This window comes from Tachypleus tridentatus, chromosome 2 (assembly GCF_004210375.1).
Source record: "Tachypleus tridentatus isolate NWPU-2018 chromosome 2, ASM421037v1, whole genome shotgun sequence".
Taxonomy (NCBI): Eukaryota; Metazoa; Arthropoda; class Merostomata; order Xiphosura; family Limulidae; genus Tachypleus; species Tachypleus tridentatus.
In genome coordinates this window covers 79973788-80523418 of record NC_134826.1, presented here as the reverse complement: position 1 = coordinate 80523418, position 549631 = coordinate 79973788, and the positions used below count along the sequence as shown (strand labels likewise).

At 32.8% G+C, this 549631-nt stretch overlaps 9 protein-coding genes and 1 long non-coding RNA gene across 33 annotated transcripts; 4 read left to right on the top strand and 6 right to left on the bottom strand.

Moving 5' to 3' along the window:
• Positions 1 to 14424: 14424 nt before the first annotated feature.
• LOC143244333 (major facilitator superfamily domain-containing protein 6-like) lies at positions 14425 to 53113 on the bottom strand. 4 transcript variants are annotated; one of them, XR_013025031.1, is made up of 8 exons: positions 52661 to 53111; positions 49625 to 49779; positions 36392 to 36500; positions 34008 to 35414; positions 29875 to 30024; positions 21998 to 22130; positions 20556 to 20719; positions 14425 to 17836 (listed from the first exon to the last, which is right to left on the bottom strand). XR_013025031.1 is itself a non-coding variant. In XM_076488799.1 (7 exons), exons 1-6 carry the CDS (start codon positions 52677 to 52679, stop codon positions 22018 to 22020), a joined length of 1953 nt encoding a protein of 650 aa, XP_076344914.1. In that variant the 5' UTR covers positions 52680 to 53111; the 3' UTR covers positions 14425 to 20719; positions 21998 to 22017. The 4 variants fall into 4 exon arrangements, 2 of the variants coding, with proteins under 2 accessions (XP_076344914.1, XP_076344916.1); XR_013025030.1 differs by having other exon boundaries at positions 14425 to 20719; positions 21967 to 22130; positions 52661 to 53113; XM_076488799.1 differs by having other exon boundaries at positions 14425 to 20719.
• A 7446-nt stretch (positions 53114 to 60559) lies between these two features.
• LOC143244332 (uncharacterized) lies at positions 60560 to 75521 on the top strand. Of its 2 annotated transcripts, none has more exons than XM_076488797.1 (3): positions 60560 to 60881; positions 73134 to 73337; positions 73554 to 75521. In XM_076488797.1, the coding sequence occupies exons 2-3, from the start codon at positions 73136 to 73138 to the stop codon at positions 73787 to 73789; spliced, it is 438 nt and encodes a 145-aa protein (XP_076344912.1). In that variant the 5' UTR covers positions 60560 to 60881; positions 73134 to 73135; the 3' UTR covers positions 73790 to 75521. The 2 variants fall into 2 exon arrangements, with proteins under 2 accessions (XP_076344912.1, XP_076344913.1); XM_076488798.1 differs by lacking the exon at positions 60560 to 60881 and adding an exon at positions 64726 to 69675.
• A 987-nt stretch (positions 75522 to 76508) lies between these two features.
• Positions 76509 to 114692, bottom strand: LOC143244330 (COMM domain-containing protein 6-like). 3 transcript variants are annotated; one of them, XM_076488794.1, is made up of 7 exons: positions 114291 to 114692; positions 110494 to 110559; positions 106952 to 107031; positions 94539 to 94650; positions 87736 to 87780; positions 81034 to 81186; positions 76509 to 78300 (listed from the first exon to the last, which is right to left on the bottom strand). In XM_076488794.1, exons 1-7 carry the CDS (start codon positions 114330 to 114332, stop codon positions 78250 to 78252), a joined length of 549 nt encoding a protein of 182 aa, XP_076344909.1. In that variant the 5' UTR covers positions 114333 to 114692; the 3' UTR covers positions 76509 to 78249. The 3 variants fall into 3 exon arrangements, with proteins under 3 accessions (XP_076344909.1, XP_076344910.1, XP_076344911.1); XM_076488795.1 differs by lacking the exon at positions 87736 to 87780 and having other exon boundaries at positions 114291 to 114684; XM_076488796.1 differs by lacking the exon at positions 106952 to 107031 and having other exon boundaries at positions 94539 to 94646; positions 114291 to 114478.
• Positions 114693 to 117933: 3241 nt separating this feature from the next.
• LOC143244329 (uncharacterized) lies at positions 117934 to 141298 on the top strand. The gene is made up of 2 exons (XR_013025029.1): positions 117934 to 118718; positions 140647 to 141298. It is a non-coding gene; the product is annotated as an uncharacterized LOC143244329 (long non-coding RNA).
• LOC143244327 (deoxycytidylate deaminase) lies at positions 123931 to 159924 on the bottom strand. 6 transcript variants are annotated; one of them, XM_076488789.1, is made up of 8 exons: positions 159831 to 159845; positions 157979 to 158059; positions 157109 to 157152; positions 155191 to 155311; positions 143425 to 143560; positions 138720 to 138933; positions 129763 to 129867; positions 123931 to 126190 (listed from the first exon to the last, which is right to left on the bottom strand). In XM_076488789.1, exons 2-7 carry the CDS (start codon positions 158015 to 158017, stop codon positions 129768 to 129770), a joined length of 654 nt encoding a protein of 217 aa, XP_076344904.1. In that variant the 5' UTR covers positions 158018 to 158059; positions 159831 to 159845; the 3' UTR covers positions 123931 to 126190; positions 129763 to 129767. The 6 variants fall into 6 exon arrangements, with proteins under 6 accessions (XP_076344904.1, XP_076344907.1, XP_076344908.1 ...); XM_076488792.1 differs by lacking the exon at positions 157979 to 158059 and having other exon boundaries at positions 159831 to 159924; XM_076488793.1 differs by lacking the exon at positions 129763 to 129867.
• A 14954-nt stretch (positions 159925 to 174878) lies between these two features.
• On the top strand, positions 174879 to 286619 carry LOC143244325 (protein kibra-like). 12 transcript variants are annotated; one of them, XM_076488778.1, is made up of 24 exons: positions 175024 to 175160; positions 194060 to 194197; positions 199521 to 199630; positions 202076 to 202170; positions 212532 to 212818; positions 217742 to 217871; positions 218943 to 219062; positions 222869 to 223017; positions 223558 to 223722; positions 226012 to 226101; positions 226600 to 227280; positions 227797 to 227862; positions 230924 to 231010; positions 236269 to 236461; positions 237012 to 237128; positions 243095 to 243230; positions 247928 to 248064; positions 250963 to 251151; positions 251449 to 251547; positions 255944 to 256133; positions 257046 to 257119; positions 273550 to 273665; positions 281525 to 281741; positions 284514 to 286619. In XM_076488778.1, the coding sequence occupies exons 2-24, from the start codon at positions 194076 to 194078 to the stop codon at positions 284547 to 284549; spliced, it is 3606 nt and encodes a 1201-aa protein (XP_076344893.1). In that variant the 5' UTR covers positions 175024 to 175160; positions 194060 to 194075; the 3' UTR covers positions 284550 to 286619. The 12 variants fall into 12 exon arrangements, 10 of the variants coding, with proteins under 10 accessions (XP_076344900.1, XP_076344898.1, XP_076344899.1 ...); XM_076488786.1 differs by lacking the exon at positions 194060 to 194197 and adding an exon at positions 193778 to 193878 and having other exon boundaries at positions 175033 to 175160; XM_076488782.1 differs by lacking the exon at positions 194060 to 194197 and having other exon boundaries at positions 174880 to 175160; positions 281525 to 281710.
• Positions 286620 to 297540: 10921 nt separating this feature from the next.
• On the top strand, positions 297541 to 311090 carry LOC143244323 (uncharacterized). Its single transcript, XM_076488775.1, has 2 exons — positions 297541 to 297844; positions 304418 to 311090. Exon 2 carries the CDS (start codon positions 304486 to 304488, stop codon positions 307501 to 307503), a length of 3018 nt encoding a protein of 1005 aa, XP_076344890.1. The 5' UTR covers positions 297541 to 297844; positions 304418 to 304485; the 3' UTR covers positions 307504 to 311090.
• Positions 311091 to 311173: 83 nt separating this feature from the next.
• LOC143245539 (uncharacterized) lies at positions 311174 to 356689 on the bottom strand. Its single transcript, XM_076491903.1, has 9 exons — positions 356304 to 356689; positions 354813 to 356106; positions 347713 to 347918; positions 343610 to 343823; positions 337521 to 337749; positions 330096 to 330165; positions 329434 to 329561; positions 322745 to 323154; positions 311174 to 318444 (listed from the first exon to the last, which is right to left on the bottom strand). The coding sequence occupies exons 1-9, from the start codon at positions 356687 to 356689 to the stop codon at positions 318199 to 318201; spliced, it is 3183 nt and encodes a 1060-aa protein (XP_076348018.1). The 3' UTR covers positions 311174 to 318198.
• A 190-nt stretch (positions 356690 to 356879) lies between these two features.
• LOC143244324 (uncharacterized) lies at positions 356880 to 444069 on the bottom strand. Its single transcript, XM_076488776.1, has 11 exons — positions 443782 to 444069; positions 441457 to 441542; positions 430865 to 430932; positions 429151 to 429435; positions 423940 to 424079; positions 410785 to 410908; positions 389440 to 389557; positions 377556 to 377661; positions 366782 to 367007; positions 364039 to 364166; positions 356880 to 358229 (listed from the first exon to the last, which is right to left on the bottom strand). The coding sequence occupies exons 1-11, from the start codon at positions 443818 to 443820 to the stop codon at positions 357318 to 357320; spliced, it is 2232 nt and encodes a 743-aa protein (XP_076344891.1). The 5' UTR covers positions 443821 to 444069; the 3' UTR covers positions 356880 to 357317.
• Positions 444070 to 461961: 17892 nt separating this feature from the next.
• LOC143244322 (mitochondrial ornithine transporter 1-like) lies at positions 461962 to 505377 on the bottom strand. 2 transcript variants are annotated; one of them, XM_076488773.1, is made up of 8 exons: positions 505221 to 505371; positions 503445 to 503633; positions 502437 to 502507; positions 495803 to 496005; positions 491258 to 491660; positions 481526 to 481698; positions 479106 to 479255; positions 461962 to 476448 (listed from the first exon to the last, which is right to left on the bottom strand). In XM_076488773.1, the coding sequence occupies exons 4-8, from the start codon at positions 495939 to 495941 to the stop codon at positions 476318 to 476320; spliced, it is 996 nt and encodes a 331-aa protein (XP_076344888.1). In that variant the 5' UTR covers positions 495942 to 496005; positions 502437 to 502507; positions 503445 to 503633; positions 505221 to 505371; the 3' UTR covers positions 461962 to 476317. The 2 variants fall into 2 exon arrangements, with proteins under 2 accessions (XP_076344888.1, XP_076344887.1); XM_076488772.1 differs by lacking the exon at positions 503445 to 503633 and having other exon boundaries at positions 505221 to 505377.
• Positions 505378 to 549631: the final 44254 nt, after the last annotated feature.

The window sequence follows — 549631 nt, the reverse complement described above, 5'->3', positions numbered from 1 at the left end:
TTGGATTTAAAAAGTCACAAATAAACATAAGAAGTGTTATTCATATTTGTTTTTTGAAAGCATTAATACTATGTTGCTGCAAGATTATATGCAAGATGATGAATTTCAACTCGCTGTTGTTGCTCTTTATCTAGCTGTAAGAAGGAGAGTTCTTCCTTTGTATTTCTGTGCCTTTCCTGGGTTAAATATTCGGATTCTTAGTCACTAACTCTTTTAAATAGTGCCCATATTCCGACACTATCAGTTTTATTTATCTACCTGCTCCTGCTATCTAATCTAAGAACTTTGCCATCACCATTTGGATCTCGCTTTTAGTAGACTTATTAAACCTAAAATGACGTTATTTTTTATTATCCTAGATACTCTTCTTGAATTTAATACCTTGGTCAATATCAATGGGTTTTTTTTTTAAATTTCTTATAACAATGTCATAATGTACTTTTCTCTGAATGTCTAGTTCAGCTCATGGAGTGTTTATTTCCTCTGGGTGGTAGACACCGTACAGTATGCACACTAATGCTAACATCTCAACTCAAATGTCCCCCAAAAAAATTGTATTTGAAGATTAGTACAAGTTAGTGTAATATAGTTGAGAAATACTGCTTTACAGTTGACAGCAGTAGTACATAACACCTTCCTTCACTTGTAACATATTTTGAAACTTCAGTAGATTATACGAGTCTGTGCTATGTTCGTTAATCTGAATCACGTTTCACCTTATTCCATCAAAAGTAGCACATGAAAAGTATCTTCCCAGAGCCCCTGAAGCATTAATCATGATATAGATCCACTAACAGAATTTCCTTTTGCATGATATGTTTCATAACAAAAATGGTCTTAACTCCCACATGTTTTTCAGGGTCATAATATTTAATAAATGGACAGGGCCTACATTTTGTTGAAATAATCCATCTGCTTTTCCATGCTGTGGGTCCATGCGATAATATATGATCAATTCACTCTTCTGCAATGCTTCTATCTAGCAAACTTTTATCAATTTGGGGCTTTTAAAGTTCATGACTCATTACAACAAGTCATGGTGCACTCAAAAAGTGTACCTTATACCATACTATTTGTTTCAGAAGTGTTTAGTGAAGACAACAATAACTGAATGAATTTCTTTCTTCATTATGCAGTATATGCATTCTGGAGGCACGAGTACATGACGAGTGATGTGATCATAATTGGAACCAGTATCCAGCAGGATGCCACAACCCTGTAATAAATTTGCAAATAATGGGGATTCCATTAAAGCATATCTCAGGAACTGGAAGGTTTGATTACATTCCCCATCCATCTGAAATACCTATCCACATTATGAAAGATTGATAAAGGTAAAAAAATCTTACAGAAGTTTGCCTCAAGTCATTGACAATATAATATGAAGCAAAAGAAAATGTGGACTTCTGGTTTCGTCACAGGTTGAGACTTATCTCAAACATTATTATTTTACAGGATTCGTGAATATTCTCTCTCTACTCACACTATGACCAAGTAATTTCAACATAGGCTGTGTAAGTACATATTTTGTGGATGTCAGTGTTAAGTCTGCTTTTTTATTTGATAAAATGCCGATTTTACATTCTCAGCCACAAACTTAAATTAAATACCAAATACTAAGATGTTCATGGATCTCTCCCATTGCAATCCCTTTAAGTGTAAGCTCTGGTAAACAGGCCAAACAGCCTGCTGTGAAATACACATAATCTCAAATGCTAAATATATATATGTATGCTTGTAATTAAGCACAAAGCTATACAAGAATCATGGGTATCTGCCCAACACGAGTATCACTGTGCCACTGGGAGGCTGCTAAAGAAATGCATTCATGGGGTGCTTTTGTTATCTTGTTTAACCCTTAAACAGCGGGAATGTTGTAAGTAGCAGCTTCAACTGATCATAACCGCCGTTTAATGATTAAGTTAACAGTATCTGGACATCATATATAACGTACTGAACCAATGAATACCTTCCAATGCATCTAGACATTTGTTCCTTTGTGGTACTGTGAAAGGAAAAACGCGAGTTAATGTATTTTCCGTTTAAAATTAGCACAAAACCTAGATAACCCTTCTTTCTTCCTAATAATAGTCACTAGAGACGATCAAGTACTGCAGGCTAGTATCATTTCGTGTTTCAATATCAACTACATTTCAGCATTAGTATTTCAGGACAGTTTAAATGGTGGTTTCTAAAGGTGTGTGTTTGTGTGTATCACTTGTGTCTATGTGCAGACACAATAGGCTGTGTAAGTACATATTTTGTGGATGTTAGTGTTAAGTCTGCTTTTTTATTTGATAAAATGCCGATTTTACGTTCTCAGCCACAAACTTAAATGAAATACCAAATACTATGGTAATAGTATTTCTCCAAGCCCGTTCCCTTGGCTGTGGTTTCGCTAGATAGTAGATAGGGACAGTTATCAGGCCCAGCAAAGTAGGCCTACAGTCCTGTCATCAACATATAAAATATAGAGTCACTCAAGAGAGTACAAAATATATGTATAGTGTCTATTATCTGTATTCAAATATCATGGACACTGTATGTTCAGATTCCCTGGATTTCAAGAATTAACTTCACAAATAAACAGTGGGTGGCACCGTGTCAGGCTGGCAGCACCATGGCGCTAACCTAGTACCATTGGCGCCATCTATAGTGAATGATTCCATATAGATAGCGCCAATGGTACTGTGAATGTGACGTTGACAAACAGAAGTTGCGATAAACAATCACTCACTATGTCAAGCCTGAAAAAGCAAAAGACACTGCATGGGTTCTTTAAACCCATTCATGAGGCTGAACCTGATCAATCTGCTGCAGCCAATCAGAATTGTCAACTGAACTGTCAGAGCCATCACCGTGTCCTTCTACCAGTGCTGCCACTACCACCTCAGGTCCAGTCTGAGACATTGGAAATTACATTTCTGATGATGTCAGCATTGGTAAACAGGTAAGTCGACTCCTCATTATATTAATTTTGTATTAACATCATGCAAACACTCTGCATCGTTGGCTTTCACAGTGGAGATGGCTACCCTACAGTCAACATGCAAAGGGTTCTTTCTGCAAGTAATGCTGTCTTTTTGCTCCTGATGGTGCTGGTGTTGGAAGCCAGAAATTGGGACAACTAGTAAACTTACCATACACAAACTGGAAGAAGGCTGTTGAAAACTTCAAGGCACATGAATTGAAACAGTACCACCAAGACAGCAAAGAAAAAGCTAACAATTTTCTACAGGTCGTAAACACAAGTTCATCTGTGCATTGCAGCTTGATGTAACTTACAAGCAAGAAATTGAACAGTTTGTTTGTTTGTTTTTTGAATTTCGCACAAAGCTATTTGAGGCCTATCTATGCTAGCCGTCCCTAATTTAATAGTGTAAGACTAGAGGGAAGGCAGCTAATTATCACCACCCACCGCCAACTCTTGGGCTACTCTTTTACCAACGAATAGTGGGATTGACCGTAACATTATAACGCCCCCACGGCTAAAAGGGCGAGCATGTTTGGCGCGACGCGGATGCGAACCTGCAACCCTCAGATTACGAGTTGCACGCCTTAACACGCTTGGCCATGCCGGGCCTAAAATTAAACAGAAACGGCAATATTTAATGCCTATTATTGATACTGTATTGCTGTGTGGGAGACAGGGTTTAGCTTTGAGGAAAATATATGATTCTGGTCCAATGTTTGTTGGTGAAACTGATGAGGAGCCCATCAATAATGATGAGAATTTTCGGGCAATTTTGCGCTACACGGCAAAGGGTGATGTCAAGCTTTCAGCAAGCCTTAAGAGTACAAAGAAGAATGATACGTATCTGAGTCCTCAAATTCAAAATGAAATCATAAATGCCTGTAATACTCACGTTCTTGATTCTTTGGTCAACAGGGTTAATGCTGCAAAGTGTTTCTCAATATTAGCTGATGAAACAAGATATTTCAGACATTGAACAGTTTTTGCTGTGTGTTAGATATTTGCACGCCAATGACAACTCTGTTGCAATGAGAGATTTTTTGCAATTTATACCTGTTTATGATGTGACAGACAGAAACGTGGCTGATGTTATCATAACCAATCTGACAAAATATGGTATTGACATGGCTTACCTGCGAGGACAAGGGTACGACGGTGTCACCTCTATGAGTGGGAAATTCAATGGTGTCTAGAGACACATAACTGATAAATTCCCACTTGCACCCTATGTACACTGCAGTGCCTATTCCCTAAACTTGGCAATTTCTGATGCTTGTAAAGAAGTTCCTGTGCGAAATTGCATGGGACTAATTTCTAGCATTGAAAACTTTCTCAATACACCCAAACGAAAGCATGTTTTGGCTCTTTCGGTGGAGAATAAAGCACCTGAATCGAAAAAAAAAAGTTTGAAAAGTCTCTGCTCCACCCGGTGGGTTGAGAGGCATGACTCAGTCATTGTCTTTCTAGAATTAATCCATGCAGTTGGAGATGCCCTTGACACCATATCAGGTTGGCAAGACAGAGATTCTGCCACGCAAGCCAATCGTTGTGTTCTATAACACAGCCAGAATTCATCACTCTACTTACCATTGCTGAATTGTTTTCCTTTAGTTTACCTCTGTGCAACTTACTGCAGCAACAGAACATTGATTTAGGTGCTGCAATGCATCACGCAGAAGTAGTGGAAGATTTAATCCGTTCACTCAGAAATAATACTGTGAATGAATTTAACAACATTTTCTGTGAGGCTCGAACTCTGTGTAGTGAGCTTCAAGTTGACATCATAATGCCAAAGCAGGCTAAAAGACATTTGTACCATTTGTTGATCACTTTCTTTCACAAATATGTGACCGTCTGTCCAGTCACAAAACTCTCCTTACAAACTTCATGTGTCTACTACCATCAGGATCTACCACAGAACGGTCAGAACCTATAGCACAACAATGTGACCAAATTAAAGAGTTGGTCAATATATATACAAGGCTGTCATTGACAGCACTTCACTAGCTGCAGTAGGTGAACTTAGGGTTTGGTACACTTGCGAACAACAGACCAAAAAATGTCATAGAAGCATATACAATGCAGAAATGTTCCCAGTCATTTCTAGACTGTTGAAAGTATTTGCCACGCTGCCTGTGGTCAACGAGCTTAATGGAGCGTTCGTTTTCAACTCTCAGAAGACTCAAAACGCATTTGAGAAATACCACCACTGAAGATCGATTGAATGGCCTGGCCTCATAATACATTCACCGTGATATTAAAGTTGAACCAAACTGTGTTGTAGATGTCCTGGAAAGAACGAACAGGCGTTTGAGCCTTCCATAGATATTCGATTGTATTTCTCTTCTCCTGACAAAACTTGCTGTATTAAAAAGAGTGTTGAATCAGAAATTTGCATTTGACCATTTGTTGTGTGTGAAATTATCTGCCATGCAATCACGGATCTTTATGAAACTTCACAGGTGGCAACTGAACTTGTCTAAACAAATTGGGGTCCATGGGGGGAAGGGTTAACACCCCCCCCCTGGCTAAGCATTCACTGGAAACAAAGGAGAAAGGACTGTTGACTCGTTCATTGGGGTATGCACACTTTGTTTCTTATTTTGCTTAAAATATAGATTTTGGCTCATTCTTTAAAAACTGGCAAGATTCGTTATTTTTCACCCAAAAAAGAAAGTCGATTGCAATTGCCATACTTTTTATTTGATCATATAGCTTGACCGTTGATGATAAAGTGGTTGTCCTTGAGAGCAAATTTGAATAATTCTTGGGATTGTTGGCAATGAAAGCTTGTGTTTCACTTTTCTGGGAGAAAAATTTACTTAAAAATATTAGTATAGTTTCTTCAAATAGGATGTCAATAGTTGGTACAGTGGTAAATCTACGGATTTATAACGTTAAAATCAGGGGTTCGATTCCCTCCTATGGACACAGAAGATAACATGATGTGGCTTAGCAAAAAGAAAATACACATTCACACACTCATTCAAGTGGAATGTTTGTGAATAAAGATTCAATGTCGAAACTAGCAAATATGCGGATTTACAACGCTAAAATCAAGGGTTCGATTCTCCTCGGTGAACTGAGCAGATAGCCCGATGTGGCTTTGCTATAAGAAAATATATACACATCCAAACTAGCAAATATGTATTGATCAACATCATTAATTTTAGAAATTTCTTGAGCAAAGGAAAAGGACTCTTTTTTTTTTTTTATTGTAAATTCGTTTGAAGCGAGCAAATTTAGAATAAGAAAAAAGAATTTAGCCAATATATAGGTATGGGGACCAGGGGCGTAGTATTTTTACACCCGATGGGTGTGTGTGTGTGTGTGAATTTTGCAACCACTTATGTGGACTGTTCAATTTGCAAATTGGTAATCTTTGATTACGTGAACCCGAAAGCTGTAAACATGCAATCACAGAGTAATCTTGTTGCCACGATACTTCCATGTATACTTAGGTCTACTGACTGATACTTACGAACTATCGCTTAGATCGAAAAGCTTAGAAGCACGCCTATATTAAAGATGTACATTTTGGCTACTGAAAAAGCCTACATCTAGGCCTAATTATGTAATTCGATTGGTAAGAACACGAGAATCACAAGAACAAACACACAATTTGTAGGCCTGTGATGCAATAAAACATTTTAACAGACCAAACTGTAGGTGGGGATAATTGTATGCACCATACCCCCCCCCACCTAAAATAAAGGGGGTGTATACCCCCCATCCTCTCAGGATCTACGTCCCTGATGGGAACCGATACTGTATAAAATAGGTTTCAAATAAGTGTTGTTTTGTGAACTTTAAGTAACCGATACATGAAAACTGGGTGAAATCCTGAAGGGTAAATGTCTTCAAGAATATTATCTGAAATGAAATTGCAAGGGTTGTAATTTCTTATGGTTTGTACTTTTTCTTCACCTTTTATGATGAACTTTAGGCAGTCAATATTAAGAGTTTTCAACTGTGCTTTATCACTGAGCGTTCTATGTCTTTTGTTGATGTAATTTGGTTTATTAAGTATAATTACACCTGTATCTTTATCCATTCGAGTGTCGATGAATTTTTTATTAGCTAATTCATTTAGGGCTGGCTACGTATTTCTCGTGAGTAATGATGGAAGCAGGTTTATAGGAGTTGTAGAGCAAAGACAAAGCAGTGTTTTTAAATACTGTTTTTACAAAGTTTTTTAGGCTCTTGGATTCACTCCTGTTTAAAAAAAAGTTGGCATTTTAAAAATTTATAAGTACTCTCACAAGAGAACAGGTAGTTTAAGTTGAGGGGTAAGTAAGCAAAACATCAGACCTTTAGCTAGTACATTTTTACAGGGTTCACTGAGTATAACGTCACTAAAATTAAAAATCACCTTGTTAGGGTCTGTACTGTTGGTATTTTTATGTGGCACTAATATATTCAGTTTAACATTCCGTTTGTTTTCGGAGTGGGTTTCAGTTTTTGCATTAATGTCGTTAATCAGATTAAGCTGGTGATTGAAGTCGATCCGCAATACGTTTTTTTTAGTTTATTCTTCGCTGATTCACATTGAATGTACAGTTTCTTGTTTGAATTTAAACTTCTTTTTCTAAGAGGCGACGTTGGCATGAAATTTCTGTAGATAACGGTTTGTTGTTTTAAAGTCAAGGAGTTTAGGAATGAGTTGATGGTGTTTACAAGTTGATAACAATTGAATGTCCAATGATAATTTTCGGAGGTCAGTTTTTTCGAGCGAACGAACTAGCTGTAGAATAGCATTATCCAAACTTTATAACAATATGTGACAAATTAAAATAAAATAAAAGGAATTACAATATTAATTACAGTAATTATAATAAATGGAACAACAAATAAACTTTACTTAAGGAACCCACACATCCTTCTCCATCTTCAACCATAATTGTTGGTGGAGAAATTTCTTTGAAAACTAGTTCTCTGTAACACTGCACCACACCAGGAAAACTCAATATAGTATTCCTACCATAAAACTATAACAGTTAATGCCATATGTTTTAGTTAAAAACATACCAATTTGTGGCCATCAACATTCCCCTAGCACAAACAAAATACTATGTTTAGAACATGCAAAACAATAAATAATGAATAAAAAGGTATCTCACCTGACCATTATAATATTGAAATGTTAAATGTAATAAAAGGCAAACAACCAACTAAATTTAATACATAGTTTGCCTAAAATCATTTACCATCTGTCAATCTTCAGGTTTCAATATAACTTTTTTAAGTGTGATAAGTATATCATATAACAGGTTATTCAGAAAATCCACTGTGTCTAAATCCTCTAGGGTAAAACACAAAGTACATTGTATCTACTCCTGTAGAGTAGAACAAGTATATTGTCTAATCCTGTAGACAATGCAAAGTACATTGTGTCCAATCCTATAGAGTATAACAAAGTACATTCCCAGAATTGTTTAGTTCTTTCCCTGCTAATGATTCATATGTTCAATCATATTATCAAATAATATCCTGTTTATAGCATGCTACTTTATTTAGAACTACAATGTAAATAAATAAAATCACATAGTTCTTTTCATGTTAGCCAATGACACAAGTGTTCTGTAATGTCACTGAATAATATCATCTTCATAGCTAGTTTGTTCAATAATTCAAGTTGCTACAACATAAATGCTATTTCAAGGTAGCTTGTAAATAATGGTATGAGGCACATTCTTTTGAACCAACTACCATAAAAGTGTTGATAATGCAAAGTAAATAATCAAAATATCAGATTGAAGGATAAACAGAAAAGCTGGCAAAGCATTTCACAAAGAGTATCATCCAAAGATGTTGGCAACATTGTTTGCAATTAGCCAGTTCTTGATCATTCAGTTGCAAGACTGAACAGGTATAGATTGTATAGTGCTTATCCACTTTTCAAACCATGTCCAAAACAATCTTGAAAATGGCAGTGGAAAACATACTGAAGTGAATGTAATTGAATAATTCTTGTAACTTTCACATTTGACCTACTAGGGACAGTTGAGAGACTTTTAGTAGTCTATGCAATTCATAAAAGTAGAATATTTGCATAATATATTCCAGATCTGTGCTCTTTGGTAACACATTCTCCATAGATGAGGATACTGTGACAAAAATATCAAAAGTTTTAAAGGTTGTAAGTACCATTCTCTGGGACAATATAAACAATTATTAACAAATGTTAAGCTAATAATGGCAGGATAAAGCTCTGAGTGTAGAAAAAAGGTCAATTAACCTTCTATTACTTCCATCATGATAAGCAAGTCAGGTGGTATAACCTGTTGTCAGTCTTCCTCAGAATGATGGGAAAATGGCCAATGCCTCATGGATCATTTTCCATCTTCCAAGAAAAAGGTGAACAAATTAAAATCAATATGAGTAACTACAGAACTGAGCTTAGCATAGGAATAAATATAATCATTACCAGTTAAGAGAGAAACAGCTTATAATCTCAGAGCAAATGTTCCATAGACTTATTCCTTCTTCCATTTTCTCCAAAACCCTTGATAGATCCACTGTAACAATGTGTCCATTTTAATTCAGATAGTTATGCAGACATAAGTAGGGAGTTGTTTTTTTTTTCTGCTTTTGACACTTAATTTTCTCTGTGTCAAGCTCCATACACACCACCTATCATATGAATAAGATTCCAGTAAGTTATAACATAACCAAATAATGGTCTTGCATATTAGAATCAACTGAACTGGTCCCAGTCACTCACTAGATGAATTGATTCATCTATCTATTTGTTCAATGAATGCAATAGTATGAAAGTTTTTAAAGACTTTGCAGGTAGAACAACATACAGCAATCTAAATCTGCTATGGAAGGCATGTCCTTATCTTCCTTATCCATGAAAGCATTAAGTGTCAAAATATACCAGAGCAGCTGACACAGTGTGATACATTTTAACATTTAATGCTTTCATGGTCTTTGCCATAATGTAACAAGTACAGATTAAAAGAACAGAATAACAATAACAAGTTTAACTGTTTACACCAGAAGAAACAGAGAGTTAAGAATATAAGACCAAACTTTGCATCTTAAATTACCTATCTCCATATAGGGAGACAAACAGTAGTGATGAAAATCACTATGAAAATCCTAGTCAACTCAAATATTCTACTCTTTTATAGTGGATATTCATGTGACAGTGGAACTCTTTGACTAGAGATAAATCAGTAAAATGCTTTGGTTCTTAGATGTTAAGATTTTCTCAACTATAACTCCTCTTGAGGAACTCAAAGTACTGTGTAGGTTACCTCAGTCAGTGGTCCCTTAACTTTAAAAGGAGTTCACTGTTGTATGGTAGTGGTTGTTTTCATTATTAGGTCCCCAAGTCTTAATTTCTTGAGCAGCTCTTGAAAGCTGTCAAGCTTTTATAAATCATTCTGTTTATCAGGGTTTCTGATAAAGAATACAGAATCAGATACAGGTATGGAAGGTGATGACTGTGTGAGTTCAGACTCACCAGTTCCTGGATTTTCACTGTTAATCCACTCTTTTGTTAATTTATTTTAATAAAAAAAAAAGAAAATTCGATACCTACTGACTATCCACTATGCAGAACTACAAGGTGAGAAGTTATTATTTATAAAGCACAACCTACTGAGAACAGTGCAGTATTGTTAAGAGTTTCATGGGCCCTGTACCCAAACTCCAGTACTAGACCTACTGGTCACAAAATTCATTGTGGATGTGTAAGCCCAGAACAACTGATCAGTTGAATGACCCTGAGGGAGCCATCTCAGGACCTCCCATCTACAGGAATTTAAGCCCAAAGTGGTGTGTTCTTCTAGTTACCCAGTCATCATTCAGTTATCAAGATCTCTTTCCACAGGTCACTAGCATACATATCAAACACAGGAAAGTAAACTGAAGTGTCAGTATCTTCTCTGGAAGTTACCCTCCATTTCATATTGGCCAAACTACATTAAGTGCCCAATCTGATGTCACCAGTGTTTTGGAGCAGATTGCTCTGAGCATGTACATTATACAAACATGTATAATGTGTTGAGTTTGTGTTAAGTTCTTCTAGCAAACCAAGCATATAAACTGTGGGTGTGTTAAGAGTAGCATGTCACTAACAGTTACATTTAATTTCAAAGCAGTAACACAAACATAAAAATCTTAAGTATGATTTAAACCTTTATATGGAAATAAATAGTAAACATATTTCGAAAATCTGTTATTAGCTGATGGTCCCATACTTTTTCAGATATAAAAATATCCAAAATAACATGTTGCTGTAATCATGCATTCTCCTTTACAGTTGTTTATTTTCAAGACTACAAATTTTTGAGTAGGTTAAAAAAAAAAAGTCTTAAAATCAATCCATGAAGTAAGTAATTTGATCTTATCATTCTCTAAACACAAGGTATCAAAAGATATTTTGGGTATATCCATTTGGAGCTTGTAATAAAATTAGTTTATTCAAATTGTGTCACTTTGTTATGTCACAACAGTAAAAACATTTCTTATTATCAGCAATTAAAAAGGTAAATGTAAATTGTATTATTATATAAAAGTCACTGAACATAAAAAAATATTTAATGGCCTTCTTCACTTCAGTTTTCTTCAGACAGGAATATATAAAGTGCATAACGCCTTTCCTACCGTATTTAATTTCTGTCATGTGCAGATGATTAGGATATGGTGAATTTGAAATGTATTAGTCCTCAATTTCCTACAAGAAAAGCCCTTGAAAGTGGGATTACATAACAGGCATGTATCTCTTTAGCTGCATAACTAATATTCAAATTATGTTTAAATGACTGATAAATTACAAAGCTAAATCTGTGAGCAATAATTAGGGGTCTATTTACAAAATTAGATAATTGGGAACATTGTGAGATGCATGTTAAGGAGTTCACATTATGGGTAAAGGAGATCACAATTTTCATTCAACTCCTTATACATGCATCACACTTCTAAGCATGCTGCATTATAATAAAAGCTTACATTTATAATCTGTGGAAGTAGTTTAATACAAAATAACTTTTCTTATAGCTGGATGTACTGTAGTAATGTAAAGGAGATTACATTCCTTACTATACTTATCTTTGCTAATATACAGAGGTGGTATACATTTCAGTGATGTGTTTTTTTATTTACATAATGGATGGTAAACAAAGTAGCTGAAATATTATCACAGAAGAAAAAATATTACAATTTATTTTCTTTTTGTCTTTTTCTTCCTGGTACAATATAATCTGGTAAATACATGTTACAAACAGTAGTCACTTTCATCAAGGTGGAAAATACAACAGAATGTAGTATGAGTGCTCGATTTTTGGTACAAGGTTTTACAGTAGTTATATTTTCAATAACTGTATAAATTATACACTGTTCCACACACTCAGTAGCTAATTACTGGCTTTTATGTACATCTTAACATACTATAATGTGTCCATGTCATCTCGCATAATTAGAACAAATGAAAGAGAAAGGGTAATTCTCAATGAAAACTCTTAACAAAGCCTGGCCCATACAGAACTTCATGGCAAGGGGATATTACACAAAAGAAAGGCAAGTTGAGAACATGTCACAAGTCCTAAAACCTTCAAGAATAAAGACTAATGTTTTAAAAACTGAATGCTCTACATTCACAGCAAAATCTCTCTAATTTATTAGGTGAGCTTTTTGAATAACAAAATGTTTAATAACTGTAGAATACTTTGAATACTTTCTACATGCAAACAACAGTTTTGAAAACCAAACTAAACTTGCAAGACCTAATGGTTTGTAAAAAGTTTAACAATGAATAGTGAAATCAGAGTTTGTTTATGTTGCATTAACCCTCTTGCTACACAGAGATCAAACTGCACATGTCACAACCTTTTCTGTTGTTTCATGAAACAACTATTATCACAGTATATACCTGTAAACCTGGCATCAAAACATACGTTACCAAAACAAATTTTAATATTACATCAGTTTTAATTTTAAAAGGGAATACTTAATTAAATTCTCAATCTCACCTTGTATCTGTATCATGACATTTGATCACTACAGTCTGTACATCCATGTTTTTTCATCAACCTTCCCTGATGTCCTGAGTTTAGCATACATTACTCATTACAGTGGAAGTACTATGAAGGCACAGCCTAGTTTCTAAAGACTATAGTCTTCTTTGTTTATGGAGATACAAACAAGAAAGTTAGACCCACCTACCACACCCACATATTGCCAGTAATTCTCTCTGACATTTGTTATTTAATCATTTATATGCAAAATAAAGGCAAAATTTTAATTTACTGTATGACATATAATGCTGCCTTGTTTTTAGCAGATATTTTTAGTTATTTTGCCTAAAATTGGAAAGTTACTATCATTGAGTTCAGACTGAGCAGCCAAAGAAATTATTTTAGGGCACTTATACTTTAGTTGGAAAGCCAGTTAAATTACTTTTTCTATTGGGCATTGTTTGTTTTGAGAGTGTTATTATTTTGTATTCTTAAGTGGAGATTTAAAATAAACACTATTTGGTATAATAGTACCATCATTACAAAAATATAGGCTTAAATTTCATCTGTGAGCTGACAGCAAAAAACAACAACAAAAGACCAAAAAGAAGTACTAAGTTTCTTGTTTTTTTAAATATATTTCTTAGTTAATGTCATAAAAGTAATTAAAATGTAAAAAATTAGAAACATATTACGTTAAATTATATAATGGAAAACAATAAATAACATTTCTTCAGAAGATATGCTCTTGATTAGTTCATATTCTACATTATTTGATAAGGTAGTTTGAGCTATGTGTCTGCCAAGTGAGTTACAGCTGGTGTAATGACAATTAGTTAGATGTGGTTTAAATGGTCATAAAACAATAAAATTACATAGAAATAGATTAAAATTGTTAGGAGCCTTAAGCTATTTAGGATAACAAGTTGTAGCTTTCTCTTATAATCTGCAGGGTAGTTTATATTTACTTATAATTTTTGGGGTAGTTACAAGATAGGTCAAATGAACCATCCATAGCAAAAATAGATAAGATACAAAGTTTTACTAAAAACAATATTTAATATTGATATAAGAGGTTTCAAAGATTATGCAAATTAAACTTGAAAACTGTAAAAGTACTTTTAATCTTGAAAAAAAAACAACCTGTAATGTTTACTAAAAGTTTCCCACATTTTCACAAAGATATACGTACGACATTAAAAGTTATAGTATGGTTTCTTTCATGGTTACCGAGAGGTTAGTTACTAGGCCAGCAAAAAGGCAAAATCCATGTAAAAGAGAGTTAATGAATCAATTATCTTGAGTCCTTAACTTTCACAGCAAATGAGGTAGTTTTGTCCATTGGATATAGAAATTCAACTATTTTTACAACAACTATGACAATTTTTCAAAGTGAATGTATTTTCCTGGCTCAGTTCTTCTATATAAATTCAGGATTTTCTTTTTAGTTTAAGATGTTTGAGCCAAGAATATACAATTATCCTTTAGACTTTTTAAAATGTTATTACCTTTATTGATACCATTGTTTTTCTTAGATACATAAAATGCTTCTGTATTGCAAACATTTATAATAACACCAAAAACTAAACATTTAAACTACTACAAAGTTACATGGGTATAAAATCTTTAAGTGTGTATTAATGTACTTACTAGATTCATTTTATATAGTTTTATACATCAATATTTCTCACTTAATAAAAAATATATGAACATTTGTATCAAAATTGTACAGTGAAACATTCTAAATATTTTGTACTAAACCTTTGTATCATGAAAAAAACTTATACTAAAAGCACATAAAATGGCTTTGAAAATTAATATTAAAAATGGCACAATCTAATTAACTTTAGCATGCATTTAAAAAAAGTTACCCAATTTACAAAAGAAACATCACTGTTAATCTACTGTTACATAATAAAATACTAAATAAATAATATTTTCATTCTATTTCTTTTAGTTGACTTCCAACAAACTCTGAAGCATGATCTGCAGACTTAAACATCAAATTTTATATGAACATGATAAACATATTTACTAAAAGATTTCAGCTGACATTCTCTCTAGATGCTGATATAGGCTCAAACAATACAGACCTACTACAAGATTTTTCTTCATAACTATTTATCACATATTTCTACATGCTTGTTTGTTTGTTATTAAATACAAAGTTACACAATGGGTTATCTGTGTTCTGTCCATCATGGGTTACAAAACCCAATTTACAGCATTATAAGCTCTAAGACTAATTGCTGAACCACTGGGAGGCACCTACAGATCCAAATATTATTGGTTTCTATTTGCAGATGGAGATCTCTATTTGTATTTTTAAAGGATTACATCAAGAATATATATTGCACTATACTAGTTGTTCTCTATGTAGGAAGTAGTTTAATTACAATAAATGATGACAAAATTTATTAAATTACTAACCAATCCATGAGGGTAGCAAAATTTTCATATAAAGGTTATTTGAGGAGTGAAAATTATTAGGCTAAATTAACAGGTATAGAAATATTCAATTAATCAAACAAAATCAATTGAAACTGCATCCACAAACTTTCCCAAAAGGAAGTGAAACGTGTCGAATTGGAGTGTCAACTGAAATTAGAGGGTGACTTGGAAAAGGTACCAAACTGGAAATATATTTCTTTGTGTATGAAAAGACACCAAGAAATGGACATCTTTTATATATATATAAATGTGTTATATGTACTTAGATTATCTGAACATATTACAGCACTTTTTTTTCTTTTCAGAAGAGTGCCAAAGTGTAAACTGAAAGTTACTGTTGACTAAAGACTGAAAGACATACAATCTCAGACAACCTTTCTTGAAGAGGATATCAAAAGAAGAGAATAGCAGACGCACGACTTAGGCATCCACATACTTTCACTGATTATAATGAGAGGAGGGGGAGTATTTTTTTTACAAACTCCACATTTGCAAGAAGGTAAAATGCTACCACACCCTGCTATACACTAAAGGGCAGGAGAAATTGTAGCTGGAGAAGCTGGATTGCCCTGCCTATAAATGGTTAGTAGCTCCAGTATTAAATTACGATTATCACATGGGGCTAGACCAACATTGTACCACATGGATGGCCACTGCTATTTTTAAAAATATGCAACATATTTTAATTTTAATGTGTTTTGTTTATGGCTTAAAATTTATGGTTACGATATAATTCATAAGAGATTAGGATCTGTTGTTTTTAATATGGTCCTTCCTCACAATTTTGTTTACTTATTTGGCTTCATTTGGATGTAATTATTTAATGATTAGTTAGAGGTTTATCCAGTTGATTGTCAGGAATAGGAGAAGTCTTATACAATTATTGAATAGGATGCTCCAACTGATTTACCTTAATTCAGTATTACTAGAACTAAACTACAAGCAAGAGTAGAAACATGGAGGTACTGTGGTGAAATTGTTTAAGAATGGAGGGGTGAAGCACTCGAAAAAAAACAAGTGCTTGAACTAAGTCTTCTAAAGAGATAAAGTGTCCTTTGAAAATAAACATATGCTTTGACTAAGCTTTCTCATGAGCCAAGCTATAGACTTGTGGATGTGTTGTGATATATTAGTTGTGAATGCTAACAAAAGGCAAACATAGAACATACCTGTAAAGAACAACTGACATTGTATTAAACATTATGCATATATCAGTGAAAAGTGAGATAATATTTCTCATACAGTGCTTCAAATTAGACAGTAATGTAAGTCTAAACATGTGTTCACAGATGTAAATATATCAACATATGTAATCTGGTCAAAAAAAGTTTACTCAAAACAGATGACACAGGGTGAGAAATGTTACACACAGGTACCCATTCCCATAACCTTTTTACATCATCCGACATCCACCCCAGATCACTGGGCACCAATCACTAAAGAATGACAAGTTCACTCTAATTGCTGGACCTATCACCATGAAGTGTACCCAAATGAGTTTAGATGGATTATGCTGCAAATAAATTAAAAACTGGTATCTCTGGACTAAAAGTAAGGTTTCCCCTAACATCAAGTTGTTTAAGCCTGGAAATGTTTTTCAGAGAGTTCCAGGTTTTCTAACTGTTCCAATTCATCAAAGTTCCTGATTTACACAAGAAACAAAATGGTAGTTTATACGTACATGCAGAACTTGCACTACATTAACTCCATGTAAGTTTTAATTGCTACTTTTCTTTACCTGATAATATTGCCAAGAGGAACCATGATGTATAATGCAAAAGTGGTTAAAATTAGCTAAGTAATATAGAGAAGGTATTAAGGTAAGAAACATTATGGAACTAAAAAATGTTACTGAAAATATAAACCTTTATGTTAATCATTTTTGATGAAAGTATAATGCTTCATGTTAATAAACACCAATGCAGCATAAGGCTTCAACTGTACATGCTCATAAATGTTAATAAAGTGTATACCCTCTTATGTAGAACAGGACTCAGTGTCATTTATTCCTTGCTTTATTTGTAAATTTCCTCAAGTTGGTTGACTTGTGTACCCACTCAAAACTGTCTTAGGTTTTTAAATAAATCATTTGTAATTGGTGTCTTGTCATCCCAAACTGTGCTTGCTCATTCCCACAATAGAGCAGCATGTTACAACTAATCTGTAAAGACTGCAATAGTGTATATACAAGTCAAACAGGATGTTCCATAGAAACAACCAACACAGAAACTTTAGAAATAAACAGTAGCCTGAAAACAAATCTAGAAAAAGTTCTAAATAACCAAACAACTTAAGATCCTCCTTACCTCTTACACCACTTGTCTCGAGATAAAGGTCACAAAACATTTTAGTCTGTACTTGATGATGTCTTTACTGGTGAAACCATGGTTTTGAATGAATTATGTATTCTTGAAACATACAACTGCCTTGCTTTTCCTAATTTCTGTAAATTTACTGTTTTTGTAATTAAAAAGTTTTAAGTTTTCCTTCTGACTTCATATCAATCATATTAATAAAATAATGATACAAACTTTGGAGCTGCTGGATTATAACTCAAATAAGCTCATTATTCACAGAATATATTATCAATATTTTAACTGACTTAATTAGGTTACTTTAGGATAACATGTTGAATGTTGATATACAATATTACTAAAGTTTCTTCTTTCATGTGAAAATACTTGCTTTTATTACGTGTTTATAGAATGGACCTGTCATTTGAAACCAGAGGTAATCTGAATATTAATTTAAAAACAAACAATACAAATGAAAGTAAGAAAATTAACATCATGTCAAAATAATGCAATGGGTTAGACAGTCATGAACCTGAGATGTTTTGTTTTTATTTTGTAAGGGTAATGGTGCATACTAATCAGTTAATGAGCTTATCAATTAATTAATTAGCAAATACCACTAATCACTCAGTTTTACTCATAAATACAAGAAATCATGGTTTTTAATATATATTTTTTATATATATGTTTCAACAAAACTAACTACAACATAAGAATTTCTGAAAAAATAAACAATAATATGTTATATATACTTAACTAATATAAAATAACTGAAATGGCATTGTATTTGACAAAATACTGGTGACTAAGTCACAATTTATGCTTTGTAGACCAGTTTACTACATAATTATTTCTATAGAACATGTAATATCCTTCCACTTAGCTGCATCTCACAACCTTTTTCTTTACAATTTTATTCTGAATGTATGTCACTAAACTTAGCATGAAATGTACTTCATAATCCAAATTGTAATATTATATAGACTTTAATTTCTTAATTTCAAAATGAAATGTCTAATATGGCAATCTTCACATATGACATATCTGCACTCCAAATTGCCCATTTTAGAATCTCTTTCTTTTTACTTCTAAGAAAGTAATAAAATCTACTAAGTTTGGCACAAATAATGCATAGACATTAGAAAGTCTTACAGCTTTACTGATATACAACCAAGAGCTTTGCATTTTTGTATTAATGTTATCATAAAACATTGTGTAATGAAACAATAAATCATGGTGTGACCCATTATTCAATAGTTTTAGTTTAAATCTTAAACCCAGCACTTGTCATTCATATACTTATCAAACTTTGTCTTAAAATCACTTAATTTTACTGCTTCTACAACATCTGAAAACAACCCATTCCAAATGCAAACCCCTATTAGAAAAATAAAACTGTCTTAGCTGAAGATGACTCCTTTCAAACCAAAATTTATATTTGTGTCCCTTAGTCTTACTATTCTCACTGCTAAATATGAACAAAGTTAATGCATCAACACTATCAATTCCTTTACAACCTTAAGCCCTTCAATCACATCCCCTCCAACACTTTCTTTTTTCAAGAGAAAACATCACAATTTCAACCTTTCTTCATTTGACAACTCCTGCATCCCAGGTAACATTCTTGAAACCCTTTTCTGAACTTTTTCCAACAGTTCAACATTCTTTCTAAAGTAAGGAACTCAAGACTGCAAACAACACTTCAAATGTGGCCTAACCAGTGATCCATACAATGAAATTAACCTATTTAGACTTGTATTTAATATTTCTGTAGATACAACCTAAAATTCTATTTGCCCTACCACTAGCAATAGTATACTAGTTGAATGGCTTAAGAAACTGATCAACTATTACACCAAGATCCCTTTCTTTCATGATACTGTTAAGGTGATTCCCATCCAAATTACACTTATAATGGAAGTTATGATAACCTGCATGCATTATTTAGCATTTATTATAATTAAAACCCATTTGCCATTTATTTGCCCAACTTGCTAAATGATCTAAATTATTTTGTAAAGCAGCAGCATCCTCTTCACAGCTAGCAACATCTAAACCTAAATATCACCTGCAAATTTAAGTAATGTATCAAACATTCTTTATCATTAATGTAAATCAAAATGAGCAAAGATCCTAAAATTGAGCCCTGATATACCCTACTTTTAGTTTGACTACACTCCATTTGTAACAACCCTCTGCTTTCTTCCAGCCAATTTGTTAACTTATCCCTCACCTATACAGACACTTATTTCTCACAAGCCTTTTCTGTGGCACCTCATCAAATAATTTCTGAAAATCCATATAGTAAAAAACCACAGATAATGCAAAACCTAACAATCTAGCCACCTCATAACCATCAGATATGAGCCTTCCTTTATTATCCTTCAAGGGCCCTACCCCATCCTAACATTTTGTTTACCCTTACTGTATTTAAAGAAATATTTATTGTTAATTTTTACATCTTCAGGCATTTTTTCTCAAACACTCTTTTTAATGTCCTAATTTCCTGTTTCATCAACCTTATAATCTTCTAAGTCTCCCATCATACCTGCCAATTGAAATTTCTTAAGATTTATGATGCTTTTCTTTAATTTTATCTTTTAAATTGTTTGTATGCCAACCTGGTATTTTACTTTTCTTTTTATGAGGAACATGTTTACCTTGAATATTTAAAATTTTATCTTTAAACATTTTCTGCAGACGATCAGTGTTTCCAAGTAACTCAGTTGCATAATTTACAATACATAATTCTTGTTGCATCTCATCAAAGTTTCTTTCTTTGGGAATTTGTAATCAAAATCTCATTATCTTCATCTCCATATGCAGCAAAATATCAAATCTAATACAGCAATGATAACTTGCACTCACATGTTCCCTAATTCCTGTTTTCTCAATCATTTCTATGTTTGAAGTCAACAATAAATCTAAAACAGTATTGTTTCTTGTAGGTTCCTTGACGAACTGATGAAGAAATCCATCCTGAATAGTTTTTTTCCACATGGTTTGACTCTAGCATTTCCCAATCCATGTGCCTGAAATTAAAATCACCCATAATTATAACTTTTATTAACAGCTAAATTTTTAATCTCATTGTAAAGTTGCTCACTAATTTCATTAGTATCATCTGATGGTCTGTAACATATTTCCACTAAAAGCCTAATATAAATCGAAATGAACTCATTCCTCTTGCTGTTATCTTTGATATCCTCAACTTCAACAACATGTAACTCACATTTTACACATAAATCCATTCTTACCCCTCTATTTAGTACTCTATAACTATTAAACAGCCTTCCACCTTGTACTTCAAAGAAATTTGTCATCAAAATCTACAAGTAACCAAGTTTCATTTATTCCCATTACATGAGAATCCTCCATTCCTACCAGTGCTCTTAAAGTTGTCTGTTTTATTTTATACATTTTCTAGCATTAAAACAGTACAATTAAGCACACCCTCAAAAACATGTGTATTTCTATACTCATTTTCTATGCTAAACTTTTCTCTGCTTCTTATTCTTTCTGCAAAGTTTATCCTGACTATCAGCACTCTCTAGACCTAGTTTAAAACTTCCCTTACATATGAGTTAATAGCCTTAATAAACAAACCAAACCTACTCTATTTAACTGTAAACCATCTATTCCAAAAACCTTTTTTTTCTTCACTGAACTAACCTATTGTTCAGGGGAAATTACTGACACGTGGCCAAATAAAACTAGAACGTAAAACATGTCTAATAAAAAATACAGGTTTAGACTGTTAATAAAAGTATATTGTAACTTCACAGTCAACAGTGAAAAGGAAAGAACTGTGTTAATCAATTAAGTTCTTTTTTTTTTTCAGTTATTCTTGTCATTATACTCTGGAATCAAATATGTTGTTTGGTTAGAGAAGTCTATAAACAAGATATTTTTCAAATTCATTTATCAAGTTCCAGAGTTTATGCAAATACAATATGCAAACTTTTATTGAAAATAAGTAGTTTTATTCTTGTGAATCAACTGACCTTTCACAAACACTGATGCAGTAAATTCTTACATGAATGTTTAGTAGAAATATTTTATTAAAATATAACTTTTTGCATTTTTTATTCAGTAAAAGGCTGAGTAAATCTGGAATTATAGCAGTTGTTAATTCTCCATTTAGGACTAGGTTCATTTAAGTAGGGGTAATCCAGGGCAATTTATTACCTAGTATCCAAACACAGATCTTGTTGCAAACACTCACTATCACTTGCTATATGAAAATTAAAATGATGAAAATTTTGTATAATAAATTTACATTTAATCGAAATCTTGTTGCAAACACTCACTGTCACTTGCTATACAAAAATTAAAATGATGAAAGTTCTTCCAGATGAGAAGATGATGATCCTGACTGAGAAGTGCTGGGTTCCAAAAATGATGTTGTTTCATTTATTTGTCGTGAAATGGACTTTTGTGCAACTGAAAAGAAAGTATGGTATAAATCAAAACACAAAAATTTTCAGATTAGTCATTACTAACTTTTCATAAATTAATTACATTCCTAATAAAAGCAAAGTATAGTACATAAAACAGTTTCACTCTGACATGTTGGAGAATTTAGTTTACTTGTATTCCCCTAATAAAAGAAAACTTTTTTGCTCTTAACTTAGAAGAGACAGTAAACCAGAATTTACAATTCTGGAAAACCAATAACAGTCTGAAACCAGAAACACAACTATTTTAATTGAAAATATATAAATCATGAGGAATCTGATTACTGAACTAAGCATTATCAAATAAAAGATTTCTGACAACTTTTACATAATCTTCAAATGTAAAAGTTCCTACAACTTAGAAATATTTGTTGCTAAAGCTAACTGATGAAAAGTTTTTCAACATATATTTGAACCTCACTCAGTCATATCATCCACTTATTTATCTGTGACTGAAATTCAAAAGCAACCACTTTGCAAATCCATAGTAATAGACAGTATTAATTTGTGGTGCAAATCTGGTGTTGAAATTTAAAAAGGGTTGAATGAATCACGGTGTTTATTACTGTATAATAACTAGATTAAAAATACTGTATCTTATATACCTTAATCAAATGGCTGCAATATGCTTGTTACTTACTGATATAGAATAAGTTTAGTTTTCACTTCAAAAAAAACTAGAAATATGTGCTGTATTCCTAAACATCAGAAACCAGGTTATTATGCAAGAGAAATCTAATTAAAAACATTACAGGTGTGAAAAAATGCATGGCCAAAAAAGGATTCAGCATTCAACTTCAAACAATGAAATTAAAGTTGGTAACTATTTACAGCATTAATAAGCACTTTACAGCAAATATTCATTCATTAGTTAGCTGGGTCTCATTTTTTGTTAAACTTGGGACATGACGTTGGGTAAAACATGATTCAATTTTTTTTAAAATCAAATTTGAGCAGTTTTTGTTGAATAACTTTGAACATGCAGCTTATATTTACAGCAAATACGACTCCTAATTGTAGGTTAAAAAGATCTTTTAGTATACCAAATTTGAAAGAAAAAAAATCCATAAATGCATTATTTTCTATCAAATAAAGTTTCTGTACTTTTGATACGAAGAAAAAAAGAAGAAAAGCAACATTAGAGATTTTATACCTCAAGTATTTCTATATGGATTGCACTGAAATTTAGTATGTGAGGTAAGATTCCAGTATAGCACATCAACTGAAAATATGTGACAGTGTGGATAATCACAATCTGAGATACAGAACATGGAAATTCACTAAACTATCACTCCTGTTAGTAACACACAGTGTGCCTTAATAATGTAAAATATTTGGTGTCATAATCAGAGCTTGTTAAGTTTCTCAGTAAAAGGCATTCATGATTTTATTAATAATGAACTTACAGCTTAAAAAATTTGTAATTTACAAACACCGTGTAGAACATGAAATTTCATGATGAGATATATTTATATACACAACAATTTTTTTTATGAGCAATCATTTTCCACTAACATTTTTTCTCAAGAAACTACTCTCTCTCTTTTTTTTTATTATTATTATTATTAAGTCACTGCAATTTTCTTCAGATACAATTAAAAATATGTTTGGACAAAAACACATTTAAAGTGCAGGAAAATTGTAACTTCTGATACAGTAACTTACATCTCTCACAGATATAGCTAGAATTCCATACTGAATAGATGAAAAGACCAGAATACGGGAAACAAAGAATCATCTGTATAAATCATACAAACACCCAAAAAAAGGAGGGAAGGTCCCTGCAGTACAGGACCATACAATATCTGAATCTCAGTCACACAGAGGACACTACTGTGGGTGAGGGCAAAAAGGATGTGCCCCGAAGTTAAGTGTGTCTAGGGCATGTCAGAATGTACATGGTAAGTCAACTACAGTCCAAAACCCAGCCACTGAGAACCAACATCTATATTTGTGTAGGAGAGAGGGTCATATTGGCAGCATGTTAATTGCAATTCAAAACACAGCTGTCTAGAGGAAGTAGAAAAGAGAATCATACCATTTTCACCTCAAATTCAGCAGACCAGAGGGAAATATCATACGCACCAATCTGTGAACAAGATGTGTGATATCAAAGATATAAAATATTTGACCAATCTGGGATACTGACATAATCTGAATAATAAAGATGCCCCTGTACTGTAAAATATCCCACTCAAAAACCAATTAGACAGAAACCATTCCCAGCAGAGTATATGAAAATCTTCAAGAGACAGTGCAAGAGTAAAAACTGTAGTAACCATTTAACGACCATGGAAATTTCAATTTTTAAGTTATCTTGGCCTTACAGTGCAGATTTGAAAATTTGAATTATACCTGAACAGACACCACACATCACAAATTGGAATTCATAAAGAAAAAGAGGGGCATGTTCCTAAAAAATGAGTCACAGTCTCACTGATAAATGAAAATGGCAATAAGTAGAAGATGGCACCCAAACAAAGAAGAAATAGCTACCTGAAGCAGATAATAGGAGATACAAGTATGAGGTGTAGTCCCAGTGCTTGATTGAAGAAGCACCTCCAACATTTGAGGAGAGTGAGATTCAGGTAAAAGGGAAAATGCCTGATTAGAGTGAAGACACGAGGAATTAACTGTAGGAAAAAGGAGACCAGGAATAAGAAAAGACAATTGAATCAACAACAATCAAAAGCCTAAAGGAAGAAGGAAAACATCTCAAACAGAGAAGTGGTGCTAGGAAGTGAAACAGCAAGAAAGAAGCATTGAAGTCAATGAAGCAGTCCAAAGTATATATGGGACATAGGGGCCATCCAGGTTCAGTCAAGGAAACAAAAGCAAACAGAATGAAGATGTCACATGCCACCTAGATGGAGGGTAAAAAAAAAAATCAATACAGAACAACAAGAACAAAAAAAAATCAAGCTAAAGAAGCAAATAACACAGACCTGTGCCAGCCAGGAAGGAGCAATCAGAAAAACCTACTACAGAGTGGTAAAAAATGAACAAAATAACCCAGGAATAATGACAAATGGGATGAGAAATAAAGGTGTAAACAGATCTCAATCCTGTCCAAATACATCAGCAACCAAAGCAAGTGGATAAGGAATTAGAGATAAGAACATAAAGATCTGAAACAAGCTCAAAGCTTAAGGTACAAAACTGGTACCCAACCCCATATTGAGCAAACCTAAGACAGTACTACAAGGGATGAAAAACTGAAACATGGACATAAGAATACAAAACGTCGACCCTGGGTATCCTCAGTCCTGAAGAAATGACCACCATAATGTAATAAAACACAGCACAGAAAAAAAGGAAAGAACGAAGTGATTGAGGCAGGATAGATCAATCACATAACTCCAATCTGCATTAAGAATACACATGTAATAGAGAACTCTCAGTCATTGGACAGGAAAATAACAGAAATGTTCCAAAAGTGGAATGTGAATAAAGAATGCAATGGCTAAAGAAACAAACAGGCAACAAAAAAGGAAAACATAACATGTAGCAAAATAGATGCCCCAGTGTGTATTAAGATGAGCCTTAAAATTATTTTATAAAGTTCATTGTAATTTCCAGTCATAACCTTGAAGCCATAATGGAAATTGTCTTTGGCGATAACTCCCAAGGTGCTGGAGATATTTCATCTATCAAACAAAATACAAACACAGATAAAAAACTAATTAACAGTTATGGGTGCAGAATTGAGTACTTATACCTACAACATCTGAACTCCTACCTTTCACCATCTGCAGCCAGTTGTGAGAAGGCAGTAACCCTTGAAATTTCTACTAATATCTAAAGCGGAAATACAATAAAACCACCATAGGAACATATCCACTAAAAGTTTCTACTAACCTCCACCCTTAAAAGTTCTTATATTTCCTAAAACAGACAAATATAAATAAATAAATCCAAATAACTGTACTGTAACTTACTGTTTTTTCCTTCATATCTGTGTGTACAAGTTATATTACTTTTAATGAACAGGTATATAAACAAACACTGGGTATTCCAGCATGAATGAAGTTCTTTTCAAGTAGGACAGTTTTTTTTTTATGAACACTCATTCATGAAACTGGTTCCAAGTCCTAAATTACACACACGTGTGTGTGTACTTTTCATTACATAGATAATTTAATTGCAATAAATAACTAGACCTCTATAACAAGCTTAATATAACAAAAAAAAACTTAACAAAAATGCAATGACTTTTATATTCACGTCAATTATTTAGAGTTTATTTAATATTACATTAGTAATGGTAGTACAGTTGACTACTTTTGATAAGAGAAGGGGATTTGATTTTCCCATCTTGGTCGACCCATCTCCAATAACAAATGCACTAAAAAGCATCATTATATCACAACTAAGAATATTTTTTAACTGTTTGTAACAACAGCAGTTAGTTTATGAATGTTATATTATTCACAACTAAATTAGAAAATAATTTTCACACTGTTTATAAAAACGTATGAAAATATATTTAAAAAATAAAATTTTGAAAAGGAAAATACTTTGTTTTGTCAGTAGAGGTATTTAACTACCTTAAATAGTTAAAATAAAAATTAATTCAGTATAAATATAGCTAGGACTAGAAAGACTAACTTAGTAGCTGAGCTCATCTCAGCTGTTCCCTGTTACACTTGAATAATTTTACAAAAGAATAGGAAGGAACATGAACTACACAGACATTTTAAGGAAGGGAATATAGTTTGTTTTGAGATCATTTCAAGTAATATCTTAAATTTTATTCAATTCATTATCATATATTTTTAGAAAATAAAGTAAATTATAGTAAACTTATTATGATGTATTGTTTTTCTACTTTAGGCACTATTAGAACTTTCAAGAGTGGAGGTTGGAAGGAGCTTTTAATTGAGATATTTTCATGGTGGATTTTTTTTTCTACTTTTGATACTAACAGAACTTTTAAGGATGACCACCTTTCCACAACTGACTTCAGATTAGAAATTGTAGGTGTAAGCACCCAACTCTGCACCTCAATTGATTTTTCATGATTGCTAACTAGTTTTTCATCTGTCTTTGTATTTTATTTGATAGATGGGATATTCCCAATTCTTTAGGGAGCTATCACCACAAACAATCTTCATTATCAGTGGAAATTATTGTACAATGGACTTTATAAAATATTTTAAGGCTTATCTTATAATAAAGTTCATTGTTGTTTTATAGTGTTGATTTTAATTGCTTGTTAACAATTAATGTAATTAATATCATAATAGTTTCAAAGCTATTTCTTAAACTGTATATATACATACACTTATTTGTTCCACGTCAATGAGCCTTATTCCAAATGTGTGGGCCCCCAAACTAAAGATCTGATGAAGGTCAACTCATATAATGACCAATCTACCACTGTATTATAGTTGATAATTCCTCGATCAAGTACTGCCACCTGAATTCTGAGTAACTGTGCTGGAAGTAACTGATAATATTTTCAAAAGTGAAAAAATAAGCTTCAGTGAAAACCACAAAAGAAATGTGAAGAACATTAAAAGATAATTTATCCCTTAAAACTGCTAGAGTGAATTGGGAAGAAAATATTTCCACTTCATATGAAATGTCCAGAAACGAAATGTGGGAAGAGAGCACTAACAAAAATCTTCTTGGCAATAGCAATGCCAAATGAGTGACAGGTCAGTAGAATTGAAACAAGGGAGTTATGTCAGGAAGATGTGTTGTGTTCCTTTTGGTGGAGGGCTTACATGTGAGATACAGTTGAATCATGTTGACTGTGAGTTATGTAGGAGTTCAAGATTTGTATCATGCAAAAAAAAAAAGGTTTTCATACAGATGACTATAAAGGAACTAGAATTATTTATGTGAGAGAAGGTAATTTACCTTACTAGCAATTTTCTTTTCATTTTAACCTACTTATTTATAGGTGCTAAACCTGAATATATCTAGTTTTAGTTTGAATTTATTCGAAGAAGGATAAAGAAATTTACAACATTAAGAGAAATAAGAGAACAGGATTATGTCCTTCAGTAGCCCAGCAGTAAGTTTAAGGGTTTACACCTTCTTTACAATTCTGGTTTCAGTATTCACAGTGATCAAGGTTTTTCATGTAGCTTTGAGCTTAACAACAAACAAACAAATGCTACTCTCACAAATTCTTAATTGTTACTCATTTTTAGGCCTACTGATTTTAATGAAATTATTATTACTGTTTTTCAATGACAAAAAGTGATAATGATTTTTTCAGCATTTGAAAAGTAAACTCGCAATTTAAAATTATAGTTGACCATGAATTTAAATCACAATTTTTTTTGATATTTCAAGCACATAGAACTGAAGAAAGTGCATCTCACAAGCTGATATTTTGATAACTTTTTACTAAAATATTCTAAGTTCAATTAATAAAAGTTGTGATTAATCATGCAAAAAAAGATTTAAACCTTTTTGTTTACTCCATAAAAAATAAGTAAATTTAACTTTTTATAAGCTTTTTTAACTCAATAATTTTAATAACAGTAAGAGTAACATTCTATTATGATAATAATAATGTTTCCATATAAAGGACAACAGATTCAACATATTAAGAATTTAGTTTCATAGCTGAAGAGAATTTATCCACAAATCATGCATACAGTTAAACTGTTTTACAGACTGAAAAATTAGTTTTACTTTAAATATGCTATTTTTAGAAGCTGTTACATCAGGCCTTCTAGTGGGCCACCACAAAAATACAGGTTTTTTTTTTTTTTTTATAACAGCACAAAGCAATTTGTGGTTTCACAACCAAAATACAAAGTAAAACAGGCATAAATAATTTATGTCTGTTTATAAATGTGAAGAAAGATAGTCTAAAATTTTCACGAAGAAATAAATTATTTTACACGTGATGACAGAGCTTTTATCATATATGTTCTGATAATGAAACCTGAATTATTACATACATCAAGAACACTTCACAACTGTTATATTTCCATGAAACTGTATTAAATAATTATGATAATATTACTAGTACTACACTACTGAAGATACTGTAGCAAAATTTTCAGTGAAAAATACAGATTTAACTTCAAATTTATAAGTTTTAAAGATTTTCTCTCAACAAATATTAAAAAAATATTAAAAGGATAAGATTAAAAACACAGGTTTAGTAGATTTAAAAGTTCTCACTTGGAGAGCCCTTTCCACATAAATACATTCCAATAAAACTTCTGAATTTATCTTATAATGTTTAGCATCTTCTGAGAGAAAAAGCTATTCTAAAAGTGGTGGCAATTTCATTATAATCAGTAGGCATAAAAATGAGTAACAATAAAGAATTTATGAGAGTAGCATTTTGTTTGTTTGTTGTTAAGCTCAAAGCTACATGAAAAACCTTGATCACTGTGAATACTGAAACCAGAATTGTAAAGAAGGTGTAAACCCTTAAACTTACTGCTGGGCTACTGAAGGACATAATCATGTTCTCTTATTTCTCTTAATGTTGTAAATTTCTTTATCCTTCTTCAAATAAATTCAAACTAAAACTGGATATATTCAGGTTAGGTAACCTCAAGTTACAGAAGCATAGAAAAACCTTTTAACAATAACAGAAGTACAAAACTTTATACTGATTAAAATAATAATGTAATTATAACATACGTTGTCTTGAAAGAATATGATATAAAGGGGAACAAGTTATGATAACTATACTAACATGATCATTATGACTTCTGTATGAAAAATGCAGTATCATGTTTTAACTGACTAACCTTTTTTGGCTTCTATCCTATCTAGTATAAAGTGGAAGATACAGTGAAGTATGCAGGCTACTAAAGCTATTAATCCAGCTATTTGAAATGTTAAACCACCACCTAAATGATCAAAACCAATTCCTCCTAATAGGCTTCCAACAGCAAGACCTAAAAAATTCTTTTTATGAAATATTTGATGGCATAATGAACACAGAAAAATAAAGTTTTGAGAATCAGTTGCAAGTAATAAAATATTGCTATAAAGCCCTCATAATATGTGACAAAACACATTAATATTTACATCCTTTGCTTTTCATAACAACTAAATAATGATTTCTGCTATTTGTTAAGAACAAACTTAATTCCCATTATATAAACATTTTAGAATACTTGAACACATAATTTTAAAAACTACTTTAAAGTTTAACACATTCAATGCCATCTTTGAAATGAACACCTATGCAAGGAGTCAGAGATATTTTGTTTAATCAGGAGCATTTTAAAAATGAAAGCTAATTTCAGACAGAATATTTATGTTCAATAAACTAAAATATGTACCATGAGCAAAACTGGCACTGCAGATATTTTCTTTAGTGATACAGGACAAACATGTGCATCATCTATGTTTTAAATCCTCTTACTTTATGGGTATGTTTTTGAATATCCAAGAATAGTAATATATCTCATATTTTAATGATAATTTCTTATATATATATCAAATGAAAAACACCAAATAAAAAGAAAACATTCTGTTATACTATTCATTATTTACTGTTGGGCTTTTGTAAAACATGGCTTTGTACAAATATCTAGTTTTTTAGAACAATGTGTTTCACAATAACACATTATGTTTCTATCCTCTCTCCCTTCAAAAAATACTTGACAATGTGCTTGCACAGTCTTTCCCTGATCACTGTGTGGGAGTTTTGACGGTTTATGAAATACTTCTTTTGTTGACTTCCAGTAATCAGTACAAATAGGCCTACCAATGTAGAAGCTCCCATACAAATGAAAGGCGAACACATTATTTTTTTCTGAATAAATACAAAATATTGAGCATCATTATTTGAACAAATGAAAACAAAGTCCCATGTACCAGTGCACAATTTTCCTTTTGCATGGATAATGTGAAATCATTTGACCCTGTAAATCTATACCAGACACATATCTTGAATAATGCAACAGTCTTAGGTTTGCAAAGACTTCCTGTGTAATATGTATTTATTTCTAGGAGTTTACATGCCAGAAAATTACTGTTATAAAAACTGTCCATGTAAAAGACATGACCATGTTAATGTTCAGCCTGTAGTAATAATTCCATAACATGCAGAACATTTCTCCTATATAATCCAATATTTCACAGTATACATGAGCTTTTACAACCTAACCAGAGGGCTCTGTCAATGACTCCATGAAAAAATAATGTCAGCATATGCATTTGTTTCAACAATTAAAAGTTGTAACACTCCTCATCAGCAAATAGAGTATAAAAATAAATGTGGATTTGTTACCCAAGAATGTCAACTATTAAGCCTGGAGTTCTAGTAAACTGTTAACTTTTTTTTTGTTATAAATTGTTACTCCACATAGCCATGCCATAATCAGTAGGCCTGCTACCATAACATTACACTCTATATTTTCAAGTAATGATTAATTCAGTACGTTGAAAGAATATGATGCTTCATTGTCAGTGTCACTTTTTTTCAGTTGGAAAATAATCATTCTCACTTTCTGAGAAAAATGAATTCTCCAAATTGTCTAATAAACCCAATAATTCTTCATTATCAAAATGCCTGTGAGGCTTTGAATAAGCACTATTTTTAGCTATTTTATAAAAGTCAACCAGAAAATATATAAAATAAAATAATATACATTCAAGCAAAATTTCAACAAGAAATCCAGCTCTGGAAGCTAAATACCACATCCACCTGTCACATCTTCTCTTTAACAAATTGCCAGTACTTCCCTCTGACGTTTCATAGTATATCACTTTAAACAAACAGAGAGCACGAATTTTAATTTATCAAATGATGTATTACATTATGTTGTTTTCTGTGCAAAGAATTGTCTATTTCATCTCCAAGTTGAAACTGTTTTAAAGGTTCTAATCATACAATTAGAAAGTAATAAAAATTTGATATTTTTAAGATGTTTCCTTTGTATTTGTTATTATTCTGTATTTTAGGTCCATCATTCAATTAAACAAAAAATAATTTAGTGTAGCATTACCACAACTTATTATAAAAAGTAAGCTTAAGTTTCATCAACAGTCATTAGCAATAACAAAAAAAAGGAACAGTATAATATTTCTTGTTTTTCAAGTTATTTGTTACTATAAAAATAACTAAAAATGTAAAAATCATAAACTTGTTATGTTAGATGAAAAATGAAAAATAATAAAACTTCAACACAAAGTACGCGTGTGTGTCTGTGTGTGTTCAGCAGATCCTACATTTCATAATTCGATACAGTAATGCGAGCCAAGTGGCATTAAAGTTCCTTTCTTTTCCAAGCAGTAAAAAGTTAGGGAAGTTGTGAGTTTTATTATTTTTTAATGATTGTTTTTGAGAACCTGGGAAATTTGTGGAATGTTCTGGGAGCCAGGAGAATATATGCAAATATCTTGAAAACACTGAAAGTGCACAAATGTGCTCAAAGTAAGCAAAATTTCTTGACTGATTTTAAGTTGCATTCATTCTCAAATGAAAGATTTAAGGCAGAAAGAATGGGTTAGAAATGATGACAAGTAGCAATTGAGAAACTTGCCAGACATGGCAAAGCAGTTGTGTCATTTCTTGTTGATAGCAGCCTATCCCACAGTAGAAACGTGGTCAAGATTTCTACCATCTCAATTTGGTATGTCTAATACATGAAATTTAATAATAATCTTGAATTTACTGCTGCAGAAATCTATGTTCTATATCAAGAAGTAAGGAACATCCTAAAAAATATTGTTATTGCAAAATACTTCTCTAATTCTTAACTGAGTGCTTATTCTAACCCCAGAATAAACTGGAAGTTAAATGTCGTAAATCAGGAAGAAGGAAACTAAAACAGCAGTAATATCTTTAATCTCTACATAGTAGCTAGATATTTTATTATATTTTGGTTATAATTGCAAGTAGCTAAAATGTTGAACATTTACAATTTTTGGTGTTAGTTTTATTTAATACTTAATTATTTTTACAATAGTTACTGCAGTAATGACACAGGGTTTATTCTATAAATTTTTTTTTGATATATTAGAAAGTATATTATGAGTTTTGGCTTTTTGACTACCATGGTATTAAGTTTGGTCTGGATTGGTCAACGTATTTAAGAGGAGATGCATCAACAAAGAGAAGTTTTCCTTGATACTAGATAGTTACCCCACCTGTGCAGCTTATATGTATAGCACATATCTAACAAACACCTGTATTCAGCTCCACTAAAACTTGATAATCTATTTCAAATTACATTAGCTAGATCTTTTATAATGGGACATCCCACAGTCATGTGATGTTCACTTTATGTGTACTTCAGAGGGAAGAGTTATGAAAGACATCAACAAAACATGCACTTACAGTTACAATGTAAAAAGTTGAAACTAAAATTTGGAACTTTATTTCTGATCAATAATGCAGTTAGTCAGTGTAGAGTAGAAATGTGCATTATTCATTTGTATTTTAGGTTTTAAACCTTTTTTTTCATTGTACATTTATGATCTTGTTACAGCTAAGTGTTAAATGAAAGAAGAGAAAAATAGTTTTATCAGAAAAAAATGTTTATATTCATTTAGGAGGTTTTTACAAGTTACACAAATGAAATACAAAGACTAAGACAAAACTGCCTTTCATTCGTACTAACAGAGAGCTGGATATTTAACAGAAATATCTTTACTAAAAATATTTTATTAAAATACCTGTTCTTTTTGTTTGTTTACAAAAGACCTTTTATTTCTCTAAATGCTTGTAAAATTTTATGAAAATACATGTACTAAATTCAGAGTAACAGTATGTACAGCTTCACACAGAGGATCAGCACAGCTCTCAAAGTTGGACCAAGTCCAGCAACTTACTTACTTAGGTCAAATTCTAAATTGCTGAACAGAAATATCATACAAATATATTTTTTACTTTGGTAAAATAAGTACAAAGGGGCATTCAACTCACCTAGGCCTTCAAAACATCCTCCAAGTATTCCTTGCATTGTAGCCTCTGCACCAGGTGGAGCAGAAGTTTTAGCATACAAAGTCATAGCAGTATAAAAACTTCCAAATCCTGGTCCTTGAAGGAGCTCAAGTGGAAGTACATGCCAAGGATTTTTTATGAAGGAGTATAATATAAAACGAATGCAAAATGAAGCCAAAGAAAGAGTAAAAGTATGAATACAGCTTATTTTATTAATAATCCATTCTGAAAAAAAGAAGAATGGAAGTTCTCCTATGAAACACTGAATGGCTATAACAATTCCCATAAGAAGTGGGTCAGCACCTAAGTTTTCTAGATACCAAAATAAATAGGACCACAGCAAGCCCAATAAGCAACCAATAATAAAGACCACTATAACCACTCCAACTGTACGACCCTGTTTCAAAACACTTCCAAGTTCCCTCTTCATGTGCTTAGAGGGTTTGGGCTTACTGACTTTTGCAAAGAAAATAACAAGTATGTCACAAAAAAGCAGAACTGCCATGACAAAAAACCCTGGAGAATAATCTATAAAACTAGATTTTTTACTAAATATTCTAATCAGATATCCTGAAAGAACAGCAGCTATACCCCAACCTAATGTTCCCCACAACCTTTGTTTGCCATATTCATGCTCAGTTCCAACTAACATTTCATGACATGCAGTGTCTGCAAGTGATATAGTAACCCCTGAAGCTGTCCAACCAATTACAATAAAGATGAAAAATAACCAAAATTGTAAAGTTTGATAAACATTTTTTGTAACTAAACACTTTTCAGTATGCAAATTGCAATCTACGAAACAGCTCGCATTTTGGAGATAAGAACATGTAAAATATGATTCAAAAGGAAAATTAGATGCATTTGTATAAAATTCACTTTTTCTAATTAAAGAATTTATCTCAAAAATGCCCTGAGATTTTTCATTACAAAGATCAGTAGTAAAGTTATTAAGTTTTTCGATATTTTCTTTTGCACCTTGACTATCCAGATGCATAGAAGGAAAACATTTATTGCATGAACCACCACAAAATGACTCATTAGTTTCATCATATGAATATCCTGAAATACAAGACATGTTTCTGAAACTCAAGAACAACCCACTATCATTAGTGAAACATTCAAACTCTGCTAACACAGGTATCTTACTTCCAAGTGGAGTTGCTGCATAAGGAGTGAAATTTATTGCAAGATAAAAGATAATAGTTAAAACTATTGTTACTATCCAAATTAACCTAAGATTCTGAAAGTAGTCAACTAAACTCCCAACCAATGGTCTAAATATCATTACTAGTAGTGGAAGAATAGTGTAAATGAGTCCCAGTGCAGTAGATGAGATTCCTAATTGCTTGGCAAATACTGGTAGGAATGGAATCAACCCTGCTAAAGCTAGTGAAAAAAGACAACAAGAACAAATATTTATCAAAACACTAAACAATTTTTTTCATAAGTAGTTAATTTTAAACAATCATGATCTCACAATTAAAATTTATATCACAAAAACAAAAATTTTAAAATGCCTAAAAGTATTGAGGGTGATCTGCTTTGGTCACAATTTCATACATAAAACTAATTTTTCATTGTATTTTTTTTATTACAAAGTGGTAACATACATACTGGGTAACTGTACAAGATTAATTCAGTGATGTTAGATACATACTTTAACTGCAACATTTAAACAAAAATTTATAATTAAACACTGACTTCATATATTTATAGGAAACAGCCAACTACTTCTTTATAAAACAGAGAACATGAACTTATATGCATACTAGATTTTATATATATAAAAAAAATATTGGTATATTCTACAGTAACATACTTCTCTTGTATCAAAACATTCAGTGATTGTTTAAAATATAATCATATTTGTTTTTCATTTCAATTTTTGATCAGTGGGCACTTCATAACAATTTGGTATTTCTCAGCCAAGCAACTGTTTCTTTCACACACAATATTTCTTTATATTACATGCATTTAGAGAGAATATTCTTATGTAGAAACCATTATATCTTAAATATGTGTATAAATTTATTTTAATCATGTAACAGAAAACAAAATTACAATTTGTGCAAACTCCTCCCTCATGAACTAAAAAAAAGTTTTAGAATACTTTTTATATTGAATTTATATTATTAATGAATATTTCAAATATGCCACATTTCTATTTTATCACACATAAAAATCAATGATCATGATAACAAAAGTAATAATGAAACGTTAAATCATCCGATAAAGAAAATTAACTTCAAACAAATATTATACACACACACACACACATACATACATACATATAACTACTCTTCATAAAATGGTTTCCTATTATTTACAAAAATTACAAAAACAAATACATTGTAAGGGCTCACCTCCAAAAAATATAAAGTAGTGTAACTTGATTGGAAGAAGCATAGTATTGACCTTAAATTTATTTTCAAATACATTTTCATTCTTTTCTGGACTCATGTCTGTTAAAACCTGCATGAATGTGAAATAACAAACAATGTCACATACTTCAAGTTTTGTCACTCAAGTTGTTTAAAAGTTTACTAGTTAGGACTGTATTTATAGACTAAGATTAGCTAAATTAAGAGTAATGTCAGCCTTGGATACGAGATATGAATCTCCAGTTTATCCTGCAGTCAAGGCAAAATTCTTAAAGTCCTGTTAAGTAAGTAATATGCCCAAAATATTTGTTTTATGTAGCATTATTGATAGCCAAAATCAAACATTAAGTCATTCTTTCCTTATGTTAATAAAAAGAATATATCTGAACCAAATCTTATACAGCTTAAATCAACTGATCTGAAATTGCATAGGGTTATAAAAAGTTAAGACTCTTTAAACTTTATTTATCAGTTATTAAGTGAAGCATATATTTAAATTTTAACAAAAGGTGTGTAAATAACAACTATTTAAAAACTGAACATAAAATAACATAACTCATTACAGTGAAATAGCTTTTTTGTTTCATGTGAAGAAAATAAGACATAAAGTTACATGTATTTGAAAATGGATGAATATAAAAGGCTTATCCTTATATTAATGCTATAACAAATACAAATTCAACAGAAACCTTAATCTGAGGTTTTTTTTGTTTGTTTTTTTGCAGCCAGTAACAAGTTATTTCAGAATTACATAAAACAAGAAAAAGGCTGCCACATGTTACATTTTGTTAAACAGTAACTTGTATTTGAACCTTCAATACAAACATGAATGCAAAGCCATCTAGTGATAAACCCTTGTTGCACATAATAAAACACTTCAGTCTTTACATCACTAGGGAACTACTTAAGTCACAACACACAAAACATTTGATAGTTTTTGTACCCTTTCCTTGAATTTTCTTTATTCTATCTCTTTTAGCCATGGTCTTTAAGCTATGTTTTCTTGCAGAAATTACCTGTTAGACTGATAAATTTTGGTCTGTTTGAAAAATAAACTCATGTAAACATAAGTTTATTCAATAAAACAACACAAACAATGAAGCATGATAATGGTATTTATAATAGTGTACAAGGTATGAAATAATTAGGAAAATTTAGTGTATGATACAGTATTATGAGTTGAAACAAAGAAACTTTCAAAGGATGGTTGTTTGGCATTTACTGGTGCAAAGCAACTTGACTACATGTGCGACACAACCAGTAAAAAACATAAAAGTATAATTACTGTAAAAACAAATTAAGATAAAATGAAACAATGTTCAAAATTGGATAAAAGAATTAAATAGAATTAAAAAGACCAATAGCTTGTAGAAATTTAAAAACACAAGCAAGTTGGAGAATGTTACTATTGCCAGTGACACTGTTCAACTTCAGGAGTAATCCAGTAGAATAAGCACGTCTGAAATGGTGCTATGATCACATTACAGTAACACATGGGTAATTGTGCATTGAGTGTCACAAAGGCCACACATTGGTAGATTAGTCCCAGATAAAAAAACAATGAGTTAAAAATGCTGTGACCAATGCATAGCCTAGTTAGGACAACTCCTCCCTCCGATCCTTACAGAAACAAGACAGTCAAAGAATAACAGAAGATTTGATCTGGAAAAGCTCATTACAATATTACTTACTCCAAGTCAACTGCCAACTAGTATGAAGACATGCCCTGAATACAGAACCACAGTCCATATATGGGATAGGCATAGATTTAATGGGATCACAGTAGACAGATGTAGCTGTAGGGTCAGTAAGCTCTACCTGCAAATACCAACGTGGCCAGGTATCCAAAAAAAATGGATATAGACAGAAGATAAAGAAAAATAGGCCAGTCGTTTTTGAATATCTATGAGAACAGAGTGAAAACTAATACTAAATGACTCCAGGGCCAGTAGAGAGATAAGAGAGTCTGTGTATATAGTACAATCTGTGTACTGTATAACTTCTACATGATTCATGGCAAGAGAAATAGCATATAACTTGGCAATGAACACAAAAACCACCACATCACAACAAAGTATGGCAGAGCCCATAAAGTCACCTTCAAAACATATGCCAGAGACCCATAGTCCAGTTTGTAGTGAATGAGAGATTTGAAATTTCAAATTACTGGCAAGGTAAACAGTGAAACAGATTTGAAAAATATGGCCAAACCTTATATTTCTTTTACATAAGGTGCTTAGCATTGAGACATAAATGTTAAAATGAGCACTTAAGTGAACTCGTACATGCCATCTGCAAAAGTAGAAAGGAAGATCTGATAAACAACTAATACATTTTGATCAGGTAGTACAATAAAAAAAAATCTAGTTAAAGATGTTAAAGCAAGTCCCCTCAACAAAACTTTCTTAAAGAATCCACAACCTTAAAATCTTTCTTCAACAAGAACAAAGTTCTGTTGCTCTCCATTGACAAATGAGTGGATAAATCAACATCCACTCTTTTTAACCTTATATGGTGGAATTTCTGAGAAATTTGGTAGAGATGTGTTTGACAATGAATAAGAACTTAAAAATAAAGGTAAAGGAACTGTAAGGATTGATGCATATATAGTGATCCAAAACTGATCGATTGGTTTAGTTCTTGTTGTTGGACATTCTATATAAAAGGTAAAAATTAATTATCCACTATCCATACTCAAAGTTACAACAAGATGCACTAAAAAAAAGTAGAAGTAAACTGAACAGTAATCAAAACATCAGTTCGAGACACAGCATAAAAAAACTAAGGATGTCCAATGCTAAAATTCACTTGACCTGACAACACTGCATCCTAAATGCATTCTTAAAAGGAAAGCACAGTTATATATGTTTGGGGTTACTGCACAGATCAGAGATAGATCAAATGTTTGTTTAAAGTATCCTTCTGTGTTCAGTGTATATTTGGTCCTTTCCTATCATTGTAAAGACGATAAGGGCTTAAAGATATGTTGACTTCTTAGAGCTGGAATAACAAAAATCAATGTGTTTCTTTCACCTTGAATACAAATGACTGGTTACTCTAGTTGAAATTCAGTTGTTCAGTTCTTACAGCAGAGAATTTTTGCTTCCCAAAACATCTTATGACTAATAGATTTTATATCCTTAGTTGATAAACAACTCTGTAAAACCCACTTGTTTTTCTTCTTATAATGAAGTCCTTTTGCATGGCTCAGGAAGAACAAGATTTAAAAAAGATATTTTCCAGAAAATGTTGGAACTAATATATTTTAAACCACTTAGTGATTAAATGGCCCTGAAATATACTTAATTCAAATTATAGTAAAGCCATTTTCTATGCATGTAACATGTACACTAGAGGTTAGTTTTGGAAATGCAAGTATTCTTTCTTTCTCTAATTTTCCTTTCTCAGAAAGAAAAATAAAAACAACAAGGGACTATTTGATCCTTCAAATTTCCAAAATAAAAAATTTAAACTCAACTTTTATTTTTCTGGAAATTACTAAATCCCCCTTTTAATTCTTGTAAAGTATCAAGCCTCCACTACTTCTGATAGCAATTCATTCTACAAGTCAATCATCCTGTTAGAAAAATAACATTGCTTTAACTTGAATCTAGCCTGTCTTTTCCAAATGTTAAACTTGTACATTTTCATTTTATTCTTTTTCAGAACACATCACAAAGAAATCTAATGATTTATGTTATCAATCCCCTTAGATAACATTTAACACTACTACTTTTTGCCCTTCTTTTTCTCACGAGAAAATAAGTAAAGAGAAATAACATTATTCACATAACACCTTAATACTTAGATTCATGCTATAAGCTCTTCTGTATTATTTCTTGAATAAGAAGAAACTGCACACAGTACTTTATGTTAGGCCTACCTACTTACTTCTACAGAAATAATTATCACTTGATTTTATTAGCTTTACTATTAACAATAGAACACTGTTTTGAAAACTTCAATGCCTTATCCAGTGATATGCCAAGATCCTTTTATTTAGAATTCATTAATTTATTAATTGTTCCCCCATTAATGTAAATAAGAAAAACAAGATCCTAAGTACTCCATTAATAATGAAGGGCCCTGATTTTTGCTTCACATCTTTAGTAAGTCAAATTAGGACTAAACTTCCTGCTATCCTTTTCATATTTTTCGTAATATGCCAAAAAACAATTTTTAAACTTCCAAAATGTCATGTCACCTTTAAAATTCAGTAATTACGTTTTCTCATTCTTTCAAAGTTGGTTTTCTAAAACTTATGTACTGAATTTCCATATCCCTTAATTTTGACATTTAGCAAAACATCAAACCTCATTATATATCAACCAATCTTTTCCAATTATTTCATAATTTCAAGTTCAACCCTTGCATATACATCTTTATAAGTAGTTAATAATAAATTTAAACTGTAATTTCTCTAGTTGTTTTTTTGTCTGTTTAGTAGAGAAAACCAGGATCTCTTGGACAAATCTCTCTCTCTCTCTCTCTCTTACTATTTGACTCCAAAGAACCCTAATCAATATTTAAGTTCATAGACTACCATAAATATTGCAGTGGCATTCCTTTCAGTAATAACCATGACATCATTATACAAATTCTCATTGACCTCCTACTTGTAAATAAGGTGGCCTATATGTCATTATAATTCCCATTACTTAATTTCCTTATTGTAACCTTATTCAAACAAAACTGGAGAGAGTTATGGTTTTCTTGTTCAAGTCATATACATATCTTTTCTTTTGTAAAGGTTATCAAGAAATTGTGTTGGGCTCTGATGAATTATGAATGAATCTCACAAATTACTACCCTCACACTGAAAATCTGCAACATATGCAGAAAATAGTGGAGGTCTATGAATTTATTTTTCTACCAAAACTATGAATATATATGTATAGAAGTACTTTGAGCTACGTATATTTACCTCAGAAAAAGACAGAACATGTAGTTAAGTCAGCTAATTTTCACATATACTAATGGCATACTGGTTGCATTTCAATACAAAAAAAAACAAAAAACACAAAAACATGAAGTTTATGTTAAACTCAGAGGGTTTGGAATAATACACAGATGTACATTTGTATCCCCTAGTAACATAGAACTAGTTTCAAGCTAGGCTGATTCTTACATACAATTATAAATATATAGGCTACATGCAACACACAAAAAAAGTGGAGTTCTACAATTTTGTTTATTTTACCAGACAGCTTGGAGTATATAGAGTATATACATCAAAAAAATTCAGTATATGTTATACAGACAGGCTGAATTTCACAGACACACCAACACACAAAAATAAGTGATATTTGAGTTACAGGACTCCGTCTTTCGGCCAGGGGCAAATTGTGTGTATAAAATATTTATAAACCACAGATATTTACCTCAAAAAACACACACAAATATTGTCAAGCCAGTTGCCTTCTCTTTCATCAACTGTTCAAAACTAGTGACAGTAGTAGATAACCTTTATAGCTTTGCCATAACAAAGACAGGACGAACACATTTTATGGTAACAGAACTAAACCCAAGACCTAAATTACTAGTCTACCCCCTTACTAAGTAGCCAGGAGGTCAGCACTGATGTTTCATCTGACCAGAAGGGTTATCTCATGCTTCTTCTTTATGTTCCTTTCTATCTGGCACAGCAAAATAAGTTTTCTGCTTTTTTTTTCATTATCATTTCATTCAAAACAATAAAAAACATTGCTGTCATTATCCTATGACTTGTCAGCCCTAATCTTTCATTTCTGGTCTAGTCAGTGTACGAGACTCATCGGTGATGTACATTCTCAGCTTATTGGCATGTTCTACATATTTCTTCTGCTTTATGACAGATTTTCCTGGCTACTGACATGCAAATTTGTGCAGATCAATTGATACAGGTCTTAATGTTAACACTTTACATTCTTGCAGATACTGGTACATATGCACTAGTAGTAAACTGCTCACCACATCTATAGGGAGATGTATTTCTCAACCAAATGTATGCACAGTTGATCATTATTCTGTTGAGCAATATAGAGTCAACACGTTTCAATTATTCCTCCTAGCTGTCTCCACTAGAATTAAACTTAGAAGCAAGCACTTAATGGATTTTATTATCAATTCTGCTAAACCATTAGACTGTGAATTATAAAGTAGAGTGAGTATTATCCCCATAACCAACACTTTACACAATTCAGAGGATAGCTGACTAGTCAAATTACATTACTGATCAATGATAAGTATTTTCCAGGATCACCAAACTGGACTATCCAGATGCCACACCTAAACCAACTTAGTGAAAAAAATCAATAATGACCTTCACGTATCCATCATCATCTCATTTAATTTCCAGGAAAGTAGCAGAGATATTGAGGGCTGTTCTACATAAAGGTGAACCAAACATTTGCTGTTACAGGTCATGGCAGGGTACACCATATAATGTTTAAATCATCACTAAATGTCTTAGGTTAAATGCAGCCAGTAAATCCAATGACAAAAGTAATAATAAATGCATGTAATACCTTAACTATCTCCACAGATAACAACAAGCAAAACTTTGATATCTCCTGCCTTATATATAGCTCTGCAATACAGACTGAAAGCTTTGTCTCAGCAGTTACTAGGTGTTTAAAAGATTCTGGACTGAGGTCCATAGACACAAGAGTTTTGGGCATTTCAGTGTGACATCAATTATGATTTTTATTCTAATTTTTTCAGATATAAGCTATGTGTTCTGAATGCTGTCAAGTAGAAAACAGAGCCAGTACCTAATGACACTTCTGGTTGACAACAATGCTAAAGCAATTTTGGAATCTACAACCTTAAAACTTGATCTCAATGCATCAGAAATGGTGTTAACTCCTACATGCTAACCAGAATGGGTTTCACTACATCACAAGGCAATGAAGTACACCCAAGTCATACTCTTCCAATGTTGTGCTTCAATATAACATACGTATAAACAAACACGTTTATTTCTTCTTTACCAACAAGTTTAGGTAATATTCATAATTTAAAAAATATTAGATGTTACTTTTTAGTAATAACATATTAAAATGTAAATATGAGTAAAATACATAACTATTATAAGACTCAGCGTCTTACGACTTAAACAGATTGCAGAGTTTGAAGTGAAAGAGTAAGTCTTGCGTGTCTGAAATTGTCTTTTCTGTACATATGATAGAAGCTAAAGTTGTTGGGTTTTTTTAATTTGTTTACAACTGCAAGTACACCAAATTTTGTTTCGCTTATAAATTTTCCTATAAATATCTTTTCCAGCACACTCAGTCATACGATTACTAATGATATATAACTTACAAATATCAGACTTGCAGGATTTTACTGTTAAATGTCTGATAACATTATCTGACTATATTTCAATGCTTGTTATTTTGAACTATACTGGTAACAAGAAACCCATTTTAAGAATAACAAGTTTGGCTGCGGTTTTGAACGAGTAACGAAGAAAACTTTACTTGATGTTTAACATAGTCATAAACGTAAAACGTTTCGATAAGATTTTGTCATAACCCCGTATTTTGAACTAAATATTTTCTCGGGACTACGCTAATGTATTGAATCCAGGAAATAGTCAGTCTTGGCTATGAAAAAATAATTCATAATTTTGGCTTGGAAAAAAGTCACATTTTATTTAAATACCATAAATAATTAAAGTAATAAAACAAAAAAATTAAATAATTTATACACCATTTTATAGCAAAATGTTATTTGTTACCCACCTCAAAGAAAAGTTCGTCAAAAATATTTGGAGCTACACGAACATCTTCGCAATTTGCATATTCCACTACAGGAGAGCCGTAAGACTCTAGTAGACTTTATTCATAGTGTCAATTGGAATATTTGTCTTAATCATAACATTAAAATCGCTGAATATACATGTAATGTCACAATATTATTCAAGTTGTTTTCAATCTACACTTGTCATGTTTTGTTAATAAATGACTGAATTAATTATTTTTGTTTCATTGCCTTACTTTACTATTTATTATTACAAGCACGTTTTTTTAAAATGTTCCATTTTTTTGCATACTAATATATCTGTGATGCCATCACATATAATTTGTATTATCAATGTGTAGAAGTCAGTTAATAACTGATTTAAAATATTGTTTTATTACTTTAATTATTTATGGTAGGTAAATGAAATGTGGCTTTTTTTTCCCCGACTTTACTTCCTTTAACCGATGTTACCATTTTCATAAGACATAGAAGTATGAATTAAAGTTGATTCTATGTTTACACTCATATCATATATTGTCCCCCCAGTGGCTCAGCGGTATGTGTGCGGACTTACAACGCTAAAAACCGGGTTTTGATACCCGTGGTAGGCAGAGCACGGATAGCCCATTGTGTATCTTTGTGCTTCATTCAAAACAACAACATATATTTCTATCTGCTCTAGTTACATATAAATTTTAAAATTATTTTAGCTTTTTAAAACTTTTTTGACATAGTTTCAATATATTTACGTTAACCAAAAAGTTTTTGAGGTTTATTTGTTCTAATTATGTTGTTTGTGTTTTCTTTAATAAATAATATCTATTCTGCTCGAGAGGAATGTACAGTAACGTGGAATTCGGACAGGGTCAGTCAACACAATTCCAGGCCCTGATGCCATCCAGGCCAGCTATCCCCATATGCTTCCTATCGTCGGAAGTTTTGGCACAATATTATCTCTTTCTTAGTTTGTTTTTCCAAATTTAATCGTACCACCCCACCCTCATCTTATCATCACCATCATTATTTCTAGCCTCATTTTCCTGTTTCCCTCATTCTTTCACAGCCATCTTGGTTCTTTGCTCTGCTACCTTGGCACTAGGAGTCTTCCCCTCACCTCCATGGTGGACCCTGTATCCAGTTTAGAAGAGTAAATAATTTATATTCTTTGCCGGTAATACTGGCAAAATGTCTCTGCATATTACAGTTGGCCAATGTCGTGAGAAAGTAAGGGTAACAGGTAATTTTGTCAACAACACCAATAAAAAAAAGAAAAAAGTAGTTTATCTATAAAATTAAAGAGTGCTTTTATTGTCGTTCTGTTTGAAGATCAGTGTACTTGAATTCAACGGAAATTTATTCTGAGATAAAAAGTTGTGGATCTATTCAAGATGTGGTACACGCAACTGTATATTTATGTGTGCAAGTACGTATACCGCATTTCTTTTTGTTTACTTTATAATACAGACTGTATTTCTTTATTAAACTTGCCCAGTCTCATTATTTTCACGCCCTAAGGATCCAGTCAAGTTACCAAACTTAGAATTTACCATTATTAGTGAGTCTAATTATCCGACACTTAAAAGAAGTCAGTTAGGTTGAAAATACCACAGTACAATATATCCTATGTTGTTTTTTTCTTTACGAAAATTCTGAATAATAATATTTATGCCATATGCTTTTCAAGAGACCTTTGGAGAAGGCTATCTTGCGAAGGTGACCTTTCAAATATACCATTTTATTCAACAGTTATATAAATTATATTGGGTCACTTGTTTTTTGTGAGGTGGTTGTTCACTCAGTATAAATGAGGATAATTTAGGATCGTATCCAGCGCTGAAAAAGCAGGGAAGCAAATTCTCGAAGGAAGCCCTACTCCAAAAGACTTTTTGAAACATAATGCCTCCCCTTTCGTAGGAAAAAGTAATTACAGCAGAAATTTGGATAACTATAAAATATTGTTTTGAATATAAGTAAATTCGTTTGTTTGAAGTTACGTACAAAGACACACAATAGTCTATATCTACTCTATCTACCACGAGTGTCGAAACCTGGTTTGTGGTTCCAGTGGTACAGCGATAAGTGAATTGGACCATTACATCATTCGGAATTTAAATTAAGGTATAAAGTGGGGTCCTTTAAAGCGAGGCCTCCGGTTGGGGTTAAGGCTGGCTCTACGGAATTGGGGCTATTTACACTCCAAGTTTTAAATAATACATAATGTACAGAGCAATTGATAACTTTTAAATGACTGACTGGCAGTCCCTTTGCTGACAGATTAAGGGTCCTTTTAATGGCTGATTCGGTTTGTTTTTTTTTGTTGAATGATTTGGAACAATTTTCTTTAATGATTCTGGCTGCTTTCCTCTTGATGAGTTTTTCTTTACAATGACAACTTTCCTTCTAGGAGTGCCCAGTTTTTGTCCTCAGACCAACGACAGCCTTGAAGCCTCATGTTTACCATTTTCATCTTTTTCATTCCTGGCGTATATATTCTAACACAAACCATAAAAATTGAACTTTTTCCGCATTCATTATTATATTCAACTTTTTAAACTTTATGTTGGGTCAATAGTTTACTATGATATAGCCATTGACTTTGCGCAGATCACATAATTAACACAGGCTACACAGCTCACAAGATATAAATTATTCTGTTTTTCATATTACTTGTTAATTTTCCATTGATTATATTTCTGGTTTCTCACAAATTGGTCCTTTGATTTGTTCTCTTTTATTAGTCCCTTCCCCCCTTAAATTTAGCTTTTATGCAGGCATTATTTCCCGAGGTCACCATCGAAAGCTGTGGAACATTGAGATGGATAGAAGTAGATCTTCACTATTATTCCGTGGACATTAGCTCGAACTGGACATGTACTGAAATATAAATTTCATAGGTACCTGTGGTTTGTAGTAAATTACATTATTCAATTTGAATAATTCAGTATGAATGTTAATATTTGTTCGTTGTAAAGTCCAAAGCTACACAATAGAATGTGTTCTGTCCACTACGTCTACCAAAACTCGAATCTTTGCGTCGCAGACTTGCAGTTTATCCCAGAATTACTAAAAGAAAATATCAAAGATCTCACGAAACTGGAGTATTGAGGCCAACAGTAGGGATAATTCACTATGGAACTACCGGAGAATATATACTGACACCACATTTGAGATAGTTATTTATGCTGTCACCAGGCTCTACGATAATTCAATTGGACAATTATGTCATATTAACGCTAATGGATGATCAAATGAGATGTATTTTACAAACAAATATCGACTGTTAATTTGATAGCTATGATGTAATTCCATATCTTTGAGACGTGACTTTTTTTTTGCTTTGTGCTCCTGACAAAATTAGTATTGTGTTTGTTTTTTACTTTTGCGCAAAGCTACACGAGGGCTATCTGCGCTAACCGTCCCTAATTTCGCAGTGTAAGACTAAATGGAAGGCAGCTAGTCATCAACACCCACTGCCAACTCTTGGGCTACTCCTTTACCAACGAATAGTGCAATTGACCGTCACTTTATAACGCACCCACGGCTGAAAAAGCGAGCATATTTGGTGTGACAGAGATTCGAAACCGTGACCCTCAGATTACGGGTAGAGATCCTTAACTACCTTGTCATGCTGGGTCTTCAACGTGATTAGTAGTGTCATTATATTGGGCTGCCTTCGGTAGTAGTGTTCAGCTGACTAATCTAGAAATATGAAAGAGAATAACTTTGTTTTGAAACGTTCCCATGCAGAGTAGTTTTACTTTGTGATCGTGCACACATTTCTTAAAAACATAATTGATGTATTTCATGTAATCACCATCTTGAAAGAACAGACAAAAAAATACGTTTTATTCTGATCCCTTAGTGGCATCACAACGGTATGTCTGCGGACTTACAGCGCTAGAAACCGCGTGTCGATACCAATGATTGGCAAAGCACAGATAGTCCACTGTGTAGCTTTGTGCTTAATTACATACAAATGTGTGAATCATGACTCTCTCTACTTGTAAACCTTTTCGAGATGGCAACCTATGAGATATTTAACGACTGCATCTTACTCGTGTTGTAAATAAATTCAATTTGTGACTGGTTTATTACTCAATAGCAAAACAAACTACTACAAACTGAGTTAGTGACGTGACTCTGGAATTAAAAGTCTAGCCAACAACATGTGGTTCAGAGATTGAGCAGAATAACATAAATAGTTAAACAGGTAAGTTTCAGAAATGGTCACAAGAAGTTTAGACGTGAAATTAGAACCAGGAGAGCATGTTACATCTAACGTTAAGAATTTACCTCCACCCTTATCAGTACAAACAGATTCCGAGATAAAGGTCATAACTGCAGTACAAGATTAACCACCAGCACCAATAAGAATGAGCTATTCAGAAACACTCACGTGAACAGTTTTCATATTGTAAAGAAATCTTTTCAGATGAAATAGGTTGAACAGCATGGATTTCAACAAATTGAACCATAAGAAGCAAAGAGGTTAGGGCATATGACTTGTGGTTATTACGAGACAGATTATTAACATTATATATAAAACTGAATATGCTCAGTATGATTGTAAAACAAATCAGTAAGCTAATTTAACTGTGAGTTGAATCTCTCAAGATATTTAATCATTAATTATACTGAACATATTCACACCAAAACACGTTGATGATGTAAGTTAATACTAAAGTCGAATTTAAAAAAAAAAAAGATTAATTAATAACCTAATGATGTTGAATGCGGATGAAACAAACATTCCACAAGTATCATTATTATAGTTAATAAAAGTATGGTCGTAATCCCAGCTTCACCAATTTACCTCGGACTAAATGAATGGAATCCATATAAATAGTAAATTCGTCCATTTTGTCTGTCGCAGGGCAAAAGTTGAATTTTTCACACTGTAATTGAGTCTGACACAAAGAGTGATTGAACCCCAGATTTCGCAAATCAACAATCTTTATAAACAGACACAAAGTTAAAATCAAACAAAGCCAAATGTTTCTGCTGTGTTCTGAATAATTAAAAAGTGGAGAAGAGAATCATTCATTGTCATATTCTCTTTTTTAGTTTATTGGGTATCAACCCATGTTTATTTAAATTATTTATTAATTACTTCTCTTCTTCCACACATTTCTTGCTTCGAGTAAATAACGCGTAATGTTGGAATTGTCTTCGATGGTTTGAATGAACCAAATTTAATCATATCTTCCTTTGTACTAACTACAAACTTGTATGCCTCGAACTTTCCTTACAATTCTAATCAATAAATTCTTCTTTTTCTTACAAAAACTTTCCCTCGAGATTAATATATTAAGTAGTTTGTTTTTTAAAACAAAGCCACATTGGACTGTGTGCTGTTCCCAACATGGGGAACTGAGCCCCCGATTTTAGTGTTGTACATCTGAAAATTTGAAGTCATTCTATCGGAGAACGAGACGTTTTAAGCTAATTATCTAAACGAAAAATATATTGTAAGTAGTTAACTAGCCTGACCTGAGGTAAAAGGATGCCAGCTCTTGAAACCAGGTGGTAACGTAACGTCATAGTTCTACGAAGAGGCAACAGAGGACGAAGTGGTGGTGGTAAGTAGTTCCACTGTGTATCACCAGAGGACATATCACCATAATCAGAAAATGTGGCGGTTAGTTCTAAAAATGTAGAATGATGAATTCATATATGTGTGAGAAGATGGTGGTGAGCGAATCGCCAGCAAATATCAACAAGTCTTAACATCATTTTGAACATTTTCATATTTCATATTTTGATTATTTCTGTACCATATTTTACGAATCTGTGCAAGGCAATTAAAAGAAAGACTTTAGGTTTCAGTTAATAAAAGATGCGATGATATGACTTTTTTTATTGTTTAGTTTTCATGCATTGTATCATGTTGGTATTGTTCGTTATCGAACATCATTCACACGTAATCACATTCAAAAACTCCGTTACAAAATGTCCTTTTTCAAATTAAAAGGGTTGTTCATTTATATAAAATTATTGCAGCTACTAAAATGATTGTGTTAATGCGCTGGTCTAAAATTAATAGACGTGAAGACCAAAATCTTAACCCCTTTTTATGGCTTGAATGTCTTTTTGCATAAAATACTCAAGCTCTAGATATGCAAACTAATAACCCACATGGTTTTAAAATAAATGTGTTTCATGTCGCGTAATATTTAAAATGCTCAAACTACACAAATATTATGTGCACTACATTAGTTAACTATAATGTAGTACAACGCAAACTAACGTGGCAGGGGTTTAGTTTAGAGAGAGAGAGAGAGATCAGAAGATTTCTCTCTCCAACTGGGGTGTTCGGGAACGTTGTAGTTCCTCTTCGTCCCCTCACGTGAGATATTGTTAAAATTTCCATGGGTTTTTTTCCTTTACTTTTGTTTTGATATTTTTGATGTGGAATGGGGTATTTGTAAGTAATAAGAAAGACGGAAGAACTGGACGAGAGTAGCATAAGTGAAGTAAGCCAGACCTTGGCCCATGGACGGAGTGTTCTGGCGGCTGACGAGTTAATTTAAAATTAACTATAACTGGATAAACTGTAAACTATAACTGAATAAACGGCTCTTTTCAGGATCAGGTGAGCATGTGGCTGGGATCTACAGGTCCTATGCCAGAGATTTTGCTGTGGGGGGAAACGGGAGTACCCCGAGAAAACCTACTTTCACAGCCTGGGCGCCGAAAAATCTACACAGACCGTGCCCGGAAGTAGCTGGGAATAAAAACAGAAATAAAAAGAAAAAAGCAAAACGAAGATAAAAAAAAGGAAAAAATATAGAAAGTAAAAATTAAAAAAATGAAAAGAAAAACTGGTGGATTGTGACGGTGGTATACATGGAAATTGTTAGCTGCGGTCTTGTAGATAGGTAGTATCTTCGTCATGAACTTGTTTTCACACTCAAAGCCCATTGGTGCAAGTGAAAAACGTGGTCTTGGTGGTGTAACAACTGGCTGTTCTTCGCTGGTCTGTGATGCTTTGTTTCTTCTTGTAATTTTGGTTTGAGTTTTCTGCGTGGAGGTAGTTTGTTTTTCTGTTTGAACTGACGCGTCGATTGTTATCTTGGTAATGGTTTGAGTCTGGCTGGTTGTTGAATTCTGTGGAACTGGGATTGAAGTCTGGCATGATCTGTCATTTTTCTTTCTTGGACTGCTGGAACTTGGCGTGTTGCTAGCAGAGGGGGTTGACGTCTTCTGGGTCGAGTTATCTGTATCTGTGTTGGTGTTTTTCTAGTTGGATCTGGACACGGCGGTATTTTTGTAGTTTCTCGTTGCAAGTTATCTGTTGGTTGTTTATGATGTCTGGGTGCTTTGTTTGACCAAGTGTTGAAGGGTCGTCGATGTGAGCGTTCGGCTCTAAAGTGAAATATGTGATAATAACATCCGTCACGTAAGATACAATCAGCACTGTACTTCGTTATCACCATCTTTATGAAGTTCGTAGGAAGATTAGTGTTCTTAGAAAAAATTCGATGAACAGCATATACATTGGCCTAGATTTGAGGATCTATGGCTTGTTTAATTTCTTCTGGTTGAATTGATGGGTCGACGCCCCTGAGGAATACTGAATAAAGACTTACTGGGCTTTTAGTAGGGGAACAACTTACGTTAAATTCGGTGTACCATGGCTGGCACAGATAAATTTGGTCTGCAGTTGTGGCGGGTTGGATGAGAATTCCGCCTCAGCGTAAGATTCGGGTCTTGGACGGTTCAATGGTTGCCCCTGGCTTGGCTCGGGCGATGAACGTGGCGTGAGGTTCGACGGTAGACTGTCAACGATTACCGGCGATACTGGCGTGGATGAATGTTTCGTCTTAAAAAGCATGTTTGCAGAGATATCAGCACGTCTGACTTGCTCAGTGACTAGCGTGGAACTCCTGATAATGTAGTACAATTTCACTACATGGTTTAAATATATAAGAAAGATCACGTGCTTCTAGTTACGTAATAAAAGTAAACAACGTTTTTTGGGGGGATGCAAACCTTCACATTCTTTTTCAAGGCGAGTTCCACGTAAACGTAATTATGTTTCCAGATTTACATATTTCGCCTAGAAGCTGTTTCGAAAGTAGAAAGATTATTTTCAATTACCCGTGGCACCAGTGTATCAGATTCGTGTGTAACGTATTCAAAACGTCATATATGCACCCTGATATTGGAGAAAAATAAAGCTCTCCGTGATGGGAAAAGGAGGCGAAACGAGAAAATCTACATACACAAAAGATAAAAAAATTTCGAGAAATTGATGGTTGCACATCGCATAATAACAACGTTTCTTCCAGTATCATATAAGCTAAATTTCCATTATAGTTCGATTAAATTCGACTATCTTACAAATTATTTTCGTATTGACCTAACTCATGCATGCTCAAAACATTTGCCTGTCAAAGAAAATAAGTAGCAAGCCAATATTCAACTTATCATTGACTGTATTCCTTATTTCCAATTTCAGCAGATAATAAATTTCAGTTACTTTACTATTATATAAACGAAGCAAAAATAAATAGCAACACTTACCGATCTTAGTTCCTAACATCTAATCAACTTCTACCGCTTTGAAGACGAAACAATAGAACACTCAACAATTGATGAGTGACGTGGAGATTTCAATAACATATTCAAAATGAAAAGAAAATCGTTTTTTTTTTTTTAATACGGAGCTTATTTGATATGAAACGGTAAATAAACGTACAACAGACTATGTCTACTATGAATATTTTAGCTTACACACAGCAACTATTTTTGGATAGTGTCTCATTCCGTATAGAGGTCAAAACAACCTTTGTTCAAATGACGTTAACTTTGACACATACTACAGGAATGTATGATTGGTAGAAAAATAATTTGTAAACGACCTTTACGACCAATAGTTACCATTCGTGACTGAACCAACTAATGTTTAGATTTCCTATTACAGAAAAACAGCAGCATTTAATGTATTTTGCCATAACATTCAACAGAATAACCACATCCACTTTACAGTGAAAAACAAGGTCTACTTCAAATGATAATAATTGACTCACACACCACAGCGGGGTTGCTCAAGGGCACAGTGACATCACGGACAAATCCATTTTTGTATTTTACAAAGTTCCAAGTTTGACTCTGTGGGTATTTGGGTATTGATGTTGTTAAATACCCAGGAGGGTCAGGTACATTTGACCTCTTCCTCCCTCCCGAACGATTATAGCGTCTGTCTTTAGGATTTTTTTTTTTTTAAAGCTTTGGGCCAGAGTAAAAGTATAACATCATACTCAGGTCCATTTCAGGGCTCAGTCCATGCATGGACGAACAAGAAGTTTTTTTTTTCATTTAATTTTTTTTTTTGTATTTTCATATATATATATATATATATTTTTTGTATTTTTCTCCTTTTTCTCGATTGAGAGAATGCTACTACTACTTGTAGTAACACAAACACTCACACAGAAAAGAAAGTAATAATAATTATTATTATTCAATACTTGTATAATAATTCAAAAAGAGAAGAAAAAAAAATAATAATAAAAAAAATAATAATAATACTGATTAAAAAAGAAAATAATAATTATAAAAATAAAAAGAAACAAGGACTAAGTGTCTAGTGCACAGTGGCCAGCTTGTGTTACATTTCTTAAATATATGTTAAAAGGGGAGAGGTATTTAGGACCATTTACATCATGTACGTGATATCTGTCGAGATCACACATTAAGTCATTTTTATGCCAATTCTTATTGAAATATTTTAGAAAATTATGCAAGAGTCTTTCAGCTATTGTATCTATGTTTGCATACTTGTGCATGAATGTGGTTGAGGTGCTACGTGGTACTTTGTATGCTGAAGTTAGTACAGAATTTTGTATACGTTGAAGTTTCTGTACATGTGTGGGTGCTATGTTAATCCAGGCAGGTGATGCATATTCTATTGTTGGTCTAATGTACGTTTTGTAGATTTTAAGTATGTTGTCTGGTGATGTTCCTTGGATTTTACCTGAAAGACTTCTTGCATAGTTTGCTCTTTTCCAGATTCGTATCAGTACATTTTAATATGTGGTAGCCACGTTAATTTTGAGTCATAGGTTAGACCTAGAAATTTAGCAGAAGTAGCAGTCAGTAAAAGTGATCCATTCATATAGAGTTTTGGTGGATCTTTTTTCAGCTTATTCAGTCTGCTGAATACTATGACTTGGGTTTTTGGAATATTAATTTTGATTCTGTATTTCTGGCAGTATTCTTCGATGTTATTTAGGACTGGTTGTAGGTTCGTTGCTGCTATTGACGGAGTGGGGGCACTTTTCCAGACTGCTACATCGTCAGCGAACTGTGATGCATAACCTAAATTTAGGTCCGACAGAGGCATATTACTCAAGTACATGATAAATAATATAGGGCTAACAACCCCTCCCTGCGGGACTCCTGCTTCGGGTGAAAAGGACACTGAGTGGGCCCCATTTACATTTACTTTACACATTCTGTTATCCAGGAAGTTGGACAGCCAGCGAATAGTTTCCTGGGGTAATGCCATTTCAAGCAATCTATGTCGTAAGCCGTTATGCCACACTGTGTCAAATGCTTTCTCAATGTCGAGAAAGCAAGCTACAGTGCATTCTTTTTTGTTGAAGCTGTCGGTAATTGATTCTGTAAGTCGAATCAGGTGGTCTGTAGTTTGGCGGTTTTTCGAAATCCGTTTTGAATTTCTGGTAATTTTGAATTTTCTTCTAAGTAAACTGACAGACGATTACTAATTATCCTCTCTAATACTTTGCCAATACAACTGGTTAAGCTAATCGGGCGGTAGTTGTTTGGTTTATTCGCTGGCTTTCCTTCTTTCTGGAACATTAATATTATTGCTTCCTTCCAAGAAACGGGGATATATCCAGCTGATAGTGAGAGATTAAATAACGCTGTTAGGTGTTCATATAATCTCTGAGTGCCTTGTTTTAGGAGGATAGCTTGAATACCATCTTCTCCAGGGGCTTTGTTTTTTGTGTTGTTAATAGCAGTTACGACTTCTGTTACAGTGATATGTTTTACCAGTTGATGAGTGCTCTAGTCTTTTGTTTTTCTTGGTGTGTAATAGTGTTGACTGGAAATTTAGGTGTAAAAATGCTTCTGTTTTGATCAATATAGTTTGTGACTGTATTATAAAAGTATCTGTTCATGTCTGGTTCATGATGTGTTTTGAACGTGTTTCCAAGGTGTTTTTTAAATATCTCGGCTTTTTCTGTGTTAGTGTATGCTGTTTCTCCATCCAGTTCCAGTGGTGGATATACTGTGTTTGTTGTTCCTGTGTTTGTAAATCTTTTTAAATGTGTCCAGAATTGTTTAGGATCAGTTTTATGATTTAGATCGGAACAGAAGGTGTCCCAGTTTTCTTGTTTCTGTTGTCTGATTAAGTTTCGTATTTTATTCCTTATTGTGTTTATCTGAGTTTTAAGTGTGGGGTTGCGATTTTGAATGTACTGTCTGCGGAGTATACGTCTGTTTTTTAATTAAGTGTATTATATCTTTATGTGGTTGCCATGAATGAGTTGTTGTGAAGTGTTTTTGTTTCGGTATCGAACTGTTGGCTGCATGTTTTAGACACTCAGAGATGATATGACAGTATGCATCTATATCTGATGCGTCCGCGGCAATATGTAGTACGTCTGGAGGTAAGGTTTCATTTAATATAGTTTGGAAAACTGGCCAATTAGCTTTTTTGTAGTTCAGTTGGTCTCTCACTATGATTTTATTTAAGTGGGGGGTGAGATTGAAGATACACCAAACTGGGAGGTGGTCACTATCTATATCGTGACCAACATGAAAATTTTACGAATTTGCGACTCATATTTGACGAACACAGGCATAGGTCCAGTATTTCACTGGTGCCGTGTGCGTACGAGATATGTGTCGGTGTTACATCGTTTAATAAAGTCATGTTTGATTTGTCCAGAAATTGATAAAGTAAGTTGCCATTTGCGTTTGAACAACGACAGTTGAATGCTATATGTTTACTGTTTAGGTCGCCGATAATAATAAGATTACAGTTGCTATTATACAATATATTCAATAGATTTACATCTAACACTGTACTAGGCGAGCAGTAGATGCCCGCCACAGTAACGTCTGTCTGATTTTGCGTTTTTACATTAATAACTATAGATTCATTACTGGAAGGGATAGTAAGTTCCTGAACTATAAGTTCAGTCTTATACAATAATAAAAGACCTCTGTTTGGATCTCTATTATCCTTCCTGTCATGTCTAATAGTAGGGTAGCCGTTTAATTTAAATCTATGGTAGTTATATAGAAGAGTTTCACTAATTATAATTACATCAGGTTTTATGGAGTTTGTTGTATCTTCAATCTCATGTTTCTTGGAAGCAAGAGCACCCTGGATATTGATGTGTAAAACTGTGAAGTTATCCATGTTTAGTAGAGTTTATGATGGAGGTTAAAATTTGCGGCAAGAACTTGTGTATGTTTATCAATATGATTTTAACAATTATGTCTGTGAGACTGTTGGTGTTTGTGGGATTTGTATATTCTGCCATTATTTCCGAGAAAGTGGAAGTTATGGCAGATGTCAGTGTTGTTTCAATTGTTGTTGGTTGTGTATTTTGTGGTGGTTTTACTATTTCCTCTTCACTTGGTAATGGTTTTTCCTGTCGGGATGATGAATTTTAACCACTGCAGCGTATGTGTTTGTCTGTGTAGTTGTACTTTGTGGTGCTGGAGTGGTAGGTGTGGGTTCCTTAATTGTTCGTGGTGGTGGCGGCTTGTTCATGTTGGGATTTTTAATTTCGTATAAGTGTGTTTTAATTGATTTATATTTCTGACAACCTTTATAATTTGCAGTGTGTTCTTCCCACAATTGCAGCATTTGGGTTTGGGGTTCTGTTTTGTACACTGTGTAATGTGGTGATTCTCCCCACAGCCCACACAACGCGCATTTGCTTGGCATGCTGCTGCTACATGTCCAAACCTTTGGCATTGGTAGCACTGTGTGACAACCACTGCTGGTGTTTTTGTTTGTTCTACTGTGTACTTTTGATACCACATAGTGATACCATTATTAATGAATTGTGTAATATCCTGACTGTTGTCTGTGACTACTTTGATTAGGTTTGTGGGTCTTTTAGTAATATTTGAAATTATACGCTCAACTGAAATATGTTTTATGTTTTGTGTACTTAACTCTTCCTTAATGTCTTCTATGTCTATTGAATTATGTACACCTCGTATCACAAAAGATTTCGGTGTTGGTTTAGTTCCTGGTAGGTGTATTGTAATGCTTCCTGTTTTGAATGCGTCTGCAGGCCAAGCTTTTAATAGACTGTTTAAGTCAGCGGGTTCCTGTCAAAAAATATCTTGTTACAATTTACAGTAACTGTGTTTTGTGTTTTCTTAGAGCAATGCCACATCAGGCTATCTGCTGAGCCCACCGAGGGGAATCGAAACCCTAATTTTAGCGTTGTAAATCCGGAGACATACTGCTGTACTAGCGGAGGGCTATTTTGCAAAGTAATAGGTTTAATACCATTTTAAATAAAAGTTTTTTAAATGTTGATAGTACAAAATTCCACACATTTTCAGTTTGATATGTTCCAATCTACACGATGTTTATGATTTAAGCTTCCATTCGCATATCTCATACCTTCGTGTACAGTTTGTTATTTTACAAATTATGTACAGATTCAACAGGCCTAATGTCAGGTTTGTCACTATTATTCTCATTATAGCTCCAAATGGCAGTCGCCTACGACCCCATGCTATATGTTTAGTGTCAGGTCCTAAAGAAGCTTAAAACTCACCATGCAAGTATTTAGACTAGTTTCATAATGTTCACATTTTCCCTATTAAATGCTTAAAAGGTTTTATTTTTATTTTCCCTTTTCTTATTTTCATCTTTCGAAGCTTTACTCAAATAAGTGGTTGAGTCTAACAACGCAAAATGCATATTTTTTCTTTATGTTCATTAGCCTTAAGATTTTGGCCAGCAGTGTATGTTATAAGTATGATAACCCGGGCAACGATAATTGATTTAGCATTTTGAGTCCTGTTATTTCTTATGTAATTACACATATATTATCTGCTCTAAGTATAAGAAACGTGGCTCTGTTTTCTGGAATTTTATTTATAGTTTTTGAACTCGGTTGTTTATGACTGAACGTAAAGTGAGTGTAGAAACTGTTTTTCTACCAACCACAAGGACATTTATCTTGGATTCGTAGCAATGACCCCAACTGTGCTATGTGCCATAGCAAGCATCATTGAACATTTCAGATTAACCTTTATACATTATCATACCCGATAAAGGTACGAAGGTTGTTATCCTTTATAAACCAAATTACATTAACATGATGCAGTTGATTCCCAATGGCAACACAAAGTTCAAATTAGTAACACTGACTGATTAAAGTTCACCATAAAACGTGAAAAAATGTCAAACAATGCAATTACATTTCTGAAAATTTTCATGAAGACAATTACCCCACCCAGGTCTATTATACAGTCCATCTAGATTTTAGAAAAATAACATTTTCTCAAAACCTATTTTATCCAGCATAGGTTCCAGAACTTATAAATTGGCCAAATTCTCCGCTTCTATTCTAAATTCATGTACTTTAAACGAGTTCATGGTTAGAGATGCACTTTCTTTTGCACAAGAAATTTCTAAAAATTACCATTGATGATGATCATGTTTTCTGGTTTTGACTTTGAATCTTTATTTCACAAATATTGCACTCGAGGAAGCAATATAATTAATCTTAAGCTTTTCGACAACAAATTGAAATAATTACTGTCTTTAACCGCTAAAAATTCGAAGAATTACTAAAATTGCCCTCCAAGGTAATCACTATGTTTTCAACGGTCATTTACATGACCAAACAGGTGGTGTGGTAATGGTGTCACTACTAGGATCGACTCTGAGTTACCATATTCCTTTGTCACTTATCATTCTGTCGGTTAGGTCCCCCGCTAGTGCAGCGATAAGTCTACGGATTTGCAACGCTAAAATCAGGGGTTCGATTCCCCTCGGTGGGCTCAGCAGATAGCCCTATGCGGCTTTGCTATAACAAAAAGCATACACACGCTATTGGTTAGACACCTGTACTGCTCTGCCCTATCTTTGGTAGTTATTTTAGTTAAGTATCTTTCAGGCTCCTAAGTATGTTTTAAACATTTCTTCTTCCCTTAACTCTTCACCCTAGAACGTGATCAATTGACAGGGGCTTTAAAATGATATTAATTTAGATGTTTTCACTCTTAATTCGAGGATTAATTCAATTACATGACTTACTGCACAATATGTCAGAAAAAAAAAACATAAATTAGAAGTCCATCCCGAGCTAAATTAGAAACTTGAGAAGAAATGACTCGCGACGATATTGTACTCTAGGTTGATGAAAGATGACCATCATGTTGATGAATGATAACTGTGATGTTCCGTGGCTGTCGTTTATCACGTCTTATAACTGTTCTTGATAACAACTGCTGAGAGGTTGAATCAAGGTCGGACTAAACAACATTTTCAGTTGGTTCATTGCCACATTTGTATAAGATAATCAAATGTTGGCCTTTATTGAATAATTGGCCTTTTTTATGAAGGAAAGGGCAGGAGGAACGGAACTACCCCAAGAAAACCTACTAATCACTGGAAGGGTACCAAATAATCTATCCTTTCATTGTCTGAGGCTGTACCAAGCGCGTAAGGCGTGCGACTCGTAATCCGAGGGTCGCGGGTTCGCGCCCGCGTCGCGCTAAACATGCTCGCCCTCCCAGCCATGGGGGTGTATAATGTGACGGTCAGTCCCACTATTCGTTGGTAAAAGAGTAGCCCAAGAGTTGGGGGTGGGTGGTGATGACTAGCTGCCTTCCCTCTAGTCTTACACTGCTAAATTAGGGACGGCTAGCACAGATAGACCTCGAGTAGCTTTGTGCGAAATTCCAAAAAACAAACAAACTGAGGCTGTAAAGAACAACACGATGTAAGGACATTTATTATGTTTAGAGGGGAGAGGTATCGCTGCTATTTAGGTGTGGGGGTGTGTGCTAGTAATGGAAATTGCTTTGTTAGTTCGGTAAGCGTTTGGGTTTTTGAAGTATCTACTCACGAGTATAACTACTCGTTTTCTGATGTTAGGTGTTTAGCTCACCAGGTATTCCGATGGGAGTATATTGAATCGAGATGCCACTGTAATTGCTTGATTTTGTACTCTTTTAATGTTACTATACTAAATATGTTACATGTTAACTACCATATTTTATTATGGGACGTATGTACACTTTGTATATTGTCATCATTTTTTTTTGTCCAGCATCCTTTAATTATACATCCTATCTTTCTTAGGTAATAAATTATTCTTATGGACTTTAGTCATTATGATTTTAAGGTGTTTTGACTGTGTTAGTTTGTTGTATCTAATTCCTAGAAATTTTGCTATTCTTATAGATTGTAGTTTACTATCGTATATTTTTATTCTAACATTTAGAGAGAACGTTGATTTTCTTTTGCGACTTGTGTTTGTGTTTAAAATTAATGCTTGAGTTTTGAGTTACTTAGTTCAACTCTCCACAAATGTGGTGGGACTTTGGATGTTGCAAGTAGGGGCTTTCGACTCATACTCAAGACGGCGATGTTGTCGGCATATTTAGAAACATGGTATACGTTAATTTTGAGAAGGGTACGTCGTTCACAAACAAAATGAACAGAAGAGGACTGCGTACTAACCCTTGACGTACACCTACCGATAATGTCATAGAGTCAGATATGGTATTATTGATTTTAACCCTAGCTGTTCTGTCTAATGTTATTATTATTGATGGAGAGCAATATAAAACAAAACAACAAAGAAAAAAAAGATTATATATTAATAAGAGTCAAACAAAGAGAAGGTAAAGGAGAAAATTAAAAATGACAGAACTCGAGATTAAAAGGTAATGAGGATATTATGAATCAAAATGTTAATTATAGCTTCTGCCATGGTAGGAAAAGTTTGAATTCTGAATTTTCATTTTATATAAAATAGAGTTGAAACCCCAAGTATCAATGCAAAACCTAATGTATGTGGTACCAAGCTATCTGGATAGGACAACAACAAACTTTTGACAGGGTATGGGCTAAATAATGTAAGTAATATGGCAGCATAGATCCAGGAGAATGTCCAAACAGATTACATGTATGGGAGACAATGGCAATAACATTTCACACTAAGAAAAATTAATGTCATTCTCAGGTTTTCATGTAGCATTCTGAGCAAACTCTTCTATATATTCATTCCTAAGAATTCCAATATGTCCAGGAACACACCAACCAAATGACGTAAGACAAGTGTGAAATTAGAAAACAACATTCCCAAGTTAAGACTGACTAAGAGGGGCAAATATGAAGTGTTGCAGCTTGAAAATAGTTAATGAGTTTGACCAAACATAAACAGAAAAATAGAAGCATGTTTCAGAGGCACTTTACTCTAGAAAATGAAAGAAAGCCTGGGATTCTGCTATATGAATATCAACATGGAGAGGAAGATGGAAAAGTTTGGCAATTCCAAAAGTATGAGTGCAATAAGTACAGATAGTTCACCCACTAATTCACTCATAAAAGTTACCAGTATAAACAGTTGAGGAGTATTAGAAAGGTGATAAAAGTTAGAAGCAAGGAGAAGTGAAACTACAGACTTGGGATAGTCAGGTTATGATGAGATAGAATAATATCAGCCAAATAAGGGGTTCAAATGTATTTACAGTAGTATTAGGTGAAGCACTTCTAACTGTGTCTAAATTAACAGAATCTAGTTGACACACATGGCAACTATTGGAACTAACTCACAACTCCAATTATACTGGCAAAATATTTATGATTTTGAGTAGAATGAGTTAGTGTGCTTCCATACTGATCAATAGATTGAAAGTCAAAAAGGCTCCATAGGTAAGACATTGCACTGTTGTTTCACTAGCAACAGTCTTTAATGCACAAGTTGGTGACTTGTACAAAAATTTAAAGATGCCAGCAATAGTCAATTATAGGAACATGCTAATTAAAATGGGCACCCAAACTCATCTTTAAGTAATAAAATGGAATTTGAGGATAGATGTTTAAGAACGAATTAAGTTGGGTTAATGTAAATGTGGTAGTCAGAGAATACAAAATATTTACAATTTATTTGAGAAAAACAAACTCCATTCACACACCGACTAATCGAAATAACGTGACATATTCTTGAAGAGAGGTACAATCACAGAACACATTTCTCCCTTGGTGCCAGATCACCACAGAATCTGAAAAACGTCTGGTTGAATCCTGATATCATAAAATACTGTCTATATCACAGGGTATAGTACTGAATAAGATAGGGCTGAGTCTGGATCCCTGAAGAAAATCACTGTATGGAAAAGTAGTAGTAAACTGGTTACATCCCAATTTGACAAAAAAGGTTCTGCCGAAGTAGTAGTTATTTAACCAGCAAAGAATACATCTATAACAAAAAAACAACAACAACACAGTTTTATAAGCAAGACTGCAATCAAAGTATAAAAAGTGATTAAAAATACAGCTAGAGCAACTTCCTTACTGACAGGAGCTGATCATTACAGTTATGCTGAAAGCTCCTGATACTATGATCTTGACAAATCACATTTTATTTGTAAGAAATGTGATCATGATAGTCAGTAGCCCGGTTAAGGACAGTATTTAATATATGTTCAAACGGTTTGGTTAAACATGTTGTCAGACATCATTTTTCACAAGCAAAAGCGGCATGTCTACGGACTTGCAACACTAGAATCCAGATTTCGATCCCAGTGGTAGGCAGAGCATAGCTAGTCCATTGTGTTACTTTGTTCTGAACTTCAAACAAGCACAAGCACAAAATGTAAACAAAAGCAACAAAGAAACTGAAACAGTTTTGAAGCTAGGATTAAAATAAATTTATAAAATATACTTCTCGGATGGGTTAAGGTTAAGTTACAGATCTAATACACTATAATCAGGGATTTTTGTCCTTGATAGCTCATTATGTAGCTATGCAATAAATATACATAAAAAGTACGTTTTCAAAGTAACACTAAATCAAATGTAAAATATGAAACAGTTTTTACAGCAGGTTTAAAATAAACGTATAAAACACAAACCTGTTTTCAGTAAACAGTTGGGCTAACAAATTCGTGTTGCTGATCTATATTATTTATGACACCATTTTAATGATTGGTCTTCAGTGTTTATGACACGGTCCTGATGGTTGCTCTGATTTGATAATATGTTTTAATTAAATGCTATAGAATACCTAGTATACCAGAAAAATAAAAATTGGGAATTTAAATCCTGAAAATAGGGGTTGTGAAAAGTAAGGAAACAAAACTAGATACTGTAGCAGCCCTGGATTAACAATTTAGCAAAATAAGCATGTGCTTAGGGCACCACAGTTTTCCCCTGGCTATACTGCCATTTACTCTTTCATTGCCAGACTCAATTTTAGTTGACTTGTTTGTAATTCTCCTTATCTGCCTTGTCCGACTTCACTCTGAGTTGTTAAAAAAACGTTTTCTTTAGCTTGGTGAGTGACTAAAGTTTCGAGAAACTACCATGTATCTGAAGTAGGAAGTCATTGACTTACAAAAGATTACTTCAAGAGCAGAACAAAATTATGATAAAACTTCAGGTAAAAGATGATTGTATGTTATGATGTCTGACCCTGAAGATGAAACATTTTTCTCAATCATTCCTTCTGTTGTGGCTATTTAAGAAATTATAGCCAGTGGAACTATTTTGTTTTACCTTTTACTGCTTTATTCAGTCACCTTTTCAGAAAAATAAGAGTATAATACCACAGAAACATAAGTCAAACGAAATGGTAACGGATGTATACAGAGACGTGACTAGTTTTATGTTTTTTTTTGGCTTCTATTTTCGTACGTTATATTTGGGTTATTGTCTCGTTTATTTTAGTTTTATATGCGTTACTATTGCATTATTCATGTGTGTTTTGTAACACTTTTATAAGTGTTTCTCACTGAAGCTTTTCTGAGCCGTAATTTTTTGGCTTCAAACAACTTGCTGTAAAAACCTCCTTTGTGTGAGTACGTTTTGAAATTTATCATACCTCGAAAAAAATTAGAAAGGAATTACACTGTAGCAATGCCACTGTTCATAGATTACGTGTAACTTGTAAGAGTATTTGGGCATGTTTGTATTCCTTTGTGATTATGTAATAATATAAACAGATCTGAAGCTGAAATTTACCTAGGGAATAAATATATGAGTGCCCGGTCTTAAATGTGATTTAAGACTGGGCACCCTTGTTTTTATCCTCATTTATAAATAGCCATGAAAATTTTGTGAGACACGCCATTTTTAGACCCAAAAATGGAGATCACAATTATATTCTCCTCACTTCTTACTCGATCAGGGCCCGGCATGGCCTGATGAGTTAAGGCATTTGACTCGTAATCTGAGGGTTGCAGATTCGAATCCCCATCGCACCAAACATGTTCGCCTTTTCAGCTGTTGGGGTATTATAATGTGATAATCAATTCTACTATTCGTTAGTAAAATAGTAGCCCAAGAGTTGGTGGTGGGTGGTGATGACTAGCTGCCTTCCCTCTAGTCTTACACTGCTAAATTAGGGACGGCTAGCACAGATAGCCCTCGAGTAGCTTTGTGTGAAATTCAGAAACAAAAAAAAAATCTTCCTTGATCCTATCGTGGCAAAAAAGAATCAATAAAAGGCTTTGGATTTTGTAGCCAAGACTGGAAAGCTAATTTTTTTCACTCAACTTACACAACATGATCTTCCAAATCAAAACCCATCTCTGTCATCAGAAGTCACTTGTACTGCATTTGACTTTAACAAGATTGAAGTTAAACCAAGCTCCACACCTACAAGTAACACTTTGTCCACTTAAGGTAAGACAATCATGATGACGTTGTGGTGTCACATACTGGCTCAACTGGCAAAAGTCTCACAACTGATCTCACTTTGCCTGTAAATTCTCCTGATATCTCTATTGTTAATGTTGATGCAAGCTGCTCTACAAGACAGTCTGAAGTTGAAATAATTGCTGAAAATGAAAATCTACCAGACAATAGTAAAATGCTTCAGTCTATAAAAGATGAAGAAACTAAAGCAAAAGATCCAAGGTTATGGCTTCATTTCTCTGCTGACGATGTGGCTTATTGTATTGCTTGTGGACCCACGGACTGTCAACACCACAATGGGCCATTTGGCATATTTTGCTGGATTTTCAATAGTGGAAAACCAACAAGATACTGTTCACAAAATCGTTTCTTTGGGGTAAAAGCCAATGGTGAGCAATACAAGAGAGAGTGGTTATTCTATTCACCATCAACAGGGTCAATTTATTGCGTTGTTGATAAACTTTTTGCCCCTAAATGTTCTTCATGTTTTGTTGAAAGAGAAGGGTTCAGACTCACCAAGACTCTAAGCTGACATACTTAACTTGCAAACAAGATTTAGGCTTGCAACAAGAGTTGGAAAAACAAATTAAAGAAGAGTGCAATTACTGGTAACATGTTTTGGAGCATGTGACAGCTATTATTCATACATTAGCTGAACACGGCCTGGCTTTTTGAGGAACAAATGAAAAATTTTGTTCACTGCAGAATGGGAATATTTTATGGTTGCTTGAGCTCATAAGTCAGTTTGATCCACTTTTAGCAGGGCACATTTCGAAATATGGAAATTCTGGATCAGGAAATCTGTTTTACTTGCCCAAAACCACCTGTGAAGAACTCGCTGAACCAATGGCTCAGAAGTATTTTTCTCCACAATACATTTGCTCTATAGATTTTTTTCAGCCTCAACCAGCTGGTGGAAAATTCTTAAAGCTTGTCTTGGTAATGAAAGTGTGTTAAATTCCTTCGCAGATACCAGATGAGAGGTATATGCTATAGCAACAACAGCAATTTTTAAGTCTTTCTTTAAGATTTTGGAAGCTATAGAATATCTAGCTGAAGACCAGTCACAAAAGGGAGACACTGGATAAAAACCAGACAATATTAAAAATAAAATGCAAGAGCTATAACTTGTTTTTATGTTCATCATGTGGGATGAGATTTTGCAAAAGTTTCATAAAGCAAGTCAAGTTCTGCAAAATGAGGATGTGAACTTAAAAACACGTGCAGATCTGTACAGGTCATTAGCTGACCAACTACGCATTTTAAGAGATTACTTTGAAAGATTTGAAGTAGTTGCAAGGGAAATACTACCATATGTTGATTACAATGCAGTTCAAACTCGCAAACATGTCAGAAAGAAGGTACTCAATGACGGAGATGCACAAGAAGAAATTTCAATGCCAGAGATAAATTTCGTATTACGACCTTCAACACAATTGTTGATAAACTAGAAACTCAGTCGAGAGTTGTAAAAAAGAAACAGCAAATAGATTTTCTTTCCCAAGTGATGTGCCAAATGATGTCACTTCATCTGCTGAAACTGAAAGGTACTCTCAGTGTTCCCAAAAGCTAATTGATGCTTACCCAGAGGACTTGGACACTAATCTCTGCTGAGCTTCAGCAGTTTTACTCGTGTGCGAAAAGTTCAGTGCAACAAAAACTGTAAAAACAGATTCAGTCATGCTGAACTTTATGAAATAATTTCAGAAGACAAAATTGAGTGCAAGTTTCTAAACATAGACATTGCATTGTGTATATTTCTAACATTAATGGTCACAAATTGTACAGCTGATCATTCATTTTCTCAACTCAAGGATATTAAAACCCCCAACAGAACAATTATGGAAAAAAAAAAAGGCTAGATGCCTTGTCTCTGCTAAATATAGAAGCAGATTTGTTATGCCAAATTAGTTTTTAGGACTTGATCAAAGACTTTGCAATTAAAAAAATCTAGAAGAAAACTTTTCAAAATTTAAATAAATATTAAGGTATAAGTAAATAATTTGCTTACAAGGTTTTAAGTTCAAAGTGAGAAGTTTTGAGTAAATTTTTCATTTTGTGAACATCAAAGTGAGAATTGTTAATTCAGAGTGAAAACAAATATACATTAGAAATAATTCTTTTTAATTATCATTAATCAAAAAAGTGTTTTCCCTCATTATTTCTAAATACAAGGTCTCAGTCACTGCTTGATTATGATCCATACCAAATCCGTTAAATAAATAAAATAAAAAGGTTTTATTTAATATAGTGTTGGGGTCTTACCTGGAAGAAAACTGAAGGAGGGTTATAAATTTTCAAACTTTTATTTCACTTTCAGCACTTACTGAGTCTTAATGTCTTGTCAGTTAAGCAATGGAAGAGCCAAGGGGGGCACAATTGTTGGGCTGTGCTTAGGGCATCAATTGCCCTTAATCCAGCCCTACTTGTAATAATAAAATAACAGAAGCAAAGTATAGTTACAATACAGCAGACTGGAAAGAATGTGTGATATTTGTAAATCAATTATTACTGGAATTTACAATAAATATAACAGGGAAGTCATCTAATATTGAGGATAACAGCCAACATTTACTGAGTGCCTTGTCAAAGGTGTGGAATATTCAATATCCAAACAAAACTAATACACTACTCAAAATAAATGAAAGCCTCATACCCAAATTATAAATATAATAAAAGAACATAACCTGAAAAGACAATACATCAATACAAGAGAGCCACACATCGAAAGCCAACACTCTAAAAATGAAATAACTGGAGCAATTTTTTGTTCAAAACTGAATAAACACATATCAAAAAATATTGTCACAAACAAACAAAGTAGGTATAAGACTTACCCACCCTTACGTCATGAAAATGAAGTAGCACATACAAATGAACAGACAATGGAAGAACATCTAGGAAAGCCTTTAAAACTAACTATGAAATTAACATCATACAGACAAAAAACAACAACAAAACTAAACAGAACTTACAATTCAAAATTAACATAAAATAATCACATCACTTTGTAGCATTTTGCAGTCTATAAACAACAGTAAAGTTAGAGGAAATGGTTTGAACAACTACCAAACACTGACAAAGACAATACACTTCTGTTCAATATGTTTACAGCAGCAGTTTTAAATGCATGACACCACTGTAATTATCTGTTTTGTCATTATTGGTGATAATGATATCAGTAAAACAAAAGCATTAAGTGACTACTGTCATTTACAAGCTTAATGATAAGAAATCATGTATGAAGGGTTGTTTTTGTGCAAACTGTGCACAGAAAATGGCAACAGATTTAATATTGTGATTGCTAAACTGAAATCATGCTGTGGCATCACCAAATGAGTTGAAGGACTATGGATCCAGTACATTACTGTTTGACTTCAGCATATAAGGAGAATACCTAAACCCAGTTATTCTAAGGAAAGTGTGTTTTCATTTGACACACAACAGGAATTGAACAACATAATTCCCCTACTGGAGAAAAGTTCATATAACCTATTGAGTAATGGAACAATTTTGTTAGGCCAAGTATTTAATGCTAAACTTAGGTATAAAATAATCCAAACCTAGACTAATTGTCAAGCTTTTGGTCTACGTCCACACACATCATGGATTTATATATGAGGGTGCAACCCCCTTTGGTTGGTGTTAATAAAAGCATATAGTCAAAGTTCTTATGTCTTCCATGTAGACATTAATTCAGTACACTGCAATACCTAAAACTTATTATTACTAAATCATTTTCTTGTCCATTACTTACGATATTTATTTCTGATCCACCAGAGAATCTGAGTATGACAATTTTAACAAAATTTCTTTCAGATTTTCTTATTATTATGAATTTTTCAACTTTTCTTTAACATAGTGCTTATAGGCTAATATCACTAAATCATCTTCTCCAAAACTTACAATGGATTTCATTTTAATTTAAATTCACTACAGAAGATAAGTATGACAAAATAGACAGAAGTTAATCAAGGATTCTTGAGACCTTATTTTTCTGTTTTTGATCAATTTTCAAATTTTCTTTAACTCTGTGCTTATGGAGTTGAAATCACTTAATCAGATGCAAGTTAGATTTATAACATTTGACCAATAATCAGTATTGTTTGTTTTTGAATTTCATGCAAAGCTACACAAGGGCTATCTGCACTAGCCAATCCTAATTTAGCTGTGGTTTGGTTTGATTTTAATTTCACACAAAGCTACACAAGGGTTATCTGTGCTAGCTGTCCCTAATTTAGCAGTGTGAGAATAGAGAGAAGGCAGCTAGTCATCACCACCAACTCTTGGGCTACTCTCTTATGAACAAATAGTTGGATTGACTTTCACATTATAATGCACCCATGGCTGAAAGGGTGAGCATATTTGGTGTGAGAAGAATTCGAATCCACGACCCTCACATTACGAGTCAAACCCCCTTATCAACCTGGCTATGCCAGGCCCAGGAATCAGTAATTTTAAAGAGATTGTGAGCTATGTTGCTACTGGCCGTATTTTGTGTGTTTTTTTCATTTTCATTGCAAAGCCACATCGGGCTACCTGCTGAGTCCACAGAGGGGATTGGAATCCTTGATTTTTGCATTGTAAATTCGTCGACTTATCAGCAGGAGACTGACAGTAAAGATAAGTGCACTAGAATGACATTTAAATGAAGGTAAATAAATTTATGTCAAATTTGTCATTTCTATTTTCTAATGAAAGGGAATCAGATTCAGAACAATATAGTAAATAATGTGCTCTGCAGCAAAAACCCTGAATACACAGTAAAATCCAATGACTCTCTACAAACTAGGAAGCCCTGTACAGTTACAACAGAAAGTGTTCGTACTCCTGCTTCATGAGTAGTTTTTTCCTCATAACTTAAAAAGTATCACGATTAGGATAATGAAAATATAGTATATTATAAATATTATACTAACACACATCTACATGAATCTTTATGTAAACTGAATGACAAATAAACTGTTTATAAACAAATAACCAAATATAGGAGCAGCAGAAAGTGTTCATGCATTTAGTTTAATGGTCAGTTGTGTAGCCTTTCAGGCGAATTACTTGGTGCAATCTCTCCTCATAGCCCTCTGTGATCGTCTGACAGTACTCGACTGGTATTTTCTTCCATTTTTCTTTACAGAAGGCCTCCAACTATTGCAAGTTTCTCAGATGACGCTGACAAACCCTGGTCTTTAACTCATGCCAAATGTTTTCAATTGCGTTGAGATCGGGTGACTGCGATGGCCACTCCAGAATGCTTATATGGTTCCTCTGCAACCAGGATTGCACATATTTTAATGTATGCTTAGGGTCATTGTCATGCTGGAAGATCCAACAACGCCCAAGCCGCAAGTTCCGAGCATCATTCTTGATATAAGTGCCTAATATATCAATGTACTCTTCTTTCTTCATGATTCCGTTGACACGGTAAAGTCTGCCTACAACAGAAGAGCTGAAGGAACCCCTTTGCATGATCGAGCCACCTCCGTGTTTAACTGTAAGGACAATGTTCTTTGGAGGATTTTGTTCCCCCTTCTTACGGAAAATATTGCGAACATCATTGTGTATAAAAAGCTCAATTTTATTCTTGTCTGACCAAAGAATACTCTTCCAATAGATAAAGGGCTTATCTACATGTTTACTTGCATACCTCAATCATGCTGCTAAATGAATAGGCTTTAAATATGGAGATCTACGAGGACAGCATGCTTTGAACCCAGAAGAGCGTAACATGTTCGTAACTGTAGAGGTGCTTACTTTAACCCGTTTCCCTTACTAATTTCTGTATGCCATTATGTGTTAAATGACAGTTCCTACTAACTTCTCTGAGAACCTTCCTCATGGTTTTCTCTGGAATTTTGGTGGGGAGTCTGGAACGAGGGAGGTTAGTAGTTGATCCTGTAAGCTTAAACTTGGCAATTATGCTTTGAACAGTAGATTTCGGCACATTAAGTTGTGTAGCAATACCGGAAAGAGACATGTGAGACTTGTATTTTACAATAATTCGGTTTTTTAAATCACTGGACAGTTGTTTCCTGTTCACCATGATGACCAAGCAGATAATGACGGAGATGATGCTAAATTGCCGGAAGTAAATTTTTTGCTGGCTAAATTCCAATAATTATGAACCGAGTGTCTAGTTCTGGAATGGTATGATGTAGTTTATTCACCAAACTAAACAAAATATTTACGGGAATATCAGTTTTTTTACACATTCCGAAATGTATGAACACTTTCTGCTCCTCCTATTTTTGGTTATTTGTTTATAAACAGTTTATCTATTCATTTAATTTACAAAAAAGTTTATGTATATGTGTGTTAGTATAATACTTATAATATACCATACATCTATTAGCCTAATCATGATACTTTTTTAAGTTATGAGCAAAAAACTACTCCGGATGCAGGGGTACAAACACTTTCTGCCGTAACTGTATATCACAGGATCAAGAAACTGAGACAATGTGAATAAAGAGAGGATGTTCAGCAAAAATCAGTGATGATAAACTGTACTGCATGATTGAAAGTATGAAAAATTCTACACACTTTTCTTAAGCCTGTTCAGATATTATTGTTTTCTTATACACTTAAAATGCATATTTTTGATTAATTTCCCAATAATAAAGTCCACAGGCATAGGATAGAAATCACACTATAAATTATATTTGCTAAAATAATCAAATGCATTGATAATTGAGCATTAGTTCATTAATTGGGATATTTGAAATTGTACTGAAACAGTGATCAACAGTCAACCATATAAATTTATGATTTACTTTAGAAATTATGAAAAATAGTTATAATTGGTCAACCATATTTTAGCTTATGTTCTATCTGTATTTAATGAACAATCACATTTCATAAAGCAGTTAGCAAATACAAGAACATAACCATTTCTGACAAGCATGTATACAAATATATTCCTTCAGATGCTAAGACAGTTTATCTTGGTGGCACTTGTGTTACTAAGAGGAGCACCCCATTCATTAACTGTGAAAAAGATGTATATGCCATAAAATCTGACCAACTTGAACAAAGCTAAAAAGATGTAGACCTTTTTCAAAAACATTACATTTGAAATATAGAAAAACTGTTATGAAACATGACTGATACAACCAAAGTGGAGAGAGGTTGAATCTTTGTTACCTGTAAAGTGGCAACAAATAAATGAGATTGTATCAACATTAAGTATTTATCAGAATGTCACATTTTATATGCCAGACATGTCCTTGACACTGGATTCAATTCTGGACTATTAATCTTAGCATAGCCCTGAATCTGACAATAGCTGTGACTCAAGAACTATCAATAAAACAGGTCCTGGTTGACTTGCACCACAAAATATCTAAACACAAAAACAGAGCATGCTCCACTTAAAATATGACTGTCAGTAAATGCATTACAACCAGTTCACACTTTGGGACTATGTTTGTGTGTTACACCTTTTAGGTATATATTAACTCTATCCATTTCACCCATAACTGTTATTATTCTGGCAAATATTGTCATGTTTGGCTTTTTCTTAAGACACCAAGACATGCATTGTGATTACCACAATGAGGAGATACAGCTAGTCTTATATCTATTCCAGTTTGTAAAGAAAATTTCACAAAACCTGAAAAAAGGATATTTTATTTTTTACTTAACATAACTGATCATCTCTCTAAATGATTAATCAGATTTCTACTGCATAGAGTGCCCTGCCCCACATTTGTTTGCATATTTTATTTGTTCAGGAGTAATGGATATGGATGTATTATAACACTATGTAACAAAATTTTTACTTTTTCTTGTGACTGGGCAGAAAGTGTTATTTCCCAATTGCTTATGCCTAAAGTAAATGGAAAAGACCTATTTTTCTCTTCAAACTTTGCTTTTGTGGCCTGGGTAATGAAAGTTTCTAATTTACCCATTTTCCAGAACATTCCAGGTAGATTCAGTGTTGAGTAGCTGATAGAGAATTTTCTCAAATTTACAAGAACTTTCAAGAACTAGAATGTTGTAGAACTTAGAATTTTATAGAACATTCCATAGTAATATATATATATACAAGGGCTAAACACTTCAGTTTAGTTCTAGCTGCCTAAGTGAACATATAGACCTATTTAATTTTATTAGAGATGACATCAAGAAGCTGCAAGCATTCTCCAGATGCATTCTGCTATGTATGTGGCCAATTTATCAAGACAAGAGCAAAAAAGTACTCTGTGACAGTATCAATATGTGAAGTCTACAAGGCATATTTTGGCATGCCTGCCAGGGATCAAGACAAACACTGGGCACCTCATTTTACCTGCAAGCACTTCAAAAAAACTCTAGAAGGTAAGACAGACAAATTTTGCTTGCTTGAATAGTAAGATTTTATATTATACAAATTTTAGACCTTTTAAAACTTAAATATCTTTTCATTAATTTTTTTTTAAATTTCCAATAGTATAGAAAAATATCACATAAAATATTTTGCATGAACCTCTTACACTTTAGTTGTGGATGAAATAAATTTATTCTTCATAATAATTTTATTTTGCTCTTTTACAGGGTGGTACAGAGGGGAAAAGAAAGCCACGAAGTTTGCTATTCCAAGAATTTGGCGTGAACCCACTGACCACTCTAGCAATTGCTATTTCTGCATGGTGAACCCTTCCAAATATCAGGCTGGCAAGAATGCATCTGCTATCATGTATCCAGACCTTCCATCATCCATTGCCCTAGTGCCACACTGCCCTGAGCTCCCTGCACCCACTCTGCCAGAAGAGGCACAATGTCAAGTGTGAGCAACTAGTGAACCTCCAAAAGGTGTTGTTCCCATCATTCCACATAAAAATTGGGTCTTATGAAACAATATGTTACAGCTCTTGATAAGAAGTCTGCAGCCTTCAAGTACTTTTGAGACTTCTTCCCTAAGTTGTCTGAGACAAAGGTCAAAGCTGATGTCTTTGTTCGACCACAAATAAAGAAGATCCTGGAGTGCACAGAATTCTCCATGAAGCTCAGTAGGAAGGAAAAAAAACTTGGGGCAGCTTCGTTGCAGTGGTTCAGGGCTTCTTGGGCAATCACAAGGCCAAAAATTATATGGAATTTATTGAGGCTCTGGTGAAGAACTACGACAAATGAGCTGCAGGATGTCCCTGAAAGTCCAAATCCTTGACGTTCATCTTGATAAATTCAAGAATATGGGAGCGTACTCAAAGGAGCATGGTGAGTGCTTCCAAAAAGATATACTGGACTTTGAATGCTGCTACCAAGGAGCATATAATGAAAATATAATGGTAGACTAAATTTGGGGGCTGATACGTGAAAGTGATTTACATTACAGTTACAAATCTCGAAAAACTACTCATTTCTAAATATTTTTGTATAACTTTAGTACAAATACATGGAAATTTTGATTCATATGTTGTTTTATTCAGACCTTATGTAAATGAAAATGTGCAAATTTACCCGTTTTTACATAGAAAATAGGTTAATTTCTAAATTTCATTATCAAGGTCACAAAAGCAAAGTTTGAAGGGAGTAATGTCCATTTTCTGTATTTTTACAACACAAGCAGTTAAGAAATAACACATACTATCCAGAAACAAAATTTGTGTTACATAGTATAATCTGTAATCACCACAGTGTTTGTTACTTTTTGGAATACTGTAAAGTTAAGTGTATCAAATCAATAATCAGCCATGTTTGATGCATGTTAAATTGGTTGCTGATAAATGTAAGGATTAAAGCAGTAGGGACAAACCAAACCACATGGAATGGATAACTTCAGTTATTTTTTGTATCAAGTAAAACTGCACTGAACAGTATCTCAGTGCATGTCCTTTCTGTGTTATCTGACCGTGCTATGTCTAAAACAGTATGGATTAATAGAAGCCCAATGAGCCACTTCATCCACTCTTGCACTTTATGAACATATAACCCTTTTTTTTTAGCTATAATTTATATAAGTATTCAAGCATGCACACTTTTATGTGACAATGTGCACCATATTTTTATCATTTCTTAGAGGTCATGAGGTAAAATGCTTTTAAAATGTTCCTTTATCATGAATGCTAATAAAGCTGATAGGTCAAAGTTATAAGAGCATCTGTGTGAGAGAAAATTATCAATATTCATGAAGATTGGCTGTGTTTTGATACTTGTGTGTATATAGAGATGTGAAAGTATGATAAAGAATCAAAAATGAATATATATATGTTGGTAGAAAATTTGGGATTATTCGTCCCAAAAATTTAGGATTAAGGGATTGTTCTACGTAAATAGAGGATTAATGAAAATAGAGGGTTACTGAAACATGATTATTTAAGGATTACTGGTGACAAATTTGGAGTTAAAGAATTACTCATGCCATAAGTTTAAGGATTATGAATTGTTACCCCTCCAACTGTGCCTCATCAGTTTTATGTATCTCTTGTATATTATATATTACTACTTCAATTTATAAGAAATCTAATAAAGTTTTATGTTTTATGTTAAGCAAACTGTACTTTTCTCTTATAGCTATATAACTTGGGCACTATTCAGGTAGACTATTCTGAGGTCTGATCAGTTTTCTTGGGGATTCGCAACCCCCATCCAACATAAACATTTAACAGAGCATTGAATCTGCTTGGACTTATATTAATAGTAATTAATAAATATTATTATATTCATTTTACTAAATCAATAAGTTCAAAGATTAAGTTCAAAAATGAAAATTCCAAAGTAATCATAAATCTTGTGTCATTCTCTTTTTATTGTTATAAAGTTTCTAATAGTTTATCTAGAAAATATTTGAATTTTCTAAGTTTAGAACTTTTGTACCTTTTTCAGCCTTTCATAACACATCTTCAATCATGTCACGTTTTCAACAATTAATGATGTCGGAATATTTATACTTGTCTTCTGTTTTTATGTTTGTTTGTTGTTTACAGATTGTTAGACTTTTTTTTTGTTCATGGGTCTCCTCACCTGCTAGCTACCATTACATATATCACTAACACCATTTAATTTTAATACTGCACTTCCACATTAAATAAACATATATACAATACGTTATGAGGTTCTGACCCAAACAAAATGACATTCAGCCCTCATGTTTGACAATCTCTTGAAATCCCGTTTCTATTCTTCATGAAGGGGGTGTTGATAAATTAAAATTTCTGACTCCCTCTGGTTAGCTTTCATGTCCCTTTTGGGGCTCGAGAGACCTTACACCAAAATTACTGTACATAACTGTATAAGATTTCAATAATTTTTGGAAGAAAAAAAAATGTGGGCAAAAATTATATCATGAGCATCTAAATTACCTTGGAGAGTGAAATCAGCACACCAAGGTAATTGTTATGAAACAGAAAATCTCTGTAACGTATAATAAATTTGTTGTATGTTCTAATTTGCAACAAAAATTCCCTTAATCAGTGAAAAACTTCAGAAATGTTACTGTATACCTGCACCCTCTTTCATCAGATCATATACAATTTAGGCTCAGTATAAAGTATTTCACAAAGAAAAATAATGGTTCATTAAATAAGAATTTATTTTATTCTAAACTACTTTGAAAAAATTTGCATACAATTAAAACATATGGTAAAATATATCAAACCAGCTTGTATGCTGATCCTTTTGATTGTGCACCATTGCACTTTAAGGAGTTCATGAATTTATGTGGTATATGGATACATTCAGCTCTGTAAGATGTTCTGAGTTTCATTAGCTGTCAATGATTCCAGTTAGTTGGAACTTCACATACTGACTTCTGTTTGGCATAAAAATTAACAGTATTTAATCCTCAACACCAAATTCACTCACAAACAGTTTTCTCACTAAAACGACCACCAATTTTACAACAGCAAATCTGCCAAATGAAAGCTACTTCTCAGCTCATTTGTTATTTTGTTCTTGTGGCTACTTGATTTTAAACTTACTATTTTGTTTAGGCTTTACTGAAAACATCACATTTCCGTATAATTTAACAAAGTTCACACTTTAATCAAACTAAGTATTTAATAATATCTGTCACAGTTAAGTAGTCATTACAGTTTTTTTTACCATAAAATTCTATATCAGTTTTTTAACCTTTGCCATAAGCAACTTCATTTATGTTAACAACTTGTATCACCACAACAACTTACTTTTTATATGAACATTTAAAATTTTAAACATTTTCATTAATTCTGTTTGTTTGTAGTGCATGAACAGTTTAGAAAGAATGAATAGATACAGTATATATAGAGAAATTCAACTGAATTTTATAAAAGTACACAAATACAACACTAAACTACTATAGCACACACCGAGATAAAATAAGGAAAAAAAAACTTTTCAAAATAGAAAATGTAAATTTAGGAATGACATTTGCATCATCACTAAAGAATATCACACACACAGTGTAGTAGAATGTTTACAAAAAGAGGATAAATTATAATGTAATAGCTTTATATATACTGCTATAATTTAATTATTTCCTGTACTATTATGTAGGAATGATGCAAATGCCATTCCTACTATATATATTATTTGGATTACTTTTGAATGTCTATTCCATTTGTAGTCATTTCTTTTTTTGAAAATTTTCTTTACTTGTATTTTTCAATAGACATAGAAATATGTTACTAATGATCAAGTTCTAAATACAATAAGTCTCCAACTGTAATATTTATTGTTTATCTATTACTGGCTGATAATTCCTATTTCACCCTGCACTTTAGTTTTCAACAGGAACATCAAATTCCTATACAAAAACTACCTTGAAGGGAAAATGGTAACACCTTTTATACTAGAATTACAACTTTAATTAGTTACTACTTACTAATAATACTTATAAAAGCAGATATTTCATTTGAAACTATATCACTTCAGTGAAATTAGTGAACACCATTGTTTTGGTTTTGAGTTATCATGTAATAAAAAAGAAATAGAAGATAGAAAAATAAGAAATTCAACTCTTTTCCTACGATATTTACAGACATTTCTAGAACTTGTGATTTAGTCATTACACAGATACTGTTCTAAAAAGAAACAGTGTATAGTACTTAAAGGCCTGATGACCTGTTGAGGAGATAATTAAAAATATCATTTCAATGAATAATCCAAACCATGTGTACATAGGCAGTATTACTAGCTGCCTGATCCTGGGTTTATTCTTTTATTCTCCCATTGACGAGATGCACATGTGGGTAACATATAAAAAAAGAGAGTAAGAAATAGATATGAAAACAACATAAAGTATAGCTAGTAGAGTTAGGTAACAGGTTCTATGTTATACAGTGGATAAAGCCAAGGCTGCATCTTTCAGTTGATTGTGGAAAGCCTAACAAAAACAAACAAACAAAATATTATAAAACAAGCAGAAATTACATAAAATTACTCTGTTATTAATTAAATTTTTAATTTAAAGGTTGTTTCTCTTTAACCTTTTTATCAAAAGTCTAATGACTTTTCATATTAATCACTTTTTGTGTAAGCTCTGATAAAGCCATAATGGCAAACATAAGTTCAAATAAAGTGTCTTTTAAAGTTATCTCAAGAGTAAAGGCAGTTTTTCCCAACCTTACTGTTGAAAATTTGAAGATAAGCCCAAAAAAACACCAAAAGAATCTTGTTTAGTAAGTGAGTTTTATGTCAATATTTCCATTATATTTTAACAGAATGTATGATAACAAAGGGAAAGTTTCGACTATAATAAGCCAACTTTTAGTTCATAAGCAAAACTTTATAAATGTACAAATACAATTATCTGTGAAGTGAAACTTTTGGGCAGTTAGAAAAGTGATAAGTGTATTACAATAGATGCTCAGCAAACTGAAAGTTTGTGATCAAATCTGTATGATACACAATGAGCAATGTTTATAAATACATTAAAATACATATACACATTTGATAGATTAAAACTTTGACTTTCTATTGCTTATAAATAACATAAAATATCAGAGAGAAGTATTAGTAATTTATGAAAGTGAAGGTGTGACAAGTGGGTGTGGCAAATGAGTCTGACTTTCTAGTTTATGTCTCCATAAACAAATAAGACTAAAGGACTATAAAAATTATGTTTTGCCTGAGAAATACCAATATTATAATGGGTCATTTACATTAGATTTTGTACTTCAGGAAGGGGTGATAAACAGACTAGCAAAGAAGAGAGACCCAGCAAACAAATGTCACAATTGTCATGCAAAGAGAGATTGAATAATTTTAAATATGTATAGGTCCTGTTGTCATGATCATCACTAACTACTTTAACATGTGTCCCAGAGTCACGGTGTATGAACACGACATCCACCGGCACAAACCTGTTTGCTAAACTTCATCACATTTATATATACAGTCATGTGAAAAAATTAGGACACCCTATGAAAGCCTGTATATTTTTGTAACATTTTTGAATATATAGATATTTAATCTCAATTTTAACAATACTGAGAGATTATAGGAATATAACTAAACAATTAAAACTGAAGAAAAGACTTTCCAAGATCTTCTGTAAATGTAATTCTACAAAAATGCACATTCTAACTGAAGAAAAAGTTAGGACACCCTACCCCCTAACAGCTCGTGTTACCCCCTTTGGCTGAAATAACTGCAGTGAGACGCTTCTTGTAGCCATCTACCAGTCTCTGACTCGATCTGAAGAAAGTTTGCCCCACTCCTCAATACAAAAATATGTCAGCTGTGAGATGTTTGAGGGGTTTCTTGCATGTACAGCCCATTTCAAGTCACCCCACAGCATCTCAATGGGATTAAGATCTGGGCTTTGACTCGGCCATTCCAGGACTCTCCATTTCTTAGTTTTCAGCCAGTCCTTGGTGGATTTACTAGTATGTTTTGGGTCATTGTCGTGTAGCAGGGTCCAGTTCCGCTTCAGCTTTAATTTTCTTACAGGTGGACTTACATGTTCCTCAAGCACCCTCTGATACACAGTAGAATTCATGGTGGATTCTATGATTGTGAGCTGTCCAGGTCCTGCTGCAGCAAAGCAGCCCCAAACCATGACACTTCCATCTCCATGCTTCACAGTTGGTATGAGGTTCTTTTTCTAGAATGCTGTATTTGGTTTATGCCAAACATGTCCTCTGTTCCTGTGTCCAAATAATTCAATTTTGGACTCAACTGTCCAAAGAACATTATTCCAGAAGTCCTGGTCTTTGTCTACATTCTCTCTGGCAAACTTCAGTTTGGCCTTGATGTTTCTCTTAGAGAGCAAAGGTTTCCTCCTCGCACATCTCCCATGCAAGTTACACTTGTGCAGTCTCTTTCTGATTGTAGAGGCATACACTTTCACATTAACAGTAGCCAGAGCCTGCTGTAGGTCCTGTGATGACATTTTAGGGTTTTTGGAGACCTCTTTAAGCATCTTGCAGTCTGATCTCAGGGTGAACTTGCTTGGACGACCAGACCTGGGCATGTTGGCAGTTGTTTTGAAAGCCTTCCACTTGTTGACTATTTTCTGTACAGTGGAATGGCTGATTTCAAAATCTTTTGGGATCTTTTCAAATCCCTTACCAAACTCATAAGCTGCTACAATTTTCTTTCTGAAGGCCTCAGACAGCTCTTTTGTTCTCACCATGGTGCTCACTCTCACTTCAACAGTCAGGAGCATGCCAAACTAAATGTCTGAGGTTTAAATAGGGCAAGCCTCATTCAAAATGCTGAGTAACGATCTTCTAATCACGTGCACCTGGTGTGATACACCTGTGTGTGAGTTGAGCCATTTTAAGTGGGTATAAATATGGGGGTGTCCTAACTTTTTCCTCAGAATATGCATTTTTGTCAAATTACATTTTACAAAAGATCTTGAAAAGTCTTTTCTTCAGTTTTAATTGTTTAGTTATATTACTTTAATCTCTCAGTATTGTTACAATTGAGATTAAATATCAATTTATCCAAAATTGTTACAAACATACACAGGCTTTCATAAGGTGTCCTAATTTTTTCACATGACTGTATATATACATATATTTATTTATTTTAGGAGTATGTAATAACTATTTACATAACAAAACAGTCTCATACAAGTATCCTTAAAACTATGACTACTGTATCTTACTTGAAACTGAGCTACATTCATTTCAACACTTCTTGTGGTGTAAACTCCACCTGGCTGACACACTTGAAATTTCAAAACAACATACGAAGCACTGACTTTGTGACAGACATCAGAGCTGACGGAAAATCCCACTTTCCACTTAAGATCCAGTAGCTATATTAAAAAAGAAACAAACTCTTAAAAGCAATAAAATCAGGAAAATACTATGTTTGGATAATGTATCAAGAAATGTAAGGCATGAATCTTTTAATTCTTCACATACTAGGCAAGTCTGAAGCAAAAGCCATCTGAACAGTTAACATGTGAAAAAACAATTACTGAATGTCCATAAAAAATAATGTTACCATAAAAAAAAACTGACTTTCTAATTTCTCAAAGCTTAAAGACCTACCTTTCCTTTAGCAGCAAGAAAATTGAAATAAGACAATGAAGTATTTAAACTTCCTGTTAAACAACTGTGAAGCTAACTCTAGAGAGACATACACCTAATATGAACTTAAATCATGAGCTAATAATAGCTGTGATACAGCAAATATGTGAAACAACATCAATGATGTAGTAAAACTTGAGTTCTTAAAAGTAATACTTCACAGTCAAACATACAGCACATTCTTATAATCCCTCTTTTGGTAAACTGCATCTAGAAAAGAATCCATGTATATATATAACAACAACAAAAATCAATCCTGCTAATTATGCTAGTTTTAAACATTACTATTTTAAAAACTCATTGAACATATAATGTAAGCATTCTAAACATTAAGAAATTTATGAAAATATCTATTTTGAAATGCATTACTTTGACATATTTTACATTTCTAACATTGAACAAAAATAGTGCACTCAAAACAGGCTATAAATAATTGATTGCTCTCTTAAAATATTTATGGTAGAATATCACTATAAGTGTAAACTTATGAGCAGTGCTGTTATGTATATAATTTATTATGAACAAAACAAGCCCCCACAAAATCATAAATGCTGCACCAACTGAAAGGATCTCCAGGGTACAAGCTATAATGTAGGGTATAAAGTACACCCTTACCCTATGGTTTGGAGGTGACTGCAGAAAAAGGACCCACATTGTGGTAGGGATACACCATAGATCAGTCTTAACCTCTGTTGTATATACACAAACATATGTTTTACAAATTCTCAGGAACTTAACAATCCAATACTATGTTTGTAGAAAGTATGTTGATGTGTGTTTTCATCAAAGCTTACTGCAAAGGAAATTGCAGACAACAGTGTGTAATATTAGCTTTCAGTCTCAACACAATCAAAAATGAAGAATGTTCTCCCAAGAGCAGTATGGAATGTCTTTCTAGCAAAGTAAACTTAACCATCAGTACCAGTATTAAAAGTAATAAATTAGCATATAACTAGTGAAGGAAAAAAAAACTCATGCTTTGTGTATGAAGCACTTCTTTTGGTTGTGGCATTTTGTACTTTGACACACAGTGGTTATAAAATCTAAAATCAGTATTTAAAAACATTAATATAGTTAAGTTACTTGCGTACACTAAATACGTATAGGTCACATACATAGAGCTTTGAACTAAACTGATGGCTGTGTGAAGTATTACAATGACTGTCAGGTTAAATCTATTCCACAGCACATGATACCCACATCAAATACCTTTAGTACAAAAAACAATGGGCTGAATAGTCTGATCATAACTTACAAACCAACTTATCTAATAAGAGACACTTTCAGATCCTGAGTATTAGGGGCAAGTATTAAATCTCAACAGAGCAATTATACTAGTACTGTAAGTATCCATAAATAACTGAGTAATTCCAAACACAAAACCTTAACACTTAAACACTGGTGGCATGGGTCTATAAGGGATGATAGATTTACTTCCCAAATACCTTTCCCTTTGCAATACATACCACTGCATACCTTACACATATGGTGATGTCATCAGTACCTCCCCCTACTCTTGATTTCATTTTTGCATAGCTTCTCATGCACGTATATCTGTGCACATACATGTTTAAAAAGTTCTCCATTCAGGCACACCACACAGTGTAAAAACTTCCTACACGTATGCATAAATATACACACAAATTACTCTTTCAGTTATACAACTACTTTCATGCTACTTGAAAATGTATTTGCAAGCTGAATAAAAATTTTTAAATTTAAAACAAAATTTATAGAAATATTAGTTGCAGGGGTAAGACCGGGATATTCTTGTCACACTCAGACATTTAATAATACACTTTTTTCTTGACTGGGTAGGTACCATTGGTATTCCTTTTTTTCCTTCAGTTATTTTTTATCACTCTGCAGTTTTCAGATACTGATGTTGAACAGATAAGCTTAAAAGCATCTGTTAAAAAAATGGATAGGTACTGCAAAGAATAATTTCAAACTTTAACAGCAAGAGAAAATACAAACACAAGTAACCAAAAAAAAAAAAGACATCTTCATTCCCAGTCAGTTATTTCACTTACTGGCCAATATTTGTTTTGCTTGTGACCTTAACTGGTTACTGAAGTTAAGAGTAGAATTTTTTTTCTCTTTTAAGTTGTTTCTGCACTGAATAAAGAATTATCAGTTATTGCCAATTTGCATAAAATGTTAAAAGTGCAGTATATCAGAATTCAACACTGTACTTCACTGACTATTCCTAATAACATTGTTAGAAGGAAAAAAAACCTGTAACTCATATCATTTTGTACAAAAATCCGTGCTATCACTGAAGATAGGCTTGCCCTTCACCTTGAGGATCAGACACATGAGAAAAGTTAAACAAATTTATTTCCATTGGCACATGCTAGATTTACCACAGTAAAACAATTAGTAAGGTGTTCAACATTTTGACACTCACCAAGAATATACATTACATATAAAACACGTGTACAAATATTTAGAAAAGTTAACTTCAGTATATGACTAGATAACAGTACTGCCTCATTATAATGCTACTGGTTACATTGCTTTCTTAGATACAGCACTATAGTGTCTAGGCTCCCAAAAATGTAGTATCATCTGCTGTTTAGCTTATTGCCACATGGCTTCAGAGGCTAAAGTCATTAGACTCTGTCACAATACAAAGAAACAAAAGCTGGAAGTCACAACGTAAAGCTCAAAGATGTAAATGTCACGTTCAGATGTAAACTTCAAATTGAGATGTTGGGAATTAGAGTACAAAACAAATCTGGACACATGGCAAGAAAGTAAAACAAAGGTTTATATTAATATGGGCAGTTTTCTATTCACTTGCATTCATGGTAGCATAGAAAACTATTAACTCTCACTGAACCCAGGTGGGACACATCTATCTATTAAAGAGAAAATGGTTTTTGTTTTGTGGAAAGGGAAAGAAGTTCCAAGAATTGTCTAAGGGTGAAACCAACTTACTGCTGCTCCAAGACTTCTGATGCATGTGCAAAATGTTATAACATAATGTTTGGAAAGAAGATAAAAACCAAATGAAGTAAACTAAAACATCAGAGTTTTAATTAATTAAGTGAACAAAAGTGTACTTTGTTTCTGAAATACAGGAAAGATTATATTTATATTTTATACTATTGTATCTCACCTGCATCCCTACGTAAACAAACAGTTATTTTATTTAATTGATTGCATTATTTCTATGATAAATCCACACTCGTTCAGCAAGAGTGCCTTCTTAACTTATTGGTTATAATGCTTCTCCATCTATATTACTCTTGGGTGCACATGGCTCCCAATGACTGCATTATAATGAAACAGTAGTGTATATTCTAAACTAATTATGGAAGGATGGATATTGTTTTTAATTCAGGGACTATAGTCGATCAAAAAGTTGATTGAGATATTCAGTCAATTTTATCTTCAGTGATTCTTAACATATTTCTTTGGATATGCTGCATTACTAATTGCACTATTCTGGCTACAAATCACAAAAAATACTGTGTAATCTGACAAAAAGTTAACAATGACTTATAATCTAATCTTATATCAATATGTTCTAATGTCAAGCACTAAGTAATGTGTGTCAAAAATATTCTTGTTCAAAATTAATTTGTATCATATATTATTTCTTTTCAATAAATAATAAGTTATGTGTGTATTCTTCAAGTACAGTAATATTCAATAAATAAGGATTTAAGCCACTGGAATTTTTTGTTATCCCTTACTTTTCTCTTTTAGTCTAAATAGCTTCAATTGATATTCTGTCATAGAAGAAAGTTTCCATAACTTTCAAATGAATATTATTTAACAGTCATTTCAAAGAACAAAAAAAATCTAAAGAAATTATAAAAATGAGATAATCATATCACGAGCTGTGAGTTCAGAAAAAAGTGACAACATAGGCTGTACCAATAAAATTTGTGAAATGAAGAAAAACATGGACAATTATATTCTCACATGATGATAGGTTTAAATTTGCTAAGAAATTAAACTACAGCAAAAGTAGAAAAGAAAGAAAGAAGAAGAAAAACGTATTGTTCATTTGAAAGGCAATGTTAATGAGCTACACTGATCACAGAAGTTTTTTGACCACATTTGAAGCTATTAGTACAGACATTCATTGAACTGTTCATATAAATCAGGCAGAAATATGAAATCTGAGCCTTAACCACCACATCAACACAGCTGGAACTCTAGGTCAACTATGATGATGTAACAATATATCAATGCTGGATCTCTCCTTCACTGCTGTGTTCTAGTTTCTCACAAGTCTTCCAAAGCTTTTTTTTTTTTTTTCCCAACTCATGAAACTCACAAGTACAGCTATGTTCATACTAATAAAGTTGGGCTGACCTGAACAAGTTGACCTGATAAAGATTTACACTAAAACCTGAAAAAATAATCCAAACACTTTCTAACCAAGTACAGTCAACATATCTTCACAGAATTTGGCAGTATTTCAGTACACATTATAAGTCTTTCACATAGGAAAAAAAACATATTTTTAGTGAAGTATTTCTAATAAACTAAAATAATGATTTGTCCATGAACATATTTAGTATTTGTTTTGAATAGTCTGTGTGCAAAATAATTTTCATGTTAAAATTATAATACTTTTCCTCATTTCAAATATCTATATTTGCTTTGTATATTCCCTAAAACCTCCTAAATATTTTCTTTTCAGTAAAACATATTTTATCTGTTATTTTCTCTACCTTACCCAAAAATAGGATCAATCAATTTGACCAACCTCATAACCACAAAAAAAAATTATTGGAATAACTCTAAATTACCATGTTCTTTCTTTCTAAAATGTTTTCAAATTGCAATATAAAACTACATTTGTTTATTGTAAGTATCTTTAAGCTCGTACCAGTATACATTATACATCTATTTATAATTAAATTTTATAGTTTCATTGCCCTTTAAAATGTGACTAACTACTATTCACACCATTACAAGTTGTAAATTATATAAGGAACATGCAGCTCACATTACACTATCAAATTACATCACCTATAAGCTATCAAAAGGTGCTTGTGTGCATGCCTCATGAATCATTATTATTACTTATTTTACCTAATCTAAGCTTAAAAACCTAAAAACATCTATATTTCTACATTTTAGTAACTTTTATAAAAATAAAAAATTAATATGAACACGATCAGCCAGAAATAAGGAATTTACCCAATCTTCTTTTCACTTGCTGTCACCTGTTGATTACTTAACCCTACTTTTTTTTATACTGATGGTATTAATTGAATAAATAATTTGTATTTAATAAAATGATATACCAAAGAAAATGACTAACAACATGCAAGAAGCAGACAATTTTCCTTAACTCTCAAAATTTTTCTGGATTTCTAACCATGCAGCAAGAGCCATTACAAATTCAACCATGCTCGTCATTAATTTTTTCATGGGAATGAAGGTTTGGTTTGTTTGAATTTTGAGCAAAGCCACACAAGAGCTATCTGCACTAGCCATCCCTAATTTAGTAGTGCAAGACTAGAAGGAAGGCAGCTAATCATCACCATCCACGACCAAATCTTGGGCTACTCTTTTACCAATGAATAGTGGGAATGACCATCTTATAATGCCTCCATGGCTGAAAGGGCAAGCATGTTTGGTGCAACAAGTATTCGAACCCGTGACCCTCAGATTACAAGTCGAACGCCTTAACCCACTGGGCCGAGGAATGAAGGTTTTTTTTTTTTTTACTCTGAGTGAAACTGACGTCTATCTGTTCAGAACATAACATCATACATTATTTGGTAAATTGAAACCTTGACTTTCTATTGGTTGTAGGTATTCTTTGTATAATAAAATATATTCGTGCTAAGAAAGAAAATTGTGTGTATCAATCTTGTTGACATATATCATAAATTTGAGGCATATCAACATTCAATTAACTTTTATATTTAAATTAAAATTTCTGGCTATTAGAAATCTTAATATGTTAAAATACTTACCATAAAAATTCTGAGACTCAATCAAGATAAATTATAATACATAAAAGTGGAAAAACAAATTAATGTACATAATATAAAATTATGGTCTCCAAAATGCATTAAACCAAAATATACATTATTAAAATTCCTTTTTTTAAGTTACTATATGGAAATTAAAATTTTTATACACACTTTTTAACATTTTAAATACATAATTATGTTAATCTTTATATAATTCTAACATGGAATCAGTGATGCACTATAAAGTAGTTACTGTGTTGTCTTAAAACATTTCATTCTTATCAATAACTCGTTCAACAGGAAAAAAAGTGGATGACTTACTTTTCCTACTGTTACAGGATTCACACATAACTGCAATGACTCTTTCTAAATAAAAACACACATGCATATGAAACTTAAATCCACTGATATGTACACTTTTACATATGTATTCACATACACACACTGGTATATTTTTATGCCATATTAAAAAATACAAATAATTCACCAAGCCATTACTCACCAATGTGCAAAATACTGTGAAAGATCTTTTGTTAGAAAACTAGAACCAAACAAGAATTTCACACAAGTCTTTGCAAAATTACAAAATTTAGTGACGTGAAAAGTTATATTTTTATAAAAGACAGTTTTTATACAGACCTCTTGTAATATAGAAAACTGTTTAATATCATTATAAAGTTTCACACTTAAAATTTTGTCTTGTACAATTTGAAGGTTCACATCTTAAAAAAGGTAGTTTTAAAATTCTGAAGGACAGGACTTATAATACAATAATTAAAAAAGAACTCAAAAATCTCTTTTTTTTTCTGGTTTTTAAATCTAAATTAAACTACTTAGTACATGATTTTAATAGTTCTTTAACTCAATAAAGAACTAACTTTCCAAACTGATTTATCATCACTTTTTCACTAATCTTTTTTTTTAATGTACCAGAAGGTATTAAAATGTGCTTTATCAACTAAGAATTATTGAAAAAATATTCGTACTACTTTGAAGTTTTATGTAAGAAAAAAGTGGGAATGTTCTGCAACTCCTTATATTAATGTATTATTTCAATAATTTTATGTAAAACACTAACTTTAAAGAAAAAGTAGTTCTGAGTAATGGTAATTAAAATTAAAATATTATAAAAACATGCACCTTATTGTGAGCTACATTTTTCTTATTTTAATGTTTTTACATTGACATTATGATTGTGTCATAATTTCATGACAAAAAAAGTTTTATGAAAGTTTAGGCCTCTGTGGAAGCTCACTGTTATGTGAAGAAAATTAGTATAATATTAAGCTACCAATACCAGACTGAGTGCATTACATAAATGAATCAGTTCTGTGTCAGTTGAGTTAGAGACTGAGAGTCAGTGGGTATGATCAAGTTAGTAACTTAACTAGAATGTTTTTATAGATCAATTATCAAGAAAAGTTTGGCAAGTAAGTTATGTGTACATTAATTTTAGAATTTCTATTTAAGTTATTTGTGAAGTTTGGTTAACAAGCAACCACTATAAAAACAAATTCATTAACTAATTTAGATTTCAAAACATCAGTACTCAGTGAAACTCCATAACAATTACAGAACTGAGATAAAAAAGTAACAAGAAAAACAACTGTACATTTCAAAAATACTTCATGTATTAACAACTGTGGTTTTGCTAAGACAGACTGAAATTGTTTGCTAACAGTTTTATATATATTTTAATCAAAGAACAGGAAGTAATCTTGACATTTACTTTGAGACAAATAAAATGAAACTTATGTTGGTAGGTCATTTGGAACTTTTTCTGGATTTATTTTTATTTTTAAAATTTCTAGGCTATCCATTTTTTCACCTTTTTTACAAGTATGTAAAATTTTCCAGTTTATTTCCAGATGAAATTGGTGTTTAGTTTTTAGAATGTTCTTTAATTCTCATTTTCAGAGAAGAGTATCAAAGAAGGAAGAGACTGCAGTAGGACTTGTGGAAAATTTTGAAAGACTTACATAATTATCTTACCTGGATGTTTTATGTGCAATGTTCAATTTGCTGGCATGTGACCAATTCACAGATGGCATAAAAGATATGTAAATAAGGCTGTAGCAAAGTAGATGTAAATCATTACAGAAAACTCTCTAGTTGGCAACAGAATTTGAATCAGTTAAAGTCACAGATAAACAAAGGCACCGTTTGAAGTTAGGAAATCCATCAGATGAAGTATTATTACTGACACAAAATCCTGTTGACAACAGTCAAGAAGAACTGTAAGGATTAGTTAGACAACTATTTACACAAATGTTTCAAGACTAACTTGAAGAGACTTATTTTCAGGAAATACAGACAGAAGCACGTACAGAATATATACTCTTCTTAAAAGGTTTCACAAAAAAGGAGCTGTTAACATGGAAAACTTAAACATTACAGTCAAGACTATGGAGAATCAACAGCAGATAATAAAACAAGGAAAAAATACCATAAATATGAATCTCAAAATCCAACAAGATCAAGTAAATGACAAATAACTAACAAGAGATAGGAAAAGTGAAATTAGATAAACTTTGGGGTAAGATAATAGGTTCATTATTTAAAGAAACCAGTTCTACCTACAACTGTTTGACTCAATTTGGTAAGGATATTTTGGAATTGCCTTAACAGATGAAGAAAGATGCATTGATTGAAACAGCAAGTGGAACTAAAAATCCAGAAATAGGAAAACAGGAAGTTACCATTACCATAAGAAGAGTGGTTAATTTACATCTAAGAAGAGTGCAAGCTGGAAACCAACAAGATGCAAAGACATGGATGCAAGGATAGTTTGTCTCCTGCTGGTACAGTGGTAAGTCTACAGATTTACAATGCTAAAATTAGGGGTTCAATTCCTCTCAGTGGACTTAACAGATAGCCAGTGTGGCTTTGCTATAAGAAAAATAACAAAACAAAGCAAGGATAGTTTAATTCATAGAGCTTCATGATCTACATACATGAATCCCCTGGGCACTAAATGATAATTAATACATCAGAGGTTGAACTTTCAGTGACAACAAGTAGAGCAGTCAAGATGTGAATTACTTATTCCAGAACTAACTAGAATTAAATTTACATTTAGTTACTAGAGTATAATGGAATCAAATCCTCTAGTGTTCTGAGAGATTACTGACTACAAGAACTCTCATGGATTTGAAGAAGAAAGATGTAATTATTATGGTTATGAACACAACAACTCATGAAATTCAATTCTGGATGTCACACTGCGAGATGTGAAGCTGTACAGACAATACTTCCACATCAGAAAATACTTTCTGATAACCATCACTGAAGCAAGATGTAAAAAGTCTGATGTTACATTCTCACATAGGGACTGCTTATCACCTCACTCATAACAGATGTATGGCTAAAGTTCTACAAGTTTTAAGATGATAAATGTCATATTATATAGTATGTTCAAAGAATATTAAGATACCTTTCCACAAAAACTTTGTGACGTTGGGCGAACAAAGAGTACCTCTTAAGCTTTATTCCCGAGATGTAACCTCAATAAAGGTTGAAGCCTTTGAAGAAATAGAAGCCACAAAGGAAGAAGTGTTACAACTAAGTACTAGTCATTAGACATCATCTACTGCACTTATGAATGATCACAAAGAAGGATGTTTACCCATTGCCAAAGATTGACTCTGCTATAGATGCTGTATCTGTATGAGAATGGTTTTCAATATTAGATCTGAAGAACAGATACTTGCAAGAGAAATTAAATAAGCAAGTAAAGAGAACACTACTTTTACTGTTTATGATGGGTTAATGAAGGTTCTGGATTGGTTTAGGAAAGAGAAGTTTAAGCTGTATCCAAATATATGGATAAATGTTTAAACTCCAGATAGAGAAGTTATACTATACAAAAGGCCAGATAGCAAGATGGCTACATAAACTTCAGGAGTAGAACCTAGACAGAACCATGGAAATACGGATAAATACATCTTCATGTTGTAGTTCTTTCAGAGTAGGTTCTTTCAACTTCCATTATTTTTGTGAAGACAATTACAGATGGAAGCTCAATAGCTAAGTGTCTGTAGTTACTACAGTAGCACAAGTAGAACAATTGCACTTCTATGGCTCAGTGTTTAGTAGGTGACAAGGCACTAAACTGCATCCATAGCTCACCATTTAATATGATTTGCAGATTAGTAGAAACTACCACATCCTTTTCAACATGCAACAACTACAGTATAGTAATTTCAGACATAAACTGGTCAGCACTATTAAATGTTATTGCAGAGTTTCATTTTATCTGTTCACAAGCAAAACTGGCTAACAACTGCTGCAGCAAGGCAATCACTAAAATGTCACTGCTTAAGAATATCTGAGACAATTACGTTTGCTCAGAACACGACAGTGACAAAACACACTTGGAAACTTGTCTCTTGTTTAGTTTGCCACTGCTCACAACAACAGAGATTGTACTAACTAGCCAAATGGTGGCTTAACATTAACTAACTGATTCACAGATAGCCACATAAAGTTCTTGATGCTCCAGTCTTTACTAATAACTCAACCTCACACCCATAATTTAGGTGAAAGCTGGGTGCTATACTCATGTAAGATGACAGAAGGACCCAACTTCAGCTCTTTAGTTTAAATGATTAAATGCTGCTGTAGCAATTGCTTGTTGCTGACCTTTCTGCATATGTTGCATGTTTGCTTGAAAAGTGTGTGTTCAGTGAACCTGTCTGACAATAAAAATCAGGCATTTTTGCAATATGTAATCAAGCATGTCACAGCTGAAGCAGGAAGTTCACTATCATATCCATGGCATCTTTAGATGTAAACCTCTAGCTACTGTGGTGGTGCAATCATGATGCCTAGACCAGGAAAACCTGATGACCCATCAGGAACCATGGTTGCTGTACTATGCTGCCTTTTGGCATTTGCTGCAGTAAAACTGGTTGAGTAATAGGTTGATGCAACTTTGGTGGCCTTATTAAATTCTGGATGTTGTTTCAGGGTAGGATTCACAGCTGCATATAACTTTTTGCTCTCTCTTTCTCTCCACTGTTCAGCTTGTGTGACTCCCCAAAATCATGTTGCCACTGAAAAATATCTCTGTGAGAAAAGAGGTGTCTCTCAATCCAATGTAGTACCAAATGGGTCTGCTCTATAACACCTAAGTAAGTAAACATGTTAATGAGTACCTTGTCACAATATTCAAAAACATTGTAGGAAAAGCCTTCCTATGCTTTCTCCATAAATTATCCTTGTAAGTGGCAAACTTCTTTTGAAATCTTTGTCTTTGAACTTTAAAGTCACACCTATAGCACATTTTGCTTTCTGCAGGTTCAAATCGACAGCACAATTGCCTTGTCAAATGTTCTAGGGCATCAAACCCTGGACTATTTAAAATCAAAATCAGATATAGCCCTGCCTGTTCCTATATTCACCCATTGAAATTGAAACTTCACTTCAGAGGTTTGATGAAATAGTCCATGCTTTCCTTTGCTCTTCCCTTAAACACTGACACATTTACCTGCTTCACCCACAACTACAACTTTTAGCTTCTCTGCTCAAATCTGACCAAAATATTTTGAGAGTTCATCTTTTTCTTGCAGTCCAGAAATGCATAAATCTTGAGAAATGTGGCATCCTTGGATCATGTCTTCAGTGGTATGACAAGATATACCATACAACATTATCATCTCATACAATACACTCAGCCATAAGACATGGTTTAAATTTGAAAATCTAGAGATATGCATCCACAAGAGTGTGACATCCTTGAAATAATGTTACTATTCCTTAAGTTGATGCACGGAATCATGATGATGTGATATGCAATACCACGCTTTGTCATTGCATTACAAAGTGTTCTCTACCAGAAGATCCAGTTTTGAAGTACATTTAGCCCAACTTGTTGCCAGCCTTCTAGGCTCCAAACTGTTTGTTATTTCTTGTTGAATAACAGTGAAATAGCACCAGTTCTGCTGCATTTCTTTCATCACTCTCCTTGTCCATTAGCACTTTAAGTCTCTTGGAACCTTTGTACCACTGCTGCCAACATGACATCTCTACTGCCCTATGCTCCTGTACATTGAATTCATAACAATTTGAGATCTCTTTAAGGTCACTCAGGATTGCTCAGCAAAGAGTCCTTTAACCTGTTTGTTCCAAGAACATATCAAGAATATTGATACTGCTTTCACTCATGTATTTAGAACAATATACCATGAATGTTATGGTTAAAAGGTAAAAATCAATAACTATTTCAGTCATACATTTGTTTTATCTGTGCCTAGTGCATCATACATTAAAGGGCTTTAGTACTGAAAATTGATTTAAAAGTATTTCTTTTGAATGATTGATCCATGGTAACAGTCAACAGAATTTCATACAGTAAAGTCAATTATCCACTTTATTTCACAGTTCCTACAGCAATTGCTCAAATTTATCAACATTAATTTGTCCAAATAAATGGATAAATATTTTGAGTAAATTATTTGTGATATAAAAAGACAAACGTGATTCAGGTTTTTGTCTTTCATTTTTGCCTTAAAATTATGGAATAAATTATAAAATATTAATTTTAATTATCTAGTTTTATTCTACACTACACTAACCAAGAAGAATATTATAAAGAAACTTTCTTATTAAACTAACACTGTCAGCCATCACACCACATTTAGATAAAATATGTGGACTTTCTGAATGTTTTAATTAGATTAAACTTTCCTTTGTCTCTGACAAAACTCTGTACTGTGCTTTTAATCTTTTTGCCTTAAATGTATGTGTGTGTTTTTTTTCTGATAGCAAAGCCACATTGGACTATCTGCCATGTCCACCGAAAGGAGCTGGACCCCTGATTTTAGCATTGCAAATCCACAGACTTATCACTGCACTTGTGAGGGATTGCCTTATTGTAAAATAATATATATTGTTATTAAATCAAAGAATTCTTAGAGCAATAAGCTGAAAAACCAACTTAGAGTTCTAATCACATCTAACCTTACTACTTGAAGAAAAAGCAACACAAACAGTTTTACTGCTTATCAATTACCATTTTCTACTTATTTCAAGTTATAGATTTCGATATTCAAAACACATACACATGCTCAAACATATACACAACTAATGACTCAGGACTAACACTACAAATGTTAAGTATTTACTTTTTCTGTCCAAAGTGCAGTCAGAAAGGTGATGTTTTCTTCTGATAACCTTTTATCTCTTCTCAAAAGTTGGGAAAAATCCTCTGAAGAAAGATTACTCTTTAAAGCCTGGCTGAAAATATAGTCTTTAATTAGTTATGAAATCAATATTAATAAAAAACAAAAGTTCCTATCTTAATTTCCTATATTAACCTTCTTATATGGAACAAACCATGATATTCTTTTTGGTAAACAATAATTCAAAATGAACAAAAAGTTTATGAAGGCACTACTCTAACAGAAATACACACATTTTCAAGCTTCTAACAAGATGTACAAATTATAAATTCCATATGATCAAGGTATAAATAAATCAACACATAAAAGACTCACCTCTAAAAAGAATGAATTACTGCTGACAATCATAAACACACACAAATAGCTTGAAAACATAATTGAAATACACTTAGCAAACATACTATAGTCCCAAAATATTGTTACATCCACAGAAATAAATTACAGAGTATATTCATGTTATCAAAAACCAAAATGTCATGATCTTTTTCTCAATATAATACAAAGATTAAACCATGACAACTAATCCTATACCTTTCTTTAAAAGCAGCACAAAGATACATGTGATATTTTAATAGCAAGCCTCTTACCACCATCCACACAAAGCTGTTATAAATCACTTAGCAAACTTAAAAATTACCGATAATATTACCTACAGCCATGGAAATATGAACAGAATATAACACTGATCCCCAATATATACTGTAATCATAAAAATAATTGTTTAAAAGTCTGTGTAAATAACATTAAAAACCTTCCAAATAAAAACCACAAATAGAATACTCTATTCTTACCAAATATAAATTTAATTACATACACCTTTTCTAAACACCCAACAGGTTTATCACACACCTTATTTGATAATATTCAGTTCCAAATAAAAATAATTTTGAATTTCCAAATTACATTCAAACAATATCTAATAATGAAAATGAAGAACATTATATTACTTTATGTCATAGCCCTGCTAACATTCATGCATTACAAATTAGTCTTAGAAGTCACAAAAGCTAAATTGAGTAAAGACATGACCTCAAATCAATAAATGTCACTTATAGAAACAAAATTTGTACACTACTAAACTATGTATTGATACCACTCAGTTCTACCAAAATGTAAGTAGCAGTAACCATGGAAAGTTTCAATGGTTGCAGTAATTTAATCATGGTAAATAAAAATTGAATAGCCTTGAAAACTTTTGTCCAAAAATGTAAAGACTATAAAAAATATGTGAATGGCACTTTTGTTATTCTGGGTTTAAAAAATAAAGAAAGAAAAATTAACTTCAACAATATTAATAATGATATGCAATGCACAGTAAAAACAGTATCTCAAGAAAAACAACCCTTATTAACACTCAACTAGTAGGGTAAAATATTTCTATCATAAGTAGTAGTGTGGATAAAAATGACCTATGTGTAATAAACTTAAAAAATATTATCCATATAATACAATGGGGACAGAATGACCCATAAACAACAAACAAATGATTGTGACAGTAGTTGAGAGAATTGCAGCAGCACATCTACTCTGCTTAATGCTCAAGAACAAACTAAAAATATATTATAGAAAATATCAGGTACAGTACAGCACTAGCTGGGTTGGAATATGGATTGATAAACTGATATAGATCATTCTGACCCAACTCTTCCAGCTGAATTAACTATTGTAGTTAAAGGACATGATGAAGAGACTTCAAGTTATACCATGTTCCAGAAACTTCAGAATGTACAAAAAATGCTTTCCTTTAATTTTTACCACTAATAAAAATTATGGTTGTTAAGAAACTAGTGATAAGGTCTCAAAATTGTTTTTTACAAATGAATCAGATTGGATTAAAAAACCAACATATAAACATCTTGATAGATAATGGATATACTAACAGTTTTGTTAAAAACAAGAAAAGTAAATATTAAAGCCTACAATTGCAGTCTTTCCTTGTATTAAATGATAAAGTTAAAAGAGATTTACATCAAATTAATTTTAGAAATGTTTTTCTACCATGCACTAGTTAAGCTATACCTTAGTTCATTCAAAGGACCCCATCCAACCTAAAACAAACTTAGTAGAATAAACCTCCTTGTGAAATTTATTATGGTCCAAACATTAAATATATGTATTAAAGAACACAAAAATATTTAGTTCTGCTAAATACACACTACAGGCTTAGTGCATTCCCAACATAAAAAATAGTAAACAAATCCAGTAATTAATTTCAACAAATCTTCCATGAGTTATGTCACATCCTAGGAGTTAAAAAACACCATATGAAAACAAGTACCAGAATACCAAAATCATATTTAATCACATACAATAAATCACAAACCATAGTAATCACTAAGGAAGACACAAGATTCTGTCAAATGTTTTACTGGATTTTAGACCATTTGTGTATATCACTTAAAAGGTTTTTGATATCAAAATGAAAGCAAAGTAAAACATTGCAAGATCAAGGTAGCTGTTACTGAAAATTAGGTGAATATTTTGGACATATTTTTGTTTTATCCTAACACACAAACTCTGTAATAGTTTAAAACTTTTACCAAAGGCTCAGTCTCTATATTAAAACAAAAGAAAGAAGAGAGATATACGTTTCTTTTAAATACTTCTTACAAGAAGTATGATTCACACTATGAGATGATACTTTGTAATCTTAAAGATTCTCTTTGCTTAACACATTTGCTCCTAAGGTCATATTTGTAGAATTTCACTTTGGCCCAACTTCATTTTTCATACCAAACAGTAACATTTTTCACATACTTAGAACTGTTAGGTATAAATATGGTTCTTATTAATTTCAGAAAACAAGAGATATGGGCCTCTGTGATAGTCCATTTACTTCCAAAATCAGGTTACTCACACTGTTTATGTTCTAGCAAAAGGTATATTTTATTTTTGTAACAAATAACCAATTTACAGAATAAAAAGCCACAAATATGCTTGACCTTTACAATTCACAATGTTTGTTTTGAAATACACACACACACACACACACAATCACTTTTTGCATTGTGATATAATACATGTGTATACTAGCATTTTTCTGCCTAAACATTATTTTAAAACTATAATGAAAGCTTAAGGGTAAGCCTTACAAACCAGACTCAAAGGTCACTTACAAATTCAAAGTACTGTAAATCATACTTGAATAACATGCATTTAACAATATATTGTGCATCACCTGTGTGAGTGATGTGGTATATCACATAAAACCATGCTACTTACATATGAGTGATGCAGGAAAAAAAAGTGTAAATGAGTTTACCAATTAAAGAAGAGTGTTCCAGTCTGATTCTTATTGTCCATCTGTATCACTGCCTACCAGAATGAAGGTTTAATCGATTATAGCTTAAACTGTGCATTAGTAATCTTGTTGTTCAGAAAAACCTATAATTTGTAAGGACACTACAACTGTAAGGTTAGAGATAAATTCATATTTATATATTATTGCATATGTTACTTTGTTCCATATATGTAATGTTTTTGAAATGATTTTTAAAAAAAATAAAATATTATGTACAGGGGAGTTTTTTATAAATCTCTTTTTTCACATTCATTATCATCATCATTATAATTCATGTGATTTGATATTAACAATACTGCTCCTTAAGATATTTGTAATATTTAGTTCAGTCTTAGTCAGGCAATAATTTATTAATTTTAAATATTCCATAAAACTATAGTGTAGGTGGCAGCACAAGTAATGCCTCCAGTCTGTAAGGACTACTGATGAGAAAGATATAATTTATTGCAGATACTCACTTGATCCTTATACGTAACATTTCCAAGACGTTTTTATAAAATCTTATGAATTTAGCATTTTTTGTCTTTTGATTCATTTCTTTTCTAACATTCATTGTTATCATTATGATCTGTGTGATTTGATATTAACAATATTGCTTCTTGGAATATTTGTGATATTTAGTTACAAACTCTTGGCCAGGCATTAACTTATTAATTCTGAATATTTTGTAAAACTTTTATTTTGTTTAATGAATCTGTAATTTGGTCAAACCTGGATGCATTTTCACTGTTTGATAATTTTACTTTCAAAATAAGAACATGCAATACTACAGTTACCATTAACATTTCTCATTGGAAGCCTTCTTTGTAGTCATCTTTACTACCTTAATTCTACAAAATTACAAGTTCAAGTGCACCCAAACATATTAACCATTGTTAGAATAAAACTATCATGCACTAAAATATCACCCATTCACTGTGGCTCGGAGTATATTTCTCATTACTCCCACCATCTCACACTGTGACTAGAAAATATGTTTGGCACTGTCAATGCTGTTTACACCTTCCTCTGCTGAGTCCAGGTTCATCATCTTGATACTATCATAAGATAGAGATAGCATCCTCCTGTGTCATTACCTCTTTTTCATCAAACATACGAACACCACTCTATCAACTTGGGCACAGTCAGCATGAAGTTACTGTACAGTCCATATCTTGTTGATTACTGAAGGGCAAAGTGAAAAACACTGAGAGAAATCACATATTAACACTGGGCAAGGTGTCAATGAATACATTCCAACTCGACTACTGGTAATCACATGCAGGAATTATGAATGACAATAGGAAGCATTTATCCTAGTTGCAAGGTGAGAGCACTGGGATATAAACATTCCAGCTGCAGTGAAAGGGTTAAGTTTACAAATTATTGTAATATTTCACCATACTGTCACAATCACAAATCTTTATTCTTGCTCACAATAAACGATTTATAAACATAACAAAAACTATTTAATTATTACAGTACAACTAGGGCAAAGTGTGACTGTGTGTTAAAACCTTTTATAGTTTCATTCAAAATTTAACTTTATTACTAACGTAAGTCACTAAACAAGGTATGAATATTAAATAAGTTTTGATTTCTCAATTTCAGTATATATATATATATATATTTTTAATTCTTTATCTTCATTTTCCTGAGTCAAGTGACACGTTCATATTCTGAACTGTCCCGTTATAGATGTTCCATCTTCCCTACTACAACATTCAAAGTGTGCAAACAATTAAAAACACAGAGACTAAAATGTGAGCATCTAACCTTCTTAACTTGCTTGTCTTCTCTTTACATTTGCCAATATTTTTACATGGTTGGTGGATGTGTTTATAACCAAAAGAAAGAGCATTTTCACATTCATATAAATCTAAGAGAGTTGTGGTTTTGGTCTTATTAATTCTTTGCTCCAAGTGCTTATATAATTTATTTAGCTTTTTATACCTTAGTTTGAAATCCAGTTACATTACAGTAGTTTTGAAACACAGTTTTAGTGACTGATAGATATTTTTTTTGTGTTCTAAAATACATATTTAAAAGTTATGTAAAGGTTTATTTCAACTGTTTATTCACTTAAAAAACAATGGAGGACTGTGAGTAATTACAAAAATCACTAAGATCACACAGTTTGATTACAGTATTTACACAAGAAATGTCTAATGGCTTCTCACTACTATTTATTCCTTTTGAGTAAAATCAGGTATAAAGTACAGTCATAAAATTAAAACACATGAAAATGCTTATACTTCACTTTACCTGCAAGCACTGCAAAAAATTCTAGAAGGTAAGACAAACAATTTTTGCTTGCTTGAATAGTAAGATTTTATATTATACAGATTTTAAACCTTTTAAAATTTAAATATATTTCAATTACTTTTTTAAAATTTCCAATAGTACAGAAAAATATCACATATAAAATATTTTGCATAAACCTCATACACATTATTTGTGGATGAAATAAATTTATTCTTCATAATTTTATTTTGCTCTTTTGCAGGATGGTACAGAGGGGAAAAGAGAGCCATGAAATTTGCTATTCCAAGAATTTGGCATAAGCCCACTGACCACTCAAGCAATTACTACTTCTGCATGGTGGACCTTCTAAATGTTGGGTTGGCAAGAATGTATTTGTTATCATGTATCTGTACCTTCCATCATCCATCGCCCAAGTGTCACACTGCCCTAAGCTTCCTGTACCCACTCCACCAGAGGAGGCAAAATGTTAAGTGTGAGCCACTAGAAAGTGTTGTTCCCACCATTCCAAATAAAATTGGGTCTTATGAAACAATCTGTCACAGCTCTTGATAAGAAGTCTGCAACCTTCAAGTTCCTTCAAGACTTCTTCCCTAAGGTGTCTGAGACAAAGGTCAAAGCTGGTGACTTCACTGGACCACAAATAAAGAAGATCCTAGAGTGCACAGAATTCCCCAAGAAGCTCAGTAGGAAGGAGTAAAAAGCTTGGGGAAGCTTTGTTGCAGTGGTTTGGGGCTTCTTGGGCAATCGCAAGGCGGAAAATTACATTGAGCTGATTGAGGCTCTGGTGAAGAACTACGGCAAATTGGGCTGAAAGATATCCCTGAAAGTCCATATCCTTGATGCTCATCTTGATAAATTCAGGGAGAACATTGGAGCATACTCAGAGGAGCAAGGCGAGTGCTTACAACAAGATATACTGGACTTTGAATGCTGCTTCCAAGGAGCGTATAATGAAAACATAATGGAAGACTAGATTTGGGGGCTGATACGTGAAAGTGATTTACATTACAGTCGCAAATCTTGAAAAACTACTCATTTCTAAACATTTTTGTATAACTTTAGTACAAATACATGGAAATCTTGATTCATATTTTGTTTTATTCAGACCTTAAATTAAATTAAAATGTGCAAATTTGCCCGTTTTTACATAGAAAATAGATTAATTTCTAAATTTCATTATCAAGGTCACAAAAGCAAAGTTTGAAGGGAGTAATGTCCATTTTCTGTACTTTTTCAACATAAGCAGTTGAGAAATAACACACATTATCCAGAAACAAAATTTTGTCACATAGTGTAATCAAAGCTGAGTACTAAGAATATGCCAAATTAAATATGAGAAATCAACAACCACATCCTAAGGATAAGGAATAAAGATTTAAGAAGGGGAGTACAATCATACGAGATGGACTTGTCTCACAAAAGATATGCAAAAGATCTGGTGATGTAGAAGCTGTTTTCTTTATAGAATACAAACTGGCTGACAGAAATAAATCAATACCAAGACCAAAGCTCAGGAAAAGGATGTGAACAGATCCAAAAGTGTATGATTAAAACCAAAAATAAAAAGGTCCTGGAACAGAAGCCACAAGGACAGTTGAAGAAGGAAAACACTGTGGAATAGGCTAAGTGAAACATGACATAGTGAATCATCAGTAAGAGCAGGAATAGGAACATACACATCCTCCAAAAAAAAATGGAGAACAAAAAGTCAAGTACATTGATATAGAATGAACTCTTATCCAGCATCCAAATGTCAGAAGTCCTATTCTTTTCAAAACAATGCCCCTCAATCAGAGAGAAAAGCATCCAGTCACCATGAAAATTTCAAAAGGATATGCTTACAAAAGATCCAACAAAAGAAAACCTTGAATCCACTACAGGAGATACATGAAAGCATGCTCTAAAGGAATGGGCTATAAAGCCAGACATCCCAAAATTGAAAGAACTTCATATGCAGGAATAGAAGGAGAAATGTAAAAGCTACTGATCAAATATGTCACAACTCACAAACAAGGAAGAAAAGCTGAAGTGAGTTGAGTTGAGAGCAGAAAATATCCAGAAGTATCAAATGCAGAGTGGGTGAGAGAAAGAACTTAAAACCCAATATAAGCCCCCTCACATCCCCACACCAACCAAGTAGCCAGTGCAAGAAATGGAAGTAGGAGAATAGGAAATGCCCATGAATTAACTAACGTATACAAAATAATCAATGAAAAGGGACACTAGCCCTAGGTTATAAATATGGCAAGTGAAGGCCTTTACAATACCAAAAAGTATGAGAAAAAGCCAAAGAATAGGAAGATACCAAAAAGATGGACAAACAAAACAAAAAATGATGAGCCAAGTCACATGCAGGAACATGGACAACTGTAGATAAGAAGAAAAAGACCACAGATGGGGCTGGAGAAAAGTAAATGGAAGGAAAGCAAAAAGATGAGTGATAAAAGAGATTAAGGTGGAAGAAAACTGTCAGCAGAAATTGAGATGAACAGGAGGAGAAAGGTGCCTATAGAAACTTGTGTGGTAGTCACTAGCAAGAAAAGTGACAATGAGACTTCTGGTAGAGGGAAGGTGAGAAAAACAAAGAATGACAGGAATTCATAATGGAAAAGTGGGAAGGAGACTGATATAGACAAGGAATAGAAGTAAGTACTATGTCATGAAAGATGACAAGGATGTAAGTCATATAACATCTGACCGTAGTTGCAGGGAGAAAGGAACATCACTGAAGACATTTAAATAATGAAAGGAAACCAGACAACTAATAAGTAGAAGAAGAATGAGGGAAAATAAGAGGGATATAACCCAATCCAATAAGTCCTGAAAGCAGGGACACAAAGTATGGAGAGATAGAAAGAAGTGTAAAAGGCCAAATAAAAAAAAAGAATAAATGTCAAAAGAGGCCAGCAAAAGCTATACGAAGTAACTCAAATAAAAAGTGGAGGTAGAAGTAGGAATACAGAAAGGTAGAAAGAAAAATGATAGAAATAAAACACATTATATAGAAGGAAAAAGACTCAATCTCAAAGTTGGCAAAAAAATATATCAATGAAAGCTGGGATAAGGAAAGAAAGAAGGTCTACAAATCAGGACAAATGGAGTCACAAACATGAGGGGGGTGAGGTATTTTGGCATAAAAAAGGAGCTAGTAGATTAAAATATATATATATATATATATATAACCTAACAATTAGCAAAGAAAAAAGGTAAAATAAACTCTAAAATTGTGGGTCAGAAGGTAAGAAAATAAAAGTAACAGAGAACACAGACAGAAGAGATGGAAGGGACATACCTGTGAGGAAAATCCAGAGATATATTGAAAGGTTAGTCATTTCATGAATGGTAAAGTACCCCCAAAGCAAATCAAAGTTGTAGTTTAATAGATCATTCCTGACTGAGGATAAACAAATTTGGTTAATGAGATGGGAGTAAGAGGCTAGTTAAGCATATGGTGATATAAAACATGTTGCAAATGGCTGCAACAATGACTGATAGTCAATGAGCCTCTGAAAGCTACAGCAGTAATAATGTCTAAGTCTAAACTACTTCTCATACTCAGGTCAAAATATAAATCAACATCACTAGAGAAGTCGTGATTAAAATTTGAAAACTTTTGAAATAAAAGTTAAAGAAAACTAAAATCAAAATTTTTTTTAACAAAGCAAATCATGATGAAACTTTGTAGAATGGATGGCAACTGCTTGTTGTGGAAACACAAGTGTGGAGAATGATGTTTCAAAAGTCTTCTGCCTTTTGTCTTCAAGTCACTGTGTGTGTAGATATTGTCAATCTTTTATATGTCCTAGCAGATTATGGAGAACATGTCATGATTGGTTGGATTATCACTGTTTCTGACTGGAGGAGAGATTTCTTGTAGATTCAACCAATGACAGCCACATGTTACTCACCTCTAATCTGGAATCTCTGTTTAGTGAAGGTTTAATAGTATCAATATAAAATGATTCTTTGATTTTTCTTGTCTTCCAGAATTTGTCTGTGTCGATGATTCTAGTTTTCTCCCAGTTTATTCTGTGTCCAGTTGACGTTGTGTGCTCTGCAATGGCTGAATTTTGTGTTTTATATTAACACTATTAAACCTTCACTAAACATAGATTTTGGATTAGAGGTGAGTTACCTATGGTTGCCACTGATTGAATCTACATGAAATCTCTCCTCCAATCAGAAACAGTGATAATCCAACCAATCATAACATGCTCTCCACAATCCACCAGGACACTATAAAAGACCGACAACACCTTACACATATGCTGACTTGAAGATGAAAGGCTGAAGACTTTCAAAGTGTAGAGGATGATTTACACTTGTGTCTCCACAACAGGCAGTTGCCATCCATTCTACAAAGTTTCATCATGAATTCTTTGCCTAAACATTCCATCAAAGAAACGCAAGTTACCATAAATTGAACACAGATGTGAAATTTTAACATATTTTTGCTCTACAATGCCAAGGAAAAGAATGAAAATTCAAAATTACAAATGTATGAGAAAAATTAGTGCACAGAGATGTGTGTCATCCTTCTTGGTTAGATGATTACATCACCAATCAGTTGTACAATTTATGTAAGATCAAGTGAAATTAACCCTTTGACTCCTGGTGCACTCTTTAAATATCCTTGTGTGCATGTCAAAAAGAATGTTACTTAGTTGCTTTTAAAATTTACTTGAACCATTTTACCAATGTATTTTAATGAAAGAGCATTATCATTATAATTCAATGTTTTATATTATCCAAGTTATTATTCCTATATTGAGAAAGACACATCTCAAACAAACAATAAAATCTTCAGTTTGATATTCACATGACATGTGTGCTGTCAAAATATCTAACCTTTGTTGTTTTTTTTACTGTTTCTATTCAGCTTAGTTTCAATACCTCTATGAATGTCTAAACAAACTTCTACATGTACATGATCAAGTTTTAAACATAAGTTTCATGCTACAACAACCCAGCATTATATGAAACAGCTTATTTCTTTTTCCCCTTCTGACATATACCATGCCCATATTCCAAAGTAATCTGTTGCTAAGTGACAGTTTTTTCTAAACTTGAAAAGCATGCTTATCAGATATACAAAGAGCAGATTTCTGAGACTAATCTCTAAAGCTTACCAGAAAATACACAGAAAAAAAATTTTAAAGGAAAAATGGATTGCCACCAAGTCCATTGTTGAGATCAGTGTCTGTAGCACTGGGACTTTTTCTCACTTTATACATATTAGTTTGGCAGACAGTTAAATTGTAGTTTGGTCTTAATTTTATGTTTTAGTTAATTGCAAACTATTGTGTTTTACAATTCATGTTTTAAAGGTTTAATTATTTTTTAACATTATTCTAAGCCTTGCCTCACTCAAAAAGTTTTCCTAAAAAGTGTGCAAACTATCTTACTGGAGACAAAATTATCTCTGATGATGATAACATTACGTTGCCCACAGATACCTGTTGAGAGGTGTCAATGTAAAGAATAAAGAAAAATAAAACATTAAAAGTTAAATCTGTGAAAAAGTAAAGACTTGAAATTATACACATGACCCAAAGAAGGTATTTTAAAATTATTCACCATTGAGATACAAAGCACATATATATTTAAATTTCTTAATTTTAAACACATTAATGCATTGTATATTGTTGATAATAGCTAGAGTTAGCAATATAATAGTGAAAATGGATAATAAAACATAAATTTTTATACTTGATGTAAAAATCATCTTTCAGGAGAACTATTCAAAGCCTAAATGCAAATAACACCGTACAACAATTCTTTTGAAAAGTTTTGCTTCCTGAAAAGTTTTTGCTGATTGTGATAGGTACCTGGTGGGTATGCACAAATATAGTTTTGGTTTTGCTTCATCATGTAGGAACTCTGAGAAATAGACAGTTAACTGTTTACCGGCAATAACGTATTTAATTGCGTTTATGTTTCTAATATGCTATTAAGTTCAACATAATTAAAAGTGTTTTGCTCCTGATTTTCGTTTGCATTCAATTTCCGGTGCATCACGTTGTAGTGTCCAACAGTAGTCAGCAAGCACTGAGGATTCCAGTTGCCCTGATATTGTTTTGCCGTTGTAGCAAAACTGAAGATTTCAATGAAATGGTACATGATGCACAAATTTGGATGTGATTTTCGTGATCAGCAGCCAAAATTCTATAAGGAACACCCAACAGTGTTCAAGAAGCAAAAACTTTGTTGTGCAGTGTAACCACATTTAATATGAATTTGTATTAGAATTAGTAGAAAAAATAAAAATATTTTATTTTTCTAAAACTACATACTTTTAATAAAGTTCTTTTCAAATTTCAAACAATTTCATTTACTAGTTTTGCTTTTGAAATTAAATATAAGAATGATGTCATCTTCTAACAATCTTCATTGCCAGTACTTGAAGATAATTTCTGTCTTAGCACTCATGAACTTTACCAAGAATCATGTATTATATTCTCTTTAAATATGATTTAAGAAATTTCCAAGTTAATTGATGACCACATTTCATATTACTGTGATACAAAATTTTGAATTAAAATTTAATGCAATACAATTTATGTTTCAAAATATCTCAAGTGCAATTTAAATAATATCAGAGAATCATCTTTAACATTTTACATTTCTGTGCTATAGTTTTACCTTAATATCTGAATAAAATCTTACATAGTATTCATCTCTCATAATAATTTTTTGAAATTAAAAATGCTGTCATCACAATTTATTTAATTATATAAACCTGTCAATTGTTTTCATTCCCATATTTACTTAATCACATAGTGTGTCAGAAAAATGACTAGTTTCTTCTTACCACAATATATGCTCCAGTTCATGAATTGCAGTTAAAAGTTTTTCTTTTGTCCATTTACGATCTCCCATTAAATGAGCTCTCTGTGTGTTAAGAAAAAAGAAAGCTGTATGTGTCAATAACTGAATAATATACAAATTGGTACAAGTCTATAACAAACTATTTCATCAACTACCAATTCTAAAATTTTGTCCTAAAATATTTTTCCCAAAGTCACTAAAAGAACAACAAAATCCAGTTGTTAAAACTGATTGCACTTTTCAGTATTTTCTTTTAATTTTTACACACAGTCTTGAGGAAGTATCAAATGTATACAAAAGATAAAAGAAGAGCCTTCAAAATATAACATCAGAAAACTACTATAAATGACTAACAAAACACTATTCAAATACACACTCTGCAATTAGGTGTATTACAAAAAAACTTTTAAAGTTATGAAAAACAAATTCTCACAGAGAATCCTTATTTAGTTAAATATACTTTACTTTTGTATTTTTTATAACCAAGTGTCTCCCTTTTCAAACATATGATCAACTGCATAGCTAGAGTAGCCATCTAAGGGATATTTTTATACTGAATACTTTACAGTGCAAATATTGCCATCAAATTATTGCTTATCAAGTTTTATTTACTAAAGATATGTCACAATATTCCCCATGAATCTTAGAGGTGTTGAATAACAGCAAGTTAAATATCACACAAAACTGACAGTTATAAGAAGAAAAGTAACAAAATTTAAATACAAGTGTTAAACCACATGTACTGAATCGTATCATAATGAAATAGTTTTAGGCCTGATAAGCAAATGAACCAATTCATCTCCTATATGCTTCTAATATATCAAAGTTCCAGAATATGTTCCAGTATTTATTTATGCATTCAACTTAATATCCTTTAATCTATCCATCACCATTCAAGAACACAATATTGGTTTATCTGACAGATTTTCACTGTATGAAAACAATTAGGTAAATGTCCAACCTTCAACTCAATAATTTTTTTAAGTAGCTTCTTTATATCCTGGAATTACTGATGTAAACATGATCACCTTTATAAATATTTATGCACCTATGAGCTTGCATGGCCTTAAATATAAAGTACAACACAACAGCTAATGCGATATCACATAGAGGTGTGTAATCGTCATAGTTGCATGGTTACATCACCATGCTGTGGTTCAATTCATGTAAAACCAAGTGAACTTAAACCTTTGACTTCTTGTACACTTTACATTTCCTTGTGTGCATGTCATAAAATGTGTTACTGAGTTGCATTTATACTTTAATACAACTACCATTATGATCTATGCACTTATGTAGTTATACTTTAATACAACTATCATGATCTATGCACTCATCTAGTTATAATTTAATACAACTACCATGAATTATGTGCTCATCCAGTTATACTTTAATATAACTATCATGAACTATGTGCTCATCCAGTTATACTTTAACATAACTATCATGATCTATGCACTCATCTAGTTATACTTTAATACAACTATCATGATCTATGCACTCATCTAGTTATACTTTAATACACTTATCATGATCTATGCACTCATCTAGTTATACTTTAATACACTTATCATGATCTATGCATTCATCTACTTATACTTTAATACAACTATCATGATTTATGCACTCTTCTAGTTATACTTTAATACAACTACAGTAAAACCTATCTAAGGCAGAATCACATGGGACAGAGTAAAATTTTCAGCTTAGACAGTGAACATGCATTTCTTTAATTATATATAATTTTTGAGTGGAACGTTATACTTGCTTGACTCAAGAGAAGTAATATGTTTGTGATTAAAGTTATTGTACTGTTTATGCTATATTTATTAGAATAAGAACAAAGACATTCAAAATTTACATAAGTACACAAAATCTTAATCAAATTTATTTGAAGAAAGTGTCCAATTTCAACTGTTTCATATTTTTAATGAACTTTCTCATGTGGTTAAAACAGAACATTAATTCTACGGCCTTTTCATGAAGTTCATTTCCCCCCTTCATTTTTGCATACAATTTGATAGCTTTCATATAACTTAACACTTGTGATGAAGTAGGATTATCTATTTCTTCACCATCTTTTCCATTTTGTTCATCTTCTGAATCTCTCACACTGTTACCATCTTGTGATTCTATTATAGATTTTAAATCAATTTCATCAGTTTCTGTTAAAACATTCTTGTCAACGTACACTTAACTTTCCACATTCACAGAATCATCTGTATCTACCTTAATACAAGTATCATGATCTATGCACTTTTCTAGTTATACTTTAATACAAGTATCATCATGACCTACATACACAAGTAGTAATACTTTAATACAACTATCATCATTCAAAAAAAGTTGAGTCTGACAGAAATAGTGTTAATTTGATTAGATTCATTGACTTCTAAGTACTGTTTCTGTGTATAAAATTAGAGCCACATTGTGCTTTAAGTGAAAATTGATGCATTATGCTGGTTGAAAAAGCTTAGTATTCTTTAAAATGGGTGAACTTCAAATGTGGTGGATGCAATAAACTTACAAAAGTTGAAGTCAAAGAAAAAATATTTAAGTGATCAGTGATGGATTTGGGCATTTTCTCTTCATAACTTTTAGATAAGACAGCTACAATGGGTCAGCAGACCCCTTGTTATTGCTTAAATGTTATATTATTAATATTATATAGCATAAAAAAGTGGTCTTCACCACTTGTATCAGCAGGCTTATGCAACAAAGTGAAAATCTGAAGCCATCTTTTGTGTGTGTGTGTGTGTGTGTGTGCAGTTAGGACACTGTATACTCCCATTTAGGAATCAGGGCAAGGTAACACATTAAGAATGTGCATTTTATGAATTAAACAATATTTATTGTACATGCACACTCACAAGTTATGCACACTTGTAAGTTTCATACTAATATTTTCTGCAGTCATCTTGGTTAAGCATAAAACTACAATGTATGATATAATTTGACAGTCACATGACAATTATAAAAGGTGTTTATTGTTGATTAGTTTGTGATGTAGTGTTATGTTTATAAGTGTAAGCATATGACACTGACTTATGCTGGGCTGGGGTAAATGAACACTCAAATGCTCAGTTAGCACAGAAGAGCTAATTTTCATTACTATTACTTCTGCAAATACTTTTATGTCAGTTTTTAAACTCCTGGCACATGATTGGATATGCTTCTCTTGAGTGAATGTTATTTTTTCTATATTTCTGAAATTTCTTGTGTATTTCATCTTTATTTGTGAATAAACAATTTCCAGAATGTTGGTTATTGTCATTACTGAAATAGTTGAGGTTATTATTAATGACCTAGTCACACATGAGTATGGAATAAAGTCATTATACTGTCTTTCTAGGGTCACTACTGACCCATGGGTAATTATTATGTACAGGAGAAAGAAGATTATTAAATCTTCCTTTCTTTACATAAATGTGCCTGGCCTTAAACACAAGTTTTAAATTTATCAAATAAATAATGAATATTTTCACTTGTAAATTGAAGTCCACTGTATCTGTGAATTATTCTTACCTGAAGTAAGGGTTCTAAGTCAGGAGATGGAATTTTCCTTCCCAAATAAGCAACAGCAACTAATGCCTAAAGAAAATCACAAAAAAACATTCCAATGTCATTGTTACTATAAAGAAACATTTTTTTTAAATTTACATAACACCTAAAAATATAGAGATTAGAATAAACAAAAAGAGGAAAAATATCCAAAATATTTTGAGTCTAATGCTGGATTTCATCAGGTCACTCATATTTGTGTGTAAATAAACTGCTTCCAGGATTACTTGATTTGACATAATTGAGTTAAGACTGTTGTGGATGATCTAGCCACCATATTGCACTTACAAAACAAGATCATCAGAAGTAACAGAAGTGAGATCTAATTACTGATTTATGTAAACTGATAATTATCTATTTTGACTTAGGAATATTGCTAATATTTTCTTTTGTAAAATTGGAAGAGACAAAAACATTTAAAATCTCAGTAATCACTGTCTTCAACAAAATCCTTGCCATTAGCATGCTTCAAGGACCAAATTCTAGGATTATGGTTACCCTTAATACACTTGAAAAAACATCTTAGCCTTATTAATACGTTTATTCCCTTCATTTGTTTTCCTACAAGTTACGTTATATTTTCTCTTTTATGTCTTTGGTAAGTCAATCAAGTTTGATCTTTCCTGCTTCCTTTTCCTTTAGGAACATGCCTACTGCATCTTGAGGTAAAATTAATCCTAATCAAACTTTAATTATCCCAATTCATTAACCTTAAACAGAGGCCATCATCAATTGGTGCTGCTACCTACAACATTCTGGCTATTTAAGGGTTAATGATAAATCCTGTCTCATGGCCTTAAAATTAACTAGGAAATAAAACCAAATTTCTTTGTAAATCTCAATGTACATCAAAACATCGAACTAATGTACATATAATTATGCTGTGCTTGCTTCCCAAATGTTTTCTTGCTTCAAATCTTGTAATTATATCCTCCTTAGTGGTTAACAATAAATGTTAAATGGCATCCTTCTAAAATTTGTTGGCTCTCTGACAATTTGATACAAAAACCCATCCTGAATAACTTTAAATCTCTCTTTCTAGTTGGAACAATACAACTCAGTTGACATGTTTAAAATTAAGTTCAATGCTTTTCCTAGAAATGAATCCACTCAAATGTTTTTTCCTCTCTAACAAACTGTAATTTATGTAAAAGAATTGTGCACAAACTAATTTAAAACATGATGCTGAACTCAATTCCAAGTTTCTGTCCCACAACAAAGACAAGGATTTACTATAAGTAAACAAATAAGTGTATCCAGGCCAATTAATCATCCACTATACAACATACAGCAGTATAATATAGAAATCACATGTAAAAACTTACTTTCTCTTCTAAGCCTACTTTTCACCTCACATGTCACACATAAACAACAGAGTGTAAATTCATATAAAAAAAAAGAAAAACATAAAGTCTCCATAGTCATTTACTCAATAGGGAGAATCCAATCCAATAGCTCCAAAATTATCAGAAAACCAATACTTGAAAATTACTAATACTTCCAAAACCACCTTCACATTTTTATATAACACAACAACAGGTATTAACTGTATAGAAAAAAGCTAGTAAGAAGTTAGCACATAGTACTGGTATATGGTAGAAGAAAACAATTTAACAACACTCCACAAATAGAATTTGACAAAAACAGTGTTTATAACAATATATTAAGTTTTATCATCATGCCACAGCCCAAATACCATAATTGTCAGTATAACAGAGTTTGCATAAAAGTCTTAAACAATGCTGGTTGGATTCTCCAACAATTTGTTGCAGAAAAATATATATCTAAAAATGGCTCGTTTGGGTTGAGAACATTTTTTACGTAGAGGAGCGAACAACGTTTTGACCTTCTTTGATCATCATCAGGTTCACAAATGAGCCATTTTTACATATATATTTTTTCTCTAAAAGTGGGCTTTTTCGACATCACTAATTTGTTGCAGACTTGTAATGCTCCCCAAACACTGTCAAGTACACCCTAGATCGTAAGACCGAGAAAGGTAAATTTGAAAATAGGGAGGGAAGAGATGAACAACAATGTACCCAATAACAAAATGTCTCCAGATCTATAGTATCAAGAAGACTTAACAAGAATAAAATATTTTGTTACAAAGCAGTTAAAAGACCTTCACTTCAATCTTCAACAATTGTCAAGAGACTGAAACTTACTAAAAAATAAAAAAGTCAAACCTAGACTTTTGATGATTGGAAAAGGGTGTTATGTACAGGTGAGTCCCAGTTTGAAATATCTGGCCAGCAGAAGAAAGATGAAAGATATTCACCTTAATGCATAGTACCTACCAAGAAGCATGGAGGCAATGCGGTGGATTGGGAGTGTTTTTCTGCTGAAGAAATAGGAGATATTTAAAAAATAGATGGAATAATGTACCAGCACGAGTACCATCAGATACTGATCCATCATGTTATACCCAGTGGTTTGCTTATTACTGATAAAGAATTCTTCTACCAAATAATGACTCCCTAACACTCAGCCATCCTATGCAGAAATTACTTAGCAAAGAAAGAAGCTGCTAAATCGTTCATATGATACAATGATCCCCAATGAGCCCTGATCTCAACCCAAAAACTTGACAAATCAAAAGTTACTTTCACAGAAACATTACGGAAATGTACCAGACACATCTGGAGTAAAATCCCAAAGGAAACTTTTGACTAAATATGTTGTAACAATGCCTAAAAGACTGTCTGTAATTATTAAACCAAAAAGGGAATACACAAAATATTAACTGTTTGCTGAACTCAAACACTTCCACTGAGTTTCTGTTGTACTTAATAAGATGATTAATAAAATTCTGATGTTTCACCTTTGATTACCTTCCATCATTCTTTGAAAGTAGCCTTAAATCTAATTTTTGACTTTGTCCTAATACTTTTGCAAAGTACCATATATATATATACATACACAAACACACACACACACAAAGTACTGTGCAAAATTATTCGGACAAATTCAAAATTTTATATATATATATATATATATATATATGTACATATATCAAAGAAATAAATCAGGGCCATCAAACCTCATTATCTCTTACATGCTCTGAAAAATTACAATTTCAATGATTTTACATCTCCATAGAGTAAATGATCCATAAGACCCCAGTTTTCAATTTTCAAGAGCAGGAGTTGTTTCAAGACTTGTTGTCTTGCAGGCATTACAATTACCATTTGAACCTGTTAATTTTACGTTTCCCAGCGAGTAAATGTAGTTGAATACCCTTAACAATTCTTATATTAAGTTAGTTAATGCAATGTTATTTACCTGTAAAATATAAAAATTTGCAGGTGACTTCAAAAGTAATATTTGTTTTCCAACATATTGGAGCTCCTAAGTCCTAACTTTTATACCTTTGAAAGGGGAAATAACACTACACACCCTCAATGTTTTTTCTTAATGTATAATCATTTTTCTGTAGCATCTGTGAATTTGAATATGTCAAAGAAAAACACACGACTGTTTTCGTGTTTAGAGTTTGTTTTTAAACACTTCATGGAGATTTAGCTTTTGGATTTACGCCTCTTATGAGTAAACAGCTCTAAAGACACCTCTTTGTATTCTTAAATCCATACTTGTTGCGATTTTACAAATAAATAAATGTTTGTTTAGCTATTTAGCTTTCCATACCCATATTTTTCAACAAGGAAACTAGAACAAATAATCTGGTTCGATCGGTTTAATTAAAAATACTGTACATAACTTCCTTCTTTTCATTTAAATATAACAGATAAAATACTCACTAGTTCCTGAAAAACTTCTGGTTTAAAATCATCCTCAAACATTTTCACTTTAGTAATTAAATAACAAAGGAAAAAGTATAACACACGTACGACTGATTATCAGTTGTACTCCATAAAACTCGCTACAACCATAGTGGTATTGAAATTTCAAATACAGTATACGGTATACTATTGACGGCTATCTGTACTCCATGACAAATTCCTTCAATCAAGTTTGATAAATCACAATGGCCTTTTACTTTATTTTGTTTCTTTTGTCATTTTCAAATTCAAAACTATTAAAAATAATAAGTATTAAATGCAAATAAAAAAAATCACACACACAAACAATTCGTTATTCCGTTGCGAACCACTCTTGTTTTATTTATTTTTCTTGCTCTCTGTTTCTCGCACCAGGTGTTTGGATATATAAATTTGTATACCCAGGATGGTCAGGTACACTAGACCTCTTCCTCCAAATTTTTTTTCTTGTTTTTTCTTGCTCTCCCTCTCTCTCTGGTGTTTGGGTATATATATTTTGTATACCCAGGTGGGTCAGATACACCAGACCTCTTCCTCCTTCCATTATATTGTTGGAATGGACTAATTAATATGTAATAATATCAATTTTAAACTGGTCCTTTTCAGGGCAATGTCCATTTATATTTCTCTTTCATTTTTTAAAGTCTAGTACGTAGGTGAATGTTTTATTTTAACACTATTTTATTAATCATTATTATTTAAATTTGATTTTATCTTAAAGATCAGATGTACAAATTTACCGGGAAGAGGTGTTGGAAACAATAACACCCTGGATATTGATATGTAATACAGTGAATTTATCCATGTTTAACAGAGTTCATGAAGTACGTTAACATTTGTGGTAGGTATTTTTCGACGTTTTTCATAATTATTTTAATGATTATGTCTGTTAGACTGTTTTCATTATTTGTCAATATATCAGAGAAGGTGGAAGTAATGACATTGGTTAGTGTGTTAGCAATATTCATAGATGTGAAATTGTGTGTCTTCAGTTGTTTCAGGTAAATCTTCATTATTTGTTGATGGTTTTTCTTGCATAAATGATGCTTTCTTGACTACTGCAGCAAATGAGCTTGTTTGTGTGTTTGGGCTTTCTGTGTTTGAGCAGTAGTTGATTTTGATTGTTCTTGGATTTTGTTTGTTTGTGTCTTGTTCATGTTTGGATTTTTGAGTTTGTATAAGTGTGCCTTAATATATTTGTATTTTTGGCATCCTTTATAGTTTGCCGTGTGTTATTTCCCACAATTACAGCATTTAGGTTTGGGGTTTTGTTTGGTACATTGTGATATGTGGTGATTTTCTCCACAGCCTACACAGTGCGCAGTTGCTTGGCATGCTGCTGCTACACGTCCAAACCTTTGGCATTGGTAACATTGTGTAACAAACACTGATGGTGTTTTGGTTTGTTCTACCGTGTATTTGTGGTACCACATTGTGAAACCATTATTTATTAGTTGGGTTATGGCTTGGGTATTTTCAGTAACTACTTTAATTAAGTTTGTTGGATTTTTAGTTTTGTTTGAAATTATGCGTTCCACTGAAACGTGTTTTATGTTTAGTTCACTTAATGCATCCTTAATGTCGTCTATGTCGATAGAGTGGTGCAACCCATTGGATTACGAAAGATTTGGGTGTTGGCCTAGCTCCAGGCAAGTGTATAGTTATGTTTCCTGTTTTAAAAGCGTCTGAAGGCCATTCTTTCAATAATCTATTTAAGTCAGCGGGTTCCTGTCCTTGAACGAGGACCCCGCCGCGAGACAGACGCTCAATGTTAGTAATGTTAGTTTTAGGTTTGCATATGAATATTTCCCTTGCTAGTTCTGGCTGGTTGTAATTTTCGGGTATGCCTTGTATGATAATGGCGTTTTTTGGTAATTTAGATACATTTTTTGTGTGTTTTTGTATTTGTTTTTCTTGTTTTTTCTGACTTCTAGTGTTCATTAGTATGAAGCTTCATCATCAGAACTAGCTTCGTCTGGTTCCGAATTTGTATTTGTTTCAATATCTAGAGTGGGGTTTTTAATATTTATGCTACTAGTTGTTAGTTTTTCATTGTCTAACAATGTAGCCTCAGCTTCATTGTCGACAGCAGTTGAGTTTATAGTTTCTTCAGTTATTTTATGTATTTTTTTTTTTTTTCCTAGCTTTAATTTGAGAAGCATTCACTGGAGAGGCTATAGTTTTTAGTTCTTCTTTAGTAAGTTCTATTAATGTTTTTAATTTTATATTTTCATTTTCAATTTGGCCACCTACATTAGACTTACTTTTTGTTGAACACTGACCTCGGCTTTCCATTTTCGACGCCATTGCATCGTTCGACTTGCCAGTATTCTTCGGCATTTCGGCCGGTATGGCGAGTAGCTCAGATAAAAGTATATTAAATGAGAGATTCTCGAAAAATCTTACTCTTCACTCAATTTTTCGTTATACATTTGCAAAGATATAAATTACTTCTGTCTTCAATCACTTCAAAAAATAAAAACTTATTTTTTTAAGTATTTCCGTATATGCTTATTGAATCTCTATACACACTTTACGAAATAGTTACATAGACAGACAACAATTTATATAAATTAGCATTATTTATTTCATTACTAAAGTATTGTAAGTATGGAGTTGGCTGTTGAGTTTTCACTGGCTATTACTACTAAATTATAGATCTCTGACAGGTTCTGACATGGCCATCTGACCTAACATAAGTATGTAACAAAACGGGAATATTAACCTCATAAATACTTTTTTGCAATAAATTATGTAACAATAATTTATGTTCTCATTACTATCATCATGCTGGTTTAATTTATTCTATGCAGCCCTCTAGCCAAAGTTTTTGATGGCGTCGTAGAACAGATTAACAAGTGATAGAGCTAAATTAGACTCCATAGCAGCCCTAGATGGTCCAAGAATCTTATGATGAAACTAAAAATGAGATTCGCGCATTAGTTCCTGAAACTACTTTTATTGGAAATCTCATTTTAATATTATCATTACTACGATAAGATAATTTTTTACACAAAGTTATAGTCTCTTCTGCAGATATATTGATGTATAAGGAGTCAACGTAAGAACTGGCGCTGTTAACCTTTTTCTTAAAACTTAAAATTCGTTATTGTTTGTGAAAATTCAAATTGTGTTTTTGGTAAAACTGATTTCGAATTAAAGGCTCTAATAACATAACTAAAAATCCGGCTAGTTCATTATTGTGTGTGTTTGTACTAAACAATATTTCAGGACTTTATACATATCTGCACTGGATTAAATTGGCATTCAATTCGTTTTAGAAGTATCTTTGTAATCTACTCTCTCTGGTTTTAGTGGGATCTTTATTTATCCTCTAAAATATAGTATTATCATTTTAAATTTATTTGATTTTGTTAACATAATCACTTTTATTTAAAATAACTGCACTTTTACTTTTACGTGGTTATTATTACTGCTTAGAATTTATAAAACCAAATATTTCTCCTTATTTACATTCGTAAATTATTCTTCCTGAATTATATTCATTAAATAATTTCACTTATTTAGTTTTTGTTTGTTTGTTTTTAGTTAAGCACAAAGATACACAATGGCTATCTGTGCTGTCCTCACTATAGGTATTAAAACTAATTTTTTAGCGAATTTTTTAACCTGCTCAACCGCGGCTTAAACCTTTGTGACTGAAAAGCCGAAGTCGCCAACAGCTCCGCCGAGGAGCCTCATCCGGGCCATTGCGTGATCATTATATCGGATTATCGAATTAAAAATAATACTTTAATTATTAATCACTTTTTTCACGGATTTACTTAAATGTATGGAGAGGTGTGATTCGGTAACAATGGCGGCCTCCATAAAGCTGACATAGAGAGCGAATAAGGTAGATTAACGGTCGATTTCTATTGTAATATATTTTATGTATTTCCCAAATTAAAGCAAATCCTTTTTAAATATTCCCTTGAAGTTATAGAGCTAGGATTAAATTCGTAAGCCGCGTGTTTACACGTTCTTAAATTAGCGGTAAGCCGCGATAATCCTCGCTCACAAGACTTGCTACAGCGGCTTAAGAGATTCGCGGCTTAATGGCGCTCCACTGTATTTGTTTTTATTTTAATATTCAACACTTTCTTCTTAAATTGTGAATATTTTTGAGCAATAAAATTGTCATGAATCTAATTATAACACATTTTTGTAATATTTTATATTTAATCTCATGAAACAATGTATACAATAAGGAATCTTCAATAATCGTGACTCTTGAAATTCTTTTAGAAAGAACTTAAGTAAATTAATGTTTCATACATTTTTAGCTATATTTTTATGCGCCATTAGTACGAAAAGTAGAGTGCGCGTATACTCGTTAAATTTTAGTATTCATCATGGCCTCTACCCTCCCATCGTCAAATTGAAATTCTTCGAAGCAAGATCAAAGTAAGTTAATCTACAGGGTGGCCCGTATGTCCCTATCCATCCATATGTTATTATAAACAAGGTTGTAATACTAATGATGAGTTGAAGGCAGTCGTTACCGCGGCATTTGGAACAATAACCCCTGCTGTGTTGAGGAAAATGTCTCGCAGAACATGGCGTCGCATAATATTTTGAAGCGAGAATGAGGGACAGCACACAGATACATAAAATATATGGATGGGTAGAGACTTATGGGCCACCCTGTATGAGAAGATGGGCGCGATCAAATACATCAATCGAAATTATTTCACCTATGAGTACAAAACTGTAATTAGGCCTCAAACAGGTAAAGAGATTGCGGATTGTGAGCTAACATTTTATACTTTGAAAAAAAGCTATTCTGTGATCCACTATGTTGCGACTAAACATGTAATACAACATCCAAATTCATCAGTTTTAAAGTATCCATTCCGCAGTTTTTAAGTGAAATATCACTTTTCTGGAAGCGTATCTTTGTGAAAATGTAAGAAGGTATGTCACATTTCAAGAACTATATCTCTATGATGGCAAAAACATAGTACGCCACCTTTAAACAATTGAATATCTATCATAATATATCGTATAGTACATATTATGAACTACAGAGAGGAATAGGTTTGCTGTACTAACTTCACAATGCCTAGTTGGGGGCATTAAGCATTATGGAGAAAATTTCCCGTTTGAATAAAAAACATCCCAGAAAATAATTTTTAGCTGTTGTTCTACACACAAAAAAAGTAGAAATTCAACTTTGAATATTCAATAAGAATTCTTTAAAAACCATCCAAATTTGTTTTCAGTGTACTCGGAACTAAATTATTTTTCATTATATAACAAAATTCGTAATTTTTTACAAGTTAAACAATTTTGAAAGAAATTAGGTCTAATTTGATTTTGTAACTCAACTGTAGGTGACGTTTTACTGAATATTAATCAATATTATATTTCTTGGTGTGATTTAATTGTCTGTATCTTATTCCCAGGATTTAAATATAGATAAAAGTTCTTTTTATTTTGTTTAGAACATGTGAATTTTGAAATTACATATGGTAAGAAATGTTTTACGCAGAACAAGAGATGCTTAATTAGCACTTGACGTTATCAGTTTTTTATTTTTCAATTTATTAACCTGTATTAGGATTTACCGACAAGTGTTTGTTTCTTTGTCAATTTCACGCTCCACTACTGAAGGGCTATCTGCCCTAATTTTGAAGTTATTCAGTACCACTCACATTCAAGTGGTAAGTTATTCTCATCAGAAATGTTACTTGACCATCACTCTTGTAATCCATCCAAAGCAACAAAATGTAGAAAACCATTGTGTGATAAAGGAGCGTAAACCACTGGTAGGGGGAATTGAGCCCCCTCAACCCACCGAATATTGTTACCCACATATATTCATAAAATATGGAAAACACAATCGTCATTGTTGCTTCACAATTAACATCAGAGATATAGATCTGTAGATCTCAACGTCTTCATTAAGACGGATTTGTCATGTGTCCCATAGCAACGTACTGAATGCACTTAAACTCATGCGCTGTATTGCCACTCTGTGTAATGCCATTCTATCTTGAGCTTTGACGAAGATTAGACAACCTTAAAGCGTCTTGTGGAGGGGACAATGTCCACAGAGCCACTGAATCAAAGAACCTGTGCATCCTCCTAGATCAGCAGTTCATCACCAGTCTAGTGGCTACAGAAATACTACGGCTGATGACGAAACAGCTATCAGACCACCTCTAGTTACCTGATCTGCAGCTGGCCTCTGCAGAGGACCTAGTACAGTCTGTCATATCTGGGCTCTCAGAAATGAAAACTGAAGCAGCATGGAAAGACTTGGAAGAGTCTGCTGAGGTTATGTGTAAGAATGTAGAAATACGCACTGAGATGGTGCGTCAAGGTGGACAGCGATCTGCCCCCAAATACCATGACGAACTCATAATCACATCTAGTACTGGCCAAAGAGATGAACCAACACCAGATGCCAGGAGACACACCTTCTATGCCATCATAGACAGGATGCTCAATGAGCTGAAAAGAAGATTCTCCCCTGATACCTGCAGTGTTCTGATGGGTACAACTGCATTGAACCCCAAACACTCCACATTTCTGGACAAGCAAGCACTTAGGAATGGCAGAGAATGACCTCGCAGTGGAGGTCCACCAGTTTAATCAGCTAATTGCCAGGAAGAAAGACAAGGGGTAGGAAGTATCCACACCATTGGAGCTTGCAACCATGATGGAGCCATACAAGGATGCCTTCATGGATCTCCACAAACTTGTATGTACTGCTGTGACATTGCCTGTCACTTTAGATGCCTGTGAGAGAAATTTCTCATGTCTGAAGCTTCTCAAGACAACCTTGCTCTCATATCAGTAAACTCCAGAAGGGCAAAACAACTCGATATTGATACCGTTATAGACACATTTGCTGCCAATCACCAGAACAGGCGCATTGTTTTGAAGTAATATTAACTATAAACACAACATGATGAAAGATAGTTAGACTGATAGTGACCTTACTTTTCCTCAGAGTGTATTAACTTCACATGGAATAATTCGTTTCTGCTATGTTAACTATGTCTTTATGTTATATTTCTTTTGATTTGTAGCTTTACTCTTAATGGTATATTAAATGTTCAATCTAAGCTAATCTCGATTTTCTTTATTATTATGTATTACCTTGAGTGGAATTTAGGTGAACTTCCTCTTTCACATACATGCATATTTTAATAAACAGATTATTTCTAATTTGTAATAATGAATTATTAATCAGAGTATGAATTTCCAGTGAAAACTGCATTGAAAATGCAGTTCAAAATAGCACACCTTTCTGAAATGTACCTTGGTATTTACATTATTATAATTTACCATCTATACTTCATATTGATGGCATTTTGGGAAGCCCCTCCACAGTTTACCTCAGCCCCCTAACAAAAATATCCTGACACCGCCACTGTAAACCACTGAGCTTCAGATCTACTTTTGCAGGATATTTTATTTTTAGAAGCTACAAAAATTATTATAAAATCTCAAACAATTTTGTCCAGTAATTTTTCTTAATGTAACAAAACAAACATTACAGCAGGTACATGAAATCGATGCACCCAGGTATTTTTGACTCAAAACAATTTGGAGCTTTGCTACTTTGTTAAAGTACGTGTTACAACGTTGTAGTGTTTAACGTATAACACTCCTCCCTGGTGGCCTTCGATGATTAATCTAGTGTATGGTTTGTTTTGAAATTCTCGCAAAGCTACTTGAGGGGTATCTGCACTAGCCGTCCCTAATTTAGCCATGTAAGACTAGAGGGAAGGCAACTAGTCATCACCACCAACTGCCAACTCTTGGGCTACTCTTTTACCAATAAATAGTAGCATTAACCGTCACATTATAAGGCCGCTATGCTGAAAGGGTGAGCATATTTGGTGCGACAGGGATTGAAAGCTACGGCCCTCAGATTACGAGTCGAACTCCTTAACCACCTGGCACAGACCAATAGTTATCAGGTGGTAATTTTGACTCGCTGCTTTTCCCCTAATCCCTTACTTCTAAATTAAACAGTCCTTGAGTATCTCTGCATAAAATTCTATAACAAAACAAGCAATTCAATACAATACAATATATAGTTTTCTGATGCTGTTTCTTTATTTGAAGTTAAGCACAAAGCTACGCAATAGGCTATTTGTGCTCTGCCCACCACAGGTATCAAAACCCAAGTTCTCGGTTTCTAGTTCTGCAGACATACCACTGGACCACCTGGGAGCAGGTGCATAGGAGATTCAAGAATTTCAAGGTTTGAAACAAGAAAATGAGTTACCAATGATCCTCCACCCATCTAGCAATCATTATTATTCAACACTATTCATACAAGTTATTATTAACTTGCTGCAATACCTGTCCCCTTGATGGAAATTATGTAAAAAAATGCAAAACTGAAAATTTGTATTTTGCCATGAACCTCCATACAAACTTTGGTGAGATCCACCCACAGGAAGTGAGGTAGTGGTAAAGATGGACAAACCACAAAATGATTGTAAGATACACAAAACTGAACGTTTGTATATACCTCCACTTCAACTTTGATGAAGATCCATCTACATATTCATAGTAGTTACATAAACAATATACAACACTATTATATTTTTATAAATATTTGTATGCAACTCATTTAATGGATTCCCTTCTGAAAATGTAAACTCTCTCTGGAATTTGTCAATTTTTCTAAACATTGTTCCTTAAACTTTTTGTTCACAAACTACATTGGCAAAACAATATTTTTTGCATACCACCATCAACACTTTTTAATAATCTATAGTGTTACATTGAAATGTTTTATAGGGTATTATTATTCATGGTTTAAGTTCTGAAAATTTTCATTAAACATTTGCAGTAAGTGTGAAATGTATTAATCTCATCAGGAAACACATCCACATTCAACATGTGAAAACCTATTTTTTTACACGCTTGGAATTTTCTGCTTTTCCAGATATTCTCAGTATGCCACATATGAACATAAACTTGAAACCTTATAGATGTGAAATTTATTACTTGCAACTAAATTACAGAGTACCCATGTGTTATAAAGTGGAGTGTTTCAAAGTTTTAGTGTACACATCTCAGTGATACATTTCAGTCATGTACTGCAACTTTCTGGGCTGAAAAACTGCATTTCTCTCAAGTATATCTTTTTGAATATTGTGCATAGTTTGCAGAATCCATCAATTTTAAAACAATTATTTTTTTGCATTGACTTTGTGCTAAACTTTATCTACTCGTATATTAAAGTACTCTTTTCTATCAATATAACAACATAAATATCAAAAACATACCACATACTTAAATGTATGATGTAACTCATTTAAGAACATTGATTTTATTCAGCCAATCTGTGCTTAGTCAGTTATGTTTGACACTTTGTAACAAGCACTACTTATAGAACGTATGAAACGATAAATTGAATTCTTTAAATTTTCTATTTAGTCTCTCTTTCTCTCTCTTATTTTTTCAGACTAAAGTTATATTGGGCTATCTTTTCTGTCTGCCATGAAGAATCAAACCCCAGATTTTAGCATTATAAGTTCATAAGCTTACTGCTGTCAAAACAGGGAAACTCAACTCTCACATTACTTACTATATCATTTAGATTTCAATCAGAATTATGCAAATAAAACTTTAATAAAATAATTCTACGACCAACTATCTCAATGTTTTATTTATATTTGTACTCATGGGCAAAAAACTCATACAATGTTTGTTCGACGCAACATGTTCTATAAACGTTATTAGTTTAACAAGAGACTGAAAACACGTTTTTCTGTTTCTTACTTTTGAGAATGTGCAGTTTCAAAAGCACTGTTTAATGAATTGAAAAAACAACACAAAATAAACAACAATTAATAAATCTTGAAAAATAATTAAATTATAAAATTAAATAATGAACACAAATAACTGATAACTGTTAATAAAATAAAAATCAGAATAACCACTAATAACATATTTCCAGGAAAACCAGGTGCTCATTAAGGGTGATATGTTAAACATGTGAACACAAATAACTGATAACTGTTTAATACAATAAAAATCAGAATAACCACTAATGACATATCTCCAGGAAAATCTAGTGTTCATTAAAGGTGATATGTTAAATATGTGAAAATTCAGAACTAAAAAAGGTTTATATTACAATTAAAAGTTCTACACTAGAATTTACTAAGTAATATGTAATGGAATCTCAAAATGTGAAGGTTTTAAAATCGAAAAGTAAAAAAATAAATAATAAATAACAAATACAAATAACTTGGTATAGGCCACTGTCTGGGGAATACTCACGAGATAAACACATTATAAAATTTATTCAATCTTTGTTACACTATTTAAGAGCAGGTGCTTTAAAACTTAATGCAATAAACACATTTATCCTCAGTATATATTCAAACCAATTTCTTTAGTTTTTAGGTATTAATTAATATACTAGATTAATCTGGGAAAACCTCTTACAGCAAATTTGTTTAACATGAGTAAAAACAATATGACATTCACTATGGTAATGTACAATACTTAAATTGATATATACAACTTCAGCTTGAAAACATACATCTCCATGTGAATGAAAATGTTCAATATTGTCAACATCTATAAAAATCTTTAGCATCAGTTTTTACATGCAGGATTTGCTAGCACTACAGTTTTTACATGCATGATTTGCTAGCACCATAGTTTTTACATGCATGATTTGCTAGCACCATAGTTTTTACATGCATGATTTGCTTGCACCATAGTTTTTACATGCATGATTTGCTTGCACCATAGTTTTTACATGCATAATTTGGTCAAGCAAATAAATTTATTTTCATTGCAATACTGTTGTACTTAATTTTTGTATTTAATTGCTATTTTATTATGCATTATTTTCAACATTTTAAACAAGACTCTTTATAATGTACAATACCATGTAAATAATCTGGTAGATATCCTTTTTAGTGATGTTAAATCAACTATACTTAAACATTTAACGTAATCACAAAAATTTCAAGCACATGACCCTAATTAGTTTTTTACTTGCATGTGAACATTTAAGATGAACAGCTTGTATTTACAGACTATCACAGGTAACATTTTTCTTAGAGTCTTGTAGATGGAAGAGAAAGATTTCACAGAATATTTTACAAATAATGTAGAGATGAAGGAAATAAAAATAGTTTTTGGGCAAATGTTTTGCGACTTGACTGAGTAGTTCTGATAGAAGCATTAATTTTTCCCTTCATACAAGTAGATTCTTGCCTCTTTACCAATATCTGCACTGAAGCAAGTTGAGCATAAAATATGGTTTAACACAACAGAGAGAATGATTAAAACTTATGTTATTACCCTTGGCTCTCACATATCTGGATCCATCCATGTGCATTTGTCTGTGTTTCCTTGCTCATATATCAAAAACTAATAAACTGAGGTACACGAAAATTTTATACAGATGGGAAGTCATTATTGGACAGTTCTCCTCAAATATGGTCAGTATTCAGATTTCAATCTGATTGTGGATCACTTTGAAACATTTTGTAATACATGCAGTCTCAAAAGTAAGAGGTTGAGAGTATACAGTTTTTTTTATTGTTCTTATTTTCTTTTACTTTAATTTTGGAGATTATAATGCTTTCATTTTTCAACATGGCTCTTCAAAAATCTTCAGAAATTTATTTATGTATTCAACCTATCATATGTTTTTACTTTGTAATATTATTTTCACATTTTCTTGTATACAATTATAACAAATAAGAGGATGAATGTATCAAATATAGATAGATAATTAATATTCAAATGTGAAACATAATTCATTTGTAATTTTTTATTATTCTAAATCACTGCTTGTATCAAAGAAGGGCCTGAAATTTTCAAAGCTTTTGAAAAGTGAAGTGGAATATTCAGTTTTTGATCTTCAGTACATTTGAAGGCTAGAAAGAAAAATCCAATAACATATTATTTTATGCATTTTACAGTATAAGGAATGTTCTTTTCTAAAACTCCCGTGGCTGTAAGAAGATTACAATTTAACTGTAGTCAAATATTAATTTTCATTATAGTTTTATTATTTAAATGTTCATCATTAAACAAGTTTTAACTCACCTAAATTATGACCAAGTATATAATAATTTACAGTTACCAAATACCATAGGAACAAAGATATTATTTCACAATATAACCATTTTCTATTTCCCTTTTTTAATATAAAAATGTAATTTGTTATACTAATTCTTGATTTTCTATCTGTACTATAAAACATCAATTTAAAAAAAAATCTTTTAGATAATGACCAATTTTAACTCAACCATAATTAAAATTGGTATAAACACTTGTATAAAAGCAGTATTTTAATACATATCAAAATTTTAGTAATTTTAGGTAGGAAGGCATAATCGGAGTATAAATTTAAGCATTTCAGAAGAAACACAGTACAAAAAGCATGTCTTCTGCCCAATTCAAGTAATAAAATTAAAGAGAAAAATGGTGAACCAAGAAAGTTAAAGGGTGCAAAAAGAGGAATAAGCTAAAAAAATGAAAGACAAAACACAAGTCCAATTTAGGACAATGCCAAAAAATCTAAGTTGATGAAGACAAATGATTTGATAAAGAGATCTTTGAACAATGGGGATGGTAGAAATTGATGGTTTTCATGGCAATAAAAGAACTCTGTGATCAGCTATTAATGATGCTGATAAGCCATGATCATGAATCAAATAAACAAAAATGTGTAATATATCAACTTTAAAAAATAATTCAACAAAACAGATAAACAGTAAGAATAGGTTAACAATCACATGACCTATGGAAATAATTCAGTTTCTTGGACAAAGGACCAAACAACACCAGCCATGAAGTCATAGATCTTAAACAGCATGTGAAAAATGCATAATTGTGGTTGTTGCTGATAATGATTCCATGATGGCAATGGGAGTATTTCCCTTTGAGAAAGTCACTTTTAAAGTTAAGATCATGGTTGAACTTGTTAAGAGAGAGAAATGAGTAGAATTTGGCACTTTTAGTGACTGATGATGACAAGTACCTGAGAAAAGTAGAGTATGCATAATGGAAGAGTTTTCCCAAGATTGACTCAAGGTATATGCAATGAGATTTGAAACTGGATATCTAAAGTAGAAGAAGATGGTTGTTTAATGTACAAAAGTTATCAATCATCAAACAACCCAGCTGTCCCTCTTAAGTAACTGAGCAGCAAACCCTTCAGCATGAACTGCAATATCAGGGGATAGAAGGAGAACTAACTATTTGCCCTCAGATCTATCTGCCATCAAGGAAGGAGCAGACTCAAAAATAGCCAGGGAAAGACACAATACATCACACACACTCCATTTACCAACTAGAAAAGAGTTGGAGGAGGCTGATCCCAGTTTGGTGTTCTGAGTAACCTGAGAATAACGGAAGGTGCTGGAAAAAAAAACATATATAAATACTCTCTAGAATATCCAGGATTTCCCACAGATGCAGCCTCAGAAATTCCTTGGACCAAATACACTGCAAAACAAAATTTTTGCTTCTTAAACACTGTTGGGTGTTCCTTATAGATTTTTGGCTGCTTATCACGAAAATCACATCCAAATTTGCTCATCACGTACAATTTCATTAAGATCTTCAGTTTCACCAGGACATTACCACAATGGAAAAACGATATCAGGGCAACTGGAATCCATCAATGCTTGCTGACTACTATTGGACACTCCAACGTGATGCACCAGACATTGAGTATAAACAAAAATCAGGAGCAAAACACTTTTAATTATGTTGAACTCAATAGCGTATTAGAAACATGAACGCAATTAAATACATTACTGCTGGTCAACAGTGCACTGTCTATTTCTCAGAGTTCCTACGTGATGAAGTAAAACCAAAAATACATTTGTGCATACCCACCAGGTACCTGTCACAATCAGCAAAAACTTTTCAAAAAAATTGTTGTGCAGTGATATATATCTCTATCTTACTATAAATAATGTCATACACTGTCTCAACAGTGTAAGTTTAGGCTTACAAAGCTAAAATACATTGGGTTTGATCCTGAGTAGTGGACACAGCAGATAGCTCATAGTGGTTTTGCTTTAAAGACAAAAACCAAATATTCAGTAGCAACTGGCTCACATAACTAATTTTTATACTTGTTTAACCATGGCTCTATATGTCACTGAACCTCTGGAATGTGCACCATATTCAAGTAGTGAGATGATGAAAGCTATTACTGGCTGAGAGTTAATAAAATTTCTCTTGGGATATAGGAAAAGTGATCACTGTAATAAAATATGTATTTCATACCAGAAGGATACATGTCAGAAAACCTATGAGAGGTTGTAACAAAAGTAAAAATTAAAACAGGAGTAGCAATATCAGTTAGTATTCACATAATATTTCATGAAAAAAATTAAAATGTTTTAATACTGGTATCAGGTTAATCGAGTCAAAAAAAGAAAAGAAGGACATTTACATTTTGTTTGGAAGAGATGCTGTTAATACGAGAAAGATTTTTCCATATTCAAATTAGATTATTATAAAGTCATTTTAGTGTGCTTGACTTGTGTAAGCCCACAGAAATTAAGTTAATTTCATGCATTTTATAACATGTATCAAAAACAAAACAAGGCCATATACACAGAAAATTTAAGTTGTCCAAATTCACCTCTTAGACAATCAAAAAAATTATGCTGTTTAGCCTTATATACTGAAAGATTTGTTATTTTCTTTATATTTTAACCTCTCCTCCACTTGTATTTCTTTAGATATTTTTATGTTACAAAGTACTTATTATATGAAGATGTTTTTATGCTAAAAATCAGGACAATTTTCCAGAATTGTGAACTTGGCATTAAAGTACATAATGATGAAATTCCCACATTTTACTTTTTTAATAGTTGACTTCATTTTTACTTCTACAGGAATAATATTGTAAAAAGTCAAAACATTTAAACAGAATTATATGAAATTCTCTTAATATAGTGAAAATGGTCAAACTTATTAAAATCACTTTTTATAATCGTTGAATTTGCTTATGTAAAAAAAATAATTTTATATAAAATACATGTTCTCCATGAAAACAATCTCAGTATTTTTTTTATTTTTGGTGATCCCAACAGTACAAAATTTGTGTTAAAAAATTGCCTTTTTTATATGTATTTCCATGAGATACTACATGAATACTAATTCTGGAACTGCATAATGATTGTTACCAGATCACCTTTTACAAAACGAATTTGTTAGTCACAAACAGCCAAATATTCAGAATGTTTTTGAGAAAATTCACACAGACATGTAGCTTATCAAAATTTAGAAGAAAAATATTTATACTACAAAATTATTTAAATTATCAAACATAAAAAATGGACAGATATGATGAACAATATTGATGTTCACAAATATAAAATAAACTGAAAGCTTTCTAGGTGGAGTACTTATGTTAAAAAGTTTGCTTTCAACAAAATAAAATTAATCCAACCAAAAATATAAATAAGTCTGTAATTACTACCTATGTTAAGGAGATGATACGGATTTTGGTTCCTTATGCCTTCCAGCAGATACATTTATTGAGTCAAAATTAATAAGAATCTGAGAATGTTGAGGAATATGTTGCCTATGAAAAATATTTCATTACAATATATAAATAAGACATTATTCAATATAAAAAAATTCAAAATATCCATTCACAAAGAAACTTTTTATTCAGTTTTTCATCAATGAAAATTTAATATGTTGGTTTAAAATTAAGTCTTACACACATATTGTTTTCTGCAGTAGGTAAAGCTTAATACACTTTTCAGCCAAGTAAATGATACTAGCTACATTAGCCACTACATTATGTTCACACACAATTTTTTTACAATTTCAACAAACCTTTCAACAGTTTGCATTATCAATACTAATTACAGAACCTTTCTGGAGTATCTCTATAAAATTATGAATCAACTGATGCTTCTAGCATCAGTTATAGAGGGTTGTTCACAACATATGACAACAATATCTTACCCAATCACCTTGCTCTGGTCATTCACATGGCCTGTAAATATAAAGGTTAAAAGCTCCAACCCTTACGTTACAATCCAATTGTAGGGTTGAGATTGAAGAGTGTGCAAATGACACTTAAAATTGTTTCTTTCTTATTCAATTACATTACAGAACTTCTACATGTGAAGCTGCCTTTTCACGATTAGAAAAACGTGAAGCACAATGTTTAAGCATTTCAAAGGAAGAACACAAGAAGAGGTTAGAGACTCATATTACCATAGACTATGAGATTAAAGAAAAATATGTATATAAAAACTTCTTAAAACACTACACATTACAATAATGTTATATATAAATGTATATCAGTTATGTGATACTTTAATAAAAATTAAACCAAACATAATTCTTTGTGAAGTTCTCAGAATGTTCTAGTTTGTTTGTACAGTTAAAAAGTTACACAACAGGCTTTCTGCTCTCTATATACCACAAGAAATCAAACACAGGATTTTAAGTCTAAAAAATTATTGCTGACTAGCTGAGGAACAACCGTGCTGGAGATACAGAATATATTTTGTCAAATTACATAACTACACTTTATGTTTATTTCTTTCCATTTACTGTAAAAGTATCTTTAAAAAACCTTTATACATATTTATGTGTAAGAGCAAAGAAAGTGTACATAAACAGATTTAGAGACACAAATTTTATAATTTAGACACATGAAACTTAAGTGACTAATAATGTGATTATCATGATAAATGAGTAGCAAATATTTCCAAAGAGAGCATTTATATGTAAACCCTCTATGATGTATGGATGAGAGAAAATTTTTCTATACTGAGTGTATTTCCAATAGGTGCTTTCCTCCACACACAAGATTAGCTATTCTTATCCAGTTGTTTGATGTTTATTGGTGCAAAGAAACTAGACTATCTGCACCAAACAAATGGTTAAAAACTAAAAATAAAATTATTAAAACATGTAAACATAAACCAATTTAAAATAAAACAATGCATACAATTTGTATAAAAATCTTAAATAGAATTAAAAAGATCAATGGCTCTGAAATTTAAAAACACAAGTAAGATGGTCAGTGTCACCATCACCAATGATACTGTCCAGCATCAGGGGTAAATCCGTGGAAAAAATATGTAAAATTGTACCGTCGTTCAGAATCATAATGATGGCACTACAGTAAAACATGGGATATTGTAACTTCAGTGTCACAAAGGCCACACATTGGTGCATCAGGCCTAGATAAAAGAAAATAGTGATTTAAAAAACTGTGGCCAGGACAACTTCTGAATCCTCTGCAAACAAGAAGGCCAAAGAGCAACAGAAAGTTCGATCTGGAAAAGCTTGTTATCATGTTCTTCACTCCAATTCAACAACCAAATGGCATGGAGCCGAGCCTTGAATACAGGACAGTAGTTAACATATGGGACAGGCACAGCAATGATAGCATCAGAGCAAATGGACTTAGCAGTGATGTCAACAAGATTGTTCCCGCAAATGCTAATATGGCCTGATATCCAGAAAAACTAGATAGAAATGGAAGAAAAAGCAAAATGGGTCAGTCAGTTTTGAATATTAACAAGAACAGAGTGAGAACTAACATGAAGTAATTCCAGGGCCAGTAGAGACCTAAGTGAGTCAATATAAATAGTACAACTGGAATACTGCATAGCTTCTATGTGATCTAGGGCAAGCAATTCAATAGCAAACACACTAACTACAAACAAGCGTGGGAGAGCCCACAGAATCATCTGATTTTAAACCAACTGTATAAACAGGAATGGAAAGATGGTACAAAAGATATTCAGCAAATACAAAATGGGAATATCTGCCTGCCTTAGATAACTCAAAGAAAGGTTACAGGTGGAGATGGGCTAACCAGTGGAGACAATAATGTCATCTAAGGACAGACCCAATTCAGCCTACTATGCCTGGACATGAAGGTCAAATGGAAGAACGGTATACTGTCTATTCTAAAAGAGCATAGTCCAGTGAGGAAGGAAAACACAACCACAAGTGGGATGCTGTGGTAAGGATTGAATTTTTGAAGCATATAGTAAAGACATTTACAAATGGCAAAGGTGAAGAAGAGGTCCATGAGATTCTGTGTATGGCCTCTGAACTGGAGAAGGATGAAAAACTGAGTGCAGAGCAAAAGTCACGGATAGTGAACTGGTTCCAACATCTTCAAGGCCAAGGTCCTGGCACAACCATAGACAAGAGACCCATAATCCAGTTTGGATCAAACGAGGGCACAATATATCTTTAGCATAAAACATCAATCTGTACCCCAAAAGGTGGAAACAAGGGTAGAGAGGATGTTCAGTGCTCTTGTATACTTGACATGTGGAAAAAAGGTCAGCTTCTGCTCAAAGATAAACCCCAAAGAACTTTGCTTCAGAGATCACGGGAAGAATAACATCACCAATATGGACCCTGGGATCAGGGTGAGAACCCCGTTGGCAGCAAAATTGCATGCAAACTGTTTTAGCAAAAGAAAAGGTAAAAACATTTGCTGTCTGAAGCTGCCACTCAATAATCCTCATGCTCAATGACTGACGAGATGTGGAAGTCATCAACACAGAATCTATTTGCAAATGTAGGAAGAAATTGTGCAGTGACGCCATTAGCTTTCACATTGAAAAGTGTAACGCTCAAGACACAGTCCTCAAGCAATCCAAGTTTCTGTGGAACAGAGGAGGAAAATGTTGAGCTCACACAGACTTAGAACCACTGGTGCATTAAACATTTTATGATAACACTGGGTGAATGATCATGCAACCCATATGAGCAGAAATCTTACAAAATGCCATATCTCCACATAGTATCATAAGTCTTCTGTAGGTAAAAAATACAGAAACAAGATGTTGTTGCTTAAAAAATGCTTCTCTAATTGACATTTCAAGTCGAATCAGGTGGTTCATGGTGGAGCAGTGGCATCAGAACTCACACTGAGTGGGTGATAGGAGGTTGTTTGATTCAAGGAACCAAACAAGACAAGCATTGACTATCCTCTCTAAGACCTTACAGAAACAGCTCATAAATCAGTCAGACAATAGTTTTGTTGTTTGTTTATGAATTTCATGCAAAACTACATGAAGGCTACCCATGCAAGTTGTCCCTAATTTAGCAATTTAAGACTAGAAGGAAGGCAACTAGTCATCACCACCCACTGCCAACTCTTGGGCTATTTTTTTACCAACAAATAGTGCTCCTGACTGTCACATTATAATGCCCCCATGGCTGAAAGGGCAAGCATGTTTGATTTGATGGAGATTCAAACCCACAACTATCAGATTATGAGTTGAGTACCCTAACCACCTAGCCATGTCGGCCACTGGACAATAGTTACAAGGAATCTTGGGATCCTTCCCAGGCTTAGATAAAGGGAAGACAATAATATGGTGCTAAGCATCAGGAAAGCATCTGGTTAAAACGAACCAGAGTAATAGCAAAAACGAGATGACACAGCATCCTGCAATGATATACTGCCAGACCAATGAAGAGCAAGCTTGAGTTCTACCAGGATAAAGGGATGATTATACTCACAGAGACGATCAACCCCCAAAGGGCAAAATGTTTCTTTATGCCAAAGGCTTCAGCCCCCACCCCCATTAGAAGATAATGATTCCAACATGTCTCTCATGTAAATCATCATGCATCACTTCTTCACCAATAGAAGCATGACACATGTGACTCACTATATGCATCTCCATCAAACTATAACTTTGAGGTTTGGCAGAAAGTGTAAGCACTGGAGGGAGGAAGGAAAATATGAGGGGAGGGAAGTACCTATGGGTAATACATTTTCAGTGTAAGAAAATTATAACTTCAACACAGTTGTTATATCCTCTCACAAGATCAGCTAAAATTCCACATGGATTAGGTGGTGGGTCTGGTGCGAGGGAATGTCAGAAGTACCCCCGGAAAGCAACTGTAAAATACTCCTGGAAATAAGAGAGCCAGATCCAATGGTCTGATGAGGGAAATTGCACCACTTCTGAAACAGGTATATTTTTTGTCTATCTGGGAAATATGCAGTAGATAAAAGAGGAAAAGTAAGGAGCACATCTAAGTGGTAGAGATAGTGATCTTAACCATATAAAAATGTATATGCAACTTAATCCTACAAAGTATAAAAGTGGATAAAACATTGGATGTGCTCCTTGGTAGAGAGTGGCTAGGGCATGACAAACTGTACTCAGTAGGTCAACTACATCGAAAACCACTGCTGCTTGAAATCAACATACATGTAAGGTTAGGATGAGGATTATATTGTCTTCACCTCAAGTTAAAGAGACCAGGGTGAATCTACAACACTTCAATTCGTAAACATGATACATGTTAGCTTTCTTAATGACGAGAAACCCACTTGAAATAAAAATGTATCACAGAATGGATGGTATGGGTATTAACACTTTTATTGATAAGGAGAGAACAATGTTTTGACCTTCCTAGGTCATCTTCAGTTTAACCTTAATCTTTTTAACCTGAAGATGACCTAGGAAGGTCAAAACATTGTTCTCTCCTTATCAATAAAATTGTTAATACCCATACCAACCGTTCTGATATACGTGTTAGGTTTGGTCTACTGATCTGGGAATCTGACATCCAGTATTGAAATGATGTCAATATAATATAAATCACATCCCCCAATAGTCAAACTGACTGGAACCATCCAAAAGCATTAAGATATAACAATAGATAACAAAAAGAAGAGAACTAGAACAATTCCCCTTACCTACACTGTGACCAACAACATACACAAAGAGTATGACCAAGGGAGGAATATACACAACCATAAACATGTGGTGACTCATGTTGTGTGATTCTAGCCTAAATCAAAAATCCAGCTCCAGGGTATTGACACCCATAAAAGGGTAAGATGAAGACTCCCAAAAAAGAGAGGTGAAAACTGAATTTTGACATCCCACTTCTTTTGTGAGTGTATTCTGCATATTGGAGGATAGCTTGTCATCTACAACCACAGAAAACCATCACCCTACTATGCACTGAATGGTTATAGGTATTGTGTGGAACATATTCAGGAGAGTGCCTCCATGTCAACTTCCCCAAGCAGCTTGGAACTGGAAAGTGGTAAGGACCCCCACTTCACCATAAGCTTGTGTTTTTCTTGTAGCAAACCCATATTGGGTTATGACATTATCACCTGAGATTGCACAATGGGTAACCACAAAACCTATTTTAAAAAGCAGGCCACCCCAATTTAATACAAGGCATGGCAGGGATGAGCAGCTATTCCTTTTTGCTTTACACATGCAATCCATGGGTGGTTAGTCCAAAATAAGCAAGTTGATCAAGCATTTACATTGTGAGGTTATTCACCTACAAGCAAACTTGTGGAACATCCCATCTCAAAGAGCCTTAGAAGTTTACTTGGCTCAAAATGAGGGTAAAAAAAAAAAGAAATAGACAAAAGGTCTTTGGAGGAAGAAATGATTCTAATAAAGGAAAAATAGGTATGGTGGTAAAACATATGTGAAACACAAATGTCAATGGCAAACAAATAAGACATTTGATGTCCACAGGCTAAGAGGAGAAGAACATATGTTTCCATGAAAAGGCAAAACACGGAGCATGAGGAAAGTAATTCAAATGAAGTTGAAGTGAGGGAAAGAAAGATGACATTAACATCCCAGTCCAAATGGGTAGGTTGTCTGGGAGAAGTGACAAATCTAGAAGGAATGAATTAGCATGGTAAGGGAAAGAGAAAAACTCCACAGCAACAAGAGAAATAAAAGTTAAAGAATATGACACCCCAATAACACAACAGTAAAGAGAAAGATGACATCTGACTGAAAATTTATGTGAAAAACTTTGCCATCTGAACCACAATAGGTCAATCAGTGGGGAATCCCCAAGTTGCAGACTGTGAAACACTTTTGAGTTGATACACTTTCATGAGCTAAAAGGAAAGCCACTTGACATCCTTGCCAAGGACCAGATAAAAGGTGGGTGAGAAGACAAAGGACATAAATGGCTGGATGTAAAACCAGTGACCAAGGTTGACAAAGATGGGAGGAAGATATAGGAAGTGGTACTATAAGATTGGAAGAACTTCTCTAATTTGATTAATCAGCCCAACCTAGCAGCTACTAGAAAGAACTAATGTGTATGGCTGATCAACTCTAGTATGAAATGAGCTAGTCATTCATATAATGGTGGAATTGCAATCCCAGAGCATGAACATGGCAAGCAAAAGCTCTGACAACCAAACAAAAATATAAGGGGTGGAAGTAAGCCAGAAGCGTAGGGCACAAAAATGATAACCCATTCATGTGATAGATAAATAAAACTGGTAGTACAGGGATGAGGAGTTAAGCATTGGCAACATCTACCTTGGTCATCCATAAACCCATGGTAAAAGGGAGTAACTGAATGAACAACAAAGGCTCTTTAGTGTGTAAAAAAAGGTGAGGGAAGACATAAGTACACGTTTTATGACCTGCTCAGATAGCAATTCCTCTGAGAGATGCTGGCTGGTCATGGAATCCTGAGTTAGAGGGAAGGAAACAGATATAGAATACACGTGAGACAGGGATCATGAATCTTTCTGGTAAAACTCAAATAAGCAAATTATTCTTGATGAAAGTAATGAAGAAACTTTGAAAGCTGAGCTCCCACTGGACCAGATGCCAGTGGGTAGTCACTGATAATGACGGTTACATAATGAGTGTTGTCAAAAAAAAGGAAGAAGAAGAAGAATAGACAAAGCATCCCAATAAGAAAGGGCAGGTAGGTGTTAGGAAGAGGAGAAATGGGAAATGGTAACAGGTGCAATATTTAGCTTTAACTGAGATAAACAAGCAACAACATTGGAAAGGGTAGACTTCTTGTTGTACTGATGCAACTGATAATTGTAAAGGCTCAAGGATAATTCCAAATACGTATCTATGCATAATTGGGACTCATACATAAATTCTGAAGATAAGAGTAAATGGATGCGAGTTAAAGTCACATTATGATCTCGAAGGTCCTGACAACACAAAAACCACAAATGTAAGGCTAGAAATTGAGACAACAAATGAGCCAACGTACAGGAAAAAGGAAAAGGATGTCCCCAGAAAATACTTCAGGATTTTGGTGGAGAGCTTCAGAGAGGAGATGGATGGTAGAAAGATACTGTAAAAGAGGTTTGAGGGAAAACTGGGTATGGGTCAGACTTACAGAAGATTCAGGGGCCACAACCCAAATAGGCTGAAGAGAACCTAATAAATGGACAGTCTGTTTATGAATATTGATATGCAAGAGCAAACTGGTCTAAAGCTCATGGGGGGCAAGGCATACTTAACTTGTCACTTAATTGTGAGGCAAATTACCCATGTACCCAAATATCTGAAGAGAAAATCAAATAAAAATGGAAAGATTCGTAATGTAGTAAGAAAGAATGTGATTCATAGGAAATAGAGAAAGGGATGAAGAATCACATACCTGAGTATGAAATCCAAAAACACTATATGAGGCATAACTGACTCCTCAGGTGGGAATAGGAAAGTGTGGCAAAATTGAGATGTAAACATGCAATTCAGGTTGGCCTGGACAGTTTCAGCTTGTTTGGAAGGAAGTGTGGTAAGGTATGGACACAGAGGTTGACCCACATGACATTCAGTCTCTTGATGGATCAACATGGATAAATCCTGTGCTGGGCTGCCTGCACCTGAGGCCAGAGACGAAGCACATGGCACTAGTCACAGGTGTGACTCCCAAAGTGATAGCATGAACTTTAGAATTCATAATGAGGAAGAGTCAATCAATAACTGAAAGTATAAATAACAATGAGACTGTGATAAACTCTGAAGTTAAGATACAATCTTAAAAGAAACTGGAAGTGAAATAAATGAAGACCAGTTCATGAGTATACCAAAGAAACTTTAAACAAACAAACAGGAATATGTCTAAGCACAAGCACCAGAAAACAAGTGTTTGATAGAGGCATATAGAGGGAGTCACGTGCATCATGTATATCAGGCTCCTATTGGCAGTAAAGTGACATATGATGGTTTACATGAGAGATATGCTGTAATCATTCATTTTCAATAATGGAGAGCAGAAGTCTTGTAGCATGCATAAAAAAACAAGTGTAAAGAAATACCATATCAGAAACTATTTCTAAAGATGTTAATTACATTGTGGCTCAGAGATGTGTAAAAATTGCATTTCACATCTATCTTTGTTCCACAAATCACTGCCCAATAAGTTTTTGTTTAATACCAGATCTCATCAGTTAGGTTGAATGATTAAACATGACTGATTCTGTGAAGTTTAATTTGTGTATGCAGAATAACACTATAATTGGTAACTAAAGGCCCAACAATTCTTATAAAAATCAAGTTAACTGCAGATGCTTTTTTCCACATTCCTCTTAATTTGTCCACATATTTGTCAGAATCAACAATAATAGTAAAAAATTGCATTACCATATATATTTGAAACCATATTTCTTACCAGTATTTAACTCCAGCCATATCTAAAAGTTGCCTAGATGCCACCATCTTAAAGTCGCTATGGTACTTGTCAGAAAGATACACTATTTCTTTTATACCAGACTGAATTATTAACTTTGCACATTCATTGCAGGGGAAGAGTGCAACATATATTGTGCAATCCTTCAAATCTGCAGAATTCTTGTTTAATATTGCATTCATTTCTGCATGACAAACTGGAAAATAAAAACTTCTGATGATTAGCTTTTATAAATTTGTTAAACTAAAATGACACTATTATGTCTTCACTTTATGCAAATAACAAACAAGAAATCAATCGACTTTTTAAATAGTTTCATTACTTAAAAATTATGTTTTTCAATAATGCAGTTATAAATTATTTAGTTGGATTGGGCTATTAATTATCATGAAAACTTTGTCTGATGTTTTCTAAAATCAACACAGCAACCTCAAGGAATCCAGTTTAGGCATCAGCCAATAAATAATTATTTATTAGTTTACTCATAATAATCAAATGCCACAAGGTATATAAGGTATGCCTTTCACATTTGTCTTGAAGTTCATACAAAAATACATAAGGGCTGTCTGCATTAGGTCTCTCTAATTTAGTAATAAAGTACTAGAAGAAAGACAACTAGCCATCACCATCAACATAGTAGGACTGATTATCACATTATAATGCCCATGGCTGAAAGGGCAAGCATGTTTGGTAGGACAAAGATTAAAACCCATATGCTTTTTAAAAAACAATTATATAATATAACAAAAATATAAGATATTTTATTACATCTTGACCACAAGTTTTTGGGACACCATCAGGCACTATAAAAATTACACCTACATATATACCTGAAGGGAAAAAAAGTTTCTATTTTCATTTCTGCACAGCTACAATTAGTTTTTCCTATAAATAATCTACTTCTCAATTTTGTTGTACAATTATTATGTCTATCCCAAAATTAATTTTATTCCAGCTAAAAATCTATTATCTATTGAAAACATATTATCCAATTATTGATTTTCAAGTATGTTCCTTACTGTATTACTGCTAATATTATCTTGTTCTAGTTATTTCACCTGTACAGGCTTCTGTTGAAACCTTTTTATGGTGCCACATCACATAATTTAATCATTTACTAATGAAACACAACTTTGAAAACAGCTATAAAGAAACTTTAAATATGATTGGATAAAGCAAGAATTTGACTATTAATAAGCACGAAATAAACTGGTTTAAAATTTCTATATAATTTCTGTGAATATTCCTTTCAACCTTGAATTGTGAAAGTAGTTGTGTATTAAATTGTGTGTGTTTGAAAGCTGTAGAAGATTCTTTTCTTTCTTTATTGGAGATTGCTTAATACTTACTAATAAAGGTATCTTGTTAATGTTTGGTTCTTTGTGTAAAATTACAGTGCTTTACTTTTAAGTAGTATGTGTGTGTGTTTTCTTATAGCAAAGCAACATAGGGAATTGAAGCCCTGATTTTAGTGTTATAAATCTGTAGACTTACTGCTGTACTAGTGGGAAACTTTTTAAATAGATATATTAATATTTTACCAAGTTGAAATGTTTCTAAACACATTCTTTTCAATTAAACTCATAAAATAACTGTATCAGATAAGTGTAGTTAAGTTTATTGTTTACTGAGTATGGTAGTCAACTGCAATATTCTGATAAGTCAAATCTTTATTGAATATTACTTTTAAGTTTATTCTATTCATAAATAAATTGGCTAATTGGTTACTTAACTATTCGTAACTGCAACTGTGATATGTGGACATATCATGGGCTCTACCTTCTACAGTAACATGAAACTTCTCATAAATTGATTATTTTGATTACTCGCTTTATTGGCAGGAATATGAGGTTTAGTACTGCTAATATTATCTTGTTCTAGTTATTTCACCTGTTTGTTCTTTTGGTAGGTGATGTCTCTGGCCACAAGAATGTTTCATTACTGCTTCTTGATTCAGAAATACACAGAATGAAACTGAGCAATTCCTTTGTGGGCTGAATATTACATCAATCAAAACTGATAGCTAATCAATACTGACAAGGAATAAAAGCCACAAGATGACAGTGTCCACTGGACAAAAAAAGCAGGTTAACATTCTAAAACTAGCACACTTCTTTTATCCAGTTTTCTACTATCCTAACTACATAGGAGATTTATTCTTACAGAAAAAAATTGTATGTTTAGTATTGTGGTTTTCTATCTTTATAAGGCTAACTACTTGTTAAAGAACAATGACCTCAGCTGGTGTAGGTATTAACACTTTTATTCATAACTAGTGAACAATGTTTCGATCTTCCTAGGTCATCTTCAGGTTAAAAAAGAAAGAGTTTGCAACTGACCATTGTCAGGCACAACTGTATGACAGTCAGTTGCAAACTCTTTGTTAACCTAGGAAGGTCAAAACATTGTTCTCTGCTTATCAATAAAAGTGTTAATACCCATAACAGCTGTTCTGAGATACATTTGTATTTCAAGTGGGTTTTTTGTCATCAAGAACTGTCACCTCATTACTTCTGAGTACATGCATCATATCTTTTAAATAAAGATTTTGGTGCATTCTTTCTACAATTTCCAGACTTACTATTTTTTCACTCAAAACAGAAAAACTCGGTTAAAATATCTTGAATCACAAATATCTTCATAGGTTTCCTGGGTGAACTCTTAAAATTATTATGGAATAACCTATCTCAAAAAATTTTGGAAAATCAGTTTCAACTGAAAATAGCATTATCTATTCAGTGATAGTAAAACATTTAATTACCAAGTTATATGATTTACAAAAATCACTAATAAATAATACAGTCTGAGACAGTTTTCTTTGTACTTAAGTAGCCATTTTTGATAAGCCTCAAATATTGAGTTCCTGGAAAAAAATTAATTAGCTTTCAAATTTGAATATTAGAACATAATTTACTAGAAGAGAACATTTCAAAATTATCATAGCTTGTCTTGCTTTCAAAGAAGCTATAAACAGGTTTAAAAAATTCTGTAGGTTGCTCATAGCTGAATCTAAGACCAACTTGTTCACATATGCTTAACAAAAGGAAACAAATGTCATAGGCTTTATGTAGGGGAAAATCTACATTTATTTTATTGGTCAAAAACAGGCCCATCAGCAATGTAGAGGTTATTTATATAATTGTATTGAAAAATAGGAAGATGGGAGAGGTTTCTTTGGTGGGTTTGACAAACACATTGATGCCTCAACAAACTGAGCAGTTACAAGGATTAAATTTACATTCTAGCTTGTAATTATGTATATTTTGTATTTTTAATTTGTTGGACACAATGAAAACCATATTAATAATAAGATAAAATCTACTGTTGAGAATTCAGAGTAGTGACGTGTCATATGGCACAAAGAAGTAAAAATATAGAATATTAAAAATATTTCCTACTGAAATTAAAAGTTTAAAGAATAAAATTTTGAATTATAAATTACATTTTGATGCCAAGTTTAAAGAGATATACTGAGGATAAAGTTAAGTAAATTTTAAATTCAACTCTGTACCAGGTTGTGACTAACCCATCCATATGCATAGGGCTAATCTTAACAGTCTTCAAATAATTAGAGATGATCATAAAAAACTATGTCATCAATATTTCGAATATTTAGATAATTAGCAAATTTTTAATTAATTAATTTATTTACATGACACTAATTACATTAATCTCTAATAGCAAAAGGTTTGACTTCTTGATTATTCTGAATAAAAGGTGTAATAAAACCATGTGTTAAATAATATCCTAAATGTTCCTTTTCCGAACTAGTTATTTAGCTTCACAATAAATGGTGCTTTTTGTTGTTGTTGTTTTTTAATATGAAATACCTAATACTAACTGATCAATTTATAGTATACAACTTAAATAATAATTTTGATCAAATTCAATTTTTGGTCTTAAAGATGCAGCTTTATGAATCTATGTCAAAAGACAGATCAATATATTGTCAACGTTTTTCCACACACAAAAATATTACAGTGGAAAAAGTCATCTCTCCTTATCTTCGGTTTAAAATTTATGATGAATATTGGTAAACAGAATGAAAATGAGACAAGTTTCAACACACAAGATTCTGATAGTTAAGAAACGTACATAAATTAACTTACATAGAAAAAACTGTTTGTATCAATGATTTTTAAAACTGTACAGGTATGTAAATACCTCAACAAATGAGAATGCTTTGATGTCAATTACTATTAGATGCCACTCACATCACAAGAATGGCAGCAGAAAGAAGTTGAATTAACTGAAAACAAACCTGGGAATTTTCAAAAACATGCATACAAATTTAATCTGATACTTAAGAACCATGACAAATAAAATTATACAAATCTGTTCAATTCATTCATTTGATAGTTCTGTATCCAATTACTGACTCTGTTAAGGTACTTTTAAGAAATTTTCACTTTACTGTAATTGTAGATCACATCATTCAGACTTTACCTAACTAATGTTTAAATATTAAAAGAAACCATTACACCTAAAGACAAAGACTCAAGCAAATGAATAACTCCTCCTCCTATAGCAAAAGCAATTTATTTTTTTACCTTACTCATTTGTAGTAAAGAAGAAAACATGAATGCCATCATTGTTGTAATTCATAATAAAAGTATCTGATCCATAACTTTTTACAGGACCACAAGTATAATACACTCATTTATTAAAATCAATACAACAACCTTACCATATGGATACTTTGTATCTAAAATGTTGTCAGCCTCACGATTCCATGGTAATTCATCATCACTGCAACCATTAGGCATACCATTATATCCAATACCAACAATCTTTTTTTCTTTGTTCACCACACATGCTCCAACCTACAGAACAAATAAAGAAAATGAAAATAAGAATATCCAGTAATTTTTAATCAAAGATCTGTTGGTTTTCGATATGTTTGCTGTCACCAGCAGTATTAATATTTCCTACTCTAGTGTAAACTACACTTTTTCTTTTCATTTAATCGAGGTGTCTAATATTTATATTAGTAACTGTACTATGTTTAATTAGCTCATTAATGCTACTTGTAATATATGTACACCACATGACCTACTAATGGGCACACCCAAATAATTCATCATTGTCCTTTTGAATTCACCTTACGACCAGATATTGTTTCTCTGCAGATTTTACTTTGATATAATTATGTGAAACATACTGCAAAGAAAAATGTCCAAAAGAAAATTGAGTATACCATAAGTACAATTTGAAACATAATTGTCTAACTGTGACCCCAGAAGGGGCATAATGCTTTTTATTACTTCAAACCAGCAACTCATCTTCCTAAACCCTGCAGCGAGATTGGAGGATCATGAAACCATAATGTGATGTAAATAATATGACCCAATGTTGAGCAATGCCATCTACATTCCAACCTGCATGATTTTATACAGGAAACATTGTGACCAGAGGCAAGAGAAGCTATGAAATGACAAATCTAATGGGAAGTGATATCGAGATATGAACACTGTTATTCCATATGAAGAAATAAGCAAGCTGGGTGAGCTTTTGAACCATATCAGTCAAAGTGGAAGTAAATAAATCTCAAAAAGTAAAGGGATCCCAAGGCAAGGATAATTTCAGTGTAATTTTGCCCTTAAACAGCAGCCATCATCAACTGATAATGCTACTTTCAACATTCCTGCTGTTTAAAGGATAAAAGGGATGTGCAAGTGAGATAACATCATACAGAATGCACTGGACAAAGGTTATTAGGGTCAGAATGCTTATACAGGATAGAAATTGAAGAGTAGATCATTACAGAAAGCATCAGATCACAATCCTGGTTAGCTCAAGTCTTGGAAAGGAACAAGTTTGTTTGTAGTTAAGCATAAAGCTACACAAACGGCTGTGTTCTATCGTATGTATCAAAAACCAATTTCTGGCATTATAGATCCAGAACCATACCATTGGGTTTGTGGCGGACAAGGAACAAGTGGTCAGAAAATAAAAGCATGTCCTTTTCAAAACTGTTTTATGCAAAAATATCTGAGCAATGTCTCCTACAATGCAAAGAAGAAGAAAATAATCCTAAAAAAAAAGATGATACAGGGATTGGTTGCCAAAAGCTTGAAAGTAGGACATGTGAGAGAGAAACAAAAATTCCCATACAGCAGGAGAACAGAAAGAGAATAAATAAGTAGAAAGAGGTTTGTTGTTTGGCTGTTTGTTTACTGTTTATTCCCACAAAACAACTTATTAAAATATGTGAAAAGGAATCATACTAAAATAAAAAGTTCAATTTTTGAATTAAAAACTTAAGAGTTAGAAAAGCTAAGTCATTAAAAATTTAAAAACACAAGAGAGATGGACAGTGTCACTCTCGCCAATGACACTGTCTAATGTCAAGGGTAAACCCATGGTAACAAATATGTTTAAAGTGGTGCCATCATTCACAAATGGCACAAAACAGTAAAATGTGGGCTATTGGTACAGTCCCAGATAAAAGAAAGCAACAAGTTAAAAAACTGTGACCAATGAGTAGTCTAGCCAGGATAACTTCCTCCTTCCAATCTTTACAGAAGCAAGACAGTCAAAGAGTTATTGAAGATTTGGTCTGGAAAAGCTTGTTATCACATTGCTCACTCTAAGTCGACTGCCAACTGGCATGGAACCAAGACTTAAATACAGAACCATAGTGCATGTGTGGTGTACCACTCAGCAGTGAACACAGAAACTGTAGAGGGGATTCTGTGTGCAGCAAATGAACCACAACAAACCATGGAAGAGCCCAGAGAGTCACCCAATTCTGAACCATCCACATAAATGGGAATGGAAGGATGATTTGAAAGATGTTTGGCAAATGGAAGATGGTACTTCCAATCACGAGTATCTACTATCTTCAGAAAACTCAAAGAAAAGTCACATTTTGGGATGGTAATAAGCCATGGTGGGATGGGCTTACCAGTAAATATAGCTATATTATCTAAGGACAGACCCAATTCATCCAACTGTGTCTGGATATAAAGGTCAAAAGGAACAATGGTAAACTGTCTATTCTGAAAAAGTATGGTGGTATGCTGCAGTGAGGAGTAAAGTTTTGAAGCATACAATAAAGACAGATGCAAATGGCAGAGGTGTAGAGGAGGTTCACGAGACTCAGCGTACAAATTTTGGACTGTAGAAGTGCAAAAGGCCCCTATGCAGATCCAAAGCCCCTGATGGTGAACAGGTTCCAATACCTTCAAGGCTGAGGTCCTGGCAGAGCAATAAACCAGAGACCCATAGTGCAGTTTTGATCAAGTGAGGGTACAATAGATGTTTTGCATAATACATCAATCTGCTCCCCAAGAGGTGGAAGAGAGAACACAGAAGATGTTTATTGCCCTTGTACACTTGACATGTAGCTGCTTGATGTGTGGAATAAAAATCAGCTTACAGTCAAAGATAAACCCTAAGAGCTTTGCCTCAGGGACCATGGGAAGCACAACTTCTCCAAGACGGAGCTCGAGATCTGAATGAATACCCTGCTGGTAACAGGAGTGCATGCAAACAGTTTTAGAGGGATAAAAGATAAAACCATTTGCTGTGGTGCACTTCAGTAAATGACTAGGGGTAGTTTGTAGCTACCGTTCAATAAACCATATGCTCAACAACTGACGAGATGTGGAAGTCGTCGACATACAGATCGTTTGCAACTGTAGGGGAGTTGTCCACTGATAGCATTAATCTTTATAATAAAAAGTGTGACAGTCAAGACACACCCCTGAGGGACTCTAAGCTCCTCTGGGAAAGAACGGGAAAGTGTTGAACCCACACAGATTTAGAATTGCCATTCCATTAAAAAATGTTTAATAAAAATGGGTAAATGGCCATGCAACCTGTATGAGTGGAGGTCTCACAAGATGCCACACCTCCACGTTATATCATAAACTTTCTCAATGTCAGAAAATACAGAAACAAGATGTCATCACTTGAGAAAGGCTTCCCTAATTGATGTAGCAAGTCAAATCAGGTGGTCTGTGGTTGAGTGCTGTCATTGGAACCTACACTGGGTGGGTGAAAGGTGGTTGTATGATTCAAGGAGCCAATCAAGATGTGCATTAACCATATTCTCTAAGTTCTTATAGAGACAGCTCATCAAAGCAATTAGATGTTGGTTTGAATAAATCTTGGGATCCTTCCAAGGCTTAGGAAAATAGAGGACAATGGCATGATGCCAAGGGCGAGTAAAAATATTTTTCTGCCAGATCCAGTTAAAAACAACCAGAAGAATAGCAAAAGAGGCACGAGAGAAATGGCACAGCATTTTGTAATGAATATCACCAGGTATGGCTGATATACTGCCAGACAAATGAAGAGCTAGCTCGAGTTCCACCAAAATAAAGGAGTGATTATAGCCATAGAGACAACCAGCCCAAAAGAAAAGAAGCAATCATTCTGCCCATGTCTCAATTAACAAGAAGGTGGAGAATGAAACAGAAATGCTAGATGCCTAAGAAAAGCTTTCACCAAGAGTATCAGCAATGATATGGGGATCAACAACTTCCTGGCCATCAGAGAACAAAACTAAAATGGGGGCAGAAATATACTGTCCACTGACCTTTCAAATCTTGTCCCATAAAACCATGGAACTGGTGGTAGAAGAGATGCTAGATGTGTGTTTAATTAAAGATTTCTTCTGGTTTTGACATCTGACCTGCTGCGCATATGTACAGGCCAACTGAAAAGCAATGCTGTTTAAAAGTGTGGGATACTTATGAGGATACCGTGGATAATGTATTGAGGTTTTAGGAATACACTGAGCAGCTGTCTTGTCAATACAGTCAGTCATTGCTGTGACGCAGTCACCTATCAATGGTAGCATCAAGTTCCTAGAGAGCAGAGAAAGAAAGCCACATGGTGTGGTTCAACTTCCATCGAAGCACACAGGTCAGGTGGCATCAACCACAGATAGTCTCTCTCAAAATGATAGGAAAATTATCTCTACCCAGTGGGTTACTATAAACCAGGGGTTCCCAACCTTTTGGCACTCGCGACTTGAAAATGTAATTGATGAAATAAAATTAATGTTATCCCAAGCTACTTCTAACAAGGCTACTCGACTCCCCTGCCAAGGCTGGACGACCCCCTGTGGGGTCGCAACCCACCAGTTGGGAACCCCTGCTGTAAACCATTCAAAAAATGTAAGAGAAAGTAAAGGGAAGCAGATAGAAAGATCAATAGAAGTAAAAGACTGATTAGATGCATGAAAATAAATATAAACACCAGTACTGAAGAGAGAAAGGATGTGATCAAAGAGCACATGCTCTATGCAATGACCTCTTCTATCCCCCAGGATTAAAATGCTAAATGAGGGCATCAAGGACTGACCGATCATTGGTCTCCTCAAGAGCCAGGTAGAAAGTACAAACAGTGATGGTACGACTCAAGGAAACATAGATGGCTACAGCCTCCAAGGGTGTATTGAGTAGCAAAGAAAGGATAGGCACATGCTGATTTACCAGCAGTGCCACCCCTCCATCACACAACTTGCCATTTCTGTACAAAGAAAACTGCTGAAGGGTGACTGTATCGGCAGGTTTCATAAACACATCCTGTAAGGAGAGACACATGGGATGGTAAGAATAAACCAAATCTTTAGTGTCATCTATATTCAAACGAAAACCCTGACAGTTTAACTGGATCAAAGTGGACATTTTTATTTATGTGGAGGAGAATGGCATGGGAAGCCCTTCTGTTTTCAACCCCAAGGACAAAAATTCTAGTGACAGAGAGCTTGAATGAATAATCGTTTTACACTGCAGGGCTGTTGAAGAGGATGGACCCAAGGAAACACCCAAACCCAAAGGAAGTGGAACTGGCCAGTCACTGGAAAGAATGGCTGGGACAGAGATGGAAGTTAGCAGATTTGTCAACCCTTGGAGGGCAAAAGACTCTTCTGATGTTTTGCAAATGATTGTGCTGGAAACAGACATATCTCTCTGCACTCCCACTGTAGCAATGGAATGGAGTGCAGCAGCATATGTCTAGGATGGAGTGGGGAACAATAACTTCTGAGCCTCTGGGTAGCAGATATTATTTAGTCTTCAAGCATTGCACCTATTTCTCCTCCACCAGTTTAGGGCCAATAAGAAGGGTGTGGACCACTACAGTTAACACAGTGTGGTTCCAGTTCACACTCGTAAGTTACTACCACACCACAAATGAGCACATGTTAAAGAACCATGACATGATGTGTTTGACTGACCAAACTGCTGACACTGGAAACATCTAAGTGGGTTAGAAATGTATTGCTGTACTTTACAGTTCAGATAACCTGCTTTGACTGTGGCAGGAGTAGATGGCGATGTAAACATGAATATCAGAACATTAATAGGCATCATAAATCCATCTTTATGAGTGAAGATTCAGTGGATCACAGAAATGCCTTGGCTGGAGAAACCAGCATCTCCAAATTGAAAATGTTATTTAAAATCCTTCTCAACTATAACTCCTCTGAAAGAATTCAATGTTGCATGGGGAGTAACCTCGATGGGTATATTGCCAATGGCCTTCAATTTCAAGGAGTCTGGTTTGTTGTGGTGAAGAAATTAAAATGCCTCTTTACTGACTTAGGGGAACCAGCAAGCCCTTCTAATCCTTTTCAATAAAAAAAGAGACATCTGCCCTAAAAATTTCTCAGATAAGGAATGCATAATTAGAAATTGAGGCACAAAATCTGACTGTGATGATGACTATACAACAAATTTGTCCATGTGTGGTCATCTTCTGATAATCCATTTTTTTCATAAATAGGGATATCTATAATAAAGGCAATACTTTGCAGCATCCACTGGCCCCATCCACCATGGAGTCCTAAGAGAGGATGCACTGCATTGCCAAACAAGAACATTGTAATAATGCCAGGGTTTCGTGAGCACTATAACCAAACACCAGCATCAGACACAATATCCACAACACCCATTGAGAACGTCCAACACTGGTACTCGGTTGATCCTAGCCCAAGTGGACCAGTTGGATTGTCCCTTTGAGGGGAGGGGAGGCACCCAAAGACTGCTAATATACAGGAATTCAAGACCAAAGTGGTGTGTTAGTGTTGGTCCCTTCAACCACCAAGATCCTCTCTTCTCCTTCATGGTTTGCCATGCATGGCAAACATGTGGGTGGATGTACAGAAAGAATAGCCAGGAAAATTACAGAAGGTCATCTACAATTCCACTCTGTACCCAGCAATCTCAGAAAGAAATAGATCACTTTTAAGAAATCAGATGGTGAATGGACTAGCACGAATAAAATATCCATTTAGGCTGAAAAACTGGAAAGGTGAATTGATAACAACAATGATCAAGAAAATGGGCTACTCTGAGAGAACTTGCAGGATGTATTTCAAAAGATCAGATGTAGGCCATGTGGAAGCTTTGCTTGTTGTGGATGCCTGAGACTGATGTGAGAAGAACCTCAAAGATTGAAAAATGTAAAGGTCTATGGATTGCTATGAGGTGAAACAATGGAAACACTGTTATGGTGGCAAAATGGGAGCACACAGAAGAACCTGGCAAGGAATGCTGCAAGTTACAGAAGGCAGCCTGGAGAGGAGGCAATGAAAGGGATAGGTGTACAGAAAGAGGTTTGACCACTCCTTACTCAATGAAAGCTTGGTGTTGAGAATAACAAATGCATCAAAAAATAACTTCTAAACAAAGTAACAACTCTACTGAAACACTAGAAGATGTAAAAAATACTCAGGTGGAAAGATTATGGCCCAGACGAGAAACTCTACAGCTAGATAGGAGAAGCCCCAAGAATGAGTGCTTCCCTCTCAACAGATGTAAAAAACTATAGGAGTTGTATGAATAGATTATAATAAGATGTTCAGACAAATATGACTAGAGATTATGACAGACCCAATCTCTCTGGAGATCAAACACAAGAAATGGTAAAGGTGTGCAACATTTTACTTCATCCAAGCAGACATTCATGAAATCATGAATAAAGATCAGTTAGTGAAATATGTAAAGTTTTTGCAATGTTAATATGCTAACATCATGTTCACCTGATATAAGTGCAGCAGTGTTCTGCTCTACCTTTTCTCAACATGTATCTTCTACAAACAAGAATATTTTGATGTCAATTATTATCAAAATTTCACCCACATCAGACTATACACCCACTTAACACACAAATGGCAGCAGAGAGAAGCTGAACTGACTGAAAACACTACAGGAGGAGGTATAGGGGAAGTGCACTGAATAGCTTTTACACTCTAAAATGCAATCACAGCTATTATCTGGAGCTTTTTGTTCAGAGAACTATGTTGCTAAAAGATCATTTGTATCAATCTCATTATTCATGAAGCAATACTTTGGCTCAGGATAAATAACAAACATAATTGAGACTAACAGTCTCAGACTTCCACAGTAAAGGTCCAATTCACACTTGTAGGCATAATGTTTTCACCACCACTACAAGCACATCACAAAACCATGACATGATGTCTTTGAATGACCAAACTGCTGACACTGGAAACATCTCAGAGGGTTGAGAATATATGGCCATGTGGTACAGCTCTAATAACCTGCTGTGATGGTGGCAGGTGGAAGTGTACATATAAATGTCAAAATAAGAACACTGGTAGGCATAAGAATTCCTACTTTGCAAGTGGAGATATGTTGCACTGCAGAAACTCCTTGATCGGAGACACCAGCTAGGATTTCAGACTTAGGGATGTTCTTCAAATTCCTCTTAACAATAATTCCTCATAAGGAATTTAAAGTAGCATGGGGAGTAACCTTAATGGGTATATCCTCACTAATCTTCAAATTTAGAAAGTTTACTTTTTTGGGACTGATATTTCCACCAATGTATCCCCATGGAGGCATATGCCACAAAGATTTGTTAAACAAAGAAAGAAGAAAGGTGCAGAATGTGGTGGAGACTGCTATTTGGTGTCTTTAAGATGTGGTAATTTACCAATTAGCTGCATTTTTACAGTTTTATTTTAATAGGATTTCAAGGATCCATAAGGAAAAGAGAATGATTCAATGCCAAACAAGAGCACTACAGCAACACCAAGGTTTCTTGAGCACTATACCCAAACACCAGCATCAGAAACAATGTCTACAATACCCACTGAGATTATCCAACACTGGAATTCAGTTGACCCAAGTCCAACAGGAACAGCTGATTGACTCTGGGGACCACCCTTGAACACCAGGATCCTCTCCTCCACTTCATGGGTTGTCATGCACAGATGTTCAGATCCCAGAGGAGCTACACTGAAAAAAACAGAACCTTCTCTGGGAGGTCCCCTAACCATGTGCAGGCATCCACACTGGGGTAATGAAGTTGGACAAGTTGACTGATCCCATTTTGAGATAGAGTAGAGAAAATGACTGATAAAATAAAAATTTTGGGAAAAAACATGTTTAAAAGATACTTAAAAGGTTTTAGGGATCACACAAAGACAATCTGAGATTTTTGATGTGAGAAAAAGTATTTCTAATCTTGACATTAAAATTATTTTACACTTGGATAATCCTAAACAAATACTCAATATATTCATGAACAAATCTTTAGTTTATTAAAAACACTTCTTAAATGAATATGATTTATTATATGTAAGAGACTAATAGTGTTAATTGAAAGACTGCCAGATGTTGTAAAGATATACATGCTATATTGAAAATTAGAAGTATTAAGTCTATAAAGGCTTTTGGTACAAAGAGGTCACATGGTCGGTCAAATTGACCAAGCTTGTGTTGAGAGGTAAACTAAGAACAGTACTTATTCAAAAGAATAAGCAAGAACTTCTAAACCTTCTCAATCAAGAGCAAGATAAATAAAGTTGGTAGTTTAAATAACAGTACACAGCTCAAACCCAATGGTATTGTGTTGCTTGAAAAGCAGAAGAGAAAGAAATGAAATTACTCATTACCTTGAACATTTCAGAGATAAGCTCAAGTGACAACAATAAGGAGCATTAAGATGTTATAAGCTTTAGGATGGAAGAATAAAGGAAGTGAAGGTCTGTACAGTTTTATGGCACAGAATAAATTGATGGTCCAATGCAAGATTTGGAAGATTGGTTAACAACATGTTCACTGCAAGAATTGACAGTGAATGCTGAGAATGAATGCTGAATGATAAAAAAAGGCATACTGGGGCACGTTAAACAAATGATTAAGTCTATAAACAATAACAAAACAGGTTTTGAAAATGGCCTTTTCATTTCTTACAACCATACCAAAGCAACATTCCCATTTATTGCTTACTACTATTCACTTAGACTAACCCAATGCCACTCCACTTCAAAAAATCCACAGTGGTACCAGAACAGTTGCAAGAAATACAAGATATATGCATATATACATTTTCAAGTTACAATGTTTATATTTAGCACCATTTATTAGTGTTTTGTACAAACGTCAATTCAGGTGACAAAGGCCAGTTAATGCTTTCTGACCATTTATTGATAAAGAAAACATGTAAATAACTACAAAAACTTTTTTGCTATACTGAAAGAGCCAAAAGATGTTCCATGGAAAAGAAATACCTTTTTTCCTTCTAAAATGGTTGCAGATTGTAACATACAACTTGCCCTTAAATACTGAGTCCTCTACCTTTTTCAAAATTATTTATATTTCATTTTAATGTTTTGTTGCTCTTTGAAACACATTAAAATGTTAATTGTGTAAAAAAACAAACTAAATTGCCAGGTGACTACAAATTTCAAGGTACAAGATATTATTTTCTAATTCACAAGCAACTCACTTGCAAACCTCGGAATTTTTAAAATTTTTATTTTTCTTATATAACCCAATAAATTTCTAAATTTTATAATTTAGTTACTTTTATAATAATGAAACAAGAAACTTAGTACTATCATTTAGCCTCTTTATTTTGTTTTTCCTACTGCTAGCTCACCGATAAAACTTGAACCTTGTTTTATGTTAAAATCGTACCAGTGCTGAAGTTGCAGAGTAAAAGTGTTTTATCTCAGATAGTCTACTTGAATGTGTAAAATTACTGTGCTACCAGCTGTTGATGACAAAACAAGACAATTATTGCTTGAAATAGATATATGCATTTTAAAAACACTAACATTAAAGGTGTTAATACCCCTTCATGACTTAAAGTTCAGTGAAGAAATATGTTTATTAGAAACTGAATAACACATGGGCAAGAGCTTATGGCACAACATAATGTTCATATTGAATTCCCAAACATTACAGGAAATAATGCTGTCTCATTTCAGTGATATACTAATAAAGCAAATAAGAATTTGCTTGATAAATAGTCACCCAGAAATGTAGTGTATTGTATGATTTAAATGGCTATTATCCAATTTTTTTTAGTGCAGATATATAAGAAAATGTCCTTATACTGCATAAAATCATGTATTGATGTTGGGTAGTCATAAAATATTTTAATTAGAATTTTATGTGCAAAAATAATAAAGCAAGATATGAATTCACAAACCAGTTTTTATTTATAACTACAACAAAACTTCAGGATTACATGGGCAAGTTAATACTCAGTTGTTAAGCTATGATAATATTATTCTAACCTGTAAATATTTCTTTAAAAAATTTTGTGTCAATTATTCAGCTAAAGGTGATCAAATCTTAGCTGTCTTTGAATTTTCAGTAAAGCTGTAAGACAATGATATTACTTTATAAATTGAATGAATGAATTTCAATTTATACACTATAATGCTTATAAAAAAACTAATTTTAAAGAAGTTGTTTCAGTGTAATTGAAAAGGCTAAATTTGTATACACACTTACAAGTTATTTAAGACTTTAGTGGGTTAAAACTGATTATCTGAAATGGTCTTCATTATTTTCTTATCATTTACATAAAAAAGGTACTTAAAAATAAAGGGGAATACATTTTAACATTCACCAATGCAAGTAAGATCTAAGCACACTTTATACTTTCATGTTACTAACTTCTATAAATGTTCAATATCCTTCTAATTTTTGTGAAGTGAATTGAGAAAGAGAAATTTTCAACTATGTACATCTTTTGTTGTTTGAATTCCTTTAGTTTATTAATAAATAAACACACACACACCTCTGACTGATTTTAATCATGTGTATACATAAACACACAACTTGGAAATCAAATTAAGGAAATATCAGTATAGGGTAACTTGACTGAGTTATTATTTAGTTGTTACATAACTCCAAAAACAAAAAATTATGTGTAATTATATTTTAATACTACAACAGTTACAAAATTCACCCAAGAAGTTGGGTCTTTACTATTCATAGCCAAGTGAAAATCAACAACTTATTATTGTTATATCATTCCAACATACAAAAACTTCTGTAATTATATTTTACTACCAAAACAGTTACAAAATTCACGTGAAAATTTAGGTCTTCATTATGAATAGGCTAGAAGAAAACAATGACTTTCTATTAATTAGTATATCATGAGAATAAAAAAACCAAAACAAACAAATGCTATTATAATTCACTGAAGTAATAGTTACAAAACTAACCTGGGAATTTGGATCTTTACTACGCATAGCAGAGAGAAAAGCAATGGCCATAAAATAGTCTGACCACTGTAAGTAGTCTACTCTCTTCTGGGACTTTTTAGTAAGTGCAGGTGCATTCCCACTGAAAAAATATACTAATATAAAAATGTACAAGAAGTGTAAATTATAAATTAAATAAAGTATTTACTATAAGTGCAAATTGTTAGTTCTAACTGTTGCTTTAAGCCAATCTAACTTATTTTATAATCTAGAAAATAAATGGTTAAATTTAACTGTTACATTTCCTGAAGTCAATTTTATTAAGAAGGAAAAATTAACTTTCAGTTTTTTTTTGCATTTGTTGAAATTGCAACCAAAGATAAAATACTAACAGCTCCAGAAAGTAGAATGTGTTTCTTAAAATTTTCCTTAACTTTTCAAGGTTCAGCTTCATTCTCCTTAACTTAGAGAGTACACTTACCTCATTAGACTCCACATTCGCTACAAAAATATAGCTAATAACAAGGAAAACAAAAGTCTTATAGATTAATTTACTCTATTCCTGCTTAAAAGAATTTCATGTGCTGCAGCTGTTGAGGATTCCCTGTTGTTTAGATCAAAGAACCATTTAAGTCTGCAACAAAGACAAAACATTTTGAGTAAATGCTTGAAACATAAATTTCCATTTGCTTTTTTTAGGTGTACAAGGTAATAATCACTGATTTTTTTGGGGTTTATGGGTGGCCATTTTTCATTTTTGAGGGTGAAAATTTTCTTTTAAATCTAGTACCTTCATATTGACTAAAATCAACTGTTTGCTAAAAATCACCTCAAAAATGATTGATGTCAACCACTTTTCTAAGCAAGGTTTTAGAAATTATGTAGAACAGCATCTCAAAAGTTGTATTTATAATAAAAACTTGAAAAAAAAAAGAAAGACTGAAAAAGGATCTCCCTTCACCAGCTTATATTTTTTATTAGTTTTTGGCTTGCTTGTTTGATGACTTCACACTAAATGTTGAACCTGCGATTAATGAAAAACAGATTTCTGTGAAATTAGTGAAAAGTCAGAATGCAGACATAACCAGCCTGACACCAATAAAAATGGAGAACAGTGATAAATAGTATTCTTTATGCATATATGTGTGTGTGTGTACAGGGGCGTAGATCCTGGGGAGGTATACATCCCCCCTTCATTTTAGGTGGGGGTATGGTCCATATAATCATCCCCACCTACAGTTTGGTCTGTTGAATTGTTTTATTGCATCACAGGCCCACAAATTGTGTGTTTGTTCTTGTGATTCTCGTGTTCTTACCAATCAAATTACATAATTAGGCCTAGATGTAGGCTTTTTCACTAGCCGAAATGCACATATTTAATACAGGCGTCCTTCTAAGCTTTTTGATCTAAGCGATAGTTCGTAAGTATCAGTCAGTAGGCTTAAGTATACATGCAAGTATCATGGCAACAAGATTACTCTATGACTGCATTTTTACAGCTTTCAGGTTCACGTAATCAGAGATTACCAATTTTAAAATTGAACAGTCCACATACGTGGTTGCAAAAATCATCCCCCTCATCGGGTGTAAAAAATCTATGCCTCTGTGTGTGTATATTTGTTTGTTTAATTAAAAACCAAAACTGTTAGGTATATCTCAGAGGTCTATTTTTATACTTTTCTTATTTATTATTTATTTATATGACTTTGGTGTAAATAGGATTATTTCTCAATGTTCCTCTCACACAAAATGCAAACTATTTCCATATTTCAAGAACATGATTTTACATTAACTGAATACTTATGATTAGTTCCCATATTCTATACATCACTAAGAACGACCAGGTTCTTTAATTACATAAATAAATAAAAAACACCAGCCTTACTTCAACATCTAAGTGTTACCAACATTCTATTCATTACTACAAATCAGGACTTACCTCTTACAGTCAGTAGAGTCCATTGTAATTACAATTGTGCAGTCCTAAATTAAAGAAAACTGAAATCATTTTGAAATTCAAAATTAAAAGTTAATTAATACTGACATGTTTTCATTAAGGTGGTAGGTTGGTTCTTTATATAAAAGATAAAGTACAACATGAAAGAATTGAAGTAATCAAAAAATGGTAGTCTTGAGCAGTTTCTTAATTAGGTAAATGGGTTAATGATAAATTAATGAGCAGAAAAAGTCATTAAATATTATTTTTTATTCTAGTTGTAGTTTAATGTATATTTAAGTCATAATAAAGAATGTTGCATTTTAATTTTGTCTTTTTTCTCCAACTGGGGCAAGTGACCAGTTGTGAAAAACTTGTACAGATGTTGGAAAAGGTTGAGAAGCAGTGGTCTATAGGTTAGATTCAGAATCTATAAATGAGTTGTAATAAAGGTTCTAAGGGTAGAAAGTTTTCTTTTGTAACTGTTGTACATCACTTTAAAAGGCATACAGTCAATGAAACAAGAAAATGAGATGAGAGTTGTTATGAATACAAACAGTAATGTGTTATTTATAGGACACTAATTTTACAAACATTGATGGATATTCCATGAAGCTAAGTAGTGGTAGAGGAACAATGTTTGAAGTGATTTTGAATGTTCTTCTGAAACATTAGTTTCAAAACTGGACTGAGATGTAACATTAGACCACAAGTGGAACTGGGATAGGTTGCATAACAACCCACAGCACAAAATAAGTTTTTAAATCAATTACTTACAAATACACTGAAATATTTTTTAAACAGAAAAACAAAAACACAATGTTAAACTCCTACTACTAACATTCACTGAGAAGTATTAGAAGAGTACTTTACCTTTATTCCAATTAAACAAAGACCTCCAAAAAACTGCATGACAATCCAAGTACATTTTACAACAAACTGTGAAAGAGCCAGCTAGAAAGGGTGCCATTTGATATTTATTGCTAACCACTAATGGTGTTTGAAAAAAAGTTATCACTCTACAATTAAGTTTGACGTTTTGCTATAAAACAGACTAAAAATAAATAACATCTTAGTACCTTATCATTCAGAAAGCCAATCTTCAAACCAAGAGAAAATGATCATTAGTAAATTGGGTTATACTTTTTAAAAATAAATTGCTTTTAATAAAAGATAGGCATATTCTTAAATAAGAGCAAATGGATAAGAACAAAAATGAAATGTAACTGACTTACCAAAGACATAAAAACAGAAAATCAAGGATAAATGTTGGAAACTTATGAAAGTCTTGGAAGGTTAAGGATTTGGTAAGAAATACAAATAGGGTTAGGTCAAGTAAAAATAAAAGTTTAAAGTGTCCAGTTTTCAAAAAAAGATAGGTCTTTTTTTGATAACCTCTTTCCAAAACAGTTTGCACGCTTTTGTTTCATAACTGTCACTTCTTTCCAAAAGGCATATGTCAAACATAACTCTTCTTTGTTTTATTTTTAATCAAAATGATTCATAAGTTTATGACAAAGAAATATGGCAAAATGAATCACCTGTGTTTAACCCATTCTTTATTCAGTTTGTTACTATATATGACTGAAAAACAATAATTCAAAGAAAAAAAAAATAGTGGGGAAATGGCTGCAAAAAGAAGTGCATATGGATACTAAACATGTATTGCTTTTATTTGGCCTTATGAGAAACTTTGCTGTTAAAAATCAGATTTAAGCATCAAAAGAAAGAAAAATGTTATAATGTGTATTTGTTTCTTAACCCTTAAACATTGAAAATGTAGGTAGCATTATTAACTGACAATAGTTGCCATTTAAGGGATAAAGAATTCTGATGGCAAGGTTTTAGTTGAAGACTCTTGAGATGTTTGAGTTTTTTAATGATGTTCTCTTCTTTTCAGTGGAAGATACTATCAATTCCTGACCCTGAACTTGTTTTGGGTGGTACTGGAATTGACCTGACTCATGACGTATTTACTTAGTGGTAAATAGAAAGTCATGGATTAATTAAATTTAGTTCAAACAGTATGGCTATACCCAAATGTTTTAAAGCTCAGAGACAAGGCATTTCAGACCCTACTGGTCATTTTAGGAAAGCCAATAAACAGTGTACAAGTGTCTGCAGATTGAGGGGGTTGCTTATGTTACTTTTTTTAAGGAATGATAAAAATAGTGCTGAAAACTTTAGGCCAGTTAGACTAACTTTTGGAATATTAAAATCTTAATTAGTCTTATACTTTACAAAATCCTCTAATGAAATATGCTATAAATGTAAGCCAACAAGTCTTCATTAAATCAATAATTAAGTAGAAATCTTGCCTTACCCGTTACCTATCTCTTAGTCTTATAACTATTTGAGATTTATAAGTTTTCCAAAAGCTTTTGATAAAGTACGATAGAAAAAAAAATTAGCTAAGAGAATCAAACTGGTATAGGTTATGGAATCTAAACTTAACTGGAATGTTGGATAATTATGCACAAGAAAGCAGAAGGTTTCTCATTAAATTAAAATCTTGGATTCATTCAAACTCGTGGTGTAGGAGTCAAACTACATAATTTACGACTGACTACAAGTTATGTTGTGTTTGGCTTTGTTTTCTATTTATATTACTTAATAATATAGAAAAGAGCGAAATTCATAAATCTACTTATGTCATTAAACTCTTGAATGTTTCCATTAATACTGAGATCTTAACAGTAAGACGTAATAAATAAAACACACTCACAATCACACAATTCCCCTAAAATTTTAAAATTTGTGGCGGTTAAACTTCCTGCTCGTACAGCGACATCTGGTTCGCGTCCTTTACCATAATTATTATTATATTGTTGTTGTTTTGAATTAAGCACAAAGCTACACACTGGGCTATCAGTGCTCTGCCCACCACGGGTATCGAAACCCGGTCTTTAGCGTTATAAGTCCGCAGACATACCGCTGAGCCACTGGGGGCTTATTATTATGTAATATTAAATTTAAATTTATTCACGTCATTGTTGTATTTGCAATTCTCAAATATAGTTTCGTTTATCAGTTATTAAGCGCAACTCCATATAATGAGCTTTGTCCGTCATGAACACGAACATCCAATTTTTAGCGTTATAAGCCCATTGACTAACCGTCAAGTTACTGATGGTTCTCAAATATAGTATATTACTTGGATTTTTCAGTTTTCTATTTATAACATAGTAAAAATCAAATGCATACTAAAATATTTGAGGTTCACTATTCCTGGTCTCCACTAAGTTTTTTTTTTTAATCAAATAAAGCTTTTCACACCTAGTTACCAAATAGTAAAGAAATGTGACATGATAAATAGAGGGTTATACAGGCTGAAGTGCTCCTAGTAGGACTAGGGAACACAAATATAAATTTTGGTAAGACGGGAGTCATCTTCAAATAAGAAAATTTTATTTTTCTAAGTGAAATGGTTATCGATTATTTTAGATTATTTACTAGCTAAATCTGTCACAGAAAGTTCTGTTAAACCGCATATATTTGACAAATACTTTCAAACAACCACTGAATGTTTCATTAAATCAGTTAATAAAATAATACCAAAAATAAATGCAACATACAAACCTACGCACCTGGCAATCACACACATAAACTTTTTGTCTGATTTTAAAGAGCTGCGATTCCTTAGAGAAGGTATCAGTGACTTGTTGACAATAAATTTCAACAATAAACGAATGGCACACAATCCGCTTGTATTAAAATAATATATTCAAAACAAGTTAAATATATACACAAAAAAATCGTCACACTCTTGGTTATCACAGTTTTATCCAGAGCTTTAAATAATTATCTTTTTTTTTATCAAAAGCCTACAGTTCTTTAGAACCTAACTGACAAAAAGAATTCTTCTTCTTCACTATTATCAAAAGACAATTGGTAATAAATGAAATCATGTTACCTCGGGGTAACCACAATTGTATCTAGAGTTGTATGTAATTCTCTTTCACATAAAAAGTTTATGCAGGCTTATTTGATTACTTTAAAACCCAAATGAAGAGATAAATTATTCTCTTCTATCTTTGTTATCACAATGTGAACTGTGAAACTTGTTTTAAAAACTACTTGTTGCTAATGTGTAGTCTAACTTCATTTTTATTTCCATTTTCACTAACCTGGTCGTTTATATATATATGTGTGTGTGTGTGTGTGTGTATTATCAGGTCATCCCTTAACTAATGTCCGATTTTAGGTTCAGAAAACGCTTTTAATGTTATTTAATCAGTAATACATGTTCCATTATTATTAATTACTTCCTGACAATAATTCACAAGCTTCTGAATGCTACTTCTATAAAATTATTTGGGTTTGGAGGAAAAAAATGCAGAGAGGGTAGTTTTGACATCATCATGTATTCCTAGCTTTTTCCATCAAGACAGCTCTGCAAACTTCGGAACGGGGCTAGATCTGGAGAATAAGAAAAATGTGGAAGCTTTTCTCACTCTAGCTCTTCAATCTTTGCAGATGTGATTCATACTGTACGGGACCGTGCCTTTCCATGGTGTAACACAACATTTTTACGATTGAGAAAAGCAGGCCTATTTTCTTTCAGTGCAACATTCAAGCGCTCTAACTGTTGACAATGAAAGTCTGATGTAATCGTCACATTGAGTGGTAGCAACTCAAAACGGATCACACCAAATATATTCCACCAAACACTTAACAAGACTTTCCTCGGGTGGAGATCCATTTTGGGCTGTGCTTTAGCCAGTTTACCTGCACTGAGCCATTGCCTGTGGCGCTTAACATTTTTATAATACATCAATTTTTCATCTCGAATCACTAACCTGTCCAAAAAAGGTGAGTTACGTTCACGAGAGTACAGAGTGATACAAATGTTCACTCTTGCTCTCAGGTTGGCTTCTGTTAAATCATGGGGGACCCATTTTCCAAGTTTTGACACCTTTTCAAGCAGTTTAATGGGTTGAATTAAGCTTCTGTACTAATTTTTCAACTGTTACAGCACAGTCTTCATAAATTGCAGTCAGTAGCAAGGCATCATTAAATTCAACAGGACGACGTGAACGTGGCGCATCACTTGAGCTGTAGTCACCTGATTTGAGCTTTTGGAACCACCTTCGACATTTTCTTTCATTAAGAGACTCCGCACCATAAACACCTTGAAAGTTTCGTGTAGTTTCTGCTGCACTCTTACCTTTTTTAAACTCATAAAGCATATTATGCCTGATGTGCTTCTCAGACACATCCATTTTCATAAGAGTTTATTTGATTAATAATCCGAAAAAGTGGAGTTGAGTTAGTTTCTTTTATTTGTTTGAACATTTTTACATACGTCTTACAACATATTGGCCCGGCATGGCCTAGCGCGTAAGGCGTGCGACTCGTAATCCGAGGGTCGCGGGTTCGCGCCCGCGTCGCGCTAAACATGCTCGCCCTCCCAGCCGTGGGGGTGTATAATGTGACGGTCAATCCCACTATTCGTTGGTAAAGAGTAGCCCAAGAGTTGGCGGTGGGTGGTGATGACTAGCTGTCTTACACTGCTAAATTAGGGACGGCTAGCACAAATAGCCCTCGAGTAGCTTTGTGCGAAATTTCCAAACAAACAAACAATACAACATATTTTAGTCATTAAAGCCTTTTACAAAGAAGAAATGATGATGCATTTTCTGTATTAAATTTTCAGACGTTTCTTATGGGATGCCCTGATAGTATATTTCATGACTCTACAAACCATGGTACGTTGTGGTGCAATAATACTCACTTACAGCAACCAGGAAAATCAAAAAACAGCAGGTACCATAACGTTAATTCACAACAGCTAAACTACACAACAAATGATTTATAAACATTTACGCATGTAAAATTTCGCTCTTCTATGTAAAATATTTTCTCAACTCAAACGAGCCGTTTTTGCATATAAATTTCTGAGCAATTTTGTATATATACAGTGGAGCGCCATTAAGTCACGGACCAGTAAACCGCGAAATCGCTTAAGCCGCTGTAGCAAGTCTTGTGAGCGAGGATTATCGCGGCTCACCGCTAATTTAAGAACGTGTAAAAATGCGGCTTACGAATTTAATCCTGGCTTTATAACTTCAAGGGGATATTTAAAAAGATTTGCTTTAATTTGGGAAATAAATAAAATATATTACAATAGAAATCGACCGTTAATCTACCTTATCCGCTCTCTATGTCAGCTTTATGGAAGCCACCATTGTTACCGAATCACACATCTCCCTACATTAAAGTTAATCCGCGGTAAATCCGTGAAAAAAGTGATCAATAATTAAAGTATTATTTTTAATTCGATAATCCGATATTTTTATGGAATTGTATAAATATTGGCCACAAACCCAATAGAAATCACTTCAGTTTCTGAATTAATAGTGAGCATATCATATTGACAAATTCCTACCCCATGAGTACCAAACGTAAACATGCATCGTATGATGTTCAGCAAAAGCTGAATGTCATAGAAAGAATACGAAACGGCGAAACTCGCGCTAAAGTTAGTAGAGAGTTAGGCATACCTGAGTCTACATTGCGTGGGTGGATTAAAGATGAGAATAAATTAAGAGCATTTCTTGATGAACTTGATGAGGGTGGTTTGAAACGCAAGAGAGCTAGAACAGCACAAGATTCTGAGTTAGACAAGGCAACGTTCAATGCATTTTGTGAAGCCAGAAACAATGGAATTCCCATATCTGAACCAGTTATTCAAGCACAAGCAGAGAAACTACACAATGAACTTCATGGCACTAATGCAGATCCAGAGTTTTCTGTTTCAAGTGGTTGGTTAAGAAGGTTGAAGCAGCGACACGGCATATTGCAAGTAAAAATCAACGGCGAGATCTAGTCAGCAGACACTGTAGCAGCAGAAGAGTTCATCCCTAAGTTCCAAGAATTCGTTGAAGAACAGCAACTTGTTGAGGAGCAGATCTATAACGCAGATGAAACAGGTCTTTACTATAGAATTTTGCCAGATAGAACTTTAGCTATGAAGAAAGACAAGAACAGCAAAGAAGGCTACAAACAAATCAAGGACAGGGTGGCCATGTTGTTCTGCTGTAACTGGACTGGTCTACACAAGCTGACACCACTCTGCATCGGGAAGTACAGGTCACCCAAGTGCTTCCATAAAGTAAACATGTCAACACTGAAGGCAACAGAGAAGAAGACCCAGATGATGATGAAGAAGAATTCCTTGGTTTCACCCCAGCAGAAGTGAAAGAAGCAGAGCAGAAGTTAATGAAAGCTATCCACTCAACTGTTCCCGTCCATTCTGTCAGCGTGGTTCTCCATTGATGATGATGTACCAGTAACTTCCTCAATTTTAGCAGAAGAGACCATGAGCGAAGATGAAGAAGAAGAAGATCTTGCCCCAGTACCTCCAACAAGAACTGCAGATGAAGCCGTCAAAGGACTTGAGGTAGCCCTAGAGTACTACGAGCGTGAGGGAGACAAGCTGAAAACACTACAACTAAAGTCCATGATTAGAGACGCCAAGAAAAAGGCAACAATGAGCAAGAAGCAAGCAACAATAACGTCATACTTTACCAAGAAATAAACTGTATTTGAACTATATTATCTGTATTTGTAATTTTTAAAAGTAATAAATTGAATAAATTTTTTGTGATAATAATGTAAAAAGTGGATAAAAGTTTAATGTGGTTTCGTATATATTCGTAAGAATTTCAAATGTAATAACTCAGCATGAAACTAACTTTTTGTTTATATTTGTTACGTTTTTAAAAAATGTGAAATAAAATGGTTTGAAATGTATTTTATTTGTTTTTTCTTATTGTTTAACTGCCAGTTAATAAATTCGATATTAAAAATTTAATAATTTATGCAACTGCGCAATATCGCTACCACGAGATTTAAAATGGCGGCCCGCATGTAACACGGAAAGACGAAATTTTACAATAAAAAGGTTTATTTTTATTGTAATCTTTATATTATTAATAAATCTTAATCAAAATTGTGTTGTATATTTTATTTATTAAAAAGGGGAAAAGCGAACCATCGCAATGTATTGGTCGTTTGTGTTAAAACGGCACTTGTCAATTGTATCTTAATAATCTATACATTAATATTATAATGATCACGTAATGGCCCGGATGAGGCTCCTCGGCGGAGCTGTTGGCGACTTCAGCTTTTCAGTCACAAAGGTTTTAGTCGCGGACCACTTAAGTCGCGGTTAAGCAGGTTGACCCCCCAAATATCGCGGCTTAATGGCGCTCCACTGTATATAACACTCATAATAAAGGGATTATGCCAAATATGAATACAGGGGCTCAAAAATAAAACATACATTAATACATAAAAAACAAAATATAAAATGAAATAAAACAGCTAAAACAAGAAAACTGGGATTCAGTTTGTTCGCAACTTAACGATCACACTGGCTTAAAATAATTCTGAACACATATAAAACGTTTTACAAACAACAACAAAAAATTGTTCATGCCATACATTTATAATTAACAACAAGTTAGTACACACAAATAACAACAAAGCGAAGAAGTGCTCAGCGCAATTACAAAACTTTTCCATATACGGACAATGATTTATATAACTATGCAGACGAACATACACCTCGAAACAGCAAAATTTAAAAGCCACAATTCCTGATACATATTATTAACACTACAAACACATAAAATAAGATAATGATCATATCGTCCATTGAGTAATTAAAGTTATTAAATGGAAGTTACACAATTAATCAAATTCCACTAAAAAATAAAATTCCAGGGGAGAACAGTACACAAGTCATTTTCCTAAGAAAAATAAACTGACTGATTATTTCAACAGGACATTTAATTTGTTATTAAACTGTGGATACACTACACAGTCTTGGAAGTAAACAAATATTATAATGTTCCATAAAAAAATAAAACCAAGAAATTATTCAGATAGTTTCCATCCTATCAGCCCAGCCAGATAAACCACTGATCATTTATTTAGATTAACTGAAAGCATAGTTGATAGTTTCAATAAAATATACACCTGTTGTCTGGTTTTTCCATACAGAAAAATCCTTAGACATTGTACAACATAATAGTACAAGGTTTTGTACGCCAGAAATGAGATTTTAGCTTTGAATTATTCGTTGGCTGTCTGGCTTTCCGGAAACAGAAGAGCTACAGTTAAAATGGAAGGCACCTACTCCGAATATTCCACTCCAGAAGCAGGTATTCCCAAAGGAGGGATAATTAACTGTATATTATTCGTCAGGTATGTCGGCAATATGCCTTTAATGGATCCAAATTTCGGCTTTGCATCCCAACTAGTGAACAATGTTTCTGAAGAGTTCTTCTATATACTCAACGGTACTTACAAATCATTAACCCTAAATAAATACAATAGTCGATTATTGACAACAACAGGGAGTAAAATAAACGTTCCTAAAGCCCAAGTAGAACTTTACAAGATCATGTGACCTGCAACGTTTTAGCCCGAGAAATAACTTTCTCTTTTTTTTTTCACATTCTGGGTAGAATTACTAATATCCGTCTGTGAACATCAAGTGCTTCATAAAAATAACGAATACAATGAAAATAATATTTAAGTACAACACTTTAATAATAACTTAGACTAGTGAAAAGCGTTAAATTATCATTAGAATTGGACGTGCACGATTCTCGCACAATCTGAACGAAATGGTTGTAATAATCAAATAGCGAATAACGACAGAATTATATACATGAACACAGTTGGTTCATATGTGTGTACATTTTTGTTTGATTCGGTAAAATACTTGTGTTGTCAAAAGAGGCCAGAGTATCTACATGTACGTATGCTATTAGATAGATACTCTGGCCTCTTTTGACAACACAAGTATTTTACCGAATCAAACAAAAATGTACACACATATGAACTAACTGCCAAGAACGGGAGAAGAAGTCATCAATGCACCTCATCCACCCAGATCCTCAAACCAATCAAGAAAAGGGAAGAGTTTGATATTTAAATAGATATGTAGCAGTGGGAAGGACATACATACAATATCGTGAACTTTGTGCTTACTGTTTGTTTGAAATTAAGCACAAAGCTACACAATGGGCTACCTGTGCTCCGTTCAACACGGGTATCGAAACCCCGGTTAATAGCGTTGTAAACCCGTACAGATACTGCTGTGCCACTATGGGCAGCGTTGTATTTAACAACAAACAAATAAACTAAAGCATGTTATAGTGTAAACTTCTGTTTCAGCTGATAATGCATGATTGTAACAAATTTTCATGGTACATTCGTGCTTTTTTCACTTACACTTTTTTTCGGTAGGTAGCTTTTGTTTTCACATCTTTTCGTAGAACTGATATGGTTGTTCAAACTTCTGAATGAGCTACCTATCAATATGATTTCTGATTTACCAATAAGTTATTTAGTGTTACTTAAATCTTACATGTGCATAAATATAAATTATTAAGTGATTAAGGTGTTGACGAATATACCGGATCATGATGTTCAAAAAAATGCAAAACGCAAAAAGCACTATCAGAATTTATAGATACGTGATGGGTTTTTATCACCTGACCTCGTGGTACTCAAGCAATTGAATAATTACTAATACACATTAACTACATACACCCCAACATAAAATTTACCATGTATGCAACTTTAAGAAGACAAAACAGTTTTTTCCTAGGTGTTGAAATATTTCGTCATTACAATAGTCTAGAAACTGATATCCACAGAAAATCTGCCTACACTGAGAAATACATTTAGCTACAGATCAAACTACAACCAGAGAAAATAAGTATAATACCCAGTCTCTTCAAAATAGAACAAATTATTTTCAGTGAAACTAGAATTACAATACTTGAAAATTACCTTTAAAATCAGTAGATGTAGACCAAACATTATCCAATAGGTTACTCCAACAGAACAACTAATAATCCAGCAATAAAATCATGCTGCAACAGAACTAAACTATATGGTACAGAAGAAGTACATCACATCAATCCAAACCCATACCAACATACCAAGAAACGCTAACTAACCTACACATAGATTGACATTCAAAGGCAAAATTCATGAAATAACATGCACCTCTAGAGAAAAGTGCATTTCCAGCATGAATTTTCAGTGGTTACTATGATGGCCTCTAGAGGGTATTTAGGTTACCTTTGTTTGTTTAAATTTACACACACGTGTTTTTGTGAGCAGTGTTATTTGGTGTGGTTTTAGTCTGTAGAGAATAAAATAATACTTAGTTATATTACATATGTGTGCAATAAGTGCTTCGTTAAAAATAAACTTGTCTAGTTCAGTAAAGAATGCTAAAACATTAACAGCGTATTCGTCAATATCAATAGGACCTTTGCGTGTTGCTTTAGTGCTTTATGTTGTGGTTCGAGAAGTGGTTGTTGCACATGCCATGGCGTGTTGTTGTGGGTTACTTGTTGTGACGTTAAATGTCTGCGGAACTGATAAGATTAGAAGTTACGTGCTTTGTGGCACTAGTAGGTATTTGTAGATGGAGAATATATGCTTACATTAATATGTAAGTGTAGCCATAGTTGGTGGAGTTTGCAGAAGGAGTGTTCTAGCTCGCTGGGGCTGTGGTGTTGGGTTTGAGAAAAGAGTAAATTTGGTTGTAGCAAGAAGGATACTTAAAACTTTGCATCTTACATGTTGGAATATGGGGAAAGCTTTAATAAATGGCTGAGTTGGGGACCTGGCAGTTGGCGCATCTAACCTCGTCACGTTGATTAGGGCAACACTCCATACCTTACAAATCTGAAAGTAGCGTTACAGTAAGGCTCAGAGTACCCAAATTCGAAGCACAAAGTGATACGACGTTTGAATGGTGGTTTGGCAATTTCTGTTTTGTATGTTCTATAGAAGATGGAATATCATTTTGCAAGTAAAGTTTTCTACAATCAAATGAAAATATAGTCAATGATGTCTTTTGCTTGGAATGGGAAGTTATAATTCTTACTACTTTCTTAGGTTGAAAGCCTGAACCTATCAGTTCGAAATGAATTTCTGTTTCTGAAAGATCAAGGTCTACACTTTTAACGACAATTGTGTGTAATTGGTAGGTTAGTGTGTGTACACTAGTGGGCATACTTCTTAGGTAGGTTGGTGTATGTACACTAATGGTCACAGTCCTTAGGTAGGTTGATGTAAGATGGGCATACATCTTAGGTAGGTCATGTTTTACAACAAGACCATATTTCCTTAAACTTATATTTATGAGAAATTGTTTTCTAAACTTTGTCGAAGTTTGTGGTTAGCAAACAATAAGTGGAACTTCTTCGACTATTAGTACTAGGATATTTCGTGATTTTTGTGCTGCAGCAATGCATGTTTTAGTTTGTGATGTTGGTGTGCTGCATGATGTAATGCTTCTGGTTGGTTCTATGTTAAATGTGTGTGTGTGCATTAGTTAGATCACTGGACCTTGTACTCACCAGGAATGAGAACAGGATATAAGGAAAAATCACTGGAAGCTATAGAACATGAGGGGCCTGCAGCCCCCACTGGGATTCCTATTGCTTATCTAAGTCTAAATAAGTTTTTTGGGGAGGATAAAATGCATTTAAAGCTGTTTCTTGGAATCACCTGCTCAGAAAATAAAAATGAAATTTATCAAATTCTCTTGAAGTTTGACGAACAAGTACTGGCAGATTAAGTGCGAATAAGGAAATTATGTTCTTACTTCACTAGACTTGTATATGTAGATGCAGTGGAAATTGTTTCACGCATCAAAGCTGGTAGTTCGGGAAATGGTTAGATCTGCTGGTCTGTATTAGAACTATTGGTAGTTTCTTTGCCTATCGTAAATGTCTCCTTGGATTAGCCTGCAAAATGATTTGTTATTTTACAGATAGATGCATAGATGTTTTGTAACATTTTGATTAAATGTGGTATTTTAATGCACTGCACCAATATAAATATACCATATTCAATGATTGAATTTGAGAAATATATCAAACTGCTACACCAAGCTTATGGACTTTGTGAAACAATTCACCGAGATCATGCAGCTCTTTCACTTTCTTACCCTTTATACTTTTATATTTGAAGACTCCTCAATCCTCCTTTGCCCTAAACGCAAGGACAATAAAACAATGTGAAAAAATACATATTTATACAATTGCTTACCCACCTATGTATATATATTTGTGTGTGTGTGTGCGTGTGAGATAGTACTCATGAGCTGAAAACAAACGAGTCTGTAGAAGCAAGAGAGGCAGTAGTGTAGGTATAAACGCGAGCATGGAAAACATTCCACAAATACTCCAATAAATTGCTTCTGTTCAGAGCAGGCTTGGATCGTAGGATACAGTGGCTCAGAAATTTTTTGCTGTGAGGGGAAATGGACCCAGAAAAAATAGCGGGGACAAAGACAGGAATATAAGTTGACTTGACAACTTGCTTATCGATAGACGGTAAACAACAGTTCAAAATAATGTCCAAAATTAACGGGTGGAATAGTGAAGAAAAAGCTGTTCATCTTCCATTCATTTAACATAATAGGCTGTAATGACATTAAGTAACCTACCAACTGAAAGCTGTTAAAATTATCATGCATTGATAGCTACCTTATTTAAATGATTCAAAGTGATACATCAGAAGGAAGTTTCCAAAGCAAAATTCATAAGCAGAATAGGAAGAAAAGAAGATAAGCTAGCTAAACTTGCAAGAAATTTGTTTACTTTTTATTGTTCTTATCTGAATTATTCTCTACACATCATTTCTGAAACCTACTATGGTGCAAAAACTTTGACTAACTGTTGGATATCTGTGCACCTAAAACCATTGTGGTATACAAGCTTACTGTATGAATTTCATACCTCCTTAGTTAAATATTTCTCAAATTTTCTGTAGATACAGATCGATTTTTTATATAAAAGGTTGGTCAAAAAAGCTATTAAGTTCCTCTCGTTATAGTACCCAATTAACTGAGTCAATCAACTAGAAAATCACGCGTACTATCTATAAGAAAAGATTGCCGTAACACAAAACGTAGTATACAGGAAGTAACTTTGAAGTCAGGTGATGTCACATGAATATAACCTCCCTTTTTTCCAACGAAAGCAAGTGCTGGCCAGATGGACGGTTGCTGCACCCTATAATAATAGCATTTTTATGTTGTTTTTTCTATGTAATATTATGTTTTCTCAGCCCAGAATAAGATGACCAAGAAAAAGAAAATTCTCAAAAAACAGCTTCAAGATAAACACCAGTAAATGCGCCTTTAAAATTCTGATTGTGTTTGTGAAATGTTTGTAACAGAAATAGTTTCATAGTGTAATACAATGTGTCCACTTGCTTCGGACTCATTTGAGGTTAAGATGGATAATATTTTTCCATAAAATATTTTATGTTTCACTTCCAATTATTTTGTATCTCTTATTCAATTACGTAGGTAAATAAGTCGATATGATAGTTCCACACCTTCTTGCCAACGAATAGAAATGCTTAAGGAAAAGAAAGTCACATAAAGTATTTTACCCAAAAGACGATGAAAGCTGAAAAGTTGGTCAACTAGTTTGATTAATGAGAAACTTACTGAACTATTGCTTTTATCTGATAATGATATTTCGATACTACGGTTCGAAACATCGTAATAATTAAAATAAGAATTTGTCTGCAGTAGATATTGCTGTTATTGCGTTTTGAATGAAACAGTTGTTCTTACTGTCGAGTGATATCATCACCTAAACCTAAAGCGGATTGCAACATAACACTTGAAAGGTTGTTGCAAAAATAAAATATTAATGTGGAGAAACTTTGAATATTTTGTTGTTTTATCAACCTATATTTCAGTCCTATGAATCAAGGATTTTATGTCAACGTTATACTGTTGAAAGCTATGTTTCAAAGCGTTAATTTAGATGATTATATTGGAATGAATGGTAAATGTTTTTTGTGGAAAACATAAGTGTAGAGGATAACGTCTCAAATGTTTTCATTTTTTGATGTTAGCTAGAGGGCGGATGACATTGACCTCGAAAAATTTCGCTAACATTTAACAATGATAAATTGTGTGTTAATATTAAAATAAGTATTCATTTAAGTAATGAATTAAAATTCGAAGAATTTAGTGAGATAATGCGAATTTTAAATATTTGTTCGTTTGTTTTTTGAATTTTGCGCAAAGATACACGAGGACTATCTGCGTTAGCCGTCCCTAACTTAGCAGTGTAAGACTAGAGAAAAGGCAGCTAATCATCACCACCCACTGCCAACTCTTGGGCTACTCTTTTACCAATGAATAGTGGGATTGACCGTAATATTATAACGTCCCCACGGCTGAAAGGGCGAGCATGTTTGGCGTGATAGGGATTCGAGCCCGCGACCCTCGAGTCGAGTACCTTAACCATCTGGCCATGCTGGACCAGTTATCTTTGAATTTTAATAGATAAAAATGCTGCTCGCTGAGTATCTGAATAACATAATTACTTTTTTAACTGAGAAATTGGCCCAGCATGGCCAGGTGAGTTAAGGCGTTCGACTCGTAATCTGAGGGTCCCGGGTTCGAATCCCGGTCGCACCAAACATGCTCACCATTTCAGCCGTAGGGAAGTTATAATGTTACGGTTAATCCCTTTATTCGTTGGTAAAAGAGTAGCCCAGGAGTTGGCGGTGGGTGTTGATGACTAGTTGTCTTTCCTCTAATCTTACACTGCAAAATTAAAGACGGCTAGTGCAAGTAGCCCTCGAGTAGCTTTGCGCAAAATTCAAACCAAAACCAAAGATAATTAAGTTCGACGTATAGCTCACAATTTATGCTGAAACGTTTCATTAAGTTAGGCGTACATTTAGTTATGGAGTTTACATATTTGAACCTTGGCCCACAACTTATGTTAAGATAAGTATAACCTCTAATAAAAACATTATAGAAAAAATAAGCCAATTTTTTATGTTGGGCCTGGCATATCCAGGTGGTTATGATGCTCTCCTCACAATCTGAAGGTCAAAGGTTTGAATCCCTATTCCACCAAAAACATGCTTGCTCTTTCAGCCGTAAGGATATTATAATGTAACAGTAAATTCCATTATTCATTGGTTAAAGAGTAGCCCAAGGGATGGCGGTAGCGGTAATGACTGATTATCTTCCCTCTCTTCTTTCACTGCTGAATTAAGATGGATAGTTTTCGTATATCTTTGCGTAAAACTCGAAACAAGCCAAACCAATATTGTCATCATTGTGTGGACTGAACGTGGCTTTATTTTTTTACCACGTAATCCAAAAGGACTCACCTAACTAAAAAACATGTCGCAACAGTACATGCAGTTAGCTAGTCTATGTTAGCATAATGTTGTGATTCAGTGGCTTATAGCAATTATTCGCTGATTTGCTCATACATGCCTTAAAACAATCAGTGAATTAGTAAATGCTTACAATTCGATCTGATGGGCATTTCAACAGAATATATATTAACTAGCATATAACCCACCAAGAATGACGAGCAAGGACTACTGCCTCATCCGCACTCCATAGCATACCCTAATTTCACATTTGATAGTTAACTGAAATAATTAAATTTTGCAGTGTCAAGCTTGACCAATAAAGAGACAGAATAGCGCAGTCGAGGCACTCATATGTTGATAAATTCCTTTATGAACCAACCAAAATAAGATCATCATGAAGTGAATTTTTGATGTATCCATAGAATAATTATTGCTAAGAATAAGTGAGATTAACAACTTCTAGCAAATAAAAAAGACAATGCCTTTTAGGAACAGTACATTTGAACAATGGCTTTTATGTAATGTTACTTACTAACAAACGTTTAACCTAATAATGTTATCAGTCGAGGTACTGGAAGTAGAAAATGAAATATATAGAAATGAAAAAGGGAAATATATATATATGTTGATTTCTTAATTTAGAATCTCCCTTGATTAAAGCGGTTCGTTTTTATTTGAAACATTGGTGATATAACAGAAGATAGCTTAATTCAGAAATGATTTACTTTTAAAATTGAATCGACATTTTCACTTCTATGTTAATTTTTTTGCACTTGGCTTTAGGCTAGATGATCCCACACTAAGTCTTTTCTTTTGGCTTAGTATACCAACATTCACTACACTTATAAGGTTTCACGGAAAAAAACTACCAAAAAATTCGTAATAAACAGAAAGTGATCAAATATTCTACTTGGATAAATGTATTTTGGCTGGTATGACTCTTCCTATTTCGAGAAATCAAGCGTGACGTGACACACGCTGCTTTTGTATAGGTTAGATTCGATTATTTTATGATAGTTACACACTATTTACTTGGAGAGTAAAAGACTGGACGAGCTTGTCTTCTCACACATTTATGTACATGTTTTTGTTATTGTTATTATTTTAATCTTAACAGAGGGCCCATTTAATAAACAACAAAATGACAGTATATCTGGAGAGAGATATATGAAAATTACAATTATTTATTACAAGAGCCCGAATTAGCTAACAAGTCTCAGTTGTGAAATAAAGCTCACGTGTAAATTATTTTCCTTTGAGCCATAAAAGCTAACTATACGGTTGTATTTCCTGTACTATGTGTATTTCTGCAACAAAAGCAATACATGCTTGATCAGAAATAAAAACCTTTATACCTTAAAACTGTTTATCTTATTATGATAAAACATATGTGAAATGAAACAGAAAGTTTATCTCTTGTTATTGTATGAATATCAAGAGCATAGAGGTGGAAAAATTCATTTATCGTCTGTTGCAAATTCCAATCTGTCGTTCTTTCCTTTTGATTGGTCGGAGGTTGGCCCTGGCAGTGGTCGTTCATTGGCTAACTCTAAAGCTGTCCAACACCACCTAGCGACTGTCAAGTTGGTGTTTGCTGTGCTCACAGTCAGCTAGCTGTTTGTTGACGTTGCGGAACATGTATTTCATATGATAATAAGATAGTGAAGATGGTGGAAATGTTTGTGATTTAGTGCGATGCTTCGAGAAAGGTTTTGTTGTTGTGTTTTTTTATGTGAAACATGTCCAAAAGTTATAATGGAAACATTCCTTTGCCAAATGGTTGGGATATTGCATGTGACTTCGATGGGAAAATATATTTTATTGATCATATCAACAAAGAAACAACTTGGCTGGACCCACGCGACAGGTAAGTGTGTAAGCTTGGGATTTTGGAATGTGGGCCCCCTTGGCCTAAGTTCTAACCTAATCACGCATGACTAGAATTGTACTTTGAGCTAAACAAGTAGATAACTTACATATGCATATATGTAATGTTTAGATTTCGCCGTTCAGGTACATCTGTGTATGTTTTTTGTGGACAATAGTTCTCATTAAATTTTGATTTTTCGTATAACTGATTCTAACTCGTAAGTCAAAATAAGGCATGAAACCCGAGACAGGAGACGATGCATACCAGGGCAGGGTTATCAAGGGGAGGGAAAATTTTCAGAGGAAAGACTGTGGCGCCATTCATATCAGTTTATTTATGATATTCTCGTTGTAGTTTTTTATTAATTTCTCAGAAATTTGAGAATTTAGTATTTTAAATTTTTGGTTAAGTTACGTTAATATAAGCTTAGATGAAAGCAATTTGGTTTATTCAACTGAGTATTAATGCCTATATAGTATTAGTAAAGTAATTAATACTAGAACTGATATATAATAAAATGTTATAATTAATTTATTCTGACATTTATAACCTTTTTGTTTTGTTGTGGAAGATATTTAGCTGTTTTCTGAACTAAAAATTTTGATACTTATAAGCTTAATAAGGTCATAATTATCTTATATAAAGTATAATAATATAGCAGTATATATTTTGCCCATTTCCACTGACTTCAATTAATACAGTACTTTTACTATTTGCATTCAGAAATAAAGACTTGCATGTTTGTAGCATACTGTTAAAAAAATTCACTAACTGTATGAGATTAATGTTACAAATAGGGTACCTCGGGGCTCAGTCTTCGGACCTTTGCTCTTTTTTATTTACATCACAAACAAAGATGAAGGGATAGGGTTAATAAATTATTTAAATTTGCAGATGATATTTAGGTATGGGGTGATAGCTGTGAAGAGGGTGCTGCTACTTTGCAAAATGATTTATATCATTTAGTGAGTTGGGTAAATAAATGTTAGATGGGTTTTAATTGTAATAAATGTAAGATAATGCATATGGGTTATCATAATTTGAATTATGAGTTTAATTTAGATGGGAACCTTAACAGTGTAAATGTCTGTCAGTCTCTAAAGCCATCCACATAGTATGTTGTTGCTAGTGGTAGGATAAATAGGATTTTAGCTTGTATGAATAAAAATATTGAATAGAAGTCTAAAGAGATTATAATTTTAATTTATAGGTCACTTGTTAGGCCACGTTTGGAGTGTTGTGTGTAGTTTTAGTTTCCTTACTTTAGGAGGGGCATTGAACTGTTAGAAAGAGTTCAGAAAAGGGTGACTAGAATAGTGCCTCTGATGGAGGAGTGACTGAAATCTCTCAAATTGTCTTATCTTGATAAAAGGAGAGTTAGGGGAGGATCTGATTGAAGGGCTTAAGATTGTAAAGGAATTCATATTTAACAGAGACAAATGTAGGACTAGGGGACACAAATATAAATTTTGGCAGTGTAGGAATCATCTTCATCTAAGACAGTTTTATTTTTGTAACAGGGGGGTTGGCCTTTGGAATGGGTTAGCTTCAGATGTAGAGCAGTAAATTTAAGAGAGAGCCTGGTAAGTAATGATAATGACTGGCTTTAAGATTTTGTAATATTTATTTGTTTATAGTTTTAATTTAGTTTGGAGGATGGGACAGTCGAGATGGACAAATAGGTCCAATGTTGTCTTAAAATATTGTTATATGGCATAGTATGTCATATGGCCAGTACACTCTTTAAAATATAAAATATATTATTTTTTAGTTGATTGAAAGGAATGTACTGTTATAACCTTAGCATTCACTATCACTAATAATTATTAGTAGCATAAATATTTATAGAATTGATGTAGTAATAAAAAGACATATGTAAATTTAGTTATTTTGAAAATTGGGAAAATGTGAATTGTAATTTGTGTTTCAGGTGTTTGAGTAGAAGGCATTATGGTGCATGGTGGCAGTTTTGTTGTTGATGCCAAAGCACATTGTCTATTTGTGGTGTATGTAGGAGTAAAGTTGTTTTCAGGAAATTATTGATTCCTATTTCTAAAGTTCTGGTCTTCATTAATGCAGATAATAGTTTGTTCAGTTAATTAATAAAAAATTAACTGCAATATTTTTTTTTGAAGGATGTTCTTGCAAATTGTTTGATGTGGATTGGATTCTTAAAAGGTGTTGATGGCAAGGTTTTTGTAGAAATTAAATGTCTGAGCTTTTTGTGTTTTCTTCCGTTGTCAAGAGTTCAATATCAGAAATATTCCTGACCTTGAGACTTTTATGTAAACTATTAGAATTGACCTAAATCATATACTTATTTTGGTGGTAAGTGAAGAGACTGGGTGATTAAATGTAGATAAGCAGCAGAGTTGAACATGGTTTTCTTCCACAGTTATTAAAGTGGTCAAAGAACAGGCATGAAAACCTCTATCTTTCAGTGTTATTGGTTCATTTCACAATAGTCAGATGTCTGATGATTGGAGGGTTGCATTTGTTATTTCTATTTTGAAACTGGGAGATAAGAGTTACCTTGGAAAATATTGGCCACTTTGACTTATTCTCATAGTGGTGGGAAAGAAGTTTACAAATTTAATTAGTGAAATGTGATATAATAGGTGACAATGGATATTGGTTTAACATGTGGAAATCTTGCCTTAATAAGTTTTTTTTTTTCAAAGATATTACTTGTTGTCTGGGCAAAGGTTAGGGTGCAATTTGGTGTACTTAGACAAAAGAAAAATCAACTAAGATATTACACAAAAGATAATTCAAGAAAATTACATCAGTAAGATGGTGAAAGACAATATAATTGGACCATAGGCAGTTGAAATGGAGGCAGTAAAATGTTGTGTAACATCTATGAACAACGAAGGACCGTATATCCTTCAAGACTGTCTTTGCACACCTTACCTTAGGAAAGTAAAAATTTAATCTCATCCTTTACCATGCAGAAAATAATCTATTCCTATCATAAACTGTAAAGTGCTGGCCTCCACTGTTGATAGCAGCAAATTATTCTGTGAGTTGGTCACCCTGTTAGAAAATGAAAAAAGAATAAATTGTTTTAACTGGAACTTTTCAAATGTTCATCTTGCTAGTGTAGAAATATAGCACAAAGACTATTTAAAAGGAGTCTTTTTCTTTTTGTTTCTTATTTACATTAATGACATTGATGCAATATTAATTAGTAAATTACTGAAATTTTGTAATAATATTGGGTATTTTTAGCTGTATTGATGTTATCAGGAGAATTGAGAGCAATCATGGGCTCAAGAGCAAATATCCTCAGTGGAACCCACTGGCACTTCCATCCATGTATGGTCTGGATATTGTTGAAGTAAATGTACTAAAAATTAATTTCTTAATTTGACAAATAATTCACAAATGACCTTTAACTACAGTTAGAGTATGAAAAAAAGGTAATGCAGTTAGATTATCATAATATGGATTGCATATGTAGTATAAGTGGGTACACACTCAGTATAATGACCAAACTAAAAGACCTTGATGTAGTAACAGGTATGTTACCAAGGCAATATTCTGTTGCTAGTAGTAAAGCTTATAAACTTTTACTTTAAATAAAACATGGTAGAATCCTAAAATATCATACATTACTTTTAGAAAGTATGTATAGACATAATTATTAATATTTAGAAAAAAAGTAGTGTTTTTGTCTGGAAATTTATGAGCATTGTTGTTCCATCTGGAAAGGATATTAACTAAGTAGTAAGGATTCAGAGGACTACTAGAATGATTTTAGGAATGGAAGGATTTTCTTAAAGGGATGGGTAAGATTTTTTTTTTCTTTTGAGAAAAGACAGAGAAACTAAGAGGTAATCTTATGGAATGTTCCAGTATCATGCAGGAATAGTTTTTTGTGCTGAATTCTGAAATCAGTAGAGCAAAAAACTTGGAAAAGCCAGGCTAAGTTTTAGTTAAGAGGTTAAGATATTGAGTTTGATCCTTCACAATGTTGTGATGATCTTATTCTAAAAGAGTGATTAGATCATCAACTAGTGAGGTAAGATACACAATAAACTTGTAGCAATTGTTTATTATCCTCGATGTCACATTCATTGTCATTTGAATAATTGTTGAGTTGTGATATATTTCTACTTATTTTAATAGCATAAGCATTTGAAAAGTAGTAGTAAGTTGTAATTAATATATGTTTAATGTATTGTGGAATGTACTTAATATAAAAGTGATAATGATTTTTTGTTACCACATGTGTTTGAAATGAACAAATAATGTGATATTGGTAATTAAAAGTACTATGTTATGGAAAATTTAAAACTTATTTATTGTTGGATATACATAGTATAATATTTATGGTACATTTCTCCATGTTAATCTATCATTTTCAGGTACAAAAAGTACGAGAAGCGAGCTCCTAATTTAGATAACATGGAAAATTAGCATATGGATATGTTAGTACTTGAGTGATTGAGCATAACAAGACTATAGAAGAATAAACAGATGTTGCAGAGAGTCAAATGTTATTGCTGGTTTTCTATACATGATAAAACTTGATCATAAAATCAACTGGAAATTAGCTAAATTGATATATCAAACTGGAAATTATATCAACAAAATATTTGTGGAAGTTCGTTGATCTGAAGGTTGCAAAACAACAAACACCATTATGGGTCATTTAAGTTAAACCCCATTTCTGATGTCATATACCATTAAGGGAAATGGAAATTTTATTATGAGTAAACAGTGTATGTTTTTTCTTAATAACCAGTCATTAAACAGAAGAGGACATGAGAAAGTGTTGAAAACTGTAAATAAATAAATTTAATGCTACTCTAAAGTAATAATTCCAAATATTATTTTAGATTCTGCATAATATTATCTACTATTAGAATGTTAATATTCTTATAATTGTTACAAAAATTTAAAGCAAAGCAATTTTAAATATCTTGTATTTGAAGCATGATTAATGTTTCTAATATGCCAGGCATTTTTGATATGTTGATGTAGCTCAGAGTATTATGTTGCAAGTTCACTGTGAAAATGGAAAACTTAAAAGCATGTGTACAATAATTCTGTGTTGTAAGTTTTCAATTACAATTAGAAGATCCAAATATATATATATATATCAGAATATTTATTGAGTTTAGGTTCAAACTCTTTAATTAAAAAAGCTTTCTTCGTTTTGTGGCAGTTTGTATTTTTTTTATATTGAGAATTTCAAAATAGGTTGAAATGACTGAACACACTTGAACATGTATTCATGAACTTCTTACGGATTTTTATGTTCTTTAACACAGGTAGAAACTTGTTACAATACTTGGTGATTTAAGATTAACTGGTAACTCATGGTAATAATAAATATTATACTTTGGATTACCATCAGTAAAGAAATTTTAAGTTTTTAAGTGCTAAATTAAGTGCTACAGTGAAATAATTTTTGTTCTCAGTACAAACCTGTGTAAAGGGAAGGGTACACTTGAAGGAAAGAACCAATGTGAAGTATCCTATAGATCTGCATGAAGAATATGGTGATTATCACATTCAGATGAGGTGGGGAAAATGAGTTGAACCTTACAGGTGAAGAAGAGATTATAAAGTGGTTGAAATGTTTGATCAAATTCTTGCTGTAATTCATAATCAAGAGATTTCTGAACAAACAAATTCAATAATTCAAAAAATCTGATAAGTTGGATAGATGAAAAACTGTATCAATAGGCTGTTCATAAATAGTGTCAATTTTCTGGATCATCCTAACTATAGTAAGGCAATGTATGAGTTTTGTGGAATGTTACAAACAAAATGCTGTCTCTCACACAGGTCATGTGTATTGCTAGCTGTGTTGTAAATTTAATCTTTATTAAAGAATATAACATCAGTATAACTGTGTAGAATCCAAACTTTATCTTTTTTTACAATTCTATGTTTCAGGCTGATATTGAATGGTATCAGTCATCCTCCCACACATTCAGTCCCCCCCCACACACACACACACAATGTTACCAGTTGGTTATTTGGGCTTTAGGTTTTTCATTTGCCAGGACTGTTAAGGTTGTCAACATGTTGAGATTCGTCTTCATACCCAAGGGTTCCAGCTGGAATAATGAAGTGTGTGGCATTTGATTAGTTGTTGTGAGGCTGTGCAGATTAGAGGGAACACTGCTCATGGGGTAGAAATTCTTAAAGCAGATGACACTTGCAACAGATAATTGTCCTATTTATTTAAAAATGTATCATTTTCCTGAAAGGTGTGAACATATTCAAACAACTTTTTTATATGAAGTTGATCTTTGTTATGCTAAAAAACAATCTTATTATTAAGATATTAAAAACAAAAACTTTCAAAGTAGACCTATATCAGTTATCAGTTAACCTTTTCACTACAAGCTCAATATAATATACGTGAGCTTGTCTACACATTTGCACTATAAATTTTGATACATGTGTATCTTCAACAGATTTAGTAGACTTTTAGTAAAAATTGCAATTGTTTTGTATATAAAAATCAGATTTTTTAATGAAATATATTTACTATAGATTTGTTTATGGAAATTGAGTCTCTTTTGTCACCGGTCTGAGTGCAAAGTGATTTCATATTATGAAATAACATTTCAATTATTATACATTATATATTGATTATAAATTTATAAATTATTTATGAATCTTAGTTTACTTGAAGTATATAACAATAAATCAAGAAATAAAACAATTATTCTTTTTAGCTGCAACATTTGAACTTGGTTGCTGTTGAATATAGGTTCTAAGCATTTTTTAATTTCACACATGGAGGATATCAAACAATATTTTTAGGATTTATATGTATACAGTTGAATAGCCAAAAAAATTATAAATAACTTTACTGGTACCATAGAATTTCAGTATAATCTATTAAGCCTAATAATTAAGTTGTATTTAAGTCTTAAAAAGATCATGAAACTCAAGCACACTAAAGATGCAACCCACCTTCTTGAAATCTTGGTTTGAAAGAACATGGTAGACTTTTCACAGATTAAAATGGCTGAGAAAAACCCTTGGAGGCTGTTCTAAGCAGTTGATTGATTATTCACATGCCTTATACTAAAAGTAAGTGTATATAAGGGACTGGCTCCAAAAATTGAAAGAGGTGAATGGGACCACTGTGTAGTTTTATTTAGTCAATAAGCCAAATATCAGCACAATAAAAAGAGATGAGGTTTTTAATTTACATTCTAGCATGATAATATCAGGAATTTAAGTTCATAATTGGTACAAAACGATACACTTATCATTTTTACATTGTAATCTTCTGATTTTAAACAGTGCTGTATTAAACATACCACATGACTCACTGAAATATATATTTAGATGTGTTATTTTAATATTTACTTTTAAATTAGGAAATTAACTCGTATGTAACATTAAAGTTTGAATTATAATTTACAATTTGATTCCAAACTTACTGGCATAAATTAATAAAATAGTAGCTCAATAAAATTTTGAATGCAAGTCAAATGAGATGATATGGCTAAAGGTTGTAGTTAGAAAAAAATAATTGTACACTTTACTTCTTTATTTATTGATCTATATTTTAAGAAAAACAAGATTCATAACATACTTATAAATAATAATAATCTATATACACATATAATGTGTAATAATTTAAATGTTACTTTATAAAACAAAGTACTAGTTCACTACAACATAGCCAAGATTTGGTCAGTTTTATATTATTGGATGTGGTAACATGAGTGCACATGCACTGTATCAATGCAAACTGTGTAATGTTGGTTAGGCATGACTAGAAGGTCAGTATAATAAAAAATATATTTTAAATATATAATGTTATGAAACTTTAGCTACTTAAACTTTTGTGTTATAATGTATAGTCGTTCTAGCATGAAAAAAAAAATTTCTTTTGAGGATGGTTACAAGTTTGGTCAGTTGACAGACCCCCAAATAGGGTATAGAAAATAACATAAAATATAAAGTTTTATGGAAAATAAACATTTTTAATATATTTAGGAAGTTTTAGAGATTATATAAATAATATTTGAGATTGTTGGGACAAAGAATAGTTTTTGAATCATAATATGAAATCAATTCTCACTTGGACTAATTACTAAATAGACTCAATATTTTCATAAAGAAATCTTTAATAAAAACATTGCATTAAAAATATGATTTTTTTTTGTGTACAAGAAACTTGTAATCTTTACTAAAAATAAAGGTCTGCTAAATTTTGTAAAGGTACACATACTGTATCAACTTGTAGGTAAATACTCAGTGTGTAAATGTATGTATGAACTTGTGCTTATTTTACTGAGCCCATTGCAAAAGGGTTAATTTTCTGACATTGTATCAGACAATTCTCTTAGAGAATTTTGATTGGGCAGCATTTTCAGTAGTAGTTTCTTTGAGTGAAAACACTTTTTCTAATATGATTAAGTAACAACTAACATGCACATGTACAATCTTTTTTTATGTGTTTCATGTTTGTGTTATTGTTAGTGCAATGTAATTTATTAATAAAATCAGTGACAAGAAATTGCCATTTATTGTTTGGAATAATTGACCTTTTGAGACTACCAGTGAGGTCAGAAAGGTTTAGAAGACTGGCATACATGACAACTTTTTTTTTTTTCTGCTTTCAAACAGAATACTTTGTTTTACACAAGAAATTTTTTTGGTCTTTTCCAAGTGACTGGCTAATGCATGATGATGGTGAAAATTCATAATTTTGGTTTATAAAAATTCTGGAATATATAAGTGTAAATGTATTAGGACAATTTAAATTCTTTTATTTTCTTGACTAATGATAAACAGAAGCCCATCCTATGTGTTATTTAAGTTTCATTATCCTGCAGGATATTATTTTTCATTACTTCCAGAATGGGACCAGTTATTGGATCAGCCAGTTGAAGTGTTTGTACATGGGTTTTGCTCTTAAAAATAATAATGTTTTATTTCTGACGTTGGAAGATAACAGTTCTAGGATGAACATCAGCAATTTATTTTAACATTACCACATATAACAAAATTTTGAAAGGCCAAAACTGTAACACAATTCTTCAGGTCTCTATATTACTGTAAAGTAAATATTTCATAATTTTAATATTCACATCATCACAAGTTTTGGATGATGAAATAACCAAGTTAAAGTTTTTTCATTTGAAAATACTGTGATATTTATATTCTTTGAAACTTGGAGGATAATGGTCAAGAACCTATATTCTGGATAGACATTTTGTTTCTGTATCAGAAATCAGATAGAATTCTGAAATATTTATAGCCTTTTCATGTTTCACTGCACTGATGTTGTCAACAAATGTGTGATTCATAGCTCTGAATATCCTTGACACAATACATGGGATGTGTCGCCTTACACATAATTCTACATTATATCACGTGACTTACTGTGCATGCATTAAGAAGTGCTATATAAGCTTTGCTTTCATGTTGTAATTCATAAATTCTTATTGATAGTTAATGTGTTAACTATTCTCATTATGAATTCTGATCATTCTGTATCATTTACTGCTGTAAATATTTCTGCCAGTATCATGCATTTTAAAACCTTACTCACAAGTCCATCTTCATTGTGGTAGGAGATCCTGTGACTTATTGATCAAAATATTTAGGCTATTGCTTTTGTGTTGTTGGTCAGTACCCCTGTGGTCACTCAGTGGAGAAACATGTACATACTTTTCTTATGATAAAAAAAATTTCTTAGGCCTATTCACACTCATTTTCTGAAGAATGGTATTTGTTAGCTAACCATAATTATGAAGAAGCTTTTACTGGTCTTATTTTCTTCCTACTCAAATATGTTCTGTTTGTTTTAAATATTGAACTGTTTTATGTTTTATAAGCATGAATGTTTAATGCCATGTTAGATGGTAGTTTTTGAATATTTATATTTTCTGTCTTTACCTGATTTTTGGGTGATTACTGATATTTCTAAATCAATTTATTGTTAATATCCTTTTAACATTGACATCTTCCTTAACCGTAGTTCTTCAGTTCACCTATTGTCAGTTTTCTGACTTGAATGCTATTATTTATTTCATTCTAAGAGTTTCTTGTTTTAATTCTTTTAGTCAACTTTCTTTACCTTACTGATTTTCATTTTACAGACCCCCTTTTCTGTAGTGGTAAATGCTGTGAGTGGGTCTTCATAGATTTTTTCTATTCCAGTGCAGCCATAGGCTCTTACTTAACTGTTTGTCTCAAGGGGTCCTATTCTGTTACCTCTTTGGAAAATAGGTAGAAATTATTTAGTTCAAGTTGTTATACCTTGTGTAGTAACCACATGTGCTACAAAATATTTATGAGATTTAAATTTTAAGCCTCAAACTCTCAGTTTTTCAAATGAAAGTAATAATAGTTAATTAATTCAGCTAATGCATATGCAATTAATACATATACAATTTAAAGCAGAATAAAATGTATATCAATTAGGTTTCAGAGAAATGTAGTATATTTAATGAACAAAATCTATCTCTAGTGATATATGATCTAATTTTATAATCTTTAAAGTAAGATTCTCACCAGTAATAATTTTTCTTTGTTTATACAAGGCCTTAAATTGTTATATTATACAAATCAGACATTCAGGAAGTTGCATATAAACTAGAAATTATTGAATTGATAGTGGAAATCAACAAGTCCTATTACAAATCAAACAGTAAAAACCTAAGTCTAATCTATTTATAGCTGAAAAGTGGGACTTAAGAAAATTGAAAATAGAGCAAAATATTGTCATATTACCATAATTTTATAAGAGAATGTTTAATACATTAAACTAACCTCAATATAAAGTGATTACTAAGGGCATTACTATAAGCCTTGAGAAAAAACTGAATCCTCTACTAAAAAAATCTAACAAAAAGGGAATAGACAATTTATGTTGTATCACATACTAAGATTAAATCATGTCAGACTAATTTAGATTTATGGTGTATGCAAAACACACACGCACAGCAGGTGTCCTACTTGGATCCATGGTCAGCTTTAGCAACAGGCAAACTTGTGTTGGAAAGCATCTTGTTATGTTTTTGAAATCTTTAACCTTTGGCAGTAGCTAAGGCATCATCAAAGGACATTTTCTGGAAGATAAAAGATATAAGAATCATTTACAGAAACATACTTGTTAGTTTTCACATTCTTTTTGTTATTCATAAGAAAAAAAAGACAGAAAATGATGCCATGCTGTTAATTATACAGAAACATCAAAATTATGACATGCTTTATATCAGTCCAGTCAGTAAGGAAATTAAAAATCCATTTTTTAGTATTATATTTTATCTCAAAAGAACTTTTGTACAAGATGACACATGGTACACCAGTAGGTTTTCCTTTCCCATGTTCTACTTTGAATGCAATTTAATTTACTTCCAACACACTTATAGTTTAGGGTGGAAGTCCTTTACAGAGGAATTCTCAGCTTTCACATATTAGGAGATTATTATATGAATTGATCTTCATGTTTTGACTATGGTCTGACTTTGACATATAAGGTATTATACTATTATAGATTTTAAATATTTTTTACATTAATGTTTTTATTTGTTGTCTTTTGGGTTCAGTAACTTTTAGTTATATTTGTAAAAACTCGTTCTGAGATTAGGCTCATCTGTCATTCATTTTACTGGTAAATTGTAAATTAGAATACTTATGTTGTTTTTCCCCAACAAATACATTCTAATGAATTTTTTTATTATCAGTACTCACTTCCTGAATTTTAAAATGTAAAACAATATTTCATTTGCATAATTATTTATAATTTCTACTTACAGTTAGTTTCTATTGTAGGACCCTTAGGACTGAATTCCACCAAATCTTCTCCCTGTATTGCTCACCTTGCTCCTAAAATTGCCTTCACCTGATAATGTTTTGCTTTCCAGACCACTCCCATGGAAACTGCTAGACCTGTTTCAGCCTTGTAAGAAGTTGCAGCAGATTTATTTCTCTTCTCTCTCATGATTACCTCCAAGGTTGAGGAGTGTGGGTCAATCAGAATTAAGCCTCAAGACAATGGTACATGGCTGGCAATTTTGGACAGTCCTCTGTGCTTTGCTTTACTTTCAGCTTCTTAGAATTTGACTAATTATGATCCATTCCAATAGTTCAACAGTGGTGGCTAATAACAGTTCTAGCCCCCCCCCCGATAGAAAGCCAAGAGATTTAGCACAAATTTCCCTAACTTGGATGTTTTGAAAGTTTTCTTTGTCTTACTCCCCTCGTCAAATTCCTCTAACATATTTTGAAAATGAACAACAAATACTTTGTACCTTTATATCAATGCATTATGTGTTTTTACATTATATATAATCCCATGTGTGTCATTAACTTTTTGGGGGTTTAGCACACATTCCTTTATGATGTTGGTTAATTCCTTCAGGGTACACAAATGTTATAGACTCCTATGATAATTTACATAAAAATCTAATGGTGTGTAAATAACGTTATTTAATATATGTTCATTTAAAACTTATATTGCTGATTCCAGTCTGTAATGTTTGCCTATTCACCATGTACAATCATTCTTCAAGAGAGCTAACAGACTCTTTTTGTGACCTAGGTTAACACTTGCATCATCAGTCATCATACTCAAAATATTTTTTGTGGAAACTAGTAATACCAGTTTCAGTAAAAGCTGTCAGTAAAGTGTTTTTCAACCCTTGTGCATCAGTATGTTTTACTATCATATGTTGATAAAGAATGTTTATGTGAGGAATGTATTTTACATTAACAAGGTTTTGTGCTAAGAAAATTAAAGTTGTTTTATAACTTTACATTCACAGTAATTTGTTTTAATGTTCAGAGTTGTGTATGAAGTACAGCATTACGTGCAACATTTTACTGTTATACTTTTCAGACTGTGATAAATCATAATATACTCAAAATGTTCAAATTATGTTTCAAATATCTAAGTTATTATTATTAAATATTAATAATTTAAATCACTTGTATATTATATATATACATATAAAACTATTATCTATCAGACAGTAAAACTATATATTTATTATATATATTGAAATTGTAATGTAAATGTTTCACAAATCTTTAAGAAATGTTTGCTCGATCTAAGTTAAATGTATTTTATTTAATATACTGAAAGTACAAACTACAGTATTCACATTGTGTATATACAATGCTGGCTAAAATCTTAAGGCTGATGAACATAAAGAAAAAATATGCATTTTGTGTTGTTAGACTCAACCGCTTAATTTGAGTAGAGCTTTGAAAGATGAAAATAAGAAAAGGGAAAATAAAAATAAAAAACTTTTAAGCATTTAATAGGGAAAATGTGAACACTATGAAATTAGCCTAAATACTGGCTGGTCAAAAGTTTAGACCATACTGAAACAAAGCGCTAATCGGTAAACATGTAACGAAATTTAGTCATTTATGTTCAAGCATTAGCATTGTCAACATCTCCCACTGACATCTGTGTTACATTGGGTAAAAACATGGCAAAGGCTAAAAAGTTGACAGAGTTTGAATGTGACAGAATTGTCAAACTGCAAAAGCAAGGTCTCTCTCAATGTGCCATCGCTGGTGAGATTGGGTGTAGTGAAACTGCTGTTGCAAATTTCTCAAAAGACCCTGAGGGATATGGAACAAAAATGTCAAGTGATCAGCTCAAGAAAATTTCGCTGGCGTTGAGCAGGAGAATTCGACGGGTTGTCCGGCAAGACACTAGCCGATCGTTGAACCAGATTAAGGCCCTTACGGACATAGAATGCAGCTCAAGAACAACAAGACGGCATCTACCAGAGAAAGGCTTTAAAAACCGTAAACGTCTTCAAAGGCCACGCCTCCTTCCACACCACGAAACAATTCGATTAAACTTTACTGAGAAGCACCAAACATGGGACGTAAAAAGTGGATGAAGGCTTTGTTCTCTATTGAGAAAAATATTAACCTGGATGGTCCAGATGGCATCCAATGTTACTGGTATGACAAGGTTACTCCACCGGAGACATTTTCCACACGATACAGTGAAGGAGGTTCCATTTTGACCTCAAGTGCTTTCTCCTTCCATGGAACGATGGAGCTTTAGGTTATACAGGGGCGTCAAACAGCAGCTTGCTACATTGGCATGTTGGAGAGAGCATCCTTATTGACTGATTGCAATCCACAGTGTCCACAGGATAAAGGACTTTTTCATGGCGAATAACGTGATTCTTTTGGACCATCCAGCTATTAAATGGAAAAAAAAAATTATTTTCCCTTTTCTTATTTTCATATTTTGAAGCTCTACTCAAATAAGTGGTTGAGTCTAACAATGCAAAATGCATATTTTTTCTTTATGTTCATCATTGGCCTTAAGAGTTTGGCCAGCAGTGTGTATGTACAGTAAAATTTTATATCTGTTACTTACACTGAGAATTCAGCTGTAGTCTAGTAATTAGCTCAGTTTTGCATATGAAGCTAGTTCATAAGTTAATTGGATTACATAGATGGCCTTGCTATATCCTGAGATATATACATCTATGAACAATTGTGTAAACAAATTATCTAGGCCTAATTGGTAACCTGGTAATTATTGAATTTTTCATATTAATTAGGTTTTATGTATGAATTGACAACAGTGGCCTACCTGAACTAGTTCATTTTGCAGCTCTTCACCTATAATCATTGTAAATTTGGAGTACTTTTTTTTTTTAATCTATGAAGTACATCTGACCTGTTGGTTCTCCATGGCTCTCTCAAGTGTTACAATTGCTGCAAACTTCTTAAACAGGACCTCTAGAAAAGCTAAGATGTAGCCAATGTTCACAAGTCTTTCTGCTTAGTTTTGAGTTGGAGTTGACCCAGCATATTTGCATGCCACTTTCCAATCATTATCCAGGTGGCCTGGTGTTGGTTATGTACTGAGCCCGCATATATGCCCTGGCTGAATTCTCAGAATAGAAGTTTGTTTTCCTACTGCAGATTGAAAGACAAATATTTGATGCTCCTTTGTTATGGGCTGGAGTTGATGTGATTTAGCCATTTCACGCTTTCTGAAATGTCCAGTTACTGGTTAGACATGTCTTTGTTGCCTGATATAATGACATATCTTGACAAGGGACAAAAAGTTTATCTAGTATGTATAGCGTGTGGTCTTATTTGATCAATATATTTTTCCCTGCATTATAAAAATTGCATCAGTGCTGCTACTTAAAATTGTGCCAAATTATACAATTTGCCAAAAAAGTTTGAAATAATAAGTAGAGAAAAGGAGTTAAAAGGAAAGAAAGAGATATGAGAGTGTTATAGCATTTTTTAGTATAATGAAATAAATTTCAAGTGCTATGTTTGATAAAGTGTGGATCTGTGTGAAAGTGAATAATATAGCTTTCATTGTTTTGCTAATTTACCTTTTTATTTTGATTACTTTAACTTTGAAGAATAGAATCAAATATCAAGAGAGCTAATAGAATTTTTGGTGTTTTTGTTTTATTCTTAATGGAAACGAAATACAAACATTATATGCGTAATCAATATTTGTAGCATATTTAAAACTCATTTTATCATATTTACCAAACATTCATCAAAGTGTTTTTAGTGTAATAATGTAGGTTATCCACTTCATTTAAAACAACAGTAAAATGTTTTATATATATATTTAATGTGTAAACAGCTAGTGAATGAGAATTTTATTATAATCTTCTCGGGCAGTTAGCAAAGTTCTCACTTAAAAAGCTAACTTTTATCTCTGTATTAGAACAATGCCTGTGATAGATGGACTTTCATTTGAGAAGTATTTTCTGTTGAAAAAGAAGTGTTATTGGAGATGTGATTGAGGTGTTCAAGAGTGTTAAGAGAATTGATTGTATTAGTATATCATCTTTTTTATTGGTTTATATACAGTGAAGAGAATGGTAGGACAAGGGGGCGTGAGTACAAATTTTAGCAGAGTAATAATTATCTTCAGCTTAGTTATGTTTCTAAAAGGTGTTTGACCTTTGGGATAGTTTGTCTTTGTATGTTAATATATGCAGTAAATTTAATGGACTTTAAGAGAAATCTTAATTATTTAAATGATCAAGGTTGGATTTGAGTTTTATTTTAAATGGATGAGACAGCTTTAATGGGCAAAGAAGCATCATGTTGTTTCTTATACATTATGTTGAGAAACTTCTACAGTTTCAAGTAAGATCAATTTGTCTTCTAAAAGGTATGTTATGTTTCTATTTCATGATATATATATTTTACAGTTTTGTCTTATGGTTATTGCACAGGTGTTATATCTCTTTTTGACTTTGCCATTCACATATTATGATTAATTATTCTTAGATCATTTTAATTGTATTAAAATTATTTTATGTGTAGAGGTTTCCCATATTTACCATTTTTTTTGGTGTTTCTTTAACATTTAACAGTGAATTAGATTGTTTAAATGCATAATCAACTGTTTATTGCATATCAGTTTTGACAAGATATGGTTTATTTTTCAGTTTTGAGCAGTGACAGTAAAATGAAACAACATACTCGATTTAATAAGCTAATATGTATTATTATTTGCGTAATATATCTATGTTTCTATACAAAAATATTTATTTTATAAAAAATGTTAACTGTAAACATGAAATATCTGTGTAAATGCTATATTACAGGTAAGATCTTTTTAAACAAATTCTTAAGATTGGTAGAAATTTTCAAATTTTGTTTTGATGATTTTATTGTGTAATTTTATGTTAAATTTCTTGCATATCATAATTTGTATGCAATTGCCTATAAGTGATTTGGATATCATGCCAAAATACTAATTTTAATGTATGCTTCCTATTTTAATAATCACAGTATTTAATATGCCCATTTTTGGAAATGTGTACTGACATTGACATAGATGGGTTTGTGTATCAGTATCAGTTCTCATTGTAAAGCTTTCTGTGTGGAAAAATTAATGTGTTTTTGTGTATACACTGATATTACTTATTTTGTAACGATTACATGTCTCATTGATAATAAAATAAATAGAAACACATTTAAGGTTTTTGGTATTTAAATTTAAGTATTTTTGTCTATCAAACACATGATTTATATATGCCTTTTTGATTGTTTTAAGTAATGTGTGGAAAGTACAAGCAACTGATGTTTTTAATCATTAAGAGGTACTGGAACAAAATAGTGATCTGATGTTGGTAATTAATAGATTAAAATCAAAATAACAGAAAGCTAAACAATGGTGGTTTTGTCAAACATAGTATATTCCATGGTATATTGGTGTTTTAAGAGTTAAAATGTTTACTTGAACTTAGTTTTGATAGTTTAAATTCATCATTTAGGCTATAATATAAACCAGGCTGAATACTTATTAAGTTTTATTTTTAAATTCTACATAATTAAAGATAAACTTTATTACTTTAGTGTGAAGACAAAGTAACTGATTCTTAAACATTAGGCTTAGTATTAATATTAACAGTGTTAACAACAGGCTAATGTTATTTGGTACTGAGTATGTATTTTTTTTACAATTAAGTATAAATACAGTTATTAAGATTTGTGTAAGAGTTAAGTGTTTACAGTTAGATGTAATAGGTGAGAGGGTTTGATTTGGGAATATGGGACTGGCATGCATTTTTAAGTAAGTGAGTAATGAAGATGTGCAGTTTATATGTAGAGTTTTAAGTTCAAGGAGAAGTAGGAGGCTGTTATAATAAAGTAAATCCAACAGATAAAGAGAAGTGTAGAGTGTGGAAAATGGCAGTAGGATGTCAGGAAGATCTTAAGCTTTTACATAAAAAGAATACATCTGCTAATGACTTTCAGGAAATTATAAGGAGTACAGATAGAGTAAAAAGTTGTAAATTTAGGTATAATGAGCCTATATGGTTGAGAAATAAACCTCAGCCCTTGACTTCTGCAGATGAGGAATTGTTGGAAGGAAAGACAAGGGTCAGAGAAGTGTGGATGATAAAGGAGGTTATGGTTATCAGTGAATCCTTGACAAAACATTGATAAAGTAATCTGTGGGGTAAATAGGATGAAAAGAATCATATTATGATACCCATGGGCACAAGTGAAGGATATAACTGACAGAGCAGCAGATGTAGTAAATGGAGCTTGCAGAGATGCAACTTTTGTGGTGCATGTAGAGACTGATGATGTAAAGAATGGTACATCAGAGGAACTAATTACCTAGCTTTTAAATTTAAAGAAAGAGGTTATAAATTTAATTTTTTGAGAGATACTGCACAGAATTAACTGTTGAGATGGTCACTAGGGTTAAATGTTAGGATTAAGTTAGTATGTGAGGATAAACAGATAGGCTGATTGGACTTGTGAGATCAGTTTATTTGGAGAAAGGAGCATTTTGGAATGAATGGTTTACATTGAAATAGGATAGGGGCTAGCTTGTTTGATAAAGCTGTTTAGTCAGCTGCAAGAAAAATTTTAAACTATGACTAGACAGTGATGAGGGCCAGAAAAAACTAAATTTAAAAAGATTAAGAGGCAGAGAACATTTTAGCACAGAAAATGAGTATAAAAGCAGTTATAAAGGTAAGCTTAATTGATAATGTTGTAATGCTAGAAATATAATTAATATAATAGATGACTTTAGAGCACTGGTGTTAATGGAGGGTTTTGATATAATTGTAAAAAATGAAAAATAGTTAAATTTAAATGATTTTGATGACATAATTTTTTTTGAAATACAGGGTTACAAGCTATCTAATAGGGATAGAGTATTAAAGAGGGGAAGAAGTGGTTTTATATATAAAATGCAATTTACATCCTGTTGAAGATCAGGATATCAAAGGTAATAGCAAGGAGAATGAATCCATTTGAGTTTCTATTAGTGGTTATAAAGGAAAAAAGCTTTTAGTGAAAATTTGTTACAGACAACCAAATGATACTGATGATGTTATTGATAAGTTTTATAATTAGATTATGTTTTCAGCTATTAATGAAGTTATAATTATAGACTATTTTAATTTCAGGTATATAGATTAGGAAATGCTAGAGTCAAACCATGAGGGAGAAAGGTTTTTGGAAACTGTTCAGGATGGCTTCCTTCACCGATTGGTCAAGGAATCTACTAGAAATAATGCAATTTTAGATTTCTTGTTAACTGAAAGGTATAGTGAAGATCAAGATGGTAGAAATTAGGGAATATCTTGGTGCAATTGATCATTGCTCTATTAGGTTCGATGTTTTGCTGCATGCAGAGATAAGGAATAATGATATTTTGGTTATAAATTTTAGAAAAGCAAATTTCGAAGGGGGTGTGTCAAGAATTATCTGTTGAGAATTGGGCAGAAAGAAAAGCATAATTTATCAAGTAAAAAACCAGGTTGGTTCACAAAGAGTGTAAGAGATAAAATTAAATAAAAGCTTCATAGGTTTAAGAAATTTAAAATGACTGGCAGGACAGAAGCAAAGAAAGTTGTGAAACAGGAAATTAGAACATCAAAAAGGATGTTTGAGAAAAGGTTGGCTGAAAATATAGAAGTTCACAGTAAGGATTTCTTTAAATACATTGAGGGTAAACAAAAAATGTTAAGATGGAGGGTAGGACCCTTGGGAAATGACAGAAGAAGGCTTATTTCTGATGATTATGAGATGGTTGGGTTATTATTTATACTGTTTGCTTAAATCTTTATTAATGAAAACCAGTAATTTTCATCTTGAACAATTGTTAAGTGGAAATGATATCAACTAATTCATACTTAATTCTGAGCTGGTTAAGAAGACATGAGGAAGTTTAAGGAATGATTAGGCTGCTGTGCCAGATAATATTTCTGCAAGAGTTTTGAAGGAGGTAAAGATTGGATAAGTAAACTACATATTACTATTTTTTGTCAGTCAATAAATAATGGACAGGTACCAGAAGATTGGAAGTTAACTTATGTAACTCCTCTTTCTAATGGAGTTGATAAAATATTATTCCAATTGTCTTGCGTCAGTTGTGGGAAATCTTTTGGAAAATTTGTTTAAAATGCTTGACAGAGTTATTTAACTAAGTCCAGAATGTTATTGAATTGTCAGTATGGTTTCACTAAGGGAAAATCTTGCCTTACAAAACTTACAACATTATTTGGAAATGTTACTATTTATGTAAGTGAGCGTAAGGGTGTAGATTTGGTATATTTTGATTTTCAGAAAGCATTTGACAAGATGCCACATAAAAGACTGTGAAAAACATTTCTATAGGTGTGGATGATAAGTTAGTAAATTGGATGGAAAAGAGTAGAAGATTGTAACAGATGGACTTCAGTAAAACTGGATTAATATCACAAATGGTGTACCTCAAGGCTTTCTCAGTACCTTTGCCCTTTTTTATTTATATTAGTGATACGTATGAGGGAATGGGTAATAAATTATTTAAATTTGCAGGTGATATTCAGGTCTTCAGTGAATAGGATGCTGTTGGTTTACAAAAAGATTCAGGTCTTTTAGTGATTTGGACAAATAAAAAGCAGACGGGGTTTAATTATGCAAGATAATGCACATGGTTATCACAATTTGAATTATAATTTGGATGGGAATAACCCTAGCAGTGTTATGAAGAAAAGGGATCTTGGTATAGTAGTTGATCAGTCTCTGATAGCATTCAATCAGTGTGTTATTGTTAGTGATAGGGTAAATGGAATCTTAGATTGTATCAACAGAAGTATTGAATACAAGTCTAAAGAGGGTGTTAATTTCATTGTACAGGTCACTGGTTGGCTACGTTTTGTATGTTATGTTCATTCTTGGACTCCTTACCTAAGGAAAGACATTGAATTGTTGGAAAGGGTTCAGATGAGGGTTACTGAAATGATTATTTGGATGGAAGAGTTGTCATACGAGTAAAGGCTGAAATTTCTCGGATCATTTTCTCTTGAAAAAAAAAAGAAGAATTAGAGGGGATTTGACTTAAGGTATTTTAGATTGTAAGGGAAATTTATAGTGTTCAAGCCTCATTGTTTTTCATAGTTAACAGTGAGAATATCTGGACTTTGGGATGCATATATAAATTTTCATAAAGGAGGAGTCGTCTTTAGTAAGATGGTTTCATTTTTCTAATAGGATCATTGGTCTTTGGAATAGATTGTTTTTGGGTGTTGTAAATTTAAATGAGTTTTTAAGAAAAGGCATGATAAATATATGAATGATAAGGGCTGGCTTTAATGTTATGTTACGCTATTGTTTGCTTGCCTATTATTCGAGGTGCATATGCATCCTTAAAAGGTTTTGAATGGAGAGTGGAATCTCAAGGGCTAAAAGTGTTTGAAAAGGGGCCTTTTTGCAAAAGTACTGTAGCATTCCGACTAATCATACATGTGCGATTATTTAAGTTCAGGTGCTTTTCTACCATGTACGATACTTATTCAAGACTGTATACTACATTATTTTTCAGACAAACATTCAGGGCAGATATCTCCCTTTTTCATTCAAAATGGACTAGAGAGACTTGCTGGCTCTCCAAAGTAAGTAAAGAAGCTTCACTTTGGTGACATATTGGTGGAAACATCTACATCTCAACACAGTGAACTCCTCTTGCATTCAGTGACGATTGGGGATATAACTATTGAGGTTACACCTCATGGTACTTTGAATTCATCATGAGGGGTTATTGTTGAGAGGGATTTGGTGAACATCCATGAGTTAGATACTGTCTCTGGTTTCTGTATCCAAGGAGTTTCTGCAGTGAGGCGTATCTCCACTCGCAAAGATGGAATTATGATGCTGATCAATATCCTCATTCTGACATTTACATCACCACATCCACCTGCACCATCAAGACAGCTTATCTTAATTGCAAGGTATGACCATACATTCCAAATCCTCTCAGATGTTTCCAGTGCCAGCAGTTTGGTCACTCAAGACATTATGTCGTGGTTCATTGTAGTGGCAAGGACCACAATGCCTATGAGTGTGAAATGGACCTTCATTGCATTAATTACGACTCTCACCCATCTTACTTTCATATTGTTGTTGTCCACCATTTCATTTCGGACGTATGCTGCTGCACTTTGTTCTACCACTACAGTGAGAGTGCAGACAGATCTCTCTGTTCTTTCAAAAGAATCATTCTCAAAACAAATGAAAAGTTTTTTGACCTCCATGGTTAAGAAAGTTGATGAATCAATTTCAACACCCATCTCTGTCCCTAACATACATTCCAGCAAACCCCAAGATCCACTTCTTTGGTTCTGTGTGCAGGCATTTCCTTGGGTACATTTTCTTTTTCCACCCCAAGATGCAAAACGATCATTCATTCTGTCGATGTTCTATGCTAAAGATATATCATGCTCTTATTTGATCGAAACTAGACTACAAATCACAGGTCTATGGCTCTGCCAGGACCTCGGCCCTAAAGATGCTGGACCTCGTTTATCACTAGGGGTATTGGCTCTGTACTGGGGCTTTCCATACTTCCTCAGTTTCGAGCTTATACACAGAGTCTCATGAACCTTCTTTGTGCCTCTGCTGTTTGCAACTGTCTTTACTATATGCTTTGAAACTTCATTCTTTACTAGAGCATCCCACCTGGGGTTATTTTCCTTCCTCGGTGGGCCATAATTTTTTCAGAACAGATGATATGCCATTACTCCTTTTGGCCTTCATATCAAGGCATAGTTGGATGAATTGGGTCTGTTCTTGGATAACATTGCTGTATCCACTGGCTAGCCCATCCCACCATGGCTTATTACAGTCCTCAAATGTGACCTGTCTTTAAATCATCTGAGAAAAGCAAACACTCCCAGTTGGAAATACTGTCTGTTTTTGCTGAACATCTTTTGCACCATCCTTCCATTCCAATTTATATAGATGGTTCGAAATCATGTAACTGTGTGGGCTCTGTCATGGTTTGTTGTGGTTCAATGGTTGTGCATAGAATTCTCTCTGCAGCTTCCGTATTCACTGCTGAACTGTATGCTATTTCTCTTGCCATGGATTACATCTAAGCTAAGCAGTACTCAAATTGCACTATTTATACTGACTTGCTTAGTTCTCTACTGGCCCTGAAATTGTTTCATGTTAGTTCACACCCTGTTCTCACCAATATTCAAAATCGACTGGTCCATTTCTCTTTAACATTTACTTCTATCCAGTTTTTCTGGATACCAGGCAACTTTGGTATTTGCAGGAACGAGCTTACCAACACTGCAGCTAAATCTGTCTGCTCTGGCACAATCATTGCTGTGCGTGTTCCACACCTGGATTTTGGTCCTGTATTCAAGGCTCGGCTCCATGCCAGCTGGCAGTCGACTTGGAGTGAGCAATGTGAAAACAAGCTTTTCCAAATAAAACTCTCTATTGGACTTTGGCTGTCTTGCTTTTGTAAGGATCTGGAAAAGGAAGTTGTTCTAATTAGATTACGCATTGGTTACAATTTTTTAACTCATCGTTTTCTTTTATCTGGGATTGATGCACCAATATGTTGTCTGTGTAACAGTCAGGTCACAATAAGCTACATTTTGCTGTCTTGCCATCATTACAACTCTCAACGACGGCACCATTTTAAACATGTTCTGTCCCAAAGTTTATCCGTAACGTTAGACAATGTTATTGGCAATGGTGACACTGTCCATTTAAGAAATGTTTTTAGTTTTTTAAAGGCTATTAATCTTTTTAATGCTATTTAAGTTTTTTAATTTATACCTTAGACCTTTTTTAATTCTGATTCCCTTTTAAGAATCAAAGTATATATAGTTCGATTTGAAATTAGAAAATGGCCGTGATGTCAAATAACTCAAAACCAGGACTGGAAAGTGACTTCAAGTGACTAATGCTGCTGTTTGAACTACCAAATAAACAGTATGTTGCAGAGCTGAGCACAATAAATAATCTTTCTTTTCTATTTAGTCTACATCCACATGTGGAACAAATAAATAATAAGTCTACAAAATTTCATGTAATTTAATTGGTTTTCAATTAAGATTTTAGCTTCCAAAAAGTGCTTGAAAAACATTCTAAGAGTGCTTAGAAAGTACTTTGAATTTGATCTGAGCAATTCAGTATTAACTATGATTATCACATTAGCACAATGTACTTCATTACATCTTATAACATGTTTTAAAAAGATTTTTAGGAAGTGATGTTGATAGAGTAATTTTATTTATGAATAGGAATCTCATTGGACATTGGTAGTGTTCCTGATTTTGCACTTTAACATTCTTTATATATTGATGTTAGATACCAGATCAGAAGAAAGTCTGAATTCTGAAATGTTGTTGTGGTCAGTGTACAAAGCTTCCAGGAAATAACCGTATATAAATAATCTTTCTGTAATTACAAACATGTTTTGCAATTATGGATTAATGTTATTGCATGTAAAATGAAATCTGTGTTAAAGCGAAGGATATTTGGTGGTTTATTTTTTAATGTACTGTAATTTTACTTTTGTTTACTGTGACTGTTCTATCTCATCATTAATGTTTTTATTTACTTCATTTTTTTTTTTTTTTTTAGACTAGTCAGGCCAAATACATTTGCGGATTGTGTTGGAGATGAACTTCCTTATGGATGGGAACAGTGTTATGACTCAAAAGTTGGATATTATTATGTTAATCATGTTACACGTGAGTATACGATTGTTTGTACAGTTTTATAAAGAAAGAATTCTGTACTTGGATGTCTTTTTCTTAAATTGATAATAATAATAAGGGTTTTATTATGTTTTTTATTCTAAAAAATTGAGTTGAAAATGCTTATCTGATTTACATTGAAGCAGAACCTTGTAGGATATTCTTAATCCTTGCCTTGACTGTTTTCTGACCATGCAGTTGTAGATGATGTGCTGGTATGTGTGTTTTCAGTGATTATAACATGATAATGTCTATTGTGCTTGTATACATTAAGATCATTTTTTAAAAAAATTGTGACAGAATCAAATTTCACTTCTTAAATTCTACTTACCATTCTACAGAATTTAGATCTGTTATCTTTTACCTCTACCAAAATGATATTCCCAAATGTGCCAGATTGTGGAGGAAACTCACTTCCACACATATTATTCTACACTACACCAGTTTGTGATGCAATCAGTACTGGACTATAGAACCATAGTTCTCCACTTGTAGGAGAGTGATAAATCCGTGGACAATAGTTCCCTTGAACATGTGTTTTTTTGTTGTTTTTTCATGAACTCATTTTTAGCACTTCTTAGCTTTGGGCATGTTTTTTCATTAAGAATTACAGATGTTTTGCACTTATCATTTTAATTTTTAGTTATAATTTCAAGTTGTAGTCTGTATTTTCTTGATTTGAAGAAAGAAAGATATGAAAATTTGAGACATTTCAATTAAAACTTCTGTAAATTTGTTTTCCACTAATATGATTTCTTCTGTTAATCAGTTTTGGAGATTTGAACATGTTTGTGATTGTTGCTTTAACAGAAATTACTCTTAACTTTTTTTGGTCTGTTGATGACGTACCACACCAACTTCAAAAAAGAACTATGATACCTACTATGTGACTGATGATGTCTTTTAAGGAATAGTTATCTTTTCCAAATGTTGAGATGGGATTTTATAAAAAAACCATTTCAGCAATATATGTATATTTCACCTTCCAGGCCATGCTTCAGAAAAACAAAAGACAGAACCTGGAGGTGTTAATCTTCCCTCACATCTGGCTAATACATGCTGGACCTGTTTGTTGTGATCTATTACACAGTCTATCAATATGGGATGGGATTTTCTGTAAATGATGAACTTTTTTTATTCCAGTTTGAGCATCTATTCAGTGTTCAATCCTGTCAATATCCTCTCTTTCCACTTTCTTCTAGTGGTATAAACAAAGACCCCTTTCTTGCCTAGGCTCAAACTTTTGGAGAGGTTAATCTATAGAGTTTCAATTCAAGTTGGATTAACCTCACTCATATAAGACCATGTGGGCATATATCCCCTTGATTAGAAGTAGGGCTGGATGTTTTACCAAGAAGTGTAGAATAGGCTAAACCTGAACTGAAATCTAGACCATTTCCAGTGGTTAGCATCCACTTGGGTCTAGTGTTTGCTTCATGACCTAGGTCTTGGATGACTCATCCCTGCATTTGCTTCTTCTAGTAAATATTTTTCTAATATTGTATAACCTGACTTATTGTCCTAGCTACACTACATACACATTTTGCTGATCCAAGATATACATACAGGTTAAGCAGTCATTCCATTCCATTCTTCTGTGTGATACTAGCACCATGCAGGAGTCTCTTTTGACTTTGCTTTTTGCTCTGTCACATTTCTTGGACAAAGAATATATTGTGCATTAGTTAGAAGAGATGTCCCACTAAGTTCTATCTTCATTTGGGTGTCAGACTCCATGAGTTTTCCTTTCTGTCAACACATGTTCAAAAGGAATTAATCTTTTTAATTTTTCCCGTACACTAGTCCATCCACCATCTTTTCAATGTGGGATGCTAGTTCTTAGTTACTTTGAGATGTAAACAGCATTTCTGAAATTAGTATTTTCCTTAATTGAAAATCTCTTTCAGATCAATACTCACCTCTCCACTCTTCCTCCTTGCTTTCATTATATTCTTTTGTTTCATCAGTAGTGAGCTCCTTAATATGTAATGCATATTACATGAGTCTACTGAGCATGGAAAATGTGAGGCTCTTCTGTTGATGGAGTGCTATACTTTAATTACTGGTGTAGTGGAAGTTTATATGTATAGGGATAGGATTTTTGTTTAAAGCTTGGTGCATGAATAAAAATTGTTTTTGATAGTGGTGCAAGATAATAATTTTCAGATTTGTGGGGAATATCTGTGTGAAATGTATTAACAATTCCCAAATTAAAGGTCTCTAAAATTTCACCTGCGTGTGGCTAAAAAAGTGAAATGATACTGTTTCAGCCACATGTGATAGGGTTTTAGGGAACACTGATTATTTGTTGGAAATGATTTGTTCCCTTGCTCTTATTTGTAATTGCCAATAGTAAAATGTTTATGTTTGTTTATAATTCAGTCCAAGGAAGAATAACATCAAGTTTCATATTTTAATGTTTAATTGCCCATCTTGTAGAAACCAATCAAATTGAAGACCCACGACAACAGTACAGACAGCTTCAAGAACATATGCTTAAAGACTATCTTCTCACTGCTCAGGAAGACTTACTAGTAAGTTACATAAAATTTCTTAAAGAGTCTAACTTTGTTGCTACTGGCCTGGTTCCAGTGTTTGATCTTGTAACCATTTGTTTTTGTACTATAAATTTTAATATAGTATGTGTATCTTTAAGAAATTTTATAGATTATCAGTAAACATTACAAGGTTTTTTTACATAAAATATCAGGTTCTTTATTAAGTTTTGAGATTTATTTTAGGTAATAATTTCTTCAATTTTTTTTTTTCTTTATGAATGATAATCCAACATGCAAAGTAATTTTTAATTTATGATAAAAATGCTTTTATACCTCAGAAATTTATGAAATTTCACCTGTGAAATCTCTAATTCCTCCAAATAATTAGAAAAAAAAACATTTTTGTTATTTTCAATATCATGTCTTATTGTGTGTTTTGGTCAGTTTGGCCAACCTCTTAACCACCATAAAAAAATAGTAAATAGATATGAATTACTTTTTTAATTCTTGAATGACTAGAGAATTTAATAAGAAATTACAAATGTTTGATGTATGTGAAAAACATAAATCTTACAACATTTATATATCCCTATATATTTATTTTTATTTTATTGGCCTTTCAGGTTTACTTGACTAATAATTCATAACTTGTAGTGATACAGCACAAGCACACTCAAATTACCCTATCTAATAGTATAAAACTGGCCGTTATAAAGTTACCTTTCTTAGCTTTGTTAGAGTGTACCAATATTTTGTAAGATATAATTTCATTTTGGTTAGAATACAATGCATGTGTTATTACTATTTAAAAATAAGTTTTCCAATTGTAGTTATTTCTTAAAACTTGGAACTGTAAATAAGTAAATATGGGGAAATGGTGATCACTTCTAATTACAAAATTTGTACTTGCCATAATTTTCTAAGCCTTGTAAAATTTCACACTTGGAGGATGTGAAATAAAATTATATTTTTAGGTTTTGTAGTTTGAAATAAAAAAATCTTAAGTTACTGTATCAGTACTGTGAATACCAGTGTAATTCAAAAGGCTTAGTAACATCATAGCTATAAGTAGTTGTATGTAAGCAAGTATTCCAAACATGGAGGAGGTGAGTGGGGGTACATGGTTGATTCAATAAATATAATAATATCCCAAAAAGCAGAAAAAATAGGATGTTCTTGTTGTATATTCTAGCTTGACAATATTGATAATTTTACTTCTTAATTTGTGGTAAACTGTAGACTATTTTGATATCATAAACATGCAAGTTAGCTAAAGCTTCATTCAACATACATGGCACATAAAAATCATTATTTAGAAACTTCTTTTTAATATTCTCATTTAAATAAAGAAATTATCTAAGCATAATTCAAACATTTCAGGTATAATCAACATTTTGATACCAAATTCATTGACATGTATTTATAAAATAGGTTTCTGACATGGTACCTCACTTCTACTCATGTATGTTACTGTTCTGTTTCAATGCTGCTCTATATTCACAAGAATTGTTTTGCATACTATGAGCCCTTCACTATTGTATACCCCTCAATTTGCATGGTTCAACTGATTCATGCATGTGCAAGTTATTGTGGACCAGATCTCCACCGATAAACATGCCCACCACATGACTCATGACTCCCTTTATGCTGTTCTACCTAACTGTTGCTTCTCACATGGCAGTGCTCCTGTTCAGATGTTTTATTTAATACTTGAATTTTGATTTTTTGTATAATTTTTACGAGTTTGGGAGCAGCCCCTGTTTGTCTTGTTCTTTTGTTACAGGCCAAATTTTCTCACCTTCTTCTTACCCTCCTTATTTTAGGGACTTATGTCTGGCCCTTTTTCTCTATTGGTTAGTGATTGGAGATTTTCCAGTGAATTTGGAATCCTGTGTGAAATCTGTGAGACAGCAGTCTACCCTTTCCTTGTTTGTTGATCGTTTGTCTAGCACGGAATTTCAACTGTCCCCTATTTATCTTCCTCTTCCTAATCTTTCCCAATTCTTACCTATTCCTTCCAGAAGTGCATTTTTTCACATTGTTTTGTTCAATATTCAATGTCGTAGCACCATCAGTATCAGTGACTATACTGTGGTCTCCAATCTGGTGCAGGATCATTTATCTCAGTTTTTTGTCTAAGGTGAGGCTTTCCCAGGGTTCTTCACTTTTTATTGAAGGAACTTGTCATTCATTTTCTCTTCCTTCTTCCATTGTCTCAGATCCTTGTTTCCTTTCTGTTGCTTTTGGATCCTGCCACAGGATCTTCTCTCTTAGAACGGCATTGAACCTGTGGTTGACCTTTCTCTGAGGTTTTATTCAAGGCTTTTTGTTGTCCCTAAGAAAACCAGAGTGTGATGCCCTGTGATGTATTTGTCAAACCTCAGTCACTTCTTTGCTACCTTGTTTTACTGTGGAATCCTTCCTTACTCTGAGATGAGCTTTTTCTCCAAGTTTGTGGATGGCTAAGTGACATTTTTAATGTTTACTTCCATATTCCCATATCATAGTAGTTGTGGTGGCACCTTCCATATCTTCATCACAGGGTGGTTTATCAATTTTGCACTTGTTATGGCACAATGTCTTCTTTTGGGTGGTCAAGGCTTTTGATAAATTTCTGCATGCTTGAGGATTGCAATTCCACCATTACCTGGATGATTGAATTATGTTGGTTCATTCCAAAGTTAAGTCTGCCCAACACATTTATCTGCTTCTTTTGGAGGGCAGCTCAGGTCTGTTGGTTAATTAAATTGAAGAAATCCTTCCTTGTTCCTACCCAATGTTTTCTTCATTTGACTCTTTTGTTAAACATTCATCTCAATCATACCAAATCTTCTCTCCTTTGAGTCAGTTCAATGGAGCTGGCAGTTGTCAGTATACTTACTGCTCATGAGGTCCTACCTCTTTTGGAGATGTAGTCTTGATCTTCTGTGGTGGCACTCATCCCCAAGGGTCATGCTCATATGAGATCCCTTCAATGAAGTCTTCACAATCATTGGAATCTTGCAAGAAGTCTCTTGATGAATATTCCTGTTACTTTTCCTCCTTTCCTTATAGACAATTTGCACTGGAAATTGGATGAGGCTCACATATCAGCAGGGGTTTAACTTCTTCCCTCTTGTCCAGCTCTACATATTTTCACAGATGTTTATCTTCATGGCTGGGGGCATGGGTCAAGAAGCAAGTTGCTTCAGGTCAATGGTCTACAATCAAAAGGTCTTAACATATCATTATTCTGGAGCTTCTCACTGTCCATTAGGCTATGGATTATTTTCTTCCTCTTGCTCAGTCATCTGGTTGTGATCCATCCAAACAATTCTAAGGTGGTGGCATATATCAATTCCCAGGGAGGCACCCCATTCTTATTCTCTTTGTTGTTGAACATTGGAGCTCCTATGTTTGGGTCCCATGTTCACAATATTTGTCAACTTAAATATCATCTTCCAAGTGCACTTGGTCTTGTTGGGTTTCATCTATTCTGCAAAGACAAAATTTATTCAATGGAGTGGTCTTTAGATTTTCAGGTTTTCCAATAGTTTTGCACTCAGGTTGGTACTTTGCACCTGGATGTATTTACTACAATTCTCAATACCAAATTTTCTCAGTTTTGGTCTCTGGTACCTTATTCACTTACTCTGGCTGTTGATGCATTCAAGCAAAATTGGACAGACAAATTCCTTTATGTGTATCTCTTTATCTGATTTCTCTTCTGGGTGATTTCTATCATTATTCTACTCTGTGTCAAGTCCTTCTGATTGTCTGGCCAGCCGAAATGTGGTTTCAGCATCTGCTTCAGATCCAGTCTGTTCCATCTATGTCTCTTTCCAGCACTTCATCCTTTCTGCAGTAGCCTCAGTTCCAGGTAGTTCATCTTACTGTTTCTAGCTTTTGTTTTCACACCTGATTTTTATTCAGCTTTTGGTGAGGAGATCAAGTTTATTTCAGTAAGTTTCTCATTGGTATATTATGTTTGACCTTCCATGGAGGTTTATCAACATAAGTGGATTGTTTTTTTGTCATTGATCTGTGGGTCATTGGTTCTCTCCTGTTGCCCCACTGTTACATTTAATACAGATTTCTTCACGTGGTTATTTTATTAGTGGTATTTAGTCTCTTTGGTGGGGTTTTGGATTTAGAGCATAATCAATAGACCTGGTGTACTCATACGTGGTGTATTTGCATATATGAAGTTCAAATACTGACTGGTGCCTCACTCGTTACACCATGGGTGCACTGCTTTGGTGTTGTAAGTCACAGTGCGTGCAGCTTTTGGTAGCTCCACTTTTTCCTTTGGCACTGATTCTTGACATCTTTATGCTAAGTATTTTACTGTGCTTCAGGTAGTCTGGTATGTTTGGTTTGATTGGAATATCTATTTTATTTTGCTCTGATCACATCTGCCTATTCCCTGACTGTGGTGGTGGGAATTCCTTTCTTGAGGTGAAGATGGTATGATCCCCTTTTCCATCCTCACATGGATATCAGTTTCAAGCAGTTGAATGCTGCATTGTAGTTGAATTACTGATGATATAATCCTTGTCCTATCCCCCCCCCACACACACATGGGTGTTGATTCCCAACTGTAAAGTTTTGTATCCAGTTGACTTGCTGTGTATAGTTTGTCATGTCCCAGCTAGTTCTGTCTGAACTCAAAGTAATAATTGGGTAGCATAGAGGGAGCCACACAAGTCAAGTGTGTGTTTGGGGTGTATCTGTTGGTGGAGGTATAACAATTTACATTCTTGAATCAGTAAAACCATGTGAACTGAAAAATACATGGGAGTGAAAGTCTTGTGGCATGTGGAAAAATATTTTCAAATAAAGTGTAGCACTGAATCAAAATAACTGTGTGTGTGTGTGAGAGTGGACGTAAGTATCTGTCAGAAATGTATTTTCAGTGCAGAAAGGTTATAACATTCAGTAAAACTTTGAGTCTTCAAATGTGATGACATCATCTCTGACCCTTACCTGTAGGAAACTCTACCTAGATAAAGGCAATACATATCTTACAGTCCAGTTGATATGTATCTCAAAGAGATCTGTTGATGTGTACATGATTAAGCATTAAATATTTTTATATGTGACAGCCTTTTGTGTGGGCTCAAATCTTGAAAACTGATTTTCCATTTGTAACTGACTGTGACAGTTTGATCCTTTACAACTACAACAACACTAAAACAATGTAGCAGGAAAAATAATACTTATTGCATCAGAATAATAGATAACTTAATGTGGAAGATTTCATTTTTGAAGTAATATTTTCATATTAGAATACTGGTTATTAACAGACTGAAACTTTATGAAGATGATTGGCTACAATGAGCATTACATATACAGTCATGTGAAAAATTAAGACACCTTATGAAAGCCTGTGTATTTTTGTTACAATTTTGGATAAATGGATATTTAATCTCAATTGTAACAATACTGAGAGATTAAAGTAATATAACTAAACAATTACAATTGAAGAAAAGACTTTTCAAGATATTCTGTAAAATGTAATTCTACAAAAATGCATATTCTAAATGAGGAAAAAGTTAGGACACCCCCACATTTATACCCACTTGAAATGACTCAACTCACACACAGGTGTATCACACCAGGTGCACGTGATTAGAAGATTGTTACTCAGCATTGTGAATGAGGCTTGCCCTATTTAAACCTCAGACATTTAGTTTGGTGTACTCCTGACTGTTGAAGTGAGAGTGAGCACCATGGTGAGAGGACAAGAGCTGTCTGAGGCCTTCAGAAAGAAAATTGTAGCAGCTTATGAGTCTGGTAAGGGATTTAAAAAGATCCCAAAAGAATTTGAAATCGGCCATTCCACTGTCCGGAAAATAGTCAACAAGTGGAAGGCTTTCAAAACAACTGCCAGCATGCCCAGGTCTGGTCATCCAAGCAAGTTAACCCCGAGAGCAGACCGCAAGATGCTAAAAGAGGTCTTCAAAAACCCTAAAATGTCATCACGGGACATACAGCAGGCTTTGGCTACTGTTCATGTGAAAGTGCATGCCTCTACAATCAGAATGAGACTGCACAAGTGTAACTTGCATGAGAGGTGTGCAAGGATGAAACCTTTGCTCTCTAAGAGAAACATCAAGGTCAGACTGAAGTTTGTCAGAGAGAATGTAGACAAAGACCAGGACTTCTGAAATAATGTTCATTTGATAGATGAGTCCAAAACTGAATTATTTGAACACCAGAACAGAGAACATGTTTGGCGAAAACCAAATACAGCATTCCAGGAAAAGAACCTCATACCAACTGTGAAGTATGGAGGTGGAAGTGTCATGGTTTGGGGCTGCTTTGCTGCAGCAGGACCTGGACAGCTCACAATCATAGAATCCACCATGAATTCTACTGTGTATCAGAGGGTGCTTGAGGAACATGTAAGTCCACCTGTAAGAAAATTAAAGCTGAAGCAGAACTGGACCCTACAACACAACAGTGACCCAAAACATACCAGTAAATCCACCAAGGACTGGCTGAAAACTAAGAAATGGAGAGTTCTGGAATGGCCGAGTCAAAGCCCAGATCTTAATCCCATTAAGATGCTGTGGGGTGACTTGAAATGGGCTGTATATGCAAGAAACCCCTCAAACATCTCACAGCTGACAAATTTATGCATTGAGGAGTGGGGCAAACTTTCTTCAGACCGATGTCACAGACTGGTAGGTGGCTACAAGAAGCATCTCTGCAGTTATTTCAGCCAAAGGGGGTAGCACTAGCTATTAGGGGGTAGGGTGTCCTAACTTTGTCCTCAGTTAGAATATGCATTTTTGTAGAATTACATTTTACAGAAGATCTTGAAAAGTCTTTTCTTCAGTTGTAATTGTTTAGTTATATCACTTTAATCTTTCAGTATTGTTACTATTGAGATTAAATATTTATTTATTCAAAATTGTTACAAAAATACACAGGCTTTCATAGGGTGTCCTAATTTTTTCACATGACTGTATGTACTAATTTCATGTTATATTTCACATGTTCAAAATTAAGATGTGTTCTTGAAGGGGTTATTAATGTTTTCAAGCTATTTACCTTGAAAAGATGCATGTAAAGAGAACATTTTGAATTGCATGGTATAGCTCTGTATTATAGTGAGTCATGTAAAGAGAACATTTTGAATTGCATGGTGTAGCTCTGTTTTATAGTGAGTCATGTAAAGAACATTTGAATCACATGTGTAGCTCTATTTTATAGTGAGTCATATAAAGAGATCATTTTGAATCAAATGGTGTAGCTCTGTTTTATAGTGAGTCATCTAAAGGGAACATTTTGATTCACGTGGTGTAGCTCTGTTTTATAGTGTCATGTAAAGAAAACATTCTGAACCCCCTGGCATAGCTCTGTTTTTATAGTGAGTCATGTGAAGAGAACATTTTGAATCCCATAGTGTAGCTTTGTTTTTATAGTGAGTCATGTAAGGAGAACATTTTGAATCCCATGGTGTAGCTCTGTTTTAAAGTGAGTCATGTAAAGAGAACATTTGAATCCCATGTTGTAGCTCTGTTTTGCAGTAAGTCATGTATGGAGACACTTAAGGCATATCATGGTGTAGGCATGTGTTACAGTAGGCCATGTAAAGAGAATATTTGAAGGACATGATGCAGCTATATGTAATAGTAGGTTGTGTAAAGAGAATGTTTCAACATGATGTAGACCAGTAGGTGATTGGAGCTCATAATGGGTCATAGTTTTATAATTCTTTGTTTCAGTGTCTTGTTTTTTAGTATTTTGTTATACTGTTTTAATAAACACTACTACCCGATATGTTAATATTGTTATTTTTTAAATTAAAAAATTATGTTAGATTTATGAGTAATTTTTTTCAACTGATTTTGTGATATTTTAGAATAGAGTTTACATATAAATGTGTAGTTGTAATATTTATATCAGGATGTCATTCATCACTCCAGTTTTATGTGTTAAGTACATAACTACAGTGAAAGTATTCCTAGATTTGTAGGTCAGCTAAAAAAAATACTTCAGTCAAAAAGGAAACGAATGAATTAATTATCTTGTAAGTTTGAATTTTGTCGTAAGTTTCCATAGGTGACAAATTTACTTTCAAAATATGTTTATGTAATTAACATTTGTTTTATTGGGATGATAAAATGATAACAAATTGTAAATGAATTTCATATGTTGGAGGTTATAAAATGAACGTGACAGAAATACTTGCAACCATTTACTGTCAAACTGTGTTATTCAAGTATTAATGTACTGATTGGTGAATAAAATTATTGTCCCAATTTACAGATTTTATTGTGTCAGATGTGAGATATGACAAAGCTTAATTTGGAATTTACATGAATAATATTGAATATCTTTCCTTTATAAAAGAAATTAATGATTATTTTAGGATTTTATCAAAAGTAAATGACTTAATAGTTGTGTTTAAATGAAGCAGTTTTATTTCAAGTGTTTTTAGTGTAATATTACTAAGGTGGTTTTATTAATTAACTTCAGTCAGAAACCTTTGTTTAGTGAAACTTTTGTAAGTTTGGTAACATATAAAGATACAAAAACTATTCTTGCAGTTATTATGCTTCTGTTATTGTTGAAGTTTTTAATTCTTTATAGCATATGCTGTGCTCTGAGCCCTGATCACTTATTATTTCACAGATTAAATCTTTCATACAGCCAGGTTAAAATTACTTGTCATGACCTTATAATATTACATTTGAAATGTAATTAAACATGTTTGTTATCAGTGTATGTAAATAAATATAGCAGAAAAACAGTTTATAATATAAAATTCTATATTTATATCTAAGTTTGAACTTTTCACTTTCAAAAAGAAATACATGGAAAAGTTTCAAACTTAATTTTTCTATGTCACATGATACACCTGAGCTCTAAATTCCTTGCTTCAGAATTTTCTAATTTGTAACATAAGCTACTGCAATTTCCAACCATTTAGAAACATTATTTTTGTAAAAATGGCTGGTTTGGGTCAATTTCAACCTCCTTCTGTCATCGTTAGGTTCACGAAGAAAGAGGTAACTGACCAATAGCTGTTAAGATGTTTAAAGGGGGTTGTGTAACTGAGTGTAGGAATGTAGAGGGCGTGCTTAGACGTTTGATTATATTTATTAATATAGGTATAAAGGTGTTCCTTTGTATTGGTTTATTTTGGGCTTAAGTTGTTGTATAAGTAAGGCTTCTTTAATTTTGCATTTTTGTTTATGTTTGTTTCTTTATTTAGTATTTGTGTGTTTTCTGTGGCTATGTTGTGTTTATTTGATTTGCAGTGTTCGAAAACGTGTGAAGGTGACCTTTTGGGTTTTCTCGTCATCACTGATCATTTAGAAACACTAACTATACATAATTATATGCAAGTCTCTTTATTTGCTGAAATTTCAATAATGTTAACCCATAGAGAATCTCTTCCAATCTCTCTTTGACTTTTGGTATTTTTTGTTAATCAATTTTTACATGACTGAAGGAGATTTACAACCAATAGAAAAAGCAGATTCTTCTCTCATCAAGCATATAACCATCCTTTTTAAACATAATGAACAGAGTATTCTCTTGATAGAAATATCTTGTCATATGGTCATGGTTTTACCACTCTGAATGGCTAATAGAATGTTGAAATATTTTTACCTGAATCCAAAGAGTACAAATATGTTTTTTATGTATAGTTTTCACTTATATATTTAAAAAATAACTAAAATATAAAAAAATTATGAACATATCAGGTTAGTCTAACCAATTTTGGTAAAAAAAACATCTTAAGTTTCCATTAATTCTGGTGAAAAATACAACATTAGGTCATTTACTTTCAAGTGAGATTTACAAGAAACAACTTCTTGTATATTTTATTACTTTTTGTGCAAGGGTTTACTGTTCTAATAATACAAAGTACAGCAACAAAACTTTGAAATTAAAATAAAACAGGTGAAAGTGTTGTGATAAGAAGTTTGGAATTTTTTTGTTGTTATTGTACTAAGTGCAGAAGAAAGATTGGTTTTATTTACTTCATATTTTTAAACTTTTTAATTTCACTGTACATTGATAATTTCTCTACGCTTAGTGTTAAGTAGATAAAACACAAAACTGTACTAAAAATTTACTGACATTAATTTGATATATTCCATAGGCTATGCAAATTAAATATAAAACTGTAAGAGGAAAATAAATATTTTATTCGTAGCACGAAAATCACCTTTCACTCACCTGTCTCAGTAAAGTTTGTAGAAATTCAGTGACAGAGTTGTAGTTGAAATACTTTATTAAAAAAATCTTTCGTTTTTTTATATAACCTGAAATTTCCCAAATCTCACAAACACATATCAAGTAAATTCAAAGTTAGTGTGTGTATAATTCCAGGGTTGGTTAAGTCATATGGTAAAGGGCAATAAACATTTACACTCCATTTTTTTATACTCTAGGCAAAACAAGAAATTTTTGATATTAAACAACAAAGACTTCTCCATGCTCAAGATGAATATCAACATCTCCGTGAAGCCCTTCAGTGCCTTAGCACTTGTACATCTAGCAGTAGTTTGTGTTCCATGAGTTCCTTATCATCAGGTAGTAGTGGAAGAAAATATGACACTGAACTTCTGAAAGCTGAAGTTGCCCAAGCACATGAACGTGTAGCCAAACTTAAACAAGAACTGTCTCAGATACGCACTGTGCTCCATTACAAAGAGCAAGGACTCGAAACTTTATCAGAGTAAGTATAGAAATTTATATAAATATAAAAATTATTACTTTCTGGTGAAGCTTAATCAATAGCTGGGTTTAGACCATTGTGAGACAGGTTAGTTTTACTCTACTGATGACTGTCAATGTGAAGAAATTCAACAAAGCACAGGTAAATGGCAGGAGTAACTGTGACTCTTAAGGTAGTTAAATGCCTCATCATCTAATTAGATAATATTATATACTGTTATTCAGTAATGACACTTAGCTCTCTACAGAAGTAGAAGCTATTACTCTGTGTCACTATCCAAAACATTTGTGCACATTTGCTAAGCTTTGAACACAATGCCCACCCCCTTCACATATTAACCCTCTTGTAATGGGCTTGGTATAATATACTCGAGTTTACTTGTATAAACATTTTCAATGGGCTTAGTTCAGGCAAACACGCTGGATGATCCAAAAGAATTACGTTATTCACCATGAAAAAGTTCTTTGTCCTGTGGGTGTTGTGGATTGTAGGGTTGTCCTGCTGAAAGATCCAGTCACTTCCACACAAGCGAGGGCCTTCATTCAATAAGGATGCTCTCTTCAACATGCCAATGTAGCCAGCTGCTGCTTGATGCCCCTGTATAACCTGAAGCTCCATTGTCCATGGAAGGAGAAAGCACCTCAGATCATGATGGAACCTCCTCCACTGTGTTGTGTGGAAAATGTCTCCGGTAGGATATCCTTATCATTCCAGTAAAGATGGAAGCCATCTGGACCATCCAGGTTAAATTTTTTCTCATCAGAGAACAAAATTTTCCACTTTTCAACGTCCCATGTTTGGTGCTTCTCAGCAAAGTTTAACCAAGCTGTTTTGTGGTGTGGAAGGAGGCGTGGCCTTTGAAGACATATACGGTTTTTAAAGCCTTTTTCTCGTAGATGCCAACTTATTGTTTTTGAGCTGCATTCTGCATCTGTAAGGGCTTTAATCTGGTTCAACGATTGGCTGGTGTCTTGCTGGACAACCCTAAATAGTGCTGGCAAAATTTTTTTGGGCTGACCACTAGAAGTTCTCTTTTCGTATCCCTCAGGGTCTTTTAAGAAATTTGTGACAGCAGTTTTACTATGCCCAATCTCACCAGCGATGGCATGTTGAGAGAGACCTTGCTTTTGCAGCTCAACAGTTTGGTCACATTCATACTCTGTCAACTTTTTTATTCTTTGCCATATTTTTACCCAATGTAACACAGGAGATGTCACTAGGAGATGTTGACTACACTAATGCTTGAACACAAATAACTAAATATTGTTACGTGTTTAGTGATTAACGCTTCATTTGAGTATGGTCTTAAACTTTTGACCAGCTAGTGTTTTGGCTAATTTCATAGTGTTTACGTTTTCCCTATTAAATGCTAGAAAAGTTTTTTATTTTTATTTTCCCTTTTCTTATTTTCATCTTTCAAAGCTCTACTCAAATAAGTGGTTAAGTGTAAAAATGTAAAATGCAAATTTTTTCTTTCTGTTCATTGGCCTTAAGATTTTGGCCAGCAGTGTGTGTTTAACACAGCTAAATAAACAAAAATTATGAATTACTGTATCAATAGCATGGAATTCCACTATAATTTATGAAGCTTAATGACTAAGCTATACTTAGGTCTTAAAATTAAAAATATGAAACTTGAAGCAGACTAAAGACACAACCTACCTCCTTGAAATCTTGATTTTAAAGAGTGTGGTGGTCTTTTAAAGATTAAAATTGCTGAGAAATCCATGAGGAGGAGATTCTAAGCTTTCTGTTTGTTATTCACATGCTATATACTGAAGTGTATATAAAGGACAATTTCTCAAATAAATGGAAAGAGGTGAACAGGGTCTCTGTGTTTGATTCAGTACATAAGATATATCTAAGCAAAATAAAAAAATACAAGCTTCCTATTATATACTGTAGTATGTCAAAATTGTTAATTTGAATTCCTAATTCATACAAAAGTATAGACTTGACATCACAAACCTCATTTTAACCAGAGCAGCATTCATCATACCATGTGATTTTCAAAACTTGATATTTTGGTGCTTTCTTTTAATATTTACATTTAAATTAAGAAATTAACTGATATTAAAGTTTGAATTATATTCTACAATTTGACACCAAACTTATTGACATAAATTCATCAAATAGTATTTCAACAAAGTTTTGAATGCAAGTCAACAATTGCAATGACATGGCATTTGACCCTTAACCCATCACAAAATAGTTAATATGTACTGCACCAGAGTATAAGCTTCATTGGTATATAACCTTCCACCAATAGGATGATGACACATCATCCTTTTGTAGTAAATTCTATGAGCACTTGGGTTTAATTAAACAAAGGCTCATTATTTTTCTTATCACTGCTTTCTTCAAATGCATTTTTCATAAAAATTATTGATTTTTTGTTGTTTTTTTATTTGAAATTGTTAGCTACCATTTGTATTGTAATCTTTATTTTATTAATTTTGGGAGAGAAAGAATACATTGATTTATAAACTTTGTTAAACATTACATCAATGAGTGTTCCTTTTTCTCCTGCTATATGCACAATCTAAAAGAAGAAACTGTTGGTGTGGCTCCTAACATTTAACTTGTGGTTAAGGTACAAGAATGTTTGTGAGAATTTGATTAACCAGAACTGTCTATTTAGTTCAGACTGAAATGAAACATGAAAATCATCTTTTTCTTGATACATTCTAGCAGTAAGAGACAACCAAAATATAGTCACAAAACTATTTGGAAAACCAACACACACTCATCAGTATTTGAACTTTTCTGCAATATAACAGAAGAAGTAACATCACGTCTCATCATCTTTTCTGGTTTGTGGTCCTACATTCTTGTTTGTTGAATTGTTTCATACTTTGAATGTTTTCACCAAGATGGTTATTAAAGATAATGTGTCAACAAACAAACACAAATTGAATAGGAATGCCTGAATGATCTATATGCAAGTCAAGCTGGCTATAATGGTACACCTGCTGTCATTGTACCTTTCTCCAGATCTTGGGCCTTGAGCACCATAGAAAAAGACAAGCTTTTGCATCATGTATGAGAAAATTGAGGTATAAGGAAAATTTCAGATTCAGTACTAAAACATGAACAAAGAAATGTTACTTATATTAAGAAATGCAAATACTGGAAGGCAATACACTTGAGAAACTAGTATAGCTTTTCATGTTCTCTTTAACGGTTGGCTCAATGAAACCTTTAATGATATGAAATATCATCAGTTGGGCTGCAAAGAAGAGATTGAGTAGAATGACATAGAGGTTATTAATAAAGACAAGTAACTACACATGAAGAGATATAAAAGAAACTATACATAAGAGGAAAAAAAGATTTGAAGACAAGAAGTTGAATGTCAACTTTTTTCAGTGATTTGTGGAATAATTTGCACTAAAGTTTCATTTCTTGAAATGTTTAATGTTTGTATATGTACAATTTTCATGTTTGGATAAAAGTGAATGAATATGATTGAAAGCTTTTAACAAATATAATGTAGAGTTAAATCGTCAATATAATTTTATTTAATGTTTTAATTTTAAAAATATTACTTGTAACACAAAACTGTTGGTATGTTGAGAGAAAAGATACTCAAAGATTGTTTTTACTGACTCTAGATGATGAGCAACTGTAACATTTCACAACTTCATAATAAATAGCAAAATTGATACCACAGCATAACTAGTGATTGACATCATGGAATGTAGCTTCAAGAAATCACTTTATCTGCACTGTGACAATTAGTAAATAATTTAATTAAACCACTAGATTTGAAATCACAACACAGACAGCAATAAAACAGGTTCAAATAATTAGTCTGAGAGTTTATTATTTTAACTGTAACATGCCAAATCATCAATGTACTTAAGTAGAGTGATGTAAGGGTCATCTTGGAAGAAACATGTATCCATCTTGCTTTGCAGTCAGGTCCAGTTTCTGTCATGGTTTCCAGTAGTATTTTGTTTGTTAGTCAGTCAGTAGACTCTAAAATGACATCATGTAAAGGATAATTAAAGTTGAAATTTGTGGCGTCAGTAAAATGTGTGTGCCATAAATTGCGAGAAGAATAATGAACTCTGTAGACTATAACACATTGTGACATATGGACTTCAAAAGCATGAAATAAAAATAGTTGTTATTCCTAATCTTGGTTTTATTTATTCTTGGAATAGAACACTTGGGTATCCTGCAGAAGTACATCTAATATATAGAGGCAGTACTGACAAATGTGTTAGTAGCAGAATAGCTAAACATAATGGGTTTAAGGCTAATCTGCCTGTGATGGCACGAGAAAGCATCTGCCATGATAAATGCACCAATTTTTTTCCATTATTATGAAAGACTCCTAGTGTTTACTATCATAGGAACAAACTTCTTGAAATCATTGTCAGATCTCTCAAGAGTGACATTGATGTGGCCTAACTTGAAGTGAAAACTATACTGAGAAGGGAGAGGCTAGCAACATCTTCATCCTATTGAAAACATCAGAAAGCATCTTTAGAAACAAATTTTACATTTGTTTTACCATCAGATGCTAGATTATTTGGGAAATGCTTTGGTAATGTGTAGATGGCACTATGTGATGGACGTGATCTTTGCTAAGGTGTTCTTGAACATTTTAAAAAAATGCCATTTTTGATAACTGTGAGCCATGACGTTTCTCAAACCAGAAGACTGGTAAGTCAGAGAGGAGTCTCATGTTCACATTTTAGCGTGTTATAATTTTACCTTAATAATACAGTAAATTTTATCATTATTAATAGTAAAACATTATTATTTGGGTATTTAGAAAATATATACCAATAAACTTGTTATTCTTGAATTACCTTATTCAGTGTACAGCTATTAATGTTTGTGTGCACTTAAACATACACATTGACACAGATGGGTGTATATGATTATTTTAGCAATATTTGATATTTTCAGAGTTGACCAGCAGTTTACTGATCATCCTACTGGCTACAGTCTCGAACAGGCTCAAGCCATAATGGAAGAGTTGAAAAATATACAGATGTCATTATCTAGTGGAAAAAAAGAAAAAGCAGAATTAATGCAGGTAAATATAAAGCTGTTTGAAAGGAAAAACCCATTCTTATATCTGTATCTTCAAACATAGTTTTATTTATATTTCAGTAGTATACCGACTGTATTTGACAGTAAATCAAAGAGAGTAAATAAAACTTGTAAACTGTATGCTTTTGCTTCATATGTTCAGTAAGATTTGTATCAGTAATTGCAATAGCTGTGTTAGTGCATGTGTTATCTTTAGTTGTTTTTATGTGTGTTTATGGAAGAATGAAATTAATAATGTGTAACTACTGATATGTCTGTTTGATCAATTAAAATTCAGACTCATTTTTCAAGTATAAACTTTCCAGACTAGACAGTTCCCATTCACCACATTCTGTTGCTTCATGAAGGGTTTACTAGGAGATTAAAATGACTTAGTTTTTATAACATTAGTTTACATAGTTATAAATTGAACTATTTTTTCTGTCATTGATAATCTTAATAACATGTTTGAAGTGTTCCAGAATTTTTTCAACCAATGTCATTTCCTTCAGTTAAAGTTTTGTAGTTTATTTTAGTGTGTCACCTGCTTTATATGTAACGGTATGATGCTGTGAAGACACAAATAATATAATTTAAAGATAACCACATCATGAAAATGATTCTGCAATTAATGTTATAAACAAAAAACAATTTTAAAACAGTTTGTTTTAGTTGGATATTGTGGTGAATGTTTCTCTGGAATGTGAGTTTTACACTAACTTATTCTCATCAGGTGGATCATAGCCCTAAATTCTTTAACCAAAATCTGATGTTTGTGTGACTTGCTAATTATAGTCATGATAATATTATAGCATCTTCAACAGTGGAATGGGTGTGTAATTAAATATCCTAAAGAAAATAATACACTGAAACTAGTGTTATTATTGCAACAATGTTTAAGTGAGGGATAGCCCATTATAAGGCATTTTGATATAATGTTAGGTTTTTGTCAAATATCTTAATGCTGTTGCTTGTTTTTTAAATTTTTAGTGTGAGCTTTAATTACTTTTTGTAAAATAAAAGTAGTGGACTTGTTGTGGTTCCTTAACCTTTTACTTGGTTATCATTACCCCAGTGTCTTTCAAAATTAAAAGATGAACTGACAAGGCTGCAACCTTCATCCTCAGACATCATGTCCTTAAGCATCCCATCAGAAAAACTGAATACTGCATCTCAGACTGATCTGTCAGGAGAGGTATTAAATGTTTCTTTTATTTTAAACAGTCAGTTGTGTAACATGGAGTAAGTTCTGCATTGAAACTTGTATTTAAGGTGAAACTAAACCTAGAAAAACTGTGAAATTTGTATAAGAGATATCTGTACTTGATCAAGCCTTGTGGTTTATTAATATTATAGTGGTCTTTCTTTTTCCATCTTGAAAGTATTGTCTAAACGTTTAGCAATATTTTCCAGTATATTTGTGTACAATAAAAGAATTGAATGCAAATGTATATGATAGAAACAAACTTTTCACTCATTTGTTATTTACATCATTCAGTTTATATCAGTTATTAGAGTTATACAAGTTCATTTAAATTCCTTTTTATCTTTAATTTATATACATAGCACTTTCTTGGTAGCAAAGGTGTACTTGCAGATAAAATTCAAAATTTAAGTAAAATTAAATAATCTAACTATTTAAATATTTTTAGTTAAAATGATATTTTTTGGTTTAAATTCTGTTGGAAAAATTAAAGTGTAATGTTTTCAATCTGTGTTTTCACTGAGTCCTGCTGTCTTTCACTTATCTGTTATATATATACAAGGTCTGTTCAAAAAATACGTGGACTGTTTGAATTGTGCGGCTCCAGTTGGTTCCAGGGGAATCCGCTTGGTGTCGCTAGGTTTGCACAGATCAGCTGATTACGACGCCATTTCCCGATTGCAGATATCTTCATTTGTGTATTAGCTACGCGGTTTTAAGTGAAGTGCACTTTTTTTCGTTTGGCGGATTTCAGAATGAATGACCTGAAGGAGCAACGACTTGCTGTGAAATTTTGTGTTAAACTTGGAAAATCTGCAACTGAAACTTTTGCTATGCTTAACACGGCTTACGGTGATGTTGCTATGAAGCGTACGGCATGTTTCAAGTGGCATGAACATTTTAAGGATGGTCGACAGTCCATTGAAGATGATGAGCGTCCTGGACGTCCTTCCACGTCAACTGACGACCCACACGTCGACAAAATCAACACCGTAAATCGACGTCTGACTGTCAGGGAGCTTGCTGAAGAGTGTGGGATATCAGTTGGATCTTTTACCAGATTTTGACCGAAAAATTGAAGATGCACCGCGTTGCTGCGAAATTCAGCCCTCAGAACTCGTGAGTTTTTGGCCAAACACTCGATTACTGTTCTTCCCCACCCCCCACCCCCCTACTCATCTGACCTTGCTCCTTGCGACTTTTTCTTGTTCCCCAAGCTCAAAAGATCCTTGAAAGGAAGAAGATTTGAGACGATTCCCGAGATTAAGGCAAATGCGACGAAGGAGCTGGAGGACATTACAAAAGAAGCGTACCAGGACTGTTTCAACAAGTGGAAACACCGTTGGGATAAATGTGTGCGTTGGGGAGGAGAGTACTTTGAAGGGGTTCCAGATCTGTAACTTCTAAATAAAGTACATTTTGTTTTATGACGTCAGTCCACGTATTTGTTGAACAGACCTCGTATCTATATATATAGGCTTATATTTGCTGAAAACATGTATGCTGAGAATATAGATATTCATGTTTCTACTCTTAATGGTCTTATGACTACAGGCCCTTGTTCCTTACAGTAATCTAAATAATTACTAATAAAGGTTAAGTTTGTAAATAGCTTCTAATGCAACATCTGATTGAGTAGTTAGGCTAGAGTTAAAAATATTTCTGTTTGCTGTAACTAATGATCTGAAATTGGGCTGTCTGAGAGATTTTTTTAGCTTTATGACCTGGGAGATTTTTATTTTCACCAATTTCTGCCAATATACTAATCTACCTAACAATTTGTGAACTTTAAAATTTTCATCATTGTATTATGGCTAGAATATTTTTTTTCTTGAAATTAATGTAGTCATGATTGCAATGATGAGAGAGGGCATCACCTGATTAACAATTGACAGCTTAACACTGATTGCTCAGTGCAATGAAGCTGGACAACATAGTTTAGAAGAAAGTTCTTGTAGATTTATTTAGCAAGTTAGATAAAATGTAAGAACAAACTATAAAGTTATCAGCAAATCAGTTCAATTTTATTGACCAGGAAGTATGTTTTGTGAAAGTGCAAAAGTTTCTGTAATTTTATTCATATAATAAATGTCAAAGGTCATTGCATTAATAATTTAACCCATTATGTTTTAGGTGATCATGGAAATAGTGGTATTTACAAATTCGTTTTTGTCATGCAATTTGAAAAAAAACAAAAGACTACCTATCTACCTACACAGTATATTGGTTAATTGACCAACCAGAGCTGCTGTGAGGTTGAGCAAAAGAATCTAGTGCAAATATCATAAATCCCTAAATTTGTTATAGTTTTTTTTCGGTGTTCTTTTCATTTCTGAAAAGTATATTCTTGACTACATTATGTATGTTTGAAGGATATTTAAATTTTCTTCTATGACAATACATCAAGTAAGCTTATTTAGGTTTAACAAATTTGGTAGGCAAAGAGAGGGTGTTCCAATAAATCATATTCATATTTACTGAACATTATTTATAAGTTTATTGTATTCAGACAAAGCACTTGTATATTCACCAAGAATATTCTTATAAAACATATTGTTATCTAGTCTGGCACATGAAATGTAAAGCAAGTTGGTACCACTGCATGATATCTTTGCACAAAATGCTTATACATAGTTTAGAAAATCTTATGAGATCCATTATCACTTAACTTTTGTTGCCAAGGTTCATGAAAGTAATATTCTTTGGAATTTGCTTAATATTTTGCATGCTATCAGTGATTAATATTGTTCAGTATTCAAAAAAAATATTTTTACTGTTACTTGGATAATGTGAAATGCAGAGCATTCATAAAAAGAAAGATAGTAATAAGTGGTTCATTGCTCAAAAGTTTGTAATTTTATATTATAACAACTTGTATTTTGATGTACTTCTATATTGAAATGTATTGTGAGATGGTTTTATTATGATTTGTTATTAAGAGTTGGACTTATACTAACCTATGGTACTTGGGTAATAAAGTTACTTGATGGAAAATAAAAATGATAAAGAACTGTTTGTGGAATATTGTTGAAGATGCCTAACATCAGTGTCATTTTTTTAATACTCAAATTATAAACTGGAAAAAAGAGAAATGGATGTCTTAAAGTTCCTAATCTGAATATGTTTTTGTTACCTCTCAATGGCATGCTTTTATGTGTGGATTTATATTGCTAGAAATCAGGTTTTGATACCCATGTTGGGAAGAGCTCAGATAGCCCATTATGTAGCTTTGTGCTTAATTACAAACATTTTTGGTGGGGAACTAGTCCTTACTGAATTTTACAGCAAAATATTCTGAAGCAGTAAATTAAATATATTTTAAAAAGAAATCAATAAGGTAACATTTTTCACTATTAACTTGTTTCTGTATGTGTTGGGTATTCTTAAAATGATGAACCTTCAACTGACGGCTATCTTCCACAGTTATACACCACATATGCTACTGTTAGGCGACTAGCTAGCTTTATTATTTGTTTTACATTTAAACCCAAGTGGTCTATTTTTTAAAACTTCAGACTCAAATAAAAATATTATCCACTTTAAATTTCTGAATAAAGTTTAAATGTTTTTGTCTTTTTTTTAACTTTTAAATGCTTGCATTACCTTTTGAAGAGAATTCAGCTTATTTTCAAGTTGATATGAATATGTATGTGATTTCTAAGAAACATAACACAATTGTTATACAATATCTAACACAGATGAAATTCTGAAGAACTTGATATAATGTTATATCAGTTATACCTTAAATTAGACTAGGTAACTGTGTGCTACTAGTTTTTTATTCCTGTCTTTTGTAGGTGGCTCATCTTGGTGCGAGACTTGCAGAGATGGCTCGATTGAGGTTCCAGTATGATGAAAAACGAAAACATATCCAGAGAATTCAGCAAGATATTGCAGACCTAGAAGATAAAATGACACCAGGACAGCTTGAATCTGATAAAGATAGGTAAAAAACCATACACTTGTCTACAGTGAGTCAAGTACCTCTTTACAGTGAGAACATTTGAGCAGATCAGCTAATTTAGCTACGTTTATGTCAAAGGTTGTGTTTTGTTTTTCATTACTGTATTTCTTCTCACCAAGAATGCTGCTACTTCCTTTTACTGCTTTTTGTCAAGCCTGTTATTTTGAACAGTATATAAACATTTAATTTTGTCATTTCATTATTTACTTTCAACTGATATAATGAAAATAGCCTCTGCAGTTTTAACCAGTGCTGTTAAAAAAAAAGACTTGTTTCAAATTTTATATTTTGTAACTCGTGTGCTCTTCATTAAATGTCTATTTCTGTTGTGGATCACAAATAATATAATTTTATTTGTATTTGATTTCTCTGATACATATGTATGACATAGCATGCCATGTGACTGAGTGTCATATATAATATGTGCTTGTATTACCTAATCAGACAGGTAAGCATGAATAGTATTTGTGCCATGAGATGTGCTACTGCATGGTTATTCTTGTCTTTGCTTGCCAATCCTAGGCTTTTACTTATCCAAGAGAAGGAACAGTTACTCCAGGAATTGCGTAGTACTAACATCATTGGTTGGAATGAGTTTGCAGTTGCCTCCATACAGGAGCATATATGTAAATTACAAGAAGATATATGCAATGCTAAGGAGATTGCACATAAAACGATTGCAGATCGGTAAGAATTTGTGGTTGTGTTAAAAGAAAAGAAAATTTTAGAATTTTGCATCAAAACCAACTTAAAATCACTTTCTTAGTATTTGTGAAAAATTTTATGCAATTATAATTTTAGTAAAATTAATTTTAAGTAGGCTTTTATCTTGCGAGATGTATTCTTGTGTGGTCTCACAGTTTAGGTAAATACGTTTATCATTTAAGATAAAACATGCAGACATGGTCATTTTCACCTGCATTTTAACTACCATAAAACTACAACAGTACATTCTATAATATTTGATAAACCTTTATCAGACTTGACAATCTTTCTGAAAACATAAAATATATTTTGAGAAAAAAAAATCAAGTTTTTTAATTAAATATTTTAACTAAAAATCGTTTGTGAACGTATGGAATCAAAGTTCTACTCAGACTATAATTAGACTGCAAGGTTGTTTTTCTATTTAAAATTAAAAAATACTTTTTTTTCATTTCACAGTTTTCAACTTTCCATAACCTCTGGAATATCTCAAATGTTTTCAGTAAAACTTCATTTTATCTGTTATTTTCTTCATTTTAACACCATAGATGCTCAGCCTATTTTACTGACCCTGTAGTCACAACAGGAAATATGAACTAAATCTAAATTACTCTTTTCATTTTCCTAAAGGATTGAAGGTAGTAACAGAAAATTACAATTTATCCTAATTAGTCTTGGCCTTGCAACGGTTTACATCTTTTTTTATGTAATTTTATTTCCATTTAAACTGCATCTAAGTGCTAGACAACAGGTCAAGCTGCTCAAGTTATGATAAAACAAATTATTGAAATACATAATGCATGTATAGTTTCTATGCACATGTTAATGAGAAATTTTATTTCGTTATTTTTTGACATTTTTGTTTTTCTGTCTATTCTAGTAAGTTTTTAATTTTTTTATATTTTAGTTACTTTTATAACAAGAAGTAAAATGTACTTAAAAACAAAACATTACTACTTGCATATGGGTCTTGTAAAAAAAAAAGTACATGACCCATACATAAGTATTAAATTTCTTGAATGAAAGTTTATTTTTTGCTTGAGTTTTTTATTTTTTTCTGAGTTTTTATTTATTTCAGATATTCAATTTAGAACACAACATAATCACATCCATAAGGTATACAGTGTCCTACAAGTACTATAATTTAATTGATTTCTAACAAAGCTATAAGTGCAATAAAGTAATTTCTTTTACTGGTCAAGCTGAAATTGGTGATAGTAGTTTTCAAAGTATATGCCAAGCAATTCAGAAGTTGGTATGAGAGCGAGGTAGCCGTTTATTTAAATCTTCTTTCTCTGTTGGTTAGAGATAATGTAATAGCATTAGAGAGAATTATTGACATTTTTTGACAGGCAGTATGTGATAAGAGTGTGTGATGTATGGTTTGGACTTTTATGATTTATATCTTTGCAATAATCATACTATGAGTTTGTGGTCTTCATTATAAACTTGTAAGCTCAAGTAGGGTGAAAAGGTTACCTAAAATGTAAAATTCAGAGCAGACAAGTGTCACATGATACAGAAAAGTATAGATTATGAATTTGTTTTAATACATCCTCTTGAAATTAAGAAACAGAAACTTGTATGATATTAAATTTGATACATTAACTACATTTGGATGCAAAGTTTATTGACAAGTTTATAATAATTAAATTTTGTATTAGTTTAAAACAAAACCAGTTCTAGGACAGAAATTGTGAAAGATATGTTTGTTATATATTTGTATGAGCTAGACAAGAAGCTATGTATAATGCGATGTGTTGCTGTTGTAAGTATAGTATGTTCCATCTGAAAATCGGTATAAAATATGTATACTGATGTTTACACACTTCTGTGTATTAGCAGCTATAGGAGTCCTAGGAATACAAAATCTAATGCAATGTTCCTTGACTGGCAATTGAAAGATTCTTGGTTTATTCAAGTTATGTTGCTAAAAAATTGTCATTTACGTGTTGGGACTGTAGATGTGTTTTAAGAATCCAATCCCACTATTTTGATAGCCCAATCATTGAGAGTGGGTAATGCTGCCTTTTTTCCATCTCTTCAAAATTAGTGATGGTTGTGTGGTAAATAGCTTTTGGTTTATATTTGTAGGAGAATTCTAAACCCCCCCCCCAAAAAAAAAAAGAGAGAGAGTCTGTTTTTACTTTGTGTAGTTGTATAATTAAATGTAGATTAATATTTTTATGTGTAGTTATGAAATTATAAGGTGTATTTGAGTAATTTTGGTAATATTTGCTTGCATACATGACATTATATTTCTGTTGGTAGGTTGAAACTTCATGAGAAGAAGAATTTTTTCATTCAGGAATTGAGTAATGCTATACAACAAATAACATTTTTAGAAACTAAGCTTAAAAAGTAAGTAAATTTTGTGAAATATTTATTGAGTGTAAAATGTAACTTTAAGAATTTATTCTTTATGAATTATGTTCATTTGGTTTGGTCCTGGTTGTTCTTCATATTATTTGGTCTCTAAATTTAGATAATATTTTTGTTTAGCTAAAAGTCTAGGTTTGGTTAGATAAATAGTAGGTAAATGTATATAATCTGTTTACTTACAAAAGTGTTTTAATAATTTATGCAACTCTACCTTTTATTGATTTGAAAATAGTTTCAAATAATCTAGAACTCTGGTATTACTATTATAATGGAATTTCAAAGTTAAAGAACATAGCTGTTGAATAACCATTTAAATGGGTGCATTTTACCAGTTTAGGAAGGTTTTATAAATAATTTATGGCTTAAATAAATGAAAAAAATTGCTTTCTAACATTGAATACTGAAAGAAAGTAGTCTGTATGTTGAATATAAACAAGCATTTTCATTTCTCTTTGCGTTACTCTTTCTGTTCTGCAGCTTGTCTGCCAGTACTTTGTCCATGTCATCTAGTAGTTCCCTTGGTTCACTCAGTACCAGTTCATTGTCTGCAAGCAGTCTCAGTTTCACTGATATCTATGGACTTCCAAAATGCTCTGTTGATCCATCTGTACAATGCCATGTTGGGCAATTGATGCAAGGTAGTAGCCAGAGCATTGCTACATCTACAGGAGCCTTTGAAGCCTTTTCCTCTTCTCCAGCACTTGGTCAAGGTAACAGTGGGCCATCTCTTTCTACACGTTCTTCTCTGTCTTCCATATCACCCCCTATGTCTCCTTATGAACTTCATCCTAGCTGTGACCATGCATCTGCTCTTGCTGAAAGACAGCAGAGATTAAAGATTCTTGAAAGCCAGTTGTCTGAGTTGAAATTAGAACCTTCATCAATAGAATCTCTTAAACCTAGTACCTCTCAGTTAAGATCCCATCAAATACCTGAAGACTCTATGAGAAAAAATCATAACTGGTCATATTACTCTGTGCCTCAACAGAATGTAGAAGGAGCAAGCAAGAACACTATTAGTTATCCTGTTTATGAACCAGAAAAGGGAAGTTTCAACATACAGTGCAGTGAACCAAGTAGTCGTGCTAGTGTTTCGGCTGCTGTAAGTGAAGAATCTGTAGCAGGGGATAGTGGTGTATTTGAAGCATCAGTAAAGAGGTAATTATCAGAAAATTTAAGTTTTAGTTTAGAAGCTGTATTTCACTTGATAGAGATGTGTTTGTGTGTTAGGTAAAATAATTGTGTGGCACCAATTTTTAGAGATATTAATTTGTATCACATTAATAAAGAATTTGAATATTAAAATTATTTTGTAAATAACATTTCTTGAATTACTAGAATGTGTATTCTTGGATTGATATTTTTACATTGTTATTTAAAATCCAAAAGGGTTAACTTTATTTACTATTACTGTTGATCATACAAATGACTTACTGACCACTAATATGCATGCTATTTCTCTGTTGGCCTGATGTTCCCTGATATTTGGGAAGATACTACTTTAGTAATGAATATAGTGATATAGTGTGGTTGACATATTATTGCATTTTTTAAAATGTACTTATCAGTTTCAAGTTATTATTAAAAAACTTGTATTTGACTTGGTTCAGTATATTTTTGGGAAAAATAACATTTGATTGATATAACTTCTAAATCTCCCAATTTTTCTTCTAGGCTTCAAGTAGACAGACACATAAAAGAGGATAATATAGAAACAGCCCAAGTTCGGTTGAAACTAAGGTTTGTTTATATTTTGTAACTACTCAGTGTTTATCAGAGAAAAGTATATTATGGCTAATAGATGTTGCCTTGGTTTATTAAATCATTCGTTTTTTCCTTTGTTATTTAAGATTTTAAAATGATTGCCATCTATAATATATTATGTATGATACAGGAAAATACTTAGGAAGAAATTGTTTAAGATAAAGCTTTCATTCACCACATAAAATATACATAAATATATTTCACAACTATCTGTAATAGGAGAAACTATACCCTTGGTAACTGTTCCTAATCATAGTATTCCTACCTAATTCTAAAAAAAAAATTGGAAAACAAGTAAACATTTATTAAAAAGCCTCTTTTTTTCTGTGAAGTGCTGCATGGGAAAATTTTTCTGATTGTTCTCTTTGGTCATATGCAATTCATAGTATCAAAATGATTCAATGTACAGAGCTTAAAATTATTTACATTTTACTGATATAAACTGTAATGTTTTTGTACATTGAAAGTATTACCTTTTATTGAAAAATAAGTTTTTAAAAACTCCATTTTTAATACTATATTTACAAATTACATCAATTAAGATATAATCAAACCCTTATGTACAGTCCTAGAGGAAGTTGTGTTCTTGTTGTGAGGATAGTACTTTTATTTAAAATTGTGTTTTGTGATAAACAAATGATTGTTGCAATTGCCATGGTTGTTTTTGAAGTTGTATGAATCTTGAATACCCAAAGTATGAAACTTTTTTACAATTTTGTATTTGTAGTACCCTTCAATAGCTGGTGCTCTAGCATTGAGATTTTGTTGTATTTCAGCACAGTTTAGGCCTTCTTATCTTGAATGGCTTTTTTTGAATCCACTTCTTATCTTTAAGACACACTATAAGAATACAGAAAAGTTTTTAACACATTGGCTCCCAAGCCTATTTTGCTGATACTTTCCAGGGTCCCACTAAAGAAAAAAATAGGTGGTCTTAGAAAAGAAGTGTTGTCTTGATGTCTCACTCTCATCTTTATATGTAGTCATTGTGTCCCAGTCAATAATTGGCCCTTTTAAAAAGAAAATAGAGCACTGGTGGGTCGTGTGGACCTTACTAGAAGACTATCACGACCTACCTGTGGGTCGTGTGGGAGCCAGAGTGTTACACTATCAAACTTTTATCTCTGTATCAATGTCAACAGTATGTTGATATTTATAGACATTTTTTCAGAAGTTTTGGTTAAATACATAGATACCAACAGAGATGCTACATCCATTATAGCAAGATTATGTGAAAGGAATACAGGTGATTTATTATTTAGCATTGCACAGCCCTGATAAGGTAATATATTATATAAAAATACAATATTTTTATTACAGGTGTATGCAGTAACAGAAAAATGATCATGATATATAAATGAAAATGTACTACTGCAAACCAAAATGCTGACTTTTTCCAGTCAATGGTCTTGTGTAATGATTTTAGTATTATAAAATGGGCAGTTTGTAATGCGATCTCATAGCTTATTTTCCTATTGAGACTAAGAATGTATCATTGACAAGCATCTCTGCAAAATGGAAAAATTTAATATTGTGATTTTATAGGTGAATGATCTAATTTTTATTTATGATCGTACTTTAAATTTTATTTAACTGTGATTTCAGATTTCATTAACATAAAAATAGATCGTGCAATGTACGTGAGTAGGTGAAATGTATAAATAAATTAAAAGTATTAAAAGTCTTGATTGATAATTAAGAATAAAAGTCATTGTAATTTGTGAAAGTTGGAAAGTTGTAAATTTGACATTCTGTCAGAATGTTCTTTTTTTTTCCTAATTATTAAATTGAATGACACCTAGGGACTGTGAATGACAAAAATAATTTGAGTTTTCTTCAGTAACACATGATAATTTCAAATTTCTTTTTATGACTCACATATTGTTAAGACTAGTATAAATACTTTGTGTTTATCTGCTATATTTTATTTCTAAACTTATCTTTCTACTACTTTTAAAAAATCAAGAAAACTTGTTGCAAAAATCTCCTTTCATAACTATTTGATATTTCTTATTTCTAGCATGAAGTCTACCTTGACACTTAAGTTTCTATTTATTGATCGTAACTTTTGAAAAATGAAAGCATTTGTCAAAGTAATTCAACAAAACAAACAAGCAGGAAAATTAATAACTTGTTAATTTTGTATATTATACAAAACAAGCATGATATAGATTGTGATGAAGAAATTTCTGATGTAATAAAAAGTTTACAAGTTTGTAATTGTATAATTAATCAAGGATGTTATGGGTCAAATAAATTGCAAGGAGACAATATATTTATGGTTTTATTAGCTTTAATGTTTGGAAATTGTAAATAAAAAAAAATCAGATAGTTGAAAATATTCAGTTTTAGCACTAACAATATCAGAATGTTGCTGTTTTCAAACTGTTTGATCTTGAAGGAAACAACAACAGAAATAGACTACAGGATTGCTGTTATGTTTTATATGTTGGAAGTCTGAATATTTTTACTTACTAAATAAAATTGAGAAAAGGAGAGTCAAAATTAAGCTTATCAGTTTGATATTTTATAATGGGATAAAAACATTTAAAATTATTTTCCAACTGTTAAAAGTTTGGTATTATATTGTATTTTTAAACAAATTTATATTGAAACAAAATTTTGGATCTGAATATTTCAAGTAGTTTTTAGATTTAATGTAGTTATTTTTCATCTTGAAACGTAAGAATAATGCTATTGTAGTCAGCATTCAGGATTTTCATTAAAAAGGTTATTTTCATGACTTAGATTAATATATTTTATCCTATTAAAATTTTACTGCTAATTAAACAATATTTAGGTTTTAATGCTGATAATGTTCGAGTTTCGATGAATGGAAAACTGTTGTCAAGATTAACATTGCACATCTCACTAAAAGAAGTGATAAACATCTAGCATTGTACCAAAAAAGGGTAAATGTTTTTATTGGTGATGTCTAATTACCTGTGGTTAAATGTTGCTTTTATGAAGTTGTATACTGTATATCTGAATAAAAGTTAAACATTTTATCTATTTAGCTCTTACATTTCATTTGCAGGTATGCATTAGAGGATCATTTACTTCATGTAGGAATTGAACAAGCAAGAAATCTATCAGAACTGAACATCCAAGAAAACCACAAGATGTTAGTATAAAGCTCTAGGAAAGTTAATTTTCCTGTACTTCGTTGAAGCAATATATATATATATGGTTTATAGTTCACATCTGTTTGATTGGATTTACCTGCCAGGGAAGTTTAGCACTGTTCTCCTTCCTTTTCTAGTAGAGTTGTTGGTGTAAAATCCATGTAATGGTGCAATTTCTGAACCATTGATTATAGATGGGAATTTGCTTATGGCAGTTTCTTTTATTTTTATCATTATTTATTACTCTGAATTTTTTCTTCTAACACCACATATCCATTACAGTTACTTCTCTTACCATTACAGAATTTGACACAGGCTCTTCACCTTCTGACAATCTCTTCCAGTGTATTCTAGTAATATTGCTGAATTTAGTTGATATGAGAAGTTATTGTTCTTTTCATGTTTTAAATAACAAAGAGGACATTTTCCATGGCAAAATTCTTCCTTTTTTAATTTATGTAGTACATTATACGTTAAATATTATGTGTGTGTATGTTTATACATTAGTCTTTTTTAGTGTTATATGAATCTAATATATTATGCATTAAATACCATAATAATATCTGTTTTATATGTTAAATGTTTAAGGAAAAAATACAAAATATGGAAATGTGTATGTGCATTGGTAGGCTTAATGTTGCCACTTTAAGACCAAATTGTATCTATGGTAATATGAGAGAGCCTAGAATCCTATTTTTTGAGTAATTCAAGAACTGTTTTACAAAGAAATAAATTAAGCATAGAAAGCAAGGAAAACTCGTACAGAAAGGTGTATAATAAAATCAAAAGTATTTATTTTGTGTGTGTGTGTGTGTGTGTGTGTACAGGTACAAAATATTGTGCTGAGGGTTTTCTTCAGCTGTTGTCCAGTTTCTAAGTGCATTTCATAGATTTCTACTAACTGTTTGAGCTTGAGAGTGAGATAGCTATCTCCCACCTCCTTGCTGATGTGGGAATGTATATATTTTCTGATATGTCTTTTTGTAAATCTGGTGAGCCTCGAGCTGAGACTATACTAGTCCATGGCTTAATTTGACCCTTCATACATTAAGATCTTATCATGATCAATTCATTCATGATTTAAAAACGTCTCATCAGACTGATCATAGTAATTTGAAGTGTACCTTCTCACAACACTCATTCCTTGACAAATGATTACTGAGCACAGTCTTTCCAGATGTTCCAGATTATGTTATTCATTGTTAAATCAACACATGAATGACAGACTGCTCTATCAACCAATGGGTGTGCTAAAACCAATTTGTTGAAATGTTCAGTAATGACCAGCACATAACAGCTGTTCTTCAGAGGATCAGCTACATCTAGTGTGACTCTTTTTGTAAGTGAAGTGACGCCTTTCTGCCAGAGCATTATTTTCTGTCTTGTAGCTGGTATTCACTTGGACAGTGGACATGTTGCACTATCATTACCATCTTTAACCCTTTTGTATGAAAGTGGACAAAAACTACTTCCATGTGTTTACAATTATATTTAACAATCCTTGTTATCTTTTTGAGTTTACATTATGCAAAGCCTAAACTAATTCATGTTTTATAACTCAGTTCTTAGTGATACATAATCCTATATTCAAAGTTGAGTACACAGTGTTAAACTTTCAGTGCTATTTTTGCTGTAATGCACAGCATTCTCAGGCTATGATTCAGTTATTCTTCTCAGAGTTCTGCAAAAATTTCCTGAATCAGTGTCACTACTACTTTGATGATCATAATTGCCACAAAGTGTCCATACTTCCTTTCAGTATTTCCATACTGTTGACATATGTAATTTTGTCAGTGGAAGCTCTTGCAACATTGCTACCTAGTGCACAACCTTACCTTACAGATTTTTATAGCTAGTTAGCTATTTTGGTGTACATACTCCATGTAAATAATAAACTTTCTACAAATAGTATCAGCAATGTAAATCCATTAAAGATAAGTAGACACTTTGTTAAACCATATTAGCATTGAGAAGCATGTGTTGTAAGCCTCACATGCAAGTTTACATGCTCCAAAATGACTCCTATTTAAATTCCACAGCCACTATATGATTATGAAGTAATAGCAGTGCTTCAAGTAAAGCTTTGTTATTACACAAAGCACATATCAACCTTATTCAAGTCAAAGTGTAGAGTTGTGCAACTGTTTTTAATCTGAAAAGTTGGAACTTATCTATTTTTCTTGAAGCTGGGACTTATCTGTGACTGCTTCAACTATTGCAGGATCAGTGAATTCTTTCTTTCTGTGTAACCGAAGACATAACACACAGTTCTTTGGTCTCCTTTTAGAGACTGCATACTTTGTGCTATAATACTATTTTGAGTTCTCAGCTCTATCCTGAAATATGCAACCTAACACCAGTATATCATCCATGAAGATAAGACATATCTTCTGTTGAAGTAATTGAAATTTAAACTTCTAAGATGGTAGGTTTATTACACAGATTAAAGGTGATAATTTGTACAGTTTTTCTGGAGTGTCAAAAGTAGTTTTAGTAGACTCTCAACATACATTTTGTGTTATATCTAGCTGAAAGCCAGATATAACATTTTGGACTAAGGGGTACTAAGGGGCATCTAAATAATTATTCATACCATTTTTCCTAACCAAATGACCAATATTGTTACATAAGCACTTAAATATATTAATTCATTAACTAACTCCATGTCATGAACTAGACAGCGATATTCTAAGTTGGCATGTTGCACTAGTTATATGACTGTCATATAAGAAATGTACCAGTAGTTAGAGACCAACACTCAAACATGTATGTTCAGACAGAAAACTGTGTTTCATAAGTTTGACATTCTACTAACACAAACTGCACCCAAGTATTTTAGTGTACATGTAATAGTTGATGGAACACGATTTGCATCTTCCAAGATATACTGAAACCTTTCCTCAGTGTGTACCTGTTCAGTCTATTGTTTATGAGCCATGTCTATTCAATATTGAATGATTATTTCACAGAACTGTATCTCACATTTTGCTCAAATGAATCTGATTGACAGTTTTTGCAGTAAGTCTGTTTTCAAGGTACCAATCCACAAACTGAGATGACAACTTTCTTTTAATTAATGAAATTGCCAGGACAAAGCTGGAAACATTCCATTTCATCTTGTCTAGGTTTTCACTGTTTTTCAGAATGAAACCCATGTTAATTTGCTAAAACAAAGGCTTTACTTGGATTGAATGACATCTGTTGCATAAGTAGTGAAGCCATAGCATCTGAAAAGCCTTTGATTCAATGAAGCTGTTGGTTGAGTTATGGCCTGTAATGGACTTTTGAGGCTGTTTCAGAGCAAAATCAGCCACTGCAATCAATTTTTCTTTTGTGATATATAACACAGCTCAGTGTGACCATCTCAAACTGTGTTACAATAGAAACGGCCCCAGGTTCTTTCGTCATATCTACATTGAAGTTGCTTATGATAATCTTACCATTTAGTTGGAGACATGCTCAGAAATGATTTTCTGTGCAATTCATAAGCAGTTAACTTTTCATGGGAACCAGGATTTTAACCTTTAAACTCTACTACATTGATCACTTGGTTTCCAATATGGTTAAATCTGAAGCACCACTCAGTTATATCCCTGTTGAGCTATATTTGTAATCAGTAATAAGTTAACTATTGCAAAATGGTACTGACAGGTTCCACTTTCTTTTTTGCTGTGCAACTGAGACACCATCAGTGTTTAAGGGAGGCCTTACTAATTCTTCAGTTCATAAACATACAAATTCTCATGAATTAAGCTATATTATTATTATATTCCTGAAATTCATTGGTATTCATATCACCATTGCATTTTACACCAAACGTTTTCCTAATATAGTTTCATGTTGTTAAGTGTGTTGTGTTGTTTCAGAAAGGCTCCTAACTGTCTATGGGCTTGCAAAATCCAGTCTGATCATTTCCACCATGACCTCTGACCATTCTGCGTTGAAATAGCTGTGGTATCCACAGCTGTTTTTCAGTCTCTTGGTTCCAGGGTTGGTTAGAAGGACTTAGAACATAATTTTCACCATGGTTGACCAAAGTTCTTGGTCCAGGAAATTCTACCCTACATCTTGTTACACTTTCAGATTATGTTCTCACCTTACATCTAGCTTTCTTTTTTCACTGTAAATTCTAAGTGGTCTGAGAAAAATCTGTGTTTATGATTTGCAAACTGTACAAGAACCATGGATGATAATGGTACAAAGAAACACTTTTAAAATAATTGATCAGTGGCCTTTGGCACCAGAATGTAATTTAATAACCTAATTTGTGGTGTTTAGTACATTACAGGTATTTAAAATAAACAGTAAATTTAGGATATGGTTTACAATAGAGTAAATTGGAAATAGATGAGGAAGGAATACTCAAACACAAACAAATTACAGTAAAATTACATGCAAAAAATACTTGTGCTTGTTGTTGTTTTATTAAACTGCTGAAGTTATGGATAAAGAGACCAAGGTTTATAACTTAATACTCAGTAATCCTTTATTACATACGTCAATAACTATTCCTAATATACATAGTTGGGGGTATTTAACCCTGTAACACCCTTCAAATTTAAGCTCACCCAAACCTCAGGAAAGTAAATGATAAGATATAAGATCAAGCAGGTATAAGCCCTTGTGGTACATATCCTTTATCAGCACACCCTTATGACTTTCACACTTTTTAAGAGGATTCCAATTAAGTAAATGTTCCACATTTGTTTAAAAATTTGAAAAAGTTTGTTCAAATAAAAATATATTTCTTTCTCGTTAGAGCAGACAACACGTAAATCTTCTGCTGAAACAGTATTTTGTATCATTCAAATTTTTGTTTTCTCTGCTAGAAGTTCTATTACTCTTTTACTGTAAAACCTTGTTGAGACTCACAGAGGTAACATAGTCTGTTGACTATTTTTCATAAGAGGTTCAAGAGATTGGAGATTTGTTTTTACTCAATATTTTCTGTAGTTGTTGTTGCAGAAACTTGGCATATAAAGCTGAAAGAAGCTTTACTATGCTTATTCTTTCTGAAATTTGTCAGGAAAGTTAACCTAAAGTTTCCCTAGTAATGCCCATCTTTATATGTACAATAAGACTTGCAAAATCTGTGAAGAAAAGTGTGAAAAATGTGTTAATTACTATATTAAACTTCATGTGATATTTACTACAACATTGTGTAAGGATTAACATGATTTATGTATATATATATTGTATACAACAAAAGTGAGAAGCCTTTTTTATTTTTATTTTAACGTTGACTCATTTTTTTCAGCTGTGTCAAGGCAGCATTATTACCATTCTCATCTGACATGCCCACAGTTTGTAGTACACGCTTGTACAATAACTTCCAGAAACCAACATTTGGCGAATCCTTTAAGTTTTTCCTTCCACTCTCAAAACTTTTCTCAAAAACACTTCAAGTGTATCTTTGGTCTGTCAGTCTGCATGGTGAAGAAGAATGCTTGGTGAGTAGAAACTATAAAAAATATATCTATTTATAATTAAGCTTGTTGGCTCAAACACTAGAGTAAAAGCATCAAATTAAAAAAAAAATTAAATATCTAGTGGTAAAGTCAAAAATATAGAGTATAAGTTAGGAAGTTAAACTTAAAAAACAAATAATACCTTCATTTAAATAAGTTTTTGTGCACACCTTAATATTACACTGACCATTTTGTTAGTTCATTTTTTTAAATGTTAAGTATAGTAAAAAAGTATTGGGTATTAAAGTTTCTTCTTTAGCTTTGAGTTAAAGCATCACATTATGTAGACTACAAGTTTGCTTGTGGACATAATGTATCACATGAAACAGGTTTTCTGATAGTCACGATAAATTGGAAAATTAATTGTAAACCTCATATGACAAGAATATACAAAGAAATGTTAAAGTGAGCTTAGAAAAATTTAAAAACCAAAAATTACAGAAGAAATTAATAATACTCCTTATTAATCCATGAGTGAGTGTTGTTACTTATCACCTATGCATATAGTTCATTAATATGTTGTATTAATTAGGGAAGTGCTCAAGTAAGCCTTGCAGATTTTAATCCAGACCAGACACTTGCAAAATGGTACAACATTTTAAGTTTTCGTTTTATGAGGTCTGAACCCCTTTCTGAAAGAAGTAATCAGGTTTGTGATCTTTACATATTTTATACAGTATTTGAAACATTTCAAAATCTAGTATTATGGTACATCAGTTATAATTGGTTGTTTTTTGTTTTGCTGCTTGTTGATAATAGTGGTTTAAATCAAACTTTAACACAAATTAAATCTTTACATTTTATTATTGTAACCTCAAGGTTTTGTTTAATATTAAAAGTAATGAAAATACTTCCATAACAAATTATTTTAAAGTTATGTGGAGTGTCATAAGCATTGACCATATTTGTGTGAATATCATTTGATTATTAATATTTTATTACTAGTATATGTATATCAATGAAACTTAGTCACTGATACAGTGTTTACAAAGAATTATTTGATAACTATGGTAATGATAAAAGTATAAACACTTAGGTCTTATAGCTGCTACTTCTTTCACTAATGGTATTCTGTGTGATGGTCTGGTTATTATTAATGCTTCTGCTGTACAGATTTTACCATAGAAAGTTTTTGTGTAGTACATTAAAGTCAGTGTCGTTCCTTCTTATTTACTTCCTTTCAAACATCCATCAACCATGTCTTTTATTGAAGGTACTTAAGGGCACAAGTTCATGGAAGATGTCCTGCTATTGATATAACGTGAACTCACATTTATATTTCCACCAGTCAGAGGGACTGGCATATTGATTTAGTTCTGTGGATGAATTTTGTTTTTTAGCCTTTTGTAATCCACTTTGTACAGAGCTAGTACTATCTTGACTTTTTGGTGTTAAACTCATTATTATATCTGTAATTTGCAGTGACACAAGTCTCACAAAAATACTCTTTAACATTCTCTGTACCATCTTTGAAATTTTTTACCACTTGTAGGATGAAAGGTTATACGTTATCATAATGATGAAATGTTTTTTACTCATCATCATCAAGTGCTGTCTTCCTCAGATAAGTTGACTGTCACAATCCTCCACTTCTGTCTGTTTTGTGATTTTCTCACCAGGTCTTTTGCTATCTTAGTCTGCTATGTTTTTGGCCTTTTCTTATATATTTTCCTTTCTATTTGGCCCTCTGGCAGGACATGCTGGATGTTGTCTCATAGTATAACCACAATATGCTACTTTTCTGTTGATGGTTGATACAACACATCTTTTCACATTCACCACACTGAGAACTTCTTCATTTGTTACCTTGTCTGTCCAAGATATTTTCGTGATCTTTCTGTACACTCACATCTCAAATATTTCCAGTTTGTTAACCATTACTTGTGTCAAGGTCCATCTTCCAGAGACATATAAAAGAGTTTACCATATATAGCATACTTTTCCTTGTTTTTACACTTACGTTTTTTGATGTCAGTCTGATTTTCATACTATTAAAATCATCTCTTGCCACCTCAGTTCTCTTCACTATTTTAGCTTTACATTTTCTGTCACCTGTTATGGTCTGACCAAAGTATATGAATTTATCTATTTGTTGTATGTCTTTTTATTCTATTCAAAATATCTTGTAAGTCTTGTTCTGTTTCAGCTATCAGTATAGTCAGTGCCATCAGCATATCTTAGATTGTTTATCCCCATTCCACCAGTTTTAATACCTTTGTGACTCTCAGTGTTGAAAAAGATGTTTTCTGTGTACAAAATAAACAGACCTTGGGACAGGACATGTCCCTGGCATAGTCTTTTAATTTGTATTTCTGGTGATAATTTCTCTTCAGTTCTTATGAATGCCACTTGGTTCCATTGCATATTTTGTATCAACTCCAGATCTTTGCTGTCAGTATCTAGACTTTTCAAGCATTCTATCAACTTTTTGTGTTTGACTCTGTTGAAAGCCTTTTCATAATGAATGAAGTACACATACAAGTCTTAACTCAATATCCAACTATTTTTCTGCTAATATTCTTAAATTAAATTTTCCTTCTTGTTCCTTTTCCTGTCATAATTTCACATAGTGCTTCCTTTATTTCTTCAGTTTTTCATCAATTTCTCTGTAGTGTAATCTTCATTGTGATCTTTAATATATGACTCATCAGACTTAGTGTCCTGAATTCCGAACAGATTGTGACTTTTGATTTCTTTGGTGTTCTGACAAATATTGAATTATTCATATTAGATGAAATGTATCAAGAATCATAAACAAGGTTATACAGCTCTGCAATTTTCTTCAGTTGCATCATCTAATGCTTTCAACCTTTCTGTAGTGATGTCATCATTTTCATGTGATTTGCCACATTTCATGTCCTCAATAATCTTTTCTACTTCTACCTTCATAATGGCCCTTTCTTCTTGGTTGTCAATCTTAGGTGGATCTCCACTCTCATAGTAATAGAGTTCATTCACATACTCAGCCTACCTGTTAATAATTTCTTTAGAATCAAACAGCAACTTTCTGTATCTATTACATATGCAGTTGTTTGCACTTTTAGACCATCTTTTGTTTGTCACCTCTTTCACCTATTCATGCAATTCTTTTGCTTGATGCTATATGTTCAGAACTATTGTCTCTTCACATTTCTTATTCCACCAGGCTTTTTTAGCCTCTTTACAGGTGTTTCTGATTTTTTTATCTTATTTTTGTATTGCTCTGTTCCTCTATGTCTTTTCCTAACTTCCATAAACTGCAGTATTTCATTTGTCATCCATGATTTTCTCTTCACGTTTTTCTTCTTTGGAAGAACTTTATTTGCAGACTCCATCATAACTTTCTTGAGTGATATCCATATATGTTCAGTTGTTTTGTTATTAGTGCTTTGTTTGACTTTTCCTTTTTGAGCACATCAACTTGGTTGCATGTTTCCACTGAATATCTTGTCTTGTATTTTTCTCTGTGACCATGTACATACATCTGTATGGTATTGATAGTAACATAAAAACTCATTCTCATAGTGGCCAGTATCCCATCAAATTTGCAGCTGTTGACTTCTTCAGAATTCCTATGCCATTGATGTGTTTTCTCCTCCTGAGTAAATAAATACATGATCAACTTGTACCTTTCCATACTCTGTCCACTTTGTTTCACTAAGGCCTAATACATTTTACATGTGTGTCATTTCTTGTATCATATTGTCAATTTTTCTAGTTTTATACACAGTTTGTAGTACTTTGGCCTGGCTATTACTAATGCTTCTGTAATACAGTTTTTACCACAGAAAAATTTTGTGCAATATATGAAAGTAAGTGTTGTTCCTTCTTATTTATTTTCTTTAAAAATTCTGTCAACCGTATCTTTTGTTGAAGTCACCTAAAGGTGCAAGTTCAAGGAAAATGTCAGGAACTCCCATTTGTATTTGCATGAGTTGAAACAACTGATATATTCATTTAGTTTGGTGGATGATTTTTTTTTAACTTATTGTAATCCAATTTGTATAGATCTAGTATTATCTTGACTTTTTGGTGTTAAACTGATCATTTTATCTCTAACTTGTTGTGACATAAGTCTCACAAGAACACTCTTTAACATTCTCTGTACCATCTTTGAAATTTTATACCACTAGTTGGATGAAAAGTTATATCATCAGAATAATGAAAAGTTTTTCCACTTATCATTATCACTAGTATGATGATAAGTGTCAAATATTGTTTTTACACCATTCACTCCTGCTGTGATTTACATGCTACACAGTAATGGGTCATTTTATATTTGTGCCCTTTTTAACACCCAATGTAGAGAACTGACCATAAAAGGTAGGTAAATCACGTAATTTGTATGTGAAATAAGTTGGGAAAGTAATCTGTACGATGAAGGAAAAATATGTTCAAAAAATGATGGGGTCTGTCATCAGTAATTTTAAGGTTAAGTAGATACGTTCTTTGTTCATTATGTTAATGTCCATTTCTTGCAAGCCAGGTATTGCTTGCCCAGTGGTTGATAGGTTTTCTTTCTATTCAGCTGTTCTTTGAAAGAAGCTTGTTACATGGCTGTAGCACCATCTTTATAGACCAAAGTCCATGTGTATTAGCTGAAGAATCTTGTAACATGGCTCTGGCATTAATTTTATAGACCAAAGTTCCAAGGGAAATCAGTACCTTAACTCTGTTTCAGGGTCACTTTTGGTTGCAAGAAATTTAACTTTTCTAATTCTTATGTGCATTTGGAAACCAGTAATGGAGAAGAATTTTTGTTGCTGGAGTGATGATTCTCCTTACTTTGCTGATAAGTTTCAACATATTTATACCCTTTTTATGTATATTAAAAATTAAATGCCTTTATGCTTTGGAAAGCCCTCTAATAGAATTTTTCTAAAAAGTGTAAATTTTAGGCATTATTCAGAGCTCTAAGTCATGAAACTTCAACTGAGTTATAACAAAAGGTTCAAAACTTTTTTAACCTTTGAATTCACAGACATAATTAGAGGCCAAGATGATTGATTGGCTGTGCAGATTGTTACCATAGGACATGAGCAACCTTATGTGTAGTCTTTTACTGTAAAATATTGGATAATTACTCACCACATTACACTTTGAGAAAAAAATTGATCTGTAAGCATATGTGCGTGTAGTCATTTTATTACACCAAGCCTCTATTGAATAGTTAATATGGATTTTAATTTTAAATTTTCTATGTGTATCTTCTTGAAAGTTTGTAAGCTTTTAGTAAATATTAAAAGTATGTCAAACACAAAAAATCAGAATTATTCAGTAAGTATTGTTACTGAAGATTTACCTGTCAATTACCAAAATCAGTCTGCCTCAGACTGTGGCTTATCTGAGTGCAAAGTAAATTTAATGGTAAGATTGATCTTGTAACTACTGCATAACAAAAAATATGAAATCTTAACTTTTTCTATGATGAATGCATAAGGTAACGTACAATTATATTGTATATTCTTACAGTGAAAACTACTTTTTTCAAATTTCCTATACTCTAATTGCAGCTGTAAAACAATTTATCACGATGAAGATGCTTTATGTAAACAAAAGACTGAGTTAGCATAGTTTATGGTCAAATTACAATCATTCTGTGCTCTCATTGTGTTTGTGCTATCAAGAGTATCCTTTCTTCTTTATCTTTTTTGTTTAACCCTCCTTTCCCAGCTATTCTTTACTGTGCATGTTACGAGGCTTTAGTGACTTACATTCAAATTTTAATTAAACTATTTTTTATGTTATACCACTTAGTGTATCATAAAATCATACCTACTAATCTGTGTTTCAGTAGTATACAAGTTTTAAGTTATTAATTGTATGAGGCAATATAAGAAAAAATCCTGAATTTCCTCTAGTGCAAGAAATGTGACATAATTTCTCCAGATATCCCCTTTATTTTATTCACCACATCTCTAGTAAGTACAAAATTTAACATAAATTTCTCGCTATAAAGTCATCATTGCTCAGATAAACCATAATTTTTTAGACCCTTCAATCATGTATGGTTTCTGAGTCCCTCAAAAGTTACTGCTTCCACTAGGTCCAATAGTTTTCCTTTCTGTCACTGTACTTTCCACAAAAAGCACAAAATATGACAGTTTCCAAAAAAATAAATTTCCTATTTATTGTCATTTAACAGGCTTTCTATATAACTATAAACAGTAAATTAAATATTTTTGTTCTAATGCTTATTAATAATCCAAAAGCAATATCAGTGAAAATTATTTACTTTTTTTTGAAAGCTGGAATGTGACAAGGATATAGGATTTTGGTTTGCATTTCAGTGAAACAAGGAGATTGAAGACAATAAATGTACAATATGCCATAACAATATTTCTATTATAATATGCTAAACCCAAAAGATCGTAAACAGGTAGAAAAAAGAAACTTAAATTGGCAATTCAGAGCAAAGAAGTGAAGGTTGAGAATGTATTTAAATATATTTTCATTTGAAATTAAAAAATTGAAACATATGTTAAACTTGAATTATAAACAATTTTTTGATGCTTAGTTTATTAACATAGATAGTAAAATAGTCTAAATTTTGAATGTAACTCTGTAAAAAATGTTATGCACACTTTGACATTACACATGTATGTAGGGTTAAATGTTGTGAATGTTATTTTTCAGAGTTATGCAAAAGACGTTGATGAGAGAACTGATATAAGTGAGCCCATTCATAGTCGAATTTTAAGTCTCAAAGAAGAAAGTAGTGATGAATCCACAATTATTTCATCTCAGACTTCAACACTGACTAGAAATCAAGGTCAGCTGCTTTACTTAGTTGACTGTAATTTTTTCTGAGCAAGTACAATACAGTGAATCTATTGATCTTGAGTGTTTTTGTTGATGTTTTGAAGCTAGTAGCTGAAATATAGAGCATCCACAAATCTAAAGTTAGATAAATGTAGTTTTAGTTTTTCGTATTTGCATTAATTGTTTTTGTGATTATTGATTGCCTTCAGTCTCCTGTAGTCACTTCTCGACAGAACAGTTAACTAGTGTCTTGGCACTAATTCTGTATATGCAAAGATATTGAAACAACATTCACGACTGCATTTAATAATAATTGCTGCATTGTGCTATATTGCTAAGCAACATCAAAATATACCCCTACACCTGTCAGAGGGGGACAGATACTCTTGCATGCAACTCCCCTTGAGCACTTTGTGTGAACTGAAAGTTCATATATTGTTAGCATTACACAGTTCAGATGTGTTATTTTTGTTAAGCCTTTTATCAAACAGCCTTTTGTGTTGAATCTAAATTTCAGATTGAAAGATTTTAATTAAAGTTTCTGAAAATAATTTTGTTAGTAGAAAGAAAGATATAAAAAACAATCTTAATTTTAAGTTTTGTGGATATTATTAAATAATAGTTCTCCTGTCCATATTTCTTATGCCTCACAAGGTTGTGACTCTTTTTACAGGAGTTGTCTTGTTCATGTTTATTAGTGATTGGTGGTACTCTGATGGCGAGCAGTGTTTTAGCCGTTGTACATGAAGTAATTGAATGTTTGGTAAATTTTTCATTTATAATCCAGAACTCATGGCCTCCTGCTTCTATAGCTTTTGCTGGCCCTGCCTTGTCTCTGGATGATTTTGACCAGCTTTTCTCTCCATCTCCTTTTACTTCTGGTCCTTGTATTCCAGATGAGGATCAGATAAACCTGTCTGTCTTCCACTAAACTGATATCTCAGGAAGTGAAATTCTTTCTCTTGTTTGTTTGGGTCTCTCTGTTATGTTCCTTGTTCTGTAACTTCTCCAATCATTCCCTCTACCTTTTGATGGACCAGTTGTTGTGTATTTTCAAGACTTGTTTCTGGAGTCACCATTTGGTTTCATTATCATGGGAGTTTGCTGTTATACTGTGTACACCTCTAGACTCCCTTTGCAGAATAGCTCTGCTTTACACAGAGGCTCTATAAAGGTCTTTCTCTATCTTTCATTTTTCAAGTTTTTTTTTTATCCTTCTCCAAAGTTCTTTTCATTCTTTTCAGATTCCCTACACCTTCAGTGCCTGAAGGATGCTATGTATTTACTGAAGGTATTGAAAATAGTGGAACAAGTATTGCACTCTCTCTCTCTCTCTCTCTCAAGTCTTGCTCCTATTTTTTGTAGTTACCAAAAAGACAGGTGATTGATGATTCATAATAGATCTGTTCCTGTTGAAACAATTTTCTCAATTTAAAGTAGGTGGTCTCTTCCAAGTCATAAATTATCTTCATGTTCTGATTCATCTAACTGTCCATAACTTAATTTGCTTCATACACAATAGTCAGATGATTCAGTTTAGGGGCCTTCCCTTCTGCTTAGCTACAATCCTGTATGTTTTCAGCTAGATTATGTTTCCATTTCTACTTATAAAAGGACAGTTGGCTTCTCTTAGACCCATCCTGAAAGACATTTTCTACTGCAGCCTTCCTTCTGCTACTTATTTCAATGGATCATTCTTTATCTGATTTATTAAAGGATCTTTATCACCTTGTATTCTAGCTGAACTAAGCCTTTTTTACTTCTTCAGGACATCAAATTTCCAGTTTACAAAACTTTAATGTTTTTATCTTTGTGCACAGTAGAATCTAGAGCCATTTATTCCTCTGAGATGTGGAATCTTAGGACAAGACCCAATGGCTTCTCTCATTCCTTGTCCTCAATCTAATGATCTCTCACTGTCAAGTTGGATCAATTGTTCCCAGATGACCCTAAGTATCCATTTTCATGAACATATGTAAGACTGAGTAAGGTGGATGAAAGTGGATCCTCTCTGTTTGGGTTGATGCAGTTCTGTATGCTAACATTTCTTGTGTTTAATCTCTATAAGGGAGCAATTTCTGCACATTACTTGAACATTTGTTCATGATTTATTTAAATAATTCTACTGTCTTGCTTTGGAACATTTTCTGCGCCTACATTAACAATATACTTTTGTTGGTCTACCATGTCCTTTGAACTTTCAATTTAGTAGCAATTTGGCTGTCTCAACTGGACTAGATCCTTCTAATGCTCATACATCCTTTGGTGTTTATAATTTTGAGATTATTTCTCCTTGGAAGCCTATTTTGATGCCCTTATGTTTCCTCTTCTTTGTCATGTACAGGTATAACGATGTTACCTTGCTCACACATCTCTCTTTAAAAGTAATCAAAATCATCTTTTCTTGGTATTTATTCCTCTACTTTTCAATATTTATTTTCTTCTACTTTGACAAGGAGAGGCTGGTGGTTAAGATGCTTAATTCACAACCTGCAGGTCATTAAATCAAACCCCACAACTAAACATAATTGTCTTTCTAGACACAAAGGAGTTATAATGTGATGATGAGTCCCACTGTTCCTTGTTAATAAGTAGCCCAGGAGTTAACAAAGGGGATTGCTAGCTTTCTGCATTCTGTCTGGCCTGTCATTTTGAAATTATCAATAGCTAGTGTTCTAGATAGCCCATGAGTAGCTTCCTACAAATTTTGATCTAAATATAAATAAATCACTTTTACCGAATAGGGTAAACAGCTCACTTGACTTGTCTGTTCCTCTTGAGGAGATGAGAGTTTTAGCATTTTTAAAGTCACCTCCCGTCGGGTTTGTCGTTTCATGGCTTTTCTTTTCTCTGGCCTTCAATATCCTCTGGGATGAAATCCAGAAAGTGGGTATGTAAATGGCCTCCTCAAATATCTTAATTCTATGTGTCACATTATTTAAGTCACAATGCACTTTCACATTCCTTTGATTGTTCTTCTCCAATCTTTTGAGAGTTTATAAGGAAGTGAATTTCTGGCAATTTCTTTTTATTACAACCCCAAAAAGAAAAAAGAAACCACTAGATGTCTGGTGTTGCTTCACAGGGAGGATCTCTCTATCTGAAAATCTGCATTAAGCAAGGAATAACAGAAATTAAGCCAGTTTGCTCCCAGTCAATGCCCATTTTTGAAGTGGGTTTTTAGGAAGCATTATTTTAGTATATATGTAATTTTTATCAGCTTCCAAGTCACAAAAAATAAGTGTGGCTGTTTCAGTTCATAATAGCCCATTGGCCAATCTCTGTGAGGGTTCTGTGCAGGTAAAATAATTTCTGTTCAGTTCATATACCTTTCTGGTTTTCTTACCTTCTAGTGGAGCAAGAGAATTCCTTTCTTCCCAGTACAAATCTACTGGCTAAGGGTTCTGTTTGGAGAGTTTCAGTTGGGGTTAGTGTAATACCACTGGTATGAAGCTTAGTGAATGCACTCGTTGATCAGAAATAGGACAGGGCTGTAAACCCTTGAAAAGTAATACAGGTCAAGTCTCAATACTAAGAGCTGAACCTGAGCATTAGTGTAAATATTTTATTTACATATTTTTTACTGTATGCCTTGACTTTGCTGTTCTAACCACCTCCAACATCTATGGTCTCCTGACCCCTTGGGGTATATAGAGCACTTAAGGAGCATTCACATATGCTCATTTTTGTAACACTTGAGGAGAAAGTTATTTTGTCTTATATTTCTCAATAACCACTTTTATTAGGTTGTTTCTTGCTTGAGATGTGGTTCTTCAACAGTTGCTGCTTCAGTTAGGTCCATGACTTTACCCTTTCTCTTACAGTAGTTTTCAAAAGGAGTTCAGTTTTTTTCATTTCTTTCTTTACATGTGCTTTTTCACCACCTCTGTGATTCTAGCTGCTTGTTCTGTTCAGAAGTGAGAACCATGGTCCAAATTAATATTTTCCATACCTACACAGAACCACTCACCTTGTCTCCCCACTTTCAGTGCATGTACTTGCATGAGCTTTTAGTTTATATGAAGTACAGAAGGGAGTACTGTGAAAAGGGGGATCCTATTGGTGGAGGTCTATAGTCTGATGCACGAGCAACATTGACTAACACAATAACATTATTGTGTACAGGAGTGGAAACTTTTTCTAAAGTCATGGTCCTGAGGTGATAGCTCATTGTTCTATGGGGAGATGAATCCATCTGAAATACATTTACCTGCATGGAAAATATTATTTCTTCTCTAACATGTAATTTCAGTTGTATTTACAGTTTTCAGTGTAAGACACAAATAGTCTAAACAGGTTAGTATAGACTACATTACACCTAGTTTCATATATTTTCTTATGCCTGTACCTTAATGATTATAATAGTTGCTGGTTGGAATTGTGAGTTCCATCTAGTTCAGACAAATCATTGATGCAGTATTTTGTTTAATAATTTGGAACATACCAGTTGAAAGAGAGATTTCTGTAAATTCATTTTGTAATGCTCCTTCTTGTGGCTCAGCATTAAACCTAAGGCTTATAACACTAAAAAAACACCAAGTTTTATACCCATGATGGGCACAATTCATATAGCCCACTGTATAGCTTTATGCTTTTAAATTATGAAAGCAAGAGTTAAGGGATTTATAAATGGAAATATTTATATGTAATTGTAAATAGAAGTAACATGAGATACATGGATTACATTTTATATGTGATACTTGTTAGATCCAGAACTGGTACATTTTGGTGCAGTAGGAGAAGAGCAAGATGAAGAGAGTGAGGATGATGAAGATGAAGAGAAAGATCAAGAAGATGAAAATTTTCAAACATTGTCAGGTTCAGAGGTTAACTTTTCAGAAATGGTATGTAATAATTTTTTATAAATTATATACGTATGTATCTCCTTGTTTGTTTGATTTTGGAAGTTTTTACACAGTATATTAAATGTTTGCAGGATAATAGAAAGCATCTAAACCACGAAGTTATGAGTAGTTTGTTATATAAAAGTATAAGTAGTGTATAACCCAAAGTTTTTTTGCCACATGCAACAAATTTATATATGCACATGCACATAAATAACTAAGTAAAAAAAATATTTTAATTAGAAGCGGTTTAAGTAAAATAATTTGATTTGTAATGTGGATTTTTTACAACTAAAAAGTCCTTGTCACTGGATGATTTGCTACATATTAAACTGTATTTAATGTTTTTTGCTACTATCCTTATCTCATTCAATGAAATCTTACAGTGAATTGGTATATTACATTACAAGAAACTATTGTAAAATATTTTAATATTAACATCATTAGTATTCTATAATTAAAGTGAATAATTTTTTATTTATTGTATTTGCAATTACTGGATAACAAGTAATATGATGAGTGTCGATGAAGAAACTGCTGTTTTTTCTCTAATGATTAAAACATTGATATATGAGTAGTCAGGGATCTTCCAGTTACAACATAAAACATAATACTTTGTTCAAACTTACTGAGAACCTAAACCATAGAAGTTGCTGAACAACTTTTGTTCAGAAAGAACGTTACCAAATGCTAGCATCTACCCATAGCATAATGAGCATTTTTGCACTACTACTCTGTAGACAAGATAGGGCACATGTGTATGAAATATAGAAACTTTAATATATGTAATAAAAACTAGTAAAATGAATCTTGGATGTTAAATGTAATAGTTGAAGTGTTAAATGAACCATATAAAGTATCAGTCTAAAATGGTTAGACTATGATTATGAAAGTTAGTACTAATAATAACAAGGCTAAAAACTGGATAAAGTGCAATGGAGTGTCACATTCAAAACAAAATAAACACTTATGTTTAGGAAACCTTTCTAACAATTTTTTTCAAATTTCCAACAATATGAAAAATATAGCTAAAGTTACTCTGGGACAAAACTAATGTGTGGGCAACACTTTGAACAAAAAAAAAATTATTTGAGAAATAAGTGTTTTCTCATTTATTTAAAATAATCAACCGTAAAATGCAAAAAAATTTTATACCCTCCACATGCAAAACTTTAAGAGGCTTAGCAACTTGTGTTAAGCAGCAACCAAGTACAAAGATTATAGCTTGAACAGAAAAGTGTTTGTTTTCTTCTTTATTGTTCAATACTTTAAATAAATTAGGGTTTGATTCCCCTTGGTGGATTCAGCAGATAGCCCGATGTGGCTTTGCCATAAGAAAACACATAATTTAAGAAGAATATTTTAACAACTTCTTTCTAAATAGTAATAATATAGTAATGAAAATATAATAATTGAAGTGTGACTGTATATTGCAAAATAATAGTCCACTAAGACACAGCCAAAACAGAGTCACTTTGTGAAGACTAAAGGTCAGTTTTATGTTATTGAATCAAGTAATACATGCTCCGTGTCCGTGCAAGTTCTGTAATGTTAGCCAGGCATGACTAGAAGGTCAGTATAATAAAAATAATAAGTGTATATAAATATATAACATTATAAGATTTAAACTATCTAGACTAAACATTTGTATTTTCGTATTACAATTTGTAGTCGTTCTGGAATGAAAAAGCATAATTTATATCAATTTCCTAATTTATTTTGTGGTTGATTTGAAGTCAGGGTAAAAAAAGTAACAGACAAAATATAAAGTTCTAATGGAACCAAATGTTCAAATAATATTTAGGAGATTTTTGAAATTACATGGATAATATTTGAAATTTTGGGGATGAAGAACAGTTTTTAAATCTTAATATGAAAATCACTTCACACTCAAAATAGTACAAAAACTGACTCAGTGTTTTCACAAACAGATTTCTTTAGTAAAAAAACATATTTAATTAAAAAATATGATTTTCTTGAACAAAAAGCTTTGAAGGTTTAGTGATAGTTTACCATACTGCATATGGTATATGTATATGAAATCTTGTGTAGTATACTTTGAGAAGCCAGAACTAAGTCTTCATTGTTTGTAAAAGTAAAATTATATGATACATTGAGATTTAATTCTGTTCATGTGGAAGTGTCTCACAATATATTATGTTTAAAGTCTTTGTTGTTGGGTTTTTTTAAGTAATTGCTTGATTACAAAAGGTGATTTTTAATTTTAAATGTCTGTGAATTGAAAAATTTAAATAAATCGGAAATTAATATACAGTAATGAAGCATTTATGATTATAATTTTACAGATATTCTAATATTTGCTTTTAAATTAAATCATTAGCAAAAATTAATCATTGATGGTAAAGAACAAATTTGCCACTGACATAATGTGACAATTTTTTTTTCTTCCAAGTAAGTTGTACAGTAAGTTTTTGTTAATTTACATTGAATATAATGATGAGTAACTTGGTATTATTGCTTTTAGCTGAACAGAAGTGACACTGACAGTTTTGTGCTGTTATACAGAAAAGTAGCAGCCAAATTATAGTTTTGTACATAATTCATTATAACATTTAGATTTTGTAAATTGGTATCTGTAAAAGAAGTGATAAACACTTGAGTGTTGAGAGGTGTTTATGAAATTAAATTGTGATGTAACAGAACAATTTTTCATGTGAAAATGTCTCATAGTATATTATGTTTAAAGTCTTTGTTGTTTTTGTTGGGTTTTTTAAGTAATTGCTTGATTAAAGCAGGTAATTTTTAATTTTAAATGTTTCTCTTTGAATTGCAAGTTTTAAATAAGCCAAAACTATAAGTTAGTCAAAATAGATGTACCAAATGCTTGTTCACTCATTAACAAGTAAGATATGAAATTGAATTAAATATCTGAAACAGGTACGTGAAGCAGAGTTGCTGGGACAGGAGACAGAAACTTGTGACAAAGAAACAAACACTGAATGTGTATTCCCACCAGTGCATCGTACCAGAGTTGAAATAGAAGGATCTTCAAGAAAATCGGAAATCAAACGATCACAAACCTTCACTCCTTGTGAAGCAGTTAACAAATATCACTACATATGTCGTGTAAGCACTATTTGGTTTACACTTTAACTTTTGTAGATGTTAGCAAATGAAGGATTTTCTAACAATAAATCAGAAATTAATATACAGTAATGAAGCATTTACGGTTATAATTTTACAGATATTGTAATATTTGCTTTTAAATTAAATCATTTGCAAAAATTAATCATTTGTGGTAAAGAACAAATTGACCACTGACATAATGTGACAATTTTTTTTTCTTCCAAGTAAGTTGTACAGTAAGTTTTTGTTAATTTACATTGAATATAATGATGAGTAACTTGGTACTATTGCTTTTAGCTGAACAGAAGTGACAGTGACAGTTCTGTACCATTATACAAAAAAGAAGGAAACTTCCTTCGGAATTCTGCAGAAAGGAAAAGTCTCAGATGGCGAAAGGTACAAAAGGTTCATGTTTTAGGTCTTTCTGACAAAAAAAAACAAACTAATTTTAATGCACTTATTTTCATGTTGCATTCTGATGAAATGAAAACTTTCTCTTATGATAGTAAACCTATTTTGAAATATTGTAATGCACTTAATTGTACAGTTAATAAATGTATTACTATCTTGATTTTGTTTATATCAAACATTTTTACTTCCACAAGTGGATCACATTAAATCATGTGTAATTATCTTTGTAGGATGTCTTCCTTTTGTATTCAGAAAGGCTCAGAAGGCCTTTGTGACTCTCCATACTTTGGTCTGAAATTAAGATTTGGAAAAATGTCACCATGACGAAATAATCATAAAATCCTCTTATCTCTTTCAACACAGGCTCATTTTGTGCTTGTCATAATTTTACTGCTGTAACTTTTAAATTAGTCAACATTTGTGGATGAAATATGGAATGTTGTCAGTAAATGTTACAAGGCTTTCATGTATAAAATATTTTTTTTATTAACTCTTAAGGTTTATTAAGCAATGTATTTCTCATACCTTCATGTTCTTTTTGCATGTTGGCTATCCAACATACAGAGTAATTTTAATTTTAACATTAAAAATTTTTTATGCATCAGAAAACTTTCAAATTTCACATGGAAAATTTTCATAATGTCTGAGTAATTATCAAATGTTTCTTTCAAAAAAAACGTATTTTATCTGTTATTTTCACTAATGAATCTCTGTATAGGTTTAGTGACTGATCTCATAACCACCATAAACATTAGGAAATAAATATAAGTTATGCTTCTTTCACTCTAGAAGAACGGCAGATTCTAACACAAAAACGTATGTTTAGACTAAATAACTTAAATCTCATAGCATTATACATTTGTATATGTATTTATTTATTTATTAATTTTGTTATATGCCTGGCTAATAATGCAGAAATTACAAGGATGTGGCACACATGCACTCCTGTTACAATATCCAATAACGTGAAATTGATCATTAGTTTCTTGGCTGTGTTTTAATATACAAGTATTTTGTAATATACAGTCATGTTTCAGTTATTATATATGATATATGTATATGGATTATTAATATTTAGAAGTAAGTTATGAAACTTACTTTTCTTAAAACATAGAAAAGTAAATAAGTAAGTATAGCAAACAATTATCTTCGAGTTATGATGATCTTTTTACTTGTTTGCTGTTTGTTGTTCGTTGTAAAGCTTTTCAAAATTTCACGTAAGGAGAATATAAAACAAAATAATTTCTTAGAGCTCGTATATATACCTTTTTGAACAACCAAAAAATCAAATGTATTATATTGATACCATATAATTTCACTAAACTTTATCCAGCTTAGCAACTAAGCTTTATTTAGGTTTTAAAAGAAATATGAAATTTCAAGCTGATTAGAGACCCAACCTAACTGCTTGAAATCTTGGTTTGAAAGAATTAGATGGCTCCTAACATGTGAAAATGGCTGAGAAAACCACTAGGAGGACATTCTGAGGTATTGACTGACTATTCACATGTTATATATTGAAGTGTATATAAAGGATAATTTCCAAAAATGGAAAGACGTGAACAGTGCCACTGTGTTCGATTCAGTACATAAGCCATATCTCAGCATGAAAAAAAAGATACGAGGCCCTTATTTTATATTCTAGCTTGTTAATATTGGTAATTTAAGTTCCTAATTCATATGAAACTATGGACTTAATATTTTGACATCCAAAAAATGTAATTTGAACCAGTGTTACATACATCATACCACGTGACACATATATATTGACATTTAACTGTGTTTTTTAATATTTACTTTTAAATTAACAAAATTAACAATACAGAATACTAAATTTTAATTATAATTTACAATTTGATACCAAACTCATTGACATAAATTCATAAAATTTTGAATGTGAGTCAACAAATGTGATGACGTGACCTTTTACCTGTGACCTACTTGAAAAGGGTTAAACTTGAAATCTATTAAGAATATACTTATTGTGGTTACTCTCCATGCTATTTTGAATTTATTGAGAGCCTTACTATGAAGAGGTGTTTACAGTCTCAGTCTTTTTCTTGCCATGTTATGGGCCTTCTGGTCACTGTGTGCAAACTCGTAGACAAATCTATATCTACACCAGTATCAATGCCCATAATCAACAGCAGTGAGTCATCAAGTCCAATCACATCAACCCCAATATACAGAATCGTCAAACAAATTCTAAATGAAAATGGGCACATTGATACAGTATTTCTGCTGCAATTTGAATGTCATTAGGGCCTTGATTGATTCTTACCATCTAATGTGTATCTCCTCTCAGGAAGTATTCCTGTAAAGAATTGATACTTCTTTCACCCAGCATGCATCCTCTGCAACTGTGCATTAATTTCTATGTTGAAGTTCTTTGGACTGAATTTTTTTCCAGACATTAAGCAGCATAAAGTCAGTTATATAAGAGTTTCTCATTTTAATTTTCATCTCTTGGAGAGTGGGTAGGTATTCTGTGCTCAAGATCTATTATGTCCTAAGCTGAACAGGGGTTTTGGCCCTGGCAGGAGGGCTTCATTGAGGATGTTTATCCTTATTCATCCTCAGGAACTTTGGTTCAAAACAGGGGCTTTCCACATTTCACCAGTTTATAGTTTGTACATTGAGTTCTGTTAACTTCCACTTCATTTCAGACAGTTGTAACTTTCCTTACAGAATACTGCAATTCTTACCACATCATCTTGCTTGAAGATATGTTTTCATGCATGATTAAGCTAATTTTTCTGCAAGTAGGCAGAGTGCTGTTTCTACCTTTGGCCATTATATCCAGCAAAGTTGACTGAGCTGGGTTTGGTGATATTGCTGAATCTAAAGATAAGTGTACCCTTTCTGGCTTGTCACCATACTCACTATTGATCTTTTTTTGGATTATCCAAATATGTTGTTTATTTCCATCTAGATGCACTGACTGGTCTATATTGAACATTTTTCTGGCTGTCTTTCTGTTGCAGTTTTTACAGGTGGTTCAAAATCATGTGATTCTGAGGTCTCAACCATGTAGTTGTTTATAGGATCCTTTCTACAGATTCTCTCTTCAATGCTGAATTGTATGTAATCTTTCTTGCTCTGAATGAAATAGAAGCTAAGAAGTACACTAATTGTACCATTTTTACTGACTCTCTTACCCTTTAGAATACTTTGAAAGGACATGATGTTAGTTCTAATCCAGATTTCTGAAATACTCAGAAAAGACTGGGTTATGTCTTGTTTCATAAAACTCTTAAGTTTTTCTGGATTCCTGGCCACATTGGAACCACAGGGAATGTTCTCACTGACCCAATACTAAAATCAACCTGCAATAATAATGATGTAATTTCAAGCATGTAATGATGGAAATGTTTAACTCAAGTAAGTGGATGATTCAGGCTGAGCAACTTCACAACAAGCTTAAGATAAATTCTACTGTTACTGCTTGGTTGGCTTATCTGCAAAAGAAGAAGAGAAAGGAAGTTGTAGTGGCAGGACTCTACATTTACACTTTTCTAACTTCTCATTTTTAACCATATTTTGTCATTTTTACCTGACCTAATATAAATAGGTTGATTGCTTGTATATTTTATTTTTGTTTCAATTTTCTTTTATTTTTTTATGGTTAGTTTAAAAAATCTTAACTGAATAAAACATCATTTGGCACAGATACAGCCACTGTAGCTTTGTGTAATTGAAGTCTGAACCACCTACTAAATAAATGCTTAATACATAAACCTTGCAAAAATATTTTTCACACATGAAGAAGTTATTTTCTGATTTACCACAATTATTACTTAAACATTGTAAAAAACATTTTTTTTCACACATGAAAAAGTTACTTTCTGATTTACTATGGTGGTGGCTAATTTTATGTTAATTTACAAACTAAACAGCTTAGAAGCCAGTAAATTGGTGTTTCACTTGGCATATTCTTTTATAGTGGCTAAACTTTTTTTTAAAAAAGAAGTTTAGAAAAAATTAACTTTACACTCCAATATATTATTTTTTGTTTCATTTTAGTCAACTTTTCACCTTTGTGGCTTCTTCAGGATTAATATACATGACACTTATGTATGTTCACACTTAGGAAGCCACAAAGTTGAAATGTTTGTTTAATGATTTAAGGAAAATTACATATATTTGGTATGATGAGGTGTTTTTCTACACTTTTTATCAAAATGTGGAACTCCAGTATACACTACAAGTTTTGAAAGACAACAAAGACTTTCCTTTTCTTAATGACCTTAGTATATATAAAGCATCTTGTATTTTTAAAACCAGCACAGAACATATTTGAAACATGAAAATCTTTAATTTTGCAAGGTATGAGTAAGTAGAAGAACTGTTCAGTCAGCTAATTTGATAATATTATTCTCAGCCTCCAGGAAAGTGTGTTAAGCATCGTGGCACTTCCTTTTCATCCACCAATCCTAAGAATGTCAACTTTAGAACTTCTTTGGACCTGGCCTTAGATCTTCGAGCCTGTCAGACTCGTCTTACCGTACTCCATGATGAAATTTCTAAGTTGAAGGAGGTCAAATATAAATTAGAGGATGCCAAAACTAAAGGTATTCATTCATTATTATGATTCAAGTTTGTATTTGGAATGAACTTTTAGTAGCCAGTCACAGTGGATTAATCCAACATTTCTTACTTGACAAGAACCATTGGATTTAACTATTATGGAATAATTGTTGATAGGATAAACGTTCTTTTTCCTGATCTTAAGTGCATTGGTGAAAAATAACCTGAACATAAACTTTATCTCAAAATTGTAAAATTATAACAAATTCTCTTTATAAATAACTTTTGCACTTTGTTTTCCATTTACAAACAAATACAGATTCTGAAGTGATTCCAGCCTTAAACATTCTACACCTCACTGCAATTAGATAATCATGGTTGTTTTAGAAACAATCTAGCAGGTTTCGTACTTTGACCTTGAATCCCTTCAGAATATTCAACATTGTCTAAAGTGTGAACCTTCCAGGATTGTTTGAGATTGACTCAATAGGTTGGGAAGAATTAACCAATGGGCTTTATAAAATAGAAGTAGGATTATAGTTCAACTACGAATTTTGGTTGAGAATGACCCAATAGGCTCAAAGAAGTTAATGTGCAGACAAAAACATGCTATGCTGATTCTACAATCATGAAGTGGAATTACCTAATACTCTGAGGAAATAATTTTAACATGAAAATACGTCATGATCATTAGGGTATAATTCTTCCCAGCCAGTGTATGTTTTTATAAATGTAATGTTATTCCTCATTGTAGCTTTCTTTTTTTACAATCATCTCTACAGGGAGAAACAAAACTGGCACGTTAACAATGTTTTTATTTCATTTACCTGATTCTGATATTGATAAACTAAAAATACAAAACTGAGATGGGAAAATATCAAAAGGTTTTAAACATAAATGTGTTTATGTTTATGCATGTTACTTATTTTTGTTGGATTATTTATTTTATCGAATAGGAGATATGCAGCTGCTGACATGGATAAATGAAAATGAAAATATTCAACAGTTATTTGCAAGTGGCACAAAAGAGGTCAGAATATTGATATAATTTACTTTTAACCTGATATAAGTATATTTATTTAATCTTTTTACTTAAATAAGAGCTCTTAAAAGTATCTGAAAAATTAAGATTTCTCACTGGATTAAAACTTACATTTTAAAGCCTAAAACCTGACATTAACACCAAGTCACGGACTTGTGTTTTTTTATTGTGTGACAAATTTATTCATCTTTAAATTCATAGCTGCAAATTAGTTTAATTGAACTGTGGTTGCTACACGACTTGAACTTTGCAACTTCTAATTTTAGTGTTATAAGCCTTTAAGTAAATTACAAGTATCAAATATAGCAGTCTTGTTCAAAAGCTTATTTTAACATTAATAATATTCTTAACATATAAAAGATAAATAGTCCAAAGTGTGGTGTTAAAGATCATTTCTTTGAATCACACATTAGGTAAGTGTAAAATTCACATGGTTAATTTTACTTCTAAGACACTGAAGTAATGTGCACAGTTATTATTAAGCACAAGTGAAATTTCTTTATTATATGTGAATTTGTTGTTGTTTTTTAAAATAACAAGAAGATTACCAAAGTATAATTCATATCTCGGGAGTTTTTGTGATATATGTTTAGAGGTCTTTGAATAAGAAAAAATTAATATTGAGGAAGAAGTAATTCGTGTCGTGGCTGTGAAGTGTAATTATGTTTTACATTAGTAAAATAGTTTACATCAGTGTTGTGATTTGAATATTGTACATCCAAATTGTAATAGGCTGAAGAGAAATTTAAATTGAATATCCTGAAGCATAAATATTATGTATTTAGGTATTAAAGTGAAAATATGAAATAAATACTTGTTTGTCTAAAGAGTTATGTTTTTAAAAATAGTTTACCCTTTTACTGATCGTATGTTTAAGAAAATTCCCACCCCATGCATAGACAAAAAAAATATTTTTTTTTACCTTATGAAGTCATAGTATAGCAAGCAAAAGTCAAAAAATGAGGACTAGAAAATTGTATAATGTTCTCCGTGCAGTCCTGGTGTTGTGCCAAGTAATGGAGAGTGAGCAGGACTTGTATGTTTGTTTCTTCCAGATGTGGTATGACACTCCTCTCTTACTTCATACACTGGCACAGCAATGTTTGTGAATAATGTGACTGTATTGTACAGATATTACAAATATTTACATTTGTACGTCCAATGTATAGGCATTGAAGGGACATATATGGGACAATAATAAATATTAGCTGTGATTTTAGTGGTAGGAAAATCTAAAACATCATATAATATCATATGATGTGTACGGCAGTGAAAGGGTTAATAGAATGTGGTAAACCAATATTCTTTCAACAATAAGCGTTACTACTTGATGTGTTAAACTTATGCTGTATATTCAGTTATACTTTAATACTTAAATCAGTTAAAGCTTTTACTGTTAGTTTTAGTGGATGTTCCTCAAGAAGCTGACATTGAACATCCATTGAAGTAGAAATTACTAAAAACTTTCCAAATTTTGCGAAGCAGTACTAAATAACTTATAAACTTAAAAACATTTAACAAATCAGTGAATTACAGATAGCTCATTATTCACAATTTGTTTAATTTTACTTGAACTTTAGGAGTAAAATTAAATCTTTTTAGGTTTTCAAAGCCTTAAGTTAAAAAAAAAACAATTTTAAGAACTCTTTGTCATCTGTACAAATCCTGAATAGTGTATAAGCATTATTTCCTATCTTTCTCTTTCAACAATAAGCTTTGCTACTAAGTACATTAAATGCACACTATAAAAAGATATCGTATAGATTCAATTGAAATTGTTATTTAAAGTAGCTGTGAAGTGAAATAGTGAGTGTTCTTTTAAAGAAAAATAACAGGTTTGGTGTTATAAGGTTATTTATTTCTAGTATTAAAATATCTTCTATGCACCAATATGCACTGCAGAAATTAAACAAGTTTTTAGTAAATATTACAAGTCTTCCGAATAAATGCAAAATCTGATTTTTCTTAACTAAGTAATAGTATTAAAGGTTATTCTGAATCAGTCTGAATGCAAAGTGATTTAAATGTTTCATAAATACATATCACAAGTTTGTTTTCAGTAAATCTTTACATTTTATCTGTTATTTTCTTCCTTCACACTGTGTATACAAGCTCAGTTCATTTGACCAACCTTGTAACCAACACATTGTAACAGACAGTTATGTAATATTTACTTCCAAAGCTAGTCAATTTTCATTTCTTTACAGTTGTACTTTTAGGCTCTTTCAGAGTACAGTGACAAACAGTTATTATGCAGGATGGCTTTGTTTAAACAAAGGATCCACTTACCAGCATACTGTCACATTCTGTAAATTAGAACCTTCATTTCTTTCATTACATAGAAATACTCCAGAAACATGTGACATAAGAAAATTATTCACATGTTTAAAAAATAACATGCTAGGAGAAGCTTGGGACACAAGTTTCATTTTATAACATAGTATTTTTTAAAGAAAGATAATAAACATTAAATCTTTATTTTAACTCAGGGATACTTAATGTTTGAATGTGCAAGTCCTTGAAAATTTATAGAGTAATACAGAGGTGGAAAGAAATTCCAAAATGGGCAATTTAGAGCAAATAAGTGTTATGTGACACATAAAACTTAAAATTGAGAATTTATTTAAATATTTCACTTTGCAATTGAAAATTAAAACTTGTATTAAAAGCTGGATTATAAACTATGTTTTACCCTAAGTTTATTAGCATAAATTAATAGTGAAATTTTGAAGTTATGAATATGAGTCTGTTAAAAGGTTATGACATGCATTTAGACCTACCTATAGTGAGTGGGTTAACCCATTCACCCTTGATATTTTTTATTACGTATGACAGAAAGATTTATTGTCTTAAATTCAAAATTTTACATAAATATTTTTTGTTTGTTTTACAATTAATAAGTCATAAGCACTTAATTAACAATTCATATTTTAATAGTATATGAGTTTTAAGTTCTTAATTTTAAAAAGCATCTCTAGACATTTTCTCTATTCTATCTCTCACTCCTTCAAATTGTATGAAATTAAACAAATTTCTGCATACAAACAAATCTGACAAACTATAATTTTTGTAGCCTCCAATTTTGGTTGGTTACAAGGCTATAAACAGAAAATCACATCTTCCTGTCACATCCACCCTTCAAGGCTTTTATAATAGTTTTCTTTTATGTTTAATTATATATTATCTATAACTAACAGAAAGTCAAGGTTTTCGTTTATCAAATGATGATGTATTGTGCAACATCTTCTGAACAGAAAAGCATCGGTTTTGCTCAGAATACAAGCTTCATTCCTATGGGAAAGTTAATAACTAGCTTAGATCAATTTGTGATGGCTCTTATTGCATAATTAGAAAGCCAGAAAAATGTTGAGTTAGGGAAAATGTTTGTTTTTTGCATGTTATTAATCTATGTTCTTTGGTACATTATTTAATTTAATAAAAAATATTTAATGCACTACTACCATTATTATACAACACGTAGGCTTAAATGTCCTTGGCAATAACAGCAAGAAAAAAGAAAATTGGTAAGTAATTTATTTCTTGTTTTTCATGTTTATTCTTTATTTATTATTATAAACATAATTGAAATGTAAAAATATGGATCTTTTTTAGGTTAATTAAGATTAGATTAGGTAAAATAAATAGTACTGATAATATAATAAAATTGGTTCATGAGACATGCAACTAGGTAATGTAATTTGAGAGCATAACTTGAACTAGGTGTGCCCTTTGAGATTTACAACTTATTTTGTCATGAATGATATTTAGGCATGGTTTAAAGGACAATAAAAGTTAATAATAAATAGATGTATACTGTTATGACCTTAAAGCTACTGAATATAAACTAATTCAGTTTCATGTTACAACTTGAAGTCATTGAAGAAAGAAGAAAGGGGATTTTAAATTTGTATGTGAGGTTAGTCAAAATGACTTATCCTGTTTTAAATTAGGTTAGAGAACATAACAGATGAAAGATAAAGTTTTACTGAAAAGAAAAGTTTGAAATATATTTAGGAAGTGTCAGGGATCACACAAAGGAAATTCAATATTACTGAGATGAGTAAAATTATTTTTAATCTAAGCATGAAAATTACTTTGAACATTGTTCAAAACAAATGCTCTATATATTCATGGACAAATATTTATTTTAGTTTATTAAAAATACTTCACTAAAAAACTGACGTTTTTGAATATGAAGACTTATAATATTAACTGAAAGATTGCCAAATTTTGCTAAGATACATTCAGTATATTGAAAAGTAGAATTATTAAATTTATAAAGACTAAACGAGTACAAAGAGGGTCACATGGTTGGTCAAATTGACTGGAACTATGTTGAGAGAGTCAACAGAGTTCAGTATTATGTAATACTACAAACCAGTGTTATTTTTTATTTTAATAATCAATTTGACTTAATTTTAGGCTTAGTCTATTTGATGAAGATTATTAAGAATTTAGTTGACTTCTAAGTCATTGAATTAATCAGCTACTTATTCTCTGGCCAAGAATTTTGTCATCTGTTAGTTTCCCAATGCAGTGATATATGTATGTGTAATCGTTTTTGCTATCACAAGGTATCTTCAGAGAAGCTTAGACATAACAGTGTACATTTTTTTCATCCACATAGGGATGATCAGGTTTTCGTATTAAATAATATGAGCAAATAAATGTATGATCTGTGCAAACTCTTTCCCTTGTCAACCCAGATATGTTTTACAGACTACTGTATTCATTCAATGTACATTCTTAATAAACGCTGCTGACAATTCATTTAACACATAATTATTCATATAGCATATTTTCAGCTTCTGTTTTCTTGCACTGTTCTTTCTCAATTGTAAAAATAACATAATTTGTAATTATATTTCACAATTTTGAGTTTAGATTTTAGATTCTTTTGCTTGTCCTATTTCAGGTTACATAATGTACATGGGTCATAATTTTAGTTTAAGTGATTGTGTGGAATTTCCCTCAATTTGCATGCTCTGAAGGCTGTGGTATCTGTGCAGACATACGTATCATTAGTAAGTCCTTTTTCTTTGTAAAATATGCAAAGGCATTTCAAAATATGATATTCTTATTTCTTCTTTTCAAAGACTTAATTTCCTTTTTTTTTAATTTATTATTCTAACCACTTTGAGAAATTGTTATTGTATCATTCTGGAATATTTTTGTCAAAAAATTCATCAGTAAAACCAACACTGCTGCGAACTTGTAAGATTTGAAATGATTTTAAAGGAAGTCAGTATTATGTAATATGATATTGTTAACTCTCTCTCACTACAGGCTCGATTCAATTTAAAAACTGACTTGAAGTTGACCTTTAGTTTCCATAATTTAGCTTCTAATGTACTTTTGTGCATCTTCTTGAAATTTCACAAGCATTCAGTAATTAAATAATTTGTAGATTAACAAAATCATGACTTTTAATGATATATTTTGACTAAAAATTTCTCCATCAGTATATATATCAGTGAATCTCATTCAGTTAGTGTTTATTGTTCCATCTGCAAAGGTATTTTCATGTTAACATTAAAATTGGATAATCACAAGGCAATTGTGTAACTTAAGCTATCTCATCAAATTATAGAGGGAACAGGCTACTTGTGAGTTGCTTGTAAGTATACCTTGTGATAAACTTTTATTACTGTCATTATGTATTACTTACCTGATCTAACTGTATCACACCTAAAAATTTCTCATTTTCACATTTTAATTACTTTTATAGTAATAAATAAAGATTACTCATGATAAACAAAAAATGTAATACTTGCCTGGATCATTGTTTTTTTCTTTTGACTGTCAGTGAAAATAATCCATACTTTTTATATTAATAGTACTACTATGCTAAATTATTTTTTCATGTAACTCTATTAACATGAGTCAAAGACCATATCATTATGTTTATTGACTTGCATTTGAGTTAAAAAAAAACAAATGTGACTTGTGGTATGTTGGTTGCAGTATTAGTTCACATTAGATGTTTGTGATATCCAAATACAAAGTCTCTAATTTCTTATGATTTAGAAAGTTAAATAATCTGTATTGAGAAGCTAGAATATAAAATAAGAATCTCCTGTCGTATGTATGTTTCTATTTGTTGAAATATTGCTATATTTACTGACTCAAACACACTCGCAATGAACACCAATTTCCATTTTTGGAAACTTGTTCATGCACACCTGTTTCTATGGCATGTTAATAACTAATCAAAAGTTCAGAATGTTCCCTTAGTGCCTTTCTCACCCAGTTGAATTATTGTTGCACCAAATTCTTTTCATGCTAGAATCAAAGCTGTAAGGTAAGACTTTAGTGAGCTCAAAATTTCATATTTTCTTTTTTCCGAAATACAACTTAGTTACCAAGCTTGATAAATTTTTGTGGAATTATATATATATGTGTGTGTGTGTGTGTGTGTGTGTGTGTGTGTGTGTAAAGACTTAAACAAATTATTTCATTTTACATCCTCTCATGCAAAATTTGATAAGGCTTAGCAGTTTTTGGCAAACAGCAAACGAGTATTCTTTTTAAAATTAAGAACTTGTTTGTAAATAGGAAAAATGTATATACATATATAATGTATTGTAACTGAAATGTGGCTGTATTTTATAAAATATTAGTCCACTAAAACACAGCCAAGACAGATCAGTTTTTAAAGGCCAGTTTTATATTCTTAGATATGGTATTATGAATACACATGCACCATGTCATTGCATCTTCTGTAATGTTAGCCAGTCACACCTGTAAAGGTCAATATGATAAAAATAGTGAATATATATATAAATGTATAATATAATGAGATTTAAGCTATTTAAACTAAATATTCATGTTTTTGAGTCATTCTAGAATGATTGAAGCATAATTTATATTTATTTTCTAATTTTTTACGGTGATCATGACATCAATCAAATTGACTAAACCCATACAGATATTTGACAGTGAAAATAACCAGAGTAAAGAGTCTTCTTATAAATGTTGTATAATTATTTGGAGGTTACAAAGACTGCATATGAAATTTTAAATTTTTCTGATGTAAAAAAGTATTTTTAATCTTAAAATCAAAATTACCCAGATTACCAGGATCGAACTTACCCAAGTCCAGTTTTCTCACCTTCACAACTTGTTAAAGTACCTTTGCTCCATTTACCTTCTGTCAAAGGCTTTTCATGGAAACCTTGAGGGATTTTCTGCTGAAATTCTCTCCATTCTTATTTCTCTCTTGGCTTGTTTGTTGATGGGACTCTTGGTGGGGACATGTCTCTATCTCCAGTCTCTCCTTATTTGAAAGACTTCTGTGTGGTGCAGTTTTAACAGCATTATGTGTTTGACTCAGTTACTGAGTCTTTGGAGTCATAGCTCATCAACATTCTTCCCTTACTTACATGGTAACTCTCTTATCACAGTTGGGGCAAGTGAAGCACTGACTCTGCAGTCTTCCTCATCCCAAACTTCTTCTGTCCCACCTCCATTAATGCCATAGTTTGATGATTTACTTGACAATGCATGGTCTGCTAACAGCAGTACCAGTGACTGTTGTCGGTTCAGGCCAGCGGGGCTCGTCTCTACATTTTCACCATTTTTAAATGGTGCCTGGGTTTACAACATGCTCTCAGAGGGATATATTATCCCCTTTCTCTTCCATCCTTCATTATCCAGTGTTCCTGTTACTTTCCTTCTCTTTGCAATTCCTCAACACACTAGCATTTGTCAGAGACAGCTAAGTACCTCATCACAGGCCATTAAATCAGCTACACCAGGTTTACAGGGTTTTACTCCCACCTACTTGTGATTCTCAAGTATGCCAGGACAGGAGTCCTGTTATAAATTTAGCCCATCTCAATCAGTATGATACTTTCACTTCTTCTAGGGGTCCCTGTTTCAGTTTTACTTCAGATCCCACTCTGTGGCAAGTGGTGCCTGACCAGGTATTCTGTTGGTACTTATAATGGATTCATCTTAGATGGCTATAACCATTCACAATCCTGCTATCAAATCTGCATTGCTAGCCATGTTAATTCTTCTACATTTTTTATGGCTATGTACTTTCATCCTTAAGAAGAGGCATTTCACAAGATCACTAGGTTAAATTTGTCATAATAGTTGTATCATAATATGCCTATCCTGGATTGTACCACCCATGGACAGCATGGGTAAAGCAGAAGGAGATTGATGCTCATCCCTGCCATGCATAGATTGAATAAATCAGTGTGATTTGCTTTTAATAATAAGGTTTAATTATCACCACCTCTTGCACTGTTTTTGGTGTTGCAGACACTCTGGACTTTCCACCATGCTTTTTCATCCAGTGGAGTATGGGAATCTTTATCAATTCCAAGTCACTGGGGGTAGTTGACTGTGGAGGCAACCTGCTGGATGGCTTCCACAACAATGTTCTGTTGGTGTGGAAGGAGCTACAAGAATTTCCTAATAAGTAACTAATTCCTAGAGTTGAAATGCTCAAATGCAGTTCACCAATTTTATTGGATGTCCTCCCCTTTCCTTACATGGGTTTTGGTATTCAGTGAGTGAGGTTTTGTTGAACAAGTGAATCAATCCCATACATCCTCACATGGGTTTCTGGATGTCGATCTTCCCCTTTTGACTTGTCTCCTGTATTGTGGGTTACAGAAAGTCTATGTGGCCTGTTTCCATTTCTTTTCTGGGTTTTCCCTTTTTTGATAACAATGTTATTACCAACCAAGGGTCATTTTGGGCTCGTTTTACAGTTGCAGGGTTTGAGTGCATGCAATAGATTTCTCTCAGATGCCAGATGATACATTCCCAGATCCTTGGCATTAAGGCTACCATATGAATTCATGGTAAAAATTGCTACATTCTCTCTTGTGTCTGGGACTTGAGGTGAAGATGGTATGATTCTCATTCTACACTTACAGGAATGGCAGTATCTAATGTGTGAGGTTTAGTATGTACTTAATTTTCCAGTTACGATCCATTATATCCTAGCCACTCTACACCATGGGATCTCATTGCTAAACTATCCTCTCCAATGCAGAAGTACTTCCATCGTATTCCACATTATCTGGCCTTCCTAATTTGTCATTGTTCCTAACAAAGAAATTCCTGGCTCTGATCTGTTTCTTTCATTTCAGGAATGTTTTTTGAATGCTTCCACGAGATGTGCCTGTGCTACCAATTCCTTCTCCATTTTAATGTGGGATTCAAACTAATCTCATGAACAAGGGAGTGTACCTTTTCAGAAACTATAGTTTTCCTGAAAGAAAATGTGTTACAGATTTTTATTTATGAAAATTATAACTTTTGTGAAGATAGCTTTATTAATTTAAAAGTTATAGCATAAAAACTATAACAAACACAAAATGGTTGAGATCAATTCCTATAACTCAGTCAATGCTAAAAAAAACTAATTAAATAATACAATGTAAAACACAGAATAATAACAGGTAAAAGGCAAACAATTTCATATAAATATCACAAATTTTCTGGCTTCCTAATTAAGTGATATTTTAAAAATTCCATGAATCTTGACAGTGTGTTTCCTGTGGAAATAAAGTTTGAATTGGAAGTGAAATAGACAGTTCTGTACAGAAAATAATGTAATGCATCATTTAATATATTAAAACTTTGGCTTTTTATTGGTTGTAAATAATATAGTATTAAACGTAAAAGGGAACCTTTGGCAATTTCTGAAAGAGAGGATGTGACAGGTGGGTGTGGCAAAAAGGGGTCTGATTTTCTAGTTTATGGCTCTGTAAACAAATAAGATTGAAGGTTGTAAAGTTATGCTTTGCCTGAAAGGTAAAAGCTCTATAATGAGTAATTTGCATTCAATTCCATACTTCTCTAAGGGGTGATAAATAAATTGGAGAAGAGGGAGTAATTAGAAAGTGTCACAATTCTCATACTAGGGGAAATGCAGGATTTTTTTGTTTGTTTTTTTCTAACATATCCTACTTTTATAAGGATATATAAGTAATTAAATTACTTAGTTAAAGTTTGAATGTAACTCGGTAAAACCTTGTGCATAAAAGAATGTCTGTAACAGAAGGGATTAACTGTAAGCTTTGAAATGATTAGAGCATTGACATTCAGTTGAAGTTAGCAGCTAATATCAGTAGCAATTGCTGATGTGAAACAAGATAAAATTAGGTTTTGATTCATCTGATTAAAGTATTAACAGTTAAATGGACACGCTGACTCTTCAATGATGCTGTGAGATTCCAAAACCATTTTGTTTGTTTCATAACTTATTACTCATACCTGTTTAACATTATCAAAAAATCTGTTAATTCTGTGACTAATATGCTACTGAACATTGTTTTGAATGCTCTCCAGCTAAGTACTGTACATGTGTATTTTTCCATTACTTTTCTGTCGTATACACAATCTTTACAGTAATGTCATCAATTATCCTAAACTTGAATTTCACACAAGCTAATGTATATGCAATCACTGTTTTACAATGCTCCATGCTCTGTTAACACTTGTTTTATGTGATCAACTATTCACTCACTCACTCTTCTCTCATTTCAAGGCCACAAGTAACATAAGTTTAGAATTATGTCATATGGGCAATATTCATGATGTTTTTACAATGGAAAGTACAACAAATATTCCATCAGTAATATAGCAAGAATAATAACACCATGTTTACAATAAATCATCATTCTAACAATTGATTTATAAATATTAATAGTTTTTATATTATGTGATGCTAAAAGTAATATCACCTGTGACCAACCAATGAGAATCTGGATTGGTATCTTGGGTGGAGCTCTCTCTCAATAATAGTAAATACTTTTGTGCAGTTTTTCATGTGTACATTTGTATACGTTGCACTATATAGTGGAGGTTATAAGAAAAATTACTGAATTAAATAGCAGATGTTACATAAATTGAAAGAAACATTTTATTTTGTTGTGAGCACGTTCTTCACAAAACAAAAGTCAAACCATTTCATTTTTTCAGACCACTTAAGTGATTTTTATTTTAAATGATATTTAAAATGATATGATCTTTAATTTCTCTCTAAAGCATAGTATAATTATAACTTTTTGTTCCCCTTTAAAATAGTGTCCTTTGATAATTAAAATAAATAATGAAAATAAATATATGCATCACTGCCTGTGTAATCTATTCTTTTGTTCCCACATAACCCATTACCATTTAACTAACATGCATTCGTCAGTAAAATGTCAAGCACTTTTGATGGAGAGATGGAAAAATCATACAACTAACATCACCATTAGCTTCATCGTAATCAGTTATGTAACCAACAGGCTTGGTATAATGTACATGGGTTAGTATTTATAAAATTAGTTAGACTTTTCATAGAGATTTGTACACAAAAAATCAGATTTTTTTAAGGAATAATTTTTACTAAAGATTTGTTTGTGAAAATGTCTGTTTCATTACTAGATCAAGTACGAAGTAATTTCCATGCTATGATTAAAAACTGTTCTTCATCCCAAGAATTTCAAATCTTATTTGTGTAATCTATAAAGCTTCCTAAATACATTTCAAATGTTTGTTTTCAGAAAAACTTTATATTCTGTCTCTTATTTTGTTACCCTAACTATATGGGGTCTATCAATTTGGCTAACTTTGTGACCTGCATAAAAAAATTAGAAAATAAATATACATTATGCTTGTTTTCTTCTACAATGATTACAGGTTGTAACACACAAACAAAATCACAAGTGTTTAGTCTAAATATCTTAAATCTCATAAAATTATACATTTATATATATTTATTATTTGACAGTCTTGTTATTTATGAATATACATAGTTCCAAGTACAGTTTTTAAGGTTAAATAGTCAACAATCCTACACAATCACATTTATATTTGACTAGTGCAGTATGCAAAATTTGATTCAAAAGGGACCAAGCAGGCTATGTAACAGACAGATTTTACAGGCCTGCCAGCATTCTGGGAGGCTGTTGGCTCCCAGGTCCCTGTTGGTTTCAAGCCCAGCCAATAGTGTATTGATTTTCTTGTATAAATGCACTGGGTCTTGGTGGAAGTCACTGTTGTATCAGTTTTTTTGTAGATGTTCAGCTGACCATTGAAGTTTACTGGTACTCACTAGTGCACTGGTTCTTTGGTATATTGATATTTACTGACACTAAATGATATGTTCATTTTTATGAGTTCTTACTAGTTGTAGTTCTCAGTATTATATCATTTTTTTATTGGTATCAAATGCAATATACCAGTGGTATATTAATTTTTCAGGTACTCAGTGGCATATTACTCCTATCCAAAGGCATATCAGTTTTTACTGGTACATAATATTATATGTTTTTACTGTTATCCAATGTTGTATTAATTTGAACTGGTACCAAGTGGTATATTAGTTCCTTTATTGGTATACAGTGGTGTATTAGGTTGTAGTGGGACATAGTGGTGTATTAATTTCTGCTAGTACCCAGTGGTGTACTGGTATTTACTGGCATTCAATGATGTATTAGTTTGTAGTAGTACGTAGTGGTATAATAGTTTGTACTGGTACACAGTGATGTATTGGCATTTACTGGTATTCAATGGTGTATTAGTTTGTAGCAGTACATAATGGTGTATTAGTTTGTTGTGGTACACAGTGGTACATTGGATTTCATCTATATCCATTAGTGCATTTATTCTTTATGGAACCCCCCCTAGTGGTACAGCACTATGTCTGTGGATTTACAACATTAAAATCCATGTTTCAATACCATGATGGGCAGAGCACAGATAGCTCTTTGTGTAGCTTTGTGCTTAATTTAAAACAACAATCTTTATGCAACCATATATTACATATATTAGTCGATATTTGATATTTACATATATATAATTTTTCACTTACCTGTACAATTTACTTTCATTAAAAACCTAATTATAACACAAGAAGAACATATTTTGGTAAATGAATAATATTTCATATTTCTGCATACACAATTATAGGCTACATTAGCACTGAGTTGACACCTAAACTGTGTAAAAATGATTCTACAAATAATTATTAACTTATAATTTTTGTTACTTTGCATGATTGGCTTGAGATCTCTATTTGGCTTTTGTAAAGTCAGTAACCAATTACTCAGGTTGGTTACATTGCTGGTATATTTCTATTTAGTTTGCTCCTTGTTTATTAACAGGTGATGTAGATACTGTTATAAAGAATGACAGGATGGTATTTACTGTTAACATTCTTATAAAAGTTAGCACACATAAAAGGTGCAATGTATTTTTAAAAACTACCTAAAACTTGATTGTTCTCCTTGTTAAATATTAGCATTTGTAGTTTTAGTTAAAAATAGTATTTCATTTGGAATATTAATTCTTAATACAAAGCCAAATGCAGACATATTAAGTAATGTTTTTTTAACTCCTGTTTAATTTGAAGTGCTTTTTTATGTTGAACCATAGCATTTGTTTCACAAACAGTTGTGCAGAGATGTATTGAAAGTTTTTCCATTGTACATAGTTTTATGATATAGATGTATAAACGTGTTTTACACAAAAAGAATAAAATATATATGCATATTAATTCTTAAGTGGCATAAACTTGTTTACACCCCAAACATTCTGTTAAAACACTGGAAAAATAATACTTAAAGGAATTATTTTCACAAGATATACTTTCTATATCATGTGGCTCCTAAATAAGTAAAACAGTGTGAAGCATTCCGAAACATTATGGTAGTAAGTTATTATTAGATGGTTATCAACAGCTTTATCACTAAAAAGTTTTAAAATGAGCAATTAATAAAAAATATAACACATATAAAAGTGTAAAATATTGTTGTGTACATCAGTTAGTTTACAACTGTATATTTATTAGGTTGTTTCAGAATAGAGACTTGTATTTTTATTCAACAAAACAAACCTTCCAATTCAGATTTTTATTAATTAGAATTGATGCTCTCTAAACAAATAATTGCATGACTTTTTATTACCTTCCACTTTTCTAAATCCATTCAAACCTCTTACTGATAGTACCCATAGTAAAAACTAATAGAAATTAAAAATGTGTGAAATTTAATTCACTTACTAATTTTGCAAAAACCCATTCACTGTTTGCAACCCTAAAGTAGCCATTAGGTTTTAAAATACTGCCAAAGCTAATTTAGTCACCAAATGACCATACAAAGAAAAACAATAGTTGCAGTTTTTTATAGATGTTTATATTTTTAATTCAGTTTTATGTGTAAGCTTTTAATACAGCATTGTTTCATTACTTAACATATGTGTATTCTCACCATATCAATGCCTGTCATTATTAACAATTTTATGCACTAAGATGACAACTTGTTCCATGTACTTGTATGTTCAGTTTTAGGAATATGGTTATCTCACTAGGTGAGTAAGTCAGCCATTTATTGGACTGGAATAATGCTTTTGATTTTCTTGATCTATAAGATGACAAATAAGTCATCTACAAGAGCCTCAACTAATGCAGCAAAGAAACATTAAGTAATGTGGCAACTGTTTGTTGAAACATAAAAATGAGTTACATAGGATAATTCATAAATACTGCTTAAGTTTTTTCACATGCTGGGTGGTGTATTCAACAGGCACATGGTTGTGACTCTACAAGTAGTCCTAAAAGCAAACCTACAAGTGAAAAACCCTGTAACAAACTCTCTGTACCTAATTTAGCTGTTTTATTAGCTGCACCTAGTCATATGTTGGTGTTGCATGTTTGCAAGGATTCATGCAGTTGTACATCAGAAACCAGTCAACAGAAAACACCTTGTTCATCCAATATGATGTAATTGTTGAGTTACACCATACGCTGTAGGCTAAAATGATTGCATAAAATGCCTACTTATGAAGAAAGAAATATGATAACCTAATGCCTCTCACTGCAATCAAGCTGGCCCTTCTCACATCAGTATGGCATTGCAGACAGAAGTTGCACTTTACTCAGATTTGTTCTGTTGTCTAACAGAATTGATCATGGTTTAAACAGTACAAAGTCAATCACTAATGAATTTTATTTTAATATGGCAATCCCTGTAGTACTGTATATGTGCAATGTTGCTATACATTGATGTTTTAATGTCCATTTCAACAAGGCCTGTGAGACATTTATGTTAAGAATTTTGATATGCTTTGTGACCATGTCACTTAGATTTTAAAAAACTAGAATAGGAGCTCTATGATTTACAGTTGAAGATTATAATAATGAATTTTAGGTTTGATTTGCAAGATACATGCAACATGAGCAACATTTTTTTTTATATTCATCATCCACTGTTCTTTTTACATGTATGGATAGTTGAATGGAGTGATGAGGTTTAAACAGCTTTATACTATCAGTGTAACAGATTTTGAATCTGCATTTATTCTGCAATGATCGATGCATATCTAATCATGTACTGATATATGTCACATATTACTTTCATAAGTAAGAATTTTTTTTGTATAATTTGTATTAGTACATTTTCAAGACAAATATGTTACTGTTACCACTATATTAATTAATACTGAGGATATATACTGTTAAATCGTGTTTTCATTATTTGTTGCTACTCTGTTAATTACTGTGATATGTGCTGTACAATGCTGTTTTGATTATTTGTATTTTAATGTAGTAGGGATGTTTGTAGTGAATACATGTTAGTTGTGCTGAATGGTTCTTCATTCTTTATATATTTACTTGTCACTATTGTTTGAGTAAAGAAATGAACAGTTTATCTTGTGGTATTTATAATAACTTTCATACATTATAGCTTATAAAAGTTAATGACTGCACATTTAATAATTTATAAAATTTGAGAACATTTTCAGGAACTGCAAATAACATGTTTAAATGTATTTTGTGAATGGTATTTTCATAGGAAGTTTTCTGCTGAAAAACGTAAATCCTGATCAAGTGAACTTTACTTTTGATAATAAAAACTAAAACAATAAAATGAAGGGAATTGTAATATGACAACTTGTTTTGACTCAACTAACATGTACTAATTACAAGTCCATCTAAAGCAGTCAGATTACATTATGACAGTAATGCACTTTAGCAACAGGAATAAAAAAGGAGAAACTGAACACAATTGGAAATCACTTTGTATACATTCATTATCCTAGAACCTTCATCACATTTTCTTTGGTATTAACCAGTAAAGCTGAATATATGTATAAACACACATACAAACCAGGTTAGCCATAACTTCTCATTTCTCACTAAAAGAATGGTAAGTCTTCAGGTTTATTGTGCTAGAATTAGGAGGTTTGCTTCTCTTCTCCTCAGTGAACACAACAAATAGCCCCTCTGGTTTTGCTATCAATAAAAACCCATGTATACATAACTCCTCAGTAAAATTCAACTTGCTAACATTGAAACTGGTAATATCAGTGAGAACCAATAATAATTATCAACTGGTAGTAACTGGAAAATCCACTGATTGACAGTTTTGTTGTTTCCTATACTATTTTACTTTTGTGCTTTACAGGCCGGTAAGCAGATTCGAGAAGAGAAGAAGGTTGAAAAATTGTTAAGAAGAACAGCAAGGGAAATTTACAAGTTCAGAAAAAATCGAAATAAACAGATGGATATTTCCTCATTTAAGTATGTTGAACCCAAGTTTAACTAAATTTCAAAACATAAAATGTTGTTGTTGTTTTGTAACATAGGTATGATTCTTTTAATTTTTTTACCTTATTTCATTCCTGTTAATCCAAACCCATAGCTTCACTTGATTGTTTTTACTTAATGTCTTTTGTTTATAAATGTATTTTTCTGTCATCTTTTCCCATTTTTAATGTTATTCTAAGCTTGTAATTCCTTCCATTATATATCCATATCTTACATAAAGCAATCTTATCCCAATATGCTGCAATAGGTACTTGATAAAGGACACTAGGGTGTAATGACCTGGAGTGCCTAGGAGTCACCAACTAACTTTTAGTACAACTCTTAGCTAATATTTTTAACTGAGTACTATTTATTGACAGTTGTGTATAATGTTAAAACAGGTCAAAATTAATAACCTTTTAATTAAGGTCAGTATTTGACTACTAAAACGTTGACTCTGTGTATTTCTGTGTTGCAGCATCATCTTCAAGAGTGAGTTGTAAGACAATTTTGTTTTATATATATATTTTTTTAGTTAAATAAGTCATATGAGATATCTATAGGTTTACATTTCCAATGTGAACATTTGAGAGAACGTGACTATATGCTGTGGTATTGTGGGAAAAAAAACGGTAATATTAGCTCAACCAAAAGGTATTATAGGTAATAATATTCAAGAATCCTTAGAAAATATTCAATATTAAAAGAAAGATGAATTTAAGACATGAAGGTCCAACAAACATTTATAAAAAATGTGGATTAATTTTCTCTCAAAATGTTCATATGGAAATTGTAAATCTACATAGATTCTATGATTTATTTAACAAAAACAAGTTATAAATAAGACATGATTATGTCTTATAACTCCTTAACATTGCAACATCAAAACACATAGTCAATGTTTTTGTGGTCACATATTGACTGTAATTAAAATTTTTTTGTGTATCTATATTTTAATGTTGTGTTTTATTTATTATTTTAACTTTACTTCACTAGATTGGCTCAATATTGAGGTGTTTATTGAATGACACCTTCCATATAGCATCATTTTAGTTTGGGATGCATCTGTAAACTGTTTTGAAAAGTGTGTTGTGATTAGAACTCCCATATGTGGAATAGGTACAGAATGTACTCATCTTTGATTAATTATATATAATTTAACATATTAACAACAAGGAATTATTTGATCCCTTAAGGATGTTCTTGTACATCCACTCTTAAGAAAAAAGTAAAGTTCATTATTGCAAAATTTTCTATTTCCCTTTTTAAATGACTGAAAAAGCTGGCTTTCATTAGTGCCACTAATAACTCATTCTGTAAGTTAATCTCTTTGTTGGAAAAATAAAACTGTTATAACTAGAACTTAGCCTGTCTTCTACAGTTTTAAATGTCTTCTTATCCAGTCATCTTCACAGTATGAAGGAATCAGCCTTCCTTCCTTTTGATCCCCAGATGATTTTGTAAACTTCAATGAGAGCATCTTTATTCTAGATAAAGTAATTTAAGAGATCTCTTTAAGATAGTCTTTCCATTCCCAGTATCACTTCTGTAACTTTCCTCTGAACTCTTTCCAGTAAGTCAGTATTGTATATATTGGAGTAACATAAGCAACTTTTCAGTCTCGGGTACCTGCCTTCTCTTTATTAAACTATTAAAAAATTAAAGAGTGGCTCGCTGTCTGTTGATCTACTTGGGAAAATCCCTGTCTAATGCTCGTGCTTTATCTATTTTTAATCTGTCATCTTTCTATTTACTACCAAGAGATTAAGGGATTACTGTTTAAATGATTCAGCTCAGTGTAAGTGTGTGTGTAATTGGTTTAAAATATGTATGCATACATGTGTATATCTCTGTATATATTAAAAACAAGTTTGTTGGTTGCATCATTTGTAATTTAGTATTGATCCACTGTTTGTATTTATTATAATAAGGGCTTTTTCTGATTTTCAGTTTAGCCAATGTGCTGCCAAAGATATCAGTATATTTAATCCTGAATTCAAATTGTTAATTCTTTTCTAGAAAATGCCCTTACTCTTTACACCACCACAATTTCTGTTCAAAATGTGCATTGGCTCTAAGTTCAAAATACTTTACTACTTGGGTCATCAAATGAACCTAAACATTTGGGCTAACCCTAGTTTCATGTTATTCAAATCAAATATTTTGAACTATGTTTTCAAATATTTTTTCTACATTTGGTGTAATGGTTTTTGTAAAGCATCTTATGTGTGTGTTGTTTTGGTTGCTTGTCTTTCATGGCTGTGACTGTAAAGTGAATGAAGAATGCATCCCTGGTACAAAAATAATTATTAAATTGGTGTATATTCAATAAACACCAGATCAACACTAAAAATGGTTACACAACTCATGTTAACTTATTCCTTTTCCTATTTTAGTTAATTATCAGTTATTGCTGATGAGTGATATCTATCATTGATGTGTTCTCAATGTTTTAAAAACACCTTTACTACTAAAAGGCAAATATTAAATAAACATAGAAGTAATTTTTATTTATTCAATACATTGTTAATACAGATCAAAGTACACACTGTGCAGTGTAAATTCTGGAGAAAAATAATCTCATACCATGTATAAGAAGTGAAAAAAAGGAGTAAAAAAATAAAGGATATATGTATAATGCTCAAAACTAGTCAAAACAAACTGCTTAAAAGCAGAAGTCCAAATTACAATGCATTTTATGTGAGTATAAATATACATTTTTATGTATAATGTGCTAAATATAATTTTGTCCCTACAGCTCTCTGTATGCAACAAATTACATTAATTTGATTAATATCAACATAATATAATGTTTAGGGAAAACAAGGGACCTGTTGGTCCATCTCAGCTGTCCTATCTTATAAGTCAAAGTAAATCTTTTAAATGAAAAAAAAGAAAATTAAAGCCAGCCTTTATCATTCTTATATTTAGGAAACTTTCTTTTAAACTCACTCAAATTTACTGCTTCCACAACATCCAAAGGCAACCCATTCCATAGGCCAACCACCCTATTTGAAAAATAAAATTGTCTTAGCTGAAGACCACTTCCACCTTGCTTAAACCTATATTTATGTGTCCAGTTCTATAATTCAAACTGTTAAGTATGAATAGTGTTGAGGCATCAACATTATCTATTCCTTTTACAATCTTAAATACTTTAATCAGATTTCTTCTAACTATTCCTTTTTCAAGGGAACCCATTTTTAGGATGTTGCTCTTTCTTCAGAAGACAACTCCTCTGTCCTAGGTACTATTTTCCAATAACTCAATGTCTTTCCTAAGGTAGGCAGCCCAAGACTGAATGCAGTACTCTAAATTTGGCCTAACCAGTGACCTGTACAATGAAATTATAACCTCTTTAGACTTGTATTCAGTATTTCTGTGAATATAACCTAAAATAGTATTTGCCATATGAATAGTAACAGTACACTGCTTGGATGGCTTCAGAGACTGATCAACCATTACACCAAGATCCTTTTCATTCATTACACTCTTAAGGTTATTTCCATCCAAATTATAATTGAAATCCTATAACCCACATGCAGTATCTTGCATTTGTCATAATTAAAACCCATTTGTCATTTATTGGTCCAACTTACTAAATGCTCTAATTTCTATCCACACCTAGAAACACTCAAGACTTTGTCATTAACAAATTTAAGTAATTTATTGACCATTCTTTCATCTATGTCATTAATATAAATTAAAAAGAGCAAAGATCCTAATACTGATCTACGAGGTACACTACTTGTAACATAAATCCAGTTTGACTGAACTCCATTTATAACAACCCTATGCTTTCTTTCATTCATTCAATTAGTTAACTTATTCTCCACTCCTGTAGAGATTAATTTCTTTACAAGTCTTGGCACTTTGTCAATCTTTTCTGAAAATCCATATACACTAAATCTAAACCCTTATCTAAATGTGCAGTAATATTTTCAGAGCATCTCTAAAGGTTTGTGAGGCAAGATTTTTCCTTAGTGAAACAGTGTTGATTATCTGATAAAATTCTAAAGCTAAATGACTTTCCAAAGTATCTTTTATCAGACTCTGCAAACCTTTGCTACATGTGATGTAAGACTATTAGGCTTATAATTACTAGGGCAACTCTATTACCTCACTTGAAAATAGTAGTGACATTAGCTAATTTCCAATCTTCTAGTACTTGTCCACTATTCAAGGACTTAAAAACTAGTTGACAAATGTCCCACATATCCAGTCCTTGACCTTTAAAACCCTCAGAGAAAATGTTATCTGGCCTAGGAGCCTTATCATTCTTTAAATTTCCCATTAATTTTATTTTAACAAGCTTAGAACTTGTTAAACTTCTTTTCATCTATCAATTCTTCAAGATGAGGAATAGAGCATAAGTCTTTGTTAGTAAAAACTGAAGAAAAATTAGAATTTAATGATCTATCCATTCCATAACCATAAGATACAAGCTTTTCTTTATCATCCCTCAAGGGTTCTATCCTACCATTTTGTTTATCTTCAATGAACTTAAAAAAAAAAACCAAAAAACTTGCTGTTAATTTTTGTTTTCAGCCATATTTTTTTCATACATCCTTTTGAATGCATTAATTTCCTTTTGACCAACTTTCTTGATCTTTTATAATACCAATCAATTTAAATTTGTGATGCTTTTCTTTAATTTTATCTCATACCCTTTGTTTTATTTACTTGCAGTTACCCTTTTTCCTTCTGTAAGGAATACATTTATTTTGAATATTGAAAAATTTTACTTCAAAACCCTTCCACATTTGTTCAGTGTCCACAAATAACATAGCTGCCCAATTCAAAACAGATAATTCTTGTTAGTTTTAACAAGATTTAAAAAATTTTAATTTGCTTCAAAATTTGCTTTTTGAAATTTGGAATCAAAATATCATTGTTCCTGATTTTCATGTGCAGCAAAACATCAAACCTCATACAGCAATGATCACTTGTACCTCGTGTTCCCCAGTTTTATGCCCTCTCAACCATTTCTGTATTAGACGTTAACAGTAAATCTAAATTACCATTATTTTAAGTAGGTTCCTTGATTAATTATTTACAAAATCCATCTTGAATAGTGTCCAAAAACCTTTCTCCCTCATGTTTGACTGTAGCATTTCCCAATTAATATGCCTGAAATTATAATCACCCAGAATCATGACTTTATTAACATTGTTAATCTCACTGTAAAATTTCTCACTAATTTCATGAGTTTCATCTGATGTCTGTAACATTTTCCTACTCAGAGTTGTTTTTCTTGGTATCTACTAATAGAAACCCAAATGGATTCAGTCTCTATGCTGTTATCCATAATATTCTCAACTTTAAGAATATGCAACTCACACTTTACATATAGAACCACTCCTGTCCTCTCTTCTCTATCCCAATTAAATAATGTGTAATCCTGTATTTCAAAGAAATTTCTGTTGTCAAAATCATCTATATTTAATCATGTTTCAGTTATTCCAATTGTATCAAAATCTTCTATTCCTGTCAGTGATCTAAAGTGATCTGTTTTATTTCTTATACTTCTAGCATTACAATTGTATCAATTAAGTCTATTGTTATATTTACTTTTGTAGTGATTTATTATGTGAAGCATTGCTCTACATCTCAATTTTGTTTCATTTAGTTTATCTTTGCCTTCACTGTTGTCTAATCCCAGTTTAAAATTCCCCTTACAGCTGAGTTATAGCCCTTGCAAAACTGCCAGATCTTTTCCTATGTAAGTGTAAACCATTCATTCCAAATAGTTTCCTTCACCCACTGAAATGATTCCTCAGGTTCAACAAGCTGACCTGTTCATCCTCTAACATATTGATTTCAGCCTAGAATTTAGCCCTAGTGATTTACTCAAAATTTAATTTCCACAATACTTAATTCTTGACAATATCTCTTGACAAGATTAGTTTATGGTCTGTGTATTTAAATACTTTTATCAATCTTTTGTTCTTACTAGTTAGCTTATCTAGCTTACTCCTCTATATATTGTTAGTCCCTGTGTGGACAACATAGTCCCCTCCATTATACCTCTTGCTCTGTCAATTACATTTTTCACCTGTGCCCAAGCATAGCATAATCTAACTTTTTTCCTCCTGTTTACCCCAGAGACTTCTCTCCACATTCCATGTCAAGAAACCACCTATAAGTATAATAAGTTTAAGTTCATATTCTATATACTTGTCAATTCCTTTTGCTTTTACTGCCTCAAGTAGTTTCTTACCCACATAAGCCAAGAAGTAAAATCTGTTGTTCAACAGACTTGGGTTTTTGCAATTAAAGTCACTACTTTTAACCCTAATACTATCTTTTATGACTTCCTAAATGTCATTGTTAATACCAGCTTATGCTTCCCTTACCCATAAAAGCTGAAGTTCATGTTGAAGTCCTGCTGTCATTTTTGTATAGTTTATAATTTTCTTTATCTCTTTCCTCAACTTTAGTTGGGATTGTCACTCTACATATAAATTGAATATCTTCACTACTAGCTTTCTTAAAATTCCAAGTTATTGAGAGTTTCCAAATAAAACCTATTTTTAACATCTATCATACCTAACAAACTGGGAAGACTTAACCCCTGAACTAGTCTTAACCACTGTATTATTTGTAGAATTAAAATAAACATCCAGTACTATGATTAAATACCAGTAGTCTGTTGCTAGTACTGTTTAACAATTAACTAGTTTGTAGACTGTAATTATTAAATAAAACAACTTATTTAATTTGTCTTACAGTCTCACTATAAGTTGAATTATAACTAAGCCTAAAGAATTGTTTTGCATACGAAGCCTAATCTAATGTCACAGTATACATTACAGTACTAAAATCTATATTAAGAGTATATACCTATTATTTTAGTTCCCAGTCTTACTAAGTTTATTTATTTTTGTTTGTTATTCAACTTTAGTTTCTAAAGATAAAAATAATAAAACCAATCAACATTCAGAAATTCACAGTATTGTAAGAACATAGCTTTCTAATGTTTCTCTTTTTAAATAGCACTGGCTAACCCCATTCCATAAAATATTTTTTTATTAAATAATAATTGTAATGGCTATTTAAAAGCTACAGTAAACAAATAGCTTCATGTATTTAACATGAATATTATAAAATGTATACTAATTTAGATTACCATCAATGATATCTACAATAACTTTTAATGACAAATTACCAGTTATTATTAGTCATTGCAAAACTTGTGAAAGATGCATGGCTATATTTAAATATTGGTATATATTTTAGGATGTTATAATTAATTTTTAATTTTAAGGAAAGAGATTGTTTTAGACTTAAAATTCACTGAATGAGGAGGAGGATTTGAAAATATAAAATAATTAAACTTGTTTATTTTATTGATTATTTCTGTAAACTTCAGAGGTATGATATTTTATTAAAATATATATTTTATACATATTTACTTGCAGTATCACACACTGAAGAAATACTCTTTTAAAATGTGTTTAGAAACTTCTGATAAAATATATAAAATGAACAGCATATTTGATTATCTTGCTTGTTGTTTGTGTGTATGTGTGTGTATGCAAACATGTAGTTTGAGTCTTAAGACATCAGCTGCTAAATCACAAGACTTTATTCTTCAGGTATAGCATATATTACACCATTTATCTTAATTATTAAATAGTTAATCATATTGTTGAAGAAATATTTTTAGATATTAGAAAAGTTGGAAGTAAAATTATCTTCTTTTAATAAGTTATGAAGTATATTAGTGTAATGGAGTGTAGAAATATGGAGTGCAAATGTTTACTGTAAAAAAAACCATAAAAAATAAAACAATAAAAGCTAGTGCAGAATTTCTCCTTTTTCTTTAATGCGGTTTATTGCATTTTTTCCAGAGAGAAAATGGCATTTTTTACAAGGGCTGATATTTCTGTCCCACAACTTCCTCCAGATGACAGTATAGAAACAGAAGTTTCAAAAGTTCAAAGAGTGGATCTGTCCTCTAAATTCAGTCCAGTAGTTAACTCTACAGTAATTGGTAACAAGCAAGGGGATAACAAGTCAACTTCAAAAAATTTTGAGTATGTAATGGATCCTGAATATGGTGTACAGGTGTGACAACATTGATTTGTAGAATTAGATTGTGTGTGTGTGGTTGTACTGGTAGTAAGACAGGACTACATCAGTGGGCTGGCCCCACAGTATGGTTCTAGCATTTCCCAGGGGTTGTGACTGAATTAGTTAATTGAGTTTTTTGTCTGTATGAATGTTTTTATATAAACAAAGAATGCTGAATGCCAAGAAAAACATCTGCACTTAAACGACATATTTCAGTGTATTTCACCTTTCACCTGCCAAGTGCCAATTTTGTTGTTTCATCTTATTAATTCACATAGAGCATTACTTAACTAAACATCATTTTGCATAAGCTGTTTTTCTGTTTATATTTGCAGTACAAACTCTCAAACTTGTTTTTAAGCTTTGTTTCAGTTGAGTGAGGTTGTCTCATTTACTTCATTACTGAAGTTGTACACATACTGTTATACTTGTTCTACTGTTTTTTGTGGTATATTAGGTCTGGGTTCAACGTGTAAAGAACACCAGTGTCATACAGGAATTTTTTTAAACGATTTTAGTGCCTTTGGTTAAAATGAAATACAGCTGTGTGCTTATTTATAAGTAAACAAATACAACTTTGCTCTCTCCATTAAATTATCAAACAAACATACTGTGGTTGGTTGTAAATTAAAGTTAAGACTAATATCTGCAAGGTGCTGGTGTTTTTTAAAAGGATTATGTTTCAAACCTCTTTACTAACTGACTTCCTTCTGTGCTTTCGAAGGCTCTTTAGTGTGTGTAAAATTGTCTGTTTTTTTATTTTTCTGTGAAATATGGTCTTAGAGTATATTTTTCTTAAGCATCTTGAAACCAGTTGTTGTTTACTCTTGTTCAAATGTAGTGAGTAGTTTAATAGATTAATATAACCAAGGCTGGGCCAATTCTAGTGCTTGCCTGTTTTGTATCATATTTTTGAAACATATTTTGTATATTAATTATTGGCTTTTATATTATAAAATAAGCTGTATCTTACTGTGCAGCTAGAAATAAAGTGTCAAATGTAGAATTGCATTTTATGAATTTAATATAACTTAGAAGATTACTGACAACAAGTACTTGAAGTACAGAAATATACAAGTTTAAAACTAACTTCCATCAACAAATAAAGAATATTCACACATTACCTGAGAAAACATATTTATTATGAAGAGCTTGTGGAACAGGTTGTTAATTAAATTTCTGTCTGTGCCAATTTTCTTAAGAAAACTTCCAGTTTTTAACCACAATTGTAAAATTTTCAGTAGGTTCAAACATAAAAATAACTTTCATTTATTTATTTTTTTCTGTGGGATGCTTTTCACTTGTGCTTCAGAGCTATGTTGAATTTCTAAAGAAAGTAATCAGCTAAATATTTCACATACCACATTTTCTGAAGCATTTTATCCAACTTTTATGTCCAAGCACATCTAACTTTGCTATTATCTTCCCTAGTGATTAACTAGTTCTGCTCACTTGTTGTTTAGTGTTAGCTGTAATTCATTAATTAAAAATAGATTTGGGTTACAGAATAAAATTAATAAATGTTTCTTTATGTCCAAAATCATACTTAGAAGAAAATTTCAAGAATAATTCAGTTGGATTGTCTTTAATCAAAGGTTTTACTATCTTATAACTAGTTAAAAAATCAAATAGCTACCATAAAGAAATACCTTTTTTGGATGTACAGAAAGCCTCATCTTGTGAGCTAAATTACTTCTAAATCTTCAGACATGTTGAAGAAATAAACATACATCATTCATTTTTAATTAATTATATAGTCTCTGAAGATTTCTTCAGTCACAAGTCTAGGTTTTTTAGTTTTTAAAAAGTTTTAGACTTTTCGGTGGTAATAGTTTATTTGCATTGTAAGAATGCTGTTAATTTTCAGCGCTTACTCACTGTCTTTTCATTAATAAAAGTTGCATTATCAGTTTGGTGTGTGTCAAGAAATATAACTTAAGAAAGATGAAAAGTTAATGCAATATCTATGCTATTTTACTAATTTAGGCTTCCTAACTATTAATTATGTGGATATATAATAATTAAAATACAGAGGGTATGCAATAATATTGATTATTTATTTTACTGATTTTGTTTTATTTATTCTGTTTCAAAATTTTTATAAGATACGTGTATACCAGCACATATATTTTTTCTCTCTTGTTCATTATGTATTCTAGGATATATCTCTTCCCTATGGGTACCCTCTTCTGCACGTCACAGCCTTTTACAGAATTACAATTACAATTTAATTAAACGTGGTTAATAAATTGAATTTTAATATTACACAAGTTTTAAATTGTTAATTTTATGAGAAAATACTTTAAAAATCCTCAGTTTCTCCTGGTGTGAGAATTGTGGCATTTGTCATCTAGGTCACCCCTCTTCTCTAATGTATCTATCACTCATCCTAGAAGTATAGAATTTAACATAAATTAGTTATCATAAGATACTTATTACTCGGGTAAAGCAAAACTTTTATAGCCTTCAATGTTATTTGTTTATGAAAACATAAACTATGAAGTCAGACTATCTTGACACATCTTCTTTCATAAATTTTCCATAATTCTATCTAATGTTTAATATTATATTATTTATAACCAATAGAAAAACAGAAGTTTAAATTTATGAAATTATGTGTTGTTTTATATATAGAAAATTGTGTATTTCACTTCCAGTTCAAATTTTATTCCCATGGGAAACATATTGACAAGATTAGCTAAATTTTTAAAGGCTTTCATTGCAGAGTTAGAAAGCCAAGAATATTATTATTGGTCTTCATTCTAGAATGGATCTAGAGTGCCAACACTAATCTTGCCATGACTGGTGATAGCTGTGGAACCAGAAGACTGCCTCTGTGTGATCTTGTGTATTCTCAGACCCAGTCCTACTTATCACCACTGCTTCTTCATCTCTGTTACAAGCTCTATATGGTCTCAGAAAGTTGCTTGCCATGAAAGTACGATTTTCTAGCTTTATCATTGTCAGAAGAAGAAGAAAAAGAGCATATTCAAAATACATTCTGCAATAACTACTGGTCATGACATCAAAATGCTGCTTTGTAACTATTTCATGGTATCTATGTTCAATAATGGTTATCAAAAAACAAAACAAAATGTTTCCATAAAATAAGGATCTTGACTGTTAACCAAAAATTAAATTGAACATGGAAAAAAGAGAAAAATAGGAGACTGCAACAGTATTCTGAGAAGTAAATTTCTTTATAAAAAATAGTTTTGTGTTTCCAAAAAACTATTTAGACTTGCTTTGTGTAGCTATAATCTGTCTGCTGGGTCTGAAACTTCAAAAGAAGAGACAGAATGCAGGAACAAAATAAAGAGATAGTATTCTGGAAATATCTGACTTCTATGGTCAATTAAAGTCATAGTAAACTTTCCCACAGGTTTAACCTTGTGATTTATATTCATTTTTAAGCCAAGCTAATTGTGTAGACAACTTCTAAAAAATTCTATAAAGAAAAACCATACATGATATCTATATACTCTAGAAAAACGTTTTAGTATGTAACTTTTAAAAGATAGACTGATTTGCTGGATGAGATTTTTGTGAACACTGCTAACAAGAACAGTTAGAAGATCAAATGTCATAATGAATGAAATCATGTACCATTGGATAGAGAAACACTGAAAGACCTAATATATGTCTGTCTGAAAATCTCATATCCAAAATCCTACTTCTAATTGTGGATAATTGAGAAACCAAGAAATATATATCCTTGGTCACTGAAATGCCTAAAGTTGCACCCATCCACACACATCCCATAAAACCCCCAGACTGAAAAACTTCTAAACACATGTCCAAAACTAAGAGCCATAGAAAATGTGACTATGCATCTTTGTGGTCCTGTATCGTTCCTAGTCTTTAGGTTATTTGGGCTCAACAAATTTATTTTTTATTTTTCAGTGATGTACAGACAAGTGTATTATAGGTCTTCCAACTGTCTAGTATCTTTCTGATCCTTGGTTCAATAGTTATTTATGTGTTTTTTAAATTTAGGGTATGTAACAGTGTACAGAGTAGGTGCATTTTAGTTCTTTATCATTTAAAGTTAAATAAACTCTCAGTGCTTAAAGAAACAACTGATATCATTTTAATCCATACATATGTAGATTAATTTATAGTTTGTTGTCCTTTCCAGGCCTTAAAGTCAATCTCAAATGTATAACTACATTTTGTAAGCTTGGAACAATGAGAAGGTAAAAAAATTCCTTTTTGTAGCAAGCACGCAAATGTGTTGCAAATATATTTCAATAAGAAATCCGGTAAACCTGTTTTAATTTTATAAATTTTATTTTAAGGGGTATAAAGAACAATGAAAACATTAGGTGAAGTTTGGGGTGGAAAACAAAATGCATGCATTGGAAACAAGAAGTACTGTAAGGTACGAGCTTAACATTGGAATATTTTTACATTTATAAAGTAGACACTCAATATGGTGACAAGAAGTTGCTTATGATTGAACTTAGCTTAAACATTAATGAAAATATGTACATCTTATAAATTTCACACAGTGTACTACTAATATTAATATGGAACTTCTGCACATTTCATTTATTTTTAAATACAAAGCTAGACATTAAGTTACCCCTATTTTGCCCAGTGTGTAGTTTGGTTCCGATTTTTAGGATTATAAGCCTTCAGGCTTACCATTTAATTAAAACAGTTTTCTGTCATACATATTTATGGTTAACTGTATTTGCTATAAAGGAAATATCACAACACTTTATGTACCTCTCGTATTTACTATTACGAAAAATGTGTTGTTTTTCATTTTAAATTTTATTGCATAAACTGTTTTTTCTAGTGAGTTTCTTTGGTTCAAATACAGATATTTTGTATTTTTGAAATAAAGACAAATATATTTTAAGGGAAGCATGTTCAGTGAAAGATAAATTGCTACCATACCATGACATCATGATAGTACTTTACTATAATAAGATTTTAAGTTTTTGTTAAGTCTCATATTTCAAAAAATACGTGATGTGAAACATGGAAAAGGTTGAAAATAAGCATCTGAGCTGTTTAGTTTTTCAACAGTAATGACAACTTTAATAGTCACACAATGACATTTTATGTATATAAAATCAGAAAAGGTGTCATGGATATTTTGAAATATTTTGATTCATTGACATAATATGTGTAATAAATAAGCACAAAAATTATCTTTTCAACACTTAACATTCTAAATATGCTGAATAATAGCTTTTGAGTTTTTTTCAATACTTTAACCTGACACAGTTTGGTTAACATTGTTTTAATTACAGAATATTTCAAATACCCAGTTTGAAAAATCAGAATTAGAAATAACTTGAGATGTATTTAGGTGCTAGCATGCAGTGAATGATAACTCTATTGCTTTATTGTTGTATAGCTACAGTAGTTATATGTATCAGTTTAGAAAAACCTAATTGTCCCAGCATGCTAAAGGAAAAAGTTGTATCTGGACAGCCGAAGTTGCTTATGCTCGTTACAATTTTAGATATTTTGGAGTGTCTCAGATCTGTTTCCAAATTCAAAGGTAACAAAGGATGTTATAAGCAGAACGAATGTTTCATACTTGTTAGTTAAAGTCCACATTTCCAACAAGAATTGATCAGTGATCTTTCTGGTTTATGAACAAAGTTTCACAACATTTTGATAACATGAGTTCAGGTGAAGAAACAGATGCTCTCTAGGCTAAGATAATGATCTCCTCTGGCTAATTAAGTCTAGTACGGGTTTAATACCTCCCTCCCCCTTTTTTTTCTTTTTGAAGATGCAGCAGGTGAAGGTTTCTTAATGTTATAAAGAATACTTTTACTACTGAAACGTTGATGATAGAAAGCTATAGCAAAACAGTTGGGCCTTTACCATTTGTTAAATAACAGTGATGCTAAAATAAATTATTACAAGTTCATCAACATATTCTGTAGACATACTTCAGGTGACTTGCTATTAAACTATTTATTATGTGGCTATTATACCCCTATGGGCTAGCATTTTATTTACTTAATAGCTTGAAAATGTTCAGAAGATTGCTACAAGGTTTGTTTGCTTTTTGAATTTTGTGCAAAGCTACGTGAGGGCTATCTGCACTAACTGTCCCTAATTTAGCAGTGTAAGACTAGAAGAAAGGCAGCTAATCATCACCACCCATTTCCAACTTTTGGGTTACTCTTTTACCAATGAATAGTGGGATTGGCCATCACATTTTAACACTCCCACGACTAAAAGGGAAAGCATGTTTGGTGTGACAGGGATTTGGACCTGTGACCCTCAGATTACAAGTCAAGTGCCTTAACCACCTGGCCATGTCGGGCCTTTGCTACAATGAATGCTGATTTTAAAACAGTGAAGTTGGCTCTTTCAACAGGGAGGAGGGTTCTTATCAGAAACTCCATTTCAGACTTAGAGGTGGTAGCATGAAGTTTGATATACTGTTCGAAGATCAATAATCACTTTCTGTAATAATTCAGCACAGTGAACATATATATATACTGTAACAGGATGTAATAATGTCAGCTCATTCTTGAAGATTAGAAAGAACCCTGTTTTTTTCAAATATTTAAGTTTAGGGTGTTCTTTCTTTAAGTTTCATATCCTTACACCAAATCTGAAATTGGACTTCTAATAAAAGAAGATTTACTAACAGTTCTTTCCTTCACTCAACAAGGTGCAATCTTCAAATGATTTCAGATTATTTTAACTTGATTTTACTTGTTTGTTTTTAATTTACACAAAAAACTAAGTTTGAAGTAAAAAGAACTTGAAATGAGAAAACTACTAAGCCAGGTGTTGATGTTGATAATTACTTCATGAAACTATGTAAAGAGTAGCTTAATCAGTTATTTCTGTGATGACTGAAACAGCAATAATGAAAATAAGTGAAGTTTTTAGAGAACTACAGAAAGAAAAGAGTTAACAAAGAGACTTTGAAGTAAAGAAAAGCTTTTGTAATAGAACAGAAGAATGAAATGTTATATTAATCTATGTAATTAATGTAAATCAATTATCAAAAGATTATTTGGTAAGGAAAATAATAGATTTAAGGAAAAGGCCATGTTTTTGTTGCAAGTAAGAAAAATTGGAAAATTAAGAGCTTTAACATCCATAGTATGCTTTGGTGATAATTTCTACTTGTGCATGAGTAAAGTAAACCCTATAGAATTGTTCAGCTGTATATTCCTCAAAGTGCACAGGAAAGAATGGCTACATAACTCATTACCAGCCATCATCCTAGATTTGATTGTGAGATGCTAGACTTTCCCATGATGTTCATTTGATGTGTTGTACATTGCTTCAGATGGTGGTAATTGTGCAGGAGCAACATTCTTTTTGGAAACCTGCACAAAGTATTGTTTAGTGTGTAGTCTCGTATTTTGAGTCATACAGTCAAGACACCAAGTTTCTAACGGTACTCAAATCATTTCTTTTACTTTTTTGAGGAAAGGGACAATCAATACCTTGGCATACCGCTAATCATAGCTCACCTGTATTCTCCATCTGAGAAAAATATATAGCTATGACAAAAGTGTCCTAGCTTTAGGTAATTATTCTGAAAGATGCACAAGTCTTAGCAAAATCTTTCTTTTCCTTGTCAATGTGAATAAATTATTATGGTTTCTGCCTTTTCATGCAAAATAAGTATCACTTATACAATAGTGAATCTACAAGAATTGAGACATTTTGTTACTGTTCCAACAGTAAATGCATTACAACATATAATTTCGTATAAGGACTTTTCACCTGAGGATGTTTTAGTTTATTATAAGATATGCTGAGACAAAATGCTTCAAAGTGATAGGGAAAACACTCATATATTTTTCATGTGCTTTCCTTTACTCAAGCTTATTTTGACAGTTTTTGTACTGTACTGTCCTCATAAAAGAGGACTTTTATAATGTTGTGATTGACAAGCTAAGAATGGATCTCATGATGATATTCATGCTTGCTATTGACGAAGCAGAAGTTCCAAAAAAGATAAGCTAAGCACAAATGCTTATCTGGATTGCACTGCCTTGATGAAAAATGTGGTTTTCTTTAATCTGATATTTAAAGTCTTCAGGTCCAGTTTTGGTATTGGACTGTAGAAACTTTTATTAGCATCACAATTAAATGTTTGCACAAATTTTTCTAAATATTTCTGACCACAGTCAGTAACACCCATTGGTGAATATCAGATGCCTATTGCAAGAAGACCAGTTTAAATTGTCTGTGGATTGGCAAAAATCTCAGAGAGAATAGTCACATCTAGAAATACTACCCAAAGATTATACCAATTCTAACACCAGTCACTCAAACATTTTGACAGACTTCACAATAAGTAGGTTATTTATGAACTTTAAGGCCTTTTATGCATCAGCAGGATTGGCAAATACATCAGAGCTCACATCAGACGTCTTGAATATCACTATAACCCCAAATCTACCCTATTATAGCAGTGGATGTGTTTAAATTGTGAAAACTTCCAAGATGGGGTATATACAATAAACTTTCCAGACCTGTTTCATTTAGTCCACCATGGAAGTGCATATAATATTGATCCATTGTTAATACAAGGGTAAGGCTGCTCTATAGTTTGGCTTATTTCCTTGACACACCTTATATTTCTATTAATTATAGCCATGTATGTGGGTGGGACATTGCAGTCTATCACTGATTTTGATTATTTCTGTCTCAAAGCATATAATTGAACCAGCAGCTCACATTAAAGTCATAACAAAACCAATGCCCAATTTCATGAATTTATGACAAGTTTGCCTCTGCACTGATAAATATGCTGCGATTGGAAGGGCTGTACTTTTGCTAGTGCCAAACTTCTCTATAATGAAAGTTTGATTGTACAATGTAAGCAACTCACTGGCATTTCTTTTCTGGGTGATTTACAATGCTCTGTAAGCTTCTGAAAATGGTAATAGTTTGTAAGACTACTACATTTATCTCATGGTGGGTCCATGTTTATTCGATTCTTTGATGCAGAAACACAACCCATTAAATGGTATGTATCATCTTAACCCATGGTCTGTGCACTGATGGCAATGTTTTGTCATCACCTTTTTGTATCAGTAAACTGTCCAATGTACATTAAATTATATGATCCAGATTGTGGCCTAGAGATTTGATATTGAATACTTGCAATGAATAAATTTTACTTTACTTGGAAGCCACGACTGAGTAAAGTGTCATTTAAAACTCACATTCTATACTCCTGGTGGAGCTGAACAGTTTGTCAATTGTGAAGATGCATGAAGATCTTTTCACTGTTGAACATAAATTTAACATGCAAGAGACAGGAACTTGTGTGTAGTTTCAAAGGATAAAATATAATTTCTGCCTGCATGCACCTCTCACACTAAACCTTAGTGATGTTTGCATAATTATTGCTGATAACAAATTTCTAGACAGACTTAGCTAAATGTTAGATATTTTTATTCCTTTTCGTCTTTCAGTTTGTCCATTCTTAGTTCAAAATACTTTCTGACTGACTGAACTGAAACTTAACCACAATATCTTTAGTATAATGGGACGGACGTTTCTCTTGTATTGTTTCGGCTCTATAGATTTTGAAATTAATTACTTCTAGTAGCAGCTCTCTTCCACCAGGTCCCTGCTAGTACAGCCGTAAGTCTACGGATTTACAACGCTAAAATCAAGGGTTCGATTCCCCTTGGTGGGCTCAGCAGATAGCCTGATGTGGCATTGCTATCAGAAAAAACACAAACATACACTCTCCACCAAAAGTGATAAACACAGTATATGACTCAAATACTTCTTAGAAATGACAAGTTTGGCCTGTTGAAACTAACTGTGGTTTCATGTTTTGGTAATTTATTATCATTTGTGTAATATTATGTTGGTGTGTTTATATACCCTCATACGTCATAGTTGCCATTTTTTCTAAAAGTAGCATGAATCCGTATTTTTCTTTTCTTTGTACCTTCGAGAGCAAGTGTCGATACAAGAAATTCGATTTCAAACATTTCTTCTTTTTTTGTCATCACTGATTGTTTATACTCCAAAAAAATTAGCTCTTAGTGAAGCCATATCGTAAACTAAATTTGTATATGTATTACAGTTATTAACAGATTTTTAATTAAACTTAAAAAATGTACTATTACTTTATTTAACAGGAGACTACAAGATACTGTACAGAAAAATTACCAAGTGACATCACATTGTGTTTGCCTTTTTCTTGCTTAATGTGGCAAGAGGGATATTTGGATTATTACTCTAACAGGGAGAGTTGGAACACCTATCTTAAGAGCAGATAAAATGGGCATTAGAAACAATAAAAATTAATAGGGTTTTGTATGAAGTATGTGATATAAAAAATTACAGACTCTGACAAATGCAGCTCTTACTAAATTGTATTAGCATGCCCCAACAGTACACCTATATCTAGAGACTGGTCAGTATAGCACATGCAGAGGCCACTATGAAAACATATGTACTGGTAAATATAATCTGATCTAAGGTTCAAACTTTGAACTGCATGAGTGCATTTAGAGCAAGTTCTTATAATTCCTCTTAATAGGCATTGTGTTATGTTAAACACCATAAATGCAGTGTCATATTGCATCACCTGCCGATACACTAGTGGGACCTTACTTTAGTTTTGTTTAAACAACAAACAAGATATGTTCCAATATGTATGAATAACTACGGATAGATGCAAAGCTATCAGCTAGAAGGGTAGTTATCGTTGACTACGAAAAAAAGAAGTAACTGAAAATAAATGAACAGCTAGAGTTTCTACAGCTTCAACACATCAGAAAACAAATACACATATTCCAAAGTGTCTGATGTAAGTAGTCAAAAATGGTTTTGATAATACTGTTTGAGATATAGACACCAGTGACAGCAAACATTTAATACAGCATCTACTTTGAAAGTCACCAGGAATATGATCAGTACCGAAATAGTTTGGACATTAAAATATAAAGTCATACAACCGTTGGAATTTATTTGGTCATCATCAGTAACGACTGCAAAGAAGTAAAAATAAGTTTCTTTGTTGATTTTAAATTAGATTGGGTTTTATTATCTGATTTAACAAATCAGTCACTCTTAGGCACTACGTAAAGTGTTAAATTAATCTAAGTCCACGGTACTTTAATATCGTGCTAAATCACAACTTCCTTAATGCACTTCAGAAAGAAAGGTGCAGCCCTCCAGACTACCAAGTGCAATCTTGTGTGGTAAAACAGCGCAAAGTCATGTCGACTTGCGTGCGAAATTCCTGTTTATTCAGAAAATTTCTAGTAGCCAATGACTGTAAACAATCACTAAAAAACTTAATACGAGTGCTCAAAAAGCTAGGATTGTAGTCCTTTTAGCACACTAGTTTTCAGAGTTCCCGGTTATTATTGAAAGATGAGATCAAGTGCCAGTTTCCCCTAATATCTTGTCTAATAACCTTACATGTCCTAACTCTGTATTTAATGAATTTTGCGCAATTTACTTTATATAGATTCTGCTACGAATGGGCTAAATAGATTGAACAGTTATTTCGAGATTAACAATTTACTATCAAATATCACTTGATAACAAGTGATGCAATGCTCCTTTAGGTATTAATATTTCAGTCAAGACAACTGCCTTAACTGTGTAATAATCAGGTGAATATCATGTGATGTATAAACAAAACGAATTTTTACTTGAAAGTTTGAAAACAAAGAATAACACTTTTATTCATTGCATTTTAATCAACTGGCCATACTAACTATTGGTAAAGCAGATAATCTCGTCCATCCTGGTTAAGAGGCTGTTTTAAGTGTTTCTGTCAAGTCATTAGAGCAGCCAAGTTTCTTCTTTACGGTATACTCCGTCATATAACTCTTTATAAATAGTGAAATTTGTCCTACATTTCTCTTCATCAGATGCTGAGACACGATCATTATATACATCCTGTTCTTAACCACTATCAACCTGCTTTATCACTTCCGTGATTTAAAATTTTTGCTTGTCAACGTGTTTAACATCCTTACGTCATCGCACAACCCCATTAATCTGTTGATAGATAATATATGGAGCAGTCTAAGTAGGACAAGTTACTTATGCACTATAGGTACTTACCATAGCAACATCTAGTCACTATGCGCTAACTTTTATTATCATAGTATTTTGTTATAACATCACGTTTGATGCATATCCACAACAATTCCACGTGTTATTTTGTGTATATGAAACACCCGTAGTTGGTGAAGGGCAATAAATTATAACGTTTCGTAGCATCGCTTCTCATCCAAATATCAAAGGTTTGAAGAACAACATTTGACTATTGTTCAGATATGTGGAATGTCATCATAGCACATGTTAGTTTAGTTATAGTTCCGAAATTCAGCAAGCTGACTAACTTATCTCAGTTCAGGGCAAAGGACCATTTAAATGTAGTGCAATTTTCTCAAGGAGAGAACCTACGACTCTTTTGGAGTTTTCTCTTATGTGGTTGGCTTTCTTTGGACAATGCCCTTGATACATTGTCTACGCCTATCAACAACACCCATGTGTATATAACGAGAAAAAACAACTTTTTGTACCAGTGTAAGATTATATGATACTTTTCAGTTCTTGCATTTTGCAGTCAAGAATATCTCGTGCAGCAGAGAGCTGGATGTCACTGAAATAATTAAATGCATCAAAGGTCGGCTACCATGCCTCAGTGGTTTATAATAATAGTAAAAGAAGCCATCTTGCATTCTTGTTTGTTTGTTTTGTTTTGTTTTTTGAATTTCGTGCAAAGCTACACGAGGGCTACCTGCGCTAGCCGTCCCTAATTTAGCAGTGTAAGATTAGAGGGATGGCAGCTAGTCATCACCACTCACCGCCGACTCTTGGGCTACTCTTTTACCAACGAATAGTGGGATTAACCGTCACATTATAACGCCCCCACGGCTGAAAATGGGAGCATGTTTTGTGCGACGGGGATTCGAAATCGCAACCCTCGGATTACGAGTCGAATGCCTTAACTTACCTGGCCATGCCGGGCTTTTGCGTTCTAAAATTATTGTACAGATGTCTGGTATTACATACAAATACAAATTACATATACAAAAATTTCCAGTTTTTGATATTCATACTTTACTTTGTTTCATACGGCCTGGCATGGCCTAGCGCGTAAGGCGTGCGACTCGTAATCCGAGGGTCGCGGGTTCGCGCCCGCATCGCGCTAAACATGCTCGCCCTCCCAGCCGTGGGGGTGTATAATGTGACGGTCAATCCCACTATTCGTTGGTAAAAGAGTAGCCCAAGAGTTGGCAGTGGGTGGTGATGACTAGTTGCCTTCCCTCTAGTCTTACACTGCTAAATTAGGGACGGCTAGCACAGATAGCCCTCGAGTAGCTTTGTGCGAAATTCCAAAAACAAACAAACTTTGTTTCACAGCAAGAGGTGCCTAAATTATGTATGGGTTCTTCATTTGCTCTTTATAAGTGATCATTTGTGGTGACTTATCTAAATTCAGAATTGTCATCAATTATATAGTTCACCAGTATCCAGAAGTTGAGTGCTCAACAAATGGATATGATTTAAAAGCCCAGAAAGATAATCTATTGGTGTTACCATGTTGATGGTTCTAGTTGTGTTGTAGAACAATTTCATACTTTTTTTCGGGAACCTTATCCAATGTGTGAACCATAGTCCAATAAAATGTCGAGCTTCTTCCCAAATTATTAGTTGCAGTAAAGCAAGCAGTTTCTTCTTTGTTACAACATTCAAAAGTAATTCATGTATGGGTTGTACACACAATTACATTTTCAATTTCGTGCCTATGACAGAACCATTCTAATTCTACTTTCACTGGTATCTATATCCCAGGTAAGTGGGCAGACTGGATGAGTATTCAACAGCATCGATAATGCTTTAACTAAAATGTTGTTTAGGGACTAGAACGTCTTCCCGTTCTTTTATTCATAAAAATACTATATTGAAATTAGTCACTACAGAAATGGTGTGGCTATCTTGGATAAACTGAGCACAAACCATCAATAATACAGTGTAAAACCTAGAAAGATGCAGCTTTCCTATTTAATTTCAGATCACTATTACCTTTATAGAATTGGTTAAAATTCTACCCCTTCCTGCTATATCACCTACATAACTAAGATATGCCTAATGCATGAATTTACACTTCCATGATTTAAATTACAAGCTTTCATCCTTGATGTGCTGGAATACTATACTCAAGTTCGTTCTGTGACCTGAAATGTGCACTCAAAAAATGATATGTTATTCATCCAATGAGAAATAAATTTCTTTGTATTCTGTTAGTGTAAACGTTATTAGCCTCGTGAAAGGTAGCAAGTACATTACACAGATCAAATAAACTTTTTCAGAAGTCATACAAGTCCTTCCTGAGCACTGTCAACAATCTTAGGTCGCATAGTTTCAGCATTCAGTTCAAATTGTTAGTAAGAAGAAATTTAGGATGTTGAACCAAAGATTACCTTCAAATAAATTTAGACATTCAGTAGTGCATGACAAAAAGGTATTTATGGGTGTTTTTATTTCCAAATGTCTAAAATATATATAAACCTTAGTACTTTTCTCTTTTTTTCTGACATTCATCAATGGACACGACTAAGCGCTTTCTAATGATTGTATTAACTCATCCTGTAGTATTTATAGTTTTTCAAAGAGACTCTGGAGTTCTATGGTGACCGCTTCCATAATTCCCAAACTGTTTAGATGCTCAATACCACCATCACTTATCTTTGTAATAGGTTTGTTTGTTTGTTTAGATCAAAGCCACACTTGGCTATTTGCTTCTATATAACCCCAGATTTTAGCGTTGTTGGTAGGTAAATTTACCTTTTACTCACTGGAGGACTTTTGCCAGAGAAATAGTAACACAAGTGAACAAACAAAAAATATCTTAGTGCAAAATAATGTAACTTGTAAGTTAATGGCCAACTTCTCGTTTGTAATAAGACTATTACTACTTGCTGAAGTAGAAGAATGTCCAAGCCTGTCAACGTAAAACACAGATAAGATCAAGAATAATGCATGGGACAAGAACCTTAGTAAAATTAATGAAATGTTGGATTTACCCACAATGATTACAGCTGCCCATGTGATTGGTCATTCCCAGTCAAGCATAGGAGATGTTATAACCTTGATATACAACCTGACCTACTATTGCAGGACATTGCTATCTTCATTCTTACACAACATGCAACATCGTATTTATCGCAAGCAATAGATGTGTTATTTCCACAGAACGGCAAAAGAACAAAGGAACTAGAAGAAAATTATCTTAATGACTTTTTTGGGTACATGTTATGTGAAGACTACACATATAGGCCCGGCATGGCCAAATTTGTTAAGGCGTTCAACTCGTAATCTGAGGGTCGCGGGTTCGAATTCCGGTCGCACCAAACATTCTCGCCCTTCCAGCCGTGGGGGCGTTATAATGTAACAGTCAATCCCACTATTCGTTGGTAAAAGAGTAGCGTAAGAGTTGGCGGTGGGTGGTGATAATTAGCTGCCTTCCCTCTAGTCTTACACTGCTAAATTAGGGACACAGATAGCCCTCGAGTAGCTTTGCGCGAAATTCAAAAAACAAACAAACAAAATAAACAAGACTACACATATACATTAGAAATGTAGAATAATACTGTATTAAAATACGAAGGTATAAAATCACAGATGTTTATACATCAAATGTTAACAATAGCTTCAAAATAGAAATTTTGCTTGTACAGTTTCTTGAATTGAGCATAACATTACTCGGGGGTGCAGGCACAACCAACCGGGTACAAAGTTCTATGGAACAGTTGTTGTTTGTGACGTTCACAGGACATTAAAGTATACTTAACTATTCCAGGACGTCGTGACTACATTCAGAACTCTTGTACGAACATTTCGAAAAAGTTTCCTGAATATTAGTGAACAAAGATATATTATATACTAAGAATGGATGGATGAAATTATAGTTACTTCAACTGCTTCACCTATAATTAGAAAAATACAGTCAGTTAAAAAATTTAATTATCATAATGAAAAATGTATCCATAATGTTTCGAATTATTCTTAACTTCTACTAGATGTCACAAGAAGTGCCAAAACACAATATCCGGGTACCATTACGCTGGATTATGGCTCGGTGGAATGGGTTAGAAGTGAGTTTTTAAAATATGGTTATGTTTAAGTACACAGTGCTCGAAGATGCATTAATATATTCCCCGTTTAAGGCGTGTAGTGTTTATTTACTGTTTTGAAAGTCTTATAAAAATTACATTACATGGTTTTAAGCAGCGTACAGTGATTTCAGTTGACGCCTGTACTGCCTTGGACTCGGTTAACTTGCATTCAACTTTTCATAATTACACCGTGTAACTAAGTGATATTAATTGTTTGAAAATGTGTAATAAATGTGCCGAATTCCACCACACTGTACATATTGACTTGTATTGCTGTAGGCATACTTTAGACACGCAGTTAGACAAAATTTATCTCGCTGGTACTATGGAATATTAATAAAAAAGATGTTTACCTATGTTAATGAATGAAATGGTGCTACGCGACAGTCTAATATATGTTGGTAATTGTAGTTTGTACAACGTACAGTACTATATTCTGTTGAATTACCAGTTGCATGTAGATTGAAAAATAAGTTAATAAAGCTGTTACTATTAATTTGCGTTACATAGTTAATCTAATAGTACTAATATTAACACAAACAGTATTACCAATACCATATCGGTTAGATAATTAATACAGTTAAAAATAAACGTTGAGTGTATGTAAGTCGTCAGAGTATAGACAAAATCAATAGAAATGGAATAAAGACTTGAAAATGTTTGTGTAAAGTAAGACATACTGAGTAACTTATGTAATATAAGAATTTTAAAGTATTTTTTGTGTGAAAAAATTGAGGGGAAGATCAATATAGGGTTTAGAAGTCTTCTTTCTAGATGTAAGGAAGTTTTACAGTTGAGTGTTGATGTTACTATTATTTTGATAAAAACTGACTGGTCATAGAATGTAGACTTAGTCTATTTTGATTATAAAAAAAAAAGATTTTTTATAAGGTTGGACATATAACAGTGGCTTCCAGTTAGAAGGGGTTAGAAGAAACACTAGTTTATCAAACTGTAGGATTGGAAAAAGCAAAAACTTGTTATTAATAGAGTCTCTTCAGACCAGACTATTGCTTCTAGTGGAGTATCTCAAGAGTTCAGTGCTTGGGCCTTAGATCTTGCTTATTTATGTTATTGATAAGGATGTGATTCAGAAAGTTCTTCCAGGGACATTAAATTCATAAGGATTTTCAACTTTACTGGGTGCTAAGAACATTTAAGCATTATAGAATCACTTGAAATGGTTGTTAGGTTTGACAAGTTATTAATTATAGTAAGTATAAGATAATGCAGTTTTGGTATAATAATTTGAATATGCTATTTCAAATAGGAACTTGCTCTTTAGTGTGACTGAAGAAAAGAATTGTGGCATAATAGTGTGTAACACACACAAGCCATCAAAGCAGAACGTTTGATGCTATTAGTAAAGCCACTAGACTTTTAGGGTGTATTTATATAGAAATCTTGATTATATAATAAAAGAGGTAACCATTTCTCTACAATTCACAAGTTAGGTTTCACTTGGAATACTGTGTACAGTATTGTTCTCCATATTTGAGAAAAGTTATTGAATTATTGGATAAGTCTTAGATGAGGACTGCTAGGATAATTCCTGGGATGGAAGTGTTATAATATTTTCTCTGGAGAAAATAAGTTTACAAGATTATCTAGGTGATTGATTGGTTAAAGGCCTCTGTATTCTTTGTACTGTGTTCTGAAAATAATTGGATGAGAGGACACAAGGCTAAAATTTGTAATAGGTAGGCTAAGTTCTAATTAAGGAAGTTTTATTTTTTAAAAGTAAAGGGTGGGTTTAAATTTTTCATTCTCCAAAGGGTGTATATACAAAGAAAGAGCAAGTAATCCCTTGTTATCTATAGGTTATGTTGGTAGAAATTTTATTAGTTTCTAAATATAGCAATTATATGTACAAAGTATTTCTCATCACTGTTCTCAAATTTGTCAGTGATTTAATTGCAATCATACTAATATTTTAAATTGCTTTAGAAACTAAAGTTGAAGACATAAATGGGAAAGAACATTTCATATTTTTAGTCTTACAGTTGTCTGAAGATAATGTAGCATTAACTTAAATATGTGTACAGTTGTAAAATTACATGAAAATACATAACTTATGAATGAAAATTATTTTTATTTTGTTTGTATTTGGGATTTCAAAAGATGTTAAAAGTTAAGATACTGGTCTGTAGACAACTTCCTGAAGATTGGAGTGTTGTTTATGTTATTCCCATATCTTTAAAGGGGGGTGATGGTGGTAAAAGTTGCACTGAAAATTTTAGCCAGTTTAACTTCTGTAGTGGAAAAGATTATAAGGAATCTGGTAAAAAGACTATGAAATAATTTAATGAAACATGAGATGATCAGTGAAAGCTATCAAGATTTATCAAATGGAAGTCTTGCCTCATTAATAACCTGTTGTTTTTTCTTTTGTGGATGTTACGTGTTATATGGATGAAGGAAAGAAGTATAAGCTTAGTGTACTTAAAGTTTTTGATAAGGTGTCATGCAGAAGATTAGCTGCAAAAATCACAACAATAGAGGTGAGATAAGTCAATTGGATTCCACGAATAGTTGGATGAGAGAGAGCAAAAGGTTATTATTAATGGAGTCCAATGAAACTAGACCTTTGTTACTGATGGAATGCCATGAGAGTTGTTTGAACTTTTCACATTTGCTTGTTGACATTAGTGATATTAATAGAGACATAATTAGTAAATTAGAAAGGTTTGCTAATAACATTAAAGTCTTAGGTATAACTAGTTGTATTGAGAATGTTGAGGTATAACTGAATGGTATTATTCAGATAGCAAGTTGACAAATATTTAGCAAATGGCCATTATTATAGTAAGTGCAAGGTAATAATTTGGGATGGTAATATAGATGGGAACCAAATGCAAAAAAGGATCTTGGTTTAGTGGTATGTAGGTCACATAAGCTACTGAGGCAGTATTCTGTTGATACTAGTAAAGTTAATAGAATTTAAGGGGAGTATTTATAGACATACCAATTATCAAAAGAAGCATTTTTGAACAAGTCGCTAAGTAGTCCTAAGTTGAAGCACTGTTTACAGTTTTGCTCTTTTTTTTATCTAAAAAACATGTTAAGGAAAAAATGTAACTTTTGTTACATTAAGTTGCATTTTATTAAATTAAGATACAAAGCACCTGTTTTACTTCCATTCTCTGTGAGTGTAGTTAAAATGTTCATATTCTTCTTAATTTCATTTAAATATTCTAATTAATGTTGAGTTATTTAGAAACCACAAGTAACTTGGATTGATTTGGATAATTGTGTATTAAGCTGTTGGTAGACTGGAGTTTGTCTTGCTACTGGTTTCAAACAGTAAATTAGCAGTCTTGATCCTCTTTTAATATTAAAATAGCATTTCCTTCTTATTTGCATTGAGAACTTGATATAAAGAAAGGTAACAGTTCTTATAAATAATCTTACAGAAATATATTAATATATAATTTATTTACATATTAATAAAATTTCTAGGTTGCTACTTCCCTCTGGTTGGTAGTTTGAAATTAGGAACAGTGCTATGTTCTTGAACAAACATGCTATAACAGGACTCCATATTTTGATGGTGAACCATGATTATAATAAATTATACTTGTCTCCAGATGTTAGTATTAAATGTATTATAATCAAAACACTGCTTTCTTTATTCAGTTCCTTAAGGATTTTCAAGAATTAGAAAAGTGTATAATAACTGTATTTCAACCATACTATGTTTGTTACTGATCTGTTTCATTCAATCCATAGATCCTGAAGCTGCCTGGAAGGTAACAAACACAAATCAGAACACTATATTAGCTATTTATTATAACAACTTTTATGCCTTTTTCGAGGTGGCAGAGAGATATTATAATTAACCTTACCTATTGACACATTTAGTGTAGACCTATTACATTTAATAACACAGATATTATTCGAATGTCAAGTAATAATAGGATAACTATATAGGTTTGTTTTTTATAGTTTCTGTAAATGTTACTCTCGGTTCCATTCATTTGTGAAATGTGAAACTATTTGTGTGTTAAATTGTATCTGTTTGAAAGCTACAAAAATTGCCTTCAGTGAGAAAACATTAGATAACTTGAGATAAAGTAAGCTTCAATTTCAATCATGATATGGTTGGCAATAGTAAATCATGTTTTCATTATTCAATTATCAATTTATTTGATTTACAGAATAATCTGCAATAACTGCATGTTTTAGAAAACAAAATAATGACAATCATGTAGTGGTGCTTAATTTTAAGTAGTTATTCATTTACCAAGAAGAAATTGCATAGATTATCTTTAAAGTAATTTGTGGCAGAATATTTTTTAGACAGAAATACGTTCACAAAATGTGCGAATGACAATCAATTATAGGAGTTATTGAGGGGTTATTATGTAAAAGTAAGGTAATCCAAAGATTATTTAAAAAACAGAAGTAATGAGAATGACCATAACAGGGTCAGTACTATTTTCAAATAAGTTGGAAAAATTATGAAGCTAACACAAACACACACCTTTTTTATTTTCTATTACAAGGTGCATCTGTGTGTTTATTAATTGCTTAGCTCTATTCTCCACTACGTAAACCTCTAGATCATCTCTTCCTTCAATGTAAACAGGCAAAAGTTCAACTCTCTTAGAGACTTGTATGCGAAACTGTCTATATATCCCTAACTTTATTACTGCTGTCTTCCTTACAAACCTAGCATTACTGTTATTGATCTTCCACAATTTAATCTTTACATCAGCTTTACCATTTTCTGTTTTGTTTCTTGCAATGCTATATATAAACTCCACCCCTTTTCCATATACTGTGCTTTGTTGAAAGCCTCTCAGGTTTGACAACTTCATTGATTATCAGCTGGAACCATTATTACCATGTATCATGGTTTGATTGTTGGCTTTTACATTCTTCTCTGTTGTCATTGGTGTCTTAAATTTCAGGGGATCTAAGTTCCTTCCACATTTGGGGGTCCTATCTTCCAGCATCAGCTCCTCGGTAAATTAATATCCAGAATAGATTCTGTCTATATCCACGTGTTCTGCTGTTTAGTCAGACCACCACCAATGGTGTCAGTGTTTATTGTATGTCTTCAGGATATGTGGGGGCTGAGTTCCAAGAATTTCTTGATGGGTAGTAACCTTACCTATGAATCCAGGAGTGTTACAGGTCCTTGAGTCAGGATTAGTCATTCAATTTCCATCTTTGTCACTAGTATTTAACCAACCTGTAGGATTTCTGTATTCTGCAGGTCCTTGTGAATTGAAACTTAATTCTAGGGCTATCCATGTTTGGCTGGTCTGAGAGTAGAGTTGTGCTAGTTCTTTCATCATTCTTTAGTATTGAAGGGTTATTAGGTTGGGATACTACTGAGAGATAGGTTTGTATACTACATCATCACTCAGACTTCCATTTTATGAGGCTTCCTTATACACTGTTTTAGTCCTTCTTTCTTAAACAAAGGCTGTGACTCATCATCTGGGTTTATTTAGGGGAAATCATCTGGCTTCATTCTGACAATTCCATGTTGTCCCAGTGAGGCACATGGTCCAAGGCTCTTTGTTTTTGAATCTTGGACCTCTTTTTTTCTAGACCACTTCTATCGTATCATAGTTGATAACTGAAGTAGCGCATTATCTTAACCCACAAAGGTTCTACCAATATAATGGATACTGCATTACAAGGTTCTTTTGGTTTGGCTTTCATTTTGCAACTCTGATCAGTAGGTTGACTTCTCACTGGAACACTCAACTACTAGCAATTTGGTCTCCAATATCTTACCTTTGGTAATGTATACATTCTGTCATGATAGGATGGAATTACTATTATAGGCCTTTCTTCCAATTCATGTGGTATCCAAGGTATTAATTGTGTTTTGTTCCAGCCTATTGTCAGGACCTGTTGACAGCATTGGCTTGGCAGCTAGAAATCTGTATTACTGGTTTTGGGTGGAATGGAAGTAGTTATATTTGAGTCACATTTTTTTTTTTTTTTTTTTTTATAAACTTGTGCCAATGATTTATTCTATAGTGATGATCCCATAAGTTTCTGAAGGCTTAAAAATTTTCAGTGGTACCAGAACTTCTTGCTCTTATCCATGCATACTAAGTAAAAGATTCTTATACGTACATGAAAGTTAAATGTGCCACAGGTTACCCAAACAAAAGGTGCATTTATCATGCACATTATTTTATTGTCACCAAAAAAATAGTCTATAACCAAGATAATAAGCTCCATTTTGTGTTGTGGATCATGAGAAATCTAATTTATTTTTCTGTTTTATATCAAGTGTAAATGTCAAGTTTTTATAAGGTTGAAAAACAAATTCTAGAATTGAATTTTCTACTTTTACAATAAAATATAGTGATATTTTGTGCGTGTACTATTAACTGTCCTTTATATAAAATTGTAAAGGTCTTAATAAGTAATGATTCTAAAACTTATTTAGAAATGTAACATTTGAAATAACTATCACACTAGTTATTTTGATGCCAATATGAAACATAACTTGGACTGAAATAATGAATGCATATAGAATTATTTTCAAATTAAGTTGGATTAAATTTCCTTATAATTTTTTAGGAGAGAAATGGACTTCTGAAACTTAAATGGATTTGCACCCATTTAAATGAAATGGTAAATGGAATATAATGATGACAGAGAATGGCCATTCTTCTGTGATGACCACTGCCTGCAATGGTAGTGATGAATCCTCAGAAGCATCAGCTTGTTCTGCATTACATACTTCGTGTGATGATGGTTCCAAATTAAACCAACTTGAGTCACAGAGTACATTAAGTGCCTACAAAAGTATCATCTTAGACACCCAGGCCAATTTTAACCAAGTACCTACAGCTAAAAATGAACAAAAAGAGTCTATGTTTAGATGTAACAAAGAAGCTCATAGCCCCCTGATACCAGTAGAAAGGATAACTGTTCTATCATCATATGGTTGTAACACCACCCGTGTCCCAGAACAGTTTCAAGATATTCCCATTAGTGAGTGTGGTATAAAAAAGCCATGCAAGTCATCTTATTCCTCTCTACTTTTGCAGAAAGACAGAGAGCCAAGTGTCTTATCACATATACCCCACAATACAAAATTGAAGGAGCAGCTAGTGGATTATGGTGAGCTTGGAAAAGAAGGGCCTTTATCTTTAATAGTTCCATCTGATAGTTCATGTTCATCTGACCCAGTGCTAAGTTCAGTTAAAGCAGCTGCTATGCAGCTTCAAGATTCTCATATCATATCCCCATCCAATAGAGCACCTCAAAGAAACAGTGTTCACCATACTACAGATGAGTCATTAACCCTTAACAGTTATGAACAGTCTTGTTCACATGAAATACAAGAACTAATTGGGGAACCAATTTATTCAAATGGTACTAAACTACAGAGATTACCCCCTGTTTCAACAATTATGCAATCACGCTTAGCTTCATCAGTTAAAGAAGGTTTTAAAATGCCTTTTCGTTCTTCTCACTTTGTTCCTTTTACAGATCTGTCTTATAGCCATGATCCTCATAATCCAGAAGTAGTATGTCTATCAACAGTCACTAGATGTGAAGCAAATACTGTAGTATGTCCTATCTCTTTGGCATCTAATAAAATGGAAAGTGAAGGGAATTTTGTGGGGGATTCAGTTAATTTACTTCATTGTACTTCTTTATGTGAAGGAGGAACTACATCTCTTGTCGCACCACATGTAACATCAGTAATTACATCAATACCTGACTTTTCAAAGATCCATAGTGAAAACATGATTAACAGCAAAGATACTGGTGGAAGCATACCAGCTCCTGTTAGTAAATCTCCCAGAATGGATCACAGAGGACCTTTACTGTTTGGAGAAGATGGTCATCCAATTGTTGTTCCATCAACTAATCCTTTGCTAACACCATTAGATCTAGGTAGCACTACTTTGAGAATGGTTACTTCACACATTTCATCACAGCCTTCTGTAAAAATTAATACTTACCAAATGAACATGTCTACTTTCTCAAACAGATTAGTTTCTTCCTCGCCAGTTCTCGGTGTACCAACTGGTGTAATCACTACAGTTGGATCAAGTAATTCTAGCTCTGCTAAAGCACCAGATTTACCTTCAAAAATTCAAGAACATTCTTCATCACTAATCGAACAGGTGGTAGATGTTAACTTGCCTTCCACTGCATCTGCAAACGATTCTGTTCTAGAAGAACAAGACTTTTCAGAAGTTATTAATAGAAATAATTCTGAAGATGGTGAAACTGATGTAGTTTGTAAACCTTCTAGTATAAATACAAACTCTCCAATACAAGGCATACCTCCATCAGAATTGCCATCTATACTTTCTAGTCTAGGCTCACCATCTTCTAACCTTGTATCTTCTGGTAGTTCAGGCTATGTGACGCAGACAAAAACTATTTCTTCAAGTACACCAATCACCACAGGTGTTTCATTAATTTGTGGAACTCAGTCTGGATTAACAGGTTCACATATACCACGTGTACCACCACTTTTGTTATCTGGGATCCTTCCTACCTCACTCTGTGGGACTCCTGTGAAACATGAACCTCATGGAGCCACCACTTCTCACTCTGTTACTTCAACTGGAGGTTTGTTATACTCTGGTCTTTCAACTTTACCAAGTTTGGTTTCTATTTTCAAAGAGAAGTCACCAACTGACAATGCAAGTGGTTCTGGACCTTTACCCCCATTTACAGTTATTTCAGGTATGTCATCCTTGTCAAAGCAAAACCTTGCTGAATTTGTTACAGCCCAAAGTAGCTTTTCCAAATCTGGAAGTCACTTAGAAGAAGATTCTGTGAAAGAAGAACCATTTGATAATGCTGAAACTCCTCCCTCAGAGAGCCTTTCTGCATCCCAGTCTCCCATGTTACAGAATACCTGTCACCTCCCTGGAATATCCTGTTCATCCACAATACCACTTACAGTAATTTGTACCAATCACCAGGAAGAACTTTCTCCCACTCTAACACATACCACTACTGTGCCTTCTCAACAGATGACAGCTGGCTTTAGTCACACTGCCACTGCACCTTTTAGAATTAGTTCCACAACTTGTATTGGTGTGGCCTTTAATTCTTTGAGTGGATCAAGTTCTGGAAGAAAGATAGACAAAAAAAACTGTCAACTTTGTCAAATTGATAAGCCATGTAGCTTGCATTCTCCACAGTCTTGCAGCGTGTCAAGCAATATAACTTCAGGTCCACTTCTCTCTAGTGATCCAGTAAAACCTTTTCAGTGCAATATATGTGGAAAGAAGTTGGCATCGAAGAGTGTTTATCAGCTGCACGTGCGTTCACACACTGGAGAAAAACCTTTTACCTGTAACCTTTGTGGTCATAATTTCTCTCAAAAAACCTCACTGACAAGGCACATGCGTTCTCACACTGGTGAGCGTCCTTTTCCGTGCGAGGTTTGTGGGAAATGTTTTGCTGACAAGGAGCGTACAAAAATTCATATGCGCACTCACACAGGTGAAAAACCCTTTCCATGTAAAATGTGTGGCAAGTGTTTTTCACAGAAGTCAACTGTGAAACGACACATGAGTGTTCATACTGGTGAAAAACCCTTCAGTTGTGAAACATGTGGGAAAGGTTTTGCTAATAGAGGCAATTTAAATGCTCATGGCAAAACTCACACTAGTAATGCAAGTATATAATTACAACATGATATCAGAGCAATTACAGAATGGAAACTGAAGAATATGGAGATCCTTGAACTGGGTCCTTAAGCATCCATATAACTGCTCTTTATTTCACAATCAAAGCACCAAAGGACAGTGATGGTTTATGGACTCAAAATCTTGTGTTTAACACTGATAACTATAAATGAAGTTTATACATTATAAATTTTTTTATTTTTGTTGAAATTAAGTACAAATCTAGTGTTGCAATAGGTTGTTGATAATAGAGGTAAATGTAAATGAGATTTGAAGATTTTTTTTTAATAAGAAATAATATATATCTCAAAATAATATTGTTTATGAATAAGAAACTATTATGCAAAACAGAATTATATGAGTAAGCAGTTTTTCAGTTTGGGTTCGGCAAGTTTGAATTCCAGACAAATAAATTTTCAAAGAAGAAAAGTATTGTACACATAGTAGAGGTGGGAGAGGGGGAGTGTGTTGTTTCAAATGACATGACCATACAGGGAGTTGTTTACTGTGTAGTTATGTATCTTGCAGAGTCTATAAATTGTATGTGAAGAGAGACTAAAGTTTAGAATATTTTATTGACCTCATGAGGTCTTTAACAGAAATGTTAAATTTTTCTTCCCTTTTCTGTAATTATTTTTCATAATAATCACCCACTTCATATTATTGTCTTTCACACCTGCCATTCCATTCATGTTAAATATTTAATCACTAAACATACTGTTCAGGTGCAGTGCACTGATATGATGAAACATCAATAAATTTGTAGTAATATTTGATTTGTGATGTTAGAAAGTGAATATGTTTTTCAGAAGGAAAAACTGCCCTTATCTATCGTGGATACGATTTCTTTGCTTCATTAAGCATTAGTTCTTCACTGTGCAAATTGAGCAGAATACTTCTGTTATCCTTGCAGAATTCTGCATAAAAAATGAAAATACTTTGTGTGACAACTTGTGATATTTTTAGAAATATCTAAATGTAATGGTCCACCAGGCCCTGCTCTGCTGAATGTATAAGTCTTGTTTGATCTGTCATCCCAGATGTTTAATTTTCAGTTTTTATAATTAGACAGTTATTACATATACAAAGGGTGTTAGTTGATACACTTTTTTTGGCTATTTAAAACCTTAATTATAGATCACAATTTCCTTTGGAAAAAACTTGTTTTAATGAAATGTAATATTTTAGTTTCTTTCATGTTAAATTTTGTAGGAGTGAGAGTTGTTGTTCATTGAAAAAAGTGAAAATGAAATTGATTATAGTATTTTTACACATTCTGTATTGTTGTTTCAGTCAACTGAATAATTCTGTATGATTTTGTTTAGAAATTAATACAGTTGCATCATCATGTTCAACTATTTAAAAAAAAACATGTTTGTGCTGTATAATTTAAAGAAAACCAGAATATTAATAATTAGTGGACCACTGTATTATCACAAAGAATTTATATTCTAAGTAAAGACTGATAATACACAAATCCTGAGAGATATTAATTATTTTATACATGGTAGTTGTTTGGTACAAGTTCAACCTACATGTTGCTCAGATTACTTTAAAAGTGTGAAAAATACATACATTATGAAGAATTATTTGATTTTTAAAAATTCAAGGTGATCAAAATCTTTTAATTTCCTCAAGTATGTTCTCATAATCTGGATAAAGTATTCTTGTTTTTTAAGTAATATTTTTTTAATGATATTTAAAGAGATACTAAAAAACAGGGTTAGATGAGCAACGTAAATGCAACTTCATACATTTGCAGTAATTCTGAATAGATACAGTTGAATTTCATTGGTTAGGTCTAATCACACATATTGGAAATAATACTATACATCATACCCTAAGCATATTATAAGGATTATTAGGACTTTTAAAGAAGCATTTTTTTAAATAAATATTTTATTTTAATATCCAAACTTGAAATCTGTCTCAAGATCTGTGGATGTAATACTGGTGGGAAAATGTGTTCGTAATATGTAGTGTTTATCTAATACAGTTCAAACTTTAGGTTGCGTCTTGACCAAGTCCAAATGCTGGACACATAACTGTGTATAGAAACCTTTCCATCAATCATACAAAATAGACACTAGTTTGAGTTTATATTTCAATGTGAAGGATTTATGGTTAACTTGGATATAAATACCTAAGTTTTAATTTTCACACAACTGCTATTTTTAGTGTTTTTTAATTTATAGAAATTACTTTAACCATTTTGGATGAAGAATTATAAAGGATAAAACTTCATGAAAAACTGCCCATTTCAACTCTGTGGTCTTTTAATACAAACATAATATTTCATATTATTGTTTATTATAAACATAAAAGATTTAATTCTAGTTGACATAATGCATTTGCCATAGACATTTGAGTATTTTAAACAGGTATTCAATTTATGAAAGGGACAGTATACACAATTTTTACCTGTGGTTTCATCTTTGTCTAATTTGAGAATTATCCAAAAAAACAACAACATTAAATTACCAAAAATATCTGCAATTTAAGAAATACTTCATTATCCTAAAATCAGAATCAAATATTTTTAGAGCTAATTTTTTTTGCACAGTAAAAAGAAAACTACACAATGAGTAACTTACAAAAGTAGTGACATACTAGGTCTGCATTTAAGAACAAGTGTTCTTACAAAGACAAGATTATGGTTTAACAGAATGTTTTTGGTCAATGGTAGGACTTGTTGGTCCACTTCAACTGTTCCGTCCTCAAAACTAAAACAATTAAAAATCTTAAAACCAGCCCTTAAGATTCACTTTCTCTTAAACACATTTACAGCCTTCACAACCCATTTCAGAGGCCAACTACCCTCTTTGAAAAATAAAACTGTCCTAGCTAAAGATAACTTTCTACCTTTCCAAAATTTATATTTATGTCTCCTTGTCCTACTATTCTCTCTGTTAAGTATGAAAAAAAAGATGGATCAACACTATCAGAACAGTGGGTGAAATAAAAACAAAAAAAAACTAATGTACAGCAGTGTTAAAGTTAAAAGTAAAATATTTTAGATTTGCAACTAATAGCTAAAACACTTCATATGTTGTCCTTCTGTTAAAGAAATATAAATTCTTGTTGCCTACAAATTGTTTTTAACCTCTTGGTATTGTAATAACTGTACTATACTATAGGGTACAGTTTGCCATCCACTTTACTCTTATGTTAGGCTAGATTATCTGATAAAGAAGTTTGTTTAATTGCAATAGAAGATAGCTCTTTTGTTGAATAAACACAAAACTGACCAGTTGTAAAATTCTTTTTTCATGCTTTATTATAAATATGAGTATTATCATATCTATATGGATTTTTAATGAACAAAATTTAAGTTCAGTTATCAAAATATTTCCTTCCTGTAAATTCTCTGTTTCACAGACAAACAAAATTTCTATTTAAATACTAATTATCAATAACTCACATGTTGGTATTTTCACATGATGTAAAAGTATATTTCTTGTAGCTGTTGTCTACTTTAACTGAAAGAGTCTTAACCAATGGTGAATTATTATTATTTTGAAACCTTATTATATTACATAATGTACCTCACTGACAGGTAGTTGAATAAAAAGTTTAAAAAAAAGTACATAAATTACAAGATTTTGTTTCCTTATTTGGTTGTTAATCTATAAGAGCTGGATGACATTATTTTATTGGTACAACAGTGTTCGTTATAAATATATGCCTATTTCCTTTGGAGGTTTAATAAAACAAACTTTTTAATGGTAAATGTTTGTATATCTAAACAGAAAAGAATGTGTAAATTTAATTAAAAGATCATAATCTCTGCAATTTGTGTGTGTAATGAATTGCAAGGGTTAAGATACGTGTACTTTCTCATCACTCAACACATAGTAGTACCTGTGTAAGGACTATTTTTTTTTGTCAATAGCTTTCAGCTGTTTGTAAAAAATGTGTTAACTCACTTACCCACAGAGGCATTGTAATAAACAGAAAGTAAATAGAATAAATCATATATTGATATGAATCAGTTATTCTATTGTTGAATTTAAAGAGCTTTCTCCACCACTAGTCTTATGATTGATACATTTCTATTGGACTATTTTGTGGTATCAATAGAAACCCACAAGTGAAAAGTTGTATTGCCCTTAGTGCATTATTCCTACTTTTGTGAGTGCATAGTTAATATGTAATATTTTGGTTTTAATGTCTAAAAGTATATGCAAGATAATTTTTAATAAACACAGTTAACACAAAAGCATGTCATGTGTTACCTTTTTTTTTCAATAAGAAAAACTTTTCTAATGTATACATCAGCCCATCAAAACATTCCTGTAATTTAAAAAGACCCAAGTTACAGAACACTAACAAAAATGTATAGTGCAGTTACTTTAGTTATTTTAATTCTGCGGTATTGCTTGCAAGTTATGTGGTGAAAAATTATGTTTGCTGGATCATCAGCAGATGAATGAATTCCAATTAAACTCTAAAACTATATAAAGGATATGTTATAAAGTTAGGAGAGAAGAGAAAAAGAACTGAAAATTGTGTTGCTTTTTATTACAGCAATTATACAGGGTAGGACAACAGTTACTAAACAGATGGTGCTACAAAAAGTATCACTACAACAAAATGTAATAATTAAGCTATGTTCTAAATAAAACAATGGCATATTTACTTTTGCTTTACCTTCAGTATCAAATATATTTTGTTTCCTTCTGTGACTTCCTGTTGATTTACCACTTTATTCTTGAACTGAATGATTCTCTTAAAGTTTTAGTAATGGTATTTAGTTACCACAGAATTAATTGGTATATATATTCATAAAAGGTGCTATTATAATATTTATGAAAGCACTATGTAAATATTTTAATATTTATTGCCATCCTATGATTTCAATGTAATGAGCACACTGAATGGCTAAACTCTTTTAAAGTGAACTGTGAAAAACAGTTATGTAATTAGTAATAAGAAACTTTTGAGATGTAACTTCCAATGTGTCTTGTGAAAAAATCTAGTATTGTCACAAAAATATTGTGTGTTTAAATTCCAAAACTCATGTCACCAGTGAGGCATCAGATGATATATTCCAGCGAAACAGTTCTTCATGAGCAATTTTTCAAAAATAAATTTTCTGTAGTTAATACCTTTTTCATATCATACAAGTAATCTCAAATTTAAAGTATAGTGAACAAGTATCAGTAACAGTGAAACTGTAAGGAAATAATTCTTATTGTAATAATCTGGTTCACTTTTCAGAAAAGTGGTTAATATTAAGCATTTTTGGGTAGTTTTGGCAAACAGTTGATTTTGTTCAATTGCAGGATGATGAATTCAAAACATTTTTTCACCTGGTAAGAGACTTCCCTTCACCCTCAAAATTGAATAAAATGGCTACTCATAAACCCATAAAAATCACTGAACATTTCCTTTTACACCCAAAAAAAGTAAATGGAAATTTATTTCTCGAGCATATAATCAAAATGTTTCATCTTTGTTGCAGACTTAAGTAGTTCTTTAACCTAAACAAGAGGGAATCACCAATAGCTGCAGCTATTACCTAACATCTTTTATGGGTTTCAACTGGTTAGTTTCAAGAGCTCAAAGCAATTCTTCAGTAATGCTTTTTCCCAGTTGCTTTCTTCTATCAAGAATTTGGAAGGCTTGGCTAAAAAACAAGATTTTGTACATGACATTAGTGATGTTTGGGACATGTATGTCTGTCTCTTCAATGAAGTGCAGCATTAGATTTCTTCAGCATTTGCAAGTAAGTGCTCATCATTTATCAAGTTTTAAGATGCTTATTGGGTAAGCTGTATGCATTTCATATTTGCAAAAAAATAACTGAAGCAAGGGAACTTAACATAATGATCCAAAATATTTTTTTGCATATCCCTATATTTACACTTCTGCAAAAAGAGTTCAGATGAAAATCATCTCACTATACCTTCCCAGTGATAACATTTTTCTTCTTGTGATTTATATTACCTTAGAGCTTCCTGTAAGGGCTGACATTAATGTACTATCCAAAAGCAAAGGGTATCAATATTTCTGACTTGGGAATATGTGAGTGCATTCCAGATGCTATACCTTTCTAACTATGTGGTGGCAAAAATACAACCAGTGATGGCTTAGAAATGGAAAATACAGTTGGACTTGACAAGCCAGTTGATAAAACATCAAAAAATTCTTTGATCTTTGTGTTAAGTGTAGCCCAAGATATTGTATATTTCATCACTGTAGGAATTTAATGGATGCCTGAGTATATTGGCCTTAACTGCCCTCTTCAAACGACAATATTCCAAAAAACTTCTTGAATCTATTGAAAGATTTTGCAAGTAGATACAGATTGGCAGAAAATGCTTTGAAATTGTTGGACACATGAATAGGTTACATAATTCTCACAAACTTGGTCAAGAATAGACAACATCTGCATACTTACTCAGATGTAGATGTCAAACATTTAATGTCACCGAATTCACAGCTTGGCAACATGGTCCTGAATTCCTGGAAGTTATTTCAGAAAACATTCCTTCTTCCAGACAAATACCGCAAGTACCTAAAGTACTGAACAGTTTTGTTCCACTATCAAATTATGTTGCCAAGCCTACACCAAAATTTGGTGCTCCTGTTGACACAGATTGCTTCAAAGACTGTACTGGAAATGTCATCACAAGTGATACATCAAAGGTGAAAGAGTTAGCTTTAGTTTTCAAAATGAACAAAGCAGCAATCAATCAGCTGAACAAACTTCTACCAACAGCTGTATCACACTATGTTTGAACAATTTATCTCTGTCATAGTTCTTGCTCCTGCTTATTAAGTGGAAACTTTAAATACTGTCATACAAAGATGTTGCTTTGTGGCTGCTAGCCTTGGACACAGCTATGTTGTCCTGATTGCAGATGAGGTCATTTATAGCAAGTTGATGCATTTGAAATGTTCAGTAGAGACAACCAACTTTTTTGATCCCCTATCTTGGAGGTTTCCATATAGCAATTAATATCAAAGTCGTAGGCAAACAGATTCAGTGAACTAGTATTCTGGAAGCTCGGGTTGAAAGTGGGCTATTAGGTAGAATTACTTGGAAATGGTTAAAGTTCTCTCTCTGTCTCTTTTTTTTTTTTTTAACCAGGGCTCAGAAGGAAGCTGATTGGAGGTTGTGTTTGATTTTTTAAAAAATGCTGCCATACGTTTTCAATATAACCATAGTAACTATGCTTGTGTACTATATACATGTCAGAGATGCACTAGCTTTCTTCATGATCAAAGAAAAAATTCCAACAAGGTAACTTTGTGATTAAATGTGGCCAGACATTATTCAGTCAAATAGATCCTGACCATACTATGGAGTGGTTGAACAAAGAAAAGTTGAAGAAGGCATTGTTGAATTACTAGGTCAAATTCTGCTTTCTTGATGACGAGAAACCCACTTTGTTAATCTGAAGATGACCTAGGAAGATCGAAACGTTGTTCTCTGCTTATCAATAAAAGTTAGTAACCATACCAACTATTCTGAGATACAAATTCTTTTTTGTCAAGGTGGGTCCTCTTACAATATTCAATCCAAATTTGCAGAGATTACACAAAGTCTTGACATACTCACCCTAGATAAGTAATTGCAAACCTATGGCATGCCAAAAAACTTTGCTAGCATGCAGTGCTGCCTCTTGATATTTTAAATTGTGATACTAACCCATAATAAACAAATTATGTAGTACATATTAATGATCACCATTATTGCCAAAAGCAGCAAAGAATGATTTTTTCCAACCCGGAAGCAGTGAGAAATGTTTGCAGGAGATGTCTCACACCCTCTTGGCACCAGCTTTGTGGTTGCAGGAACGTGCGACATCAGATGACATGTTTTGAATTCCTTGCAGACCCAATGTACACATCAATATTTGAGTGAAAATAGAAATTAACTATTTGGCTTATATTTTTTTTCTGTTGTTTGCAGTAAATATATGAATTATATTGTTAAAATTATGTTAGTTGATGTGTCATGTGTATCATTTAGTTAATTACAGATTGATTTTTACATCAAGACAAATTTTCACCAGCTGTTATGTCACGGTAAGCTAAATTATCGTATTTAAGTTAATTGATGTGATATTTTTCAAACTGTATTTACCTTTTTCAGCTTGTTAGAATGCCAGCTCAACCAGCAAAGAAACAAAAACACTCAAATGGAATGAGCAGCAGCAGAGATTTTCAAGAATCATGGAGTAAAAGATTTGGCAAGATCAAAATGGGGTAATAAAGAAGTCAGCAGCAACATGGCTAGAATGTGCTACTTTCCTTTTTGATGGTATTCCAGAAAAAAATAAATTACTCAGTGCATTAAGGATTTGCTATTGAGTAGAAACACAGTAAAAGATAGAATATTAAAGATGGAAACAAACACAGCAGAACAGCTAACTACTGTAAACACTATTGAATTGGTTGAGATCCTGTCTGTGAAAACTTCAAAGCAAGCAACACAAGCTGATATACCTGCAGTCATATGTACAGAAGGATTTATTCAACAAAGTCAAGTGTTTAACAGCAAATCAGATATGATATGAAGTAGAAACACATGTTGCACTGTATCCATTATTCTAGCCTTCTGTCATCATTGTGGAAGTTCAAGATAGATATATTGCTGCTGCTACTTGCCCATTTTCAGAAATTTAATAAGAACTTATCTTTGCTTTGTTGCTACTATGTAGTTTGTCCAACTGTCTGCTGTTTTACACCCTTAGTGGCAGTGACTCATTATCCTTTTTGACATGCCATAACAAGAAATCAGTTATGAGACTTTATTTTAGTATAGCACATTCTTAGATAGACTTGGCATTGCCCCTTTGACATCAGAAAAGATAATAAATGCTGAATATTTGGTATGTAAATTTTTAAACCTGCCCATAAAGCTGACAGCACTGACCAAATATGTGATACAGTTCAAAAATGTGCAGCAGTTAACTTTCTAAAACTTGTGATTCTCAAGTTTCATATCATAAGACTACACTACCAGGCTTTCATTTGGCTACAAGCACATGTACCATTTACAGAGCTCCCCCCCCCCCATGACTGGTTATAATCGGATATTAGAAGATGGTTAGTTACAGCTAGTTATATCCTTTTTACGTCCAGTACCACAAGTATGTGAAGAACTGATCACTTGTCAGTGCAAGACAAAATTTTGAACAATGCAATGCGAGTGTCAAAAGACAAAGTTCTAATGCTATGAGGCATGCAATTGTATGGGAAATTGCATGAGCAACTAGTTCTCTGTCCTCATGAGATTTTTCTAAATGAAGATGTGACCAAAAGTTATTCTATACTATTAAGCATTAATTTTGTGTTTCAACATAGACATATTAGATAAAATTTAAGGCAATTATACAGACATGAAATTGGCAGCCCATTTGCCTAAATGAACAGTTTTTGGGGCACCATTTTGAGTTTCTTTTTAGAAATAAATAAAATTTAGCAAACTAGCCCACACTGCATGCTAAAAGAAAATCTCACTATATGTATTAAAAGGTATATAAATGAAACCCCAGTGATAAATGGTAGCCTTTTTTTTTTTTTTTTTAAATTTTGAGGGTAAAGGAGCCATTTTATTGGCAGGCAAGCCAAATATTGAATCCAGCATTCTCAAATTCACCAAAAATAGTTATTTACCATTAATTACCCCAAAATCCTCAATCTTTCTTTTCTAGCAGCTTTTTTTGGAAAAGCAAACCAGACTATAATCTATAGTGTGTTTAGTTGTTTCATATGAATAACAGTCTCTACAGTACATTTAATGTTTCAATAAAATATTTTTATTAAATATTTATAAGTTTTTCTCTCTCTTACAAGCAAAAGTATTAAGAAATTTAAGTGCCTGAAAAAATATATATAATTTTTTTACAAAATAAAATTTTCAGGACAAAAAAATAAATTTTATGCAATCATGTCTAACTACATTTATCACTGAATTAGTGTTCGTTTTTATCTTTTCGAATGCAATTGCTGGCTTAAAGCAATCCCTGCTATTAATTAGTACTTAAAATGCTACATTTTAATATGCATGTGTAAAAATAAAACTGTTTTATTCTGTGTTCTAATAACCATTAAAGGTAGTTAAAATCTATATTTGTAACAAAATATTTAAAAAAAAAACACTTTTATTATGTATTTGTAACTACATTAAAAATGTTAAGGTAACTTTTACCTACCTGAAACTAAGATAAACTAATATATCATTTTGAATACTTAGAGTACCAATTGCTCTATAATTTCTTTTTCCAAAATTATAAATTTATTTTATGACTTCTCATTGCACAAAATTCAGACAACTGAGAATGAAAGAAGTCTACTTTATACAAAGGCATCATAAAACATTTTTTTAATGCATGGAAATGACATATTTACTGTGACAGTCACTAGTTTAATTTTAAAGCTTTGCAACATCTTGATCCCAAGCTTCATTAAAGTGTCAGATAATTTACTGTCTGAATTGAGTTGTTTTTCTTGCATTTCTGAACTGAAGAAGTGGAATGTTGTAAGTGTATTAACTGCTACTGTAATTAGTATATGCTTCTTACTACAGCTAGGTTTACATATATCCAAGACATTTACTATATAGCCATTAACATAAGTACAGTTCCTTATTACTCAAATATTACAACTATTTCTGCTAAATTTAAAAAAAATATTTTAAATATGATCACACAAAAGCAGACTTTTGATACTAAGTTTTATTTACCACTCATTTTCCTTTCCAAACTTCCGTTTGTGATATTTAGAACTCTTCCCTTCTTTTGGAGTACGACTGAAACGTTCTCTTAATTTCTTCTTGATGCTAGAGGGAGTTTTAAATATTTTGGCAGCATTACTGAATGAAGCTGGAGAGATGGCAGGTGCCAATTGCTGTTTACTCAAACGGGTTTTTCCAGGGGTAGGTGGTCCAGGTTTAGAATAAGTTGGCTGTAGCGGTGCACCTCTTCCCTAATAATAAAAGACAACAAGTTAGTATTCATGGATCAGTGAGTTTCACCTGACACTTGTGTACAACAACAAAAGTATGATGGACAGTAAACAGTATTGTCTTTCATCTTTTAAAAACATCCTTCACCTGTTTTGTATGGCATATCACAAGCTGGTTTGAAATGCACGTCAGTAGCTGTGTTACATCACATCACAATGAGATTATGATAATGATTTTAACAAATGTTTGTGCTTCTGTGTAGAAAGAACATAATGGTATTTCCACAGACCAAATTATAACTTAGCCAGTGCTATGATATAAACTGCTCATAAGATGAGATTTCTTCCTGGTGACAGATATATGGCTGGGAATTTTCATGCTGCCAGAAATGAATATCTCCAAAATTAAGTAGTTGTTCACACACACACAAACATTTTCTTTTTTTTTAAAACACATCCAATTTCACAGGGTAGCTGCACATACAAATCCTTGTGTAAAATTCCAGATCTGTTGACTTACATGTGTAACACACTTATATTTCAATTTTTGTTCAAAATTAACCCCCTCCCTGTCAAATTTTGGAAAATAAGCTAAAAAAAAGAGCATTTTTAATGCTTTAAGTTTTTCATAATATATAATAATGTGAATAAATTCAGACAAGTAATAAAACGTAACATGCAAGTAAATGATTTTCCCAAATTAATCTGGGCACTCATGTTATCTCAGGAAAATCACAGAAGGTTTTAACACTAGTTTAGATGAATTGCTAGTTTGAAGACTAATAAAAGTTTCAGAGTATAATACTACTAAATATATTTTTCATGTGAAGCCAAGTTCACAGTATGCAGTAAAATGTTATATTTGTATTAACAATAACATATTTTATCTAACCTACTTTTAAATATAATTAGATAATTATCACCTGATACAGCAACTGGTCAAGTCTTTGTTACAAATATAACACTTACTAGCATAACTAAGTAGCACTGTTTGTGTGTATATGCACACAGAGAATTTCTTTTTAACTTCCTCAAACTTTGATTTTTTTAAATCCTGTGACTTTTACAGGTTTATGTCCATTCTGTTCACACTTTTTAAATCTTTTATTGTATCTGGGGAAAATAATTCAGTCTTTTGTGTTCATAAACCATAAAAGCATGCAGAGATGAATTTTCAATTTTATGAAGAATAACCTGCATTTTGTAATATTTTTCTTAATTACCCATTCAAGCCATCTACAAACTTTAAGCATGCAGAGAACAAAGTACATAGAGGAAAATTACATTTGGCAAAAGAAAACATGCAAACCATTCCTCAACTATTGCTTTTCAGTACACAATTTATTATATGAGTTTCAGCAGCATTATTATGATGCTTTAATAATTTTCATGCTAAATTCTTACACATACTGAAACATATGTCAAAAACCACTACATTTTCCTGTGAGCTTACCCATAGTCTTACTTTAAGTTCAGTGCTTTCAATAATTCCTTTTGAAAAATTTAGTAACAAGCAAATAAGTTAAGAACATTTTTTTTGTTATCAATGATAAAGACAAAAAATCTATGTACTAGAAAAGAAATATTGGGGAAAAAAAAGCAGTTAAGTTTTGTTAATATCTCTTATTTACCTTAATATATATATATATATACATATATTATTTAACATTATTTTAAATATGTTATTCATACAACTACATACATACATACATATCTTAATAATTACTGGTATTTGCAAAACAATTAGTATGGAGTGCCTAAAACCCAACAAAGTTGGTGACAGTCAACTGCTATCCTTTTATCTTTAAATGTGCGAGCTTGATCATTTTGACTGACCTGATAACCATGAAATTATAAATACTATAACCCTGGACGTATTAAGTGTATTTTTTATGAAGTATGGTAAATATTACAAATCTGATGTACACAAAAATTCAGTTTGTTTTATACAAGTCTGTCTGTGAATTTATGAAGATTTTAATGAGTCAGTCTGAGACAAAGGTAATTCTTATGGTAGCAGTAAAAATACTTATTTAATCTTATGGTTCATATTTCATTTTGATAACGTCTAGAACCACCAAAATGAATATCATGTTTATTTCAGTAAAACTAAATATTCTATCTCTTATTTTCCTAACACTAACTGTAGTGAAATCACTAACATAGAGGAAATTAAGTTGAAAAATACAAATAAAACTTCATCATATTTTTAGAATAAATATTATATCAAATAACTGTATATATTTATTCTTATAATTTAAGCTACAGTCTTTTTACATCTGGTTTCTTCAGTTTTCCTCAGGTTACTTTAAACTATTTATCACAGGGAAACAACTTTGTGTAAACAACCAGTTGAGCTACATTCACACTGTGCTATGTGCACATACTTCCTTAATAAATATTCAGTATAACAAGAAGTACAAAAATTTCCTTTTAACCTAACAAATTTATAACAAGTTTCTAATTTATTCAATTTAGTTAATTTTACAGCAAAAAATAAATGTGAAAAGCAACATTTACTACTCAAGGCCTCTCTTAATTTTTCAAGAGAAAGGCATGCTTAACATACATTTTTGCGACAAAGTCGGTTGTCCCCAAAATGATTCATATTTATTCCAAGTATGCATTACAGACATAAAAAATACATCACATACTGAAACAGAATGTCTCTAATTTAATTAGTTTTCTAATTAAGTATACCTCAGTAAAGCAAGTAGATTGTAGATTATTAATCTAGATTTTTAATTGCCATTGTTTATAGTATGCATTTGTAATTTACTCAGACACTTAAACTCATATAAGGGTAGAAAGAAAATTGGAATTTTCAACCTGAATAACAACTTCTGTACACAAGGGGCAACCAACTGGATCAGACCTTGTGGGTTCAGAGGTAATAATTGTAAACTACTGACCAGAGGAAAATCAACCAGTCAATGAAGATTGTGAGTGTATTGATTTAATAATAAAAATAAAATTTAAAAGAAAAATACATACTGTAAATATATTTTCTTTACCTGTTCTTATAACAACAAGGCTGTTGCTATGACATTTGATTAAAAAAAAAGCCTGGAGATTCAAGAATTTAAGTTAGAATATTTCAAACTTTGACATGCTGGAAAATATTTATTGAAAACATTCTTTTAACCTTTTAATAAAGACTGGTTATATATGATATTTTCATACCATTTTTCCCAGACCTTGTTAAGCAGTTGGTAACACTAAAATATCTTAACAGTCTATAAAAATATTATGCAAAAAAACACCCCTTACAACACTAGTTAAGACAAAATACATACCTATTTCATCTTCTTCAGATAAAATAGAATAAGGCTTGATGAACAGAGTTAGTACTCTTAAATTAAAAAAAAAATCTAAGTTTAAGATACTGAAAATTGAGCCTAGAACTTAGAAGGCATCATTCAGTGTGTAGGAACAGTATAGTAATCATTATGTAATAACAGAACTTCTTTAGTCTTAATTCCTAAAAATAATTGCTACAAAAGTAGATCATTTAGAACTAATTCTACAGCTTATGGGTAATAGAAAAATTATGGAACAAATCAAAATAACTGTAAGGAAATCTATTCAACTTCTTATGAGGACAGTTTAAAATCAAATTTTTGCAGTCTCTAAAAATTTCTTGATCAGTAAAACTTCTATATACAGCAGAAAATAATGCACAGCAATTATAAGTAAACTAAAGTCATTCTCAGTGTATATTTATATCCAATAATGTTCAGGAAAATTTGTTCACTAAATTTTTGAGATTATATTTTGTGGTCTTACGACAATATGTAGAGGCATTTAACATACCTCTTTTGAAATTCCACCTTGTAACCTTCAAGTTACTAATTTATTTATTTCTGTAGTTTTCCAGAAGTTTAAAATAGTTTTGACTATAAAGATTATTTGGCAAGACACCCTTGTAGATGCAGTAATTAATAATAATAATAATAATAATTAAAGTTTAAAAGAAAAAATAAAAGTAATATAAGTATATATTCTTTACCTATACTGTTCAGTTGATTTAAAGTAGATGCTAAATGGTATAATATTAAACATACAGTACTTACAAGAACACAGGCTGCTGCAATAACATTTGGTTAATATTTCTCTTTCAGGCATTTGTTTTTAAATCAAAATATTTCAAACCTACACATGTTAGTAAATAATTACTGAAAACTTAAGTATATCTCTGGGTGTAACTAACTACACTACCAGGTAATTTTCATGTCAGAGCTAAAAACCTTAAATGGAACATAATAACAGTATACCTCAGAGATGCCACAGGTGGCAGGTAAATAATGTTATTTCACTCTACCTTAAATGTTCCAGTGGAAGATTCTGACTCCACGGAATCTGTACGTTTACGTTTATTTCCACTTTGGGAAGTGTGAACCTTGTCTGCCGTAAGGTTTAAAGCAGCCAAAGTCATTCTACGATCAGAGAGAAGTTTAGCAGTTCGTTCTCTTAATATAAATGGCTCTTCAATGATTGGACCCATCTTTAAGGCATCATCAGAAAAGTTTCTAAGGTCATGCATTTGTGTTTCCACAGGATATGAAGTCTTCAGATGTGGCAGGCACAGTGTGTTTCGTCGTTGAAGTTCAGTGAGACGCCACCAGTTCCCTTCATCTCCCTTCCACCTTCCAGCTTTTAGGTCTATCAGGTTAGAGTTATCCATAAACTGTCCTTCTTCATCTTCACATGGAAATTCATTACCTGTTCTTGCTAAAAGGATCACATAAATTGATATTTAAAAAGCAAAACAATTTTTTAACATTTAAATATCACTTTTAAGGTTTCAGCACTAAAATTAATAATTATTATTGTAAATTGTCTAATACGTGTATAGGATCAATTCTGCTAATGCAAAGGCTCATGCTGCCAATTTTTTGCTCTTAATAAAACTTTATAGGCAGTATTTTTTACTGATGGGTATATTTTGAAACTAGAAAATTAATTTCAGTGTCATCTAAAACAGAAAATGGAATTTTCAATCTGAAAAACACCTTCTGTGCCCATGGCTAACTAGACAGGTCAGAGACACTTTGGTTTAAAATGTTATTATTCTTAATTTTGAATAATAACCAAAGGAAAGGCAACCAACTAACAGCATCTGTTTGAATGAAATATAGCATTTACTTTTCATCAATTCCACAGTTGAAAGTGGAACTTTTCACAACCTGACATGCTAACCACTATGCCATACCTCGTCCATCTTCAGAGAGGAACTTTTCATTGGTTATTGATAAAGAAATAAATTGGAGACTGAGAACCTTGTGACTTACATCCACATGTATGGCCATATCTGCATCCAAAAACACAAACATACAAAGCAGGTCAAATTCATGAAAAAAATTCAATTTGTGCAGATCATATAAAATGACTACCTTTTATCCAACATACACACAGTGTATTCAATGGCACATAAATAATTAACCTGTAATCCCAGGTGTTCAGTCACTTGAAACCATAAAGAAGCCACATGAAATTTTGTTCTAGGATCACAGAAAGTATACTTATTATACTTCCATTCACTTTACTCTCACTTCATTCAGTTATAGATACACTGAACTCCTCTTACTACAGCCAAAGTTACAATTTAAATTTCTTTCCATTCTATTAGTATTCTCAATGTTTCTGTAGCATGAAGACTCTTTGAAAAGACAAAAAAAGTTTTGTTCAGTTTACTGCATGTAATTAGATTGTAAAAGTAGTTTTGACACAAAATATGATAAAGAGAAGCTTGAACAATAGCCTTAGGTTTATCTATGATGCAAATGAAATGGTACAAACATTATTTTTTGTGTGTATTAAACATTGCAATAAATTATTGTAAGGATATGGGTAAGATGTAACAAACTGATGACAAAAAGTATTTTTGTTCTTTTTTATATATGGATAGCCTGGTCTTGAAATAGATAACTGAATTAGATAAACATTCACATTAGTGTGTTGAGATGACATTACCACTTATCTGTTTCAACAGTAGGGTGCCCACATATAGAAACTGTTTGTAAGATAGTAATAACTAATGTTCAACTTATTTAAAGTATAGAAAATTATGAGCATTTTATAGTTAACTTATACTGATTCTAGTAAAACACTTCATTAGCTGAAGAAAAACATAACTTACACTGCAATTATGCAATACTTACTATATGGCTGCTCCAATGTAGAAATAAATGTACACAAAGAGTTGAACACATTTACCAAAACACACAGATGATGAATGCAGCATTACACCACTTTCTTCCTATGCTACAATAATCTCTAAAACCTCCTAAATACATTTCAAATATTTTTCAGAACAAAATCTATATTTTATCCTTATTTTCTTTACCTTAACTATATAGAATTAGTCAAATTGACCAACTTTGTAATCACCATAAAAAAACAAACACAATAAATCTATATTTTATCCTTATTTTCTTTACCCTAACTATATAGAATTAGTCTGATTGACCAACTTTGTAATCACCATAAAAAAACAAACAAACACAATAAATCTAAATTACCTTCTTTTTCTTTCCAGAATGACTTCAGTTTCTAACTGGAAACCATACTTTACTTATCCTAACTAGTTTTAAAATAGTAACATTATGTATTTGTTTCAACTTACATTTTATTGTTTTATTGCCCTTTGAATCCTGTCTAACTAATAATCCTAACAAACAATTTGTAAATGATTTGGTGAATAGGTAACTCGCATTACCCTATGAAATCAAGAAAAACACAAGCTATTGAATAATTGCTCATGAGCATACCTCATAAAAACTGCTATTATTGTTTTCTTTATATTAACCTAATATAATTTCATCAAACCTAATACATTTCTACTTTTAGTTATTTTTATAATAATAAATAAAGACTACACATGAAACACAAGAAATATAATACATACCTGGGTCTTCTCTTTTTTGCTATCAACTGTCGATGAAACTTAACCCTACTTTTTTATACTAACAGGACTACACTAAATTTATTTTTTATTTAACCCTTTCACAATGGGCTTAGGTATAATATATACAAGACACCTACAGATTTGTATACATTAAGTATCTGTGCTATAACTTCTGATACAACACATGTATCTCTACAAAGTTTGGTGGATTTTTAGTAAAGACTACACAAATTTTGTAAGCAAAAAAATAAGATTTTTATTGAAATATTTTTATTAAAGATTTGAGAAAATATCTAGTCTGTTTTGTTACTCGTCTGAGTACAAAGTGATTTCATGTTATGACTAAATATTCTTCTTCTCTAAAATCTCCTAAATACATTTCAAACATTTGCTTATTTTCAGTAAAACTATTTCTTTATGTTACTTTCTATACAATAACCATGTGGGGTCTGTCATTTTACCAACCTTGTAACCATCATAAAAAAATTAGGAAATAAACAAATTATGCTATTTTTTTCATGTTAGAATGACTAAATATTACAACACGAAAACACAAATGTTTAATCTAAGTAGCTTAAGTCTCATAACATATATATTCCAGTGATGGTCAGCTAACATTACATAACTTGCACTCATGTTACTTATCCAGTCATATAAAACTGACCTTTAGTCTTTCCTGTCTTGGCTGTGTTTTAGTGGACTAGTATTTTGTAACATATAGTCACATTTCAATTATTATACATTACATATACATACATAAATTATTACTATGTAGAAATAATTATTAAACTTATAAATCATGAAGTAGAGCAAACAATTATGTCTTCTTGTTACAATCTTTGTACTTGGTTGTTACTGAACATAGGCTGCTCAGCCTTTTTATATATACAGTTGAATAACCAAAAATTTATAAATAACTCTACTGATACCACAGAATTATTCTGTAATTTATTAAACACAGCAACTGAGATGTACTAAGATTTCAAAAATATGAAATTTCACGCAGACTAAAAGAGACAATCTACCTTCTTGAAACCACAGTTCAAAAGAACTATGCAAGTTTTTCACAGATTAAAATGGCTGAGAAAACCACTCTGGGGACATTCTAAGCTGCTGATTGGTTATTCACGTCATATACTGTAGTAAAATATATAAGAGGCCATTTCCAAAAATGGAACGAAAGGAATGGGGCCACTCTGTTTGATTCAGTACATAAGCCATATATCAACAAAATAAAAAGCTATGAGATTCTTATTGTATGTTATAGCTTGTTAATATTAGTAATCTGAGTTCCCAATTTGTATAAAACTAGAGACTTACTATTTTTAAATCACAAATATCTAATTCTAAACAATGCTGCATTCAACATACCACATGACTCACTAAAATGGGAAACTGATGTAAAACCCCGATTCAATGAAATATATGGTGACATGTCAAAGTTAGAAATTTCATTGCCAGGACCAAATCAGAGGAGTAGAAGCACAGATTTTGGATAGAATTTTGCAATAACAATGGGGGATCCACATTGTAAAGGTGTGTAACTTCCCACTCAAGCAGGAGAATTCAGATTAAAAGCTTTGAGGAAACCCCCTTGAAGAATAACGTTAATAATATGTGTTCTCTTTTAAAATACTTTTAACTCAGACATATCTGCATTTTCAGTTAGCTGTCCAACTTGACTTTTTATTATTTTAACTTCTGGTCTATCTAGTTACACTTAGTTTGTTTCATTTTATTTTGTTCCTCACACAACACATGTGCATTTTGAGTTTGCCATTTGAAATCATTTTCATAATAATAAATTCAAGTTTTTTATTCAGGTGTAAGAAATTTGTATTTTTCAATTTTGTCTTCATCTTATTTGTCTTAAATTTTATCATGCATTATGATTTTAATTAAATTGTTTAATTTTGAGTGTATTTTTAGTTACATCCTATTTCATTTACTAACTGACTGGTTTTCTTTTTGTATTTATCTTATTTTAGATCCAACTGTATCAAGTTCATTCTGTTAAAATACTATTGTTTTTAGTTACTTTAAATACAGTTCTCATTCTGAGTTTACTTAATGAATACAATCACCCTGCATTTTCCTTTCACAGAATGCTTATTTCCACTAATTTTATTTACCTTTATATACATTTTATTTAATGTTGCACTTAATTTCTATTGTGTCCATGTCTAATTTATATTCTGTTGAAACTTATGTACCATAGTGTTTTCTTTGTTTGTATGTAAAATGTCATGGCATCATACATGTGATATAATAGAGCTAAAATCAGTGATGTCGAGAAAACCCACTTGTAGAGAAATATATATGCAAATATTTTCTCAACCCAAATGAGCCATTTTTGCATATATAATGGAGCTAAAATGTTTAATTTGGCCTTTAACAAATAATTTTACAGTTTGAGACAAGGGGAAGGTTTTAAAAAGTCACTTTAAACTTCGGTGCAGAAAAAATAGAAGTGTGAAATATTACATAAAACACTTTTATTCTGACTTAACAGCATGGTATTATTGTTATTTTAGCCCTAGTCTTTTTTTTTTATATATATATATATATATATATAGACATTTCTCTATTGTGTTCATATTTTCCTATTTTGTTGACTTTTTAATTTATTCTCTGAAGAGAGACGTTTTCTGAGTCTGTTGGGTGTCATGGGCTATCTGCTATGTCCACTGAGGAAAATCCAGCTTCTGATTCTAACAATAAAACACTAAAGACTTCCCACTGTTCTATCATGGGATGAGTCTTTTCTATACTGCAGTTTCTTTTAATTTAACAACAGGACATCATTATATTGGAACAAAACCAATAGAAGAGAAAAATATATAATAGTTTTTCAAGGTTATGTATTTTTTAATGTGCATCATCTTGTTAAAATAAGTGAAACTTTATGAAGTGTAATGTGAAAGAAGACAGTTTGGAAAATTGGTAATTCTATCACCAAAGGTGTCTATATATTTAGGTTTTAGATGCACAATAACAAAAACATTAGAGGCCTGGAAAGATTAAAATACTGTGAGGGATATGGGTTTAACAGCATCACAGAATACATTATATTAAAAGGATTTTGAATAAAGAAATAAATGAAGTCAAGTGACAACCATAACTTGTATAAAGACATGATGGATAAAAATGTATTAGAATTATATCCGATATTGCTTGGCATTTTTGTAAGTAGTTTGATGCCACTGAAAACTGATAACTGTATTACTCCTTCCCAATGCAAACTGCTTACATACTCAGATCATAAGTATTTGCTCAGATTGAGGATTTACAATTTTAAAGACAGGGATATCCCTTGTAATTAATGACACTGGAAAACAAAGGAATATAACTCAAATTCTGGCACCAGGACAATACAGAAAGAGAGTGGCAACAAGTTATATCTGAGCCAAGGTAAGCAAAGTGTAGCATCTTCTGAAAGGTAAGAATCCACAAATACAAATGTTAGTGGTATAAGATATGCACACATCCCAGGCAACAACATGCAAGATAATCAAGGATGATTTCTGTGTGGAAAAATGAAATGGCTTACGTGTATAAAACTTACAATTCCATAATATATCAATCCAACCACCACATACCTCAAGATATCAGAGAATTAAATGAATATTCATGCTATTCTATAAAACGACATACCATCAAGTTACTCAATGTAGACCTATGGATTTCTTTGTGATTGGACTGTTCAAACAAGCACTAAGAAACAGGAGTTATTAATTAAATACTAGATGGATTATGGATAGCTGCAGGAAAGAAGAGTGTGATCTGAATGTGAAAGCCTTAGGACAGAGCCTTTTGCACAGCTGTTGTCAAAATGGATGGTCTTCAAACAGTAGGATTGAATACAAGTTTCCAAAATTGTTTTTGTATAAGATATATATTTATTCTCTGTGGAATGCAACATAAGTTTCAGTAGAAAGACCTGTATCCAAAATTAATCTAAAACACCATCATAATTACAGAATTGTAGTTTTTATTTTATATTATGTTTAAGATAAGTATATCAATATATGTTCAATTATAATTCTATTCCTCAGCAAAACATTTTTGGAAAAATTTATTGAGCAAGAAAACACAAAGCTTACCTAAGAGGCTTAGAGAGTTCAAAGGATTCAGACTGTTAGAGGTCATGTTGAAACTGCAATGTTGAGAATCCAGATTACTGAAACACCCAGACAAGTTCTCTTCAGCACTGCTAACAGCAGGATTTATACTAAAATTGAAACAACTTAATAAATAAGAACTGTTTTCTTGATGTGTGATTAACATTTGTTATTAGTCACTGCCCTGTAAAAATGAATCTAATTTCAAATATTATTCCTTTCCAGCTATTACATATTTGAAATGGTGCACAGAATTAAAGACTAACAAGGAGATTATGAAAAAATTACTTTTATTCAATATAACTACCATGAAAAATAACAAGATAAAACAGATGCTTTATCTACTTTCTTAGCTAGTTAATTGAAGGCTAGTATCACTTGTATAATTTTGAAAAAAACACTAACATCTTTATTTTAGCTTAGCTTTAATGTTGTTAATGTTTGAAATTTCCATCCAATATCCATGGTTCTAGATATTTTTACTGGATATTTTTTTATATAAAGTATTACAAACATGTCTTTTCTGTAATTTGAAAGCAGTAGTTAAATACAAGCCAGATAACAAAGATACTATTTAATACATTAACAAAAACGATTCATTTATTAAAAGCTAAAACAACAACTTTCCACAAATTCCAACTAACCTGGATTTAGTTATAGAAGGATCTTGGCTGACTGTCTGAGTACTTGAAGACTTTAAATGTTTTTTCTCTTCTGAAAAAATGGAGAACTTGTGTACAAGTAGGCAATATCTAGACACATACAGATAGATTATAAAAGGTGGAATTTTACTTTTGGTAAATATTGCTGGCAGTTGCAAAATAACTGAAACCTTGAATGAAATATCTACTGAGAAACTAAATGTACTATGCTAACATTTATACTTGTAAAAGTAGTACTAAGAATATCATATACTAATTACCTACACAAGATATCCTAATGTTTATTTTGATAATTTACAACTGCAAAAGTACATTAACCAGTACTGACAATGGCAGTAAAGTAAAAGAATGTAAAAAGTGTTAATCGAGTACTTCAGAAGATATGAAAAATGGTGCAAGGTGGTGATTTCAACTTTCCCAACATGTAAGATGTCCACTTTTTGATAACTTAAAGTAGTCCAATGGAAAAATTCCAACCAATAACTTAACTCTCTTGCAACAAGGTCTTCTTGTTATCGCTTCTGTACTTGTTACAGTTTCCCTAATCTAACTTTAATACTATTTGTGTAACTTCCCTAAATTTGGCAGAGATTTAGTAAATATTACAAGTCTTTTATACACAAAAAATTAGACTATTTAACAAAAAGTTGTTTTTTTCATAGAGTTGTCAGTGAATATATATAGTATTTCTATATACTAGTCCAAGAGCAAAATACTTTTATCCATCTCAAAAGTTTCAAATTGTAAATGCATTACCTCTAAAACTTTGTAAATAAATTTCAAAATTTTATTTTCAGTACAGATTTATATTTTAACAGTAATTTTCTCTACTCTATGGTTGGTCAATTTAACTTAACACATAATTGCACATACAATCCTAACTACTATTCATGTTGTTATAAGGTGTAAATCATGTGGTGAATGATTGGCACTTAAATACTATTTAAAATTTAAAAATAATTAAACTAAATTGTTAATAAAATATTTACACAATTTTAAAATATTTATTGAAAGTGTTAATGGCTTCCACTTTAAATGCGTATTTTTATTTGAACATGTTTTGACGTCATCTTCAGGAGTTATATAAAAGAGACAATAACGTCAACAGAATGTTCCAGTTTTCTAAATTGAAAATGTATTTCCGAATAAACACTAACTTCCTCTAACAAAATGTTTCTCCAGTTAGTATTGCCCTCTATCAACCTAAAGTTTTAGCCGCCTTCTTTCTGCATATCTACATACAAATGATCATGTACTAACCCTCAACGAACAGAAGCATGACACAACTCCTTTCATAACTAACACCCTCTTTAATAATGCACCTGCCAGTCACTTGGCAATAGGTCATGAGAAGGTCAATCAATACACTGGAAGTGAGGAGGAACATGTAGGAAATGCAAGATCTGTTTGAAAATTCATTTTCACTTTTGGAAAATGTTACCTTCCAATACAATATCTTACCTACTCTCAGAAAACCTAAAACCTCACATTGAACTAATGGAGAATATGATCTTACTTGATAAAATACCCCAAAATTGACTATGAGGTGTAGTAAGGAATGAAACACATTATATTAGTGGGAGACTGCAGCACTTCTAAGCCAGACATACTCCTTGCCCAACAGGAATGTTTCAACAAAAGGCAAAATAATGGATGGTCCCTAAAATGTTATCACCAATGAAGAGACCCCTTGGTGTTGAGTGGTTAGAGTGCAACAGGCCACAACTAGGAATTTGACCTAAACCAAATCTGGGGGCATTTGGAATTGTACATCAGTCCACAGAAGGAAAAAGATTCTCTACCTTTCACCTGTAAAATGGCTACTGGATGAGAACATTAGCATCTATATCAAGAATCTGAATCAGCATTTGCACATTTCCAACACCAGATCTACTGGGAACTTGCATCCAGCAGATGATGGGAAGTAAGAAAAACTCCTAAACCATTCACTTCCAGTTCAAAACCTGGAAGCAATGGGAACATTATATTTACTTCATGGTGAGAACAAGGAAACCAGCCTTATATGTGTGGGTGGGTAATCATGTGTTTCGTCCAACTTCAAATAATACCAGTTCCACCAGGAAGAAACATCCAGCAGATAGTAGGAAGATGAAGCAGGACTTCAATTTGAGGTAATATCTGCAGTGAAAAACCTAATGGCATTTGGAATTTACCATTTACTTCACAGTAGAAGAAGGAACAAGCCAAATACATATGAGGACTTACATGGCTAGTCTGTCTCTACCAACATCTGACACAACTGGGAACTACATCTATGATGACAGGGAGGAAGAATATCTCAGTAGGATGGGCAAACTGCAATATATATATATATGGCAGAGTGCTACAAGCAATATCTGGTGGCATCTAGAATTGTACATCAGATTCACAGGAAGGACATCATGTTATCAACACCAGCACAATGGCCTTCACCCAACTCTCAACCAAATGGCATTGCACTTCATCCAAGAGGCTTGGTCTGCATACTTCACTAGAAGAAAGGGGGACAAATGCACGAGTCCAAAGTACCAAAGAACTGCAAACAGTGCAATGGGTAACCACAATACCCTATTTTGCAAAGCAGAGCTACCATGTTAATGGAATCAATTGGCCAATATCTACTGAAATCTGGAATTATACATTAAGTCCATAGTAGAAAGAGAATCAAATCCATGGAGTATTAGAGATGGGCAATGGTGTCTGTTTGCTTCACCCATGTAAGTTCATGGTCCATATACTTACCCATGTACATATATGGTCTGAGACAAGTATATTTATGAAGCAAAAGATCATGAGATATATCTACAATTGGTCCTATGGAACACTTTGTCTCAACAAATGTGCACAAAATGATCCCGTGCTATGTGACATTGTCTCAAGAATATTTGATAATGATGCACAGATGATCAATGGACACAGTTAATCAACAAACACCTGTTGGAGTCTGGAATTATACACTCCAACGTTTTTGTCATTTAGCATGGTCACAAGAGGTACAGTGGAGATTTAATACCAGGAATACCTAGTCAGACACCACTTGCTACAGAGCAGGATATATATTGTATGAGCAAGAAGTCTCTGTAAAAAAGAGTAAATTCCAGTCACAAAGAAAAAGAAGTGTGTAAAATTGCAAGAAGAGATAAACAGAAGCATATAGAGCATGAAACAGTCATGTAATGTAGGTAGTGAGATGTAAAGGTATGCAGGACAGTCCACGTATCCACACAGATGACATCCTCCAAAAGAACACAGAAAAGGACAGCTATGGACAGTCAGAAAAAGATACAAAAAAGACAACTATCACCTGGAGAAAGGGAAGAATATGAAAGGCATATTACCCGGTGAATCCAACCATGTGAAATGCCAGGAGCCCAGTGAATAAACAAATAGACACTGAGAGCATGGAAGGGAGCAGTGCATGCCATATATCATCAAAGAGCCCTGACTGAACAAAGGAGGCAGTGTGGATCTGAACTGTCATAAAGATGAGAAATGTGGATGAAAGCATAATTATCCTCCCAGACAGTCAAAGTCTTGGGTAGAAAGTAATGGTTGAAAAAGAGAACACATAAATGACTGAAAAATATATGGTAAATGTCGACTGCAAAAATGGAAAGGACTTCAACAAAATGCGATACAACAAGCAAGATGATAAAGATTCAAATGTAAGATGAGTAAGAGGATGAAGGACAGTATTGAGGTTCCAATCAGGGAGAGAAGCAGAGCAGGAGTGAGAGCAGAATGGAGAATGAACAAAATAATATAGACAGGAGACTGGAACACAAATGCAAGTTTGGTAAATCAAAAGGTAGAAGATAAAGCCACCCAGTAACTCATAACAGAAGAAACTGAAAAATCCCCATCATAAACCCTAGTTAAAATAATGGCAAGGGAGGAATGGATGGTGAGAATGATGGTAACCCTGGTGTTAAGACTAAGAGCAGTATGTAATCCACTTTTGCTGATAAATTTGACAATCAGGATGGTCAAACAGAAAGGAAAATCAAAGAGCAACATACCTGGAAAATCCAGACTGATTGGTGAGAGACTGGACAAAAGCCTTGTGTGGCAATGGAGTGCAGGTTGGAAAGGAGGACACATGCTGGAGTCAGGCAAATGGAGTGTAGGAGAAGAACAAGTGTTAATGCCATTAACTGTTGTAGAAGTGGAAACCATGTTTTGGATGGTCAATATGGGGCTACTAACAGAACCCAAGATGGAATGGTCTGAACTATTAAGATGTAACAAAGAAGTTGAACAGGAGCATAAGCATATAGATAACAATCAGTCCAATTCTGGCTGAGTGCACCCATCTTTAGATGAGGAACAGGTGACCAAAAATAGGGGAAGTTTTGTACTGAGAAAAGATCAAATGCATCTCAATCAAGGATGCCCTAATAAGCATAAAGATTCTGAGAAATGTTTGGAATCAAAGGTCATTCAACTGTTATGATATTGTAAAGTCTTCATAACTGATCAGTGACCAGATTCATGGCATGTCAGCAAAGTAATGTGATAGCAGTGGGGCCAATAAAGGAGATGCAATGTTTGAAGACAAAGGCCCCTCAATAGGTGCCTCCTTGTTTGTAGATATAGGACATCACCTTCAAATTGTTCAAATTCATCATTATCTCCCATCCCCAAAGAGATAGCAGGAAGTAAAAAACAGGCTATTATACACAAAGATATTGACATGGACAGCAGATTCTGTATGAGAATACCATCCTGATACTTCATGACTGTCAAGATTCTCCACCCAACTGGGAGGGAAATATTGGTTAAAAAAAAAAGACAAAAAAAAAAGACCACATGGACGAGAGAGAGGAAGGGAAATCCTCTCAGCAGTATTGATCCCATCCTTTCATCAGAAAAAGTCTGTCAGTAATAGAAAGGAAAGAGTAAGAGTAGCCCTCCACAGGATTCAAAACAAAGCTCCATTGGTCAAAGACCATGTCATCTCATTTGTCAACTTGCATTCATAATTTTACTCTACTATTTTATGAATTTACATCTGTAAGTTAGGTATCAAACTGTAGATTATAATTCAAGTTTTAGTATTATACATTATTCAACTTCTAAATTTAAAAGTAAATAATGAAAAATATTTAAACATCAATTTTTATTTGTTTTGTGGTATGTTGAATATAGCACTGTTTTTCAAATGAAAAATTTTTAATGCCAAATACAAAGTCTATAGTGTCACATGAATTAGGAACTCAAATTACTGATATTAATGTCAGAATATAAAATTAGAACCTCCTATATTTCTTATTTGTTAAGATCTTGCTTTTGTACTGAATCAAAATTAGTTGCCCTTCTCACCACTTTCTAGTTTTGGAAATACATGAATGATAGAACAATATACAGCAGACATCAAATTCAAAAATATTAGAATGACACTGGCCATACACCAACAACAATAGGAACAAGGACTTAAAAAAAATATGATGTAATGACCAAAATGATAAAGGTTCAAATGAAGAACAACACTCAGATTTCAATCAGGGAGAGAGATGCAAGGCAGAGGTGGTAGGATAGTGGAGGATGATAGAAACGATGTAGATAAGAAAGGTACCACCAAAGGACCCTAACTGAGCATAAGAGGCACTCAGGTCCTGAACAGTCAAAGATTGGAAATGGGAGTGAAAGCAGAATAAATCCTCATAGGCAGCCAAAGTTTTGGTTAAAAAGAAACAGTCAAGAAAGAAGAGAACATATGAATGATAGAACAATAAACAGCAAATGTACAACACAAAAACAATATAGATAGGACAGGAGATTGGAACATATATGCAAGTTTGGTACATTGAAAAATGGAAAATACATCTCATTCTTTTGAAAAAAGGTTTCAAGGAGGTAGGTTGTGCCTTTAGTCTGCTCAAAATATACTTTTTTGGACTGAAATACAGCTTAGTTTCTTACCTTAATAAATTATAATGAAATTCTGTGGTGCTGATATGATAATTTATGATTCTTGGTTATTCAAATGCACACTTAAAACCTAAAAAAAAAGTTTCACATTCACCACATGCAAAGTTTCTTAAGGCTCAGCAAACTACAAGTAGCAGCAACCATGTACAAATATCATAACAAGAAAAGATAATTGTTTTATTTACTTCTTTGTTACTGTTCTATGTTTTGAGAACAATAAGTTTACTAACTTGTTTGTAAATAGTAATAATCTATATATGCTTTTTCTTTTCTAACTAAATACTAGTCCACTAAAACTCTGCCAAGACAGGTCTCTTTGTGAAGACCAAAGGTCTAATCATATCCAGTGGTATAAAACCACAGCATTGTAACTTCTGTTTTGTTAACCAGGCATAACTGAAAGGAATAAAAATAAATATATATTTGAATGCATAATGTTATGAGATTTAAGTTAATAAGACTAAACATATGTTTTTGTGTAATAATGTTTTCATTCTTTCAATTTTTCTACAACAAAAAATTAATTTATATTTATTTCCTAAATTTTATGGTTGTTACCATGCCAGTCAAATTGACAGATTACCCTATAGTTATGGTAGGGGAAACAACACAAACAATAAAGTCTTACTGAAAACAAGTTTAAAATCTATTTAGAAGTTTCAGAAATTGCACAAATAATAACTGAAAAGTGTGTGATGAAGAATAGTTTTTAATCAGGAGATCAAAATCATTCACACTCAGGCTAGTAAAATAGATTTGATATACTCAAACAAATCTTTAGCAAAAATACCTCATTAAAAATATCTGAATTTGTATGTATAAAAGACCTGGAATCAATCATTACTAAAAGTTTATCAAATTTTGTGAAGATACACACTGAACAATAAAAGTTATAGTATAAATACTTAACATATGCAAATGAGTATACAAACTTTCGTATTTTATACAAAACCTTTTGTGAAAGGATTAAAAGCCCAATGAAGATAATGGTATCTTGAAAATTCAATGAACTAAATTAAAATATTCAGAAGTTCATGCATGAAAACCAACATGTTGAAACAGTAAAACTACCAATCAAGAAGTGATTAACAGGTGCAACTAATACAGAGGGTACTGGTTACAATAGAGGTGGTGTCACACTCTATTCATAATCAATTATATGTAGTGTACCGAAATATCTGAAGTTCTGTGGTCTTTGTACTTTAACTTGTTTGCATATGTAAATACCATTAACTTAGTTTAGGTTTTATTTGCTAATTCTCATATTACATTAGCAATCCAATTTTTTTCTTTCTTTTTTGCTACTCAAAGTTAGCTCATTATTCTACTCTTACATAATTTTCTTAACAATAATTTTTCAATAAGGCATATAAACTAGCCAAATATTTTTGGTTTTTAATACTAGGTATGTTTATATTTACATATGTATCTATAACACTGTGTGTGTTTAGACCTTAAATTAAAATCCAGTCTTACCAACATTGAAAATATTATCCACTGCTTCATGTGGTAACATCATAGTCACATTGTGTGCAGAAGAAATCAAATGTTGTACAGTGTTACCAACACATGGCTGAGGCTGTGATGAGGCAAGTTTAACCTTGTTCTGCATTTGAGGCAAACTTTCATCACTATAATTCCTTTCTTTTTGAAGTTTTCTTATTTCTGAACTGGCATACTGAAGTTGTACTTCAAGTAATTTATTCTGTACAAGAATAAATTATAAACTAAGATATATAAAAAAGATAACATCAAAAGGTGTCATTTCTTAACAAATTTCAAGAAGCCTCTTTTTGAATTTTCTTCTTAAAGTCAGACAATAAAATCTTTGGAATTATAATAATCCACCTTAATAACTCAAAAATGTTTTCTCATCTGACAATGTTTCTCCACAAACAGATGAAATTCTAAATTGTATTATGCTGTTAGTGCATCAGTTTCAAGTTTCTATTGCAAGTCCACGGTGTTCATTAAATTGATGGGAAAATTACTTGCTGATAAGAGACCACAAAGAAAAACAAATTCTAATAATTACAAAAAGTTTATACAAGGAGTTTAAGTGATATCACAAAATAATGTATTTAGATATAGTTCAATATTTTATAATACTTAGCCTCAAAATTAGATTTTAAGTAAATTAAAGATAAAATTTAATGTTTTACAGCACATAAAACTGTTTAGATCTTATATAAACTCTCTGAAAGAAAATTTCACGTTTCAGGTCTTACAAGATAAAATCTTACCATTTAGTCTTCACAGCATGTATGCAAATTTTTTTTCTGCCATATACATTAAGTCTATTCTCCTTTTGGGATAACAAGTCAGTTATGAAGATTATCAAATGTTAATTGCTATAAAAATGCATCAACATTAAGAAAGTAAATATATTAATCAAGGCTCTTTTCCAGTGAGTGTATCAATTTTTGTTACTAAACTTTGATTGAGTCACGTAATCTAACATTTTAAACAATAAAAATAAATAAATATTATGGTAAATTCAGGTAAAACTGACTTAACTTTAGAGCAATGAAACAGGTCTACTTAATAACAAAGGATTCAGTTAAGATACCTACTAGGAAATGCTATGTATCTGAATAACTGAGTTATGACAGTGAAAGATGTAATGAGATTGAAACACCAAGTGAAATATGAAATAAACAATTTTTACTGAAATGGACTTGACTAAAACACATTGTGTAGACTTGCTTTATTGACATGGGATAATCACTTTTTCTGAATCTTCTTCTGATACAGCTGACCCCATGTTACAGAATGTCAAAAAAAAATGTAATATTTGCCCAAAACTACCAGCACTACCATGGTAATTGATCATGTTGAGGCCATAACAATTAGTGTTATCTATATAACTGTTCATTTTAAGTCAAAATTGCAGCAGCAAAATCTTGGAAATCAGTTTTTCACACTACATGCATATATTTGATGCAAGTATAACGTAAGCAGTCATAAATGATCTTTCAGTTCTTGTCATAGAATCACAATTCTAATATCAGTTGCAACCTAAATGAGAACTTTACATAATTGTATGTGTAATGAGTTAGGTGAGGATTTAGTAATCAGCCAGACTGACAAAATTAATCTTGCACAGATAATGTTAATGTTAAAGTTGAGTTAGCTCAAAGGACCTAGGTTTAATGATGTTTTAAAACCAACTGTGTAAACTAAAGAGCAACTTGTGTGTAAACCTTACTGAAAACTATTTTAATTTTCTATTACTTTTTTCATTTATATTTTCTTATTTAACCCAGTTTAACTTTTACATTTTGGTTACTTGTATAGCAATAAATAAAAACTGAATGTTAATACACACACATTTGGCTTATTCTTTAGGTGTACTGTATTTATACTATACATGTTTAGTTTATGTTAAACTCATAAGGGGTGGTTAGAAAACAGAAAATGTCAAATATGTCACAAAGTGTCATGAAAATTTAGAATTTGTTTAAATATTTTAGTTGAAATTTGAGAACTAAAATTTATAAAATATAATGCCTTAAAACATATTTACATAGTAGGATGGGAAAAAAAATGGAATAATGATTTGGTGCACATGAACCTCAAATTGTTCCAGATTAATATGTAGTCCAGAAAAAGAAGCCAGTGTTACTTAAACACCCAAAGGAACCTTATTCACCAAGTGTACAACCACTGTATTAATTTTGTTTTGTTGCTATTGACACTGCATCTGATATACAGACTGTTTCAAAGTTTTGATGAAACAAGATGTTTCTAACAACATTTGTTCAAATTTGTAAAATTTGCTTTAAAAGACTAGATAATTATAAACAATGTAAAAATTATAATTTAACATTATACACATATGTACATGAATAGTGAACTATTTTCTTCAACTAGAACTTTCTGTATCTACAGTGGTTCTATGAAAGGAAGTACATATGATGAAATGAGCAGTACATGGGGTTAGATTTGTAAAGGCCAAATGAAATGTCACATTCTGGCTAAAACGTCTATTTTCTAAAACAAATCTGTTTAGGAATAAGTTCCATTCTTCATGTACTACATTTTTTTAGAATTTGCTGTCTCCAGCTTTGTGGGTTGGAACCCCTCCCCCAAGTTAGTCCAAGATATGCCACATGATATCAACTGAAGGACACTGCTGTCAACATCCTTGCACAAAGTACATTCATGCAACAATACTGCCTGTGGACACCAAAAGTATTACCCCCTTGAAAATATGAAAGGCAGCAAGAACAAAATTAATAATTTTCACTGCCATGCATCACACAAAACCTGCACACATACAGAGTAAATTACAAATACAGAATGAATTCTTATCTAATATAAGAAGACAGGACTGTATGATATTATTTAAACAAAGGTAAGGCTGTAAGAATTACTGACACTCACATGACTGACTGAGGTCAGTCAAACTTGGGAAGTAGTGTATTTGAGGTGATGGTGGAGATGTAACACCTCTCTTCTCTACATCATACTTGTCCTCAAGCCAACAATTAATCTTAACTTTAAAACCAACAAACTTTAAGCTCACACTAAACCAAGGGGTGTATTGAATTTTTCACCCCCTGAAAACACAGATTTCACAATCCTTTAATAAACCAATCATTACTCAGAAGAGTAAAATCAAGACAGAAAAACTTTAAAGGTAAAATCAAGAACACTGCAAAACATCAAAAACAAAACATTTTAGCAATGAAACTATTTCTTCATTACAAGTAAAAATATTTTTGAGTGTTTTAGTGATCAAAATGAAAAACTAGTATGAATGATGAAAGACTGTGTAACAGTATCAGATAAAGTGCTGGAAACAGGTTTTTTGGTCACTGAGTTTTTGTGAGACAAAAACTCCACCTATAGTTAAGGAATCTTTAATTTTACCAGCATGCAATAAAACTGTCAGTGTAATGTTACGTTTAGAGACAAACAGTTGTTTCAATATCACCAACCATGTCATCAATGTCAAAGGAAAAACAAAATCAAGTGGAAAATCTGGATCACAGCTTGATGAGCCAGCAGACATTAGTGGTCATGCTTAGTAGTTGTCTAACATGAGGTACATTGACAGATGGTTTAAATTTTTTTTTAAATTTGTGAACAGCTTCTGGCCCTTGGTGGGTTAACAGCAAGTTCAAGGACTAACAATGTTAAAATATGGAGTTTGATAACAAGCAGTAGAAAGGACAAGGATAGCCCAATGTATAGTTTTTTTATGAAGAAAAACAATTATTACCTCTTCTCATTGTATACTGTAAAGCCACTATTACAACAATAGTTGTTACAATTAGGCAAACTGTTTTCTACATCTCTTTGTACACTTCACCATCTACTGCAACATTCTTAGTTTGACCCATTGTTGCCTTAGCAGTATATTTCATGGTTCACAGAGACTCACCACTGCTTTATGGTCCACTTATGTTACCATTTAGTGCTAGTGAGACAGGTCCTGTCACAAAATGCTCAATGTCACCTTCAGTATCTCTTAAGTCTCTTTTACCAAAGTTAGACCTGGGCTACTCTGACTGGCAAAGGCCTGGAAGTCCTATACAGACAACCTCATTCACCTGATACCATGCTACCTCAAAGTTATCATGAGATCAGAAGGAGAACACAATTAGTAGCTATGGGTGAAACAGAATTTGTCATTCTCCTATTTGGATCTGCAGCAGAAATGGGAAAGAAGTCATGGACATTCAGAGCAGTGGCAAAAGCCTGAAATTTAGAAGACAACTTCTAAACCAAATTTTCTCAGTCAGCTGTCTCTCTTCAATAACTGGCTCTCCCTTTTGGTTGCATGTCCTTTGATTTAAGGAAAATTCCATGTCCTTTAACACTCATTACAGGCAAGCCAAAGTGTGGATGTTACAATTTTGTACAGACTTACATCAAAAATTTAATTAAATAACTTAATTTTCATGATATACAAATAAAAGATACATAAAAACATACTTAATATATCAAATTTTTTATTATATAAACTTTAAGTTCTTCATTTTCTTAGGACATATTTTAAAAAATTTTCAATCTTCCTTAGTATGAAAATAACATTTTCTCTCTGTGTGTTCCCTCCTCTCAGTTTATTTCTCACTTTTCTAAGTACAGAAGGTAATGTAAATTCATCATTATAATACAGATATTACTCCAGTAAAATATAATTTTTCATAAATTTTAATCTTACTTGTTTACAGAGCCATAAACTAAGTAAGAGCACTCTCACAAATTTCTGATGTTTACTACACTATATTATTTATAACTAACAGAAAGCCAAAATTCTAAACTGTCAAATGATGTATTATATTACATTGTTTACTGTAGTGTTTGGTTTCCAGTTTAGAATTTATTTACATGGGAAATGCACCGATGAACTTAAACCTTTGTGCAAATTAATTGAAACAAGACGGAAAATTACGATTTTTTCAAATTTTTGCATTTTATTTCTGAGAATCCAAAAATTACTCGCAAATTAATACATGATATGACCTCCTTTATTTTTCAGAAGATCATTAATCCGCTTTGGCATTAAGTCCACGAGTTGATTGTAATCTTTACTAATTTTTGGATTGCGGTACCACACCTCAATTTTGGCCTCAATTACCTTATCTTTCATAGTACAATCTTTTCCCCGACGTCTTTCTTTACAAATCACCCAAAGATTCTCAATAGGATTTAAGTCCAGAGAGTTTCCAGGCCAGTCCAGCACCTTTATTCACGTTATAGTCATAAAATTCTTCACAAGTTTCGATGTGTGGCACAGAGCCAGATCTTGCTGAAAAATGCAAGATCCATCTGGATATCTCTTTTTCAATTCTGGAATGACTCTTCTCTGCAAAACTTCGATGTACTGTGGTCCTCGCATCATACCTTCTACGATATGTAAGCCTCAGACGCCATAGTAGCTGAAAAAGCCCCAAAACATCTTCTTCAAGGGACATTTTACGAACTGATTGATGTGAGATTCTCAAAGTTCCTCACCTGGAGATCTGCAAACATGCAGACTTCTTTAACCCTGTATGAAGAAATGAGTCTCATCACTGAATAACACCTTCCTCCATTTTTCTTGCATCCAGTTCTTGTATTTCAGACCCCACTGATACCGTTTTTTCTTCATTGAGTTCGTAAGAAGTAGTTTTTTGACTGGTCTCCTTGCCCTTCTAATGCAATTTCGAATGACGCAATATTCCTCAAAATTTCATTATATATCCCAAAAATAGATTCGACCGTACTGCAAAACACAGCTAATGATGCCGTCTGTGTGGAAAAATGACTATTAAAGGAAATCAGCTGGTCCAATGAGCCTACACAGGCCGCCATGGTGAAAATATTGTAAAATGACCATTTGTTTCAATTAATTTGCATAAGGGTGTACACAAAATCAGTAATCTACCCACCCTTAGGAACAGGCTAACTGAAATAGCATATAGTAAACTAACAGAAGATAGAACAGCATGGAATACTCATTTACCACTATGATTTAATATTCAAGAATAAACACAACTTATTTATATTAGTGACAGTACAACATTCACTTCCTTAAATAACAGCATAGTATTAATTTTTTTCAAAATATTTACTTGTTCTTTCTCATGGTTCAGGAGAGCTTTGTGTTGTTCAATGTTTTCTTGAAGAGTTACAATTTTTTCATGGGCATCTTTAAGATCTGACTGAAGAGCAGCAACAGTTCTTTTTTTCTCTTGCTTTTGATTCTCAAGAGACTTCTGAAGTTCATTTACTTGCTTTTTCATTTCTGATGTATATGCTTTATATACATCAATCTGCTCACTGTACCTGATGAAAATAAAAATTCATTTTGAGGTTTAAGACAATACTTTAAAACTGGTCACAATAGTACAAATGGTTAACAATGCTTTACATCATTTATGCCCTTAGTAGTAATACCTCCTATGTTGGTCATGATTTTGCACTATTTCTTGAAGTCACAATTTCCACCACAACAAATTTGTAAAAATTACAGTAAGATCAATCTTAAGCCAAACATCTTGACTAATTTTCCAAAGAAACTCCACCATACATGGACATTGTTCTAGTTTGTTACTGTTATAGAAAATAAAGTCATTTATTTGTCCATTGGAGCTGCAGTTGCAGAATTAAAAGGTATTTGATTGAATGTTTTTGTTGATCGAGAGCAGTCTTTCACTGCTATAACCTTTACTTTGTGAATGAAAGCAATACCACAGATTGGTTTGGTGTATGTCTGGTTTACATAGCTGTTCTAAATAGTTTGCTTCCATTACAAACAATGAAAGTTCCATTTCATGCATTTTATCCTTTGGCACTGCATAACTTACAATGTTACTAGATAGTTATCCATCCTTGGAACAACATGGGACCAATTCAGCTGTGCCATCCTCTAACCAAAATTAAAATGGTTAAAAATCTTAATGCCAGCCCTTATCATTTATATAGTTATGAACCTTTCCTTAAACATACTTAAATTTTCTGCATTACAACATCCAAAGGGAACCCATTCCAAAGGCTAACTACCCAGGTAGAAAAACAAAACTTTCTTAGTTGAAAATGACTCATACCCTGCCAAAATTTATATCTTTGCCCCTTAATCTTACTATATACATTATTACATATGGAAATAGATGATGCATGAAAACTATTAATTCCCTTTACAATCTTAAACACTTCAATCAGAATCCCCAGCTCTTTTTTTTTTTTTTTTTTAAGAGAAAACAATTTGAGAGATTTCCACTTTCCTTGTACAATAATCCCTCCATTCCAGGCACTAATTTCTGAACACTTTTCAACAAGTCAGTGTCTTTCCTAAGGTAAGAAGCTCAAGACTGAACACAATATTCTAAATGTGGCCTAACCAGTGACCTGTACAATGAAATTATAACCTCCTTAGACTTGTATTTACTATTTATGTATATACAACCTAAAATTCTATTGTCCTACCACTACCAACAGCATACTGCTTCAGTGGCTTTAGAGACTAGTCAATTATTACAAAAGATTCCTTTCCTTGATAACACTGTTAATGTAATTCATATCAAAATTATATTTAATTGAAATTGTGATAAACCACATGCATTTTCTAAACTTTTGAACATTATTGTAATACAGAAACATGTAACAAGAAATTTCCATTGTAGATGTAGTTTGAAATATCTCAAGTTTAGTAAAAGAAAAAAAAATTGATATTCGAAGGAGTTTATGAGCTGTGTTATCTTACTTTTATGAAAACATCTATAAAAGTGATATACATATTGATAGTATCTTAAAGGCTCAAAATTTATTATTGGCTTAAAGCTAATATTTCTAAGTCTATTTAACATTGTTTATGCCAAATCTTGTTGACTAATCCTGTCAACTAATCCTACGAAATTATTCGTAGTAGTTTTACTATAATTCTGAAGTGATTAGATGTGTCTTCAAGAAATTTAGCAAGCTTGTAGTAAACATGTCATTTGTATATAAAACAGCAGATCTTTTAAAGATTTGTCTGTGAATTTATAATGGTTTCATTGAGTTGCTGAGAGAGATGATTTCCATAATCAAATTAAAATACTTTTTATCTCACACTTTCCATATCTTATTTACATAACTCTTGGAACTTTCTGAATGAAAATAAAGTTTTTTCAGTAATGCTTTATGTATAAGGTAATAATCATTTGTCTGGCTAGTCAAACAAATAGCTAGAAAGCTCTTTGTTTGGCAAACCAAATTAATAATCATTAGTCTATCCCTCTATTGCAAAACATGAAAGTGATACAACTTTTTGTTTTCAATACTATAGAGCAAAATGTTTCACTTTATATATTCAGTCAGGTCTAAGATTCTTACTTTAATCAATTATTGATACTTTATTACTGAAGCAATTATGTAGCTGTAAGAATGGCATATAATGCCAGTAACAGAAGCATTGGTCAGTATAAATTCACCTTGCACTTGCAACTTAGGCCTCTGCTGATATGGCAGTATTTTTCAATTATTTTAGGGCAAGCTCAGTTTCTGTCTAATAATTGCTGTTAGAGTAATAATAAATTTACTGATACATGTAAACAAATCTTTGTATTATTTGAATACTTTCCTATTACAGAACATCTAGCTAATTGTACCCACTAGTCCTAAATATCCTTACCTTGTATAAAAATATTTCTGTAGTTTTACAACAGAAATAGTTTCAGTGCGTCTCCGAGTTCTTTTTAATTTTTTCTTTTATTGTTGATTCAGCTGTCTAGAAATTTTTTTATAATTCACATATTTGTAAATCATACTGACAAGTTTTCTTATGTAATAATTCATCACATGATTCAAATGTATTCCTCATAAAAAAGACAAAAAAAAGACTAAAAATATTAAATTTTTTGTGATTTCCTGCTTTTGAGATACAACAAGATGCACTTGTGCATGTGATTGCCAGTGAAACAAATGATATATATTTTATTTCTTATTTTTATACTGCAACACAAATTACAGTGAAATTATCAATGCACCAATACAAAGTAATTTATATACATCATAAAATCAACTGTTTTTCTTTCTAGAATCACTGCAGATTAAAACATATAATTACAATTATTCACCATAAAAACCTCAGTTTTCTAACCTTTTCATATCTGCTTGTATTTAATTGTATTTCTTTAAAATGACATTTAAACCATGATAAAGAATTCACTATAGCAGAACTAAGAAAAAACGTGATAAAGTTGTGATCAAATTATGGAGTGTTTTTTGAAAATTTTTCATCTAATATTTTATTTGTTCTTGTTATCTAATGTGAAAAGTTTCTAAGTTTTACATTTTAGGTGATTTACTTAAAGGATATGTAACAATAAATACATGTAAAAACCAAAAAACTTAGGCTTACATTAGAGCTAAGGTATGTTTCAGAAATATTTACTGGAGAGCATACTTCCTTTATGCCATTTTTTCATATTATGTTGGTTCTCCACAGAATTATTAAATGTTATCAAATATACATTTAAGAATGTAAAAAATGTATATCAAATACAAAAACAGAATGTTCCAAAACTACTGTACTTTAATTGGTTTTCTAAGTTATAATTTTAAAATTAGATTTATTAATCTGAGTGAGAAAAAAAACCTTGATCATAATGAAACCAAGGTCAAATATCAACTTATAAAGACCAAAATGAAACAATGGTGAAGATAAAAAGTTGTTTCTTCACTGGTTATAAATAATCCAAAAATAACACAAGAGAGAATTATCACCAACTTTTGAAAGACAAAATGGCGGGGTAGGGACTTGCCATGCTATTGTTTTATATCAGTACAAAAAATATTGAAGGTTCCTGATCTACATTCTGGCTTGTCAATATAGGAAGTACATGTTTCTAATAACCTAGACATTCAGAAAGTCATATGAGAGTAAAAAACAAAATTAGAAATGGACAAATGAATCATGTGGCATAGAAGTGAAGAGTGAAAATGTTTTACATTTCAGATTCTAGAAATAAATTCATTAAAAAACTTTGACATTATTGAAATTCAATTGATGAACTTCCTTTTGATGTAACTATTTAAAAGTCTGTGGCATGCATATTCTGGCCTCACGAGGCTAAAAGTAACAAATAATAAAAATTATTTTAGTGTATCATAAAAACATTGCTACAAAATAGATTAAGTTATTCCAATTTATGAGTGAAATACCTACAGAAACAGTGTCCTTCCTGAAACTTACCTATTACACAGCTTTTCCTTTTCTTGTTTTTCAGCATCCAGTCTACCAATCACTTTCTTAGTGTCTTCATATTTGGAGCGTACGTTACCTAGTTCTGATTTCAAAGCTTTCACAAACTCTTTGTTACGTGCTTCTGACTCACTAGCTTCAATATGGAGCTGCTTCACTTCATCACCGAAGCTGGCTATTTCTGTGTTCCATTTAGTCTAACAGTTTTTAAAATGAAATTTAATATTCTTTCTTAAACTTAGTTCCATTAGATTTAAAGAGTGAACTTACAATTTTAATCCTACTCATAAAGCCCATGTATATTTGTATCTACCACACTAAGGATTAATTTTTTACTTAATTGGATATTAAAATACTGGTTGTCATACAACCAATGATAAAATGACATACTTATATAAATTTCATAAAAATACTGGTAATCATATTATGCTCCCAAAACCAAAGACCTGAAAAGTATATAGAAATAAAGTATTTAGCATGTCAAGAATACTCAAGATTCCTTGTTCTTTAGAACCTATATACAAGACTTCAAAGGTGGTAGGTGAAATTAGTACTGTTAAAAGAAGAAAACGAGGTAGAGAAGAAATGTCATGTATCTTAAAGTATGTCTTACAAGAAACAAGAAAGTTAAGTAGAGATCTTGCCAGTACAGTTGCAAACATAACTTTAATAATAAAAAGATACACAGTAGTAAAAAGTGATCTCAGTGAGCATTTAGCTACTTGAAAACCACTATTGAAGATGTAACCATACCAACATACACTGAAATTGAGTTTGGACCATAAACAGTGAAATGACTTGTGACTCGTGCTCTTTACATATGGATCTCAGTTCAACTTGTTTAACAGCAGAGAATTCAATGTACATCTTCAGTAAGGTTTGGAAGGGGATCAGTATAAAATAAAACATTCAGGGTGCTTAAAAAATGTTATACAATGAGAGATATTACAAGACAAATGTGCAAATAATTTGTAAGGCTTCTGTGTGGCAGCACATTATGTTAATATAATCATAAATTTAAACATGAAATGTATTCCCCAATATAAAACCACTTCATTATATTTGTTAATTAGTGTTTGTATATTTATTATGATACAGATAAAATTAATGTTAACTAATAAAAATAAAATATCAAAAAATCCATGGCATTGTGCTATAATTTTAAATTTCATGGCCATGGATCAAGTCATTATTGAGATATATAATTTTAAGTTAGTGAAGTTGAAAGAGCAGGTAAGTGATGGAACTTGTAAATTGTTTAACCAGAGTACTAATTTATTTATTACATGCAATTAGTCAATTATTCTCATAAGATTGCTGAAAAGCAAAACAACTTATAGCTCTAGAAATTAGGTTTTGATTACTAAGGTGAGCAGAGTGCAGACAGCCCATTTTCTGCTTAATAACAAAAATAATTCCAATATTTGAAATACCTAAATAACTGTAATAATAAGAAATCTTAAGGTCAATTAATTGATTATTTGTACAAGCCCTGACCCTAATAAATTAAGTTGAATAAACCTTAGTTAATTGTAAACAGTAATAACTATAAACACTATTTTCATTTAGTTGGTTATGTAGCATTAATTAATACTCATAGGCAATTAATAAATCATCTTAGACACCCAGGTTTACGTGCTGGATGAGTTAATCATAACTCTTAAATGTTATAATATTATGCCATGTAATATACGTTATTCATCTATATATTACAATATTTCAAGTAATAATATAAATAAAATGAGCTAAATTTATAAACATTAAACAAATAAGACAAAAATAACAGCTTTTAAAATTATAAACATTTTAAATTATTTTCTTATATATGATATTCCTAGAGGTCTCTCTGGATTTACTTCCTACCCTCCTTAAAAAATAAAATTATTGGTTGCTTGTATTATTTAGAGAAAATTTCTTCAGTAAAAAATGTTACAGCAAAATATAAAAAACTAAGGTATAATGTTGAATTGTTAAACATTAAAATTAAAAATCTATTTTTACTGTGCAACATTGTAGCATTTTCATTTTTATCCTTTTACCTGTGCACAAGATACAGAAGGTTAATATTTATTTTTCATCTAAAATAAATGTGAATTGCTATATGGCTTACTCAATCACAAAAGTTTCAAATAATTGTAAATACATGATTATGTTCAAGCACTTTTCCACCCTGTACTATACTTATTTGGAACTGTAGGATTGTTAAATCCTGGCTGACAAGGCAGGGAAAACTGTCGGTATTGCTTACTTGAGAGAATTCTTGGCTACCTCACTTCCCTGATGAATCCCAGTATGAATCCCCTCATATTAGTCATTTTTGAGTCAAGCACATGCAGGCTAGACTGCCTAATTATAACACACCGTGACCTGTCAAGAGTCATTCTGTAAAGCAGCGTATAAGCTTTGGTCTATTCAAAACTCAAAGTAGAAGCATTTCCATTGAATGTAAAGGTAACTAGCAGGTTACCATTCTGTAACTAACCAGTTTTCTTAGGTGGGTGATAAAATTAACATTACACTCTTTTATTTTATTATCAGCAAAAATTCAATTTTAAAAAGTTTGTGCAGATTTTTTACTCCCTTGCCTTTTGATAGCCAAATGTGTGAAAGACCATGCAACATAAAACATGAAGGGTTAAAAACAAAAGGAAACCTCCATTTTCCACCACTGGCTATTATTCAGGGCTCTACTGTTATTTGGAACTGTATAGTAACTGTTTTTATCAGATTTTCTGATAGATTAATAACAATCTAACAATCTGTAATGCCTTTAAACCACTTACTTAAAGAAGTAGGACTGTGGTTAAATTAAGATTAAATCTCTAGTTGGACAGGAAACACTGCAAAAACTGTCTAGCTGTCATTATGTACCACTTAAATTTGGCTAAGTACTGCAAATGCATTAATTATTTTAATGTTATATCTATACTTTCCATACATAACTAATTCAAAAGCTTATAGTATTTTTTATACTTATAAAATTGTTAATTATTTTTAAGTTTTTCAAACTGAAGATGGCACTGGTAAAAACATCCGAAATATTGGTAATTAAACAATATTTTTTGTATTATGTTTTATTTCTTTTCAAACTTTAATTTCCACATTTTTTTCTTATGAATCACTTTAATCTTTGAAAATATTTGAAATGTTTTCTTGTTAAATTGGAGTGAATTTGCTTTATTCAATTATGTGTCACACACTAGAAGAGGTTTTATTACATGAAATCTAAGGTTTATTTCTTTATAAGTTTTGCACAAAGCTACATGAAGAATAATTATGCTAAATCTCCCTAATTGTGAAAAGATAGAAAGTCGGCTAATCAACACAACCTACAACCAACCCTTGGCCTACTTTTTAATAACTAATAGTGGGACTGACCATCACATTACAGTGCTCCCTTAGTTGAAAGGGAAGCATGTTTGTTGACTCGATTCAAACCTATAATCCATAGACCACAACTTGAGTGTACAAACACTAGGCCATTCCAGGCCTTAGACATTCAATGATGAATTTAATTAATAACAGTGTACTAATGTCAGATATCTCATTTTTTCTGTTATATCCTATATTCTTGCCTTTAACTAATGAAGAATTGGTTTCTTTAATAAAATATACCCCATACTCTTTTCTCTACCTTACAGATTCTGGCTGACCAGACAGTACCACTTACCTTTCAAAGGGCATATACAAGGATAACAATAAATAAAATGTAAGAATGTTTTTCTCATTTATTATTAATGTCACCAAGTAATGTGAACTTTCAAGAACAAGAATTAAATAGTTTTATTATTCTTGTGAAAATCTGTAGGGAAGAACCCATGAATAATATTAATTATATTATATGCTTAGCTTCTTACAGGTTTTGTTACCTTTTGAATATGATATATTAAAAAAGTTACTTGATCCTAAATTGTTGTACGTAAAGTTGTCTTTTGCACCCAAACAAAAACCTGTTTAAAAATCCCAAAACAAGCTGAAAATAGGATTATCAGTTTTATGTGAGAATAATCACCTAAATCTTGACAAAAGTCTCAATACATGCTTTATATCTAATGGAATACTTCCTCAACATAAATTACCCATGGTTCAAACACATTTGGGCTGACAAAATTACAGGTCTTTTTCTTAAATACAAATCACTTACATTACCCATGATAATAGCTAGTAACAAAGAGAAATTGAGTAAATTTGGTTTCTAGTTTATGAAAGCAATAAAACATGCAATAGAGTTTAAAATATGAATAAAAGTTAACAATGTTTAACTAAGAATGTATAGCACCTTTAAAAATCAAAATAAGTATTGTGTACTTTATAATTTATTGCTATAGCTTAAAAAAACCAAACCAAACCCTAGTGGTAGTTAGAATAGCTGGTAGGGAAGGTCAACAATTAGTTAAAGGATTAATGGATCCAATGAAGTCCAAGTCTCCAACAAATACAGAATTTTTGTGCAGGAAGAGAAGGAGAAAATAGAGCTATGTGAATCAAACCTCCCATGGCCTGCAAACACAGTGAAAAAGGCTGAGCCTTGATGAGGTGGGAAGTGAATAATGCAACCAAATGAATACGATACTGGGTGGATGTAAAAGGAGGAGTACTGTTGAGATAGAGCTAAAAGAAGTCACTCATCCATATAAAGGTAAAATCTATCCTGAGATATGGATGTGATGAATAAAGGCATTCATAATGTAACCAAAAAATGTATGGAGTTAATGCCAGGGAAAAAGAAAAACCTCAGAGATGATAAATCTAACAGTGATGTATATAACAAAGGTAAAAACTGGATGCTGAGGTGAGTATGTAAAGATAATTGTCAGATGCATCAACATTGGTCACCCAAAGCCATGGAGAAAAGAATTATTAGAGGATCAAAAATTTATCTTGATAAACTGAGGAAGACAGGATAGAATGATGACCAAATGCCAGTTCCAGGTGTGTTGAAAAATAATAAACAAATGAGAATAAAAGTCAGGGAAAGAGTGAAAAACCCTTTTGAGAGCAACTGTGGCCAAGGGTAGAGAAAGGAATGAGAACAGGAAACAAAGGGAGGGGAGACAAAAAACTAAGGGTAAAGTAAACAGAAACTGTAGCCTTCAACAGTTCACAGTGAAAATAATCCACAGATTCACAAATTGAGTCAAATGGCTCCCATTATTCCCAAGCTGAAAAAATATTCACGAACAAGGCTTGGTACTGACTCGTACGGACAGTGGAAGAATGGGTGAAAGAACAGGGGGCAGAGAGGAGTTAGGAAGATTGCAGCTGAAAAAGAAAAAACTCGGGCCATATGGTAAATTGTTGAGGAATAAAAAGGGACATCACCAAAAATCATTTCTTTTCCAGTGGTTTTTGGTAAGATCCCAAAGGAAAATGTAATTGGGCAAGAAGAGCATCCCTCACAATCAACAGAATAAACCAAATGAAAAGGGACACAGTTGAGGACAACGTTTTGACCTTCTCTGGTCATTGTCAAGTTCAAAAGGTTCGTTCTTTGTGAACCTGACAATGACAGAAGAAGGTTGAAACCTTGTTCGTTCCTCTACATTGAGCTTTCTCTATCCATACCAGCCATTTTTACATGTATATTTTTCTCTACAAGTGAGTTTTCTTGTCATCAAGATTGTAACCATACCCCAATCCCAAACCTCTAATATATAAAAAAAAAAAAAAAGCAAATATATGTATAGAAAATATTACATTTGTAATACCTTACCATCTTAAAATCTCTCCAGACATAAGTGAAATCATCACTGGCAACTTTCATATTTTTTTTTTATAAAATGAAAAAATAATAATAAATAACTGACAATATTTCATGGCTTTATGATACTTTTGTGCATTCTAACTTAAACGATGTAGGAAAAGTCTCACTCGCCTGAATGTTGTCTTTGTGGATAAACCCATATTGTTAAATGTGATATAGCATTGATTAAAGCAGTTTGATGGTTGAGGCTGCCAAAATATCAAATTTTAACCACAAAACCTTTCAGCTGTAGATCAGAGTCATTTATTTACTGTTTGACCAGTAATTTGTGTCTGGTAGAAAAGTTCAGGCCTAAAATGTTGATTGAATAAGCTATATAAATAACTTTGCCTCCACTTTGTGTGTTTTTAATTATTTTTCCAGAAATATGCAATAACATTTGTATTTTATAGGACTTCTATTTTGGGTTTACGAATGTATTTCAGTTGATGTTAAAATCTTTTAACTGATGTTTCATATACATTATTTGATGAATTTGAGTGAGTAGCAAAATATGCCAACAGTAATATAGAGATTGAAAGTACATGAAAATAAAATTATTCATACCTGTTTGGCTTAATTACTTAACACAATGGCTCCCAAGCCTATTTTGCTGATACCTTCCAGAGCCCCACTAGTCATTTTACAATTACTTTGTTTGGAAGAGTGTACATAGAGCCATTGTGTCCCAGCCAGTAAGTGGCCCTTTAAAAAGAAAATAGACCATAACTCACCAGTAGTTCTTACTGGAAGACTATTACAACCCACTGTTGGTTGTGGGGATGCCAATGTGTTAAATAACGTATTTTCTACTTTGGTGTTTTTACTGAAAAAATAATAAGTAACAAGCAACTTAAAAACATCTAACTTAATATAAGTATCTCTATCTTGAGAGTAGGTATAAACAATGTTTGAAAAGAAAATCCTCCAAGTAATTGATTGAATTTGAAAATGAAATGCAATTATAAAATTAACATTTCATTAACATTTATTAATATAAAGACCGTTTTTGTTCTAAATATGCCAAAAATTATTTAAAGTAAACAGTGTATGTGTATTCCCTGTAATGAAAGAGAAAATGGTAAAATCCATCAGTATCTCTAATGGCCACCCCCAACAACAGGCTTATATTAAATCTGTGCTGCAGTTATAAAATAAATGCATTTTATAGGAAAAATAACTTTTTGAAAAATCCCAATCACTCCCAGTTGATTTAGCCAGACTGATGAGTCCAAATGCAGAAGACTAGAAAGTTTTTGAGGACAAACAAATATACAAACAAATTTCTCTAAATATAGTAGGATTTTACAACATACACAAAGTAAATTATGGATTAAATTTATTTTACCTTTAGATCCTTATATTTCTTTTCTGTTACCTCCTTTTCTTCTTGTGAGTTTTTAAGTTGACATGACAGTTTGGTCTGTTGTTCTTCTAATATAATAACTCTTTCACTCAAAGTCTTGTTTTCCATCTCTAAATTTTTCACCAGACTTTCATAATTTTGAGTTTTTGTTTTTAATTCATTTTCAACCTGCTTTATTATTACCTCAAGAGTCTCCTTGTCTTTCACAAGTTGTTGGTTCCCAAATTCCAACTCTTCAAACTTCAAGTTCTGTGAGCCAGAATTAACAGTAAGTAAATTATTCTGTTGCTTTAGGATTTCTATAGTTGATTTTAATTCTTCTGCAATTCTTTCTGCTTCAAATTTTTCCTTTAAAACAAAATCTTTTTCTTTCTGTAAAACAATTAATTGATCATTTTGAAGATCAGAATTTTTTTTGCATGATTCTTGTAAATCATTAATAGTTTCTTTCTCATGTTTTACATCAGTGAATTTTGAGTTCAAAACAGCATAATCTTCAGACAGATTATTTAACCTGTCCTGAATTTCTACCTTCTCTTTTCTCAAGTTCAAAATGTCATGTTCTAGCCTTTCCTTTATGTTCTCAAGTTCTATTTTTTTGGCCTGTATTATTTCAAAGCTTGTTGTTGACTGCTCATAGGCATTACTAATTTCACTAACCTTTGTTTCCAGAATTTTTTTCTCTTTTTCAAGAGCTTCAATGGATATTTTCTGCTTTTCGTATACATTTTCTAACTCGGATTTTTCTTTGCCAATGGTTTCAATTAATGATTCAAATGTATTTTTACACTTTAAAAGTTCTTTGACTTGTGGTTCAAGTTTATTTATTGTAGAATTTAAAGAGTCTTTTGTTAATTCAACAGAAACAAGTTTTTCTTTAAGTTCTTGGTTTACTGATTTCACCTGGAATACCAAATCTTCAAGCATCTCTTTTTCCTTAACTACACTGACAAAAGACTCTTGAGAAGTTAAATAATTCTCGTCTTCTTTGGTCTGTGTTTGTTCTGTTAAATCATTCACTTTTTGCCAAAGAAACTCCTTTTGAAGTTTCTCTCTATGATCTTCTGGTTCAGGAACGTTTGAATTTGACCAAGTTAATTTTTCTGAGACAAAAGAAACATGTTTATCAATTTCTAATGGATAATTTTTTACATGTTCTAAGGATATTTTTGTTTGTATTTTACTTTCATTCAGTTTCTTTTCTTCATCAGTTTGAAGTGGGTCAGAGTACAAAACACATTGTTTTGACAGTTGTTCCACACTGTCAGTTGGTTTTCTTCAACAATATTCATAAGTGCCAAGGATATGTTTTTATCATCATTCTTTGATGAAACAATATTTTTGGTTTCTTTGATTACTGTTTGGAGATCTTTAACTATCATTCTAATATCATGTACATATGCTTCTTTTTCTTTAATTTCTTCAACATATTTGTCCATATTTTTATTCTTTCCATTAAGATAATTTTCTAGCTCTTCAATCTTTTTCTGAAAGCATTTTTGTGCAGAATCATATTTTCCAACTTCTTCACTGTGGAAGGCTTTTGTGTGTTCTAGTTCCTGCTTTATTTCATTTAACTGTGCATGAGACCGTTGTAATTCCTTCTCTAATTGACCAGCTTTAACCTCCAAAGTTCCATTAAGACTCAAAAATTCATTAATCTGATTTTTTAATATTTCTTTTTCCAACTGAAAAGTTGAGTGCAGTTCTTCCTTTTCAGAATCTAGGACTTGAATCTCTTTTCTCAACTGGGCAATCTGAGTTTGATATTGATCTTCTATTTTTTTCTTTTGTTCAAGAAGTTCAGTGATCTTCTTAGACAACAATTCTTTGTCACTTTCTTTCTGCTCAACACACATATAGTACTCATTCTCTAATGTTTTCTTTGACTCCTGCACATTTTGCAAATTTCTTTCAGTTTCATTAATTTTTTCTATCAACAATTGGTTTTCATTTTCTAAAGATTTTGCTTTATTTAAAAGGGCATTAAGAGTTTCTTCTTTTTCCCTTTTAACACTCTCAACTTTTGTTTCACTCTGAATCAACAAGTTTTTTTTTTCTTCCTCATTTTCTTTTCTGATATCATTTAACTCGTTTTTAAGTTGATGATTACATTCTCTGTACTCAGCAATGTCTGAATGCAATTTGTTTACCTGACCAACAAAATTTTTCTGCAGCTTTTCCATTTCCTCTTTCCAAATTTTCTCTTTGCAGATGATTTCTTCTCTTAAATCAACACACTGGTTCTCAGCTTGAGATATCCTTTTCCCAAACTGTTCTTTGTCAGATATGTTGACTTTCAGTTGATCTTCATGTTTCCTTTCCAGAGATGCTTTACACTCTGTTAAAGACAAGTTTCTCTCTTCTGCTTTCTGAAGATGGATTTTAAGCTTATTTACCTCACATAAATTATTTGCAGAAGCTTGATATAACTCAGTCTTTTCTTTAATTAGACAATCTACATTACTCTCAAGCTTACTAATTTTATCATCCAGTTGTTTCAGTTGGTTCAAAAAATGTGTTCTTTTCAGTCTCTAATTTAATCCTCTTGTCTTCCTCATATTTTAGCTTTTCATAACTTTCCTGGAGCTGCATTTCCAACTTTAGCTTTTCTTGGAAATAATTCTCTTTCTCCTCTTTCAATTGGGTTATTTCTTTATGTTTTTCTGTGATCAACTCTTCCGATTCCCTGTTACTTTGACTTAGGCTATCTATTCTTGTGTTCAGCTCAGCCTCTATACACTGCATATGTTGAAATTTAACTTGAAAATCTACTTGGATATTTTTCAACTCCTGCTTCTTTGTTTCCACTTCTTGATACAACTCATCAATATTTTTTTGAAATCTTTCCTGTATTTCATTTTTTTCTACTGCGAGATTATTAATTTGACTTTCAAATGTGCTTATTTTCTCACAATATATTAATTTTTCTTTCTGACATTCCTGTAAATGTGTTTGATATTCAGAATTGAGACGGTTTTCCAATTTTTGTGCTGATGAAAGCAGTGCTCTCAAATTTTCAAGTTCTTTCTCTAAACAGGACACTTTCTCAGCTTTATCAAGGCAATCTGTTTCAATTTTACATTTTTCATTTTGTAAATCTTGGAAGTTTTGTGTTAAACTTTTATTTTCCATTCTCAATTTTTTAGCATCTTCTTCAAGTTTCTGTTTTTCTTGTTCTACAGTTGTATGATCTTCTAATAACTTATTTTTTTCATCCAGAGTACTACGAAGTAATTCTAAAGTTCTTTCTTTTTCTATTGCAAGCATTTCAAGTTCATCTCTCAATTCTTTCTCAACAACTGTTTTTTCACTGAGTGACTGGCACAGCTGTGATTCTAACATTTCAACTTTTTTTGTATATGAAACAACTTCATTATGAATACTTGTTTTTTCTCTCTGAAAAATGAAAAGACAGTAAGTCATAAAGGACAAGTTTAATATCGCTTCTCAAAAACATACAAGTTACATGTTTATCAAAAAACATTCAAGATTTTTAATTGGTTGGTTAATTTAGTGTTTTATGGCACAAAGCAGCTCGGCTATCTGCACCAAATGTCCAGTAAAAGTAAATTCAGTAAAATTCATAAAAGGAAATTAAGGTAAAACAAAACAAAGTTAAAAAATAAATAAAAAGCATAAAACCAATGTTTACATCTAGTCTACAACACCAAGAGAAAAACTACAGTAATTCAAGTTGTAAAGGACTTTCTGTAGCATGACTGTAATAATCATAACTCGCCAGGAAGACAAACATGTAAGCACAAAAAACACCATCAGTCACCTGAAGATGGTCTTTCCAGTCCTGGTTTCGAGTTACTTAATGTTACTGTCAGTTTCTAATTTCAAATTGAACTAGATGAACTGTGATTTTTAAAAGGGAGCCACATCAAAAAGGTGTAAAGTATAAATTAAAACACTTAAATGGCATTAAAAAGGTTAATGGCTTTTAAAAAACTATAAACACTTCCAAGGTGGGCAGTGTCACCATCACCAATAACACTATCTAACATTATGGACAAACTTTGGAACAGAACATATTTAAAATGGTGCCATTGTTGAGAATTGTTACGACAGCAAGAAAACAAAATGTGACTTATTGTGACCTGAGTATTACACAGACAACACACTGGAGCATCAGTTCCAGATAAAAGAAAACAATTCGAAGAAAACTGACCATTGCATTGTCTAGTTTGAGCAACTTTCTCTTTCCTATCCTCACGGAATCAAGACGGTCAAAGGCCAATATATGGTTGTATTTGGAAAAGCTTGTTCTCACATTGCTCACTCCAAGATGACTGCCAGCTGGCACAGAGCTGAGCCTTGACCACAGGACCATAGTCCATGTATGGAACAGGCACAGCTGTGATACTGCCAGAGCAGATGGATTTAGCTGAGGTGTCGACGAGCTTGTTCCCGTGAATATCAATGTGGCTCAGTATCCAGAAAAACTGAATAGAAGTAGATGTTAAAGAGCAATAGGCCATTCAGTTTTGAATATTGGCAAGAACAGGGTGTGAACCAATGTGAAGGGATTCCAGAGGCAGTAGAGAACTAAGAGAGTCCGTCTAAATAGTGCAGTTCGAGTCCTGCTTTTTTCCTATACTATCTCGGGCAAGAGAAATGGGGTACAATTCAGAAGTGAACATGGAAGCTGTAGAGGGGATTCTGTGTGCAACCACCAAACCACAACAAACCATGACAGAGCCCACAGAGTCACCTGATTTTGAGCCATCTGTACAAATAGGAATGGAAGCATGGTTCAAAATATGTTCAGCAAATAACAGTACTTCCAAGATGACTTAAAGATAGGTCACAATTGTGGACTATAAAAAGCCATGGTGGAATGGAGTTGACCCGTGGATACAGCAATGTTATCCAAGGACAGACCCAATTCATCCAACTGTGTCTGGATATGAAGGCCAAAAGGAGCAACAGCAGATCACCTGTTTCGGAAAAGTATGGCCCACCGAGGAAGGAAAACGCAACTCCAGGTGGGATGCTTTGGTAAGGAACAAAGTTTTGAAGCATATAGTAAAAATAAATACAAACAGCACAGGTGCAAAGAAGGTTTACAAGACTATGTATAAGCTCTGAACTGGGGAAGTGCAGAAAGCTCCAGTGCAGAGCCAAAGTCCTTGATGATGAATGGGGTCCAGCATCTTTAAGGCTGAGGTTCTGGCAGAGCCATAGACCAGTGATCCAAAGTTGAGTTTTGATCGAATAAGAGCAAGATATATCTTTATCATGGAACATCAATCTTCTGGTGGAAGAGATGACAAGGAGGATGTTTAATGCTCTTGTGTATTTGACCCGTAGCTACTTGATGTGTGGTATAAAGGCCAGCTTGTAGTCAAAGATAAGCTCCAAGAACTTCGTCTTAGGGGCCACAGGCAGCACAACTTCATCAATACAGAGTTCAGAATCAGGGTGAATACCCCATTGGTAGCAACAGTGTATGCAAACAGTTTTAGAGATAAAGCCATATCCTGTGGTCCACTTCAGTAAACAATTGAGGGCAGTCTGTAGCTGCCACTCAATATACCTCACGTTTGATGACTGACATGAGATGTGAAAGTCATTGAAACAGAGCCTGTTTGCAACAGTTAGAGGAAGTTGTTCAGTGATGGCATTAATCTTTATACTGAAGTGTGACACTCAAGACACAGCCCAGAGGGGCTCCAAGTTCCTGAAGAAAAGAACAGGAAAGTGTTGAACCCACACGAACTTGGAATCTCCTGTCCATTAAATAATTTTTAATAAAAATGGTCAAATGACCATCAACCCTTATATGTGGAGGTCTCGCAAAGTGCCATACCTCCATGTTGTATCATAAGCCTTCTCAATGTAAAAGAATATTGATACAAGATGATGTCGTTTGAAAAAAGGTTTCTCTGATTGATGTTTCAAGTCAAATCAGGTGGTCCACAGTGGAGTGCTGTCATCAGAACCTACACTGGGTGGGTGAGAGGCTGTTGTTTTATTCGAGGAACCAAAAAAGACAAGCATTAATCATTCTCTCTGAGGTCTTAAAGAGACAGCTCATCAAAGCAATTGGGTGATAGTTTGAAGGAATATTGGGATCCTTCCCAAGCTTAGAGAAAGATAGGACAATTGTCTGGCACCAGGCATCAGGAAAAATATTCTCCTGCCAAATCTGGTTAAAAACAATCAAAAGAATAGCAAGAGAAGCAGGAGATAGATGGCACAACATTTCATAGTGTACATCATCAGGACCAACTAATGTACTGCCAGACTGATGAAGGACCAGTTTGAGTTCCACCAGTGTAAAGGGAGAATTATAGTCATAGAAACAGTCTGCTCACAAGGAAAGAGGTGATCACATGTTTGAAGACAGTTGTGTAATTGAGTGCAGGAATGTAGAGGGCCTGCTTAGATGTTGGATTATATTTATTAATGTAGGTATAAAGGTGTTCCATTTTGTTGGTATCACTCTACCTGCATCTTGATGGCTAAAAAGGCAGAGGAAAAAGCATAAGTGTTAGATAGCTGGCAAAATCATTCACCTAGACCTATCAGCTACTTCACGGCCATCAGAGAGCAAGATTGAGAGGAGGACAGAATTATATTGCTCACTAGCCTTTCGAATCTTATCCCATATGACTTAGGAATTGGTGGTAGAAGATGTGCTGGTTGTGAACTTAATCCAAGAATCCTTCTGTCTTTGATGTCTTACCCAGTGAGCACGTGCATGGGCTTGCTAGAAATTGATGAGGTGTAAGAGTGTGGGATATCTACCAAAAGTATCCCAGGCCCATTTTTGAATCTTCCATGCCATATGTCAGGCAGGATTCCACCATGTACAAGGATATTGTGGAAAACATGTTGAGGTTTTAGGAATACATTGAGCAGCTGCCTGTATAATAGTCATTTGATGGCTTACAGATGATGGCAGGATCAAGTTCTGCAAGAGCAGTGAAAGAGGGCCAGTTTGCATGGGCCAGTTACCACTGGGGCATGCTGGTCAGATGGCATTGACCATGGGCAGTCTTTCTCAAAATTATATGAAAATGATCACTACCTCGTGGATTATTGTCAACCCTCCAAGAAAAATGAGAGAATAGTGAAGGGAAGCAAATTGAGAGATCAGTAGCAGTAAAGGACTGACTAGGTGCATAAAGATAAGTAGAAGAACCAATATTGAAAAGAGAAAGGTTGTGATCAGAAAGCATACATTCAACATAGAGAACCCTCCTATCAATATCAGTACTTCCGCAGAGAGGATGATGCCCATTAAAGTTCCCCAGGATTAAAAAGGAAGACAGCAACTGTTCAATGAGAGCATCAAGGTCTGATTGATCTTATGTCTCTCCTGGAGACAGGTAGAAAGAACAAACAGTGATGGTATGACTCAAGGAAACATGAATGGCTATGGCCTCCAAGGGTTTGTCAAGTGGCACTCGTCCATCACACAGCCTGTCATTTCTGTACAAAGAAAACTCCCAAAAGGTGACTGCATAAGCAGGTTTCAGAAATGTTTCCTGTATGGAAAGACATACAGGATGGTGGAAAGCAATCAGCACTTTGATGTCATCCAGATGAGAACGTAAACCTCAACAGTTCCATTGTATCAAGGTGGCCATTTTTATTTATGTGTAGGCAAATTGGGTTGAGAACCCTTCTGTTTATGAGCATGTCTTTTTATTTACTGTCTTTATTCAAAGGAGGTCTATTGACCTCCATGGATCTTGCCTTGGGTCGATTAGCGAGGTCTTTGCTATTGGAAGAGGATTCCCGCAACTGAGGATGTGAATGAATGATCGTTTTGCATCTTTGGGTGGGAAAAGAAAATGTATCCAAGATAGTGCCTGTACCTGGAACCAAAGGAAGGGGATCTTCAGATTTGCTGGAATGTATGCAAGGGACAGATATGGGTGTTGAAGTTGATTCATTAACTTTTTTAACCATGGAGATCCAAGACTTTTTATTTGGTTTAAGAATGAATCAACAAATCTTTTGGAGGTACAAAAAGATCCATTTCCACTCCCACTATTGTAGTGGAATGAAGTGCAGCAGCATACATCCGAGATGTAGTGGTGGACAGCAACTTTCGAGCCTCAGGATAAGTGACATTTTGAATCATTTTCAAATGCTGTACCTCTTTTTCTTCTAACCATTTAGGGCAATAAAGAAAGTGGGATGGGTGAGAACAATTGCAATTCATGCAATGAGGGTCTGTTTCACACTCATAAGCACCATGGTCTTTGCCATAGCAATGAGCATACATCAAGAAACCATAACATGACGTCTTCGAGTGACCGAACTGCTGACACAGGAAACATCTGAGAGAGTTTGGAATGTGTGGCCATATCCTGCAATCAAAATAACCTGCCCTGATGGTTGCAGGTGGATATGGTGATGTAAATGTCAGAATAAGGATACTGGTTGGCATAGTAATTCCATCTTTGCAATGGAGATACGCCTCATTGAAGAAACTCCTTGGGTGGAGAAACAAATGAGAATCTCGGACTTGGGGATGTTCTTCAAATCCCTTTCAACAATAGCTCCTTGTGATGAATTCAAAGTAGCAGGAGGCGTAACCTCAATAGGTATATCCTCAATTGCCTTTGAATGCAAGAGGGGTTCACTGTGTTGAGATGTCGATGTTTCCACCAATATGTCACCAGATCAAAGCTTCTTTACTGACTTTGAAGAGCCAGCAACTCCCTCTAGTCCCTTTTGAATGAAAAATCGAGTTACTGGCACTAAAGGTTTGTGTGAAAAAGAATGTACTATAAGAAAATGAGTTACAACAGGTGTTACAGATGTTGAAAATTTCTGCTCAGGATCTTCAAGATGTGGTAGTTTACCTATGGACTGTTTTTTCACTGTTTTATTTATGTTTTTACTTTGAGGAACCATAATAAAAACAGGAATATTTCAGTGCCCACTGACCCCACCCACCATGGAGCCCTATGAGGCTTTGTTTAATTAGTAACAATTAAGCCTGGTGTTTCTTTATGATAAAAGTGTCACAGACTCTTTCTTGACAATCCAAGTATTTTGAGCTACAGTCCTTGTTAAAATTTAATATATAATTGTTATAACTCCAAGAAATAAATAAATCTTCTTAAAATCATGTGTAGAACATGCTGTTATACCACAAAGTTATTAGGAAGAACACATTTTTTTATACTTCTATATGGATCTCTAAAGTGCATACAAATTAATATCAATCTTTATTCACCTCTAAAGACTGGCTAATTTCTTTTTGACTCTCTAACTGTAACCTTAACTGTTCTAGAATGGACTCCAATTCGGAAACTCTCAAATCACTGAAAACACCTCCCATGCATTCCCCCTGAGGATAAAAAGCTGTAAGGAATAAACAAAGAAAGAGTTCCTAAATAAAAGCAACAAATGCAACTTAATATTAACACACACACACACCTGTGTGTCTATGTATACATACACAAAAAAAATTTTGTTTCATTTTCCACAGGCAACATTTATTAAGGCTCATCAGCTACAACCAAGTGCAAAGAAATTGTAACAAGAAGAGATACTTCTTTGCTTTATTTCTTTATTTACCATTTCGTGTTTTAACAAAAATAAGTTAAGAACTTGTATGTATATATTATTATATACAAACAATTTATAATAATTGAAATGCAAGTGTATTTTACAAGATACTAGTCCACTAAATACAGCCAAGATAAATCACTTTGTAAAAACTAATGGTTAGTTTTATATATTATTTGATATGGTAATATCAATGCATATGCTTTATGTCATTGTTACATAACTTCTGTATTGTCAGCCAGGTATGGCTGAAAGGTTAATATAATAAAAATAATAAATGTATATAAATGTATAATGGTACAAGATTTAAGCAATTTAGTCTAAGCATTAATGCTTTCCTTTTATAATCTGTTGTGATTCTAGAACAAAAAAGGCATAATTTTATTTATTTCCTAATTTTTTATGGTGGTTATGAGATCAGTCAAATTTACCTAATCCACATAGAGAATCATTAGTGAAACTAACATATAATATAAAGTTTTTCTTAAGAAAAATTTGAGAAAACTGTATGGACATTGTAGGAATTTCATGACATTTGAAAAGTTTCCAATGTATAAAAGTATTTCAAGCCTTAAAATGAAAATTACTTTGCATGTTGGATAGGCAACATGTGAAAAATAAAAAGGACACGAGAACAGCATGCTTAACAAACCTTAACACTTAATGGAAAAATCTGATATTTTGCATATGAAAGCCTTATACAGTTTAAAGGCAATCTCCTAATTTCACGAAATATGCTTACTAATTTAAATGTTATAGCATGAAAACTATAACAAGCACAAATGGTTACAAGATCAGCCCCAGGAACACAGCCTGTGCTGAGACAGTTAAAAGAAGGCTTATGAATGATAATGAGTGGCTTTAAATTTGTTTTTAATAGTTTTAGTTTGGATTAAAAGATTGGACAGCTGAAACGGACAAATATGCCCCGAACTGTCCCTTAACATCACGTTAAGTATGAAATTCAATGTAAATTACTCACTATAAAATTGCCATTGCTCTGACAGAAACTAATTTTTATTGCCTTCAGTTTTGTTTGGTTAAAGAGCTATCAATAAAATATCAAACCCTTCCTTCAACACACTCTCTTTCAGGCTTTATTGATAGTTCTTTCTTATGTTTAATTATATATTATCTATAACTAATAGAAAGCCTATGTTTTCAGCTATCAAATGATGTATTTATGTTGTACTTTGAAAATAGAATTGTTAATTTCTCTTTTAGTCTAAGTTTCATTCAAATGGGAAAAATAACAACTAGCTTGGATGAACTTGTTACACAGTTAGAAAACCAGAAAAGTTGTAATAGTTAGAGGAAACTCTCTGCTCTTTGCATGTTATTATTATTATCATTTGATGTCCTTTGGTGCATTATTTAAGTAAATAGAACTTAAGTACAATACCATTAGCAGTATAAAAAAATCAGGGCTAACTCTCTTTGACAATTGAGAGCATGAATTGAGATTGGATAAGTATTTTATTTTGTGTTCTGCACGTTTACATTTGTGTAATTACAAAAATAACTAAAATTTCAAAAACAGAGATCTTTTTAAGTTGCTTAAGATTAGATTAGGTAAAATGAATAGTAATAATAATAAAGTGTTTCACAAGACACACAAGTGAGCAACTTGTGTTAATGTAATTCAATAGTGTAATGTTAGTCCAACGTTTCCAAAGTAATTTACAACTAATAATGGCATGAATAGTAATAATTAGATGTGGTTCAGAGGCAAAATAAACAATAAATTTAAGAATAAATAGATAGTACAATTTTACAGCTTCTTGGGATAAACAAATGTAGTTTTGTGTTACACTCTGAAGTCATTCTTGAAAGAAAAAGGAATAATTTAAACTAACTTCAATTTTTTTTGGTAGTTATGAGACTGGTCAAATTGAACAGCCTTGTACAGAGTTAGGGTAGAGAAAATAACAGATAAAATATAGTTTGCTGAAAACAAACATTTCAAAAATCTATTAAGGGGTTTGTGGAAATTATACAAATGAAATTTGAGATTTTTCAGAAGATGAAAAGTATGTTTAATCTTAACATGCAAATTATTTGCCCTGCAGACTATTAAAAAAATACTCAATATATTCACAGACAAATCTTTAACTTTATAAATATTATTTAATATTATAAATATTATCATATAAAAAATATGATATTTTGTTCATAAAAGGCTTATAATGTTTACTGAAAGACTGAAATTTTGTAAAAATATATACACTATATTAAAAGAAAGTAGTATCAAATCTATAAAGACTTTTAAACAAAAAGGTCATGTAGTTGGTCAAATTGACTGAACTTGAATTGAGAGAGATAAACAGAACAAAATCTATCAAACATTCAGACTTTGGGTGAAGATTCTATTAATATTTAATGTTAGCCTTAGCTTTTGTTAATTCTACCTTTTGGTGGTGAACTGTCCTCTTCTGAAGCAGCAGCTCTTTCACTATAAAACTGACAGGTTTTCTCTAATTCATTCTGACTCTCTTGTAAAGCTTCTTGGAGCCTCTTAACTTCCATTTCTAATTCCCTCGAGTTGTTACTTAACTGTATAATTAGCCCTTCCCTCTCTTTCTCTTCTTGCTCTTTCTTTCTCAAGTTTACTAATTGCTCCCTTAAGTTTAATACCTAATAAAAAGAAATTTGCAAAGTGACACAAAAAAGAATTGTAGAAAACAAAATAACAGAATAACAATCTTTTGAGACAACGTGAAACCTACTGATCCAACTCAGTTGTTCCATCCTCTAAACCAGTGGTTCCCAACTAGGGGTGCGAGAACATATTAAAATTATTTAGGAGTGCAGGGCATAAAAAAGGTTGGGAACCACTGCTCTAAACTAAAACTACTAATAAATAAATTAAAATAAAACAAAAATCTTAAACACAAAGCCCTTATAATTCATATGCCTATCACATTTTCTCTCAAACACATTTAAATTTACTGCCTCCACAACATCTGGAGGCAACTCATTCCAAATGCCAACAACCCAGTTAGAGATAAATATTTCTTATCTCACCAAAATTTAAATTTTGCCCCCAGTCCTACTGATCACAATGTTAAGTATCAACACCACCAATCCCCTTTACTATCTTAAATATCTCAACAGGGTTTGCAACAGTAGTGGCAGCAGGTTGCCAGTACCAGTACTCAAGCATTTATGATCATGTAACTTGAGCAGTTACAAATTCAAATCATCTTCCTTGAAAAGAGTGACATCATTTAACTTCCAATCCTCTAGTACCTGCCCACTTTCCGAGGACTCACGAAAAGCAGTAGCAAATCACTCACATATTCAATTTTTAATCTCCTTCAAAAACCTCAGAGAAATATTATATGGCCCAGCATTTTAACTCAAGAAATAGTAGCTATGTTGTTCCATTTACACAATTTTGCAATGCAACTTATTACAATGTGCTTACAATTACATTACACTAAACAACTCCCTTACAACATGAATTTAACACTAGAAAACTCAACACATGCCCAACTGAATAAGACTGAGTTCACATTAACTACATGGAATAATCATTTCATGGCTTTAATAGTGATCTCTTTCTTAAATATAATAATAGTACGAGTGTTGAAAACATTACTTTTGGTATAATAAAAATTCAGCTTTCCTACTGTTCAAATATATAGAATGTTCAGAAAGCCACCGTGCAGTTTTGTAATCATACGTCTATTCAGTCTGTTTCAAGCCACCAACTGATAGCAGTGTTTAGAAACAAAATAAGAAGGGTCCAAGCCTGTATTGATGCCAATGGGGGTCACTTTCAACATTGTTTATAATTGTCATTCATATTTGTCATTTATATATTGAAACATGTCTGTTAATAAATATAAAACTGCACAGTAACTTTCTGAACACCCTGTACTTTTAATTGATTGTAACTAGGTTTTCTAATGTTAGAGATGGAAATATTTAATGAAAATTACAATATTTAGTGACTTTGTGTAGAGATAGATAAATATTTACTTTATCCATGCCTGCTGTAACACGTTGTTCAGCAAATATGTGCTTCCTAAAAGCTTAGTATTTAAAACAGAAAAAGAAAGTTGGTTTTTCTTTGTTCATTTAAAGTGAACTGAGTAATGCTCTAATACATGATATAACTTTTCAATTCCACACTCACAGACTGGTCTTAGTTAAAGCCAAGCCTGTTACTAAAAACTTATTTCAATTAGAAGATTTAATATAATTTATTTACCAATTTTAATACTTCTCTCTTTAAAGTTTGCCCCTGAGAGGTACAGCAGTATATCTGCAGATTTATATTGTTAGAAACTGAATTTTGATTCATGTGGTGAGCAAATTGTAGAGAGTCCTTTGTGAGCTTTGTGCTTAACACTAAACAACAACTCTAAGTTTTATCAAGTAAGATTAAGGAAACTGTATTGGATAAATTTCATTTTGTACTATATTAATTTTAGTGACATTAACAAATTCCATTTGATTTTGTAATCCCAACTCAATTAATTAGCTTTGATTTTGTAAGTTGATAATTTATTGACTTTGAATAATTTAAGACATTGAACACAAAACACTGTAGTATAATATTTATATACACACAATTAACCAGTGTATACATGTTATGGACATAGCTCAGTGCCTTTACTTGAGAATTTTCTCCATGTATTGAATCTGTTGGATCTTTCAAAATATATCGAAATTGTTGTAAAATATCAAAACTTCTTCCATACTGACAAACGATAACATATATGTGAAATTACTATGTCTGTTCTACCCACAAAATTACACTCCATTATTTTTAATATTTTCTCAGTTTAATGTTAGAATTTCACCCAACAAAGAACTTTTCAAACAACTGGAAACCTCAGAGAAAACCTAGTATTTCAATGTGATGTTTATACTGTAAGCTTTTTGGTAGGACAACACATGCACATGTTGGGCAAGAAGTAATATCCAGAAATAATAAGAAATTTTTCCACAAAAAGGTCACTGTCTGTTTTCATTCATACTAAGTGAAACTTTACAAGAACCTTATGTGAATGTCTCAGAAGAATAGATAACTAAGGCAAAATGAGCTTAATGATTTTCATGATTCAAGTTTTATGTTAATACTGTATATGACAGAATAAATGAAAAATTTGAAACCAAGAAGCATCAAACACATTGTTTACATGTATACCACACCAAGCAAGCTATATTAAACAAAAACCTGATTTCATATTTGGTTTGAAAGGTTAGTCTACACTTACAATTATTTCATTTCAGTTTTGATGTCTTTAATGCTCTTGCTACAGATTTGGTCTGATTAAACAAATTCAGATCTCAAAATTGACCTTAATAGTTTCCATACTAATAATGTCTAATATGTTTTCTCTATCTTCACACAATTTGGCAAGCTTTCTGTAAGAATGAAGTCCTTTGCAGATAAAAAAAAAGAATTTTAAAAAAATATTTCCACTAAAAACTTCTCTGTGAATATATTAAGATGTTTTTTTATGTTGTGACAAATACTTTTCTTTATCTGAACATCCTCAAACTTCATTTGCATAATCACTAAAAACCCACTTAAAGTTCAGATGCTTTTTTACAGTAAAACTTTGTTTTATGTTATTTTGATCACCCTTTTAACCACCACAATAAAATATTAAAAAATTAAAAAAATCTTCTTTTCTTCCTATCTAGACTGACTTCAAGTTGTAACATGAAACTAATTTGTCCTAAATACCTCTAAATTAGTGACAGTATACATCTAGTTACACTTACATCTTAATTTTATTTTAATTTGAGCTGTTTCTAAGTAACATTCCCAACATACAAGTTGTAAAATGTGTATCTCACTTTACTGTATCAAATTACACAACATACAGGCTACTCACAAATCGCTTGCAGGTATACCTTGCAAAAATAAATATTTTTTCTTTATTCTACATTACCTAAACTGAAATGTTTCTCATTTATATATTATAGTTATTTTACAATAATAAATAAAGAATACACATGAAAAACATGAAATACAGAACTTTACTGGGCCCTTTTTGTTTTTTTTACTGTTGATAAAATTTAACCCTACTTTTTCTTATCTTTTGTACTAATGGTACTACTGCATTAAATAACTTTTTTTATTTAATTAAGTACTCCACCAAGAAACACTGAATAATAGCGTGCAAAAAAAGCAAGCAATATCAGTTAACAATAACAGTTTTCCTATCTTTCTACCAATGCAATAAGAGCTGTTAAAAATTCAACTATATTGGTTGATGTGTTTTCTGTAGGAATAAAGTTAACTGGAAATGAAATAGGCAATCTTCTGCAAAGTAACAATGTAATCTAATGTGTCATTTGACATGTTAAAACTTTGGCTTCTTATTGGTTATAAACAATAAAGTAATAAATATGAAAAAGATTATGGCAAGAGGGGTATGATTTTCTATTTTATGGCTTTGTAACTAAATACGACTGAATACTATGAATTTTATGCTTTATCTAAGTAATGATATTATTATAATGAGAAACCTATATTAAATTTCATGTTTCTTGAATGGATGGTAAATAAATTAGAGAAGAGGGAAAACCTAGAAAGTAATTCTCACACTAAAGAAAATTATGGATTTTGTTTTTATATTCTGTTAAAAAATTTAGAACTTAAAATTATAATATTAACATTTGGATTATTAGCTATGTTTTGATGTCAAGTTGATTTGTATACCATGATGATAAAGTATTTTAATTACACTTAGAATATAATTGAGTAAAACCTTATGAAATATGCAGAAAAGAATGCCTGTACGAAGAGATACTTTGTGAAACCATATTTTAAAAATATATACTTTAAAAGGGTACATAATCTGCTTCAATATTGGTTTATGAACACATTCACAAAGTGGATTCAATCAATGTGATGAATTAGTAACAATTAACTGATGTATTTATCAGTGTAGGCTAAATCATTTAATGGACAAACACAATTTTGGACAGATAAGTTGAGATTCAACTTGTTTAAGCAACTTCTATTACTGATCTCAACCCTTCTAGAAACTTCTTTATCTTGATGAAATCGGGCACCATTCTAATTAAAAGTACGATTTTTAAACATACAAAGTTAATCATTTTAAGCAAAAAACTAATGATAAAGATCTGAATTTATTTCTCTTTCAAGATTCTGAGTAATGTGATCACTCAATACTCTTTTATATTTCTTTCTTCAGTAATCCTCTCTTAAATGACAGAATCTCAGATAATTTTCATCAGTTTGAGACATCATTATACCTCTCTCCACAATATATATCCACACTCACATTCCCAAGTGTCATGTGGCCAATAAATCAAAGGATTTTCCTCAGATATGAGAAGTATTATGATTCAGTTCCAAGGAACACAAGTGTTGCAGATCAGGGTTATGGTTTTTGTACATCCTTCAAAACAGATTTTACAATAATATACTTTTTTTAAATATGAAGATTTCTTAAATTAAAAAAACATCATACACTTAACGTTGTGTAGGACAGAAAAAAAAAATCATTTTCAATGGATTAATTTACTCGTTTTAACAGAATGTGATGTTGACCAAAATTAAAAACTACTGTCTTATTATCTATTTTAAAAAATACAATAACTAAGAAAATCCTAAAAAGTTAACATTTTCTTAAATTGAAAACACATTTCCAATAGTACTAACTTTCCTCAAACTACAGCTATTAACTTGACTGCCAGGGTTTATTTTCCTTTGACCATCTAAGCATTTATCTGATCTTTTTCTCACTTGCTCCAGTCTTTTCTTTCCCACATAACTGCCCGTGGCAATATTTATCTTGTAACATTCTCCCCCTACTTCAATGCACTATATATCCTAGCACTCTACATAAGCACCTCACTCAGATATTATCACTTTTTCAATGATGACCAATCAGCAGTCTCTAACACCTGCTCTTACCATGAGTAAGGGAGGGAGAGTGTGACAAGAGGTAAGTATTATTAGAAATGTATTTGACTTGAGAAAAGAAAATATTAACTTCCAAACATGCTTAACTCATCTCAAACTATAGCTAGAATCCCACACTGATGAGGGAGGGGCCAGTTGAGGTTATTATTAATAAAGAATGTATCTGCATAGATCATTATCATGCCAATACAATATTAGCAACCACATGGGATAACCACATTATATCTAGAACAAGTATGCTCTTCACTTGGAATATAATTCATGCAGTGTAGGTGGAATTTAACATGATCTTTCATTACTGTTGGCCATGACACAATCAGACAGCCAATACTCCACTCTTTGGGATTAAAATTTTAGGAACATGATACCTAAATCCCATGTTGGTGACTAGGGTATATGAAAGGCAATACATGTACAGGAGATAATCAAAAATCCCAAGAGGAAGATACTGCATGATCATGCAAATAATGCAAAATAAAAGTACTGGAGAGGTCCACATACCTGCCAATACAATATCTTCCAGCAGACAATTCAACTGGGCTGTCAAAGAAATAGAAATGTGATGAATCTGATAAGACATGACTCACAAAAGTCTCCTCACCTTCAAAGAGAGCACAAAATAAGTGATATGGATCAATGTTCATGCACATATCTTCAAGGTAACTGTGGATAAACTGAAACTGAAGGATCCCAATGAATAAATATTTTGTCTAGTATTTCTCAAGGTATGAGTGTAGGCAACATAACATATCAAGGCCCTCACTGGACATAACAAACAGCCTGGATCTGAACAGCTATAGTGGTGAGACATGGTGATCACATGAATTAGCAAAAGAGATTTATCCCCTATCCTGCAAGAAAAAGTGATATTATCTGAGTAAGGTGCTTATATACAGTACCATGATAGACGGTGCACAGATGCAAGTTGAGTTTCTTTAGACAGATATTGCTAATGGCAATTACGTGGAGAATAAATGACAAGAGCAAACAAGAAAAACATCAGACCAATGTTTTTATGGGCAAAAGTGGGAAATATTAGGAGTAAAGTAATACTCTAGCATGAGTGAAAATAAGTGTTTTGTAAAAACAGCAATATGAATCATTATCACCAGTTCTACCCAATATTTTTTATGACACAAGTTGAAACACAAGCAATTAACACAGCATTACATCCACCACTATACTGATACACATATGAAGATGACATGGTCGCGGGATTCACATCTACAGAACACACACTTAATTTTTTAAATCACAACAACGCTATACATCCCAACATCAACTTCACATGTGAACAAGAAGAAAGCGATCAGATATCATTTCTTAACCTCAAAATTACAAGAACCGACACAATTTAAAACAGAAATCCACCAAAAAAATCACCCATACTGAACTATACATACTAAAAACTTAACATACTGAGAAACCAAATAAACACAGCCATAAAACTATGCTCACCAGATAAAATTAACAATGAATTAGACAAAATAAAACAATACTTCATCAACATCAATAAGTTTCCTCCACAAACTGTAGAAAACATTATACGTACACACCTAGACAGAAAGCAAGATCAACCAACAAAAGTAAATATATCTCACGAATCAAAAAACCATGAAACCATGTATGGCTGCATACCATATATTCCCAACATCAGCAGAAAAATAACCAACATTTGGCAAAAACTAGTAAAAGTATGACGTTCAAGTTAATAACAAATTTATTCAAAAACCAGGCATAAAACTGAGGTCTATACTATGTAAAAACTACACTGACAAACACCACACCAACATTATTTATAAAATACAATGTGATAACTGCCATGACTTCTATATTGGAGAAACAAGTAGAAAAATGGAAACCAGATTCAAAGAACATAAAAAGTCACCTTCACACATTTTTGAACACTGCAAGTCAAATAAACACAACATAACCATAGAAAACACTCAAATACTAAATAAAGAAACAAACAAATGCAAAATTAAAGAAGCCCTACTTATACAACAACTCAAACCCAAAATAAACCAATACAAAGGAACACCTTTATACCTATATTAAAAAAAATAATAACAACAAAATAAATAATATAAAATTATATATTCAAACATCTAAGTACACCCTCCACATTCTGACACGCAGTTACACAACCCCTTTCAAACATGTGGTCAGCTTCCGGTGAGTTACCTCTTTCTTTCTTTGTGAACAATGACCAAAGAAGGTCAAAATATTGTTTGCTTCTCTACGTAAAAATTTTTTTCAACCCAAACCAACCGTTTTTACATGTATTTTTTGAATCAGAGCTGTTAACTGTCTCCAAGGAATCAATATATTGGTGCACTCCTTTCCCTACTTGGATGAGTTTCTGATACGAGTTTGTAAGTCTTGTTCCATTTCATGATCAATTGCAAATTTTGAATGCCTTATATATTCAATAAATCAAACTAAACCTACTTCTGTTAAAGAAGTATCTTTGATCTTAGTGCCAATTTGATAAAAAGTTCTGTTTTCAATTATCTATGTAAATGTTTTGAAACCCTATTTTGAGAAAAAGAAAATTACCATGTCCATTAATTCTGGTAAGCCTCATTGTTTCACTTCTGAGCAAGCTAGAAAGTTATTTGAGGAACTTTTGAGTCAAGAAAATGATTTTATTCCCAGAACTTGATGACGATGACTTGTGAAAGTGAGAAATCTCAACTGGATAGCACTAACAAAAAGAGAATAGACACTTTCAGGTATGAGTTCAGGTAAAGGCAGAGACCATAAGAAATACTATGAAGTAGCATGAATAGCTGAAGGAGAGAATGATATGAATGTTTGATTCCATGAGCCACAATGAAACATGAATATAGATGTGGATGAAAGCATCTCCCCACTGGATTTTCTCAAATATTTTCTTTACAAAGAAATTGTGGTCACTTTCTTGCAGTGTTTTTGCTCAAGAGAGAGAGTTAAAAAACTTAATGTTAATTTTTCGTTATTTACAGTCTCCTAAGTACACTTAAAACTTTTTCAAACTTCAATTTAATAACAAGCAAAAAAGCCTTGTTTTCCACTACTAATTGTAATGCTCTACTGTGTAACTAAAACCAAAAAATATTTAGTGAAAATATTAGTTGAACTTACTAACAAGGACAGAAGTCAAACTGTGCCTGATTGGCTAGTATATGCATGCCATGACAAATCACAATGCTAACTATGCAAATATTCAAAGTCACATCACTGAGACCATGCTTATATTGTTATAAACGATAACAAGCATTTTCCTCCAAAATTAAAAACTATTCCTTTTAAACATTTTTTAAAATAACTGCTGCAATTTCACCTAACAAAGAACTTAACACCTTATGGGTCAGTAAAACATTTCTATTCTGACATGATATTCACCCTGAAGGTTTATGGTAGGATAATAAATTCTCATGTGTTTGTGCAAAATATAATATCCAAAACAACTGAGAGATTTATTAATAAAGTACTCGGTGATAAAGAAAATGAAAAAGTGCAACATTAATAATAAATTTAAGAAAATAATTCCAATAACAATAATAAATATATACATGTATAAGAACATAAAATAACCCATATTAAATAAAGATTACAACAGGTATAAAATTATTTTAAGTAATAAAAATTAACATTTTTAACCCTTTTACCACAAGCATTCTTTTACTATGTATGACACAAAGTTTTAATATCTTACCTTCAAAATTTTATTAAATTACTTTTTGTTTACATTATACTAATTAATATAGTAAAAACTCTTAGCTAATAATTCATATTTTAATAACATATCTGTTTTACATTCTTAATTCTACAAGGCAATATTTAACAAAATCCTAAATTTCCCCTAATGTGACACGATATATTTTCTCTAAACATCTGGTCTACTCCATTTTATTCACCAACCCATGAAAAAGTACAAAAATAAACATAAATTACTCACAATGGAATTGTGATTACTCAGACAAAGCAAAATTTTTATAGCCATCAATTTTGTTTGGTCACAGAGCAACTGAATAGAAAATCATCCCCTCCAACCAAATCCTCTCTTTCAAGATTTGTTAATAGTTCTCCCTTATATTTACTGATATATTACCTCTAACCAGTAGAAAGTCAAAGTTTTCATTTATCAAATGATGTTGGTATTATGTTGTGTTCTGAACAGATAAGTTTGAAATTCACTTGTAATACAGGTTTGGTCCCCATAGGAATCACAACAGTTAACTTTGATGAATTTGTAACATCCCTTGTTCACATACTAAGAAAGACAGAAAAATTACGAATTTAGAGGGAATTGTCCATGTCTTACATATTATTAGTCCATGTTTTTTGGTGCATTATATGATTAAATAAAAATTATCTAGTGCATTACTACCATCAGTATAAAAAATAAGCACAAGTTTCACTGACAATCAACAACAACAAGAAAAAAAAAAGACAAGTACTTCATTTCTAATGTAATTTGATAGCATTATGCAAACTGCATGTGTGCCAAGTGATTTAGAACTTATAATGGCATGAATATTAGACATGGTTCAAAGAGCAATAAAAGTTGAGTATAATAGACGTATAATGTTACAAGTATAAAGGTATTTGGGATAAATGAATGTTGTTTTATGTTAAAATTTAAAGTCATTTTAGAAAGAAAGAAAAGGTAATTTCGAGTTTGATTAGTTTTTTGGTGGTAACAAAATCAGTTTGTTAAAAATACTTCATTAAAAAACATTACTTTTTCTATATGAGAGACTTGTAATGTTAACTGAAAGACTGCCAGTTTTTGTGAAATATACACACTATATTGTAAGTTAGAAGCATTAAATCTGTAAAACTTTAAATGAGTACATGAAGAGATCACATGGTCAGTGAGATTTATTGAGCCCATGTTGATAGAGTTAATGCAGCCTGATATTTTTAGCAATAAGTTGTAATCCTCACTAGAAATAATATTGTGATATGCATGTTTAACTTTACAAAAAATTACATTATGTAATATCACAAAACAAATATTTATATTTTACAATATTTAGTACTTTAAAACTTAATTGTAGTCCAACATCCACAATTCTAAAACTAATCATCAGATTTAGAAGATGAAAAGTGATTCAAGAGCCAAAAAATAAATGATTGATATAGTAACAAATAAATCTGTACTTATAAACGGAAAAACTTCAAGTCAAATTTACATCCCTTCATTTTGTTTTGGAAAAGGTACATTTTATCTTTGCATACTATCTCTACCTATGTTAGTGTATATAAAAACTTACTTCAGTTTCCAGCTGCATTTGTTTGTCAGTCATTAACTGATTATCTGCTTCAACTCTTTCATTGATGAATTTCAGATTTTCAAGGTCTCGAAGCCTGTACCTGAGACTAAAATATATGAAAAAAACAAACAAAAAACACACACACAAAATTAATTCTTACAAATATCTGAAATCAACATATGCTTGGCTAATTGTAAATGTGAACTTCCATACCCATCTGTAACATTTTTATGAAAACCTTCATTACCTTGTACATGATGAAAGATATTTTACTATATATGTTCTGATAATAGTTATAATTATTCCCTTACTTAAAATATTTCACGTATGTTTTCATAGATCTGTATAAGACAATAACAATAATATCATAACTACAATAATCCAAGTACTTTAGAAAATAAAGAATAAAAAGAAAAAACTTTTTTATAAAGTGTAAGATTTCTCTGTTATCAAAGGAAAATTTCTTCAAAAAAAGACTAATAGGCAAGTACAAGAACCACCATCAGTCACCTGAAGCTGGCCTTTCCAGTCCTGGTTCCGTGTTGTGTGTCATAACAGCCATTATCAAAAGGTAAAATAATAAAAGTTTCAAAAAGGAATAAAGTTTCAAAAATCCTAATAATAATTAGCCAAATGTCCAGTAAAAATGTAAAGTAAATGTAGTAAAATTTGTAAAAGGAAACAAAGGTAAAAACAAAACAGAAAATGGCATAAAACCAATGTTGACAAATGTGACCAATGCGTAGTCTAGTTAGAATAACTTCCTCCTTCTGAACCAGAGAAAAACATGTTTAAAATATTGTCGTCATTGAGAACGGAAGTAGATGGCTAAAGCCCAATATAGGGTTTTATTTGAAAAAGCTTGTTGTCGCGTTGCTCACTCCAAGTGGACTGCCAGCTGGCACGGAGCCGAGCCTTGAATACAAGACCATTGTCCATGTACGGAACAGGCACAGTGGTGATAGTGCTAGAACAGATATATTTAGCTGCCGTGTCTACAAGCTCGTTCCCACGAATACCAACATGGCCTGGTATCCAGAAAAACTGGATAGAAGTAGCAGTTCATGAGAAATGCACCAGTCGGTTTTGAATATCAGCAAAAACAGGGTGTGAGCCAACGCGTAGCAATTCCAGGGCCAGTATAGAACAAAGCAAGTCAGTATAAATAGTGCAGTTGGAGTACTGCTCAGATGCAATATGATCCAGGGCAAGAGATATAGCATACAGTTCAGCAGTGAACACAGAAGCTGTAGAGGGGATTCTGCGAGCAACCATCGAACCGCAGCAAACCATAGTAGGACCAATGAATTACCTGATTTGGAACCATCTGTATAAATGGGAACGGAATGATTGTTTGAAAGATGTTCATTAAATAAATGACGGTACTTCCAATCTGGAGTTTCTGCCTTTTTTAGATGACTGAAAGAAAGGTCACATTTGGGGGCTGTAATAAGCCATGGTAGGATGGGCTGACCTGTGGAATCTGCAATGTTATTCAAAGACAAACCCAAGTCATCCAATTAGGCCTGGATGCAAAGGCCAAATGCAGCAATGGCAGATTGTCTGTTCTGAAAAAGTACAGCCCACCAAGGAAGGAAAACACATCACCAGGTGGGATGCTTTGGTAAGGAACGAAGTTTTGAAGAATATACTAAAGATAGTTGCAAATGGTGAAGGTGCAGAGAAGGTTCATGAGATTCAACTTATAAGCTTTGAACTGGAAAGGTGCAGAAAGCCCCAGTGCAGAGTCGAAGTCCTTGGTGATGAATGGGGTCTAGCATCTTTAAGGCCGAGGGTCTGGCAGAGCCATAGACCATTGATCCATAGTCGAGTTTTGATCAAATAAGAGCACGATATACCTTTAACATAGAACATCGATCTGCTCCCCAACTGGTAGTAGAGAGGACACTGAGGATGTTCAGTGCTCTTGTGCATTTGACCCATAGCTGCTTTAAATGTGGTATAAAGGTCAGCTTACGGTCAAAGATAAGCCCCAAGAACTTGATCTCAGGGACCACTGGCAGCGAAACTTCACTGGTATGAATACCCCGTTGGCAGCAAAAGTGCATGCAAACGGTTTTAGAGAGAAAAACATTAAAGCCATTCTCCGTAGTCCACTTCAGTACACGATTGAGGGCAGTTTGTAGTTGCCGCTCAATATATCTCATGTTCGACGACTGACAAGAGATGTGAAAGTCATCGACATAGAGCCCATTTGCAACAGTAAGAGGGAGTTGTTCAGTGATGGCATTTATCTTTATACTGAAAAGTGTGACACTCAAAAAACAGCCCTGAGGGACCCAAGTTCCTGTACAAAAGAACGGGAAAGTGTTGAACCCACACGAACTTGGAATCTCCTGTCCATTAAAAAATTTTTAATAAACATGGGTAAATGGCCACGTAACCCATATACATGGAAGTCTCGCAAAATGCCATACCTCCATGTTGTATCAAAGAATATTGATACAAAATGTTGGCATTTGAGAAAGGCTTCTCTGATTGATATTTCAAGTCAAATTAGGTGGTCCGTGGTGGAGTGCTGTTGTCAGAACCCACACTGGGTGGGCGACAGGAGGTTGATTCGAGGAACCAAACAAGACGAACATTAACCATCCTCTCCAAGGTCTTACAGAGACAGCTCGTCAAAGCAATTGAACAGTAGTTTGAAGGAATCTTGGGATCTTTCCCAGGTTTAGAAAAAGGCATCAGGAAAAACATTCCCCTGCCAGATCTGGTTAAAAACAATTAGAAGAGTATCAAGAGAAGCAGGAGAGAGAGATAGTTGTAGCATCAGGTTTAACAGCTGTACTGCCAGACTGATGAAGGGCCATTTTCATTTCCACCAGTGTTAAGAGACAATTATAGTCAAAGAGGCAGTCAGTTCGAAAAGACAGTCTTGATGGCCAAGAAGGTGGAGGAACAAGCAGAAGTGCTAGATACCCAGCAAAAGCTTTCACCAAGAGTATCAGTGATTCCCCAGACATCAGCTACCTCTTGGCCATCAGAGAGTAAGATCGAGAGGGGAACAGAATTGTAGTGCCCACTTACCTTTCAAATCCTGTCCCACATGACCTTGGAACTGGTGGTAGAAGACATGCTAGTTGTGAACTTAATTCAAGATTCCTTCTGGCTTTGATGTCTTACCCACCTACCATTGGAAAGCGATGAGGTTCGAAAGTGTGGGATATCTACGGGAAAGTATCCCAGGTCTGTTTTGGAGCCTTCTGTGCCAAGTGGCAAGCAGGATTCCACCACAGACGAGGATATCATGGAAAATGTGTCAAGGTTTTAGAAATACACTTAGCAGCTACTTGTATAATACAGTCAGTTACCACTGCCACACAGTCATCTATTGATGGCTGATTAATGATGGCAGGATCAAGTTCTGCAAGAGCAGTGAAAGTGGACCACTCTGCCTGATCCAGCTTCCACCAGGACACACGGGTAGGGTGGTATCGACCACGGCCAGTCTCTCTCAAAAGTATAGGAAAATGATCACTGCCTTGTGGATTATTGTCAACCCTCCATAAAAAATGGGAGAATAATGAAGGGGAGCAAACCAAGAGATCAATAGCAGTAAAGGACTGACTAGATGCATGAAAATAAGTGGAAGAACCAGTACTGAAAAGAGAAAGATTGTGATCAGAGAGCATAGGCTCCACAGAGCGACACCTCCTATCAATAACAGCACTTCCCCAGAGGGGATGATGTCCATTAAAGTCCCCCAGGATTAGAAAGGGAGACGGCAACTGTTCAACGAGAGCATCAAGGTCTAATTTATCATGTGTCTCTCCATGGGACAGGTAGAGAGAACAAACAGTGATGGTATGACCCAAGGAAACACGGATGGCTACAACCTCCAAGGGTGTGTTGAGTGACAAAGACAGGGTGGGCACATGCTGATCAACCAATAGTGCCACCCCTCCATGTACTCATCCATCACACAGCCTGTCATTTCTGTACAGAGAAAACTGCTGAATGGTGACTGTATCAGCAGGCTTTAGAAATGTTTCTTGTAAGGAAAGACATAGAGGATGATGGGAAGCAATCAGTGTTTTGATATCATCCATATTAGAACGTAAACCTCAACAGTTCCATTGTATCAAGGTGGCTGTTTTTAATGATGGGTAGGCGAAGTGCCTGGAGAACCCTTCTGTTTAAGACCACGTCTTTTTTATGCCTTACTGTCCTTATTTGGAGGAGGTCTATCGACCTCCATGGATCCTGCCCTGAGTCGACTGGGCAGGTCATTGTTGTTGTAAGGGGATTCCAGTGACTGAGGATCCAAACGAATGATTGCTTTGTATCTTGGGGTGGGAGAAAAAGATGTATCAGAAGAAATGCCTGTATTTGAAACTGAAGGATGTGGATCTTGAGATTTGTTGGACTGTATGGGAGGAACAGAGATGGGTATGGAAATAGATTCAACAACCTTTTTAACCATGAAGGCCAAAAGGCTTTTCATTTGTTTTGAAAACGATTCTCTTGGAGGCACAGAGAGATCTGTCTGCACTCTCACTGAAGTTGTGGAATGAAATGCAGCAGCATATGTCCGAGATTGAGTGGCAGACAGCACTTTCCGAGCCTCAGGATAACTAATGTTACGAGTCGTTTTCAAAAGCTGCACCTCTTTTTCCTCGAACCATTTTAGGCAAAAACAAAACTAGGAAGGGTGAGAACCATTGCAGTTCACACAATGTGGGTCCGTGTCACACTCAGAGGCATCGTGGTCCTTGCCACCACAACGAGCACATGTCAGGGAACCACGACATGACGTCTTTGAGTGGCCAAACCTCTGACATTGGAAACATTGGAGAGGGTTTGGAATGTACGGCTGTACCCTGCAAATTAGATAACCTGCCTTGATGGTGGCAGGTGCACGTGGTGATGTAAATGTAAAAGGATATTTGTCGTTAATGTAACTCCATCTTTGTGAATGGAGATGCACCTCACTGCAGAAACTCCTTGAGTGGAGAGTCCAGCGAGAATCTCTGACTCAGGGACGTTCTTCAAATCCCTCTCAACAATAACTCCTTGTGATGAATTCAAGGTAGCATGAGGGGTAATCTCTCCAATTGCCTTTGAATTCAAGAGGAGTTCACTGTGTAGGGACGTGGATGTTTCAACCAATATGTCTCCAGATTGAAGCTTCTTTACTGACTTTGGAGAGCCAGCAAGAACCTCGAGTCCCTTCTCAATAAAAAAAAAAGGGGGATATTTGCCCGAACGGTTTTTCTGAAAGAGAATGTGATATGAGAAAATGAGGTACGTGTGTTACAGATGTTGGAGATTACTGCTCAGAGTCTTCAAGACGTGGTCATTTACCTGTTGACTGTTTTTTCACTATTTTATTTAAATTTTTGGAGATCCCTATGAGGAGATGCACTACAATGTCAAGCAAGGACACTGCAGCAACACCAGGGTTTTGCGAGCACTATACCCAAACACCAGCATCAGACACAATGCCCACAACACCTGTTGAGAACTTCCAACACTGGTACTTGGTTGACTCTAGCCCAAGTGGACCAGCTGATTAACCCAAGGGGGCCACCAAAGGCTGCCCGTCTACAGGAATTCAAGGCCAAAGTGGTGTGTTAGGGTTGAACCCCTCAACCACCAGGATCCTCTCCTCCCCTTCACGGGTCGCCACGCACGGCAAACACGTGGGTGGATGTTCAGATCCAGAGGAGGTAAACTGAAAGAACAGAACCTTCCATGGAAGGTCCCCTCACCACGTACAGGAATCCACACCAAGGGGGGCAAGTTGTAAGAACTCATTACACATTTACTGTATATAAAAATGATACTTATCAATAAACCATGTTTTCTAAAAATTTGTCTTCTATTCGACAAAGCCTCAATTAAGACAGTTTGAGTGAAAGATGATTTTCATGCTAACTAAAAAAAAAAAATTCATCTTACAGGTTTCATATTTTATTTGCATAATCTCTAGAATCTCCTAAATATCAACTTCTCTCCAGAAAATGTTGTAATATTTTTTTCTCACTTTTTTGTATCCTAACACTAATATTAACAAAATCAATGTGTATATTGTATAGCATAATGATAAGTTTAAAAACATAAGGTGAATAGCACCTTTAGTTATTCTTTTTTGAATGTCCATTTTCTTGCATATTTTCAAATTACTTAAAGATTTCATCTATCAACTTTAATTTTATGTTTTATTGCATATATTTTGGATTACAGGAGCTTTTTGTTCTCTGGCTAATTAATAAGACATAGCAAGAGTTCCATAACCATTTCCTGTGGACCTCATGAAAACACCATGTAGTCATAACTGCACTAAGCCTAAGTGAATCTTAGATATTTGGGTCTTCAACTAATAATTAATGTTACTTTCACAAATGAATTTGAGAATCCAAAACATGTATGAGTAGCTGAAACAGAATGTATTAAAATTACTGTAATTCACTTGGCTTTCTGAGTAATAAAATCCAGTAGCAATTGAAACCAGTAAAATCATGATTACAAAACAATGTTTGCATCAAACAAATACCTTCGCTGCCAAATTAAAAAAGACAGCTGCAAGCATACAAGAGAAGAAAATATGCTCTTTCCATTGGTTATAAACATGTCCATTAGCCACATAAATTTGAATACATAACAATTTCAAAAGTCAGAAAGGGATGGAAGGGGGCCTTTATGGTGGATTTGACAAACTTTATTGATAACTTATCATAAAAAAAGGAGGTTTAAATTACGATTCTTGCTTGTAATTAAGTAAAGTTGGTGATCTAATCAGTTGGAAATCAGTGAAGCCTATTTTGGAAATAAAAAATGAACTCAGGGTCAAAGTGTTAGTGTCATTATGGTTTACAGAATTGCCTTAAGTTCTATTAGCACAGTGAGTCAATGAGCTTGGCATTGACATTTAGTTTACAATTTAAGTTTAAACATTCTGCATTTTAACATCTTAATTTCAAAAGAAAGTATTAAATATTTTTCACTCTTGACTTCTCTTTCACATGACATGTCTACCTATGTTAAATTTTCTTTCTACCCTTGCATAACTTTGAGTGTCCAACTCATCCGAAACACATACTTATGTCAATAAGCCAGAATGATATCCTCTTAGGACCTCCAATATTCTTTTTTTTTTTTTTGTCTCAGTGAAACAAAAGTCTATGACATCACTTCTCCTAGTCAACCTATATTTCAAAAAATGACAATAATTCTTTGTGATATGCTACTGGATTGAAAATAGAAAAAACAGTCCTTTACAAGATTTCTTATATAGTTATTTCATTTTGCAACCCATAAGTATACATTTAGCTTAAATTCCATTGCCTGTGATATCATGTTCTGTGCTCTGAGCAGCTGATAGCATTTTTAACCCATTCATAGTTAAATTATGGTAATTTTGAGACACTGTATTCTGATGCCTGACATTTTGTGGATGGCACCAATGCTTTGCATTAACCCACTGTCTATAAAACTATGCACAGTAATGTTTAGCATAATTTCAAATTTAATAAGTTTATCTTCAGGGACATTTGGTAGTTCTAGCAAACATTACAAGTTGTACTAAGACAAATTCATCTGAGTGCAATGTGATTTTCATATTCCATTTACATAACCTCTGGAACCTCCTGAATAAAGATCAAATCATTTTTCATTAAATCTTCATATTTTAACAGTTATTTTCTAAATCCTAATATTAAACTTTAAAGAAAACAGCAATGCTTGATAAATTGAAAAAAATATGAAATAAACCCAAATTCCTTTATTTCCTTTCTAGAATGAATGTATATTATAAGAGACAAGTATAGGCAATTTACTCTCATAGCTGAAGCTAATAGTGTATTGAATTCTGGGTTCATTAATTTTTTGGTTTTTGCTGCATTTAGACCCTCTCAAAGTGTGTTAAAAGCCACTTATCACAGCCTGAAAACTTTGTGTAAACAACTGATCAAGTTACAAGCACAACACAAATAAATTACAAACACACCTCTTGCACATAGCATGTTGGAGTACTGAATATTAAGAGAAACTTTTTGATGTCACCTTTGTCTCTTTTAAATATTCTTATCTAACATGAACATTTCTAGATCTTAATTATAATTATTTTAGCTGCTCAAAGGTCAACAATAACTAACACATACACAATCTAAGATGAACTACCTAGATGTACATACCAAAACAAAATAATATTTAAAAGATTCTTGTAAAGCATAAAATTCTCTTTTTGTTGGTTATAAACATGCATATATAAAGGAATGGCACAAGGTGCAAGTAAAATTGTTTAATTCTGTGACAAGAGATAAAACTTATTTCAACAATTTCTATTCCAGAGTAATTTTCTCAGGATGATATTAGTTCTCCACAAAATCACTAACCTTGTGTACAGTGACGATATTTTTGTATCATTTTAATTTGAAAAGATGTGAGGTATAGATTTTATATTTTGACATGTCAATATGAAAAGTTAGTTTCTGACTGGTTTGACTCTCTGACATGCTTACAGGAAAAGGTGGGGGGGAAACAATAATCAGAGGAAAGATACATAACGTGACACAGAAATAAATATCAAGAATTTATTTAAATATTTTCTTTTGAAATTAAAGAAGTTAAAACAGACAGTATAAGATTTTCAATTATAAATTATGATTTTATGCCAACTTTATTGATATACACTGGTAATAATGTTACTTAATCAAATTTTGAAGTTCACTCTTAAAAAGGTCATCACATGGGCACTTAGATCATTCACTGTAGGCATTGGGTCAATAATTTTGTGAATTAAGAACATTATGAAAAAACATTATGCTGAGGAAGTCAACTCTGGATAGCATACAAATTATTGAAATAGACTTTACCTATAATGTAAGTTCAAAAGTTTTTTTTTTTTTACATATATTTCCTATTATATTTTTAACAAAATTAAAGAATACTTCAAAATTGGAACTTATTAGATTAGGTAAAAAAAGAGCTCAGTTTCATATTTTAGTTTTTATTCATTTATTTCAAAAGGAATAATGAAAACTTCCGATTTTGTTGTTACATAATGCACAAACTACAAACAATTTTGAACTTCCATGAAACATAACTGGAGTCACACAATTGTAGTCCTGTGCACTTACACCTAAATTCAAAGTTTTTTTAAATGAATGCAGTCGAAAAAGTAAAAAAATATTATCCATCCTGATGGGTTCTGTGCCTACTTCTTATACTTCGCCTTGAGCTTTGGGTAGTAAGTAAATCTAGCTTGTACATGTCCTTACGATCAATAGAAAGAGTTCATTTTTACACTATAATCCAACAACATTTTGAAATTGGCACCAAATTATAATCATTCAGTAAATGCAACTGCTTGTAATATTGTTGGCTGCTTTGTTCTAAATAACACTTCGACTGTTCCATACTTAAACATCTTAAAGAGACAGTTAAACTGCATTGAGATTTTACTTTTATATTTCAGTTAAATATGCATTATTTGTGTTTTAAAAATTCGTATTTGAAAGGTTTAATAATTTTCTAAATATATTTTAATTTAACCTTTTTAGAATACAAACATGTACAATTCTATTTTGTCAGTGGCTAAGTATCTTTGCTGTTCATATCATTCTGTCACCCACAATTACCAGTTGATGGGTGTGGATGTAAATAATAGGAAAGGAAAAAAAAATAAAATTATTAATGAAAAGGTAAAGACATGAAATGATATAAATGACCCAAAAAAAGGAGTTTAAGATTATTTAATGAAGTATATATTCCCATTTCTTAACTATGAATATTTTGTTGCATTGTACATAAACGATAATAATTAGTAATATAGCAGAGAAAAATAAAAAATAAATATTCATTTATGAGGCTTTAGAAATTATGAAATGAAATATGAAAACTGTAATATAGTAAGTAGTATTTTTATAGTCAACATTAAAATTGCCTTGCAAGTGACTACAAACAACTATATTAAATATTATTTTTCTTAAAATAGTAGCAAAATGTCAAAATCAAATCTTTCATTTGTATGAAACTACACACTTTCATGATTGTTCTTATCTAATTTCAAACTATTTTGTGATTCTTGGAATATAACATAATATAATGACATTCAGTCCATAAAGTACAAGAACCTGGCACCATAGAGTTAATCATCCTTGTAAACAAGAATTTTTTTTGCCATAAGATGCAATGCCTATCATATATTAAAGATTCTAAAAAACACAGTAGTTAATAAAGAGTTTATGGTAGCAACAGGTGGAAAACACATTTCAAAGAAATAATGTTTGTTCAAAAAAACTCCAATTAACCCTTTCACAATGAGCTCAGTATAATATACAAGTTCATCTACACATTTGCACGTTAAGTATTTGCACTATAACTTTTGATACAGCATGTGTATACTCTCAAAATATGGTAGTCTTTTAGTAAAGATATTTAGAACTTCAGCTTAATGAGAATTTACTTATCAATCTTTCACACCTAAATAATAGTTTAACATATTTAACTAGATTAACACATCTACTGATTTATTTAGTCAGGGTTTATACCCATGTTCGTTTATTGGTTTTTAAAATCTCCCTACCTTTTGAGTCCCAACATTGTCTTTACAAATGTTTATTGCAGGATATAAACTTTTATGCAGTATTGAGGTTATTGCTTGTAATTACAGTTTTTTTATTTACTGCAGGAACTTACTAAAGATGAAATGTGTATACTCCAGAAGTACAAGCTACATTTGTTGTCCCTAGTTTAGCAGTGTATGACTACAGAGAAAGCAGCTAGTCATCACCACCCACCTTATCTCTTGAGCCACTCTTTTACCAAAGAACAGTAAGATTGACCAGCACTTTAATACCCTCAAGACTGAAATAATGAACATGTTTAATGTAACAGCAATTTGAACACATAACCTACAGGTTATGAATTGTACACCCTAACCACCTGGCCATGCTGGAGACCAAAATATGTGACAAAATGGTTAGGAAAAACAAGCTTGCAAAGTTGGACCCAGTAGGTCAAAACTGACCAAAATTTAAACTATATATACATATTGATAGGCAATCAAAACAAGAGACAACATTCAAATCAGAAGTAAAAAGGAGAATCTAAGTTAATCTGAAGTTAAGCACAAAGCTACACAATGAGCTATTTGTGCTCTGCCCACCACAGGTAGGTTAGAGTCTGCAGAAATACTACTATGTCACTGGGGAACTCTATGAAGTAATTTCCAAGACCTTTTAGAGGGTACAAAAAAACTTTGTATATATAATTTGGAAATTAGAAAAAATTATAATAAGTGTTTATTTACTAAATGCATGTAAAAACTATTCTTAATACAGCACTTCTGTTAGAAGAGACTGTTTTAAAGTTATAAATTAAAAAAAATAATGTTAGAAAAAACAGAAACAAAAGACAAATAAATGTACGTTGTATTTTACTTTAAAAGAAGTATACAATATTTTACAAAACAACTAATGGTGTACTTTTGTACTGACCTCCAACATTCTGGGCATGTAAGTAAAATATGTTTTGTATACACTATTCCTGTGTCACACTGTGTTTTACCCTAATAACAAACTTTACTCTTACTAGCCTGTTTCAAAACAAACACATTCCAAAGATATTTCATGCAAATTCAAAACTTAAGTGGTTTGTACCCTTATATCTTGATGTGTGTTTTACACACTTTAGTAAGCTGGCAACCAGACCATTCCATATCATACATTTATTCCCCTTAGTATACCTAAATAGACCAAAAAACACCACAAAAAATTAACAATCAACTTAGGTATAATATGGTATTGTGCACACAAATAAAAATTATTACACACTTCAAGTGAACTACATATATAGATCTAAATCACTAAATCACTAATACATCTTAATCAAGAAGTGACATTGATGCCGAACTACTTACTGTTCCAGTTCTTCTTGGTATGTGTCGGCAGTGACTTTATACTCGGATGCACTTTCGACCGATTCCTTTATCTTCCTCAATTCACTAATTGTTTTCCTCAGTTCTACTTGTTCTTTTTCTAAAAAGAAAAAAGAAAAGCAATTATCAATTAGGTATATCATCAGTAATTATATTAATCTTTATAGTCAAAAAGAAAATTATCATTATTTTTCCAAAATGGATTGTTGAAATGATAACAACCCTAGCATACAGTACAAAAATGGGCTAAATAATTTTAATTATTCTGTTTCTTAGTAAATCAAAATTAAAAATTTTGTCATCTAAATATTTGTAACATTTATGAAATACTGTGTTACTTTAATCGCACTTACAGCACTTTTCTCACAATGCTTGTTACGACATCTCGTTTCTGTCAGCTGATACCTCAACAATATAACAATAAATCTCCCAAACTGTACATTACTGGGAAAGAATCATTGGTCTTGTTTTAATGTTACTTATGTATTTATTTTCAATGCGTCATTGCTCATATTCAAGAGTGGTTCTAAAACACCAACATGATATATTTTATGCTCAAGACAAACAATTCCTTAGTTTATTCTCAATATTTGTAGAACAATTAAGCATGTTTAACTGTAAAAGAGAATTTCTTTTGTGGGAAAATGATCCATAGGTTTGATTTCAGATTGTCTAATAACCAACACTACTAACCAAATGAAAAGTGTTAATGTGTGGTTATAAAGGGCCACGTAACAAGAAATTATGAATTTTTGGATTATTACAGATCAATTACAAACATCCCAATAGTTTGATATACTGTTGAGTAAGAAATACACAAAAGTGTATATCTGGAACTAACTCAGATTTCTTCCTAAAAAAATATGGAATTCATGTTAATAACAGCATACTCTCCAGGATTCCCCACACATTTCAAAATTCTGTATTTATTTGTGAAAGATATTCTACAGTACAGTTTCAATATTCCATAGTAAAAATATGAAATTCAGCACAAACATTTGCATAAATATCAAACCATCAGGTGATGTAGTAGTAACAGTTAAATATTAAATCAAATTCCAAAGTTAAATAATTTTTGGGATACAAATTTTTAAAACTAGTAATTCATATTAAACACTGTACAAGTACATTATAATTTATGTTAAATTGCAGTATAAATATGTCATATAACTTTGGTAAATGTATCAGTTCTAATTGAAATATAACAAAAAGATACTTTTAATTTTTCTGAACGATATCTTCTTAAAGATAAGTTGATTTTTAACAAGCAACTGATTGTTTAAACTTAGTAGAATTAATCACTGTGAACAAGCAAAGTTCTGCAATAGTGGAAAGAACGTGTAGTTAATCACCAATATTATATTAATATTTACTATCACAAGACCAAGTTCAAATTTTTGAAATGTTATGCGAATTTATTGTTTTGTACTATACACATTATTGATATAACTAAAGGTCTGATTTTATACACCTGTTTCAGGAATCAATAAGATAACTGTTTTCCAATTTCCACATGTATATCCAAATATTCTAAGAGATGATATAATTTTGTAGTAATAGCCTTATTTCTCTGAAGAATATTTACTTGTTCCAACATTTTAGCAGATTTGCCAGCAATCATATTGCTTTGATATTTTTGTTCATAAATATAAATTTAACGTGAAGTTCCTACTGGAATTGGTACATTTTTCAACTGATGCAAATTTAGGATTTTGCCTTTCCATTACTGGAAAATAAAGACAATGAAAATACATTTTTTTTTATATTTGTTGTATCTTTTTACCATAAGTTAAAACAATTATTCACAATATTTGTAATAAAATTCTCAGACTTTATGAGTATTCAAAGATACCTAATGACATTTAGAACTGGTTTCATTGTCAAAACTAATTCATTTACAATTATACAAGTAGTGCCACACCCTATGCAATATATACAACAAATTCTATATCAACTGGGTGTGTCACACTCAAACCCAGGTAAATAATTTCTTCATCATTTATCAGTTTGGTTCATTTGTTCCTCTACTGAAAACATTTACCATTTGTTAGCTCCAAATATTTATTTATTCATAAATAAAACCTTTAGTTCATCATTTCTAGTTCTAAGACTTGTATGTCATTCTAATATTATCTATCCAATATTATGTATCCATAACATGATCCATGTTGTTTTTACTAAAATATTTTTCCTCTGAATCAAATCTTTCAGAGTTCATTATGTCTCTCATGTTCCTAATATTGTGTACGTGTAATGAACTCTTAAAGGAAATAATCTCATTTCAATTACTGTGTACAATATTGTGACTGCAACACCGAGTTACAACCACTATTTACTTCACTGAAAGTGAGTTGGCTTTATTGATTAAAGGAGTCATTTTACATTATTCAAACAAGACATAAAAATATGTTTCCACAGACTGCATTAAGTGGGGTTTGGTGATATATACTTTAACTCTGCATTTAAGAGGAGTGATGTCTAGGTATTTCACAATACCAGGAAAGTCCTTGACATTATAAAACATTTTAAAATCCTGAATATATGAATATGAATTTTCAATTCAAAAAAAGCCTTAAAGCTATTCTTATACCAATATTTGTTTCAGCTATAGAACATTTCTATTATTACTTTCAACTTCATCATCAATGAAATCATTATAATAAAGAAAATTTTTGAGAGATGAATTCCTCCTGACTGAGCACAGATTAGAAAGAATTGTTAATGTTTCATCTTAAGTAAATTATTTGCAAAATGTTTCTGGCATCTATTCCTTCTTGATCCTCACGAAAAAAAGGATTGTGAAGTATACCCCTCAAAATTTTTAACTTCTTTAAATGATTTTTGGAAATGTTTTTAGAATATGTTGGTAATATTTTCTGGAGGTAGGAAAATTTTATGAAAACACCATATGTCTCAAGCTTGTAACATGTACTGCAAATGCTGAACACTAACATTTGTCTCATATTATGCAAAAATTTCACAACAGCTTTTGCAAGAACAGTGTTGGTATAATCTGGTACCAGGAATTAAGTTTAAATATACATGATGCAAAGCATGATATTTTGAAACAACATGAGACTTTCTGGTTCATCTTGGCCATACAATCCTCTAAACTAAACTAAAGCTATTAATAAATTGAGAAAAAATACTTTTAAAGCCAGCTCTTATAATTTATGTATGTATCAAGCATTATCTTACTTAAATTTACTGTCTCCACAACATTCATATGTAACATATTTTAAAGGCCAACATCTCTATTTAAAAAAAACAAAAAACTGTCTCAGCTGAAGATGACTCCATCCCTGCCAAAATGTATACTTGTATCCCCTAATCCTTCTATTCTCACTGCTGAGTATAAATAAAAGATGCATCAACACTATCAGTTTCACCTCATCTCTCTCTCCTTTTTTTCAAGAGAAAATAATTGGACATTTCAATCTTTCTTTGTATGATAACACCTCCATCCCAGGCCCCATTCTAATAACTCTTCCATAAACCATTTCCAACAGTTCAATGTCCTTCCTAAAGTAAGGAGCTCAAAACTAAACACAATACCTCAAATGTGACATACCCAATGACCTATACATTTAAGTTATAACCCCTTTAAGGCTTGTATTCAATATTTCTGTAGATAAAATCCTATTTGCCCTACCACTAGATACAGCAACTGCTTCAACAGCATAAGAGACCAGCTATTACACCAAGATCTCTTTCTTTAATGACACTGTTAAGGTTATTCCCATTCAAATTATACTTATAATTCAATTTCTGATAACCCACATGCATTATTTAGCATTTATTATACTTAAAACTCATTTGCCATTTACCTGCACAATTCACTAAGTCATTTTGTAAAGCAGCAGCAGCATCCTCTTCACAGACAGCAGCACCCAAGACATTAAAATCATTGACAAATGTAAGCAATTTATTGACCATTCCTTCATTTACATCACTGATGTAAATCAAAAAGAGTAAAGGTCCTAATACAGAGCCCTATAACATTAATCCAGTTTGACTGCACTCCATTTCTATAGTGATATTTTTTTACAAGCTTTCTATGAGGTACCTTGTCAAATGCTTTCTAAAAATCCAAATACACCAAATCTACACTCATACTCTACCCTACACAAACAGCAACCTTTCTAAAGAAGTTCGAAAGATTTGCAAGGCAATATTTTCCCTTAGTAAAACCATATTGACTAACCAATAAAATTCTAAACTTTGATAAATGAATTTGCACAGAATTCCCTAAACTCACATATCATAACTGAAGTGAATGAAGTTACTGAAATCAAGCTTTATCAATAAAAAGGTAGAAACATTCAGTTAAGGTACTCAAGTGTTGGTAAATTCCTTTGTAAGACATTCAGAAACAAGATAATTCATGAAATGAATTTGTGGCATATTCATTTCACACTTATTGGTAAAAATCTGTTACATTAACAACTTCTCATATATAGAAAAGCCTAAGTTTTAATAACACTACAATCCAAGAACAGTTTCATTCATGTTGCTTAACAACAAAAGTACAACCTCATATTACTTGGCAATGAAGAACTCACTTTCAAGGGAAAAATGTTTGAGACAGATTGACTTGGTAATAAATGTTTGTTGATTTGGTGTTTTATGGCACAAAGCAGTGAGACTATATGCACCAAACACCTGGTAAAAATTTAAAATTAAAGTAAATTCAGTAAAATTGAAAAAAAACGATATTAAGGTAAAACAAAACAAAGTTTAAAAAACATAAATAGAATAAAACTAAAGTTCACATCTAGTCTACAACATTAAGAGGAAAACTACAGTAATACAAGTTATAAAGGACTTTCTGTAGAATAACCGTAATTACCATAACTCGCCAGGAAGACTAAGACCAAGACGGTTTTATTTGGAAAAGCTTGTTCTCACATTGCTCACTCCAAGATGACTGCCAGATGGCACAGAGCCGAGCCTTGACTACAGGACCATAGTCCATGTATGGAACAGGCACAGCTGTGATACTGCCAGAGCAGATGGATTTAGCTGAGGTGTCGACGAGCTTGTTCCCTTGAATATCAATGTGGCTCAGTATCCAGAAAAACTGGATAGAAGTAGATGTTAAAGAGAAATAGGCCATTCAGTTTTGAATATTGGCAAGAACAGGGTGTGAACCAATGTGAAGGGATTCCAGAGGCAGTAGAGAATTAAGCGAGTCAGTCTAAATAGTGCAGTTCAAGTACTGCTTTATTTCTATGCGATCTAGGGCAAGAAAAATGACATACACCTGGATTTGAAGGCCAAAAGGAGCAATAGTAGATCACCTGTTCCAAAAACGTATGGCCCACTGAGGAAAGAAAGCACAACCCCAGGTGTGATGCTCTGGTAAGAAACAAAGTTTTGAAGCATATGGTAAAGATAGTTACAGAGGTGCAAAAAAGGTTCATGAGACTACATATATATGTATAAGCTCTGAATTGGGGAAGTGCAGAAAGCCCCAGTGCAGAGCCAAAGTTCTTGGTGATGAATGGGGTCCAGCATCTTTAAAGCCAAGGCCCTGACAGAGCCATAAACCAGTAACCCATAGTCTAGTTTTGACCAAATAAGAGCACAAAATATCTTTAGCATGGAACATCGATCCACTCCCCAAGTGGTGGAAGAGAGAACACAGAGGATGTTCAGTGCTCTTGTACATTTGACCTGTAGCTGCTTGATGTGTGGTATAAAGGTCAGCTTACAGTCAAAGATAAGCCCCAAGAACTTTGTCTCAGAAACCACAGGCAGCACAACTTCACTGATAAGCAAAGGTGTATGCAAATGGTCTTAGAGAGAGAGAAGTTAAAGCTGTTTGCTGTGGTCCACTTCAGTAGACAATTGAGGGCAGTAAGTTGCTTCCGCTCAATATACCTCATGTTCGATAACTGGCATGGGATGTGAAAGTAATTGACATAAACCCTGTTTGCAACAGTAAGAGAGTTGTTCAGTGATGGCATTAATCTTTTCTGAAAAGTGTGACACTCAAAAAACAGCCCTGAGGGACTCCAAGATTCTGTAGAAAAGAACAGAAAAGTGTCAAACCCACACAAACTTGGAATCGCCTGTCCATTAAAAATTTATAATAAAAATGGACAAATGGCCACGTAACCAATATATGTGGAGGTCTCACAAAATGCCATACTTCCATGTTATATCATAAGCCTTCTCAATGTAAAAGAATATTGAAACAAGATGTTGTCATTTGATAAAGGCTACTCTGATTGACATCAAGTTGAATCAGGTGGTCCACGGTGGAGCGCTGTCTTTGGAACCCACACTGATATAGAGGAGGTTGAATCGAAGAACCAAACAAGATGAGCATTAACCACCCTCTCTAACGTCTTACAGAGACAGCTCATCAAAGCAACTGGATGGTAACTTGCAGGAATTTTGGGATCCTTCCCAGGCTTAGAGAAAGGTAGGACAATAACCTGGTGCCAGGCATTAAGAAAAACATTCTCCTGCCAGATTCACTTTAAAACAATCAGAAGAATAGCAAGAGAAACAAGAGATAGATGGTGCAGCATTTCATAATGTACATCATCACATCCAACTGATGTAATACCAAGACAGATGAAGGGCCAGTTTTGAGTTCCACCACTGTTAAGGAAAGATTATAGTCATAGAGACAATCAGATCAAAAAAAGGTGATTGCTCTGCCCAAGTCTTGGTGGCTAAGAAGGTGGAGGAAGAAGCAGAAGTGCTAGATACCTGGCCATCAGAGAGCAAGATCAAGAGGGAGACAGAATTATATTGCCCACTGACCTTTCAAATCTCGTCCCATATGACTTTGGAACTGGTGGCAGAAGATATGCTGGTTGTGAAGTTAATCCAAGATTACCTCTGGCTTTGACATCTTACCCACTGAGCACATCTGCAGGCCTGCTGGAAAGCGTTGCGATTCAAGTGTGTGGGATATCTACAAAAATTATCCCAGGCCCATTTTAGAGCCTTCCGTGCCTCGTTGCAGGCAGGATTCCACCACAGACGAGGATATCATGGAAAACGTGTCAAGGTTTTAGGAATACAACTAGCAGCTGCTTGTATAATACAGTCAGTTACTGTTGCCACACAGTCATCTATTGATGGTTTACAAACAATGGCAAGGTCAAGTTCTGCTAGAGCAGTGAAAGAGGGCCAGTTTGCATGATCCAGCTACCACTGGGGCATGCGGGTCGGATGGCATCGATCATGGCCAGACATTCTCAAAATTATATGAAAATGATCACTGCCTCATGGATTACTGTCAACCCTCCATAAAAAATGGGAGAATAGTGAAGGGGAGCAAATTGAAAGATCAATAGCAATAAAGAACTGCATTGGTGCATGAAAATAAATAGAAGAACCAATATTGAAAAGAGAAAGGTTGTGATCAGAAAGCATACATTCTACATTGCAACCCCTCCTATCAATATCAGCACTTCCCCAGAGGAGATGATGTCCATTAAAGTCACCAGGATTAAAAAGGGAGACAGCAACTGTTCAATGAGAGCATCAAGGTCTGATTGATCATATGTCTCTCCAGGTGACAGGTAGAAAGAACAAACAGTGATGGTATGACCCAAGGAAATAGCTGGCTATGGCCTGCAAAGGTGGGTCACAAGGCCTCCAATGGTGTGTTGAGTGACAAAAACAGGGTGAACACATGCTGATCAATCAACAGTGCCACCCCTTCATGCACTCATCCATCACACAGCCTGTCATTTCTGTAATCAGTGTTTTGATGTCATCCAGATTAGAATGTAAACCTCGATAGTTCCATTGTATCAAGGTGGCCACTTTTATTTATGTGTAGTCAGATTGGTTCTCCACCCATTCTCTTTAAGACCATGTCTTTTTTCTCTACTGCATTTACACGAGGGAGGTCTATCGATCTCCATGGATCCTGCCCTGGGTCGATTGGGCAGGTCTTTGCTGTTGGAAAGGGATTCCAGAGACTGAGGACGTAAATGAATGATTGTTTTGCATCTTGGGGTGAGAGTGGAAGATGGATCCAAGAAAATGCCTGTACCTGGAGCCAAAGGATGTGGATCTTGGGATTGGTTGGAATGTGTGTAAGGGACAGAGATAGGTGATGAAGTTAATTCATCAACTTTTTTAACCATGGAGTTCAAAAGACTTTTCATTTGTTTTGAGAACAATTCTTTTGGAGACACAGAGAGATCTGTCTGCACTCCCACTGTAGTAGTGGAACAAAGTGCAGCAGCATACGTCCTCGATGAAGTGGTGGAAAGCAACTTTCACGCCTCAGGAAAAGTAATGTTATGAATTGTTTTCAAATGCTGCACCTCATTTTCTTCTAAACATTTAGGGCAAGAAAGAAAGTAGGACAGGTAAGAGCCATTGCAACTGATGCAATGAGGGTACATTTCACACTCATAGGCATCATGATCCTTGCCACCACAACTAGCACAATTCATGAAACCACGACATGATGTCTTTAAGTTGCAGAACCTCTGACATTGGAAACATTGGAGAGAGTTTGGAATGTATGGCCGTACCCTGCAATTAAGATAACCTGCCTTGAATGTGGTAGATGGGTGTGGTGATGCAAATGTCAGGATAAAAATTACTGCTCGGCATCATAATTCCATCTTTGCTAGTGGAGATATGCCTCTCTGCAGAAACACCTTGAGTAGAGAAAACAGTGAGAATGTGACTCAGGGATGTTCTCAAATCCCTCTCAACAATAACTCCTCATGATGAATTCAAAGTAGTATGAGGTGTAGCCTCAATAGGTATATCCCAAATTTCCTTTGAATGCAAGAGGAGTTCAGTGTTGAGATGTGGATGTTTCCACCAATATACCACCAGATCAAAGCTTCTTTACTGACTTTGTAGAGCCAGCACGTCCCTCTAGTCCCTTCTGAATGAAAAAGAGACATATCTGCCCTAAAGGTTTGTCTGAAAGAGAATGTAGGATAAGAAAATAAGGTACAAGGGGTGTTACAGATGTTGAAGATTGCTGTTCAAAATCTTCAAGACGTGGTAGTTTACTTTACCTCTAGACTGTTTTTTCACTATTTTATTTAAGTTTTTACTTGGAGGATCCACAATAACAAAGGAAATTTCGGTGCCCACTGACCCCACCCACCATGGAGCCTTATGAGGAAATGCACTACAATGTCAAACAAGGACACTGCAGCATTGCCAGAGTTTTGTGAGCACTATAACCAAACTCCAGCATCAGACACAATGTCCACAACATCTGTTGAGAACTTCCAACACTGGTACTTGGTTAACCCTAGCCCAAATGGACCAGCTGATTGACCAAGGGGGCAACCCCAAGGCAACCCGTCTGCAGGAATTCAAGGCCAAAGTGGTGTGTTAGGGTTGGACCTCTCAACCACCAGGGTCCTCTCATCCCTTTCATGGGTTGCCATGCAGGGCAAACACATGGGTGGATGTTTATATCACAGAGAAGGTAAACTGAAAGAACAGAACCTTCCCTAGGAGGTCCCCTCACCACTTACAGGAATCCACACTAAGGGAGGGGGGTAATAAATAAATTTAAAACAAATGTATAAATGTATGATGTTTCAACAAGATTTTGTAACCCTCAGAAACAAGGATAAATATTTGTCAAATTTTTGTAACTTAATATTGTTGTTCGTTTATATACTAAAAGTATAAAATGAAATGTACAGAAATTTTTTAAAAAATTGTTAATTTTTTAAAGGTTTTCATTCATTACAGAGGTTTGTTTTTTATTAAAAATATTGGGATAACAGAAAATATTAGTTTAGAAATGATTTACATGTAACATTTAATCAATATTTTTAATTTCATGATAACTTCTATACACTTGTCTTTATACTGTGTGATCCCACACTATATCTTTACTTTAGGCTGTTTATATCAACACTTATTACACTTATAACATTAATGACAACCACCCAACTCTTCTTAGCCTCTTGCACCCCATCACTAAAATTGTAATTAGCACACAGTAATCAAACTATTCTATCTGGATAAATGCATTTTATAAGAGTTAGCTTATTTTAGATGTAGATTTAACTTTGTAAATTTTGAAATGTCCATTTTTCATTACAACTTATTGCACAAATTTAGCATGTTACTAACAGTGTTTAATCAGAGTTTTCACACTTCCAAAACAAATGTTTCAAGGAGTTTCCTGGCATATAACAAAAAATTCTAGAAAATTATTTGAAAAAACATAAGACTACAAACTACATCATCAAACTGTCTGAAACATTGTTTATATGAGCACACTGTTACAGAATTGAAAAATATCTTTCATAGTTGTCTTATATATGGTTAACAAATATCGCCTGACTGCATTACACTATTTTACTGGAATGAGGCTTAATATACTTCTTCAATGTAAGAAGTGTTACTATTTAAATATCTCAGTAAACAAATGGCTTTTATCATTCACATTAGTAAATACACCATGACTTATTTTGCTTTGAGTTCATTTTTACCTCAGGTGAGACACTATGTAAAAAGGTAAGGATACAACAAAAATCAAATCCTAACAGATGACGCATCTAATTAGATAATAATTTTGGAACAAATCAAGTTATCAGATGGCATTTCCATGAATGAATTATCTCACAATATTAGGTAAGCACATGAATGCACATTATACATAATAGTTATTGCATTATTTAGCCCACCACTTATTTCTACAATATTCCAAAAACAGTAGCCTTCTTTCTGGTAATAAAGAATAAGACCTCTGGTAGTTGCATACAGATTGTTCTTATGTAATTATAAAATATGTCATTTACACATATTGTGTTACCATTATATGTCATAGATGGTCCTAATCGGAACAGCAAACAATCCAAACAAAAGTTTCAGTTGAGAATTAGATGAGTAACATTCTAATTTAGTTTTAGAAAAACAATGACAAAGTTACCTAAATTAAAATTATGACATAATAGCTCAAACCTGCGGAACATAGTATAGCCACCCCTGCTATCCCATAAGGAAATGTCCAAATCCATTAAAAAAAAAGGAACTGGATACCCAAAATCTGACCTATCACTAGTTAAAAAAAAATAATTGAAATTGCATTTACACATTGATATTAAGCATTGTTGATAAATAACACTTCCTTAATAATGCATGTAAGTAGCACTCTGATTGGCTTCTTCAGGTCAAGTTCTAGTACAGATATCTGTTTCTTCATCTTCATTGTACAAAGTTTTCCTTTTGCAACTTAGTCACAGAATTAAACTTTACTCATACAAAATGTCTTTCATACTCTTACTACATGCGCATCATGACCCAGATTATAAATAAGAGAAAAAAAAGTAAATATAAAATGGCCAGTAAAATTACTTGACACAAACTACAAACCTTTAATACTTAAGTTGATAGTTATTTTGAAATACAATCGTATCATAAGGCCAATCAATCACGGAGTGGTGCAGAGAATGTACATATTCACATTACAGTAATAAAATATGGATACTTTAGATGTGTATTCACTGCACAAAGAGATGGTTTGTTAACTCCATCTCTGAATCAAATACAGGCTTTGAACATAGCAAAAATGGCTACAAAGTGTACTGGGAGATGTTTTTGCAAAATAATCTTGACATGTTTTACTATAAAAAAGAAGCATGGATAGATATATAATATTATACATCATAGTAAAGAGAAATGGACGTAGATTCATATTCAACTAAAAATATGACAGTTTTAAGAAAGATCAATTAATTTTAGACTGTAAATGAAGGGTACAAAAATAGATATGGTGAACAAATATTCACACAAGCATAATGTACCAAGTACTAACAATGCCCCCCCACAATTAATATCATATCCACTGCAAAAGCTCCAAAATGACAGGTAGATGAAAACTTAAATTTTCTATCCATAACTGTCATTGAAACCATCAGTGAAGTGCAAAAGACAATCTGCAACTGTACTGTAAGCACCTGGCATTGTGATGTGCATGGGCCCAGTATAATAAATAAAATGTTTTAAACCTCTATGCTCTCTTGGTGGTTGAAATGTACCATTACCAGACAATAACAGGTGAGAAGAAGAAAGTGATGCAATGCATAACATACTGCTGGAGGTTTAAGAATGTTGATATGTAAAATAGTTTCATTCACAATGGCTCAAAGCTTTCTGGTGATTGAACCATGTGCCATTACCTTACAAGGAAGTAGGAAGGGAAATGAGGATGGAAATAAGATCCTAAAAGTAGTGTAATCTTGCAAGCAGTAAGCAACTCAGCTAAGAGGGCATGGGAAACCTAAAGTTCCACTGAACAAAGAAATAAATGAAAAGACAGAGCAGGACTGATATTTGTGCCAAAATAGAATTCCAAATGGACAAGATACTGAGTGGATGAAGGAATGGCTGATCCAATTTTATCAACCAGTCTAACAGAGCTGCAACAGAAAAGAGTTTGTAAGTATGAATGATTGATGTTTGTTCGAAATAAGCCAAAAGAAGCTAATCTTCCATGCAATAAGGAAACAACATTCCCAGAGCATGAAGATGATCTAAAAAACTCAGACTGAGAGACATAACACATAAGAACCTGAGACAAGTCTGAAGGGGAGTGTGCCTGATATTGGTAAACCACTCAGAGATGCCAAAACAAAGGTAAAAGTGAGACCGATATGCTGTCAGGAAGTGGAAATAAGCATTGGAGAAATCCATCTTCATCATCCACAAAACACCCATCTCAGGGTGAGAAAAGGTTCCATGAAGAACTTGGGAAGTGAAGTTTAGGTACAATAAATCTATGATCAACTACCTATTGCCATTTTTCTTAGGGACAATAAAATGGCAGGTATATAAACCCCTGGAAAATGATGAACTGGTTTGATTGCCTACTGTAAATGCAATTCCCAAGCTGCTCTTGATAAATGCTGATGGGTCATGGAACCTCAAGGAGTAGGAAAGGAAATGGAGCAAGAAGAAATGATATATGAGGGAAGAAACTTAATAACAAATCTGTCTGACAGAACTTGCGTTACCTATTGATGTCAATAAAGAAATACCAGCAAGGAAGAAACTAATAGCCAAGCAAATTCATGGGATAGTCACTGGTACTGTTGGTGATGGAGATGGTGTCATCAAGGAAATTGATTAGAACTACCCCAATCAGAAGGAGCACGTAAAGGTTGAAAGATGGAAAATAGGAATAGGTGATGTACGAGGCTCTGACAGAGAAACACGAGATACATAAGGGTTGACTGCTGACAAACCAATGTCACTTGAGCTCAAAAGTTTTTGAGACTGTATCAAACACCTAACATCTCATAAAACATGCAAGATGTAAATCCTTTAGATGAACTAATAAGAGGTCCCTTAGGGGTTAAGGCATGCTAATCCTCCCACTTAATTGCAAAACAAATTGATCTACATGTACCCAACTATCCAGGGAGGAAGGAAAAAAAAACAAATGGATGGGAAGCTTGTTCATGTTATAAGGAAGGAAGAGAGGAATAAGAGATAGGGGAAAGGGATAAAACATAATAAACCTGATATAAAAGCCATAAAAACAGAAGCAGATATAGGTAATTTTTCAGACTGCATGTGGGAAGGAACAGCAAACTTAGGAGGGGGCAAATTGGAATCACTCTGTTAAAATTTACTTTTTTTCCATTGTCACAATGGAAGCATTAAGCACACACAAAAGTATGCCTAAACTCAAAGGGTGCCAAGTAAAAAGTGAAAATTTGGTGAAGGGAATTGCATGCATCAAGTGAGCACATCATGGTACTATTGATTAAGAGATGATTTACATGAGAGACATGTTAGAATACAGTAATTCTAACAGAGAGGGAGTAGAAACCTTGTGGCACGCATAAAGGAAGTTTTCATAGAGAAGACAGCACTGGACAAGAATAGCTAATCTTACGAGCAAAAGTAAGTATCATATTGTTATCATCATGCTCCAATTCTCAATGGCTCCCATATTTTGGACACAACCTAGAGCTTAAAATAGAAAAAGCAATAATAAAAATGCCTGACATGTCTTAAGAAATATCTAATGCAAGAAGAGCAGTTTCTGCCTTTGAAAGATCCTGCAAATCAGAGTCACAGAAGTATTCTTTAACCCACACATTCTTGTTGGAAAATATATTTCTCAGTACTCTCATCCTCTCAAGCTGTTACTGGTACAACTTTTCCCATCATTAGAGGAAAGTTTAAACAGCTTCAAGTCCAGGTTCATCACCTTGACATCACCACTAAACAGAGAGCAAGTATCCTCTTGTATTGCCTCTTCATCATCACACATTTGAACACCACTTGACTCACTTTCACATCTTCTCCACTATAAGAGTCAAGTACATCAAGCATATTCACATAATTAGGTTACTACTCTACTAATGCTTGCACAGTCAGCATGCAGTTCTCATACACTCTATGTAGGTATCTTGTTGGTTACTGAAGGGCTGACTGGAAAACACTGAGGGAAATCTTATATTAGGTTGAGGAATAATTCGTGAGCGTTTTTAAATAATTTCATTCAAGCATTACATGCAAGACTATACAATACTTCAATGCATGAACACATTACACCCAAAACATTTATTATGATACTTTATTTCATGTAATACCTAGGTATATAGTATGCATTGTTTTAAACGAAATTGCAAGAAATTAAATGCGAAAAGCAGATGGTGTCGAAAATGCTCGATTTTGTCCACTTGACATTCCATTTAATGAGCTGAAAATGAAAGCAAAAATTAAAGACATATGAAAATCAAACACACCATCCATTAGAGCAAAAAATTATCGACCAAATGACATGAAATATTTTGTGAAAGCGTTTCATTTATGAATATATTTTTTAACTTGAAAAAACGCTCACGAATTATTCCTCAACCCAAATAAACATTTGATGGAATGTCAGTAAAAAGTACTTTCCAATTCATTTTACTCCTGTATGTCATGCTTTGTAATTTTGAATGACAATGGGAAACAAATTTTAACAGCATTGAAAGGGTTAATTGAATATCACAAAGTTCTTAATCTGTTTGAACATATTTTAGTTTATGATGAACCATTCAGGTGGGATTCACTTTTACAAATTGTAAGAGTTGTAACTAAATGCTTGGACATGAAACAGCTAATTCTCAAACAAGCATTAACATCTCTCACGAGAGTTCATTTTAGCAGTCACAAGAAAGTTAACAGTATCACCTCTATTCTAGGTACAATTAATAATGATTTCTCAAGCACAGAATCAAATTACCTCTGGACAGTTATGCTAGCCAAAATGTTGCCATACCTTCAATCAGTATAAGATAAGGACCTCAGTCTGCTGCTTGATGTCTGCTACTTCCTTAACTCTAGATGAAAAATATTTCCCATGAAGGATTTTAAAATTGTCAAAGAAAAGCTGAGAAATGCAAATGAAACTATCCCAATTCTGAACAAACCCTCCCCTGAAGTTGGTCATTCTGTGTAAAATGCTTCCAATAATTAAAAACTTGTAAACTGAAAGCTTACAGGTACAAAATGATAAAAACACCCTTCATGGAAAATTAAAAAAGAAGACATTTCCAATTCTTATGATGCATGCATCTTTTACAGTCCAGAAAGTTACAATAGCCAGACTGTAAACTGTAAACAGTTTACACACCATAAAAATTGTTGTATCAAATGTCTTACATAAATAATGTTCCAACCACTGTTTTATTTGTTGTATCCCAGCCAGTTTGAAGAACTCTAGGGTAAAACTCTTCATCAAATGAATATGACAAACAGTGTGTGATTGGAATGTTATTATTATTATGCAGTATCCAAATTCTTGAAAATCCCTATGGGACCAGGTTCAAAATGTTGTGTTTAAAACTACAATATGCCTAATGTCTTATGACAAGAAAAATTATAATCATTTCCAATTCTACCTGCATTTTTCTACTCATAGTGTCAGTAAAAAAAAACTCAGTGAAGATGATTTCACAGCAAACTCAAAACAATGTTGCCTTACCCATAAATCATACAGACAATACTCGTTTTTACTCATTTCAGTACAGTTATGAAAATAATTGAATGACAGTGAGTGATAAACATTTTCCATAATATAAAGAAACCTGTTATACAATATGTTACTTAAAAAACTTACATTACGAGGAAACCAGTTGATTCATTATGTTCTACTATTTGTTACATAAAAAGTTGTGTAATATAAAAATCCCATATGTAACATTTTGATTTTTCATCTTCACTTCTGCAATTTTAATTTATTCCATTAGCAATAAGAAATATCCAATAAATGTTATTGCTAAATTAAATCCTATTAAAATTTTATTTTTGACTAAAAATAACTTAAAGTTAGTTCAACATGTAGTTCTAAACTTTAATGTAATAAGGGAAAGAATTTAATAAACACAATTTCAAAAGGCAAAAACTATAACATGAAACCAATGATAATCCATACCACATTGACATTTAGACATAATCAAACTTAATTTTTGTCTTTTTTGCCTTAAAAGACACAGAACTAAGTAAAGGGAATCCTCTTACAAACCAATTTAATGATAGAAAAGATTTATTAAAAATGTTGATGAACTGAGTACATACATATGAAAAAAATTCTAAACAATTTAATACATTAACAATTAGGTTAAAACACTCTCAAACAGTGGTTCCTGACCTTTCTATGCTGCATGCCTCGAGTCAACTTTCAGCCAGTGGCATGCTTCCAGAACTTGTGTTTTGGTTACATTTAAAATAAAAAACACTAAGAGTGGTTTATATCAGTAAAATAGGAAGTCTAAAGAAACAGCTTGAGAGTGAGTCAACAATATGTAAATGTTGAATGCTGGTTAATAAAACAGATTGGTAATTACCAAAGACTGCCCCCTTGGACTATAAAAGTTGGTGGCACGTTTTTACAAGATGGCAACCATTGTTCTAGAACAAAAATGTAGAAAGAGCAACAACTGTTATCATCACAAACAATATTAATCAGTCTGTAGTTTGCTCGTACAACTTTACATTAAATTTTTATCAATATTGTTTCATTTTATTACCCAGACACTTGTTATTTTACTTTACACTTTTGTCAGAAAAATGTGTTTCACATGTTAATTAAAAAACTTGAAATCATTATAGACTACGTACAGTAGTTAAAATAGGGCTCAAGTTTTAGGATATTCCTAGGTTGTCCTTAAAAGAAATTTAACCTGTATCAGAGGTTGTCTGGAAAGCTGGGTTGGTTGTTAAAAAAAAAATGCACAGAACCTTAAACAAAACATCCAATCAGATAACAGTTTCATACAAAGACCTATTACATGAATTTTGAATTTTTTATATCAAAAATCACAATTAATGTTCTGTGACAATTTTGCATCTTCATTCTATGAATTTTTGATGCCTTATTTCTTGGGAAGTTTCTTGAAAGAAAGAAAAAAGCTCTAACCTTGTTAATGTTACACACTATCTTAAAGAAACAAACAGTCAATGGTCTGTTAAATGCTGTATGGAATAGCAATCTTTGACAATCACACTCAATATTTTCATTCTTGCCAACATATCCTGCTTCACAACTGCAGTAAAATACCTGTAGTAATACGAAACTTGCACTGGAGCTGTCAGAGATGAAGTGCAATTCTAAATACTTACAGACATAACTATTCCACAAGAAAGTTTTGTAATTGGAAATATATGGTTTAACAGTTTATTTAAGTATTGTTCACACCATTTTTTTAAAATAAATTGGCAACCTTTTTGTGTCTTCTACTGACTTTTTACAAACTAATCTATACTTACTGTATCAAATGATTTGATTTTTCATGTTCACTATGTTTCAAAGTCACTCTTAACATGCTATATTCCTCTAAAAACAAAGTTTCATTGTTAGTTCAAAGACCATGGTCAGAAATTAGCTCTGCTGTTAAAATCAATGTAACATCTGTCACAGAAAGTAATCTTTTCATTTCAATCAAGGACTAAATTCTTAACTAGCTCAAAGTTGAAACTTGTTACTTTCATATTACAAGTTGTAACTAAGATAGAAACAATACCAATTGCCTTGGAAGTTGTATTAATGTTGATTAGAACAAAACTAATGTCAGACACAGCAAGGGTTTTTTTTAACTTCAGTCTTAACATATAAAGTAGGAATACAGATATTCTAACAATACCTCATGTTGTTACTGTTTCTTTTGTACAAAGCTACACAGTGGGCTGTGAGCACTTTATTCACTTAAAAAATAAATAAAAATATTATTACACCTAATCTGAACAACATAACTAATGTGATTTATCATTACAAGACAGCACCACTGATATTAACCAAAGTGTATTTCACTATTCTGCATTTACCCATATTAATCTGAATGCTTCTTATAACTGTTCTAATATGATATTAAAATAAATATTAAAATTTGTGGAACTAGTTTCACGTTACAATAGCATATGTAGGATTCCACTGACTGATGATACATGCCATACACAGTCAACATTTAGTGTATAAGTTGATCATACATTTCATTGAATTAGCAATTTTTCTTTTTTGAAAAATTGTTACTTATAATTATAGTTTCTTCACTTTCAGATACAAAAAACGTCCAAATAAGCCAACTGCTTCACAGAAACAAAAATATTACAATAAAAAATTCTTAAAGAAAATTAGAAAAAAAATAACCAAAACTAAATTCAAAACAAAATCAAATACCTTGATAAACTTACCAAATTACTCAACTAAAGAGAGAGAGAGAGAAAATGATAGAACACAACAAACAATTGCCTAAATGTTGCCCTCACTTGGAAATGCCGGTGCATTAAGCAAAACAAGCTATGAACTTGGTACTTTCTCAAACTCCAAAAATAAAATAAAATGGGTGTCTTGCAAAAACTGTTGACCACACATGTAAGAAACTAAAACTCTGTCAAACTACACACTGCAGTTAGTTAAACAGTCAACTAGAATTCAATAGATTTGGTTTGGCATTATCATGAGACAGATGATGTTCGTCATCAGAAGATTGGTCAGAAGGTTCTTGTAACTATCTGAAAAAATCTGGCATAAAAATTACACGTCAAACAAGGGACCTTACTTTTCAGTCATGAAGATACTTGCTTTGTTTTCTATAGAATATCCCAATATGAGGACCAGTAAATCTAGAATTGCTGAACTTCATCTAAAACCTTTCAGTAATCAGCTTTTACACAGTATTTGTATTACGATGAATGTTTCATCTTCAACATAAATTGTCTTCATAACAGCAACCATAATTTTCTCTGTTATTTTAATTTTTCTACAGGAAATATTAATTTCCATTTTGAATAAAAGTAAATGTTGATTGAAGCAATATGATCAACTCGGATATGAAAAAGGTATCAAACTAGCTTACAAATTAAGAGGAATTGAACATTGTAAGCCATGGTGACCTTCAATCTTGATACAATTTGGAAGCACAGGCATACCAAATAAACTTATGATTCTTAATTAGATTCTATTTCTGACAAAACCTAGTCTTACAAATTTCTAAATATCCATATACCAACAATAATGAAATATAAATAATCAGTAGACTTGGTTAGTTACATGTGCTTCACGTTTTCATTTATAATTTCACGTTTTCATTTATAATTATCATATTTATGTTCAAAGCTGTATCATCACAGACAAGTTCAAATGATAGAGAAGGTACAAGGTCACTATATTAATGATATACTCTCAAATATTGTTTTTGTAAAGTTGTGATAAACCCTTCTGATTGAACCGACTACTGATTTTTTTTGATTTTTTTTTAGCATTACTATCAGTGGAAACTCAAGTAATTAGAAGAAAACTAACTTCTTTCCTGCACATTTTACCTCTTGGATTTGTACTGGCCTTATAAAATACCTTTGACAAGCCCACATAAATCAGGAATTTATTAAGTTGCAGGAAACACACACACTAAACACACTCAGTAGCTCATATTTCAGCCTATCTAAAGGCACAACATCATGACTGTGCATAACATTTTCAAGTCTTGTCCTTGATGTTACTTTTCTAAATCATGTTAGTCTAAACTGTCTCTTTTTTACCTTTTCTTGCAAAATTAATTCCAGATATTAAACATGCAAGAATATGTGGAAGGTGATCCTGGCTATAGAGTAATTGCCCACCGTAATTCAGGTAGTTATTCCAATTGTTTTATATTATTTCCCAAAATGTTCCTCAAAATTCAGTAGTCCTATTTTGCAAACAACTTAACTGAACGTCCTAATTATGTACAGCCTTAATATTTTGTAAACAATTTGAAACTAGCATGCACTGAGTAAGCAACAAAGTTTTACAGAGTTTTACAGTTTTACAGAGTTATTCGCTCTTCTATGTAAAATATTTTCTCAACCCAAACGAGCCGTTTTTGCATATAAAGTTTTACAGAATGCCACTAAACATGATATTATGTCTTTGACATCAATTTTCAACTGTTCATTTTATCCTACACTTTGCAGCAGTTCGTTATAGAAAAAGTAAATACCAAATACACTATATAGCAATAATGAAAAAACTGAATATGCACTCTGGAGGTTTTAGACATTATGCAAATGCAATGTTCAAACTGTATAATGAAGAAAAATTTGTATTCTTCACATGAATGTCACTTTGTCAAGTTGTTAGAGTATGAATTAGACTGATGTAATTAATTCAGATATATCAAGTAAAAATATCTCTGTAGCTCACTTGATTTTTTTCTGTACATCAGACATATTACTAAAAGGTTACAGCATTTCATGTAGGTACATACAGTAAAGTTGAAATTCTAATTAATATTTCTTCTCTAAATTATGGTTAAACCAATGGATTGAACCCATGGAAATCCAGTCCATTCAACACCTACATTTGGAAATGACTGATTTGATGCTGTGACACTCATACATTTTTTTTTTTTTTTTATATACAAGTAAATAAAGTTGATAGTCTAAATTAAGAAAATAGTAAACAACCTGTCTTAATTTATTAATGGTTTTACTTTTCTGATGCCATATTTGTATGCTTGTTTAATCTAAATTCTCCATACAACAGGAACCCTATCTATGATATTAAAGTGTGATATCAAAAGTACACATTATGAAAGATGTAAGAAGATCAAAGCACTGAAAAAATCCATTATGGTAAACATTCTTTTCTATCCCTGTATATTTAACTTTATTTCATTCATAAAGCAAGCTAGCTGTGACCATGATAATTGATGCTGCTGTAAACAAAAATTCCAACCATCCTGTGTATGATTAGATCTAAAGTCTGTACTATAACTTGTCTCAGAGCATCTCTTCAATTGAGTATGTAAATAATTAACCAAGAAGTGAAACAAAATGTTACGTTTTGAATAAATTTAATGATACAGTACAGTAGTAAAAATGTACCTTTGTCAGCTAATTCCTTCTGAACATTGTGCAGCTTATCTTCTAACTCTATACACTGAGTTTCTTGCTGAACAAGTCTACTCCTTAAGCAGCTTAATTCCTTTTCTTTTTCTCTCACTGCTACCTGTACAAGAAGAACATCAATGTTAAAGAAACAACAGTAGTTCTCATGAAAATTAACTAAAATTGTGACTTTCTTTCACATGAAATTTATAGGTTTTTAATAGTGCATTGCATTACACCACATACCAATAACTTGGTGTAAGCAGTGTAATATAACAAATCATTTTTAAAGGTAACATTCACTATGACCGTTCATTGGCAAAAAACATAATGAAATCTTCTCTGCTGTTAGGAACTACTTCAGTGAAATAGGGAAATTAAGCTGTGTCACATGGTGTTCTACATAAAGTATGTGTACATAAATGATATGCAGTTTAAAATTATTAAACAAACTAGTAGATGTCTGTTGAAACATGTCAACAGCAATTTTCCTTAATATATTGGTAAATATAATATATACAGTCAATCTAATCCTCATGCAATATGATTATCTAGCGGGCTGTTTACAATGAAATTTGTCATTCACGTTATTTCAATAATGAAAATTACATTGTATTTGTTTTCAAGCAAAGGAGACTAAAGACAGTATACTCTATGACTGTTCTTGTGCACAGTTTTTATAAAAAAAATAACTTCAATGTATAAAAGTGCAAAACAATTTCTTGTGTAAACTTAAAAGCAAAATATATAATTAAAAACTCTACATGTGGAAAAATTCCAACATTTTCAGGAAACTAGAAGAAACACAGGAAATTTCATTCTTATATAAGCAAATATATGGTATAACCTGCATTTGTACAGTGCCCTCTACAGAATAGATTTTTGAAATTTGACATTTGTACACTAATAATGTATTTCTGATAGGTACTTTTCTCTCTCAGATATTTCAATCTTCTTTCTGTCCTCTAAACACTGATGATAAAATGTTCATACTTAGTGGACCCACCAATTTCATGTCATTATTAAACATGTACATGATTACTCTCCATCAGTAGTACTGCACCACCTATATTGGCACAGATAACTCCAACTGCTATTCCTACTCAAACCTCACTTTTGAGAAATGGCAGGCTTAAAAAAACACACATACCCCAGCAGTGGGAAGGAAGAATGTATTCTCAAGACAGCTGGTATGGGTATTAAAACTTTAAAATAAAGTACAGAGTAATGTTTCAACATTCTTATGTCATCTTCAGGGTGGCAAAGAGAGTTAGCAACTTTGTTAACCTGAATATGACCTAAGAATGGTGAAACATTGCTCTGTACTTTATTTTAATTAAAGTTTTAATATCCATACCAACAGTCTTAAGACTATTTTTACTTGAAGCAAGTTTCTTGTCAGAGTGGGAAGGAAGGTAAGTACTTATTGAATATATATTTTCAGTGTAAGAAAATGTTACCTTCTAATACAGTCTTATCTCCTCTCACACAAAGCTGGAATGCCACATAGAGGTGCTAGTGTATGCACTCAGCACAGAAACCAAGTGGAAAGTGATTGCTCACAGTGAATGAGTGTACCCTGAAATGAAAACTGAAGCACACATCAGTCACTTTACTACATCTGAGTATGTATTTTGTGTGCTTTCTAATAGCAAACTCACATCAGGCTATCTACTGAGTCCACAGAAGAGAATCAAATCCCTCATTTTAGCATTGTACATCTGAATACTTACAGCTGCCATGCAGAAAACCACTACATCTGTAATAAGTATGCTATTTGGCATTAAAGCAGGAAATGAATTTGATATGGACAGAACAAAAAAGGATACACATACACACAATCACACATACATACACACACAAGTGCAATTTGTTTGGAGAACTGCAATCCATAACAAGTTATAAACTGAATGAACTATATAGATACAAACTCCAACTGAATAGACGAGGTTCCATAACTTGCCTTAGCACTAAAAAGTTGAGGATAAAACCAAATACGACAAACACAGTAGCTGGGGTATGTTGCACATGGTCTGTATTACGTACATTCATCAACCCCCAACTGTAAATAAACAGTATCATACATCAAGCAACTGGAATTAAGAAAAGGAAATTAGTAGCAAAACATATTTGGACAAATTATCGAAACAACAGTGGAAAAAAAGAAGTACAACAAACTGAACTTAGCATTAGAGGGTCGTGGTGACACTTCAACTCATCTGTAAGAACAGAAAAATATCTGTAACCAGTATTACACGTAGAAATCATAACTCGACCAGCCATAAGCTCAGGAAAGAGATACCCTACATATGGAAATGGAAGAAGTACAAGGAACATTTGCTCAACAGCAGAAACAGTGGACATATATCTCATTGCCAGTATTACAAGGCTGGCAAAGCACCACAAACTCAACCGTAGAAGTAGAAAAAGAGCCTCCTCGATTGCAATAAATGAGAAAAAGGGTTGTACTGTACATTACCATAGGAACATGGAAGTTTCATCCTCAAACCAGTATTACAAAGAGCATCCCTCATAGGCTAATCCTTCTCTAGCTAACAGTGGTCTCCCTGGGAAAAACCATCCACAAGAAATGAAGAGGGAAACCAGCTTTGCCCTCTTCTCACTTTGTCAAAAATCAAGTACATGTACAGTATATTAAAATTCAACAATGCACTACAAAATAAATCTCCATGATCCACCACCCCATTAACTGGGAAATGAGGACTACTTTGCTCCACTGGAAGAAAATGAACTGGGGAGAAGTAAACACAGTAGAGTGTGTGTGTGTGTGTGTGTGTGTGTGTGTGTGTGTGTGTGTGTGTGTGTGTGTGTGTGTGTGTGTGGAGGAATGTCACAACAGAGAGTGCAATGAAGTCAGTGATGCCTCTATTTTGAAGACAAGGACCCCAATTTATTCAATAAAAGTGTCAGCAGAGATGGGCAGAAATCTTCTTCTGGTTTACTTGTGAAGTCCATGAACAATGATACACCACTGAGTGAAACTTACCAATATCTAGAAATATATCTACATACCACTGGATATATCACCAGTAGTCTTGCATAACACCTTATCTCTATAGTGTACATTACTGTGCGATCAATTTGTTTGAAGCAAAACATACCTGATGAGGTACCACCTACCACAGAGTGGGATCCCATTACTGGAAATACACAACCAAAAAGAGGGTCTCTGAAAATAGAATGGAAGGTGATAAGACATAACCCAAGAAAAGGCAAATAAATGTGTAAAATTACCATGGAATAGAGAAAATACAACCAGATTGTGCAGATGAGTGAGGAAAATATTGGGAAAAGTCCACATTCCAACTTGTACAATATTCTCCAACTTTTGACAAAAGTAAGCACCTTAAAACATGGTAAGATGACAAATTTGATTATAATGAACACTGTGGAGACAACAATATTCCATGAATAAGTCAGAATGTGCCAGCCTAACAAGTTAATGAACCCGACCACTCAGTGTGACAAGGAATCATGCACAAAAAATGGAATTGTTCAAGAGAATAAAACATCAGGAAAGCGAACTCTAAAAGGAAGCTAAACAAGCCACATAAAAGTTTAAGGAGCCAACTGCACAAGAATGTCAAACAGAATTAGAATGGGAGTAGAGATAGGAGAGGAAGGCAAAAAAATAGGTGTGGTTGCCAAGCCCCCTTCATGGATAGCATACATCATAGGTAGGAAGGACTGGTTAGGCTATAGGATAACATAAGATGAATAATTGAAGAGGGTGGTAATATTAATAGCATAAATATGTGAGAGATCAAGACAGAGATAAAGGTAGAGGAGACTGTTTACATAAAAGATCAAAAAGTGGGAACCATGGTTGTGTCAGTCAATATGGAGCTACTAGTAGGTCCAGACACAAATGGTTTGTATTAGGGACAGAACCCTAAACAGGAATCAAATAGGAGAGTAACACAAACTCTATAATGGTGATATGAAGAAAAGACTGACAGCCAGAGATTGGAAACTCCAACAAATTGAGGTAAACATCCAATCCTCTATACTCAAGTCTGCAATGATGTAAATCTGAAGGAGGGAAAGGAAGCAGCACCTCCAGTATAGTCTGGTATCAATCTAGACATCAAATCAAGTTGGCTCCAATCTGGGAATGAAAGGCAAAACAGTTGTCTAATTGATCCAAGTAGAAGTTCCACTGTCTAAGAGTGTCCACCGAAGGGAACCCACAAGAGCCCAACCCATGAATGAGATCTTTCAAGGAAGATATAAATCCTAAATAGCTGTGAAACATTGAGATGAGGGCCTTGTAAAATGCTTACTCCATATCCCAAATATGAAGATAAGCCTAGGTTCAACTGAGGTAGGAATGAAGAAAACCTCCACAAAAACTGGGTATTGAATGGAGTTAAAAAAGGGCTTGCCTTTCCATAGGAACATCTTTTATGTTGTTTCTTGTAAGAGCAGAGAAGTGTGGTCTCTGAACCATGAACAAGAAGAAGCAAACAGCACACACTCATCCATGTAAATGTAAACTGCAAAGACCCAAAATGATGATGTCTTACTATCCAACAAAACCCTTACAGCCAAGGTAAGTCCTGTTAGTATAAGTCTGAACTAAAATACTCAACTTTAAGCAGTGAAAAACTATCAATGATTTGGGTACTGGGGAAACAAATCCCAAATTTTAGATTATGGGGATAAAATTTGGTTTCTAGCATCAAGAACATAGGAAACTATGATGAGAACCTCCATAATGAGAGAAGATGAAGCATACCTCAGCCCTATGAACAAGTCATAAATGTAGCAAAGAAAAAACAATTTAAGTCCTACACTTACATAAAATGGGATTATAAATCACACAGTTAACAATTTGAAAAAAAAATATCCAGACAGAACAATAAATTAGATGTTATTAGTAGTACTGATTTAGTAGTTTATAACTCATCATCTGCACTAAGTATAGGTATTAGTACCAACTTGGTTGATTGGTTGGTTTAGTGTTTTATGGCACAAAGCAACTTGGCTATCTGCGCCAAACATCTGGTAAAAAATTAAAATTAAAGTAAAATAAAACAAAGTTTAATTTTTGAATTAAAAACATAAATAGCATTAAATACAATTTTGGCATCTAGTATACAGCAGTAAGAGAAGAACTACAGTAATACAAGTTGTATAGGACTTTCTGTAGCATAACTGTAATAATCGTATATCGCCAGGATGACTAACGGGTAAGTTAAAAAAACAGCATTAGTCACCTAAAGTTGGCCTTTCCAGTCCTGGTTTCAAGTTACTTGACATTACAGCCATTTCCTAATTTCAAATCAAACTAGGTGTACGTTGATTCTTAAAAGGGAATCACATTAAAAAAAGGTCTAATATATAAATTTAAAAAAATAGCATTAAAAACATTAATAGCCTTTAAAAAACTAAAAACACTATGATGGACAGTGTCACCATCACCACTGTATAAACTGTTTATGGATAAACCTTTGAACAGACTATGTTTAAGATGGTACCTTCATTAAGAGTCATAACAGTGGCAAGACAGTAAAATGTGGCTTATTGTAACCTGAGTGTTTCGCAGACAAAACATTGGTGAATCAGTCCCAGATAAAAGAAAGTGATGAGTTAAAAAACTGTGATCAATGTGTAGTCTAGTTAGATCAACTTACTCTTTCTGATCCTTACGGAAACAAGATGGCCAAAATCTAATAAAGGGTTCTATTTAGAAAAGCTTGTTTTCACATATCTCAGTTTGAGTTCCACCAATGTAAAGGGAAGATTATTGTAATAGAGACAATCAGCTCAAAAGGAAAGAGGTGTTCGCTCTGCCCGAGTCTTGATGGCTAAAACGGTTGTGGGAAAGAAGCAGAAATGCTAGATACCCAGCAAAAGCTTTCATCCAGAGAATCAGCGATGCTCAGGGGATCAGCTACTTCCTGACCAGAGAGCAAGATCGAGAGGGGGACAGAATTATATTGCCCATTGACCTTTCAAATTCTGTCCCATATGACTTTGGAACTGGCGGCAGAAGATATGCCAGTTGTGAACTTAATCCAACATTCCTTCTGGCTTTGACGTATTATACCCACCGAGCATTTGTGCAGGCCTGCTGGAAAGTGATGCGGTTTGAGAGTGTGGGATATCTACGGAAAGTATCCCAGGCCTGTTTTTGAGCCTTCCTTGCCATGTGGCAGGCACTATTCCACCACGGATGAGAATATCATAGATAACTTGTCAAGGTTTTAGGAATACATTGAGCAGCTGCTTGTATAATACAGTCAGTTACTGTTACCATACAGTTGTCTATTGACAGCCTACAAACAATGGCAGGATCAAGTTCTGCAAAAGCAGTGAAATAAAGAACAAACAGTGATGGTATGACCCAAGGAAACATGGATGGCTACGACATCCAAGGGTTTGTCGTGTGGCAAAAACAGGGTGGGTAAATGCTGATCAACCAACAGTGCCACCCCTCCATGCACTTGTCCATCACACAGCCTGTCATTTCTGTACGAAGAAAACTGCTGAAAGGTGACTGTATTGGCAGGTTTCAGAAATGCTTCCTGTAAGGAAAGACATACAGGATGGTAGGAAGCAATCAGTGTTTTGATGTCATCCAGATTAGAACATAAACTTCGAGAGTTCCATTCTATCAAGGTGGCCATTTTTATTTATGTGTAGGCGAATTAGGTGGAGAACCCTTCTGTTTACGACCACATCTTTTTTCTTTACTGTCTTTATTCAAGGGAGGTCTATCAACCTCCATGGATCCCGATTAGGACAACTTCTTTCCGATCCTTACAGAAGCAAGATGGCCAAAATCCAATGAAGGGTTTTATTTGGGAAAGCTTGTTTTCATGTTGCTGACTCCAATTTGACTGCCAACTGGCATGGATCAGAGATTGAATACAAGACCATAGTTCATATATATATGAAACATGTACAGCAGTGATAACACCAGAGCAGACAGACTTAGCTGTGGTGTCAGCGATCTTGTTCCCACAAATACCAACATGGCATGGTATCCAGAAGAATTGAATAGAAGTAGATGTTAAAGAGAAATGAGCTAGTCAGTTTTGAATGTCGGCAAGAACAAGGTGTGAACTAATATGAAGCAATTCCAGGGCCAGTAGAACTAACTGAGTCAGTATAAATTGTACAATTCGAGTACTGCATAGCTTCTGTGTGATCCAGGACAAGAGAAATGGCGTACAGTTCAGCACTGAACACAGAAACCGTAGAGGGGATTCTGTGTGTAACCACCAAACCCCAACAAACCATAGCAGAGCCCACAGATTTACCTGATTTCAAACCATCCATATAAATGGGAATGGAAGGATGATTTGAAAGATGTTCAACAAAGAAAAGGCAGTAGTTCCAACACTGAGTTTCCTCTTTACTCAGATAGCTTAAGGGTCACTAATGGGGTGGGATGGACTGACCTGACTGGCAATGTCATAAAAGAACAGATCCAATTTATCCACCTGTGCCTGGGCACAAAGGCCAAAAGGAAAAATGGCAGATCATCTATTCTGAAAAAGCATGGGCCACTGAGAAAGGAAAACAACCCCAGGATGCTGTGGTAAGAGCTGATGTTTTAAACCACACAGTAAAGACAAGTGTAAATGGTAGAGGTGTAGAGGAGATTTACAAGACTGTGTACAAACTCTGGACTGGGGAAGTGTGGAAAGCCCTGGTGCAGAGCCAAAGCCTCTAGCAATGAATGGGGTTCAGTATTTTCAAGACCGAGGTCCCAGCAGAGCCACAGACCAGAGACTCATAGTTCAGTTTTGATCGAATAAAAGCATGATATATCTTTAGTGTAGAATGTTGATCCACTCCCCAAGTAGTGGAAAAAAGAACACAAAGAATGTTCAGTGCTCTTGTACATTTGGCTCATAGCTGCTTGATGTGTGGTATAAAGGTCAACTTTTGGTCAAAGATAAGCCCCAAGAAATTTGCCTCAGGGACGACAGGAAGCACAATTTCACCGACACAGAGTTCCAGATAGGGATGAATACCCCATTGGGACAAAAGTGCATGCAAATGGTTTTAGAGAAAAAGAAATTAAAACCGTTTGCTGTGGTCCACTTCAGTAAACGACTGAGGGCAGTCTGTAGTTGCCATTAAATAAACCTCATGTTCAACAACTAACATGTGACGTGGAAGTTATCAAAATAGAGCCTGTTTGCAACAGTTAAAGGGAGTTGTCCAGTGATGGCATTAATCTTTATACTGGAATGTGTGATATCACTCTGTCATTGAAAGAAGATTCCAGTAACTGAGAGTGATAATGAATAATCGTTCTGCACCTTGAAGAAGATGGACCAGAGGAAATGCCCTTACCCAGAACCAAAGAATGTGGATTTGGGGGTCTGCTGGAAAGAACAGCATGGACAGATATGGGTGCTGATATTGATTCATTAACTTTCATAACCGTGGAAGTCAAAAGACTTTTCACATGGTTTGAGAACAATTCTTTTAGAGACACAGAAAGAACCATCTCCAGTCCCACTGTAGCAGTAGGCATCCACCTGGGTGGACGTTTATATCGGAAAGGAGGTAAACTGAAAGAACAGAACCTTTTCTAGGAGGTACCCTCACCACATACAGAAATCCACACATACATCCGAGATGGAGCAGTGGACAGTAACTAAAAGAATGCTGTCCAGTAAAGAAAGGCAATTTTCCAATAAGTTCAACCTCCCCAGGATGTGATTGGAGTTTAGATAAATCCTAAAGGCCACTAAGAAATTTGAGTCATTTTCAAATGACTATAAGTCGAAATAAGAAAATGCCTAATGGATAACCAGGATTTCCAGGACACTGATCTTGAAAGATACTCTACATAAAACCAAGTCCCTTAGGTTGTGGAGCAGTCCTGATGTGCCTCAAAAGTAAGAGCTGTGTTGGTGAAGAGATGGAGATTTAAACATGAGGGCAGCAGTATATTACCAACTGTAGTGTAGACATGATCCAGTTACTAATACAGATCCTTGAAAAAAGATGAAAGCATCATTACAAGAGAGGCCAGAGAATCACAGGATGAATTCCATTGGTCTCTCAAAATCTTCTGAAGACTTATGTGAGCTTAGCCAAAAGTGGCAAGATGTTTTAGATACAAGAGTTTCCAAAATATACAACTTTTCTCTAGCGGGAAGTATAGGAGAGACCAGAGTCAAGGTGAAAATATGTTCCATATGTCATGAGTGGGATGTGCAACAAGCAACTCACTGACAAAGGGGTAGTAAGAAGTAAATGGGCAAGAAATTGAAAACTACAAATGTGGAAAGTTCACAAAGTTGAGGAAGGAACATGGATTCACAAGGTTCAGAGAGATGAGAACCAAAGAGGAAAGGAAGGGCTAGTGTTGGACAGATTTGGCCCATGTATCAAAAGTGTTAAGAACACTCCCAAAGACTTCACAGCAAAAAGGAGCCAGATGAAAGTAAGAATGGGGAAGATGAACAGTAGGGAAAAAAAAACATCATACCCCAATAACAGAGGGGCCAAAAGAGAAGATGAAACCATGGCCAATGTATCGAAAAGCATGGACTATATTTCCACCAAAATAATATCAGGATCATAATGTAGTTTTGCTGAAGAGATAACAAGAGTATAAATAATGAAGGTAATAAGTAAGACAAAAAGGCAAAGATAGGAAAATTAACAAGTTGATTCCCACATGAACCACAGGTGGGTTGTGCTCTATTTTCTTTTTGAATGGAAACTTATTGGCTGGGGAACAATGGATACATATACACTCTTACAAAAGAAAGTTATTGTAAAATGACTAGTGGGTCCCTGGAAAGTATCAGCAAAATCAGCTTGGGAACTGTGTTAAGCCCTAGAGAACTAATATCAGCCCTCCCTGTTGCAACTTCATCAGGGTTGATATACATTTGTGTGTAAATCACTTAAGTATGTACTACAAATTTTGAAAGACAACAAAAATTGTCACAAATAGCTCTTGTATGAAGAGAAGTAGATTGTTTTGGAAGATAAAAATTAAGGTACTGAAATACTGCATTTTTTTCATATTATTATTATTAATGAAATTAATAGTAATCTTTTAAAAATTTTAAAATCTTTTAACAAATTTTAATGACAAGAATGCACTGCATGATAAAATTCAATTGTAGTAATTTTAGTATAGTTGAAACTCAGTGATATGCAAAATTACCATAATTAAATATATAACTAAATCATGACAATACTGTTTTCTGCATACTCTTGTCATTCACAAACTGTGTGAGAGAGAGAACTCGAGAAAAGAGGAGCAAACAAGACAAACCCCTGCAAGTGTCAAAAGATGACCATCCACAATGAATGAATAACAAAAGAAAGACCCTTCACTGCAGATACTTTGGGAAAACACCCAGAAAAATGTTGAGTGCAAATTGGAAAAATACATATAGAAAAAATGAACAGAAGGGGCTTTTGAATCTAATCTTTCAAAGCAGTTATACTGGGGAAGTGAAATATATCACAGTACCAATAAATTTATCAAACTTTTTACACACCATACATCTTAAAGGTAATGGACTTTGTGAGCGAGTCAATGAGCATGTTAAGGAAGATGTGCTAAGAATCACAATATATCTGAAATAGGTGCTAGCAAGTGGTATTATTCACTTACTGAGAAGTCCCACAGGCAAGAACAGGATTTTCATTCTTAAAATTACTGTATGGAAAAACAGTTCAAGGTCCAATGCAAGTACTGAAAGAGTTATATATAGGAGAAAAAGAGTTCAAAAATAAGGAACACGTATCAGTATGTGTTAGATCTCAGAATTTTATGTTTGTGTTCAAATGATGAATAGAATACAAAAGTGTCTAGGATCATTAATTGAGTAATACTCAAAACATGTTAATCTCAGCAATTCTAGCATCACAGAAATTCAGTAAGTTAAAATCTTCTGAATCAAGCAATAATGATAAACAGTGAATATAAAAATCATGTTAAATATTACTGTATGGTTACAATGAAAGAAATAATTATGAATGTTTTTTGTTTTATTTCTGTCAGAGTTACTAAGTTGTAAACAGCAATTATTTTTGTCATCTTTGAAGTGCATGTAGCTGTGGACCTCTCAACTTGCTTAACACTATTTGTATGCAGCTGAAGGCAATCAGAAACATTTCTATAAAAATAAAAATGCCAAGGAACAACAATTCAGTTACTTTGCCCAAAAGATCACAACAAACTCACTCTGCAAAGGAAAGAACCATTTGAAGTACAGGAAGTACCCAACAGAAAAGACTACTAAGTGAATGTGAATGGAAAGAACAGGATCTACCATGCTAATTTCATAAAAACATATTTCAGGAGAGAAGCTCTAGCAAATGTAGTAATTATAGATGCAGAAGTAGAATAGAGTGACCTTTTCTTAAAAGATGAGAACCTCCTAGACCTAAGACCACTAGATAAGAGATGAGGCACAGACTTCAACATCAGCAAAGAACTGACTGGCAAACAAAAACAAACATTTCAACATTTACTGTGCTAGTATGCAAATACCTTCACAGATAAACCTGGAAAGACAGATTTTGTGCAACAAAAGATCAAAACCACAATCAAGAACCCAATCACAGTGAAGCATTATGCAATGAGAGAGCTGATGGAAGCAATTTTGGAAGCTTGAATCATCAAACCGTCAAAGCTACTCCACTATTCACCAGTTGCAATTGTTGTGTGTTATGATCAATGTAATATTTTGTTTAGTTTATGATGTTGAATTCTGTATTTGTGACTTGTTGTCAAGAGCACAGAGTGGCTCGTGGAAACTGTCAGTGAAAGAGTGATGGTAAACCAACAATGGCATGAAAGGTATAAAGTGGAACAGCAGAACAGAAAGAGAACAAATTGAAGCAAAGCTACAGATAAGGCAAGGTTTATGTCTATGCTGATGTATTGGTATGTAATTCATTCAAAATATACATGCTAATATTGAAACTAGTGTGTGTTGTTCATTCAATGATGCCCTTGCCATCAACAAGTTACAAATACCTACTGTAGAAGAAACCACAAAAACAAAACCTGACAAAGCAGAACACTTAAAGTCAAAGATATGCTGATGTCAAGTATCTTTGTTGATACAGTTTTCAGGACAGAATGAAGACTGCTACTGATCTCAAACACGAGATATATGATCATGTACCAAATGACAGAAAAGTGTCCAGATCTACAGTATCAAGAAAACTCCATGAGAATAGAATACCCAATCATGTAGAAGTTAAAAAACCTTCACTTCAATCTCCAAATTTACTAAAGAAGTACAAAAACTGGACTACTGATGATTGGAAAATGGTATTATGTATGGATGAGTCCACATTTGAAATATCTGGTTCAAAACATAATTTGTATATCTCAGGAGGAAAAGGTAAAAGATACCTTAAATGCACTGCATGTACCATGAAAAAATATATAAAACATATTAACGGTCTGCTAAACTCAAGTACTTCCACTGGGTTTATATTGCACTAAATATGAAGATTAATAAAATTTTGAGTGTTTCACCTGCAATTTACCTCCCACTGTTCCTTGAAGGAAACCTGAAATCTTTTTTTTTTACTTTGTCCCCACACTTTTGCAGAGTACTGTATTATAATACAGATATTACTAAGGCAAAGTATAATATTTATAGCTTCAAATCTTCTTTGTTCACAGAAACAAACTGAAAAGTTGTACCTTCTTACTGTGTTCTTGCCCCATCTTTTCTTTCATAAGTTGTCCATAATTCTTTCTGACATTTTATATTACAATTATATCCATTAGAAATCAATTTTGATATATCAAATGACTTATTACCATATTATTTTTAATATAGAGCACTTTATCTTTCTTTTTCAAAATCAATACACTCAACACAATTTCAACATAATAACTGGTTGCCAAAAGCCAATTTTCAGCAAAAATATTGCTCCCACTAATCTTACAAAAACCACTCTGTCTTTCCACATACTTTTTTTTTTTAGGATTGTCCTTCACTATTTGATTTATTATAAAATAAAATGTATTCTGACAAACTTACAGGAAATGTAATGAAATAAAGGCTGAGAGTAATTTAACAAACATGCTCTGTTTAAGTCAGAAACTGCCTATAAAGTTTGTATCTGTTAAAAGGTTTATAATGTAGTAAACAGGTTAAAAAACCAACATACTCTTTGAACAAGTAAGGGAGAGTCCAAAAGAGCTCTCAGTGGTGATCCTTGGGAGCTGTAGTGAGAAGCTGTTTTTATTTTGTTCGTAGATCTTAAATTACCGAGATTATTCACACAGGAATGCTTTCGAGGAGTGGTTTCTGTAAAGAATAAATATTTCTCTAAATATCAGTTACTTCTTAGCTTAAACTAAAAGTTTAAAATCTACACTGTTGATTTCTTAACATGCAAACTATCCAAATATTTTGATTGTAAATAATCTACTTAATATGAAGTAAAATGAAAATTTTTAAATCTTAAGATTTAACTGAACATTTTATTTTAAAAATAAAATTATTTATATATTTCTGGCATAAATACTTCCATAAATTAATTATGAAACACCTAACAAACAATGTTCTCCAAGAGAACACAGATTTTGTGGAATTCTAATGCACACCTTGGCCAAATGTGCAACCAAAGACAAACAAACATGTTTATTCCACAGCATTGCAGCACATATTCTTGGATAGAAAAAGACTGAAATTTGTGGTAATTTACCACTTTTATTTTTTCACGTGCAGAGCTTTGACAGTTAGTGTTATTGTACAACTCTCCCAGCAGCAGATCTAGAAAACTGCCTGTATTAACAACTTCTGGCATCCTTTTTTGTTTTCCAGCAGGATCATGATCTTTATTTTCAAGTTATAACATATCTGCTACTTTCTCAATGATAATAAATTTTAGTTCAAGATAATTATGTTATAGAACAAGAAAAAAAAACAATTATGAGATATTATTTTCAAATTCACTTTCTAACTTGTCTTTATAAAGTAAATAAATTGTGTTATATATGTTATCTCATGCAAGCTACATTTCCACTGTTATGGAGTGAGTTTCATTTTGTACCAAATGCTGAGAACATATGTAAATTAGGATAAGTGTAACTGATGAAACATTTGTGATGACAGCTCAATATTTGCCACATAAGGAGATTTCAAGCACTTCCAACATTACTAATCAAACATTTCAAGGGTTTTTTTCACTTATTATTTCAATTACAGTATGGTGTCCTAGTACTGTTGTAATTGCCCAGTTAAATGTTCAAAGATTTCTAAAATCTTTTTAACTTCAAAGTAATATGTGTTGCAGCAAGTTCATTTGTTCCTTGTTTTGGAGTGCATTTGAAAAACATTAGGAAGCAAATAAGAATAGAACTAGGAAGTCAGTTGGGATGTAATATTATTGTGCTTAACAAATAAAAATTCAATCCTACCTTAGCAAATAACTGTAATTATGGTAGTCTGAGTCAAAGTAGGGATAAAAAATTTTAACTTAAAGTAGCTCAATTTTTGTAATCATCTTTCTTGTTTCAGTACTTTTCATAGCATTAAAACTTTCTATATTACCACACATAGCTAGGTTATTATATCAATTCCTACCTGTCTTTATAAAATTAACCCCTTCCCAATGGGCTCAGTATAATGTACACAAATCTGTTTACACATTTTCACACATTAAGTATTTCAACTACAACTTTTGAAATAGTGCATGTATCTACACAAAATTTAGTAAATTTTTAGCAAAAATATTTTTTATACAATGGAAATCAGATTTTTTAATGAAGTATTTTTTACTGAAGTTTTATTTGTAAAAATATGAAATCTGTTTCATTACTAGTCTGACTGCAAAGTGAGTTAATGTTATGATTACAGAAACTATTCTTTGTCCCAAAAATCTCCAATATTATTTGTGTAAACTAAAACTTCCTAAATATATTTCAAATATATTTGTTTTCAGTAAGACTTTATATTTTGTCTGTTATTTTCTCTACCCTAACTGTGTGAGATCTGTTAATTTGACCAACCTCATAACCATAAAAAGAATTAAAAAACAAATATAAGTTATTCTTTTTCATGCTAAAATGACTACAAATTATAACACAAAGATAGAAAAATCTAAATAGTTTAAGTTTCATAACATTATATATTTCCTATTTTTTTATTTTATTGACCTTCCAGTAATGCCTTATTAACATCATTACAGAAGTTGCATTGAAATGGTGCACTGTTTTACCATATCCAATAACATAAAACTCACCTATAGTCTTTACAAAGTGATCCTGTCTCAGCCATGTTTTAGTGGACAGGTATTTTGTAATATATAGTCACATTTTGAATATTAATATATTATATATGTATACAAATTATTATTATTCAAAAATAAGTTAAACTTAGTTAAATATAGAACAATAAATAAAGAAGTGAAATAAACAAGTACCTCTTCTAGCTACAGCTTTTGTACTTGGTTACTGCTGGACATAAGTTGCTATGTCTCACATCTAAAATTTTATTCAATTACTATTTTTTGAATATCATGTTGGTAGGTTTAGTATCAAACTGTAGATTATAATTCAAATTTTAGTATTATACATTAGTTAAGTTCTTAATTTAAAAGTAAATATTAAAAACATACCTGAATATCTATTTTTTTTGTGTGTTACAATGCAACATTGGTTCAGATTAGATGTTTTGATGTTTAAATACAAAATATATAGTTTCTTATTCAAATTACCAATACTGACAAGCTAGAATATAAAATAAGAACTTCCTATCATTTCTATTTTCTGAGATCTTACTACATTTACCAACTCAAACACAGTAATCCCATCTACCTCTTTCCATTTTTGGAAATGCTAACATACACCTACTTCTGTCTAAGGCAAGTGAATAACCATTCAAAAGCTTAGAATGTGTTTGTCATGCAGTGCTGGATCAAGACGACTGTAAGGCCCTTCTCTGTTCATTGGCCCTACCAGCCATACAAGTTAAACCAAAGATTAACTTTTAGGAAAATATTCATGAACCCATTGTTTTCGTAGATCCTAAGCACTGTGCCTAATAGATAATCCAGCCCTATTTTCATGGCTTTCTCAGTCTTTTTGAAGAATTCAGATGACAAACTCTTTCTTTTTATGCGAGATTCTTCCAAGTATTAAAGTAAGATTTTAATGAACTTGAAATTTCACATTTTTTAATATCCAAACACGGTATAGTTACTGAGTTTGATAAGCTATTGTGCAATTTTGTGGTAATGGTATAGCAACTTCAAAATATGGAAAATGAATTTGTTTCACATCCTCTATGTGCAAAACCTGATAAGGCTTAGCAACCTATGGCAAGCATAAGATGAGTATAATATTCATAACTAGAAAGATAAGCTAAATGAGGCCATAATTGAGGTGTGGTACCACGATCCAAAAATTAGTAAAGATTGCAGTCAACTCGTGGACTCGATGCCAAAGCGGATTAATGATCTTCCGAAAAATAAAGGCGGTCATTATCATGTGTTAATTTGCGAGTAATTTTTGGATTCTCAGAAATAAAATGCAAAAAATTAAAAAAAATTGTAATTTTCTGTCTTGTTTCAATTAATTTGCACAAGGGTGTACATATAGTGTATAATAACTGAAATGTGTTTTACAAAATACTGGTCCATCAAAACACATTCAAGACGAGTAATTTTGTAAATGCCAGTTTTATATATTTGGATGTGGTAACATGAGTGAACGTGTGCCATGTTAATGCAACTTCTGTAATGTAAGCCAGGCGCTGTTTAAAAGTCAATATAATAAATATATAATATTATGAGATGTAAAATATTTAGACTAAACACTTATGTTTGTGTTGTAATTTTTAGTCATTCTAGTATGAAAAAAGCATAATTTATGTTCTTAATTTACATGGTGGTTACAAGGTTGATCAAATTAACAAAATCCATATAAAGATTCGATAGTAAAAATGAAAGATAAAATACAGGCTTTTCTTCAAAAACAAATATAATTATCAGAAGGTGATGAAGATTTTACATGTTGAATAGTCAACATTTGAAAATCAAAAAGGCACAAAATAAATATTACTTAAAAATCTTAAAACTTGATAAAAATTGATATTTTGATTACAAAAGCCTTGTAATGTTTACTGATAATCTACAAAATTTCTTGAAGATGTGCTTACCAATTTAAAAGTTATAGCTTGAAACCTATAAAGTGAAAATGGTTATGAAATCAGTCAGTGGAACCTAACCTATTATGAAAGAGTTAATTGACCCATCTATTATTATAACTTCTTTATATGGGTATTATGCTGCTGTAATACTGTCTGAGAACTTGATACAGCCTGAACTATTAATATGTTGTTGTTCTCTGGTGCAGCTCATTACCAGGCAATTGAAAAGAAGGAAACCACAATATTTACGTGTTATGTTGTGTTCAACTATTTTCATAAATATACATAATATTGTAAATTAGCCACTTAAAATTTTAATAGTTTTTAAGAAGTAAAATGTGTGTTTCAAGTAGGAACAGTCATTTTTCATTAAAATCAAAGTAATATCAAGCAGAAGAATTCAAAAAACAATTAACCAAATTCTTTTCATGAACAAAAATTAATTATTATTGATAAAACTGAATTTATTCATAATCAAACTTCTAGAGCTCCCAAATGACCTGAGCGAATATATTGCACACATGAAATTCAAACTACATAATACAAAAGTTTACACAAATTTTTTGTATAGCTGTCAAACTGACAAAATGTCTCTGAACAACCCAAATCCATTTTAGAACTTGATATGTAATAGGAAAACATGAGAATTTTCCATAGTACACATAACTATGTGAAGATTTACCTGAATTTCTTAATATTACTACTTATCAATTACCATAGTAAATATTTTCTTAGACAATTTAATCACAAGATACAAAATTTTTTACACTTTGTTGTCCCTTTTAAGAGTAAGAAATCATGTACATTAACCATGGAACAAATGTGTGAAAATTTTGAAGGTAAAAAGATAACATACATACTTGAGTTTCTTTTTGAGTTTACTTACTGGTAAGATATATTTTATTATAACTTAAAATTTTTTCAATTAAGATTAGTTTTTAGAACAGGTATGTTTTGATGGCTGGTACCAGATCGTGACCACAACAGTGATTGAAACATTGTACATGTTCTAAAAACTAATTTTACTTACTGTAAAATCTGTAAATTGTATTAAAATACATATTAAATATATAGCTTATAATTCTTTTGACAACACAATGTTTAATAGCAAGTTTGAGTGAAAATTACAGTAAAGGATCAGACTTGGCTAGATTTATTAACCACCATAATAAAAATGAGCAATTAGTCGATAATTCAATGCAAATATAAATATTATGCAACTTACCATTTTGAAGAGATTGTTTAGAAAGAACAGATACAAAATCAGCTGTCAGGTACCCATTAATGTTGTTACCTGGGAGAAGTACAGCTTCCAAACATTCTCTTATTTCTTTCTGGACACCCTCATCAAGCTGGGTCAGAGACGTTATTAAGGACTGAGTAGATGAACATAAGGACTGCTGGACAGCAGCACAAAGCAACAGGACTGCAGTCTTGGCAAGTTCTAATTCACTTCCATGCAAACACTTATCATAATGAATAAACATTTCTGTCTTTGTTTTGTAAAACTCTACACAGAAAAAAAGTAGCCAGTTTAATAAAATCTTATACTATTATTGGTAGGAAAAATGATCATTATTGAGAATTTAAATACAAATCCCTGAAAAAAATTAAAATTACTCTACCTAATGTTAGTTATAATTTAATCTTACTTGATATTACAAAACATACCAAATGTATTATTTGGATGGTACAAGAAAGACTTGAATGTGTGGAGTCCATATGCAATTATCTGTTTTTCTTACAGGAATAATTAAGCAATTTTTAAATTTAATAACCTATTACTGTTGAAAAATCAGACAATAGCTGCAAGTAGTTATTGCTTCATTTTGTACAATTCCAACTAGTTACCAATTGCAAATCCTGTTCTTTTGTGCACTAATAAACCAAAGTTAAGTGGCATATTTAAGATCCTGTTTAAGTTTGATAGCTCAGATAATTGTATGCAATGTAGATTTTTTTTTTATCTTTCTTTAATTTTTTGCAATTAATGTTTTTAGTACCCTTGCAGATTAACTTTGTTGGAGAATCTAAATCTCTCACGTTAGATCTCTGTACAACATGTCTGCATAGTTTCTTTTGTTTTAATTTACAAGAGTTAAGAAAATAAATAAAAATGTGTTTTAATTAACTGGATATAAAAAAGACATTTAAAAATAATAAATTATAAACATAATACAAGGTAAAAAAATTAATAAATTTACAATATTTAAAATTACAGTAGTCCCAAGAATTGTTGGTGGTGAGTGCTGCTAGTCACTTTCCTTTCCACTAAACAGCACTTCAAAATTAGGGTAGTAGCAAATGAGCATAGTAACTTTGCCATAACTCTAAAAACAAAGAAATCAATATTACACCTCAGTAACTAAAAGCACAAGTTTGGCAGCAACATGAATCCAACCCAAGGCTCTAATGAACAGACAATCCCCCTTATCACTGGTTTATGTTGGCCTGAAGCTTAACAAACTTGAATTATTCAAAATAAGAGAAAAAAAAATTATAACACTAAGAATTGGGTTTTGATACCTGTGGTGAGGAAAACAAAAAGCTCATTGTGATCCTTTACACATCACAACTAGAAAACAAAAAACATAATAGTAATATTTTGGAATAGTTGGAATAATAAAATTTAATAATCAGAAACCTTAACTTTAATTAGTTTATTTTTGTGAATCATAACCTTAATCAATTAAACTAAACTAAGTTGAATAAATTGAAAATTGTAACAAACAATCATACTGACATAACTGGAGTTGTACAACCAAAAACACTAATAATCAAATTAGTTTTCATTTGTTATTTTCATGATATTCATAAATGAGACCAATGTTTACAATTAATTAATTTCCAAACTCTAATAAAAAAAAAACTTTTAGACAATTTTCAAAATAAATGCAGTTCAGAATATAAATATTAAGCCAAACTTTAAATTATTTTACCATTTAAGAATCTTGCTATGATACGAAATCTGTCTTCAGGCATTTCAACTTCACATGAAGAAGGGTCACTGAAACACAAGTTTGAAACACTTAAAAAATTATATGTAATTAAATAATACAATATTTCAATCAATAGACAAAATAACTGCAAATAAAAATTAACTAAGTCCTTTTCCTTCAATAATTAAAATTGTTCTTTCAACTATAATTTACTTTTTGGCTAATTCTTCTGTATGGTAACACCAAAAATGTTAAATGTTATAACAGGTATAAATACTGTACAAAATATTTGCAGGAAATGGTACAAAATACAGTTCATTACACCTCTCAGATGACTTTTTATGCATATCAAAGATCTGGCAAGTCATCATGTGACCTTCAAGTGATTGGTGATTCATCATGTCTACAATATTATAAGTATAATCTATAGTTATTTTTTTTACGGTTTAAGTGTATTACTAATAAATTTATAATTTCATCACAAATCTAAAGCATAATTTTTTTCTATTATCAGAATAAAGACAAAAATGTTTTTGTTTTTTCTTCTGATTTATGAACTATAATATATTTGAAAAGGATCTAAGTTAATGGTAGTATATCACACATATCCTTTACATGGCTGTCACATAGAACATACTGTAAACAAATCAACAGTATTTTTTCTACTGGCAAATCAGGTGATGCCCTCAGTGATAAGATTGGTTTTGCAGCGAGTGATTGTCAGTCACATGCTTAGCACCTGCATTAGAGATGAGGGATTAGTAAGATTACAATCAACTGCATTCTCTAAATCAATACATGCAACATGCAAAACAGATAAAAAAATTAAGTAGCTTTGTATATTACAATACACAAACATAGTTGCAATATTTTAATCATTTGAACAATTTAGATAATGAAAAACAGTAACAATGTAAAACTCTAATTTCAATTAATTGATTTTCATAAGTGATGAAAGGTTTTGCAATATATGTATCTTTAAAATTGCATTTAAAAAAAAAAGATTTCACTGTTTACTTTCTTTTCAAATCAAGGTTAAACGAAATCAGTTTTTACTTCATAAACATTTTCGAGCAAACATTAATTTATTCTGTGCCTCTTTTGTCAAAGGTAAATCAGTGAAGCTCAAGATAACAGAGTAAGTGGGAAGAAGAGAGTTTATTGATATGACAACAGAATTTGTTCTTTTATGGATGTTCATTTTTCTCTTGAAAAATACATGCATCAGTTCTCTTCCTATTTTGTTTTACTGAGCAGAAGTTTAAAAAATGACATTCCCCATGAGTTGAGGGAATCAAGACCAAGAGAAAGTTAGACACTGACAAGAAATAGATATCAGAAAGTCTTCTGGTCTAGAGGTCTTTTTCTGGACATTACACTTTTGTCCATTTTGCAAAAGTCCATGACATTTTCTCATTTCTTCCACAGACTCAGATAAGATAACTGCTGGAATATGGCACACCCACAATATGAATCAGGTTCTCCTCCTGAGGTTGAACTCAGTGCACACAAGAAAATAATGTCAAAGAATAACTGTGGTTAAATGTGTTTTAATGAGGTTAGGACAGAATTACAAGGCTTTACCAGCCAGAGTAATTAAACTCTGGTTTTGATCAATGCTGGTCATCATTGGACAAGGCAGACTGGAGAACATCTACCAGACTGAGTTCTTTGCCATCAGATGGGACTGAAAGCACAAACTGGGGAAGGTGGTAATCCATGAGGCAGTGTTGAGCTTCCCCATGACAAAAATATACTACTCAAATGATCATAGATAATGTTTCCTGGGATTGTGAAGTAACAAAAGACAACTTATCATTCTTTGTCCATAAAGTAGAAATCTAACACTTGTCTGAATGTAGGGGCACTTTTCCATGCCTGCTACACTATATCCTGATGTTTAGGATGTCCTAGCCTGATACTGACCAAGAGTTCTAGGGAAATGTTTGTTTTTGAATTTCATGCAAAGCTACACTTGGGCTATCTGCACTAACTGTCCCAAATTTACCAGTGTAAAACAAGAGGGAAGGCAACTAGTCATCACCACCCACTGCCAACTCTTGAGCTACTCTTTTACCAGCAAATAGTGGGATTCACCATCACATTATAATGCCACATGACTGAAAAGGCAAGCATGTTTGGTGTGACAGGGATTCGAACCTGTGACACTCGGATCAAGAGTCAAGCTTCTTAACCACCTGGCCATGCCGGGTTTTCCATGGAAGGGTTTACGTCACATGGTAGAATCAAAGGTATAATTCTCTTCATTGAACATTTCAGACAGGTCACTGCATAGAATGCCTGGATTCAGACAGTAATAGTGTTGGGGCTCAATTTGTACAGTTTAGTGATTACCTCCTGTTCCTGAATTAGCCATCACACAGTTAATATAAGCTCTCATTGCTTTCCAAGATATCAAGCAGCTTATGAAAATAAAGTATATGCATTACAAGTTATTATGCTGATGTGAACAAACATTGTGCCCCTTCCTATCCAAACTATTCAGCAGAAATTCACTAAGAGATACTATAGGATATCTAACAACAGTGCACAAATTCCACACAGTTAGGACGACTGGTGTTAGTAAATAATGAGCTTAATATTTCATAACTTTGTACAAGTTAAGACAATAGCTTTAATTTTGAAGTATCAAATGAAAAAATGTTGCAACCTCCATTTTCAGAGAACAGAATGTAAATCATGTTATTTTAGATCTAGTAGAATTTATTCATTTCACTGTATTTTCCTGTATCTGTTTCTCTAAGATGTTAGCTAAAATTAGTTGACCAATTTCAAAATGTCTGTATATTTAACAGTTTAGTTATTGGTGTTAGCAACTACCTAATACAGTAGGTATATTATTGCCTGAAAAATAACATATTTAAGCCTAGGTTGATATGAAAATTGATTGATATATATGATAGTGTTATCTGGGCATTTGGTTTGCTCTATTCCTTTTTTTTTTTTTTTTTCTCATCTTTCGTTTTGTTGTGTTTTGCTTTCCCTTCCTCTCCAAGTGCATGAAAAAATCACTACACATAAGATAATGATATGAAAAACAGTATGGGCATGGAGAGTGCACATGATCATTGATGCAAACAGAAACTAAATCAAGAAGTAAACTAACTATAACAGATCATCTGGGTAGAACAAAGAATGGTGACCAGAATGAGGCTAAACCAAAGACACATAAAACCACCTATTAATGGAAGTCATGGGAGAACAATGTGTTATGAGTAGTTTCATACTAAAATTTACCACAATGATTAGCATCAAAAAGAGCCAAGAGAAGCTAAGATATGCCAATGTCAATCATATTTGATGAAAATGACAGCAAAAAGTATTTAGTTGGATTTGCCCAGAGAAGAATGTTCTAGACCTAAGAGATCCAAAGAACAGAAAAACCAATTCAAAACAGAAACAGAAGGAAAATAAAAGCCAATGAATCAAACAATTAAGAACAAGTGTCTCAATCCAAACTAATGGGGTTATGATGACAACCCACAGTGAGGAGGTGAAAAGTGGATACATCAAAGGATTAAAGACAAGGAAAACATGAGCAGATGGTAGAAAATAAAAAAGAGGAACATCCCCAAACAGGTAGAATGGACATATGAGATTAGGATTCAAGAAATGCAGAAGGGTCATTTCTCTAAACCATAGAAAACTAGCCATAGCAACTAGGAATACAAAAAAGACACTGATCAATGTGAAGCTGGAACAGGAGGAGGTCTATGAAGTAAATAACTTAAGAACAATTATAACATATGGCCAAATGAGAGAAACTCGCACATCTGAGTAATGAACATAACAAACAGAGGTACCTGTTTTACATCAGGGAGAAAGGGACTAGAAGCAAAAGCTGGTCAAACTCATTCACAGGTGAAGCAGTCTCCATAGAAGGCATTGAAACAGAAGAATGAGCATGATGTTATACGTTGTTTGTAACAGCTTCCCACAATCATTGTGATTTAACATTTCCACAATATTTGTAGCACCTCACCATGAAGTGAAATTCAATCTGTCAAATATGAGACACTGGCTCTATTAAGCTAAAGGAATAACTTCCAAGTGTCAGCTCCACGAACAAATAGGTTGTCTCCAGTCACCACTGACTCAGCTGCAAAAAAATGCCTGAGAAGGAACATCTGGGCCCTAGGAACTTTTTCATAAATTTGTTTTATAGCACAAAAACGAAATGAGATGTAGAGAAAACAGTTAAAATCAGGTGGATTACACTAAATAAAGAAAAATAGTTGATAAAAGCAACAAGAAAATCAAAAATTATGGTAAGTGCTGGGGAAAGAATGAGCCAGTGATTATGTGCTGATGCTCATGAGGATATCTGTGCATAGAGGTTGCATCACCCTCTTATTACTGTATTATAATAATTATATATCATAGACTGACACAATACACATTGACACCTAAAGGGGTGGAAGATTGTTCAAGGTTTATTGTATGTGCAAAATATTTTATGGCAGTTGCACACAAGGTAATAGCTCTTAGTGGTGGACCGAAGAGTGTAATGTTTCAGAATCCTTTTGGCTATCTTGCTTTTGATTATATTTGACAGAAAGTTTGTACACACTTATTTTGCTTGCTTAATGACCTGTGCCACTGTAGGCAAAGTGATACACTAGCTAACAAAGTACATAGAACTTTTGACCTGATGATGGTATACCTGAAGACCATAAAGGAGGATATTCTGCTGATAGGGATCCTTAATGTGAGAATCTTGCTTGACCATTCCAACATTCTTGTCAAGATGGTTATCCCACACCCACAACTTTATAATCAGCCAGGGAGGCACTACCTGTCCCTAGTCATCCAGATACTAATGTTAGCTCTATCAGAACTAAGCCTCTCTGCTCAATAACCCAAGCAGTCTTCTTATATGACATCAGCCTGCCAACCTGAGGTGGAAATTAAAGTTTTATTTTCAATTTTTGTTTTGTTTGTTGTATTTTTATTCAATAAAAAGTATTCACTTATTTCAGTTGTAGGATTAGCTCTCCAAGAAAAATGAGTTGCATACATGATAAAAGCAAAGTAACATGCTGCTATATTTAAATGTCAAGTACTGTCTAGATATTGTGGAATTTCTAACATGAGTTAATATTATATGACAGATATCACTATAAAATATCATGTAGGAGTCAGAATGTATGGTAAGTGACTTGTTATTAGAGCTAGGAAATTAACTTGATTAAATGATTATATCAATTAGTGTCCTGTAAACTAGTGTTTGAGATTATTCTATCTTGGAAATGATTTGAAATACTAGCATTATGATTTTCATTACCATTGAGTAATTCTAATTTGTTTCAGTTTAATTGATTAGTATCATGAGATAAATTGAAATTAGTGTATCCAATAATGACTAATATTCAATTATTCTAAACATCCAAGTAACTGAACTATTACCATTATGTTTGTTATAAAACACAAAGCTACACAATTAACTATCTGCTCACTGCACATTTAGGTATGAAAACAATTTTTATCATAAGAAGCTGTTGCTTTTTTTATTTTTTAGATACTTCATATAAGAATAATAGATTGATATATTTCAGCCACCTTGTGATAACAATCAATTAGTAGCATGTAATAAATTACTAATCCCAACTTTGTTATTAAGCACAAACCTACAAAAGTGGTATATAGTTATCTGGTAACCTCTACAATGCAATTTTCAGTGCTATACGTTCTTTTATTTTTAGCCATCTTATGAAAGAGTAATTTTTTTTTACTTTTTTAAGCCATCTTGTGAGAATAAGTGATTAATTGAACAGTAACTTCCATTAATTATCTGGCTCTACTGATCACACACAGTTCATCACAAATGGCATCGTCAGGAAATATGAAGCTGGAACAGCAACTACCAAGCAAATCCCCAGTGTAATAACACTACTAGAAAGCATTTACTTTGGTGGGGAGATGGGTTAAAAACAGCATATTGCAAGCTCCCTTCCTTTCATTTTTGGTGGGTCAGTGGATATGAATAGTCATCTAATTACTGAAGGGTTACTTATGTTATTCATATCTTTAAAGAGGGATGATAGCAGTTGCCCTTTAAAAAAATATTGAGTAGTTTGCTTTCAGGTACCTTAATTGCAGTAAAATAAGTTACAATAACTATATTTTTGCCCTTCCCCCACTATACATTATTCAACCATAATAAAAAAAAATATACATAGACACATAATTAAATACACAAATACATTTTACCTAAAACTTATTGCAATTTTATTTAATATTTTGGGAATATTCTAAACCTTACACAATACACATACTGATACTAACTCAAGGCATTGTCACTTTTGTCTGTTTCCTTTTGAACATTACATACCCCATATACACACAAATACCCAAGTAAAAGTTAAAAACTAAATTTAATGAAGAACTAAATGTGAAGTTTGGCTTTCCAGTAAAGTTTTAATTTCACACGTTTCTTCCACAGGAAAAACAGAACATTCTGGAACTTTTTATATTTTCATTTTAAGTTAACACCTATCAATAATCTAAAGATATTGTGGTTAAAACACAAGTACAATGAAATTGCTTAACTCTGTGCAAATGTGTATTAAAGAGTAGTTGTTGTTGTTGTTTTTTTATAGAAATAAAGTTAAAGTGAAATGTCATATTGCATCTTAATTAACATTATGTAACATTACATGGGTGCACAGAATTTTATTAATTCAGTGATACTCCATCACAGAAGTTGTTAAAAGGGTAAAATAATAAAAGTTTAAAAGACATGCAGCAAAATTGGAATAACAACTCGCCAGGACGACTAACAGATGGTTCAAATGGATAGTTCAAACAGCAGCATTAGTCACCTGAAGTTGGTCATTCCAGTCCTGGTGTCAAGTTATTTAATGTTTTGGCCATTTTCCAGTTTCAAATTGAACTAGAGAGATTGAAACTTTGAAAAGGGAACCACAATTAAAAAAGGTGTAATGAATAAATATACAACACTTAAATGAGATTAAAAAGATTAATGGCCATTAAAAAATTAAAAACTTTATAAAAGTGGACAGAGTCACCATCACCAATAACACTATCCAATGTTACAGACAAACCCTGGGACAGAACATGTTTAAAATATAGCCATCATTGAGAATCATAAGGATGGTAAGAAAGTAAAATGTGGCTGATAGTGATTTGAGTGTTACACAAACTACACACTGGTGCATCAGTTCCAGATAAAAGAAAACGACAAGTTAAAAAACTGTGACCAATGCGTAGTCTAGTTAGAACAACTTCCTCCTTCCAAACCTTACAAAAGCCAGATGGCCAAAGCCCAATATAAGGTTTTATTTGAAAAAGCTTGTTCTCACGTTGCTCACTTCAAGTGGACTGCCAACTAGCACAGAGCCGAGCCTTGAATACAAGACCATAGTCCATGTACGGAATAGGCACAGTGGTGATAGTGCCGCGGAGCAAATAGATTTAGCTGCCATGTCTGCAAGCTCGTTCCCGCGAATACCAACATGGCCTGGTATCCAGAAAAACTGGATAGAAGTAGCAGTTAATGATAAATGAGCCAGTCGGTTTTGAATATCAGCGAGAACAGGGTGTGAGCCAACATGTAGCGATTCCAGGGCCAGTATAGAACTAAGCAAGTCAGTATAAATACTGCAGTTGAAGTACAGCTCAGCTTCAATGTGATCCAGGACAAGAGATATTGCATACAGTTCAGCAGTGAACACAGAAGCTGTAAAGGGGATTCTGCACGCAACCACCGAACTGCAGCAAACCATAGTAGAGCCCACTGAATTACCTAATTTGGAACCATCTGTATAAATGGGAACAGAATGATTGTTTGGAAAATGTTCATTAAATAAAAGACGGTACTTCCAATCTGGAGTATCTGCCTTTTTCAGATGACTGAAAGAAAGGTCACATTTGGGGGCTGTAATAAACCATGGTGGGATGGGCTGACCTGTGGAATCTGCAATGTTATCCAAGGACAGACCCAAGTCATCCAATTAGGCCTAGATGCGAAGACCAAACGGAGCAATGGCAGATCGTCTGATCTGAAAAAGTACAGCCCACCGAGGAAGGAAAACACATCCCCAGGTGGGATGCTTTGGTAAAGAATGAAGTTTTGAAGAATATACTAAAGATAGTTGCAAACAGCGAAGGTGCAGAGAAGGTTCATGAGATTCAACGTATAAGCTTTGAACTGGAGAGGTGCAGAAAGCTCCAGTGCAGAGTCGAAGTCCTTGGTGATGAATGGGGTCTAGCATCTTTAAGGCCGAGGGTCTGGCAGAGCCATAGACCATTGATCCATAGTCGAGTTTTGATCGAATAAGAGCACGATATACCTTTAACATAGAACATTGATCTTCTCCCCAACTGGTAGTAGAGAGGACACGGAGGATGTTCAGTGCTCTTGTGCATTTGACCCGTAGCTGCTTTAAGTGTGGTATAAAGGTCAGCTTACGGTCAAAGATAAGCCCCAAGAACTTGGTCTCAGGGACCACTGGCAGCGAAACATCACCGATATGAAGTTCAGGATCAGGGTCAATACCCCGTTGGCAGCTAAAGTGCATGCAAACGGTTTTAGAGAGAGAAATTAAAACCGTTCACCATAGTCCACTTCAGTACATGATTGAGGGCAGTTTGTAGTTGCCGCTCAATATATCTTATGTTCCATGACTGACAAGAGGTGAGAAATTTGTCGACATACAGCCCATTTGCAATAGTGAGAGGGAGTTGTTCAGTGATTTCATTAATCTTTATACTGGAAAGTGTGACACTCAAAACACAGCCCTGAGGGACTCCAAGTTCCTGTACAAAAGAACAGGAAAGTGTCGAACCCACACGAACTTGGAATCTCATGTTCATTAAAAAATTTTTAATAAACATGGGTAAATGGCCACGTAACCCATATGTATGGAGGTCTCGAAAAACGCCATACCTCCACGTTGTGTCATAAGCCTTCTCAATGTCAAAGAATATTGATACAAGATGTTGACGTTTGAGAAAGGCTTCTCCAACCATTTTGGGCCAGAACAAAAGTAGGAAGGGTGAGAACCTTTGCAGTTGACGCAATGTGGGTCCATGTCACATTCATAGGCATTGTGGTCCTTGCCTCCACAACGAGCACATGTCAGGGAACCACGACATGATGTCTTTGAGTGGCTGAACCTATGACATTGGAAACATCGGAGAGGGTTTGGAATGTACGGCCGTACCCTACAAATTAGATAACCTGCCACGCACGGCAAACACGTGGGTGGATGCTTAGATCCCAGAGAAGGTAACCAAACAGAACAGAACCTTCCCTGGGAGGTCCCCTCACCACGTACAGGAATCCACACCGAGGGGCCTTCTGAGGATGTTATGGGGTCAAACGTCAAAAGAAACAAATATATATTGTGGCTCCTATGCTGTCATATTTACAACAATCAAGGTATAAGTTGGAAAAAGTACAAATTTTCATTAGGACAACACAGTTTTGGATATGCCCATTTTGAGTCTTTTCATACAAATAAGAACACACAAAAAGGCATAATTTAGAGGGTTTTGGTCAATTACTCAAATATATTTTGACCAATTTACATAAGAGTTAGTACAGAGATACTTTCCTATGGGTCGCACACAGTGACAAACAAAAATGGTGGACTTGCCTACTTTTTGTAATTACAGTAGGGTTCAAGAGGTCACAAAAAACAATTTAACATTTTTTTTCACAATTACTCTACCATACCTAAGCGAATTTATGTAGGATTGGGTACAAGGATACCTTTTATAGGTCCGATACATATAGATATGTATAATGTTGGATACACCCATTTCTGGTTCTTTCAGAGTGAGGAGTTAAAAAGTTAAATAAATCCATAATTTTAGAGTTTTGGTCAATTTCTTCGCCTTGTTTCAAACAGTCTACATAGTATTTTGTACAAAGACGCTTTACCACAGGTAGCACACATTGACAAACATAAATGCTGGAGTTTCCAATTTTTAGTAATTATAGTGGATGTTAAGATACCATAAAAAGACAAAAAAAAACACAATTGGTTTAAAGATACTTTTGAGATATAGATAATTTGGGATTTTTTTTGCCTTTTACTTAATTTTTCAGCAAGAAAAGCACAATTTGAGAGTTTTCTTCACCTGTTAATATGTATGTTGACCAAATTACACAGTATTTGGTATAAAGATACCTTCTTGCATGTTCCAAGGAGTGATATAGAAAATTTTCAGTTCTTTTGTATTTTTCATGAATTTTCTGGTTCAATGTCGGCCACATTGGGATTGTATGGTGGAGAATTTTGCATTTCCAGTAAACATTGGCATCTTTAATTTGAATTTTTTTTGCCATCTTTGGACTTTCTAAAAAAATTATTCCTCAGGCTGACTGACCCAAGGTAGGTCAGGTAACAATAAACAAAAAATTATTTCAGGCAAATCTAAAATCACTTTGATGTGAAATTAAAGAAAAATTAATAAAAAGAATGTTACAAATTTTATGTCCCATATGCAAGTCAAGAGTAGAACTTATTTAAGAAAATTCATGGTCTAAAAGTTTGGCTTATACATGAATATATACAATAATCATGGCAATTATGAAAACTCACAACATATGGATAATTCGAAGAAAATCAACACCATTTCCAAGCTGGACCAAAGAATCCAGTGGACCACCTATTCCCAAGCAATTCACCTAAAAAACAATTTACATATGATGGTCAATAAATAGGTTTACAATTGGAATTAGTTTTCTAATGATTAGAAATTTTATAATTCCTTCCTAAGTAGAAACAACAAAAAAGAGTATTTCTTTATATCATTAGATTCAGAGTTAAAAGTACCTCAAAAACCTTATAGATCAATAATTTCTATCACAGATGAAATGGTAATCTTAACACATCAGTCCACACAATATATAAAAATACATTATACATTTTGTATAATATACAGTGAGTTAAGCTTGAGATGCGTTATTTTAATTTTGTGTGTGTGTGTGTGTGTGTGTGTGTGTGTTCTTATAGCAAAGCCACATCAAGCTATCTGCTGAGCCCACCGAGGGGAATCAAACCTGATTTTAGCATTGTAAATCTGCAGACTAACTGCTTTACTAGCGAGGAGGGTAATTTTATTTTAATAGTTATACAGTATCTGTATACAGATAAGTTAAAGAACAAGTAGGAGAAATTTTATTGCAAAATTAATGTAATAACATATCAAATTAATAAGGTAAGGTAACACTGAATTGAGGTGGATGATAAATAACAAATAATTAGTAACTAATGATATAATCATCAAGGAGTTCAGACTTTGTTTTGAAAGTTTCATATACACATGGTCTCAAAACCAAGAAAACCTCTTCAGTGATATATGGAACATCTGTCTCAACCAGATTGTCACTCAAAAGGTTTCTGCTACAAATAATTATCCTGAAAAGATTAAAATAAAAAGAAGAAAACCCTTTCTTTAAAATCATGTAAGAATAGGGAGACCTATGAAACTAATAAAAAAGTTGGAAAATAGAAGACATTAAAATGGCTAAAATTACCTAAATCAATGCTAGTTTCTATTATACATTAAAGGGAAATAAATTCTCAGATTGTAATAATTATTACAAATATCTGTACTACCATTCAACTTGAGTACAACCAACAGTCCAGGAAAGTATACATTCAAAAATGGGGTGAAGCAAGTCTAATCATTCACAAGCAATCATTAAGGTATGTGACCCAATTTAACAACCCTACTAAAAAGATTGAAAGGTTAACCAATAAGGCAACAGGTTTTACAAAGGATTTTAAAAGAGGTCAAAGACTAGATAAAAGTTTCTCAAATTTCACAAGTAAATAAACAATGGTAAGTTGCTTATACTACTTCTATTTTTAATTATAGGCAAGATAGTTTCACTTCTGTAATGGGAAAAATTCTGTACTCTAATATACAAACCTTTACAAAATCACTTATGAGATGCCTTATCATGAATGTCAGTTAACATGGATTCACCAGTAGAATATCTTTCTCTGTTCAACTTTTTTTCAAGATTTTTTACTTATTATCTGGATGAAATAAAAAGTGAGAACTTCATGTACTTAGACTATTAAAACTATTTTGGTGAGGTGCCACAAAAGATTAGCTATGCAAATAATATTGGTATGGATTAAGAAAAGGATACGTTAAAAAAACTGAATTGTGGCTGCACAGGAAAATGTTAATATCAATGGAATCCTTTCAAAATATTACTAGTGGAGTACCTCAGGGTTCAGTGCATGAGCCTTTGCTTTTACTCATTTGCATTGAAAATATTTAGTGAGGCATTTATTAAATAGGTAAAGTTTACTGTTGATATTAAGCTCTTGCATATTTCTAGTTGTTGTGAGGCATCACAACATGTATCAAATGGTAAGTTATATAGATACTTCGAATTATGTTTAATTAAGTGCAGGTTAGAAAATTTGTGTTATAAAAATATTTTATACAGATGTAAATATTCAGTAGCAAACTAAGAAAAAACCTTGGCATACTGATTATTAAGCCATTAAAGCTAACATCACAAAGATATACAGCTAGTTTTTAAGCTAACAGAATATTTTTATGTATTTATTACAGACATACTTATTAAGCATTAAACCAGTTAATTAACTACCTAAATAAATCCCGATGTATTTCTCATTTAGAATATTGTGCCAGTTCTGGCAATCTTATCTAAGAATGGATATTTCTTTTTGGTAAAAGATTCACAGTAGAGCAACTAGAGCATGTTTTGTACATTTAGACGAACGACAGTCCTATGGCAACACCTGTTCAACACGTTATAACAATGTTTTCATTTCATGTTAAATTTTCTTAGCCAGTACAGTTTTACGGATATGTAAGTTAATGACAAATATTTATATTAATTAATAACTGAGAAATTACTACTTTAACGAAGTACCTACCCACTCCAACAATGCCTTTCTCTTACTTGAGTCTAACATCCTTGATGTATGTTATACAAAATGCAGTTATGTTAGTTGTATGTATCATTTACACACAAAATATTAAATGATAAATTTAAAATACTACAAATATTATACCGGCAGTACGTTCTTTTTGCGACATATATATGTAAGCAAGTTTTAAGTTTTTAGGAGACACTGACAGATATCGTTAATTGACGTTGCATTAAACCGTGTTATCATACACACATTTAAACTCGCTCCTTAAAACCTTTTGCCTGAAACTGATTGGTGAATAAACGTATCCAACAATAGTAAAGCAAGCGACATCTTCAGAGTAATAGAGGATACGTTAGTAACACGAGTAAATTAATAAAAAAAATAAAGTGGTTATTTTACTGAAGAAATATAAATGAATATATTATTAAAGTATGTGCAAACACAAAAAATACATATATTATTTTTTATTATTAGTAACACATATGGATGCATTTATTCTATAAGATCTTTCTGTAGAAAGTGTAATCAAAGAGCTATTATTATAATAACTTATTATAAGCTTTATTTTAATAAGTATTAAAGCCGAATATTAACTTCATTTGTTTGTATGATAAGCCAAAAATAATTTATTAGATTTTTTTGTGCTGAAGGGTGAAGCTAAACTATGGAATATTTGTAATGTAATCCTAGTGGATATTGAACTTCTATTTTTTTAGCTTTATAAGCTCTCAAGTTTAACACAAAGCTATTTAGCCCCTCCCCCAGACTTGTACTGCTAGAAACCGGGTTTCAATATCCGTGGTGGACAGAGCACAGATGGTCCTTTGTGTAGCTTTATACTTAGTAATAAACAGCAACAAGAAAGAACTAAGCCATCTAAATGCAATCTATTAGGATATTTTGATGTTTACATACTTATAAAGATTGTAAAAGAACAGGTAGCTAATAATACCTTGTCTGAAATTTATATATTCCATGCAGAAGGACCATGTATGAGCTTGTGGTTAACGTTCTGGACCATTGTTTGCGTCTCATTGCTACAAAACGTGATCCATACCTTGGGGTTGTGAGTACGTTATAAGAATCATTGCAAATTCAACTATTTGATTAGAATGGCTCAAGAATTGATGGCGGATGATGTTGACTTGTCCGTCAGTTCAAAATAAGAACATCTAGCTGGTGCAGATAGCTCTATTCTAGCGTTTTGAACATTCTAAACAATTTTTATAGGATTTGTTGTTTAAAAGGAAAAGAACTGCTCTGCTCCATTTCAAAATAGGTAAATCCATAAAAAGAAATACAATGTGACAATGTTTGTGATGATTTCTGTAACTTGATTTGCAGTATATGGCATCTAAGCTCGTGAAGCATAATGTGTTAATTGAAAGTAGGTATGGCATTTTAGTATAAAAACATACGTATTTGCCATTCCCCCTATTATTGAGTATGCAGTGTTTGTAGTTTTAACATAGAATGAAATAATTATTTTCCTTTCGCCTAATTACTCGTTGTTTTGGGTGATTCATATGCTGTTAGAATAAGTACACATTCTCATGCAGAACTAAACATAGTATGTCAAATAAAACAATGATGTTTTCTAATGGCGAGTCTTGTGGCACCTTGAAGGTTCAGCATCCCTGACAGACCTGAAAAGGCTAGCATTAATATTCCTTGTATATAACGCTGTGTTTTCTCAGGCTGGAACAGATTTGCACTAATTTCCAATATATATTTCTGAGAGCTTTCAAATATATTGTAAAGAAGAAAGTGAATACCTTTATTTGATAATATTTTATTACAACTCACAGCCTCTTACCAGTGACCTAAATGTCGTACTTGTTCTGAAAACAAAACTTATTTAATGTAAAAGCTGTACATTGTAATAAAATATATTTAATCACTAAGTAAATTCAAAATAAACTGTTGATTCATATCAACTATTCAAGTGTTGAATAAACATTTTTTCACTGCTATTTGTTGAATGAAGTTTCTTTCTTTTTTCTCAACGCTGTCAAATTCAGAGAATATATTTTAATTCTGCTTAATATTTTATGCCAAGCATCTTGTTATTCCACAGTACCCCACCCCAATTTACGTTTATTCCCCACTATATATTTTGTACAGATTTTTGTCCATATTTAAAATTATACTGTTTGTTGTTTTATGTATTTGAATATGTCTATACCATCTAAGTACTTTTGAGGGAAATCAGTGAAATCTGAGAGTTCCATAACATTAAATTTCAATAACCATTAAAGGTAATTTTAATAATACCTTTCTCTATTTACCTAATATAGGTTCATAATAAAAATAGCATATAATAAGCATTACAATTTTCTGCCAATAGTTTTTAATATCTGTTATTGAGCTAGTTGAATTTACAATACATGTAGTTATAGTTGAATATTATCTAATTATAGCATTACCTTACAATGGCTCTACAGTATTATAACTGTCAGCATTCAACACTCCAAGGGCTATTCGTATGACGGTTCTGCATGACCAAGTGGTTAAGGTACTCGACTCATAATCCGAGGGTTGAAGATTCGAATTCTCGTCACACCAAACATGCTCGCTCTTTCAGTCGTGGAGACATTATAATGTTACGGTAAATCCCACTATTCTTTAGTAAAAGAGTAGTCCAAGAGTTGACGGTGGGTGGTGATGACTAGCTGCCTTCCCTCTAGTCTTACACTGCTAAATTAGGAACGCTAGTGCAGATAGCCCTCGTATAGCTTTGCGCGAAATTCAAACCAAACCAATGACGGTCCTGAAAAATGAAAAAAGTGTGGTGGATCATATCTGCTGACATAAACTTTCTGCAACTCGTGTAATTTCCCTTAAACTATCCAGGAGCCCTGAAAAGCAGAATATAGGATTGACGTATATACAATGTGAGCCTAAATCTCAGTTCAAAGAACACTGAGTGATGGCACCATTTCCATTGCAATGCACCACTTGGGCTGATTCAAGTTAAAGTTTATCATACAATTGTGAAATCGGGTTTTGTCCAATAAGCGAGCGAAATGGACATTTTGTCGGTATAGGCTTAATATAGTTGACTATCTTGCACTTTTTGCAGGCTGCAGTACTGACAGGGAAATGGGACCAATACAAATAAAAAGAAAGAAAGGTATTAATTGATTATTAACACTCAAATGTATCATGCTTCAGTGAAGAGACTGGTGAACTTTAGAGAATCAGGAGGTATGATTTCATATTGGATTTCATTATTGCAGGAGTACAATTCAATGGTCATAGCGATAAAAGGATATAAAAACTGGGAACTTTGGAAACTGCAGAAGTAGAAACCAAATTAGCAGCTCAGAGAGGGCCAAACGAACTATAAAAAATCTTTGAAGTTACGTTTTTATTTGGTTATGATTAACTGTTTTCCTTCTATTATTTCATTATTAAGATTAGAGGCGGCTAGCACCGATAGCGATCTTCGTGTAGTTTTGTGCGAAATTTACAACAATAACAATATACGTACCAGGGAATACCAAAAAGAGTCTTACACTGTATCCAACTTGTGGAGATAGCTTAACTCACTACATTCCAAAAGAGATATAGAGTAGTAGTGAAAGTGCTACATCTTCTTGTGGTGCTTACCAAATGAATTGGCCATAATGAGTTGTAAGTTCACCTTTGTTTTGGAGAATAATCTTACAAATTGCCAGAAACCTTCCTACAAATCACCATGATGATCGTTACATGCCAGTGGTTATCAAATATGTTACCAAATAGGCTAAAGTATATTCATTGGCCAATAAATTGGCTCACACAATTACCAATACACTAGTTTAAATGTAGATAGCTCGTTTTGGAGCACCAGAGGATATCCATAGAGACCAAAGTCATCTGTTTGCCAAATTTTGTAAGGTACTAAGGATGATGAATGCTTGTACTTAATTTTATCATTCATGGTTTTGCTAAGCAGCTTGTCACAACAGTAAAGCATATTCTATTTAGATTTGTGAGCTTAGATGATCACCTTCCATATGTAATGATAGTGTAAACTTACAGAACAGTAATCTACCAGTTGTTCTCGAAACATATTAATGTTCGTATGAGAAATTATGTTCCAACTAAATCTCATGCATTACTCTCCACTAGCTGCAGAACTGCTCGAATGTCTGCAAGAATACTTAGAGGAACTTACTCTGATCCATATTAGGTGATAAGTGTACATATCAGAAGATTGAAAAATGGCTGACAATCAAAAGAAAGTGAATACTAAAATAATGAAAGAACATCTGTTTAACCAAGATGATTCTTTTATAATCCAACAGGATGTAAACAACTTACAGTCAAGAGGAATTGATCTTATCTTATTGTATAGTATATTAATCTTTAAACCTACAAAACTACGGTGTTTGTGTGTGTCGAGTTTTCTAAAGGGCCGTGATTCTGTACAGTAAGCGTCTGTGATTTGCTAGAGATAAATTTCAAAAATAAAAGGGCAGCACACAGTACACATGTCTCAAAATAATATATTAAAACAAGTAAACGTATGTACAAAACATTGTTACACTATTAGTTATCATTGTTGTATCCAAAACTTTAAATAATTGCCTCTTTTTTGTCAGAGTCCACACAGGTGGGTTCAGTTACTTTAAAACACCCTTTGAGAAGACAAATTATTTCCTCGGTTTTTGTATGTAGCGCTTTAAATAGTTTTATTTTATGTCAAGAGTCCACACAGACTGTTTCAATTACTTAAGGATCAAAATGACAATAAGAAATATTATTCTCTATCTATGTTATCACAATACAAGCTGTGAAACACAGTTAAGAAATCACTCATTATAGCTAATTCATATGCAGTCTAACTTCACTTTTACTTTCACTTACTTACTTTACCTTTCTATCTGCACGTATTTATAACAAGAAACAAAAACATATAGAAGTATCTAGCCCTCTAGTACTAACCATATTTAAACCTGACGATAAAAACTTAATAAGGCCAGATCCAGGACAATGTCTCACCGGACAGTGTCTGATCTCCATGACTGCTTTCCCTCGCTTTATTTCTGAAAAATTATAACTATAAGACGTGAATGCGGTAATCAAATGAAGTCAACTACCGAAATTTCTCTATTTTTATATATATATAAAAGAAGTTTTTGAACGATATTTCATTGTGGGCAATTGCTTTAAGTCTTTCTTTACATGATTTGAATCTTCATAGTTTTTGTTTTGTGACCAAACAACTGTTTTTCGTATAAGTATGTCCTTTGCACTTTCCAATCATTTTTTGAAAATGTTTAGTCTCTTGTATTTAAGTAAAAATGTGTTCGACAATTGTTTTACTGAAATAGAACCATTTATTTCTAACGAGACGCCAATTTTTGGAACAAAGTGTCGAAATTTTTGCAAGAATGTGTAATTTCTAATCTAAAATATTACAAGCTATCATTACAAAATTATCTACCAAATTATATTTTTACTTTCAAGATGTCTTCAAAAGTAATAAAAAAATAAACCAAAAGGTATACTATATAAAAAATATTTTAGTGAGACACTGTTCCTATCCCGTAGGGCCAGTATCTGAAAGTGGTCCAAATACAAATTGCAATAATAAAAATAGAAACACTGAACATACAAAAACGTTTTCACAATTGAGCTATATTTGTTTTTAAGTTTGAAAGAAAATTGCCAAAATGTAGCCTAAAAATGTGAGTTGTGGTATTTTCTTGTAGTTATTCGGAGTTTACTGTTGATATATTATTATTATTTTTAGATTAATTGTCTGTTTATATTGTAGTAATTCCGTACTACTAAATAAAAACATATATCAGTGTACCAGTTTGAATTATTTTATTCTCGCTTTATAATCTTTATTAATACCTATCAACAAAGAGTAACATATATATTATTACACGTAGATAAAGCTTAGAGTAGTGGTTCATAATTGAAAGGGATCCTTTTCAAAATATATTTGTATATATGTATCTTAAGCCATCTTGAGATACATTTTTACTTCAAGTGGTTTTCTAGTTGTAACGAATATTTGTATATACTTTACATGTGTGGGCGTAATATATTGAATCTGAGAGCAATGCTTTAGTTGAGCATTTTGTATAAAATGTAGTTTTAAATTTGCTGATTTGACTCCCTAGCTGTTAAGGAGTTTTTGGTCAATGATTGCACATGGGCCGATATTCTTTAGCTATGTCACTTCTCAAAATACAACAATGGTTGTTAATATAATATAAGACTTGGGGATATTCTGCCTAATCATTGGAGAGAAGCCAGGATAAAAGAATCGCCGTTGTAAGACCTAGATTCTAGAAGAACCTTCAACAGAACCATTGGAATAAAGGGCCAACGAAGTAGGGTGCTCAGCGATAGAAGCACAGTAGTTATCGATGTATCCCCTTAACCAATACCATGACAAATAAAGTAGTGGATGAATCATTGTCTACCCCAAGTGATATTCCAATGTTGTGAAAAGGACAATGAAAGAAAAGCATTAAAAATTGCTGACGATAACAAAAAGCTACAAGCTTGTACATAAAAAAAAAAGGGACAAATTAGTCATGTGAGAACTGTCACCTGAAGGATATCAATAGACAGTAGGTCTGGATGACATACTTACCACCTTAAAATAGGCCCCCGCAGCTATATTATGAGCGTTTACGAATATTTTATGTTTTAAATTTAATTCACTGTGTATTTTTGTAACAACATGTTAGTTTTCTTGGTTTATTTTTATTTGTATATTTTGTAAAAGTACATATATTTACTAGTTCATCATGTTATCTTCAAAAGGAATTTCAGTAATCATGGTGAGTGTAACATTCAGTGGAGCGCCATTAAGCCGCGGGCTAGTAAACCGCGAAATTGCTTAAGCCGCTGTAGCAAGTCTTGTGAGCGATGTGATCGAGGATTAATCGCGGCACACCGCTAATTTAAGAACGTGTAAAAACGCAGCTTACGAACTTAATCCTGGCTTTATAACTTCAAGGGGATATTTAAAAAGGATTTGCTTTAATTTGGGAAATAAATAAAATATATTACAATAGAAATCGACCATTAATCTTATTTATCCGCTCTCGATGTCAGCTTTACCGAGGCCGCCATTGTTACCGAATCACACCTCTCCATATATTAAAGTTAATCCGCGGTAAATCCGTGAAAAAAGTGATCAATAATTAAAGTATTATTTTTAATTCGATAATCCGATATTTTTATGGAATTGTATAAATATTGGTTACAAACCCAATAGAAATCACTTCAGTTTCTGAATTAATAGTGAGCATATCATATTGGCAAATTCCTACCCCATGAGTACCAAACGTAAATATGAATCGTATGACGTTCAGCAAAAGCTGAATGTCATAGAAAGGATACGAAACGGCGAAACTCGCGCTAAAGTTAGTAGAGAGTTAGGCATACCTGAGTCTACATTGCGTGGGTGGATTAAAGATGAGAATAAATTAAGAGCATTTCTTGATGAGGGTGATTTGAAACGCTAGAGAGCTAGAACAGCACGAGGTCCTGAGTTAGACAAGGCAACGTTCAATGCATTTTGTGAAGCCAGAAACAATGGAATTCCCATATCTCGACCAGTTATTCAAGCACAAGCAGAGAAACTAAAACTAAAAAGTGTTAAAACGGCACTTATCAATTGTATCTGAATAGTCTATACATTAATATTATAATGATCACGCAATGGCTCGGATGAGGCTCCTCGGCGGAGCTGTTGGCGACTTCGGCTTTTCAGTCACAAAGGTTTAAGCCGCGGTTAAGCAGATTGACCACCCAGATACCGCGGCTTAACGGCGCTCCACTATAAATAGCTTATTGTGTAGCTCTACGTTTAGCAACAACAAAATAATTCCTTCTTTTTCTCTCTCTCCCTCTCTGGTGTTTAAGTATATATATTTGTATACCCAGGAGGGTCAGGTACACTAAACCTCTTTCTCCTTCCACAACTTTGTTGGAGTGGTCAGATTAATATATTTCGAGTAAATACTGAATGGCTGGAGTGATATCATAAGTTTAGTCAGGTCCTTTTCAGAGCAATGTCCATTTATACTGTTCTTTGATTTTTTTTAAATAAGTCTAGAACGTAAGTGGCCTGTTTTATTTTAGCTCTATTCTATTATTACTATTATTATTTTAAATAATTTTATCTTAATGATCTAATGTAGAAATTTAGCGGGGAGAGGTGTTTAGGTCTCTCTTCATCATATATGCAATATCTATCTAGTTCGCATAACAACTCATTTTATCGCCAATTTTTATCAAATATTTTATTGCACTGTGTAGAAGTCTATCTGGTATTGTTTGTGTATTTGAGTAATTATGCATGAACTTTGATGAAGTGGTTTTAGGTACTCTGTTTGCTGATGTAATTAGTGTATTTTATAATGTTTGGAGTTTGGTTTGTATTTGTTTTACACTTACAGTGATCCATGCAGGAGCTGCAAAGTCTATTACAGGTCTAATGTATGTCTTGTATATTTTAATGATGTTTTCTGGTGTTGTTCCGTAGTTTTTACCAGTTAGACTCCTAGCATAGTATATTCTTCGCCAAATTTTAGTTTTTACGTTATTTACATGTTTTGTCCATGTAAGTTTGGAATCATATGTTAATCCTAAAAATTTTGCAGATGAAGCAGTCTGGAGAAGCTCTCCGTTCATTTGGGGTTGAACTTTTTGATGTTTCGTAAATTTTGAAAATATTACTAATTGCGTCTTCGCTGTATTTATTTTAATTCTATATTTTTTGCAATATTCACATAATTATTTAGTTGTGGTTGTAAGTTAGTGGCTGCTATTTCTGGTGTAGGGGCACTTTTGCATATTGTTACATCATCAGCGAACTGAGACGCGTATCCATGGTTTGGGTCTTTAAGTGGCATACTATTTACATACATGATGAAGAGAATAGGGCTAACCACCCCTCCTTGAGGGACCCCAGGTTCTGGAGTGAAGAACTTCGAGAAAGTTCCCTCTACGTTTACTCTACATTTTCTATTTTCCAAAAACTTTGATAACCAGCGAATAATTCCTCGCGGTAGTCCCATTTCATACATATGGAACCGAAGACCATTGTGCCATACAGTGTCGAATGCTTTCTCGATATCGAGGAAGCAAGCGACAGTGCTTTCTTTTTTATTAAAGCTGTTTATTATTGTTTCAGTTAGCCTAACTAAGCGATCTGTTGTTTGTTTGTATTTTCTAAATCTGTTTTGTTCTTCTGGTAATTTTGAATTAATCTCCAAAAATGTGGAGAGTCTATTGCTTATTATTCTTTCGAGAATTTTACCTACACAGTTGGTCAGGCTGATCGGTCGATAACTGTTTGGTTTATTGGCTGGTTTTCCTTCTTTGTGGAACATTAAAATAGTAGCTTGCTTCCAAGAAACTGGGATGCATCCAGAGTATAGAGATAAATTAAATATTGCTAATAGGTGGTCAAATAATTTTGGAGTGCCTTTTTTGAGAAGTATTGTTTGTATTCCATCATTTCCCGGTGCTTTGTTTTTTTGTATTTTTGATTGCTTGTTCAAGTTCATTTAGTTTGATTTTTTTGGTGAGTAGTTGGGTATTGTAGTCATATGTATTGTTAGTGTTGCTGTTTTTAATGTTGACTGTGAAGTTTGGTTTATATAATTATATGTTTTTTTGTTACGTCGTTGTTTATTTTATTGCAGTAATAGTTGTTCATGTCCGTGTCATTGTGTGTTTTAAATGTGCTTTGTAATTGATGTTTGAAGGCATCTGCTTTTTCTTTGTTGGTTTGTGCTAAGGTGTTGTTATAATCCAGTGTTAGGTATTTTCTTGTGGTGGGTTCATTTGTGAATCTTTTCAAATGTAGCCAGAACTTACTAGAGTCGGTTTGTTCGTTTAGTTGAGAGCAGAAGTTGTCCCATTTTTCTTGTTTTAGTTGTTTAATTTCTGCTCTAATTTTATTTCTAATGTTGTTAATTTGTGTTTTTATTTCTTGTTCTCTTGTTGCCATTAAATTTTATAAGCTTTTCGTTTTGTTTCCCGCCTTTCTATGCACTCTTCCAACTGGATGCTTGTTTGATTTTTGCTTTATTCGCAGTATTTTATTTAAATATTTTGTTTTGTATTTATATTCTATACTTATTATGTTTCAAAGTTTTATTGTAATATGTATTTTATTATTGTGCTCTAAGTAAAAAATTAATGTCCCAATACATGTGTTTGAATCATCTTCTTTTTGCATTTACATCTTGTATATTTTGAAGGCTTACATTATGTTGCTCTTGTAATTTTGATCTTTAAAGGATTATGTGTTGCTTTTATAACTAGTGATGTGTGATAAAAACAAAGGAAGTCCTGATGTGGCCTGATTGTTTGGATGCTCGATTCGCAATGTGCGGGGTATTAAAACGGGGTATGTAACGGTTAATTTGCCTGTGCTATGGGTAAAATTCTCAAAAATAAAAAAAAGGTAAAGAGATAGAGAAACTGAGGATAAAGTGGACCTCTTTTTTTTTTGATGTGGAGAATCTACATGTAAATATTAAAAAAATAACACTGAATGTAAATGAATAAATGCTTTCTGAGAGAGTGCACGCGCATCTGAAAAAGCAGCTCAAATACATCTCGGTACTAGTATTGCTTCAAAAACAAGTAATAGTAGAACTTAACCCCTTCACTATTCATTGGCGGTTGATGGTGTCGATTATTTGCCTTTTATCAGTGTGACACCGTTAAAATAGGAATGGCTAGCGCAGATAATCCTTGAGTAGCTTTATCCGAAATTCAAAATAAACCAGACCTAAAGAGCACGTTTATAATGCTCGTGTTCGCGTTTATTACCTCTCGCTTCACTACGCTTTGTATTCCGTAAGATTTAGGCCTAATGTAACGAAAGGTTGCGGTTTCTAAGTTTAGTGTAGGAAAAGCAGAGATATTTTATGTAAGTACTACATACCTTACTACCCTAAAGTATATATTTCGTTTCTGATTTGGTACCTCCTAAATCCGGATGAGATCATGTGTTAAATTCAGTCTGATGTGTTACTTTTTGTAGCGTTATCGATCATGGAACTGTAGTATTTCATACGATAGTTTCATTTTGTCCAAATTAACCTTGTGTATGAAGGGTACCTTACAACTGTAATAAGTTGATTTATTTGTAGTTGAGAACAAAGTTGCACAAAGGGCTATCTATGCTCTTCTCAGTATGGTTATCGAAACCTGGTTTCGATGGTTTCTGATGTTGTAAGTCCGCAAACATACAACTGTGCCACTGGGGCCTGTAAATGTAGTAAGAAGTAAATATTTTTCGCATTCTGCTGTCCATTCTATAATTGGTTAGCTGCAAACAATATGTACTATGAATGTGTTTTTTTTCACATCACATTCATTCCAGCACTTTGAAAAGACAGTCTATCTTTGAAAAGTTGTATTTTTTCCCACAAATGTTTACTGTTGCATAATCAAATCCATTTAGAACCCTTGTCACCGGCGAAAGGGCTGAGGGTATTGCAACTAACTCGATGTGTGTGTCTGTCTTGTATTGGGCCTGGCATGGCCAGGTGGGTTAAGGCGTTTGACTCGTAATCCGAGGGTCGCGGGTTCGAATCCCAGTGGCACCAAACATGCTCGCCCTTTCAACCGTGGAGGCGTTATAATGTGATGGTTAATCCCACTATTCGTTGGTAAAAGAGTAGCCCAAGAGTCGGCGGTGAGTGGTGATGACTAGCTGCCTTCCTTCTTGCCTTACACTGCAAAATTAAGGACGACTAGCGCAGAAAACCTTTAAGTAGCTTTGCACGAAATTAAAAACAAACAAACAAATCGCCTTGTATTTTCGCGCGCATATCTCGAGAACTAATACACCAACGTAAATCAAAATCTGAAACGAGATGGAAGTCAATATAGGACAATACTCCCCAGATTCGGTCAAATCGGGATTCTGAATCACTTTGAAGTTTTATATGTATATATATATATGTGTATGCATGTATGTATTTGTGTGTGATCGGATTTGTACCAAATTTCGTAAAAACATTAAGACTGAAGCTCTTCATGACGCTACAGACAATGAACCGAATTTTGTAGCTGAGAAGTTTTCGCAGAAGAATTGTGATATTATCTGGTAGATCGAGACAAGGCGTGGTATGCAGTCTCTCTGATTTCTCTTGTTTCTTACTCATTGTCTTTATTTAAATAAAAATCATCTGTTATATTTATTACATCTCTTTTCTTGGGGTGAAAAGTAAATAACAGATTTTATCCAAAAAAGGTCTATTTTTTGTTCTACATTCTTACTATATGAAATGTGTAATTATTAATAGATTCTTAAACTAAATATATTTCTATATCAAGGAACACACCTATAAATTTGAGATTAATGTAAAACGTTTATACTCTACTACTATACCTTTTTAAAATTATATAACAAAGTGATGTAAAAGATTCCAATGTTCACTTTCAAGCACAAGCACAAGCCTCTCGAACATTCCTGATACATTAAATTGTTCGTTTCACAAGTCTTTTTCGTCTGTTTGTTTTTCCCCGAAGCTCGTAGCTTCTCGTTCCTTATCGTGATTGGGTTACCTAACGCTGGAGATTCATCCTAGATTGGTTATCGAATGAATCTAGTGAGAGCTCCATCTTTGATTACCTTCTGAGAACTTTTGGCTCTTCTACGGCTATACTCTTCTCCAGCACATTTGCTGGTTTCTCACTTACATATTTCCAAATATAACCCAAGAGGATGATCCTTGACTTGGATTCTGGATTCTGTAAACTCTCGCCTTTTTTTTTTTTTTTTCATGATAATATATGACCCTTTACAACACCTACATCCTATTTAACTTTCACTTCATTATAGTAACTTTTCATTTTTCACAAACTGATTTATGTCTTTCCCTGGTAAAATAAGGTAGGAAATTTGTTCTTAAATTCAAGAAAGCTTTTCTAATCAGCCAGTTTCTTAAAACATACTGGGGTATTTGGTTCTATCACGTACCCTTCACTAGATGTAAATTTATTGGTAGCAATGTTTGTTATGAGCATTTCAATTTCTGGTGGTACAATAACTATCATCCCTGCTCCCACTGGAAATTAGACCTCTGGTATAATAATTGCTATGTAACAGGAATTTTCTGGTCATAGGTTGTGAAGCTATTTAAAGCTGGCCTAACTTCGTCTTCATCTATCTGCATGCGGTCATTACCTCAGTATAAATTCTTTCTTAATCTCAATTACTGATACATACTAAAATGAAGAGACGTTTCCTAGGGTAAGCTGTAACAAATTTACTGTTTTACATTTATTTTAGTACTTACGCTTGTTTCTGTATAGGTTTCTTTTTTGATGTGACGTATATTGCAAGGGTCCCACCTCTGATTTTGTAGATTATTGAATATGAGAATCAACAATATTTATTTGACGAAAACATGCTAGAATATCGTTGAAACGTAGATTCTCATATAAAAATCAAGGTGTAGAAAAAGAAATGCGTTGTTATTATTGGATAGCTACAATCAGTTTGCTATAGTGATTAACGTCTATTAATCGGAAAACTATAGCACTGGACCAGGTACGTTTATTGGTTTCAAACGTTACAAACCGTCCAACTTCAGCGATTTACCTTGGACGTTAATATTTCTACAAGGGCATTAGATATTGTCGTCGGCAAAAGTTTATGGTTGTAAAGGGTGCAAGTCCAACCAAGTTAGCTAGTTTAAGCAAAGTGTGAAAATCAACTCAGATTTAATTTGCTCGTTGTGGACCTGGATCGTCGATAAAATACAGTTCTAGTATAAAAAAATCAGCATTGTCTGTAAATTTATAAAACTCCTGTGTATAAACCACCATTTGTAATAACTTTTACACTGCAGAACAAAGTTTTTGCTTCTTGAACACTGTTGGGTGTTCCTTATAGATTTTTGGCTGCTGATCACGAAAATCACATCCAAATTTGTCCATCACGTACCGTTTCATCGAAATCTTCAGTTTTGTTATGTTTTTTCTTATATTTGTGTACAAAACTTTTCGTTTCTGTAAGAGACCTATGAACAATGTTTTGTGCAGTCTGGGCATGTTCAGGCATGAATTCTGTGGAAGTAGGCAGCCCGGGCAGGCCGGAGCCAGCTTGACACGGTCTCAGCAGGTGCTCAAATGTGTAAAGAGTTAACTGTCTATTTCTCAGAGTTCCTACGTGATGAAGCAAAACCAAACTTTATTAGTGCATACCCACCAGGTACCTGTCACAACCAGCAAAAACTTAAAAAAAATTGTAGTGCAGTGTTAATGATAACCGTTATTATAAATTGTTTTATCTTTTTGTTTGTATATTAAAATATATTTGTGTAAATAAGAAATGTGTGTGTATCAATATTGTAGGCAAATATCATAAATTTGCAACATGTCGACATTTAATGAGCTAATAAATTAAAAGTTCCGGTGCCCCCCAGTGGTATGTCTGCGGACTTACAATGCTAAAAACCGGGTTTCGATACCCGTGGTGGGCAGAGCACAGATAGCTCATTGTGTAGCTTTGTGCTTAATTCAAAACAACAATAAAAGTTCCGGTTATTTGAAATAATAATACGTAATATAATAAATTGAAGACTCGTCTGAAATAAATTATAATTCATAACACAGATAAATTCTGACTTTTCTCTTGCCAGAATATAATAGTCATTGTTGTTATTCTTCCTTCACCTCTGGAAGCAATTGCTCACCTTTCACAAATTTGGTTGAACAATTGTAGCTGTTGAACCAGTGTCAATCAACAAATAGCATTTTCCATGAATTTATGGTCGTTTTACCTCAAATAATAAATTTCTTGTCTCACTTTGGGCAAATACAATATTCCCATATGAAGTTTACATCATACATTCAGCAAGTTAGTGTTTTCTTTCATGTCTCGTTTACCCTTTTTTGTTACTTTGAACTGTTTGGTTTGTGAGATGCATCCTTAGGACAAGGTCTCATTTGCTTAATAACAACTGTTAATTTCTCACAATCTCAGATATAATCACTGTATTTTCAACAGTTTTCTCTTTTTAATATCATCTGGAAAGAGCTGTTATTCCATGTAGGCTTTAGCCTACAGTTCCTCACAAAACACCCATTTTCTTTGGCTTGTTTCCTTCATTCTGTATAAATAGCTGTCTTATTAATTCTCTCAGTTCTTCTAGACTAGTGTTAAGGGGAGTTGATGTTTCAATAATACAGTATCTGATAGTTCGTTGCTGCTAGATGCAAGAATACTTAATAACATTAAAGCTGGTCTTTATTCCATCTGTTCACTTTCAAGATTATTTAGAATTGAGCTTGATATGTCTCTCATGATACCTTTTCATAATATTCCATTGGTTTCTCAGTCAGATGTTTTTGAATTGGCAGCTAAATTCTATAAGTGTATTTCACAGTGACATGGCTATAGTTTTCCAGGTAGATCCTGCAATCACAGATGGCACAACAGTAGTGGTAACACAAATGTAAACCAAACAGGTTCTATTCAACAAGTTTTAGTAAATGGCATTTTAGGTTGCAGTTTCTGGGCAGATGCAGTAAAGGAAGTAACTAATTTAGTCCTTGCACTTACCATTTTATTTTCCAAATGATTTATTCTGTTACTAGTATTATTTTCTACTTGGTTGATCTTGCTTTTATAATTTTTCCATACAACATATGTGTCTTACAGTATCACTTTGGACTTCATGCAAGTCCTTTCACACTTTGCTTTCGACTTCATTGATACAAGTACTTCATTGGTCTTTATTCCATCTGTTCACTTTCAAGATTATTTAGAAATGAGCTTGATATGTCTCTCATGATACCTTTTCATAATATTCCATTGGTTTCTCAGTCAGATGTTTTTGAATTGGCAGCTAAATTCTATAAGTGTATTTCACAGTGACATGGCTATAGTTTTCCAGGTAGATCCTGCAATCACAGATGGCACAACAGTAGTGGTAACACAAATGTAAACCAAACAGGTTCTATTCAACAAGTTTTAGTAAATGGCATTTTAGGTTGGAGTTTCTGGGCAGATGCAGTAAAGGAAGTAACTAATTTAGTCCTTGCACTTACCATTTTATTTTCCAAATGATTTATTCTGTTACTAGTATTATTTTCTACTTGGTTGATCTTGCTTTTATAATTTTTCCATACAACATATGTGTCTTACAGTACTTCACTTTGGACTTCATGCAAGTCCTTTCACACTTTGCTTTCGACTTCATTGATGCCTCAGTGTAATTATTCAGTCTTTTCAATACAGCCTTTCTGTACTTTAGTCTTGTTATAATCTCTTGGTACATTTACAATACCTTCCTCAATCGTGTCTTCAATTAGATTTATCACAGTTTGCAATTATTCTTTAAGTATTACATTGTCCTTTTTTTTAACTTCACACCTAAATTTCTGTCTTTCTCATTGATGCAACTTCTTATTCCATTTAAAATAACAATCTTAGTTACCATTACACAATATCTGAAGCAGGAATTAGTAATGAAGTTGATGTACTTGTTTTAATGTGTTATAATCATGTATATATTATAGCTTATCCATACATCTAAGAAACACACTTCAGAGTATAAACAACTGGACAAAAGTCTTATTACTTCAAAAATACCACTCTCCACCAAAAATATAAGCATGCAAGTACTTATCCAAAGATGTAAATAAAATACCTCAGGTGTAAAAATAACAGAGAGGCCTCAAATGTTTTTTATTTTAAAAAAGTTTTCTTTACTTTTATAACATCAACAAAACAGAAAGTGCCTCAAAACTGGAACCGATCATTTTAATGTCTTAATAACGTATGGGAGGCTAGAACTAGACAGAGGGAAAAAGTCTACTGGAGTACAAGCAAATATGATGATCGTACTTCTTAACTATAGACATAATAAAAATATCACCGAGAGGACAAATAATCATTGTGCCCCCATTTTGTTTAATGCTTTGAAATTGTGTGGTACATTACCTTCACAAAATATGTAAAATAAAAAGTAGTACTAAACTGTCCCCGGTGTCAATAGAAAGCTTCACATAAGGAAACAGGCAGGTAACATGTTAGCCAAAAGCAAAACTCTGTAGAGATGCCAGGAGAAAAAGCACATCAAGTATAAGAGAACATCAAATGGAAGCTGAATATCAGTATTCCTAAAAATTTGATGCAAAACAAACTGACAATGACAGAACAATGCCACAAGTAGATTGAAACCCAAAAAGGCATATGGGTCTGATTGATTCAGCAACGACTTCCTTAAACACTTTGAACCAGTTGTAAAACATGTTCTGCTTTCAAATCCTCCATGACAATTGAAATTGAAGTAGAGCACCAACTAACTCCCTGGGAAAAAAAAAAATCAAATCACTCTGAAATAAAAACAGCAAATTAGATCCAGACAACTACAGCCCCTTCAATCTGCTAATCTACATCAGGAGATCACCAGAGAGTATGATAAACAAACACTTGTACTGGGATCTTAAAACCAAGAATTCCAGAACAAACAGACTACAGGCAACATTGGAACACAGAATAGTTTTCTTTTCTAGTACAAGGGATAGAAAATGTATGTCAGGATATATTAGAAAAAAACAAAACCTATGATTTTATTTGACCTCATCCATGTCTTTAATTGTAGCTGGAAGAAGGACTTCCTGTTGAAGATGCTAGATATGGGAGTTGTGGGTCAACTATTTAGTTTGATGAATAATTTTTCTTACACATAACAACCAGAGTTCAAGTAAATAGCATGTTCAACCATGAGTTCAAAGTGAGATGAGTTCCATTCAGAGGATTCATCTTCTTAACTTTGCTTCTAATATAGTCATTTTCATCTTTGTATGAATGGCTCTTACATAGGCATAGTAAAACGCCCTTTAGCAAACAAATGACAAGTTTGTTTGCTATAAAATAACATTCTTGGTTATATATATCTGTGTGTGTGTGTGTGTGTGTGTGTGTGTGTGTGTGTTATTGTTAAAAAGAAAGAATCAAAACTGTAACTACTGATTCTGTTCCACTGTTTATGAAGACTCATTTACACAAGTGGAAAATGCCTTCTGGAGGATAATTTTGTTAACCAACTTTTTTTTATTGTTTTGAAAGTTATAGTTTAACCTTCATACTGTATGTAAAACTGGAAATATCCATCTTGATACCTTTTATATGGGAACTTTTTCGTATGCATATGGAAAACATCAACAGATGGCAACTGATCACTGCAACCAAAATTTTCTTTATTACTTGTAAATAATGTTTAAAATAGTGGTTAAATTAAAAAGTGGCACAAAACTTAAGCACCCATTTTGATGTTATATATGAGGCTTACTGATAAGGAAAATGCATTATGGAGGACAAATAATAATTACCCAAGTCACAAACTTTCTTTTTTGCTTTCAAATAATATTTTTGCTGAGTTTTTCAACATACATATACAGAAAGTTACACCAAAATTTGACTATTTGTTTTATATATAGACACACACACACACTGTGTGTGTGTGTAAAACTTTTCCATGGGTACTAGGAAAAAAAACTAATGTAGGAAAAATGATAACAATTACCCATTTTATACTCTTTCTTGATTAGCTTTGCAACATACATAAAACAAAAATTGGCACCAAAACTGAAGTACTCCTTTTGAAGCCTTAGATACAAGAGCATATCCATAAGCATAAGAAAAACATCCTGTGGGTATATAAAAGTGTAACATGAAATGTTTAGGAGTGGATTTAATTTGCAAGTCATAAATTAAGCTCTTATAATCAACAAGAAAGTGTGTCTGTACCATTCCAGTAAGTCTTAACATGCCCTAACAGTAATGAGTGAAATTAATTGTAATATTGTTTTGTTTTCTTTCACAATTTTTTGTGACTATTATGCTATTAGGAGTCATGTAACCAACTAATACATGAGCTCACAAGCCATTTAACAAAAACTTGTCTAGAAAAAAATGTGTTTGATGGCCAATGAGGGTACATGGATATCTCTTATATTCTAGAATCAAAAGCAGCAATACAGCATATCAATAAAAATACATATATTTCGTAAAATACAACTTTATATAACAGAATTTTATATCTGGTATCTTTTATTTAGTTTGGAATATTTTTCACAATACAATTATAACTATCTCTACTTTATCACACTTAGCTAACAACATTCTTTATAAAAAAATAGAGTTTAAAATTGCTATAAAATACATACAGCTTTCATCTATTCATTTTTTCCTAAATCAGAAAAAAAATGAGAAAAAATGACAAAGTACTTTTTAATGGAAGTAATTTAAAGCACATTTATGTAGTATCTCTTTAAATAGTGGCAGGAACAAAATTACTGTTAAAAAGAACACAGGTTCCAAAATTTTTATTTAAACATTACACCATTAAATTTCAAGAAGTCAATTTACTCATAATTCACCTCTTACACAGCCTGATTTGATACCTTTCAACATATGATTTGTTCTATAGTTGATTTTCATTCCAAAAGAGAAATCTAATTACCTGAAAATAACCAAACATTTTTCTCCAGATTGAAATTGTTTTAGGATAGTTTTACTTCCTAACTAAAACTCAACCAAGTTTAAATGCCAGTGGAGAATGTATAATGTTAATATTTTTCACACGTTTTCAGGTTTGTTTAACTATCTTTAAACAATAACAAAATGGAAGGATAACAGATTTGTTGAAGAATTCGAGTTCATTCATAAAACATGCATGTTTCAACATAAACAGTTTAATTTTTACTTATCCACATCATTAACCTGATAAAATTACAACTCTTATTTCAATTTCCATAATGAACATTATAAAAAAAAAAATCAAAGACCCAGCATGGGAAGTCTTCTGTCACCTCTCATCTCTGACATTTTCATGGATGTCTTTAAAAACAAACTATTCATCAAAGTACAGTAAAAAGCATATTTCTACACATTATGTGGATTACACTTTCACCATTTATACTCAACGATGACTGTTGGTTTAGAAAATTTCATTGATTGTTCTACAGAATTCACTTACAAAGCCAAAAATAACAATAAAATTGCCTTTCTAGATGTTTCTAAAAATTCTTATGGCATAGAAAATCAAACAGTGTTTATCTATTTCCCAACAAACGATCAAACCACACTTTCAACCAAATAATGTTTACAAAACATTAATTTGGCACATACTCAATTGAACAACAGCCAAATCAATATAATTTCAGGCCAACTGGAAAATGTTCAAGTAAGTTATATAAGGAGAAAAACCCTATCAACATTTTACAGAAACAAAAAATATATTTGATCTAATGCATATGCAACCAAGTATATACACTGGTCAAAATAAATGGCATTTGATCATAAGAATGAAAGACGATAAATAACAGTTTTTGTTTTAAAGTAGTAAATCAGCTGTCACTATTCACGTACACCAAAGACAATGCAATGAAATCCACAGAAGTTAACAATTTCTTACACTGAGAATGTAGTTCTGATAAGCACTTACCTCCTTTCAAACAAAAATATCACAATCATTCTCTGCCCTCTAAGCTTTTTAGTAATCAGTATTACAGTCTTTATACCCCACCAGTTTTGCATAATTTCTGAATGTGTACATACCATGTGCCACTTACTCTCCACCAATAGTATTGTGCCACCTATAATGGTGCAGCTAGCTCCTTCAGCCATTCTTGTTCAATACCCTCTTGTGAGATTTGGCAGAAAGTAGAATTAAAAACACCAATTTTTGTGGAAATGAATGGTGAAAAGTGCATGAGAAGTGGTAAGTACTAATTGGAAATAATTATTCAATGAAAAATATGTTAACTATTGAAATAAACTTCCCTCTTCTCATACAAAGCTAGAATCCAAGATTGCAAAAGTGGAGATGCTCAACATTGAAACCAAGTGAAGAGTGATCATTAAAAATGAATTGATGTAGTAGAATGAAAATAAAGCACAACAATGGAGGTAATGCACTACTTCTAAAACAGGTATGCTATTTGCACAAAGCCAAGGAAAGAAACACAAAATGGTCAGAAAAGGTAGTACTGATATGACTGTAAAAGTGTTAAGAAGATGCAACCTTTAGCTATGTATAACAAAGGAAAAAAAATGTAAGAATAAGTGGCTGAGGCATGTGGATCATGGACTGATTCCCAATAACCACAACTGTAAATAAACAGAGCGCTGTATGTCAAGCAACCAGAATTATGAAGAGGAAGTGAGTAACAGCTATAACTGGACAAACCCCTAAAATCACCATGGAAGTAAAAAGTATGACAAACCAAACCTAGCATTATGCAGTTTGGTACTGCTTTGACTCAAACATAAAAACAGGAAAAGCTGTAACTGGTATTATGGGCAAAATCATAACTCATTCAGCTGTAAATGCAAACAGAGACATCCTTTATCTGGAATTATGAGAAGGAGAAACAGCATTCACCAAACCATAGCATCAGAATGCAAATGTCCATTTACCAGTATTACGAAGGAGACAAAGTCTCTCAAATACAACTGATGAGTTGACAAACCTGATTAGTGAGAGTAACAGGTTAAAGAACACAGGAAACTGATGGGTTCCAAGGAATCAGGAATATAAACCCAGAGAGGAGACAGAATGTGACACATAACACCTGATGGAATGAACTGGACAAGGAAGACTATATGATTCAGAGTAGAAGTGCAGGTGAGAAAGCTCGAACACAGCCACTGGCAACATTGTTCCTAGGGAAAAAAGACTGAGGCCAGGATAGAGAATGACATAGAAGGAATAGTAAGAATGTAGGTAGCATGAATGGTATAAAAATCTGAATGATTGCAATAACAAAAGAGGAGAAGGAATTAGGTTGTGAAGGAAGGAAGGGTGATGGAACATTAAGACAATGGATGAAATGTAGGATGAGAAAGAGCACAAAGGACAACACTGAGATTCCAATAGGCAAAACAAAGGAATTGAAAAGAGAGAGAGAACAGGGGATGACAAAACCCAGAAAAAACAGAAGATAGATATGGCCACCTGAGATCTGGACATACAGAAAGTGTACAAGCCTTTGACAAACTACAGGGTGAAGAACAGGGAAGAAAGAGGAAGGAAAGACAGATACCATAATGAAGAGATCAAAGGTATACTAACAACAATGAGAAATGATCATGGAAGAAGGTTTAACAGATTGGGAAGAAAGGATACAAAATGTGGAGTCAGACTCTAGGTTGAGACAATGGACAATACAAAAACGTGTGAAGACAGACAGTGGTAACTTCTGTGGAACAAGGAACCACTTTGTGATGAGAATGTTGTTGGAAGATAATTCAACCACCAATGGATGGAAGGAGCCTGGAAAAAGGCAAACAAAGACCATAAAAAGATCTGAAAACACAGACACCAGGAACTGGTACACATTGGCTTAGTGATATGTGGCTGCAGTGAAGAAGTGGGAATGTACCATGAACACCACCTCCATTAGAGAGGAAGGAGGCAGGATAGTACTCAATGAATTACCAAATACTCAATAAAAGTGATATGAAGAAAGATTCCTTGACTGATGAGAGACCAGAAATCACTCATGTAAGAAAATTCTGTTCAACCATCAAGCCAAGGATACAAGGAGTTCAAAGGGAATGCATGTGACTTCAACTGATGGGAATGACAGCTTTCAAGGAAGTAAATGTCATTAAGAGAGATAGAACATAGAGCTGTAAGAAAGGTGAGGGATATGGGAACTGCTCACCTCAAACCTGAAGAGAAGAAAAGGATGCTGATCTCAATTGATGTTGGAAAGAATATCTCCCAAATAGAATGGATTTCTCTCTTATCACAAAGAAACCAACCCATTCTGCATCCCTGTGGTGTACTCTGGACTGAGAATAGAAGGAATCAGCCACAAACCAGTCAAATCAGTGAAGGAAGAATGTAACCTTCATCTAGTGAAGAAAAAACAGAAAAAGATTGTATTCTCCAAAAGAACATGTAAAGAGCTGTCTTGGACATGAACATAGGAAAAGGAACCAAAGCTAAGCAAAATAAACAAACATCTCAGTGAAATAACATGGCAAAAATTCTAAGTCCAACACTGTTAGGAAGGGAGAACACAATTCAAAACTCATGAAAATAATTCAGATACAACAATGAATAGATATTATTGAAGTAATGATATGTAACACACCAACTATTGAAGTATACCAGTGAACAAAGGTCTGTCAAACAACAAATGAGCTATCAAAATTTTTTCTAGTCCACAAAGACTTAAAAATAACAAATATGCTAAATGACAGAAATTAGAAAAAACATAATAAGCCATATCTAAGGTACCAGACAGAGAAAGTAATCTGGATGACAAGAACACAGAATTAAGTCCCACACTAACTAAAATTAGAAGATACATACTTCAAAATGATGAAAAATTAATCACAAAGAAAAAAGAATTATTTGCTACCAGTAGTAATGATATGAAACATACAAACTGATCAAACATACTCAATAAACAAAGTATTTTGATATGACAAGGAAAAACTATCTAAATGTATCCAATCCATAAAGTAGTAAAGGAAAATGAGTATATAAACAGTCAAAATGTACAGATGAAACAGAAATAATTAATATATAACATAACATTCCATAAAATTAGCTAAGATGACAAAGGACACATAACAAAGCTTAACACTAACTAAAATTAGAAGGTACATAGTTAACACTGATGAAAAAAATTATTCAAAGAGAACAAAGAATTATTTGTTGCTAGTAATAATGATATGTAAGGTACAAACTAACCAAACACACCCAATAAACAATGTACTTGTATATAAAACACCGACAAACTAACCAAACATCCCCAATAAACAAAGTACTTAGATATAAAACACAAACATACTAACCAAACATCCCCAATGAACAAAGTACTTAGATATAAAACACAGACAAACTAATCAAACATACCAAGTCCACAAAGTATTTAATGAAAACAAACATATAAATAATCAAACATACCATTCCATGAAATTAATCAATATGACAAGGGACATGTCATGAAATCCAATATTTAAGTAAATGGGGCAGAGTATGCACTTAGTTAACAACTATGTTAAGAAAAATTACACAAACAGAATAATAAATTAGATGTTACAAGCTCTTAAGATATGTAACTAACATAAAGCTAAACATACCTAAGAAAATCACTTACTAATAATGAACTAACAAAATATATAAAAGTAACAAAGAATGCACATAATTAAATTTACCAAAATTATAAAGTAACATTGAATATCTAACATACAATTTAACTAAAGTAACACAGATAAAAAATTACACCTATGTATCAAACATACCAAAGTCCAAGCACTGATGATGTGAAATATGCAAGTCTCCCATGTGTAAATGAGGGTCAAGTCACACAAAGAGCACCAGAACAGGGTACACCATTTGAACATCATCTGGTGTGAACTTTACAAATCTACTGAGATGACTTGAAGCTAGAAGAAGAACAGAAAAGAGCAAGTTTTCCTCATTCAAAAGACATGGGGTCTGTCAACTGGGAGAAGGTAATTGAAAAAGGAGAGACCAAAGTAGCAACTCAATGAGTGTCCTCTTCCACAGAAAAATGTCATGTTGAAAAGAAAACACTGACTGAATGTAAGACTCTAACTCCCTGTGAACCAAGACATGTGATTCCTCAGTAGATAAAGTCATGTTCATCATTGCCTGTCATAATAATATCACTGTTTGCAACAGAAAACCTTGAATTCATAATAAAATCAGCAGAATTTAGGAACAAAAATATTTCAAATGCAAATACATGGAAAAAATTATATCAAACATGAAAATTTGAAATTGTTGAATAAACTTTATCAGAAATGGCAACAAAACTGGTCAAAAACTGTAGCCACATTTAGAAAAACTGAACACACGTGTAAACTGTGTCATGCCACTTGAGAAAGTAAGGAATAGCTGTGCTGTTATAAATGGTGCAATACTACTGGTGGAGAGTAGTCACATGATATGTACATGTTCAGAAATGGAATAAAAGTGGTGGGATAGAAAAGACTGATGCACTGATTACTAAATATTCTTTTAGTAATTTTTTGAAGGCAGACAACAATCAAGATAGTTTTTGCATGAGGAGGGTAAGTCCATTTCAAAAATGAAACTCATCACAGAATCAAAATATTTTGAACAAGAAATACTGGAGAAGCAATTGAACTACATAAAAATGGAGACAGACTCATACAGATACAGGCTTCCAACAGAATCCATTATGAAAAAACACTTTTCAGCAAAACATGCATGAAAAATTACCAAGAAAATAATGCTCATAACATATTGCTGTTATCATATGTTGAAAATGATGCATGTGGTTCATTGAAAATAGACAAGTAATTAATTTTATATTTTTGTGAATTTCTGTTATTTTTATTACACAATTTGTGCTTAAAACACTGAGAGAAGCCAGAACATGCAAGTCCACTTGTTATGCTGGAACTTAAAATCTTCATCACATTCTCATGTCTCCTTTAACTAGTAAAAGTGCCTCTCATTCAGAAGTGTAAATCTGACACAGTTACCACATAAATAACAAAGTGATTTAAAAACAACTATACAACAATCATTTCTAGGTAAATTTAATAAACTGTAAAAATATCTATTAATACTAAATGCAAATGAAGTACAACAAAAAAAGCCAAAAACAAATGTATAATTTAATTAAACCAATAAAACTATAAAGAAATCTACACAATATACACTTTTTAGTTTTACTATTGAGAACACTTTTATGAAGATTCTATTTCAGTATATTAAATTTCACATATGCATGTTTTTTCTCACTTGTACATAAAGAATATTAAAAGCAAAATTCTTTATAATTTTCTCTCATACCATTTAAAAAAATATTTTCTATTCTAATATGTCAAATACACAAACCTTATTTTAATCTTTTTCTTTGAATTACAGTACTTTAACCACATACCCAAAGGAAAAAAGGTATCATTTTCCTATACTGAAAATATATTTCTATTAGGTACTCAGCACCCTTCACATTTATAACTATTTGCATTCAATAATGTCCTCTATATGCAAATATTTTTTCACACGCCACAAGCTTTGAGTTCCCACTTACCCCATGACCAACATGGTTCACTATGTTTCTCATGTAATTCATAACTGACAGCCCTCCACAAATATGAGTTTAACACACTCTTCTTACACATGTAACTCCCTCTATTCAATTCTACCAAACTGTCAGTTCGAGATTAGGCAAAAAGAAAGAACCTGATTTAAGTGGGGAGAAAGTGTAGGAAGAGGTAAGTACCTACAGGAAATATCTTATCAGTAAATGAAAATAATAACTTCTGATACGGTATCTTACCTCCCATGTTGAAGAGGTGGAGGAAATGGTATGAGGGATATAAAGTATCCTTCAAAAGTGTGTAAAGAACACCTATAAATTGTAACCCCAATTGGAAAGGTAAATACATGGGAGATCGCATCACTTTCATACCACTTATTAGCGTCCATTGTAGCAGTAGGTGCTGCATGCACGGTTGGAAATTGAGAGAAACAAAACCAAAATGGCAGAGACAAATCAGGTGTGTGGAAATTCAAATCATAACATACCTGAATCTCGATCCCCATAAATAATGAAAGAATGACTATACAAGAACCACCCATAGACAAAAATGTAGAAAAAATTAACATGAATGTGTTTCAAGTTGTAGAGTGGCTAGGATGCATCAGACCATACTTGGTTCATCAACTTCAGTCCAAACCAAGTGGCATTGAGATTAACACATCTGACCTATAGTAGGCTGAAGGTCAAACCATTTTCACCTCAAGTAGAGTAGAATGTAAGCACATACTTTTTAAACCTAACTACAAAATGAGGCATTTGTGTGCAAATCCACAACCAAAACCACATATTTGGTGATCCAACATCCAAATAATAGTTGGGAGTGATGTGCCAATGTCGCAGTTCACATCAAACCACTCGTAATTGGACTAGAATCCGACAGTGCAATAGCAATCTCAGGTAATGGAAACTCTTTGAGGTGGAGGACTAGAGAGAAAACCTTTGCCCCAAACAATATCATTCTACATACAGAACTGCACAGATGTTGGTTGTAGCACCAACTTCTGGAACCCACTACAGGGAGGTGGAGCACATGACCAAATTATCAAATACTATCACCATACTCTCTACTGAATAGAAATGATCACATTTGGCAGGACTCCTTCATGGTCCACCACCCCAGCAGGTTGGAACTAGAAAGTGGCAAGGATTCCCATACTCCATTTGAAAAACAAGAGACAAAATGCAGTGGAAAGTCTGCAGGAATGCAAACATTGGAACAGATGACCATGAAAACTCTACAATAAAAAGCACACTGTATTTGATTTATTCAACTGAAGGGAAGGTGTGGATAGGTAGTTATCCCCTTCTGCTTTACCCAGGTAAGTCTGTGAGGGTTAGTATAGTTTGGAATGGGCATACTTATAAAGCAAATAAATCATTAGTCAACCTATGAGCAATTTTATGGAACACCCCATTTCGAAAGTGTTCATTATTGGCCATCCAAATATGTGCTTAAATACGAGCCCAAGTCTCAAAAAACAACAGAACCTTATGAACAGAAACAAAAGCAGAAGAGATATGGAAAACTAAAAACTCCAATGAATGGAGACAAAGTGGAAAAGCTTGGGCCCAATTGAGATGGATGTTGAGAAATACACTTCAGTGGATGAGATATTATGTAAACAAAAGGTAGGACTTCTACAACTTGAGAATCAATCCCACATGAGCTACTTCTGTAGTAGAGGTGTGTATTGTGAAGACTCTAGTTCACAATGAGCTGACAGAAACCAGTTGTCCATGTAGTGGTGTAAACACAACCTAAAAGCATGTAGAAGTTGGGAAAAGGCTGTGACTACCTGATAAAAATATATGGTGCTGAAGCAAGCCCTAAATATAAGGCACAAAATCGGATACACAACTCTGTCATGGACAAACCAAACTTGGTATATGGACTGATGAAAAACAGGAACATGAAGATAAGCATTCAAGATGAAAAATAAACTGCCACAGTGTGAGGAAAGACTCCACTGTGAGAAAGTTTGGAAGAGCAAAAATGTGGTTAAGGCAGGACAGACTGATCACAGGACTGAAGTCCCCAGTTTTCTTACAGACTACAGAAAGCCTGGGAAAGATTGGTTTACAGGCTCAATATCTCTCAGTGATAGAAGAATCAGAACAATCTCAGACTAGTAGCAGGATCCCAAAATAATGGGAAGAATATCATTACAGGAGACAACAGAGGCAGGGAAAAGGAAATGAGTGAAAAGACCTTCTGACAAAACTTGGATCGCCAAAGGATCAAAAATAAATTGCCTGCACAAAACAAAATCAGCCAAATACACCACAACAAAACTGGAACCCGCTAGATAGTCACTTCAATTACTGGTGATGATAAATTGGACATCCTTGTCAAACCTGTAGTGGTAGAAACTGGTAAAAAACAGGAAACAGTAACAGAAAAGGGTATGGGATGAAAATGAGATAAATGAACAACCAAAGATAAAAGGGATGAGTACTGTCTCATAGATTACACACATGATCCCAAAGACTTAGGAATATCTCCAAAATCAGACTGATGGAGAAAAGGAGCCATCCATATGTCATTAAATGGAAGGCAGGTGAACCTGTGATAAGAGCATCTTTCCCAAAATTATTACAAGAGCAAAGAAACCATGTTCAAAGGGCTGGGACAAAAAAGGACAGTCATTCCAATGTGAAAGTAATGAGAAAAATGTATCCCCTGAAACCCCTCAATAGATTTATAAAGTGTCATAGAAACAAGGTATATGGTGGACCAAAACTGTAGGAGAGATGGAAGAGTAAGACAAAGACAGGAAAACTTTATGTGGAATAAATGGATAAGATATTCAGGGCCAGTCACATGCATGGGCAAAAGTTTCTCCAACTGCTAGGAGTTCAAAAGGGATTGGTCAAGATGATAAGCCAAAGCATAATGATCAGAAGCACACAGAAGTTGAGACATGGTAACACCAGCTCTCTGATGAGAAATTAAATGCTCAGCACGAATGCTGATCTTAGGACAAGCAAGAAAAACAAGATACCTCAATGAATGGGTTTCACATAATAATGAAGGAATGAAATCATAGAAATGAATAAAACAGAAAACACCTGAGAATCTGCATCGAAAAAAAACACTGAATTAAGCCTAGCAAATTTTGCAGATGAGGCTTAGAAAAGCAGAGTACAGAGAAAAAAAATGGTCAAAATCCTTCTCATCATGAATAAATTTGGAAAATTCAGGAGAAAGTTGAACATTATATTGAGTTGGTTGGTTGGTTGATTCGGTGTTTTATGGCACAAAGCTGCTAGGCTATCTGTGCCAAACATCTGGTAAAAAGTTAAAATTAAAGTAAATTTAGTAAAATTCATAAAAGGAAATTAAAGTAAAACAAAACAAAAATTAAAAAAACATAAATAGCATAAAACCAATGTTTACATCTAGTCTATAACATTAAGAGAAAAACTACAGTAATACAAGTTGTAAAGCACTTTCTGTACCATAATTGTAATTATCATAACTCGCCAGAAAGACTAACAGGTAAGTACAAAAACCACCATCAGTCACATGAAGTTGACTTTTCCAGTCCTGGTTCCAACTTATTTGATGTTATGGCCATTTTCAAAAAGTAAAGTAATAAAAGTTTTAAAAGACTTGTAGCAAAATTTTAATAATAACTCACCAGGATGATTAACGCGAAGTTCTAACAGCAGCGTTAGTCTCCTGAAGTTGGCCTTTCCAGTCCTGGTGTCGAGTTATTTAACGTTACAGCCATTTTCCAATTTCAAATTGAATTAGATAGACTTTGATTCTTAAAAGGGAATCACATTTAGAAAGGTCTAATGTATAACTTAAAAAACTTAAATGGCATTAAAAAGATTAATGGCCTTTAAAAAACTAAAAACATTACTATGGTGGACAGTGTCACCATCACCAATAACACTGTCTAAAGTTATGGACAAACCTTGGAGCAGAAAATCTTTAAAATGGTGCCATCATTGAGAGTCGTAACGATGGCAAGAAAGTAAAATGTGGCTTATTGTGACCTGAGTGTTACACAAACTACACACTGGTGCATCAGTTCCAGATAAAAGAAAATGATGAGTTAAAAAACTGTGACCAATGCATAGTCTAGTTAGAACAACTTCCTCTTTCTGATCCTTATGCAAGCAAGATGGCCAAAGTCCAATGTAGGATTTTATTTGTAAAAGCTTGTTTTCACATTGCTCACTCCAAGTTGACTGCCAGCTGGCATGGAGCTGAGCCTTGAATACAGTACCATAGTCCATGTATGGAACAGGCACAGCAGTGATAGTGCCAGAGCAGATAGATTTAGCTGAGGTGTCGGTGAGCTCATTCCCATGAATACCAATGTGACCTGGTATCCAAAAAAAACTGGATAGAAGTAGATGTTACAGAGAAGTTGGCCAGTCAATTTTGAATGTTGGTGAGAACAAGGTCTGAACTAACATGAAGCAGTTCCAGTGCCAGTAAAGAACTAAGTGAGTCAGTATAAATAGTGCAGTTTGAGTACTGCTTAGCTTCTATGTGATCTAGGGCAAGAGAAATGGTGTACAGTTCAGCAGTGAATGCACAATCTGTAGATGGGATTCTGCATGCAACCACCAAACCACAGCAAACCATGACAGAGCCCACACAGTTCAATTCATCTGATTTTGAACCATCTGTATAAATAGGAATGGAAAGATGGTTTGAAAGATGTTCAGCAAATAACAGACAGTATTTACAATTGGGAGTGTCTGCTTTACTCAGATGACTTAAAGATAGGTCTCATTTGGGGACTTAAGAAGTAATGGTAGGATGGGTTGACTAGTGTATAGAGTAATGTTATCCAAGGACAGACTCAATTCATCCAGCTACACCTGGATATGAAGGCCAAAAGGAGCAACAGCAGATCATCTGTTCTGAAAAAGTATGGCCCAACGTGGAAGGAAAACACAACCCCAGATGGGATGCTTTGGTAAGGAATGAAGTTTCGAAGCATATAGTAAAGACAGTTGCAAATAGCAGAGGTGCAAAGAAGGTTCCTAAGATTCTATGTATAAGCTCTGAACTGGGGAAGTGTGGAAAGCCCCAGTGCATAGCCGAAGTCCTTGATGATGAATGGGTTCCAGCATCTTTATGGCCAAGGTCCTGGCAGAGCTTTTGACCAGTGATCCATAGTCAAGTTTCAGCAGAATAAGAGCACGATAGATCTTTAGCATAGAACATTATCCGGAAGAGAGGACATAGAGGATGCTCAGTGCTCTTGTACATTTGACCCATAGCTGCTTCATGTGTGGTATAAAGGTCAGATTATGGTCAAAGATAAGCCCAAAGAACTTTTTCTCATGGACCACAAGCAGCACAACTTCACTGATACAGAGTTCAGGATCAGGGTGAATCTCCCGTTGGCAGCAAAAGTGCATGCAAAATTATATTGATAGAAGACCAACTCATATAATGATCAATCTCCTGATGAAGGAAAGCCAAAATATCTTCAGTTAAAACCCATATGATCTGAAATTGGTGAAAGAATATTACAAGTCATGACATGAACTACATAATTCATCATAAACAGTGAAGAATTTAAAAAACAAACAAAGGTGAGTTATTGTGACTAAAAATAACAGAAAACAAACTGTAGAAAAATAATAATTAAATCAAATCATTACTTACTACTTTGCAGAAAAAAATAAACCATGAAGAAGCACAATTAAGAAAACATCTGTACTAAATCACTGCCTTATAAGAAGTGAGAGTTTGGTACAGTGGAACAGAGGGAACTGCATGCATCAGGAGTGTGTCATACTCCTATTGGTAAAGGGCTGTCACATGATGATTTTCATGCAAAATACAGAAAATCATGTTAGTCATGAGGTGTGTGGGAGCTTAAGGCATATGAAAAAAAAAACCTTTAGATATAGATGGTAGGGACTGAATGAGAATAGCTACATATGAAGGTAGCTGACGTGCTGTAGTTCAAAAGAAAATTTTTTTTAAACATATACTTCGACTTCTTTTATTCAGACAATAGCAAAATACATATAAAACTATGATAACATTAATGTTCAAGTTAAATATTAAAGTACTCCAGAAGTCTTACAGCAAACAAGTTTCAATAGACAGAAATGGTTTTCAAAGTGTATGTAACAAATGCTTCCTTAAGCGTGGGTAACACAAAAATCAGGGAAAATAAATCAGAACTGTTTACACCTTAATAATTCCATCACATGTGGCAGAACTTCAGAAAATATTATAAGATAATCACCTATCTTTCAGAACATACTTTTTAAGTAACAACAAATTCATTTCTTTGTTTACTACTGCAAGAGAAAAATGAACATTACCTTTTTAAACATCAAACAAAAAACAGTAACCTATTTATGAATGTAACACTAAATAGAAAAATTGTTTTACCATTGCTAAACATAAAAAAAAAGGAAAATTGTACATGGTACAATTTTGTACCATGTGGTGTACAAAATCAATTTAAAGTAAATGCCTGATTTAACATGGCTCAACACCAGTGGCATAGTGAAGAAGCTTTTTTGTGTATTCATATGCTAAAAAGAGAGCACCAGTTGATGGAAAAGTTCGTAAAACGGTAGGTCCAAGTCCACTGTACAGAGCCAGGATACCTATGATTAGAATAAATATCTATTTGATATTTTAAGTGGAAAATAACATGTGTAATATACCTAATATTCATCTCCATGTACTGGAAGCATATATAGGGTAATTAGTGTAGTGCATGTCAATTTTTATTTCTTTACTTGCTAAATTTGAAAGTTCTTCATAATAATTAATATAATGGTTAATAAGAAAAACAATATCATATTTGAACAATAGTTACTTAAAGAACATAAAAGAATACATATTATGTGTAAAAGAATAGGTTTATTACACACTAAAACATTCACTATTTCTGTGACTTTTGTATCCACTAATAATCTACTTACAAATATATTTTACTAATTAAACAATGTAAAGAATTAATTTGATTATAGACTTCATTTTTTAAACAGCCACAAAATACTTTAATACGAATGTCAGGTTTTCCCAGAATCAACTACACAACTGAGGTTCCTATTTTACAAGCTTCCATATCTTGTTGTAGGGAAGTCATAAATGCACCTGAAAACCATGAACTCTCAAAGAAGTAAGAGCATGTAAGTCCATTTGTTATGCTAGAACTTAACAAACCCAAACAAACAACAGTAAATGTAAACTGTTTTAAAATACAGACATGCACTAATTTGATTGAAGTCTTTAAGCAAAATACTTACAGAACAGATTTAAATATTAAGTAAATATCACTGATTTTTTTAAACTATTTTTCTACTACAGAGGGAAAAATGAACTATTTTTATGTATAATTTATCCATGTTCTTAAAACCATGTTATTCTTCCTGTGAACTGAAATGAAATGGAAATGTTTAATCATTAGTTTGCAGTGTCTTGGGTGAAAAAGAATTTGCTCTTAGATTCTGTTATTTAATTTTATTTTCTATATCAAATTGGACCTGGATATGTTTAGGACATACATAATGTTATGGCTTAGTTCTTTTCTTACAAAATATTTTTTCAAACTCAGTATATTTTATCACAAGAGTGTGTAAATCAAAACCAAAATGTAAAAAAAAATATTACAAAAAGCTCTGATTAAAGGCATTCAAGAATAAACATTATAACACCTACACATAAATAACAAAACTTGCATATTATTCCTATACAGTATTTATAAATCAATGTTGACAAGTACTGCTTGTTTGAAGACTATTTATTACTGGCTAACACAAAATTACAAATCATAATACTTTAAGGGTATTAAAATATTAATAGTTCTAAGACTTCAAATTTTTGGGAACAAAAAGAGAATGTTCAAAAAATGTTATTATCATCAAAATTTATTTATAAACAAGAAATTCAAATTGCTAAAACCATTATAATTAAATTTAATGAACATTATTATTTCCAGAAAAAATTTACACCCTGGAAGAAAGGGGTGTCCACTAGTGCTTTTCATAATATGGATACAGATAATTTCACACAAGTATAAGAACTTCTTATCTTTCACACAGATATCAGCATCTTTGTGAACTCAAACAGTCTCTGTAAGAGATTATGTGTGTGTGTGTGTGTTTTCTTCCAGCAAAGCCACAATGAGCTATGTACTGTGTCTACTGAAGGGAATCAAACCCTTGATTTTAGCATTGTATATCCAAAGACTTACCATCGTCCCAGCAGAGGACCTGTCAGAGCTTATGCAAATAACAACAAAAAGAATGGAAGTCAAACAATAATTGTTCTGTTGAATACCAATATGGAAACTGGTAAAAGAAAATATAGTAACTAATAGGCTGCACATCATACTACAAATATTATTAACACTAGAAGATTTACTCAGCCTACTAGATGTGGTGTGGTGTTCTTATAAAACTGACCTTTAATATTTTTAAGTACATAGTGAAATAAAAAGGAAAACCAAACATAAATATATGAAGATTTAAATAACATAGTCCCAATTTGTTTTTGAGAAGTGAAAAAAAAATTGAATGAAGAAAATGCATTCTTATTCTCATATTAGTCAATTACTTTTTTTGAACTTAGAGCAAAATATGGCTGTGGATCTCAAACCTAGTACAGCTTAATGGTAAAAGAATGGCAGTATTATCTTTTCTCATCTTAAACATAGTAATTGTTCATATTTTTACGCTTAAGTTAAAGTTGTCACAAACAAGCTGTAAGATAGTGGAATGCAGAATGTATTATGAACTTAATACAATATGAAGATGACCCAAGAAGGTCAAACACCCTTCTGTACTTTACTTTAATTAAAGTTTTAATACCTATACTAGCTGTCTTGAGAATACAGACATGATATATTCTTAGGGTGTCACAAAACTCAGTAGATGTTTTAAGCACAACAGAAACTACACAGTATGTAAACCTAAGCTGCTTTGTGGAGAAACATTGACTGAATCAAAGGGCAATAACCCATGACAGTAAGTACATAACAAAGGCAATCACAAGTTTTATACATTCTAGCACTGATCTTTATTATATAACCTGCATGCACACACATAAATGAATGTACGTCATGGTCATTTCATCATCTCTTCAATGCTCCTCAAATATTCAATGCTAAATTTCTAAAAATTAAATACAGCTAAAAATAACTAAAAAACATGACAAATTACTTGTTATATGTGACTGAAATCTTGCTTACTTGTTTAGACAAATGTAAAATGTAGAAAACCCAACTTTTACATTACTATCAAAATGAACATGTTACCTTCTGTTCTAATAATCTTCCTCATGAGAAATATCATGTTCTCTTTGGATCCTTGGACTTGGACTCTTGATTTGATTACATCAGTTGGGAATATTGAAACCCACAAGCAAACTCCTCCTATCCCACCAGCTAATATAGTTCGTACTGGGCCTTAAGAAGCAAGGAATCAGTAAAATAGGTTATAATATTCATCCTATATTGTAAATGTGGGTAAATTTCAAACTTTACAACATTACGTTAACTTAGAAGAGATAAACTGGTAAAATTCAAAACTCCACAGCTGATAAGGTAACTACTAAATGATAAAATATAAAGTTATACTTTTAAATTCTGCACATTTAAAAATATGTTATCTTTACAATATAAAGAAAATAAATACATATGTAGGAAAGTAAATTTCAGTGAATGTAACAACTAAAGATATAATATGAACAGATAAACCAATAACTTGCAAATACAAATAGTTTTTATAAACTTCAGTTACACAATGTGGTAGCAAAATATTAAATTCACCACAAAAATAATAAAAACTTTACTATATACTACAAAATACTCCTGAAACAAACCATGAGCTGAAATTGAACTACATTAATCCTAACACAATGCTCTGATGTAACTCACATGACCTCATAACCACCAAGTAATCATACATACTATGATTTTTAAAATGCATGATGTATTTTCTCTAAATCTGGCAAACTTTAAGAAAAGATTAAGTCTTTTGTAAACAAAAGATCAGAATTTTTAATTGAGTATTTTTACTAAAACTTTGTCAATAATTTTGTGGTGTCAGAGTGTTAACAGATTGCAGTGTAAAGATATTTTCATGCTAAGATTAAAAATAGTTTTCTTTAGCTGAAAAGTTTCAAATTTCATTTGTATAACACCTAAAACCTAGTAAATAAATATTAGATGCCATTTTCTTCACAAAAACTTCGTAGATTATCTGCTATTTTAAATACTATAACTCTACACAGGATCAGTTGATTTAATCAATATCATATCCATGATAAAAAAAGTTTAGAAATAATACTAAATTATCCTTTTCTTCTTTCTTTATGTTATGACTCCAAACAGTAACAAGAAACCACAACTGTTTATCCTAAATGACTTAAAGGTTATAACAACATATACATTTCTATTTAAATGTTACTGTGTTATTGTCTTTTCAACTGTGTCTAACTAATAATCTTGCCACACAACTTGTTATTCACTCGGAAAATGTGTTGTTAAGGATTCCCTATTAAATTACATAATGCATGTTTTATTTAAAAGCTGCCCACAAACATATCTTTATCTTACTTAATCTTACAAGACAAATCTAAAAGTTTCTAGTTTTTACATTTTAGTTACTTTTATGATAACCTAGAATACACATGAAGAACAAGAAATATAGCACTGACTTGTTTCTTCTTCTTTTTTTGCTATCGGATGTCAATGAAACTTAAACCAGTTTTTTATACTAATATTACTACCACACTAAATCATTTTTTATTCAACTAAATATTCACTTAAGAACACAGAATAATAACACATAAAATGGAGACAATGTTCTATAACTTTCATTATTTTTATGGCTTTCTAACTATGCAATAGGAACCTTTACAAATTTAGTTAATCTTGTTGGTGTGTTTCCCATGGGAATAAGGTTTCAAACTGAAAGTAAAATACACAATTTTCTGTATGGAAAATAACATATCATTTGATAAATTAAAACTTTGATTTTCTATTGGATTTAAATAATACAGTATTGAATGTCAGAGAGAATTATTAGTATTTTGTGAAGCAGATTATGTGATAGGTGGGTATTGCAGGAGAGGTCTAATTTCCGAGTTTATGGCTCTGTAACCAAATAAAATTGAAATCTATAAAAATTATGCTTTGTATAAATAACTATTATATGAGAAAGTTATGTTAAATTCCATAGTTCTCAGAGGGGTGTGGTAAATAAATTTGAGAAGAGGTAAGTCCTAGAGAACAAATGTCACAATTCTCATGCTAAGGGAATTTGAATAATTTTTGAATAAATCCTTACAAAATTAAAAACTTAAAATTTATATTGAAATTTATTTAGTAACTATACGTCAATGACAAGTTTATTAATAGACAATAAAATGATAAAATACTTCTGGTGAATTTTCAATGTAACTTTCTTAAGAATTTTGAAATGTGCATTGTTCATTAATATAAAATAATGGGAAACAAAAGTTGTTGCTAAAAGGTATTTTTAAAGGACAATCATTTAATTCCACAAACTGTTTAACATTCATGCTTGTAACATATAAAATGTTATTTATTACACTAAAATACAGATTGCTTCAATTGTTTTTATACACTAGGAATAACGCTGCTAATAATACCATTCCTCTTTCATTTACCTTCCTTTCTTTCTAATTCTGGTGTAAGGAATTTATTCTCACCTATTTCATCTTTAGTTTTTCCTGCAGGTGTAAGAACAGACCTTGTAAACTCATATCCGCCAAAAAAGAAAAAATATCCAGGCATTTCTCGAGCAAAAGTGGGAACAAGTCCCCTGAACATACCAGTAACACCTTCATCTCGAAGGATTTGTCTTGTCAGACTCCACGGTCCACTGAAAAATAGAAGCATTCCAAGGAATTAAGTATTTGCTAGCACTTTTAGCAACTAAGGTACACAATAACTTGTTTAATTTAAACTAAACAGAATCATATTTATTATGGCATATCTTGTTAAACCTCAACAGTCACAAACATAGGTTGCAATATAAATATATATATAATTATATAGTTTATTTTGAAGAGCACTCAATGTAACTTACTTAAGACAAATAATTTGACTGACAGACTTTTAGTATGTCATTTAGTAAAGACAATTATAAACTTATAATCAAGTCTTACACCATTTATGCACATACAGGTATAAAAAGGGAAATGGTGTGAAGTACACATCCATGAATGAATAATTATAATTTTCCATTAACTATAACTTTATTTAGTTCAACTTATAAAATCAACAAGATAATATAATACTGTAACAAGCAAGCTCACTAGGTATTTCCATCTCCTACATTTAACTTGTTTCAAGTTTTTCAAACTTTTCTGGCATACACGTGTATATAGATTCAACTGTACAATATTTAAAAGGGAATCAGCATGATTCCCTGATCACTATTGTTTCAACAAATATATGTACACATTAGTCTAGCTACCTATTCCTCTTTTGTGTGATATACACTTTCTCTTGGGAAAAATGACTGTATAGCAGGGTGCAGTCAGCAAAACGTTTTACTGGCAAGTCAGCTGAAATGTGAAGAGTATAACCTGTCACATTTTTGATTGAACTGACTAAGAATGATGTAAGCACTAAGGAGAATAACATTATTAATACTTCTCTACAACAATATGCCCCTTCTCAATGTACAAGAGATCTTCATACATTTTTGAGAGTCTTCTCTTTCAGCTGAAATCCAATGAAGATCCTGATTTCTTTTTGATTAGTTTGTGCTAAATAAAAATTACTTTCAATGTGTACGTGTCAATAACTGTGTCCAGTCCTTTCCTTCAATACATACAAGAAAAACCAAGAAAATACCAACTTACTCTAATTACATTTCCTGCTCAAAACTTTAGCAGCTGTGTTCATACCAAATGTAATAAGAAAAACAGTTTATATTGATTAGTTTGTGCTAAACAAAAATTATTTTCAATGTGTATGTGTCAATAACTGTGTCCAGTCCTTTCCTTCATCACATACAAGAAAAACCAAGAAAATACCAACTTACTCTAATTACATTTCCTGCTCAAAACTTTAGCAGCTGTGTTCATACCAAATGTAATAAGAAAAACAGTTTATATAGATGTACCACAGTACAAGTCTTCATATGTGTGGATAACTTTAGTAAATCTACATATTCTTTTCATCTCTCTATACGTACAAGTTGAAATCAAACAAACTGTGACCAATGCATCACGATTAGCACACAGCTAAAGACACAAACGTGTATTTAATACAAAGTAGTATGTAATTTCCCCTTGATGTTTAAAACTATACCTGAATAAAACTATAATCTCAAAAGCTATGAAATAAAGTTTGAAACTTGGATATAATAACACTAAATTTGCATTATACTACCATGATGTGCGAGAACAGCAGTGACAGTTGGAAAAAAAACCCTGCAAAGAATAAAGATATTTCACTTTATAAATTATCAACTTCTAAACCTTTATAATTAAATAGGTTCTCATTGAACTTTAAAATTTTTAAATGTTTGTTAGTTATTTTAAATTTTGAGCAAAGTTGCACGAGGAATATCTGCACAAGCTGTCCCTAATTTAACAGTGTAAGACTAAATAGAAGGCAGCTAGTCATCACCACTCATTGTCAATTCTTGGGCTACTCTTTTACTAAGGAATAGTAAGATTGAACAAAAAAATTATAATGCCCAAACAGTAAGCATGTTTGATGGGACAGACATGAACCTGTGACCCTCAGATAATGAGTCAAGCACCCAACCTACCTGGCCATGCCACACCTGAATTTCTCAAGTGCATATAGAATTATCACATGGTGACATATTTAATTTATCACACTCCAACAAAGATATGGTTCTAAGAGTTGAAGTGGTGAAAACATTGCATTAGAAGATTTGAGGTTTTCCTAGATGTTGAGGTAAAAATGAAACTTTTCTTCCTAATTTTTAGAAAGCTGATTTAGAGAAAAAATTATCATTACTAAAATGATGTAAAGAGTCAAAAGGTGATGACAAATAAAACTAAAAAAATTTTAGAAAATAAATTGCTTTTAATTCAATGGGCAATACTGGAACTAACCTGGATCATGTGGAAAGTAATCCCTTGGTGACAAATAGAGAGAGACTGAAAATAAAGCAATAAGGTTGGACAAAGTTTCCCCCCAAAATTTCAAAGTAGTTAATAATCAAATACAAAGCTTCTCTTTCTCAACATTGGCTGCTCCTCAGGGTTACAACAATGTTATTCTTCCACAAACCGTAGAAAACATTATACGTACACACCTAGACAGAAAGCAAGATCAACCAACAAAAGTAAATATATCTCACGAATCAAAAAACCATGAAACCATATATGGCTGCATACCATATATTCCCGACATCAGCAGAAAAATAACCAACATTTGGCAAAAACTAGTAACAAATATGATATTCCAGTTAATATTAAATTTATTCACAAACAGGCACAAAACTGAGGTCTATACTATGTAACAACTACACTGACAAACACCACACCAACATTATTTATAAAATACAATGTGATAACTGCCACGACTTCTATATTGGAGAAACAAGTAGAAAAATGGAAACCAGATTCAAAGAACATAAAAAGTCACCTTCACACGTTTTCGAACACTGCAAATCAAATAAACACAACATAACCATAGAAAACACTCATATACTAAATAAAGAAACAAACATAAACAAACGCAAAATTAAACAAGCCTTACTTGTACAACAACTTAAACCCAAAATAAACCAATATAAAGGAATGCCTTTATACCTATATTAATATAATAAAATAAATAAAATTATATATTCAAACATCTAACACTGCCCTCTACATTCCGACACTCAGTTACCCAACCCCTTCCAAACATGTGGTCAGCTTCCGGTCAGTTATGTGAACCTGACGATGACCGAAGAAGGTTCAAACGTTGTTCGCTCTTCTATGTAAAATATTTTCTCAACCCAAATGAGTCGTTTTTGCATACATGTTTTGTACATTGTTCCAAGTTGTTTCTTATAGATTTCAGGTTGAATTAACTAAAGCCTATTGCAAGCTAACGGATATAAGCATGTGTTGTTGTTTGAGGTTCCTTTTGTATCATGACTTTATTACTTCGATATGCAAGAAAGTGTGCTTCATCCAAATAACATTCATTTATATAATTTATATGTCCACGTTTAACAATGAAGTAAATATTTGAGGTACAATTGTATACTTACCTTGAAACGAAATAGTTTTGTCGTCTGATAGTCTGTGGCCATAAAAAAATTAATTTATGTACGAGTACTGAGCAACTTGATGCATATCTAAGGGTCATAATACAGGCCCAGCATAGCCAAGCGTGTTAAGGCGTGCGACTCGTAATCTGAGGGTTGCAGGTTCGCATCCCCGTCGTGCCAAACATGCTCGCCCTTTCAGCTGTGGGGGCATTACAATGTTACAATCAATCCCACTATTCGTTTGTAAAAGAGTATCCCAAGAGTTGTCGGTGGGTGGTGATGACTAGCTGCCTTCCCTCTAGTCTTACACTGCTAAATTACGGACGGCTAGCACAGATAACAACAGTAAATATACCCCATGAATTAAATAAAATCACAAAACCATATACTGCTGCATACCATATATTCCCAATATCAGCAGAAAAATAACCAACATTTGGCAAAAACTAGTAAAAGTATGACATTCAAGTTAATAACAAATTTATTCAAAAATCAGGCACAAAACTGAGGTCTATACTATGTAAAAACTATACTAACAAACACCACACCAACATTATTTATAAAGTACATTGTGATAACTGCCATGACTTCTGTATTGGAGAAAAAAGTAGAAAAATGGAAACCAGATTCAAAGAACACAAAAAGTCACCTTCACACGTTTTCGAACACTGAAAGTCAAATAAACACAACATAACCATAGAAAACACTCAAATACTAAATAAAGAAACAAACATAAACAAATGCAAAATTAAAGAAGCCTTACTTATACAACAATTCAAGCCCAAAATAAACCAATACAAAGGAACACCTTTATACCTATATTGATAAATATGATCAAACATCTATGACGCCCTCTACATTTCTACACTCAATTACACAACTGCCTTCAAACATGTTGTCAGCTATTGGTCAGTTACCTCTTTCTTTCTTTGTGAACCTGATGATGACCGAAAAAGGTCGAAACGTTGTTTGCTCCTCTACATAGAGCTTTCTCTACCCATACCAGCCGTTTCTACACATAAATGTTATTTGTATTTATGAAAGAAGTTGCAGGCCAATTAGTCCTATTTCTGTACTAGAAAAAGTCCTGTAGAGTTATAAAAAAATCAACTAAATAAAAAGACATTACTTATTGTCTTGATAATGAAAAGGGCATGAAATTGGTTGGCTCAGATTTAAAAAAAAATTTCATAAAATGCCTTTCATAAGATTAGTTAAGAAAATCATAATGATAAGAGTTGGGAAAGACTAGTTAAATTAGACCAACAGATTACATGTTGAGCCAGTGCATTAGAAAATTATATTGATAAAAGTTGGGAAAGACTAGTTAATTGGACAATCTGATTATACGTGGAGCCAGTGCATTAGATCCACGTGACATATTTATGACATCATGTCTACATCCTGAGAATGAAGAAAAATAAGTTATCTGCGATGGAAAATGGAGGAAAATTGAAAAAACGTGGCCCCTATTTCAAACCTACATGCACACAGGAGAATAATTTCACTAAGTTGGGGATCACACATCTCGTAACAAGAACGTTTTTCCAGTGTCATATAAAGAAGAGTTCCATTATAGTATGATAATATGGTAGTTGGATTGAATGGATTGAAGAAGGGTTATTCTTAATGGAGTTTAGACTGTATACAGAATGTTGTTACTCATGAAGTGTCTCATCAATCAGTGCTTCAACCTGTTTTTTTCGCATTTATATTAATGATAAAAAAGAATTTCAGTAAATAAATAAAGTCTGCTGATGACATTAACTCTTAATAATCTTGAGCTGTACTGAGGATGTTGAAGCATTACATATTAATATAAATCAACTAATAAGTTGAACAAATATTTAGTTAATGATTTTCAATTACAGTAATGTGCAAAGTAGTGAATTTGCATTATCACAATTTCAATAGAATGGAAACATTCAACAGCCCAACTGATGAAAAGGATCTCAGCATAGTGGTGGGTAAGTTGTTTAAGCTACTCAAGTACTAAAAGCTTTATATACTTTTAAGGTGTACTATATACATTTATTATATGTCAAGTAAAGTATATTTCTGTACAAATCACTAGTACAATGTCATTCCAGAGAGTTACGATATGGTAAGAACACATTAAGATCACTTATTGTATCTTGATTTTACTAATGTTTACAAGATTATTCAGGGGCTTAATAAGATAAAGACCTATGAATTCTTTGTGCTTTATTCTTTGGATGATAATTATATACAATTCTAAGGTTCCAGTGAAGACTTTTGTTTTTAGGCCTGCACTTTTCAAGATGTTAAGGAGCACAAGATTTCTTGAAAAAGTAAAGAATTAGCTTAAACTTTTACTTTTCTCAATGGTGGACATGCAAGAACAACTTTGTTATACTAGCAGGAGTATATTGTCTCCTGTGGTTCATACATTGTATTGGAAAGACCACTTGAGTTCTTGCTGTTCATATGCTATACATTTCTATGTAGAACAAACGAAGGAAATTTTCAAAAAGTTTGAACAGTCTTAACTTCATATATCGCACTTGAAGATGCATATATCTGCCTTAGTGACAAATATTGAATATTGTTTTTGCACCAAAAAAAGACATGGAAATGATACTACAAGTGCATATCTTTACGAGGGTTATCACTATTATTACAGTAATCTAAGGTACAGTGATGTCTTACAACCAAATGTAGTAATCACTGACAAGTTCAGTGAATAATGTATTGCAGTTTGACTTCTGAATTTTTATCTTGACTGCATTACAAGGAGACTAAATAAAAGTCCAACAATGAAACAATGCACCTTATTTATTGATATAAGACAAATCCAATAAAAGACTAGTTGGATCTGTATAATGAAAGACTATCACAATTATGATGAGAATCAACATTACTGATAACAATAAACTCCAGCACAACTAATTCTCTCAGAGTGCAGTATCACACAACCTTGGTTACAGTCTTCTATATCTCTATATCTTCACATGACTTATATGTCCAGAATACCTGTTAGGTAAAGCCTAAAGAAACTTGCCAGCAAACACCGACTAGAAATACCAAAAATAAATAACCCTTGGCAATGAGTGATGAACTCAAGAATAAGATAAACATAGTTCAAAACAGGTCACTTGCACACTGTACAATAATATGTAATTCAAGAAGTGTAGGGGTCAAAACTTTGTAAATAAGAAAATGTTTTCTTTTGTCAGCTTCATAAAGAGAAGAACATGTGCTATTTTTCACATACAGAAATATATGTATATCAATGTATCTCAGGATGGCTGGTACGGGTATTAACACTTTTACCAAAATAAAGCAGAGAACAATGTTTCAACCTTCTTAGGTTATCTTCAGGTTAACAAAGAGAAAGTTTGCAACTGACCATTGCCTGGCACATAGCTTTAGGGACCTATGTGTAAAGGGTATGTGAGTATCAATATACACGAATCCTATATATTCTAAAAGCATGAAATATTTTAAGTATTCTCAGCACAATATTTTTGTGATATCATGTAAAAGTGAAAGTATTCAAATCAGACAATTTCAAATTAAACATCTGAAATTTTATCTACAAATTCAAAATAGTTTGCAAAATTCATGAAGTATTCTAGCATACATAGCTTAATTATACATTTAATGCAAACAAAGCTATACAAACAAGTTATTATCATGCAATTTACTTATGGTACTTTGATTATTTGTCATGAACAAACATATATACATCACAGAAACAAAAGTTTCTGAAAGTCAGTTTCAATTGCAAACATGCATAGACATCTATTATAAACTGTTCCTCTGGCATTATATTTCATATTATTGAAGGTTAAAGATACTAATATGACATATGCTGAACACTCATCTGTTTCTTTCACAGTAAACTTTCAACTATTCATATTCAATCTGCATAGGCAAACACTTATGACTAAAAAGATGGATCACAATTTTACCTTTACAAAAAACTATGACTGACAAAAGCCAAATGTAAAATATTCCAATGAAGGAACTCTACAACACATTCCAAATCAATGGAATTCTCGCATATGGTAGCACTGGTGTTACCAACAGGTTTTGAAATCATACCTTAAACTAAATATCAACAAATGTTTCATGAAAAAGAAGAAATATGACAAAAAAATGGCATTAAGTTATATGCCTGTCAAATCTATCTATGGGTTTTTTGTTTTAATCTGTTTAAATTAGCTGGGCTAGATTCCTAAATTTTAACTGTAGTTATTTAAATCAATTATACACAGCATATCTACTTAATCAAATCATGATATTTTAGTACAGAGCAAAATAAGTAAATTTCATACTGATTAGCTACAACACCAATATAATTTTTTCACTAGAAGGTCATCTCACATTCTACTTGTTACATTATTCCTGAAGCACAAAAGTACCTATACTAGAGATCTGATTATAATTTAATACAATCACTGTTCTTGAAAAGTAAGAAATTAAGTATATAGACAGAGCATTTCTCAAGCTTGAGTATATGGTTTCAGGTAAAACACAACAAATCATAATATTTTCACAAATGTTTCATCTGCAAAGCCTTCAGCACATCATAGTATATCATTTACAATGTATATAAATGCATTACCTGATACAGGTACAACAAGAGGCTGCTGTATGACAGCCTTCATGGCTTTTCTTGCACACTCACTAAAGAAACACACATTAAGGAATTTAAGTCGTTTTTTTTTCAATTGTCATAAATTCCCATATAGTACCACTTTCCTCAAATGTCTTTTGCATTTCATTCTATAAGATAAGCTGTCCCAGAAAAGGAAGCTGTCTAAAAAATAAAAAAAATAAGTGATTTTAACATACTCTCAAGACAAGCCTTTCTCCTGAAATCATCCTCATAACCCTCTATTTAACCTTTTCCAACAAATAAGTCTGCTGGAGCTCCAACAAGGAACTTGAGAGGTATGTGAATAAATAAGTTGCTGTGATTCGGGCTCTTTTGTGCACACTTTTGATGCAAAAAATCATTGATTTTAAGCCTATTTCAATTAAATATTTTGTCACCTTGTTCACATTACTTCGATGCACCGAACATTTTGCCATTCAAAGTGCTCTCCTGTGGAAATTCTTTTACTTCCTTATACACTTAAGAAGTCTCCATCCTTCTAAATGCTGATTTCTAGCTTTGCAGTTTATTGTTCTTGCTATATGAATATTTTTCTCAAAAAGGACTACAACATGATTATCCAGCCATAAATATACCCTAGCAGCACTGAAATGGCAAATGGTTGGGAAGGTATAATCTTTCTGTACTGAAAATATATTTCCAACAAGGACTCCCCTTCACAAGATTAGCTATTATCATTCAGTGCTTTCCTCCATTTACAAACTTTTCCTTTACACACATCACAAGCATTCAGCTTCCCCCTCCTTTGATATATAGTATACTCCTTTGATGCATGTATCTTCCACAATACTCCTCTACCAAACTATCACTTCAAAGTTTGGCAGAAGACATACACACCAGAAGAGAGTGGGGAAGAAGAGTGAGAAGTGTGTGTGTGGAGAGAATTACCTATCCAAAATGCATTTTCAGTACAGGAGAATTATAACTTTGATACAGTACTTACCCCCTCTCACAAGATTATCTAGTATTCCACATTGATTAGGAGGAGAGGCTGGTGTAAGAGAAGAATAAATGTTCCCCAAAAGTGTTTGGTATGACACACAAATTAGGTCTGAGCTGTCAGTCTTGGAACTTAACACCCAGTATCAAAAGGATGTCTGCAGCATGCAATCAACCAATTATGAAATAGGTTGAAACCTACCAAATGGCACACTGGTAAGTCGTAAGGACTTCTATGCTCCACTGGAATAAGAGAAGGGAGTGGGTGAAAGTGCATTGGAGAGTCTGGAGGAATGTCATTACTTGAGACAGTGCAATAAGTGACCACAAATTCCTATTTTGAAAAGCAGACCATACAAATTTATTCAATCAAGTCATGGTAGGGATGGGTAGCTATCCCCTTTTGCTCTACCCATGAAGTCCATGAGTAGTACAGTCTCGAATTGGAATATTTATGAAGCAAAATATCGTGAAGTTATTCACCAACAAGCAGCAATCTTTACTTGTTGCATCTGCAGTGATATACCAATGCATCAGAATACACAAATTGCTTTTATAAAGTACAATTACTTTTATGTAAAGATAGTTGCAATATTATAGTACACTTACACATTTTTTACAGTAGAATTATTCCCTTCTAATAAACTTGTTTCTCTCATAGCTTGAAGACGACATTTAATTAGTTCAGTTGGACAAAGACTAAAAGAAGAGAAAAAAGCAGCCAGAAATCCAGCTGTTGCATTTGACAGAGGTCCCAATTCCTCTACTTTCTGTGTTTTTGTTATTTTCTGGACCAACTTTTGACATACTCCATACGCACAGAACAAAACAGAATTTTCTGCTATATTAGCAGCAAGCGCAGGCACTGTTCCAGCATACAATCCCCGAAAACCTTCCTTCACAATGGTCTGACGAAAGCACTGTACACTTGTTTTATAAAAGTCTGGGAAAGTTTGCATTTTGACCTTGATTGTATCTAAAGGTTGACCAACCATCACATTAGCTGTACCACCTGTAATAGAAAAAAAACAAACAACCAGTTTAAGGTATAAAAACCTAATATCAAAATGTTTTCAGAATCTAAAGAAGAAAATACCACTAGATATTGATATGTTCACACTGTTTGCTAATTTACATTATAAATTATACCTCATATCAAGGTGAAAACCTAGTAACAAATCTTTTTGATCTAAGTCTATAAAAGCAAGTTAAACTTATACCTATATATCTCAGTTTCATAACTTGCACATATGCACTACTGAAAGTGTTGATGAAAAATAGTTGTGCAATTTGACACTATTCTTTATCAGTACTGATAAAGAGCCTTTTAATCTTATGTGTGCTGCAAAGTTAAAGGAAACATCTTAATTTTATGTGCTACATTCAAAATTTAATTGAATAACCTTATTATTAATAAACAAAATCTGCATCAAAACAGTTTATACTTGAAACTTGAATATTATCTAAATTTTAATTAAACTTGTCACCTGATATCCTTGCACTACATATTACTCATTTTTTTAGACTTTTTCTCCTCTTTTATGGATTTTAATGTATACTATGGATTCTGAGAAACTAGAAGGTAATCTTGGGACCACCACTTTTTTGCTCTACTGTGAAATAAAAACAAATGTAAAACCCACATTATATACCATTTCCCTTCCATTCTTACAAGAAATGTGAATAATTCACTCTAAGTTTGCTAAAGAATTATTTGTAACCAAAAAAACAAGCTTTTTTTATTATATGTTTCTTTACATGGACCGTTTCATTTTGTGACTCCTAAAGGATGTATTTTGTTTCAGTTTCATTATCTGTAGTCATGGTTTTCAGTTTTGAGCAGATATTTATGGTTCAGTTAGAAAGGCAATTAAATTACAGTAGTTTTGGGATTTTCCACTGTAGTGCCTGTGATGTATGTTTTTGTGTTGTAAAATGTATGAATGAAATAAACATGAATTATTTTATAGACATCTTTGACCATAAGAGAGTAAGTTTAGAGTACCTTGTCCTCAAATGGTATAAGGCCAGAGTCCAGACATCAGAACCAAATTTCTTGTTTTTAAATATACTTTTAGTTATTGTTTTATGTAAAAATTAATATTTTGGATACAGAAAATGTATTTCTAAAAGATACTCATCCCTCATCAGATAATATCTTTTTTCTGATTTCATACTTCCCTCTATATAAGCATGATTTTTTTTAGCATCAAGGTTCCCACCTAAACTTGTGTTATCATTGAGTTGTAGGATGCAAATAAACATATGACAATTCTCCACCAATAGAAGTAAAATTCACCCTCCTACTGCAGTTAGCTCCCTCTATAGAAGAAGGGTCTGCATCTTTTATACCAACAGAACTCAAAACCCCCTACTATCTACTGAGTAAAACTGGTATACTCAGGAGGAAGCCTCCACGGCCCACCACCCCCACTATCTAGGAACTGGTGAATAGCAAATACTCCACTTAAATGTGGTGAGGGCAATGTAGCGGGGAGTGACACTGTAGAAAGTGTATTGGGTGACAATGTAACCCAATTTTTAAAAGCAGGTCAGTTCCACTTTATTTAACTTAGAAAAGGCAACTGTCCTGATACTGTTTTACTCAAAATTGTTCACAAATACGCATGATTTGGATCATGCCATGCTTATTAAATAAGATACTGCAAGTCTTGTAGAATACCCTATCTCATCAATGGATGTTACAGACCTGAATGACTACATGGTATGGACTTGTATACAAGTACATCCTGGCAACCACCCTGTACCAATTAGTGAGATCCTGATACATAGAACAGGGCCCCTGTAAAGGTAAGAGAGAAAAGAAAAATAGCTTATCCAGTCAAAGCCAGAAAAGTGTATGATAGTGAGAGTGGGAGGAAGTACATATCCCAACAAAGTGTTAAACTTGAAGAAAGTTAACCTGAAAAAGTTTATGTTAAATCTACATCCAATGAAGCACAAGTTAGATGGATAAGCTGCTATAGCTATTCCATATCTGAAATTGGAAAAATGTATCATGGAGATCAAAAATTCACAGGAACAAATAGATGGGAGAATTAACCACAAAAGAAACCATATTGCAGATCATACAACAACAAACAGATGGGAGTATTAACCACAAAAAAAAGCATTGCAGGCCACATAACAACAATGTTGATGGTATCAGAAAAAGAAAAAAGTGAGAAATGTAAAGAAGGTAACTTGCGATGAACATGCAGTCAGGTGGCATAGACCATGGCCAGTTTCCCTTAAGGCAATGGGAAAATGATCTTTGCCAAATAGGTCACTCTCCACACTCCAAGAAAAGTGAGAACAGAGTGGGAATGAGCAAAACGAGAAGTAAAAGACTAACTGGGTGCATGGAAGAAAGTAAAAGAATGATCGTTGAATAGAAAGAAAATATGCTCCCATCAATGTCAGCACTGCCCCAGATAGGACTGTCTATGAAAATCTCCTAAGAGGAGAAAGAGAGATGGCAACTGATTTAAAACATCAAGGTCTGACTGATTGTCTTTCCTGGAGACAGGTAGATGGAACAAATAATGATGGCATGACCCAAAGAGAGATGAACTGCCACAGGCACAAAAAGAAATTAGCATACAGCCCCAACATGTGACTCAAGAGGAACAATCACTCCAATAATATCACACTGGGAGATGAAAGAAGTAAGACATAGGCATATAAAATAAGATAGAGGCAAAAGCACTTGAGTACAAAGGGCATGATGTCCCAATAAACCCTAGTAACATGTCAACCAAATATGAAGTGAGAAAGCCAAAGAAGATAAATATACCACTTTAGAGATGAAAAGCAAATGAATATCCACTGAAACTTCATTAGGTGAATAATACATCACTACAGAAAGAAAATGAATGAAAAATATATAATGTAAAAAAGAGTAAAGTGCAAGAAGAAAGTGGAAAAACCTGAACCTAAGAAAGACCAAGTTTAAAGAAAAGACTCCAAGGTTTAGGAGTCACAGAATGATAAAACAGCAAGAATTTATAATTAGTCACATGATGTAACAAATGAAGAAAGATGAGGCTTGTATGCAATAAAGATATTGTACAAGTAACTGAATATGGATTTGCATATCTGGAGAAAAAGCAAAAGGAAATAAAATAAAAAAACAGGGAACAAATTGCAAAGTGAAGGAAACATAGATGAATAAGGAACCCAGTCCCGAAATTACAAAAATGCTTAGATAGATTCAACTGAGACTGAGCATAAGATTAGATAATAGCAGATAGTGAGGAAAGAACAGTAAAAATCCCATCAAAAGTAAGAAACACAGGTGAACATATCTTAAGTGCAAAAGAAGGTCCAGGCTCCAAAAGACTCCACTAACAACCACATAAAAGCTATTACTTTCCAAACGAATAAAAAGAAAACCCAACAACAATTTAATTAGGCCAGAGTTAACAATATTTTTTTGTCATACAAAAGATAAAATGGAAGTTAGAGTCTCATGAAATAATAACATGGAAATAAAATGCCACAGAAACTGCACATGCAGAAATAACTAGAAAATGAAAATCCAACAATAAATACTTCCACAACATGGAATGTTTTTTTTATAGATAGTTCCACTACAAAATGCCCATATTCAAAAGTTCACAAGTGAACGAAAAACAAAAAACATTTCTACACATAAATGTCAAATCTTGATCCTTTATTCATACACAGCTGCAAATGGCTACATTTACATGAGAAGTTATCTCAGTGGGTAAATTGTTCTTCTGTCACTTTGCACTTTATTATCAAGTTAGGCTATAAATAGTTATTTTTTCATCTAAATCTTTCATTGTTCGCATTTTTTAAAATGGAACAATTTAAGTACATTCAGATTTAAGTGACAAAAAGTAATCTGTTAATATTTTTGATCTTGATAAAAATTGTATAACCTTACATGTACATTTAATAGCACATAATAAAAAATTACATGGATATTCATGTGAAAAACAAAGATCAATGTTGATTATGAAAGCACAGTATAAAGGATATAATTCCATTATCAGTTTATATTTGTGATTTTTATACTTAAACACAAAATTACTATAGCTATCTTTTCCACTTTATAAAAACAAACTTAGATATTATTCGAATATTTATGATAAAAAGATATGTATATACACACACAACTTTTCTTACCTGCAGCACCAGCAGTAAGGTCAATACATGCAGTAATATAATGTTCATAGATATGAGTTTTTCTCCATTCCCCAGGGTCTACCCCACGTGGAACATGAGGTTCATGTTGAGGAGGAAAAACTGGAGTTTCTAATGCCATTTCAGTGATTATATTTAACACTGTATAGTTCTTAGTAGTGAATTAACATCCAAAAAGTACTGTTCTGGAAAAAAAACCAAAAACAAAGTGGTTTTTATCCGATAGGTCAGTAAAATCTAATCCAAAAATTCATAAACAATTAAATGATAATTGCACTATAACATATATTCATGGAAGAGTTTGGCAACTTAAGGTGATTATCTATTATGCATGAATTGATTGGTATAATATAGACTAATTGATTTATCATAACTAGTTTCCAGTAACTTTTATTATTATTAAAACAAGCAATTAATCAAAATTACAATTAAACTGATTTTCATGAAAATAACCAACTAATCACAATTAATGTTTTTGATTATTACAGTTTTTTTTTTTCCAAGACTTCAGGAAAAACTCCTAAGCCTCCCCACACACTCAATAAGGCTGCTTAAACATGGTAGCAATAGTTTTCTTACTTATAAATTTAAAGCTTTTATAAATCAATCCAAGTAGAATTCCATAATTCTGTATCACTGATTCTATGTGCAGAATTATGTTAAATTTACAATATGCATAGTAGTCACAACTTTCTCAAGAAAAATGGTTAAAATTCACGTTTTTAAACAGGAAGCAAACATACAGTACCGATGGGAAGTTCTCTTAGTTCACAAATTGTTTTCAAATTGCAAAACATTAACACTCCAACGAAAAGTGGGGCCTAATAGGCCCCAGAGCAACTTGAAAGGTTATTAATATTAGGCTAATAATTTTGTATTTAAATGAAATTGCCATTTAAATCCATTAATGAATGGATTAACGAGATTCCCACTGTCCCAATCTACTATCTAGCGAAACCACAGCCAGGGGAACGGGCTTGGAGGAATCAGGACTAGAAACGTCTTTTCATAGGAGTGTTAACAAACCAAGAGTAAACATAAATATGTGGGTGTGTGTTAATGTACACTGAGAATGAGTAGTACAAAGCATGTTCACATATAATAAAAACACAATTTAACGTGTAAACCCAAAGATTAGATATTGTATTTGAGAATAAATGAATACCTATACAATATTTATAAAACTAAGTGTGACATTTTGTTTCTCTGTACAGGATTTTAATAAGCTTCAAGCAGGTAGAAAACAGATATTGCATTTACATGAATAAAATTTACCAAAATGTACTGAATATTTTCTAAGTATAGTTAACAACTATCAACGTATTAGACATTTTTGGAAATCTTTCATTGAAATTCTCTTTACGTGTCAATTACAAAACAAATTGGAATATTTATACATGATAATACACTAAACTTTCATCTTCACATAAATCTTTGTCATTGCTAGAACTGTTAGTATCATTGTATTTGCTTTTTTGAACCTTTGTTACACTCTCTTTTGATTCCCATAGCATGCCATTAGCTGCTTCATCCTTTACATTCAATACCCAACATTTTTTAAACCTTTAATTATTTTTGGTGGTAGCTTCTATGATAGTAATATATCTAATAAGATTAAACATGTATAAATAAAATGTGCAGTCACTTTTTCAGCAAGTGTTTGGAGGAAAGAAGTGCTCATTCTATTTGTTAAAATATGGTGTAATTAAATCAAAATAAAGACATTACACAGGCAGTAAAATACTTTTACATCCTATCTACTAAATTACCAATTTGTTACACTAAGTATTTAACATTCAAAGTCCAACCAGAAAACATATTTGCAATTTGTGTAACTACTAGATTCCATGAAAATCCAAAATAAAATTAATATTTGAAAATATATTCCACCTTGTTTCCTTTACAACTAAAATTGTTGCATACAGGATTAAAAGATACAGCTAGATTGGTACTTACTCTGATAGTAACACAGAATAACAATGCAACGTATATCAAACAAGAAAGACAGCCTGAAAGTAACACACAACAATACTACATGCATTAACAAGAAAGACAGCCTGAAAGTAACACACAACAATACTACATGCATCAAACAAGAAAGACAGCCTGAAAGTAACACACAACAATACTACATGCATCAAACAAGAAAGACAGCCTGAAAGTAACACACAACAATACTACACGCATCAAACAAACAACACACTCTGAAAGCAGCTATTATCTGGTTTACAAAAGAAACTGCATAATTTCTAAATATTTCTTGCAAAATTTATTATTTTTTGTGCAAAGTTTTGCTGAGCCCAATAAAGACTGATGTTTTAGTATTTAAATATTTACTACAAAAATTAAGTAAAAGCATTTATAAAAACTATCGTAACTACACATGTATTATCTTCAGTATTTGTAAATACATACTTAAGTAGTCTGAAGGATTAGTAAGTGTTAAATCCCAGGTTTTAGGAGAATGAAACCATAAATAAGACAAGGACTAAAGCTAACTCTAAGATAACTTGTGAATAATAAGTTATTACCTTTTCTTCTTTACACAAATCTACTGAGTAGTCTGAACTCCCTTACATACGTCTTTCCTTATATGATAATGTGAGATCACAGTGAATTATACACCTGATACATTGCCAGTGTGGCTGTGTGGCAAGTGAAGCTTCACAGACAATTTTTTGTGAATAATCTGTAATCTAGAATAAACCTATGGTCATTCTACTGACTTAAGAGAATCATGATTTGACATTAAGTACAACATACAAGTGGATGCGAGTTCAGCATAGTGAGCCTAAAAGTCCTACTGGGGAAACCTGAAGTACAACTTACAAATGGATACGAGTTCAGCTTAGTGAGCCTAAAAGTCCCACTGGGGAAGCCTGACATACAATTTACAAGTGGATGTGAGTTCAGCATAGTGAGCCCAAAAGTCCTACTGGGGAAGCCTGAAGTACAACTTACAAATGGATGCAAGTTCAGCATAGTGAGCCTAAAAATCCTACTGGGAAAGCCTGCCACTAGTCCTAGCATCACCACTCCAAAAACTAAAAAAATAACTAGCGAGATCTCTCAGGTTTACATACAGGTTATGTAAATAGTATGTCCATCCATTACACCTGAAAAAGTATTCAATTTGAGACAGTCTCTCATTTAATAACCAGATTAACTGTACTTTCTACATATAAAAAAAAGTGTTCTGCATGTAAGTATATACAGTTTAATGTCTGTGAGGTGGATATATCACCTGTAATAGTTTAGTGTATATCAAACAATTATGAAGATTTATGACTAATGCAACTTATTTGGTTTTTATATCAAACCAACATTTAATGTTAATAAATAAATTCTGATAAAATGTTTGTGACTTTTTTTGTAAATTTAGCAACTGTAAATATAACTTTCTTCTGGTTGTGTTTCATAAATATTGGATTATAGATGTAAGTTCATTAGGAAGTTTCAAAACATTTTTTAGCTTTGTCAATTTTCAATAGTACACCTATGTTACCTGAAGAGAAGTGTACCTACAGTATCAATTTCAAAATAATATGTTCCAAACAAAAGCCTATTAGCATATGAATGAGTATTAATTACATACAATGAAAAGACCAAGATTACAAAAAAAAAAGAAATTTATGGTGAAATAAAAAAAATGGCGAGTTTTGTCAAGATAATCAAAAACAAGTGTTATGAAGAATTAATAAAAACTATGAAATGTTCTTGCATAAAAATACAAAACTTATTTTGAAAGTTTTTGTAATTATATTAATTTTACAAACTGGTTAGTAGCAACAGTTTGTTTGTAGGTTCTCAAACTTGTGGAGTGGTTCTATGGGACTTCTAGGCATTTGCTGACTAGTTCTGGCACTGCTTGGTGCTGATTTGAATCATTAATGTCAAGAGAGAGTAATGAAATGCATGAGGTGAATAAAATTTGTTATATTTGTTATTAAGCACAAAGCAACTCAAAAGGCTGAGCTCTGTCCACCATGGATACCAAAACCTGGTTTCTAGCAGTACCACATATTCTACTAGAGAGCCAAACAATCCATAGGTCCAAGATAAACTCCCCCCAAGTCCCAAGACTAAGGTCACTTGGAGATGAAGAAACACAATAACTAGAATACAACTATACCATATATTCAGTTAAAGAACCAAACAATCTATACATCCAAGACAAAGTCATCCTGAAATTACATTGCAAAGCATTCATGATCATTTCTCCTGCTCATTGTGAAAAAACACTCATCAACACATTCATTAATAAACCTTCAGGTTAACCTGAAGATAACCTAGGAAGGTCAAAATGAGATGCATTTTTACTTCAAGTGGGTTTCTCATCATCAAGAGGATATATAATACTCTGATGGTGCTGAACTTTTACAATGCAGTGTTAATGCGAAAGTTAACAACGATGGTAATTGCACTTATGAAGTTTGTTCGTAAACCAGCTTCAAGCTACACGACAACCCTAATACTACAGCATATAATGCAAAGTACCAGATGCACCTGTCATGGTATCAGATAGAACAACAGAGCTTTCCAAACCCAATTTTCTTAATTGCACTACTTGTGCAATAAGGTTTGTTCCAGAAAATTGTAGGTTTTTGAGGAAAGAAATTTTTGCTGAACTATAGATTACCCAAAAGTGTACAAGGTTGATCTAATGAGCTTATCCTATACTGGAGAAGGAATGTTGACAATAATTTAGAATTTACTGCATATATCTCCATGAAATGTGGCAAGTTTTTAGTTGATTGTATACTTCTGTTGTACAAAAAAACCAGAGGTGTTGAAAAAGTATTTGTATTTAATATACGTATGTGAATTTATAACATAAGACTGACTATGAAAAATTCAAACTTCAAGGTGATGTTCCTGAAAAAGAATACAAATTCTTTGTCTGATGTACAGTTTACATACTATATGTATGCAAATTCTTAAATCACTGAAATGCATATCTTTGGTTGTTCAACATTTCTGTATGTTTTACATTAATAACTCTCCTATTTGTTCCTAAATCAGCAATGTAGGATAAATCAAATAGGTGATAATTGTGACATCAAACACCTAATACCATGTTGAATGGCATTCTGTAAACAGTCATGGCAGGCTGGCTACAGTTACCATCCAAGTTCTGTTAATATTGATCTGTCATTGCAGGCACTTGGTTACTGAGCTTCCAGCTTAAATGATGAATGGTATGATAATGTAAGTGAAAGTAATACATGCCAGCTCTGCAAATAGCATTATAGTTCATCACAACCACAAATGAATTCACAGCTTCCTCAGCACTCAAAGTCACAAGATGATGGTTGTGGTAGAAGCTTGAACTCAACTGATACACATGAACTTAGTCAATCAGTCAAGAAGTTTGTTAATGTATCTAAAGGTCTAAAGGATCAGATGACTAATTGGATCATATAATAAACTTACATTAGTATAAGGATACAAATGATCCATTTTCCAAGAAAACTGCTCCAGTGCTAACTTCCTTACGACCTCAAATATTCTCAGTACAAAAGTTAAGCGTATGCATAAGGAGGGAATAATACAACAGAAAATGCACTAATGGTTATCATAATTAAGAAATAACTAGTCAGATAAACATGACAATATACGTTGATACCTTTCTGCTACCACATAAAGAAAAGTCTATGCATGTGTTCAAGTCTCCATTAGTTCAAAGCAATTGTTTTAATAGTTCTAACACAGCAAATACAATATATGAAATAATTATAGAAATGCACAGATGATACACATACAGGAGTCAAAAACAATGACTAATTGCAATTAAATGTAAAATTTAACATAAGAAACAATAGGTTATTACAGAATATATGAAAAAATTGAACAAGTTATATAATGGGTTAGTATTTCATATTTGCATGAAAAAAATTGTGTAACTTATTTTTATGTTATTACACATTTACCAATGTATGAAGGTTCTAATCAACATGTATAATTCTTAAAAATTTAGCAATGATGCTTGACATTCCATTTGACTTTCAATTTAATTTTCAACTTAATTAATGACATTTCAATACAAGCCACATCAGGGCTATGATAAGTCAAATCACTAGTTATGGGTATTCCATCACCCTCTTTTCTTTCATTTAGTTATTGTTTCATTAAATGCTACACGCTTGAGGTCAAAATGTTGCTTAACCCTTAGGTGTTAAGTCATGGGTCAAAAGCAACGTTACTGCATTTGTTGACTTGAAATCAAAATTTTACTGAACTACTATTTTATGAATTTATGTCAATAAGTTTGGAATCAAACTGTAGATCATAATTCAAACTTTAATATTATATACGAGTTAATTTCTTAATTTAAAAGTAAATATTAAAAGATCACACCTAAATACAGATTTTAGTGAGTCAAGTGGTATGCTGAATGTAATACTGTTTAAAGTTAGATGTTTGTGATGTCTAAAATACTAAGTCTATCATTTTATACAAACTGGAAACTCAAATGACTAATATTGGCAAGCTAGAATATAAAATAAAAACCTTATAACTTCTTAATTTGCCGATATATGGCTTGCATACTGAATCAAACACAGTGGCCCTGTTCACCACTTCCAATTTATGAAAATGGTTCCTTATTTACACTTACCTCAACATATGAAATGTGATTAACTGACAGCTTAGAATATCTCCAGAGTGGTTTTTCTCAGCCGTTTTAATCTGTAAAAAAAGGTACCATGTTCTTTTAAACCAAGATTTAATGAAGATAGGTTGTGTTTTTAGTCTGCTCAAAGTTTCATATTTTTTAAAATCTAAATACATCTGAGTTTCTAAGCTTAATAAATTATAGTGTAATTCATTGGTATCAGTATACTAATTTATGATATTTTGATTATTCAACTATATACGTATAAAACCTAAAAAAAAAATTTGTTTGATATTCTCCAAGTGCAAAATTTTAAAAAGCTTAGCAATAAATCTCAGCAGGAACAGAGTTCAAACATTATATCAAGAAGAGTTAATTGTTTGCTTTACATCATGGTTTATTGTTCTATACTTTAAGAAAAATATGTTTAATAATTTATTTCTAAATTGTAATAACCTATACACATATATAATGCATAATAATTGAAATGTGACTGTATAATACAAATAACTAGTCCATTAAAACATAGTCAATACAAGGAAGACTAAAGGCCAGTTTTATACAATACTCCAAATGTGGCTCAGTCAGTGACCTATATAATGAAATTATAACATCTTTAGACTTATGTTTTATATTTCTACAGATACATCCTAAAAGGTAACATTTTCCTAATATAAAAGTGTATTTCTGATACATTCTCACCTCTACACACAAGTTAGCTATCTTTAAGAGACTTACATGCCACGAGTTTTGAAACAATTCCCACTTAATTTCACACATTTTAATATGAACAGTTCAGGTGTATGGTGACGTTATCATGTATCAAAAACCCTCCACCAATAAAACGGTAGCACAACTGCCATAGTACCTCCCTCTACACACTTGCACTCATGGCAACTTCATTCTTTGATGAGGCAAAACAAAAATATGCACCAGTATTGGGGAATGTGTGAAGAGATTAGTATCTGTCAGAAAAACATTTTCCAATTAACTTCTGATATAATAACCCACCTCTCACACAGGTTAGCTAAAATCTCATACAGAAATGATGGAGGGGCAAGTGCAAAATTTTACTCAGATAACCACTCTTCATAAAGTGCCAAAAAGGAAACCTATGAAGTGTGAAACCCAATGGCAGAGGCTCGTAGGGGCACACCTATGAGAAAGTGCATCCTGTATCCATAAGGGTATACTTCTTACCTAGAGTGTAAAAGTGAAAACACATATATATTTTAGGATCTATTTACAAAAATACCAAATACAAGTGTAATGGATTTTTAATTATATAGGTCATTTGTTAGGCCACGTTTACAGTGCTGCATTCAGTCTTGTCCTCCTTAATTTAAAAAGAGCAATGAATAGTTCAATTAGAGGAGATCTACCACTAGTAGTGTTACTACTAGGATGATACCTGTAATGGAAAGTTTGTTATATACGAGTAGGTTAAGATCCGACAAGCCTTTTTTCGTAAGGGATCTAATTAACATGTTTAAGATTGTTAAGAGAATTGATATTGTTGGTGCATCATCTTTTTTTCATATTTAATGATGCTAATGGTAGGGACCATCTTCAACTACGACAGCTTTATTTTCCTAACAGGGTGGTTGGCCTTTGGAATGGGTTGCCTTCACATGCATTTGTTTTGTTTATCTACACTAGCCATCCCTAATTTAGTAGTGTAAGGCTAGAGTGAAGGCAGCTAGTCATCACTACCCACTGCCAACTCTAAGACTATTCTTTTATCAATGAATAGTGGGACCAACCATCATTTTATAACACCCCCATAGCTAAAAGGGTGTGTATGTTTGGTGTAACAGGGATTTGAACCTACAGCTCACAGACTGAGAGTTGATCACCCTAACCATGCTGGGCTCTTTCAGATGTGATATATGCTGTTAATTAAAGGAAGTTTATGGGAATGCTTCGTAATATATGAATGATAAAGCCTGGCTCCAGGTTCTTTGTGTTTAGTTTAATGGATAGATGATCCAAACTATCTGCTGCTGTCTTTTAATGTTAACATAATGCAAAAGAGATTGAATAAATCTGGATATATATTTTGGTTTTCATATATTTCCACTTTGCAGACAAATTTGTTTACAGTTTCAAATTTTCATAATGCATGCTGCAATTTTTCAAGTTCCAAAGAAACTTCCATTTCTATGAGGTGGAAATTTTTAAATTTGATAAACTCTGATATGGCCAAGCGCGTTAAGGCGTGCGACTCGTAATCTGAGGGTCGCGGGTTCGCATCCGCGTCGCGCCAAACATGCTCGCCCTCCCAGCCGTGGGGGCGTATAATGTGACGGTCAATCCCACTATTCGTTGGTAAAAGAGTAGCCCAAAAGTTGGCGGTGGGTGGTGATGACTAGCTGCCTTCCCTCTAGTTTTACACTGCTGTATTAGCACAGACAGCCCTCGAGTAGCTTTGTGCGAAATTCCAAAACAAACAAACAATAAACTCTGATTATTTACACAAGTTTAAAAGAGAAATCCTGAAAAGTAAGGATATGTTTAACTTTTTACTTTTCTCAATGGTGGATAATCAAAATATTTGAAAAACTTAAGGATCAACCGGTCTCTTATTGTCCGTATGCTTAAGTAACATTTAATACTTATTTACTTTATTCTATAATGGGTGTAAGCTAGAAATAAATAAAATTAATTAATACGAAAAACTACACACATTACATAAGCATTCGGTAAAATGAAGTGAAACTAACTTTTCTGAGGAAAGAAAGGAAAATTTTGATAATAACATATAAATAATAATAATGCAATACTTACAATATAAAATGGCAGTCTAACAAACACGTTAATTTTGCCCTAACATCAAACAAATTAAACTTCGTAGTGCGATGTGCCTACTTTAACGTTTATTCGACGTGTATAAACTCTTTGGTAATATGTGTCAAGGCCATTAAAGCATTGACGTACGAGTAAATCTATAAATGAAGTTGGATCTCCTTTCCACTTACGCAGCCACGAGTTCGTATTCCAAGAGTTGTGACGCACATTCTTAAAAAAAAAAAAAAAAAAAAAGAGTAGAATTTGTGAACATCGTAAAACGTGTTGTTCCTATTTTATTTATTCTATATTATATCTTTTTTTTTATTTTACAAATCACAATTGTTCTATTGCATTGAATATACTGTAGACCTATATTGCGCAGGTCCGCTAAAAAACAAATTTGCTCAAGATATCGATTACGGAGTAATACTAAATACGTTACTGCCTGAGTCGATGTTAAATGAAATAACAAGACTGCTCATATTAGGATGTAAAATAAAAAGGCACAACGTTTATTACAACGCTAAACAAAAACATACTGTATGTTCTAGCTGCTACTTATACAAAATGATTGCCTTTACTGGGGTTCCCCGCTAGTACAGCGGTCTTCGGATCAGGGGTTCGATTTCCCTCGGTGGACTCAGCAGATAGCCCGATGTAGCTTTGCCATAAGAAAATACACACGCCTTTACCGGGATGGCAACGTACTGCACCCTTAGTTCTAAACATTAATGACTATATTATGTTCCAGACTACTGACCAATGAAATATTATTTAATAACTTTTAGAAAGCCAATTCTAAATTCATGAGGAAAGATTTAAACAATTGTCATTAGTGAATTAGGATAGTAAGTTGAAGGATGATGTGGGGAATTTCTTGAAAAGAAATTATTCTAATTCAAGAAAGAAAAGTTTATAAAATGAACTAAAAAGATAATAAGAATAAAACTGGCATGGTTTCGTAAAGACTAAAGGGAGTAAACTAGGAGTTAAATGTAATAAGTTTAAAAAGTTTAATTATATAACATATTTGAAGAGTTGAACAACTAAAAGAAGACTAGCAATTTAGTTTAAAACTATGAAACACAAAACGGCTTGACGTATAGGAGAGTATGATGGTAACTTTCAAACTAACGGTAGATAAATGTTTAAGTTTCTTTTAACCTATGTTTTGAAATTTATTTGTTACCTAGAGGGAGGTGTGAGCATACTTATACGATAAAAATAGAAGTTCTAAAGACTTCATGCGCAATTTTTCCAGTACATTCGATTATTTGTTTTGTATTTAAAGCAAAACTACACGAGGGCTGTCTACGCTATCCATTCCTAATTTAACAGAAAACACCAGGAAATGTCATCTACTCATCACCACTCTTAGGATACTCTTTTAGCTACGAATATGGGGATTAACTATACATTATAACGTCCCCATGGAAGAACGTGCGACCCTGTTTGGTGGAATGGGGATGAGTACCTGCGACTCTCAGAGTCAAGCAACCTTATCACTTGGCCATATCAGGTCAGCATATTCGAATTTTGATTATAAATATGGAATAGCTGTGAAAATTTCAATACAAATTATGCCTTTCACTGCGTCATAAAAAGTCATTTTTGTTTCTTACTCTTAACATAGTAACGCAACGTGACTAAAAAGAATTTACAGTGTCCGAGCTTGTAAAAGTGTTAAAGGAGGAAATTGCATGATTGCTATCATTGATGCGGATTTTGAGTTTGAGTTTTTTGAGTTGTTTTTAATCCCATTCCACAACAAAAGAACAATGCGATAACATTCATAACTGGAGTGGAATTATTTTAGTGAAATTAAAATAGAATTTTGAATACACATGGGTTGAACCATGGTGCTATTATGGTTTACTTTGTTTGGAAGTTCGTGTAAAGCTACACAAGGACTATCTGCGTTAGCCGTCCAAATTTCACAGTGAAAGACTGAAACGAAGGCATCTAGTCATCATCATCCACTAAAACACTTTTGGGATAGTTTTTCAATAACAAAGAGTGGGATTGACAGCCACATTATTACACCCCCACGACTGAAAGAGCGCGCATATTTGGAGGGACGGGGATTTGAACCCACTTACCTCCGATTGCGAATGGAGCACTCCATCCACCTAGAAATGAAATTATCTGTGAGGTACTGGTAAATGTTTGTTATATAGGTTGTAAAAGAACCACCAAAGGATATGATCATGAATGTCAAATAATGTCATGTTATGCAAATATACTACTATATACTTTATATTCCCCATATCAACGAAAAAATAACCAACATTTAGAAGGAAAAAAACTTATAACAAAACACAACGTTCCAGTAAATACCATTTGTATTCAAAAACCAGGAATAAAACAAAAGCCTATACTATGTAAAAACTACACTGATAAACACAACGCCAACAGTATTTATAAAATACAATGCAACAACTGTCACGACTTCTATATTGGAGAAACAAGCAGAAAAATGGAAACTAGATTCAAAGAACATAAAAAACAACAACATCTTCACACGTTTTTGAACACTGCAAGTCAAATAAACACAACATACCCTTAGAAAACACCCAGATAGTAAGTAGGAAAGCAAACATGAACAAACGCAAAATCAGAGAATCCCTACTTATACAACGACCCAAACCAATATAAAAGAACAACTTTTCACCTGTACAAAGTATAACCTAACTTCTAACTACAACGCCCCCCTATAATCCAGAACCCGTTTACACTCTCGTCCCTATGACGTGCCCGGCAACGGTCAGTTGGAAAGTGTCTTTATTAGCTTGAAGATGACCTAAGAAAGTCGAAACGTTGATGTGTACTTTATTTTGATTGAAATTTTAATATCCATACTCACCGTCTTCAGCATACATGGTCTAGTGATGATGCATAAAATCTTCAAATTATACGTGTTAAAAAAATCAGTGAAATTTTAGACATATAAGAAATAATACATATATTTGTTTGTTTTTGAATTTCGCACAAAGCTACTCGAGGGCTATCTGTGCTAGCCGTCCCTAATTTAGCAGTGTAAGACTAGAGGGAAGGCAGCTAGTCATCACCACCCACTGTCAACTCTTGGGCTACTCTTTTACCAACGAATAGTGGGATTGACCGAAACATTATAATGCCCCCCATAGCTGAAAGGGCGAGCATGTTTGACGCGATGGTGATGCGAACCCGCGACCCTCAGATTACGAGTCGCACGCCTTAACACGCTTGGCCATGCCGAGCCGTAATACATATATATACTTCATTCTCAATATTTGTAACGTGATAACATTATCGTTCAGATGAACTTTTTGCTTTATAGTTTCACTTCAATACAGATACCAACTGTAAAAGATTGTCAATAGTTAATAATAAAGCGTTTGAATATGTAAAAATAATATTTTATATGACACATTTTGTTTATTCTGTATACTGTACTTCACAATGGATTGTGTTTTTAATCCTTAATGACAAATAAATCATTTGAATGGTTGCAGTTAATATTATCTGTATAACATTCTTCACGATTTATTCATGCGATTATACATATACTACTTTATCTTACAATTTATGAAAAGGACAATTTTTCTAATTAGTATAAAACATTCAAACTCTCTCTCTACTTATGTACATACAGTACACATCGTGTTCTTTACTTGTAATAAAGAATACCTTGACTTTATAGTTTACATTGTTGATTATCCATAGACTATATGATTAAATAGTTCCGTAAATAAGCACTCTTCGTGTTAACCTAAAGTATCAAAACCAAACACCTAGTTTTGTCTGATTCATGTATAAAAGTAATACAATATATCAATAATTAATATGACAGCGACATATATATGTAATGATTGCTGAGGGCATTGACCTAACATGTGTCTCATTCATAAATCATCAACCCAAAAAGACGTGTTGCTATGTTGCCGTTGTTACATTGTATAATAAGATTTGAGCATCAACACAAGAGGCGGTTTGTAATGTGCACTTTGCTAGGTTGTATGATATGATTACGTAAGCAAGATCAGGGGTGCATTGCTGTTGGCACAATGCTTGTTGACATCATATAAACAAGCCATTATTTCCAGAGTGCCTGTTTCAAACGGTTATATTTCTCGTATTATTTCACTTGATTTATAGTATTTTATTTTAAAATTAATTATTAAGAAAAACTTTCTGGGATACTGTAGAGAAAGGTGACTTTATTAAAATAATGTGCATGTACCGATATCAAAAGTTGCTCCACGAATTACCTAATCTCTCTCTCTCTTGTATGGGTATCATATGTACCCTGGAGGGTTAGGTGCTCTTTGACCTCTTCTTCCTTCCTCTACTTATGTAGTCATGCAGTGTTTGATGGTGTTAGTTACTGCTTTGGGTCAGAGTGGGCTGAATTACTCCAACCCTTTTTAGGGCAATGTCCATGTACTGATATACATATATAGATATTCTTTAGCCCTATTGGTAAGATGTCTAGTTTGTTGGTGGCCCTTCATATATACATTACTTTTTATTTATATTTTTATTAGTAAAATATATGTTAATCGGGGAGAGGTGTTTAGGACTATATTCATCATGTATGAGGTACCTGTCTAGTTCACATAGTAATTCATTTTTCATCCAAAATTTATCAAAATATGTTATTGTACTATATAGGAGTCTATCTGGTATAGTTGATATGTTTGAATATTTTTGTATAAATTGAAATAATGTTGCTTTGGGAACTCTATATGCTGTTGTGAGGAGTGTGTTTTGGATTGTTTGTAGTTTGGTTTCAATTGTTTTGTCACATACAGTTATCCATACTGAAGCTGTATAGTCGATTACTGTTCTAATGTATGTTTTGTAAATTTTTAGAATGTTGTCTGTTGTTGCTCCACTATTCTTGCCAGTTAGACTCCTAGCACAGTTGGTTCTTCGCCAGACTTTACTTTTAATTTCGTTTACATGGTTAATCCATGTTAATTTTGAATCATAGGTTAGACCAAGAAATTTTGCCGATTTGGCAGTCTGAAGTAGTGTATCATTCATATATACTTCAGGCTGTAGTTTTTCGTATTTTGTCAATTTTGTAAAGACGACAAGTTGTGTTTTTGCTATATTTATTTTAATTCTGTATTTTTGACAGTATTCGCTTATTCTTTTTAGTTGCGGTTGTATGTTTGTGGCTGCTATTCTTGGTGTTGTGGCACGTTTCCAGACTGCCACAACATCAGCGAAGTGTCAGAAGAATCCATGATCAGGATCTCTCAATGGCATATTGTTTACATACATGATGAAGAGTATACTGTTAACTACCCTTCCCTGAGAAACATCAGCTTCTGGAGTAAAATACTCAGAAAAGGTTCCCTCTACATTTACTCTACATCTTCTATTTTCCAAAAAGTTAGATAATCAGCAAATAATTCCACGCGATAGTCCCATTTCTCTTATATGGAATCGTAGACTATTGTTCCACACAGTGTCAAATGCTTTTTCAAGCATTACCTAATCGACACGTTTATTTGTTTTAAATTTCACGCAAAGCTACTCGAGGGCTATCTGCGCTAGCAGTCCCTAATTTAGCAGTGTAAGACTAGAGGGAAGGCAGCTAGTCATCACCACCCACCACCAAGTCTTGGGCTACTCTTTTACCAACGAATAGTGGGATTGACCGTCACATTATAACACCCACACGGCTGAAAGGGCTAATCAACACGTAAACAAGTTAAAGGAAAACTTTCTGGAGCTAAATTGGTTTTATTATACATATTTGCTAATATTTAAAAGTGAGTATTTCCATACCAAGTGTACATAAAGTGAATAGAAACATGTCATTAACGAAAGAGTAGGCAGTCAAGAAAGCTTCAGTTAAGCAGAAAAGTAACTCTATGATATTGATAGAAGGGTTTCTACCATTACTTTCAATTCATATTCAGTATTTGATGTTTTTGCAAGACATGTTTCTGGAAAAAGATGCTGGAATTTAAAAATATTGAACGCATAAAATAAATAATTATTCTTGAAAAACCGGTACACTCGCTTTTTCAACTCAAGACTTGCGAAAAGCCAGTGTATTAAATATTAAATTTAATAAAAGACGAAATACTTTCATTTGTAGAAAGCTGACTCATTACCTATAGATGATAAAGCAAACTGAATGAGTCAGTGATGTCAACTATTCAAACGAATTATAAAGTAAATAATATCTGATATTCATCATGTGTTTTATCTATTTATTATAATTATACTAGCCCTGCGAGTTGCGGTGAACTACAGCCTATATTTAGATATGTAAAAACATTATGTAATCGATCTTTTTAAATCAAGTCAAAGCTGGCTAAGTCAGTAAGACACTTCCCACATATGAGAGTAAAATACAAATATAGTGATTGTTTCAGAAATTGATAAATAACGACAGCCTGATTTGGTAAATTTCTCCAAGCTAGGCCATTATAACAGTCACCTTACGTATTTACTCACACGTATCAACGCATTTTCAAGTGTGCATACATCGTTCCACCGAAACATCAGAGGAGTGTGACACTTGCTAAATTTTTCAAATAAATTTCAAACAGGTTCTAAAACCTTGCAAACTTAACATAGTTGTTAGAACAGAATGCTCTAACCATTTATATTCATATTTTTTCAAGAATTTATTTCTTTGCTACACCTATTAAAATAAAAGCGTCTATAATAGAAATATTTAATGAGTCTAAAACTAGAATGTGACGCTCTTTTACGTATCAGGGAACTCATAACTCTGTGCTGAAAAATCTGATCAAGGCCAAATACCGGTTATATTATTACAGTAATAAACTAAGACAATGAACGTCAATTACTCTAACTAGTCAGTGGTGGGGAACACTTTACAAATCCTTTCAATTCAAAGCGAACTATCAAGTAACTATCAGTAGAGTAAAATATCAGGTTAAGAAAGGCCATGTGCCTGTATGTACAAAGGGTAATGTTACGACTCACAAGAATTGAAGAAAAATCCCCAGTGTACAAACGACAACACTCTCTTGGAGATGTCTTGCATGAACATTTTACGAATGTGAGCTACAAGTCTCCAGTGGCACAGCTTTATGTTTGCGGAATTCTTACGCTAATAACCGGGTTTCGATACCCGTGGTAAGCAGACCACGTATAGCCCATTGTGCAACTTTGTGATTACTAACAAACAACAACAACAATTCAACTACAAAGAGTAATCAGGGATCTATACCGTGTAAGAAATATTTTGAAAGTTACGAGAATGAATAAGAGGTTCCCCTCTAGGACAGCAGTAAGTCTATGGATTTACAACGCTAAAGTTAGGAGTTCGATTCCTCTTGGTGAACACAGAATATAGCACGATGTGGCTTTGCTATAAGAATACACAAATGAAAAAGGGACTGAAGCAAACAGTGCTTTTCAAATGGAAAGAATATTCTAACAAATTTAATAGTTGGATCTTTCGAAGACATTCGTATCTTTTGCCACTATTACACACAAACTAGATCCCAGAGATTTACACTTTCTTGGTAAAACAGAGAAATTTGTGATTTAAAAATATTTTTAACAGGACATTAACCTTCACAAAAAATTATTTGTGCCTACATTATTGAAATTGACAAGATCAATAGTGCATTTCCAGCAATATTTTCCACACAAAGTAGCAACACAGATCTACTTAATTACTTTGGATTTGAATAATTAATCAACCATGTAGTCACTGTGTTAATATTTACTTTGATTAAAAAGGAGAGTGTTTTGGTATATACAGACTGCTTTATTTGTTTGTAGTTAGACATAAAGCTAAACAAAGCTATTATGTGCTATGATCATCGAGGATATCAAAACCTAGCATAATAAGTCTGAAGACTTGCCACTGGAAATGCATAGAGACTACCTTTTTATAATTTCAACTGTTACATATTATAATACGAAAATTTGATTTATTATGTTACGTATTACTATTTCAAATAACCGGACATTTTATTTTTAATTTAGAAGTTAATTAAATGTAAATATATATCAAATTTATGATATTTGCCAACAAAATTGATACACGCACACTTTTCTTTCTTAACACAAATATATTTTAATATACAAACAACAATTCAAGTTATAATAACGGTTATTACAAATAATTATTTATATACAAACATTTTACAATATCATAAACAATATTTAGTCTTCTGTTTAGTTTATAACTGAATATTTTATCAATGGTTGATAACAAGCGAATTAATTCTGTGTTGATACACAGGAACACCTCACTTAACGGGTAAGCTATATCTGATGCTCACACATGAGTTTTTCACAGACGAACATACGCAATGTTCTTGTAGAAATATTAATGTTTGAAGTTAATTCACTGAGGTTCAATGGTTTGTAACGTCCGACATCTATGAACATTCGTGGTTAAATATCATTTACAGTTCATCACAATTATAGCTTCAGAGGTTCACGGTATACTAACTGTAGGAAACCAACAACATTACGCTGTCTCTCCATGTGTCGATTTATAAACGTTAAGGCGAGCTTCTCGAAAGTTTATTTGGCAAAATACTTATATTCGTATACACACATCGTACATTGTTGATTTTTAGGTTCGAGAATCTGCTACAAATTTATTGATGTTGTTTGTTATTAAGTATAAAAAGGCATTGGCTGTTTTATTTCAATTTAAGTTTTTACCAGCTTTTTGAAGTTTCGTTAGTTTTAATTTTATTAATTTTAAATTTTACAACGATTTTACTTTTACGTTTGTTTGTTTTTTACCGATTATTTGGCGCATACAGTCAAGTTGATTGGCGTAAAAAATTGCCAAACCACAACAACTTTAAACAGATGGAATTTAACATTCTGCACTTCTTAGTTATACTCCTTCATTTTGTCATGAACAGATGAATGCCTGGTCATGTTAGGAGTTTTACATTCATTTTATACATTAAATCTATCCTCTGAATACTTGTAAGTTCAGATGAGTGATGAGAACAGGCTTAAGACTGTTTTTATCATGAGAGAGTCTGCCAGTTCTGTATTATGCCCAAACATTTTGAGAAGCTAATGAAGCTTTGACTGAAAGAACTAGAATGGAAGAGATGCTTGATTCGCAGTGATAATGTTTCAGTGATTCATTAAGTGTTTGAGTCAGCTACTGAGGACTTAAGAATTGTATTCAAGTAGATAAATAAAACAAGATTTAAATTGAAACCAGGAAGTGTACTTGCCCATACACACATGAGTAGAGTTTCTATGTTGAAACATAGAAACAGAGTAGAGTAGGTAGAGACAGAGTCCCTGTAGACTCTGTTGAGGTAGCAGCATTAAGAATGTGCCATTAATTGGTGACAAAATTAAAAGTCCACAGTATCCAAGATTATGTGTTATATTAGTGATGGATCCACTTTTGATGCAATGATGAATGTGTTTTAGCATTCTGATTCATAAAACTTGCTTGAGTGGACACTTCAGTATTGGAATATCTATGACAAAATAATAGCTTCTCATAAGAACTACAGCAGCAGTAACAGAATCAAGGCACTATTATCACAGTGATAAATTGGAGTAGAATATATCACTGTGTATGCTAATCATATGTTCATGACTCCAAAATAGAGATACTATGAAGAAGTAACTTTAATTGCAATTGCAATTTATATAAAACACTATTGCCACTACTTATATGAAAGGTTTAATGTCTGAATTGATCAGTAATTTTGGAAACAGTTCATGAAGACTAAAAATTCAGAAAGGGTGATAGCACATTAGATAGCAGTGCTGCAAGAATACATTTTTCATGTTGCATTACCTACACTGCAACATGGGTGAACTATTTCATTGCATGGTGGGACCTTGTCTGTTTATGGAATGTGCTTCTAGCTCTGTTAGAATATGGATACTACAATTAACACTTTAGAAGCTTTTAGAAGAGAAGCTGAATAACCCATGTCAAGAGCATGATCACTCCTTAATGTGTAGCAAGGTAATGCCAACCTGGCATAAATATAGGAATGTGGCATGAACACATGTAATTGTAGCACTTGTAAGAACAGTTACAAGTGTAGAAAGATGTACTGCACAATCACTATTAACCACCAACCTCTGGATCTCTAACTGTATAGTAATTTCCAGAATTTTAAGGTAGTAAATTCTACATATTTTGCACAACCCAAAGACTGGAGATCACCAAGGTTTTGTCCACAACTGTGCTAACATTAATGATGTTTTTTGGCTGCACTGGAGTTGAGATGTTCAGCATTATTGTAAATACTGTTTTGTGTGTCACCAGAAAAAAATGGTCAAGATAAGGTAAACTTCAGCAGATGATTTTCACTCTCCACTGAAGATTGCCTTGGATATTGCAAGTCACCTTCCATAGGATAAGAAAGATAATCAAATCAAACATTTTAATTTAGACTGCTTCCAAACATTGGTTAAGGCTTTTCCAGTGGTTGATACATTTCCAAAGTCTGTGCCTGATGTGTTAGTGAAGCACTGTAACACCATATCTGTAAGAAGATGAGGTTATCTAATGTCATTCAGCTCATTTTAATTTTGATATAAAAAGCATCATTTCTTTATTTCCTAAAATTTTAAAGCTGTAAAAGCAAATTTCTTTGCTATTTGTAGGATACTTAAGCCAATGAAAATTTGATTTCCCTACAGCATCATATATAGAAAAATTTGTTGACTGCGAGTAGAAGAAAGCTTTGAAAATTAAAACTGTAGAGTTCTTGCATCCATCTTTCACAGTAATAATCTGATTTAATATGCTATTCATATATTGTCACTTATTGTTTCATACCTAAATATTTTAGTGTTTTTTTACAGAAAATGTTAATCAAAATTTTTTTTTTTTTTATTTATTTATATGTTGATGACCACAACATTATTCAAAGAGCTATTTAAATTTTGTCCACTGTCAGTAGAAATATCTGATTTTTAGTATTACAAGCTCTCAGAATTACTACTGGGGGATGTAGATCTTTTCTTTGCAATCTGTAGAAATACTAATATGCTTGAGTTTATAAAAGCTTGGAAGTTAAATGCTTCTTACTTTTTCTTGGGATAATATATTATGGAAATAGTACCTATGCTTTGAGAGATTTGACATTATTGTTTCTGTATCTATATTATCTTATTCTAGAACAGAAGTGTTTTGGAACTAAAAATTTCAAGATATCTTTCTATGATATAAAACACTGTCCAGTTGACATTTTGTTGTTGTGTTAAATAACAATTTATTGGTATCTTTTGGTTCAATCTATTGTATAAATTATTACTTAGTTTCATATGTGCAATAGGGTAACTGTATTTCTATGGAAAAATACTCATTTTCAACCACATACAGCACGAGAACAGTAAAATTGATGACTGCATCATGAGGAAGTGTCACAGTCCTTCAAAAACCCATGTATTGTTTCATGAAGAATGACAGACTAAGTATAGTGTGTCATCACCATCTGCTATAGTGATGGAATCAAAACATGAGATATGTTATTTCTTGTCTAGCAAGAAGTTATTTGTCCAAGTGTTACATACTACTGGTTATTCAACTTTTAATTGGAATGGTTGTAAGCAAGATAAGCAAGTTTGAAGTATCTGAAGTAACTGTACAGTTGGTGTTGCTGCATTTACACTGTATTTGAGAATGAATACATGGCTTCTAAGACGTTGGTTGATGAGTGTCAAAGCAGTTTAGATTTTACATACCAAAAGAAACTCAGTGGTTTGATGTTTAACCATATAAATGTTCTTGTGGATTCAGATGGTTATTTGAATTGGACAGAAGTAACTTACCATCACACAAGTTCAGATGATGTCCAATAAAACAGTTTTAATGTTGTAGTAAGTTACTGAACATGCTTCCCTGATATTCTAAGATACAGTGGATGTTGAAGGATGGAAAACTAATGACAATTAGTCTGGAAAGTGCTTGGTCATTACAAGTGACAGTGCCAGAAGAAAAGAGATCAGGCTAAAGTTTTGTGTTGATTGTGGAGGTTATTTCTGATACTTTTCACTTCTCATGTATATATAAATGTTTAGATGCACTGGAAGGTATTTACTTTAATAGTTTAGAATTTTAGACCTAAATTCTTGAAACTGACATCTCAAGATAAAGCAAGCCAAAACTGCTCTCAACACTCAAGATGGTCCATGTAAATTCCATCATACATTATACCATTTGTACTTTTGAGCAGTTGATGGAGTTTATGATGGTACCAATATAATGGAAGAGGTGTCCGACTAATGCTGGTGATGTCTTTGTGTTTGGTCGCTAATTTTATTCTGCTGCTGAGTATCTGGACATGGTTCTTCAGCAGATAAAAGAAGCAGGTCTGAAACTGAAACCTAGAAAGTGCACACTTATATGTGTGCATGCTATGCAGAAGGAACAGAGCCTCTGAGGGTCCTGTAAAGATCAAAGCATGATGAAGTAAAAATTTCACTGTTTTAGACATCTTATATTGTCAATTTCTCCATGCTGCATCATTGTCTGTTATCTTTGAAGTGAAAGCCCAATTTAGAAGCATTGAAAACTGTGAATAAGTATTTCAGTCACAAACATGCTTTAGTCAAATCTCTTGTATAATCATATCCAAGACAATACTGTCCATTTCATTCAAATATTGATGCCAAAGAAAGTGGAATTAAAGTAGCATTATTACTAGTGCAGAATAAAGTTAAACATTTAATTTTGTATATACAGATATACAGGGATTGTCCTTTATATGTCATGATGCATTCCTGGAAAGTGGGATGAACATCTGAAACAGTGTTAAGCAACTCAATTTTTACATGCATTATGATGGATATATTCCCCAAAATTTTCAACCTATTCTTAAATAACTTTTTAAAAGTGTAACATGGCTTTTATAATTACTGTTTGCTATACAAAACATGCATGCTAGTACATTAAAAGACTAAAAATTGATTATACTTAATGTTTACAGGTACTGTGTTGGTTCTAAGGCTTTTTATTAAGTGAGTGAATGAAGGCATTAGAGTTGGAATTATGCAGAATTGTTCTTCTGGTGGACGCTCTGTGGGTGCTGTGAATTCTTCTTGGGCTGCTTATGGTGGTTTTCATTCTATTTTAAAACAAAACAAATGCTCAAAGTTGGTTGCACAGTCCTTTTTTTCTTCTCCTGATAAATTTCTGTGTAACAGCACACACAATTACTTGATACCCTGTTCACTTTAGAGCTGTATTATCTGCTGGGGTCATTATCACTAAATATTTGCAATAAAAGTTCAATGTGCCTGAAAACTTTACCCAGCTGTTTCATGGTTAATATATTCTTACTTTTTTCTTCATGTTCCTAATCATTATTTTCTGAACTGACTGTTCTCTGCACCTTTAAGCGTTGCAAATCCTTATTGCTCATTTCCTCAATATACTCATTGATCTCATTTTTCCCACATGTTATTCATGAACTTCTTAGCTGTTCCACACCAGACTTGATTGACGTTACCAATGTATTTGAGGATGTTGAAGAAACATGAACAGTCATAAATGTTAGGTCTGTTATCCCCACCAGTGGCCCAAGGAAGAAGATAGGTAGTACTTAAATGCCTTGATAGCAACCTGATCCATAGGATGTAGCAATGATGTGGTTTCTGATAGAAGAAGCACCATCTTCATGTTATCCTATAAATCATTAGTGTCAATGGGATGAGGAGGGACATTACGAGAACGACATTAAAAGCCAGGTTTTCTTTTTCAATGCTCTTTCCAAACTCAGAGAATATGCAGGATGAGGCACTTGGTGAAAATTGTCCAGTTATCCACACGTTAGTGTGTTTCAAAATTGTATGGAGGTTGTTCGTGAGTACCCCTTCAGTGTTCTTGGAGTAGCAGAATGGTAGACAATAAGTAGCTTCATGTTCATGTCTTCTATTGTTTTATCTCCAAACAAAGAAGCCTTTAGCTGCCTTGAAACAAGAGCTTTCTTCTCTTCTCAGGATATGTAGGTGCAACTTACCATTCTTTTCCAAGAAAGGCCAGTTTCATCAATGTTAAACATTTGCTCAGGAGAGTAGCCACCTTCTTGGATGGTCTCCTTCAGCTGAGCAAGAAGTTTTTCAGTTTTAACCTCATTTGCAATAGAAACTTCACTAGCCATCTTGATATTCTGGTAAATACAGTGGCAATGAAAGTGATCAAATCATCCATGGCTAACAATAAATGCCTCCTCAATTTCCCTTAAAATTGTTATACATATTTCTTACTTTGCTCTGTATCATTGCCAAGTTGAGTGGCATTCCTCACTGACACTGACTGTTAATCCACACTCATAGTAGCCACTTGATGTTTTCCATCAGTGCACTTCTTAAATGGTCAATCTTTCCAACACTTAACAATATATCATTTCAAGCACTTACCTCGATCCTGTCAGAACTTTTAAAATCATTGTCACTGTGGTAGGGGTAAGGCTTAGAGCACTGGAAATATCAACAGCCTGTTCACCTGCCTCAAAGCACCATACAATCTCTAGTTTAGTACCAAAGTTAACTGTTTTCTTCGATTTCTTGGCAAGGGGTACTTTACTGTCACTAAGTGGCTGTTTTGGAGCCATGTTGTAAAGGAGAAAAAACGTTTTTCTGCACCAGAAAAAAAAACAAAAACAATTTGCTTAGACAATGACACATGAACACAATGTTTTTACATCTTCCACCATCTTGACATAGCAACATTATTTCACACATGTATTGGTAGTACAGTACCATACAATAATTGTTGAACACTACAACTGGAAAAATAGTCTGATAATGTCATAATTACCACTCTAGTAATGAATAAAGGTGATAGTTTCTAAAATATTGGGAGTAATTATTACATACTGCACCTGAAAAAGTTGTTGATGACATTGGAATTATCTATTAACAAAATAAGGTAATGTTTTTTGATACACATAGTTGGTGAATTTTGTAATAGTGAAATGATGCAGAGTAATGCAATGTATAACAGAGACCCATTTTACTAGAATGATGGGTTTTAAATACAAATTTTCATCTTTATTTGATATTAATTCCAAATAAATTTGTGGTCATCACTCAGATATTTTGTATTAACCAAGAATTTTTACAAAAGGGTGGTTGACTCTGACAACAACCAAAGAACAAGTATGTTTGGGAACAGAGATTTGGACCCATGACCTTCAGATTGTGAGTCAAACACATTAAATGCTAGGTTATGTTAGATCTGGGTTTTAGAAACAAATGCTACAAAACAAAGAAATGTTTTGGATGTCCTATTTATTAAATATTTTTGACACTATTTCTGTAGCAGAAAGATCACCAGCCATGTGGCATGTGGACCATATTCAATAAAATAGTTTATGATCTTTATAATTCTAGAAGGGATGACTGCAGGCTGGATAAAAAAGGTACAAGGATGTGGCTCTGTTGTAAATCATTGAATTGGCTTGTAACAGAAATACTTATCTACAGCATGGATAAACATGATTGACAAATAGAAAGAAGTAGTGCAGATGTATATAATCTGTGGCACTTGTTTGGGTAATTACAAGTACAGGAAGATGTACTTTACTAATATTATAAACCATCAAGACATTGCTCTCAATCTGCACAGTGGTTTATGTTTCCCAGAACTCTTAGGAAAGAAATACTTTACTTATAACAAGGAACAGAGTCCACCAGGGTGTTAAAAACATATACTTATGTAAAAAGTCAGGTTTTTTTTTCTCACTGCATTCATGTTAAGACACCAAGGAATGGAACAAACACAATACTGGATGTGTGGTTTAAGGGACTGAATAGTTCAAAACATATTAACCTTTGGAAGAGTGCTGCTTGTAGTTCATTGCAGAGAAGAGCCCTTTATATAATTGTTCTTCTCCCTAAAATTGTGTGAGGTAGCTGGTATGTACTGGCCATTATTAATTACTTCGGTAAGTGGAAATAGCTTTTCCATTGGTCATGCATTATTACAGTAAATCATTCATTGTTGGTTGAATGATAGTAAAATTTTGAACACATGAAAAAATTAGTATGGACCACTGGGGATAATTGTCACAAACAGTTTCTGAGTTTTGTGAAGTAGTGGGTATGGTAGATACATGCACTTCAGTATATTGCTCTTAGTCTGATTGGTAGAATGAATAATACAGATTATCAAATGGATGGTTGCAAACTTGCATAATTCAGACCAAAATGAATAAGATGAACATTTATTGTACATCATGGTGCTATATCAAAACAGCAGAAAGTGATTGATTGTTTATCATACGTGCTCGTGTTTGTTCTAGCAATACAGCTCTTTGTGGATTTAGTGTTAGATTTATCCTCTTGTAAAGATGAGCCACAATCTCTACAAGAATATATGAAGCTGATTAAGTATACATTAATTCAGACATATGTATTACACATCATCAACAAATGCCACAATATGGTGTAAGAGATGTTTTGAGAAAGCAGTGAAAGAATGAACATTCAAACATAGAAGCTGGGTATGACTATGGTACAAGTCCATAGCATGGAAACAAGTTGACTGTGACTGAACTGTTCCTCATTTTCTTCATTAACAACTAAATCTGGCAAACTGTAAACTAAGTCATTCATGTGGTATGTATAAGTAAGCTGAACGTTTTATTGAGCTCTGATAAATCTACAAGCACAAGGTAGATTAGAAGTAAGAAGTTGAAACTGATGAGTCATATGACAGTGAGAGCACTGTTTCATATCACTTTGGCTCAAGTTAAGAGGAGTAAGATGCTTGAAGCACTTCTTTAAGAGGAGTCAAGTTAGGAAGCAACAGTATTAGAGCTATATAACAGATCTATGGCATAGATGTTAAAGGTGACATCCAGATTAACATAGCTGGAATTAGCTCCCATACCAACAATAAAGTGTGCAAGTTAATCAGTATATTAAATTCTGAAAGATAGTATTGTTATTTACTTTTTGGACTATGAAATGCTGTTTCGAGATGGGATATATACATTACATCATAATGAAACAATTTTATTAGTATCCCGGTGGGACAGCGGTAATTTTTGGGACTTACAACTCTAAAACAAGGGTTTCAATTCCCTCAGTGGACACAGAAGACAGCCTGATGTAGCTTTGCTATGAGAAAAAAAACAACATATAAACACCACTTGATTATCATGCATTGAGGAAAACTTATGTTAATAGATATTATACTTAGAACATCAGCAGTATGAATGACTAGAGGTGATCACTATGAGCTCAGAACATAGGCTGAAAGGGAGTTACAATCATTACTTTCTAAGCTATCATATCTGTTTATATCGAGCTGATTCATGGTGGTATTTCTGTAAAGCAGAGTACACAATACTTACCAGATTTACAAGAAGGACAGCTGGGGTTATTAAATGTAATGTCTAGATTATTTTCAGTTGGCAAGACTAAAAACAATTTCCAGAATTTCTAATGTATTAGAATGAAGAAATGATCCTCAACCTTTGCTTTCACAGCACACATAAAATTTTATGAAAAAAACTGCAAATAAACAACTAAGTTTGTATGTCTGTGCAAATACTGTGTAGCACTCAAGCATATAAGACCTGAACACGACTTTTCAATTACAGTGAAGAATTTAAACTATTAATCATCACAGAATAAGAATGAGGCTGTGTTCTTTTGTTAAATTTTCCTGTATTTATTTTTATATGACAACAGAAAACTTTAGTGTGTCAGTCAACTCATAGCCTATCAAACACTATAATAAAATGTTATGCGAAGTTATTGACAAACAGGATATGCTCTTTTCTGGAAAAACAGCATGTTTAAGTGTTGGAATATATGATTTCAAAAGAAAGAAAGCAATAAGACTGAACATCAACTATAGTGTTGAAGTATTGTCAGTTTGTCTGTTATGAGTACATGTTCTAGTCCTTTTTTTATATTGTTTGCATAAATATTTTGTTTATATGTTCAAACATTTGTAGCTTTGTACACAGTAAGGATCTCTGATTTTTAGTTTCTGCACTGTCACAGTGACAACACTTGTTCAAGGGAGCATATAATATTATACTTTTCTAAATTGGGATTGGCTTTGCATCCTTCAGGAACTAAACATCCACTTTCAACGATCAGGAAGAAGAAAACAAAGTAGCAGAAGAGAAATAAACAACACCAAAACCGTCTATGACTCTAAATAAGCTCATTAGCTCAATCATTATAGATGAGGACAGTGAAACCCAGTGGCATGTCCTATTGAGAGGGTGCACCAAAATTACAAGAAGATGTAAGTAGATGTGCTCACATCTCCAAAAGTAGAACTATGTATCAAAAGCAAAGAAGACCATCCCAGTGCTAGATGTACCCTAAATTACACCCAATCCCCAAGAAGACAAAATCAATGGACCAAAACAACCCAAGAAGAGAAGGCTGCAACAGTGGTCTTCAGAATGAGCTATTTGGCTTACAAGCCAATTCTGCCTGTCAACATTGGTATCCCATTTTGAGGACTTTGGTGCCAACCATCAGTCAAGTGGGATAAACCTATGCCGTTATTTTAAACTGTAGATTCCCTAAAAATAAAACAGGATCATTTCCAGAGTACCACAAGAATAAGATTCTCAGACAAACTTCTGAAGATAATTACCATCTGCCTAGCGCGCTGGACCAGATTAAAAATTCTAAATGTCACTGGCAGGAATTTGTCGCCTATTGAAAAGAGACATGGACCCTGTATCTGAAGTGGACGATAAGCCCTCCATTATGGTTCAAAGATGCCAAATCTTCTTATTGTACCATAATGGAGGGCTTATCATCCACTTCAGACAGACGTCTCTTGGATTGTACAGAGTCCCCTGTTATCTTGTAGCTGGTTGATTCCAGTGTTTTAATGTCTCTGGGCCTCCTTGAGGGGCTAAGGTGAGTGGGAGAAGAATCTTGGGTGATCCACGAGAGGATCTAGTGAGAGGTATCATTGTATTTTTAGGTTGTCATTATGAGACCCCTTGTTCTTTTATGGTATTTTTTATATGGATTAATCATTGTTAAAATCTTTTTTGTATTGTGATATTTTGATTGAATGAAACAATTATGACACATTTTTTATTATTTAATTTAATTCAATATTTATTAAAATTTATTTCAAGTGAAAAGCTTTGAACTAAGTTTAAATTATTAAATAGATTTTAATATACTTATAGCTAGTAGCACTCTCCATTTAAAGGGTATTGTTCTTATTTTATGTTACGCACTTAAGACTAAATCAAAGTAGGATGCTTATACAGGTAATGTAATCTGCTGTTAAAGGTTTTTGTACCATCTTTGTGATTGTGATTGTTTATAGGAAAAATGTAAAGTTTATATGCTCCCAGATCATGTTATGAGTTTAAAGAAGTTTGATTTTAAAGTTGGTTTTAATTGTTGGAATTGTGGGAATATTATGCATTTTCTATCTTTTTACAGTGATATACAAAATTTTTTTTCCCAGTTTCTTTGCTGTAACAGAAACAAAATGTAATCAAGAGAGCTGATAACATTTTGTTCTTTTTTCTCTAATAGGTAACATCTCCTTTGACTTAAAGAATGTTTCAGTATTGTATGTAGAATTTGGCATGAATGTGTTTATATTGAAATATTCTTAGCCGGCCAATTATAACTATCTGAAATGACAGAAGACCAATGGTGTCAGGAAACATAGGTCACAATGTGAAACCATCACTGGACAAAGAAATATGAGAGAATTCTAGGTCTCAACACATTTTTTTAGGTGAGAAAACCTGCATATTTTGTATTGGAACATTCTATTTCAAAAGGGGGTAAGTACTAACAGCTTGTTTATTATGGGTACGTGTGCTAGTCTTCTTTTCATTGTTCATATAAATATTCTATTTGTACATTAAAATATATCCAGTCTAGTTATGTATATGCTAGAAAGAACATGCAGTTTTATTATCTTTGTAACTTGATTCTTTAAAATATCCTGTAGGAACATTGCTGTTATTGTGAAATACTGTATCTGATACTTGAAGGTAAAATGGTCTCATCTGTGATTATTACAATGACATCAGGAAAGAGTATTTCTTGCCTGAACATGAACATGTTTGGTAAAAACTCTGTCAAACCTTGTTTTCTTGCTTTGGATTCCTTCAGGTAATCATCTGTGTCAGTTCTGTTGGGGTTGACTAACTTTTCAAGCATCCTCTTGATAGTCTGTATTACCTGTTTTGCTAAGCTATCAACTAAGCTTTTAAGATCAAGTACATATCTTATCTATGTTTAACACTTTACAGCAAATATTTGGTTGTTGAAATTACTTCCCTGATTCTTGTGGATTTCTTTCTGTGCTTCAATCCATGCCACACAGTTCTCCACAAAAATAACAGTTATGGACTGTGCTAATTTGTTGATCAATGGTTATCCTAGCATGTTTCATGAAACAGTCTATAACAATGAGAATATACTAATGACCTCATTTATACAGAGCTATCCTCTGCAAAGGAGACTCAACAAATTTCTGTTGATGTTTACACTGTTTCAGCCAGTTCTTTCTCTAAGCCAGGGGTTCCCAACCTTTTGGCACTCATGACTTGAAAATGTAATTGATGAAATAAAATTAATGTTATCCCAAGCTACTTCTAACAAGGCTTCGCGACCCTCCTGGGGAGCACGACCCACCGGTTGGGAACCCCTGCTCTAAGCAGCACACACCCTATATTAATCACTCCACAACTCAACACTGAATGTTGGTGCATGCCCTCTGTGACACAGCAGTATGTCAGTGGAATTACAATACTAGAAACTGTATTTTGATACTCATGATGAACAGAATATTATGTAACTTTGCACTTAATTTCAAACAAACAAATTTATGTCCTCTATTCTTTATGTTATGCAAGGTCTAGAGATTACTTTTTTGTAGAGTTTTGGGGACTACTATATTTGCAGCACAGTCAGAGAACCATAGCTTAATAGTTTGTAGCAAAGCTTTGTTTGTTTGTTTTGCATTTTGTGCAAAACTACATGAAGGATATCTGCACTAGCCATCCATAATTGAGCAGTGTAAGACAAGAAGGAAGGCAGCTAGTCATCATCACCAACTGCCAACTCTTTTACGAATGAATAGTGGGATTGACTGTCACATTATAATGCCCACATGGCTGAAAGGTTGATCATGTTTGGTGTGATGGGGATTCGAACCTGCAACCCTCAGATTGTGAGTCGATTGTCTTAACCACTTGACAATGCTGGGCCTTGTAGCAAAGGTACAGTACACCTTCTTACACTTGTAAATGATCATGTATGTGCCACAGGTTACATGCATTTTTGATAAACTTGCCTATCATAGTCACTCAGTTTTTAACAAAGATTACTCATGTTTTGTTGGGGTCCATCAAATGCTCTTCCTGGATTTCCTAAAATATTAACCTTCACATGAATCCACCAGTGGGAACTCTTACTTCATTGCTTGTTTCACTATAGTAGGGTTTCAACTACCACATGATATACACAATTAAAACATTTCAGAATTAGACAAAATTTCAACATGTTGTGAGATTGTCCACATTTCTCTGTTGTGAAATCAGTTAATGCACTGTGGCAAAGTCATATCCTTTCTATATTTTGATTCAACATGCTATCATCCTTTTCAGATTTTTAAAGTTTATTACTATTTCATTAAAATATAGTCACCTTGAACTGTGAAACTTTTATCATACCTTTAGCGGTGACATATTTTGTGAAGATCATAATCGTAAATAATTATTTCTGTGTTACAAAGTGCCTGTGTTCAGAAGCCATGAGGATATGACGAGCATACATGATTAAACATTTTAATTTGTCTTACAAGTGCAGTAATACAGCTTTAATTCAGTTATCACTGGTATCAAAATGTCACAAAATTGTTACGGATAAGCTATCATTGGAGCATCCAATCAGGAAGATATTCAAAGTATGTATTAAATTTTGTGAGAGCTGACAATGGTGTTACTATCTAAAAAATGTTGGCCATAGATCATAGGTAACATAATGTACAACCAAAGAACCTGCAGACTTCTTGCTTGGTCTCAGATCAAGTCAAATGTGACAGAGAAACTTCACTTACAAAGTATAAGCAAATGCTTTCCTGATTTCAGTTTCAAACATGCTTTATTTATCCACTGAAATACTATTTTCAGGTCCTCAGTCACAGATTTAGAGATGTTACCAACACCAAAATATTGTCAACATCAACATAGGCCAGGCATCTCTTTCAACCCTTGGTATAAGCACTATTAGCTTTTTGAAAGTGACAAATGTGTTATATAAACCAAATGACAAGATACAGTAGTCATTCAAGCTATCTCTTGTGCTAAAAGCAGCTTTAAGCCTGTTGTTGTCATCCACCTCAACTTGCCATGATTCAGATGCTAGATTCAAAATGTTGAATCAATAAGTATTTTCTAATAAGCAAAAAGATTCATATGTTTGTGGCAAAGGCAAGGCATCAGTGTAAGCTATTGTGTCTATCTGTTTAAAATCAGCAATAAACTTCACATACCTCTCCTCTTACTCACAACCACTAAGGAAAATTATGTAGCTTACAAAAGTTGTATGATTTCATTTTTCAGTATCTGTTATATGTCAGTACTGGGCTTCCACGGTGCTCCAGGTGAGCCTGCACAGCTGTTATTTTACTAGACATGTGTTGCTTATAACTGTTTGATGTTCAGTTACTGTTGTTTGATCAAACTTGCAATCTGTTATCACAAATATGTGGACATATTCAGCTAATTAGTGACTGAGCTCCTTTAGCTACATTGGGTCTACAGTGTTTCCTCAATCTTCAACCAGTGACCTCAGATATGCTGGTAGCTACACTTTCACTAGCTACATATACTTTGTTTACAATGCTTAGAAATATTCCAGCTTGTAATTACTAAAAATTGACTTCATCTTTTAGCAGACAGATGAATGCCTGAGCTTATACCGCCTGGACAGAAAATATCTTATGCATAACTTCTATAATCATGTTACACAATATCAGTGTTTTAGATTTATCTTGGAGTAAACCACAGAACACTACTTAGTTACTGTTATTCCCTCTGGTACATGCACTCATCTAGTTCATTGTTTCTAGGTTTTTGACCTGGCTATATCCGATAACCCTCCCACCCTACCCGCTCACCCAGAACATTAGTTCATCTGTTACATTGGAAAAGAAATCACAGGTAATTTGTGCAATTTTTCCATCTTAAAGATATCAAAACTGCTTCTGAGGTTGTAAGTTGCTAGTTTCATTTCATGAATAATATTTCCTAGGGTGAGCTATAGATCTATATTTCCTTTAATATCTATTCTATCTCTAGTTGTTAGAACAAAGTTATTATCCACTGGCCAATATGGTGGTCTCACTTGGAGGTCTTGAATAAAATGAAGTCTACTAATGTTCATGTTGCTCCTATATCAATTATACACTCAACCTGTCAACCTTGCTCTTACCATGCTTCAAACAACTTTGAGAGAGTTAGGATGACCTTTAGTGCAGTCATTCTGTTGTGCTTCCTTTAACTGGAGCTCCATTAGTTGTTTGTAACTTTTAAAGAATCCACCATTTGTTGTTGGTTATCCTGGACTTTTTTTGTTCCAGAGTTTAATATCACTAACTTTCCATTTTTATGATCAAGAAAGTAAGGGCATTTTGAGTACTTTTGAGTATTGGTGGCAAAACCTGCTTGGTCTTGGTTACAAGGATGCTGTCCAAAGCCTCTCCCATTCAGGCTCTTAAGGTTGGTTGAGATGCCACAAATATTGCAGACTCAAGGTGAGATATGGTTAATGTTACTGTTACATCTCAGCTTAGAGAGTCTCATAATACCATAATTTTAAGCCTTCTCAGGTAACTGTAGTGCGTCATGCCAGAGAAACAGCTGTAATGGATGCCATTCATCAGCAGTAAGTCTAGTCTTTGGCTGACCACCAGTTGCCTGATATTGTGATACTCTGGCTAGCAATAGCCTGAAAGTGCCACAGAGTCCTCTTTAAGTGATCTTAGACTCATCAGATGTTGATTTGCATTGATGACTCTTAGTCATCCTTGGTTTCCTAGCAGTGAGATTTAATCCACCAGATATCAAAAGATCCTCCTGTGTCTGTAAAGCAGCTTCTCTCTAGCAAAAAATGTGCCCTCTTTGTCATTAGTAGTTTTACTATGAGAATAATCCATTTTTAGGTCAAAAGCATTCCTTTAAATTCAAAAGCTCAAACAAGAGCCAGTAGGCACATTATCAATCTCAGAAAACTTTGAAAAAATCCTTTGGTTACAACACCAAAATTTCTTTTTCCTATCTATTTCTGGTATTCTCAGATAAAATGTTTCATTACAACAGGAATGAAGAGGAAATTTTAAAAGTAATTTGAATTTGAAAATTCAACTGTTTTAAGATATATGAGAAATAAGCATACTGAACAAATTTTATGAAAAATGAAAACTATTAACACACAATAAAAAGTTTGCATAAGACACTGGATTATCACATCTACTTGATTATTTCATGAGTCAATAGCTATCATTTTAACAAGACAGATCTCTGTTGATTTAAGCATAATGAAAATTAATAAAACTCTGAAAGTTTGGAGGTTCCAATCTATTAAGAAGTCTTGTATGCTTCCTTTGTCACAGCATTACTATATGATTAGTCATTTTCTTACAGTATTCATTGGCTGTAGTATAAACACATCATTCGTTCGGCTGGATAAGGATGTTGCAGCATTTGATAAATTTGTCATGGATGTGCTTTAATATTCTCCCACACAGATTATTTATCATTTGCTACAAACACAAAAAGGTTTCTGGAATGAAATAGTTTCAGTGGTTTTCTCAGTCATATATTTATGTTAAAACTGCATAGTAGCAAACTAAATGAAAATTTTTAAAGATTCCTATATTAATAAAGACGATGGGTAGCATATGATGTACCTGCATATTGCACTTGGGCTTTTGGTAGGCCAAGACATAATTAAAAATACTTCAGCAACCCTTCCATGTATAATTTTCCCGCATTTGTTGCATATATAAGATCACTGCTTGCTAAAAGATGAATGTTAATGTAAGGGAATGACATGATGGATAAAAATCTGTTTACCTCTGTCAGTAGTTAGAGTGCCATAAATGTAGCCCATACTTGTAAACTTCACTGTAGATGTAGTCGGTTGATTATTACACTTTTCACTCTGCAATTGCAAAAATTATCATTGATTGTTGCCAGACAAATTTTAATTTGGATTCACCTGTAAATGTCACTCACCTCCAGCTTTGTTCAGTTCCTTACTTTGAAGTCTCAAAGTGTTTCTATAACTAAATGTTCCGTCTTCAAGTAATAATTTAGTTAAGACGATTTCAAGGTGAATTTTTTGGCCTTTCTCACTGAATTTTACACATTTCTCCCAGTGTACCACATCTCCTGTGTTGAATATAACGCTCTCATTGTGACACTTCTTCCCTCGCCTACACTAAAGGCCTGACATGGCCAGGCAGTTAAGGCGCTCGATTCGTAATCTGAGGGTCGCGGGTTCGAATTCCTGTCACATTAAACATGCTCGCCCTTTCAGCCGTAGGAACGCTATAATGTGATGGTCAATCCTACTATTCGTTGGTAAAAGTGTAGCCCAAGAGTTGGCGGTGGGTGGTGATGACTAGCTGCCTTCCCTCTAGTCTTGCATTGCAAAATTAGGGACGGCTAGCGCACATAGCCCTCGTGTGGCAAAAACAAGGAAACTTATATCTTCCATTCTCCAAATTGGCCTGGCATGGCCAAACGCGTAAGGCGTGCGACTTGTAATCCGAGGGTCGCGGGTTCGCGCCCGCGTCGCGCCAAACATGCTCGCCCTCCCAGCCGTGGGGGCGTTATAATGTGACAGTCAATCCCACTATTCGTTGGTAAAAGAGTAGCCCAAGAGTTGGCGGTGGGTGGTGATGACTAGCTGCCTTCCCTCTAGTCTTACACTGCTAAATTAGGGACGGCTAGCACAGATAGCCCTGAGGCACAAATTTCGCAGCAACGCGGTGCATCTTCAATTTTTCGGTCAAAATCTCGTAACAAGATCCAACTGATATCCCACAGTCTTCAACAAGCTCCCTGACAGTCAGACGTCGATTTGCCCGCACCAGGGTGTTGATTTTGTCGACGTGTGGGTCGTCAGTTGACGTGGAAGGACGTCCAGGACGCTCATCATCTTCAATGGACTGTCGACCATCCTTAAAACGTTCATGCCACTTGAAACATGCCGTACGCTTCACAGCAACATCGCCGTAAGCCGTGTTAAGCATAGCAAAAGTTTCACTCGCAGATTTTCCAAGTTTAACACAAAATTTCACAGCAAGTCGTTGCTCCTTCAGGTCATTCATTCTGAAATCCGCCAAACGAAAAAATCGCACTTCACTTAAAACCGCGTAGCTAATACACAAATGAAGATATCTGCAATCGGGAAATGGCGTCGTAATCAGCTGATCTGTGCGAACCTAGCGACACCAAGCGGATTCCCCTGGAACCAACTGGAGCCCCGCAATTCAAACAGTCCGCGTATTTTTTGAACAGACCTCGTATACGCCTTGATAAAAAACAATTTTAAGAAACGACAACTGTCTACAATTCTGCAACACACTATATAACAGTCAAACCAATCAAAGGAATTTTAGAAAAAAACACTAGGAGAACTAAAGATTAACATCAATTCACTCAAAAACTCAATTGACATTATTGCTTTCAATTTCACACTTACGCACTCTGTAATATCAGTTTTACAGTTTGTTTTTAACCCTGCTAGTAAACTTTGTATGCTTCTACTTTTATTGTTTTTTTATCAGCTTCTATTTTAGTCAATATGTTTCTTTTTATTTAATTATAAAACTTAGTCCTTTTTATTTTTATATATCATATAAAAGTGATATATGTTATACGTTAGTATAGTTAGTATTATAACCGTACAGGTAGTTCTCAATTTACGTAATAGTTACGTTCCAGGAATTAGTCGCGTAAATCAAACATTATTTCCCACAGAATATACACTATGCGTGCAATCCCAGTGGGAATGTCATTAGTCAAGCCTTAATATTTTGCAGAGTTGAACGGAGAGATATTCTAACGATCATTTTCAGGAGGTTTTCTATGTAAAAAATATATACGTCAGTAAGCTACCACATTCATGTGTCTTTATATTCATTTTAGTTATTTTACCATGTACTTGTATACTTTTATTGTCTAAGTCATGTGGAAGGATGAAAAAAATTCAGATAAGATTAAACACAGATTAAACACGTAAGAGCCGCCATTATTGTTTATATGTTCACTCCGTTGGACAATGCTCCTCACTGCACTGTGTGAGACGGCGTGTATCCTGTATTTGCTTAATTGCTTGGGAGGAACCGATTTCACGCTTTTTTGTTAATTGACAGGCTAATCGTGATAAACGAACACTGAAGAAGTTAACAACGAAGTCTATTTTTATGAAATGCTTATTAGAAAACAGTGTGTGAACTGTAATTAGACAAGGCAACAAATAAAAATAAATGCCAAAAGACTCAAGTTGAATTCGTTCTTAGGCCTAGACCAATTCATCACCTACTATGTCGCATACTACGTCGTCATTTGTCGTGTGACACATAATTAAAAAAAACAAACACGGCTGCAGAGTCGGGTGCTCGGCTTTTTTCAACAAATCGCAATAGATATATTTATACCAGCTGATGTCACTTTCGAATTACTTTTTGCCCAAAACAGTGTTTTCTATTTCATATTATACTCTTTTTTTTCGAGAGCTATATACATTACCGTCTTTCTTAAAATACCAGTTTTTATATATGACATTAATTAACTAATTTGTTTGTTTTAAATGTGAATATATATGACCAATTTATTGTAGAAGAAGGAAATGTCATAATAGTAGATACTGAATGAAAGACAACTGGTCAGAGTATAAGTATTGAGGCAATTATATATGTAAAAATGGCTGGTATGGATATGGTAATCGTCAGGTTCACAAAGGAAGAAAGGGTTACTGGCCAATAGCTGACCACATGTTTGAAGGCGGTTGTGTAAAGAACACAAAAAGTCGCCTTCATACGTTTTCGAACACTGCAAATCAAATAAACACAACATAACCATAGAAAACACCCACATACTAAATAAAGACACAAACACAAAATTAAAGTAGCCTTACTTATACTACAACTCAAGCCCAAAATAAACCTGTACAAAGGAACATCTTTATACCTATATTAATAAATATATCCAACATCTAAGCACCCCTCTTCATTCCTACACTTAATTACACAACTGCCTTCGAACATGTGATCAACAATCGGTTGGTAACTCTTTCTTTCTTTGTGAACCTGACGGTGACCGAAGAAGGTGAAACGTTGTTCGCTCCTCCACATAAAAAAAAAAAAATCTCAATCCATACCAGCTGTTTTTACATATATAATTTTCTCTACAACTGGGTTTTCTCTTCATCATGGATTACTATTGAGGCAAAAATAAAGGAAATATATGACATTCGTCAGACGCAAAACGTTGTTAACAGAGAGCACATGGTTCATGAGGGGGAAAAAGAATACGATTCCCAGACAGCCTTGGTAAAAAAGAAAAGAAGACAATGATGAGACTAAAAAAAATGTGCCGAATGATATTAGAAAGAGGAAAATGACCGGGTATTATTCTTCTAGCGAAAGAAACCATATCATTTATGTCGATCTAAAAACCCAGCATTGAGCACCTCGCATTGCTAATAGAAACGCATTAGAACATCGGACTCATGTCATTAAAAACATGAGAAATGGAGGTGCTGAAACACAAGCAGCTTATGCCCCTGATATAGAAGTGAATAGAGGTATTTATTCTTCTTTTATATTAAATGAATTTATAAGAGACGAACAAAAGAATGGCTTTGGACGTAGTAAAACTATACCCGAAAACGCCAAAAATGATTTTAAACTGACACATAAAAGGGGCACGTCAATTTACAAAGTCGTGATGAATTGGATAAAAGGTAGATGTTGAAAAACGTACGAGGTGCTCCTCAGGAAACGAATAATTTCTATAAGATTAGAAAAAAGTAAGAAACATACTTCGCTCACCTAGAAAACAGATACATAGGACTGTAAAGAAGTAGAAAGTAAATGATAACGAAAGAAGAATGAGGATAATGTATGACCGTCTTATTCTATTGGCTAATTGCTCCATGACGTCAAGAAACAGCGCCGTATATTACTTAACACTTTGAAAAAGGCCAAGCGTAAACTTCGCTCTGCTAAGATAGCGAGAGCGATAGATGATGCCATAGTAAATAACGGTTAACTAACGTCAAGTTAGGTCTTCAAGCTCCAAAAACAACAAAGCTAATTACGTTTGTTTTCATTTTGTTTGTTCTTCTATTTTTCTTTTTAACTATAATGTATTTAAAATTATTACGTAATATTTTAATTCCTGCTGTACTCTTTGCATTCTAATAAAATTTGTTTTTCGAACGTTTCTGAAAGTCATTATTCAGTTGAAATGCATAAAAAATGTATTTAACGTAAAAGAAAGTTACAAGTCAATCAAAAAGTGAGTAGTCTCTCTGAATCATACACACACATATATAGAGAGATCTAATGATTTATATCAAAAATCAACTGCTAATTACGTCCCTTTATTATATTTATATTATATAATAATACCGTTAAATGGCGAGGTGGATAAGATACTAGACTCGTAATCTGAGGGTCGTGGGCTCGAATCCCAGTCGCACCAAACATGCTCGCCCTTTCAGTCGTGAGGGCATTATAATGTAACGATCAATCCCACTATTCGTTTGTAAAAGAGCAGCCCAAAAGTTGGCGATGGGTGGTGATGACTAGCTGCCTTCCCTCTAGTCTTACACTGCTAAATTAGTGACGGCTAGCGCAGTTAGGCCTCATGTAGTTTTGCGCGAAATTCAAAACAAACCAAAGGCAGTGCAACTGTGAAAAATATCTATTGTTTAAATACACACTTTTTTATCTTTTCTGTAGTAGGTATTCTGTACATTCTCAAGAACTAACAGAGACACTAACTGGACCTACTGTGTATCCGTGAAGCTAACATAGCAATATTTATTATGATTCTGAATAAGACTGATAAGAAGAGGAGCAAAACACAGCTGCTTCCGTGCCTAGCAGTGAGATATTACAAAGCTGTCTAAAAATACGTACTACTTAATGAGCTAAAGTGGCTGTTGATTTTGCATGACGAAATTTGTCACCTAAATTTCTTTAATAAAAACTCAGCAAAACTTAATAAATAGAATGAAAGGGAGACCGGATGATATTACTGACCTAGGGGATGAAGTGGCTCTCTATGCCCCCAATTCTGAATTTTTATATGTATTTCTACAGCAAGTGGCAAACTTTTAATAATCATTACAAGTCGGTTGTGCACAAAAAAAAAGTAAAGATTTCCCTGTGAATTTTCAAAACCTTTATTGAGTGAATTTGAGCGAAACATGATATTCATGATAAATATATACTTTCATACTTTCATTTTACACTTTTTAAATTTGATTTATATAACACCTAGATCCTCCTGAATGAATATCAAACGTATTTCAGTAAAGTTTTATATTCTATAAACTATTTTCTCTAACATGTTGCTAACATAAAATAAGTTGAAACAACAGTCTGTAAAATAGAAAATGTAATCAAAATTTATATTATACACATTGGCAATTATTTGTTATAATAGCTTTAACTTTTATCCTTTCTGCATCTGCTTTCATTTGAATTTATTGTACTTGGAATCCCTCTCTCAACATGTGAAAATTTACAGTATCTACCTTTTTGTTAAATTGGAATAATTATAAGTTTAATTTTCTATAGCATTGATTTATAGAGTTCGTGATAACTTGTAGAGTTTAGATTCGAACATAACAAAGCAAACATAATTTTTTAATGCAGCATCTTTAAACACGATTTTAAAATTTGTCAATCTGGGAACTGTTGAGATGCTCGATTCGCAATCTGAGGGTCGCGGGTTCGAATCCCCGTCACACCATACATGCTCGCCCTTTCAGCCGTGGGGGTGTTATAATGTTGCGCTCAATCCCATTATTCGTTGGTAAAATTGTAGCTCAAGAGTTGGCGGTGGGTAGAGATGACTAGCTGTCTTACACTGCTAAATTAGGGACGGCTAGCGCAGATAGCCCTTGAGTAGCTTCGCGCGAAATTAAAAACAAACAAACAAAACTCAGTAGACTTGGAAATTCTGTTTCAGCACTGTTCCAGTTCTTTATAACACAATAACGAACAAACGAAAACTTTAGTGATAAGCCAGTCACTAAAAGTTAAACAGGTTTTAAACCTATTACTGAATCATTTAGAAAGTGATGGCTACGGAGGTCAAACACTCATTACGTTTTATAGAAATACTGGCAAAATATCCCATATAATAAAAACACTGAGGGGAATTTAAAAGATCATGTTAAAAGTCCAGGTTCTGTTGATGACTTTTCACAAGAAGACCATAAAAATGACGTTTTGGGAGAAGTCCATATTCTACAAGAAGTGATTTATGTGTTGAGTGGCAAGGTCTTGATAGTGGAGATGATAATGTAATCAATACAGAAGAAGATTTAGATATGAACAAAGAAATCAATATTCAACATGACTTAGCAGAGTGGGCTCTTCAATTTAATGTTACACATTCTGCTCTTTGTAAACAATTCTATATTCAAAACACGTATCACTGGAGCCAAGCAGATCATTTACATATTGTACCTAATTGTATGTGATTCTTTCCACAATAGTTTCTTCATAACGTTTATCATTCAGTCATAAGTTTTTTATATATAGTACTTCTACTACAGTCTAAACTGTGTTTTTATGTAATCTGGCAATTTTTCACTATTCCACTACTTTTCAGTGTGCTATTATAGATGAAATAAAATTTATTTACTCGATGATGTGCATGTTTTTATTGAGAAATGGGAAAAAAATGAACAGTATTTTTTAAAATTAAGACAAGTTTCAATTAAATCTTGAAGAGGTCAGTATGTGGTATTTCCGAGAGTCTTCTCGTTTGATGTGTCTGTGACGTCAGAGTGGAACTTACATAAGAGGTGATGTATTGGAGGAATCACATTTTCTGGTGGGAACCTAACCGTGTCCTTAGTTAACATGAGACCTACTTTCTATAATCCCCGTCACATCAAACGTGCTTGCCCTTTAGTTGTGGGGGCATTATCATGTTCCATCAATTCCACTAATCGTTGGTAAAAGAGTAACCTAGGAGTTGGCGGTAGGTGGTGATGACAAGCTATCTTTCTTCTACTGTTACACTGCTAAACTAGGGACGGTTAGCGCAGTTAGCCCTCGTGTAACTTTTCGAGAAATTCAAAAACCAAACTTACTTTCTAATGTAACTAATAGTTTGGTTAATTACATTAGTGGAATTGACAATGTGTTAAATAAAAAACATTGAACTTAAAAAACAACGTATAATTGTTTTGCAATTTACCTATATATTGAATAATAAACGTTGGAAAAAAATCAACATAACTGTACTGTATCCCAAAAGTATTAAAATAAGAGTGTTATTTCTAAAGGAAATTCTACAAGAAAATATGATAAATAGTTAACAAAAAGTGATGTTGTATTCTAATGACGGATTATTAATTTAGTTATTGTGGAAAGAATCAGATACTTATTTTTTAAGATTTAATTTATTCACTGTTACTTAAAAACTGTCTTTCAGTTGTTCAATGAAATGTCTGTTTTTATTATCTCACAGTACAACTGTCTTTCACTTAAACTATTAGCCATTGAGTTTATTCATTCTCAATGAAATGTTTGTTTAATTTTAACTTCACACCTACACTTTTATTCCACCTACAACAGATAACTACATCTGTGTGGTGTTTTTTTTTTTTTTCATTTTACTCAACACCATACACGTAAGTTAATAAAAGCTTAATGATGTACACATTCAAGATATAATAGCTTTTTATCATATAGTTTTTTGTATTTGAACAAGGTACAAGTAATGGACTATATGCTTTTTCTTCAGGTGCTAGCTTGTTCTGTAAAAACAACAAATGAACCGATAGTATATAAGTTATGTAACATCTGGAGAGAACTGTGGCCAAAATGTTGTGCTTTGTTTAAAAATTATATTTTAAATTATAGATTATAAAATATCTTGCATGGCAAATTGTATTATTTAGGCTTTGAAGAGTATTTAGCATTCACAATATGCCTGTTTCTGCGAATTGCACCCCTCATTGCACCTTCAGTTAGTAGTATGAACTTTACCAACATAAATCGGACAACTTACAAGCGATTTTTCTGCATTTATAAAGTGGTCAAAACAGCTCTCGATTTATGTTATTGCTAAAAATGTTTTCTTTTTCAGCATCTATGTAAATATAAACATCTTTACCAGAAAATAGACAGACATCAATAAAATATATGTAGCTGTTCCTCGACATAAATCTCGGACTAGATGACGCTAACATCATCTAGTATATATCGAAAGTAACTAACACCATCATCAGTGAAGGGCTATAAAGGCAGATCAGTGTCCTCATGTCAAGAGGAATTCACGTTTTCAAATCCTTTAAGGGACATGAAGGGAAGATTGTTTCAGGTTGACGATCCTTACGAGTTTGTTTGTTTTTTTAACAGGTTTGGTTGATCCTCCACAAGTTATGACAAATTTCAGTTCATTACACAGCTCTACACACAGTGGTTCCTACACAGATGATGGTAAGTTACTAATTATGACTTAACATGATAACTTGTAATATAATCTAAAAATGGAATATAACTCACAAACTGCGCTTCTAAGAGAGAGAGAAAAACAAACAAAACCAGTTAAACACTAAAGTACACATCGACACACCACACGTTAAAGCCTCTCCCGGTCTGACACCGCTAGAAACCTGACTCCGATTCCTCTGGAAGCAGAGTACAGGTAGCCCATTGTGTGGTTTTGTGCTTGTTTCTAAACAAACAAATTATACTCACAAATATACAAGTGCTTCCATAGATACTGTGTGATATGTTTTTTTAAGCAAGTATTATACTAAAGTATCTTTACTATAATCCTAGTACTACAAACGAGGAACTTAAACTCTATTCGTTACATAAAGAAATTGAATGATGTACGTTAGTACTTATTTTTTCAAACAGTTACGTAGTTATTCGTCATCAGGTCACAAACAATGATAACGTCGCTTATGTTTTGTTGATGGTATATCATTAAATAAATCGATGACGTAATCTTATAAGCATAAAATGTTTGGATTCGAGTTTTTGAATTATCTAAACACACGAGAACAACAAGTGAATTTTCAGGATATAAGCATTTTAGAAAATATAAATTTATCTCAGAACAAAATGATTTGCTTGTTTGTTTTTGTTATGCACAAAGCTACACAAAGGGCTCTCTGTATTCTGTCCACCATGGGTATCGAAACCTGGTTTTTAGCAGTAAAAGTGCGCAGACATATAACTGTGCCACTGGGGGCAAACAAAACGGAACAGGCCCGGCATGGCCAGATGGTTAAGGCACTCGATTCGTAATCCGAGGGTCGCGGGTTCGAATCCCCGTCACACTAAACATGCTCGCCCTGAAAACCGTGGGGGCGTTATAATGTTACGGTCAATCCCATCATTCGTTAGTAAAAAGAGTAGCTCAAGAGTTGACAGTGGGTAGTGATGACTAGCTGCTTTCCTTCTAGTCTTAAATTGCTAAATTAGGGACGGCTAGTGCAGATAGCTCTCGCGTAGCTTTGCGCGATATTCAAACCAAACCAAACCAAAACGGAATAGCACAGCAACTTTATCTAATATTTGGTGTGCAAAATCGCTTAATGTTTTCCACACAAAATAAACTTTCAGTAGTTAAGTTCGTGTGTATGATTATGTTAGACATACTGATTCATCCCGTAAAAACTAGATCTTTTAGTTTGCCAGTTTTTTATGTATGTCAAGTTTTTGAGTATTCACCTTAAAAAGCATCAGTTTTATTTACTGAGCTTGAATTTTTCGTACAAAGCAATCACATAACAGTTTCTTGCAAATAGTAGCAGCAATATTAGTTTGAAAAAAGCAAACTAAAAATACATTAAATCAAAATTAAGTTGGGCTAAAATAATACATGTTTTTTCTAATATTAATCTAAACATATTTAAGTTAGTTTCGAAAAATAAAGGAAGAAATATATTGATTTTCTTAAGTAAGTTCACAAATGATTTACTACAATACTATTAAACATGTCAAATTAAACAAATTCAAAAACAAACAAACTTACCTTTCAACTGTGATGAGCAAATCCTGGATATACCAAAAGTTAAAGCCAGGTTAGGTTCCAACCTGTTATATAAAGCGAATCAAGTACATTTAATATTTCGTATTATTTTTCTTCCGGTTAAAATTAATTTTCCCACTTTTCACATTGCCCTTACACAAAGCGGGTTTTCTGTGTGAAACTTATTCCAGTAGAAGTGTGCAAAATTTGGTCAAAACATTTTCTAATACATAAACGTAGCGTTTAAAATATTGGGGATAAAACTTACAAAATTTACAAAGCTTTAATCTCTTCAAAATTAACAGTTAAAATTTCAAATACTTTTACTGCCCACATGATGACACACCAAATCATAATCATTTCATGATGTTTCTTTTGCATTTTAAAACAAGCTGAAGTACCCGTCTTTTATCCGGGTTATGAACTTTAATAAATGCATGGGGTGATATTGTTTGTTTGTTTTTGAATTTCGCGCAAAGCTACACGAGGGCTATCTGCGCTAGCCGTCTCTAATTTAGCAGTGTAAGACTAGAAGGAATGCAGCCAGTCATCACCATCCACCGCCAACTCTTGGTCTACTCTTTTACCAACGAATAGTGGGATTGACCGTAGAATTATAACGCCCCCACGGCTGAAAGGGCTAGCATGTTTGTTGTGACGGTGTTACGAACCCGCGATCCTCAGATTAGGAGTCGAGCGGACTAGTTGATGTTGCGATAAATAATACAAAAATTCTAACTTTCTCACGATTTATTTATAACATAATATATCATTACAGTATTTATTATTACCTTACCAACGGTTTTTGTATAACCTACAAGAATTTAATGTCTATATAGCTAAAGCGTGGTATATACTGTACGACAGTCAATATGACTTTGTAGGAAGAGACAGTAGCCAAAGTAGTAACTGGTTTTGTGTTATTCGCGTTCAGCATTCAGCTCCTTTCATTGTGTTTCATTGATTAATTGCTAGATGCTATTGGTCGGAGAAGTGTCTTACTGGTCGAAGATGGTGTAACTTAAAAAGTGGCTTCTGATGTCTGAATTATGGTGGCTGTTGGAGTAGGAACATCCATTGAGTTTATGTATTATTACAATAGTTACGGCTAGTTTTTCATTGCATTCCTCTCTGAAACATATAACACTTTTGTGTGCCCTCCCCTACACTGTTTGTATGTTGAGTTATAGAACATTTAATAAAGTTTTTTTGTAAGGACATTACAACATCGATAATTGTAACTTTAACTTACGTCAAAATACCGGAAAGCTATCTGCGCTAGCCGTCCATAATTTGGAACTGACAGACGAAAGAGAAGGCAGTTAGTAAACTCTTGGGCTAGTTTTTTTTTTGTCAACGAATAGTGGAACTAACCGTCACATAATAACGTTTTATGGTTGAAAAATCGAGCACGTTCAGTGACGGGTATTTGAACGTGCAACCCACACATTGCGTATCAAACTCTCTCCCCCTTAGTTCATGCGAGGCCTATTTGGAGTAAATCTACAGATATTAAGTACATCGCTTTTAATAGAAAATTAAGGTTTCACATAGAACTACAGGAAATGGTGTAATTACAAACATAAACAGGCTCTAAGAAGATCCAATTTCTCAAACACAACTTTACAACGAATTCTGAAATTTTGTATTATTGTAGAATCTGACACTGACTTTTCTCATTCTTTTAGCTTCACCTTACAGAACAGCTCTCTTAAGCGCCATATTGAAACTGCAAGAAACCTGTCTCTCCACATGCTAAAACAACGGTGGTGAAATCGGAAAGATCCTCCATGTACACAAGAAGAAAAGACTGGATCAGACTATGCTAGTGAACATAGTTTAGTCAACGAAGGAGGTTGTTTTTGTTGTTCTTATGGTTGGATTAGGGTTTGCGTGCATTATTTCTATAGGTGGATTTATTTGGAGATTACGAAAAGTTGCTGTAAATGAAAGGGTAACAATAATTAATTAAAATATTAATCAGTAACGTTGGTTTATTCTTAATTTTTAAAGACACTTTGTAAGTACGTGATGACATGTTTAATAGTATTATAGTAAATTATTTATGTATTTACTGAAGAAAATCAACTTTGATTTAATGTATTTTTAGTTTGTTTTTCAAACTAATATTGCTGCTACTATTTGCAAGAAACTGTTACGTGATTGCTTTGTACGAGAAATTCAAGCTCAGTAAATAAAACTGACGCTTTTTAAGGTGAATACTCAGAAACTTGACATACATAAAAAACTGGCAAACTAAAAGATCTAGTTTTTACGGGATGAATCAGTATGTCTAACATAATCATACACACGAACTTAACTACTGAAAGTTTATTTTGTGTGGAAAACATTAAGCGATTTTGCACACCAAATATTAGATAAAGTTGCTGTGCTATTCCGTTTTGGTTTGTTTTGTTTTGAATATCGCGTGAAGCTACACGAGGGCTATCTCTGCTAGCCGTCCCTAATTTAGCAGTGTAAGACTAGAGGGAAAGCAGCTAGTCATCACTGCCCACCGTCAACGCTGGGGCTACTCTTTTACTAACGAATGATGGGATTGACCGTCACATTATAACGCTCCCACGGTTTTCAGGGCGAGCATGTTTAGTGTGACGGGGATTCGAACTTTCGGATTGCGAGTCGAGTGCATTATCCACTTGGCTGAGAAGTAGGTAAATGCCATATTACCCAGCTAAGGAGTGGTTAAAGTGAGCTTACCCGTATTTACGTTCATCTACAACACTGATACATACAGGTACACACACACATATCCTTTTTCAAAGTAAAATAATTATAAAACTAAAGATATTAATAAAAATCAAACATGAAATGTCAAGTCATATGAAAGACATAGATTAATTCCTTAAAATAGAAATTTGTTTTACCAGAAAGAGTGACAATTTCGAAACCTTTAGAATCGAGCAGTCCACCAATTTGGATCAGATCACAGTTCCTTTCCAGAAGATATTCTGTGGCTATTGAGTTCATCAGGAAAGCATAATTTTCATTTCTTACTCATTTTACACCTTTTTCAGTGGACTCCACAAACACACTAGGTCGCGCAGACTCCATGAAACTCCACATCCTTTTGTATGTTGAATTTCTTTCGATAAGATACTTTTCAATTACCGTTTCATTATTTATTACAAACATTTTGAGTCTTACCTTCTGATATGTTTCAGCTCAGACAATCATTTCACTCATTGCTAAGCTTATAGAATAGTCGCTAGTCACTAAATACGCTTTATAAATTTATAATAATAAGAAATTCTTAGATCGTGATAAAGTTGTTTTTTTTAAACCACCGTTGTACATTTTATGTAATACCGTTTAGAGCGTGTTGTCTAACCAGATAATCGATAGGACTATTTATGATGCTATAACGAAATAGACAACCCTAAAGAGATTTGAGAAATACATGCCCCATTTTTGAAAGGATAGGATTCTTTACAGTAGGTGTTTGTGACTTCTTGGAGATAACTTTCTACAATAAACAAACAGTACACAGTCCTCTTGACTTAAAATAATATATTAAAACAAGTGAATTGTATATGCAAATGTTCGTTATTCTGTTGGTTTTTGGCCCCAGTAGCACAGCGGTATATCTGCAGACTCACATTTCTAGAAACCGGGTTTCTATACCCATGTTCAGCAGAGCACAGAGAGCTCATTGTGTAGCTTTTGCTTGATTCCAAATAAACAATCAATCAATCTGTTGGTTATCACAGCTGTATCCAGAAATTTAAATAACTGTATCTTTTTCGTCACATTTAACACGGACTGGTTCAATTACTTTAGAACACAATTAAAAGACGAAATACTTTTCTCTGCTTTGGTTTTATAGTACAAATTGTGATAAGTTTACTTTAAAAATTGCCAATATACGCTATTTTTGGCCAGACTCACAATTACGTTTTCGACGCGTATTTATACTCCGACAGAGGTCTAGAACGTTTCACACTCTACTAGATATTACGATGCAGTAAAACTTAATCGACACAATGATGAAAACTCAGGAAGTTCTTGTAACAATGATCTGGTAATATAACATTCATGGCCTGGCATGGCCAAGCGCGTAAGGCGTGCGACTCGTAATCCGAGGGTCGCGGGTTCGCATCCGCGTCGCGCCAAACATGCTCGCCCTCCCAGCCGTGGGGGCGTATAATGTTACGGTCAATCCCACTATTCGTTGGTAAAAGAGTAGCCCAAGAGTTGGCGGTGGGTGGTGATGACTAGCTGCCTTCCCTCTAGTCTTACACTGCTAAATGAGGGACGGCTAACACAAATAGTCCTCGAGTAGCTTTGTGCGAAATTCCCAAAAAACAAACAATATAACATTCATAACTATCGGACTACATAACGTATGATTCATAAACAGTCACGTGAATAAACTTTCAATAAACAGCTGTTAATGAAAATAAACAAATTTAACGCTCGCACTGTATGAACTATCTAAATCATGACACTCACATTAAATTTAAACCAAAATATTCCTGTATATCTAACAATATAAAATAATTTAAGAAATAAAAAATGTTGCCCAAATCACAACATATGCTACACTAATGTGTGGAAAAATAACCTTTCAGTAGAGATTAATGTGATTCGATTAACTAATTGTTTAATCAAAAATATTGTTGCAGGTTTCTTGTTTTTAGTTTCGTTTTAACCAGTTAGTTAAACGTAATGTAACAATTATTTGTTAATAGTATTAAAATATTGTTGTTTATTGTGATAAAAAATATGAAGATTTTTGCATAGTAACATAATGATTCTCGATATTATATGCATTCGAAATGTCTTTTTTTGCCATTTCCCCATGTGCTTCTTTAAAAACCTCTGTAAATCGTATCATGATGGTTCATTTGGAAAAAAAATCGACATACAATGTAGTGAATTAACTCTTTTATAGGATATAAGGTAGTAGTATTACTTAAAGAATCTAATTAATTGAAGATAATCTGATTAATCTTTGGTTTGACATCAACAACAAAAACAACCTTTACACAATTCTTTGTTACCCTGAAGATAACCTAGGAAGGTCGAAACGCTGTTCTCTGCTCATCAATAGAAGTGTTAATACCCATACCAGCCGTTCTGAGATACATCTTCGACTTAACGTTCTTATTTGCTGTGCTGATATCACACTAACACACTAGAAATGGATACAGCTTTTCTAGCTAAATGTAAGGGGGTGACATTTTTGCTATTTTATTTCTTTTTTTGTTTTTGTTTTTGGCAGGTGATCAAACGAACAAAATGTGAGATTTCTAACTAAATAGTTCAGCATGAAAGACAAGGATATCATGTCTGCGTGAATAACACATTTCCTAGGACATTGCTAAGATACGAAGAGATCAACTTAAGTTCTTTTATGAACATTGCTTATAGTACACTTCTCATAACGTCGCTCAGATAAAAATCAAAGAATATGAAAGTAGTAGAATCAAATGCACATATACACGTTACGACAGTAAGTGTACACTAAATACCGAATTTCATACGGTTAGGTTGTCATCGTTGATTTAACCTACCTTGAAAAAAAGCTTGTGTGGAACTCGACCGTACTCAGCCATACTAAATGGTTGTCTGTTTGGTCAGGTCTTCTGCATTTTCTGTCGGAGAGACTCGTCTGTATACCATGAGAAAAGCAGCCATGTTAGCAGTGTAAAAGAAACCATGATGCGAGTGAAAACCACCATTTTCTGACCACCACTCGTATAGACATTGCCCTAAAAACAATAAATGAGTATACATAATTAATTTAGAAACCCGCCACTTAAAAACAATCCTGAACACTGTTTTGTTTTTTTCACTCCTAATTACAATATAATAAATACAAAAATAAAATATTTACGCAAAGTAGGTATTATTAATTATTCGTATAATTGCTATTAGAAGTATCCAAAACAAAATAAGTACCAAAATAAAAAGCACTGAAACAAGTGAAGTGATACTAGTTGGATAGAGTTTTGATGAACTCCAGATGATTTTACAAGCTATTTTGACCCGGCATGGCTAAGTGATTAAGGCAATTGACTCGTAATTCGCGGGTTCGAACCCCCGTCACACCAAACATGCTCGTGGGGGCGTCATAATGTGACCGTCAATTCCGCTATTCGTTGGTAAAAGAGTGTCCAAAAGTTGGCGGTGGGTGGTGATGACTAGCTGTCTTCCCTCTAGTCTTACACTGCTAACTTAGGGACGGCTAGGGCAGGTAGCCCTCGTGTAGCTTTGCGCAAACTTCAAAAACAAACAAGTTTTTTTCTTTGTTCAGTGTATCGGATTCATACGCTTATTAAAGCATAAACTTTCTGTAATGAACTTTATCACTCAGTTAAACCATTGTATTCTAGGAATTAAATCATGCAAAAGAATACATTTTGTGTGTAATATTTCCTGTTAATATAAAACATCGTGGAATATACTCAAACAACATAATATAAATATTATTGTCATACAGTTTTGGTTTGTTTTTTTAAATTTCGCGCAAAGCTGCACGAGGACTATCTACGCTAGCCGTCTCTAATTTAGCAGTGTAAAACTAGAACAGGGGTGGCCAAACCGCGGATCGCGAGCCACATGCGGCTCTTTGACATATAACGTGCGGCTCGCCGAAATATGTTGGCTGAGCTCTTTTTTGCATCATAATTAATATAAAAGGTAAATAAAAAAATTTCAAGCTTTATGCTTATTTATCGGATATAAACTGAGAGTCCACTGGATTAAAACATAATTTTAATATTCATGGTAAGTAAATATAGTTAAGAATTTAAATCCTAATTTTAATGCTAGATTTGAGTCAGGGATTAAAGAAATTTCGGATCAGCAAGGATTACAGAGGAATTGTGATGGAGAATCAGTAATCGTACAAGCTGGTGCTGACAATGTTAAGTTTGGTTGGCGTGGCTTGCGATCGCGTGATTGTTGCGTGCGTGGCTGTGTTGGGGGCAGTGAAATTAGTGGAGTGTCAGTATGATACTGGGCGCTGTACTGTGAGGTGAATGTCAACCAGCAATGTCTTAAATAGGTTTCTATATCTGTTAGAGCTTATTATTACTTTTCTTGAAGAAAAGAAAAGATTCTACCTCAACTGGGAAATAATGAATGGATGCAAGATCTAATGTTCCTTACTGATATAATAAATCATCTACAACACTCAACTTGGCATTCCAGGGGAAGGATAAGATTGTATTCTTTGAGTTTATGGTCTTTTATTTCAATATCAGGGAATGTATTTACTTTTCTTTTCAGGTTGGGAAAGTAACTGAAGTTTCTTGACAGTATGTCTCTTTGAAAAAGTATTATTTTATTCTGAAAGCTGAAAATTATCTGAGTGAGATCGGAAACAAAGATAAATTACAAGGACTGCTTGATAGTTTCCTAGACAGGTTTGAGGACTTGCAGAAACTGAAGCTGTGCTTCGCCTTTCTTGTAAACCCATTCATGATTGATGTGATCAGGATGGTTGTCCAATTCTCAAACCTCTTGTTACAGAATCATCTGCTGTGGAAATGGAAATAATGGAACTACAGGAGGACCTGGGTCTAAAAGTGATCCATAAATCTCACTCCACAATTGAGTTCTGGAAGCAAGTTCTAGAAATAAAATATCCTGAACTGAAGAAAACCAATGTGCGACTCATCTCAATTTTCAGCACAACATACTGCTGTGATGTGAATCACTGAACCCTGTAATGAAATTTGTGAAGTCGAAACACCGTGCAATCCTTGCAAATCAACACCTGACGGAACTAATTCGTACAGCCTTGACAACATATCAGCCGGAATTTCAACAAGTCACAACCAAGAGTGAAACTCACAATACCTCTATTAGCAGTAAATAGCCTGATAATTGTATCAATGTCTGTTTGTGTCAGAAAGATATATTATGATAACACTAAAATTTTGTAAGCTGGTATCTTATTAAAATATCTCTAATTTTATTGTTTTACATATTTTCCTCCATTTTTTGACCAGATATTTACAAATACAAATAAATATCATTAAAAATATCTGTTTTTATCTCTTTTATTTTTAATTTTGGCAGTCTCATTTAATGTTAATAAAATACAAATTTGCATATCTTTCTTAGATGTTTCCGTAGCTCATTACCGTATTAAATACGCTGAATATAGTTAAAACAATAATGAGCCAGGATTTTGAAAACATTTGGTATATGTATATATATGTATGTGTGTGTGTGTGTGTGTACTTTGTGATTATTGAAACTAATACAAATTAACAGTTTAAAAACTACATGCATGAATAAATATTATTACGTACATGTATTTATTAATATTTGTATAAAATTTATGTAACAAAATGTGCATGTTACAATAAAAACGTGTGTGTAATATTTGTTCATGTCTTGTGGCTCTCAAACATCTGAAGTTTATCATATGTGACTCTTACGTTAAGCAAGGTTGGCCACCCCTGCACTGGAGGGAATGCAGCTAGTCATCACCACCCGCTGTCAATTTATTTTTTTATTTCGCACAAAGCTTGGTTGTTTTTGAATTTCCCACAAAGCTACTCGAGGGCTATCTGTGCTAGCCATCCCTAATTTAGCAGTGTAAGACTAGAGGGAAGACAGCTAGTCATCACCACCCACCGCCAACTCTTGGGCTATTCTTTTACCAACGAATAGTGGGATTGACCGTCACATTATAACGCCCATACTGCTGAGAGGGCGAGCATGTTTGGCGCGACAGGGATGCGAACCCGCGACCCTCAGATTACGAGTCGCACACCTTAACACGCTTGGCCATGCCGGTCCCCCCTGTCAACTCTTAGGTTGTTCTTTTACCAACAAATAGTGGGATTAACTGTCACATTATAGCGCCCCCACTGATGGGCAGGGGATTCGAACCCGCGACCTTTGTATTACAATTCGAGTGTCTTAACCACCTGGTCATGTGGGCCTACATTATCATATAAAGACGGAATATTTTACATAGTAAAAGAAAGGCTTAACTGGAGTGCTTACTAAAATTAGACGAAGTAAATCATGTTTAATATATTATGTATAAGAAATTTAAATTTAAGAAAGGGAGCATCCATTATATTTGTTCATTATTGGTTTATATTTTCGTAAGTGATTCCTTTGATTTCTGATCTAAGAAACCATCTTCTTTTGTGAGAATTTTAATCTTTAAAGATAATTTCTATTTTGGTATACGACGATTCAAGT

What these genes read in the sequence shown, in the direction of transcription:
- LOC143244322 (XM_076488772.1), bottom strand. Translation starts at nt 495,941, where the DNA reads ATGGCATTAGAAACTCCAGTTTTTCCTCCTCAACATGAACCTCATGTT. An exon ending in AATTCTACTGTAAAAAATGT is followed by an intron (nt 481,699 to 491,257) that starts GTAAGTGTACTA and finishes TCTATTTTTCAG; the next exon opens with TGGACCGTGGAGTCTGACAA. An exon ending in AAAAACTAAAGATGAAATAG is followed by an intron (nt 479,256 to 481,525) that starts GTGAGAATAAAT and finishes TTGCTTCTTAAG; the next exon opens with GCCCAGTACGAACTATATTA.
- LOC143244323 (XM_076488775.1), top strand. Translation starts at nt 304,486, where the DNA reads ATGATGACAGAGAATGGCCATTCTTCTGTGATGACCACTGCCTGCAAT.
- LOC143245539 (XM_076491903.1), bottom strand. Translation starts at nt 356,689, where the DNA reads ATGTGTGTTGAGCAGAAAGAAAGTGACAAAGAATTGTTGTCTAAGAAG. An exon ending in AAGGAAAAGCTGTGTAATAG is followed by an intron (nt 343,824 to 347,712) that starts GTAAGTTTCAGG and finishes TATTTTCATCAG; the next exon opens with GTACAGTGAGCAGATTGATG. An exon ending in CTTCCACTGGAACATTTAAG is followed by an intron (nt 318,445 to 322,744) that starts GTAGAGTGAAAT and finishes TTTTATTATTAG; the next exon opens with GGAAGAGGTGCACCGCTACA.
- LOC143244330 (XM_076488794.1), bottom strand. Translation starts at nt 114,332, where the DNA reads ATGTTTGAGGATGATTTTAAACCAGAAGTTTTTCAGGAACTA. An exon ending in CAGAAGTTTTTCAGGAACTA is followed by an intron (nt 110,560 to 114,290) that starts GTGAGTATTTTA and finishes GATTTTCTTTAG; the next exon opens with GCATTAGTTGCTGTTGCTTA. An exon ending in CTGCACTTTGGACAGAAAAA is followed by an intron (nt 87,781 to 94,538) that starts GTAAATACTTAA and finishes GTTTTTATTTAG; the next exon opens with AAAGAGTCATTGCAGTTATG.
- LOC143244325 (XM_076488777.1), top strand. Translation starts at nt 175,033, where the DNA reads ATGTCCAAAAGTTATAATGGAAACATTCCTTTGCCAAATGGTTGGGAT. An exon ending in AAAAAGCAGAATTAATGCAG is followed by an intron (nt 217,872 to 218,942) that starts GTAAATATAAAG and finishes TCATTACCCCAG; the next exon opens with TGTCTTTCAAAATTAAAAGA. An exon ending in AGAGGATGCCAAAACTAAAG is followed by an intron (nt 256,134 to 257,045) that starts GTATTCATTCAT and finishes TTTATCGAATAG; the next exon opens with GAGATATGCAGCTGCTGACA.
- LOC143244324 (XM_076488776.1), bottom strand. Translation starts at nt 443,820, where the DNA reads ATGTTAGACTCAAGTAAGAGAAAGGCATTGTTGGAGTGG. An exon ending in GAAAGGCATTGTTGGAGTGG is followed by an intron (nt 441,543 to 443,781) that starts GTAGGTACTTCG and finishes ATTGTTTTTTAG; the next exon opens with GTGAATTGCTTGGGAATAGG. An exon ending in CTTCGAATTATCCATATGTT is followed by an intron (nt 430,933 to 441,456) that starts GTGAGTTTTCAT and finishes CTTGTGTTTCAG; the next exon opens with TGACCCTTCTTCATGTGAAG.
- LOC143244333 (XM_076488799.1), bottom strand. An exon ending in CTGGCATCCTTTTACCTCAG is followed by an intron (nt 36,501 to 49,624) that starts GTCAGGCTAGTT and finishes ACATTCATGCAG; the next exon opens with GTTTTAACAGACATGAGTCC. An exon ending in CTACTTTATATTTTTTGGAG is followed by an intron (nt 35,415 to 36,391) that starts GTGAGCCCTTAC and finishes TTTTTTCACTAG; the next exon opens with CTTTAGCAGGGTTGATTCCA.
- LOC143244332 (XM_076488797.1), top strand. Translation starts at nt 73,136, where the DNA reads ATGACATCAAGAAGCTGCAAGCATTCTCCAGATGCATTCTGCTATGTA. An exon ending in CTTCAAAAAAACTCTAGAAG is followed by an intron (nt 73,338 to 73,553) that starts GTAAGACAGACA and finishes GCTCTTTTACAG; the next exon opens with GGTGGTACAGAGGGGAAAAG.
- LOC143244327 (XM_076488787.1), bottom strand. Translation starts at nt 158,017, where the DNA reads ATGCAGTTTTTTGGAGGTCTTTGTTTAATTGGAATAAAG. An exon ending in TTTGTTTAATTGGAATAAAG is followed by an intron (nt 157,153 to 157,978) that starts GTAAAGTACTCT and finishes TCTTTAATTTAG; the next exon opens with GACTGCACAATTGTAATTAC. An exon ending in GACTCTACTGACTGTAAGAG is followed by an intron (nt 155,312 to 157,108) that starts GTAAGTCCTGAT and finishes ATATTTTTTCAG; the next exon opens with TGGGAATGCACCTGCACTTA.